This window comes from Trichogramma pretiosum, unplaced genomic scaffold (genome assembly GCF_000599845.2).
Source record: "Trichogramma pretiosum strain Unisexual culture from Peru unplaced genomic scaffold, Tpre_2.0 scaffold11, whole genome shotgun sequence".
NCBI lineage: Eukaryota > Metazoa > Arthropoda > Insecta > Hymenoptera > Trichogrammatidae > Trichogramma > Trichogramma pretiosum.
Window position 1 is genome coordinate 1,648,478 of NW_019641702.1, and position 469,692 is coordinate 2,118,169.

The window sequence follows — 469,692 nt, forward strand, 5'->3', positions numbered from 1 at the left end:
TTCCTCTGTCGCCGGCTATAACACCGACGACGAGGATAAGGCGTAGTAGAGGAAGGGAAGACCTGGTCGAGCCATACACAGACATCGACAGATGAAATTTGGTCTTCCCTTAGGACGGCTTCGGCGATGCCCCTAATTACATCAGCCTTGTGCGTGGTAATGTTCGCCGATCTGCGAATCAAGGCACCAATCGCTTCGAAGATCGAGCGTTGCCTGAAAGAATCGCAGCCGGACGAACTGCCGTCCACTTCATTATTATTGGAATCGATGTTCCGTGGCGTAACGATGACCTCTACGCTAGAAGATGAGGAGGACGCTAAGGTATTGTCATTTGCGTCACTTGAGGCCTGCAGCACGGCTTTGTAGTCACGTACCATCTGCTTATAGGTGTCTTTCCTTCGAAGGCCTTGGACCCTCACAAGATCAACATTAAAGCGTCGGCAGAGGTGCTTATTGATGAAGTGAACTCCATCAATCGCCGCCCGCGCCTCCTCCTTCGCAAGTAATTGCATCTCATCTTCTTTCCAATGTTTTCCTCTACTCGATATCTCAATCCGCGCATTGGCTTCATTCGGGTGTTGTCGGAAATGTACACTAAGTCCACGCTGCGTGGTAAAAACTCTGCTGCAGACAGTACAGGTGAAATTTACTGCTGCCCTTTCTGCCTCTGGTGCTTCGGCATCATCTCGCGTATTTGCTGCCGCTGGGCTGGCGATCCGATTGACCCGAGGGTCCGCCAGCGGTGGATCACTTGATCCACAGAAGTTTCTGTTACTATTCATTGAGCCAACGACAAAGCGGACTCTTGGGCTGGCAACCCAAGAGCCGACAATTAGCAGTAACCAGCTACTTAGCCTTGTCGACAAAAGTCGACAAGTTACCGACTCTCGGGTGGTTATGAAAAACTCGGACCCGGCTGGTTTAGCACTTGGGCAAAGCCCTTAAGAGAGCCAAACATAAAGACAGTCCACGAGGGTCCCAAAGGTTTCGAATACGACAAATCCGGAGAAACATTTGGAAAAAAATCGCATTCGCTCTTTCACTTGAAGACAGTGGATGGAGGTTCGAAAAATATTACCTTGAAAGTCTTTAATGATTACTTTTGTGACAATTGCGGGAAGAAATTTGGAAAAAAATCAGATTTGTTTAAGCACCAAACGACAGTTCACCAAGGTCGCAAAGATTACGCATGCGATAAGTGCGAAAAAAAATTCGGACAAAATTCAGTTTTGTATAAACATCAAAGGACAGTCCACGAAGGTCGCAAAAATTATGCATGCGATAAGTGCGAGAAGAAATTTGGAGAACAAGGCAATTTGATGAAACATAAAAAAATAGTTCACGAAGGTCGCAAAGATTATGCTTGTGATAAGTGCGAGAAGAAATTTGGACACAAATCACATTTGTTGAAGCACCAAAAGACGGTACATGAAGATTGCAAAGATTTTGCATGTGACAAATGTGAGAAAAAATTTGGAATTCAAGGCAATTTGATAAAACACCAAAAAACAATCCATGAAGGTCGCAGAGATTATGCATGTGACAAATGCGAGAAGAAATTTGGATCCACAAGGAATTTGACCTCTCATCAAAAGACAGTCCATGAAGGTCGCAAAGATTTTGCATGTAACAATTGCGAGAAGAAATTTGTAAATAAATCGAGAATGTTCAAACACCAAGAAACAGTCCATGAAGGTCGCAAAGATTATGTATGTGATAAGTGCGAAAAGAAATTTGGATATAAACAGTATTTGCTTCACCACCAAAAGACTGTACACGAAGGTCGCAAAGATTTCCTGTGCCACAAGTGCGAAAAAAAGTTTGGACTCAAAACAACTTTGCTCTTACACCAAAAGACAGTTCATGAAGGTCGCAAAGATTACGCATGCGACAAGTGCGAGCAGAAATTCGGAGAAAAATCGAAATTGATTAGACACCATAAGTTAGTCCACGAAGGGCGAAAAGATTTTGCATGTGACAAATGCGAGAAGAAATTTGGACAAAATTCGACTTTACTCTTACACCAAAAGACTGTTCATGAAGGTCAAAGAGATTACGCATGCGATAATTGCGAGAAGAAATTCGGTCAAAAAGCAGATTTGTTTAAGCACCAAACGATAGTTCACGAAAGTCGCAAAGATTACGTATGCGACAAGTGTGATAAGAAATTTAGAAGCAAATATGTTATGATCAGGCACCAAAAGATAGTTCATGAAGGTCAAAGAGATTACGCATGCGACAAGTGCGAGCAGAAATTTGGGCAAAAATCGAATATGCTCAAACACCAAAAGACAGTACATGAACGGCACTAAAATTTCGCATGTTATAAGTGCGCGAAGAAATTTGGATATAAACAGTATTTGCTTCTCCACCAAAAGACAGTACACGAAGGTCGCAAAGGTTACGCTTGTAATAAGAAGAAATTCGGGTGGCACTTTGATCAAACACCAAACGTCAGTTCACGATGGTCGAAAAGATTATGCATTTCGCATATGGCAATTGTGAAAATAAATTTAAACAAAAATCGAGTTTGCTCTTGCACCAAAGGACGATCCAAGAAGGTCGCAAAGATTATGCATGCGATAAGAGCGAAAAGGTATTTGGACAAAAATCAAACTGGTTCATACACAACAGAACATTACTCGAAGATCATTAAAATTTCGCACCCGACAAATATGAGAAGATATCAAATCTCAAACTTATCGAATAATTAACTTTCGAAATATTCTGGATTAAATTTAGGACAGTTTTATTGGGATAATTTTATTTTGAATCTTTAGATGATCTAACTGTATGATAACCCTGTTTATAATGACAAAACCTTTTTTATAATGGTTTGCTATGTTATTAACTCATTCACAATCATTTAAGCGCTTTGTTCTCATAATCGAAAATTCAAGTTAGATGATAATCCAGTTTTTATGTATAATTAATTATTACTTATGCGAATAGAATGTCTTGAATTTGTTGCAATCATAGTTCTTCAGAAAATAGCGTGCTTCTAATCGATAAAATAATGAAAAGCGCGAATTCTTTCTTGACAATTGTAAATATGTATAAATACTTACATAGATGTTTTTCTGAAATTTGAATAAAAACTGAGCCACTTTGATCGTGTCTTATTTGAACGTTGTGCTATCAACTATCATTACCATTTTATTCACTGTCACGTTTTGTTTAGAACTGTGAATGAGGCGAGCTTCTAGTTGACTACGTTTAGTCCCACAAATTTCATGTCAACTTAAAATTTATTCCGTTTCAATAATATCTTTAAAGTTTTTGGTATGGCAATGAAAATAAGACTGTATAATATAACGTATTTAACAAAAATTTTCCCTCATATTTCAGGAATATTTGCGAAATTTTATGTCAACTTTAGTACATCCCACCGGTATTAAAGAGGGTCAATCCAGGTTTTATAATCCATTTTCGCTGCATTCAAACGCAATCGAATAGTTAATTTTGCTATTTTTCATCAACTCATTTGATTATTTTCAAGTTAAGAGAACAAAGCTTGATATTTACTGAGAGTGTTATGTTTTGAAAATTTCTTTCTCTAAGAGAGAGGTTTTTTAATTTCGGATTGAGAATTTCGTGCGATAAATATTAAAAACTTAAGAATTTCCTTTATTTAAAAATGGCGCATCTTAACCTTTGTAGGTATACTTTCTTTTTCGTTGGAAATTACAAGCGCGAATTCCATAAATGGTTGAATTTTCAAAAATACCAGAAATCAGCGCTGAATAAATGCTGAATTTCGAAAATATAGAGGGGCTCGGAGCGAGACTTATGATAATATCCGAGAAACTTCTTCCATGTATTTGATAATATCGCAGCGAGAGAATCGCTAAGGTAAGACGGGCAAATTTGCCTCTTTGCATCGCGAGCAAAGCAGTCTCATCAATTAATTACGAGCTGCGAGTAGTACATCGAGCCATTCGTCGTATTCTTGCACTCGAGGAAAAGTTGATTATCGCGCGCGCGCTCGCGAGCTCGACGTGTAGGACCTTATTCCTACGATCCTGGCTGGTAAACGAGGTCATAGCGTATTCGTACACCGCGCGCGAGAGACTCGAAGCTCATTCTCTCGTGCTGCATCCATTTCCCCCCCCCCNATTATTCCCCCCACCCCTCCGTATGCACCGCGCGCACAGCGCCGTTCATTCATTGCCGAAAGTTCACGCACCAGCTGCATCTAAGGCTTTTGCCGCGATATACTTAGTAATTTCAAGGCGAACAGCGAAGACTTAACGATAAGGATTAGAAGTGAGTAGATGGGCTTGATGCTGCTACTGCCTTTGCCGACGCGTATACACACTTAATGTAACCCTCCTAGCTCCTTCGCCCCCTGCTCCGTCTGTGTCCCTCGTCTCGCCGCGCCAGAGTTTAGAATCGGGTTAGTCAAAGCTTCTTAACGGGTTTTATACTCGTTTCTCCAGATAGAAAGTCGGTGCAAAAGGATTGGAGCCGAGGAAATGCTAATGAATATTCATAACCAGAAGAGTATCATCGAATGATAATTTTGCTCTTGCCAATTAATGCAAAGAGACGAAGGGAAGCTAAGGTCCGTGAAACACATATCTGCGATACACTAATCGGAGGTCAACAGGTGTTACGGCTTTTGAGTGATTTGCGCAATGCACATACGCATGACGTATGGAAAACATATAATAAATGCGATTTACGGTGAATTTCAGAAATCAAAGCTTCAGTAAGCTCGATGATTATCGCATGCGGGCACGACCTGATGAGAATCTGTCAATATCCGTGTTGTAAATAGTCCTGTAGTAGTCTAATTCTACTCTTTGAGTGAGTGAATGAGATTCGGTAGCTTTGAGAAATAGATTGAAATAATCTGTCAGGCTCGTAGTACATTTGCATAGCCAATACGTAGTGCTAAAAATAGAACTAATCACCAAGCCCTGCGTTTGTACTTTGAGAAAACATTGGAATGGATGCATTTAAAAGAGCGAGATATGATTCAAAGTGCGCTTTTAAAGTTTCCATCGATAGCATTTAACGTATAGCAACGGCAAAAATTGCATCAACTCGATACGCAGTGACCAATCGTATGGGAATGAAAAAGTGGAGTATCATCGAAGATAAGAACGCGCGTGCGTCATCTCGTACGCTATAGTAACTACTTAACTTGGACAGAAGCAGGAGCAACAGCAGCAGCAATAGCAATGGCTCGTATAATGCAAGCTGGGCACGCGAGCTTAATGCAATAGAAGCTCGCAAGCTGTAATGTGTGCACAGGTAGCAGTAACAGTGCATCGAGTATTATATAGCTCGAGGGTATTGGCGCGGCTGCTCATGCTAAGCTTATAGGTTTTCCTGTGATATTAGATTAAAGCAACTCTCACTCGCACGCGTGCAAGATATCCACTTCTCTCTCTCTCTCTCTCTCTCGCTCCACTGCTCCTGTCTATCCCCGTGGCTACAAAACAGCCATCCCAGATGTAAAGTGGAAGGATGGTTATAGCCGTGACATGAGCCACTTTTATGATCAGGAATCAATCCAAATTGTGCGTAAAAAATGCTACCCCTTCGATGGTTGATAATCGATCGACTAATTATTAGTGAAGCCTCCTTTCAACGTTAATTAGTCGTATTCCTTAATCGTCCTGGGAGATTTCCCGGGGATGATTCACTCCCGCATAGGAAGGACTACATATATAATCTGCATGTATATAGCGTACTCCACCTACTAGACTAGGTGCATGCGCAAGCACAAAACGCCGTACAATACACGTATATAATGTATAACTGTGCAACATAGCCGGTGCGTATGATATATGCTTAGCGAAACTCTTGAAAGGAAATAGCAATATATACCCACCCACACACACACACACACACACACAAACACACACCTGAGTATATGTGTTTGTACAAAGATTCGATGCGTATAGCTACGCAACTACGAACGGTGGAAGCGGCAGCGGTAGCGATGCAGAAGGCTTAGTATATTTAGCTCCTTCCTTCCACCGAGATATAATATTGGATAATACACACTTAAGATATAGATATAGCGATGCCTAGGCGCCGAGTATATAACAAGCACAGCGAGTGCGAGATTGTGCATACATACGCATACGCATGCACGTATAGTATAATATTCGTGCGTACACGGGTGAATCATCGCCGAGAACAGTTCGCGCGAACACGCGACTACGTCGTTCCGGCGCGGTCTAGCGTATAGAGTGGCCCAGTCTCGAGTCAGTCAGCGACGGCGGCGGCGGCGGCGGCGGCGGCAACTCCTTGATACGTTGTCACGATGACGCGATCTAGCCCTTAATAAATACATACGCAACACGCCATAAAGTAGTTTTTTTCATTTGCCTACAAACGAATCGGTGACTCATGCACGCGCTCGTGACCGGCCCATTGGCTCGCACAAAAAATTACTAGCTCCGGATGCTCGTGTTTTATGCCGAAAAAAAAGTATTAACTTGATTTTGCTCAAACCTCGAGCGCGCGATGTGTCATGTGTATTCAATAAAACTCAATGTCCGCATATTCGACAAGGCGGGGGTGCAGCCACGACCCTTTATTATCTATCGTGTTTTGGAAATGGGTGTTGCCGAGCGATAAAATTATAAGTAAAATGTTTACGCTTATTTTGAGGGATGAATTAGATGTTAAACAGCGCTATCGGGGGTTTTTCTGACAATATACCTTTTGCGCCTGTAAATATAAACTGCGTTAATTAATCTAGTTTTAAAAATGTTAATTATAACTATACATGACTGAATTAGAAGCGGAGGCGAATGTTACAACTACTCAAGCAAGCAAATAGCAGCGCGTGTGCGCAGAGCTCTCGTACACTTTATGTAATATAAATTGAGTGATACGTGTACGATGTACTATAACGACGTAAGCTCGTGCGCAGGATCTCTTGAAAATGCCGAGCCTGTACGCGTGCATGCAACAGCTCCAATAACATTTCATCCCCAGCACATAGGAGGGAATCTCTCAACAAGCTTACGCTTCGCCGGTATCACTTTGAAGTCGTGTGCATGTGTCAGTCTCGAAATAATATAAAAATAATATCTTCCCATGAAAATTTATACCTGCGATAACCATATTGAAACCTGTTATTTTCAATCACGCGCCGATAAGGGGTTTCGGTATTTCAATAACGATTTTCGTTCATGCACTGCGAGACACCAACAGTTAAGTATACTGAGATAAACAATTTTATTGGCTTAAATAAAACTGCGAAAACATTTGAAATGATAAAATAATAATTAAAACTATACATTTTTTCGACTTAATGACGAAGAAAATATTTTCAGGAAATAATAAAATACTCGATACATCTAATCATTTACCAATTTTTAGTAAATAAAATCACAAAAATTTGTCACTTAATCATATATATTAACCGCAATTATTTCTACAACTTGCACAGTAAAAATATTCGACGATTATTATACGTCTTGAGTAGGTAGCAATGTAATTTGATGTAATATATGCGGATATAATCTGTAATTAGTATAAAACAAATCTAGGGAGTGAACAATTGAAAAACCTCACAGCACGCTTAATTATCGACCGAGGCGAAGCCGAGGCTGATAAACACGAAGTCTGAGGCTTTCTTTTTTCGCTTCACAAGTACTTATACTATTTTTCATGAATTCCTCATCAGAAAAAATTTTTTTACTCTAATCTGAAATATGCAACTTTATCGTTAAGATTTAGGTTTTCGTAGGAAAAAAATAATATTATCAATTGGTGCAGATAAGGTTTTGCAACAAAATTATAACTGCACTTGTTGAGAAATATACTATTTCGTTTTTGTCGAAAGTCTGGAAAAGTTTACATCCGACTGGGGTAGCATGAAAATAGTTACTCGTCTTGGAATTTAATTCTGAACTAGCGAGTGAACTCATTAGTCGTTAATCGTTATTAGCGAAGTGATCTTATTACACGACAACTATCGTCCACTGACAGAACTTACTCTTTATACCGTTGACTACGTTTCTACGCAAATATTGAGCACGTGTGTCGCTTTGATCTCTCTATTTAATTTACACCGATTTGAGTTTGAACTGCACCCGTTGAAAAATATACTATTTATAATATTAATTTAGTATAATATTGCGAGCATAAGATCGACTCAAATTAGTAAAATGGTAACAAGGCGTCCTCCAGCTGGTAAAAATAATAAAATTCAAATTGTAGTATCAAACAAATTGTCATGGATTCATGAGCTAGAAATCGAAAAATTTGCTATACAAATGTGTCCCTTGATAGTAATTTGTATGAAAGCAGCAGTCATATGGCCCTATCATTCTATTACGATAAAGAGTAGAGTGGGATTGCTTCTAATTATAATAGATACTGCATTCTGCATATCGACGGTGAAATTAGTTTTTTAATTTTTACTTACGAGCTGATTAATGTGATATACCTTTTGCAGATAATTTCTACAACGGAGAAAATAAATACAAGTGAATTAAATGGTGTTATAATAGTGGAGTTATGCTTTCAATTTTACGCAGCTGCTTTACACGCATATACTATATATTTTTTGACTTTTAGCGAACAAGGACGGTAAAAATAAAACATGTATTTTATATGTATTTTTTTTATTTAAATAAAATGAAAATATTAATAAAAATAGTTAGTAAAAGACTTCATATTTTGACTTTTTTGCTAAGTTAAAAAAAATGTTAGAATTGACGATGACCAATTGGAGTCAAAGCAGTTCTGAAGAGCTAAAATTTCTACAAAAGTACCTGGATGACTCCCTTTTAAATTTTTACATATTAGGAGATATATTTTATCATTTCAAATAAATAAGCGTATTAAAAGTGAAAATTATGTCTGATTTTTTTGTTCTTATGTGTGGATCTTATACATCGTACATTGTGCTATGGCCACTGAAGAAAATTATATTTTGCTGAGAAATCACACAGTTGAAAAAAGGATTTCTATTCACCTTGAATTATTCATTGATAAAAACCATTTCTTTTACCACATTCTGATTTTAGTATTGATCTTATGTTATCTAATCCAAATTTATGCTATCGGATTAATAACTCCATATTTAACTTCAATTTACTTTGCAATAGGAAGATTAAAGTACGTAAGATGTTTTAAATATATATTAGTTGATCATTTTAACTATAATTTAGTAAGTAATCAGTATCGATTCTTGTTTTCAAATAGTTTCCAGTTACAGAAAACATCAGAATTTTCTTTAGCAATTTTGTGAACTACTTATTTTAGTGTAATACAGATACAGTAAAGTTCTGCATTCTCAAAAAAATAATTTATTTATAATAATTAAAAACTAAATGAATACATCTTGAGGGCTAATAAGGCTACATAAAAACAGTAAAAAATGATATAAAATGAATAAAATAATCTTAGCAGATTGCGCAACAGGCGTGGGAGATTGTCTATCTTGCACGAGTGTCACTTCTGTCTTTCATCCGAGTACAAAAGGTTTTTTTTTTTTTAATAATATCAAATAATAACAGTAACGAAAAATGAACTATTTTTGAACAACGAAGAACTTTCGAGTGCAATTTTTTACATGTATTTTAAATTTTAATTTTGTAAGAGTAATTGTCCAAATAAATTAATGAAACATCATAACCGTTCGTGGCTAGACATCAAGTTTTTTCGAGTTTATAGTAATTTTAAATACCCTTGAATCTGTATTTTTAAATAAAAATTTGTGTGTGTAACTTTAAGTACTCATCGCAGTACGAATGTGCGGGTTTACATTTATATAGCAGAAATGTACACAAATGGAAGGGTTTGAAAGTTGTCTCAAACATGATGTGTCGTCACACTCTGTACCGCGCGTGTGCCTGCATTTGCTGCGTGGGTGGCTGAGGCATTGCGTTTTTAACTCCCCCACCATATCTATTCACAGTAAGTTCCTTCTTCTTCTTCTCTTCGTTTCTCAATATACACACTCGCGTGTTAGCGTTTGAAAATCATCCCGGAAATAAGTGTACCCGTGTGTGTGTGGGTATGCGTGTTTGCATGTGTGAATGTGTGCTGGTGTGTAGTTCTCAGTGTATATGCTTCCGTTATATAAATATATTGGATGCGTTAGTTGAGTTTTTTTTCTCTGTAAGCATTGGATTTTATATGAACGTGCGTAAGTATGTGCGAGTTTGAAAAATCGAACAGAATAGATTTCGGTGGAGAGCCATTTTCTCTCTATTTATTTCTAAAACGTCTCGCTGAAAGCCACACGTTTTTCTATTCATATTGCTTCGAGATTTTTCCAAGTTCATGAGAAAGTGAAAAAAACCATCGAGAATGCATAACAAAAACGTCACTTCTCGCACTCCTCTGCTCAAGGTGTCAAAATGATCTATCAATGGCACATGAAGTGAAAAAGTTGAACTCCTCGCTTTATTTTTGTATCCTTAGGTCTCTTATGTGTACATATATATGCGAAAGCTCTTCATGCTTTGGTTTCAAAGCGTTTATATGGGTCGTAAAAACAAAGCTTTGATTCGTACTGGGATACAGAAAAGCTCAACCTCGTTGCTTCATAAAAATCATAAAAGCCACACGCGCTCAATGATACTTTTGTCTAAATATTGATCGGTCGAAAAAAAATACTTTTATCGTTTCTTTATTCACAATCCTTCTCGCATAAAGCCTTTTTCTAAAATGTTTTACAAAATATAAAAGTGACTTTATATTTTAAATGATGGAGAAATTCCATATATTTGATTATTTTACTTGAGCTTAAACACGAGCAAGCTCACATTTGTTGAATCCACCAATTCCCCATTATACATTTTTCCTTTCGTTTTCGGCGGTCACGAACAGGCAAAGTACGCGCAAATGTACGCGTGTAAATGTCTCGATGAATCTTGCTCACGCGCACGTATCGAACGTCAAGCTTATCGCTAGGCCATAAATTTACCTCGTATACCAGAGAGCAAAATTCATTTAATTACCAGGTAGAGCCGAATTCTCTATCCACGCACAACAACAAACGAACCTTCACATGAAAGAGCAACAATAACAACTACGACAACAACTGTATAGATAACACAACTACTGCTGGGGGTCGTCGCATATACTAAATAAAAGCAGTTCCACATCCATACACAGCAGAGGCTACCCCGTTACAGGCGCTGCCACTATCCATGGAAATAAAGCTCGCGCGTATAATACGCGTTCAAACTAAAAAAAGAAGTGGAAGAGGAGGAGACGCAGGGCACTTAGATAAGAAAACAATAGAATACACATCTGGCATAGAGTGCGCGCGATCCGTTCCGCAGCCAACCGCGACGACGATCCTTTAAACGGCAAAAGGCAAATCCCACTGCGATCGTTTCTATTTCTTTTTAGTCGAAATAAATAAATCGCACCACGGGTAGATATATACAAGCGCGCAACCGAATGGTTCTCTTAAGGTGTTTTTCCGCCATAGCCGAGCGAGTAAACGAACACACAAAAGATTTCTCTCTCGTACTGCTCGAGCGCACACGCACTTACATACGTGTACACACACATACTCGCCTACGTTTCACCGTGCGCGAATGGCGAAAAAGTGAATACGAAGAAAAGTAAAAGAAAGCTTTTTTCTGACGATGCGGAACGTGGCACGAGAGGTGCTCGGGGAGCAGTAAAATACATGATTTTGAATATATAGTATTCGCGCAGATATCGCGTATTATACACACGTTTTCGTTTCCCTCTTTCTCCCTCGCGCGTCGCGCAGTGCCAGCGGAAGAATCGAAGCGCAAGAAAGTTTGTTCTACTTAACACGGCGCCCGGAAAGACGCGCGCACGCACCCACCCAGCGAGATAAGCTGTTTTGCAAATCATACAAGGATTTAGAGTTGACCGCGCGCAGCTCGCGCGTATCTCTGCTCGGCTGCCGTTATTGGTTTAACGGCAGATAAATTGCCGAGTGTCGAATCGTGCCCCGAATAGGAGAGTATTTTCATCGCAACTCTTCTGTCTCATTTATCAAATTTAAGACTCGCTTTTAGCTGCTCTTAGCCCGATGCCGCTGCCGCTGCCTCTGCTATCTGCTGTCTTTGTCTTGGATGGAACGTTTCAAACTGATTTATACCTGAGATTAAGCTTGAAGCGGAAAAACTAATTACATTTTTATGACCATCTTGATGAATTGATATGGATTGATGTCTTCGAAATTAATGACATTCAAGACTGAAATCGTTGATTTTTGCACCTTTACGCATTCGTGCGAGACAACTCTTAATTATAATGTAAAGTATTTTAAGCACAGAATATTTATAATCATACCAAAATATAGTGAAAGGAACAAAATGAAAATTTAAAATGATAGTATTTGAAAATATCATTCAAGAGAGAATTCTGGTTTACAACTTTGTAAAAATGATTTTTTAGTCAATTTTTTTCGATTTTCACACTTATATGGCCTACTCAATATGACCCAAATCAATCGCTGTCTATTCCCCCAAAGACTTTAAACTTCACATTCAAATAACACGGGAAAAAATCATCCTTTACCAAATGAGTTTCCGAACATGCTTGAAATGACCAACATGACTCTAACTCGGAAAATTTATTGTTTTATATATATGTAGAAAGTATTTGTAAAGTTTGGCTGCTAGTGGTTGAAAAATTTTTTCAGTCCAAAGTGAAAACAACAGATAAAACTCTCAAAGATTTTCAAAAAACAGAGAAGAACTTCCAACGTGTTGGCAGTAATCCTTCTAAACGCTACCAAAGGCACCACCCGAGCTTACAAACTCTCAGCAAGATTCTCTATCACAAACCGAGCTTGCAAATTCAGTCCACCAGATGGCTTCTGACTCGGCCACCAGGTGGCGCATTGCCAAGAAAAAGCCATACCTGCTAGAAGAAACCCATTTCTTAAGATACTAATACAAATGACTTCTGTGAACAGTAAGGACCTACTAACGTTTCTGTTTAAAAATAAAATCATCGGCTTCGCTTTAATATCTGTTTACTCTTCTTTCTGCAGACAAACTGACTGTGTCTAAAAATATTGTTATATAGAAATATTGTTATTATAATCATTATAAAATAGAACATTTTTCATGAATTTTAATTATTATAAATATTATTCGACAATCGCTGTATTAAAGCTAAGCGGCGTTCAATTGTTTCATAAGTTATTATTATAAACACAACATAGAAAAGCAGATCAGTAGTAGATACGAGTTTTAAAATAGATTATATAGTCAAAGTATGCACACGACGTATCTTTAGCCCATATGGCTTATAGTAAATCAACATCGCAGATTCCAAGATAATGTTCGTATCTTACTTCGATGCATGTATGACCTTTTGCGAAAGTAAGTACAATTATCTAGAATGTATAAATGGGCTTTTAAGTGCAAAAAAGATCTTTTCATAATATTTTTCAAATGTACCGATAAACATAATGTTTTTTATGTCTTAATACTCAGATAAAAAATATTATTTACAAAATCAGATATCTCGATAATAACTCAAGAACAATGTCTATTGCGAAATTTAAACTATTAAGGTAAACATTTATGCTTCATTTTTTACTTAAACCGATTAAAAGTGAAGTAGTTATTTTTTTAAATATTTGCATTTTTTCATGCTTTGACATCTGCAAACTCTTACAAAAAATTAATGTAAAGCCCTAGAAATTATAAATAATACTTCGAAATCAAAAATTTTTCTCGATCAACTCGATTTGATAGAAAATCGATCATATCTATGAGTGCACGCTTCCGCACCTTTTTAGATCTCTTTCAGATCTCACTTCGTTTCTGCCGGTTCTTGTGACTTCTATGAAACGCCACTTCCGTAACGGCGCAAATATACACTGCAAACGTGCAGTTAATGATTTAAAAAGCTAAATGCGTGCGGCATAGTATAAAAGAGCGAGCAAAGAAAAATTGACCATTCAACCACTTGATGCTAAGTACAGTTGCTGGCGAGCTTAGTGAAATATTTATTTAAATTATTTCAAGCGATAAATTACGCGAATGAAGCTTTGCCGTTCTGCCGACTCGTGAACTTAAATCCTCTTGGAATTAAAACGTAGGCTGTTCATGAAAAAAAATTAACATTCGTGCTGAAATAAAGATTTATTGCACCCGCGTCAAATATCACGAGCTACTTGCCAAGTGTCTCGGTCATGGGGGTTTTATATTTTTTTCCCACTATTTAAAAAAATTGACATGTTTGTAGATCAGCACGATGATCACGTCGAAAAAAAAATTTGCGACTTAGAAAGAGTGTCAGAAAGTAGGCAGCTGGAATAGCTCATTTGCCTGCGACCTAAACCACACACATGAGCCATGACTTATTATTATGAAAGTTCGAGATCAAACGCGCCGAACGGTACTAGAGTGTGTAAATGAGAACGCTAAACATACTCTGCAATGTGATCTTAACACGAGCCCTCACACTTTTTTATGATATTTTGAAAGGGAAACCTTTGAAGTGATGGTGCATGATAAATTGGGAATTTCTTTGTTTTATTTCTCATCTAAACATGACTTATCGAAAAAATGGTGTATGAAAATATTAAAAAATTCAAGTATTGTTGATTCGAAAATGAATATTTTTCGCTGCAGTCAAATACTAATACAGACTTACTTTTTTTACACTGCGTGAAAGTTATTTATACAACTGCGCAGTGCCGACGACGAATCCGTCGATCTATTTGCAGCTCGTCGAGTATATACCCTAGAGTAAGTGCACGTTTAGTGACAAATGCGCACGGCCGATGTCATGAATCCGTACGCAGTATTATCCGTATAGGGAAATTCAAACTCGAGCCGTAATCCGTAGCTATATTTATCTCAAAAAAGAGCAACTCGAGGAAAATGTGAAAAACATGAATGGAAAACATTGCCCCACAACATTCAAGGTCAGGCGCAAGGTGGTGATTATATTTTCGTAAGTACTAGAATGATCCAAGTTAAATTTAATTTTCGAGATTCAGAAATATTTCTTCAATCAACTTTTTTAACAGATGTAAATTATTTTTAAATTGTTTTAGTAATATTTATTTTAGTCTAGAAAAACTTTCTAAGCAAATTTTATCTTTTCCTTCTTCTTCTTCTTATTAGTTGCCGATTAGCTGTTGTCATCGACAGGCAATACATTTTCGTTTATTCATTGAAAAAGTAAAATACGTTTTTATTACTACCACATTTTTACAGCGTTTGAACAAAAATCCTTGATGAAATGTTTAAACCTTCTCAAATTAATTATGCGCAATAATGAAAAATTGTCTTCAAACCTTAAAATAATTTCAAGCTCTGCAGAGTTTTCGAAGAATTGCGCTTAAAGCAAAAAGCTCATTAAAAGCTCGGTAAGAGAGATGCGCGCAGCTTTTGCCAAAAATAACGCTGGCTTTCCACCGGATTTTAATATCATAACACCACGCCCCAGCCTGTTAATATATTATATCTATGCAGGCGCTTGTGCTCTCTGTGGTGTTAAAACTTGACAAAAAAGCAGAAGCGTCTTTGCAGGCCGTTTAGCGATTGACTTCTCTACATGCGCGCGGACACTTCCTCGGCACGCATCGCGCGTACGACTCGCTGCCTTTGCATATGCTCTTGTGAATAGCTGTACGGGCCAGAGATCCTGTATTAAAATACACGCAAAAAAAGGAGTGTAGTGTGAGAGAAAAATTTATTCACCACCCGGCGTTCTTTGAAATGGAAAAGGCGTGTCTCTCGTGTATACGCGTACATGATATACACATACACGTAAGTATGATTCGGGGCCACATAACTCTTGCGCACTTCTTTTGCGGAGGCGCCTAAAAAGCACAGAATTCTCTCTTGGGCCTTTTTAATGGAATATATACTGGTGCGCTGGCGCGCGCAGATAGTCTTTATTATAGCTCGAGCTCGCGCGCCCGTTAGCTCGTATATATCTGAGAAATCTAGCTCACGATACGACGAATATTAAATACGAGTTGCAGCAACATTTCACGCTTTCTTGAATGCCACGTCTTCTTCTCCTCCTCCTTTCTCTCGCCTGCATTCTTCTCTTGCCTTTCTCCCCCCTTCGTTTTTTCCTTTTTTTTTGTTTATCCGCACGCTTATTCGTTTGGCGCCAGATGGAAGTCGTTTGTTGCTAATATGCGTATACATATATATGCGAATATTTCGAGTGTAAAGAAGAAAGAAATTCCAATCTGCTTGCACGGAAGATGCGAAAAAAAAAGAATATCTAGCAACTTGGCGAGCCACGTTTGAAGTTCAATTTTATGAAGAATATGACGATGTTGCGCTCATGCTTACTTCGACCTTTGTCGCGTAACATACATTGCTTCGTGTATTATATTTTTTCCATTGGCTATGTCGTTTGCTGAACAAAGATTCAGTTTTTCATCGTCGACAAGCTAACATTTGCTCGGAAGCGTGTTTGCGTTTGGAAGAAAAAAAATTGAAGCTAATATACCAAATTATGCTCAAGATTTTGACACAGAGACTGCAAATTTTTGTGTGTTAACTTGTAATTTACAAATTCAAATTAATGGAAAAATAACAAATATCTAAACAAGGTAGGAATAAATTGTTACACGTTATGAAACAAAATAAATTCAAAGTGCACTTATTTTAATCTCTCCTGTTTTGTATGAAACTTTTATGATACTGCGAAAAATTTTATAAATATGAGAATGATGCGTTATGAAAAAGCTAGTTTTAAGCGTATGCACTGTACTTTGATGGTTAATTATTCTTTTTTTTATTTCTCCTATTCAAAACATCAGCATACGCGTAGAATGACTACACGAAAACTCTTTTATTTTTTTATCACTCAAATTATAATTATATAAATTTTATGAGACTTATGTACTAAAAAAAAATTAGAATGATAATCCGTGATTTGAGGCGATAAATAACGAATCATCATACTCTCGCTATGCAAATAAATTTGGAATAAATTGAAAAACATAACAAGCAAAATGATTTCTTTTATTTAAAAAAAACTTAAGACTATAATAAGAATGATAATAAAATAAAAATATGCATACAAATGCGTGCATCCGTATACATCTCTCAAACAAGAAAAAGAGAGGAAGAGAAAGAGAGAAAGAGAGAGAGAAAGAGAGAGAGAGAGAGAGTGAGTGGATGAGAGAGGGAGAGAGAAAGAGAGGATGGCGAGAGCTTTCGCTGTCTGGCAGGACACACGGAGCACAAACGTTAAAAAGTCGCGTTGTTTGCGGAAAAAGCCGGCATTGTCAAGCTGAAAATACCAGGCAGCGACTTTGCATTTCAATGGCCAATCCGTTGCGCTTGAAGTGCCTGTATATATGAGTTTAGTTGTAAAAAATGTACACGAGCAGTGCTGCTAGCAGCGCACACGCTCGTTACGAACCAAAGGGATACACGCACAGGTATATATATATGTGAAAATCAGTCAAGCCGATTGTTGTGTATCTATTGTTCATTTATTTATTCTCGGCCTAGCCGTCTGAAGCTCCTGACAAATTTAATGAAACCTTGCATTTTCTGACCTACTATCAGTGAGAGCTTTTACGAAAAAAAAAAACATGATGTACCATCGATATATCGATTTTATTGTTCACGTGAACTAAATATTTCAGTTTAAGACAAGAGAGAGAAAAAGAGGTAAAATGAACGAGTAATGCGAGGCTTGACTTGAAAATCGCTCACGTGAGCGCTCGAAGATTTAGACCAAAAGCATTAATGTCGATAGATAATCCACGTCATCGAACAAGACGCGTCTCTAGGGACCATATCGGTATATAATATATATAACTATATATATCCTCTTAAGCGACTTCCTCGATAATAGCTTTGCGAGTGTATGTGTGTATGTGTACACCCGTAAACCGTAGGAGAGGCATTGGGTGAAAAAGGAGGAGAGTGCGATTTCTGCTGTCCCTCCGCTTCACGTGCTTAATCTCGAGCGCCAGTAGAGACTTTAACTTTTCTAATTTCAAATGACTTGAACAACTCGCAGTATCGTAAATTAGATTAGCCTCTCTTGCTGGTATATTTCTTTTTCTCTCGTACACAGATCTTAGTTGATTATAAAGGCTGATTATTCCACATTGTTCAAGAAGGTAAATTGCAGCCAGGCCCGATGCATAGAATGAACGCGAGTAACTGAAAGCATCGAGGCTCGCCAAACAAAAGATAGACAGATTATCTGCTTTTTTCCTCTGCGTCGTGCGTCTACTCGCATCTAACGAAAGATCTTTTTTTCCTAGCAGATATTCGCCACATCTGGCCTCTACCTCTTTTTCTGCAGATTAAACACTGATTGTCAGAGAGTCGTGGATGGATCAAGCTCCTCTCCGGCTTTCTTTACGATCCTCGATTTTTTTCATTTGCTGCTGTTTAGAATGTGCAACGAGTTGCTGCCGGCTCTCGCGATACCTCGTACCTAGGTAAAGAACAACGAACAGGTTACAGTAGAGGAGGCTCGCAGTATTAGCTCGCGCAGTGTCATGGGCAGCTCCACGCGCGCGCACGTTCGAGCTGTTACTTACTGGCAAAGATTGCTCTCCCACGCGAATGGATATTGTCTTAACTTAATTGCTCGCGAGGCAGCACGGCGGGACTCGAGTTGCTGCCTGCCTGCCTGCCTGGGTGCGAAGCGGCTTGGGCAAAAGAACGTGAGCTGCATTCATATCATCAATTATCATGCGCCGTGGACCAGCTTGTTTTTGTCTCTCGCTTTATTCTTCCTTATGCGTATCTCGCCTTCTGATATGCGTATGCAAAGCCGGGCGCCAGTCGAACGCAGAGATCAAGCTCATTTAATTAAGAATTCTCGCCTGTTGAATGAAAGTAATTGCGACCATACATTGTCACTGTGATCTCTTTTAACTCACATGTAGTTACGAATATTTTTTGCTTGGGTAAATACCTCCAAAATAAATTTTCAAGACGAAGATATGAGTCATCTGAGGACTGCGATTAAAAGCAATTAAAATGGTTCCTAACGATAAAATTTTTTTTTTTTTGAGAATAGTATTAATTTTAAGTATTTAATTACTTAATATGTTGAATCGTTGTAAGTTTTTCATTTTAATAAAAATCAAAATGACATACGAACTATGAGAATTGAAATTAATGTTAAAAATATTTATCTCTTTCTATACCAAGTTTTCTAAATAAAGACAATAACTACAAACGAACTCTACGTTTAGGTAAGCAATCTGATCAAAGTCGCTTGTATTTATATTTGATAATAATTTGCGTTAGATCCACACAATTAGGTGTTAACTGAGCTAGCTAAATGGCGTTATAATCGGTAGATTGAAAACATACTAATTGAAATTTTGCTCATATAACAACAAATCTATATATTATTCTCTTAAGTTGTTATGTACGATACAGTTTGCTTGATACTACATCGTATTGATAATCTATATGTCCGCATATATCAGTTCACATAGTTTACGGCCTTGATTTGTGATTGTGTTTTGTTAGACATGGATGTACAAGAAGAATTCGATGAAAAAAACAATTCACTAAAATGTGATGAAAATATTTCGATGCATCTTGATGATTCTTTATTGACTAAAGTAAGTTTTAATTCCTTTGAATGATACTGAAGCCAAGCAAAAATGAAAATTTAAAAACTCGATTTTAACTAAACAACGAAATAAAAACGTTCATAGAACTTTTTAAAAACAAATATCAAATCTATAGAAATGTATTTGAAATTGTCATTTTAGCTAGAGTTCGGTATCTCTACAAATAAATAAAAACAAATAAATCGTGATCATAAATAACAATATCATTTAATCAGCGTACCTCAGAAAGAATTAAAAGTCAACAGATGAACAAACCAATTGTGTCCGGTAGATCTACACCAATTGTGTCCGGTAGATCTACACCAATTGTGTCCGGTAGATCCACACCAATAAGTATTATTGACGATGTAGAAAAAATATTGTCCGAAGAGAGAAATTTTACTCCGATACACCAATGTATTAAAATTTTTAAATGTTCAGAATGCGTTGAGGATAAAACTTTTGTATCCTTTGAAGAGTTTGGAAATCATGTACTAAAAACTCACGAAAAAGCTCTAGCTTTTAAACGTTTATTCACGTGCAACAAGTGCCAAGCCGTTTATTTACGCAATGTAGATCTTTTTCGTCATTTTTCTTTTGAGCATTTAAATGTCAAAGTTTTAAAATGTAAAGATTGTGGAGCAAAGTTACGAAAACAAACCATCCATAATACTGATCAAAGTTCATCAGAAGTCAATGATCAGAAAGCAATCATTGAAATGGTCAAATAACAGGTCAATGGCATGTCAAAAAAAATTGTTTGAACCATTGCACTATCATGCACGGAAAATCATCATTACTTTTAAAACCCATTCCAAATCACACGTTCAACGTAAAAAGCCACCAATAAAATAATAGATAATAATAGGCTGATAATTTATGAAAATTTAGAGATTGCTTCTAATATTATAGAAAATATCGCCCCTTCAGCGTAAGAACTTCCTTAATAAACTTGAGTGGCCAAAATGTCCTTAGACCTATGTTAAAAATGTACTAGACTATGACACGTTTTCAACTTTCTTATTTATTGAGGTTGTTCTTGTGCTGACGTCGCAATGTTATGGATATTGTTGACATTATTGTAGATATAAGTTTAACTGAATATTAATTATACTATAGTGAATGATTGTACACATATAATTTTTAAGAATATCATCAAATATTTTGACATTCTCTTATAATAAAGTGATGATTATACTGGAAAAGTTTGAAACATGTCTTACTTATTTATACATTTTTAAGGGATCTCCAAATTCAAAGTAAAATTAGAATTCAAAGTCAATACAATTGACTTTTTTTAAAAATAAATTACAAAATTTTTTGCTTTAAGTAAAACCCCACCATTTCCCCCCCATTTGGTTCCATTTTGTGTATGTAAAATTCGAATTTTGTCTATGTTGGTTGATTCCAAAAAGTTTTTGAAGTAAAAATCGTCAATACATTCCAAAATATATGCATAAGGCATATTTATGTCTAATTTTTGTAGTGTGATTTGACATGATTTAAACCGGGTTTGAGTATCTAAATGTAATAAAAGTGTAACCCTTAAACCTCACATAGAAAATAATATAGAAAATAATATAGAAAATAAGATAAAAATAATCAAGTAAACTGAAAAAAATCCCTGCCAGAAATAACATATTGCACCTACATTTTGGATTTTTGTCCAACAAGGAAAATTCATTAAAATAAAGAAAACCCATGTTTTTTCATTCTTAAAGATTTGGCTCTTGTATCTATTGGGTGAGTTCAATACAAATCCACGTACAATTTTTCAATGAATTTTATAATAAATAAAATTAAATCCAAGTCAATAAAGAACAATGGATCCTTAGTATTTACATATTTACTCATTCTGATAAATGAAGCCATATTGAAAATGCAGTAAATTGAAACAAACATCAATTTGGTATTTTTAACTGTGGTTCTGAAGAGAATAAAAGCTTAATTTAAATAAAAAATAAAAAAGAATTGAATGAAGTTAATGAATAAAAATTCATTCGTTTTTTATAAAACTTAGAAAAGTAAGTATTTTTGGATTTTACGACTAGATTATATTTTTTCTGCTTTTGCTATTTGCTACTCGACAACTTTCATTTATCTCGTGAGCTCTCTCTCTTCTTATTTTCCTCTTCATTTCTTCCTCAACGTCGTTTGATTTGAACTATTCTAGACAAACATTTCTATGAAATATTTCTCGTCCGTCACGAGAAGATTTGATTCTGAGCAATTTCAATGCACTCGAATGATTTTGCTATTAACTACCACTTCTGTTGCCACAATCAGTGTTTTTCATAGATACTCATAAGTTACCACTTAAAAGAAGTACAATAATATTTTTTTGGGCAACGAAGCAAGTGCGTGAGGTAACAATCATTCGAATGGTTAAATCTGAGGTCAATACCAGGTCCAAACCAGTTTATATCTAAAGTTCAAATCATTATAAACCTTGGTTGAAAGATTAAAAAATGATTCGAAAATTCTCTACTTGAATCGCGGGACTCCAGCCGAAAAGAGGAATAGCTCTTCACAAAGAATAAACTGAAATATTTCCACTATCAAAACCTGCGGAAAAACTAGTGAGATTATTTAATTGGCGTTTAGGACCTTTATCGAAAAGAGTAATTAACCGATTAATTACTGCATGATCACCGTATGATCACCACATAGTTTCGTACAGTATGATCACAGTATGAAAGATTCTGAAAAAATGAAAAATTATGATAAAATAAAGTAAAGTAAAGTACAGTGAAGTAAAACCAATTTTAGTTTATAGAAAAAAATAGAGTGCACTTGCAGGTTTCCATCAATTCAATGTATAGATTCAGTCTTACTCTTTCAAACTACATTAATTTGAACGATAATTTCGTGTGCTATATTAGTTGCTATACGAAAAAATCGAAAAAATCAAAGAAAGTGCTCTTTCTTGCTATATCGGATGTTAGATAAAAAAAAAGATCGACAATGCCGTTATTCGAGAAAATTAAACATGTAAATAGTAATGATACACAATCACAATTTTAATAATAAGTAACTTCATTTCTAATTTTGAAAACTCGAGAACGAATTTTTTCTACGCTTTTTAGAGGGTTTAAAACAACGATATACAAAGGTCAAATTTTGAAAATCACGATCTTTGAAGGTGTGCTTAGAGCAATATGTGGACTCTTGAGGGCTGAAAATTGGTGAATCATCTTTTTTTTACTACTTCTTTATGTGGTTCAAATTTGGGAAAGATCCAAGAGGGTCGGACGGAAAAGTGGCCCCAAAAACCGTCAAATGCCCCATATAAAATACTTACTAATGTATAATCATTTTCTAGGGATCTCTAGGGTTATTTTGAGTTTCGTATATGAAAATCAAAAATTTCGAATTTTCCCCTGAATAGCCAAACCCTTATAATATTTAATTTATCAAGTGTACAGTTTAATTTGGGTTACTTTTTTGAATATCGTCAATTTACTATAAAAAGTTCTAAACAATTAGAAATCTAAGTAGGTTTTGCTAGTTACATGCTAAATTAATTTTTTGAAAGGAAACTATTTTAAAATAAGATCTATGCATAATTACAATTCTAAAATTAGGAAACAAAATTGAAACTTTTTCACGAGTACAAACGTGAAATTGAACCTTTACGATATGTAGACTTGACGCAATTTACTTGTAAACTGAAAATTCGAGAAGCACTCAATGTTGTTGCGGAGTCGTTAGATTTTCACACGCCACACGCACTTACAAGCTCGCAAATTATAAACACTATTATTCAAGGAATTAAGTTAGCTTCGCTGCTTGCATGTGTATACATATGCAAGCATTGAAGTAATATTTAAGATGTAATTTTACCACAAGTGTGCAAGATACAAAAAGGGATCGACGCCGACAAACCAAAGCAACAGTTACGAACACCATGTTTTCGACGACAGTAGTATACTTATATTGAGTACAGATAAATTACATTTTTAATTAGAGTATGATGTATTTATTTTTACACATGACACCTTGTGATCCTCCTATTCATTTTTATTACAATTTTATTTCAATAGTTTTTAAATACAGGCACCTTTTGTATTTTCACGCTAGGTAGTTTTCTATCAAGCAATGTCATTTTGAAAAGTCGGTAAGAAGCAGAAGTACATTAGTAAAAAACGTTTTTAATTGAAATTTACCAAAAACATGGTCTGGAAGTTGAGGTTAATAACTATTTACATCGATACAAAAAATTATATTCTAATTGGATTTTAAGCTTTTGAAGACCATTTGAAGTATTCATTAACCAGTCCATTAAAATGCTCGTCACGTGCAGTATGTTTTGAGCTCATTTAAATATAGATGTGTACAGACATTTTAACGAATTACCATCTTCAGAAAAGTGCTTCGCCGCTTGTTGTAAGAGTATCGTTACCGTAGTCTGCTTGTATAGTGAAAAAAACGCAATTACCTTACTTTAATTAATCCAACTTCTTGCTCATTGCTTTCCTTTTCTCAGCTGACTCAAAATTCCTTTTTTGAATCTCTCTTTCTGGCTACACTTTACTCGTAGATTTGATCATCTGAAAGACTGACAGTGAGAGAGAAAGATAGAAGAGAAGGAAGAAAAAAGGCATGAGCTTTTCGTTTCCCTCTCTCACTCGCTCACTCTACAAGCAAACTCTCTTTAAGCCCTAACGGATCTCGGTTCGGATGAAAACTCCTTCGAATAAGACGGAAATGAGTTACCTCACTTTCGTTTGTCAAAGATTTTACGGAGAATTTGCGCCTTCTCCATCGTAGAACTGATTTAGTAATATCGACCAAAGCTCGTGTTTTTTTACCTCCTAATCGCTTTTCCGTCTTTTTTTATTTCAATCACATTCTAATGCTACTTTTGCTTTAGTGGCAGTAAATACTAAGCCTTTCATAGGTTTAACCTTGGTACTTTTTCAACGGCTTACTTTTACCTTTTCCTTTTTTAATACACTTTTTCTTCATTTTTGGAAAGTAGACACCGATTTTCTTTGAAGTGATGTTGTTGACGGTGCAACTGTAAAAAACCTCATCTTAAGTCCTATTCAGCCCGCTTTAATTTTTCAATTTGTTAGTTTTAGTTTATTGTTTATTATTTTCCTACCTCTCTTTGCTTCAAATTCCAAAATTTATAATGATTTATAAACTATTACATTTTATTTTTTTTTCTTTCTCTCATATTCTACCTCTTTTTGCCGAATGTTAACTATAGATACTGAGCCGTGTGATAGAATTAATTCAAAGTTTTGGGATTATCTGAAAGATTTGCTGCCAATCATGCTGATTATAGCCAAATAAAGATTTATTTTATCCGAATTAAATTTCTCGAATCAATATAATTGTAAGTTCAATTATTTCGATAGAAATCGATACAGTTCATACTCGTTCAGTTCATGGGAAAATTCGAGTTCAATTTTTTTAAGTAGTCATATATAGGATGTAGTTTTTATGAAGTAAAAGAAAATCATTATTAACTCTTATTTTAGGAAATGCCTTTTCTACATACATTTTTCGTAAATTGTATAACATTACACGAATGGCGGGTATCATTGGATAAGGGCTTACTAATTACGCTTAAACATATCGATTTTTCTCTGTCCAAAATTTAATTTACACAAATAGACCCTTGTGAAGATTCATAAATATAGACACTTACGAAAAAATGAACCACACACGTGGTTTATCCCTCTGCACATATAGTGCTTGCGTTAACGGCTGCGAGGACCGTATAATTGAAAATTATACGAAACGACACGCGTAGCTTAGAGTCGTAATAGTAACCTCGCTTCTTTTGCAACATTGCCATAGTCGTAATCTTTGTATGGGTATACAGACTATTCGAGTACGTATATGGCTATATACACGTATATATTAAACGCGCTACTCCTTACATGAAAAATGTAAATTCAAAGCGCGGGTACAGTGACAGGTAGGTGCGCATCCAGACTTTATACACATTTAAATTAAAAATTTCAATTCTAGATGGTAAAAGGTATTAAAGCAAGAAACGAGTCTTTCACGAAAAAAACATCGACACGACGTGCTGTAGGGTTAAAGAGTATTGTCAGTGAAAAGCTTTCATAAACTCCGTATCGTTCCTTTGCGAATGTTCACAATTTAATTTGAGAATAAAAGCATCACTCAAAACGAATCATTCGAATATTCTTCATTTCGTTATATTTCATAATTAGGAGCAAGCTTAAACTATATAGTATACTTTTAAATTCATATTGTACATGTATGGTGTCAAAAGTACGAGAGAATTATACTAGACAGACTCCCTAAAGCTTTTTGACTGACAAATGTCACCTAGAAAACTATATTTTATACTTCACCAGTCGCATCAAAGCTCGCGGCAAGCAGAAGCCAAATAATTGATTTCTCATCAGTTTATAGGATAAAGGGCTATCTTATAAAAGAATTTCGAGGTTTACAGATAAATTATGTGACAGCTTTTTGAAAGTTCATCCATGTGAATAGGAGGAGTCAAAAAATGACTAGCATTACTCAGACGCATCAGAATCAGAATTTTGAAAAACGAAAAGCGAGTATGTATTTTTTGATACACGTACGCGCATGTATAAGGGTGAATACACACGGGTACACTGGAGGGACAATGTCGTTTCGCAACGATAACGGCAATGCCTCTCGCACACGTACGCAAGTACAAGCATCCCAAAGTGTCGTGTAATTATATGCAGATCCTCTCACGCTCGTGGTCGGGGATGCGTGAGCACGAGTATGTATGCATGTCCGAGTCGGTCCCGTGTGTATATGATGCACAATTGTAAGCACGAATGTAATAATAACCATTCTTTTCGCCAGTAATTAAGTAGCTATGCATATACAACTGAGCGCTGCCCCTAATATGGCTGATACATCCCGAGTCAAATTTGAGCGACGAGTGCGAATAGTCTTGCAGTTGCACGACCGAATGTATGTATACGTGTGTTTGCGTGTGTATACGCGTGTATGCAAAATGCAGAGGACGTTGATGGAATTCCAGGTGATAATAGACTATCTGCGAATATATTATGAGCACACAACCCCACCGGCTCTTTGTTCCTTGTGTTTAAACCCATGCACGTATGCCCGGCCGGCTGCGTATTTTTCAGTGGCTATTATAGTGCCCGCCACTTTCATATAGTGCAAATGATAACAATGTTGAAAAATACTAAAGAAAAACTGCGAGCACATTCTCTTTTTGTTCAACGACCTTTTAATATGTAAAACTCGATTTGCCCTCTACTATCACCTGAGGCACAAACGTGAGATTGTTGCGGATTTTTTTGCAACGAATTATTTTAGAGCCTCTCACCCATGTCTATGTTTATGTATTTTTTAACGAGGCAAAATAGGAACTCAAACATTTAACTATTCTGATTTTTTAAACTAACCGTAGTAAATGAAACTCATGTATCGATTAATATTTTCTATAAAAATAGTTCATTTTTCAATTATGCTAATTTTCAACTCTACATAAAAAGGTCATTGTAAGGTTGTTATGAAATGAAACCCTTTCAAACTCAATTTCTGGCACGCCAAATCCACAAATTAAAATTTAATGACAAACAATTTCTCTATTTTAAATGAAAGAACAATAAATTATGTTTCAACTTGAAAGCCTCACTAACAATAATTTATTCAAAAATATTATTGTTTCTGCAAGTATTTAAAAAAATTATAAATATTTTAATAAATTGAGCGTGCGTATGGTAACACATCCGTGCAGCTAAAGATAACCGGTTCTTCTGAGATATAATATCGATAGAGTATATCGCTGTACTTCAGGTTCAGTTATTTGTTAGGGTTAGACGGTAAGTTAGTAAACTGTAACCAACTATACCAACTATAAGTAATTAGGGTCACCGAACAAGCGGTTGACCAGTTCTCGGTGAATAACCATTTTGAAAATTACATAATGAAAAACCACTAGAAGTAAATTTTTATGGGATTTATTCAAATTCTTATTGAACGAGTGAATCTTATTTCTTACATGTGATTATCGTATGACAAGGAAAAAGTATAGTTACTGCATATCCACAAATTGTCATTTACTGGTTGAATGTTGTCAATTCCCTTTTAAAGTATACTCTTCATTTATATTAAATATTATGTGATGATATTTTGGATTATATCGAAATGAAATATTTAGAATTTTACTCCGATTCTCGAAAAATTAAAATAATTTCTTACAATGGGTCTGTGCCGAATTTGGATCAAATCCGTATATTTGCTTGATAATTAATATTAATGACTAAATACAATGAAAAATTCAATCGACTTAATAAACTAAACATATTCAACAAAAATATATTATTTAAATACTGATATTAAGTTTTGATCTTCTATATAAAAAATTAATGCAAAGTGCAGCGAAAATAACAGTGGAATGCTGATTTGAGCGCAATCAGGAATGCAGTTATCACTACTACCAAAGCTACTAAGATCACTACTATTATAGCGGACAACATTTAAAAACAGAATCATTACTGAGAGTAGTCCGGTAGCAAGGCGAATAAAAATTAATTGTTTTGATTATGATAATAGAAAGCAAGACTCGTGGATGACATGACAGTTTCTATACCGAATTACAAAAATAATGCTAAATCAATTATGTTGTAAATTAAAAAAAAATTAAACAATTAATTAACCTTAAATTTTTCATATGATATTTTTATTTTTTTATCGTCCAAGTATATAACAATGAGAGAATAGATTTTAAATATTTTGCGTTTTTTTTCTAGATCCTAGATTGTGCAATAAAAAGTCATTGACTTTAACGAAACAATACACACATTACCTTCGCGCTTCACGCTTGCATCAATGTGCTTCCTGAATATCATTCAATGCGATTCAGTAGCTAAGAATTTTTTGTCTTTTTTTTAACTTTAAATAAACATAAATATTGATCTCATTTTCGTACAGTAGTTTTGTTTCAAGTATAATTGTATTGGTGTAATAAAATATGGATCAAGTCAATTGAATTTTTTTTCTCATTTCGTGAATACTTATTTGAATTGAGAATCATCAAAAAAACTTGTATCGTGTGCACCGTTAATCGCTATATAAATAATCAACTCTCACTTCCACTTTATTCCACGAGGAGTAAACTTTTTTATATTTTTATACAATAGCAATCATCTTTGAAAATATTGATCTATTTAAAATGATACAAAAAGTCACCAGCTGTTTGATTTTGAATTTACAGTGAGCTGTGAACTGGATAAATTTAGTTCAGTTTGTATTTTGCAATTAGTTAAGCAAAAAGTAAATTAAGAGCCTAGATTATACATTCAAAAAATCACTCAACGGAGGTCAATGAAACTTATATACAGGAAGAATGAGCGGTAATTATTGGCAAAAAAACGTGTAGTTCAACTCTTGTAAATCTTAACACTGATTTCTATTCAATTCTTGTTCTAATTTTAAATCTACCGTCTGCTTGAATTAATTATTTAAAATGACGATTGGCTTCACCGAAAACTTCTAATCTGAATTTTTTTTCACGTAGCCTCTTTTTTGTATTGAAAAGATTGAAGTATCGATGAATAGATTTGACAACCTCTAAACATTTGATATTTTTCATCTCAAATGTACTGACCATTTTTCCCATGACTTACAATTCATCTGAACGCAAAATCACACAATAGCGATATCTGATTCATTTGTATTTTGAAATGAAAAAACCCAACCCACATGTCAGTTGTCTTGCCGTTGGATACGTAAAAAAGAAAACAAAAACGCGTGTCATTCAAAATACAAAAAAAAACCATTCACACGGGGTTTTCTGCAGGGCACGAGTACGATCGCGCGTGCGAGCCATAAGAGAGCACTGCCATCAAAATGCACGTCCACGCTCTTTACTTGCGCCCGTTGACAACGTGCATCACAATGCATACGTCGTCCGGCAAACGGTGGTCGAATTTTCCTTACTTCATTTGCTCATTATGATTTATGTGTGTATACGCGAGCTGCGAGGAAGCTGCTGCCTCCGTGGCTCGCTACGTGTTTAGCATCTGGCTAGCCTATACGTACACGCTTCGCGAAATCTATTGTTTCTATAGATCGTGTATAAAGGTTACGAGATGAAAGGACAAAAAAATTATGCTGAAAGAAACATCTGTCCCCATGACTGTGTCTCATGTGTACGTGTGGCGCGTAGCGCACTCGTGTGCGTATATAAAGATCGCTTATGCTCGATGGTTCACCGAGATCACCCCCACGCTCGTAATTTTTCGCGTGTATACAACCTGCGCAGCTCGACCGATCGCCACTCAGTTGAGAGCCGGACACCGAACGCCTCGTAACGAGCGGACACGACTCTCATTCGTAAATAAACAAAGGACCGTCGTTTCGATTTTCATATATTTTATACACGCTAACAGCATACAAGCCAAGAAGAAAAATGACGAAAGCAATTGTCACGCTCGCCGTTTGTGCGCTGCTCGTAGCTTTGGCCAGTGCTACTCGAGTCAACGAGTGCAAGAGTGGTAAGTTTTTCACATAGTCCCTTTTTTTTTTCATTTTTCTTTTTTCCATAGCGCGCCGCATTTTATCTTTTTGTACGTTCTCGTGCCGATCGCATCATTAGCTATAGACTCGAGCTGTTTTAGCTTTTGGCGTGTATTTAAAATATGTTCCACGATAATTCGGCATAACACGGTTTTATTTGTCTATTTGGGTTGCGATACGCAAAGAGTTCAGATTCCGCGTTGAACTTGTTTCTTAGAATCATTGAACACAAATGCGCTGATAACAGCTCCATTGAAAAGCTGAAGCGTAAGTTGACGAAGATTGATTGTATTATGTTACATATAGGTACTACATTCATACATCGATCTTCTCACAATTCATGTGATTAAAGCGGCAGAGTAAATTATGCTATCATTATTGTATGTATTACAATAATAATAGCGAGACGTGATATTTATTTTGTTACGAGTAATAAGTTTGCAGAGGCGAGTGAAACTGCTCGCAGCGGCGACGATATCGAGAATATTGCATGTAAGACAGCAGTAGCGAACGCATCGTTTTCATTCTGACCAAGCCGGGGATAAAGATTGTGTGTACGTGTGTGCACAGCGTAATGAATAGGGCAATTTGAGCGCAGATATAAGACCACGACGTTTTATTGACGATTTAGACGAACGACTTATACTGGTACATTACGTTTGTGGCTTGTAATAATGGCCCGAACTCATTACCACTGACCTGATAATGTGCAACCTTTTGTTGACATAAAATATACTTTGAGCAAATTTGCTTTTTTCATTTGAGAATTGTAAAGAGCTTCGCTCTTTTTAATTTGCACTTCGTTTCTAGTTTGGTCGCGAATGTAGCTTTTTTCGATAACGCTTCGAATCCATCCAGTAGTTCAGACTGAGTAAGCAATACAGTAAACCGGTTTGTATTAATTTGCCTAACAAAAGTCTTCATTAGCATCTCGTTAATATGTATTGTCCACATCATCGTCGAGATGCTTTTTTTTATCCTATATACATAATAATACTGGAAATCAAAATTTATTTTTTGCGTCTATAAAGTCGCGTCAAAATACTTTTTTTTTTAATTTCGCATGTTTCATCATTACGATGATTTTATCGCGCTCACGTGATGACACGTTCACGTAAAAACATACTATTATGTGCCACGGTTATTATACCGGCGGATCGAGGATACATGTAATTGAAAAAAAAATAAAGCATTTATCCTGTTTACGTTTCAAGGTAAAGCGATTGAAGATACGACAAAGGTCCAAATCACGAATTGCGAGACACCTCCATGCAAACTGAAGAAACGCACCAAAGTTCAAATTGTACAACGTTTCACACCAAACCGCGATGTTCAGAGTGTCAAGACAGCTGTTTACGCGACCATCTTGGGTGTACCATTACCTTTTGTAGGCGTCGATGGAACTGATGCATGTGGAAAAGTATTCAACGCAGCCGACGGATCACCAGCTCCATGCCCACTCAAGAAAGGAGTTGAATACCTTTACAAAAACGAATTCCCAATTCTGCCAATCTACCCAACGGTAAGTTGTTCACAATAACAATTTTTTTTCGTAATATATCACTTTAAATAACTCACGAGATTTTATCAAAGTAAAATTTTCCGCTTGAGCCCTTGTATAAATAGTAAATACCTCATTGACATAGCATACATAAAAGTTTCAATGATGTTACAATTAATGCTATGAAAAAACTACATTTGCAAACTTTTTGTACTGTCTCTTGACGTCTAGTCACTTTATTGCAAAAAAATGCTTTTAACAATTCAAATGAGTTTTTTGTTGGTCCGAAGTTCAGCCATGAAACGTCGTAAGACATTCAAATTAGATTATTTTCTCGTGACTCACATCGAATATAATTTATCCTTTTTATCCCTAAAATTTTAAATAAACTTGAGAATAATTTTTATTCGAAATGTAATAATGCTTATTTTTTCATCAGGTACAATTGGTCGTGCACTGGGCTCTTGAAGAACCTGACAAGAAGGTTGTAGCATGCTTCGAAGTCCCATCAAGGATCACTGTGTAGATTTTTTGTTTAGGTGAAATGTGTTCACAATAAAGTTATTTTGCCTTTTAAATCCAAATTTTCAAAATGAATGTACAATAGCACCTCATTTCAATGAATAGTTGGTTAAACTTTGTGTTTACTGTGCGCGTGTGGGAGTGTGTGTGTTTTTAATTGTTATGAACGTTTTTTACGATGTAATTCCATTGAATTTAATAAAACAATAATTTTTTTTAATAGTACAATCTTTTTTTTTAATTTAATTTCTCATAGTTTGAAAGTAATAAAAATTTTGATAACATAATTATAATCCTATGTTACATCATCTTTGAAATATAAAACTAAATTTTGTTCTAGACAAAATAAAAATCATGCAATTTTTTAAATGGACAATATGTATTTTATTTGAAACTTTTTTGTGCTCAACTAAGTTTGAGTTTGAAAATGTTGTATACTTATCATAAAATTACAACATCATGAGCTATCAGTACTATTCACTATTTATAAGTGTACATAATATCGATTTGATGAAAATGAACCGGTCGGTAAGACTGACTCTTTTTAAGAATACATGAAATCCCATGTAGATGGCAGTAGCTTCTCAACAAAATTGCAGACTGTTTAGTAAGTTGGTACTCTTTAAAAAAGATGTTTTTTGATCGCGAGGATTCAAAGTGTCTTTATTTAAATTATTTTACGTTTAAGGTTCTTGGTATATTTTTTACAGCACGGTCAATTTTTAATATAACTATTATTAAAGATATCCAAGAAAATCAGAAATTTTTTCGAATGATTCTAATAGTTTTAAAAAAAATCGATAGCATACAAATATCATTGCATTCTCTTAAAATTCAATAGTTCTGATATCTAATGCTTAACACACGAATAATCTTCTTTTTTAAGTAAAACAACCATATTTAGAAAAAATTATTTCAAAACTTTGAATTTAACAAATGGTTTTAGTACATTCTTTTCACGAAATTTTTGAGATTCACAGTGCTTATTTTTCGAAGATATTAATCCAGATTTATTTACTATTAAAAAACAAAAAACAACGAACCAGATCTTATTTAAAGAAATGAAAGTTATCAATTGTAGAAAATGAATTCGGTGAAAGCTCCAAAGATCATTTTCCATGCATACAATAAATCTAAATAGTTCACAAACTATAATTTAATGTCAGTATCAAATATCTGAATATGACTCATATACTTTCGACCCTTTTTTGCGCCTCCAAGACATACGAAACACTTGTCGTTGTGATTCAAACAAATCACTGGGTAGCCGCCGCTGAACAAATTATCCCTATACAAGACAACGGACCAGTCGAAATTAATCACGAAACAATTCCATTCTGTCCATCTCCACTCCCTCGTCTCTGTAGGTTACAGCAGCAACAGCATCAGCACATCGATTCCGATCAAACAGCAACACTAGTAATCAGCGCTGTTCCATCTCTTCCTTTAACAGCCACCACTACAGCTGCTGCTTTACCTCTAGTCCTATTTCCCCATCGACAGCTTTCAACTACAACTACTACTACTGCTGCTGCTACGACCACCACTACTACTCCGACTACTACTACTCCTACTGCTGCTAATACTACTATTGCGTTAGCTGCGCTCTGTCGACAACGCACTACTGCACTCTGACACAGGGTAATTTCGAGCTATTTTTCTCTCGCGATCACGGCACTGGAGATTAGCAGGCATCCTTTCTTTCTCCCTCCTTTCGCTTCTATACAGATATAAATAACTCGGCGAGTATATATCACGGCGTGACTGAGGTAGACCAATGTCTTGAGGACGCAAATTAGCCGAGGCTTCTTATAAATCACCCCGAGAGCATAAAAAGAGAAAAGACAAAAAAGTAATAACAAAAAAGAAAAGAAAAAAAAACAGCGAGTAAAAAAACGGCGAAAAGAGTATAAAACGTCTGCAGCCGGAGCGGCGCAGTGTGTGCGCGTGTGCATCAATGAGGGTTGCTGCTGCTGCTGCTGCTACTAGTACTACTGCGGCGGTGGTGGCTTGGCACGGGGGCTCGCGCCGGCGCCAAGCTTTCCTTTGACATGCCAGTATGCGGTCCGACTTCAGCGAGGAACCACGTGCCGTCATGGTGTCGGCTGAGGATCGGTTTCGAATCGCACATTTTTCTCTCTTTCTCTGTCTCATCGACTCACTCGATGCGTGACGTTTTAATTGTATCGACAACAATTTCGGCCGCAAGTATAGTTAACGACTAATTTGATAATTGGCGTGTTGACGAAGAAACGGCCCTGCCAACGCGATAGGGTGAAACACGATCGTTGACCTTTTTCCGTCGGTGTGGCACACAACACACGTGGCCACTCGGGCTCTTGGCTGCTAATTCGAGTGCTTATTTGGCGACATGGCATTGATTCGGAATAATTTACTCGACGATTAATGCGTATGAAAATGTAACTCCTCGCAACGATGCAAGTCAACGAGAGCATTCTTTGTCGCGACACTGGAGCAAGGCAATGAAAATACACGCCCGAACTTGCGTTACAGTAATTGGATAATCAAAATTTCAATCATGATAATGAGCGATTGACAGGACTTTAATTTGCCCCTAGCGCGGATTGTGAAAATGAAATGTTCCTCCCGAGCGCAAATGTCAAAGCTAGTGTAGTTCAACGATACCCAAGTATAACGTCGGTTTAGTGAATTAACAAAGTGATCGAGTGCTATTTTTCCGCACCATGTTGTGTTATGTACATCATCATTGAATGTGTCTTGTGCATGCGTGTTTAATAGAAATAATAACCATCACTTCACGTCACTGCTAATTAAGGGTGTACAAGATTGCGCGCCCGTCGAGTTTACGCATACATTTAGATAATAATGCAGCATCCTACAGCTTAATGTAGGCATGGAAATCGACGAGTTATGTTAAATTATCAACTGCTGCATTGTAAAAATTCGATAGACTATTTGATGATTCACGAATAGGAGTTCCGATAAAATGATAATGTGGTGTTTAGTGCTGGAATTGTGCGTGTTCTCGTCGTTCCTGGGACTGACGGAATCCGCCATACGCAATGCAGGAAACAGCGGCAAGGCTACCGATACGTCAGGTACGTTAATTTGGAAGTTTTTCAAGCACGCGAGTTTATACTCTGTGGCTTGCGTGAGACCCTTAACGAAACGCGAGAGAGCTCGGAGGTGCACAAAAAATGTTTCACCTTGCGTTGTTGCGCGCCGAGCCCTATTTATCACTCCGCAGTTATGCGCCCAGTCAATTTTACAATGCAAAGTTAATATAGGAGCTCGATGCACACGGGGGAGGACCTACGCACGTAGATCGAGCAAGTGCTTATTGATAAAAGCAGAACAAATTAATGCATCGCATAAAGCTCATATCTGCATTTGCATTGATAACGGAAAATCGCTGGATTTATTTTATTACCTCCAATGTACATGAGTAGGCTGTGGAGTGCAGGTAGGAGGGGTGAGCGAGCGAGAGTGAGGGAGCAAGGACCGGGGTATAAACAGAAAGGGATGATGGCCAGTAGAGGGCTAAAGGGAAACAATTACTATCATGCAAATTTTCCGATATTATAACTGAATGGATTTAAATTACGATACGAGCTCTCTATATATTTTGCCATTACCTTTTATTACAAATAACTTTCAACCTTTGCCGTCCGGATTATAAAAATATCAGCACTCGATTTATTTATTGGCGACGGCGAACTTTTGAAAAAATTTCAATCGTATTATAAAATTACATTACAAAAAATAACAACTGAGATAACTCTGATTATTAAAATGCTTCGAAAAATCGGATAAAATTGCGTTAGCTTTTAGCGTCAAAGGCCAATAAATCTCTAATGCTTAAATAGTATAATACGTATCTAGACTGTAAAAAGAGAAAAGTCGCAGTGCACGCGTAATTAGCGGCTCAGGCAAAGCTGAGGCTAATAAAAGCGCGAAGCGGGGCTTTCTTTTTAAGCAGCCTAGGTGTGTGTTTGTACAATTTTTCACGAATCCCCAGGCAGAAAATAACAATTTGGTTTGGGCCGCGGGCGCGATAATGTTACCTTTGGCTGAAGCAGCGTGAAAAGGCATATTTCATCGCTCGTAGAATATAATGCAATAAAATACATCGTTCATGGAGAATTGCTTATTTATTTTGATGATTGATATAACTCGACAACTATGCGGTAAAGTCGATCGATTACGAGCAACTCACACAACACGCGGCTATAACGATACGAAAGATTGATTTTCACGCCAACCTTATAGCCGACCGGCAGAAGTATCGACAATTATTTGTATTACACCCTGTACTACAAATCGATGAGATGATATCAAGTGGAAAACTGTGCCTGAATAAATAAAAAAAGTTTGATAAGAAAAAAAATGAACAAAAAAGAGAGAGAGACGATAAAGCAGAGAGAACATCGGATATGAGCAAAGCGTGCGTTACAGGAGGAGGAGGAGGAGGAGCGAGTCGCAGACAGCCTAGGCCCGCTTTCTATATACCGCAGCAGCTAGTGTCTCTATATATATACTGTTATAGCTCGAGGGTGCGCGAGAGTGGCCGCTTTTTGAAAAGGTGCAAACGCGTACCTCCATGACCTCCTCGAACGCGCCACCTCCTATATAGCCGGCCCCTGTCCTCTGTCCCCTTGGCTGCTACTACCTACAACTCCGCTACTTCGTGTTTACGATTCAGCCCGGTGATCCCATAAAAATTCTCGAGGGCTTTGCGTAGCTGTAGCAGCAGCCGAAGCAGCGAAAATGCCTCTCTTTTGCCCTGGTTCTTTTTATACGTGGGGCGCGCAAGCGCCTTTCCCCAAATGTTGCCACTCGTGTATACACTGCATCGACACCGTATTTCGGCCCATAGAAGCCGTGTACAAAGCCCGAATCGTTCCTTTTTCTATCTTTCCCGGCTTCTCTCCCTTTATGTTTATGTTGTTTTCACTCGTATCTTCGCCCGCAGCGCTAGTAAATGAGCAAAGTCTGTGTTCTTAATTTTCTATACATTTCGGCCACTACGCGGCTACTACTACTGCTGCTGCTGCTGATGGTGCTTGCTAGATAAATCCATTACACTTGTGTATGTGCAGCAGCTATAGTGTAGAAGTAGCAGCAGTAGCAGCAGTGGCAGCAGCCGCTAGCCCCGATATCAATATAGAGAGACTCTGCCCACTGGACAGCTTTTCTGCCTACGTATAGTTATTGGGGCATATCGATTTGGTAGCATGTACCAGACTGATGGACTTTTTTTCGTATAGACTCTTTGTCCGAGCCTGTGCTTTCAACGTCAAGCTCTTTTCACGATGAACTTCATGCTTGGTCTCTTTTCACGCGCCCGCGTGTTCACGTATCGTAGAAATGGCAAATTTGCACGGCCTGGCTCTGCGAGGTATCGGCGCGCCTCAAAGATTTTGAAGACTCTTTTTTTTTGCATTTTGTTGCACCGAACGAGTGCAACTTCGAATAACATTCTAAACTTCGTTGATTATCTTCAAGTTTTTTATTAAAATAACTCGTTGGAGCGACCAGTACAAGAAAATATAATTACACCCTTTAAAATTGTTGCAAGAAAGTGCTTTTTCGGAGGTAAATATTATTTGAAGTTTTTTATTTGTATTTTGAGTGATCACCTATTATCGAATAGAGCTTGAAACACCCACTTCCTTACACTACACAGAAAGCGCATCAAGCAACAATTTTGAGTGATGATTCTTGTGCATTGGTCTTCGAAAAACTACTTCAAGAGTAGGAGCCATTAAGTTTTAAACTTGAAAGTTTCAGCTCAGTAAAATAAATACACAATAAGAATAAGGCAACATTACTCGTTTATATGTATGTTAAAAATCTCCGCAATCGATTTATTAACTAAAAATGTGCCTATGAATATGCGAAAACACCACTGAACGATTGCGTGTACTTCAAAGTAAAAATATATTCGTTAAAAACGTTTATTTTATTTTTTAATGCATTTATTCAGATTGTCGAATTACCTTTTCTATCACCTTTTTGGGTTCAAAATATAATAGGGTTAATCTTCAAGAACTGTACCTTTGAAAAAACTATAGTAACGGGGTGAGAATCATTAAAAAAATTCTCTGCACTCTAGAAAATATATAATCCAAAAATGTTCTATAAAATTATGAAAAAATATATTTTTTAGGCAGTATAATAGAGTGGAATCGTTATTTTTAGTATGCCAAAATTTTTAACGAAGTTATTTAGAAAATTAAAATGACTTTCAACGTGCCCCTTGATTCATAGATTAATTTATTTTCAAGTGACAGACTTCTAATTATATTTTGAATTGTGTAATTACTAATACCCATTTTCTCTTTAAACTCCCTTATAAAGATAACAATTTACAACATCAAAATGAATCAGGTAAATTGAGATCCGAATAAAAACTAGAATGTATCAAATTTTCTTAGTTCATATCGCTCAAAATTTTCATCGAATTAATTCCTTCTTGAAGGCGAGACTCAACGATACGTTAAAAATTCATTTTCTTTTATTCTTTAATTCGTTCCAGCTGAATGAATTTTTTTTTAAATCTTCAAAATGACATTTCAAAAATCAGTCATAAGGAACTTTTCTATCTTTACATCCGAAAACGCACCGGCAAATAGAGAGAGAGAGAGAAAGAGAGGAAGCAGAAAAAAACCTTTTCTCGCCCAGGAAAAATTTCATAAAATTCTAGAAGATGAAAATGTTAACTTGCTACATTTTTACCTCGAGATGAAAAATAAATTTATTCCTCAACTACTCGCTGCAGATGATTTTTATTAACAAAGTTATGCATCGCACACGCGAATTGTTGCGTTTTCTTGCTGCATCAAGCACAGGAGGCACGAGGGCTCACAACAACAACCACACAATTTATAGCTGGAGTGGATAAAAAAAAGCGCAGCGTCGGATGCAATAAAAAAGGAAGGAAAGTCTTGTAAAAAGCGATTATAACTGCAGGTATCAAAAGGAGCAGACGATTCAAACGATACTCGCTGCGAGGTCTCTGGAGAACCGAGACAGCAGCTGTTGGCATTTTCCAAGATAAAATCGCACATGGGAAATATCAGCGAGCGAGCCGATAGTCGTTGTCACTCGCGAGCTCAGCTTTTTCTCCTCGGCACGCAGCCGAACGCTCATTTTTATCTGGGAACTATTATTCGTCGGAGAAAGCGAAAATCCACCGTTCGCTCGCTCACTCGCTCCTTAGCTGTAGCAATACTCGCTGAATCGTGCAACGATCAATGTTATCGCTTGTATATCGAGTTCATTGCTCGTAGGATTCATTGAGTAGGCAAAGCCTTTGCACACAGTGAGAAGTTGTATACGCACGAGCGAGAGTTGGTAGGGTCTTAATGAAGGATATGAAGGAAAACGAGGTCGATTTTAAGTAAGTTACACTTAATTTCTCACTCTATCGAGGGATGAAATTCGATTCGACTTACAAGGCTGTATTTGTGCAGACTCAAGCATATCGTATCCTGTTGCCCTATCTATCGAGGCCATATATGTTTTTGTATACAAGTGCGTCTATATACTGCGCATCATAGTATTGTTTTCCCAACCACGGATGAGTCTGTTACTTCGAAGCATCTTTCGCTCTCCTGTATACATGTACGTTTTTGCGATAGATTTCTATTACGTATGTGATGTATACACACCTACACATTCACGCACGTATTATTTTATTTCAGTAACGTTGTCTTTCGAAAACTATGTGTACATGAAAAGTATTTTTCTGTGTCGTTTGTATCTTTCTCTATCTCTTTCGCCCCCTGTTCCATACGTGCTATCTTTTTGCCTTCATTCCCTTTTGCTCTTTTTTTCTATCCAGTGTAGCTCACTGTCTCCCTCTTCCTTTCTTTCTCTTTTCTTATTCTTCTTCGTCGTCTTTGCGTCCCAAGTCAACCAAAAGAGGGAAAGAAAAAAAAAAGTAGATAATACATTTTACGATACGTTTCATGGAGGAAAATTATACGGAGAAGTTTTGGGACTGGTATCGCATCGCTACTGCTGTTCATTCCATGTGCCATCTCTCAAAAGTTTAGCTTCAGACAATTCTTCTTTTTCCTTTCTTCCTTTCTGTTTTTTGCAAGTCTTCTCCCCATCGCTCAAGAGCCAATAAAGAAAGTTTGGAAATTCATGTATATAAAAAAAATGACGTGCATACGCACAATAGTTTTTTCGATAACGATGGAAATATTTTTCACTTATATCAATCAGTTTCGTTGAATTTCCACATTTATTATTTTTGATAAAACGTTTAATTTAAAAGTTGACAAAAATTTTCAAATATCTTTTTCAAGAGATCGATCCTTTCAGAAAGATCTGTGCAAGTTTATGTCATAAAAATAATTGCTTTTTTTAACTTCGCGGAATTCGTTAGCATGAATTTTTGTATTTTATTCCCATTCACAGTAAAATGGTTTGAAAATTAATTTTTCCCTGTTCAAATCGAACTTTTACATATTACACTTTTGGTCTTAAATGTCGACACAGTGACAGGTTTCGTAGCTGCATTTTAGATTTTTCTTATATCTTCCTTGTTGTCGACGCTGTCACTTAACTTTCGGTATGCTACTCGATTGGACCGCTTGACGCGCGCGCGGAATCTCGCGCCCTGCCTGACTGCATACATACATACAGTTGAGGCATGCCTATAGTCATGAAGCAACACATCGTATCTGCACGCGTCTATAAAGCTTATTTTTTCGAATGCTATAATAATGGCTGAAAACGGAACATCCCCTGACGGTACAAAATTGCATTTCCCCGGGGTAGTATGTTCTCTGCATATATATTTATATCTGTAAAAATGAGTTTCCTGCGTTGCCTGTGATCGTTGAGTTTTTCGAAAAACACTCGAGTAGATCAACGTACGATCTTTTTAGTAATTTTCCTCATCCTGTATAAAAGTTGTTGATTTTATGTGAGTAAGCATATGAGCCAGCTGTGTAACGTATTTAATTAGAATTTACAACGTATTAATAAACGCGAGGACTCGTACATAAACCTTTTATGCAAAATTATCTTTTAACTGCATCAAGAGTTAATGAGTTGTTTTGCGATAAAGAACTTTTGATAGTCGCGGGCTGGCCCGATGCAACAACAAAGTCGATTCAAGTCGATTAATGTCGAACTACATTATTATGATTCGATGCCACACAACTATAGATAGATACACGCCGTTTACTATGTATGGATATATTTAGAAGTAGCCATGTAGCCGGTTTTTATTCAAATCTACTTGAATTATTTCACGGTTTTAAACGCTTAGTCAAATCGACGGGCTTAAACAATTTATTTTTAGATGAGTTGATAACTTTCTTTGTTTTATTTTTCGTCTTTTGTTATCTCAAGCAGATTTTGATATTTAAATATAGCTCAAGTAATTTATGATATATCATAAGAACATTCCAACCAGTATTAAAAATTATTTTTAATACAAACCTGCCACTGAAAACAATTTTATAAACACGGCTGCTTCAAGCCACACTCAGGATCAACTCACTACTCATCACGTTGATCACATGCTGCGTATAAACACACTCACGCACACATATTTGCGTAAGAATGCAGAGAGCATAGCGTAGCACTGATTGCAGTCTGCGAGACAGCATGACAACTTTTTAAAATTAGTTCTAAAATCGCACTGGTTTTTATCACTGCACACACAAACACACATTGCAAAATACATGAGATGAAGCAACTCCCAACTCGAGTGGTAGATGCACACGTATACATACGTGAACGATCATATATACTTGAATTTGAAAGATTCGAATAACCGTTGCAACGTGAATATCGACCATCAGGACTTGACATCGTCATATCGCAAAGAACGACACACTGCACGAACAAGAGACGATGCTTACGGCTTGGCTACTCGAAGGGACGCACACACACACACACACATATTTACACGAATCAACTCACGCTCGAGCAGTCGAACGGCCAGTATTCGTATCTGACGCAGTGAGGCAAGGTATCCGTAGTGATTCTTAAATGCAGAAACACATAGTTTTGAATCTTGTGGTGCGAACCAAGTATTATTTCAACAAAGATTAGACAGATGCTTAGCGAGTTTCATACTGACAATGCCGTTCTGCATTTTGAATCTAATATCTCGTTGTATCGTTGTAGCCCGAGAGAGTCAAAACTCTGTGTTTCTGCATTTTGGTCGTTACGACAGACGTGCTGGTAACTCGACTGTTCGCGCGCGCGTTGATCCGTGCATGTGTGTGTGTGTGTGTGTGTGTGCGACCCTTTGAGTAGCCATGCGTTGTCGTTTGTTCGTGCAGTGTGTCGTCGTGTGCGACGTGACGAAGTACTGCCAGTCGATATTCGCGTTGTAACGGTTATTCGAATCGTTCATATTCGTAAAAGTGTGTGATAATTCGCCTCCGTAAAAGTGTGCATCTACAGCACTTGAGTGGCAAGTTGCATCATCTCAAGGATTTTTTGTGTTTGTGTTTGTGTGTGCAGTAACAAATCAGTGCGAATACTTTTAGAACACAGTTTGAAAAGTTGACATGCCATCTCGCGGACTGCAACCAGTGTTTATACGTGAATATGTGTACGCGAGTGTGTGTTTATATGCATTGTGTGATGAGAAGGAAATAAGTCGTGAGTTGATCGTGAGTGTGGCTACGGGGCAGCCGCCGACTGCTCGCGATATGTTTATGTGTGTGGCATGTCGCATTCAAAGTGTCCGTTGAACAGTATCGAGCTCGGACACTATATATGCTATTTTAAGTGTGCAATAATGCGGCAGCCGACCGAGTTCAACTTTCGTATTTAGAACTCGGTTTAAAATGTTGTCAGTGTTGTCCAATGTTCGCCTGATTTTGGGTTTCTTCTGCGGGAGTGCATCCATGAAAAACTAGACACCCGAGACAGCAAAATCATCTACAGAATCCTCTCATTCGTACATAAGGTATTGTATATAAGGCATAACCGTTAATATTCATTTCTGTATAAATTTTACAATTTTCAGCAAATTTTAACTTTGATTTACACATAGCTTCGATTATTTGTTGCCCATAGACTCTGAAACTCATTCGTGAAATCGCAGAGATTGTTTTTTTGCATAAATATTTTAAGGCAGTTACAAGCACTTCAATGAAATTTTTAACTCATGAGCTTACTTTAGATCAGTTGAATTGATCTTGCACATTATTTTTTTGTATGAGCAGTCCTCTCAAATGACCTGACCATTTGGTGACATTTGTACTAGGAACTTTCACAATATAGTTCATTTAAAGACTCAATAAAACCTAACGGCACTGATGATATGAGAAACAACATATTTGCATCATTATTTAAAAAAAATTTTTTTTTAGCTAAATTGATTTGACGAAGAATCGGCCATATATTTACGTATAGATAGCGGGAAAGCTGTGGGGAGCTGCCATGGGTTTTGAATTGCAAATTCTGTTTGGGCTCGTTAAGAAACTTTAATTTATCCACCGACGTACAAAAAATATTCCAAAGCTCACGTTCATTCGTGGCGCTCGAACTAGTACATATACACCTGCACTCGTACACTCGCATCGCGAGCTTACAGGACTTACATATAAAATTATAAATGAAAACTTATTTTCAATGTACTTTGAATATTTTAAATAATTCGGTCAGTTTAGTTCTGGGTTTTTGTGGGAAACTTTGTCAATTACGAAGAGCACGCAGGCCAATAAAATCCATGGCTGCGAAAGGGCGATATAAGTTTTTGTATGAGCGCAAGTGCCCATTCATGTATAAATAGGCCAGACCTAAATTCGAAAAAGTTTGCTTTTGATTTTGCGTGGAAAATGCATTTTGAAAATATAAAACTGGCATGCACGTACGTGAAAGGCCTGTCGCTGCTGCCGCTTTCCCTGCTTTATATTTGCATCATACATAAATGAAAACCAATTTCGCTTTCATGAATATAAATGAGATGAATCTTCGTCATGTGTGTGTGTGTGTGTGTGTTTATATTAACGTAAATATTCGATATTCTAAGCTAGTTTATGAAATATATATGTATCGCGTATCAATGCTGATCTTTTTAAACCGCGGAATAAATTTGTTGGGCGAATGAAATGTGGGCACGCGAGTGTATTACGACAGTCGCAGTCGGTGTCGAGCCCGACGCCACGCCATTCAAAAAGTCAAAGTATAACAGCATTACGCAAAAAGGAAAAGCCGTGTGCAGCATCGATGTACACAAAGCCGCGATAATTGCGAATCGGGGCCCGCAGAAAATACTTTATCGGACACCCGGGCTAAACGCGTTACACGCAGTAGGCGTAAAGAGCGCAGGCGGCGGCGTCGGCGGCGGTGTCGAGCTGCAAAGTTCGCAGGCAGAGGCGAGCTGCTGGCAAGTTTGGCGTGTAGAGCGCGCGCAGGCGCGAGGACCTTCATTAAATTGCTCCCTCGGAGCACATAGTAGAAAGCCAGAAGGGACTTGATTACTCTCCTTGGCTGGCGCATACATGCATGGCTGCACGCGCATAGGTGTGTATAGCGTGTGTATGTACGCGTCTGCATACCTTAAAGCGCGGCTCGGCTCGGCTCGGCTCTTTGGTCCCGTGCTGCTGTACGCTAGCTGCAGCCACTAAACAGCACGCAATATGATCGAACCACACGTCGATTCGCTCATTGATTAGCTTTTGCTCTGCAGCGCACCGTAACGTGAGTACTATGCTATACATGAGCTATAGGTACCGGTATATCGAATATATATGTATGTGTGTGTGTGCCTCGACGTAGAGTTACAAAATAGACTTCGTGATTCAGTCAATGCCAGAGGCGCGCAAGTTGGCCGCTGCCACCGCTCGATCTTGCAGCGGTACTGTATATATGTTGTACGTGCGGTCCATGGCCTATCATGGGGCTGTGGCCCGCGCCCTGCTGCCGTTCGCCCGGACTTGACACATTGGCCCCGGCTCTCGCAGCTCATGAAACTCCAATTGAAAAATATAAAATTCATATTTAAATTTTAAATTGCTCCCCGCGTGTACATTGAGCAAAACGAGCGCGGAAATATGGAATTAATCCGGCAAGTAGCGAGTATCATGAATTTTTCAGAAGGCAAAAAGTCATATCTATATAAGCTCGGGACACTCTGGTCGCTACTCGAGTAAACATAAAAACGCTGTAGACACGGACTTGAGTGTGCTTCCTCGCACTATGTTCTCTGTGTTTATCTAGAGAAAAGGCGTTTTTACAACTCAAGAATAGTTAAACATCGTTTTATTGGATGAGATATATGCTACAAGCAGTGACTAAACATAGTATAGGTATTTACAGGCGTGCAAGAATAAGTAGCCGAAAGAAATGAAAAAAAAAAAATTAGGTCTGATACAAGCAAAGAGGCAAAAAACGCGTTGGCCACTGCGACACAGCATTGCAGCTAGCATTTCTAGAGCTAAGCACGACCGAGCTCAGAATATTACCTCTCTTGCTCTGAATATATAGTGAAAAGATAAAGTAGCCCAAAAGAGAATGCGGAAGAAGCTCACAGTTCTCAAGGTATAAGCAAAAAATTAGTAAATAACTAGTGTATATGTGAGCGCGAGAGAAAGAGAAAGAAACGGAAAATAAGAGGGAGAGAGAGACGAGAACAGGTACAAGATAGCTTCGCGTAAAAACAGAGCAGCAGCAACATCAGTCCAACGTAAGCTTCCTCGCGCGCAGCTTTTTTTCATTTTTATACTCGGTCCAAGTTTCTCGACGCCGGACCTTCTCGCCGGACGGCTGCTACGCAGTTTTTCTCCGCTGCGAGCGCGTCCAGAGAGAAATAGAAAGAGTAAGAGAGTAAGTAGCCTCTCTCTCTTGCTCTCGCGTAATTCCGCCTGGAATTCTTTGGCTTGCCACTATATACACACGAGCTAGTGCGGTTTCCGCGTGTCGTCGTCATCGTCGAGTCGCTCTGCCGCCGCCGCAACCGTCGTAACGACTCCCGGCGACTTTCAGAAGAAGGTCAACTAGTTTCTCTTCTCTTCTTTTCAAGGTTGTCGCATCGTTGCGCTCTCTCTCTCTCTCTCTCTCTCTCTCTCTCTCTCTCTCTCTCTCTGTGTATATAACTCTTGATCCCTTTCGCTTCTTTTCGGACATTTACGATTTCATCGTCGTGGTGCCACCGAGCGACCCCAAAGTTTTTTCTTCTTTGCTTGGCTGCTGCTGCTGCGACTACCCGCATACGCAGCAGCATGGCCGATTTATTTTGCCCGCGTAAATAAGAAAAAAAGTGAGTGTCGAGATTTTTTGCCCCATCGGAAAATATTGATTTGCTCGTAAAATAAACGTGGCTCGTTTAAGTTTTACGAGAGAAACAATTTATATACGGCCAATTGCAGCTTACGCGCTAGGAGAGTGCGAATCTCCAAATGCACTGCATACGTATCATATACGGGGAGTATCGCGAAAGATTCTGATCTTATCATCGAAAAGGCAAAAAAAGAAAACATCGAAATCAATTTATCATTTATTTCGTGAAGAAAATTTGGATTCCGTAATCGAGTTGAAAACTGCGCTGTGTTGATCATTCGCGTACTACATCGACGCATCTTTCGTGATTTTCTCCATATCTGACCTCGTAAAACGTTATGTACCTCCGGCTCGATAACTAGATATCTTTTGAATGTTCACCCTTCTCATAGTCATAAATATATACTTTTATATACAGCGAATATATTCTGAATATTGTCCACACAAAGACTAGCCCAGTATCGAATTGAAGGATTATTGCAATAATTCAATCTTGAAATTATTAAGTATAATTCAGAGCTTATTGTGTCAATCTAAAAAAAGTTCCAGCGTCGTTATTACGTATTGGTTATCGATAAGTTCTCATATACACACGAGACGAACCGAGAGTTGCACTCAATAGCTTCATACGTATCGATAATTTATTTGCTCAAACGCAAGCTGTCATCGTTCTGTACACATTATATGAACGCACGAGGAAAGAATGAGAGCTTAATGTGCGCATATGTAATGAAAAGCGTACGTACGTACAAGCCGAGTGTAAAGTCCGGAGCTGCGAGCTGCACTCTGTCTGCCAGCAGCAGTAGTAGTAGTAGTAGCTTATACATGTATAGCAGCGGCAGCAGTGAAGTTGTACATTCGTCTGCATTACGCTGCATAATTCATACGACTTGTCATAGAGGTACGAGCTGGATAATAGCACGTAGGCCGGGATATTGGCCAGGTCGGGGGATTGGCGCGTTCTCGCGTCCATTATATTAGGTCCAGCTCACCCTCACCTATAACGAGCCTATACACGCTCCGACGTACGGCCGGCGAGTCTTTTCGCCTCTGCTCCTGGCTATATTATATAGCTGCTGTACTGTGTGTGCGAGGCATATGTGCGCGTCCGTGTGCACGAGCTGACTCGATCCTCCTGCCGCGCGCGGCGCAGTCGAAGAGGAAGCGGCCGCAATGCAGCGTGCAGAGAGAGGACGACGCGCTTCGAACCAGCTCGCATGCAGCTGCAGATACGACGACGACGACGACGGCGGCGGCGTAAACGACGTCAACGGCGACGATGACAATGGGATTGCGTGTCTGGGCGCATTGCTGCAACTAGTTGAGCCGACGACATGGCCTAGCTTGCGCCTCCTACCCCCGTAGCTGCTGCTGCGGCATATAGCACTGCAACTGAACTGCGTCGTCGAGCGCATATAGGCATTTCGGGGGGAGCTGGCGTAAGTGTAGCCCCGCGACGTGTGTGTGCACGTTGATACGCGCCTGTGGGGATTAATGTACATGCCGAGAGAGAGAGAGAGAGAGAGAGAGAGAGAGAGAGAGACAGAGAGCCGGTCCACACGGCTATATGACTGACTCGAGGGGTAGCTGCGGATATTGAATAGCATTGGATAAACAGATTATGGACCGGAATCGTGTCTGGGGTCGGTGACGACGACGACGACGACGTCTATTATAAAATGAAGCAACCGCCAAGCACAAGCATCCGAGGGCCTGGACCTCGGGCGCTCAAGTATATTGTAATTTGTGTATACACACACCCCCGCGAGCCTCCAGCTAACTTTGCACGCGCGTAACGCAGCTTTCTCCAAGATAATGAAGCGCTTGTAACGCTTTGTCGTGGAGCTGCTTTGAGAAGCTTATATTAACTTGGAGATAATTTAGAATTCAATCTTGCTAGTTTTACGCATCGGATTATAATCTTGTAAATCGTTGCTAAAAGATCTGCTTTCTTAAATTAAACTGCTATTTTTTCTACGCGCTATCTCGAATGCAATTACGAAATACGATTAAAAAAGTCGTTAAATAAGAAATTCACACTGTATTTTTAGCGATTGGCTGTCAGCAAGTTCACACTTCGATAGTCAGTATATGCACTACGTGCAGCGCTGTGCAGCAGTATTATCACAGGGCCCGAACGAACGCGTGAGAGTATAACAAGGGCGCGAAAATGGAAAGAGGCGATAAACCAACTGACCTGTGACTCGTTGCGTCGGCTCGAGCCGTGTGTAGTTCTTGCAGCGGCCGTTTTGCCGAGTTTAAAATTCAATGCGCGGCTGCAGGAATACACGCGTACGTACAGATATATATAACAACGCATATTCACGTGTCCGCTCTGCGCTCTCCACATAGTATAGCCTAGAAACACATTATTAATAATATAAGGCATAGCGTGGAAAATGACTTTAAACTTTGCCATGCATATTATATCGTGAACTGGAAGGCGTAAGAGATATGGAAAAATTGTACGAGCTGAAAAAAAAAATATTGCATTACTTTTCATCACTCTAATCAGTATTAAAAGTTTTATGAATGGCTTGCCAGCACGCTTCTAACGAGAAAGTTTAACCTTAAAACTCTTTGTTATAATGAGACGCGATGCTCAGTATACAGCGCCAGCTAAATACAAAATAAACTTCGCCGCTACATACGTGTACTCGTTTAATTATGTGTGATTAATTCGAGCGAATGTTAAAATTGTTAATACCATTATAAAAAAAATATTTTGTAAAATTTACCCTTAGCGCGTACGTATGCTATAGTAGCGCGCATGTAAATCGCTTTTATTTGTTGATAAAGGTGATTTAAACATATGCTCTTTGGCGTTGCCATCGCAAGCGTGTGCAATAAAAGAGTATAACGCTAAAAATGTGTATTTCGGGATTTTAGAAAAGAAAAAAAATATCATTTTGTCGGGAGCCCGGGGTATCACGGCAGAGCGGCGGGAATCTCATCAATTTTTTCACCGGACCGAAAAATACACAAAAGGAAAAGCTGAAATGATAAACAACACACAGCATCAACCTCAATTTACAAAATGGCTGGAGAAGAGTTTAAAAATATTCATGGCCAACTCTCTGGGAAACGTTTTTTTTTTTTCAGCGCGCACCTGATTCGTCACCGTGATATGTCGCGTGAATTTTTTTCTCGTGCGCGCGTTCGGCAAAAGAATCTAAAACGATCCGACCAACTTGAAACTCGATCTAGGGGAAAAAAAATTCTCATTAACACAAAGCGAAAATATGTGTTGTTCAAAAAACGGATATCGACGCCATATATAATATTATTTATATTTATATAAGAGTCGTGCGGGCTAAAAATATATCACTGGAACATTTATAAATACAAACTTCAGCACTTTGGCTAAGCGAATTAAAGTCTACCGTTTTACCTTGCGGATCGCAATATATATATGATATGCGCGCGAGCCATTGAAATAAAAGTTTCATCCTCGCGAGCCTCGTAGGCTTGTTGAAGCCGTTATATAATGGCTTCACGCGTGCATTCATTTCAACTATGGGCTAGTAAAATCTTTTGCCACAAGCGCTTTAGCACTGCATCATACATTCTCATCGGTCCTCTCTTTCATTTTCTCTCTCTCACTCTATTCTCTGTCTCTCTCTCACTCGCTTTCTCTTGCGTTTTTTTTCACCCATAGGATAAAAAAACTCGTACGCTCGGTTGAGCACGTGCAAGAAGAAAAAGCTTGCGTTTGTAGATGGCTTGAAAAAAGGCGTCGACGAGCCAGGTGATACGGCCGGGGTAGATGAAAGCAAAACGCAGAATCAGCGTGAATGCCTGTGTATGCGTGGCCATTTCGTGCATATACATATATACGTGTATACACACATGTGTGTGCGGGAGAGAGAGAGAGAGAGAGAGAGCTTGCGCTTCGTCGAACGAGAGACGACCGACTACGTCGACGACGACGACGACGACGACGACGAAGACGAAGAGAGAAGGCGAAGTGGAAGGTGGCCATGGCGGCAAAAAGATAGTGGAAGCCGTTTTCATCGCGCGCGCGTGTGTGTGTGTGGGTGCGCTAGCTACGCTACGCGCATCTCTCTATATATAATATATAGCTGGAAGCTCGTTGACGCAGATAAACGCGAATACGGTCAGTCGTAAAGCGTATCTCATTCGCTGCGTCGTCAACACAGAGTCTCTTCTCTCTCTCTTTCTCTCTTGTTACCTCTTCTTCTTCTTCTTCTTATTCTCCTTTTCTTTAGCGTTGCAGATGAGACCACAACTGCAACTGTGCGGAGTAGCTAGAGCGGAGTTCGCGCTGTGCTGCACTCGTATCACTCTTGGAGCGCGCGCAAGTATTTCGATGTGTACTTACCCGCGTTCGTGTATTAGCGATACACGGCCGCGCGCGCCTCGTGTACTACACGCAAGCAAGCGAGAAAGCTCGGTGTATATATAGCCTCGTGTGGGTCTAAAAAGCTCTACTTCTCGAGAGCTTTCTCGGCTCTTCTCGCTATCGCTCGCGTTCTTGACTCTACTCGACTCGCCCTATCCTCGAAATATTCACGTGTGCGCGAGCCCCAACGTGCAGCGCGCGGCAATTCTCTTCTACTCTCACGGGAATTTAATCCAAGGGTGAAGCTGTATATTTGACCTCTTGTATGATGGCCGATATTATACACTCAGCCTTTTCATTATCGTGCCTCCGTTCTTCTCTTATAATCACTCACTTGTGTATTTAAAAAGAAAATTTCTTAATATCATATTTACTTATTATATTTAATGGTAACTTGTACTATTAACTTCGTTTTTATTTTAATTTAATAATATAACATCATTATTTTCATCCATGAAATATTTTTGTTTATGTGCAATACTAACATTGAGTATCAATTACAAACCTTATAATATGCAAATAAAATTAATGGAACAGATCAAAGTTCACGCGTCCGCTCTGACTTCCATGACATCGCTTGCCTTTAATAAATTTATAACGAATGCGCAAAAATAGCAAAAGTCCATGTGACTCTTTTCGTTTATTTATCTGCTCTTTTCATCCTCCGGTATTTATTCGCAAAGCAACACGGTGCTCGTTGATTCTAATGAGCACCGGCTGCTGCTGCTGCTGCTGCTGCCACTGCCATTACGCGATACCTAAAAATGTGAGTTTGCTCTCTCTCACTCTCCTCTTCTGTACTTATATAAGGGGACGAGTGTATGTCTGCAACCGGCGAAGGCAACATTTCAGCGGAGTGCAAGGCAACCGCAGAGCATCGGGCTAATACTCATAATAATAGCAATAACGAAGGCTTTGAGAGGGAGGAGTAAAGGGCGAGGAGGCAAAAGACTGTTGCGTAATCACGATTATAAATATAACCCATAAGGCGCGCCACCATAGCCTATAGTCGTTGGGTTATAATGGTAATCCTATGTTGCCGCTGCTTGCGCGTCTATGCGCTTATATGCGCGCGTATCGCCCGTGTAGTGCGTTGGATACGTAGCAGCAGCAGCCGTAGTAGCAGTAGTAGTAGTCATACGTAGAACCACTATTCGCGCACCGGCTGCGTTCATTAATTAAAAAGCTCCCGAGCAGCCGTCGCCTCGCCGCTTATATCTGCTCGTGACGAGTAAGAGATACGAGCACCGTACCAAGCCACCACGGCTTTAAGCGACTCTTCTTTTCTCTCTCTTTCTTGCTCTTGCATTCCGTCTCGGTGTTCGTTACACTTTGTATGGAGTAGGCAGTTTTTTCCCTGCACCTCATTCTCCTGGATATGTACGTGCTGACTCTTGAAATAAGCAGTTTTTTTTACCACTGCCTACTGCTACTGCTGCTGCCACTACTGCTTCTTCTTCTTCTTTGCTTAATAAATGAAGCTCACACACCCGAGCTCGAGAGAGCTTCAAATATTTTCACCACAACAAAGTAGCTTTTGAGCGCAAACTCAGCCACGGCTCGAACTCGCACGAAATTCGTACACACACAGCCCATTCATAAATATAAAACGAGATGGAAAGAATAAATTTTGTTGGTCCGATATGTGTCAACGTAAACATATTCGATAAGAGCCGGTGGCACAACGGCAGCTGGCAAAGTTTCGCTGCTTGTGCAGCTGCTGCCGCCGCCGCCGCCGTCGTTGCTCTCTATATGGATGCGAGAGGCATATGGTCACTCACGTACACAACAAGCCACAAGCCGTCAGTCGACGCGTGAACCTCGCGCAACGACTCTTTGAAGCGGTTTGTGGTCATTTCCAGCTTTTCAACTCACACATACACTGCATAGCGGCTCGCGCGAGTCCATGTACGCGCGCATACAAATGGAAAAATTCACGTACGCGTATACGTGTATACGTTTGTGGCGTATCGTCGATGGATCTTGTCGAAAAGTCCCTTGACGTGCGCCCCCGGCTCCCGTTGAATCAATCAAATCATTAAATCAAATCATTTTTCATCCATCCGAACTTATCGAATTCGAAATTAATTTACATAAGATCATTGTTCCCATCTATATTGAAACCTTTTTCAGGAAATGTTATTATTCGATCGATATATCGATTATTTTAATAATGAATAACAAGTAAACCCATCAAAAATGAAGTATCGGAATTAAATTTAAAGTCCCGTACATGACATTTACTAATTAAAGTTATCCGAAGATAATAAATTTGAATTACTACGGTATCTCGGATAAGCTTTTTGGAAAAAGCTGGAGTGGCGTCGGATACCGTCGTTGTGGACTGAGAAAACATGTATCACTGTTTACGAGCGGTGCAAAAGAGAATTATGAACAAGTTTTTGGATAGGGTAAACGTGTGCGCGAGTCTCGATTGAACTCGCAACTATTGTTCCAACTTGTATAGATCACCGAAAGCAGCGCCGCAATAATCTCATACTCGCAGTCACGCACGAGCTTGCAGTAACCTCATCAGTTGCTTGGCTGCTACTCATATCTATAGGCTCGTTCGCAAAACTTTCCTTGCGAAGCGATGGCACTTTCGAGTTGCGCAGCTACAAATCACTTGTCACCCGATCTAAAAGGATGAAATAAGCGAAATTTACTCCTCCCATCTGCCCAAAATCTGACGACGTTCACAAAATATCCCCTAACACGCGCTCCTTCTCCCATATAAAACTTTCGATAGTTCATATACATATTTTTTTCCAAGTAAGCTATTTAGTCGATTTTCGGATCTTAATAAGCGTCGTGATCTGTCGAATGTGATGGTACGAATGACTAAAGCTCGTTCGCTCCAATTAACTTTTTATCACTGATCGATATATGTATGCACTTGCTGATAATCTTTAAATTTTCGCGTGATAATTATTTTACATAATTAAAAGCAGTACATCACTTCTAGAGCGCAAATTTTCCATCAATGTTCAATGATATGCGGTCGACGTCACTTATCAATACTTCGATCTCCGTACATGGTTGAACTTTCACAAAATTGATCAGCTTTAGTGCTTAACCTTGCGTGAACATGAAATTGTAATGCGCGAAAGAAAGCTCGGTTAAAATATATAGCTTAAAATGTCAACCCAGTGAAGTTGGTGTGCTTTCGGTCTTGTTTGATGGCCTCAAAAATAAGAGCGTTTTAATTAAAGCTCGCTCAAAGTAAGAGAGAGCGAGAGCATTTGTCATTATAAATTTGAACAATTGGAGCGGCAAAGCTCTCGATATAGCCAGGGCTACACTCGCGCGCTCGGCGCACGCCTGAGAAGTTCAGTTCGAGCTTATGATAAGCTTCCCTGCCAAAGTTTCAACGACTTTATCCGGTAAATTATACGTCTGAATACAGCTTCTCTGATTGCAAGGCCAATTGAAACATTTAATGTGCTAAAGATGAATGTAAATTTGCATACGTGTATGCTAGACTCGAGCCCTAGTATAACGATCCTGGTGTGCGTGTGTTTGTGTGTGTGTGCGAGCTGTGTACGTGTTTGTGGGTTCGAGTGGGTGGCCCTTCCAGCCGAACAAGTACAAGAAGATGCTTTAGCCCATATAGCCACTCGAGAACTTAGCGCGCGCGCCGCGCGCGACACCTTCCACCGCTACTACTTGCGCCACTGCTATACTGTGATCGTCGAAGTTTGCGGTAATGGTACATGCGCCTGCTCATGCGGACGAAGCATAACCCAAGGCGGTCGCACACCAGGCGTCGCGGAGCTGCTCCTAAACTCCTTGGTCACTCTCTGAGCCGATACTCGACGCGAGAGGGAGAGAGGACGACGTTTTCCTCATTAATATGCATAGACAAAACGGCAGATTCTTACCGGAGCTGTCGTTAACACTTCGAGGCACGTGTAATGTAATATGCATGTATATGGCGCGCTGATCAATACACGCGGCCGAGCAGCGAGTTTACGTGCACAATACAGCTCGTTCGTGTCAAGTCCCTCATGTATAATGCACACTAACACGGAGCCGCAAAATACATACATATATCAAGCGCGAGCAAACGAGCAACAGTAGCAGCAACAACGGCATCAACAACAACAACAACAACAACAACAACAACAACAGCATCAACGCGAACAAACCCAGCGTACGAAGAACGGTGAACGCTTGGTACATGTAGAATTTCGTACATCCTTCCGGTTGTTCGAACGATTTCGGGCCGCGCGGAGAGAGAGAGAGAGAGAGAATCGGGCGCGTTCGCGTTGTTTCCTGTCTGATGAAATAAATCCACAAGCGCTGTCGAGGTCAGGCTTGATATTAACCAATATCCCTCTACCCTCTCGCTCGCTCTCTCTCTGGTTTGCCACTTCGTTTTATCTCTCTGTGCATGGACTCGTGTATAAGCTTTAATGCAAACTTGCCCGAATAAAGCGCGCACAGCAGAAGAGAGAAAGAAAGCGAGAGCTAACGCGATCGTGGCTCGCGCGTATATATGTGCGTACTCGAGCTCACAGCCTGCACACGCCCGTGAACGTTCACGTTGTTTTTCACGCACACTACGGAGTTTCGATGCACGCGCGAATTTTAATTTATTTGAAAGTGTAATTTTTGAATGCTCTGTTAATAAATACTCCGAATTCGTTGAGCATTTAAGCCAGCACGAGAGCGAGCGTGTACGTGTGTACATTATTATTTCTTGATCAACTGCAGCAACATCAGCAGTATGCGAGGCATTTCGCGTGTTACGCGTACGCGTATACACGATAGGAATTGGGCAAAAAGCTTCGTTAAATCATCGCTTTTGGCATTCTTTTTAGCCGAGTGACCACGATTATTCTGCATCTTCGCGCAATATACTCGTGAAATGTGCGGATCGAACGCAGTTGCGTACGGAGGCTTATGTATATACAATAACTGCACAGGACACCGAGGCCGTAGTGTACAGTACGGTATGCGTGTAGCTGCCACATTCGACGCAGATGCACATTTTAACGCTTATGCGTTCCTGTGCCTACTGCATATAGGTACAGCAGGACACGCAGCAGCAGCGACGAGTCGAGCTAGCGCGCGTGCGACTCCATGTTTGATAATACACGTCTGCATTCATTGGATATTCGTAATGGACCAACAACATCGAGCCTGACGCTTGATGAGCACGTACGTGTGAATGTGCCTGTGTGCACTGTGAGTTTGCATCGATTTTTAATAACCGCAACGACCGTAGCACGCGCTCCCATCCGTTTTCTCTCTCTCTCTCTCTCTCGCTCTCTCCCTCGACTCGCTGATGCTCAAATCAGTTGAAATCAGCATACACATGGTTTATCTGCGACATGCTTTGCCGTGTCATTCATTAAACAGTCAGGCATACACTTCGTGCGTGCGTAACTGAGTGTTTCTGACTAACTTTTAAAATTGCACGTACTGATGTGTAAGTCAGGTAATTTACCATGCACAGTTCTGAAATTTTATCAGGGTCTTTAAGAAGACTTGAGAGATCTACACTTTTATTTTTGAGCGTTTTGGTGGCCCGTCCTTTTTGTATCGCACGTTTGAAAATCGATTTTACTCTTGAGTCAAAAAACGTACTGCGAATAAAATAAATTTTCGATAGCTTCTTAAAAAATGGACTATTAACCAAATGATCTGAAATTATCATGTTACCTTCCTTTATTCACATACTTTAGAAAAATTTGTGACCTGAACTTGATCCTCCTAAATTGGAAATTTCCCAGAATGTTTTCCGCGCGTACTGGATTATTTGAACTTTTAGCTTTTTTTATACATTTTCATTTTTTACAATGGACTATTGTTTTTTTTTATATCTGTATACATGTTTAAAAAGGGCTGGAAAAGACGAACAAAATGAGCCCAACCAGAACTCTGTCCCTTATTTAATAAGAATTGTACGCTGGATTGAACATTCGATAATCCTGCGTTAATCACTTAAAAATTTTTGAAAAAAATTTTTTTTTCATGAAATTTTTTTCTACTATGAATAAATTAATTAATTTATAAAAAAAATTTTTTTCATGGGAAATTTATAAACAATTTTTATAAACAATTTTTTTTTTTCATGAAAAATTTTTATAAATATATTTTTTTTCATGAAAAATTTTTTTCTTATCATGAATAAATAAATTATTCAACAAATAATTTTTTTTCACACACTTTCTTTTTTTATTTAAAAAATTTTGCTATATCATCAAGGGCAAGGCCGTAAAAAAAAAATTTTACATTTAATTCATTTATAATGACTACGCAATTCGCCTACGTAGATAATTATGTGCGGGATGATATAAGTAATGTCACATGAAAACACATGAAAGAAAAAGGGGTTTTTTCGCTTCAAAAAGTGCATAAGGAAACTTGAAAAAATCCAAAGAAATTTAAGGTCATGTTTTTCAATGCATAAAACAGAGAAAAAAATTTTCGAGTTTGATATTGGCTCGTATCGCCGTATATAAATTTTCCAAATTTTTAATTATTTTATCTGAAGGCCTGAAGCCCTCGAAAAATCTGAAGAAATTCAAGGTGCTTAGTTTTGTTGATATGTACTATTATGAATTTTTTCAGATTTTTTAATTACTTCAGGGCTTCAGAATGAATATAAATAAAGAATGGACGTTTATAGGGGTGGAGGGGGTAGGAGGGGGGGATGGGGAGTAAAATTTTGGCTTTAGGATTTTTTTACCATGTACTATAACATATCAAAAGCGCATCTAGATCGGTGTCATTCGAAAATTTGAAGAAGTTTTATTTTGACCCACATTTAAATCGGGTTTCCCAAATGGACTATGGAGGAAAATAAAGCCCAAAGTTATTTTTGGGATTCTTTGTTGATAATATTCAAGAAAAATTCATTCCGGATACTGTGCCGCTAAATTTTTCATCAAAAATTTTTTTAGGCGTTATTTTAAAAGTTAGTCAGAATCACTCAACTATGCGCTCTCCTGCCTATGCGTGCATATGTGTGTGCCGTGTATATGTACGTAGTTGCGTTGAAACGTACTACCCGCAAGCGCTTGTCTTTTTTCCTCCTATAAATGTATACATACGCGCCTCTGCCTCTACTATTAACAAATGCGGTAGCAAATCTGTCGGGAAATCATGTCGCACACACACACACATGTACACACTTTTGTGATTGTGTAAGTATCCGCGTGTACGTCCGCGCTTGCGTATATTATACGCGACACGAAGCGTTCACGAGGCACACATACTAATTTTTTATAATAAAAAAAAAATCGCCGCTGCACGTGTATCAGTTGTGAGTGAATCGATTGGTACGTCAAACTTTGCACGATTTTTATGATTTACGGATTTGCGAGCATTTACTTGCGAGTTTTTTTCCTTTTTTTTGTAATTTTTTTTTTCACGCGCCAAGCGTTCAATAATGAATTTTTGTGCTCGGGACACCGTTGATGCGGAATAATTTTCCGTCAACAAACTGTCGATTAATGAATACAATACAGCATGCGACCTTAAACTGTTTTTTTTCCAAATATCGCGATGGTAAAATAATATTTTTAATTTTAAAAATATTTTTAAAAAAATTTATCCGAAATATTTATGCACGTACAATAAAGTGACGGGCACAGGTTTCTAATTGCAGCATTGCGCCTTATCGAAGGTAAACCGTACACCAATGAGTTTGCGCGGCCAAGTCAGGCATTGACAAAGAATAATGCGACGTATGAATGTATTTCTTCCACATGACCAGTAGATATACAGTTTATAAAATACGGTACTAGTGTATATGAAGATAGTGCTTTATTTTATGTTATTCTTATTATAACGTTTGCTAATTTACAGACAATAGTACTCGCCATTTGGTGGTAGAGGAAAAGCGATATTATTGTAATCAAAGTAGATATTTTTTTATACTTGAAATATTAAATTAAATGTCAATTAAAACAATCAAATTGATTTTCACCGTGTTGGTTTCAAAACCGTGCTTTGTGTTATACAAATATCTCCACATTATCATTTGAAATAGAAGATTGATTGAAATAGAATTTTGAATTATGTTCATGTCTAATTCTAAAAGTGTAACTTTGGTGAACTTTGTCTTGTGTCCAAATGATCAATAATGTAGAAAGATAAAGTCATATTTTTGCATAGTTACATTCGCCAGTTGACTTTTGATCTAGAGTTCATTCAAGTTTGTTCATTTATTCTTGTTTAATTAAATATTTCATTACAACGAATATGGTAAGTGAACGTGAAGCAACGAAATGGCTCAAATTTAATGAACAAGACTGAATTGGATTTTCGGCCAATTTCAGTAAAGTAGTTATTTGCATCTAATTAGAATTTCTAAGTTTGTAGTTTGGAAAATATATACCTGCTGGTCATTTTCGCTAACGTATGGTAATACACTCGAGCAAAATTATCAAAGCGATTGTTCTCATTATTTCCTTTTTGTAAAATATTGGAAAGCAATTTCGGAATCACAGTTAATTTTAAAAATTATGCTGTTAACAACGTATGCTCTTGAATTAAACGGCTTTAGCAGTGTTGTTGGTCCAACAACATCGCAAAGTGCTTTAACAGTTTTTGTCTAGCAATATACCTTAAGGTATACGTGATACTCTACACCTTCTCTTTTCGTACAATAATGGCAAAGGTAGAAGCATCAGAAGCCATTGGCAACGGCATTTCTACAATAGTTCTTCGGAACATCGGAGATAGGGCGTTGTCTGATATAAACTTGCGCTAAAGGAGATATAGAGAGGTGCAGAAAAATTATGTTACGTCACCGTTAGGTGTAATGTGCTTTGAGAAAAGCGGGTGTAGTTCGAGCAGCAAGTTTGCAAAAGAAAAGATAAAGGGATGAAGAGAGAGAGAGAGAGAAAACTAGAAACGCTTGAAGCTAAGAGTAAAGCTTTCGAAAATTTTTTACAGGATCGTCCCATCTCTCTGCTCCGGCACAAATACACACTCTGACACATACACGCGTGCAGCACCGTTTACAGACACACTTCAGCCCTGCCGCGCGTTGCACTCTTGGCGCTCTATATATGGCTTTCTATGTTTTTCTATAAAATCGATCGGTTAGCCTTGCGGGCAAGAACTTAATATCACTTGCAGAAGCGCGAGGTTCGAGCTTACAGGCGATAGCAATTTCATTGCAAAAGCCTTCATGAGATGTGAAAAAAGAGAGATGGGATGAGCGAGAGAGAAAAAAAAATAATAATAATGAAAAAGGATGAAACGCATTTGCATGTATGCGCGCACCATTCGACGAACTTGGCTATTTGTCAAAAAATTTTTTCGATCCTACTAAAAATTCAGATTTACGCAATGAATTTGTAGCGAGAGTGGCCTGCGCCTTCATACACGCACCCGGTATACGTTTACATGTACATTAAAGGCAGAAAAGAATCTTTTTTCTGATAACTAAAAGATCTCTGATACGTACAGCTTCTTTTCTGACTTCCTCTAAGTTCTAGGATTACGTTGTGAAATAGAATCTTTTTTCACGATGCGCTGTCAGTATGAGTATACGAACGGATTTTTGCTTCAAATTTGTAACTACAGAAACTCTTGATGTAAGTTTCTGTAAAGCAGCCGATTCGAGTTTTAAATTACACACTTTTATGTTTCATCTTATAATCACCTGTTCAATCTAGAAATCTAAAATTGAAAATAAACCTTATTCAATAGTTATAAAAATAAGATTCTTGACTCTTCAATACTTGACTTTTCATCGACATATTATCGAGGAATTTCAAAATTATTATGAAAAAGTTGTCAGTAGGCGAGGGGGATGAATAATTCAACATAAACTCCAAAGCGTACGATCGATTAGATTTTAGTGCAGCAACTGTTGTAAACAGATTTTTAATGAGCGAGCTTGTCATCGAATCCACGAAGCTTTGTTATAAATCTGCTGATGTGAACATGCAGCCATGCAGATCAAACACTTTACATGCATTAAGACAATTTGATTATAAATTACCTACGCTTCTTCAGTATTATGCTATTCACGGGTTCATCTCTCTAATAATACCAATATAAAATATCTGTTGTATTTTGCCTGTTCTCTGGTCAAGACCGAAAATCATCTCCTCTTAAATTTTGTTAACTGAGACATTTAATCCAATCGTCAATTATGTAGATGGACGAGTTATTCACAACCTCGGTCACGACTGAATCCACCATTTGTTGTAGCTACTCTTGATGTATTGACCGTATCAGAATGCACAACGATGAGCAGTCTATACAACCTTTCGCGATGCCCTTCAATAGAAAGTTTTTTTGGAATTGATGAATAATGGGGGAATCACACAGGCTTGCGTATCTCCGGTTTGACCTGTAGCAATAAACAAATTCAAATAAAGTACATGTCGAAAATACGTCAATGAGGATTCAGAATTGTTTTTCATAGTATATGTATACTTACGTATCTTATTATGTGTACGCGCTTATGTATCTAATAAATACGTACGCGTCAGCTAGTGGAGCAAACAGAGGCGTGTCATCGAGCGATACGTAATACAGCTACACGCAGCGTGGCTCGCAGCAGAAAGCTGCTGCTCTGTACATGCGCGAGCTTGCGAGCACGACGCGACTCGTGGTGGTTGTTATATGCATAGTTGTTCGGGAAAACCCCCTTAATTACAGAAGCCGCTGATGAAACACCTCAGAGTTCGCACTTGTGCGTGTACACACTTGGTCGTCCTTATACAGCTGTAGAATAAACATTCATCCTCTTTCCCTCGCGGCGGCGGTATTTTGACGAATTCGCTGGGCTATGACTCGGGGCGCAATTGCTAATCGGCATAATTTGGCCGAACGGTTAACCGCATTTATTAATCGTTGCTCACATACCTGCAACTGACCGATAGCCTAAACAAATTTCATGTTCTCCGTCCCACATGTTCCCTCAATACTGAAAAAATGAAATACTATGCAGGACTTGATGCTGTGGTGATGATTACTATGTCGATGTAGTATTACCATAACTATCTAAATCGTAAAAACTGTTCATAAATTTCAAGTACTTTTAATGGAAATTTGTATCGTAATATTCAAATAGGCTTAATTTAATGATCTTCTAAGTTAAAAAAATTTTGAAATTTCAACATTTAATCTAATTTTTAAACTACTTTTTAAACTAATGATTTTCATAACAAAGATATACTACAAATTTACTTGACCAATCATTACAATACTCGCATTAAATGTATCACACTATGCTTAAAAAATACAAAACATTATTTTATCGTGAAGTAAGGCAAACGTGTTGAAAATTCGATGTATTGTAATTATTTTTTTCAGCAACGCATTAGTTCATTAGTTGTCGCGAGATGTCGTAAAGCCAATCTCTAAACCCAATAGAGAAAAAGTAAAGTTTTAGAATTAAGAAGGAATTATAATAACCTTTTTATTCGATTTCGTTCGATTTTTCTGCATCTAATACTTAGAATTTGTATTTGTAATATTAGTTAAAACATTAGCAAATTGCATACGTTGTTACAAGGATGAAAATTGGGCTTCTATAAATATACCGAATTTGTACTCCTCAAGTTTGCTCTCGACAAAGTCATTTATGTGTATCGTTTGAAATAGAATGCGTTCACTACACTTGATGTATCAATTAATACGGAGTTTAAAATGTTTAATGAGGTGTTAGTTTCTATTCGAATATATTGGTCGAGGTTACTTTATTTGGTGACTGTCAAATGTACTTGATATATTAGTACAATAAATTGAACAGTGAGGTAGAAGTTACTGCGCCGTTCAGTTCCTGTGTTTACCAATGCCCTCTAGTAAAGAGTAGTATTCCATTTTTTCAGCGAAGTAACCTTTTTTTTATCTCTTTTAGTACAGATGCACACTCGAAGGAAATGATGGACTTAATTTTGTTTAATTTTAAGATTTACTCTGTTCCTATACTTCATTTTTGTGTATAAAATATAAAAGATATCCATTCGTAATAATCTTTTCGATCCTTTTACACACGTCGAAAGTTTATTACTGTTATCTATAATAGAGCGCAGTGCCGAATATGCGAACTATTTAATTTTCTAACGGTTATATCTATATGTAAAATTCAATAAAGTGTATGCATTAGTCATGTACTGCGCATTACTGGTTTCGAGTATGAGATATATTGAAATCATTGACAGTAAATAATGTAACATTGTTAAAAATATTTGAACCTGCCTGAGTGTTACCAAAAATTCCATTCAAATCAATATTAATATTTGGATGAAAAACGTTCATGTAAAAGGAAAAATAATTAGCTACTTTTAAATCTGTATTAATCAAACTATCAATCATTGCTATTATTATCATTATCTTATTACAAAATAAAATTGCAATTAAGTAGTTATTTTAAGCAACTACATAAATACGAATAGTTGCAAAAAGCATAATGTCGAACATTCGTAAGGCTAAATTTATGATTAAAAAGAAATCAAGATGCCATTTAAGTGAATTGGATCTCTTAAAAAAGGCAAGTTTCCACCGAGTAGAGTGGCGAGTCAAGAGTCGATGGAATTTATCTATTTATATTTGTGAATTCGTAGGTATAGGGAAGCTTGACAAGCTCGCACTGATTCGAGTCTGTTACTATGGTGGCGTGCAAACCCCTGGCGCTGTATCAAATGCAAAAATACAATATCAACGCTCGAAATTTCAATCGTTTTCGTTCTCTCTCTCCCTTCCCCTCGTTTTTTTCTCCCTCGATCCCTGTGCGCGTACACATCGATTCACGTTGGAGTGCATTCCGTAACTCTCTCGGCAGGTAGCTCAACGCCAAGCGTCGCTTGCGCACAAAAGAATCGAGTACAGCATTGTGTGCATGGTATACGTATATATGTGTATATAAAAATATATATATTAGAGTCGTGTAAAGCTGCAGAGGAAAAAAAATTCAAATCCTCGGCTGAATCCCTCGCGCCACTGCTGCTGCTGCTGCTGCTGCACTACAGTGTGATTGAAATAACAAATAGTTGGCGCTCTACAGGTTATACTCTTTTACTCGTTGCCTCGGCATCGCAGCGTATTTTTTTTCATCCTTTGCTTAGTAAATTTTAAATTTATAAATATACGTATGCACGCACGTATGTACTTCCATGCATCTGACTGTATAGGATAGTGGATAGTGCAGTCGGTAGAGTTTATTGCGAACGTGCGCGATCTCTGTGCAGCTAGCGCAGATGCACCACCGTGTGTAGTGTGCGAATAGCGCCGGGAGCAAATATATACCTATGTGTACCAATTTGCCAGTTGCAGAAAAGTGACATCCACACACTGGCTAGTAGTATTTACATATACACACACGCCCTGTGCGCCGTCGGTGGCTCGGGCTCCACAGCGAGCTCAACCCAGTGGAAAGATACAAGTGGTGGTGCGGATGCATACAGAGCGCGCGCACGAGAGAGTAGGTCGAAGCTTTGCGAGTCGAGAGCGCTGCGAGCGAGAAATGCACAGCGGTTTTGACACGTCGATCCAAGGCTATTAATCTAATCAAAACGATGCGACCTGAACGAACCTCTATCCAGCCAACTCGAGGGATAGAGAGAGAGAGAGAGAGCATATACATGGCACGTATCTCATGATGCGCATCCACTGAGCGAGTTGGCTACTGCGGTGTGCTGCTGCTGTTACCGTTACTGCTGCTTGCCAGTTGTTCTACGCCGCGCTCCATCCCTCGATTTCGTTGTTTATTTTAAAACTAACTGCTGCTGCTGCCGCGGTATCGCAGCGGTACACGTGGTGTACGATACAACTGCGAATTGAAACTACAATGCACCCAGCCGATCGAGATTTATTTCCCGACTCGAACTGGGCGACTTGGCAAGTTTATACACGCCCCAGACGAAAGGAATGTATATCGAGTTCATTTGTCCACGCGTGTGCGAGCATGTGCTGAGCCCCCGCAGTACACAAGATCCTCCCCCGCACCTGCGTCCGTTACACTCTCGACCATTTTGAATCCGGCAAAATACCCTTTTTTTGGCAATCGGAATTTGGGACTCGAAAAACTTTTCTTTCTTTTCGCGTCTCAAGTTGAGCGCGCAAATCGCGCGATTCGTAAACGAGAGAGCTCGCATACTGCGGAGGAAGAATGATTCATGCGCCTGCACATATTTTATATTTACAATGTGTGTGTGTGTGTGTGTGTGTGTGTGTGTGTGTGTGTGTGTGTAGCGGCATTTATCGAAAAAGCGATATTTCTCCGCGGAATGAAAATATTTCTGTTAAGGATAAGGGCAGAAAAATGAGAACGCTTTACTGCATACTCGGATTATTTATGAATGCTCGCCCCCCGCGCGTTCGAAGGATAAGAATGATTTTTTATAAAAGTGTACGCATTTTTAACGTACCGATTCCCTCTTTCGGGTTATGCCCACGCGAGCTCGAGGCTTGGATTAACCTGTTGACAGGCCTCTAATGGACATACGAGAAGAGATAATCGGAAAAGCTGTTCGCTCGAAAGATATAAGAAAGCTCCTTCCTCGCCATTATTTCTCCTTGGCTCGTGTACGCGCATACATCGCACACAAATCAGTGTAAATACGTTAGTCTCTCTCTCTTTCTCGCTGGCTATACGGTAGACAATCAGCGCAGAGAGAGAGAGAGAGGCCAGCACAGAAAGAGTATAAGGGAAGAAACGAGCGTGAGATCTATCAACGCGGATCGAAACGAATGAAAAGGGTTGGTATAAGGAAGGTTAGTAGCAGCAGCTGCGGTGATATACTTGGCTCGGACATGCAATTAGCGGCTAGTGCCTAGCGTGACTCGAACCACCTCGCCTACCCACAAATCTGCCCCTTTTCATTCTCGACGTAGGTTACTTTTTCCTTTATTTTATTTTCCTTTCGCGGCTCTCCGACATCAAGCCGATAAAATGAATTGCAACACATTGATACCGTATAATGCATGCATATATATTCATATGGAATATACCAAAGTCTTGATACGCGTCTGTATATGTGTGGATTATTTTTTGCCAACTTCATGGGCGTTCCATACGTATATTGACTCGTTATCAAGCTCATTATACCAAAGCCTCGATTTTATTAACCTTTTGCCAGAAATAAAAGTGTACAGGGCACTTTTATTAATATTCAGTCTTCCGTATGGCAAGAGAGCTTTTCGATATTCAAGATCTTTATTAATTTTCATCCTCCGTACTCTGTAGGTTATGCAGTACAGTTCAACGAACTTAAAATTTCTTTGCCAAAACGATTCAATTAAATCCTATCCTATTTAATAAAAAATTCACGATTTTTCGCTACACATTGTTCCAATTATAATAATCGATATTGCTTAATTAACATCAGTCACACATGTGCAGTAAAACGTTGACCTGTGTTTAATAAAATATATGTTCTAAAAAATTCAAAGGTTCATACATTTTATCGACGATAGCTTATACAGTACGTTTAATATTATAAAGAGTCAAGAGAAAATAAATTAAATAAAAAGTAAATATACCAAACTAATTTTGATTGGCGTGTGACCCATGTCGATGATATTTTTTTAACCCGCTAATGAAAAACAGTCTATAGCGTGGTAAATATACATATTTTTCAAAATTAGCACTATTCACGAAATCGTTCGAACGCAAGTAGGTGCGCACGGAAAAGTTCATTTAATTTCCTAGTTTCTCGTTCGTCATCGTGTACTATACATAATGCTTGCTTAAAGCAAGCGTACACAATTGCGCAGCGAGTATGTATTTTCTATGTCTATACGGCGGAAAAATGCAAATGACTCAATTATGAAAAGAGTATCCGTATACAAAAAGCCATTAGAAGCGATGCTAAAATGATAGAGAGAGAGAAAGGGAGAGAGGGAGAAGTTGGAAAGAGGAAGGAAACTTTGTGCTGGTGCACGCGTGTGTGAGCGCGCGCGCGCGCGCTGTATACACACGAAAGCTCGTTTGGCGTCTTTCTTTTTCTGCATCCCCCCGCGTGTTGTACTTGCAGGTGCGTTGCACCGTCGAGTGTATAGTGTGTCGCTATAATATGCATACACGCTCACACACACACTCGGGCAAAAGAGGAGAGATACAGAGCTTATTACATGCTCAAAAGTAAGCTCCACTGCCGCTACCTTATCTCGCAGTCTATCTGTCTGTTTGTCTGTCTGTTTTTCGCTTTCTCTCTCTCTCTCTTCTTCTTTTTTTTCATCTCGCTTCTCCTCTTCCAGTGCACGAGCACAAACGAGCTCTCGGATCCTTCAATGCTCGATAACGCGTGAGATTTCGGACGATCGCGCCGATTTCGAATTATTTTCGTCAGCAGAATGCGTAAACACAGTCAACGTCGTCATTTATCCTCCCTCGTTCAAACTAGCTCTCTCTACTCCGCGAGCTTCGTAAACATACACACACACACACACACACACAGAGACACACGAACATGCGCAGCCATATACGGAGGGTAGGAACTAGGAGCATGTTCATGAGACCAGCTCGCGCAGTACAACGCGCTTTATCTGAACTGCAGCTTGCTCGGCTGCACCGTACACTACCTGGGATTTCGAGCGCCGTCGAAACCCGTATGTGCAGTCGAGCGTGAAAAAGAATGCGACACGATGCAGAATTATGAAAAAAAAGCAAGTGGTTTAAAAAAAAAAAGTATATGGTCTGAAAGTTGTGCCGGTGGAGAAAATTTTTTCAACTCTCTCTCTTTCGGAAATGCGGGTTGAGCGCTGTACGTGTATAGGTGAGCGAGTGCTGGCGCACCGTCACCGTCGCCACCGCCACTGCCGCCTCCGTTCGGTAATCCAGAAGTGCTTCGCAAATCTTTGTGAAGATTTTTCTTACTGGCATTAAATGAATTTTTTCAGCTCACTATGTGTGTGTGTGTGTGTTTTCTCGTCGCGTCGTCGACGACGGCTTTGTACATACAGGTAACACGCTAAAAGGTTAAAAATAATGTGCAAACTCGAATCCACGGTACGGTGGCTTGACTATGCGCAAGCTCCTTGGCAAGCCATCGTGTGAATCGATGCGAATTTCCTTTGAAAAGACGTTCGAGAGTGCATGTCAATTTGCTCGTTACGTATATGAATTAGGCAGCTGACACTCGAGCCGTTAAGGTTGGCGGAGTTCGAGAGTCGGAGCAAAGAAAGCACCAACGAGCAACATCACGAGGGAGTGGGAGAATGGGAGAGATGAACGGCCATCGGCCAAGAGTTCATCAGGCGCACGTGTACCAAGAGATATCGTCTACAGACCCTCTCGGAATCACTTAGATTCATGAATAAGTATGATGCAGACTGTGAATGTCGGTTATACGCCACTACCATAGGCACTAAGCGTGCCCTGCAACTACCTCCACAGCAGACATCCTCTCTTCCGGTTTCAAGTCATTATTCTTAATAACTCCCATATATAGCTCACTCGCTCCTCTCTCTCTTTCTCTCTTCAAATGCATCGCTTGCCTAGTGCATCGTGCGCGTATAACAACGTTCGCTGCTCGTCGTCGTCGCATTATAAACTACCGTCGAATAAACTCTTGTACGAAGATAAGATATATATCTAGCTTCAATACATCTCCTCTCTCTCTCTCTCTCTCTCTCTCATTCTATTTTTCTCGCTCACTCGCACAGAGAGTAAACAAAGAACAGCGTACTCACTCATAAATTCGTTCCCATGTATCGTGATATTATTCCCGTTCAATCTCATTGTGCGCGCGCGCTCACTCCTTCTCTGTGTACACTTGTCGCGATTCTTGCCGTTTCTCGTTTATCCCATTCTTGTTCTGCTTCTTTTTCCTCTCCTCTATTCATCTTTTCCTTATATTCTCTCTTCTATTTTCCATCGAGAAGTACTATGCCATCGTCGCCGCCGCCACCACCAGCAGCACCACCACTGCCTCCGTCGCCGCTGCTTCTGGCAGCAAGCAACGCTGATTACTGCCAAGAGCTATTGTGGTACCTATACAGGGCTCGCTTTTTCCCTTTTTTTTTGTAAATTGATGATGAGCATATATACATACATTGAAGATTGTGAGGAGAGCTCGAAGGTATTTTGCTGTAGTATCGATTTTTCGCTACGCGTTAGTGGAAGAGAGAGAAACGAAGCGAGTAGGAGGATGAGGAGGGGTAAGGGGAAGAGAGCGTACGTCTACGCGCGCGTTTCTCCTTCGTTGCGCATAATTCCTTCATTGCCGCGAGTTCACCGATTTTTATTTTTTTTTTTTTTTTTTTTTTTTTGCACCTCACGCTCTCGCAGTGCTATACGATGCTCTCTCCCGCCTCTCTTTTCTTTGCACCCTCTTGGCGTTTTCCTTGAATTGCTCGTTTTTCCGAGAGCAGCAGCAGCAGCAGAGCAGTAGAGAGCAGTTCCTCTACGTACAATCTGCATACATTTAGCCTAGGCACCGTAAATCTAATGAGCTTGCTCTCTTTCTCTCGCTTCTCCTGGTCTGAAGCAGAAGAAAAAGAAGATTTTTACCCAATTCAGCTTGCGAGCGAAGTGGAGCAGCTGAAAATCTTATATCTCGTCTCTCTCACTCGCTCTATCTCACTCTCGCCTTTACCTCTGGCGCGTAGTTGTCGCTCGAATTTACGCTACGGCGTGCTTACGCCTCGTCCAGGATTGGTGCGTGCCCCCCAACGTCTACATCTACATATACACGTGCAGATAATATCCCGGGTATCGTAATTTTCGACGCTTGCCACTGCTGCAGCAGCAGCAGCAGCAGCAGCAGCAGCTTTACCAACTCAATCATTTCATTTTGCACGCGAGTTATGCAAAATATTTAAAGATTTTTCCGCTTAAAGTAAATTGACTCGCTCGCGGACGAACTATGCGTATTATATTTACTCGAGCGTAAATTACTATAAATGTCGAGTCTTATTGAGCATCGAGTTTATTTAGTGTCATAAGCCGCGCGCACTCGCGTCGCTTCTGTATGCGTGCGCGAGCTTCGCGAGCATTTCCAACTTAATTTGCCGTCGTGGCGCGCTGATGAAAACAGGCCAACTGGTCGCGCTTCGTTCTTTGATATTATATTATTCATCCGTGAGTTTTATAACCAGTACCGACACCTATGATATACCTTGTACGAGTCGTTCACGACGTGAGTGTGCAATCGCGTCGATATTTTTTTACCTCGAGACATTGATTATTAATTAAATAATATAAATTGAATGAAATAATTGATCAGTTTCATGGTTATTTTAACGCGGATCAGCTTGTTTGTTTGCGAAGGCGTTAGCCTTCACATAAAATCCCATAAAATATAGTTAAAGCACAAAGCTCGTTATAAAAAAAAGTCTTTCTGAATTATTTTTAATGAAGTAAACCCAATTAGCAGCTAGGCTGATTTTCTTTACTTTTCCCCTTTTTTGCACGTGGATTAAGCTCAACGTAAGATCCTTCGTCCATCTTTCAAATTGTATATATAACGTATCTCTCGAGCTCTTTTTGTTGCACGTTTCATTTTCTCCCAAATACCCTCAAAGTGTAAATTTCTTTCCTTTCCTTTCTCTCTCGCAGTCGCTTTTTTTTTCCTCGAGTATGAGTTTCTTACATTCCTTTGGTCGAAGCTTTCCCGGGGTAATTGCTAAGGCGGGCTAATTTACACTTAGAGCACGAGACAACGAACGCCGCTGTATAAAGCTTGAGGCAACAAGTCGAAATCAAAGAGGAAGCACGAGTCGAGGGCGAAGTTAGTAAGTGTATTACGTATATATAACGATACCACAATAAAATAAACTCTAGTTGAGAGAGCTCCCGTGTAGCGCAAGTATATTGTCTGTTCTTATTGCTATACGTCATGTAGCTCGTCTATACGTGCGGGTACTACTGTACACGCTCGCGTACTGAAAAAAATCCCCAAATAACCAGTCATTATCTGCTCGGAAGATGCTCGCCTCGAGGCTGCAATGATATGTAGCCTGGATTTGTGTCGGTCGCGCCCGACGTCGTTCGCACCGTAAAAGTCACACTTCATTTTTTTCCCGTCTTCCCGTCTGACTGAACGTACGGTCTACCACTGGCTGTAGTATAACACGCCGCTATATATACTTGCGCGCGCCCCGATGTAGCCGCTGCACGCACTCGAGAACAGGAAGCTCGAGGCAAGGGAGGGGGTAGGGTAGCAGGGGTAGAGGGAGGTACGGGTCTCGAAAGTAAAGCGGTTTACGTGCCGATAGGGTCGTGTGTAAAGCGTAGTGCGGTAATTACGTGCTTCTTCTTTATCACCGAGTACTCGTGAACTTGCCGCTACTGCTACTTCTCCTTTACTCCTTCTTTCAGTGTGTACACCTCTTTTTCTCTGCATTCGCTGCTTCTTGGTGTGTGTATATACATATTATGTACACGTACTTGCAATAACCAAGAGTGCACAACTGCTTTAAAGTGTGGAGTATTTTTCTTTTACTTTTAATTGAATTGCCACGATGAAATAACAAGCAAACCGAAATTAGTCATTAATATTTTGATTTATTCATCACGGTGTGACTTGCAGAAAATGGGCCAATTCCAAGGCTAACACAGTTTCTGCTTCTGTGTGTATACTCTCGAAGCAGCGTGTTCGATAAGTCAATGAGTGGAATAATTAAATAAAGTCTACACGAAACGAATAATGACAACTCATGAACCAACGCTGAACACGTGAATGATTATCCATTGAAATTCGAAAGTAAAATAGTATCGCAACGTAAAAATAAATAATGAATGAAAAAATTCTGCTTTTTTAATACGCGAATGAAAACTAGTTTCTACACTTCGTACTGCAGTAGTCAAAATTTTAATCAAGCGCTAATTTTTGAATACGCTACACCGAGTACCGACTTCGCTCGTTTTAAAATTAAAAATTGATGTCGCTCATCAGCTGTTTCGCTCCGTACCTCTGGGCTATTTGTTATTGCGTCATGCTCGATAAATTCCGCGAATTTAAATTGAAAGTCCTTAATTTCATCCGCAAAGTATCAGGGGAGATGAAAAATTGCGCCTAATTATATTTATACACGTATACACGGGTTTATTATAAAACTGAACATTAATAAAAACTGCAAAGGAATTTACTAACATGTTATATCCTTTTTATGTTGCAGGTAATTACCGCTGATTTATACAACTATGCTCTTTCTCTTTCTGCAAGGGTGCGCGCTGCTAGCCGGCAGACCGTAAGTAACTTAAGTAATGCAGTGGCATGTAACTAGGGCGAGCGAGCGCGAGGGCTCGGGCGGTGTACGTATATATTGCTCGACGCGCGCGCGCGCGCGGACCCGCTACAGCGCACGAGAAAGAGAGTCGAGGGGGGGTCGGTGCGGTGTATATCGATCAGGTTAGCGCGAGAACAAGACTAGAAAACGGCGGCGGTGGTGCTTCTTTTTCAAAAGACTTTGAACATTCCTAACGTCTTGCGCAAAATAAATTGGAAACAGTATTTTCACTCTCCGACTCGCGCGCGCATACATCTTACGCACTATACTGTAACGCGCAGCAAAGAGCTCGCACTTCTGTACTCTCGAGCTGCGCCGCGAGAGCAAAGCAAATCGAACATCTCACAAAGCTGCTGCTGCTGCTGGCGGCGCGCAAGAAGACCGAGGAGAGCTATTTGGCCTCGGCACTCGTATGATTCTCGTGGGACTTGGGAGTCGTAAAAATTTCCATAATTGCCGACTTTTTGAGATTTAAAGCGATTCATTGGTAGTCGGACTGTGGGAGGGTCTCGGGGTGTAATAAACCATGCAGCAGCGGCACCCGTGTACATCGAGGCGAAGCTAAATGTAAATAAAGTCAAGTAGAGTTATCTATATACAACTATGTTTCCTTGCTCGATTCTCTGCGCGCGCGGGTGTCCCCCTTCCCCACCCCTCACCCCACACCACCTTTATACCAACCAGTTTGCGGCCGTATAAAATAGATGCAAACACTCATAGTACATATAGGCGCAAACTCAATGATAGCTTCTTGAATTTTAATAGCAGGTCGCGCATAAAGCTCATAAATCTTGGCGTTTCTGCTGGGCGGTCGCTCCTGACCCGGCGTGTGCGCGCGTAGAGGGCATACATAGCATAATAGCCGCAAAGAGCGAGCAAGAGAGAGAATCTCCGCCCTTATAGCGGCTCTCTGGGCTAGCTCACTCGCTCCTTCGGTCGCTCATCAGTATATTTAAGCTATAGGTACGTACGTATACGTATATACCTTGGTGTACGGTGTGTGTATATATATAGTACGGCTATAGGCACGTACCTATCGCTCGTATAGTCGTACACGAGCCGCTACAAAAGAACACGTTCGAGAAAAGATAAGAAAAGAGTGGGTCTATCTAAAGCAGCACAAATGAAGAAAACCCCCCGAGTCCAACGGGCCGCCAGCGCGCGCGCGCTCGCAAGTATTAAGTGGATGAGCTAAGAGTGAAAGGGGTAGAAAAGAAGGATTGCAAAAGTCGACGCGCGTTCTATCTCGTGCGTCAGTAGGATGTTAGCGAGGAAGCACGAGAAAGAGAGAAAAGGCATGTTATATACCTATATAGTCGGCGCTAGGAATTCTACTACTGCTTCTGCTGCTGCTGCTGCTGCTGCTGCTGCTTCACTCGCTGGTACTCAGGTGAGGCTTAACAAGCGATCCTATCGTATCAGATGAATGCCAGTGTGCCCGTGCGCTCGCGAGAGGGCTATACAACGTCGAGCAGGCACTGCTAGCTAGCCCAAACGATTGTATCACATCCACACACACACACACACACACACACACACACACACACACACATTCCCCCGTTACGTACCGGTTGGTATATACTCACACAGACAGAATTGCGAATGAATGGAGCCTCGCCCGTGTATACGTGTGTACTCCTGCTAGAAGGAGACGTTATATATACATTATAGCTTACCCATGAGCTCAGAGCTCCTGCAATTATACCCAAGTCAAGCATATACCCAGTGTATTATATGCATTCTAGCTGTACACATATCTACGGCGCGCATACTAAAGCTCGCACTAGAAGCCACAATGTGGCTATCGGCCACCGACTGCTTGGCGATATATCGAGTCTCTATGCTGCATAAAGTGTTTCGCGATATTATATATTCAAACCTGTCGCAGCTATAATTTGTTTTTTTCTCTCTCTCTCTCCCTGTCTCTCCCTTCCTTTCTCACACTCTTACACTCGACGCGTGCGCAATTTCATATATGAAATTTCATTAAAGAGAGCTCGAAGCTCCGACGACACCATCGCATGTACGACGACGGGGTTGAGCGCGCGCGCTGCGCAAGCATCTCCTGAGAGTAATTACTCGACTCGAGTGCGACTTTTTCAATACCACTCGAATAGAAAAAGATTTTAATTCATAGTCCGAGCTTGCAAGCTCTTGGCCACGCTCTCATGATCTCACTCGCATCACCCAACTTAATTCGTTCGAAATATCGTACTCTTGGCACACAATACGAAATAATTTCATTGCACAATGTTGCCAAGCGTCTCTCTCTTTCTCTCTTTCTCTCGACTGACATTACCTCGGTTTCAATCATGCTATTGGATAAAATTTCACGTTCTTATTTTGAGAGTGTAAAAATATATTAAATACATTTTCCATTCGGGTGCAGTACAGACTTTCATTACTCCTTGAAGTATTCATTTAAATAAGTTCAAGTGTGATTTTTTGTACAAGCTCACTTTGTAATACATTTTTTTTTTAAATGTCAAAAATAATCATTTAATGAAGTTCACTCTAGATTGTTAAAATTTTATGTAGATGATAAAATGTTTGAGTTTTTGTTTGACTTGGTGATATTGTAAAAAGATGTTTCGTGACATGAACTTGGGCATAAAAAAGAAATCTGGCAAGAAATCATTGCCAGAGTGAGATTTTGAAGCGATCGTCATATTTGGTTATTACATAACAAGTCAGAGAAAACTAGGGAGATATGATAATACATAAAAGAGCATGAAGTCCATGAAATAGAAGGAAATTCGATTGATTCAGTCGAGGAAACTGCCAGCGAGTGAGAAAGAGAGTTTGTGCGCGAAATGCCCTTGCTCGGGGTTTCTCAGAAAATCGAATTCAATTTACGCGAAAGCTACACAGCCGTTGCCGCTACTTTAGCCAGCCGAAGATGAAAGTATACAGACTTTCATAGCAGAAGATGAAGATAGAGCGAAAGTAAGAAAGATTGGAGCAAAAAGGAGAAGAAGAAGGAAGGGAAAAAAAACGTCAGGATATTGAGCAACACCAGTCTTTGGCATGAACGAGAGGGTTAGGGAAATTTTTCATCGGCTCGCTGCAGAGCACAGAGGAGCAGGCGGCCGTGTTTCCTCCTTAATACAGGACTTAACCGTTGAACGGAGATCTAGAGCTTCCAAGATATACTCGCAGTCTGATGCTGCTGCTGCTGCTGCTGCTGTTGCTGCTTTACTAAACGGCCAAAGCTGTACAGCTTGCGCCGTCTTTACTATGTCACGGAGGCTTCAGACTTTTCCCTATCCAAAGAAGCAATTTAACATGATTAAGCCTTGTAATTTTTTAAAACTTATCCTCGAGTTAGATTTAGAAGACGGAATTTCGTTCACGCTCGCACGCTCACGGCCATTCATCAAACGTTCGGTTATGATATTTCATCTTCGCGTGTCACGCATGTATTGATACTCTCAGGTTTACGCTTGCGAGTTTATAGCTCTGGAAGCAACAAAGCCGTTGAACGCGTTCCGTTCGATCTAGCTCGTAAACGCATAGATCACTATAAATAATAAGCGCGTACGTAACTGCAGTTAATTACAAACGCACATGGCTTTGGAATTCGGGGCTTGGAAGGCATGTAGTCAGTAGTAGGTAGTAGTGGTAGTATACGCAAGAGCTGCCGCGCGGCGCAACGGCATAGTTCGGAGCTCGGCAAAGTGCCGGCTAAGTTCCACCGAGACAATGCAAACGTGAGAATGGCACGACGACAGAACGCGAGCGCGTACTTGACTTATATATACATTCATGGCAAGCAGCGCGCAAGCAGTGCGCAGCACTACTGGGCTTGTTGAGCTATAAACTCCGCTATGTGCTATACACGGTGTGTGATTTAGCATTGATGTTTGTGAGGTTGCACGTCGAAGCCCGTTATCCTTCGCTCAAAGCTCGGGAGGAAGGCGTTTTTGGCTCAGCAGGAAAGAGTGGCAAATTTATATCGCTTTATTTTGACTCTTTCAAACTTTCAACGAGCCGTGGTGACGTATCCTCGCGAGTTTTTACCAAGTTAATTGCCCATAGCGTCGATGGAAAATGTCTCGCTTATACTCACGTACGCACTCAGGACTTGTTGTGATCATGATTGGTGTATAAAAGGTACGGCGTTTGATTGTTTGCTTCAAAAAAAGGAGGGGGACTGATTTCAGATCACAAGTTTTGGGTCAAACGGATCACGATGAGATGAATTATTACCCAGCTTTTGTTGATGCACAGATGCTTCAGGTCAGAGCATCGTTTGGTACACGACGAAGTGTCATCCTGCTTCAACTGTTTAACAAAAGATAGGAACACAGAGCCCGCTTTGTTTTGTTGTCCAAAGTTCACGTAAGGGGGTGATTTTTCTAAAACTTTGCTTTGAAGGTAATAAAACAGTTGATAACTAAAGACAGAACGAAATCAAATACGTTGTATTTTTTCCTTAATCCCAAATTGCCGCGAGCTGAATTAGAAATGTATTGTTAAAACAGATCAAAAAGGCAGCCAGAGGCTATTTCTAAAGCTCTCCCGAAATAATGTCTAATGGCGACCATGGTGGGATACTTGATGCCGTAAGATCGCTAGTTGTAGGGATTACTCTGTCCTCGTAAAAAAATACACACACACGCACATACACACATATTTATATTTATCTAAGCTCTCGTTGATACCGGGCTGAAACGTAGCAGGGACTTGATTGTAGCTCACGTGTATACACAAACTTTCGGGAAACTTTTCTGGGTCGCGTTTATTTTGCCGCTGCGGTTTAGTCCAATACGTGTAAGCACATATGCCGAGCTTGGTATCGGTAAATACGTACCTATGCGACTGACCACGATGATCACTACGAAAACATTTCTCTAAATTAAACTGCGCCGTTTAATCGATGTTTGTAACTATTAATGACGAATGCCTTTCAAAGTTCGGAGTTCAATTTTTTTTTTTTTTTGAAACAGAGAACATAACGTTGCGCTGCCAGAGAACAACAATGTATTACTCGAGATTAATTTCCCAATGGACATTCACTTATTCTCTCTCTCTCTCTCTCTCTCTCACTCCCTCTTGCATATAACTTCCCATATCTCGACTATTATCAATTTGTACGGATGTTATCTTTGAAGCAATTAGCATACATAATGAACTTGTTAGTTAATCGAACCTTTGACATCGCATTCCCGATAAGACATATCTCAGTGCGGAGTGATTAATTTATAAGCATGTCATGCATATTCGCGACGTATTATGCTATAAATATAAACACTTGCTCGACATTGTGATTCTAGCTATAATTACAATTAAAAATAAATTCGAAGCCTGATAAAAGTTCTGCACGCATGAATATTCAATAAAGTGGAGCAAACGTAAATTGGACGGTAACACGATAAAACTTCAAATCTGAGAGTAAGGAGTAAAGTCTTTGTAACTGCTCGATCCTTAAAGATTACACAAGTTTTCGAGGCAAATCAGCCGACTTCTCGACTAGCGGAGCTCGACGCTGACTTATCATCTTGGGTTTGTTGTCTCTCGTTCGAGAAGCTCTTTCTGATTGAACTAATGCACGTAGTAACGACCGGCATTACTTCACGTAGTCGCTCTTATTTCGTCCTAGTTATCTTGATCAAACACTTTTACTTTGAAAAACACAATGCAACTTCAATGCTTTTTTTTCATGCAACACTGTAAAAAATTATAGCGCACATTTTTATTCATTATAAGAGTTCAGTATTCAACAACACCACGCGTTCAAAGAAAGATTGTTATCCTGTTTGATGAAATCTACGGCTCGTTCAGCTATCATCGTTATAGCGGCTGATGGATTACCGGATACCACCTGAAAAATTGTATAATTTTTCCAATAAACAGTGAAAGATTTATGTAGAGAGGCACGTCCTGCATCAAGTTAACATAAATACCCTCGGCATAACTGAAGCATCGACGACTCTGACGCGCTCGATACCGTGAACGCGAAGTCGCGGATCAACGACTGACATTTCGTCCGTAGCGGGTCCCATCTTGCACGATCCAGCTTGATGGTTTTCCGTCCGAGTTTCTTGACGAATTGCGCAGGTCCAATATTCATCGCTCTTAAATGGAAAATCGGCGCATTCGGCTAGGGGGGAGCTCGTCAGAGTTAAGCCAAGTTTCTTCATCGTTGGAGAATCAGCCAGAGAAAGAGCTATACGGATTCCGGAGATTAGAACTTTCACGTCTCGTAGATTTTCCAAATCATTACTGTGTATGAAAGGATGTTCCAGAGGATCCTTACTCAATAAAGATATTTCACCTGGATTAAGAATTTCAAGCAATCAACTCAATAATCTTTAATGCCCCGCGCACATATCGCGTGTAGCTATCTTAAGTCCTACCAATTTATCATGCAGCGCTCGCATAATGCACTTTCTCGAAATATACTTATTTATCAAACTTCCTCGCACTCGATAACGCAAAAGCGCTTATGAGTAGATATTTACCTCGGCTTTCGGTATGCAAATTCACTGGAATGAATTGCACGTGTCGCATGGAAGATGAGTCGTTTAACCCACAATTAGCTTCAAAGCCAGCAAAAAACATTTGTATATCCGGATCATCTGGACTGGTGTATTCAGACGCCAATATTCCTGTCACTTGTGCCAGACCAGTAGAAGATAGCGGTCCAGTTTGATTGGCCAGATATTGATCTGTCGGGGAGAAACTATTGCCCGAACTGTTCGGGTATTGAATTGTAAAATCTAAACCATAAGACACGTGATTGTGCAAATTCCTTCCAACTCCAGGAAGATCATGAACGACTGGAATATCGAGCTTTTTGAGGTCAGTTTTCGATCCAATTCCCGATAATAATAAAAGTTGCGGTGAATTTACAGTGCCACCAGAAATTATGATCTCTCGTCTAAATTGAACCTCCTGTATTATGTCGTTCTAAAAAAAATTCTTGTTTAGTTTTGCGTAAGTACGCGATTCAAAAAATTTTACTTGTTTGCTAAAGTTTTGCGAAAAAACTATCTTTGCTAAAGAAGCAGAGATATACTTGATTTATTTTTCTTTCATAAATATGAATGTAAAAATACTCGTCTTTATGCTAACGAAGATTTTTGGTAAAACCATCAAAATAAGTCAAGTGCCAATTCAGTTGCTTTTTTTATTACAACCAGCTTATTCAATATAAAATTCAAAAGTGTTTTACCTGAATAAACTGAACGCCCACGGCCTTTTTATCTTGGAATATTATTTTTGTGGCTAAGGCATTTAAAGCAATGTGTAAGTTATTTTTATTTCTATTTGGGCTGAGATACGATCTGGCGCTGCTGATGCGCACGCCGTGATCAGTTATTGTTTGCGCTATTGTAAATCCAGTTATTTTATCGCCTACCATATCTTCAGTTACTCCATAGCCTATTTCTTTGCCAGCTTCTAAGATGTCCCTCGCGAATTGAGGTTGCCAAGGAAATCTGAAAAGATGATCTGTGCAGCAGCAAATCGAGACAAGATAAGTTTAATTTTAGTACATAATTTTTGCGCACCTTTCGACTGGTAATGGCCCACCGGTACTATGGTGTTGTTTTCCCACTCGTTTGATTTCACGATTATCTTCAGACTTTAAAAAATAAGGCTTCACCTAAAATAATACATTTTTCTTATTCCACATTTTATTTAAAAAACATCTTGCAACGATTATATAATTGGAACACATTATAGATGGTACATTTTCAAAAAAAACTTACCTCTTCCCAAGACCATCCAGTGCATCCCATTGCCACCCATTTTTCATAGTCTTTTGAGTTTCCCCGATGGTAAGCCATACCGTGATGAACAGTCGTTCCCCCGAGGTTCTTCCCGCGAGGCCACAAACAGATACCTTTATTCCGCAAGCAAGCATACGTTTCGTTTCTTGTTTTATATCTCCAGTCTAGCTCGCTGCCTACATAAGTAATGACGATATCATTTCGAATTGAATAAAGCTTTTAGCGAATGAGAATTTGCTAAAATTAAAGAAAACTTTCCTCACCTAAATATTGAGCATAATTACTGGGTATCTGGGCTGCATTCGGCTCGTCGGGTCCAGCTTCCAGTAATAATATTTTTAGATTTCTTATTTCACTCAACCTTCCGGCCACCACTGCCCCGGCATTACCACCTAAATAAGGTTTTTTCGATTACATAATTGTATTTATCGATTTTATAATTGTATTTCGATTAAATAATTGTATTTTGAATCTTTAATTTACTTAAAAGATTCAAATAGACGAACCTCCGACAACAATAAAATCGTAAACATCTAGCACTTTTTTCACTGGTGTTATGCGTTTATTTGAGCCAGTTACTCGCGTATAGTTCTGTACTATAGTGTTCATCAGTGTCAAGTACAAGGCGCAATGTGATAATAAATTTTCACAGCGTTGATTGACTTCTGGTCCATTAAGAAATGGATCGCTACATTCTTTCGACGAATATTCGCTAAAATTTACCTATAATATAAAAATTAAAACAACAATGTTGACTAAGTTTAACTATAAAAATGTATTTCGATTTGAAACTTGTACAATGTACCATCATATGAAATAATGCACATCAGCAACACGCAAGAACAAAAAGTATGCGCTCTTATATTTTATGCTTTTACAAAGCTTCGAGGAAAATACTAAACGAACATATTGCTATCGCTAAAACTTAAACCGGAAACAAGTACGTACGAATGTTTTCGTAAATAAGTTCTCGTGGTAACTTTTTTGATAAATGAACACATGAAATACATTATTTCCTTTTATCAGTTACCTGGCTAATTGGTAATAAAAATGACAATGACACACGTAACAATGAAAGTAGGATTGTAAAGTAATCTAGACTAGATAATAGTTTTTGAAATAACAATTACAAGCAACAAATAACAACGTTTAAAAATGACGCACAATCAGTTTCTCGTTTTGACTATTTAAACAGATTAAAGTTCACTCGCAGTGTAGTTTTGCTCTTGACACACTTTTTATCGTCAACATGAAACGGAAATTATCGGCTTTATCTCCAAATGTTTTGATTCTTGTCAAGATATTTTAAACCCCAGTGAAGTAAATCCAATGAGTGGTCTGCATTGGCATACAAACTGTCAAAGAATTTCACATGAATTATTGAGCATAATAACGGTAAAAGTGTATTTATAATCGTACCATGACGTTGGTTTTGCTCCCCAATCTTTTTTGATAAATGCAGCCGCCCTCTCGCCAATCATCATTGCGGGAGCAGCCGTGTTTCCTGATGTTACCTAAATAAAACAATCGTTGAGTCGATCAAAAACATTTCTGCTGTATTCCTTTAAGAAAAATAAATACTTTGGGCATGATCGAAGTATCTGCGACTCGCAGACCTTTAACTCCATAGACTCTGAGCTCAGGATCCACTACAGACCATGGATCGTTGGGTGGGCCCATTTTGCATGAGCCAGCTTGATGATTTTCTGGACCTGTATCTTGCATGATGGCACAGACCCAGTAGTTATAACTCAAAAATGGAAAGCGTGAGCACGCGGGAATGGGAGCATTTGCTAAGGATATATTGTATTTTGTCATGACGGATGTATTAGCTAGAGAAAGGGCAATCTGAATTCCTTGAATTAATATAGCAATATCCACCGGATTGGTTAAATAGTTTTGCCTTATTATCGGGTACACAAAGGGATTGTTACTGGCCAAGCGCAGAGTGCCTGTGAGTCGAAAAAATAATAAAATTCGTTAGTGCTCGCTCGCTGGATTGGCGCGTGAATCGAAATCGATCCGAATAATAAAAAAAAGACTCTACCTCTGCTGCGAGGCTGTAAAAGCGTCGGAGACATACTGATGCGGCGTCTGCCATTATCCAGTAGAGCCCCGACCTGACCAGTGGTCGCGCAAGCAGCCTGATATCCGCCGAAATATAGCTGTATATCCGGATGATCAGCAGTCGTGTAGGTGGACGGTAGTTTCCCCGTAATTTGAGACATGCCAGTCGAAGCCATCGGTCCTCTTTGGAAGGCAATGTATTCCGTGGCCGCAGCCCAGTTCAGATCGTACGTGTTTGGCTCGTTTATCGTAAAAGATAGAGTATAAGATACGTGATTTTGAAGATTTTCACCGACACCCGGTAAATCCTTGACGACGCTGACGTTCATGGCTCGCAAATGCTCCTTCGGCCCGATGCCCGACAGCAGCAGTAGATGCGGCGAATTTACAGCTCCGCCCGATACCACGATCTCTCTGAGTTTCAACGAAAAAAAAGTAGAGTCGAAAATGCAAAATTACCCGCACAACGTGCAGGATTATAAATCTTATGATTATTACCTCGTGACTCTAGCCGCGTGGAATTTTCCGTTCTGAAAGTACTGCACCCCGACGGCGCGCTGATTCTCGACGATGATCCTCGTCGCGGTCGCGTTGAGGAGCACGTGAAGATTACGCCTCTGTCGCACTGGCTGAAGAAAGGCCGCGGCGCTGCTCACCCGCACGCCTTGGCGATTATTCATCTGAGCGACGGTGAAGCCGACGATGCGGTCGCCGTTGAGGTCCTCGCTTATTGGATAGCCGGCCTCGGCCGCGGCGTAGAGGACGTCGGCGGTGATGGGCGGCTGCCAGGGGAAGCGCTCGACCGTCAGCGGCCCCCCCTTGGCGTGATGCCGCTTGCCGACCCGCGACAGCTCGGTATTGTTTTCCGAGCACATGAAATACGGCAGTACCTGCAGGCGCGCGCATCGATCGACATGTGTGAATTGTGCGTGCCTTTACGAGTGGAAAATTGTCACGCGCATGCCACACGGCTCTAGCTCACAATGCAGCAGCTCGCAAAATTAAACGCTCGAGCGCGTTATATATCGTATATGGGGGGATATGCCATTGGCAGCGGACTTACGTCTTTCCAGGACCAGCCGCGATTTCCCAGCGCGGCCCAGTCGTCGTAGTCTCGCGGCTGACCCCTGATGTACATCATGCCGTTGTGCACGCTCGTACCTCCGAGATTCTTGCCCCTCGGCCAGCTGCAGGAGCCGCCCTGGGCGAGGCAGGCGTGGGTCTCGTTCTGCGTGCGATACTTCCAGTCGATCTGGCTGCCCAGGAACATGGCCACCATACTGGGCACGTCGGCGCCCGGCGGCTCATCCGGACCCGCCTCTATGAGCAGTACTTTCCAATCGGCTATCTCGCTCAGACGAGCCGCCACTACAGCGCCAGCTGAGCCACCTATGTACACACGTAATAAATTTGCATCGATTGATCTTTCTATAAATAGCACTTGTTTGCGAGCACAGCCCCCAAACCAATTAACGCTATCAATTCAAATATTAAAGCTGCACAGCTAGTTGGGTCGTGTAGTTGCTCGCGTCGAGCTGCAATTTGTAATTAGGTTTTTGCCCGACACGCTGCGCTTCCCGAGCTTCCTCCCGACGCCCGATTCGGTTCTTGTAATTGGACTGCAATAAGCGCGGCAGTGTTGCGTCGTTAGAATCGCATACGGGATATTTTGGAAAATCTATCAATATTATTTTGGCCTTTGCGCGAATGTGTGTACACGCGCACACGTACATGCATCGTGTGTACGGCCAGCACAAACGCCCGGGCCATTAGCGGTAGCTCGCAGAAGCGAAAACAGAAGTTTAGTAAGAGGAAAGGGAATAGTTTCGACCGCCGAGGCGGTTTTCGATCTTGCGCTCCGTCTAATGGTAAATAATGCTTGTTAAGGTCATTAGTTCAATAGCCATGAGTAGTTGCAATCGCCTTACGTTTTTGATTAAATGCTCTCTTGCCGACGTAGCCTAGGCGCATATTCGGGCTCGTATTTCACGACATTGAATAATGATACACCGCTTACTTTACGATCATGTTCGCACGCAAAAAATAGATTATTTTTCGATAAAAAAAAAGTACGCAGCGACGGCAGCAGCAGCAAGCACACCACCCCCCTCGTGCCTAGCAAGCTTGAATATTTCCTAATGATCAAAGTCTGGGTAAAGCAGAGTAAATACCTCGAAACATGCATAAAGTACGCGTCTGTAGCTCGACTCTCTCTCTCTCTCTCTCTCTCTCTCTTTCTCTCTTTCTCTCTTGGCTTTGGTAAAAACGAGGGAGAGAATCATTGCTAAATGAGGACTCCGAAGTCCGACTGTGAAGCGCGCGCGCGCGCGGCCTGCTAGCGATAAGGTCTAAATAAATTATGGGAAAGTCAAGAGAAGATTTTCGCTGATTGACGAAGCGGCGCGAGCCTCGGATGGAGGTGGCAGCGGCTATATAGTATATAGAGCCAGCAGCTGGGAGTCTAACAAATAAGTCTTGACGAGCCGTCGCGCAGTTGCACGCGCGTGAATTCGGCCACCTATACAACATGGCTAGAGAGCTCTACGCTCAGTCGGCGCGCAACTTTAACTGTATGTCTATATGTGTATGTGAGCTATATAAACGTAACTGTGTGGGTGTGTGTGTGTGTGTGTGTGTGTGTGTGTGTGTGTGTGTGTGTGTGTGTGTGTGTGTGTGTGAGAGAGCTGGCAGTGGCAGCTTTGTTCGCGTATGTCAGTGTATGCGTGTGCGCACCTACAGATATATATGCACACACTATACGCTTGCGCGAATCACGATTAACACGCACAAGTAAAGTATATAACGTTGGGCGCTGTTGGGTATATATGTACGCCACGGGTTGACGCCTTAAAATCACATGAGTATATTTGAACACGAGAAAAGCGGGTTGAAACGTTAAGGTAGGTTAAATTCGCTCGAGCTGAGACTGCTCGACGAGGAGCGCGCGCCGGTAATATGCGTGTCTATGTCTATGTGCGCTTGTGCATGTACAGCGTACACCTCTACCCTAGCGCAGGTATAACGAGAAAAAGAGAGAGAGAAAGAGAGAGACGAGAGCGACGAAAAAGAACCAAGAAAAATGAAAGAAATTATACATGTGTGTGTATGTGCGTGTATGTGGGTAAATATAAAGAGAGAAAAAAAGCGAGAGGGAGGCTGCGAGTAAGGGAGTGGGTGGCCGTATACGAGAAGTTGCGTTAATTAGTCGTCCAACCAGGTTTTCTCCTACGCGAAACGGTAATTAAAGGGACAAAGATTCAATGGCATTATGTGCTGCGACCCTACTATGTCTTTCCAGCTACGACTACTTTGTACTTTTGTGAAACTTTATATGTAATGCATTTGCTCGCGGTACATAAACATAAGATTATGCCAACTGCATTATGCACTCGCTAAGGTTTAGGAATTTGCAAGCTCGTACATGACCCAGAAATCAATAGACGAAAGGGTGCTATCTCTTTTTCATAAAATATTTTTAGTGTTTCTTCCTTCAAATTTTCGTTTGAGAGGAGGTTCTCATTTAAAGCCACAAAAATGACACTCCCTTCCCGAAATGTTTGAACATGGTAGGGCGATAAATAAAGTACGGTTTTAGGAAAAAACGCGTTTAATGGTTTTAACTGAAGTCGAGCTTTTTGATTTTGACTGACTTTGAATATGAACCTGATGTTTCCTTCGTCGAACTTTTTGTCAAAGTTCGACGAAGGAAACTTCAGGTTCACTTTTGAATTCGAATTTTCGTACCAAATTTTAGGAAATGATTGTTGAAAATATAAGCTAGAAAATTGACTTCTTTGTCGGCTTTAGAACCATATCATACTTGTACACTTCATCACATGACAGAACATTATTAACTTGAATACGATTGTGGTTAATATGAAAAAACAGTATGAAACGTACGATTAAATGTACTTGGATCCTTGTCAAATCCTTAGTAGAAAATTTATCGGTCTGAAAGGTTAGACGATCATAAACTATAGGCGTTCGCGATAAGTTTTGTTTTATTTTCAAATTTCACTTTTCAACTGGTCCACAAATTGATCATGTTAAATATGCGACACATATGAGATTTCATGTCAACTCTTTTATCAAAGCGCTTGCTGGTTTATAAAGCGAATGGCTTAATTTTTAACCTCACAAGAAAGCTCCTAAATGCACCTAAAAAAAATTCGTTATATGGGTTTTCGATGTGTTTTCTTAACTTTCTGATGTTGTACTTGAATTTTTCGAAATTTCCCGAAAACTGGCCAGCTTGATAACATAGCCGAAAAGTAAACAAAACCCGTCACACGAAATACATAAACGAATGCATATCAGTTTCACCGATAAATATTTAGCATTGTTAAACCAACAGATGTCTCCTTTCTTCGCAACTAGCGCGCTTCGCGCAAAATTACAATAAATAATATACTGCTCGAAGACCATGATATTCGAGGGTAAATGCATTGTTTTGTTAAGAGATGAAATTTCACACAATATAATAATAGCGGCGTGCTCGATGATACAGATATCTAGTCGAGCAGCCATACTACTTTGGCCTGTTTGCTGCAATTGCGATATCATTCATTTTATTTCTCTCTCTTTTTTTTTTAAAAGCCTACGCGGGCAAAAAAAGCGAGTGACTCTTTTAATCAAAAGTTGAAATTTCAAACACCGATGTCCCGGTACTGCTTCTGCTGCTACATAGCGTTTCTGGCTATAGAATACTAAAAAAAGAAACGAATTTCAATATCGAGTGCCTTCGCGTTTTAGATTGCAAAAAGTTTGTCAACCTAGGCTTGCCACTTTGGTTAGGAGTGAAAATTGTCGGCTGTATCTAGTGCAGGCAAAGTGAATTTCGAACTCAGTTTGCGCGCCGCTACACAGATATGCCATACGCACATATATAGCCAGATAGATAGATGGATATGGTCGCACACGGCGCGCGTACCTGTTATGTGCGTGTATACGTGCATGTGTTATACTCTCGCGTCTGTCTATGCGATGTGTTTACATAGTGCTCCGGCGCGCGCGTAACATCGAGGGCATAAAAATGTTCACCATTTTTATACGGTCCAGCTAGCCAATGTCACTTATCCTATCACTTCAAACTCGATCAGAGATCGTTGAAGATTGTCTCTAATAGTTTTCGATAGTATTTGCGTTGACATGCATATTTATCACCTGTACACTATCGTGCTCGGTGATTCATAAAATAACGTGTTCGAGGATTTGAGAGTCTGTAAATATAATTCCACAAGCATCGCGTAACTTTACGACTTTACCGTTTGTATATAAAAACGATAAGGTCAAAAAATTACAACAGCATTTTCCCTAGCTATTCAGTGTCAATCGCGGCCTGTTACACTTTTAGTTTTCCCGTGGCTCTCCGCAGTGTTAAGTCGGGTAAGATTTATCGCGAAAGTTACGTAGCCGCGTGTATTATACAGTGTAGCGAGTACTCATAATGCGTGCCGAGCTCGAGCGAGCGACGGAAGTTACGATGATTCGCGCCTTTGAATGGCATTCACTGTGGCGCGCGGAGCTGCGGAGGAGTGCAACGTATTATGTGTACCTCTCTTGTATATATAGCGCAGCCGGAGAGTAGCTTCTGTAATGGAATGATTTCTAAAAGAGCGATTAGAAAGCATTATATGCGAAGCTCTCTGGACTGTGCACGGCTGCAGTGTGTGCGGCTGTTGCCTGCGAGTCTCGAGCACGATGTTGCGCAATAGCCTCGTTTAAGTACTTAATTTACTCGAGTGTAGGAGCGAGCGAGCGAGGCGAGTGAGTGCGCGCCGTGCGCCATTCGGCTAATGACTTTCTTTCCTCGCTTTATCCGTTGTAATGCCACCACGATTCGCTCCCGACCCCACTCCCTGAGCTATACCGTACTAAACTACGCTGCTGTACGCGCTCTCCGCACCGATTTGCTCCATTGGTGATTGGGAATTTGCAGATCCGTGCACGCCATAGCAAAACGAGACGGCGTAGCGCGTACAGCGCTCGAGCAGCAACGCACGCGCGTCCATTCATTAGCTATGACGTGATTTTAATCTGCGCTTGACAAATTTTCCTACGCGTCCAGATTGAAAGCGCGCGGCGAGATCTAACTTGCCGCTCTCTTAGTCAAATATAGCAAATTAAATTTGTAGTATCAATTATTCGACGCTCGCGACACTGCAGCGAAAAGCTTTTATTTTTCTTGCGCATAATTACAAACTTGGACGCTTTTTCTGTTTCAGGTGAGGGCGCGCGCACATTTGTACTCGCGGCACACAAGTTTGAGAGATAGATGGATAGATAGTCGAGCTTAACGCGCGAACGCCAGGCAGGCAGGCAGGCATGGGTAAGCTCAAGTTGACGAACGGACGGAGGTAAAAACGTAACTGCAAAAATCACGCGCGCCACTCGCAGAGATGTGCAGCAGCGGCAGCAGTTACAGTCGAAACAGCAGCAGCAGCGGGTGTCGAAATGGAACGGACGTTTGCTTTCGTTACGCGAATGGATTTACAATTTCGACGGATAATGTAATGGTCGAAAAAGCATGTAGCGACAAACAGCGCGCGAGTTCGTGCAATTCGTTCCAATTAGTTTTTAACGTTAGCGGAGCTATTATATGAGCACACACGCGCGTGCTACTCGACCTTTCTTCGTCGGGAGGGCACTTGCCGTGTAGTCGGGCACCAACACATTTGCACCTCGGAGCTAGCCAGCTGAGATCCGCCTTTTTCTAATCAATTGGCACTGTATATTTATAAACTCACACACGTACGTATGTGTACGTATATATATCTATACGCGAAGGTAGAAAAGCCAAAAGCTCGATTTCTATCGGTTCGCTGAATCCGACGATACATGCGCTACGCTCACGCTATTTGTACATATTATACGAGTGTGCATGTATGTGTAGCAGTAGCGGCAGTGGCGTTTTCACCTCCCGTCCGCGCGTGCATGTACGTATGTGCGACGCACACACTCACACATATACGTATACGCATTCGTCGATGTGCAATATATATTTCGAGAGTCCGGAGAGCAATGTAGCCTTTGACCGTGCACACGTACATATATACCATATAGCTAGCAGCAGGCTCGAGCGAGCGATGTTTCGATGGCCACGTCTGCGAAATAATTGCCGGAAAATTCGATAAATTCTCTCCCACCTCGCACCCTCTCGCTTCGTTTCTGGCTGTGCAGCAGCAGTGGCAGCGGTGCACTGTGTGTGCGCGGGACAGAGCTGGCGAACAAGCAGAGAGCAAAAGACGTCAATTATATGCCGCGAAATCCCTCGCAGCCACCGCCTCCACTCCCTATGGTTTGTCCGAGTGCAGAAGCTAGTACTACTACTACTACTACTACAACTACCACTACCACTACAGCAACGGCATCAAGTGAATTTGCATGCGAAACAAAGCAGCAGCAGCAGCGGCCAGTAATAAATGGCTAATAGGATAATAGAGTAATATATGTGTATATGTTGGTGTCAGTCCACTTTTTTCTCTCTCCCTCTGTACGGAGTTTAACCCGCGAAAAATACTTTTTTACATATTCGCGCTTAAAGCTGAAATTGCCCATACGGAACTCGTCCCGGCGCACTTTCAATGTGTATCCCAGTCGAGCGACAATTTTTCCTTTTCATCGCGCGCGCGAGAATAAAATGATCATTGCAGTGCTGTGCTCTCTCTCTCTCTCTCTCTCTCTCGCTCTCGATGCAGCTTTTGAATGCGTTTGCGCGAGTTGCAAAGATATACGCGCGCGCATAACCGGTACTTCATTGTCCTTTCATGATGCATGATAGCACGGGGCGCCCGGCTGCAGGCCACGTCACGCGCGCGCGCTCTCCCTGATAAATCGCTTAATTTAAATTGACGCGCGGCCGCCCGAGCTGCATGGCTGTATACTGCTGGCGAACTCGCGCGCGCACTGCACTGCACTGTACACGGCCGAAGGAATAAATTTCGAAAGCAAAGCTGTTGCTGCCCAACGCCCGACCTCGTGTTATAATCCACAAGGGATGATCATCGATGAGAAAACGTTGCTTTGCCGCTTAATAATTAATTGCATCTCTCTCTCTCTCTCTCTCTTTTTATACAATGTATACGCATGCAAATATATATATGCATGTATATATGTATGGTGCATTATTTGAAAAGTGTGATATTTGGAGTGGGTAAAATGGGCAATATTGGAAAAATTGAAAAACTTATTTTCTTCTATTTTGAGTTTAATTTTTTTGGACCCCCGTAGTTTCTGATACTTGATTCTTTGTTTTTTCATGGAATATTTACTTTTTACCGGCCATCATCTAATCCGTTTATTTTCTTATTGCAAACATGAAAATTTGTCACGGAGGGGACACTCACGGAGGAGACAAATCGCACTTTTATCAAAATTCACGACGACAACAAAGTTGAAAATTTTTTTTTCGATCACGCACAAAAATTGTTTGTAAAAACGAACGTTTTTATGCCACCAGAGTCAAAAACAAAAATTGCTAGCTCGAAAACTCGTCGATCGCGGACGGGACACTTTATTTTACTATTACGATTTTCGTATGCAACTATTGTTATAGCGAAGCTGCAATTAGGACTTGAATATTCTACGGGTAAAAATCGAGTACCTTAGTTCTGAAAGATGACTCTCGTATAGTTAGAGAGGTCAAAATTACTGTCTTACTGGCACGTTTACTGGCACTATATTTGTAATGATGTAAAATTTCACATAATTTAAGGACACTTTTGTTACTTATGTATAATTGTTTTGAAATTATTTAAGATGACGAGTGATGAAAAAAAACTTTCTTTAGGATATATAGAATAAGGCCAATGTACCACAATATTGCTGGATATTTGTAAAAATGTTTTTAATGAGTGAAAACAATCGATTCTGAGTTCAGGACAGGTCACGGAGGGGACATTTTGTGTGTTTATCCGGCTGGCAAATCAATGTGGTCTTTTTTGATGGAAATTTTATAGTTGCGGAAGGTTAAATTCGTTGAAATGAAAGGTTCTACCGTCTTAGTTTTCATTTTTTTAAAGTTTTCTAATAGCTACAATAACAAGACATGTCATATCACGCTTTTGAAATAATACACCATATATTGGAGTGTCCATTGATTTATTTTTATTATTTTTAAACATTCTTTTTGTTGTAAAGTGCTTACTTTTCGAGTTATAACGTCACAACGCCTTTAACTGAATTAAGGGCTCAAAGAGGGCTTAAAATCGAACAAAAATTAATTAAAATTTTAGAAAGGACTTTTTTCCCTTTATATTTATATTGAATTTACTAAAATTCCAAAATGTTTATTATAAAGTTCTACTTCTTTTGTGTAGTAACATTCAGAGTAAACTATTTGAGCTACAGGCGTCTTACTAACTTTTACAAATCATCAATGATTAGAGTCGTAAAACCAACGAGAGTTATACGTTAATCAGTTTGTAACGTCTATTTGGGTACAGAAATTTAAAACTGGGAATGGAGTCGCTTCGACTTATAGAAATATTTCTACTTTGCTTCTTGCGAATTTACAACTTGAAGTATTTTCCATCCAGTGGTGCAGGTTTGAAGTAGAATTAACATATACTTAACTTTTTATATCCTTGAAGATAATTTTTCTCTACCTTTTTAGGACACTGTATTTTCAGCAGTTAGTAGTTTCAACTTAAAATTTAATTATCTTTCCGATTTTGATAAAACGCCCTTAAGCTTCTTAATCTTTGCGATTTCCAAACTTGAAAATGAACGAGATTAAGCGAAAGCAACAAACGGAAAATTTTTTGAATTAATTAAAACCCATTTCGAACTTCGAACATTCTCAAATTTTTATAGCTATATCCACTGTAAAAGTGGTTTGTTCAGTGTATGGGGTTTTTGTCTTTAAAAATTGAAGTACAATCCTAAAAAATATTTGAGAAAATTTTAGATCATGTATTTTTATACTAGAAAAAAGAGAAAAAATATTGATATTTCAAATGAGGTCGTCATCAATAAATTTAAAAATTTTCAATAATGTTTTTATGAAGTCCGTATTCACAAATTTTAGCTAATGCGAAGCTTTTTCTAAGGTTTTTTTAGATTTTTGAAGTAATGAATTGCTTCGAAATCGATATCGAAAGAAAATGGACCTCTACATATGATTTGCCACGTGTTATACTTTTATATTACAATTATTGTAAAACAATTATATTTCCTGAAATATATATTGCACTGTTCAGCCAAGCTTAAAATATACCGACTTTGTCAATAAGATGTTTATACTTATACGCGCACTACGAGGCTCATGAAATTGTATGGACTTCGGAATTTTTATATAATAGGCAAAAAAATTCATTTGAAAATCAAAGCTTTAAACATCACCTTACATGAAAGCGAGCGAATCGATGTACTGCAGTGTATAAATTGACGGGACATCTTCACACGGGTGCATAACATTTGCTGTTGTTGAATTTAGTATTAGTATGCGGGACTGAGAAAGAGAAAGACGGACTGTAAGAGGAGTCATTGTGACACGGTGAAAGGACAGAAAACAAATATTATACGCGTAGTGTCACGCATCGCTCGCATTGACCGCAGCTCTATACAAACGTTCACCCGAATAATGTGACGTGGCCTGAATATGAGTGAACATAATATTCGTTGAAGATATTTGCGCAAGCGCTCGTATAAATGCCAATTCTTATCGAACTTTGCTCTCGCGCTATAAAGAAAACGCGGAATTATTGTACTAACCCAACAACACAGAGGCAACCACAACCGACAACAACCGACAACTGACAACAACAACAACAACAACAACATTGAGAAAAACGTGCACCGGCGCGCGCTTGTGTATCGCTGCATGGGAACGTAGTACTGCAATTCGCAATGCGCTCGGTGCACATTGCTGAGTGGTGCGCGGCGCAGCAGCAGCACAGCTCATATACTTTCGATATTATCGAAGTCACGCCGCCGCTGTGAGAAATGAAGGGCGCGAATTCCGCAACTCTGCATGTGCGCATATTTATGTTTACAGGTCATAAACGCCCGTGATATAGGATGCGTGTGTGCACGCGGTTTACTGCACCGAGCACCACGGCCCATATAATAACAACGCGTTTAAGCCCCCTATACTTGGCGCTGTATACAGAACTGCAGCTCGCTCGGTAAAATTTGGGAAAATACTCACCGCCCACGACGATGAAGTCGTAAAAATAGTCGGCCGATTCGGTCGGTCTGACGCGCTCGCAGAGCCGCGACACTTGGCGCTTCGAGCGCACGAACATGTCGAGCAGCGTCATGAACACGAGGAACTGCGAGCCCGGGCAGGACTGGGCCAGGCTCGGCCCGATGTACGGCTCGTTGCAGGCCGGCTGCTGCGACAGACTGTAGGACATCTTATCGTTGCTGTACACACAGGCGAAATTCCAATCTGCGATCGTCGGCTAGTTTTCGTCCGCTCCGTTGATTCTGGTTCACGGCCAAGTTGTACTCGCTATATACTGCGCGCCGACTTTTTGTCTGCTACTTTTCGCAATTATCGACGTTGGAGTCGTTCTATTCGGACGCGATGCTCGATTCTCCTCGACTCTATTTTTTGCTGCATCTCTGCTGCTATACTCTCGACACTCATCAATTTAGCAGCTGTAATCGTTAATTCACGATCCACGGGATTCGCCGCTGCTCGCAGATTGCCATTTACCGAGTATTACATTGTTTTATCGTTCATGAAGCTAATCGGTTTAAAAGTGCACCGGTGGCGGCGGCGCGCTCCTCGTGCTGTTTTTATTTCACACCCTCCTGCTAGCTAGCTGCTAGCTCGCTCTCGTAACTAGATTCACTGCTGGATGAAAACTAATGCACTACTGATCAATCACCGCGGGGCTGGCAGGTGCTGTAGGCACAGCACGTGCGGCTCTAGCAGCCGCTAGCTCGTAGTAGTAGTCTTCGTTGTTAAACTGAATGGAATACTTTTTCATAAACGCCTCGAGTTATTAGGCAGTGCGGCGCCTAAAAAAATTGAAAACGCCTTGAAAATTCTGACGAAAAGTACACGACGACCGATGCACTACTGGTCCCACGCGCAAAAAAAAGAGCACTGATGTAATCCCGTCGAACGAGATAAGATTGTTAGTGGACGCGCGTGTACACAGTAACGCGCCCGCGATACACAACACTCGACGGCCGATTGTTGTTGTTACATTATTATACGGCTCGGCTTTTAATGTACATAAGTTAGAAAATAAAAGAAAATCACGGAAGTGAGAGCACGTTGTGTTGTACCAGGCTGCATCGGCGCGCAGCAAAGGCACTGCACTGCAAAACCTCTCACTGCTCGGCGGCCTCTTTATAATTCATCTCCCACCTGCACCTATAATATAGGCTCTCTGCAGCGGAGAGCTAGTGTCTGCCGTGCCAGGCTGAGCCGTGTACAACTCGAGTGCTGCATGTATAGCACAGCCCCTTGCCGCCGGTCTCGTTTCTGTTTTTTTTTTTTTCGGCTCCTAATCTCCGTCTCGCTTGCTCGCTCGCTCTAGTCGTGCGACTGGCAATTCCATCTATGCTCGAACGTATAGATCATTTATTATCTGCATAGAGCCGTTGTTGTTGCTGCTGCTGCTGCTTTCCACGTGCGACTCGGTGTCGCCGTTTGCGCGCACAGTTCGCAGTCTGGGTCTCTGTGTGCAGCTCGTGCCGTTTAGAGCGCGCGTGCGCCCGAGAGCCTCGACGAGAGTGCATACTATATAGCCATGTATACCTACGGAGGTAAAGTTGCAGCATCGATCGAATTCGCGCTCGACGCTCGACGCGCGTAGGTACATTCGTATGCGAGCTATATAATTTCCAGATGCAGCGGAGCTCTGCGGAGCTGTGAAAAGTATTGAACGGTGAAACCTATACTCTGCATGCGGCGCCCGCGCCCGTGGGGGGACGTTGTTGAAATAATACGGCGAATTGTAATCGATTCTTGTGCGCAGCAGCAGCAGCCGCTACGAATGATGCACGTTCGCGACGAAAAACAGTCGAAATCAAAGATGATCGATGGCAATAGGATTTTCTCTGTCATCGAGCAGAGCTATAAATTTTTGCCTACATATAAAGCTCCCTGCTGCATATATCCAAGCTTACAACATTGATTTTATTTTTATTATATCGGCCCGGAGCTTTGTTTTTGCTCATGATTTCTGATTTCTGATTTCTGCTAGCTGTCTTCAAGGCTCGGACTCGAAGCTGCCATTTTTTCAATTACAGAAGTAGCAATAAATCATGCATTGTTAATTTACACGGTAGCCCTCGTACTTGTTTGCGAAAAACCTTGTTTTTCGTCCGATTCCGCTTTACGATATCTATCGATGAAGGATAATAGACAAAAAAAAATTGTGCCGTGTACTTCCGTGCGAGTTTGAATGGAGAGTATATAGCTGTCAGGCCTCGAGCAAAATACACGCTGAAGGGCACAGCCGCGAATAATCAGGATCGCTCGTTGTAACGCACAGCGAGTGATCTGCTTCAGCAACGTCACACAGATTTTCGCAACAACAACAGCAGCAACGCATCAACGGCAGCACGGCCACTGGCCATCGGATAGCGAGCCAGTAAAGCATACTGAAATTTAGTGCCTCGCACAGTGTTAGGGGCTTCTTCCCCTCGGCTTGTCGTATTATCGCACACACGCCCAGGCAGAAAGACGACGAGTTTTTCCTGTAGCTCGACTCTCGATACAGGTCGACGATGACGACGACGACTCACGACGACGAGGATGGTTATATAGTTGTTGAAGCAATCGGGAAAGTGAAAGATGTAGAGCAGTTTCGAGAGGGGACTACAAAATGTGCGCGTATGCACACAAAATGCCGAGAAAGCAGCTAGAACATTATTATCCTATATCGCGCGCGGCCTCTCTATATATATATAATATGTATAAAGCTATATTATAGTAGCTCCAACGGTGTGACGATAAATTCCTGCACGCGCGCGCGCGAGCTCGCCTAATGTACATACGCTCACAAACAGAGACGCAGACGAGCGTAAAATCAATTTTGCGCGTCCGCGCGCGCCCCGCGTACCGTACCAGGTTGATGTTTCCGGCGAGCTGCTGCGAGCGCTACTCTCCTGCGCCTGTGCCGCTGCTATTATACATTCTCCAACGTATACGGCATATACATATAAAATATATACATAATGCGCTATGTGTTTATTAAATGCTAATAACCGTATATTATACGTAGGAGAGCATTTACACGTGTAGCGAAGCGTGCCGCGAGAGAAGGAAAGAAGCGTCGACTTTGTTTTTGCACCCCCTCGCGCGTCGTCGTAGTCGTTCGTTCGTTGTTCTGTATATATAGCTCTTGCGCCATTATATTTTGTTCGTTAACTTCGATATTTTCCCCTTCGGTGATAAGGTTATACGACGTTTCTAATGTAAAAGTTGCGCTAATATATAGCTCGTCAAAAGACTTTTTCTCGCCTCGAGAAAGGGAGATGCGAGCGCAGCTGTATACGCGGAGTTACGCGTGCGCAAGCGGGGACATGATTTACAGCTCGTTACGCTTTAACTCCTTCGAGCGCACTAACAAATTCTTTAATTGTCTATGCCGCTCGTCGCTGCACATTATATGCTGCAGCGCACATACACACACTTGCGCGCGTGCTTATCTATAACGCGCGAGCCTATATGTGCAGTAAAGTGCGCCGCCGCCGCCGCTGATATGTAATATACGATTGTGAAAGCTTATTTCTCGCTCGACTCACCAACGCCGAAACGATCATCATTGAGCGATCGAATTTAAAACAATTTCGAGGGTCATAAATGTGGAAGTTACAGTACGTGTAAGTACATCGCGCATGGATGTGTGTAATTCAGTGTGATTGTAATTGTTAATGGCGTTGAGATACTCGCGGTGATAAAAAACACGCGCTCGGCTATACGTAAGCACCTGTACCTGCGTCCCAGCTATGTATGTATGTACGTACGTACGTGTACGAGCATACGAGAGCATAATGCTTAACGTCGGCGGCGATTTCAAGTGCGCTTACTCGCTCGAGCCGCGCACACCATTGGCTCGAGTTCATTGTTACGCTATCAAGATATGGCCGGCCAACAATATGCTACTCGCATTAGATAGAATTAAAATATAATTTATAGTTCGAAATCCTTGTGTGTCGAAGGTGATCGCGTATATTGCGCGCGCCACACTGTACACCATATATAATGCCAAGTCATTAAACTGCATACGCACGCATACACACGTACTAGTGCATACATAAGGTGATCGTTTGTCGAAAGTAAGTGAGCAAGATTCAAGCTCACGTGCATACCATTATGAAACGCAGGCGAGAGACTTTTCTTCGCGAGCTCTTGGCAGAATGCTCAGCTGTTTGCACAAAATGAGTCAGTAATTTAGATTAATCGATGAGATCGCGCGACGAGGAGAGCAAGCAAGGAAGCCCTTAATGTTTGCAACAATACAATTAATCAGCGGACGCTTTACTAAAATCAGTACATAATCCATTGAACCTATCATCGTGTGATCGTGCTAAGAATGTTGCACATCAAACCCATCTCTTCGTTAATTAATGCGATGCGCTGCTGATGGCGATGCTGCTGCCGCTTCTCTTGTGTACGCGCAGGCACATAATAGTCATACCATACCTCTCTCGCTCTCGCGAGTCTCTCGAGCCGTAAGGTAATGAGAATAATTACGTTACAGCTTAGCGCGTGGGTTGGCGCACGCCCGTTTGCCTTTGCACTGCAGGTGTACAAAACTTTCTACCTGCCAATGACAAACTCAAACGCCCTAGAGCCTATCTCACTGAAATAATTAATAATAATAATAATAATAATAATCGTCTAACCAGCAATAACAACGACGATAACCTGCGAATAACAAATGCTCGCAATGTAATAATGATATTACATCAAAGTCGTGGGTATAAGCGCGCCGATACACGTACGATTGAGCTCAGTTTCCTTATAGAGAACACAAACTTGTAATTGTCAATACGCGTCGGAGGAGTAGAGCAGAAACAAAAAAAGCAACGATTTTATCGACATACAACGCGGAGTGCAATAAACTTTTCGTCAAACCTGTCCCATGATTTCTTCGATACAAGTACGCGTTGCACCGATGACAAAAAGTTACTCGATCCTAATCGATTGTTTCAAAGTGAAGACCAGTTTGACGCAAAAGTTTCTAATTTCCAAAAATGAATTAGGATCAACATCCTCTTCTGCATCGCTACTTCAGCTTGTAAGCGTACGAGTATCGATAGAAATCGACAGTGCGCACTTATACGAGCTGTAAATTTCGTCATCTTTCTCGGGCTCGATTACACCTTGTTACTTTTTTCGTAAGATTGTGTGCTCAATATTGTAAATCAATGTTTATAGCAGGAAGCCGTCATAAAATATAGCAATCACGGTCTGTTTCTCGAGAGGGCTGTAAATTTTTTTTATACCCAATAATTTTTTCATAAATGTCGAGTATTCTCCTTGATGTTGTTTTTCCTATGTATAGCGCCGCCGGTAATATTTAATAATGTGAAAATCGATAACGGATAGCTTACTCAACGTTCAAAATTAACAGCCCGCGATTGTTTTGATTTCTGGGTTTTTCTACACTGACTCTCTGAACCTCGAAGCTCCTCAATTGAATTTTCATTTAAAAGCCGCTTACGGACAGTTTTTTTTTAAAATAGTTTTTCGCCCAGTTTCGAAAAAAAAGATGCGTGATAAATCCCGAAGCACTTTGCTGCGTCCATTTTTGCCTCAAACAATCGATATAAATCCTCTTTCGAATTTTACACCACGTATAAGTATCAAACAGAACGATAAATCAAACCATGACATAAGAAAAAAATGTGCGATGGCCCTCTCTCTTTCTCTGGAGTAGAAGAAAAAAAAACGGAGTCGTGGATGTACATTATAATAGCGTATTCTACACGGAAGCCGCACATACTTCAGGTTCTTCACGCGAACACATAAGGCATAAAAGTTCATTCACGTCATCATCGCAGCAGCAGTAGCAGGTATACGTATGAGCACACATGTGACTAAAGCTAAAGTACACACAGACGTCAGCATATACGTGTATCATGTGTAGTTGCTTATAAGATATATACAAGCCGACGAAAGTGTCGCGCTCTTTCTTTTTCATTTGTTTCTTTTTATACGGCTGCCGTCGTCGGAGGGGCACATCCATCGTTTATTTTTTTTCCTCCTATTTGACCCTCATGCCCTCATCATCCCTCTTACTTTAATACCTCAGGAATTTCTCTCTTTCTCTCACTCGCTCTATATCTAAGCTGCGGAAAGTATAACGCACGAACGCGTTAAAGGATCATATCAGAGGGAGAGAGAAGGAGCAATGAGCAATTTAAAATGGTCCCCTCTTCGCGCGCTAACGGCTTTAAATCCGCACGAGCGCGTGTGTCTCGAGGATAGAAATTGTCCTGAAGCAGTGTGCTGCTCTCTACTCTTATATATATACACACACGTACCGGTGTAGCGCACGAGAAAGAAATCTCGGTGTGTGCGAGAGAGAGAGAGAGAGAAAGAGAGGAGGTGCCAAACCGTAGCAGCCTTCCAGCTATACTCCGTATATAGTTCTGTATGCGGTATACGTATATAAGTGTCGGAACAGTCGAGAGCGTATATATACGTCTTAGTGCGCGCCGGAATTTTGTATATGTGCAGTGCGCCGCTAGCTGCAGTGGCACTGGTATATGTGCGGCGCTGGATGAAGCACGCTCCGCTCGTATTTTTCTTCGTTTTACCGTGTGCAGTAGCAGCAGCAGCAGCAGCAGCAGCAGCAGCAGCGTGTATAGTGCAGTCGCGAGTAGCGCCACTAGCGCGTGGCATTAAAGATCGCGTGAGTCCAATGGAATATAAAAACGTCTGCGAGAAGAGCTACTCGTATTGCCGCCGAGTCGCTGCCACTGCCGCACGAGCAAGTCCTTCTACGTACGAGCGCAGCAAGGTCCTCCGCGCGCTGCTCGTTGCACTCTGTGCACACTGCACACGCCAACCTTTTTTTGTCTCTCGCTCTTCCGCGCCAACCATGCCAACTATATTACGCGCGTGCAATGAAAAACTTTCGGAGTATTAAACGTTCTCTGCGGGTCACAGCGAACGCCAAAAGGTAAAACTTATGATGCGCGATCGAAGTAGTGGGTACTTAGAATCGAGTACAGCGTGTATACTCATCACAAGAGTTAACGTCTCAGTTAATCCTTTTGGCGCCTTTAGTTTCGTCGTTTGATTCGAGCCCAGTCAACTATCGAATTCGTGCGTATACAACACTGCGATAGCTGCTAGATATGAAACGCTCGTGATCCGTTGAGTTTTATGCTCCGATAATCGGGCCAACTACTATTCCGATGCGCCCAAACATAGGTCGCTCTGTGACAACTACGAACGCAGGAATTTTCCTGGTGTGCGTGAGCGCATGCAGTGCGCACCGCAAAAAACACACTCGCAAATACATGCATACATAAACGTACATGCCTCATGTTTTGCAAATACTTTATTTGCTTGTCCTCCCTGATGACCAAGTTTTTTTTTGCTGCCTGTCTCGTTTATTCCGTTTCGTATCCATCTACTTCTGTTTTTGCCGTCGTGTGACACAATAAGGAGGTGCGGTAAAAGACCTTCGAGTCTCCTTGCAGACGATACGACAAAAAGTCTGTATTGTTCTCAAGACCGAAATAATTAAATGAGAATAGACTTTGTTAAATTTTACTCCTAAAAAGATTAGTTTTGTGACTGAATAGTGGTTAAAAAAGAGCAGAAATGGTTTTTATATTCAGTTAAGTGAAGTTTTTTTTAAATCTGAACATTTTTCATAACCGAAAGATGAAAAACACGTCGATTTTGATTGAATTCTACGACCGAGGCCTACAAAATCCCGGACTTGGAATTTTCAAAGTTCAATTTTACGAGAAACTAAAGATACTCAAAACCAGTGAAGTTTGCTACTTTAAAATACATTTGATAAAGTTGCTGTATTATACGAAGCTTTGTCGTTACCGTCACAGTCGCAGTCGCTGCGGCGCTACTGCTGAATGAAAAGCAATTCACCGAGCTGTTTCTAAGCAGCGCGAAACTCTGATAATTATGACAGAACGTCACTGGTATTACAACCAGCTATACGCCGCGCCCATACATATAATATTGCGCAGCTATAGATCGCGCAAATTTTCAGTACAACTGGCAAGTTACAAACCTCCCCGATGCCAATACCATGACTTTTAATCTATCTTATTCGGCGGAGTTTTCTGCTTCGCTGCGCCGGAGATGATAATAATAATCACAAATATATATATAACAATCATGAGCTCACAATATCAAAATAAGTTTGGCATGAAATAAAAATAAAAATAAAAATATGTATATCCATCTTGAGCTGTAGGAAAGTTCCAAGTTGCATCGTTCGCATGGTTAAATTTTTTTTTCTTTACCTCGCTCACTCGCTTGCTCGTCTCTCTCTCTTTTTGCCGAAGACCTGCGCAGATTTGTATGATAGTATACACGAGTTACCAGAGACAGTGGAGCGGCAGAGCGTGCGTATAGCTTTCTCTAAGTGTACTTCCTTGTATACCCGACGGGCAAAAGACGCGCGCGTGAATCAGCCCTGCGTGCATTTATATACAGATATACAACATTGTACACGGAGTGTATGCTGTGTGAGGCTTGCTGACACACTCGCATAGACACATACACACGGCTCATGTATACATGCATTATCACTGCATACGAGCTACTGCAACATGTATATATACACATCATTTCGCGCCAGCACAACACACACATATGCAATTTCGTGATACTCTGTTAGTGGCGTATAATATAACTACAGGTTCTATTCCGCGTTCGCCGCACAGAAATAAACTCTCGCAACATTGATATATATTTTAGTGACGAGCATTCAATACCTGCTCATATTATGGATGATGAAATTGAGACAATTTCAATGCGATATAAGTACAATTTACAAATACGTATGTATTTTCAAATCGAATAATGGCCTCATCAGAGATTTTATTCAGATTTCGCGAGGACGACGGCTGCGCTGTGAAAATATTTGGGTAATATGACTTTTGTTACATACGACGAGACGAGATACGCGAGTATATTACATATCCATATAGATCGATAAACTCGTTTCTCTTGACTTGCCTGGGTTATGGGCCGTTTTTCAGCTATCACAAAAGCTGAATGCAGTCAATGCAGCTACTGTCGGTGAATCGCGACACTCATACATGAAATTTCATACCATATATATATAATCTGACGCGAGCGCGTCAGAAAGCGGTGGCAGTGGCAGCGAGCTCTGTATGTAAACGACGAATTTTGCATTCATACTCGATATTAAAAAAAGCCACACAGACCCGCGGCCCGAGCGACTATGTGCAAAGCAGAGCTATCCTCGTACCATAGGCGCAGAGCTGCAGCACAAAAAGTGTTATGCTAATGCCATTCGGGCTCACAAGAGCCCCGCGCCGCTTTCGCGAGAGGCTATAGGTCTTCTGTTTTCACACGTAATATTTAGACTGCTGCTGCTGGATCATAACACGCCGACTGCGCTGCCAAGACCCCGCGCAGCTTTCGCAGTTTTCTCTCTTTCTCTCTTTTACTGAGATATTGCCGGAGATTCGTTGGAATAGCTTATAGTCCTATACTTATACACCCATATAACCCAGTTATGGTGGCATCTCTCTCTCTCTTTCGGAGCCCAAGGTAAATTCGCGATTCGCGAAGAAAAATATCTGCACCCTGGTGTCAAGAGATGAGCGAGAAAATATACGCGAGCTGGAAAAGAGGTTGAAAAAAAAAGAGGGCAAAAAATTCAAGCCAGCATCGACGAGGACGATGCTGCTTCTGCTATTACTGCTGCTACTGCAACTGCTGCTTCAAAATACTCGTGAGATGTTGCAAAGGTAAAAATATCGGAAAATATATAGATGGCAAGGTGCTCGTGCGATGTGTTATTCTATCGGGTTTTTTCAATAATCATGATTTCTGTCTCTTATACAGCATTATGATGAAGGATAAAATAAATAACATTTTTCATAGACGAAATGTGCAGCAAGGCCATGCCAGTAACTTGGGCGTCTTCAACGAGGGCAAGGCATAAAAAAGTTGAGGAAAAGGCCTGTCTAGCTGCAAGGGTGAAAGTTCCTGAAAGTTGCACACGCGAAAGGGCTAGCTCATACGTATTGTAGCATATCTGTAACAGAGTTCTAGAGGCTAGTGCACGCCTAGCCGTGCGTCGAGCCTAGCGGCAGGCGAGATCAATATGAGAGGCCTTTGACCGCAGTCCTTGATACGCTGCTGCCTACGTACATACACACGTACGTACGTATACGTATAGGAACATGTATAGTAACAGTACGAGAGCTGCAGTACGGTCAGTACAGGAGTTCGCGTAGAAGCTCTTAGAGTTTCGACAGCTCTAGCCACGTGTACACTCGGCCTCGGCAGCGATTTAACATTTATTACGTACTCTCGAGTATACCTGCCTGCCTGGCTCTCCTTGACTGTGTGTATATATGTGCGCCTATATGCTCTGTATACACAGGTATGTGTGTATCATATACCAAGTATCGTATAATGTCAAGCAGCTCGTGTCAATCCACTCTTGTTTGCTTCCCACACCGTGTCCGCGCGGCTTATATTATACATGCTTTCCTTTCCACTTGGTTTGTCTTGGATAGTTTTCACTGTACCGATCCGTCCTTTCCTTTTTTTTTTTTGCTTCCGCTCCGTCGATGTTCGCTGCGATCCCTGCACATTTGGACGTGTATTTCTTAGATTCGCATGTAGCACTTCATCCGCCATGGGTCTGGGAGTTTTTTCTTGAATTACGTCTTTTGTTTGCACAGCTCATCGATTTTAGTGCACTTGCGCGTGCGAGTGCTCGACGTGGTTGAACAATTCGATGTATTTTCGAATGTTTCCCGCAGCAGGTAGATCCGAATGTTGTACAGCCAACAAGTTGTAGAATCTGGGGAGTTGCAATTCTGATTATTTGTATCATTCGTTAATAACTAATTAATTTATCGAAGAAATTTTAATTTGATTTTCCTGCGTGACGCGTGTACTTAATTACAAATTATTATTCGGAAAGGAATAATTGAATTGAAAATGCTAACTTAATTAATATTCTATTTGGTCCATTTTATTACCGCAGTTGCCGCTGCTGCGAATGTGGCAAAATTCGCAGGATACATGTACGCCAACGTGAACACGATGTTAATGGTCGAAAATTATTTACAAAATTAATTTTTTACTCCGAATTTTGATCTGGCTATCTATGTATTTGAGCTTTGTTGTTGTCATGTATAGTGCATTATGGCGATAAATACATAATGTGCTTGATACGGTATAATGCATTCTCTGTTATATACGCACTACAAACCAGTAGTACAAATGTTGGTTCATGTAATGTACATGTGCAGCATTGCTGGAGTGTAATGCGCATACTCACAGGTAGTCTCAAGAGAATTAGGTCGCTCGCACATTAATAGGTATTATATTTACCATCGGTTTTTTTCTCGAAATGTACCATTTTTTGCCTCTTGCATAACTTCCCTCTTTCTCTCTCTCTCTCTCTCTCTCTCTCTCTCTCTCACCCTCTTTTCAATGAATCCCTGTACCGTGAATGATTTTTACTGCTTTTCTTCTTTCAATATTCCGCAGGATAATTTTTTTCAATCTTACGGTCACTCGCGTTCGGATGATTTCTCTCTCTCTCTTTCTCTCTCTCTCTTCGCTTGCAGCAAAACCCTTTTCTCCAACTTTGAGGATTATACGAGCTGAATTTTCCCTCCTCATCCAGGAGTATAGACCTCGCTCCCTTAAAATGTTCTACGAGTTGGTGGAGAAAAAGAAAAAGAATCTCGAAGGGAGAGACCAGGCATTATAAAAGGAAAAAAAGTCAAAAAATTAAAAACAAAGGTCGACCGAAATTAAAGTAGCACGAGAAAAGGGATTTGCGCGCGCAACTCTCACCACTATAACAGCTCCCAGACAGACAGTAGCAGAGTCGCAAAATAAGGTGCGAATAATATGTAGCGCAGCGAAAGCTCGAAGATAGGCGTCGCGACTGGTATATACTTTATATAGCGGAGTAAAAAAAATTTGAAAAAAAAGTTCAACACAAGCGCGAGAGGGTGACGAAATATTGAGTGGGATGCATGCACGAAAAAGAATGGGACGTACGTCGTAGAAAGGAGAACTTCTTAGAGCTATTCTCTCTCTCTCACTCTTTCTATCACTTTCCGTAACCCTCGCGCGCATAAGCTTTTTTTCTTCGTAAAAACGAAATAGTGCGCAAAGAAGCGGCCCGTTCTTATACTCTCACAAAGGTGCAACGCGGCGGCTTCCCTCCCTGCCTCTCTCTCTCTCTCTCTCTCTCTCTCTTTTGCGCGCGAGCTCTTCAGTCGAGACTTTGAAAAATAAAAGGAGTGAATTGAAGTGTATGGTACGAGGGCANGGGGGGGGGGGGGGGGGGGGTAGAGAGGGCACGCAGCTGTAAGATGAGAATGAGGTGGTAGGTCAGAGCTGGCCGAAGGGAGGGGAGGCGCAGCAAAAAAAGGGAGTAGAAAAGCTAACGTTCGAAGGCTTAACGCAGAGAGTAACTTGGTTCGAGCTTTTGGAGAATCGCCTCGAAGTAGCCTCCGTGAAAGAAAATTCCGCCGCCGCTGCCGTTGCTGCTGCTGCTGCTGCTGTTCATCTGGTGCTCCACGGCAGCGGCGGCGGCGTATACAACGGCTCGCTGGCTTCGAAAGCTTTTTCAAGCTTTGATTCTTCGCCTTGGATCAAAAAGTTCGACTAGCTAGCCCGAATATACATGTATACAGCCAGAAGCAGCAGATGTGTACAGTAGGAGCAACTAAGCTGGCTCTCGCTGCTGCTGCTGCTGCAGTGGCTAGAGGAGCCGTAATTTACAAAGCTTTTACGGCCAAGCCTTTTGACCACGAGCGGGCTCTCTTGAAAACGTTATGGAAAAAAAAGCGCAAGTACACTAATCAAAGACCACCGAGCGTGTGTGTGTGTGCTTACTTTCCTAATTTGTTTAATAATTACAATCGTGCAGTGAGATACGGGAGCTTGTAGAAAAAAAACTGCGCGCATCGTTTAAGCGATAAAAAATAACGCGACCGTAATTTTGTGGAAAAATAAACGTGCGTGTCACCGTATAATGCACACACACACACACACACGCCTGCACATGCGTGCACAATGTTACAAAATTGCTCATCTATATGCTGTACGCGTAACGAGAGAACAATCGAAGGCGTAATTAATTACTCGACGTACACATATTTGACGGTCGTTTTTGTTACAACCAGCAGCGGCGCCGGCGACATTTATGAATTCACACCCGCAGTTATCATTGCCATGAACTGTCATAAGGAAGGCAGTTATTATACGACCCCTTGGTTTATCTGCTCGGCGTGCGGAGCGCGTTATATACACTGACAGACCTTTCTAGCCCCGGTGCCGTGAAACGACACGGCGCGGATACTACACGAATTCAGGCACGGGCTACTACAGTAACACACCTATGCGCCGTGAGTCAAGCGCGCAGACCGTTGATCTCACAGACGGGCTGCCTGACTGTACTCTTGTAGCCTCGCAGTGAATACTCACGGACTATACCCGTGAAATTAAAAGGCCATCGCTACTGCTGCCGCGCTAAGACATTGTATACAAACGCGATACGCTAAACGTAGACCGTTACATGTCTTCATAGCACATAGCCCACAGTGGTGATCGTAATTTGAGTTGAGTTGAATTGTTGAAATAATATAGTTTTTTGATTAATGTATCAGGTGATAATATAGAAAGTTTTTTTTCCAACAAGGAGACCACATGAGATGCGGGTCACCAAATGTCCTGAAAATTTTTTTCTGGTCTCCTGGTATCTAATAATGAAACCCCCTATGCTTAGTTTGATCCAATGGGCCTTAGGGCCCATTTTAAAAATCATTTTCTAGTTTATTGAAAAACCTTTGTGATTTTCTAACTAGTAATAGGACATATTAAACGGAAAATTGCACAATGTACAAATCTTAGAATTAGTCAAAGAATACATTTGAATTTTTTCAGAATTTTCGAGACCTCCTATCACCTATTTTCAAAGGTTCAAATTTAACGCGTTTTTACTTTTTTCTTAAGAATTACAGAGTCCTTTGAAAATAAGTGATAGGAGGTCTCGAAAATTCTGAAAAAATTCAAATGTATTGTTTGACTAATTTTGAGACTTGTACATTTTGCCATTTTTCGTTTAAGATGTCCTGTTACGAGTTAGCGATGAATTACAAAAATCAGGCATGTTTTTTGATCAATTCTAAACACTTTTTATTCTACAACTTTTTCTCGTAAAGTTGATGGTTATCGAGTTAAAAATTGTCGAAATCATTTCATGACATACAGGTCTTCGGGAGTTATATTTATGATCGCCATATTGAATCTCATAATTATAACTATTTTACAATAAAGTATACATGCCATTGTCCAAATCTATACGCTTGAGGCGCACGAGCGAACCTTCTTTTCGTGTTGAAATTTGAGTTAAACGAAATTTTTTTTCTCGAAATTTCATATTTTTTTTTTTACAAAATTGTTTATAACTTTTTATTAAATAAATTTTTGAAAATTCTGACCCCAGATTTGAAAAGTACATTAAATTTTACGTAAGTTATTATATCTGAAAGGTTTTTTAAACAATTTTTAGTTGGTGTAATTCATCGCTATAAATGTTGTCCAAAAATGGTCATTTCAGACGTTAAAGGGTTAAACAATTACTTTTACAACTATAATAAGATACATTTCCATTATCAGTAGCACTATGTAATGAGAATCCTACAAAAAATTCTGTTATTTATTCTTCTCGTACAATTTTGTTAATTGGCCGCTCGCCTTTTATACACAAAATCTCGTTGAACGCACCTCATAACGTAGCTATGATTTTTCACGGATATACTCCGTGAGTCACTCACGGAGCGGTTCCTAAGCGATTCTCGTAGCCAATACGTGAAAGTGAGGGGGATCGTTCGTGAATTTGTGTGGTATCCGCGCCGTGTCGTTTCACGGCACCGGGGCTAGAAAGGTCTGTCAGTGTACACATATATATTCTCGCGCGCGCAATCCTCTACGTACCGCCTTCGTGTCTGCCTGGCACGAATTGTAATTTTGTAATGTATGATTTTCAGCGTGAATTCCGATGCGTAAAAGAGATACGGCATTCGAGCAAAATAATCATTCGTCCATCTTTTTCCCGTTTTTTTGAAAATTGAATATCGAAGTTTGATTGAATATCGATCGTGTTTGAAGACTCAGAAGCTTCGCAGTTGGTAAATACTAGTTCGGCTGTGAGAATGATCTTCCGACAAACTATTGCCATTGATAGAAAGTTTTGATTCAAACTTGAAAAGCCGGACGATCGAGGCCAAATCGTTCTCATTCAAATAAATATATTGATACAGAAGCTACGCCCACTTATGCCTTCTCTGTAACAAACTCCAGTGGTACAGTTTTTACAGCTCAGCGGAATAACGAGACGCACAAGCGCACTTTTCGTAATTTCCGACTTTCAAGCGGCTTGTGCGCACAGCAAAATCATATGAAAGTCGGTTCACTCACGAAGGATTTTTCTTTTTCGGTACGTGTGTCGATGAAAAATTGAAAAAAAGTCTCAGCCGGTGATGCTGCTTTACTGCCGCAGCGACGTATACGCGCGCGCGTGCAAGCCCGCTATTGCACCGACGCGTTAAAAGCCGGTTTTTTCTTGAAAAGGAAATCCAGTTGCTGCGCATACGAGCGTATGTGTGCGCGTGTAGTATTTAAAATTGGTGCAACCGGAAGAGAGTCGGAGCCTAGAGTAACATTAGCTGCTCGCGCAAAAAAAGTAAGCGCCACGAAAACTTGCGCGAGCAAAAAAGAACAATCACGAAGGAAAAAAAGAGCGTGCCAAAACGAAGCTCTGAAAAAGATGGAAAAGAGGAGTAGCTGCAAAAAGTATAACTTATGCATGTATATAAGTCGGGTGTACATTTTTATGCCTCGGGTTGCGCGGCGGCAGCAGCAGTACGGCTTGGGTGTTGGTGTGGTGGCAGTAACGGCAACAGCAAGAGCCACTTTTGCAATGAGCATGAAACTTGTTGAACTGTCTAATAGATCCCACAAGCGCATCGCAAAAGTTTTACCGGCGATTTTTCACTCGGCCTAGCCGCCCCCGAAAACTCCATTCGATTCCAGATTGCAAGACTTGTTCCAAGTTTGCGCCTGCTAGCAGCCTTGAACCGCACTAGCAGCAGCAAGCAAAGCACCTTCTCTCTCTCTCTCACACTATATATATGTATGCAGCTTTTCTTCGCAGACTCTCTGCCTATCTGCGCACCACAAGAGTATCAGAAAGAAAGAGAGAGAGAGAGAGAGAGAGAGAGCGAGAGAGTAGAGCGGGAGCGAAGAAGAAAGGTCTGGGAGTCTCATGTGGCTTCTCTCTACTCGCCTGTAGAATAACCCAACTAGTGCTGGACTTGCTCTACGAGAATAGTAAGTTACAGGGACATATTCTTAAATGAAAACTTTTACGAATATTTTTCCCCCTTTTTCTGCGGTTATGAGAGACTCCGGAGCTGTTGCCGAGGCCGACGCCTGCCGATGCGGCGCCGCTTACTTGCTTCCTCATTCAGCGCATAAAAGGGCTCCAAAGAACTTGTCGAAGACGGACGCAGTATCCGTGTTCATCCCCCTTCAGCGCCAATCCCACAGGGAGCAAAGTTAGATAGTTAGTGAAAATTTATCATTTCTGCACGTAGTAGGCAAGAAACAAAAAAGAAGAATTAATGAAATGAGTAAAATATTAGAAGCAAGATTATATGGGCTTGAGCTTTGGCCACTGACCTTGGCTCTATACGAACTACGCAATCATTTCCTGCTCGTATATATGTGTACAGAACCTTGCAGATACGTAACGTAGAGCTTGCAAGCTCACCGTCGCAAGCGAAGGAGGAGAGAGAGAGAGGGAGAGCGAGAGAGAGCTAATTGTCTTTCGTTTTATCGCATCGGAGAATCTAGCTCTCCGGCATTTACCGTAATTGTTGTCATTCTCGATTAGTTTGGTTTGTAGCCCGCATTCTATTCCTGCTGCGCGCATGTGAGTCAGCCGGCGGTAAGAGGGGGTGAGAGGGACTTGCAGTTTTCTCTCTCCGTCTCTCTCTCTCTCTCTCTTGGCGCAGCCTCGGGCGTTATCGCTCCACCGCTGGATGCTAAATGGTATGCTGTATATATACGCACGAGCGCGTACATATATATGAAATACCAGCCTCGAAAGTTAACTATTAAAACGAACTTTATCCGCATACAATCAAAGCACACATACACATTCACGCACAAGCACACGAAAACACGCAGACACACACACTCGAGCGTAACTATTTTAATGTAATATTGCAAGAGGAAATTACAAAGAAAAGTTTGCCTTCTTTTTTATGCCAAGCGAGTCGGATCGAACGAATATCGGAGAAATAAATTAATTTTTCATATAAACTCAAGGAAAAAGAGAACGAACCAAAGAGTCACTGGATCATATACGTATATTCTTTAACAGTATCTGTCAGGAGAGCTGCGTAACTGAGCACGACATTTTTTTTTTTTTGTATTCTCGTGTATACTTGATGTATTAAACACAAGGGCAAACGATTATTGTTTCCAACGTAGCACGCTGGCTTGCTACAGCTACAAATTGGCGCGTAAAGGTTGCATAATTATGAATTCCGGCTCGTGTATACTTAATACGCGAGATATTAATTATACGGAGCAGCGCTCGCTCTCGCAGTTCTAGGCGAGTTTACGAGATCTTATATATTCATAATATCTTGTGATATCCTCGCACGCCCGAGGTGTAAACTATATTTTGAGAATTGGAAAAGGAGCTCCGAGCTGCAGCTTGTCGTACATTAACATTTTTGCGAAGCGCCCCAGTTTACCGACCGTAATTTTGTTTGTCTTCAAACACGAGGCTGCTCTGTGCAGCTCTAGTATAACGCGCGGCCTGTTGTTAGGATAGCAGTTGCGAAAGCGCAATTACAATTTGTTTGCTTGCTGATGTAGGAGCGATGATCAGTGCCGCCGCCGCCGTCGTTACTACTGCTGATGGTCTGTTCCGTTGCACGACCACACCGGACTACTGCAGGCTGCTACGTGCTCCAGGGCTAAATTATTATTTTATGACGAAAAAAGAGAAAAAAACCGAGGGCAAAAAGTGGCTAAGAGGCCACCGTAAATTATCGGGGATAGCGCGCGCAGAGAGCAGCACCGCACGCGCTAAGCAACTTTATGTATATATCGATTCGATGCGGAAGCTAGTTTTCAGGCCTCTAACTCTCTATAACCGCGTGAAGCGGCGCACTATTCTTTCCTAAAACCTATTGGCAAACACACGTGTAGTACGCTCGCACGTAGTACCTATATACTGGCGCGCTCGGGCGCGCGACGTTTCAAAACTCGTTTTCGATCTGACGACGTCAGCGCAAATGTTACTTCCGGCTTTGGGAGCCTCGCTCGCTACTATATCTGTGAGCATACTGCGCTGTGTATGTATGTGTGTGTGTATGTGTATATTAATAATTCACACTCTGACTACTCCTCGTATAAGGGAAATTCTCGTAATGCAGCAGCAAAACTCGGTACATCCAAATGTGGATATACATCGCTCGGCTATGTATGTATCGGTGTATGCTCGTCTGCGTATATATCTGTAGATACATTGCGCATGTATATATACGGAAAACGTGTCACTACAAGATGACGCCACGTGAAAACTGGATTTCTATTTGTATGCGTGTGTACCTCAAGAGGTCGATAAACTCTCTCTTCCTCTCCCTCTCTGCGCTTGTCACAAAAACTAGATGGCAATGAATATACGTACGATTTTTTATCCTCGATTAGCGATCGAAATCGAAAATACTAGTCATTTTGATATTATTCTTTCTTATACATGTTTTATTCATGATAAAAGCAGATAAATTAGAAGCGATTACTCTCAAATCAAGAAGTAAGAGTTCGTGTAGAACGTTTATACAGAGGAGCAGCTAGTATTTGAACATTTGTAGGTTTTGTTTGTACCGGAGTGGCTTTAGCCACCCCTTGGAGAGAATCGATTGAATGAGAAAAAGAAGCTGTTGCGCCTCTTGTATATGGGTCAGATTCAGAATTTTTCAAATAAACCTGCGGGCGAGGTTCACGGATTTTCCTGAAATTTTGGTATGTTATAGTACATGATAAAAAAGTGCCAAAACCAAAATTTTGGACCCCCTCCCCCCTCCTACCCCCCTCCTCCCCTATAGACATCCATTTTCTATCTATATTTTTTCTGAAGGCCTGAAGCTATTAAAAAATCTGAAAAAATTCATGAAGGTACTTTTCAACAATCCAAACAATCTTGAATTTTTTCAGATTTTTCGAGTGCTTCAGGCCTTCAGAAAAAATCATTGAAAATTTAAATTATTTTATTTTCGGTGAAATGGTTCGATGTACCAGACCGGAGTATTTTTTTCTGAATTCTGACGTCAAAAAACGATTCCTTGAATTTTTTCAGAATTTTTCATTCATGTCCATTCAGCCTAGAGCTGAAAAACCGCTTTTTTTCACGAAAATAATTTTTTTAAGGCGCTACGGAGCCTCAAAAAATCTGGAAAAATTTTTTTCTCATTTTGTTCATCAAAATACATAATCTCAAATTTTTTCAGATTTTTTAATTGAAGGCGATAGCGTCTGGAGCCGAAAAACGTTATTTTTAACAAAAAAGGTTCCTGGAACCCGATGGTTCCGGTAAAAAAATTTGAAAAAATTTTTTTTGAATTCCTTGTCAAATTTTAATAAATTTTGACCGTCGCAAAATTTCGATTGGAGCTTCCTAGCTCATTCTAGAGCATAACAAAGATTAATGCGAAATTCTGAAGACATCTGAAAAAAATTTAAATATGATGAATGTCTTCAGAATTTCGCTCTAATCTTTGTTATGCTCTAGAATGAGCTAGGAAGCTCCAATCGAAATTTTGCGACGGTCAAAATTTATTAAAATTTGACAAGGAATTCAAAAAAAATTTTTTCAAATTTTTTTACCGGAACCATCGGGTTCCAGGAACCTTTTTTGTTAAAAATAACGTTTTTCGGCTCCAGACGCTATCGCCTTCAATTAAAAAATCTGAAAAAATTTGAGATTATGTATTTTGATGAACAAAATGAGAAAAAAATTTTTCCAGATTTTTTGAGGCTCCGTAGCGCCTTAAAAAAATTATTTTCGTGAAAAAAAGCGGTTTTTCAGCTCTAGGCTGAATGGACATGAATGAAAAATTCTGAAAAAATTCAAGGAATCGTTTTTTGACGTCAGAATTCAGAAAAAAATACTCCGGTCTGGTACATCGAACCATTTCACCGAAAATAAAATAATTTAAATTTTCAATGATTTTTTCTGAAGGCCTGAAGCACTCGAAAAATCTGAAAAAATTCAAGATTGTTTGGATTGTTGAAAAGTACCTTCATGAATTTTTTCAGATTTTTTAATAGCTTCAGGCCTTCAGAAAAAATATAGATAGAAAATGGACGTCTATAGGGGAGGAGGGGGGTAGGAGGGGGGAGGGGGTCCAAAATTTTGGTTTTGGCACTTTTTTATCATGTACTATAACATACCAAAATTTCAGGAAAATCCGTGAATCTCGCCCGCAGGTTTATTTGAAAAATTCTGAATCTGACCCATATATATTTGTATTCCAGACTCTCCATGTATACATTTTTATCTACGAAACATTATTGAGCATGTTTTTTTCTTTTTTTGAAAGCATGCATTAAATATTTTACGATGATAAATATTATACGTGCTATTATCTTACGTACGTGCGTATGTGCGCTCAGCGCGAATTTTGTATTTTGAACGTAGATCTGCTACATCCAGCATATGAAAATCTTATCATTTATGCACACAATAACCCGCTACTTTACAAAAGTCGTATTTATTGAATTTCCATTGATTTTTTTTTCATCGCAGATTATACCGATCACATATCTACATAGACTTTAAGCATGAGCATTATTTCAATATTGAGTTATAAAATATTGAATATAGATGATAAACAGCCTCATGAAAATATAAAAAGCCGAGTCAAATATTTCTTTTTCAAATAATTTTTTCATGAAAGCTGCACACCCCCTTGAATTGAAAATTTCATATTTTTTCACGAAAGTTCAACTTTCTGTACATGTATCAAAAACACATGGTAGACTATATGTAAAGATAAATTCAAATATCTTGGTTTATGATAATTTCATTCCATATAACTCTTGTAAATCCAAAATTTATTATTAAGTGTCCTTTAACACTTGAAGTTGAATCAAAATTTATGCTGATTAAGTAAAATGTTTTTGGTCTATTTGATCGCTTCTAAAAAAGTTATAATACGATAACGTTAAAAAGTAAAAATTCAACTAGCTGGTTACATAACATAAATAAAGTTACAGGTTTAAAATGAAGTGAGGTAGTGGAAATAACCAACATCAATATCAACCAAATTACCAAAAAAATCAAAATATTCTAAAATACATACCTTTAAATATCAAATGAATAAATATGAAATGATAAATTTTAAATGATCTGAAAATTATAGATGGATTTTTTAATACATACCTTTTTGAAAAATCCAAAAAGTGCTTAAAAAAATTTTAAAAAAGAAAAATTACTTGCGTTACTCGATTTACAAATTCCATCGTGTTTCGGTCGCCATTTCGTGCACCAAATTTTTTTATTCTCCAATTTAAATCATCATTATTTTTAATTTAAGCATCGAAGCCACGATAATATAAAAATTATAAGATTTGGACTAATTGGTTAAATACGATATTACCTGCACCACCAGATGGCGCGTGCCCTCATGTGTAAATCTGCAAGAGGTTAAGCTCCATTAATTATATAAGTATGGTTTACAGTGATGCGTTTATCAGAAACAATTTCACATATAATTGATACAATTGCACACTTAAAAATGCGCATGTGGGTTGAAAGAGAAAAATACACGAATGAGATTGTGAAAAAGCCAATGTCTGAACTTTATAAAATCGAAGCAGTGACGCAGTACGATGCGATGCGTTGTTTTTATCCACGGATATAAATACAGACACGTTATTATATACAGAGGCAGTCGTTGATACTATCCAACTTTTCCATCTTGTTACATCGAGTGTTTTATCCTCGATTACATGAGTGAATAATTCATATCGAGCAGCAACATGAAATATTGGAAATCTTGTCACTAGTCGGTCGGGCCGTGGCTACGAATGTAACTTTGCAGCAACAAACGTAACGACATTAAAATCTGATAATACGCAGCATCATACACGAGTTTAAAGCTCGAATGTAGCCGCGCGGAGCATTATGTATAGCCATGAAATACGCGCGCATGAACACAACACCACAATTAGATCAGGCGAGCGCAGAAATCATTTAAATAATACAGGGGCCACTGGCAGCTATACACGCAGTGCGGGGGGTGGTGCTGGGCTGTATAGCAGCTATAACACACGCATACATGTACGCAATACCGTACGTGCGTATATACATATAGTCAGCGACGTCAGCGGCGGCGCACCGGCAAAGACTAATAACATACTAATTTCAATGCATAATCCAAGCAGCGACATTCTGATGCAACACTGCGTTGTTTTGTATTAATGCACCGGGGGGCTGCTGATGCTGCTGATGCCGCGTGTAAACGCGTGCGCGGCACACAATGCTACAACACGAGCGTATGTGCTTATCTTCGAGGCAAAACTTGAACTAATTCATCTCGTTTCAGGGGTTTATATTTATAGGACGAATTTGCACGCGTTGCAGTACTGTATGACTACTACTACTAGTACTACTACTGGTGCAGGGCGCGATCGCACGTATTGACAAGAACGTATGCGCGCGCGCGAGAGAGAGGCTTTAGATTCGATGCGCGGATGAAAAACAACTTGCTAAACACACAGCGGAGCGCATTGATGTTGTGCAGCATACATGCAAACACGAATCCATATTAGCTCGTCGAACTGCAGCGCTGTACGCTGTATATGAGTGCCATGCTGTGGCATCAGCGGCAACACCTCTGCCGATTTCATCCCTCGCTCGTTGCATGTGCATTTGCATCAGTGCAGAGTAGAGAGAGAGAGAGAGAAAGTGTGTGTGTGGAGCTAGCAGCAGCAGCAGCGGCATGCATCGAAGTTCAAATAGCGTCAGATGATAATTCGCGTTATCGGGCTTAATACAGTAGTGCTGTCCCGGCTGTGCCGATGTCGTTGCGCAACGCATTCAGCCATCCATGTGCAGTTATATACACAGACACATCCTGGTACAAACACACACACCTACTACTCTTACGCTGGAAGTAGAGAAGGACGCGCTACACGTCGCGATATTTTAGAGATAGTACGGAGCTTCAACAACATGGCCAGATTGTTGTATGCTGCGCTGTACGCTGCAAGCACACGGTATAACAAGCCTCCTTTGCCCTATACCTACCTCAGCGATCGCAGAGAGTTACGCCTTCTCCTGAACCCACACGAGTCTATGCTAGATAACAATACTCAGCTCTTACGTATGCTCTCTTTATGCTCATATTTATTATGTGTAGCGTTGATTGATTGCATCTCTCCGATCTTGTTTCTGCTATTGCTCTCCCGACGTAGTCTTCTTTATTTTTCTCTAATCCGATGCATCGCTGTACGTATCTGTTGTGTGCATATGCAGGGAGTGTAGTTATCAGCTGTATGCACTGTAAGTGCACACCGTATATACATATAGCATTGCAACTCATCATGTGTATGCAGGCTGGCGGGCAGACGGCGTGCCTCATAACTGCACTATACCATGCAGTAGCTTCCTTCCTTCCTCCTTTCATTGCCTCGCAGAGCTGCATCTAGAGCGGCTATATGGAGAAGGGCTCGCGAATCTGCACGTCTGTACGTGTGCTCGCATTCGCATGTTAGACTTAGACGCTGAGAGCTCAACTACGATATATGTCTATATGTTTAGAATCTTGAGAAAAGCTAAGCTGCACGCATATACCCCCGAGAGAGAGAGAAAGAGAGAGAGTGAGGCAAGAAAGCAGGAGAAGGGAGGGTGCGAGGGAGGAAGCAAGCAAAAGGAAGAGAGAGAGTGAGAGAGAAGAGGCAAAGGCGAATACGAAGAGGGAGAACTTAAAGGAAGGAGAATAATGCCGAGCAGGCAGATAATTGATATAGGGCTCCAGCTTGATACTCTGTGTGTATATATCTAAGCACGAGAAGGCGATATATCAGCCGCAATTTACTCCTCTTAAATATTATTAATTGTCGCTTGCCAAGACTTGCCTCGCTTCTCTACTGCTGCTTCTGCTTCTGCTGCCTGGGTCTTGATGCTCTCAAAGCTCACCTATCTGCTGTAAAGCCCAACGACTAAAGCGAAAGGCCAAAAAAAAAGAAGAAAGAGGGAACTTTTTGGGATGTAAGCTTTCTTTTCTTTTTCGTGGTTCGCACGCGCGACCGTTCAGCACAAGCTTGCACCAACTACTTGCACCACTACACGTTACGGCACGGGAGTTTATTTAACTTTCAAATATGCAAGCTTGTTTGCTCGGAAAATTATGACTCGTGCTCTTTTGTTTCACGGGGAAACGTTCGCATAGGCATAGAGTTTTTTTTACTCCCTCTTTCGCGTTTTTTTTTTGTTTTTGCTTTTTTCCATTTCTTTATTCACGTTCTATGGAGAGGCCATGTATGATTTTGCGAAATGCTGATCGCCAGAATCGATTCAGCGAATTGAGTCGCTTGTGTTTTACTTTTTCTTAGGTACCATTGAATTTCTCAATTTTATTTGTTTCAATGATTGATTAATGATATTAATGTTTGAAAATGTAAAAACAACTATACTTTATTTGATAAAACAATTATTATATATCACTGTGTATAACGTAATTTGCCGTCATATTATAATGGTCTTATGCAATCGATAAGAAGGTCGGAAACAATGATCTCGTTCTATTTTTCTGTATCATTAAAGCTCACATTGAGATTCGAATAAGTGCACGAGTGAATTCTCAGCTGCCCTATCTTTTAAGTAAATTTCCACTTGTCGAGCTTGCTCGTTTGCCGCTGAAACTCTCGTTCTGTCTCGATTTCGACAAAGAAAGGACAGTTAATATGTTTACTGCTCAGCTGCGTTACTATTTCGTTCATCTGATATATTTATCCCGTAGACTTAAAAGTTTCATTAGGAGAGATACTCCACGCGCGCGAGAGCAAAGCAAACTTGCCACAATAGCGTACAGCACATATATACGAGTCTTGTACATTGATTGCTTCCGTACTTTTATTCGCACAAGTCATTTATTGAGGTTGGTCTTTTTCTGAGGAACTGTTTGTGAGAAAACTGCCATCTGTAAAAGAGCAAAACAGCGCGCTGCACAAAAACCCGCTAGTAAAGGTTATTTTGAAAATCATTATTATAGGTATTACTGAAAGTGAAAAGAAAAAAAGGCTTAGAAGGCCGGTAACCGGTGTATCCACATTACTTCTGCTCGGTGCCCGTATATAACTTGGAAAATCGAGTTGAACAAACGTTATTTAAACTTTATATGCGCGCGTTGCTGGCTGGCTGGCTGGTCTGCAGGAGAGTGCGAGAGAGAAAGAAAAGTGAACAGGGGAGGATCAAGTGAATTTCAAGTTGTTCGACGTCTAAATACGCTTTTATCCTTGGCGTCCTATTTCCCGTCTTTTTCTCTCTGCAGCCGGTCTCTCGCTCGCAGGCACTGCGCTAGTCTTGCTGTGTGTATACACGTAGCCAATAGTTTGTAGCGGTATACAGCGGGGCCGCGCGCGCGTCGACGGTCGCCTCCAACGTCGCCCTGTTCTCTCTATATACTTGGGCTCGTGCGGCTAAAAGTTTTCTCGCCCGTTTACTTGTCCTCTCTTTAATTTGCGATTAATTCAATTTCACGCTGTCATTTAAGAGTAGTATCAGCAGCACACGTGCGTTCGCTCGCCTCGCCTCGCCTCGCGCCTAGTTCTCTCTCGTTTCTTCGAGTAGATTCAGCATTAAAGTTTTCGTTACAGATAATTTTCAACTTTTGATGATGCCCAACTTTGTTATTCAAGCTCCTTGCGTAAATCAGCTACCGTATTCAAATGAAAACGTCGCGTGCACGCATGGGCAGATTTTTTATACTTCAACTGCCCGTGCTCTAATCATCTTCTTTCACGAGAAGTAAAAATTCGAATGTTGATCCAACGAATTTAATGCACATCAGCGTATCACTAAGAGTAGCGAGCAAGTAATAGTGGGTTATTTTATAAACCTCATTGTATAGGGAGTTTTTATTTTTGGATATTTACATAAAGATCATATGTAATAAACTAAATCGATTAAAATGTTGTCATTGAATCAGCAATGAACCCAGCTATACCTCAGAATAATTTCATCCACAAGAGTTGGTAAATTTGATCTTTGCTTGTCCTAGTGTATAATGTAAGAAGACGGTCTTGAAGCACTCCAAGATAATCTATTCGCGTAACTACTATCTCTATTACATATGCAACAATACAAATTAAAGATGAAATTTTGACTGTCGGTAATCCACAAAGTAAATATTAGAAACCCTTGGCTCCGACAATAACCCGTGTACGGTATACGCTTCGTACTTTTTCTCCAGCAAGCACAAATAATAATGTCGTAGCTGTATTTAGACAGGCACTTTGATCCCTGCACAGGTGTATGCGTGGGCGCATGTTGCTCCCGCCGAAGCAGCAGCCACCGGCAAGGGTTGCTCTCTCTCTCTCTCTCTCTCTCTGTCTCCCTCTCTCTCTCGAGCCATTGTACACAATAAGAGAGCAGGAAAGAGCGAGAGAGAGGAAGCGAGACAGAGCGAGGCATTGTGCGCAAACTATATTACAAACGGAAGTGGCTGCTGCCTCCCTTCCGCAAATCGTAACTCAGTGTCGCGCGAGGCCTGCGGCACAATGCACTATACGCACAGTGACGGCGGTGGCGGTGCTTTTGCTGCGCTGCTGCTGCTGCTGATGCTGGTCCGCGTGGCAACCTATCCCTGACTTGGAGCTCTACTACTCTCTCTTTCTCTTGCTCTACCTGCCTGCCTGCCTGCCTGCCTGCCTGCCTAGTTCCCTGTTCTCTCGTGCATACATACCTTCGCACATGTTCGCTTACGTGCATTCAGCTATGTACGAGTGCATCTATATGTGTTGTTGCTACCGCCGCCGCTTTCTCCGCTTAGATGCTTAGGGAGCCTCTGTGTGGATGTGTGTTGTGTATACATCGTTGTGAAAACAACGTCGCGACTACCGCGCTTTATAATGCACAGCCCCGATATATAGCGAGACGTAGACGTACACGACGTACTATGCACGTTGCTGCTGCTGCCACGACTGCTCGTTGCTCCGTGGAAAGTTAAATTATTCGACTATTTGTTTAGCCACGAAATTTGCTGCAACACAAAATTCCATACTGAAAGATGGTATCATTTCACAAAGGAAAATAAAATAAATCTTTTTCTCTCTTCGAGCAGCACTGATGAATTGCTTATGAGCGTTGGGCTTACTCATTTTTAACACATTTTCTCTGAATTGATTTTTCTTTTTGCTTTTGTATAAAATGGAACTTTTAACGCAAACAGTAATAACTTGAATACATTTTATCTTCTGTTACGTGGTAAAAAAGTTTAGAAGTAATGAAGAGCTTTGCAATCTGATTTTAATGATAGCAATGAATGATCAGAGTAATCAAATTGTATGTGAATATGAAAGAAATTCCTCTTCGATAAGGGTTTTGAAAGTACTCAATTTTTTAAATTTTACTCGACTTTACACCTCTTGTCTCGATACATCTCTAAAATTGCGAAAACAACGTTCAATTTTATGTATTTCATTACCGGTTGATCGATAGTTACTTGGACTACTTTCTTATCAGCAGTGTTATTACGGTTATGCATCCAATCAGCTTTAAATTTCAAGTAGTCATTAGCAGACAATTTTTTCTCGAACATGGATTTTCTTATTCTTAACAAGTTTCATCTCCATTTTTATGCGCATTTGAGAAAGTTTTACTTCGATAATAGATCGTTATAAATAATAATTTTGGGTAATAATCATAAAAATGATGTTACAAGAAAAAAAATATATACTTCGTGCTAGCTCGCAGACGCATAAGGACATGAAAAAAAAAAGGTGAAAAAGTTCGTATATAATATTTTCTTCTTCCCCCTCCTGGGGGGATATCCACGCTATAAACTGATATTTTAGCCGGGACGTTTCCAGGTACAGCTATCTCTATGTGTGAGTGTGTGTGTGGAAACCTGTTGGGATATGTACGCGGGTACCGCTACTATACAGGTATACGTGCAGCGGTGCAGCGCGCCTAGCATTGTGCATATTTTGCAGTTTCTGTTTTTGTAAAATATACCACTCGCGCGACGGCGCAAAGACTTTGGAGTTTTATTTTCGGTGGAGAAGCGTGAGCTTATGCATTATGCGAGCAAGAGCTTCCGTTAAAAAATGCGCGCGGCTACGAGAGAGCGAGAGAGAGAGAGAGAGAAAGAGTGAGCGCGCTGCGGCGCCCTGGCAATAGCAACCGAGGCGGCGGCCACGTTATGTGTGCAGTACACACACTCGCATGATATGTAATATGCCCGTACATACATTTAGCTGCAGCAGCGCGAAAGCCGAGTAGCGTTACGGACCGTTGTGTAGTGGCGCAGTTTCGTATAAATTAAAAGTGTTAATTTGCTTAATAAGACGTTTCAAGCCCCCCCGTACGTACACACTACGTCAACGGACTTGTGTGCCCCGCACAATAAAGAGAAGAGAAAGCGGTGATAAACATCGTCAAAAATGATTTGTTGCTTTTAATTTCATTATCATTTTAGGAATATAATACCAATACGCGTCGGTGCAGTACGCAGCCGACTAGGCACTTTATATGCGTTCGTAAAAAATTACTCATTATGCATTCAAGTATTGTGCATTTTAAATGCATAAAATTCAAGGCGTGTACTTAAAGTTATAAATTTTATAAACCAGTGATTCGTATTATATCGGCGAGGTTGCAAAATCGTAAAGGTTGCGGAATATATAAAGTTAAAAAAACGATTCGCAGGGCAAAGCAGAGCCTTAACTTCTGAGTATGCAAAATATCTGCCGGGAAACAACCCGGAGTCTTATATGCAACGACGGAACGTTTAAAAACGGTTATTTTCATCTTAAAACTAAACAAGCCATGGTGTGCACGGTGGTTATAGACTTTTCTAGACTCACTCTCTGCTTTTTTCCATTTAACGGGCTAAAGAAAGCTCCCGCCCAGATCTCTTTCTGAGCTCACAGATGGTGTTGTGCTTTTGCCAAGATTGAAATACAAATTTACGATAATACGTGGACTTTATTGCCAATATTAACTTTCATCTCATGACCAGGCGGCCACGCACGCACGGGCGCGACCGTCGACCAAAGTATCCTAGCAGCTGATCTCCGACTCTCAACGGTATCGTAAAACGTCTAATTACTCTCTTCCTTGGCGCACATAGCCGTCGTCGTGTGGCAGCAACCCACAATCCTTTCCAAGTATCTCACCCGCACCCGCACGTGTATATATATTCGCCATTATGCATGGCTTCTTACGTCGCGCGCGCGCGCGCACGTCGTTCAAGATTTTTTTCCACCATGCTAATGTCTTTATCTGAATAATATTCAGTGGGGCTTGATCTTTTGTGCAATTCTGCAGCTCATGCACGTGTCTCAAGTGCTTCAGCCTTTTTTTTCACGGTTTAATGAACAAAGATGCTCGATAAGTGCCAAAATGTTGAAGGATCCTCTTTGAAACTTCCAATTGAGAGGGGCAGAAAAAAAGACCATACGTTCGAAGCATCCTTGTTGTTGGGAAATAAAGTGTATCTCTTACCCAACTTACTGTTATAACGCAAGATTCGAGTTATATGATGTGTTTTACCCCTCGTGACTCTTAAAAGTCAGCTAACAAGATCTATGACTTGAGATACGATCGATAAATCTTGTTAGGTCGACGAACCCTGAAATATTTTTTAAGATGAACTCCGCAATAATATTAATTTTTAGAAAATAAAAATGAAATAATTAAACAAAAAATTTAGCCAGTGTGAATTTGAAATGGAATATCTTATTCAAAATTACCATGCAAAGTAAATAACAATTGCACCCTCTCGTCGTTATGCAAATGAATACAAATGACTTTGAATAATAATTGTTTTTTAAAAGTTAAAAAATGCGATTACAAATAACATCGAAAAATTTCTTCTATTTTTGAATTCATTTTTTTTATGATAATCTTTTTCTTTCAAAATTTTAACAACGAGAGACGTAAGAAATTAGTTGTGTAAAAACTGTCCAAAAATTATGATTCTATTATTAATGATTTTATAACAATTACCCCAATACTTTTCGAGTTCATTCTTTTTTCCACGACAACAGAGGATTACAAATTATGAAACTCTATTTTTTGTTAATATCGACACCAATCATGGTCACGGGGAGGATTCGATTTTATATTTTTTCCATTTCACCATAGTCGTGTACCTGATGATGCGGAATAATGAAGACGAGGCCATCGTACTTGTCCGATAGAGAGAACCGTTGCCGAGCAAACAGTTCGTCAAGCCTAACAGCTTCCCTTTACCCTTGCCTCTCCTCTCAATCCATTTGCTCTCCTCAAACATTCATTCTCTCGTTAACGATTGAAGGAAATGTGTATATGCTCTATACATCGTACCCACTTCAGTGTCTCTTAAACAAGAACGCCTCTTAATGTTTGGCTTCTCCTATTCTCTTACTTTAACCCGATTTTATATTTGCAAATCAAAAACGAGAGAGATAGTTTGTCAAATATCGCTCGATCAAACAAACAGATTATCGAATATTTTAATATTACTTGATGAACATCGAGTACAATTTTGCTGAAAAAAAAACTAAACATTTTTCTTATCCACAATTCAATAGAACCTAACGAAGAGCTTTAAATGAATGAGTAAAAACTGTCTGAATGTAAACTACAGTATTATAAATTAATCGTATATGCGGATATACGCGTGTAATACACCATAAATTAAAAGACTAATTTGCTAGTACGCGAGACTTCATAAATTCTGTATTCACACGAATTTTACAGGCATTACGCGTATCTATCTCAAACTTTATCTCTCTATCTCTCAATTCTGCTTTTATTTCATCTCTTCTGGCCGGCATATATAGTATGGAATAGAGCACAGGAGCCGAGTGCGCGGGCAAGAGAGGGCGAGAGAGCGAGAAAGAGAGACTGTGTGTGCGAGTGCGGACGTGCGTTTCACTCGCACTTGCTAACTCTTCTCACACTCGCGGAGGTTGCGCGGCTCGGCAGCGTACTATCTATAACTATATGCTAGGTAATAGAGCAGAACTACTGGCTTCGCTGAGTTAATTCAGTTCGTTCGGGTACATTCGTTGCGCTTTAATCGCCACGCTCGACGCTTGGGCTTGACGAAAATTAAACTGCCCGTCCCAAGTTGGTGTCATAAAAGCGCAGAGTGAGAGAGGGAGAGAGAGAGAGAGAGACCACCGCGTGATATACAGCGTGAGAAAGACAGTCAAACAGACAGACAAAGAAAGAGATACAGAGCTCGAGAGAGAGCGCGAGTAAAAGTGAAATGCAGAGAAAAAGAGCTTCACGACGCCGCATTTATAGATGTATGTTTGTGAATGTGAGTATGCGCGTCTAAGTGAGCGAGAGGTGTCAAATTTATTGCCTCAGCTACTGTTACCCTCAAGTATTAGTAGAAGTGGTGGCGAAATAAAATTATAATGAAATTCATCGCAGATGCTGTGGAACAGTTTGACTCGTATTTTCTGCAAAGCTCAGGACTTTCTGCAACATCATCGACTTGTTGATTAGTACGTTTTAAACTCGACTGATGAAAATATTCATTTCTATACCGCGATACTTGATCCTTGTTACAAAAGCAAAATATATTAAAATTCGCTCATCAAAATTTATATTTACCGACATAATCTGAGTATAATCAGTATGCTAAAAAATATTTCTGATTTATTTTTTTAGTTCCATTGTACAACATCAGCGTCGTGGAGGGTAGAGCTATCGAACTGCCATGCAATATCACTGCACCTGGATACGATACCCTTGACATGGTATTTTGGTTCAAAGATGGCTCTGGACCACCTCTTTATACGTAAGTATAATATTTAAATAATAATTTCTAAATATGAAAGTTACATTATAGGTGAAACACAATTTTTTAGATACTAGCTAGAGAATAAAATTTTCAAAATTGTTAGCTATAAGGCCCGTAGCAAAAAGCTTACGCATTATTTTCAAGTATACTTATAGCGGATCGATATTGAGACAAAAAAGCGCTCTCATCATTACATATTATGAAAGTATAAGAAGCAAAAAATAAGTATGTAGGTCGATTAGGAAGAAAACGATGGTTGCAGTATAGATCACATGGTATAAGGCTCATGACTTGCAGCTACAAAGGGGGCAACGATAGAGAATTCACATGGCACTAAGACAACGTCGAGCACGATGAAACAGGCGATTTCGTTGCTGTCTAGTTACCTGTAACGCGGCACCCATACACTCCGCTACTGCGAAACGCAGACTCGAGCGTGCACCTGCTACACAGTATAAAACAGCTCGGGGCACACAAATTGTCATGCATTATTTCATGATCAAATATTGCGCGAATACCTTTGCATCTCGCAAAAGACACTGGCACGCTCCAGATATATATTTCAATAAAACAATAATGAAAATGTGTAAAAGAATGTTAGGGAAAAAGTTTGAAAGACAGAAACTTTCAGAATTGTAGAATTCAAGTTGTAAAAGGCAAGTTGGAAAAGTATTTCTTTATTTATTTCAAAAGATGGCAAAATGTGTGAGGATTTGTTTCTTTGGAAAAATTTTATTGACTTATAATTGACTTATTTGAAAAGTACTGAAAATAATTCAGAAAAAATTCAAAGCTACTCATTCTTTGCTTACAAGATAAAATTTTTTACGTTTTCATTTACCTTTTCATGAAAAAAAATGAGTAGAATACATCTTTTTTAAAATTACTCAGCTTATAGAATCTAGAAAAAGATTAATTTTTCCTCATGAAATATTCCTCGAGGCAAAAGATGTTCTCAAATCTCATGCGCACATAAAGGAAAATTTTTAAATAGATCAGCCAAAGCTGATACGCTAAAATACTTTTGTTGTTACAAAAATGTCTTCCGTCGGATCAACCAATATTTTTTCCGTTTATGTACGTGACCTCTCGCTGTGTCGGCTGCTATATGCAAATCTCGTGGTTTGAACAATAAAAAAGCGGAAAAAAAGATCGAAGAAGAAAAAACGTTCAGTGACATCTGATTGTTCGTAGTATAGGGTCATATGTACGTACAGATTTATATTGAATCCTCGTTATTTGCTCGTTTTCCATTGGGTCGCAAGAATGGTAAAACAGGAAGAGAAGGAGGTAAAGAGAGAAAAGTAGCAGTAGTCCGCCACGCGAGTGTGACTGTGTGTGTGTACTGTATACACGAGCTGTACAGTGTAGGACAAATCGATGAAAGAATATAAAGTTACGTGAATATATAGGTAGCGAGTCGCTTGGTCAAGCTTGCAGCCACATGAGCAAGTTTCCCTTTACAAACCTCCATGTATATGAGACTGTCACTGTGCATGTGCCGTATACGTATATACAAATCTGCACTCGAATCCTATAGCTAGCACACGTATATGGAAGTTGCACGAGGCTTGCCAAGGGATTTGAAATCGCTGGACCTAGGACAACTTTTAGACTCGCGTAATCTAGCACAGAGCTCGTGGATAGGGATTTCGGCTTCTTCAAGACTATATGTACTCAAGCAGTGTTCTGTACTACTGCTTCAGTCTGCTCCGCGGCTCAGCTCTATCTTTTACTGTGTTGTTGCTCTCTGCTTCTCTCTATTTGTTCGCGTTCGTGTTCTGTATAAGAAAGCATCTGTCTTGTGTAGTGCTTGTGTAACTGATATGGTCTCGTTACACTGATCTCTCCTTGACGTTCCTTAGGCCCCTCACTTTATCGCGATCGATCTGCTGACCTCTCGAGTTGAGTGTAAAATTTTTTTCATATCAAATGAAAGGGCTTGATTATATTTACTTTATATCTTGTTTCGTTATATATCTTACGATAAATTGTTTATTTCTTAAAATCGTGTAGAATTTCTATAAACTTGTAAACTGAAATGTACCAATGCTTTTTATTCTGTAATAATATTTTTTCTAACTTGAAACTTTCACTAAGCTCCAACCTCATTGGTATAGCCAATTTCTTTATTATTTCCGGTTTTTTTTGCTTCAGGTAATGCGGTAAATCCCAATAGTATAAACTGTACAATGAGATTTTACATTTATTTAAAAATCATAGCATGAAATTTTTATCGTTTTTTATACGATTTAATTATTTAAAACACGGTTCCGAAAAGCAATCACATTGATGTTCTTTTAGATACATACACTATTTGTTTTCGAAAATAATGACGCTTTTTACGTTGAAAGCAGTAAAATTCTTAAATTTGTATGTATGGTACGTACAAAAAATGTCTTTAATATTATGTTTTAAATGTGATATTATTGAAAGAATAAACTTTAACATTCATGTAATATTTTCTCAGCCAGCATATATTGAATATTCTACAATATTTAAAATACGCATTACAAAGGCAAATATTACTTTAAAATTGATCGTAGCTGTAGACATCTTGCATAAGGCGATTTTGGCCATTTATCTTAATTATCTTAATATTCAGCAGACAGGGACGAGAGACAGAGATTTCTTTTAGCGCGCACGAAGCAGATGTATTTATCCTCCATTGTTTGTATTAGTGTCTAGATGCTCGTTCTATGTAGCTTTGCAATGTCTAAGTGCTGTGTAGCTTATATTAGTTCGCGTAATCCTTCTCGATCATAATTAATTATCGCAGATACTCAAACTCTCTCAATGATATAATAAAGCAAGAGCTAGTATGATTGTCAAGCAGATCATGTTTTATTCCGGGTCTACGTGTATTAAATGATTGACAGATGGAATTACGTAAGTATGCATTCGTTGTAATATTAAGCATAGGATATTGCTTGCGACAGGTAGTGTCACAGTAAGAACGTTGTGCGTCGACTGTCCAATGGTCTATGCAACCGTGTATATGTAAACTTGATGAGATTGGGATGCAACTTGCGTATTATAGCACGATTTGTAAGCAATAACACTACAATGGCAAAAATTCTCAATATTTTATGAATAGCCTTGCCGAAGAAAATGTTTGTTCTACTAATATTCTGACATTGACTTATATGATTATTTTTGTTTTCCCACTTGCAGATTTACAAATAAAGGTACTCGCCATCTAACGGTGAAGGCTCAAAATGATATCGTATTCAAAGTCATTGAAAATTTTTCCAATATTTTTGAATAAATTTTCATATCCAAATCATTAGAAATGCGCTCTATAGTTTTAACACAATTGTATCAAAAACAAACGCCAAAAATGAGACCAAAAAAGGTAATGATTTCATAATAAATGGTCGAATTAGGACATTATTAACGTCGTGCAGATATTTCTACATGAATTTATTTACTTTAATTAATTAATTATTCAGTAGACTTACTATTTTAAAAATTCATTGGAAAGTAAGAAAAGGATAAAAAAAGTAAAGATGAACTAAGATGTTTAAATTATTTAAAGAGCATAATAAAATGTAAAGAACTCTGAAATAAATCACAACATTTTTTATAAGGCAAGTATAGGAGAATGCCAAATAAAAGCTAACATTGAAAATATACCAAATAAATTTAATACTATTATTAAAAGCGTATTAAGTTCTGAATATTATATATATTTCTGACGCTAACTTTGAAATTAAAGGACAGCGGTAATGAGATCGTGAAAAAAAATTGATTCATCAACAGGGGAAAACGAACTATGCTAGTAATAGCACTCGCATAATTATGTTCGTCGAATTGAATGTGAATCTAAAAAAAATTGAAAAGCTTGGTAAGTTGTTTAGTTGAAATTTCACCGATACAAAACTTGCATTTACGTATCAAAAGAATTGATACGTACGCTCACAAACACATGCCAAAACTGCAGTCAGCTTATATATATCGATGAGAGTCCGATAGTAAAAGGGACCCTCTGTGCTAAACTCCATAAATATTCGCTTGGATAGCGGATGGAGCGCAGTAGTAGTGATTGAAACAAGGCCGACGCTCATACACGCACGTGCGCACACATGCACACGGAAGGTCGAGCAGCGCAGAGAGAGAGAGAGAGAGAGAGAGAGAGAGAGAGAGAGAGAGCACAAAACAGCGACGAGTAGTCTGGATTCGCGCAATGACGAGACGGAGAGAAAGAGACACGAGCTCTGATGTTGTCAAGCTTGTAGGGCACCAATGTGAATACGCTGCGAGCCAAAGAGAACATAGGGTGAGAGCTGCTGTTGCTGCTAGCATCGTGAATAATTGCCAGCACTGGATTTTGTGTCCAGTGCACATATATACTATATTTACAAGTACTGTTCTCTCGTTTGCATCTGATGATACTTTGAATTTGAACAAGCGTATTGGTATTTCATCCGTATGTGAGTGTAGGTGAGTGAACCTTTGTTTTTGACGACGACTACTACTACTGGTACTACTACTACTACTTTATTGATGGATGCTCAATGTCTCTATACAGGTATCAACGCTTCGACGTTTGATTCTGATCCGACAGATGCATTGCCTAAACGTATCACGCCATGCACTCGCACCCTCTTAGGTCATAACTTAGCTAAGAATACCAAGGTTGACAGCACTAATTCATTGTGGAGCTAAGCTTTTCATAACCTACCATTTTATGAATCATTTACTTATTAGTTGATTTAGAAATTTTTTTAGGGAAACTATTTTGAAATTCACTAGATATATATCATTATCAACTAGTGCGTTTAGTGCTGCATCTAGCAAGTAAAGCAGAAACTATATCAGAGTTCTCTTCATATACATCGCAATTGGTTACTAATATTTTCATTAGTTCATACGTAGTCGCAATCTTATTGAATTCCGTAATTGTTATTATAATTAAGAAGTCAACTCTATCAAAGAGGTTTGAAATGAGGTTTTCATCACTGCGTGCGGAAAGTGCTACTTTCGCGCACGGCTGGTGATCTTAAAATCGACTTTCCGCACGTTTTAACGAAAATTAGTTTATGCAACTGGGGCGGTTGTCCAGCTTGCACTCGTGCAGATCGACAACCTCCCGCCCTCGTTGCGTAACTATTTAAGGGAAAATTAGTACCCGAAATTCAATGAATTTTTGATTTTCGTGAACGAATTAATATGACGAATTACTATGATATCACGTGAACGTGAACTAGAGATCTCTAAAGTTATTTCGAGTTTTGTACACGAAAATCAAAAACTTCATGTACGAATTTTCCCTCGAATAACTGAACCCAAAAATTAAATACATAGTCAATACAAAGCCATCAGCGTGCAACTGTTGGGAAATAAATAAAGCATACTAGTCTTATTAGAATTTAGGCAAGGAGGCAAATAAGTGAGCGAGTCGAGAAAGCGAGAGGAAGGGAGATTTAATGGTGGTTAAGGCCGTCGTCGTTGTCGTCGTCGTAGTGGCATCTCTACTACTAGCGGCACACAGCTATTACTACGACTAACACTACTATCTCTTTATGAGATTCCTTGAACGAGCGTTTTATGCGTAATTCGGTAATTTACGCGGTGGCATTGTCGCGTCTGCGGCATTCGAGAGCTCGTGGGCGCGGGAATTTCGCGTATCCTAATAGCGCGAGGCGTTAACGCGACGCCTGTTTATTTACGCCGCGCGGCGAAAGATGCGAAATTTATTCTCTCGAATCTATAACGCGCCCGCACTGATTCGTTCCTGCACTCGAGGGAAAAAAATACTCATACTCGCGCGCCCGCGCATGTGTACGTGTACGCTACACACAAGAGATGCTCAGGTAAATTTAATAGCGCAGTATCGCAGAACTTTTCGTCATTCGTCTTCGTTTCGAAGTTTGCGCTGCTGCACACGCGCCGAGTGCGGCTTACATATTCACGAGAGCACGGCACAGATATGGTCACGGGGAATACGCGCAGACGCGCGAGGGTCTACTACTCGAGTGCATGCGCATCTTGTACAGAGACGGGTCCAGTCATGAAAAAGAAAATGTTATATAGATCTTTCGAAAAACGAGTTGTGCGACATGTAAGTAGGTATGTGCTTTTCTCTCTCACTCGCTCGCTCTCTGCATGCCTAACCGATATGGATACATATTTGAATGTGATCGCTTATATAGCACCTAGAAGAGGGCAAAGGGATGAGTAAACATTCTCGACAGCCAACGGCAGACCAAGTGGCACGCGTGTACACATGGACAGGCGGGCAAGAAATACTGTATTCGCCCTGGCTGCTCCTCGCCTCTGTGTACCTATACGCGAGCTCTAGTTCTATGCAACCGATGGACTCTACTGTTTCCATAGCATACGTCTTTTTCTCGTTCTCTTTCTTCTCTCGTGTGCACTGGGCCACTGCTGCTAGTGCTGCTGCTGCTGCTACTGCCGATGTTACGTTGCGCACGATCGCCTTTCTACAAAAGCTCCGTTCAGCTATCTTTCGCCTCGCCTTTTTTCTCTCATCTTTTATATATGCTCGAAACGAAGTACATGGCGGTTGTATCTCGATGACCAGAGCATGGAGAGAAAGAAAATAAAGAGCCGGTATAATACGCTTGGCTCTGCCCAGACTAGAGTATCTCGGGATAGTCGAGCTGCAGAAATAGTAATGGCAGTAAAGCAGCGAGAGTCAGACGTGGGTATATATATACAGCAATGGAAAGCAACAACGAGAAAGGATGCGGGTATATCGCAGCAGTTATTCTTCATTTGCGAGCTCACTCGCACTTTAAATGCCTTTCGCATCTGAAACATTCAATTGAGCTAATTGCCAACGTCGTTTATCATGCAATTTTAAATTACGCGTGCGCGCGAGTATTTTTTCTCCCTCCCTCTCTCTCTCTCTCTCTCTCTCGGGAAAAAGTTTAATTCTTCGTTATGGCGGACGAATTGTCAAAATTACTTTTGCCAACAAGCTACGGCCGCGAGCTTGAAGCCTCGAGGTATATTTATTGAATATTATAATTTTTACGATGGTTTTAATTGGAGTCGGGAATTAATAGCGCTAGGCGCGTAACGCCTTTCTCGCCCAGATACATAAAAAGACAAGCTGTATACTTATCCTGACACATCGCAGGCCATATAGTCGTATCAAGCGGCGTCAAGTCGTTCCACTTGCTATAACATCGAGAAAAATAAGATTAGGAGGTATAATGGCTAGCTGGGACAGCTAGATCTCGGTGCGCGCGGCTACCGGAGGTGCAAAAGTGCATCGTTTACGCGGCAATAAGAAGAACTTACTTTCCCCGAAGCTAATAATGAACAGCTCCCTCGTCGCCTCGAGCGTAAACCGCACGATGCTCGCAGCGCACGATACCACCTCCTCCGCTATATATCTAAGGAGTTGGACTGCGCAGCGGCTTATACGATCCTCTTGGCTCTTTACGATGCCAACAATGTACACACACTCTCGCGCGCACACACGCTTGCGTGGGCGCGTCCGCTCGCGTTCGCACTCGGAGCTTTTATGCTATATACAGAGAAAAGCTCGCAGTCGCCCTCTGCTACTTTCTATATTATATTGATACCTTTTCAAAGCTTCCAAGAACAACAGCACATAGGTTGTAAAATTCGTTGCGGGCATTATTATGTCCAACGCAGCACGGCAAATAGACGCTGCTGCTGCTGCTGCTGCACATCGGTGAGAAAAGTAGAAAGAGAAATAGAGAGATGGGAGGAGATAGAGCGCGCATGTATATAAACTATATCTGATACTGTACTACACACAGATATTTTACTAAGAGGAAGCTAGCAGCTAGTATGTGAAGGCTTTGGGTGCGGATTTACTCTTTGAAGGAAATTGAAATAAATGGCCTTGGACTCTCTCTCTCTCTCTAGCTCTCTCCGACTCTCTCACAGCCTCATTCGCGCGTATAACTTTGCACCTTCGCAGCTGTACCATACGTACATACACATAGAGCTAAGCACGTGTAGAAATGGGCTAGAGCTTGCATACATTATGGTCCTTCGCTGGCTGCCGACTCTTACCGCACACCATCTATATATACGTGTACTTCGAAGCTTTTGAGATGGCAGATCCATTCAAGATAATAATATCAAGTTTCGCACATTTATTTAGAATGCCTTATTACATTTTGCGCTCGTAATCTCTTGTCTAACGATTATAATTCATTTAATTTTATTCAAACAACGTTTTCGGAAGAAAATTAACGCAGAATAGAAATTTATATTTGTAATTTATAAATTATATGCTTAGATAGCGTTATTTATACTAAAAAAAAACCTTGAAACTTTATTAACTGAATAATTTCAAGCAACGACAATATCCGAGAGACACTCGAGGCTGAATAAAGCGAGCGATATCAGCGTAAAAAATATAAGAAACTTTTATAAGGCAGCAGGTCTGTGAGAGGTGTACGCGGAAGTGCGTGCGGCAAATAAAATCTCTCAGCTCGGCGGCGCGCGATACGTGTGTGCGGCTTGCACGAGTACTACTGTGCACCAAGTGTGTATTCGTTGACGCGCACGATCTATGCGCGCGAGAGCTGAGAGAAAGAGAGGCGAGGAACGGGAGGGGGGGGGGGGCGGGGAGATTATATAACATCGTCGACAGTGAAGAGCCATTAAGTGCCGAGCGTGTACGCAAAACCGAATTGAATTAGGAAGTTCTACCAAGCACATGTCTTGAATTTGCATTTAGCGCTGCTGCTGCTGCTGCTGCTGCTGCTGTCGCTGCCACTGCCGCCCGTCGCGTCGCGTATACCGAGCGCGCGTCACACGCTTTCCAATATACGTTATGTGCTGCTGCTGCTGCATCGCGAGGATATGCACTGCCGAGCAAGCCTTGATGTATGTATTGTTGGATCTCACCAGTCCCGATGTATGTACGCGGGCGTCCGTATCGTACAAAACGCAGCTAGATATCTTCCCATGGAAACGAGGGAGGAGGGGCGAACACATGCACGGTACGGCGGATTGGTTGTGTCAGTTGTCGATGCTTGATTTGAGACTGGCATAGTATATACGTTATCGTCTAATTTTCAGTTATTTCAATTGCACCTATATAGACTCTATGATAAATAGCGCGGAGCAAACCTAATTTCAACTGTAATAATGCTACGTATACTCGTGCCTGGTGGAGGCAAGGAGTGCGACTGAAACAACGACCAAACTAGCGACAATGCAAGAAGAGGAGCTTCGCTCAGTCGAGAACCTATATAACTCGCGCACAAGTGTGAATTTGAAGCTGACTGTGTACAATGTTATATACAAGCCGCGGTATGGCTCATTCTCGCGTTTTGGTATCTGGGGATTAGCGCGACTCCGGCACAGGTATGTACACTAGACTGTCCGTTATTTCCCGAATTGCTCCAATCCTCGCTCTCACCCCTTAAAAGTTCATCATTTGTTCGATAAGTTACAAGTTCACTAGGAAAAATAGAAAATAAATGTTCAAGTCCATTTTTCCGTACGAAAATGAAAATTATCGAAAAATCCAACTACACCACGTGAAAGCTGAGAAAAAACGCATAATACCATATTTTTAATTATTTTTCTAGTTTAATTACATTGTCATTTGTACGAGTTGCGATTACAGCGAGCCGCGAGTCGCGCGTTTGGGCGGCCGGACGAGATTCGATACCTGTTTTTTCAATGAAACTTCAAACGCTCGTAACTTTGGTTCTAATGAACGTAGATAGGTTTTATTACCCTCAAATTAAAGGTCTTGATCTCTACTTTGACGTTAAAATATCTAAGATAATCGTCTACGCGCAGTTTTGTTGTAAAATATCGAGAAACAACGCTTATATGCTGTTTTTCTTCATTTTTTAAGTATAACGTGTGTGCACAATTAAAAATTCTTTTCGGAGGGTTCCCATAAGTATTGTTTACTCATCATGGGTGTACCAGGAAGTGAAACCCATCGCTAATTCCAAGTTTTAGCGATTTTAAGTGGTTTAAAACTTCAATTTACATTTTTTTTTAATTTCCCCATGTTATTTAAATGGAAAAAAGCTGACGCGTGTTGCACTATCTAGAGTTAATTAATCGCGATCGGACAGTGATTTTCTTTCATTGTGAGCCAAATGATGAACTTTCAAGGGGTGAGAGCAGGAATTGGAGCAATTCGGGAAATAACGGACAGTCTAATGTACACCTGACTGAAATCGTCGTTCCGCTCGCTTGAGTATTATGAGCAGACTTACAAGACGAGAAGTTATAAATGTATATTCATGGATGAATTGATAGAGTCGCCTGATCGGGGAGACGAGTGTGAGTACACTTTTAGAAGTCCTCATTTTGATAGGACACATGTCGCTGATTAATATTTCAGTTTCTTTTAGCTTCAATATACGTAGCTGCAACGAAATAGATATTCCATGCGAATAGGATTAACGACATCCACGAAAGCGCATTTGATCATTTGAACAAGGATCGATCGAACGGAATGAATTTTTTACCGCAGTACCCGGTCACATATTCTCGTTTCGTTTGTAGATTAATGCGGAAATAAGGGCTGTTTAGATTAGCGCGCACGCAACCATAACAATAATGGGATACATAAATACAAAATTCATGGCTCGCCGCGAAATACACCGGATTTGTATGTTCGCCCAGTGTCAGTAATATTACCACACCACTTGAGTATATATGTACTTGCATACCACTTTGAATGACTATTGAAATCCGTGCCTCGGCTTCTATATCGCTGCTTTTGCTTTTGCTGCTGCCGCCGTCGCTGTGGCTATACACAAACGATGAAAATGACGTGTTTCATCGATTAACTGGCATTGCATTATACGTGGCACGAAATCCGTGTGTATGTAAGTTTGACCGTGTGAGAGGGGTCTATGCGTGTACTATGGTTCATATATATGCATAGAAAGCAGTGCGTGAGTATGACGTTTAAGCTCGGATGATGAGGCTCTCTCATCACTATCATCATCATCATTATCGTCGTCGTCATCATCATCATCATCATCTACGTCGCGGTCGTCGCCGCCGTCAACGCCATCGCTGCACAGCTGTATATATGTATGTGCACCAACCCATATAGTCAAAGCTATATTCAGCGACGCGCCAAGCGAAATAAAAAGCGATCGTCGCTGGAGTGAGCGACGCCTGACTATGGAGCGCGCGACGCGCGGCGTATTCGTCAATTCAAGCACAGTCCTCTTGCGTCGAGCTTGCGCAAGCTCGTACATATATACGTGCGGTATAGGACGATGCACAAGCAGATGCTATACAAATGCGTGTGTATAGTCGAGCTTCATGCATTCATGCGTGCGGTCATCGTTCATCGGCGTTAAATGATTCTCTCAGCAAGAGGCTACGCTTCGTTACACTTTGCCTTGATAAATCAAGCCGTTATACGTGTGTAGGCGCGTGCATCGGCGACGAGGGGTGGGTGCGCGCGCGCCTGTATCGATGTATGCAAGCTGCACGCACGCAGCAGCCACGTACACACGTAGCACCCCCGACACACAAACACTCGCACACATATTGCGTGTCTCGACATAATTTTTGGCTGGATGATCCCTCGACTGCTCGAGGGGCTTTATTATGTCGTTAAACGGAATTTATTACACGCACACACCTCGAGCGCGCGCGCGCGAGCCGGAGCCCGAGATCTATGTTTCGTGCCGAGCTGGCGGCGGCGCCACGCCAACTACTTGTTATAAACTATACACGTACTAAACGTACTCACCAGTTAAATTACCACGATGAACGTAAATCTTAACCGCATCGATGTATAGACTTTCCAAGGGTGAGAGAGAGCGAGCGAGCGCAACTCTCTCTCACTCTCTCTCGCAACGCACGTATAGCACGGAGCTCGTGTATACTACTGCACGCAGCGCGCCGCTCACAAGCAATAAAACCCAAACTTGAAGCTGACGTCTTTAGCGGAGAAATTACACTTATTGCGCGACCTAATGAATATTTGCAGTTGATTGCGGCGCTCTCCCATGCCAAATAGCTTTTGCCACACGTTATCCCAATTACTACATGCTCTCACGCAATATATGTATACAGATAGCACTATGTACGCGTTGATGTTTTTTTTCTCCTCATTTTTTTTTTTTTTTTTTGATTTTTTGTTATTGCCGACGAATTCCCGATGCGTCGTCGAATTTTTTCGTATCGATCAACGAATGGCCACGAGCTTACGCTTCACTGTGCTATATTCCAATTTTCTACCTCGCGTGTATATTTTTATTCTTTTTTTTTTAACTTAGCCCAACGGTAGGAGAGCCGCTTTTCTGGCATGCATTCTGCATGTACGCAAGGCACAGCTCAACGTTGAAGCTACATGCGAAGATATTCTATTTTCATCGAAATTACATTTCATATACACGCAGTGAGTTTCAGTTTCTCTCATCTTCCACTCGGCTCTCTCTCTCGCTTCTCTTCTATTTTCAGCCACTTTCAAAACAAAATTATTGCAATCTTGCATTTCTGCAATGCTCCGTGTCTAGGATATTCTGACCAAATTCGTTTAATATTGAAATATCTATGCAGGCTTATAAATAACAATCATAGCAATACTCGAACTCGAGTTGTATATCATTCAGAGAAACTTACGGCAAATAATCATAACTTTTGAGGTCAATTTTCGGATCATTATTTCCATGCATCAACCTAACAGATGCAATTATTTATTTTTATTCAAGTATGATAACAAAAGTAGAGATGCTCAACAATGATAAAAAAAATGCACTAGTGATCAAAAAATGACCATTTTCAATGTTTTAGCATGCATTACCATTAATTGGCTTGTTTTTGTAGATTCTTCTGTCACAATTGTATTAAAAATATCCAGGCAATTTCAGACGAATTGATAACGGCAAATAATTAGTTTTAAAAAATTTAGACCAGTTTTCGACCACTTTGAATACGACCATGTTACTTTAAGCTTCCACCGCTAGATGGCGAGTACCTTGATCTGTAAATCTACAAGTGGTAAAGTAAAAATAATGCTATAAGCCAAAGTGAATGTTTCAAAAGAAAAAAAAACAATTTACTCGGGTCTATTACTTCGATATGGTTATTAAATAGTTTAAAAACGCAGAACAGCATGAAATCAAGAAATATTTAAAAAACTTTACACTTTTAGATTGTATATGTCGAATTTTAGTGGTTCATTTATGCCCAAGAAACTTTTTCGTTGGCCAAAAACTAGGCATAAAATATTGAGCATTTCTACCAGAAATATGCGCAAGCGTTGAAAGTGATGCATGCGCAGGTTAATGTAGAAATACTATCGACGGCGCTGATGAGGACTTTTACTCACGAAGCAAACACCATAATTATTGTGGCAAATGTAGCCGTGCATCTGAGTAGTCTTTGGCCATATAGCTATATACGCTCGCTCTCACGCATGAAACCCAGCGAGAAGCGGCTTACCTTATCGTACCTTCTGTAATACACATGCCACCAGTGCTGGCGCTGCTACTCTTGCATTTTGTTGTTCGTTATGCGCGGCGTTGCCTACTCGCTCTCTCTCTCTCTCTCTCTTCCCCTCCCCAGTCAACGAAGCTACAGCTTTGAAATTCAAATATGCTATCGCGCATCATGCAAGTTTGAGCTCGCGTACGTATAGCAGACAGACAGACAGTGATAGTGTATGCTACATCTGGCAGCACTTCTTTTTCGAAAACAAACGCTATGTATATTACATATTTGAAAGTCGACTCGTGTCGAAGAAGGAGAGAACTCGTCGAGTTGAGAGAGGGAGAGAGGGAGAGAGAAAGCTTGCCTTTTTCATTCGGACAAATAAAATAATTTGAAAACTTTAGAAGAGTCTTTTACATTTTTTCTTCCACACCTGAATAAGGGAGAATGTGAAATTGGCGCTGCGCTCGGGCAAGCAGCTGCTTGCGCGCACACCGAGTACAGATTAAATTTTTTTTCGATTTTCAAGGACCATGGCAATTTCCGATATCAAATATGCATCTACTTGACATTGGGTCCTTTTTTTCCTTTGCCCAGCATCGGGCGAGCTTTTTCTCTTGCATGCTAATCTACGACTCATGCGGCAAGTATTGCCGGCGTCGTGTTAATTTTGAAAAAGTATTGGAAATTATTCGCGCACCACACGGGAGCTTACACACACACACAGAAAAACGTCTGCCAATCAATGCCGATTTTTCATCTTCGGATTCTCGCATGAAATTCTCCGTAAAATATTATCGCGTAGGAAAAGTTTTCTCGGCGATGAATAAATAAAATCCTGAAATAGAAAAGGGTGTGCGCAGTGCGCAGTGTCACCGATCGCTGTATCTAAAATTTCATCTTACTTCACTCTCGTAATGCATAAAAAAATCCATTCCCACTCGTGAAAGTGGGTATCTTTACGTAGGTGAGAGAGAGAGAGAGAGAGAGAGAGAGAGAGAGAGAGAGAGAGAGTATCTTGGTACAGCGAAGGTAAATGGAAAGATATTATCGACGCTCAACAGCCGGGCGCGTCGCGTGTACAGCGTCGCAAGAGCGTTGATAGTGGTAAAACCTTCGTTTAGTCAGACCTACATCACATACGTAGTAGCTACTCTCTTATATACACTGCATCTAGTGTACTAATGGTTGCAAACGAGAGAAAGAGAGGGAGAGAGAGAAGGGAAAAAGAGGGGGCCGTTAGTAGTAGCATCAGTAGCAGGAGCAGCAGCACTAGTTTCTGAAGATTCTTCCGTTGTAAAGCGGGTTGACTATAAAATCGATCGTGGACGCGGGTTCGATGTCGGTAATAGCTGCCGGCTCAAACGACCTCTACATTCCTTTAGCCTCCTCTAGCTATCCTCCTATTGCTAGATTAAACTGCCTTTTAGTTTGAGCTTAATGATGCCTAAAGCAAACTTTAATCATGGATTAATCCTTCGCATCTCTTTTCCTCGCTGCGTGTATATACACCGTGCTTGTGCAAAGCAGTAACAACCAAGGCCATGATGCGCAAGCTGCAGCGAGATGTAAACCTCAAAGCCTGATACATGCGGCGGGTTTGAATAAAAAAAACTGCTCACGCAAGTACGCATTTCGTGGCTGAAGTTGTAAAGAGAGCAAAATAATAGCGCAGAAACAAACGCGCGAATCGACGGAAAATACATAGACGACGCGCACACTCGTGCTTGCAGCGCAGGCTAGCTCGACGTTTTTGATGCGTTACAGAGCTTTCTACAGAGAAATGACGCGCCAGGCAACAGCAGCAGCAGCAGCAGCAGCAGCAGCACAGATAACGCTCGCACATCCGCATATATGCTATTCACGCGCACCGAAGCACCAACAAAACCACAACTGTGTTAAGAGTTGGGTCATGTCGAGAGGTCAAAAAGACTACTGCCGCGCGCGCGATATACGCGTTCACGCTCACACTCCCACACGCGCACACACACACACGTTGACACATCAACGCAGACGGCGGCGGCACGTATATAACCTACGCAGATATAGATGTATACACGCATCGTCGCTCTACCGTACATATATAGCCGCAGCACAATGTGCAGTGCGCGCCTTTGTATTCGTGCATATTCGCCGCTACGCAGCAGTACCCAAGTACCCGACGAATGTACAATTTCAAGTTGGCGAGGCAGTAGCGCGCCGGCAGTAAACATCTTGCGTACTTTTACATCTCGCTCCGCGATGATGCGGCAGTGCGGGCGACTGACTATACCGTACGTAGAGCACTGGTAGCAGCAGCAGCAGCAGCAGCAAAAAATAAAAACGAGAGTGAAAGGAGCTGAAAAACAAGCTGAAAAGTCGACGGATGCGAGAAAACGCGCGAGAATGCCACACATTTCTCGAATCAGAGTGCAGCAGTCTGCAGTTGCGTAACCGCACACACGTATTCGAAGCTGGTTTCTCTCCTTTCGCAGCTGCTGGCCAGAGCTAGCCAACTCCCGGCATACAGTAGTCCAGCTATAACGCGCGCGACTGCGCGAAATATGCTTTACTTTTTCTCCAAGTCATAACCAATTAAGTACTAAACAATGGTACTCGACCGAAATCTTCTTTTGTCCTGCTGGCGAGCTAGAGCTGCAGTGCCGCCCTGTTATACGTAGTTTTCTTGCTAAGAGCTCTGACTTTGCCCCGACGTTGCTTCACCTCTCGCGAGCTTTATTTCCCTTCCATTAAGTTTATTTCTCTCTTCCTCGTCTCTTTTTCATGTTCACTTGGTTTTCAAATTCTGAAGATTAGCTCGAGCGTAATGACGTTTTCAGCTCACGTGCAGGGCGTACTACTACTACACGACGGCGCGCATAGAGTAGCAGCAGCAGCGGCCGCGACGCATTGCCGAGCGCGACAATTATCTCAAGATAGCCGCTGGCACCACCCCGTTCCTCTCTCGGCTATATAGCTCCGGCTGGCTCGCTCGCTCGCTGAGCTCGTTATTATATACCCTGGCATATAAGCTGTCGTCATCATGTGCATTTCGTCGTGAGTACTCGTTGTTTTGCGAGGAGTGGACACTCAACGCGTCGCTCGACCCACTTCACGAGCTCCTACAACGAAGGCCTATACATGTGCACGGCCTTATATACTGCAACAAAAGTCTTTGCATCTTTTAACACTCTCTCCCTCTTTTCTCTTACCTCTGGGACATGCTATTTTATTCTCTCTACATTTGTACCCTCTTTTTTTTTCTTATACTTCTTTCGCGACGTCTATGCGTTCCTCGTACTGAGCACATTTATATAATTTGAATCCTTCTTTTTGTTTGTTTCATATTTTTTTTTTATTTATTAATAATCTATTACTATAGATTTCGCAACGCGATCACAGGGAAAATTTTGCAAATTCATAAAAAATTCAATTGAATAATTGTTTAAGCATTACGCTATGAGCAGCGCGTGTGTAAAGATATATGTACGTAACGCGCTCACTTGCGCGATATTGGAAGTGCACGTCTACGCGCGCAAGCCTGTATACGGCGACTCTTTTTGTATACGAGACACGTTTCCTCTCTCAAACACGCTCGGCACACCGTTAGCCTCCCCCTTCGCCTTTGCCCCCATTGACGTTACTGCTGCCTTCGCGACTTATGTGCGCAACGACGACGACGACGACGACGACGACGACGACGATGCCGACTACGACGATGACGATGGGTTGTACATTTTTACCTCTACGTGTAAATATAAAATGTGCGTGAGTCTGCGAGTTTGCAGAGCGTACAGGCGCGCATTTCTGATTCGAATCTGCTTTTAATGTATTGCTCTCGCGCGGCGTGCACCACCGACCAACTCTATTTATACACGTCTATGGGAGTGCCAAAGTGAACGCCACCAGAGAATGCATAATCACGAAAATTTTTACCGTCCCGACTCGTATAATAATTTTAATCCCCTCACCCTATCTCGAGCCCATTCGCAAAATTGTGGGTAGCGGTAAGACTCGCAGAGTGCCGTTGGTCTAGCAAATTTGGACTTTTACTTTCTCCTGGGATTCGTGCAAGGGACGATACTCTTTTACTTTTTTTCATCATTTTTTATCCGTATTTATTTATATATATCAAAATCATATAATATATATGATATGAAAATGTGCATCCTTGATTAAAAGTCGTTGACCGTAAAAAGCAAATTTCTTCGGTAATAATCATATTTTTACCCATCGAAAGAAAGACCAATAATGTGTTAAAACTTGTCACATTTATTAGCAAAAATTGCTATGATGGCTAGATAAAATATCTCAAAGTTCATAAGTAGTCATTTTCGTACAACTATAATAATTATATTTTATTACATTAAAATACTAATCAGCTAAAAGTAAATATTTTTCATAATTTCAACATTCTTCATCATAAATCGATGTGCAAACAATATGGAACATTTAAAACTTTAAGTATTAATTAGACGTAATTTCAACTTGCGAAGAGGTATCATAGTTGCAACAAACTTTTTTAATTTTCCAACGAATTTTGCTTGAAAGTAAATTCTCTTTGGCATTGGCTTCAGAAAAAGCATAAAAAATGATTAAAATGTATAGTGCTTCTAAAAAATTTATCTATATAATTTTTTCGTATGGTTTTAATGGTTTAATATTTCTTGGAACTTTTTTCAGAAAATGAACATCCAACCAATACGATTTTCTTTTATATTTTTGCTCAATTCATTCTTCTTACTGAAATGTCTGTAATTACTTTGCATTGTAAAGATTTTGATAATCCTCAAATATTTGCTTTTTGCTCTGTAATATTTCTTTCATGACAAAATCTAAGTCGGCAAAGTGTCACGTTAGCTCCCGCATTGCGGTGACTTTTGTGTAAATGCGAGATAACATATTTCATTGCCGTGTTGCTTACATATGTATGAGTGAATTTATACATGAACTGAGAATCACTTAGTTACTGAGTCCCCTCTTCAATCGCAAACAACTCCATCAAATCCAAATAGTTCTTTATATGAGCACTAAAACAGTTTTAATTTTTTACTCTTTCGAAAGCTTTTCATCTATTTTGTTGCTACTATGATCTAAATCAATCTTTTATTCGAGATATTTCTTGACTTTTTCGACAAATTAATTTGATTATAATAATTTATATAAATAGTTTCAAAAAATGATTTTCATCCCAACTTCGAACTTTTTACACCTTATAGAATTGTAAAGTGTATTTTTCATGCCCCAGTTACCTTGAATCTTATTAAAAACTCGATCAACTTTTGAAGCTGCTGCACTTTTATGAACATTTTGAAATTGTATTTAGCCTTGATACGGAATAAAAAAATATTAAAAGAAGCTCAGTCGAAATAAATTATTTCGTCAGTTAAATTTAACACTATTAACTTCTTCGCCACGCCTGATCAAATACTCACGAAATTCTCACTATATTAAACGTTAAAATGTCATTTTACATCCCCGCGGATATTTTAAATTGAACTTTACGTGTATACGTAAAAAGAGAAATGTATGTGAACGCGCGCAGTTAGAATCTTTAGTATTCGACAATCAGAGGAAGCGAGCGAGCGAACGAAACGAAAGGGAGCCCGAGAGAGAGAGAGAGAGAGAGAGAGAAAGCTAGAGCGAGTGAGTAAATTTAATGAAAAGCTCGACGTAATAATAATCGCTTCATCGTCCATGACGATTACTATTGCACCCTCGATGAAAATTTCATTGAAATTAGTCGTAGGGAGCAGTGCTCCGATTTCTTCGCGTATTGTTCTCTTAATGAATATCCACGGGGAATAATAAGTCGACGTTGAGATTGCACATTCTTTTTTCTTTGAGTATAGTTCTATTTTTTTAATGCATGAGTTTATGCTCGTTCTTGGTACAGTAATAGCTAAAAAAATACTCTACCTCGCGGTGCCTTTATCTATATTAACTTCTATAAAACGCTAATTATTTCTAATAAAGCACGAAAAATTCTTACATTACACTGAAAGATTTGTTCATGATAAAAAAATTACTTGTAAAGATTGTCACCATGGCAAAATTAACAAGCTAATTGCTATTTTTATTTTCGCCTACCTCAAAGTATGTTAAATGATTTATAGATAGATAGATGCATCATAAGCGATGAGGACATTGATAGATGGCACACCACGTGTATTTTATCACAAGCCCTAGCATGTAAACCGTAATAGGTCGAAAAATAGTGTATGAGCTAGGATACGTACTTTTATTGAAGTATATTGAAAAATCTAACCCCGCCACCTCAAAATAATTATTTCCATCATCCATAGAGACTCAAAATTAGATTTCAATTACTTTTTGTTATTTTATACTAACATAGTCGCTATGAAAAAAATATTTTAGAATAGGCTTTTGATGGAAAAATTTTCTAGGAAACTTGTATTTGCAGGTCCAAGGTAAAATTAATTTACATTCTTTAATGTCCCCACTTCTAGCGTCACGACTACAATATTTTTTCGCTCTCTTTCTCTCTCTTTGCCTCATTCTATTTTAGCAAATAAGGCTTTAGGGGACACTTTATGTCTCTATATCTATATATCTATACAGCCGGTTACACTCCGACACCCATGACGCGCTCAAGCTCTTAAATAATTCAATGTCCATGGCTTGCAGGAGAAAAACTGCTGGAATTTTTGTGTCTCGAGTATGGTGAACGCCGTACACCGTGCGCTGCACGACAAACATCAAGCTGAAGTGCAACCTCCTAGAAAATGCATGAATTGGCTATACGTTCAAAGTAATAGGAAAAAAAAGTTTTTATCGCTTAAACAATATCAAGTGTTAAATGTTAATGCGCGTAATTGCGTACTTTCATACCTTATTAAAAATGGTTGTTGACAATTCACTCTGAAAATTCATAGTTAAATCAATGATAAATAATCATTTAATTATAATAATCGTGGAACAATAGGCGTAGATCAGTCATTAATCTGCTTCGATATTTTCTAACGGCTTTACTTGTGCATACAATTTCACGTGAGCGTGTGCAATGAAGCAAGACAGTGTATGTGTGCTTGTACATTATATCCTCGTGTACGTGTGCGTATGTATTAACATCCTCGGGAGCGAAGCTTTGTAGGCAAGTATAAGCAGAGAGAAAGATGGAGAGAGAGAGAGAGAGAGAGAGAGAGGCTGATGCTACTGCTGCAGAGAGAGTAGCTCGCAGTAATAGCAAGGATTGGAAGCCACGTTTTATTTCAATGCTAAGAGTCTCTGGAGAGATCCTTGAGATCTCCTACGATGCCATAATTGGATTTGAATCTGAGTTATATCCGCGCACGCTTCCTCGGAACACACACCAACTATCCTCTATGCTGCGCTCTTCCATATACCTACTACTATATGTGTATGCCTTAGCACGCTATATAACTGAAGAGAGTCTGACACCAAATGTTCCTCGGCGCAGTCTACACCACCAAGCAGCAGCACCACCACTAGCTTCGTCGCTTTATGAGTAGTTCCATGTTATACACAAACGGAACAGAAGTTCGCTTCTCTCCTCCATCCTCTCTCTCTCTCTCTCTCTCTCTCTCTCGCGCGCGTTTCAATTTCATCCAAGGAGATAATCAGCTTCTCTTCTAAAAAGGAGAAGAAAGAATAATCTCTTGCACTGCGTGCTCTATTATACAGATTACTTGAAACTTTTTTTGGCCTGCGATACTGCAAGCAAAAGTTTTCTCCTCTTTTTTTTCCTTCCTTTTTTTTTTTTTTTATTATTATTATTCACCAAAGTGCTCGCAGCGCCCCATAGCGTATTTTAAAACTTAAATCGAAGGTTTCACGACCCGGGATTATGCGCGTAAATTCAATTCACGGTAATTTTAATTCTATATATGCTGCTGTACGTTTAACTCACGCTTAAATACATACACATTAGCCCGTAAAGAAGCGATAGACTGCGTGAATCAACGAGCCGAATAAGCCTTTGCTTACTAGCTGCGAGAGGAAAGAGATTGCGCAGAAAGAGGAGCAGCAGCTGAAGACTTTATGTTTGCATTTCACTTTGAGAACTGTTGCTCACTTGCGATAGAAATAGATACTATAAGAGAGAAAGAGAGAAATAGAGAATAAACTCAAACGCGCGCGCGCGTCGTATATAAGACAGCTGCAAGATTGGTACTATCGCGAGATTTCCCGGGCGAACTGTCGATATAAATCAGCTCGGAATTTTATGAGTTTTTTGAGTGATCCCCGATATATACTATATAAGGACGAAGAAGATATATATACCGTTCGTTGAGCTATGTATTCATTTTCGCTCGCAGCTCTCGGCCCCGGTTTTAAGCGTCGGTTTAACGGTAGTTTGCATATTTCCAGCAATGAAATTAAATTTGCGTCTCGTTTGAGATTTCGCCGCACGCAGCAGCAGCAGCTCTCAGTGCTGCTCGTCGTCGTCGTCGACGATGCACGGCTCAAATCTATACTCGCGTATTATACACGTACGACTACATCTTCCTCGTTTATGCGTTATATGCTATATGCCGCTCACGTTAATAAGCCAATCTAAGCTTCTAGTGTCTCTTTTTCTCGGGGACCGGGCTGTACTGTCACACAGGCGGCGGTGCTGCTGCTGCTCTTTTATTTTCTATAAGCGTAGCACCTTCAGCGTCTCATGTATGCAAGCCAACTCGTTTTACCCCGAGCGTATAATACCGCGACATGCCGAGCAACATATAACTATAGGACGCGTATATACCGTGGTGCTCGTAAATCAAAAAAGCTTAGCTAGGCTTGCACACGCGCGTGGATCAAATGAACCGGCAAAGGACCTGGAATCTCGCGAATATACATGCACATAAACTCGCATACACACACACACACACACATGCGCACTCACGCCAACATCCATAGATCTATATATACATATAATATGCTGACTGCGCACGTTTACCGGGCGAAATGTCGTTCTCTTTCTCTCTGCATCAGAGCGTTGAATTTATCGCTTTATTTAGAATTTAAGGCTGCAACTTGCAAATGTGCGGGCTGCATATGTGAAAACTCACACTTTCGCGTACACACACACACACACATATACGTATACATACGTATGCATATGACGAAAGCGTTGAAGCTGCATGAATGGTAGGAGCGCTTGATTTCTTTTTGTTTGGTTATACCAAAAAAAACACGCGATATAGGAATTAGCATCGGAGGAGAGAAAAAAAAAAGGCAAGAGAGAGAAAGTACCGCTGGCAAGCATACGAACATATGTACCTTACTAATCCGTCCGTAAATTTAATGCTTGGAAAATCAGTCTTGTGTAAATTTTGAACGAGCTTAACTTCGCAGGCAGTAGTGACGACTCAATTTAATGCTATACCTCCGCTTTTAAATTTTTCTTACAAAAAAAAATGTGCTCTCGCGCGTTATCTCGTTTCTTCTTTGCTCAAAAATTCAGCGCGCAGTGCAGTGTGCGCGCGTATGCGCATATTTTGTAAACGCTTTAAATTATTAATCGGATGAATAAGTATTTATATTCAATATCGGTTCGATGTTTATCGAACGGATCGAAAATTTTACAACAAACAACGGCCAGACATTTTTGCCGTTATATTTCAACGCGCGTGTGTATTTTGATATGCTAAGTTGTTCCAGTTGCACAGATCGTCGATAATTAAATCGTCAAATATTTACATTCGTATGAGGTTTTTGTATTAAATAAACATAATGTACCTCATTATATACAGAAACCGATCTTGCAAATAAGACCGCAGTGGATCGGAGTAAAAAAGTAATCAGATTTTCTATTATCAATATATTACTATGATTACGAATGGAATACATATTAAAGCGTGCATAGACCTCGGCGCAGACGTATTGAATTAAGAAAAGGAAAATTCAAGACTACTCGGAAAAAATTAATCTTGAAAGGCTCGTTGTAGCTCGGTATAATAATTAAAAATTTCAATAAAAAAATACTCTTTAATCATCAGCTACGAAAGTTTTTTTCGTCGATAAGAATCTTCGGGCTCGTAAAGTATAAAAAGTTCGCTCAAAGCGTTTAATATGAAATATCCAATCATAAGAAATCTTAGCGGCCTGGCTGGAAAGGAGGAAAAAAAAATAAAAGAAGTTATACCGCGAGTAGCTCCGCAGCCGGCGCACATAGGATTGCCACGCGCAGCAGCAGCTCTAGCCGTGTGCGCCAGGCGCTGCCAGACAAGCCAGACAGTCCAAACGTGTATCAATATAATTTACTTCTCGACACAATCGCTGCGAAAATGATGTTCCTCCTCGAGAGAGCGAGAGGTGGAGGAGCAGGGGGGTCGGCCGCTGCTGCTACTGCTGCTGCTCGGGTCGCTCGGGTCGTACGCGCGCGCGAGGAAATAGCGAATCGTCAGATAAAGCGAGGATGAAGAACCGTGCGAACGCCCCGCCAGCCCTGCTAAAATCTGCGAAGTACGTTCGAGTCGTAAAGTCGCTTTCTTTCATTCCTTCCAATGCGCCTGAAAGCTCGAGTCGTCGTCGTCGTTGCCTTACTACCCTCCTCGCTCCTCGCCTCACCCCCTTCTAAAGCCAATTCTCGCTTCGGAAGCCATTTCTTTTGCGGTCGCCCCCTCTTTACCTTTAACCCCTATATCTGCGGGGCTCGGCGGCTGCTGCAATATACCGCTCACTGCAGGCGCCGCTTATATACCACCGCACCAACGCCGCAGCCGACGTCGCCTCGTTGCTGCTGCTAGTGCTGCGAGCCTTACTCGCTCGCATCCGCTTCTCGTATTCTTTTTTTTTTTTTTTTTTTTTTTTTGCGACTTTCTATCAAATCACGAAACGACCTGTTAAACCTCGCGTTCGAAAAAGTCTCACCCTCTTTCTCTCGGGTCCTATAGTGAGTTGCCACTTCTTTGGGCTCACATAATTTTAACCGAGAGCCAACTAGCGCGTCTAAAGCACCTCGGAGTCTTTTGCGCAACTCGTTTCTCTCTATAATCTTTAGTCGCCCCCCGACGTATGTACTATATATATTGTATGTTAACGCATCGATGAATCCAGCGACAATGAGGACTTTTCTAAATTTAACAGTCGATGTCGGTTGATCGTTTCTTTCATTTTCAAGTCCATTGATTGAAAAAACTGTGAGCTATATCGCAACTTGATATTATAACGTCTCGCTTAAACCTGTAATTTTTTTTTTTTTTTTTGCTCGAGTTGTTCAAAGTTAAATTGCTGTTGACTTTATTTTATCGAGTGCTCATTTAGCAGCAGCGAAACTTTACTTATTGTTTGTATTCTATATAGATAATAACGCACGAGCGTAGCGTGAGTTTGCATACATTACAAGTGGCAGAGTGCGATATCGTAGCTCTGGCGCTACTCATAATTTAGGGTCAAACGTACGTTTACCTACGCGTTTGTCGGATTTAAAGCTACTAGTACATACGTATATACACGCTTTGCTGAGCGTATTTATGCGTGGGAACTCGATTGATTCCTTGCAACGTATATATAACTGCTTGCACAAACGCGCGCGGATATCGGACCTATGCAAAATTTACGATTCCATGTAATGCGGCACCCACTGCTGCGCTCTGATGACGTATTTTTATCGCTTTGACGTTTTCTTCTCTCTCTCTCCCTTCCTCTGCGCGCTCGTGCACAGCTCGGCTTGCTCCCGAGCACGTATATCACTGCCTGCGTACGTTGCTTTATAGCGTATACATACGCCCAATCATTTTTCTTTTTTTACATTTTTATCAGACTATCCTTTACTTTGCCTCTCTCTCTCGCTCGACGAGTTTCATCTGTATTTTGAATGGTACATATCTGACTGAATACTTCGTACCTTAGCGAATGAGTAGAGAACGGAGAATTTTCAAATGCGCCGCATCTGCCATATATGTGTACACGTTTGCAAGTGTGCTAGTACATCTATGTATTTGTGTGTGCAATGCAAACGTGTTGGTGTGGGCGCGCGGCTATAGCCGATCTAGCCATGAAAGCAAACCTTTGCTGCACATTACGCTCGACAGATGTAGGTGCGTATGTGCTACACAGCCACTGTACAGACAGCAGCAGTAGCAGCAGCTGCATACGCGTTGAGATGAGAATTTTTGCGCTTGTCAGCTTCATCTATGTACAGAGCAATTTTCCTTTCTAGTTCTAGTTTTTATTTTTTTTCTCTCTCTCTCTCTCTCTCTCTCTCTCTAGTTTGCGCTGTTTTTTCGCGATGCGCTGGCAAAAAATTTGTGACATCTCGCCTCTGTGAACGCTTGGCTAGCTTGAATTTATGAGAAAAGTTTGATAACTAGAAAAGCCGTTCAAGTGCTTGAAATTATTAAAAATCATTGTTACACGCGCGAGACTATGTGCTCTCTCTTTCACGACCTGTGCCGCCGCGCAGATGTGTTCTCGCTCGTGTTCAACTCTACCTCCGCGCAATTTTTTTTCGTTCGCGCGAGATTTTCGTAAATACAGTTGGAAAGGCGTCGGATGATTTTTCAAAAAGTTAAGGACGATGCGATCGAAGTAAGCGTTTTTCCGATGTCCCGCGTCAGATAAAGGCAAAAAGTCCCGATTGATCTTCGCAATCTTGAATTTCTCGCCAACAACTTGGGATTTACGAAAAGCCACTCCGGCTATTGGCTTCTCAATTCTGCAGAAAGGTTCTGAAGTACTGATCACTTAGATTACCAGGTTTTTCTGCGCGTTTTTTTGTTGCTTTTCGGCTCTTATCTGGCCGTATCGCTCGAACCATATAGAGACTCACGCGGCTCGAACTGATAGATCGTTTCTAATTTCGATAGCAGATCACAAGATAAAAAGGGATAAGTTACGTTACGTATAAAAAGCTTATGTAATACCCGGTCGACCGAATTTTCCCCGTGTAAATTGTTTCACGAAAGTTGAAAAGAAGAAAAAAAAGAATTATACCATTCGTCAAAATTCCCGGGAAAATAAAAACTAAAATACGACACCGACTCGTGGGTAAAATTTTAAAACTACAAGGCCGTTGTAAGCTGCAGATCACTTTTGGGCATCGGGCCAAACAAAACGTCCATGTTCATTCTATCGCTCTTCCTCTCTTACCTTCCTTCGCTTTCTTTGGCGCTGATACACACGTATATATACACGTATAAGCCCACCACCACACAAAGACAATCCGTAGAGGTAGGTACGCGCGTTTATAATTTACGCTCGAGGTAAAAAAAAAAAAAAGAAGAAGAAGCAGCACGAATGATACATGAAACGGGAAAGATTTAAAATTCAAGCTCGCTGCACGACGACGAACTCGCCTCGTTTTTCGCGCACGACCCTTACCAACTTCATCCTAATAATAACAGTAGCAGCAGCAGCAGCAGCAGCAGCAGCAGCAGCAGCAGCAGCAGCAGCAGTAGCGGTAGCGGTATAGCGGCAGCAACAACAATGAGCGTGCAAAACTCTTGCGCTTTAATTAAAGATTATATAACGCGTGAAATGAATTTAAGCGAAACTACGTATAGAGTTTGTGAGCGCGCATACGCGCGCGGAGCTAGGGTATAGAGTTTCTCTTTCTCGTGTGGACTAGCTACACACACACACACACACACACACACACTATAACTCGGGTCTCTCTCTCTCTCTCTCTGTTTTACCGTTGCTGTATGCACATAAAGTCACACATGTGTAACCTCGCACAACACACGAGCGCAGTAAGTGCATCGCGACCGCAGCTCACCCCGCACGCGGCACCGCAACGCGATCGTTGGACTTTAAGCTTTAAGTATATACGCCCGCGCGCACACATGCCTATACCCGTATAATATAGGCACTGGTACGAACTGGTGGCGTGCAGCCACCCCCCCCTATGTATACGGTATACTATATACACAAACGCAGGCTGCAGCAATGCGTGCGTCGCGCGCTGGCCGTTCAGAGTACGCGAAGATTAAGTAATACGTGAAAAATGCACGCGAGGATGCAGAATGCGTGCCTGAGGCTATACCCCCTTTCCTGCTCTACCTGCCCGCTGGAGGACGTACAGCTGATTAATTGTACATGCGTGTACGTGTGAGTGAGTATCGCATACACGAAGGCTGCCCGGGGTATAGCTAGCTACGATTGCGAGCTTCGGTCTGCGTTCTACATATACGGATTCATCCGAATTGAACGCTTCGCAGATCTAATGTTTCGGAATGAAATTGTGCGGTGTAGGACGCACGGCTCTCCCTCTCTCCCTCTCTCCCTCCTCGTGAATTCGACCTTTGCGAACTATAGGATATTATACACTTTCATTGCAACGGTGCATCGTTGGCCTAATAATTTATATACGTGGAAAATGCTGATAACGACCCTGCTACTGCCGTTGCTGCACAATGTAACTTTTATTATTTACCGAAGAGAGATATATTTCACTTCAGGCGGTTGGCTGCGCAACGGCCTTTCTCTCTCTCTCTCTCTCTCTCTCTCTCTCTCTCTCTCTCTCTCTCTCTCTCTCTTTGGCCACTTGTATTGGCAATCAAAAATGACACTTTGGTATTTGCTTTTTCTACCCGAACGTATCCGACTGATTTACCTTTACTGCGTGTGTATCCTTTGCGTGTACCTTTTTTAAATTGCCCGCATATATATTGACAAAGGTTAAAAGCTTTTTTTTACATATTTTTTGCTACGGTAAAATTTCGTTTATCACAGTTGAAATACGCGCGAAAGATACGCGCATGTGTTTTCTTGACCATTTCCTATCCTATCGATCTATCTCGCCCTCCCTTTATTTAACTACATTGAAGATGAAGATAAGCTGGTTTTACAATTTCCTAACCTCGGTAGCAACTCAACTGGAATTTTCTGGATTTCCGTGTGCTACCGGAATGACCAACGAACTGTAAACGTATTGGCGAAAAAAACTTAGATACACTAGCGGAGCACCTTAGTAATGATAAAAGTGCATTTTTCTCCCTACTAGTCTGTGGCAACAATAATTTAAATACTTTTCTCGTAGTTCTTCATACATGCATCAAGATTTTTTCGAACGTTGACGTAATCATACAATTTTGACAAAAAAACTTGTGTAAGTTTTTTTATCATCGTATCGATTCAAGGGAAAAGTATAAATCATATTATTTAGTTTATAAATTATCATCATGATAGTAAAACGTAATTAAATTTTGAATTCATCTTTATATCTTCTCTCATCGAAATCTAGAGCTTGGTGTAAAAAGAAAACTATTTGATTCATTTTTCAATAAGATGTTGACATTGTTATGATATTCGGAATTCTTCGAATGCAGCAGCCAAAAATAGACGAAGAAAAAAATTTCAATGCAAACTGGCACACACCAAACAGTATTCAAGCTCCGAACAGTACAAAAGCTCCCCTACGCTCTGTCGAACAAGAAAGACGAAGAATAAGTAGGTATAGAGTTTTGAATGCGTCGTCGGAGGTGTAGGTTGAGAGAGAGAGAGGGGGAGAGAGATGCACTGGTTAGCTGGAAGTCGGCTAAGGGTGAAGCGAGAAAGAGAGAGAGAGAGAGAGCGAGGCTGGGAGGGGGAAATGGAGAGAAGAAACGTTCGGACGTTCAGGATGCGCGCCAATTTCCGACGATATTCTCGGGAAACGCTGTGGTCGACGACCCTCTTTTACACTTGGCCGATGTCATCGTCTGTCGCTGTCTCTCTCTCTTCTCTCTGCGTCTCTTTTCCATCTACATTGCGCTTGTCGTTCACCAACTGTGAATTCTCCCTGAACTACCGCAAGCTCGAGTAACTTTGCAGTCTCTCTCACGCCCAGCTATCTTTGTATTTATATACATGTAGAGAGAGCCTAGTTTTACGTCCAGATGCCGCACGCGAAACTTGAAAATAGAAACGGTAATCGTGTAACTGCGATATGCGCGACGGAACTGTCAGGATCGTTGAGCCTGCAAATATTGTACACGAGAAATAAGTGGCGATGTGCAGATTAAGGGCGCTTCGAGAGCCTGCGGAAAATGATATTATGCTCCGACGACGATCAGCGTGGAAAAAAAAAGGAGCGAACAAATAAATGCATTTTCACGCGACTTCTGGCGTCGCTCACTCACTCGCTAGCTCGCTGCAGAACTTCGAATCGGAAATTCAAACTGTTCAAACAAAAACAGGTGGTTGCAAGTGATTTATGAGCCAATCGCTTTGTCGCCGTCAGCAAGACCCCCGTTCCTTCATGAGACATACAGTGCAAGCTCGGCTATCGCACATCTGTATGTGTGTGTGTGTGTGTGTGTGTGTGTGTGTGTGTGTGTGTGTGTGTGTGTGTGTCTGTACGATACGTATACGCATATGTGTGTCGCACCATGCTGTTTCTCCCCCCGTAGAAATCGCAGTATAGCGACGACAACACAATGGGTATTATGCGCGTTACACATTCGAAAGCGCCTTTCTGACGTATAAATAGTTTATTTTTTAACAAGCAGCTCACGTCAATGCCATACTTTCTGCTCGTTGCTGCATGATTGCGTAATATCGAGCTCCGCACGCGTCAAAACTATCATTGAATTTCCGCGTGTAAGCTCGTGGATAAATACAATATCTATAATGCTGAAATATTTACACACCACCGGTATTGCCACTGCTGCTGCTGCTGCTGCTGCTGCTGTCGTCGCGTTATTCGCCCAAGCTCCAGATTTGCGCTCGACTGAATTTTATGACCTTGTTGTCGAACTTTATTTGCTTTACCTTATTTTGTTTCTCTGAGCAAAGAGAAACCATGTACACAACTGCGTCTGTTGCTGAGAACAAAAAAAATAAGATTCCACATAAGTGTGTGGCTTTGCATACAAGGTAGCTCGTATTAACTCGCGACGTATCGGTGTTTTTCTCGAAAAAAGATGAATTTTAATGCTGAAACGAGCCGAAACTTCATTTTGTTCTTGAGCTTCGTCAATAGTTACAGAAAAGGTCACACAGATTTTTTTACTTAGAATCAAACAAACGAGCAACTTGTGCCTCTATAGATTGACATTTTTCTTCAACTGTGAATGCACTAAATACCATTCTTGATGCTTGCTTGTGTAGAATGGTATTAATGTTTACTTTTTGTGCTCGCCAAATCATACGTATAAAATTGCCGAGCAGTAGCCTATGAATCTCTTTAGCACGTACACAGCTACAAGATAGTGTATTTGAGATCGTCAAGTTAAGTTTTTTCTTGAATTTATCACTAAAAGCAAAGATTTCAATAAAATCATATAAAATCGACGAAAAACACTTTTATTTTACTTTTGTGTATACCATAAATTTAAGTGTCGTTTTTTTTATTTAAATCGTTTTATTTTCAATTATATTACATAATATTTAATTTCTTCCTTGTAGAAATTCTCAACACTGACATTACCTAAAGACCAAAAAATGACAATTTCAAATTATTCAAAATATACAACTAGTAATTAATTTGATATCATGATTTTTCTATTTCAACTATGTTGCAAAATTGTTGAACGTACTTAATTATATCTTCTACCTAGATGGCGAGTACCTACATGTATAAATCTGCAAGTAGCAAAGCAAAAATATAATTTATAAACAAGAATTTTGTCAACAAGAAATAAAACGGCATTAATAGCGGTGCCAAAGTCAAAATTTATTAAAACGTAAGCGGTGAGAGGAAGTGCACTTCTCGTCACATAGTCGACGTGGAGCAGGACTGTTTTTGGAAGCATTTAGACGTTAAGTTCAAAAAAACCTCGAAGGCATCGCCATCAAGTTAAAATTTGTAATTGTTTCACATGTTGTAAGAACAATAGATAAACAAATAAATAGGTAATTTAATTGTAAACGAATGATAATAAACGACATTAACATCGTCCCTTGAACACTGATCATGTTTATAGTGAAAAGAAATTAGTTTGAATATTGTCTTCCCTGATGAAACGAGCTATAGTACCAAAAGATAAATTTTACTTATTTAATTTCCATGGCACAAAATAGAAGGATCCTTCGTTTAATTTAATCAACAAAATGGATAAATGTGAAGAGAAAATCAAACAAATTGTCTCAAGAGATAATTTGAGTAAGCATGACATAGTTTTTTCTGACGACAAACAATACGTTTGTGATATTTGTCAAGCAGGATTTATACTAGAATCAAACATGATAACACACCGGGACACTATTCACAATGAACGAAAAGATTTTGCTTGCGACAAGTGCGAGAAGAAATTTGAATTCCGAAGTCACTTGAGTAGACACCAAATATCAGTACACAAAAGTCGTAATCATTTTGCATGCGACCAGTGTGAGAAAAAATTTGTGAAAAAATCGAGTTTGTCTACGCACCAAAAATTAGTACACAAAGATCCAAAAGATTTCTCATGCAACAAGTGCGAGAGGAAATTCGAAAACAAATCAAATTTACTTAAGCACAAAAAAATATTTCACGAAGTATTCAAGAATTACTTATGTGAAATGTGCGCGAAGAGATTTGATAATAAAAAGAATTTGCTCTTGCACATAACAACAGTCCATGAAAATCTTACAGATTTCGCATGCGACGAGTGTAAGAAAAAATTTAAACAAAAATCGAAATTAATCAGACATCAAAAAACAGCCCACAAAGGTCGTAAAGATTTTGCATGCGATAAGTGCGATAAGAAATTTGGACAAAAACCCCATTTGATTGTCTATCAAAAGACAGTTCATGAAGGTCGCATAGATTATGTATGTTATAAGTGCGAAAAAAAATTTGGACATAAACATCATTTGCTTGTGCAACAAAAAGCAGTATACGAGGGTCGCAAAGATTTCACATGCAACAATTGCGAGAAGAAATTTGTATATGAATCGGATTTGTTGAAGCACCAAAAGTTAATCCACGAAGGGCGAAAAAATTACGCATGCGACAGGTGCGAGAAGGTATTCGGACAAAAAGGGCATTTGATATTCCATCAAAAGACAGTCCATGAAGGTCTTAAAGATTTTGCATGCGACAAATACGAAAAGAAATTTGGACGAAAATCGGTTTTGCTCTTACACCAAAAGACAATTCATGAAGGTTGCCAAGATTTCACATGCGACAAGTGCGAAAAGAAATTTGGACAAAAACCCCATTTGATTGTCCATCAAAAGACAGTCCATGAAGGTCGGAAAGATTACTCTTGCGACAAGTGCCAAAATAAATTTGGACAAAAAGGGCATCTGCTCATTCACCAAAAGACGATACACAAAGGTTGCAAAGACTATGCATGCAACAATTGCGAGCGGAAATTTGGAGTAAAATCGCGATTGAATAGACACCAAAAAAACCTTACACGAAGGTCAGAGAGATTACGCATGCGACAAGTGCGAGCGAAAATTTGGATCAAAAATGGAAATGATTAGACATCAAAGAACAGTCCATGAGGGTCGTGAAGATTACACATGCGATAAATGCCAGAAGAAATTTGGGCAAAAAGGGATATTGCTCAGACACCAAAGGAAAATACACCAGGGTTGCGAAGATTACGCATACGACAATTGCGAGACAAAATGATAATTGACAATTCTAAATAAGTATAGATACTTCTATATATTTGTTTCTAAAATTTTAATAAAAGTTGTGACGAAATGATTGAGTTTTACCAGTTATTTTCCAGTTTTGCACTGGTGTTTTCTTTGAAATACTGATTATATCTCTAAAGAGGCCAGACGCGTTTAATTGATCACTCAAACGACTAGAAAAGCATCTGAAACAGAATAAAAAATTGCTACCGTTCCAGTTGAGCTGAATGTGTGAAATACTTCTTAGGCAGAGCAAAAATGATTTAACGATCGTAAATTCGGTATCTTTATCATATCATATTACGATGAGCAGCATTGTAAACATGTCTAGCGATTGGCCTGGAGCACCTTGGTAATGTACCTTATATCTGTGTTTTTGCAGCGATATATTTGTGAGTATGTGAGTGTTTGTGTACGTACATATGGTTGATTCTCTGTCAAAACCACTATATCAGTAAATTTGTTTAAGTTTAAATCGTAAATATCTACTTCTTTTACCGGTTCCTCTAGATTTCAAATATTATCTTTCTCAGGGTCACTAAATGACTCTTTTATTAAACATCAAAATATCTATACAATATAAATAAAACTGATTTCAAGGATGCTACAAAGCATGTGATATGTCAGCGTAAGTGAAATAACAACTGCTTCAAAGAACTTTTGAAATTTAGTTTGAATGAGTATATTATGAATTACTTAGATTGTAAAGTTTAAAGCATAGGTTTAATAGGTCAAAATAACAAAATTATCCATTTAATGGAATACAACCCAAGTAAAGTGTTGGCCCAATCGATTTGACAGAGAATCGTCCATATATATTTATTTATACAGTGTGTACGAGGGGTATGGTACGCGTGCATTTTATGTTTTCGCGTGTGTGCGATAGCGAGAAAAAGAAAGGCTACTGCTGCTGTTTCAAAGCAAAGAAAGTTATGCGATAAAAAGTGAACACGAAACGAGCGAAACATATAGCCATTCAAAAAAGGTTGTATACGTAAACATTCGAGTCGTTTCTTGCAAAGTTTCACGTTTTTTTTTTGGTTTTTTTATTTTTGAGCGTTCATAAAAGCTTTATTTTTAATCTCTATCTACATAACATTAAACATTAAAATGATCTTTCGGTAAAAAAAAAATGAATGAAAAAAAAAATGATAAAAAGCAGCGTTTGAGCATTTTTATTATCTTCTGCTTACTCTACATGTGTTAGAAAAATAAATGAGAAGCGGAGCTTGCACCGGTCTTCTTCTTCATTCACTTTGTCTTAATTCTTTTGCTTTTACTCCTACTCGCATTCTCTTTCTCCCCTTTTCTTTTTCTTTCTTTCATTTGTTCATAGATAAAATTCAATCAGCGGAGTAATTTGAAATATCCATCACGTTGGTCAAACTTGATCACTTATTCTTTCCCAAAATATATTTTCTCTCGGGCAACTAGAATGATTCTTACGAAATTAAACCTTATTTACTTAAGAGCTTTTTGTGTACACTTTGTGCGTACAACTTTTTTTCTTTCGCTCGACTGAAGTTTAATATTTCTCAAAAATGTGGGACAACTCAGAACAAACCATTTGAGCTACAACGCCTATAAGATATACAATTCTTCGGAACACATCAAGGGTTACGGTAAATTCGAAGATGTAATGCAAAAAATAACCTGTTTGAAGTATATACAAACCCTTAATTTTGAAAAAAAAATACGTATTTTTTTTATTCGATTTACCATAGATTAAAGTAACTTAAGTAGTATAGGTAGGAGAGCTGAGCAGCACGCATCGAGGCCGGAATATTTTACAATTACGTGCACGTTCGTGTATACGCGTGTACGCTCTCGCCTATACACGTACAGTATTTGTACGTATAACGATCGATCCTTAATTTATAATTGCTACCTCGCTATCCTTCGTTATCGTCGTTCGTAAATTTAATAATATTATAAATTAAAATGAAATTTCCAAGTTTTATGTGTGAGAAACGTTTTTAATATCGTGACGGCTAAAATGAAATCTCGAAAGCGTGATAATGACGAAAAGTTCGCCAGCAAATTGATGCACTGCAACTTTCTTTCAGAAACTCACTCTCGATCCTCGGCATCGCACGCACGGTATCGATGACTATTATAATGAAAGCAGCTTAATTATTTGTGCTTTTACATAGCAGCTTTTCATCGTCTGCCCGAGCTTCGCATTATCTATTTCAAACAAAGTGTCGGATGCCGATTATGAGAAATTTAGATATTTTATCTTAAAATAAGACAAGGGTGCAAAAAATAAACTTACTCGCAAGTAATGATTCTGAAATGAAAACATGAATTCAGTAGCATTTTTCATGAAACGACGTTACCAGTAACGAGACAGCTTGCACAAACTAGTGTACTCTTACGTACATCGAGGCTGCGCAATCTCTAGCTTTCCGTATCGCAGTTAAGTAAGCAAGGAACTCAGGAACATTGATTTTTCGGTAAGAAGATGCAATCGGTCCTCATGTATATGAAAAATAGACTTGTTGCGTGTTGCTGATTCTGAAAATACCTACGTATTCAACGTCTATGGTTCGTTTTCCATCCAGCTCTGCCCTCGACGTCTTTTTTTCCATCCCAACGAATGTACACCGATGGCGACGACGACGACGACGACGACGACGATGACAACAAACCCTTGGTACATGCAGTCCGTGAGGCAAAAACGTTTTTCGATTGAATTTAGTTATGCAACGGGACATATACGCGAGGCACATTTTTCTTTCTTCAATACACCGACTGCATGTTTCATGCATACGTATACACCACACTCGCATACACACGAATACGCACACGTTGCAAGCTCGGCTGAGTTAACGAATATATTTACTTCATTCAGAGCCTATACACGGGAAACGAACTTGCACTGGTTAAAAGCTGCAACTTCAAGAGTGTATACCGCATGATTTTTCGTATTTTTCTCGTATAAAATTCGTTTTCCAAAAAACTTTATTCACGTGGGCTCCCTTTTCTATCGTACGCTACACATTTTTGTTACTAAATTTGCTCGACGACTTCGTACGTGAATATTAATTTGCAGTAGCTAACTTAAAATTAATAAATCGAGTAATTTTAATAAATTATATTGATTTGGTCAGTACATGTATAATAAGGCATTTGACGACGTTTCAATAGTATTGAACTCTGCATAGGTGAAGTTTCTAGGAAATAAAAGCATATGTTTATCAAACTATCTGTATAATTATTATAATTATCCCCACAGTCATTTTTTGAAAATATTTTTACTGATTTCTTGTTTGTGGTTTGTAAATATGTTGTTTTATATGTATATTGCCGTTAGCAATCATGAATAAATTTAAAATATTTGCTTCATTATAAAATTCATACATGCGTCGACAAAGGTCAATTGTCTTCCCATTAACTCAAAGAACATTTTTCCAATCATCAAATGAAAATTGTATGTAATATATTTTTATTTGAAAACTTCATCAAGGTAATACTGAAGAGTTCAATGATATAATATTTTGTTCCACCTAAGAATGTTTATGTTACTCAACTCGATACACTTGTTAGCTTGGGTATTTTTTCCTCTGTATTAAATATAATAATGTGACAAAAGCATTATCAGTAATGAGCAAATACTAATCGATGTTAAAGCAACCATTTTTCAAATGAATAATGGTTTCTTCTGGGAACTTTTGATGGATTAATCATGAGTTTTCATACATACTACCAGTCATCTAGTGAAAATTATTTCCTTTTGTTGGAGAAATTGCATTTACTTCATTGTTCAATATAATTTAAATACATTGTGCGACGTCTATTGTTACTTTCAATATGATACGACGTTTTAAAAACACATTATCACGAGAAAAACAAAAATAATAAATGGAACAATTCTAAAGAAGAGCTACACATGGCTGTTTCTTCAATATCTTGGCCCGCACTCGTGAGCACTGCATTAACAGCACATCCAGACATGATTAATCTTTATAGTCAGGTTTATGGGTCAAATCGGTTGCGGAGGGCGATCGGCGAACAATAGTGGAGGCTCACACAAACAGCCTCATTACTAATTAACCAGAAGCTCGGTAATAGTCCGAAAGCAGTGGTAATATATAAAGCTCCGTATGGCGGAGTACATGCACGGTATCCAAGGATAACACATGTATGGATATTCGGACTAAACATAGGCTAGACAATGCACGGAGATAGTAGAGGAGAGCGAAGTGTTTAGTGCTATACAGTAGCAGTCCATCCAGCTGCAGCTAGCCAGTTATATACACACAGAAACACACACACACACACACGCAGGGGTGGCTGGGCAAGGGCTCGAGGCTCAAAGGAGCACTAGAGGAAGGGAGAGGAGAACGTGTGCGAGAGAAGGCGGTACATACGTAGGGTACGTGCATACATATATGTGCGCCTCGCGCGGAGTTGTTAGCTCAGTCGCGTGAGGCGCATAGGTTACGTAGTTGTCGCGCCACCCTAACCGGGGCGCCTTGTTTATGCCTCATTAGCCGGAGCAGTTACGTCGCCGTGGCCACGCGTAGAAGCCTTAACTATCCGAAGCTTCCCTAACTAAACTATGCGTTCTCTCGCTCTCTCTCTCTCTCTCTCTCTCTCGCTTCGCTGCTATATACAGACATTATACGTGTATACACTTACGCATATACAGAGGCGCGCTGGAGAGGCGCAGCGCGCACTACAACTACTTGCTCTTTGTTGCTCTATCCAGACGCGCTTTCTACTCGGGCACATTGCGACTGGATGACTTTTCCCTTGCACACACGCACACACGTGTGTGCACCTGTATTATAATAACAATAATAATATTAATAATCATAATAAAGCTTTCGCTACGTTCTCTCTTTCTGTTTTCCTCGGTCGCCCAATGTTACCTGCGCAGCGAATAATACTACAATGCCAGCGTGTCACACTTCGCCTCGCGCCACTATTTATTATTATACAACGTAGTTAAATACGAAACTTTGCGCTATAAATTTGGTAAATAATTTAAATTATATATATACTGTGCGAGAGGTGTATATATACGCACGGAAAGCAAGAGAGAGAGAGAGAGAAGTTGCGTTTGCAACCGTACGCTCAAATTTCGGAGCGAATAATTTTGATCTCTCGTGAGTGATCACGACGAGCTACTGTTGCTGATGCTGCTGCTGCTGCTGCTGCGCGAGTAAAGCGAGATGTTAGAGCGCAACGGACAGAGAAAACCCGAAATAGTTTCGTCTCGGCTAATTGAAACGTTAGCCTCAATAATCGCTCAACGAATCCCGAGAGACTCCGACGTGTATACATTTTTTTTTAATTCGCAAAAATGACGATAAAATTTCACTGAATTTTTATAGCTCGGCTCTCTTCCTGACCATGATTTTACTTCGTGCAGCCTATTATCTTGCCGAGTATAACTTGAGCTAATAATATGTACGCTTCTAGTTCCCGCAGTTCAAACTTGTATAACTTTCGTATAACAGTGTTAGAAACAAGTGAATTTAGTCGAGGTTATCCATATAGGCGTAAGCGAGTAAGGGAAAACCAACTTATTTGAGAATGATAATCTCATTATGTAAACCTTGACTCTGAGACGTGCTTATCTCGATACTAGAACGAGAAGGAAAAAGTTTAGTCACTTTACGCGATTAAACAAAAGAGAGCGAGAGCGTGAGAGAGAGAGAGAGCAGTACATTCAGCGACAACGTGAATGTTTTATTTTAAAATTTTATACTTTCGGTTATTACTTTGCGATTGAAAAATCAACGTCACGGCCCTTTCTTTTGTGACAGATTAATTAAGATACCGGGCAAAAGGTAAACAACAGGTGACTACAACATACAGGTTTTAAAAATCTGCGCTTGGAATCTAAACAGTTTTTTTTTTTCAAACAAGTCGGCGAGCGAGCATGCAAATAGAAAGGCCGAAGAAAAATTTCGCTCGCGACTAATCGATATTTGCCATACAACACGGTGGAGTTTATGCAAGTAAATCTACGTAAACGCCATAAGGAGGAGAGAGAGAGAGAGAGAGAGAGAGAGAGAGAGAAAGATTTTGTGCGATGTTTGCGCGCGGGCACGACGGTGTACGTGTGTGCCTGCCTCATGTTCCACTTTGTGCGACTTATATTGCGTGCGCGCACACCGGGGGCAACGGCATGCGCGAGGCTTGTAAGATGCACACACGAAAGTTTCTACGAAGTAATTGAAAAAAGCTGTGGCAATGGCAGCGACGGCGGCGGGGGGTGGCAGCGGACGCAGCAGCGCCAATGAAAGTTTTGAGTGTTCTGGGTGAATCTGAATCGGCAACTACTTTCAAATGCATGCAGTTTACAGCCACGTTAGATATATATAGTTCGTCACGTTTGTGTTGCTACTCCCCCCTCCCGCCGCTTTTCGGAAAACTTTGCCTTCGAAACTACTGATTATTAAGCGTCAACGTCTATGTGCGCTGGGCACTGATTTCGATCAGTATTTGCATCATCTCTACACCGCACGACGAGTATTTTTATTTTATCGATACGTATTCATTGTTTTTTTACACAAAAGTTCAATATCGCAAGTTCTTTGTTTATTGTGGACCAAAATAAACCATAAAAAATGCAACACTAATTAATTTTCACAGGTTTGATTCTATCATGATGCTATCTGGTTGATATTCTCTATATTTCAGTGTCATACTAAACTCCACGTATTTTTGGCTCATAAAATTCGTGAAAATTGCCGTTTAAACATGCCTTCTTCTTTAATTTAAAGTTCGAATGAATCTTTCAAACTTAAGAATTTTTTTTGTTTACCAAAAACTAGCTATAAAATGTAGAGCAGTTCTATCGCTGTACATTTTTTCAAAAGAATTTTGACCTCCGAGTTTTGCGGTGCTTAGTTCTTAAATTCTGATGAATTACCGCGTTTATGAAAATGTAGGTCATGTCGTAAGTGTGAAATTCAAACAAGATTAGGTTATATATCTTTGAACTAGAATTGTTTTCATAAGGGAGGTGCGTTAAATTCTGTCAACTTCATACATTCAAAATGTCACTTTTATTCTTCATTTATGTAAAAGCGAATGAAAAAAAAAGACAATAACTCGTACGAATGCTATTAAATTTTCAAAGGAGATTATTGCAAGTACGGCATCGTTTGGCTGGGTAAAATTGTACATTTGCAGTAAGGATTAGCCGGTAATTTCGCTTGATTCTTTCTCTCTCTTTCCCTTACTCCTGCCGTTCTCTGCAGCGTTAGGAATCCTCCCTTCCCACTTTTCAAGCTCTCCTCTCTTTCGCGTCGACACACCCCGTGTGCGCTACACTGTTGCCACTGACGCTGCTGCTGCTGCTGCTGCTGCCGCCATCACCACCACCACCAACACCACCGGTTGCAATACCTGCAGTCAGTGACCACTAAAACATGTAAATTGTCCGCTTGTGTATACAGGCAAGCGCGTACTAATGAGATCAGTACCGACATTCAGGTTACGTAAATCACTTTACCCAATTCCAATCCGCCTCTCTATAGGTAACAAGCTGTACTTTGATACTTTTCGATTTCAATCGAATTTTCGGATGACCAAAAAAAAATCCCCCTTTTTTTAGAAAGATGTATTCTAGCTTGTAACGGCGTAACATACACATAACGACGTATTGAATTTTGAAAAAAAAACTAGAAAAAAGATGAATTGCAAATTTACCAATTAGTTATGTATAATATGATGTGCAAAATATCATTCGTTATATTTAAAGGTCGAGTCATGAATCGTCAAGTTGAAATGAAATCAGAAATTTCTTTCATGAGCTTTCCGTCTCCGCATATTTTTTTCCGAGAAATCGAGGCAGCTCATTTTCTTTTTTTTTATTTAAATTCACTCCATAATTCACACTTGATCGAGCTCAATCGAAGCGATTCTTTTTGTTTCAACTCAATTACACAACGAGTAGAATTCAGGCTTCGAAAAATGTATTTCCATTCTACTGCATATTTATGGCAAATAGTTTTTTACAATTAATTCATATAAAAAGAAATGCGGAGTTTTTTTCGCGACTGAAATCAATAAAAAATCAGTGATGCGTAACGACATAGCTCATTAGCAGTAAACATTGTTACATCTATATACCGCGTGCGTACGTACGTATCAAACGTAGGTATGTGTGTGTGTGTGCAGTGCACGTTGAGCAAGCAGAGCTGCGCCGCTGCTGCTCGGGGTTTCTATCACATCTATTGCAGTACTCGTATGTGCGACCGGGAACAACGTGACAGTTATTTTGTGGGTAATGTTTAACGAAATCTGCTGCCACTACGGCCTGGAACTCGACGATTAATCCAGCGTGAGCGTATTAAAACGGCCGTGTGCTGTTTCAAATGTAGCCCAAAAAGCAGCGTGCATTGATTGCAGCCTCTCTTCCGGCTAGCGCGGCCGGAAAAGAGAGATAATGAGAGGGAAGCAGGAAAAGCGGGAAAGAGAGAGCTTCAATCAAATTAGAATGCATTATAAATGCCACGATAAAAATCGAATTTGTGCATCGAATAGATTCACTCTTGCTCTGACTTTTATCTTGTATAGAAGCTTATGGACTGTTGCCAAGTTTCATTTGCAAAGCTCTATATCTCGGCGCGTCGATATTCCGAGTATTAATTATTTCAATTTTTGAGCAAGAAAATTACTTACCAAATAATTATTACCGATATACACGGCGTTGATTGAATTAATGTTTGGATTATTTTTGAGATATTTTTAAGCTCATGTTGGCGCTATCATGTATTGAAAGCCACAATGAATGTAAATAGAGTGTACCAGAGTGAATGAGAATACAGGGGGTAATAAAAGAAGTTTGCAAGCTCGCACGCATATGTATCATATGCAGAGTATACATCAGTAACAGCGAATGTGTCATATGAAGCATCGAACGTATATAACTCGTAATTCGGATGGAGGGGTAGAGAGAGAAAATGGAACACGCAAACATTCTCTCGCACACATGCGCAAACTCGTACACACCACACACATTAGCTAAGGGCCAGGGTTATTGCGAAAACGTCGCGTCAGCCACTTTGGTCTCTCGGGGGACACTTGCACAATATGCTGCTTTACGATGTAAAGCACCGAATGCGTATGCGTGTGTTTATTCGTCAAATCCGTTGGTTTAAGGGTGACGTAAGCGTCAAGTTTGTGAGTATGCATGGATGCAGAAGTAGCCTCGATGCCTCACCGGTACACTACATTTCATGCGTTGTTATTTGAGTCTTAATTCCTGGCTCTCAGCATATAACATGAACGAACGACAATGCTGCGTTTCCCATGCAAAACTTCCAAATTATTCAAAAAATAAAATAATATTTTTCAAATAAATTATTTTGATATTTAATAATTTTAGCATTGAAAAGGAAGTAAGAAATCATCTTACAAATCGGGTAACTTAAAATAAAACACGTATAGGATCATGTCCTCTCGTAAGTACAAGCTAGAAATATAGTGATGTAAACGAAGTAAAGTTTATGGGCTTTTCTTGAATTTGAATAAATTTTATCAATTAAAAGTACCCTAGGAATATTTTACTCCCACTTATTTTTAGTCAATTTCTCTTATTATTATAATTTTATTATTCTTACACTTTCCTTTCGATCCAAATCTGACTGCATTTTTCGACAATTTTCATATCTCAGAAAATATTTCTCTGAAAACTACGGGCACTAATGGCCTAAAGACCAAAAAAATACCCATAAAAGTTGAAAAGAGTTTTACATTTTCAATCAGTATATTCAGTTATAATAGGCATATTTTACAAACCGTGGATCCAGTGGCGATACAAGTATAATACAAACGATGGATGCAAGTGAATACATACCCGAGCTTTTTTTTCTAATGTCAAATAAAATGTTGAAGGAGATTTATAATTATGACAAAATCAACAATGTAACAGTACATTAAGTTTATCAAATAATAAGTCGGATAATGCGACTCAACTCAGGCGAAAATGGTTTGAGTGAGTATTGACACTAAGTAAAATGGGTGTACGAGTGCATAATGCTAAATGTTTACCAAAGATATCAATTTACTTCCATATATCTTAAAAGAAACGTTCTATGATCTTATTTTAGAACGTTGAAAAGTTTAATCTATAGTTTACCTACGATCGCAAAGTGCAGTGAATAACTGAGATTTGATAAAAAATAGCAGTGCCATCATTTGACAAGGATGTGTTACAGGCACTCAATAAATTAACAAATTGATTTACAATTGATAAGCAGTTGGCTTCAATACTTAAACTTGGCAATACAAAATACATTATTTGATTGTATTCACAAGTATCTAGTTCTGTGATTAACATTGTTAGTTCAACAAACATTCTTAAGATGTCAATAAGAACTATTCTAAAAGATATTTGCTTAGGCTGTTGTTAATAAGCTCAAACTACAGAGCTTATATTTTTTATTCGAAATAATTATCGAATATTTTTTAAATATTTGCAACAGCGTTGGAGACTATGTGTAATATATCATGATAATGCGCCAAGAATTAAACGTTAGTTCTTCAAGGCTCGCTCATAATTTGCGAGGACGTCAGCGTTGACAGCCGACACACACCGAGCGCTCGCGCATAGACGCGCGAGAGCAAAAGCGAACAAGGAGCATACTTTGCGAAGTAATTTATCAAGGTTTCCATGAAGACGATTCTCACCCTTTCCTTGTCATCTGTTCTGGCAACTACAGCTACAACAGCAAGAACAACAAGCGAACAACAGCCGCAGCAGCAGCAGCAGCGAACGCGCGGCAACCATACTTTGTACATTTTACTTTTGCAGTTCTCTCCATTTATTCTCGCGTGCCTTGGCGCACTCGTCTCTTCTAGTGTGTTGTGTGCACATGTATATGAGTCTGTGCAACATACTCATGAAGGTACGAGGTTGGAGAGGCTGGTAGTGGCGGTTGGTGCAAATGAGAGTGTGAGCGAGCGAGAGAGAATGAGAGAGCGATGGACTTGGTGAAAAGTGCAAAACGGATTTCTATTTGTCTGCTACGCCTACCGACCTACGTATACGTACGCATAATATATTTATCTCTCTCGCTGTATCTCTCTCTCTCTCTTCCTTTCGCACTGCGTCTCTCGCGCTTCATCTCCAAAGGATGAAATATGAGGGGGATGTAAATTAAGCCAATTGGCACGAGTGTTAAATGCCCTTTTTTGCGCTCCTCTCTCTTTTACCCCTTAGACTTGAAACCATTTCTCTCTCTTTCTTTCCCTCTTGCTAGAGCTCTCACTCTTTCTCTCTCTCTCTCTCTCGCTGACGTAGAGCTCGGAATATATGTGTACAGTACTTAATGTTCTGTATCTGGGGTGTAATTTGAAGCATTTAACCTTCTTCCCTGACACACATGCACACATGCACACTCTCACGGTCTTGCGCGTATTCGCGCCTCAGTTTGTGTAGGCGAAAAACAGATTTGCCATACGACAAGCAGAGAGTCGTTCACACACCTACACACATACCTACTCTTCTTCGCGCGCGTGTGTGTATGTACGTGCCTGCGTAGAGAATGTAGAGTCAGCTCGAGGATCGCAAGCGTGAAAAGGGTTGTTGAAAATCCGTGGCACAGCCGTGCGAATGCGCGAGAGAGCAGGTAGCACTGCAAGAATTACGCATTCTTGCTTAATCTCTCTTTTAACGGCTTTTCAGTGAGATGCTTCATGGACGTTATGTGTATAAATTGTATTTACATATCTCTAGTTGAGTGTATGGACGTCCTTCCTTACTCGCTTAACATCTCTCTCAATAAGCGTTTACTTTTAATCAGTCCGCTTATGCACGAACTTTTTTCACATAACTCGCGTGGCCTCGATTTTTTGCGTGCATTTCATCGCTGCAGTCCATGTGCCAATTTTGTATGGTGAAACAACTGTCGATTTCCCAGATGAAATTACTCTATTCTTGTCATTCAAAACACTGCAAACTAAAAGTTTCTTTTCCAAACATATTCTTATTATCATGACAATTAGCTTGCGAGCTTTTCATGTACACTAAAGGCAGTTCTGGCCTAAGAAAAACTTGATTTATCTCTATATTTGCATGGAAAATATAATGTATAATACCCAGCAACATTTTATTGCACCTGTATGTGGGTGTGGGCGACCATACTACTAACAGTTGGTTTCAAACATTTGAAAGAGACAGGTGCCGTTGGAGAGAGCCAGCAAAAGCTCTATTCTCCTCATAATCCCTTCTCTTATTTCGTTGATAAATAACAATGCTCTTATATACTCGCGCGCATCTACATAACAATGTTTAACCGTGAAAACAAAGCACTTCATTCGTCCGACTCTTCCTCCAACATATCCATTCAGTAATTAGTTCTCTGTGTCAACGAGCTTTTTTGGCAATAAAAGATTCTGTACCTTTCGTTACGCATTATAGATCACTGCGACATAAACGGTCGACAATATAAATAGTCGCGCAGGCCTATCTTTCTCGTAAGATGAGTCTTTGGGCACGAGCGTAAAGCTCACGGTAATATTCACGGCTCACTTTTCGTTATTATCGAATAAATCAAAAAGTTATTTGAGAAAAAGCACTAGCGTTGCTACCGCTGCTTTGTTAGTTATTCTTTTCTCTTGTGCTACTGCATCTACTGCCGCCGCCGCTGCTGCTGCTGCTTCGTTCTCTGTTGTCTTCGCTCGCTCGCGCGTATGCTTTTACATATTCATCGCCCCAATTTTTTATCCTTTCTTTCACTTCAGCTACCTACGCCTCTTATCCTCTTTTTGCTCTACAACTACAGAAGCTACTACTATTACAACTACTGCTACTCGTGCTAACGACGTTTTTCGTGTTGGCACTGCTGAATAAGAAAAAGTAAAGGGATAGAACTACCCGGTAAATTCATAAAAACTTCTAAGCATCGCCTTCGGATATTATACTACACGTACCACATAAATTCGGATTCTATTAAATAAATATTGCTCCTTCCACATTAAATATGCATTAAAATTTTCTTCTTCTAATTAACAAAAACGAATGAAAAGTCGAGAAGACACGGAGAAAAATGTTAAAGAAACGCGATGATTTCTATTTTCTAAAATATATTTTTAATCGATTATAAAGTATGTGAACAGTTACTTTGCTATAATTTTGCGGTTAAACTAAAAATTCAAAGCCGAAAAATAATTATGTTATGAGATGGACATGAATATGGATTTTAAATAAACCTAAAGAAAGCGCGAAATAAAGAGGTAACTAACGCAACGAGCTAAATAAAGCAGAGCTCTTTTCATTGATGTGTTTTCTCTCCCCTGTTCTTATCACAATATCTCTGCAAGTGCATACAGCTATATATATTCATACAACGTTCAAGTATATACTTATATAGTTTTAGCGTGCGAGCGAATATAGACCTGCACTATATGCTAAAAGGTTCGCGCAGAAAGCTTTGGTCACTATGCGAATGCGAGTCTAACGAAAGCTAGCCCAGATAGTCTTTCTGGGACGTACAGAGATGTACACGTTACTATCTTCCTTTACATCGTGTACGTATTTAGGTATATTATATGTGAGTATGCGCAAGGGTGAGTGTCAATGGCTGCATCAGTACGTGTGAGAAAACCATACACTCACTCGCGTGAAATAAAAAAGAAAAAAAAGCGTATTCTTATGTAAGTTAGTCTATTGGCGTGCTTGCGAGCACTAACCCTAAATATTAAGGTGGCTTTACGTTCTCTGCCGGCTACTGTTGCTGTGAATTATACATTGCATTAAAACATCAGATTCCTAAGCAAACTATACATTTCAAGTAGAAATATATAATTCGAACACGTATGTAAAATAAATAAAGAGGCTCTATTTATGTATAACTGTTGCAATCACCAGATTATCTGCAAATAATTGATGTTATAGTTGAAGATAAATAGACAATTTTAGTATGAAGATATTAATATAAGGATTCACTATTGTTTATGAAAAAAGATTTTTGGGTGCATAAATTTAACAATACCACCGTAATTACTCTAATTAATAACATTTACAAAGATTTAGTCAAAATTAAAATTTAATTAATTTAAATATAAAATATAATGACAGCACGTCATGGAGAATAAATATTGAGTTTCTTATGTTCAGTACAAATTTTTCATTATTTCAAAAAAAAAAAAAAAAAAAAAAATTACATAGACGAGAGCGCGCNAAAAAAAAAAAAAAAAAAAAATACGCGAAGAAAGAAAATTCTTTTACCATTAAGTGAACAATTTTTTGTGCTAGTACAATAACTAGGAGAGAGTAAAAAAATAGTTGCAAAGTGAACAGAATATTCGAAGTAGATGCACAGTTTAAAGCACATACAAGTAGTATATATCACGGTTATGCCAGACACGAGCTTTTACCCTAACAATCGTACTATATAAAGCGATTATTGTAAATGCTCGTTGCTTTATGTGTAATTCTGAACGCTAGTTTCACCTTACACTCTTGATAGTTTTGGGGGCGCTACATATGCCTTCAAAAGTGACTATGTATATGGACGAGTTTGGGTGAAGTTTTTATGGAAATATTTTTCGGAAAGTATCTAAATATTCATCGCGTAGGATGCGCGTTTATCGATGTACGATAATCGTGTTTTCAAAAAGTTTCCCCGACAATGAAGGCCAAACTAGCTTGAGAAGTAGACTAAAAAACAACACATGCATTTTAAAAGTTTCGCGTTTTCTGCAGTATTGATGTTATCTCAAGCTTTTATTATTGGATAGTACATGATTTTACTTTGCACACATGAGGTTATAAGTACTTATAAACATACATTTTTGTTAAATATTACATGAAATAAAAAAAACCTATTATTAAAATACAGCTCAAGATATAAATAATCAAGGTTTCACAACTTCTTTAAGATTAAATCTACGTAAATAGTATTAACGATGATTATCCGAAAAAGCGAATGAAATTTTTGAGGCTCATTTTAAAATATAGTCGAAATTTCAATAATCGTTATGAAATCTCTGAATAAATTATAAAAGAAGACAAGATAGTAGAATATTTAGTAAAATTCTTTCAACTCCCAATTAATTATAAGCTATTTTAACTCTGAAACCAATTGAGATTATAATTGCAGGTCTTTCTTTAAATCATCATTTACCATGATCTCCATGAAATCTTTCGCATAACAAATAAGACAACCCTCTGCTACTAGATGGCGACTATCTTCTTTCGTAAATCTGCAAGTGGAATAGTTAAAATAATCGCATAAGTTACGAATAGTGAAAATAATAGTATAAGATACGAATTTTTTTAAGTCTTAATTTGAATAAAAAAAAATGTTGTGTAGCATCATTATATGATCATGAAATATTGAGCGTTTTACCAGGAACTTGGTTATTTTAGTTTAATACACATTTTTTGGTGATTATCTTTTAGAACATACTGAAGCCATGATTAAAATAAAAATTTTCAAAAAGGGTTTTCAGGAAATCCGTTGAATGTACTCGGAGGAATTGAGTGTGTGTCTTTATTGTGTAATTTTCTAGACATTCACAGTTTTTACGAAAGATAATCAGGATAAATCCCGGCAAAGTTATTTAAAAATATAAGTTTAACCTTGGTTGGTATTTCTTTATGGCCACATTGTACAATGTCAATGAATGATTAAAATTTAATGTTTGTCCAGAAAGTATTTATCACTACTAGCTTTTCATGACATTATATCTTTACATAGAAGGTAAACCGCGCAATTGTGATCCTGAATACGAGATTATATGATTATTATGGCTTTAGAAGCTGCACAAGGTGTAATATAAAAAATAAGAATTCGCATTCTAAAAGCCACGAAAAAAAGTCAGTCGTATAATAGACGGATGAGCAAAAGCAGTGGATTTCTGTAGAAAAATAATCTACCTATCGAATTGACTCCCTTTTTTTCTATCCGTCTTATATATCTTCTTTCCTAGTGCTTATCGATCGCCGCAAAATGGCTTCTCGTTACAATCTAAATTTATTCGCATTCAAAAGTATAAAAGTTTATATGTTTACAGGAGCGTCTTGTAGAGTATTGATAAAATTCCATTCCAAGCATTGTTATACACAGACAAGTGTTAAGGGATTTGGAGTTCAAATGTACTATGTGAAATGTAAGGGCGTGTCTGTGTGTGGCCTATGCCTTACGTTGCGAAACTTTCTTTGCACTGATATAATAGTAACTTGAAAATTTCACATCTCTAAAATACTCAATATCTTTTGGGTGTAATTTTTCCTTATTTACAGTTCATTTACATCAGTATGCAAATATTTTACGTGCCAGGTCTTGGAATAACTTTTCTATTCGTTAATACTTTGTTTTTCGGCAAATATTTAATTTTACATAATTTAGGTGGCTTTGAAATTGACTTGAAAATAAACTTCGATTTCAGCATAAACTTGATATCTCAGAATTTTAATTTCCTGTACTTTGGTATTTTACTAGTAATTATGACCGTGGATGCACAAATGCGTAATTTATGAAAAGATAATTGTATTTTAAAAATTCCCACGCTCGAATCAAATTAACTACACGTACATGCCTAGTAGGAGGCCGATGACTTTTTGAATACTTCATAAATGAATTATACTTGAAATCAGACATGTATCTTTTTAAATCAGAGTTCATTTGTGCAGTAATAAATATATCATATTTTGCAGGGTCGATGTACGAGGAAAACCCATTACCGAAGCTCGTCACCAATCGACGCTTTTTGGTCAAAGAGCTTATTTTAGGACGTCAATTCAAGAGCCAGCGGTTTTGGTGCTGGACGATATCAAAAGGCACGACGCTGCCGTGTATAGATGTAGGGTGGATTTTCATCGAGGACAATCCAGAAGTGTTCGATATAATCTTACTGTTATTGGTAAGCGGATTTTTGCATTATTAAGGGGGGGGTAGGGTCTTGTTCGATGGTTTTCGAGCTGCATTTCAATAATTTTTTTTAAGCACATAGTAAAATGAATTTAACGATAAATTATATACATTATACATGGTTATTTGAAGAACATTTAGTTAAATTTTCAGCTGAAAATAGTGAAAAATAAGCTAACTACAGCAAATTTTCTCACAAAACTGAAAAAAAAACGATCGATTGCGGTGGACACTGTAACTGAACATCTACTCGACCGATTCTTTCCAAAATTTTCTCACTATTTATCTAAATAAATTATGAGGTAATGACGTCGAGATATTTCGTTTAAAATGATTTTTGAGTTTTTGGCATCATTTTGAAGTGAAAAAAAATGACTTTTTTGACAAAATGAAGGCAAAAATTCATCGTACTTGTTCGTAAAAAGCATTAAAAAATATAAAAATTTAAAATATCTCGACGTCATTACCTCATATATCATCTACTTAAATAGTGTATAAAATATGAAGTTGATCGGTCGAGTAGATTTTGAGTGATGGTGTCCACCGGATTTTTTTTACGTTGCATGTGAAAATTTGCTGTAGCGACCTTATTTTTCAGTATTTTAGGCTGAAAATTTAACTGAATATTCTTCAAATAACTATTAATTATGTGTATGATTTATAGATCAATTCGATTTACTATATGTTCAAAATAAAAAAAAAAAAATTTTTTTTTTGAAATTCAGTCAAGACCCTACCCCCCCCTTAATTATTATGATAACACCGCTTCAGTCGGCGTCAAACAATAAACTATTTATTCTTATTTTTATTTATGAATGATAATAAAATAAGTCAGTTACCGTAGAGCTTCCTCTGATAGAAAGCAAAGTACTTGATTCCAAAGGAGAGCAAAAAAGCACGACTCATCATTTTAGATACATAATCTTTTTTTTTCTCGACACTCATACTTTGCACCTGCTACGTAATTGCTCGTCGCACGTATGTACACGTATATAGATGATTTCGAAGCCCATTTCGCTAAGATATATGTACGCGTTAGCGTCGCTAAACGCTTGACTGCTTCTTTTTTTCCCCGCAACCGATCGAAGTCAGTAACAGCACATAAATCGTTTCACGTGCCAAATTGTAACGCTACGGCAGTTATGGGAGATCTTTACGCTTTAGACTGGTTATGATGTTGCGGAAGATGGATATTTTCGATATCATATTTTGCGTCGTTATATTTTTTTTGTTGGAATTACATTATCAACTTCCAATACGATTAGGATTGTGCTCAATGTAAGTCTGATTATCGTATTTCATGTCCATCGATTATTATTTTAATCGTATACGTTTTTTATCCTTTTATACGAAAATGGGAATGTTAATTTGAAACCTCATTATGTCTTGCATTAATTATTCAGCAAATGACGATCCCTTAATTCGCTTCAGTACGAAGTAATGAGATACACATTTTTGTAATTCGTATATTTGACTTTCAATTTAAGCTGCCAAAGAGAGAGAGAGAGAGAGCTGATAACGATCTCGTTATAGAAATGCGCGCTATCGAAGAGTAGATTTCATATTGCAATTTATTATCGATGAAAATTTCGCCCAAAATGACAAAAAAGGTATCGATGTAAAATACGACGACGCATGGTTGGAAAAAGCTATATATACACGAGCCTCCGCGGGGGCAATATGATATATGCACTAAAAGCCCATAACTAGTTGGCAAGTTATACGGAACGGTGTCACAATATAGATCTAAAACCAATTATCTATCTAAATTGAATTTGACAATTACACGCGCAGCGCACGCATATACACACATACACAGCCATTGGACATGGCTATAGCCGAATCCAAAGTGTTCCGCGTTAAACATAAGAGAGCTATCTGCATAACTACTCGCGTACATAGTTCAAGGGTCAGAGACGAGGGTGGAGCCGCGGGGGTGGCGGCGGCAGTAAAGTGAAGGTGCAAAACTACATAATCGCCATTTATAATACGCGAGTGCGCGCGTGGAGCCCAACATATGTGCAGCTACTGTCACGCTATACATACATGCAGTCGCGAGGCCCTTCTTTATGAATTACTCGTCTACGAGAGTAACGAGTTGAGCATTGCAGCAGCAGCAGAAGCAGTGCAGTGGTGCCAGCGGAGCTTCTTCCTTTCTCTCTCTCTCTCTCTCTCTCACTTTGGCTTACCACAAAGTAAAGCATACGAGCGTATACAAACACGCGCGCATACACGCATGCAACAGCGGCGGCGTTGGTGCACTGCAAGGAGAACGTGACACTCACAGCTTAGTTGGCTGCATAGAGTAGGTAGTGCACTGCACGCTATGCAGCATATGATAAAGCGTAGGCATGCGCGCACGCTTGCGTTTGTGTGTGTGTATATGCGTATACGCCTCGCAGCTGGCACTAACTGAACGAATTATTTCGAGGATATAATTCGAAGTCTCGCTCGCGGCAACGACACCGACAACGACGACGACGACGACGACGACGACGACAACGACGACGACAACGAGTCTCTAGCCGCAACGAGCTACGAAGCGTACCTGACTCGTCGTCGTGCGTTCGCTGCAAATTAACCTTACACGCGTGTGCACGCGTATATGCGCAAGCAAACGAGCTGTATGCACCTATCTGTGTGTGCATACGCGTGTGTATATATGTGCGCGTGCGAGGCGTATCGGTAAAATAAGCGCATAAATTATAACGAGCATAATAGTGCGACGAGGCAACAACAGCAGCAGCGTGGCGATGAACAGCGTAGCCCTGAGCTCGGCTATGCGCGTTATAAACTCGCACAAGGGTGCAGAGATGCAAGCGCGTACACGTATATGAGGAGGCATATAATTTCTCTTGCGACTTGAAACGTAAATGCAGCGTAGCAGGGTTAGCCCCTCTGGCTCGAAATAGACGGCAACAATAACAACGATGTACGAACCGGCGTAAGCGGAGCCCCGACCTCGCTGTGTTTACATTTTGATCGGTTGCAGAATTAAACGCCTTATAGTGTGGGAAGCGTAGAAGAGAGGCGCACGCACCACCTCTCTATGTACACGATACAAGACAAAAGCGCCAAACACAGCGATTGCACAAAATTGCCTCGTGTGCATAGACAGGCGCGCGCTGCGCACAATACCTTCGCAACGTGTAGTAGTAGCACGTCGATAGACGTTAGCACACGCGTTGCTCTCTCCCTCTGCGCGAGCGAGTGCATTCGCCAACCATAAATATTTCGATATTGAATTCTAGTGGTTTTTCATTTTCACGTAATTGCAGTCTCGTTATTCAGTCGCCGGGGGCGGCTGTGAAAACGACGCTCTCTCTCTCTCTCTCTCTCTCTCGCTTGCACAAGAGAGCGATGTGTATACCTATACGTATCTATATGTATACAAGCCCGACCCGAGAGAACAGAGAAGCACAGGATGCAAAATGCCGCATCGAAAAGCCCTTTGTAAGATATTGCCGCACGCAGTACAGCGACGCTTAGAGTGGAGTCTCGACAGTTTCTGAAAAATATTAATAAGTCGAGACTTCGATGATGAAAGCGCCACCCTCGATGTATACCAACCTACATACATTATGTATATATCTATATAGCGCAAACCTTTTGATTCGATATTATAATGTATACATAATTACAATAGCTGTTGGTGTTAAGGACTCGAGGGGTGTAAAGCCATCGCGGCGGGGCTACTGCTTCGCCGATGCCGCCCATACCCGCATTATTAATTTTTAATAAACTTTTAAACTACTTGGCTAAATATTGCTCTTTTGTTTTTCCTCGGCCGATCGTAAATTCTCAATTCATAACGGAAATACTTCTCCGATTCATCCGATCTGAAAGCCTTTTGGACGGAAAATATAATTCATTTTCTCTCTAAAGTTTATACCAAATTACGATCAAACTAAGTCATCGAATGCAATACTTCAAGAAATTCGCTATTCTTATTTATGACTTACTTTAAGTGCAATAACGTTCATTTTTCTAGATAGATCTTGACACAGTCGAACACGACTCTTGAATAGCATATAATTCGCCATATAATTTTCTTCAACTAAATCATCAAAATTGAGTTTCGTTCTCTCCTCTACCTCTTCTTTAGCTCTTTTTAAAGAAACCAAGGGCAATTTGTATCTCTAAAAATGACAAACTGAATTTCATTTGTACCTCTTGCGCTTGTAGCGGCAGCAATTGATGTGCGTACACACTCGAGACGATCGAACTTTCAACGTGGACACAGTAAAAAAAAGTACAAGCATTTCTGTGAAAAAAGACTGATGGCTATTCGGCGAATGGTCGAAAAGTAAAATTGGGTGCTAGACGTGGCCAAGGATTTTAATATTTCTACCCATGCATCTTGGCTTCGACTGAAAGGGTAAAAGTAGAAATAAAAATCTGAAAGTTACTCGATAAAACTATGGTATAGTAGCAGCTCGCGTAAGAATAAGATGATATAGTTCGCCTACTGACTTCCAATAGCTTGAAAATATTTTATTCTAGAATGGCTCCGTATAACTCAACAAAAAATATCAGTTAAATATCCGATTGTAAAGTACTTTTTACATTTTAAAATATTTCCAAATAAATTAGTTGAATTCAACTCTATATGAAAATTTTGTGTGGTCATATTTTCTATACTAATATCAAGTAGATAAATCATTTCAAAACTGAAATTGCGAACTTTAGGCTGGGTGCACACAGAGAAGCCATCTATGTTTTTAAAGTTATTTTAAACTCTTACATGAAACTTTTTCTATTGTTGGTGCAGAAAATTAACTACATAATAAAAATGGGAAAAAATATATTTATGAAGCCTAGAAGCTCGGGCAAAGACAAAATTTAAAAAACTACAAAATAAAGTCAATATTTCTTGCGTACTAAACCATTTATGTTTCGACTGAAAGTGAATATGTGTGTAGTAATACTGACTACACAACGACTAAAGATTCTGCTCAAAACTTCCCGGACCAATGTGGCAATAGTCGCTAAACATAGCAAACGGACGCATTCAGACATAACATTTTCGATTTACACTGAGCCATATCAATCGGCATAAGAGTAAGTTTTATTGAGTTTAGTCATGTGAAGCTCTATGCATATGATTTGTTTTATAATCGATGATTATTTTGAGCCAAGGGTTGTAGCATTATTTTTTATTCACTATTTTCTTGGTGGCTGTGTGAATACACGTGCTCTAGTATATTAAATATTTTTCCTATTTTCAACTTTTATAACCTCGCTGCATTATGTATTGTGTTCCGGCAAAAACTGCACTACCTTAATAAAATTGCTATCATCTGCGAGGAAGAAAGAGAAAGAGAGAGAGAGAGAGAGAGAGAGAGAGAGAGAGAGAGAGAGAGAGAGAGAGAGAGAGAGAGAGAAAGAGAGAAAGCGAAAAAAGAGGGGGTAGCATAATCAGCTAAGGATAATCAAGCGCCAATAACAATTACCTAAATGAATGTCTTTCCTTTTGTATAGAGTGTAGTTTTAATCTAAAAATATTTAGCATACAAATGGATTTTCGTGATAACGTGTATACACTCACAAGCATGAGAATCTTGCAGTTGAGAAGAAGGAAAGAAAGTTCTTTATTCGACGGATGTTTACTTCGTACTAATATTAAGAAAATTGTAAGGTATTATCAATTTAATAAAAGCAGCTCTGTTTATTGAACATTTGAATAACAATTGTTTCATGAACAATTTAGACAATGCTTTCCTTTAGTGTTATCTCAAATCAGTTTATTTACGCATTTTTTCATATAAATAATGCACTTTTATATGAGACTAAATGAAAAGCTCAATGATTTAAGGTATATCGAAATGCGTCGTGTTAACCACATTTTTGAATGTTTTGTCATTAAAACACGCTTGTTGACTTGATATTTGAACTTGGTGTGAAACCAATGTTTTGGATTGAATCTTTTATATTTTGAAACCCAGTTTCAAAATTAAATATGTTACTTAAAAACTCACAAATGTTAACCATATTTAGTCAATTAAAAAACGGATTTACACCAAGTGTTGTTTCCATATTTCGATGCCGCTAGAAAATTGTTTACAACAAAATTTTAAACTGTAAATATTTGTACACTAAAAATAAACTTTTAATTTTTTTAACACTAAGAATATAAAATAACTAAGGTCAATAATTAAAATTTAGGAATTGATTGGCAATTCACTCAACTTTAATCGTACCGAACGCACTAGACCTCGCAGTAGACTGTAAAAACTCGAAACGGTAAAATCGATTAATTACAAACTCTCTTCACGCCCACAAAACAATCTATGCTCTAATTTGCCCTACGATTCTAAAGTCAAGTACCTAAAAATCCTTACTGCAACCTGATTTCTCTTATAGCAATTGAATTATGATTTAAGATAATATTGCTTGATTACCGACTTCTAGATTTTTTTAATCTAAATTTTTATAGCTTCAGGCAAATTTTCATAAATTTCAATTAACTATATCTGGCCTTTCGGGATCGATAATTTTTCTCATGAACGAACTCCATTGATATGAAATATTTAACAATGAGTTGATTAAAATTAACTCTCGATTCGGGAAAACTCTCTTTTCAATCAATGCCAAAATGTGAAAAATGTTGGCATTTATGTTCAACGTTCTTTTCGAGCAATTGAATAATCAAAATTCATCGTTTCGATCGTGCCGACAAAGGCGTAGCAAGAATTGAAAAAAAGAAGTAAATAAAAAATATATATGTTGAACTTTCTTTCTTTTACCCTTTGGAGAGCTTGACATGAAAATCGTAGCAAATCGAGTGAAATGGAAAAAGAAAAATAAAAGCGTCGGGACGCTGTGTGGTTTTAACCACGATTCGTTAGTGCATTCTTTCCAAGTTTTCCGAAGAACGACCGTTTGGCTTGCTCCGGCTGCGCTGACCATCGAGTGGTGGCTTTAAAATTAACTTAATTAGAATTGCCGTCCTCGACGCAGCAGTGCCGGGCAGCTGTAAGAAGAACAATGGAAACGTATGATATTGCCTATATATATAGAGATACATGTACGTCTATGTATATATATGTATGATGACACCACGCTTAACGCTCAGCCGCGTTGTTCAAGTCTGTCGTCGTTGCGTCCCTGAAATTATCAGTCGTTTGAGCATAGGACCCATTGATCATCTCTTTGTTTAATTGACATCCTGAGTGTCGAGTGGCTCTATCCCTTTCTTCTTCCCCTTGCCAGCTCTCTACTGCTTCCTTGCTACCTCTCTCCTTTTGCTTTCACTCACACATTTCACGATATTTCGTGCAACGCATTCGACCATTGACATGAAGCGTTACGGATTTTAAAAAGATCGACCAAAACTACATTCACAGCAATGCTTTTATTATCAAAAATTATTAATCCTTGTTTATAAAAAATCAATGCTTATAAATACCGGACTATACGATTAGTTTGGTTCCATGGGTTTGATAGACTATTTTAAAAAGTATTATTTTATATTTGAAAATCTTTATCATTTTACCAAAAAGCAGTATTCAGATCGATTAAGGAATACGTAAAATTTAAATGGTCCCTGTATCCCATTGGATCATTCTAAGGAAGAAGAGGGGCTACGTTACTAGATACCGGGAGACCCCAAAAAATTGTTGGTAGCAGGTGAAATGGTCTTCTTGTTAGTAATAAGCTATTCTATATGATTATTATTCAAAATTGCTTAAATTGAAGTTAATTCTGCAGAATTGCATAAAAAGTGCATGAAGTGCATCGAAGGGCACGCAGATGCATCGACCAAAAGTATCTAAGCCTCGTAGGTATAGGTGGTGTAGCAAAATAATAATACTAGACGAGACTCGGGCAGAGCGTATATATTTAGCAAAAAGTCAAAAATTCATGTGCATCGGCCGGGAATCGAACCCGGATCGCCCGCGTGGCAGGCGAGCATTCTACCATTGAACCACCGATGCTTCTTGGAAGATGATAACGTATCGACAAATTTGAAGTATTTTGAACATTTCCAGTAAATACCTTTCGTTTATTTTTTATTAAAAGCTCATCTAGACAGCAATTATAAAAATATTGTATACCATGATAGAAATAATTAAAAGTACTTTTGCATAATTGCATAAAAAATGCATCAAAGTGCATTCTGCTCGAATATGTAGAAACCATTTATATGAATTTTCATGTATGAGAAAAAAAACACTAAAATTTCGAAATGTATGTTGGCTAATTGCATAAAAAATGCATACGATTGCACAAGCAACTTAAAAAAATAAATTGTTGGAACAAAAAGTCGTATAAAATTGTAATTGCCACTAGTATACTTTGATATATAAAATTAAGTTAATTGGTATACAATTCAGTGAAAAATAATCGCGATGCCAAAAGGATTAGGTCATTGTTAATTATTTAGCTCACTTTGCCGAAATTTATATATTTCCGAGTGCATAACAATCATTTATCATCGGAGCTTCAAAGTTGCGCCCAATACATTACCCGAAAGCTCACATGTTCGCTCGGGATCTGGACAATATATCGCCTTGGTTGGTACGTCATGCGACTCGACGCGCGCCTACAACTAATAAAGCATCGCCAACACATATAGGAAGCGTCAATCTCTATGAGAGCCCATATACTGCATCGGATCCCGCATATGTGCATAAGCCTCGCTACTGCCACGCGCTCGTCGATTAGCATCTTGTAAGCGGGTCAGATCGATCTTGTACCAGCTCTCCAGGCTGGTTTTCGCCTTGCTCGCGTCCATGTGTCTATGTGCGCGAGTGTGTGGCGTGCGCGCGTGTGTGTATGCGAGTGGCTGAGTGTGCTAGTGCGAGCTCATGTGAATACTAAATCTACATGTCTGTGTATGCGTTCATCTACGTACGTGTAACTCGCTCATATAATATCCCTGTGTGAATATGTATGCGTGTAAACGTAATTGTGTGCAGACGACGTGATTTAATTTAACGATAAGCTACGGCCAATTTAAGCTACTTCCGTTGGTCACTGCCTATGTTCTCTCCTCCTCGTCCTTTCTTTCTCTCATCTTTTTCGCTTTTCGTGTTTTCGAGCTACTCTCTTGATTGTACTCTCTGCGCTCCTGGGTTCTCGTGCAATAATACCGCGAATGAAATACAGAAGAGTGAATTTTTTTTTATGCAATATTCACAACCATATCATTTGATCGCAATATTCAGATGTATTGACTGATGTTATTGTATTTTTCTAGTTCCACCAGAACAGCCACAAATTTTTGATAAATGGGGCCGGACGATGAACGGAACGTCGTCGCCGTACGAGGAAGGAGAAACTCTTTCCCTTACTTGTCACGTAACTGGTGGTAAGTATTTATTTTACAATAAACATTAAATAATATATGATATTTGTAGCCCTATCCTTTCCCCATCTATTAGATTAATTGAAATGAGTTTTAAGAGAACTAGTTCTAATATTACACGACTTACATGCACATACAAACAAGAAGGGACTATAACTTTAGTAATTTCAACTTTTACTTCTAATGAAGTTTCAATCATACTCTCATATCCTCGGCTTATTATATAGTGTGACATAATATGCCTAAGTGAAAAGTTTCATTCCCATTCTGATTTCTCATCCCTGCCTCGTTTGGCGAGCATCGAAGTATATAACGAGGGAGGTAGACTAAGAAGAAGCAGAAGAAGACAAGTGTCAACGTTCTGAATTGAGAAATACCGAGTCGAAAACACTGTTCCCCGTAGTTTTCCGCTGTTTACTTAAGCAAGTAGGATCCAAATTTCTGTTTATAAACCACCGCAACTTTCACAACTCGCCTTGAAAGATTATTTCTTCCTCTCTGCTATTTGTATTTCTTTCTTTTCGACATTTACTCTTTCATTTGTTTCTCGCTATGTCACTTAAAACTTGGTTTTTCCCCTATATCCACTATCGCTGGATTTTTCTTTTTTAGTATAATTTATCTTTATCTACATTATGCAAAAATTAAACTTGGTCAGGGTGCAAAAATTCGAGGATAGTGCACATTCAATTGAGACTGTCCAATAAAGTGCATGACCAAGTTTGATTAACATACGGGGTGACAGCTTCATTTGGCTCCTAAGGTTGAATTTACAAGCTAAGCACCGACGCTAGTCATTCAACGCGCTGCACTGTACATAATTATTCTCATTCGTACTTTTGTACAAGCAACTGGAAGTTTAACAAGCTTCGCTTTGACTGTGCGCGTACTAGAGTTCGCATGGTTCCTTCGTCGTTCCTTTGCTTCGCCTCCCAGTCACATAGTCATCTTCTGCTTTCCCCTTTTCCTCTTTTTCTTCTTCTTCTTCTTCTTCGTCGTCGTCGTCGTGATCTTGGCCGTTTTCATTCCGAGTGGTCTGCGCGCGACGCGGCAAGCTCTTCAAGCTTTTTTAAAGCTCGCGTACAGTTTAATCTGCAAGATTTTGCGCAAGCACTAAGCTCCTATCTCGTTCTACTAGAGTTGAGAAGGTCATCATTTTGCCTAAATATATAGATATAAGTACAAAGATAAATTAAAATTGACACCACGATTATTTTTCTTTTTACGATTTTAATGTAGGAAATAAATTACCTCACTATTCCCTTTTTCGAGCGAAGGAGAAAATATTATAATTTAAATGTTTGATAATTTGTAAGTTTGAATGCTTTTTCAAATACTTAAAATAGTAAACAGTATCTAAAAGTATAATCCATTGCTAAGATCTGCTAAAAGAATTCTCTTATAACTAAAACGAAAAACATTTAAGGTTTAAATGAGCATGTCATATTTGAATGTAAATACACACGTATCTTTCATTTATTTCACGTGCTCAACGCACCTCCTTTTTCTTCGTTGCAAGCGTGGCGCCCGCGCTAAGATATAACACAAGGCAACTACCGCTCGGCGAGCTTCATCTAATTAAGTATGCGGAGCTGGGTAAACTTTTCTCTTAATTAAAGATCGAGCGGCAAAATTTACGGACTGGTAAGGGAACACACGTACCCCTCCCCCCCCCCCCNCCCCCCTCCCACGCACGAAGATGCACACAAAGATATGCGAGACTAGTATGTGTATAAAGACATTCATCAAGTCGCGTCGAGGCTTTGTGTAGCCTCTTCTTCGTATGTACTGACTTATCGAAAGTTACTTTCATTTATTTGAATTATTTATTTGAACTGCACATAATTAAAGGGGGAAGGAGATAGTTAAACTAAGTCGATGAAATGAAAGTTATCCAGCTGAAGTTAGAGTTAGGCAAAGATCGGAAAACAAAATTATTCCAACTTGTCGGAAAAAATTAAAACTTTTTCTCATGATGGTATTTCTAGTTCTCTCCCTCTTCCCCTCTGTTACTTTTTTTGGCATACTTTCTTTCAAGTACGAATCAGAGCAGTAGTAGCAGCAGTAGCTCAGCAGAGTCCTTAATTAGAGGGGAATCTCAGCGGACGAAGCGTGAGAAAAATTACAACTCCGTGAGATACCTATTACTTTTACTTACACACGCACAAACACTCTAACACAATCGCACATGCACTTACAGTACGAGTAAAAAGAACGAGAAAATGAAGTTATTTTGTTTCAGCCGAAAAACCCGATGTAATTAAATTTGATTTGGTAAATTGTGTTCCTGATAAGTTAATACTTTTTACATAGCTTCGTGTTCGTAAGAAATATATCTCCAAAATGTTGAACTTAAAATTAATTTATTGTTTTCAAATCTCTTTATGTGTGTTCAAGTGAAAACTATCATTAATTTTTCCAACAATCGTCGTGGCTATTCTATAGCTCATATGGATAAACAAATTTTTTTTTAATTTACATAATCATTTCCTTTGCTGAGTTTAGGAATTTTAAAACGTTTCAATTAAAAAAAAATTGATAGAATAACACACATTTTTACTGTAGCCCTGGTAGAAATTTTAAAATTCTGAAGGAAACTCTTACGCAAGTTAATCATATTTCGCATGATTTATACAATTATCGTGACTTTGTTACTTGGAGATTTACAAATGAATTGGTACTCGCCATCTAGTGGTGGAATGTGAAAGTGGTATTATCGTATTTTGAAAATTGATCTAAATTTTTTGAAACAATACAGATTTTCATAATCGGGTTATTCAAACAAAATAATTTATGGTGATGTATTTTGGAAGTACTTGAAATGTTTGGTCATTGCCCTATTATTAATTTTAAACATTCCACTTCAGAGTTTCATTTGTTATAAACTGATTATTCAAAAAAAAAAAAAAAATTAATTATTTTCATGAGAAAAAAATCGTTAATGAGTTCTTGTTCTGTGTGATTTGTACATCAATAGATTTCAAGAAATGATTGTACCTTGCATATTGAAAACACATAATCTGCAGAAACAATGTACGTCTAAATGAATTCGTAAAAAATTTACGGAATTTTCATTTTTACACATGCTCAAAAGGAGACAGAAGAAAAAGCTCGCTCCTCTATTATTTTAAGAATCAAACGATTCATTACTTTTTCCACTTTTACAATAAGCCATTGTCGAGGCATGCATGTGCAGTCGTTCGGTGCACGTATAAGGTATCGATCGCGGGGATATGTATGTACGTATGCGCAGGCAACGTGCACTCAAAAACAATGAAGTCAACTGCAAATGTGTACGCGCACGCATTCAAGCTCTGCTAGCTATGTTAGAACAAAAAAATGCTTAACTGCTTGCGTATACTTCTGGCTGTGTAAGCTCCGGCTGATAAAATACAAAATGAAAAACAAAAGGGGCAAAACTGGCGGCTAGAAAAAAAGGTACAGCAGGCTTGCGGGGGCGTACGCGAACTGCTTGTTGGACTCGAAAGTGAAGATTATTCGAGTAAAAAATAAGTTCAGGAAAAAGAGATAATAAAGATAAGCAGGAGCAAATTTTTTTACGCTTTATATAACGGGATGCGGCGGTGTCGTTGTTAGGCTCTCGCTCGCGCGTATTGTGTCTCCGCACCTTTGCACATTTTTACTTTTATGTATATATCGCAGTTACTGCCGAGGTTCATCTCTTGCCACTACTTTCTTCCGCCTTTTTTCGTCTTGCCTTGCTGTCTTTAAAATCGCAAGCACGTCTCAAAAACAACACCGCCACTACTATTACGATATACTGCTACGACTACAACTACCCTTGCCACCACTGCGAGCACCGCTCGACTACGTAAAGCAAGCGTAAAACAAATTGTCTTTTTAAAATGCAAGTCAAGGAACTCGACGAGTGTTTCTCTATACGTATACATGCAGACATGTATTATAGGTACAATACATATATTTATGTGTGTGTGTGTGTGTATGTGTGTGTATGCGCGTGTTTGTGTGAGAGGATGCATGTTTACGTATGTGTGTGCAGGAAAACTGAGTTAAGTTTCACAAGCCAAGAAGTTGGGTATGTTTGTAGTGGAGTGGGGATAGGGCTTTATGCTCATTGCTACGTACTACCAGTATAGTGGATGTGGAATGACGCGCAACTACGGCGATGACGGCTGTAACGAGCTGAAAATATATCTTGAGTGTAACGAGTATGAAAAAGAATCTCTTCGCGGCGTATACATGTGCACGAGTCATTCAAAAGAAACTGGCAGGACAAATAAGTCGTAAAAAGAAATAAGTTGTACACTACGTCGTATATACACGTGCACGAATATGTGTCGCACGGGAGAAAATAATAGTCTTTTCGTGAAAATATCAGACTGCGAAAAAGCTCATGATAGACAGCTGCGATCTGCTCTACATTCTCTTCTGGCCTTATCATTAATTTTTCGAACGAACAAAAAAAATCTTTCAAGGTATTTTCGTTCGCTAACAGCGTAAAATTACACCAATGAATGAAACTGTGTCAATGCCGGCCCTATCAAAACACTTGTCCCTGGCAAATCAACGAAATGAAGTGGGACTTTCTTCGCCCCGCAGCAAAGTAAGGTTTATTTGGGTAATTATTCCGCTGGTTGCTACTGCAAATGAGACAGTCAACCAAAGCCTTTTACTTGTTCTCTCTCCCTCTCCATCTCTCTCTCTTTTCTAACAATACTCCATGTTACGCGGCCTTCCGGATTCAGTACTTCATTTAGTGGCATGAATTCGCAAGCTCCTATTACTATATGCTGGCGTGTCGCTCTGGCACGACGTTAGGCGTTGAAAAGATTTGTAAAAAGAAAGACAGACAATAAGAAAGTGAAAAGATAATGAATTTAACAAAAATACAGGTACTGCAGTATAATAGATGAGGTTTTCTATGCTTTTAATGATGCACGTAATAGAAAGAAAATATTTGAACTTAATTTTCAGACGTCAAATTATGTGATCCCATTTAAAACAATTCGGGATTCCTTCAAGTATTTAAATATCATTGCATTATTATATTTTAAGAAAAATACTGTGAAACTGCCAGAAAATTGACTCAATTCCAAATAAAATCTTAAATCAAACCTTTAAACTTCATATTACAAATGAAACAAAAAATTGTATGTATTCTATCGTACGAAATCAATTTTATCCTAACATGTAGAATTCAACATTTCTTTTAAATTTTTTTACTACGGCCAACGAAAATAAACTTATCTCTAGCAGCATATTTTTTGTTGAGATACAAAACTACATCGAGCAATGGGAAAAAATATATATTTTTTGCACAATCGTCTATTCAGGCAAGTATACATGTATTGGCAAACGTATTCAACGACCCTCATAACAACCATGATTCATACGTTGCTATATATGTACTCTGGTATACAGAGTAACATTTTCTAACTGCAATGCCTTTCTTGTTGCGTTGGCCCAATTTTGACCGAATCTCTTGTAGACTTCTAATGATGCTCTCAGCCAGTACATACTAAACTTCAAAGCGTCTTAGCTTCAGCCTATTGCAAGTTATTGTTATAAAATTGATATATGAATAAATTGTTATAACAACTCGAATTATGAATTGCGACTTACAAACTGGGGCTAGTACTTCCAACAGTTCGTTATTATTTTCATTACGCGAGTCGACCAGTAGAAATTCGCTCTCGTTATTCCAAAGATGGTTCGAGATTTTTATGAGTGGGACTTTGAGTTGTCAAGACGATTCAACTCTGTCCTTGGCTGAATGCCTAAAAAGAGGATGATGTAGGGTTTGCGAATAAATTAATGCAACGCATAAATCTTTAATTATCTAATCGGCCGCCGATGCCTCGTTTACTAGGCTCGTTCTTCCAGCGTCCACAAACATTTATTCAGCTCCTCTTTGACCAAGACCCTGGTACTCTGTCTAGGGGGTCTATTTTTAATCATCGACTTTAGCTAAAACGAAGAGTGCTCTTTTCCAAATGCAAGTGCAGTACACTGCTCGGGCTCAAACAAATCCCTCGATCACTTGTGGTTTCGCGACTTTTCGCGGCATCGCACTCGATCTCAGCGCGTGGATTTTAATACGTTCTCGCACAGGTTCTCGATTGACCAGCTTTGCATCGAAACTCATTTTTCTTGGCCATCCATCTTCTGTCTGCAAATTCTCAAGTGGAGAAAATTCACAGGACTACTCACTAATATCATTAGCTCATAAACAAGCTTGTGCGATATATCTCGGGCGAAAATCATGACAAGTCTCCTGGTAGAAATGCTCAACATTAATAATCTTTCTATTATTAAAATGTATACTTGCATAATTTTTTCTTTATATCGATTTTCCAAAAACGGCTCTGCGAAGTCTTATGTATCGTTACGATGAACAACTTCAATTTAATATGGGAAATCTATTCTAACAATCCGATCAAAGTTATGCAAAAATACATTTTTAGGAATCAGTCAGTAAAAACGAGGCTATGGCATCGTGTTATTGGCTTGTTTATGGTGATTTTTCTAATCCAATATGATGCTAAAAATATTATGCGCTTATTGAATGACCTAATAATGTCAATTTGATTGTTTAAAAAAATTTTGACCAATTTTCAACCACCTCATCTACGTTGATATCACTTTAAGCCTCTACCACTAGATGGAGAGTATCAATATCTGTATATCTGCTAGTGGCAGAGTAAAAATAATTGTACATAAGTCAAATCAATCGTCCTATCTGTATAAGTCGTTCGGAAGTTTTTGATATGGACTAACAAGGAGACCTTCTCACCTTCGGGTCATGGATTTGCTCCAAAAATTTTTTGGGGTCTCCTGGTACCCTATACTGAAGCTCTCTGTGCTTAGTTTGATCTCATGTGCCTTAGGGCCCATTTTTTAGAGGATTTTCCACATTATAAAAACATCTTTGTTACTTTCTATATCGATATAGAAGTACTTGAACGAAAAAGTGCAACGATAAAAAGTTTTTTAATTTTTCAAAGAATCTGCTTGAATTTTTTCAGAATTTTGGGGACCATCTGCCACTCTCTTTAAGAAGTCCTAAAATATATAAAAAAAGCGTGCAATTTGGACCTCTTGAATTAAGTGATAGATGGTCCCAAAAATTCTGAAAAAATTCAAGCAGATTCTTTGCAAAATTAAAAAACTTTTTATCGTTGCACGTTTTCGTTTAAGTACTTCTATATCGATATAGAAAATAACAAAGATGTTTTTATAATGTGGAAAATCCTCTAAAAAATGGGCCCTAAGGCCCATGAGATCAAACTAAGCACAGAGAGCTTCAGTATAGGGTACCAGGAGACCCCAAAAAATGTTTGGAGCAAATCCATGACCCGAAGGTGAGAAGGTCTCCTTGTAAGTTATTTGGAATTGTTTTCACGTTTTAGTATTAATACAATTCATTTTCGTAAAATGCGGGTGAGAATTTCTACTCTCCTAATTTATAATGTTTGTACTTTTTATGTAAAAAAAAAAAGAAAAAGAAAAAGAGGATTTGTACAGAGTACAGGTAAATTCATCAAATAGCTATAATATGCAGAAACCGTCATTATAATACACACATAGCAAGAAAATGTTCTCGTACCCCGGTGCGTACATACAAAGGTAAATGCAGTATTCTACAAGTTGAAGTCTGAAAGGGAATCGACAAGCCAGCGTAGTATTTTTCGCTCGTTTCGCGTGTATCTCGTTGCCCCACGATTGTTTCAACACCCCATATTTAAGTATAGGCTACTGGCAAAAACACTTACCAATACTGCGTTTACATTTATACATGAAACTAGGGTGTAAGTTAGATACTGCATAGAGATAAATAATATTGCAACCGAAAGCCACCCTAATAATTTGTATCGGTATCGCAGTATTATTATTCGATTTATGCCTCCATTACTACTTTTTATCCACTATTGCAGCGAATATAATTATTTTTATCATCTGTATTCTAACAAATAGATATTTTTTCAATTTTAGTAGCTGCACGCGAATCAAATCCAACAAATTTATGAAACTGTTCGGTCGAGTATACCGAACAGAATTGTTTTATCAAAATTGCACTATAATCGCAGATAATAAACTCAAAAGTTAAAATGTTGACATCGAGATCGTGTGAAACGACTCAAAAGCGCGAGTCTGATAAGCTCGCAGCTATTCATAATATAATGTGACACGGACGAACGTTTTGGTGAATTTATGGGACTATTTTACATAAACATACGTATATTTTTGTGTACGTCCAGCCGCGTGGAATTATATCTTTTGCTCGTACGTATGCTCCTACGTGGTTTTTCAAAAAGAAAAGTTGAAAATGTTCAATAAATTATTTTCTCCTGATTATTATTCACGAGAAAAGTTGCGAATTATGTGGCTCATGATAAACAGAAACAAATTATTCAATTTGTCATAATCTAAGCGCGGAGGCTATTGTATAAATACGTAGCATATAAGCGACACCTCTAAAAGTTAGCAACATTAAATATTCTTTTTAAAACCCCCTGAAGGTAACATAAAACTTAACGACTTTTTAAAAAATGCAAACATTACTTGTTCTTTACACGCGCTTTCCGAGCGAGCTGTGCGCGCCACGCTGCCACTGCCACTGCTGCTGCTGCTGCGTATGGGGCGCGCCCCGAGAAACGAAACGAGTAAAATGAGAGTACAATATCCACTTTACGTACGCGATTATCCATTAAAAAAAAAGGAGCCTCGAGAATGAGATATGTGCGTATGAAAACCATACTCGCGCCGAGAGCGAAGTTAATGAAAGTTTAATTCCTAAAAGTGCTAAAGGAAACGAGGATAACCCGGCTGGCGTTTCGTCTAAAGTCACCGCGCGCGTACACACGCAGCCACACACACACGCGCGCACGTGGATATTCACAGACTAACGGCAAGCTGGGATAAGGGACAGAGAAAAAGAGCAAGGAGCTTAAGCGAAGTACAAAGGCTTGATATGTTTTTTAGATTTACGCGAGGTGACATCGCGATGCGAGAAGGATCGCTGCTTTACTCTATTGCTACACGTATATATGAACCGCGTACAAACAGCACTGGATGAAAGAAAAACTTCAAGGTTTTCTTTTTAAAATTTCAAACGATCCCTTTAGTACACAGCCGTAATTTTTACGCATTTTCTACTAGCGTATGCGCTACGTCGCCGCGTTTTTCCACCGTTGCTCTCATAATTTTTTCTTACGCGCTAGTTATCGTTTCAAATTATTACATTTTTGCACTGACAGCTCGTAATAATCATCGATTAAAAAAGCCAATTTTCCCTGCCGTTATATAGGGAGTGCGTGGCGTACACGCGGAAGTATCATCGCGCCATCACGCACCGTTATTGTTGTTTTTTATCAAGTTCCAGTTTCAGAAAGCTAGGAATAATAGGTAAAATACGAGTTAGTGAAAGAACATTGTATGCATGCGGAGTGCGTCGCGCTGTTTGGAGGGTTAAGTTTTAACGAGTTGAATGTAAAAGCCGCTTTATGCCATTCAACGCGTTCAGCAGCAGTAGTAGTGGTAGTAGTTACACTAGTAACTGCTACAAAAAGGACCGTGCGGTAGAAAGGGAGAATTCCGAATGTAGCGCAGTGTGTAAACAAGCGCCTGTATATGGGAATAAACTGTTAATGTGTGCGAGTGCACATGCGTGTGTGTTGGTTGTGCGGATGGGATGGGGTAGGAGGGTGTGGTGCGGATATGCGACTGCACGACTGCTGTATGTAGTCGACTCGAATGAACCGCAAAAAGCGCCCATTCAGGCGAAGCACTGCGGGGTCGCTTTTTTGGGAGCTTTTATCAGTTGACGATCTTCCGTGAGACGCCGTTAAGATTAAATCGAACGATTACGTCGAGCGTGAAAAGCTGCAGAGAGAGAGAGAGCTGCAGCTCAAGTTTGCTTGTCAACACCCTTCAGTCCGACGATCTTTTTTCTGCCGAAAACCACGTTCCGTAAAGTACAGTGTATATAGCTAGGTTCACGGCGTACACCGCAAAGAGCCTAAATACTTAAGCAGTCGCAGGTTAAATTGACGATATTCCGGTTTAAGAGTCGGAGAATGGACGCTCGGCAGAGACATTCATTTGGGGATACTCTTTGATTACGATGTATATAATTGACGCATTTCGCCGAGTACAAAACAAAAGTCTCTCTCTCTCTCCCTCTCAATAAGCCCTGACGAAGATGGAGTTGCGCGCGCGCGAGAGCGACTCTCTATTCATACAGCGGGGCTGAGGGGATGAGGTTCACACGGGCGCTAGAGTTAACTTCCTCTCAGCACGTCTCGTCGCTACTTGCCTTCTCTCTCTCTCTCTCTCTCTCTCTCTCTCTCTCTTCTTCACCTCACGCACACACTATACACACTGACGCATACACACACACATCTATACGTACGTATACAGAAATAGCTCTTGCTCGTTCTCTTTCTCTCCGTCGTTTTCTCTATACATCGGAAGTACGATGGTTAGACAACAGGGGGATAGACCGAAGTGAGCGAGAGACTGCTTAATTCGTAAGCTCGCCTTGGTCGTTTACGTTAGTACTTAAAGGGGTTGTACCGCCTCAAGCGTTGACTTTAACTCTCGGGCTATATATAGTAAGCAAGGCGTCCAAGTCTGGCTTCAACCAAACAGCTGGTCTCTCTCTCGCTCTAACTCTTTTATTTCTTGCTCATTCTGTCGATTCTGTCCAATACAGCCTCGCTCACGAACGTGTATCTTATATCTACACCTTTACGTACGTACCATTGACTATCCGCTATCTGAGTAGGCAGCGAGCAGCGGATTTTGAACCCGTCCCGGCAGATACTAATGCTTTCGAAGCTGAACGCTAACTTTTGGGGATTATACACACGAATTCCATGCTATATACGCACTGCAACCTATCGTGGACTTAGCGCATGATCCAATTCTGTCGACATACCTCCACATTGCCTTTTTGTGTTCACTCGCAGCATAAGTTCATTCGATAGATATATCTGTGTACATTACATGGCTGGTTTATTGACAATTGTAAGTGTGAAAAGAATAAATGACCGGTAAAAAAGTGAGCTCAACCCGGAAGATTCTGAACCGGCTCTTGCTGCCACTGTTGCTACGTAAGGATAGTATGAAAAAAATTGACATAAGGAAATTCCATCATAAGCCTTGTTATGAGATCCAAGGCCGCGTGAGCACATTTTCTTAGCAAAGTTTATGCTCAACTGCGCGTCTTATGGAGGATGAATTTTTTTATACAGATTACATTATATCATAGCTCTAGGAGCCTCGAGTGCTTCTAATGGGACAAATCCCATTTAAATTTCGATAAAAAAAAAGATATACACAGTTTGATGAGCATTTTTGTCTGAATGTTTTACAACGACTCTTTCTTCACTATTTTTTGCCTCTCCAAATTATTAAATATTTGACTAGTTATACAGAATAAAAAAAAATTACTTTCAAAATGTAAACAATTTTTATATCCTAAAAAATTCATTTTGTTATTTTATTATCATTACAGGACGTCCTGAGCCAACAGTGAGATGGTACATAAACGGAAAACTCAAAGATGATGAATCTTACGAACGTACAGCTGGCGACGTTATAGAAAAAAAGTGAGTTTTAATACACCACTTTACAGCATAGCGTAACATGTTGCATACAATGTTTTATAGCGCGAAAGCCTGAAATTAGCGTCAAAGTTGCGATTTTTAGCTTATAGTGCTATGAATAACTTTTTTTACATTTCTCGTGCATAACCATAATTTACTTTTATTTTTATAGGTTAACGGTAAAATCGCTAAATAGATCGCATCTCTTTTCCAATTTTACCTGTCAAGCACAGAATACTCATCTTGTAGAACCAAAGCAGGTGTATGTCATCCTCGATTTAAACCGTAAGTTATTCAATAATTACTTCCAGTCATTGTATTTAATATCTAGGTAACTCGAGTGTAACCCATGACGTGAAAGTAACATTTGAAATAATTATCAGAGTTACTTAGTATGTCTCTCAACAAATATTATGCAAAAATTATTATTTGAAGTTTCATTTATGCTAGTTTAAAATTCAAAGAATCTTGATACAAACTTTTATTATTCATTTGGCATTAGATAATAAATTAATATTTTTGTGTAATATAATTTTTATCGGGTACTCTAGGCATTATAATATAAATGGCCTACTCTCTTTACCACAGATATTTTTATAACATTTTTTAATAAAAAAGAAGCGAAAAACGGGTTTAATGAAAAATTCAAAAAGCATTATTTATACTTTTAATTGATATATAATATAACTTCTACAAATATAGCAGTTTTTAAAGGCCACTTCACGTTTTCATTACATTTTTATGTGTCAGTGAACTTTTTTATTAACTACCATAAATTATAAAAAAAATTGAATATACTTTCATGCACCAAAGATCAAATGCAATCTGCTATTAATTAACCTTCCTGTTCCGTTCATTTAGTCCATGAAAGAAATTTTATTTGCTGCTGAAATAATAAATGAGTATTTTACATGCCAAAAATCATATTTTATTAAAGTTCTATATTTTATCGCATATAGGTTATTCGATTTGACAAAATCCAAAAGTGGTTGTATATCCGTGACATTTATGTATGCTATATATGTTCCATTTGACGAGGGGTTGGTCAGAAAACAGTGACTAATTTTTTACCCCTCTATTTTTGCTTCATTAAATATCGTACATTCTTGGAAGTATCTTTATGAATGAATAACCCCGATTCTTTCAGACATTAAGAGTCAACATACATTATGCGATTTTAACCATCTGGGTTGTTACTGTCCCAATTTCTGGTATTTATCAAATTAGTATCAGTATAATTAAAATGAATTCATAATTATATTTTCAAATTAATACGATTACAATAATAATCGTTCAAAGTACACTTCAATATATCTGTGCCAATTATCAAATCCCTTATATTATATTTGAATTAAAAATAAAATTACAACCGAATTTGCGAAAGAAAGAAAATTTTTAAATTTAAACTTATTATACTTTTTTTGAATAATATATCATCGATTTATTATATACTTTAAACTTCTTTTTTACAGTCAAGCCATTAACTGTTAAAATAAGGAAAAATATTGGGCAAGGTGTTGAAGGCGAATCTTTAAAAGCAGGCGAACGTTACGAGGTTGAATGTGAAACAACTGGATCACGACCACCTGCTGTCATAACGTGGTACAAAGGAAAAAGACATCTGAAACGTGTCAAGGTGAGCAAAAAAATTTTTATGTTTGATAGCTGCGATATTGATAGCTGAATTTCATGTCATGGGATGTGTAGAGAGATGAAAAAAACAATTTACCATTTAATAACAAATATTTTCATTATATTATGAAAAGTTAATTGATAAATTCGTTGGTATTTTGAAATAAGTCTTTTATTAAACCGTTAAGAGACCAAGCTCATAAAGTATACTTTTGTGATAAAGCAATTCATAGGTGAACCCATAAAAAAGTTATCGAGTTTGCGAAAGTGCACTCTTTATCGCATCTCATCTGGAAACCTTGTGGCTGCATCGTTATCTCGTTATAGTTTTTCCTAGACTTTCTTAATGTAGGGTGTAAACTTATTCTTCTATCGACCTAATTATAAAATTTTTCGAGCAAAAAACGTGTAGCAAAGACGGCCAAAGCTTCGAATTGGGCAGTAATACCAGCATTTTTCCGAACCATTTTCGATGCGAGAATTCGTAACTTACGAGGTTAACAGCACCTGCAGCGGGAGTGGCAGCTTTAGCTCCTGTGGGATACGATAACCATCGCAGTGTGAGCGCACAATCTCTCTCGCGAGATTCACTTCTTGGCTGGAAAGAAAGAGACAAGAAGGAAAAAGACCGCGTGAAATGATGGGATGAAAAGAGTGCGAGCTAGAGAAGAGAGTGAAAAAAAGGGATAAAATAGCAAATGCAAAATATTTTACCGGAAATAACCTCGCGAATGGATCCAAGAAAGTAAAATATGACGAGAAAATTATTAACAGAGATATTTTCTCTTCTTATTTATTTAGTCAAATCGATAAAGTCAAAACACAATTTCTCTAAAGTTAGATTTTGAAAATCCTTTAAAAACAATAAAATAAATAAAAAATATAATGGATGTCAAATATAAGAGTTAAATTTTGCAGAATAACATAAAAAGCCTGAATCCTTTCTGTCTCCTAGAAAGTTCTGTATGATAATTACTACTTGGTGGTTGAAAAACCCTTACTCCAGTCCCAAGCTATTTTTCTTCTTTACTGTACCCCATTTACTATAGAAAGCAAACTAATATTAATAATCGAAAGTTATGATCAGATGTCATGAACATGCGAATTAATAATACAGATATAAAAAAGCTAAATGTTTATGAAATTGGGTGACTAAATTATAAAATGGTTAACAAAAAAAGAATTTTTCCAAAATTGTATGAAAATTAAAAGGACACAGTTTTTGTTCCACGCAACATATGTAAAGATTTTTTTATTAAACCCTTGATTATACAAGGTATGTAGATATGAACATTCAACTTTACACAGATTTTATGATTTTACGACCCATAGAATAGTACAGCAGATATGTTACAGTACATTCAGAATAATAAAAATGTACGTAGACATTCCCATTTACTGGCGTATTGGTCGATACCTAACGAGCTCAAAATAAAATTATTAAGAGGCTCGAGATTACGATTGAATAAAAAAGGATTAAAAAAAGGAAAAAAAAATATTCTTCATAGTGAAGGAAAAAACACATTACAAGCACGAATAGAAAGAGAGGAAAAAAAATTGTTCTCATACTCCGTCAGTGTATTACTAGTTCTGTACATTCATGTAAGCTTCATTCGATATTATCGATTAATCTCCTCACGCTTGGCAAACGCATCACGTAGTATCGAGTATGCATTAGTGTATTAAGCATTCCCTCTGTATTCCATGCGCAGATAAGCTCGACTTGCTTGCACTGTGCGCGCACGAGGCGCGGCGAGCTTGACGAAGCAGAAAGTTATTTCCTCTTGCTGCTGCTGCTGCTGCTGCTGCTCTGCCTCTACCTTTGGGAGCTAGGGAGTAAGAGAGAGAGAGAGAGCAATGCGCACAACTATATCCATTGCTTGCAGTATTACTTTTATAAGTGAGGGAAAACGTTGCAGTTGCCTTAACTGTGCAGCGCGCAGCCAGAGATAATTATTCGAATCTTTGGCTCCGAGCTTGCAACGAAATCGAAAATTTACACTTCTCTTTCTCGAACTAAAACTTGCCTCTTCTCACGTAGCTTTATCCCAAGGAATACTTGAAGCGCGGCTCGTCTGCAAAATGCTTGATCCACGAGAATGTGCGTAAGTACGCCGTGTAAGTGTAAATCTGTCGGTGACTGTGTGTCGGTGAGTTAGCGCGCGGAGAGGGAAAATGTCACAACAACTTGACTCGCTATCGCGTCTTGCAACTTTTATGCTGCCGTTACATTTCCTTTTTCGTTTTTCTTTTTTCTATATCTATTTACAGTGCCACACCAAATGCTGGATTTTCGTCTTGACGATCCGCGACGACGATAGGAATGGTGACGGCAGCTCGAAAAAACAAAACGCGTGCGAGATAAGGATACGTGCCGGGCCTTGCCGATGAGTCATGTGGAGAGAAGAGTCTTGTATAAAAGAGATTTTTCAAGAAACGGAAGAGCCAAGCCCATATTCGTATTTTTTGAGCCTCGAATATTTTCTTTGCATACCGTCTTCCTGGGAATTCATAGAGCATACGAGGCATGCACTTTTCCACGCAATTTTTTCCTAGCTTCATTATTCCTTACTTTAGTTTTTAGAGTTTTAGATAAAAAACAGAAATATTATTTACTCATTAATAGATTTTCTACTATATAATATGCTAGTACTAGCTGTAACCTTCCTATTTTGGTATTGGATTAATTTTTACTTGATATTCATTGAAAGGCAGACGTTAATTAATTTTTTGACAGAGTTTAATAATTGGAAATTGAAATAACTCACAAAAAACTTGGAGCTGTATATATACGTATATATGAGAGCACAGAATATTATTTTCTTAATTTTAAAATCTACCTCTGGCTGGCTGAGAAAATCATTTATCTATAGAAAGAGTGAGTGAGAGAAGTAGAGAGTGGAAGAGATAAAACTTAATCCCCACTGCAAGATATCTTTTTGAAATATGTAGCGCGCAATTTTACACGCCCAGACAGGACAGCCATGTAATTAAAAATACAGCCTGACTATTTCTAGGCCTTACTACTACTTACTGAGCTGGCAGATGCTCCTTCGACCTAACGAAGCATCTTTTTTATCCTACTACACGCACCTGTGCGCGAAAGAGTACGGCATTAATGAGGAGAACTCAGCGAGCGAAGAGAGTGAGGATGTTTACATCCTCGCACACACGCGCGTGCACGTATACGAACAGAATTTTTAATAGGCCTGGCTTTCGTACTCGAGAGATCATCTATTCGAAAATTGTAAAAAACAGCATTAAAAAATTCGGATTTTGTTGAAGAAATTAATTGATCCGGAAATACTTCTGTTAATGTACTTGAATAATAAAAACAATTAAACTAATTGTTATTTTTTTATAACAATCCCTGTTTCGGCAAATCTCGTTGATCCTTGTATAAGAAATATCATCTCTTGCGCTAGGATAGTTATTTCAAAAGAAAAGTACGAATCCATTTTCTTGCTTTTTATTCAAGTTTCTAGGGCTTACTATCTACTAGCAGAGATTTATATATTGATCACTATAGAAATAACCATTGCCAGGTGCTAAACTTAACGCGCTGCGTCAGCTATGCAATCACAATGTACGTATAGCTATAGCAAGACTGAGAAAATGAGAGATAGACAGAGAAATAGAAAGAGAGAAGGAGCGGAGAGCCGCGAATATTAGCTTGAACAGGTGTGTATGTGGTCTATTCGCGAGTGTGTGTGCGCGCGAGTGCACAGCCGAGAAAGAGAGAAGCTGAGCGAAGAAGAGAAAATGAATAAAGAAAGAAGACAGATATTAACATAAGCAGATCTTGTAACTGGCGGATCACGTAGAGCAATTTTACCGCATTACCATTCTGATTATCCTCTGCAAGCATCCACTCTTATAGTCTCAGACGTAACTCGAGGCAACGCCGTCGTAGTCGTCGTCGTCTTCGTCGTCGTTGTCGTCGTCAGCATCGTCGTTTTTCTCTCCCTCTACTCGGCTTTCCACACGCGGTATCTCATAAACTCTTGCTCATTCCCTTAGTTATACCTTTCTCATTTTACTATAACGGATGCATTCACATACATACATGGCCGATTCTTTGCGAAATCAAATGGTTAAGAAAAATATTTGGCTGGCATCATTAGAAGCCATACATGTCCCCAAATTTGATTAACATTTTTTAAACTATCAAATACTCTTTTTGGAAGGCCCAAAGTTGACATTTTTTCAGAATCCATGATTATGTGATAAATCCCTAACAAAGGATTTTTACAGTCTAAAAATTTTCAGAGTTTCGGTACAATGTGTCGAGTAACTTCAAACTTGATTTAATTTTGACTTGTACCTTTCTCTTTGTGATGGCAAGCTTTTGAAGTGTTCAAACTATCGTAGCCTATTTTTCTCAGTTCAAACAACTTTTAATAAAAAAACACGTTTTTTATCATTCAGACAGGACTGAGCTAGGAATTTTTTTTTTATAATTAGGGATAACTGAAAATGAGACATACGATTTCGCATAGAATCGACCATATATTATGACTGCTCTCGGCAGTAGTTGCGCGCGTGCGCCTCGTGCAGTTTTTCCTTTACTGTAAACACGCACACGCGGGTGCGTCACTTGCTACAGGTGTAGTATTACATTCTTTTCCGCGTCGCTACTTCAACAAAGTAGATGCTTTATCTTGGTTTTGTACGTTTGCGCCAGCGAAAGAGCGCTTCCTTTTCAGGTTACAATATTTTCCTCTTTGATTCTTAAGACGAAAAGAGAACGGGAGCAAAACCTGCGCGTGCACTGTATTTCTTTCTCAATTTCATTTTTTCCCCCTGTTTATATGCATATCTGCATCAACATCCTGTGCATACAGCGAGGCCATTGATGACACTTGAATTGCTTTGATTTGCCTCTGCTTGCATGATTATTAGAGAAAAGTCAAAGATGATGAAAGTGAAGCTGTTTAATATATAATTCTCTATTTTGTTTTATCTATCACCAAACAATTTTAAATTTTAGCTAGACAAAATACAATTATTGAAAATTCATTTTGAAATCTAAGCTTAACTAAATAATAACTTGAAGATTATAATAATCATTTGAACTCATGTGGCGTTTTAAAAGTTAAAAAAAACCTAAAAACTTAATGATCATTTTCTGTAATAAACTTTATAACTTTTTTATACATTCCGTAAAATTTCATAAATATTTTCATTAAGTATCAACATTTAATAAAATTTTTATGCAACCAAAGACTCATAAAACGCTGTAAACTTTATTTTTAAAATTATTTAGTTGCTTTTTCATACTCGGGATGTTTGGAAAAAATGTAGTATGCCGCGCACGCATTGTTCGTCATAATACCCATTCCTCGTTGTATTTTTTCCCATAATTATTTAATTAATTTGCATGTTATTATTTTTTTTTGCACCAAACGAGACGCCTGAGCTGAGTAACACAAGTAGTTTAATAAAAAAAAAAAAAAAACTAGCAGCGTATCTCAATTAAAAGCTCAGGCTCCAATTACCCGAAAGTACTTGAAACGAACGAAAGGAAAAAACTTGAAAAACAAAAGTAGCAAACCATTACAACCGCAGACCAATGATTTCTCTTCGAGACGAGTGGCGCGTCGAAATCTAAACTCGCCCGGTGTACATTCACGCGTGCTGCAGGTAGATATAAGCTCTCGGCCCGCCCACCCAGCCGTCAGATAAATTGCAAATGTTTAACAATCAGCGACGTAAACGTGACTCTGCCGCTCGCAGCGCTCGTCTCTATAGATACAAAACAAAGCAGATTTTTATATAGAAAACTGCAACAGTGCAATTCGCGCGCATTCACTGACCTAGGCTGCTGCATCATTTTTTATTTCTCTTTTTTTTCCAACGAGCTCTATACACGGCTGTTACTGCTACAACTAAAACTACTACTTCTACTACTAACCCTACTAATACTACTACTACTACTACTACTAGTACTGCTTATTCTTTTTATTTCATGAAATTTAATTAACGTACGATGCAATTAAGGTCGTTACACGCTTCTACAGTTATTTTTCATTTCTCATTTGGCTCCCGCACGCGCAGCTTGCATTTCTTTTCGTTCATGCAGCAGGTAGAAGCAGCAGAGGCAGCAGCACTAACACATGCATAGCGCGCGCATACACGAACACGTATATTGAGTGCGTAGTCTAAACCCACACTTACTCGTTCCTTTCCTCCGGAGCAGTAAAAGTTTTTTCCTTTTTTTTCTTATTCTATCTCTATCTTGTGCTCCCTGAACTCTATACGTACCTGTCCTTTTAAATCAGGCTAAGAGATGGATACGTTCATCGTGGAAGCGTAGCGCACGAACGGCTGTAATGTAGCAGTAGCAGCAGCAGCAGCTGGTGGCCTCGTTGCTTACGGTCCGTCGACTGGCTGCCGCTGCTGCGGCTTCCTTTTATTATTGCTCGAAATTAAGAATATGGCAGACGAATGAGAAAAGGCAGTTACACTCGAAGAAAAAACGAAAGAGAAGGAACCGAGCGCAAACTCGAAGGCGGCAAAAGAAAGAGCGCAAAAAAAAGGATTTCGCGAATCTGCGCCAAATAATACCGACAGATTTGCGCGCGTTTGCTTCCTTTCGTCTGCTGGCTACGATTCAGTCTTTATAATTTGCGACAATGCTGTGTCGAGATTCTCTCTTTCTCTCTCTCTCTCTCTCTCTCTCTCTCTCTTGCGTAATATTTGTTTTTTCACCATTTTTCTTCGAGCATCTTCCTGCCGTACGCCGCGCCGTACTACAAAGAACACATTCAAACTTGTTGCGAGAATATAACGAAGAAATGAAATTTATACATTGATAATTGCACAAGAAATAAAAAGACATTTAAAAACGCGCTGAATAAATAACAAGATTTAGCTGCACTGCAGCGACAAGGTGTACTTTTAACCGTGTAAAAAATAAATGATAGAGGAAAATGAGCGAGGGAAAAAGTAAAGAAGAAAGAAGAAATGAGGGAAAGCTGATGTCAATCACAAACTTACAATACAAAATCAAAAATGTCGAATGAAGTTGAATGAATACCTTTGATGATTAGTAGTTTTTCTAAGACGCTTGAGTGCAAAGAGTTCATAATATAGATAGTATTTTTTCAATAAATTTGATAAACTGAAAAAGTTGAGATTTTTCACTTGTAAATTGAACTGAAGATTGCATAAACTCAAAAAAATTGCGTTCTTATTAATTTTATGTATCAAAATACTTGTTTACGAGGAAAAACTTACGATTATCCACATCATAAGGGACAACATAACGTTTTTTTCTATAGAAAGCAGATATTAAGTTGCGCAATGCATACTGTGATGCGATTGTGATAAAAGTCATATGATAAAGCTCCTGTAGTCCTGTGTTCTGTATCATAAACCTTCATTACGTAACGCTCTAGACTTATATGAAGGTAAAGTAAACCATCTAGTTAATGAATATACTATTGCTTTTCAAGATTTGATATCTAAAAAAATTCAATGACTGAGACTGAAATAAAACTAAACAGCTTATCGCATAGCTATAATTAAATTTTCAATGAATTAAAAATATTGAAAAATCAACCAATCACAATAAATGTATGTCCAAGAAACAATCTAGCCATTAATATTTCAAGAGTAGAATGTATTTTGTAAAATTATCAATGCGACTGCTGTAATTATTTCATTACCAACTAAAGCGCCAATAACTAGTTAAACTTCAACCCTTACATTACGTGTGTAACCTATTTCTTTGGTGTGAATTCAGACTTATACGCATGAGTAAGTAAATTTTTCTTCTGGATGAATGCAGTTTTCATTTAAAATTTCCGTGCAGTAAACGTATGAATGTCTACTACTAAGTACATTGTAATTTGCACTACATAACTGCTTATGGCAATTCCTATGGATAGAGGGGGCGGTATTACTAAGGCGCTATTGCAATCACGAGATAACCTCGCTATGTTAAACTATGGGCTTTCAGTTGCTAGTAAGTAAGGAATTAAATTCCTACAGTACACGAATATTTACAAATAACCTCAAATATTTGCTCGGAGCATATTGTGAAAATTCCCCGTGATTGGATATAATCAACGAAGTTATGGAAAGTTTAGGAAACATAATTAGGTACTTGATAACTTTTTTATAAATGTCATAATATTTATTATAGCGATCGTCTCATAAAACTTGATTATTCTTCAGTGTGAAAGAAGAATCATATGATGTTTGGTCAGAAGCAGAAGACTATATTTTCGATTCGAAGGACTCTTGCGAAATCAAAAACATTAAAACATTCAATTTTTGTCCAGCATCAGTGAGTTTAATGATTTAAGTTATCTTTTAATTTTTCACTACCAAAAACTATCAGTCAATCTCAATTTTAGGTAAATTTCGCAAATGAGGCTATGCAGTTTCAAAAAAAGTTAGGTGAAAACATTTTCGTTGATTTTGAGTGCAAAAATGTTAAACCAGAGCTAAAGTCTTCACCAACAATAAACTTCAAAACTGAGTTCCAAAATTATCCACCAAATGTGAAAATAGAAAATGAAAATCAAACCAATGAAATAAATGAAAATATATTCATTGATTATGAGAGCAAAAATGTTGAGCCTGGATTGAAGTCTTTACCAATAACCATCTGCAAAAAAATTCAAAACAAATTATCACATGAGTGCAAAAGGTGTCCCAAAACTTTCAATCGAAAAGCGAAATTAAATATGCACATCTATGCTACACATAAGGGCATTAAATTATATGAATGTGATATTTGTCACAAATCATTTGGATACAAACATAACCTTCAACGCCACATAATTTCAGTACATTATCGGAGCAAACCTTTCAAATGTGACATTTGCCATAAATCATTTGGACTCAAACATCATCTTCAACGGCACGTAAATGCAGTACACAATCTGAGCAAACCATTCGAGTGTGACACTAGTCACAAATCATTTGAACGAAAAAGTAATCTTGAAGTTCACATAAACGTAGTACACATTCGTAATAAACCCTTTGAATGTGACATTTGCCATAAATTTTTTGGATTCAAACATAGCCTCGAACGTCACATAAATGCAGTACATATTCGTAATAAACCCTTTGAATGTGACCTTTGCCACAAATCATTTGGATTCAAACATAGCCTCGAAAGTCACATAAATGCAGTACATATTCGTAATAAACCCTTTGAATGTGACATTTGCCATAAATCATATGGATTCAAACATATCCTCGAACGTCACATACATGCAGTACATAATCACATCAAGCCTTTCGATTGTAACATTTGTCTTAATTCATTTGCGTACCAGAGTCATCTCAAAAGGCACATAATGACGGTACATGATCGTAGCAAACCTTTCGAATGTGAAATTTGTCGCAAATCATTTGGACAAAAGAATAACCTCAAAAGTCATGTAAGTACAGTACATGAGTACAGTAAGAGTACAGTGAGAAAGTACTGTACATGAGTACAGTGAGAGCAAAACCGTCCATTGCGACATTTGTCACAAATCATTCGGATCCAAGAGTGAATTTAATAAATACGTATATTCCACACATGATCTCAACAAACCTTTTGAGTGTAACGTTTGTCATAAATCATTTAGACACAAATATAACCTTCAACGCCACATAATTTCATTACATAATCGGAGCAAACCTTTCAAATGTGACATTGGCCACAAATCATTTGGACTCAAACATCACCTTCAACGACATATAACAGTGTACATAATCGCAGCAAAGCCGTCAAATGTGACATTTATCACGAATGATATACTCGCAAAGACACTCTCAAACTTCACGGAATGATGGTACATAATCGAAGCAAACTTTAGGAATGTGACATTAGAAGAGGTCACGGGCCATTTGGACACAATGAAAATATGTAAAAGAAGATGTTTATGCTTTGTCACTTTGTAAAATCTTTCACGTAATTATACGTTACTTTTGGGAAGAATAATAAAATATTTTAAACTGTTATTCGTTTTGTTGGGACTGTAAATAACCTTATTTTTACCTTTCATACATAAATTAACATATCAACACATCAATTTTCAATCAACTATTCAAAGTGTTGCTGAACAGCAGATCATTCAAACAATTATCATTTGAACTTTTTTCCAAGTATCTGATCCCTATTGTTATGCAATCAGAAAATCCTTAAAGCAATAAAATAATTGTTCATCAACATCGCCTAATAAACCCGACAATTGATTTTCGCACATACTGAAAATGCAATGGCCAATAAAAAAGGTCTGAGAGAAATGAAAATTTAAATTACTGTAAATATTTCTTTACATATACTCCAAAAGCAGAATATAATTTGAAAAATGAAAATCACACTTGGACGTGAAATCTTAATATTTTCTACTAAATAATATCGCAATATAGTAAAAATATGTCTAATTAACTTTATAATATAATTAACTCGAATATCGAAATAGTTCTACTAATGATAGCATGGTTCCTTTTTTGTATATGGGTAATTCTTACGTTTCATAAATGTCAGAAAAATGTTTTAATTGAGATGCTTAAAAAATTTAAGCAAGATTATGAGGTTATGTTATTATACTAAAATAAAGTTAGTACGATATTAAAACGATTAGATAATTTTTAACGAATAAAAAAGTAAAATAACTTGTGCCATTTTATTACAGGAAGAGAAGAGCACGATCAATACAGAGAATCGTACGATCAGTAGGGTGGAATTCGAGCCAGGCGTGGATGACGATGGAAAATCGGTGACTTGCAGGGCGGAAAATCCAAACGTGACTGGACTGTTTCTAGAGACCTCCTGGCGGATCGACGTCGTGTGTGAGTAATTTCAGATTCTCTACGAACTAAATCCCCGTTTCGTGGCACAGGCTACGGTCAGCATCTTCTACCGGTCGTTCTTCGTCCAATTCCTTTAGCTTTTTCGTTTCTTTCTGTCCTCTCTCTCTCCGTCTTTCTCTCTCTTTGTCTATACGGAGACACACACGTACACACCAACACGTACCCAGCCAAAGTAAGTCTAGGCCGATTGCTTTTTTTTATGATCGCTACACGTCCTAACGCTGAGGACTCGACTTCGAACCAATCACTCGCAATTGCTTGTCAATCCTCATTCGCCATAAAGAGAGAAAAACTTTAGCTTCGTAAAAATAGAAAAGTCTACAAACGAATCAAAAAGCTAAAAGCATAGCTAAAATTTTAAAATGCACGAGCTTCAATATTTATGCCAAGCTTAAAGCAAAGTATATTAACGCGGATTATACATGATGGATGCGACACAGATAAAGTGGCTACTTAAGGCTCTCGTATAACGAATTACTACACATACTTCGCACTGTATTTTTTCGAGTTAACTGTGGATCTAACGATTTTTTTGGCATTTGGAAGCATCAGAGATTCAAAAAGTTACCGGGCTCGCAATCATAACAGGCTTACCAAACCGAGAATCCAGATCAATCACTCGATGAAATATCAGTTTGAAGACATAACAATTCGTTACTCTCCAGCATTAATTGAAAAGCTAACGCGCTGACAGAAAGAATGTCCGTCTATAAATTCAAATTTATTTAACGTTGCTCTCCATGCAAAAATAGAATATACCCAAGCTTTCTTTGTTGTTAGGTAAATTTTTCGTTCAATCTTTTACGGCGTAACCAGCAACAAAGGTCAATTATATACACGTGTATATAGATAAAAAAAATCAAGCTCATTGATGCTTTTGACGCATTGACGGGATCCATTTGATGAATTCTTTCGCTAGCAATACCAGCAGATGCTGTGCTTTATTCCTTTCCTATTTTTTTCCTAGTTTTTTTTTTGTTGTTTTTGCAATTCACGAACAATCCATAACCCTGAAAATTTTTCAACGATGCAAATGCACGCGCGATATTCTTTTTTATTTATTAACCGGTAGCGCTGGATGATGTGTGGTAAAAAAAAAAAGATTGATTTCGTTGTTAGGCGCGTGAAAAATACCAGAGGCGTAGAGAATATAAGAGCAGTTGACGCGCGCGCGCTTGTGGCTAGGCCTGTGTGAAAGCTCGAAGCTCGCACAGTGCGGATATAGCGGCAAAAAGGCTTGGGCCAAAGCAGTCCCCTTAGTGCGGCATTGACTGTCCACTGCTGGTGGTGCTGCTCGCGACGATATGCGTCCGCATCCGTCCGCTTTTATTGACCGAAGAAATTTATCACGAAACTACATTCATCCGCAGGCTCGTAAAACCTGCGCGTCTGGCATACCGTGCGATGCCACTATGGCTGAAAAGTTATGACTCAAACTTTCCCTGACGCTCTCTTTGTGCGATGGTTTGTTGGCTAGGCTGCGCAGATAGAAAGAGCGGCGAAAGAAAGAACAAGAGGGAGCGAGAGAAAGACAGGCGTTCGCGGAGAGGCAGCGATAGTGCGCCAGCACTATCCTATATCTATCGAACTCGATTTCAGGAAGAGAGAGAGGGAGGGATAGAGGGAGGGCTGCAGCTTTTTTGCTCGCCAATGACGATGAACTGCATATATAAGAAAAACGCTCAGTCGTAATAAGATTTGTCGTAAAAATGGATGGGCGTAAAGAAGTATATAAGGAATATTCTCCAATAGCGCCAACACGCGACTCTCTTTTTTCCTACCTCTCTCTCTCTCTCCTTTTCTTATACAATGCTCCCGGGGCAATTACCAGTCTATACGTACGAGGCGAAATTCAGCCGAACGATAATGGTTGCAATGATAAGACATCACTTGACTCGTTCGCGCGCTCGCACTCGTCGCCCCGGAATAGCTCGACAAAATATTAAGTCTCGTTTTGACGCCGTGAAATATCGACGACCATCAGCGTGGCTATAAGCTAACCATTGTTAAATTAATTCATCCACCTCATTCTCTTCTCTTTTTTTTACAGACGCGCCAATAGTGTCGTTGAGGCTTGGCTCGACTCTGAACGCCGAGGACATCAAAGAGGGCGACGATGTTTACTTCGAATGCCAGATTAAAGCCAATCCGCCCTGGTCGAAGCTCACTTGGATACACAACGTAAGTGTTGCATCGACAAATACCTCAACCTTTTTTAATTAATCGAGTCATGAAAGAATAATAAGAAAAACGGTCGAGAAAAAGAGAATTATAGTTTGAAAATGCAGCTGCGTAAGAGAATTTATAGAGATAAGCTTCGGTAATGAGCTCGAGTCATTTTCTCACGGTGAGCGGCAAGGCGCGCGCTGCTGCACCCTAGTGCCGAGCGTTTCTACAATGGACATGAATTATGCAGTATATTTCTTGCCCCGACCGGCGCGCAAGAAAAGTGTGTAGCTACTATATACATCCGAATGGTATGGAAGTTGTAGCAAGCGGCGAAACGTTGTTAAATATTCGGACTGTTAAGTAAATGACTTTTTCATCGTATCGTATTTATCAACTTTATAAATTTCTCATGAACGCATAAAAAGCGAATTTTCAATTTGAACAATTTGCCCCCCCCCCCTGGCTCGATGCAAGTGCGGAAGGAATAAAATCCATACACAAACACGTATTTTCGCTGAAATTGTTTCGCCCATATTAGTCAAATTTTTCTCCCATACTTACGAAAGGTATGGTAAATCTTATGCATGTATAAACATACTTTCTTTCGCTCGACTGCTTACGTACTCGCCTTACTTTTACAGTAGAAAAAAGAAAATCAGTTAAAGAAAACTTTTTTATGCTATACACATCCTCTCAGCAACTTTGCACTTGGTTCTGTGACGAGTTTTTCAGATCCCTTTCCACATATTTTACCTTTATTCATGTACTGCTAGGAATTATTGGTGTACATATGATAAATGTGTTTGCAAGTTTCCTCCTATATATCACTTTTACCAATAAGGAAGACTACGAGCTTTTTCATATTTATATGCAGATTGTACCTTTGAATGAATGCCTTTTTGTAGTAAAGAGAAAGACAATGCCAAGATAACAATGTAAATTTAAAATCCAATTTTGAGACCTTTACAACATCTCAATTATAATTATGAAAATTGTGACATTTAAACTTGCAATATATAATAAAAATCAAATGTTTGTCCTCTGTTAGATTTGTCATATTTATCCCAAGCTCCTTTACTTTCTCTTCGTCTAAAATTAGATAAAAGATGACGTTCGAGAAGCTCTTGGAATATCATTATATTTTCCTCATTACCAAGATAACCTAATGCTGTCGATATTTCACTAGTAAAGGAGTATTAAGCCACTGCTCTTCGATTTTTCGAGCAATAATAATGATTGGAAAGATAAATCAGGATTTAATGTAATATACGAGTCAAGTTTAAATATCTATTTATATTTGAGATCGAGCATTTTAAAGTGCTGCATTATTGGCTTCATGGTTGTATGGGTGTACATAGGTGCAATTGACACATGATATTCGCAGAGCGTCGAACGCATGCTCGCATATATATACGTGTATCCATCTACCCGATGCCAAGCCACAATCTCCTACTTTTCCCTTCCATTTTAATCGGCACTTCTCACGTCTAGACGCTCCATAATCGCAAGCCATTAGATAAGTATCGTGACATCGACAAATACCTACATGCACACACGTACAGACACACCCACACATACTCGCTCACACACACGCGCGCACACATTTGAGAGCGCAGGTAGCGATTATACTATTTCTGTTAAAATCGTAGGAATTACTTGGAAGGACGTTATATAAACGAGCACATACTGATAAGCTCGCTGAGTCGAGCATTTATAGGCAAAAGATATACACGCTAGTAATTACGATTGAAGCTGGATGTAGAGGAAAAGCGTCGATTCGACCCTGGCGCACCCAGCGTATATTCTACTTCGCATTCAAGCGCATTTTGGTCCAGGCTAGGTATGCCGTATACATTGGGGTGCTCATGCACTCTCGTGTACAGAGGCGTATATACCATAGCACTTATATATGGACAGCTCTATGTTAAGTCGAATGAGTAAACAATTTTTCCTTCGGATATGATAAACTTGTTGTTTTTTATGTCATACATGTCCTCAAATTATGTTAGCATATTTTAAGGACCATTCTGTTGTCATGTTACTGTAATTCATCGTTATCACTAAGACTAGAAGAATTCCTACCTCAGTCCTAGCGAACTTTAGGAAAAGGGAGCTTTTTTATTGCCAATTGCCTAAATTAAAAAGTAACTTCTCTTAAAATGTCTCGAATTTTTTGTGAAGACTCATTGCAAAAATTTATGAAGAATCTGTTGACATTCTAAGGAATTACGGTGAATTTTATGGTGATGAAAATCCTGATCGAACTCAATTAGATTTTGACTTTCACGCTTCTCTGTATAATGAAAAGCTGCCAAAATGATCAAATTCTTTAAATGTATTTTTTTCTACAAGTTAGAAAAATTTTCTCTTCTGTCTTTCCCTACATAAAAACGATCCCAAAAACTCTATACAACTAAAATTTAGGGGCACTTATGACATTGAAAACAACAAGTTATTCTTGCAAACGACAAAAAAAATTTTTGCTTATCGATTTTACATAGAACTGACCGTATATGTAGTATATATATGTATAGTAGATATATGTATATATGTTTACATCGCACCAGCTAAATTCCCTGGAGGATGCCCTCTTCTCTTTTATATACATATACACAGGAAAAACGCTTCAACATGCGGATAGTCGAAGCGCAACTCTTCTGCCTCTTCCAGCTCTTTCTCTCTCTCTTCCCATCTCTCTCTCTCTCTCTCTCTCTCTCTCTCTCTCTCTCTCCCGCAGAACCAATCGCATTCGGAAATCCCGGTGAGGCCTTAAAAAATCGTCAGAATCATCCTCGTCGATGTCCTCGCTCGCTGCTATTGCAGCTGCTCTGTTGTTATTGCTTCTCTATTCCTCCCCGACTGACTTCTACTCTATACGGTCTACGTAAAGATCGTAAAGAGTGTCGACGGAATTTTGTTATATCGTACTAAAAAAGAAAAGAAAAAGAAAACGCCCCAATTGAATGGAATAAGATGCCAAGTCGGACTAATTTTAGCAGGAAGTGAAATGGAAGCGGAATCGAGCACGGCACCACCACCGCCATAACGGGGTGTATTTGGGGTAGGTTTCACCTAACGTATTATATAATGTGCGCAACGAAAAAAAAATAAAAACGATAATAATAGAGAACGGGTGGATATAACAGCTATATTATATATCCACGCGGCTAAATAAACTCGAGCTCAGTAAAATGTTGCGACTGTGATCGTCGGTACACTACGTCGTCGTACAGCCCGAGGAGAAAACTTACCGACAAGCCAATTGTGAGAGCAGATTTTCATTATATACACCTACACGCGCTGCTCAGCTCGCCCATACCTCCCTGATTATATCTCGTTCGATCGCCCTTTTCAAGCCGAGGGATTTCAAAAGATGCTCAAGACCTTATAATTTCATCTAAGTGGATTGCTTTTTTTACATTTAATGCCGGCGCTGAACTTTCTATGAATTTTATATGTATAGGTGTTATACAGCGCAGCCGTAGTACGCAAGAAGGAAGAAAAAAGTTGCAAGCACGTGAGGAAACAACGCTAAGCTTTCAGTATCAGACTATAAACGGAAAATGAAAAAATCTGCACGAGATCGTTGTTCAAGGGAGAACAAAAAACGTACACTTATTCTAGTTTAAGGGCTCAAAGAGGGCATTCATTAATGATTATTTTTGATAAATTTGAATAAAATATTTTATTAAATTGTACGTGGAAGTAGTCAAAGTTGATCTTATGCTTAGCTTGAGGTTGCGTTGATGGATAATGATCCATCAAAGAAAATGAAAACCACATACAACTAAATTGTGTCAAACACTTGGAATTTTACGGCAAACAGCTTAGATATCCCAAATGCTTATCGCTGAAGGTTTATAGACTTATACCAGTTAATTTAAGTGTTTGTAAGTATTTAACTGGACAAAGTACTTTCAAATGGGGTATTGAAAAAGGCCCTTATGCCTGTTTTCTGAAAAAAATTTTTTTTTCACATTTTCTGCTTAATACTATAAATAGAAATATATAATTATTTAAACCCCCTATGAACCGTTAAGCCATTGATGTAATCGTGTGATATCTATGATGTTATCCAACTAGATAATTCAGATAGTGCTTTTCGTCATTATTTTTTTTTCTTTCATAAATCGGATAGAGTCAGTTCCATAAAATAAATATCAATAATTATTATAATTTGATTAATAAGAGGATAAAGATTTTGTTGAAGATGAGACGTCCAATCATTAAAATGTACAACATTATATCGCAGCTGAAGTTTTCACAGAAGCGTTAATGCGACATTTCGAGCAGTTGACAAAAAGCCTACGGAGCCAACTATAGCCGAGAGCTCGCTGCAGCTGAGGCCGCAAAGGCAATGTCGAGGTTCGCTGGGCTTTTGTTGCAGGCCACACATGAATAGGCGGCGGCCTCTGGTAATTCGAGCGTTGATGAAGAGATACATATCTTGAAACTAATCCAGTTATACGTTTCTATGTGCGTCGGCGCGCGCTTCCAAACGTTTCCCCAGCATTTTCATAGTCCCATTTTCGAGTGATGAGGTAAAGGGTAGGCTAAAGGTATATATATACGTATAGCTGCAGCTGCGACTGCGTCCGACCCGAGGCACCTTGAAGATTGCTCGTTTGCATATATAAGCTTAAACCCCCGCAAGGCCTCTGCGCGCCTCGCAGCTGTATTACCCTCAGCAGCAGCTATATATACGTATATATATGTACGTATAGAATAACGGAGAGTCGCGCGAGGAACGCGAGGCAGCTCTCCATGTACGCGCAGTAGTGGGTAGCAGTCGAGAACTCATACGTATATATAGTGGAGAAGCGATGTCGAAGTAGCGATGGTGCAATGGCAGCAAATCCTTGGGAGATTCGATCTGGCTCGAGCTGCTCGAGAGCGAGCACGTGCACGTGCTCATATACATGTGTGAGCTTGCAAAGCTCGCGAGCGCGCGCTCGGATCTCGAGCAGCTCGAGTGTCTGTGTGTGTGTGTGTGTGTGTGTGTGTGTGTGTGTGTGTGTGTGTGTGTGTGTGTGTGCGTGTGTACACATATGTATAACGCTCGACTCGCGCGCGCACTACTACTCCGCTGTATGCATTTCCTGGCGCTCAGCAGCGGCGGTGGTGGCGGCGTCTGGAGGTTTCGATTCGATAAGTTTAACGCTCTCGTAATACCGAACCGACGGCGGTTGAAAAGAGCGAGTTTTCAGAAGTAGGGCGACTGCGCGAGAGGGACTCGGAGTATTTCGTATGTTCTGCATATACACACACACCTATACACCCCGCGTATATGCATATAGCTATAAATGTATCGGAAACCCATATATTGATGAAAAGCCGAGGCGAAGATAAAGATTGAGAATGGGATTGATGGAAAAGGAGTATAAGGAGTAGCGAGCAACGGCCAGGCTTGATGGAAAAGATGAAGCGATGTAGAAAAGGAAGTGGGAAAATTCGTGGTCTTGGTGGCGCTTGCTTTCTCTCTCTTTCTCTCTCTCTCTCAATGCGTACGCGCACAAGCCCCCGAGAAACCGAGCTTCGAGGTGCAACCAAGCGTGAATCAATCTATTTTCTCGACTCGAATGGTCGACTCGACAACACGATGCATCGATTGCACTTTTTTACCCGTGTCAACAAATCTTTTTTTCACCCTATCGGTTCAAAAATTCACTCTTCGACACTCCACGACGCTGCCTCCTCGTTTGGCGATTTATCAATTTTTCAGAAGCACGCCCGAAGTGACGAAATTTTAACTGAGAGACGATGCTCCATATAATTCCGTCGGCCGGTCCAAGTTCAACCGTGTATATAAATAGCCTCGTTACGAAAAGTTACTCATTCGAATAAGTGGCAAAGTCAGACAGACCGGGTGGGTCGAGGAAAAATAAATATGAAAACTGCGAGCGCTTAGAGCAAAACAAAAGAGAAAGTAGAAGGCAAAAGCTCCAAATGGAGAAAAACGTTTTCTTCGTGTATTTGTATATGTATAAGCGGCACGGGAAAACGTCAACGGTCGCTTGCTTGCTTACGCGCGCGCGCTAGTTCGTGCATTTTCTGCCTCAGTTCGTATAACCCAAGTTTCTTTTTTTCTTCTTTTTTTTCCACTTTGTATATATACGTACGTAAAAGTACTTGAACAACGATAATATATCACAGGCCAAGTCTGCGTGAGCTCTGCGTGCCAGTGTGCCTGCGAACAGGTACACATTTATGCTACGATGTGCGGTGGTCTGACCGCTGTGCGGATGTAGCCTCAAAACGAATACAAACGTGAGTTTTTAGATTTTTCAGCTTCCTTGAGCTACTACCAAAATAAGACTTCAATAATATTCCCTGCGGAAAATAGATATGAAAATTCAAAGGACTTCTTCGATCTGTTTTGAGAAATGACAAAATTACTATCTACTACGAAATTACCTCAGGCGCGGTCTATTCAAGATTTTTTTCAATTTTATTCTAATTTTTGCCAAACTGGTATTTTTTGTTTATTAAAAAATTTAAATTCCTCGTTTCTTAAATATTTTGTACACACAAAGTATATAGAGGTAGAATATTATATATTTCAGGACTAAGAGTAAAACAAGTGAGCGTGCTCAACGCCAAATACCGCGGGCTTCCTCTGAGAAAAGGCGAGAATTTACATTGTGGCATTCAAAAAAGAATGAAAGATTGCCGTCGCCCTAATACCTTAATCAAATTTTTAAATCTCAAAGAAAATTGAAGGATCGAGACCGCAATGTCATTGTTAAAATATTTACATAGAATCAAAAGAAATTTTACTGATTATTTACCATGGAAAGTGTGAACTTGTAATGTAAAAGTATTTCAACGAGCTTGCAGGCGTTCAAACGCGCGCTTTACTTGTTTGGTTCATTTTTTGTGTTGAGCCATGAACAACAAGGTGCAATGATAGTAAAAGGATGAACTAAATGAACGCATGTATGCATCTTTTCGCCATTGTCCATCACTTCAATAACTCCAACCCAAGTACATACGCATTACGCACGTACGATGTTTATTCAAGCACGATGTTGTAATGCGCGCAGGAGGCTATTCTAGATAAAATAAAATAAAAATTTACGCAGCCAACGGGAAAGATACTTGAAATGCGCTAAGCAGGATTTTTTTCTTAAAGCCATACTCGAGCTTCAACAGACTGACTTGTTTCGATACACGCGTAAAATTATATGATGGCCTGCTCGCGCTCGAGTTCACTCGTTAGTAATGGCCTTTTCAGCAGCCCTCCGAGTGTATAAGTCATATTTTCAACGACTCATTGCTTTCGGTCGCGTGTGACAACACGGCGCACGTATACTGATTTATTTTATCGTATTTGCTCAATAATGTATACGTATAAAAAATTCAAGTGCGAGGATGGAAGTGATGAAAGTTTGCAGAATAAGTTCAAGTACAAACGGAAGGTTCGCAGGGTGGCCGAGTGTTTTGTGTATTGCGGTTGTGTGAATGTGTATGTGACGCCGCGCTACAGGCGAACGAGTGCACACGTTGGGGGAGTCCCGGGTACTAGACATAAAGAGAGCTAGAAAAGTGAGAAAGAGCAAAGCATCGCGTCGAGATTATAAGTATATAAGGGAATAGCGGCGGTAATACGGCAGCTCGCATAGCTCTTGAAGCTTGCAACGTTCTCTAACTCTCTGTTTCTTACCTTCTCTTTGGTCTAGTGCAGCCAGCCATATACAGCATAGCTTCCTTTTCTTCTTCTTCTTCTTCTTCTTCTTCTTCTTTTTTTTTTAACTCTGCAGTTTTCTACTGCTAGAGCTCCAGTACGCAGCCGATACTTACACACCATGTCTGGTCATAAAAGAATGAAATTCGTTGTGTATAAAGAAGTAAAGCTTGGTGAATGCATTTCCGTGTACTTGCCGTGTGTATAAAATGTATAAGAGGGAGGAAAAAAATAAAGCTGAAAAATTGAGGCGAGCTCTTGAGAAAAACAACTCGAGCAATGTTACGTGCACGAAGTTACGCGGCAGCGTGTGAAACTGCCGAATTAATTTTTCGCGCAGAAAACGTTATTAAATTTAGCAAATCGCGCACTGTAGCACGAGCGGAGAGATTTTAATCATTTAAGCATATACTTTTGCCGCTCCATTCATAAAAAAATTTTACTATATATTTTATTATTTCGCTCGAAATTCAATTTTACAATGCCCCAGCTATTATACACGAGAGATTATAAAGAGTTCAGAACAGCAAATCCAAAGAGTAGTAGTAGTACTTCATGCTCGACAAAACTCCCAAGTATCGCGAAAGTTCACTTTCCGTTTGAACTTTTCTTAAGCGTGAAATTACCAACAAGAACGCATTCTCATGCAATAATCGTCGTTCTGCGAATGCGCGAGTGAGTGTGGATATGGCTATGGTCGAATACATGTTTTTCAAACAATAAAAATAGGAACAGAATAATTCCGGTGCTTGTTTGCAGTGCTGAAATAAAATAAAACCAAACGAGTCCTTCATCACATTGTTCAGTTCCTATTTTTGGAATTCTCCAGGACAAAATGTCACCAACGATCGAACTAATAACAAGCGAAAGTACAAAAAGGACAATCACAGTAAGAGGACATAAGTAAAAGTTCAATAAAAAAAAATCCCCGTGTATCGAGCTTACACAAATCGTACGTACATAGACACACGTAAAGGAGGAAGAGAGCTAGAGCTCGAGCTGGAGCAAAGAGGGAACAATAGGGTGGAATCTGTTGCTCGAGCTTGTTGGCAATTTTTCAGAGAATCAGTGTGTTACCACCTCTATGTAACTCGGAATGCACACCCTCGAGCAGCGACAATTCTTTCTCCTTCCCCCGAGTTGGGTGTAAGCGCCCTAGCAGCTACTACGTTCATCGTCTTCCTCTTTGGCAAAGAAAAGGGCATGACATTAAACGAGTACGTAGAGTGAGAGAGAGAGAGAGAGGAAATTCTGAGGTTTTCGAATCGTGTGCACGATCGGATTCTCTCTCTTCCTCACGGTATATACCTTATTCGAGTGCTTTGCCAGTGCTGCACGATAAAAGAAGAATTTTATTATCAAGCCAAGGAGAGAAAGAGAGAAAGAGACTTTGCGATCACGTGTGTATAGCTCGCTACTCGACGAAGCAATGACAACTCCTAACATCGAGAGCAAAAATGTTACTAGCAATCTGCTGAGTATCGCTGTAGATTTCAAAACAAGCCATGCATGCAACTACGCAACTTTTACGTTTACGTGCTTTTTTATGCGATGATGACTTGCTTACGCGTACACGCATCCTCGGCCAATTTATGCACGCACGACTCATCCCGATTGGCTTACATGTATTATACGTACGTTGTTTTTTTCATTCGAGCGAAGGAAAAACAATAGAACGGAGATACAAGGATAAAATTGAAGTAAAAGATAAAAAAAGAGACGGGGAGGGAGAGAGAGAGAGAGAGAGAAAGAACCTAAGTTAACCCAATACAGTCGTGTAGAAAGAGCTAAGAGCGTAGAAGTAGGTTGCGCGCGAGAGCGTTACAAATTTTCCAGCCGAGCTAGCACGGTTGCGTGCAGCAGGTGGAAGACTAGATTGGATATAAGAAACAACGAAAGACAGAGGAAGAAAGGGGGGCGAAGGGAGGCAAAAATGGGGGAAAAAACGTGTAAAAACGAAACAATAGGTGTACACGTTCATGCGCTAGTAGGGTAGACTAACTGAAGTACGCTCCTGCTTATTCAACTTCAAGTGGCATAGAAGCTTTACTCGACCCTCGCAGGCAGATTTAGGCACGCGCTACCGGCCAGAAGTAAACCCTCCCTTACGTTTACCCTCTTATCGTTAGCTCATGGCTTTCTCTCTATCTTTGGGCCTTGCACTAATCATTCATATTTGTCCCTGGTTATTTAATTTCACAAGAGGGACGAGGAGCTGACGATGCGTCGACTGTGCGAGAGCGGAGAGAAGAAAGAAGTGTAGGGGCAAAAAAGACCGCAGCTCCCGTGTGCACTCGGTCTGCTTCGTGAAAGCATTGAACTCGTGACACTCTCTGACGACTCTACTATAAAGAAAATACGCTGCGAAGACGATGGCGATGACGACGACGACGACAACGATGACGACTACAACTGTCATTTCTCGCTTCGCGGAAAGTCTGAATAGTTTCTTTATACCATAGAAAGAGATGAGGTAAGAAGAGGACACGCACCAAGAGCGCATCGTCTCTCTCGCTCCCTTTCTTTTCAACCAGCAGCAGCAGCAGCAGCAGCGGCAGCATCCAAGGAATTTTGCGAGTAGTTCGCTCGCTCGTCGACGATGCCTGCGCACTGCGAGGCTAAAGAATCTTTCTCTTCGCCTTCTCTCTTGGCTCCCGTAAGAGAGAAAGAGAAGAGAGTGAGAGCTCTGGCGCAGCCAAGAGCGCCAGACACTTTTCGTGTACGCAATTTCGTCCTCGTAGTCGTAGTCGTTGTGCCTCTCTCTCGCGTACCTATATAAGAAAGAGACGGAGAAAAGTACGTCGATAGTCCTTGAGAATTCGAGACAGCAATCAATGTTAGCCTCTCGCTCCCGACTCCGTGCAGTGCTTTTCTTATTTCTCACAACTAGCTGCGAGTGCCAAGACAAACCTTTTAATCTTTTCGAGTTGGCAGCTGGAGAGAGAGAGAGAGAAATGGGAGAGAAATATCTGTTAATTGCGCTCCCAATGACGAGTAAATAATTTGATCAAAGCTCCGCTTAACTATTTATTCTCGGAGTCTTATGCACTCCTGCACCTTGTCTCAAGTCCTCGATTAACGTCCCGTCATTTTTTCTTTCATTACGCACCAGTTCGAGTTATATAATTAAATTACCCAAGCTCAAGCTCCAATATATACCTCGTTAAATGCCGTGTATTGTCAACTTCTTGTTAAAAACAGCCAGATTTGATTGTTCTATGTGTCTATCAGGATCAAGCAGTACAATGTATCTTTTTTTTCTTCTTTTACATTACATATTACACATCTAACCACAAACATCACACCATATACCCTCAAGTTAAGAACTAAACTTTTTTTCACCCTTTTTTTCAGTATTTTACTAAGGGCTAACAGGGGGCTTAATCATTTTTCATTTTTTTATAACAGTACTAGGCTGTAAAAGTGAAAAAAAATGTTTTTTTCGAGAACACACATGATAACCCTTTTCAAAACCCTATTTGAATGTATTTTATCCAGTTAGATACTTAGAAACAATTGAGTACATAAATAATGAGGGTATTGGTGCTCAACGCAAGCTACACGCATATCTAAGCTACCTGTCGTAGAAATCCAAGATCAAGCATTCAGCTAAAGGAACCTATGTAGTTTCATTTTGTCCGATAGCCAATTGGCCATGGTCGCAACCAAAAGCTAGCCATAATATGAACTGTAGCTACTTGTGTGTACAAATTTCTAAAATTTAGTATTCATTTTTTATCATTTTCCATAAATTAATTTCACTTTGCTATATGTACAAGTAGCTACAGTTCATCTTATGGCTAGCTTTTGGTTGCGACCATGGTCAATTGGCTATCGAACATAATGAAACTACATAGGCTCCTTTAGCTGAATGCTTGATCTTGGATTTCTACGACAGGTAGCTTAGATATGCGTATAGCTTGCGTTGAGCACCAATACCCTCATTATTTATGTACTCAATTGTTTCTAAGTATCTAACTGGATAAAATACATTCAAATAGGGTTTTGAAAAGGGTTATCATGTGTGTTCTTGAAAAATAGTATATTTCTCAACGGGTGCACATATGGTTTTTTAGCAAAACGAGGGATTATAGCACGAGCCGAAGGCGAGTGCTGTAACGAGTTTTGTTAAAAAACCATATCTGCACCAGTTTGAGATACTATTTTTTCCTACGAGAGCCTAAAATTAGCGGCAAAGTTGCGTATTTTAGGTTAGAGTGGGAAAAATCTTTTTTTTTTCACTTTTACAGCCTAGTACTGTTATTGAAAAATGAAAAATAATTAAGCCCCCTATTAGCCCTTAATTTCTCAGAAAATTTTTGGAAAGTTGGTCTATAGATAGCAAGTGTAAATTTGACCTAATAAAACGACGTAAGAATTAGATGTTAAAAAATTGAGATAGGTAGAATCTAGCGTAATCTCATAATGAAAGTTATAAATAGGCTGCATCATGGCAAAGCGAGTCGGGGGAGATGGTATAGAAGTGGCAGAACAGTTGTTTACTAAGGTACATGATCAACTTCTCGGTTTGCTTGGTGTAAGACACCGAAGCAGTCGAAGCACTTGCGAGCTAGTTTGTACATAGGCTGGGCGACGACCACACGAATGGCAACGCAGTAGTCGCGCTCGTTCCTCACGGCTCACCGGCCCCCGCGCGCACGTACCTTGCGTACGTATACGTAAAGCACGAATCCTTTTCTCCGTTTCTCCGTGCAGCTCCTTCGTAACCGCAATAGTCAGACGTATAGAGGAGGAAGCGAGCGGCGTAATCGAAGGTAAACCCCAGGATTTAACCAAAGGCTTAAGTTCTATGCTAAGCACGCTAAAACCGCCTCGATCGCAAGACTCTACCGCATCGCCGCCGCCGCCGTTACCTCCTCGCCGAAGCTCCCCGAGCTTCGTTGCATGTTGGCCATGCTGCCCGTGCTATATGTAGCGGCTCCCAAACGCACGTAGATTACAATTTACTTTAATCAAGTTAGTCTCGTTAATAGCTCGAGAAATATATACCGCCGGCACAAGACTGACCTTATGAACGGACCTACCGCTACTCATTCGAAGCTTCTTCGACATAATTTTTCCACCTTTTTCCTTTTAATCGCATGCATTCAAGTGTACAATGCTAATACAGCTGATCAGACAAAATGTTATTATATCTAGCACGTTTTTGTGAGTGCGTGAACCATACCCGTAATCGGCCATATAATGCAGGAATTTAAAAATTCGCGCTCAATGCATCGCACGCCATCTACACATTTAGAAATATATTTCTCCGTTATGTTTGTTTCTATAAATGTCGTGCGTACGAGTAAGAAAATTTTCTAGCTCGATGAATCAAGTTTTCATTGTAATTTCGGTTTAATTGTAAAAGTGTGCACAAGTGCCTACGCATACTGCAGTACATTATTTCGCATGGACAGTAGAAGTAGAAAATATCGCCTAGCAGCTATCACAATCGCGGGATAACGGAAAATCTCGCTATATTAAAAAGTAGTGTGGACTGGAAAATTACTAGCAAGGAATTTTTCGATGAGCAAATGTTCACTAATTGGTAAATTCGAGTTACAAACTTGGTTACTCGACTTACTCAACCTCAAATAATTTTTCAGTGTGTATCGTATAAACTCACAGTGATTACATAAAATCCAGTGAGTAATGGAAAACTGTAGGAAGGCAATTAGGTACTTAGTAATCTTTTTTGTACGTGTCAAATTATTTTCAAAGCGATACCTTCAGTAAATTATTTTTCAGAATGAAGGAAGAGCCAAACGATATTTGGCCAGATGCAGCTGGCAATTGTAATTTCGATTTGAAGGAATGTTGCGAAGTTATAAATGTTGAAACATTCGCATTTGATAAATCATCAGTGAGGTCATTGATTTGCATTATGTTCTATTATTCTACTTTAAATAATTATTACATAATTTAAATTTCAGACCAATAACATGAATGAGGTTATGGAAAAGATAGATACAAAAATTTTCATAGATTTAGAGTGCAAATATGTCAAATCTAAACTTAAGCCTTTACCGACAATTTTCTGCAAAACTAAGCATCAAAGTTACTTACCTATTTTCAAAATAGAAAATGCAATTCAGGCTAATCATTTAAATGATAGAAATTTGATAATTTTGATAAAAAAAGGATTCAATTACGATAATAACTGTCAGTTTCATGGGAAGTTTCGATCGAAAATGATCGAATATAAGGAAGTTGAAATATTTAAAGAAACTACTCAAACCAAATTATTATATGAGTGCAAAATGTGTCGAAAAACTTACAAGAGAGAAAATAATTTTAAAAGACATATCAGCTCGACACACAAGATCATTAAACCTAATAAATGTGAGATTTGCTATAAATCATTTGCATGGCAAAGGAACCTCGAAAAACACAAAATGACAGTACATGATCGGAAAAGACCTTTTGAATGTGACATATGTCACAAATCGTTCGGAGAAAAAGCAAACCTCAAAAGACATATGGTAGCAGTACATGATCGCTGCAAATCCTTCGAGTGTGAGATCTGTCATAAATCATTTGGATACAAGTGTGATCTCAAGAAACGTACAACGATAATACATGATGGTGGCAAACCTTTCGAGTGTGATACTTGTCAGAAATCATTTAGACAAAAAAGTGATCTCAAAATTCATATAAATACACTACATAATCGTAGCAGACCCTTCGAATGTGAGATTTGTCACAAATCATTTGGACATAAACAAAACTTCAAATCTCACATCAATGTAGTACATAATTGTATCAAGTCTTTCGATTGTAACATTTGTCTTAATTCATTTGCGTACCAGAGTCATCTCAAAAGGCACATAATGACGGTACATGATCGTAGCAAACCTTTCGAATGTGACATTTGCCATAAATCATTTGGACTCAAACATAACCTTCGACGCCACTTAATTTTAATACATAATTGGAGCAAAAATTTCGAGTGTGACATATGTCACAAATCATTTAGACTCAAACATCACCTAGAATATCACACAAATGTTGTACACGATCCAAGCAAACTCTTTGAATGTGATATTTGCCACAAATCATTTGGACTGCAAGCAAACCTCAAAACTCACATAAATGTAGTACATAATCGTATCAAGCCTTTCGATTGTAGAATTTGTCTTAATTCATTTGCGTTCCAGAGTCATCTCAAAAGGCACATAATGACGGTACATGATCATAGCAAGCCTTCGAGTGCAAAATTTGTTACGAATTATTTGGATGAAAGGGTCACCTAAAAAGACACATAAATGTAAATCATAATTATAGAAAACTCTAAGAGTTTGAGATTTGTTTGATACTTTTACAATCACAAAAGTAGGCTATGAAATTCTGGAAAATCATTAATATAAATATGCTCTAATTTTTGGAACAACAATAAAGTATGTTATATTGCTATATTAATTTTAGCGTGGCTGTGTAAAGTATTTTTTGGGCTTCCTTCCATTACCCAATATATAAGAAATAATTTAAAAGTACTCATTTTCTATCGGTATGTAGAAAATCCTTATCGAAGTCAAACGTAAAAATTGAACATTTACGATCAATAAAAAGCTTTGTAAGCAGCGACAATTTTGCTTTTGCATTTTTTATTTTTTATTGGCAGGAGCAAGCATCACTTTTTTGAGAGAGTATTATATTACATTTCCAGCTGAATTGCTCTTAAACCTACGTGAAGTTCTGTTGCGAGTTTAAAATCGACCTCAGCAAAAATTTTGTCAAAACTTTATACCATACAGACTTTGATCGTACTTAAAAATGATAAAGTGAGCTCGACTAGATTTTCTGATCAAATTTTTTCTAAAATGACGTCAAAAATTCCTGACCAATTCGTAGGTGTAGCGCTGAGAACAGAAGAAACTTGCATCCGTCACGCGGACAAGACTGCTGCAATAGCGCCATGGATTTTCGTACACTTTTTTAGCACTTCAATCGTTTAACAAATAATCCAAGCGTATTCAACTGCCGTTGTATTTCTGTTTTTTGCTGCGAGTGATGTATCACGCGCGCGTAGGGTAGCTAGGAATGAAAAAAATTTTATTAAAAATTGCAATATCGCACGTCGAAACGAAAAGCGCGTGGGCGCGTGCATAGGATCCTACATGCAGCGACCGTTTCTCCTCTGCATCTTTTTCTCCTTTTTTCTCCCCATTGAAAAATGAACGGCCTGTTCACGAGTTATCGATAAATCAGAGTTTATTGAACGAGACCGACAAATTTTGACCGATCTATTACCCGACAATAATACCCGCTTGTAAATGTAAATTCGCGGAACGCGATGCGTGCATGTATGTACGTACGTACGTAGGTACGTAGGGGGGCTTCGAGCCTGCCCGCGCACGTTCCAATCGGCGTCAACAACAACATGCTTTTCGCATTATACTATTTCTATGTCGCGCCTGCTGCTCTCCTCGCTGTGGAGCATCAATTTATTCCAAAGCCATCGTTACGCGTCAATGATTATTATCTATCGGCAATGGAACACATGAGCCCAGCGGCTAATACGCAATTATTTTCGATTGATTTTACAGGGTGTAGTACTGACGCACAACACATCAGCGAGAATAATATGGTCCAATCAGAGCCTGGTGCTGCAGAGCGTCACGAGGAACAGCGCCGGATTGTACGTGTGCGCCGCCACCAACAGCATCCAAGAGACCAAAAGCGAGCCCCTGGAATTTCGAGTCAAATGTAAGTCATAATATTATCATAAAAGTGTATACTCGTTATTATATTGAGTCGCGAAAAGTCTATGTTTGGTTTTAATGAAGCGATCCAACGAGGCGAATAAGCAATAACTGATCGCTTTTGTTTGACTTAGGCTCCGGAGCCCCTTTGTCATCGCTCTCTTTCCCCCCTACGATCCCATTGCGAAGTCTCCGATGAGAAGAACAGTGCACACACGTGCAGAGAGATCAGGGTGGTTTTCCGTACTCTCTCTCTCTCGAATAACTGCACCATGATAGCTGCGCTAGGAAAAATCTTGCGACCTAGCGCCGTACGCGCGCGCGCAGTGTAAATATTTGAGACACACTCAGACCCCTATGAATTTTTGATATCCAATTTTCTGTTATGATTCTCACGGCAGCCCTTATAGATAACACGCCCGTACATATATACGTGCATTCGTGTGTCTTCGATAAGAATATCCGGCCCTCCTTCACCGAATCTTATTTTTTCGCACGCAGGGAAAAGATTTAGTCAAAATATACATAAGGCGTAAGCCGTCGTCGTCGTCGCCGCTCGATACTGTAGCGCGTCATATATGTATAGATCGGATCAGATTTACAAAAGCTCGTATAGATTGGCAATAAAATACTAATGAGGTTGGCAATTTCATGACTGAACATAACGTCGACTCAATTGGCCGTTTTTATTTTTTCCACTTTGTTTTATGCGAGGTGGCGATACTCGCGCTGTGTCGTCTATCTTATAGGCGTATTGGCTTCCTTTTTTGCATGATTCAGACGAGTAAAGCGTTCGCGTGCGGCGCGCGGCAAACATAAGAGCGACGACATTCTCATAAAAATCTAGTCGGCTGATAAAACGCTGGAGTTTGCGCATACTCGAAGCCATTATAATCGTATATACGCGCTCCTCGATACGATGCAGGTATATAGAGGAAAAAAAAAGTCTAACGCCCAGATTGGCCCGCGTGCGCACGAGCCTGCGCCTTTAGTTAAGCATGCATCGCCTTGTTGCACTGCTACACCTATAAATGCGCGCGAGGGCGTATTGGTCAAGCGGCGCGCTCGGTGCGATTGCACGCGTGTGCGTATATACGTCGTCGCTTTTATCGCTGCCGTTCGCTCGCGTATGGGCATCGTAAATTCACGCACATAACTTTCAATACCGGCGCGGGGCTATATTGATATTTAATGATCCCAGCACGGCGTATAGAATCGACGAAAAAGAAAAGAATATTTTCTCGGCGTTGGTGAAATAACGCGAGAAGAGCATTTCGTTAGACCGGATAACGATGTCGAGTTGCGCGTTCGCGAGCATTGACTAAAAGTCAAGCTGCAGCAGTCTTAAAACCCATGAAAGCGAAATTTCAATTATATTTCCTACACTTTAAGCGAAGCGAGAGCTTCGTTAAGAAAAAATGTAATTTAAACAAGCGTGACAAACAACAAAGCTCCCAAGCTCCGCGTTTTTACGCTTGAAAAATTTTTAGGATGGAAAAAATTTGCATAGTTTATGAATTTATGAATTCGCTACAACTGTGCGTAATACAAAATAACGAGAGAAGATTGCGAACGCACACGCGGGGCGAGAAACATCAACGCGTTACGACTCTCAATGACCGAAAAAAAGCTCGGCTCGCGCACCTATAATCTTGCATAGCGCACCCTTAATTATCTTGTTATCAAAAAAAATTTTAGTTGTAGAACATTCGGATGGAAAAAATTAAAAAGAAAAGAATACGTATTGCAGATGTCATCTGGAATTTATTGCTGGATGATACTGCTATTTACTTTCATAAATTTAAAAAAAAGGAAAGTATCTGAACGTTTAATTTTATTATACGCGTGCGTGTTTTCTATTTTGAATGTAACTGAAATACCGTTCTAATAATGCTCGTGTGACAAGATTGCCTAAAAATGTGTCGAGCCGGTTTAAAAAATGAAACTTTGAATTTAGAATCGAAAAAATGTGTAAGAAATTGTGAAGTATTTTTATGCCAAGAAAAATATGTGTCACAAGCGATTTCCATAATGTCACTTTTTTAAACGTTTCATTATAACGAAAAACTAGACGAAATAAGTTACGTTTTCTTACTGATTTCCTGACACGGCGTAAAGTACATTATGTTGAGTAAAAATTGAGATCCATTATCATGATTAAAACATTTCGTTTCAATAAATATATCGATCGATGTTTCCATTGACAGACGCACCAGTTTGCAAAGAGGACAGGATAGTCGTGGTGGGAGCATCGAGAGGCGAATCATTAAAAATAGCCTGCAGAGTCGAAGCCGATCCACCAATACTGAGTTTTCGATGGAAATTCAATAATAGCGGCGAGACACTAGAGGTGTCTACCAAACGTTTCTCCGTCGAGCCGAGCAAGGGTCTCAGCGTCCTCACTTACGTACCGAACACGGAACTCGATTATGGTACCTTGTCCTGCTGGGCTGAAAACGTCGTTGGTATTCAAGCAAAGCCTTGCCTTTTTCAACTCGTTGCTGCCGGTAAGATATAATATTAATTTTTTATTATTAAATTGTCAAAAATGAATCATTGTTTGTATAAAATCCGATAAAAAATTCGTCAATCTGAAAATAGTTTTCAATAAAAGAATCCCGATTATCATATCCAATGTTCGGTAATAGAAAAATTTACTTGGACGTAAAAGGATAGTGTGAACTGGACGTTATGAGGGTAAATTGTCGGGTGAAATAAATAAGTCTCAATACAAGTGATTAATATTTGAATTATAGGAAACTGAAATATAAAATGGCAAAAGAATGAATGAATACAAAGTGCTTGGGGCACCACTGCATATAAAGCATGCAGAATCTTGAATACAATATCTCAGGGACTAGCAAGCGCAGCGAGACGATGTCAATAAGCTCCGACTTTTCGTATATTGGTCGGGCTTCGCTGTTGTGACAAGCTTGTCGTCCGCATTCCTGGTCGTGCGAGTGTTATGCCTATGCTGCCATTATGGCCGTTGACTTGTCGTTGCTTCTTCTCGTCTTTATGTGTGTGTGTGTGTTTGTATGTGTGTGTACGTGTGTTTGTGTGTATATTAGAGATTCAGGTACTCGCCATCTAGCGGTGAAGGTTGAAGCAGTATTAACGTATTTAAAGTGATTCGAAACTGATTTAAATTTTTTGAAAATATTAAATTGTTATTTGGAGATCATTCAAAATTTTCTCAATATTTGTAACATAATTATAACAGAAAAACCACTAAAAGCAAGCCGATTAACGGTCGCGTACTTTAAAACATTTTAAATGGTCAGTCTTTAGTCATTAAGCCATTATTAATGTTGAAAATTTCTACTAAGGTTATTTCTATTAAAATAAAAATGAATTACAAAAAGTTTTATTATAGTATATTTCTCAACGGGTGCACATATGGTTTTTTAGCAAAACGAGGGATTATAGCACGAGCCGAAGGCGAGTGCTGTAACGAGTTTTGTTAAAAAACCATATCTGCACCAGTTTGAGATACTATTTTTTCCTACGAGAGCCTAAAATTAGCGGCAAAGTTGCGTATTTTAGGTTAGAGTGGGAAAAAATCTATTTATCTTCGCGAGACCTTGTACTAGGTAAAAAAACTAACAACTTATTAAATCAGTAAGAAGATTAGAGTAATGCAGCCTGTTGCGCAAGACTCTAACACTTTAGTTAGTTGCGCATAGAAGACGATCGCCTCGCCGCAAAATGAATAAACGCAAAATGCGAGCATCTAGTGACTCGTCACTCAACTCTTAAAAGCCAAACGCAATACGAAGCCCGGAAAGCTCGGTATAAATTACACCAACAGTAAAGATGTGAAGCCACGCGTAATTCGACGCGGTCGAAGTAGCATCTTCAACGTCTTGAACAGTGACTTGACACGGTTCGATGCCAACCAATCTGACGTGGCTTTAAGGACCTTCGAGGCACATTCAGCGGTTAAAGCTTTTCGAGTTTTGCAAAAAAACTTCCGTTGATAAAAACCGTTAATGCCGGTGTATTTGTGAGTTGTGATTAATTGCATTCAGCGACCCATCCCAGTGACGATCGCGAACAAATAGTTATTAAATCAAATTTTGACTAAATGTAAAAATAATTGTGCTTTTTAAACGTTTATTTAATTGATAAGCAAACGTCTGGCAAATCCTCTTAACGTCGGTAAATAGTATAATAAATGTCGAGAATTCGTAGAACAACGTCAGCGCAGGGCCCGGCAAGGTAAACTGAGACATTTAGATATTTCAAGGTAAAGCGAGCGAGAGAGAGAGAGAGAGAGAGAGAAAACCGACGGGACAGAAAATAAAATAGAATTATATGGCAATCTCGCTGGTCCTTACATTGCTCGCCATGGCATTCCACGGATTTTATACGAAGAATAAGAGAGAAGATATTGGAATTTTCGCAAGCGCGGCACTATAGGGTCACTAGCCTCGCGCTGCGTTAAATGCGGTGTGTTGCTCGATCGCGCGCGCGCGCGCACGTGTGCGTGACATGTCGTGCATGAAGAACAAGCTCTGCACAAAACTCGCAAACGAGTGCGCGAGCGAGTGAATCCGATCGATAAGCTGCGATGTTTCTTTATAATTTTGAAGGAGCCCCGCGCACAGAGGTAAAAATAAAAAAAAAAGCCCACGCACACGCGCACACTTGGGCGCGGCAAATTTGTAAGAAGATCGTCGTGCATTAAACGTACAGATAATACAGCCCGATGAACATGCTATATAAAAGTCCCGTTGCTTGAAAAATCATGCGAGCGCGAGTACCTACGAAATCATCGAGCCGTAAAGTATACACCTATAATTTGCGCGAGTTCTTCAACGTTACGTCTTGCACATCCAATACAAAAATATCTGCGGATTTGATGGTGCGCACGCGCGCGCGCGCGAGTTTCTTTCTCATTTGTGAAATTCATTTTCGCACACACACACACACGCGCGCGCGCGCACATGCATACGCGTGAATTGTTATTGTAAGCGTGTATTTGCATTCATGAAGAAAAAAAATTGACGTTTGAGCTTACGATGTAGCTTTATTTTTACATCAAATATTTTCCAAGCTCACACAGTATTTAACGTGACCTTTTTTTGCGCCGAAGTAAAATGGAAATATTAAACGAGGAATATTTTTAAAAAACTTTTGCAGGTAAGCCATTTCCCGTGCGGAATTGCAGTCTAGCGAATCAAACGTACACCAGTGTGGAGGTCAAGTGCTACCCCGGCTACGACGGCGGCCTGCCTCAAGAATTCGTCTTGGAAGTCTATCACGGCGACCTCGATTCTTTAGTGAGATTGAGGCCGCTTTACAATGTTACGGCAAAGAACGAGCCGTTCTTCGTGCTTTCGGGTCTTCAAGCCTCGGTCGACGCCGGAGTTCACGTGGCGGTCTACGCCATCAACGCCAAAGGACGCAGCGAGTCCGTCGTGCTGGGCGAGGTGACGTTTCGCGACGCCGAGAAGCGAACCGGTGAGTCAATTTTTTTTCCCTCGCAATATAAGTATTTATGAGAATCGCGTTTAAATTTAGATTTCATCGGGGCTGACTCGTGCTGGCCGAGAAGTCGAAAAAAAGTACCATTAGAAACGCATCAATGTTCGTTCGTTAAAATTTTTTCCACGAGTCGGATCTTGCCCCCGGACAGCTGAATTGTTGCGACGCACGACGTGAGAGGTCAGACGAGAAACGATTGACGAAAAGATAATAGTTCCCAATCGCTCTAAGATTAAGGAAAAAGGCACCCTCGGCCATTCGAACGATTGACAGAATTCGGATGCTACCACGTGCGCGCACGTAAATGTACGTACGACGACGAGCCAAGCGCCGCGCGTGCTCCGTCTCTCGTTCTCTGGCTCTCCTCTCTTTCTCTTCTTTTTTTTCTGCCTTCGCTGCTCTGCTACAAGTTTATATAGGCGTCTGTGTATAGCTGCACACAGAGTGATTCATTCATGTGTTGCTCTAAGGCAGGAAGGATGGGTGGTGTCAACGTCTGCGAGGGCTATAAAAAGAAGGAGAGCGAGAGACTTTTGGTAAGCAAGACTGATCACCGCCCAAGCTACACAAGAAAATGTACGCCCCGAAGACGCAGACGTACCACACCCAGCTTATACCCTTCTCTACCTTGTATTTATACATGTGTGTGTATGTATATAAAATACTCACATAAACTTTGTTTATTACGCGTCTGCAAATCAACCTTGAAATCAAGAATAGTGAAAAATATTTCTTTTCATACGTAAAAGTCTATTTAAATCAACATTGTTGTTATCGATTTTTTATCCAAGTTTTCTGGCATCATTTTTGATCATTAGCAGCGAGTTGATGGGTTCCAAGGAAAGCAGGAAATTCTTCGAGAATTGTATCGAAGTTAATTTCAATGTCATATATATCTATATCAGAGGCAAAATTTCAAACGTAACTGGGTTGTTTCACCGGGCTAATTAGAACAGTATGTCAGGCTAAAATTGAACGAGAGAAAACTTAGTAAAATAAACGCTGACGGAAAGAGAGCTGAAGAGATGGCTAAAAAAAAGACAGAGAGTATATGAAAAACACAGGAGAAATTCCTCCTTCATCTCATAACGAATGCCTCATATATACTTTTAGCGCACTCGCGGAATACTCCAGACTAAGAAAAAGAAGGAAGAGGTGGAGAAAATTACGCAACCTAGAATGGCTTAATGTCCAAAAAAGGAGAGCAAGAGGATGAGAGAGAATTAGAAGAAAGCACACCGTGGTATGGCCATCGTCGTTTTCGGCGTCATCGTCTTCGTTGACGCTCCTTCCAGCTAGCTAAAAAGAAAGAGAGAGAGAGAGAGAGAGAGAAAACGGAAAAGATGCCGCCGGCGAGCAACGACGCTTAATGACCAGACACCTTGAGACCCGCCTCCTACTTTGTGCGCGCAAGCACACACACACAACCCTTATGGTTCCTCTTTCTCTTAATTTAACTCCATTCCCGCACCGTATTCATAAATATCTTTTTTATCTCCTTGCCTCTTGTTATTCCTCTCTTACGACTTCATACTACTTTACGTAATTATACCATGTATTTTATGAAAAGACGCTCAAGCAGCCGGTTAACGCACCAACTGGACCGCCAACGATTATTTACGCAAAGCCATATTCGTGAGACCTCTATGAATTTATCGATCGAAATAATCTCTGCATTAGATTTTGCTCAATTATTGCAGGACTTCAAAATTTGTTTTTCGAATGTTAATTTTATAAAAATTATTGTGCAAATATGCTTAATCTGTATGACCTTATGAATGTCATGTTAATCATTATTTTTATTTGATTTTATTTTTATTAAGACCATAGTGTCATTTTATTTTCTATTCGAGAAAGCTCTGTGATAGGCTTCAAAGTTAGCTGAAAAATATTTCGGCTCTATGAGGACACGAGGAATGAAACGAGTCTTAGTCATATTTTTAAAGTTTGGTCATATCTAAAAAATGTATTTTCTCGTCCAATGCAAAAATATTTACCGGTCTGGTATGAAGTTTAATCAAGTTAGTTGCATATTTTTCGGATTTTATAAGAAATGAATAAAGGTCAAATGTTTCTCTTACAGATGAGACGATTTCTTATTTCAATAGCATTTACACTGAAAAGTGGTATCGATTACTTTTTTAGGAAAAAGCTCTTTGCCAATGCATTGGCAGCGGTTTCTTCTTTTTATAGTCGTCTCATTTGGACTTCAATACAGTACATTTTTAATTTTTTTTTAGTCTTCTTCACTTATTTAAAACTGAAATGTCCTTATCATTCCAGTTGGCTGGGTGCAAGAGTATTTCTGCGAACTTTTACCTGTAATTGCTTCCTTAATTTAACGCTTGTTAAAATTTCTTGTTCATAAGAAAAAAAAGTAGCTATGCAAAGTATGATTTTGTTCTCAAACCTAATAACTGAAAAATTTTTTCTCGACTTTTATGTCCCCATTTCACTCTATACTTATACATCATTTAACGTTTTCTTGAAAAAAAATAAACTCGCTCAAAGATTTTCCATAATTATGAGTGACAAAGTCAATTGAAATTATGATTTTAGTACAATGCCGGTTGACAAAAAAAAGATCGAGACAGTGTAATTTACAAGGCAAGTTAAGTCTTAGATAATACAAAAATAACTCGCAAGTCTAATTAATATAAGAGCCATTGCGATTATAGATCGAATTGAACCCTCTTAGAGCCAACTTCATGTGAGTACAAGAAATATTTTAGTGTCATCTATATACGCCCTCTGTAGTTAATAATATCTTTCATATATTAAATGACATACTCATAAGAGTTCCATGCGCGCGTAGCGCGCACATATAAAAGTCTAGTATGAGGAAATTATTTGCTCGTGTTGTATTGAAATGGATTAGCAAATGCTGCTACGTTTGTACGTGAGAGCATAGAAAATCGAGAGAAGCAGACAGTTTGAGATAACCGCAAAGCTGGTGCTCGGATATACGGCTATAAATGCACTATATAATCATTATCGAATCGAATGATTGCCGGTGCAACGGAAATAAATGCGTCGTTCTCCAGGAAATTATTCGTGTCATAGATAGACGCGGCAACCTATAAATAAATTTAATCTTATTTTGACAATTGGTTAAATATAAATTTATTTAAAAACCGGTTTCACCTAGTTTTATTTTATGCAGTTTGATGGGAAAATTATCAGAAATACATATAGTAAATCAAATTATGTACATTATTGTTCAGCTCAGTCTTGTATCCTTAGTACGTAACATACAAAAAGTTTCTTGTGCATGAATCTTAAGAACTTGCATTAAGCAATTAATGATTTGTTTTTAGATGGCGAATAAGATATGGATATATGTATGAAAACTTTAAAATTTTCAAGTTATGTAAGTCCTGTTCACTTGTGGTGTCAAATTTTGGAAGTTTTTTGCCAATGCTGTTGCAAGTATTTTCAAAAATTTGGCGTACTGCTTCTTTTTGTAGCATTTTGCTGAATACGCCCCCCTTTCAAGAGGTAAAAAAATTTTAGGTTTATCTTCGCAAGGTAATGTTTTGAATAAATTTCTATCACCAGCTACGATTATATTTAGAAAATATCCCACAGAAACTCTGTAACCACTTTTTCAAAGCGTTCATTGACTTATATAATTATTTTTACTTTACCACTTGCAACTTTATAAATGAAGGTACTCGCCATCTAGTGGGGAAGGCTTAAATTAAATTAATAAAAGCTAATCTAAAATTTTTGGAACAATTAAATTGTCATTTTTATAATTGTCATATCATTTTCAAATTATCATTTTTTGAATAGGGGACCATTATTCATGGTAAGCATTTCCATCAGGGACTATGTTTTTCTCTTTGCACTTTCATTGCATACCAACACTTCCCTCAAGTATCATGAATTTTTGGTGTGGTTATGCTAATTTGGGTGCCATTTTCGGAATATTGGTTATGCTGCTCATTCCTTAAAATTTAAAGTTTTTAAAGTTGGTAGTTTTTTAAAAATTCTCGATGAATACACAACATAAAAAAATTAAGAAAATCTTCAATTTAGGCTTAAAAATATTATGATTCTGGCCTAATTCGGTTCCATGCGCAATGCTTGGCCTATTATCTGTAAAGGGATTTTTTTTTTAATTTTTAAAATTGTTTTTTTTCTATTATACTTCATAATATTTCGAAATATGACGAAAAAATGTTACCATCCCTTTTTTGATCGATGATTGAGATATACACTTTTTATTCACCATTAACATTGATCAGTTATTTTTCGTTTAGAGAAAAATTTTATAATTGAACAATGCAACAAATTTTCTTAGTACGATAGTCACTGCATTTTCAATAAGTTCATGGCATATTATCATTGTTTGTATTGAAGAAATTAATTTTTGCATGTCATACATTGATTTTTAAAATTACCTTAATCAATCAAGACTTGACAATCTGAGTTTGAATTCTATTCTCAAAAAATATTTTAAAAGTAAAAAGGAGCCTGAGAATTATAAATCTAATATATTGAACTTGATCTCGACTAATTATTTTTAATCAAAAATATCATTAAAATCTACCTACCTTTATCAGTCTCAATAACTGCATCATAGATGTAACACACGGCTGTAGCTGCAGCTCTTAAACAAAATTTTTCCTTTATATATATCATACACTCATCCGATTTTTTAATTTAATCCTTTTTAGTGTGCTCTATACTATAACACTGAAAAGTCACTTAAAAACTTTCAAAGGAAACAAAAAAGTTATAAAAGTATCGCTTGGCTTGCTTGCTCATGCAGCAGTAGATGGTGAAAACAGAAGAAGTGTACGGTGGCTTTTTCTACATTACATTCCAATAAAAAGAGCTTGAGTCGACGTTCTGTCTCTTTCCCTTTTTCGTCTTCTTATGTTTTGCCAAACCCTCGCTCCTTCTTAAACTTGCTCGTGTTTGCCCTATCTACCGAGTGAAGCACTTTTTTCAACTCGCATCCCTCTTCGCCCTCCCCACATCTCTGTCTCTCTCGATTCTCATGCACATCTTTCATCGACTTCGAAATTAAATTCAAGCTTTTCTCTTGTTTGAGTCTATCTTTCGTTTGCTTCAAACTATTTTGAATCCCTTCTTTAGCTGAAAAATAGGGGAAAATAGCAAAGAAAACAAAGAATATGAGAAGAAAATAGGAAGGTCAGAAAGCAGCAGTTGTAGTTACATACGTTCGCAAGACAAAACACTTGGAAGCTACTTTTGCAAATTGAAATCTTTTCTTTTCCAAACGCTAGTGAGTAGATAAGTAGTCAAGCTTGTTGTTGGTTATTACTCTTGACCTGTTGTACCTGCACTTTTGATAGAATACCTAAATTTATTGCAGATTTAATGTAAAACCTGACGTGAAGATTAAAATAATCGATACCAAATTTTATTTAAGGTACTTTTATGTAAATTTTTTTAAATTAAATGTGTTGGCCCAGGTGTTTTTTTGCATTAACTGTATGACAATACACGAAAATTTAATTACATAAATTATTCTTGAAGCAAAAAGTAACCAAAGAGATTTAATTTTATACATAAATTTAAACATAAATTTAAATAATAAATAATAAATGAAAGTGCAATGGCATTGTAAGTCAGAATCCACCACTAGATGGCGAGTACCTTCATCTGTAAATCTGCAAGTAGAAAAGTAAAAATAATCGTATAAGTAAAATCATTATCCAGTTGATAAATGATTTTAAATCCAAGAGATTCTGCTCTTGTGCACTCCGCGTTCTACACATTTTACCAGACTACTGCATTCAACAATTGCATCGGACAATCGTATTCCGGTGGCGTATGCATTAACCCAAGCGTTTATGCTTGAGCAATTCGGCCTCCGAAAGCTAGGCTGTTTTGGAACATCATGGAGGAGGTGAATAGATACAATTTTGGAATAACTTCGTTGATATCTAGAAAATAACGCAATCTTTTTAATGAATAGAATATATTATAAGACATGATACCAGGATCCAAAAAAGTTTTTAAACCTGGATGTAGGTTTTTGGAAATCAATACCATGGTTAGCAATAAATGTGATACATTTAGATTCATTTCTTTGTGAATAATTAAGGATATTTTCATACATCTGAATTAATTGAATTTAATTGACGTTTTATACTTTAAATAATGAAAATTAAAAATAATATTGTTAAAATTAATGTAAAAGTGGAAGGATTTTTTTGCCTCTCTCATATACATCTACTTTCATGTAAAATAGTTAAAATAAACGCGATATAAATTAAATTTAAAAACTTAAGCATTTCATTCGATTTCATAATTTATGAAAAAATCTCAAAATTTAATTCAAATCAAATTAATTTTAATGAATATGCATCAAATGTATTTTATCTACGTAGAAGTAAAAAACTTCCTCTACTTTTCATTAATTTTGATGTAAATATTTTAAATGTGTGCCAATACCGTAGCTCACTAAACTCGAACAAATTTTTTAGGTTCATTGCATATAATTTTGATATCATCAATAGAAACGAGAATATAAATCGATTCGTGATCATTTTTATGCGCTTCAACTTATTCAAAAATGCAAATACTGTATGCATGTGTGTATATTCGCATAAGAATTATCGAAAATAAACAGATGCAATTTTATTATACTTATAATTTAAATATAAAGTTTAAGGTTATGTGCTCTCTCTGATCAGCTTGAAAACCATACATTCACATTTCATAAAGTAATTTTTGGTAATAAATTCACAGAATCAATAATTCTCAACATCCATTTAAAAATCGAGCATTTTAAACTGTACACCTAGTCTATTGACTATAACCCAAGTAAATCTTTTTCCTGTCTCATAAAAGAATAAACTCAAGTTTAATATCTAGTTGTTTCTATTATAATTAAAATAAAAAATCAGGTAATATTATACGTGAATTTTTGCACTTATCATTGCTTTATTTAATTAAGTATATAAAACGTTTGAGTTGCGCATAATGCGTATAGCCAGGCATGCACATCATAAACCAAATCACTCGCGAATAACGCGACTCCCCCTCGCAATATAATTAAAAAAAACCTCAGCGCAATTATTAACATATGCTTTAATTAAAACGCTAATTAAAGTGCCAAGTGAACAGAGAGAAAAGTAACACGCGACACGTAGAACGTAAATTACAGAGCCCTCGCGTAATGTCGCGCGGTATATAGGATCATACTACTGTCTAGCTATAGGGTGTTGAAAAAAAGTAGTCGCCGCTTTGCGCTCGCGCGCGCACTCACACACACACGCGCGCGCACACGCTCGAACACACAAATATTCACGGCAGCCGGCATTCTCAGTTGTGCGCTGCATGCCACGTACGCGATTGGCTTCGTATCATATAGAGCGCAATATATATCGGGCGGCTGTTTGAGCTCGAAACCGCGGAAAGAGCTGCGGCGTTTATGCCCCCGAGCTACGCTTTTTTTCTCGCCCAAATATTATGCATTGCCTTTTCTATTCTATTTATGTGCGCATATGTACATCATTTGAGTAAATAGGCGAGCTTTCATATGTATAACAATAATATAATGTTGTTTGCATTGTTACATTTGTAACAATAAGATTTAAATTATAACTTTAAATGGCCAGACGAAATATATACACCGACAGGATTAAGCTGCGAAATAACTACTTCTACCCTGTTTGTTGAGCGTATAACTTTGTGGTACGTCTATATATTATGGTATATATGGGCTGTACCATACCAACAGTAATACTACCTAGAAATGAAGAATTAGATACTGTTATAGTTAATGAAGAAATATAAAGATCTTATAACTCTTAGGACTTCTCGATTGCCTGCTAATGGACCAACAAACCCTCAAAGTAGAATTTTTATTTTTCAATTGTTTATATAAATTTTCAGATCGCTCTAAAAATAATACAAAAAGTTTATGAATAGTAGATGCTCTGTCATATTTATGCACTTTCTATGCTCACATCATATTTATTCTAAAATTACACGAGCAGAACAGCCAAATTTCGAAAATTAAACATTTAAAACCTTATAAATTGATTTAATATTTTATAATTGATATCCAATACTCTAGATTAATTAAATAAAGAATTATTGAAGTTCTTAGTGTGACGTTCTGGGGTTGACGGAATCGAAGCTTTTTACTTATCAATCTTGATAGATCATCGTTTCGCTTCTTTCTCAGACGGTACAGATGTCTTTTACATCTCAAATTAAATCAGAGAGCAGCAGATTCATTCTTATAATAGTTCAAAGCTCGCACAGACATGATTTTACTTGAGCTCTTAGAATCGATTTATATCAAGTATGTAATTGCACATTTTATATTTCAATATATTTTTCGAGGTACAAGAGACTCCATCGCACTTTATTTCGAAAAGATAAGCGTTCGCGAACTTTGGTAATTGCTTTCTCGATTTTCAACTCTTAAGAACTCGATAGAAATGTAGCAAAAAGGCTTGATCCAATAGTGAGCGCTTCGCGCGCAGATGCGCATCGGTGCGATGGAAAAAGCTCGCGCAACCAAAGAGTGATCGCTAATGAATGGATCCCGCGCAAGTACGAGCCCGCAAGGTGAATGTCGGCTATAGCAATGTTGGCGGACTCGTTTACAATTACATGGTCATGGCATGCAGGGTCTCTCGGTAGCGAGGCTATTCATTCGCATTCATCCTCGGTCAAAGCTTCTGTTCAGGCAGAGCTTAGCTACAACCAAAGAGGGCTCGTGACAACTTTGAGATGCACCGAACAGTAGTTCTAATACATTTTCATACAAATTTTTAAATAAAAATTTGAAATCAAATTTTTTTATTAGCTGTAATCGTTTCATCATTTATTAAAAGAAATATCTATCGCACCAATCGATACAGTTCAACTTTAACCACAATCGTAAGATCGATAAAATCGTATTCTCAAATCTAATATATGATTATAAAATAAATGATTGGTGTAATGAATTTATTGGGCATCCTAAAATTCACATCAAAATTTCTTGTAATCAGAAGCGGAATCCTGGAAAACAATATTGTAAGATAATTATCAAGTTTTGAGAAGAAGAAAGTACAAATGTGAGGCGGTACTTTGAAATAGTCACCGAATGCTCGAATCGAATAGAAGCTAGAGTTGGCGTCTCAGAACGAATCTCGACGTCGCATCGCAAAAGCCACGTCGAATTAGATGATAGCTGTGATATTAATTTCGCGAACTCACAATCATTTGCCGGAGACGAGCGGTGTGAGGGAAACTTCGAAACAATCTACAAAATACAGTTGTCGACAGCTCATTGCTGCATGTTTCTTGCTGTTTCTCCATTCTCAATTATTTTCCACCGCACTCTAGCTTGCAGCGGAGCTGCTGTAGTTTGCTTGTCATCTTAGCTTCTTATTTTCTTCATCCCTTTTCTGCTCTCACTCTCTGTCTCTCTCTCTCTCTCTCTGGCAGTCTTCGAGTCGGGTGCCCGCGTCATGCGCAAGTATTAATTTCGAAGTGACTCGCTCGCTCGCAAGCTCGCGACGATGCCCAGAGGCGTTGCTGCAAACTCGCGCGCCCGCGCGCGCACGGCAGCGTTGAGTTTTGTTTGCTTTTCCTACTCTTTGCGCTGCTTTCTAACGATCATTTTTCATTAAAAACTAATCTTATTTTTCCTCGCCGAGGAGAGCGCATCATCAGCAGCAGCAGCCCTCTGCGCTATATACGCACGAGCTCGAGCTAGTTTTCAATTTATAATAACTTTTCGTTAGGTTAGTCATTCGCACTTGTCACCGCATGATCTTTCCTGTCCATTGTGAGCTAGGCTTCGAGCCAAATACAATGAGATCATCCGTATACTCCGTTATGCAGTGACACAGCAACTGTTCGGTCGATTCTTTGTCATCCGTTTACGTATTTGTGCTGCGCGGGGGGCGGACAGTATATAATATAGCCGCAAGTCGTCAAGACGTTGGCGAGCCAAGCGAGCGGAACAACGTGCGGGCGCGCGAAAATACGCGCGTTAACTTGAGATATCCAGCGTTCGTGCTCTCGCATTGTTGCTCTTGAATGTATAATACTCGATGTAAGCGAGCAGCTCCTGGCTTCATTGCCCCGCAATCCACGTAACATATATATAGGGAGAGAGAAAGGGAGAAAGACGCGCGTGTATATATCAGCTATGAACACGAGGATGGCTGTCTCTCTCTCTTCCTCTATTCTGCGAGCCGTGGCAGCGAGCTCGTACTCTACTCGGCGAAGGAGCGGCTGATTAAACTCGGGTTTTACGGGTATTACGCGTGCCTCATCGCGCGCTCACTCATTTCTCGCAAGCTTGAAATACGCGCATGGCCCCAAGCAGAGCCAGGCCAGTAGTGGCAGCGCCAGCGCCAGCTATACCATGAGCTACGCGATACTGGCAAGTGCACGCGAGGCTCCCCATGTATATATAGTCCTGTACAGTATAAAGAGTCTTGAAATTGTACCGTACTACGTTCTGTATTTTAGACGTACACCGCTGGCGCGCGTAAATTTTACACGCTCCCGCCGTTAAGGCGCGCACCGAGGAAAAAGAATTTGCATTTGATATCTTGAGTTTTTATTAGGTCCAAAATACTTGGCATTTTTTAGGTGCAGCGCGAAGGCATTTCTGCGGTATATGGTATACGTTCCGCGCGTTACAATCATTGGGAGGATCGCGCAAATTTTTACTATATACGGCGCGACGATAAAGCGCGCGGACGATGACTCGCATTAATATTTCGCGAACGAAATAAACAACGCCGACGCGCGGGAAGCTGCTGCTGCTGCTGCGAGAAGCGGGGGGGACGAGGAAGAAAATTATATGACGCAAACGCCAAGCTTAGTAGGAAGTGTATGCTATGCGCTGGCGCTCGTCGAGAGAAAGATGGTGGCTGGCGGCGCAAGAAAGCGCAGTTTTGTTAATTATACCGACAAAAACAGCTTGCCTGTGGCGCTTATATTGCCCTCTCATTCTCTGCTTCTCTCTCACTCTCTCCCTCGCACTTCTTTGTCCCATATATAGACGTAGATGTGTGTGTATACGCGTACATAGGAGAGCGAGTAGCGATGTAATGAGAGAAAAAGAGCCTAGGCTAAACGAGCATAAGTAGCGCTCTTGGCCCCTGGAATTCTGTATAGCTGCTGCCTCTCTCCGGCCCCGGAGCTGCCGAAAATAGTACAACTCCCTGCAGCGAGCGAGCGCCAGAACGCTTTAATCTGCCCCGCGCGCGCGCGCGTTACTATATACGCAGAGCCGCGACAGCCAACTTTTACCTCTTAACCAGGTGGGTTTCTCTCATTAACTCGTCGCGCTAAAATTATTTATTCTAAAAGCCTTCCTCTCTCTCTCTCTCTTTCTCTCTCGCTCACTCTCTTTCCTGGCTGGAGCCAAAGCGAAAATTTGCTGCCAGCCACGAGGAAATTGCGACTCAACGGACGCAAAAGTTATATCGTTTCATTGTGTCGCCCTCTCCCTCGACTTCGTCTGCCTATCCCTCTCTCTCTCTCTCTTTCGCTTTTGCATGCACAACTAGTGGTACGACTGACTTTTTGGTCGGATGTTTACTGCTACAAATTCAAATCATTTATTTATATCAGTATTAGAATATTATATTTATCTGAATATGTATGTGTAAAGCAATGATTCTTCAACTACTTCCGTTCCATAAAAATCGCCCGAAGGAATATTCAAACACCGTTATCGAGAGAGTTTTAATGAAAAGTACATAACTTAGAACTTTGCATCGAGGAAAAAAAAGGATAGAGTATGGTTTAGTTTGTGTATAAAGCTCTGTGCATATCGAACAAAGGAGAGAGAGAAAAGAGCACAGGAGAGGGCAAGCTTACAGCGCTAAGGGTGATTTTCCATTACTAGTCTTGGGCATTGACTCAACAAAAACTTCTTTCCGTTGCGAGTTCGAATTTATAAGTTATAAATGTGTTTTTATAAGTTGTTATGTATATAGAATGCTTGGCGCGTATACATTAAAAGATTGATGCTTCTGTAATTAAGTCGCTAAGAATGAAAATATTTTCGAGCTCGTTATTTCTTTCGAACGAGGGAATTAATTATCATTTCCAGTAAGACGTAGCAGAATTATTTCGAAATAAAAGCAAAAAGTCTCGTCTTGAGAGATACGATCTCTTGTTATAATTTGAACATAATTACGATGAATTCTCTAATAAAACGATGCGCTTTGTGTGTGTGTTTACAGGTCAGGACGCCGGGATGGGCCTGTCGCCGCTGCTGGGAGTGCTGATCGGCGCCCTGATAACCCTCGGATCGATCGTGCTGGCGCTGATCGTGCGCGCGAGGCGCGAGCGCGTGACGGCCGACAGCAGCGACAAGTCGGCGGCCTGCATGACGGCGTCCGGCTCGTCGTCGCAGGCCACCATGCGACACGAGAAGTCGGCTGCCGCCGCCGCCGCGACTGCGGAACTCAGCGATTTCCCGTCCCATCATCTTCACCAGCATAATCAGTATCAGCTGCAGCACTCGCACCAGTACCACAACTCCAACAACCAGCAGTATCAGCTACAGAATCAGCTCGAGATACAGCTGCAGCACCAGCAGACCATGGAGACCGATCCCGACGTTATACCCACCAACAAGTTTGGTAAGTTGTCCCCCGAGATGCTTTGTATATATCAGCTTTCTCTCGCTCCCATTCCCCCGTATTCCGCGCACATAGTAGAGTCCACGTCGGGCGTCGCGACACCTTCGTATATGCCGAGGCAGCGCGACAACAACCCATGGCAGCCGCGCGCGTGCATATACTAACACACTCGCGCTCTTATGGCTAGATGAATTTACCATCGCCTTGGCGACTCGCCGTTTAATATGTCGACGCCAGGGGAGTATAAAGACAACGACTGCTCGTCGTATTATAATATAACACAGACCAGGAGGCCTTGGCAATACGGTTGTCTCGAACTATTTTAATTTTGTCATTCCGCAGCTATACAGGCAAGGGCAGAAAGAGCAAAAGTCTCATTTAACTTCCCACTCCAACTTTATTAATTATGCATGAGTTTCTATATTCTATATCTGCGGCTATCGCTAAGTAAAGAGAGAAATTTCCTCGCTTATTGCGCGACTGAATACTTTTTATAGGCAATCGATAATTTCCATCCTTTCATTGCCAAAAAAAAAAGGAATTACAGGTCATTGGCTCCTTTCGCAAGGCAATATATAAACTCACTCTCATAATTTCGCAATTATTTTTTTAATAAAAATAACGATAAATTTAAACGATAGTTTTTTACATTTTCCGCGTGCAGATAATAACGCGGCGCGCTACGATCAAAGAGATGAATAAAAATAAGTGTCATTTCATTGAAAATCCCCGTAAATCTTGAAAAGTATCAAATATACGTTCCCGGAGTAGAGCGCGCATCATACACCACAATCATGTGTTTATATCCCTCTGTCTCGCTTTCATTTCGTATTTTTATTATTCTCCCTTATAAAATCTACAGCTGATATGAATTCATAGTATGGACACATAGCTTAAAGAAACACCCCGTATAACATGCATGCATACGCAATCGCACACACACCCTCGCGCTCACCCCCTGGTCTCTGACCATTCTCCGGCATTATTTTCCTCCTCGCAATCTTTGAAAAAGCACATGTGCACGGGGGCCGTCGGTAGTTACACGCGTGAGAAAAATGTATTCTCCTCTCGAGATTCTTCAGTTTATGTATGTGCACCTTGGATATCAGTGGGAAAAAATGTGTAAGAAGGCCGCAATAACCTGCGAGAAAAGGACAATTTCGAGAAGCTTATGCATCCCGCAGATGCGTCTGTTTTCATATCGCAGCTTGCAGCATGAGAAACTCATGAATTCATGAGGGAGGGAGAGAGAGAGAGAGAGAGAGAGAAAAAGAGAGAGAGAGAGAAAAGATTGCTCATACAGCTTACTATATTTTTCTCTTTCACGCTCGCTTGAACTCATATTAAATTTTGAATACACTATATACCTATGGCAGACAGATGAATCTCATAAATGAACTTGATTAAATACCGACGCACGTGTACATGGACTGAATCACGTCGGGAGCAAGCTAGGATAAAAAATAAATTTAAACTTTATAAATATCATTTTAAAAAATAATGAAGAGCGAAGATTCCGAGAATTTTAAAACTGTGCTTCATATCCCGAATAAAAAAAGAACGGGGAAAAAATAAAAAATGGGCCTTTGATGAGTAAATTCGTCAGCATTTCAAACCTGTTGACTGCAAAATTTCACATACTTATGAATCATACAACATTCTTGAAAATAAACTAACTCACCTATTTCAAAGAGCTCAGTTCTAAACATTTTTGAAAGGCTAAAAAGTTAATGTTTCAAATCCTTTTGAACAAAATTATGGGTATTCTTTGACATGGAACTCGATATTTTTTATACATTTTTCTCTGCTCATTCTATAATCAAATTTCAATCTGAATTCTCGAGAGAACACAAAGGATTTAATTTTCATTCGTTTTATTGAAGTAATTTCTTTAATTACATTTCATAATAATAATTGATTGATTTTCGATGGAATTTTTAACATAAATCTTTTGAATTAATTATACAGAATCAAAAAAAACGATATGAGCTTACACAAACATGCTACATCTAATTTGATACGTCTTATGTTCGCAGAAGGAAACCTAATGGAGGTGAGTCCACCGAGCTATCCAGGCAGCATCGGCGGGAACGAGAGCGGCTACTCGCTCGTCGGCCAATGGGTGACACCGGGCCCGACCCCGAGCATCGACGAGCTCTGTCACAAGTTCCAGGGCCGACCGACGGAGCTGAGGCTGCCGAGTCGGAGCGCCTCGGGCAGTCTGATGGGCGGCGGCGCCATCACGACGACGACGACCTCGACGACGAGCAGCCATCACCATCAGCTGATAATGCAAAAGCTCCAGGCGGCGCCGAACGCGACGTCGCTCACGAACGTGTCCAACAGCGCCGGTGGACCCTGCGTAGTGGTCGCCGGCGAATGCCTCGACGGCGAGGCCATAAAGCGTCGACTGATGGCCAACAGGCTGCCCGAGAGCTGTGTTTAAAATATGCTCTTTTGTCAGCGACCGGACTAGCGCTGCAATTACGTTGTGAAACGAATATGAATATACATATATACACTGTCCTCTCGTACAAATGTGTGTGTCAGCATTAGCGCAAATAAGTTTTTATGTGAGCGTGTCTGTGTTTATATACATTTTTTATACATATTAGTCTCGTGCGCGTGGGATAGACATTATGCGCACGCGACATTGTTATTCGTATTTTAATTTCGATCTTTTTAACGTGAAAAAGTATATAAATAATGTACACTAACTATAAATACATGAAGTTTGTATAAAAGTGGCCGATGAACGTTGAGATTTTTACGAAGGTGTAGATAAAATTGTTTAGATATACGTACAATAACATATAAGTAAGAATTAAAACTACGGACTGACGTTTTTTGTTTCTCTCTCTCTCTTTTTCTTTCATTCGAGATAACAAGAATGACAATATTATTGCCATAGACCTACTACTATAAATACGAGTATATTCTAATCCGTAAGTGTGTAACAAATTTTTTTCGCGCAAAGAAAATTGTAAAAAGGCGAAAAAGAGCGAGAAGCAGGAAAATGCCGCGGTACACTATCGCCGCGCAGCTATAGCAATCGGACAGATTGAAGTGCTTGCTGATGCCGGCTATGAGTATAACGATCGAGCACTTGATTTAATCAACGAAAAGTCATGTATAACCGCCGAACTAATCGTGTTTAACCTCTATCGGTACGCGCTCGTCTTTCCTCCTCTTTCTCTCTGCGGATTATGCCTTCAAACTCTATATGTGTACGTTTCTATACATATATAGGTTTTAACTGAGAGAGAGAGAGAGAGAGAGAGAGAGAGGGGAAGAGATTGAGAGAGATTCCTTCTTTACTTTACGAGAATGCACAAAGGCTGCAGAAAACTACGACTACTGCCATCGAAAATTCGAGTAATCCCAGAAACTCACTGCTCTCTATTTAAGAAAGAGAGCTAGAGAGATAGAGGAAAGATAAGGAAGAAAACAAAACCAAAGACTTACTTGCGTCTATCTCCTTTCCGTCTCATCACAAAAAATTTAATAGCGCTTTCTACCCTCTTTGGCCGACGCACGAGCGCTTCCATTTTCTCTCTCTCTCTCTCTCCCTCTCTCGCTCACTCTCGCTCTCACTCTCTCGTTTCTCCGTCGCACTTTGCAATGGATATGAAGAAAACGTCGCGCGCGTTGGTGTTAAAGGTTCGGAAAGAGGAAGACGGCAAAACTCATTGGAAAGTAGTCACGAACGACAAAGATGACGACGTTCTGCTGCAGAGGCAGCCTATACCCGGAACTTTTGTGCCTCAGCGTGAGAAAGAGAGGGAGAGAGAGAGTGAAAAATAGGGTGAAAGAGGAGAGACAGGAGGTTCAATACGGATTAATTAAGGCCGAGAATTGAAAGTGCGCTCCGCACATTACGCTGCAACCTTACAACGACTATTACCAAGTTTCTTTTTTATACGCAACGGTATACATGCCGAAATACTCATACACTCCTTTGTGGTAGATGATTATTGCAAATATCTTCGAGCGTTTGGTTGCGTTTCGTATCTAATTAGAAGCTTAGTATGCATATCAAATATGCCTTTGCCTTTCACTCTCATCTAATGAAAAGAAATTCAGCACTGCCGAATAATATTACCGAGTTTTGGGTAGAAAAAATTTTCTACCGCCTACATTTGGGACGGGACTTGCTAAATTCTGAAATATTTCGCATTAATCGTTTATAAATTGAAATTTTGCGAATCACACGCTAGCCGGGTCTGACTCAATAACTTTAATTTAATCAACGATGGCAATGATTCAAACGAATAATTCTTGGTCCGAACATATCAATATGTATTATTTCATCGTATATTCCGCAGAGAAATACAGAAAATCGTGCAATATAATAAATTCCCTGTAATGATATCACTCGTTTGTTAGCTACGTAAAGCGCGATGGACTTTTTTATTTAAAAATGCGTACCTAGATATTGTTTCTGGCTCGCTCGCTTCGCTGCGAAGCACTCATCAATTACAATGTCCGATAAGTCTGCATAAAGGATTCTGATAATAACCTCTGCGACAGTTTCACAGAAGCAGGGGGGAAAAACAAGGGAAAATGTCTTTCTCGCTCGTTTCATCCTATATACATTCAGTATTTTTTTGTATAAAATATAGCCCGACGTCGTCGTCGTCGTCGTCGCAGAGGACGTTTTCATTTATATATCTATACAAAGTCGAAAATCTCGACTGAACTGGATATAGTATATATAATGGAGGAGCCCCTCCTCTCCTGGAACACGCGCGCGTTTAGCTGTGAAATCGAGTATCGCGCGCGCGCGCCAGCTCTGTAGTCTCGTTAAAAGATGACTCGATATAATATCTACCTGTATAAGTGTCAGAAAAGCTCGCTCGCAAGCTCGTGCCGTGTGAAAGGTAACACGCGCTTTGGAGTCTCTCTTTTTCGCGCACCGATGTTATTTCCTGCCGTTCCTTCCTTTTTTTTATTCTTTATCTTCATTACCATATACGGATTATAACGAAGCGCAGCAGAGAGAGAGAGAGAGATTCGGAATAGCGACTTTTAGAGCACATTATCGAATACTCATTTTGAAGTAGACCGTGAACTGTGCCGTGTACATCGCTGCGGCCGTGTGCTCGAGCTTTGCTGAGGGGCCAAAAAGCCAATCGACCCTCGAAACGCAATCGCGAAAGAAATATATCGCTCTTCAAGAGATTGCACTGATTGATAATTATGCACCTGTGTGTACTGTGAAAACGCGCGCGCGGGCGGCAGATGCATAAATTAAAAAGTAAAAAACGAAAATTCGTGTATACCTGCGCCGATAGTATATTTCAATGGAATTGTATGTTCCTCGGGGAAAGGGGGAGGGAGAAATTCACGAGCTCTTTACACACTAATGTATAAATTCCACTTGTATCCCTCTCGATGGAAATGTATATATATGTAGGAATACGTACAGGGCGTGCAAGTAATAATGTGTGCGGCTGTGCGTGGATGCATGTTTGTGAGAGAGCAAGTCAATGTATATATAGTTACGTAATGCGCGAGGTGCAGTAATGAATGCAAATACGCGAAGGGAGAGAGAGAGAGAAATATTATATAGATATAGATAGATACTGCGTTGTAAAGCTGCCGTCGAGCGAACAATCGTGCGCGTGTGTGTAAAAGTCGAAAGTCAGAAAATGATGAGTAAGCTGTAATTATTATTGACTATATATGTGTTCTATTAACGAGTCAACGCGCGGCATTGTGTATGTTAATTTTCGAATATCGCGGCACGCGTTTTGTGCATTCGTATGTTATACATATAGATTTATATACAAATTGTAGAGCGGATGCGTGCGTATACATGCACATAGGTATGTGTGTATATGTGCGCCAAAGTACGTGACTGTGTGTGTGTATGTATTATATCGAACCGTGAACCGTCCTCTCCCGATATAATGCGAGATTTCAAATGTGTTATACGCGCCAGCCGATCCAAGTATACACAAAACTCAACACCGCGCGCACAAACGAACGAAACGTTAACGATGGTATTAGGAGAATTTTGACGCGCGCCTCTCTAAAGTGAAGCGAGAAAGTGAATAGTGTATCATATCAATTTTGGAGCGAAGCCGCGCCGACGGATGTGCTTCTATTATTGTTGTTATTGCCGTTGTTATATTGTTGTTGCGAGACTGTACATATCCGACGAGTACCGAGTGTTGTGTATAATTAGTTACCCCACGTGTAAGTTTATAAAACATATCCAGTCCATGTAAATTTTCAAGTAAAATGAAAATTAGATTGAATGCCTGCGCGCATGCATGTGTGTGCGATTCTATACGAGTGCAAAAAAAGATAAAAGAGCTGGGAGGCCGATTCTTTCATATCTAGCATTCATATCGTCTTATCATTCGTATGTATATATTACACATAAATTATTGATTATACAGTTTTGATTCTGAATTAAAATATTCATGTATCAGTACTGCGTAATTTTAAAAGAAAAACAAGTTGACTCTTATTCATTGCATTACCCTCCTTACCATCCATTAACACCATAATTTTATTTTTTATCTGTACAAGAACGAAAAACTGGTATGTATTTCCATACGCGCAGTGAATATTATACTTACAGGCGTATATTGCGCTTCTTCCACGAGCGCCAAAACCAATCCTCGAATTGAAGAATCTCATGGGTGACAGCGTACACAAATTCTTTCGGATGCTACATCTATAGGTGCAATACAGGAGTTTACTTGAGCGAAAATCTGTGAGTCAGATAGATCCTCCCCTGTGGATTTTCCAGCAAGAAGACAGATGCCGTTCTTAATAGAAAATTAAGTTTGAGTTGGTACAAAAAAAAAGAAACGCAAGGAGCCGGGGAAAAAATAAAAACGAAGAAAAAAAAAGAGGGGGAAATAGTTGGAAATCGAGTAGTAGTAGTGCAGTTTCTTGAGTGACGCGCGACAAATGAGTCGGGCATATATACGTATTTTTCTTTTACTCTTTTTTCATTTTACAGGAGAGTGAAATGCCGCAGTCGTCGTGGCAGGCCGTTGACAAATGACGAGACAAAATTCCCCTAGCAATAGCAAAGAGCCGGACCCTAGAGGAAAAACGAGCCATATAACGACCTGAGGGTGAAAGCGGTATATATAAGCGATTCGACAATGCTGTATAAGTGGCAAGACGCTTCTCTCTCTGGCCTTTAGTTCTTCGACCGCTACCAGCGCCATTTCCTACCTTCATTTCCGCTCTCGAAGCTTTGACCCGAGCTGCAGTAAAGCCCGGCAGAAGCAGTGCGACGAAACTTTTTTTTCCATTTCTCTCTCTCGACCTATACACACACTGCCTCGTGGCCATCTAGTCTCGTTCGGAAGGTTATAAGAGGCCCAACTACAAATCGTTTACTTGGCGATTCTCTGTATGTTGTGTTAGCCGGTTTCTTTTTTTTTCTCTCCCCGACATAAGTTAAGCGCTCGTTGCACCGCTGCAGAAGAGAAATTTTCACGAGTATTTTTGTTTGCTCTTTCTCTCTCTCTCTCTCTCTCTCTCTCTCTCTCTCTCTCTCTCTCTCTCTCTCTCTTTCCTAGGTATATGTGTTAGTGTACGAGTGGCTTTTCAATTAATGTTTCTCGAGCTCGAAGCTTGCAGTGGCTCTGCAGTATAGTATTGCTCAGGTACATGATTCGAAAGAGAGAGAGAAAGAGAGAAAACCGGAGTAGAGGAAGGGAATAGCGAGCAAATAAACAGAAAGATCCTAACCCCCCGGAAAGAGAAAGAGAAATCTGAGTCAAAAGTTCAGCGAGCTACACGTACAGATGGATTTGCCAGCAGTTTTAAGTCGTTGACGCTGCACACACACACACAGACAACTTTTTAGTGCAGATGAAGTTGAGCGTCAACATTAATGCTGTTTTCCCCCGCTGGCTTTTCATATTAGTTTATATGTTTAAAAATATTGAAACTACTTGAAAAATGCGAATTAAGCTATAGGTATTCTCATGAAGCGCCGTTATTAAAAAGTACAACATTAATAACGTCATGCTCTGTGGATAATTATGAATAAATAAATTTTCAACTCGAGCAAGTTTATTCGCAAAAACATATTTTTTTTTTCACTCGCTGTATGAATGAAATTGTGATAACTTTTAGCAATTCTATGTGCGATAGCGCATTTTTAAAGCTTAAATTTTACAGCTAACATATATAGAATTTTTTTTACTTTCGTAATCAAAAAAGAAACATAAAAAGAGTCCTGCTTAGTCAAATCACTTTAACGTTGACAGATACCGTAACTTTAAATTCTGAAGTTGAATAAAACATTTAAAAGTTGTCGAATGGAAATAGCTTTGGATCGAAAAAGAATTCCATGAATGCAAGTAAGCAGTTAGAATGCGTTGCGCATTTTAAAGAGCATTATTTAACGTCGGAAATATTATGTAAAGTATAATAAGCTTAAGGACTCTTAATACCTCTGATAATTAAAAACGTTGATTTTTCGAATGGAAAAAAGGCGTAGGTGAGAAAAAAATCTGAAGCCCAGGAAAGAAAGTCATTAAGACATCTTACACTTACATCAGACAAAAGACGATATCGTGGTTTGTCTACCCAGAGGTGGACGAAGAGCTTCCGTCGTCCCAGAGGATCGGTCTCACAGATAAGCAGTTTTTCTCACACCTAAAGGTAGAAATCCCCGGAAAATCTTTAGCCATTTAGTTCGTTGTTTCTGCTGCAGTATCTTACTGAGTTGGATAAGCTTTTAAAAATTTTAAATTCAGTTGGTTTTACGATGCCTTAATATTAGTGTATCCTCAATTATACGTTAAAATGTTCAAATCTCATTACTATTAAACAATGATGACAGTCGGACATCCGCATCTTAGGCTTTTGCTAAAATAACATCGTAAAATGTAAATAAAAATTTTATCTGCTCAGCTGTTTCTGCATTTAAATTTAACTGCACACGATTAAACATATTATTTTCATAATTTTACTAGCGCATGCTCCTTATACTAAATCTAAAATTGCACTTGAGCAGCAAAGTAGAATTCCCTGTTTTCAAAAATGAAGTTTAAAGTATAAAAAAAGAAAGTATTAAACTGAAATTTTTGGCAAGACAAGTCATTTCTTTATAAAAGTTTACAACACAGTTTTCAATTACGAAATCACAAATGATTTAAAAAACAATTCACATGAAACGCATTTTTTACAGGTAAGCATTGAGTTGTTTTACGAGCAACTCACCATTTCCATCTACTTTTTTCTTCTACGGGTTCACACGGATGCAGTGTTTCATCTATTTTCTTGCCTAGAGCAAGTGGAATACTCACTAGAACACCCATAATGGCCATTACAGCTCTGTTGTACGAATCGAGAATTTTGAATCTCATATAAGCTAAACTGGGCACTGAAAACTGTAAAAAATATTTCTTGTTGTACATTTTCAGTAAAGTATACAACGAAAAAAAAGGAAAAAGAAAAATTAAAAATATAGCCAACGTTATAATTCAAAGCAACAAAACATGGCGTAGTCAAATAAATATATTATACGCGCCTGTATGGCAACGAAAAGAAAATGTCAACATTTACGCTTTGTGCACTCGGCGTCGCATTTTTTTTACATTTTCGGCTAGCAAATACAGCGAAATAATAATCGTTTACCTCGTCGAGGGACGGGTCGTTGGCAATAGTCTCGCGCACCCGAAAATAAAAGTCCTCGGTGGCCGCACTGTCACCCCAGATTCCCTCGCTCATGGTCCAATAGCAGAGGCCGACGACGATCGCTCCTTTAGTTCCGAACACCGTCCAACCGCAGATCATTTGATAGGTCGTTTTTGGTGGTGGTTTTTGAGGACAGTCGCAGAACTGCGCAGAACGAGACGAAAAAAAAGATTGTAAATAACAGAAAGCTTTGATATTGCACTTAGAAGTTAAGTATATATGTAAGCAGTTGGAGATTTCTTCAATCATAAATATTTGAAAATGTTGGGAAAATTTTTTCTTCTTATTTGATAAACATAATAAGCTGGTCAATTAATCAGAAATCGGGTACTAATTGAATTTTGCATGCGTCTATTTTCGTGGAAATAATAAGTTAAGGTCTAGCAAGAGCTTACTGTTGGGGCATTCATCATTCACGTCTCATAAAATACGTATCCATCATCGATTTTATTCGTAGAGATGTTAGTGTGCTCTCAGACGTACAATATATGTCTGCAAGTGCGAACTATAGATAACATTTAATTTTTCGTTTTCCCCCTCGGACACATCTATCACTCTTAGGTAATCTTATTCATGTGTTTTGTCTTAATTGACAAACATATCGTGAAAAGTCAATTTATTTCACGAGCAAAGTCCATAACGAAAGAAAGGCCACTACGCAGGAAACAGTAAAAAAGCGTGATATTATCATTCGCCGATCTGCCTTTACAGCAGCAGTAGTTGCACGGGGCGCATTCGCAGTACTATTACGAGTTCATGCGGCATAGTATACATATTTAAGTGAGAGGTGTCAAGGCAAGGAGCAAAAGTTTTGGCTGCGCCAAGAGCTCGCCGTCGGAGCTAATTTCAAATCGTAAACCCGTTCAACTCACTCACTCTCTCTCTCTCTCTCTCTCTCTCTCTCTCCCTTTCGATGTCTATACATCCGCATAGCTATACGTTTTATAAATTGGAATTCCAGACCATTCGATGGCGCGTATATAGATCTTGGAAATATGCGTATCCGAAGAAAAGCCAGAAGATGTGCCAACTTGTCGAATGGCAAGACGTCAGAGGCTGCAACGGCTCCCGCAAAGATTCAATCCTCGTGCCACCCGCCCCCCACCGATTCCTTACACTGTATAACGAGTACAAACTTCTAGGCGAATAATCGATGCGATTGTAGTTGTAGCAGTGGCATTGGCGGCGACGACGACTTTGACTACTAAAATGAAATAGAAAGAGAGACGCAAAGAAAGAGAGAGAGAGAGTCAGAGAGGAAGGGATCAAAAGAGAGCGTGACTCGTATAGAGGGAAGGTGGATCCGTTGGCGAGAGCAAAAGCGAGATTCCATACGCTTAGCTTTTGCCGCATTAAGCGTCTTAATTGAATTTCGCGTTTGGCCGAGTATCCTATTTGCCCTCGTGCAATAGTAATTTATCGATGGAATAATTTTAGCAATTCGAAGAAATAGCCGCGAATAGTAATAGCCGCTCAAGCAGCTAAATGAACGATGTACGCTTCGTGCGCCATCATACACCTAATGAGCTCTAATGATGCTCGTGTGCACGTGCTCGAATATCAATTATTAGAAACTTCGGGGGCTGCGCGCACAGCCTCGCCGTCGTCGTCATCGTCTTCGGGGCGTTTAAAATAAACGATCGTTTGGGCAAGAGAGTTAAGACGAACCTTGGGCGCACAGGCGCGTTCCAGATCGCTGCGCCGACACACGCGCACCGGTACGACGCGTATCGGCTCGCAGACTCGCCGCACGCCTTCCTCGTGCGGACAAGTTAGCGGCAGATCGGCGCTCACGAGCTTCTGCACTCGTCGAGGTCTGGCGCACGACCTCGGCTCGGCCAAGTTGATCGTGCGACCGCAGCTGTGAACGAACTTGCTGCTACTGCTGTTGTTGTTGTTGTTGTTGTTGTTGATGCTGCTTCTGCTGCTGCCGTTGTTTACCAAGAGTTTTGGCAGCTTCTTTGACCATACCCAAGAGTGACGAGTTAGGAAGGGTCGCAGCGCCATCCCAGACACGTGTCCTTTACCCTATTGAGTTACACGGAAATTTTAGTTTTGAAAAATCGAAATTTTGATACGTTACGTTATCGCGAAAGACACGCGAGGATAACTGACTGACATAACCTCGGTCGTTGACTTTTCTCTTCGATTGTTTCCCGAATGGCTCTTTTGAAGATTGGCGATCTATGAATCAAAAAATCAGCGATAAAAATTACGGAAATATAATTTGAAATTTGAAAAAGCCGACGATGTCTGTGTAATTTTCACGATATTTAGAATAGTCAAGTAGCTAAATATACATTCCAAATTTCACGATCAAACGAGCATTTAAAATTGAAAATAATGATAAAATTCTTTGCCTGCACGGGTGTACAAAGCGAACTCGAAGCTCCAGTCTCGAGGCTCAAGCACGAAATGGAGCACGCGAAAGGAGAAGAGAGAGAGAGAGAGGGTCTTTGCAGGAGGAAGAGAGAAGTTTCTCTAACTAGCTACTTTATTTGTATCAGTCGGTGGCTGCGCGCAATTCAATTAGCTCGCTAAATATTGAATGACGCCCACGCGCTACCCATACATAGCTAGCTAGCTAGACTAGGGCCTCGAGTTCGCTCCGCATAATACTGCGCACATACGGTTGCCGCTATCGCGCGCTGCGGTGAGCTCGTGCCATTCTACTCTCTGTACCCAATACACGCGATTCTGTGGGAGCAAAAGCCTATACAGGCTCGAAGCTTTATCGGTAATGCAGCGGAGGCGGCGGCGGGGCCGCGACCGGGCGAGGGGTTCGAGGCAAAGTTTAATACTTGTAACAGCTTCCTGGCAGCTCTCACATACGAGATAAGGCGAGGCGCGGCTGAGAAAAGGTCGAAGGCTTAGAGCAACTGTTGCCGCGATGTTGCGCGCAGAGGGAGAGAGAGAATTGATTCGCGCAGCGAGTCTCGAAGCTCGATCGTTACTTTTCGTTACTTTTCGTTACTTTCACTCGCTCTCGAGTAATATGTATGAGTTAAAGCTCTTGCGGCGGCGGCGGCGGCGGCAGCAAAAGAAAAAGAGATGGTAATCGCGCGTGTTCAAGCTTCTTTTCTCTAATTCTTCTTTTCGAGCCGAGTGCGAGCGTGCCTGTGCTGCCGCCGCTGCTCTCCACTACTACTGCCACCGCGCCGACGAGAAACTTTTCTAACCGACAAGAGGCTAACGCGCCGAATTAGGGTAATTTGTCGAGTAATGAAAGTTTGCTCCCCCCCTGTGAGCTTGCGCCTGCACTGCTGTACATGCTACTACTACCGGCCGCTGCTACGCCTCTCCGTGAACTTGCGACTGTAAGCTTTTAAACTTTCGTTTCTTTACCTCTGTTTTTATATATTGTATATTTTCTTGTCCTTCTTTCTTCTCGTTTTTTTTTTCGAAAAAAGAACTTTATGTTCGCGTTATGCTGTATGAATTTCAAAATTCTGGCATATAACGAAGCCACGGTGACGCGCAAGCTGCGGCAAAATGGAACTTTAGAGCTTTTTGCGCTTGTCTATGCTCCCGTGCTGCTACTGCTGCAAGTCGATTGAATAGTTATGTTCCATTATATAAATGTGTGAGTGAGTATAATATATATACACAAATATATGTATAGCTCGATTTGTGCGCATGATGGGCGCCGCCGCTACTGCTGCTACTGCAGCCGCTACACACAACCATCAATGAGAATCCAATCAGTCGGCAAACTTGCGGCACTCCTGCTCGAAATTCTAATCGGCAACTCTTGACACTGCTGCTGCTGCCGCCGCCGCTGCTGCTTCTGGCCTCTCCAAACCTAATAACTCCATGACACGCCATAGCTATATACGTTTCTGTGTATGTGTGTGTGTATGAACGGTTTGCATCTCTTCTGTTGCTCTTCCCTCTTCTGGCGCCGCTCTCCTCTCTCTCTCTCTCTCTCCCTCCCTCTCTGCCCCTCGCACTCTCGCTTTATCCCCCTTTCGATATGTATATGTAAGCACTCGAAATACGCGAGAGGAGCTTGGGCTTCCACTGCTGCCGTCGTTGCAGTGCTTTTGATTAATCCACCCTTTAATCTTCAAACGTCCGCGTATGCGGTTTGGCCTTGCGTACTACTAACCTCTTGCTCTCCTTGAAAGAAGAGTCCGAAGAACACGAGCCCAAGCCAATGGCACGAGAAGCACGAGACAATCCCCGAATAAGATATTCGCGTTTCACTTGCACGTGTCATCAACCTATTCGATTCGCTTGACAACGAGCTATTTTAAACGTTTGTCTTGAGTACGATTTCCCATGAATTCGTGATTTTTCGACTGTAATATAATTCCTAGTAATGTTGATTAGTATAAAACAATTAATCATCGATGCCTATGTCCAATATTTTTTTTCATTATTATCGTAAAATAATACAGTGATACGTTAAAGCAAGTTCAGCAAAAATTAGATCCTTCCATTTTCCCAAAAATGATACACCCACGATAAATGGAAGAGATATATCGAAGACAGATGATGTCAGGTAATACAGTTTATATATCTAGCGAAAAGAGGGAAAAGTTATGCCTGCTGCAGTAGTAAGAGCAGCAGCAGCAGCAGCAGTGGCGGCACGGTAGGAAGGGAGAAAGATAGAGATAGCTAAGAGGGTATAGGTTGAAAGGAAGAGGAAAGGTGGTGAGAAACTAATTTTCGCGATATTGGTTTTAGGAAATTGGTTATTGATGATCAGACGGCTCGGTCAGGCTTGCCATAATGACGACAGCGGCTGATTAATTTCACAGCTTTATCCTGCGCAGCGGAACACACACCATGGCCATCATCATCGGCTGCGCTGCAAGTTCGGTCTTGTTCTTTGTCGCCGCGCCTCGTACCACTAGTTTATAATCGGATCCTTCCGCCGCTGGAACACGGCTCGACATCAATTTTTTCCCCTCTTTCGAGTTATTTTTTTAAAGTCGTTACATTTCTAGTTTTCATGATTTTTTATCGATAACTGCGCGAAAGACCGAGTCTAACGAAGTTTTGTTTAAAGAACGTCGCAGAAAGCTCGAGGATTGATTGACAGCGTAAATATCCAAGTAACGACGATACGACGGTATTTGCGGAGATATATTTACCACTATCTAAATTATAAAAACTTTTCTTTCTGTACTAATCTTTTGAATTATTTCTTATATAACTTTGTAGGAATAACAGAAGAAATTTCAAAAATCTATACATGAAAAACTTTATATTCGATTGAATGACAGGCACAGCTTTAGCATCAATAATTCCAGATGCTTTGACTAAATGAAGAGTCAAACGATCCTAGTACATGTGAGTAGTACATTACACAGGAACTATTTCTGCAATTGACAAATATTTCGTACATAGTTTACAGCTTTTTACTTCCACTTAAGTCTCTTAACTTGAAAATAAATCAATGCGTCACATTCAGACGCTTTCCAAGACATTTCAGCTCTTATTTTCCCCTTTGCCCATTTATTCTCTTTCCCGCTCTCTTGTATCGCATCGTAGATTCGATCGTGCAATATTCGTACGTGTTTTGAGGCTTTTTCGTTAATAGTTAGCTCCCTCTCTCTCTCTCTCTCTCTCTCTCTCTCTCTCTCTCTGGCACGAGGCCAACTATCCGAGCGAGCGAAATGCTGTGTACCAGCCTATATCGCATATGTATTCGACTATGGTAACTTTGTATTGTGACTCGCCTGTATCGCATTGTTTCTTAAAATTAAAAAAAAAGGCCAACGATTATGACAAAACGTATGATAACAAATCGCCGATACTTGAGAGAATTACCAATGCGCTGCCATCGGATAAAATAACTATTTATCTAATATTATGAACAACATGTCATTCGCACTCGATACTTTTCTGCGACGAGCGTATTAATCCTTCTGAAGTATATGCTTCGAATAAATAAATGAATGAAAATGAGTGAAGCGAGATATAATATTTTCAAGGAGAATATTAAATTTCATTAGTTTAACCAAGATTTTATGAACAGTGACGAATGGTTTAGTCTTCTTACTATACTAATGTACTTTTTAATAATTCAAGCTAACCCATTGATGAAATTTACGTAGAAAATTAGGAAAAGTCCTTGTTTTCGAATTCGATAGTACGACTTATTTTGTTGAAGACAAAGTTACCAAGTGCAATCGATCCAAAACTGATCATTGTATCGTAAATTAACGATAAGACGTTTGTTATATAATATGCATCGAAGCCATACACGCATGATCTATTAGTTACAACATCTGAAACTCGTATACACGTGAAACTACTATCAAGACAGCAGAGACGCCAGGGCCGCTTTCTCATCTTAATTGTCAATGCATCACTCGCGTCATTATTGGGAGGGTACGTGTATGGGCTATATCTCCTCGGATCCGGATGCATACAAACCGTCGATACAGGAGAGAGAGGCCAGTAGTAGCAGCAGCAGCAGCAGCAGCAGCAGAAGTGCAGAATTCTCAGCCCCGTGCACGCGAGCAATCGACTCAATCGAGCTTTAGCGATGCGCACTTGATGGCCTAGACTCCTCTACATGTGAGGCGCATAAAGGTACGTACGTACGTACATATATACGGCGCGTATATGGATGCACATGCACGTACGACTGAAGAGTATCCTGGGACTCTTCCACGAGACTGGTATGTGTACACGCACGTATATGAACACGCATCCTCCGTTAATGCAATACACGGACCGTTGAGCTTCGACTCGCTACTCGTCTCTCTCTCTCTCTCTCTGTAACCCCCCCACCCACCTAATCGACCCTCTCCAACTTCCCCACTCCATCTCCAGTGCACGTGTGTATATGCACACGCAGGAGATATGAGACTAGTATTATGTCAAGTCTGCATAGCAGATATTGCTATCCAAAATGACAACTTTATGGATTATTAGACACGTCTCCAATATGTGTGTGAGTTTAATCTCGGCGGACAAATTCAGCATACATAATGCAGATGCTTCAAAGTCTCCCTTACGAATGCGTAACGTTTTATCAAACAAATATTTTGGTACATATAGTTGCTAACGCGAGAACACAATTACACTACGTTGAGAAATTTTGTGAAAACTTACATTTTTTGTAGAAAAAATTAATTTTATAATCGACGAAAGCATTTCTGATTTTTATCAGATAACATCCATTATGATTACACTTGCTCCTCTTCGTCAAATACACAAAGAGCATACACAAGAGCCTATATGCGCTAATCGTAGTGATATTTACGATTAGCCAAATGAGAAGTTGTAATTATTGTAATAAAAACATGATTGTTATAGTACACATTTTTATAAGTTCGATAATCGTGATTGACAAAATTGGTTCATTAACATATGATTCGCATAAAAAATTTACAATAAAACGGGCATTCATACATTTTATATAGGTATAGCCGTTACGCAGAGTTTCTCGTGTATTAAACGTTGTTATTATTTGAACATTTTTCAAACCAAAACAGACATATTCTATTAATACAATAAGACCAAAAATTTGTTATTGTTTACCATTCAGCATTACCCTCGTCAGCTACTGAGAAAATTTTTCAAGCTTGTAGTGCTTCGGCAGTCGGGACGATACGATCGTTGGTTTCAAAATTAAAGAAAGTTGGTCAACTTCTTTTAATTCAAAGGACGTTTTTTTGTTTCAAATACATTTGTGCGGTAAAAGTAAAACATTTTTAATATATAGCAAAGTACATACAATGTCAGAAGCTCCGGGTAACTCAAATAATACCAACAGCCCATCAAGCGATGAGGTACGTTATTTCGATAAATCTCTTATTTCAATATCTTACTTCAATTATTAATAACAACATTTATCTAAGGGTCCCCGAATACCTGTTGAAGACGAAAGGACTTCGGATAATGTTAAAAAATGCCCACAAAAAAAAAGAAACGTTAGGAGATCACGTCCGGATGTAAGTTTAAATTCTGGAGTAGATCTGTACGTATGATACTTGAAATGCAACGATTTGAAACTTTATTTCAGGACGAAAGTCTGGAGCGAGTAAAAGAGCGGGGAGGAAACCTTGTACTTGAGTTTGACGGGGAACCCAATGGATATCACCTACAGCCTTCAAATGATCCCCCTGCACCCAACAATGACGTCAGAGTACTTAAAGGCAATGAAAATGAAAATGAACATTCAAATCAAAATGTATGAAATATCTTATTAATTTTGTTGAAATCGATAAATGTCACTGTTAACTTTCATACATTTTCTTAAAATCGTATCTAAGTCGTACAAATAAGTGTGTTACGCGACAAAATGCGAATTTTAGACGAAATATTCAGAAACTCGATGATTAAAACAACATCTATTATTGATTAATTTGATACTTCGTTCAAGGTTCCAAATCAAGAGTCAAGTGACGAAGAGGAGTGCCAAGGAGCGCAAAGCATAGCGCCACGACATGAAGACTTACACAATTTACCAGGGCCTTCAAATGCTGCATCTCGTCGAAAATCCAGGAAAAGGGAAGTTACACCTTCAAAGTCCTGTGAGGATTTAAGTGAATCAGACACAGGTCCTAAGGTAAGACTCACCAGACATCAAAGAAATTCAAATGCATTTTAATCGCCACATTTGTATTTCAAATTAACTTGATTTTGTGATTTCCAACTAATACTTTTTTTCAAACTTTTTTTTCAGCAACTTCCTTCTCCCCGAAAGAAATCACGAGCCTCAATCCCAAAAGTTCCATCTCCAGTTGGCGAAGTCGATTCGAGTTCTCCAAGCCCTTCAAATCCCACCAATGGCTCAGATCCAGCTTCCGAAGATGAATCGAAGTCTAACAATGGCTCAAATTCAGTTTCCGAAGATGAATCGAAATCTAACAATGGCTCAAATCCAGTTTCCGAAGATGATTCGAAATCTATCGATGGCTCAAATCCAGTTTCCGAAGATGATTCGAAATCTATCGATGGCTCAAATCCAGTTTCCGAAGATGATTCGAATTCTAACAATGGCTCAATAAGTCCAGTTTCCGAAAGTAATTTGAATTCTTCACGTCCTGCGGTTCCTCCAACTCCAAGAAAGAAGTACTGATCAAAACAAAGTTCAGAAACTGACCCTAGAAATAGCCTCTTATAATTTAACGTTTAAAAATGTTGATCATCGAATATAGTATCCTATATTCGATACAATCATTTTTTTAAATTTATCTTCAAACATTGCGTAATTTAAAAAATGACACTACCTAGAATTGATTCTAGTTCAACAAGTTCGTTTGAAACTCATTCGAGACGCTATGACCGTAAAAAATCCGATTTTCCTTGCATGAAAGGAATCACGCTGATCCACAAAATTGATCAAATTTTAAACTAAACAAAGTAAACTGAATCATTGTACGAGGCATAAAATTCAATTTTTTTTAGTAAGTACAAAAGTACGGTAGAACTATCAAAAATTAAGTTTATAATGTTTCTAAATACTACAATCTATTAATTTGTAAATATATTTACATCTTTGTATACAAATATAATCATATCTACTTCTTGAAGTTATAATCTTTGTAACATTCTTTTCATTTTCTTCACAATTAAATATCAAGCTTCCAATAAATTGTAGAATTTATTGATTAAAATAAAGACTTTATTGGAGTATACAATTTTTCGTATGTATATTTATCATGTAATCTAAAAGCTACATATACATGAAATTGGGTAAAAGGCTCATGTGTGAGAAATACTTTACTGTTACTGAATGATGTAACTTATATTGACACATTTCACAAAAATTTATTTTAGTTTTCCAAGAAGTTTGACGTTTATACAATTTTTTTTTTACTTTTAAATCAGTTTTAGCTACAGCGCTAAGGTTGTATAAATTTTCTTAAGGAAATCCATAAGCTCAGATGCAACCACTTTTAAGTGATCGCTAGCTATAACTTTCAATTCATTTTTTAATAAATAAATTAGATTATTATTAAGAATATATTTTTCTTAAACGCTTATAGTTTTGACTTACTTATAGAAAACAGTATCGAAAGTATTATTGCTTTGGGAAAAAGCTCATTGTCAAAAATTAACATTGTTTTTCATGTATTTTAATTACAAAATAAACTCTTTATCAAACCTATTCATCATAAATTTCCAATGGATTTTGGTGTACCATTGAAAAGCTTTCTTAGTTATAAAACAAAATACCTCTCCTTGTGAGCTTTCGTTGATGAATTTAGCTGTATACTCATTGATATTTACAATTAGCCTTCTCATATTATGCGCATCTTTAAATGCTAAACTCATTCGTATACGGAAAGATTTTCGGCTATGTAAAACCAGTATCTATCGATAGATAAATGCACCATCCAACATATTGCTTTCACGCAGTGAAAAATAGGCATAGTCGTATTACCCTGATGCTTTTTTGCTCCTTTTTATCGACGATTAAGGCCATAATAAAGACCTTTTGAATACTTGTTCGGCTGAAATTATTTATTTCAGGCCATATATTATACGTAAAATAGTGAATCATGCTCAATATAGGTATTTGGCGCGTTCCAGGTCTGTTTTACGTACGCGCGTGTATGTGCGCGGAACGCTCAATAAAAGAGGGAAAGACAATATAACGCTAGCATCGGACCGAGGGAGGGCGGTCCTTTACAATGGAATTAACAAATTACCCGAGTATAAGCCAGGGCTTGGCCGAGCGATTCTTTTGTTCGTTTCGGGCCTGCTATAAGCGTGTAAATGCATGATATTTTCTGTCTCTTGCCCCATTCCCTGCTTTTTATACTCTTTTTTTTTTCGTTGAGATATGTTAGGTTCTGCATCTGCTGCTGTCGTTCGATTGCATTTTGGCTTCATTGGCCGCACTGGCCATTGTTGAATTGCATATTATTAGGATATTCTCTCTGTCTCTCTGTCCGTCCTCTTGCCGCGCTAAGTGCATATTTCATAAAATTACATGCTAAAGCTGCCTCGTAAAATACGGCCATTATTAGATTTCTACCATTTCAGAGCGATTAATTTAGCTGGGTAAAATGTCGGTAAATATTTCGTCCTGAACTCGTGGTATAATCTTTCCCCTTTAAAAAATTGAGTTCATAATAGTGAAAGAAATGCACATGTGCATCCGCGCGCACGCCGCGCTAGACGCGTAAAAACTGCTTTGGAGCGTTTTAAACAGTTGGCAAAGCAGCTTGCGAGCTTCGAGCTTGCAAAAAAAAAGGGAGCGAACGAAAAAAAAGGAGGCAAATTGTCGTGCAGGTAGGCGCGCGCCATGCCACTACTGCATGTGCGCGCGTATGCATCATATAGACTTATGAACATACATCTGTCCGTTTGGAAAATTTATACTCGGCTCGCGATATTCGAAGTGACCCGTGTGCAGTGGCAGTAGTAGTAACAGTGGCACTGGGGGGCTGGGGGCAGAGAGGGAGAGGGAGTGGGCGCATTATTATTTGGACGAGCGCGAAGCAAGGCTAGAACTATATATTATAAGCAGTAGCTATAACTGGCTGTGCAAGAGCCTCGCGTATACGTATCGGATCCGGATGTGTAGCCGCGCGCTCTGCTCGCCATATAGCTCCCCGGCGCAACAACAGCGAGAAAAGAGCTACGCGGCCTTGTCACCCAGAGCCGTTTCCTGTAGCATCCCGGACGTTGGCGCGTACATAGCAATTAATCCTCTACTCTTTCTCTCTAGCGGCATGCGAAATTCCGTCGTTTCTCGGCCGTCTATGTATGTATACGTATGTGTGTGTGTGGGTGAGTTCGTACGCGGCTGGATGGATGGGTGGGCGCCAGTAACGGCCGCTCCGAGCGTGCGAATTTTCCAATTACGAGAGAAAGAGAGAGAGGAGAGGGAGAGAGGAAGGGTGCACGTTTCAATCTTCTTTCGCTCTTTCGCACGCGCCATCGCAGTAGTTCTGCGTCTAGGCACACATACAATTGCCGCGAATACAGTTATAGCACGTCTCGTAGGTATACGTATAGAGATCGTCGAGCAGCAGCAGTAGCAGCAAACGCGCATACGTATATACGTATAGAGCCGCGCGTGTACAAAGCCGAGCACAGCACCGGCTATTGGTACGGGGCCATGGGTGGAAGTGGTAGCAGTCGTGAGAAAAAGAGATACCCTCGGCACGAGCTCGGTTAGTTGGTAAAAAACGATCTTTAGTTCGGCCAGCTGCTGTTCTATATACGTATATATATAGAGGTCCTAGCTGCACAACGTTCTCGCGCTCAAGTGAACCAGTGTGCACGTGTGTAAGGGCTCGCGCATGTGTGTGTGCGTGTGTGTGAGTGTGTGCGTGGGTGGGTGGGAAGCTTTGAGGGCCTTGTATACGAATGAACGGCCAAACTCGCAGAAAGAGAGGGAGAGAGAGAGGTAGAGAGAGCGAGAGGGAGACAATAGTATAGGCAGACAAAAGCATGATGAACGGGCAAACCGAATGCCCACACGGTATTAAAATCATATTTTTAAGCTCTACTCGCGCATGTGGCTAGAATATATACCAGCGCTAGGCAGTTGTACATAGCCGCAGTTTTGCCCAGCGTAACCTCTCTCTCTCCCTTTCTCTCTTTCTCTCTTTCTCTCTCTCTGGCTGTTCACGTTTTTTCTCTTCGTTCTCGCATCTATCTATAACCTTCTATCTTTCTCTCTAGCCAAGCCCAGCCTCCTCCCCCCGCGGCTCGCAGCTCTCTCCCTCCACTCTAATTCTTTCTCTTCGTCTCTTCTGATTCGAAAACTGAAACGCAAATGCGCGCACGTACACATCTCTGGTATACAGGCGTTCATGCATGTATATGCCGAGCTCTCGCAGCTGCACTCGCTGCGCTGGCAAGGAAAGTATAGCTGCTGCAGCGCGATCGTTTTGGCTAATTTTCCGGTGGTACGCTTTCCGTAACTTTTCGCCACGCGCGCGCAAGCTCGCAAGCTCGCTCGCTCGCATACCCCCGCGCGGATTGACCGACTTTTTTACTCCGCCGCGCGTAAAACCGGCAACGCGATCCGCTTTTTCTGATGCTTCCCCCCCGCACGTATACCACTCCGCCGCGTATCCATGTATATGTGTGTACGTACACCTGTACGCGTGTATACGCGCGCTCAAGTAAAGAGCCGAGAGGGAGAAAAAAATTTCAACGCTTTCGGTGCAATGAGATATTTCCCTAGACTTTTATGGTAATGAAAAGTATTCACAAGACTCCCTCGAACATCGTATCAAGGGTTTTCACTCCATTTCTTTTTTTTTCTTCTCCTGATCAAGCTATTCATCAAGCTAGTGGTGAAAACCCGAGAATTACTCGATTACCACTTCCAAAAATATAGGTCAATTCGCATCTTTGGACTTTTTGCGCTGCTCGCCCGCGCTCTCCTGTATAATTGCGTGTTTAGCTTCGGTAGTATCGGTCAAGAGGCCTCATTTATCCCGACTACTTCGAATCGGAAATCAGCGATACCGAAAAGTTACCCGTTCTCATTGCAGCATTATTATTCGGATCAAAAACTCGGAATGATTAGCTGAATCATCAAACTAAAACAACTCTTTCGTTTTATGTATTTTGAAAAACGAGTGAATAGATAGTCGTTTGGAATGAAATCTCCGATTATGAGGATGTTCTCTTTAGTACGAGAGAAAAAGATCGCTTTACATAGATAGAATAGACGTAAACACTTATAAACATTGAACGAGTAAGCTGTATAGATAAACACGTTCATGTAGTCGAATCCAAGCTTTTGCTAAATAAACAGATCTATTGATTATTGACTCGACATATATTATAAATGTCTATAATTAATTACAAAAAATATCCAACGATTCTTTTGAGAATAAAAAAGTTTCCATAAAAGTATATAATGTACGAATGTAGCATAAATATCTGACAAAAAATATTCGAAATACTTATGATATGAAAAATCAAACACATAGCCCCGAAACGTTATTTTTACTTTCGATACCTGGAGACTTTTGGTAAACAATCATTTTGTCAACAATAAAAAAGTAAATCATTTCCAACTAATGTTGTATATGAAAAGTAGTGTAATTTTGTAAACTGTGAATTTTAAATGGCGCGCAATATGCACACACATTCATTTCTAATGTCTTTAACTTGCGATGTTGCCAGCGAGTTTAAATTTCATAATGCTTATCTTTTTGATGTTTATTGCTTCAGTTTATATTTGATGGATATATAGAATATAGAATATTATTAAGGGTGAAAATGATCCTCAATTCTTTATTCATTTCAAACATGCTATAATTTTACGACGGATAAAGTATGGAAATAATAATGTTTTCCATTCTAACCCACGTAAAAGAAGCAAAAATATAATCATTATATCTTGGCTAAGAGATACATCTTGGCTACGAGGAAATTTAAATTTTCTATATTTATATGTTTTTGCAGAGTTTTATTGAATTTGTATCGTTAATTCGATTCTCTACAGAACATCCTTTTTTAAAAATAAAATAAAATTATTAAGCGGAAAATTTTTAAACGATCAAGACTAGATTTTACCGAGTTCATTGTATACATTATACATAGCTTACGTATATACTTTTGCGCGGAAGAAGCGATTACAAGCTCTCTTAATACAGATTTCCTTCCCTTTATATCAAAAGATATAGTTCGCCCGGCGTGGCACTCGTTGAAGGCTTTTTCACACAGGAAAAACGCTTCGATAAACCCTTAGGGCGTACTGTGCTCCGCAGCAGCAGCAGCAACCGAGGGAAAGTCTCAGCTCAGCGCGGCGTTAGCATTAAGAACGTACCTTACCTTTCTTCCTCAGAGAGCTTTCGCGCTGGCGAAAAAAAAATTGGCAAAACGACAGAAATAGTCAAGAATGTCCTATTTCGTATTATTGCGTCGTTATCGTTAATGCGCCTGAGTAATTATTGCAGACTTTTATTTCGAAATTATTTACACAAACGATGTCGTACGTTACAAGTTTTTTGGAAATCGTGCGCGGCTCTAAGTTTTGATTATGCGTACGACTTATTTTCGGGACTTTTGAGAAATATATTGAAAAATATCTAGAAGCAGCGATGAAATACACCATTCAATATCTTGGGTGGAAAAAAAAGTGGAGCGAAAACGGAACGGAATGAAAAGAAGAAAAAAAATCATATACATAGGAAAATGCAAATGTATGAGTATATAAGTTATATGTATAAAAAAATATGAGGGCCAGGCGAAGAAAAAGAATCGTTGCTCGGATAAAAGCAAACGCGGATCCTGTATAGCAGCGGTATTCTCGGTGAACTGCAAAGATTGTGGGGTATCGAGCTCGCGCGCGCGCGACTTGGTTTAAAATTCAAAGAAAAAAAAACTGCCCCCGATTCGTACGTCACTTCTGCTGAGGGCGATATAGTATAGTCACGGAGCAGCGAGATTTCTCCGAGAAGCAAAAGCAGCTTTGCTTATAAATGTGGCCCGATGAATGATGCAGAGACATACGTGACTCCAAAAAAAAATGCCCCGATACCGATCTCGTACTCCGTATCATGCAGTTTGATATAAGGAAAAAAATTAGAGATACGAGATTAAATAGAGTGAAATGAACAATGAGCGAAAATAGACGCACGAAAGTAGAGGATATCATTGATAGTTAATAAGATTTACATACAAACATAATAAAGATTCGTAAAATAAGAAAAAGTAGATGCTGCATATTTTTCATCGATGAGAACTGTGAGCTCGTAAGAATCTGAAGTGTGTGAACAAAGTCACTCATCCCAAAAAAGAAAGGCCACGACTAATGTTATAAATGATTTTGATGAAATTGTAAGAAAATGTTAGCACTGCACCGTTAGCTGTAGCAGTTATACTCGCGCTCATATAGAGGCACATCTCGGCGCTGCAGTCATAATTCACGAAGAACTTGAAAAATCGTTAATGACTCTGCGAGACTCCCAGTTTCTCGTCATGCGCGCGAGCGCATGTAAGAGCCAAGAGTTATACGAACGAAGACAATAAAAATGCGCGCCCGAGTCTGAGCTCTCACAATTAAAAGTGACAATTGAGAAAAAGGTACGTGAGCGGACAATTGAAAAAAGTATATAATTTATCGTGCTTGCGCGGCAGGTGCAAGATAAAAAAATGATGGAGATTCTTCGCTGCGCTATCTGCGGCGCCGAGATTTTGTGTATTAAGTCAGTCAAGATGTCAGTATACTTTGCGGCGTCACCACCGAGAGCGAGAGAGAGAGATAACGAAGAATCGAGCTTGCGGCGCTTGTGTATTATTCAAAGTGCGCATCGCGTCAAAGATTCAATTCAATGCCGGCGCTGCGCTTCTGCTTTTGCCGTTGCAACTGCTGCTGCTGCATTAAAATGTTACAGTCTACAGATGATGGCTCGCGTATTGTGTGTAGCTTAAGGAGAAACAAATGTCTCTCTTTCTTGCGCCGAGTCTCGCGAAGCCACCACCACCACCGCCGCTACCAGTAAGTTAATAGTCGAGTTTTTATCACCGCTGCGGCTCGGCGCACCGATACGATATAACACCTCATGATATAAACGAACTTTGCCGAGTGTAAAAATGGCATAGATCATCGAAAAAGCTCAGCAGAAAAGTTGTACATAATGGTGTCAAACTATGATAGGGCTTAATGTTCCTTTTTTTTGCCTTCTCAGCCGCAGATTTTGATCGATAAAGCGCCTTACATTTACACACACACACACACATACACGGTGCAGCGCGCATACAACGAGGCGCGCACACGTACGCGTCTGTTTCTTTTACAGCGAAAGCCATTCTTTGGGCATGATTTTTTTTTACCCCTCACGCCACCTTTTCACGCCTCTCGGGCGCCCCCACGCGCGTAAAACTCTCGCTCTTAAACTTTTCTTGCTTTCGCTCCGATATACATACACACAAACGTATACCTATATAGAAAAAGAGAGAGAGAGAGAGAGATCGTGGCTCATAGATCGTGGGAACATAACTCACCGTGAGACTTGTACGCGCGAGCGTGTATAGAGCGAAAATTTTCGTGCCCTTTTCGACGAAGATAAACGCTTTTCGAGACTTAGTCGAGCAGCGCGCGTGTGCAAGCTCGCACATATAGAGCTGGTGTGTGCGGCTCACCGCTTCAGGCACCGTGTTATTGTGTGTATATATCTAGCTATACATATACACACTCGAGCTCACTCTCTCTCTTTCTCTCTCTAAGGGATTAAACGAGATCGCTCATTAGTTTTTATACCTATGGTGGCTAATCGAGGCGGGAAGATGTATCGTTTTGCGATTGTCTCGAGCTTTTGCCGCCGTGAATTCCTGCTGAGTTATCTTAGTGCGCCAAAGACAACTACAAGTGTGAGAATAAATTCGGGATATTTTTTCTTGCTGCATCGAATCGTCAAATTTGTTTAATCCGGAATTTTGTTTTTCTCATTTTGTTTTTTTAATTCACAACGACTCTTTAATTTGTCAACCCTTTTTCTAGCGCAGCTGCGATATTTCAAATTTATTTTTTGAAAAAAAAAATTCATACGATCCAATAACCGAAAGGATCAGTTGTAAATTTGATTTTGTTACTTTTGATCGCGAATAAATACGGCACAGCTTCGGTAGGATTTTAAAAGGCAAAATATATACGCCGGAGAGAACAAATATATATTTTTTCGAAAAAGAGGATGCGAAATACCAGACGAAGACAGAGAAAGCTAGCATGCATTTCGCAGATAAGGCCATCCACATACGTCCTCGTTCAAAAATAGGGATCATATGAAAATTGACATGCGCGAGGTGTGGCGCGCCGCGCGCCAGCGACACTTCGAGCTGTAAGGAGCATAAGAAAAATAACGGGTATCGAAGGAAAAATGTCAAGCCATTATATGTGCTTTGTCGGATATATAACTCGGCGCGCGTCTATATTATATATCGCATTTATACTCGTATAGGTCGCATCGTCATCCATTATGTGCGAGTTCGTTACGCACACACACGCACGCACGCATGCACCTATATAGGCTCCCTCGCGCGCCTAGGATGCTTTGCATTTTGCCGCATGTATATTAATCATTAGCTCGGATGGGATGGAAATTAATCTAGGAAGCTTGATAAGATAACCAGTGTGCATAGCTTGGAGGAGAGAGAGTGAGAGAGAGCAAAAATCGCGCAACACGCCTGCGTGCTTTTTCACGCGCGCACCTCACGCAGAAAAGGACGCCGGAGCTTCGGAGAAGGCGCATTACTTTTCCTTCTATCTGCGCCGAAGCTTTACACTCAAATGGAGCGAGCGAATCAGTTTATCCATCGGCTCTCTCTCTCTCTCTCTCTCTCTCTCTCGATTCCCTTTTGGAAATTCATCACGTTCGCGCACATATGACACGAAAATCTCGCTGCGAATGGGCCAATAAAAAGAGTCACGCGCGCGTGCGTTCTCTCGATCAGCAACGGCATCCTTCGGCGTCGAGGCAGCAACAGCAGCAAAAGCCGCTCTTCAAGATTTATGCGACTTGCGCACCTTCTCGACGTTTTATTGTATTGTGTATATATGACGACGATCCATATTGTGTATAATATTATTTCACGTATGAAAGACAGCTATATAGAGAGTAAAAATGGATTTAGCGAGCATCGCTGAGAGAGAATAGATAAGGAAACCCTTCCTCCTTTTTTTTCCTTCTGTCTCTTTCTCTGTGTACACGGAGAACGTTTTAATACGTTTTTTTGCTCTTCTTCGTTTTGCCGCGGCGAAAAAGCAGAAGAGAAAGAAATCTATATAAAGGTAACATATCCCGCACGATTCTTGATAATATGTACGTATAGTATGTGTCTGGGTATACACGTATAGCGGCCTCCGCGAGCTCATGCGCACCTCTGCCCATCGAGCCGCTTCAAGGGTGGCAAAAATTTGTAAATAAGAGCAAGTTAGTTGGAGAAGGTCAAAAAATAAATCGATGATGTTGAACAACAAGCACCTTTCTGAAGTTGAACTTCGTAAGGCTATCAGGCCAGTAGAAACCGAGAAAGCGCGATAATTGTAGGATTACTTAGAGACTCCTCGGAGACAGAGCTTTTCGCACGCTGTGATTGGCGTACGACTATCGCTCGGCTCTTGCAGCTAGAAACTCTGTCTCTCTTGGGCTCGCTTGTGCGTGTTCGTGTGGCTTGATTGGTCAAACGACGACGCATATCATGTAACTCACGCTTAGGTACTTTAACTAATATCTAATACACTTATAAACAACTCCCATAAATAACCATTGTTCATTAGCCCCCAAAACAGCTCTTATAAACAACGGCTGTTTATGAGGTTGCTTATGCGAGCAATAGTTATTTATTTGACCTGAAAACAATCATTTCAAAAGAAAATATTAAAACCAAAACTGGACGATAGGTAATCAAATCGCCACAAGTTTCACTTCCGATGTCTTTTCTTTCTTAGCTACCTCTAAATTTTCGTCCACTACCCGCAGCTTTCACAAATTTTGTATATTTCGTTCCAAACTACGATAACTCGCAACAAATGTAAAACATCTCGAGGTCTTGTCATAGTTTTACTACAGGTACATGTAAAAACAAAAAAATTAAAGTATATAAAATTTATGATATATATTTGTATAAAACGTCTATTTTGTTGGTAACAGCTGAACAGTTATAAGAACATATCAGCATACTCACCCAAGTGACGGAGGGAGAGAGACAGACGAGAAAGTGCGAGTAAGAGAGAGAGAAAGAGACGAAGACCCGCCAAGATCGAGAGTATTGACTGTCAGACACTTTGAGCCTAGATAGATTGATATATCTCATCGAACGCAGCTGGGAAGAAGAGGGAAAGAGAGAGAGAGAGAGAGAGCACACGGTGCAATGACAACGACGCGACGATGGATATTTATTTTCTCAACGATTTCTTCACAAGCTCAAATTTCAATCCAACCTTCTCCAGCTATAGTGCTCGTATTCTTATCTATACGTGTACAATAAGTGACTTTTGTTTTGACTTTGAAAATTGAGCTTGTCTTGAGAATGATTCGTTTTCCCGGCGCTTGTGTTACACGTTGACAAGGTGAAATGTAAAGTCTCTCTTTTTAAGCGGATCGAAATAATAATAATTGAAATGAAATTAATAATTTAATTTCGAACTCAATACTTTGAAATCCAATCTGAAAACTGATTATATGCTTCGCATTGTCGGTGCTTGAATTATAATCCTTTTTAAGCTCACTGAGTACTTCTCGAGTTTTCAAAAAATTACGCACCAAAACAAGTCAAAGGACAAGAAGCACTTTGAAATTTGATACTGATCAAGTATCGGATATCGATCAAAATTTATTCCTCTCAGACCAATCAAATTACAAGAAAGTAGATCAAATAAATAATATTTGACAAAAAATATAATATTGTACTTTGACTGAATTGACAAATATCTTTCGTGACTGCACTAGTACAAAATTAATTTATCTATTGGTAAATGTAGCTTTCAATGCGTTATGCATAAATACCCGTACTCTATCACGTTATCAGCGTTAGGCTGTTTTCAGATTGATTTGCCAGGTGGCATAACAAACTGAACTCTCTTACACTTTATTATTATGTTAAAGTTGAGTAGTAAAAGTGCGCATAATTAGTTTGCAGTAAAGTAAAACAGTAAAAGACAAATATCAAAATGAAACGGAAATCCTCGTTTTTTTAAGTATAAAAACAATTTTAAGTTAAAGCCTTTAGTTTATAAATAAAAAAGTATTGAAATTTTAGCTTTTTTGTGCGTCATACTGTCCAGAAACTCTAATATAATGGTTTTGACATGTGCTTTTTTAGAACACAATCTTATAAACTTTCAAGTGCGGAAAATTTCATAATCACCAATAGCTAAAGAAAAACCGAACTGTACTTTTGAATTATAAATACCGTTACCGTGCTGTAATTAAGGAAATTATCTCTTACGAGAGCAGACTTGGATTGGATGTCATTATAATACATTGTCATCGTCATTATGAGGATTGGACAAAGTCAAACACATGAGTGGCTCACACTACTCTTTATTTATTTGCGTTTTCTGCTCGGAACCAAATCAATTTACATACAGTACTTATTCTTGATCGATGTAAGTTCAGATATATATTTCTCCATTGTGTTTCTTGTTTGTTTCTCCGCCTATATCACACATACGTATTAGAAAATTTTGCGCCTGAGCGAATGCAATTTTCGTTACAATATTGGTATGGTTTCAATAACCTATGCGTGTTTCAATTGTATCGCAGTTCACTTCTAACCTCGCTATATTATACAAGTAGAGTGTATAAAGTCATTGTCGAGGAGCTACATTTTTGCAGCGAGAAACTTTTAACAAAATTGGAAAAATCAAGGACGGTCTTGGCTATTCGAATTGTCTAACCTCAAAAAAATTTTCAGTGCGTATCGTGAAAATTCTCAGTGATTACTTGTAATCATCAGCGAGTGATGGAAAACTGTAAGAAAATAGTTAGGTAACCCCTTTTCCCTTTTTTGTGCATGTCATAATATTTTCTAAATCGGTCCCCTCAATATACTATTTTTTAGGGTGAAGGAAGAGCCGAACGATACTTGGCCGGATGCAGGCACCGATTACAATTTCGATGCAAAGGATTTTTGCGAAGTAAAAAATGTTGAATCATTTACATTTGATAAATCATCGGTAAGTTCAATAATTTGAATAATCTTCTGTTTTTCCTCTTTAAAAAACTATAACATAATTTGAATTTTAGGTGAATAACAAGAATGAGCTTATGGCTTCACAGGAAAATTTAGATGCAAAAATATTCATTGATATTGGGTGCAAAAATGTGAAACCTGAACTGACCTCAAATCTCATATAAATGCAGTACATAATCGTATCAAGTCTTTCGGTTGTAACATTTGTCTTAATTCATTTACGTACCAGAGTCATCTCAAAAGGCACATAATGACAGTACATGATCGTAGCAAACCTTCCGAATGTGAAATTTGTCGCAAATCATTCGGACAAAAAAATCACCTCAGAAGGCACATTATGACAGTACATAATCGTAGCAAAACCTTTGAGTGTGATTCATCACAAATCATTCGGAGAAAAAGAAACCCCCAAACGGCACATGATCGCCGCTAACTCTTCGAGTGTGAAATCCTTTATAAATTATTTGGATGCAAGGGTCACCTGATTAGACACATAAATGTACTCGAAGAAAATCTTAAGAGTGTTAGATTTATTCAACAAATTTCGAAGCAATGAAGACTTGTGCGAGAGTGTGCGATGTTATTTTGGAAAATCTTTTACATGAATATCCTTCAATTTTGTAAAATACAATAAAATAATTTCAAACTGTTACTCATTTTGACGTTTCTGCAAAAAACCCTATTCTCACCTTCCGTGCATGAACTAAAATATTAACTCGGTTTTGTTTTTTATCCTTTTTAAGGGGATTGTTCGTTTTAACACTTGTTCGTATGGGACCCGATTATAAGTACTGTTCAATATTTGTAAATTACAATATGATTTTGAAGAAACAATTTGTATTCGGGAAATTATAAATTAATTAATTCATTCATTTATTACAATACCGAGACTAGAAGTGGTCACGACAACGTTATACGACGTCAAAAACGTATTGGAATAGAGAAGATTGCTAACGATAGTAGGACAAACTTCCGACAAATTGACGATATCTTGAGTGAAGCTACAACATACTATTCAGTTGTTATGATATCTTCGTGTAACTATCACGAGAACAATTTGTGAAGCAATCTTATTCCTATCTGCGAACAATATAATTTCTCGTCAGCGTCGGATCGTACGATCGATGCTCTTTGCTCTTGAAAAATTACGCTTTGCACTTTTGTCTTGCGAAATTTGCAAAGTAACGCAAAGTAAAATCAAAGTACAAGTATACACTGTAAGAAACTTTGACCGAGAAAAGAAAAGAGGCCAAGAAAAGAGGCGGTAATGTCTCAAGATGTTGTTTCCTTTCTTTTTCAATGTTACAGATTCGTGTCATCAAAAAAAAAGCGCAGGGAGTAGAAATGAAAGAAAAAATCAAAAAATTGTTAAAACGGTAATACAGTGGTGTTCCACGGGCGACACCGGCACGTAGTGGCGGCGTCAGCCGGCAAAAAATATGGGTTTGTGCTCACAGAGGGACCAGAGGAGGGGGACCTATACATGCACGCCCGCGCGCGCAAGAGAGAGAGAGAGAGAGAGAGAGAGAAAGAGAGAAGAAGAAAGAGGCTTGAATTATAGTGAAATAAAATAAAGCTCTCTTTCTCTTGCACACACTCACAAAGTCGAGGCAAAAGGAGGAGGCGCGAGCGAGCTGTAAAAGCAACTACGACTCGTGTCTACTTTTTCCTCTCGCAATACCCCGTCATCCTCTCTCTGCCCTCTCTTTTCCCTCTTGGGATTCTCTCGCGGCCGATTTTCTTTCTTTCGCGTTGTGTGTGTGTGTGTGTTTTTTTTTATTTTTATTTTTATTTTTTTGACAAGCGATCCACCCACCTGCGGCTGCTGCTACGGATAACAATGTATAAAAGAAATAAAATTCCTCGCTGATGCTGCTGAGAAGCGGCTGAAATCGTTTTTACTTCTCTCGCAGACGAGAAAATGTGCGGATTGCAATACGCAGATGTTGCTTATAATAACACGTATATCTACCTGTCACTTTCAATTGTTTTTTGTTTTTTTTATATAAATTTTTTAATTTCTCTTAACAGTATCCGTTGTTTCGTCTGGCTGATGATTCGTTTGAAATTGCAGTATAATGAGTTTCAATGAAACTTTTTTCATTCCCGGAAAAATATAGCTACAAAATGGTTATCTCGTTATAGAATAACTCGGGATAATAAAAAATGTCGTGAATCAATGATTCAACGATCCAACTATAAAATTGCGAAATATTATGGTCATTGGAGCGTCGTGGAGCGAGTTTTTTCTTCTAGTCGAGTATCACACTGCGTATATAATTAAAATTGGACCCACAAACTTTGATGGTTCGGAAAATTACCGTTTTCTGGTTTATCGTCGGGAATGAGAGCTTCCGCATGTACCCCCGCGACGGCGGAGTAGCTATTTACATACTTTTTCTTATCGCGCACTTATATCGGTCTCATAATAAAATTTTCATTACCGAATTATCGTGACCCCCATCAATTTCGACGATAAAATCAAAAAAAAAAAGACGTATTGAATCACGAATGGTCGTATCGATTTTTTCTGCACACGCACATCGTGCATACGGCAGTATAGTAGTCCGCTGCAGCAACAAAAAAAAATTGTCCATCACATTCAGCAACGGCAGCGGCAGCGAGAATCAGTATAAAGCTGGCTCAGGCCAACACTTTGGTATCGTACATAACCATTACTAGCTCGCGCGCGCGGGCGGCATTATACACGCTAACTCGCACTCGCCCTCTCTCTCTCTCTCTCTCTCTCTCTCTCTCTCTCTATACTGCACTGAATATAAAGGTGGTGGTGGTGATGTAGGAGCCTAGTATGTGTGAGTGAGCGCGAGCGCAGACTTATAAAAGTGGACGAGAGGATATATAACGAACCGCTTTTATAGTGGCTTTTAGAGTGTATCTTCATCAAATTAAATAACCCAGTGAGTGAGTGCATCATTATTTTTTACCAAGCCATACCGCGAAACGCTCGCGGCCAGCTAATAGATTGGACCAGCACTCACACAATATCTCGCTGCGTTAATAATCCAGTACGTGCTTATAAATAGGCCCCCGACGAGCGTTTGCCTGTTTCGAAATTTACCACGCGCGCGCGCGTGTATAATATACTCAAATAGGCAAGAATACAGAGCTGAATCAATGAGCAACATTGCAATATCGGCTATTATAGGCTTGCATACCGCGTTTATATAATTTGGCCGGCGGAGATTCGCGTAGGCATTTACAGCTTAACAACTTCCCAAGTGCGGATGTTCGAGCGCACGCGGTAGAAAAGTATACACGAGGCTCACGATCGCTTCGTATAGTCGAACTCGATCGACTCGATGCGTATACTACGTATTTGCAAGCTCGTGCTCGCGATCCGAAATTCAAATAAAAACGAGCCTCTGGTTTTTCGGGCTAATGTAAACAGGCGCAAGAGCATCGCGTACGAATTCCGCGTAACGAAATCAATTCGAATAGGGATGCGCGCACGGCGATGGACTATTAAACAGGAAAAGTCAGCGATGAGCTTTCACGGGGGGCGGGGGCGGCTACCACCGCACCCGCTGCTGTGCACGTGCATCGCGCCGCGCCACGCAGCAAATCCCGTATACCCAGTATACCGAGGCTACCTCGTTAATAAGTAATGGAGTAGGATAGCGGCGCGCAACAGCCCCAGTTACAAAAGGTGGTAAAATTTTACGAGCTCCATAAAACGAAATAAAAACTTATCCACTGCACCTCCTATATATATGTATACACACACACAAGACTGTGAGCTGTATATTATTGTACGTGTGCTCGTGTGTGTGTGTGGGTGCGTATGCGTGTGCATCAGCCGACGACCCTCCACATAATCGTACTTGAGAACGAGCTCGGCTTTTACATATCTATTTTGCGCTCGTACGCGCAAGGAACAAGAGAAAATTATCTCATCGTTTGTTTTGTTGGCTGGTCTTGTTTCGCTGGGGGTGGTGCTACTGCTGCTGCTGCTGCAACATTGCCGTGTATAGGCGCATAATTAATATCATCGTCCCGAAGTAGAATAAACGTAAAATCTCGAAATTAAATGCTACGCTTTCTGTCGATCCGAATACATATTATTAACTCTTACCAGCATTTACGAGTTTATTGTTGTTTCAGGTAGATATTTTTGATGACAAAAATCATCTGTTGTATATCAATAATTTCATAAATATCCCGTGCTGCTTCGAATCATCATCAAAATTATTATGAAAAATACCACGCCATCAGCTGATTATGCGCGTAATCCATCATAAAAACAGCAAGAGCAGCGGAAGCAGTGGATGCAGCCTAGCAGTAGCAAAATCGATGCTGATAAGATTGACGCGTGTAGACACTAACTCGCGGACACGATCGGATATAAATTACACACCCGCAATAAAGTATACGGGTATAAAGAGTAACGTTTGCGTAAGCACGTGCGTTATACAAATTTTCGAAGCGTTTGTGAAAATTTTAATCATCGAATTTTGCATGCGGAAAACAACCTTATATACGAGATTCACTGACTGACGAATTAATGGCTTTGCCTATAAATGCGTACTCACACACGCACACACACACACACTCACACACTTACATGTACACGTAGGAGGAACACACGCAAAATTCAGGGCATATCCGCACTGGGATCAAAAGGAAAATGTATACCTAATTACACGAATGAAAGATATTATTACTTGGCTGTGCGCCGCGTACACCCTTTCAATAGAAACATCGATGGACAGTTAATTAGTGGCCAGGCGCGTGTGCGCCCGTTGCAGCGGCGGTGCACCATGGAAAATTCTCGTGCGATCCGCCCCTCGACTCATTAATTAACTAAGGTTTTTGCGCGCGCGCACGCATTAACCATGGCGCCTGATCCGATTAAAAGGTTGCCTCGCTCTCTCGTACACACACTCACATACACACTCGTAACGGGTTCTCCGCATGGCAATTTCCCAAAAAAAAATCTATTCTGCGCGTTGGCGTGTGTGCGTCAAAAGCATTTTAACCATTCAGATAGAAGTTCTATACGCGCTCGGGCTATCATTTTTCGTAGCTAGCCCCACGTATAATGCGCATCTTTTATTTTTCGTACTTTTTATCATCGTCATTTTTGCGAGCTCCTATTACACTGACTCTCATAGCCAGTCGTATTAATATTCAAATCCCAGACTGGGGCCTGGTTGAAAAAAAAAAGAAAAAGAGTAACGTGTATGGAAGAAAAGAAAAGAAAATTTTCGCCATCAGTTAAAAAAAAAAAAAGAAGAGCGAGATGGTATATACAACGCGAGAGAGAGAGAGAGAGCTACGGCAAAGGCAGCTGTTACAGAGCGAACAAAAAACGGCTGCGATGGCGGTGGTTGGAGCAACCGCACCAGCCTCACGAGTAACAACAGTAGCAGCGGCACCACCACCACCACCACCACCACCATCAACAGTGGCACACATATTCATCGCGAAAAAATAAGCGTCGCGCACGGGGCCATAAGTTGAAAGTCGTATAATACGCTCGCGATAGTCGTATAAGGTATAAGTGCATAAGAGAGCGTCACGAACGGGGTGAAAGGGGGAAAGGGGATNGGGGGGGGGGGGGGCTATAGCGGCCGAGTGGGGCAGGAGGAAGAAGAAGCGGCGCGTAAATCAGCGAACAAAGGGAATTTTAATTAATCGCGGCTGGCGCTCGCTCGAGCTGCGTTAGCGCGCGCGTCATAGTGGCGCGGCGTCGCGCGCAAGCTACCACGGCTAAAGTACAAAGACAGCTTGGGACAAAAGGCGAAAGATCCTAACTCTTTTTCGCCCTCTCCGCTTGGCAGAAGCAGAAGCAGAAGCAGAAGCAGAAGCAGAAGCAAACCAGCTCCAGCCGCTCGCTATCAGCCCGACTGTTTTTCTTTCGCGATCGCGCCCCCCGCCGCTTCGGCAGCGAGAAAGCGATCCTTAATGCAACCAATTAATAAGTATTAGAGTTTCTCTTCTATCTCTCTCTCGCTGGTTCTCTTGCTCTCTCTTGCTCTCTTCTCTCTCGCCGACGGAGCAAAATAATGAGATCCGGTCGCGTGAGCGCGCGCCTATATATATACGTGTATACGGAATGATTTTAAGTACGCTTGAAACGTCTAGAAGGCTAGGCGAGGAGCAAGTAGGACAGCAAAGGAGGCAAGGGGATAGCTTTAAAGCTTGACGTACGATCGACTCTTGCGGTCGAAAGTCGCGGCCGTTGCCAGTGATAGAGACAGAGAAAGAGGAGAGAAGCAAGAGAGCGGCCAAGTTATACCGCTGCGGCATTATGCTGCCACTGCAGCCACGGCTGCCTTTCGCTCACTATACTTCACTATACTCCGGCGCAGAGAAGAGAGAGCGATCTTAAGGAAATGGCTTCGGCATAAACGACCGAGGCTTTCATCAAATTGATGCATTTTCTTAGCGCTTTAACGTTTTTACCTTTTTCTTTTTTTCCTTTTCCTCCTCCTTTTTTTTACTTTGTCTTTTTTAAGCTCCCGTTCAATATTTAAATGGATTTGTTGGTAGCTGGGTATTTATTTACATTACGGGGCTTTTATCGTTATGACGGAGGCTACCATTTTGCTTATGTCAGGCGCAAGAGTCGAGCACTCAAGGCGCGCACAAGGGGAGAGTGCGTTAAAATTTATTTCGTTTAATGAAATTGCCATCGAAATGTTTATTGTAAATACTCAAGCACTGAGTGACTTCCCGACAGTCTCACGTTTAAATCTTTTCCAGACTCGAACTTTATTATGCTACTATATACGCAAAGATCATACATTTACCGTATTTACATACGCACTTGCCATCAAAGTTTTCCATGTTTTAAACTACGCCCGACAGCATTTCAGTAGTATAAACAAAACTCGGTCAGACATATATCTGCTTTCTGATGTATCTTTGTAAATGGAATTTTATTCGAATTATCAAAATATGATATGTATAAATTTTGCGCACCTGAATGCAAAACAGAACGAATTCGATCGGCTTAAAATCCGACGCAGTTGCATTTTACAGTAGTTCCGATTAAAATATATCAATTCGACACTACACGGCGTGGATTTAGCAATTATTCATTTCTTTCGAATAATAAACTGACGAACATCTCCTCCCCTCACTTTGTTTGTTATGCTCTTTATATTTTACAATGAACAAAAAAGTGGACATAAAGCAAAAATTTAATAAAAACGGCAATATATAAATTTTTCCTTAAATCTCACGCACATACGCGTACACCGATCCATAAATAAAACGACAAGCGACGCGCGCAGGCACACACACGCAAACGATGGCGCTAAATGAATACGTAGGACGCGCGATTCTTCCCGCCCCTAACAAAAAAAAAAAAAAAAAAAAAAAAAATAAAAACCAACAGCAGCTTTTTGGCGTGAAATCGAATGATATAAGCTCACTATCCCCTTGCCTCTGTCTATATGTGTGCTGCTGTATATAGGATCTATAGAGAGTGTGTCGCGGCGCTTGCTGCACGTACGGAGTACCTATTTCAACACGCCAAAAAAAAAAAAAACGAACGAACGAGCTAGCGGCGCGCATTATCGATTCGCCATATTGTGTGTATATGTGCGGTGCACTCGCGCGCTTACCTATATACAGCTATATACCGCCAGCTATATCCACATGAGCTGCTGCGGAATGAAATACGCGTGGCACGCCGTCGATGTATTATATAAGTTTATACGCGTGTGTGTGTGTGTGTGTGTGTGTGTGTGTGTGTGTGTGTGTGTATAGGTGTGCACACGGGGTATACTTCCATAATAACACCGAAACGCTTGAGTGTGCGAGATCATTAATAACATGGCCTTTAGCCACCTTCATCGTTGCGGACTCGGTGGCCCCTTTTTTTATTTTTTTTTTATTTTACCTGATTGTGGAGCTCGTTCGTATTTATACGTATGGACACTTAAGCGGGCGGTACAAATCAACGAAGCCGCCCGGCGCGCGTATATAAGGCGGAAATTCACATACAATTGTATATAACGTCGCGGGGGTGGTTTGCTTGGTAAAGGACTAAAATCGATTTACTATGGTACGGCGCGCACCGGAGAAAGAGAGCTATATAAATGACACGGAATCTCTTTGCAGCTCGACTATATGTGCCAAAGTGATTCACGACGGATCGTTTTTCTTGACTTTTTACTCTTTCTCTCTCTTTCTCTCTTTCGCAGGGCTTAAAATCTATATATACGTGTGTATGCATGCATTCGATTTCGTCTTACAGGGATGGCAAAGCCAGCCCAAAAATAAAATTTTCAATCCTGTTTTCTGAAACTTCCACTGAATATTCCTCGAAAAGCTCTATGGTGACCTTTAGTTCCATGTACTCCAAGTCCCCTCGGAGCTTTTTGAGAAATATTCAGTAAAAGTTTCAGAAAACAGGATTGAACATTTTATTTTTGAACTCGTTTTCCTATCCCTTTAAAATCCGCCAGAGACGACGGTGAAGAAGTAGATTTTTAGGTGCTTTCCGCATCGGCTCGTGTACCAGTGATTGACGCTCGGCGGTCGTGTGCGCACCCGAAAGCTCACCTCGAAAAATCTCATACCTGACGCGAGCCGTGCGCGCGGCGCCCAGTTATATGCAACAAGGTGTATAAATTTCAATCTAGTGCGTGCATAAATTTTCTTTTCAATTGAGAGGATTATTTAATCAATATACCAATTTTGAAACCGAGCTCTATACCTGATTTACATAGGGTGAACAAAAAAAAAAGGATATTTTCATGCTAGATTGTCGTTGTACGGAGAGAAATTCAATCGTTATCGATTTCTCGGCCCGAAATCAATTTTTAATTGTCAGATATAAAAACGGCTAAATCCACGATATTTGCATTTTCGTTCATGGTAGCGTTCATTTTTGACTATTCATAACTGTTTAGGAAGTAAATTCGATTACAAAGAGTACACGTAGAGAATCGTATTTTACATAAACCAGATATATTGATGATTAAATTGCAAAATTAAACTTAACAAAACATTGTATTTCGTGTATTAGGTGATAGGCTACATTAATAGTAACACTTTTAAACTATCAATAATCGTTTATTATTTTAACAATAGAGTATAAGAATCATTATAATTTTTACAATAGATGAGAATCATTACAACTATAAATCGATTATTTTAACAAAGCAATATGACATAAATTCACAAATTAATAGAATTATCTTTACAATGTACCTACATAGCCTACACAAAGTGAAAAAAAATATTAATTAAGTTTTAATAATCAATAACTTTATTCGTGTTGATTACATGTAATATTTTTAATATTCAAAAACAGCTCAACATTATGTTTACACAGATCGCCTGTTGTTTTTAGGTCAATAATTCTATCGTAAAAGGCACACGCGTCGATGTTTCAAGTACATCAATTAATTAGCTAATTAGCTTTATACCACGAATAAAAGGCACGTATATAGAAGTATACCATAATCCAAGCATTTGAGGGGGAGAGTGGTATCAGCGAATATATCGGGCAATACATTTCATCGTTAATCAAAGTATTTTTCATACGTACAACGTAAAAAGAGAAGCGGCAAAATTAGCATGTTAACATATTTATAGCGGCTTTCGACGCACGATATTAATTATTTCGCTGACATATCGTTTATTCCATTAGATAAAGTTTAACGTTGCTTTAAGAAAGGAATTATCACGGGAATAAAAGGCAGTTTTATTACCTTATTGAATGATATCTCTGGGCAGCGTTCGCGCGCCCCGCCGCCATAAATTAATACGCGCGTCGAGTCGGCAGCTATGCTATATAAACTCCATATATATTCGCCTCGAGGAGGAGGTAGTACGGCTGTCTTATCGTCACACAATAAAGATACTTTCATATCCGCATTATAAAAGACGCAGTGGCCGAGATACGGGGCCGCGCGCGGCATAGATGTATATACGACAATGCGTATGTATTGCGTTATTATACATATAGCGACTCGTCGTAAAGTGCGCCTCGCATCTCGCGCGAACCTCGCACGAAGACGACGACGACGACTTTCTTCTTTGGCCGGCACCGTAAAAGACAAGAATATGCGGCGCAATAAGTATATGGAGTGTAAATGTCTGCCAGATAATGCCCGGGAGAGAACGAGAGAGAGAGAGAGAGAGAGAGAGAGCGAGAGAGCAGAACCGAGTATGTCGCGGCTCTTACTGCTGCGGCTATATATAATATACGCGAGTCGCAACGCGAGAAGCGACTTGTATGCGCGACGTGTACTATACTCCCGCAGCATCTTGGCTAGTGCCTTTGAGATTGCGCGTCTTTTTTAGACTCTCTCGGTATAGGGCGTATAGGGCGCGGTGTAGGAAGCAAAAAAAAAAGAAGAGAGGAGATGTCTGGATACTATTGCTTCTGCCGTTACTCGTTACGATGTTTGCCTCGAGTATTTTCCTCGTAATAATCTATTCTGAATAGACCCACGTACATAATATGAGCGAGCGAGTTAGTTACGCCGCAAGCTTCGTAAAAGCGTCTGATCGTATACTTCGTGTATTCATTATATGCCATATTACAAGTGCTCGAGTGTATGTGCAGCCCAAAATTTTTGTAGAAACGTCTGCTTCATCCTCTTGACCAAGTGATATATACGTATTATTATTTTTTCGTCGACGATTGCGATACACGAGAGTCACTCGCTGCTACTGCCCGTGCCAGTTGAAAGACCGCCTTCGATATTTTTCTCTCTGAGCTCGCCTCTGAAAAATCCCATCAAAATTTTATATTTCTCGTGGAAAGAAAAATCATACAGTGCATTCGTGGGACTCGTCAACTTTCCTGGGAAATGTGGACGATTTTAAACTCAAAAACTCGCTTCGTCGATTTATATGCCATTTAATGAAAAATGCAATGCGATTAGTATGAATTTTATTTATTATACCGCGAAGAAAAACTGGGCACGGGGCCAACGCTAATCTATAAGTGCAATAAACATGTACTTTGAGTACTGTTTGTACTACTGTGCCTGATTCGGGGGAAAAAAAACTTTCATCGTTAAAAAATCCCAACGAGTTGCTGCTGCTGCTGCTACTGCTGTGCTCTTCGAAATTCAAAATAACAAATTGTGCGCTTTGCTCGAGCTAGAAGATGCGTGTATAGAAACAGCTAAAAAAATGCAAAACTACTTGGGTAGTAGCGCAAAGCATTTCGGAATTCAGAGCCTTTAGCTCTGGGGAGTGAGAAAGAGGGTAAAAAACTTTCGCTGCGCTGCGGTGTAGCCGAATCCTCGAAAAACTTCAAAGGAAATCGCCGAGACCTGCTGCTGTTGCCGCTGCTGCTGCTGCTTCTGCTTCTGCTGCTTGCCGTGAGGCTGCTGCTTTTCTCTGTAGTAAGGTAGAAAAAAGCAAAAAAAGGCCAATCCCAACTTCGCCAAACAATAATAAATTACTTCCCGGAAATTCCAAGCGACCGAAAGTTAGTAAAAAAAAGATACGCCTGAGGAGCGCGAGAAAGAGAGAGAGAGAGAGAGCGAGGGTAAAGGAGACGGGTATAAAAAGAAGAAGGAGGGGGAGGGAGGAGGGCAAAGAGGAGCTGTGTGCTGCGCTGCACTGGCTAGAAAAGATAGAGCTCCTTACCTTTTTTCGTCAAATTGCGTCTGCCTCCGAGCGAAAAAAGTTCGATATTGCCTCCTAGCATGCTGCTACTGCTCCTGCAGCACGGACCACTTGCCGCTACTGCTCTTCTGAAGATTAGCGGCGCTGCTGCTGCTACTGCTGCCACTGCTGCCGGTCGTGCTCGCGTCTTCGTGCCGGGGCTTGCGTTGATGATCCGAATCCTCCTTGTTCAACAACACGAGCGGCGAACTTGACACGAGCCGACGCATAAAGCCCGACGCACGCCTAGAGGAGTCCGACGTTATCGTCGTCATCGTCGTCGTCGTCGTCGTTTCTTCAAAGAAAGGCCAGCGTAAATATTCCAGCATATCGTTTATACATTTAAAGACGGGTTATTTTTGTGCCCGAGCGATAGAGCAAATTGATTCAGCGAACGAATCCCATCGAAAATTCTCAAAGTACACTCGCTTGAAAAATCAAGTGGTAAATTCTCGGTTCAGTCAGACATAAGGAATCTCATTTTGCGTGTATGGCCCCGACGAGAGCAGCCCGCGTAATTTTTTGCACAAAGTACGTGGGTAAAAAGGGAAAAATCGATGCGCCGGGTTCGGGTTTTTTGGCCCTCTCGGCGATATTGCCACACACACACACGCACACGTACACATACACACGAGCTTTACATATTACCTTGACTGCCAGTGGTTTCGGGCATTGGCGATTTCCAATCATCCTCGTATCGGGCCACGGCCCCCGTCTGATTCTCGCCGGCAACACTCGTAATGTTATCAGGCAACATAGTCGTAGTAGTGGCGTTACTATCGAGTCCAATCATCGTCGATGTCTCGGCCAAAGCCATCGTCGCCGTCGTCGTCGTTTCCCCCATATTCCTTTCTTCGGTCAAAATTTCTTGGGTGAGATTTTCCTCTTTCTTCGATCGCGCGGAAAACCCATCGATACTCCAATCTTCGTTCAAGACGTTGAGCAAGCTGCTGGCGTCGTTGCTGCTGCTGCTGCTGCTACTCGTGCTCACTAATTCCTGCTCTGCTTCCGGCGCGTTAATCTCGCTGTCGGGACGAGTATTGTTACGACGTTGTAATCGGGAGAGAAGATTTTTGAGACTCGACTCGGTCGTGTCACTGCTCGTCTTTGCTTCGGTAACGTCGTTTACGTTATCGTCGCTTTTCGCCTCGTCGTTCGGAAATGAAAGGTTGAAAAAATATTCACTCGATGGATCCTCGTCGTTTTCCACTTGATCCTTGAAAAATAAGGCGATGAAATTTAAATGTTGTTATCCATGCATTTTTGTCACTTTATTTTACTTTACTAATCGTTTAGTCAGTTTGTCGCACTTTAACATTAACAGCAGCCTCGATAGAAAGTCAAAAAGTCATCAAATGTAATCTCAATTCTCTGCTCTAATTTTAATTATCGATGTACCCTATTATTTCGACAGACGTCTGACTCATTCAATTTTTATATTTAGCCTTGCTGCAGGAAGCTTGAATAAATAATTCATCCTCGATTAATAAAACCACTCTTGTTATTATCCCAAATAACAAAAAGATGTTCCAAAAAGCACAAATTTTTGGTTATTTACAATTAATTATCGCTTATTAACACTAGAGAAATTAACATTTTAATAAAAAGTTTCTACCATTCATTTTTCTCAACGAAAAAGTAATCAAGGTCACTCGCTTTGAACGATTGAAACGATTCAAAACTATTAATATTCCAGTCACTCGAAATATTGATCTACATGAATAGGTGCGCTGCGAGGTGCCGTGTGCAAAGTTTACAGTTGACTTATAACCCTGATTTATAATATATTTATGTACATTAATAATTACCATATTCGATTTATTGCCACGCAGACTACTATTAAACGTCAATGTCGATATTTGCAGAGGCTCGTCGTACTGCACCGATTCGTTGGTGTACAAAGTCGTCGTTGCGGCGACTGACTCCTCCTCCTCCTCCTCTTCGGTGCTCGTCTCAATTCTATAATTGTCCAGTTGAAAAAATGGATTATTCATCATCGGGAAATGATCAGATGCTCGAGTGTACAGCGTAACATAATCGCTCAAAAACACTCGAGGCGTCTCAGGAGTAAGATTAAGCATCCGGAATTTTTGAGACACGAGTCGAAGGCGCTCATTCTTATATCTTCTAGATACACGCCTCGCGCGTAATGCACTACAGTCACGAATATAGATATTCTTGAGAGAAAGGGAGAGAGCAGCCGCTGCCGTGCGAGAAGTCGCGATGTAAAAATAAAAAGAGTCTCGATCGCGAGCATATTGGCTGTTGAATTTTTCACCGGCAGTATTACGCAGTTTTTTGCACGCGCATAGGTACGTACGCCTGCCGATATGTGCTCGGTAATAATACTCGAGCTCTCGCTGCTGCTCTCGTTTGCTTCGGCTTCATCGCTCTTCTCTTGTCATGCATATATCGCTACTACGAGAGAGAGAGAGAGAGACGTACAATGTATACGTTAAGTCCGACCTGCTTCGCGTTACGCCATGATTTCAATAGTGATATAGCTAGGGCGGCGGCGGCAAGCAAGCAAGGATACGAGCCGACGAGCTATATTACACGCGATCTATACATACATATGAGATACACTTTCTTTCGATTTAGCTTCGGTGAATTGCTTTTTTATAAGGCGCCCTTGCGCGCGCGCCTTCTGCACCGAGCGGTACTATAACTGCCTTGCAAGAGAGAGAGAGAGAGAGAGAACGTGCGAGTAGTCTCCTCTACATCCGCTATATATGTATGAGTTAAACATAAATGTTTTACAAGTGGCGCCGCAGGCGTAGGAAAAATTTTTCTCTTGTTTTCTTAGAAAGAATTTTCAACTACGTTAAAAAATCGATCGATGCCTGCCTCTCTCTTGTTCATTCGCTTGCTTCCATCGATATATTACCTCGAGAGTGTGTACACGGCCGCGCGCCGATGTAGCCCCTCGCCCCCCNCCCCCCCCCCCCCCCCCCCCGCGATACGCATGCGATGCACACGCACACACTTGCACTCCGCTATCTACGGTCGTGTATGCACTCTTTGATTTTTTGTTATTTTTTTTCTTCGCCGCTGCTGCTGCTGATGCTACTGCATATTTTGTATTTTGTATCGAAATTTTTCTGTTTCTTCATTCTGTTCGCGATGATAACGATCGGAAATAGAAAGTTAATTGAACCCTTAATATAGAGCTCCCAACTACTCGCACGCGTGTATACAACTAGTGCAGTAGCCCGCGAAACGAAGGTATTTTTTCATTTCTACCGACTGACTCATTAAGCTAGATTCGTGGAATTGCTGGTACGCACGTTTTAACAAATTATTCGCGAAAATTGTATAGCTGCAACAAGTTGTCGAGCAAAAGGCGCGATAGAATTGATCTCGAACCGTATGATGCGATGATTGCTTTGAATAGATTGGACAAAATTTACATCGCTTCGCTTGATTATATATGCTGAGCTTTCTTTTTTCATTTCATTAATAGAGCTATGGCAGCAATTTTTGTCCCCAACTACTATTTAAAACTGCATTTTGATTAACCTTCTTGTTAACATTCATCCGATTATCGAGGAATCAGTGTCAATCAAGAGATATCGGCAAAAAAAATTGATCAGTAATTTTTCATGAATCTAGCTCAATGAGAAAAATATTTTGTACGAAATATTTTCTAATATGAGTACAAACAATGATAAAAAAGAATCATAACTAACGTGTAAATGTCGGTGAAATTGTCAAAGGCATCAGGGGTGGTCTGAGATCGATCTCGATCGGCTGCTAAATTCTGGAATGCCTTAATGACGAGCCGCACGAGCCTCAGCAGATGTTGCTCGGTCTGATGCCGGTCCTCCGACGTTCCCTCCGGCTGGCGCAGTTCTTGCAGCAACAGCATCAACCTCGACCAGTCGGTTTCTAAGCTGCCGAACGGCACCTCGACTACTTTTTCTCCGTCCTCCTCTTCGGGCCAAGTCGTCGCTTCCAGCGTGACATTTTTACTTGGCCTCAAATGGATGTCAAAGCTGGTCATGTTGTCGTCGTCGTCTTCGTTGAGCATGACTGCATCGCTACCAGCAGCAGCACCGGCGACGGCGGCAACGACGTCACTTAGCTCGCTAAAGCAGCAGTTCAGCGATGCTGAAAAAGCAATCGCTGCAGCTCACCGGCAACTTCCCAGACGGGATTTTTTTTCTTCCTCTCGTATACACAGTATACGTGTACACACACACACACAAACGCACGGCGCGAGCCATATGAAAAAAAGTACACACAGTGCATGTAGCACGCATGGCTTCGATCGTCGAAATTGAAAAGATTGACCGAATGTCATTTTCAGCTCGAGCGCGTAGCCCGCTATACGTGCAGCTCTAGCTTCGATGGCCTAGTTATGGTTAAATAGAATCATGCATATTTGCGTGCACGTGTGTGGGTGTATGTACGAGTGCGGCTCGCAAAAAAAAAAATTCGTGAAAATGCACACGATGCCACGTGGAATATGTGCGCCACTATGCCAAAACTTGTTTGATGTTCCGATTCGTTGATTGAATATTTTATCATGAATAAATTTATATGGAAAGAAGATTTAAAAACTTCCGAATGATGTATATATAGCTGAGAGTGCCGATGCACCAATTCCTGCAGTAACTATTTAAAAACTCGTCTCGCTTAATCTTATTAAAGAACTCGATTTCTGTCGCGATGCAAAATTTCAGCAAGAAAAAAAGTATTTAACGAAAGGGTGTGCAAAAATGTATAAGTTGCATGGGCGCGAGTCTTACGCGACGCATCGACGGTTGTACGAGTAGAGCAGCGTGGGTTTTTGCACTCGAAGAAGTAGTCGAAGTATGCAAAGTGTAGCTACTATAACGTAGACGACGGTCGGACGCGTCGCAGTAGTATACTATACGTATATATAGGCACATAATATAATAAAGGGAGGCTTACCAGTGTGCGTTGTCGAGGCGTCGAGTGGCATCAGCAACAGCAGTGATAGTAGCAGCGTCGACGTAAGGACAGACACGGCTGCTGAGCTTCGCAACATGACTGGCACCGCTGACGAGAGATTAGATTCACTCTCTCGCTCGCTCGCTCGCTCTCAGGGCTATGTTATTATTGTGATGCGCGACTTGCAGGCAGGGCACTTTGGTGTTTGTATATGCGCCGTAAATATCCGCCGCTTAGTCCATGTATAGATATACGATATATTGTATAACGTACGGTATACGATGTATTAATGTGGTCGCAGGTTGATGCTCCTGATAGTGCACACAGACGGCTTAAATATCGATTAATTCCTTCATCCTGATGAATCTGTGGAAAATAAATATCCTTCGTTGTTGCTGTTGCTGTTGTTTTTTTGTGCATCCGGTTCGGTAATTATCCGCATTGATTTACTCGGGCTTGAGCTTTTCATTTCTTAGATACAATCAGGTAAAAAATAAAAATTCTCCTCCCCCCCGAATGTATACAGATATATCGCGAAGCTGCGCACTTATTTAGGGCATGGTTTTATCGGATGCAAATATCCGGTGCGCGATGAACGCGCCATTATATATGTATGCCTGTGTATATGTATAATATACACACCGAAGGCTGCAACAACAATATAGCCGCTGCACGACGAAGCAACGGCGCAGCAATGAAACTTTATAGCTCCAGCTCGATTTATTTCTCGGGCGGGTTTTGCAGCTTCTTCGTTCTTTTTCTCTTCTTCTTCTTTCTTCCTTCTCCCGCTGCTTCTTCTCCCTATCGTATATGCGCTTGGGCGTTTTCGCATGTCGCGCCGCTCCGCTCGCGGAAGAATCTGGTGCAATGCGCGCGATCGCAAAATTGAATTAAGAACTAAGAGCGGAAAAGTTCCGGCAGATTGGACACACACATACACATACACACCGACTTGCACGCTTTACACGCACACAGAGAAAGAAAGAGAGTGAGAGAGTGAGAGAGAGAGAGAGAGATGGAGAGCTGGAAAGCTGCTGTTTCCGTCGCTCCTGCTGTCTGTATGGCCAAGTTTGCCCAAGTTTTTTTTGTCGTCGTCGTCGTAAATGCTGCAGGGATATATCGCTTTGTTCGCTTTATCATATTGATCGACCGTTTTCCATTCAATCATTTCATACTTTTATTCAGATATACTTCCAATAATAATGCAATCGTCCGCGTTGCGCAAACTCGGCTGACTATACAGAAGTTCTCGATGCCGATACGATATATACACTGCAGCAGACTGCAAAGGAGCCTTCGCACCTCGTAATCATTATAATATAATTATACATTTATGCAAGCGTGCGCATCGCTCGACGCTCACATTTATGCTTTACTAGGACATGTACTCGCGCGCGAAGCGATTTAAAAGCTATATAGCGTAACTGCGAGTCGTGTGTGTGTGTGTGTGTGTGTGTGTGTGTGTGTCGAGTCGAACTTTGTTGCACTCAAAGCGAACGGCGGCGGCGACTTTCATATCAAAGACAATCGCGCCGATCGCTCGATGTGTATACATTCGCGCGTTCGAGAGTTGAACTCGTATCGGGGCTAAAATACGAAAAAAGTTTCATCGATGCCCCGCAACAAGTACTACACATACGCGAGCGAGTTGGCGTGCATATGCGCGCCGCGGATCGTTGATCAAATGTCGCCGACTAAACTCGAGCATTTGCATAAATACGACGACGACGACGACGACGACGCTCTCTCGCAACTATCCTCGTTTTAATGTAAAACGTTGAGTGCTTTGTCATTTTAGCGTACTTACAGCGTGCATTAAAATAATGTAATATATGTTGACGCATTATTACATGCATAACAAAGTATAATGGCACGACACTTATACTTGCGCGTATATGTAGCAATTACAAGAGTCGAACAATGGCTAATTTTACATTTTATCATAGATATCAATTAACAAAATAATTCTGAGGAAATGTTTAAATTGGCCTGTCTAGCTCTCTTTTCCCCTGTCTCTCTCACTCTCTGAGCACTTGGGCTTAATAGTGTAGTTTGTCATTAACTTGAGTCTGTGTACGCACACACGCATGCTACATAATAAATGAGCCAGTTACACAGACGCGGCGTACTTGATGTATGCAAGCTTCATACGCGAACATGCCGACATATTATGAATGTACAATGTATACGTAATACATACATGCGGCAACTAAGCTAAGTGAATAAATTCATGGCCCTTATGATACGATGCGCGAGGGTGGAAAAAAAAACCCTGACAAAATGCTAGGCGATGTGCGTATGAAAAATGCAGAATCTTGGGTATACAAATCAGCGAACGTCGATCGATGGTCGAACGAACGATGATCCTTGCATATTTCACGAGCGGCTCTGGGGCAGTAGCGATCGCGAATATAAACAAACGAGAAGCGGCGATGCGAAAAATTTTCCAAATCCATACAATGTGGTCCATGCGATGCGATCCCAGAGCAGAGCTCGCGCGTGTAATGATCGACAAAAAAGGCGCGTGTGCACGAAAAAAAAGCAAGCAAGCGAGTGAGCGCGAGTAAACGAATCGTCCGGAGTCGACTCGTGTTGATTTGTACTCGCTCTCTCGTCCTCCGTGCACCATAAAGTTCGCATATATATGCATATACTTGAACGCGCTTAGTACATAAAAAAAAACTGACCCGACGCACACAGCTGCACCACCAGCACACACATGCAGCATACGTACACGCGCGTGCACAAAGTACGCTCACGAGCCATCCTCTTTTTTTCTCTGGTCCCTCGCTGCTGCTGCTCGCTGGATGAGTTTGTTTGTGTATCTCAAAGCGCGCGAGCCTCTGAACATGACATGTCGATTTTTCAGAATAACGTTTTTTGGCACATTTTCAGGATACCGCTCAAAACCCGCGAATCTCACGGGTTACAAATACATATACCTTTGGGCTGCGCAATACTTTGCCCCGTATTCTATGACTGCACGCCTTGCCAGAGACCGAGAGAGTATGAGAGCGCGTGGATGTATCTACGATGTATAGCACAATATGTCTTTCACAGATGTCAATTCAAAGAGCTCGGAGTTTTGACTCTACTTCGGTACTTTTATTCAAACTCTATGGTTTTTCGATGGATTTGCGAAATTGGAATGAAAGTCATCACCGGTCGGGACTTGTCATACTAATCTAAATTGAATTCATGTAATACATAATGAGTCAAGTTTAATCGCAATCCCAACGATAGCCCTTTACCGAAGTTACTTCATTTACAACGTTAAATTAAAGTAAAGCTCAGCAATGTTCTAAAAAAAAACAAAAAAGAAGAGCAGAAAGTGCAATCGATGCAAACTCAATTATTTGCTAAAAATTACGTAAAATGGAAAATACGCACGTGTTTACATGGCGCACTTACTAATTGAGTTGCGTTGCCTTATCACGCAGTCATGTAGCGAATTTGAGAGAAATACTCCAATACACTTTGGCTATATGAATAAATTAAATCGCGCGCACACACTAAACTTCCTTGACTGCACTTGTAAAAAAGGATCATTAAATTTTCAATGAGCGCAAATACTATAAAATTAACATTCTAATTTATGCAAAACCAGACTGTAACGAGGCTTCGCGAATAGTAAACACATGCCTTGTGATGCAACCGTATTTTAACATTGCATTCACCCACAGTCATCGATTATCAAACTTTCACAATGCAAGCGTAGAGCAGAGACGTTGTCATGGCGACTATTTTGAAATGCTTATCATTATTATATTTATAATGTTCGATCTGCTTCTGGGTAGCGCAACTTTTTGGCCCGACGTTTATAATTTACTCAAAGCAAGCCCGCGTTCAATTAATTAGAAAGTTTTTTTTGTAAAACTCAAATCATTTTTCATTGTATTTTCAAGTATCAAAACTAATAATTTTTAATGAATCGTCACAAACTAAAAGTGGCAGTTATAAAATGAAAACGAATGTTCTTTAATTTAAAAATAATTCTTCAATTGATCATTTCGTACAACTAATTAACAAAATAATAATTTAAATTATTAATTTTCAAACTAGCTGTATTAAAACTAACACAGTGTTTGATAAAAGATTATTTTTTAAAGTAACGTCAACTGAACTTAATAAGCGTTCGTAATTATTACATAAATTTATATATGTTAAGTAAAACTAATTTTGAATAAATTTTATTTTTCATTCAGTTCAAAACCGATATTATTAACTTTTTTTAAGCAGCAGCAATCTTTTCATTTTAATGAGAACAGGTACAATAAACTATAAAGTATGAATGCATAACACTGCATAAGCACTGCAAAATTTTTATTTTTATGGCTTTAATAAATAGTACTCAATGCTTTAAAATTAAAATATTGATAGTGACCTTTTTTAAACAAATATGCACGTATATGAAACTTTGGTGCGCGATCTACCATATTGTAACATCGATGTCCCATGTTTTATATAACACTAAAATTTGTATACTTTTGGTTTTTTTTTATATTATAATATACCTATATCGTGGTAATATGTATACACAAATATAATCATCTTTTGATGTTTATACAAAAAATTATTATTTTACAGTTACATGAAATAACTTATGTTTATAGATGATAACATACAATTATGATAAGAAAGATTTCTTCCTATCCTTTGGCATTTTTTCACATTAATTGATTTTAAACTTTAAAAATGTAAATATTTTTAATTATTCTTCAATGATTAATTTTTTTCAATTCGTGAACCAAGATTCAACGTCTATAAATTTAACTTTTTGCCGTAAATTTTTTTTTTTTTATCGGTCAGATATTATAGCCTATTTAGTAAATATTTACAAGTAAAAATTTTGACTGCACAGTGTTACTTGAAATTGAATAGATAGTGAATAAAATTTTTTCTTACGTTATTACTAAAACGAACTAATAGATCATTTGTGTACAAATACTAGACTATTTTCAAGAAATAAAGTAGTTCGAATTTAGAAAATGTGTAAGCGCAAAGTAAGTTGATTCACTTATATCTCACTTTACTTTTTATTTGTTCACGCATATATATAAAAATTTCTAATTGATAATCTTCTAAAGGAAACATGATTTTTTCACAAAAAATGCTAATATGGCAACGATTCTGTCTATTTTCTATGGAAATTATTCAAAATAACATTTCAAAAAAGTGTGAAACATGATGATCGGTCTAAATAAGAGAATAGACCTAGGTATGCATGTGTTGCACTTGAAACAAAAGAAAAAAAGTGTATAATAGAATTGGAAATCCTAGTAATCTAGTCATCATCATATTGAGTAATATTTGATAATCTCTTATAAAATATATGGTAAAGTTATAATTCTTGAATTAGTATGATTTTAAATATTCCCAACAAATTGAAAAATATAACAATGTTAGATATAGAACTGTCTAACATGAAAATGTAAAATAAGTTTTACTTTCCTACATATTTAATATCAATATGATCATACATAATTCTACGAAAAATCTATAAAATTAATGACGGTGAACCAAAATTTCGGTGAGGTGAACAAAACTAAGTAAAAAAATATAATATCTTAAATTTTCGCATTAAGATATATTAATACCATTACGATGTTACTTACGATTAATTTTTACATTCATGTTAAAAAGTGAGCATAAATCATTTTTATATTAAGATCTTCAAATGCTAATAGCGTTTCTAGATATAATAAAACATGATTAATTAATTCATTTACGCTCATTTATTTTTCTATAATTCATTGTGTCATCATCGTAGATTATTTTGTGCGTATATTACGCACTTTATGAATATCACAGTTTAACAATGAAGCCACTTACAATTCCAATACATTAACTCCTTATGAATGAACGGAAAAAATTATGTTTATAATTAATCAAAGCCTATTACAATGTAGAAATACAAGCGGCTCGTGTTTCATACATGTAACGTTGATAAAATTGAGTAACGTTGTATTACAATAATAATTTATTTCACCAAATCAAAAATTTTTAGGTAAATAAAATTTGAACATTAGTAAAAAATAATTCCCACAATTTTTCAATCAACCAATTTGGCAATCATAACGAAAATAAACACGCAATAAATAAAATGCTAATTTCAAGTAAAAAGAGAAGACTTGTAATCAGTTGAAAGAGATACCGACGTGAAACAAAAATAAAAATAACGATAATGTGAAAAAACTTAACTTTCTAGAGACTCCTTTGAAAGGTATTAATAACTCAAGATTGCTAAAGATCTTTTCACATAATATTGTCACGTGAAATATTCGTTATGTTTGCTTTTAGCTTAATATGATAAAATTTATGCAATTTGAGATATAAAATAACATTTTTAGCATTTTTGCCAACATAATAAATATAAGAACTACATTTTCCATTTGTATATAAAAGCAAATAAAGTACACAAATATTAATAAATATCGATGAAAATTTGATTAGGTCAACACCTAGTAATATTTTCATAAATTTAGCAATTTGAAAATTTTGGTTCTTTTTCGTGATAGAATCTAATTATTATAGCGTTAAGTGGACACTCCTTAAACGTTGTGATATTAATTGATAATGAGCATTGATAGTTAATAAGTGAGTCAACAATTTTAATAAGCCATAAATTCATATTTTTCCATCTTTTTTGATTTTCTACTTTAATGATCAAAAATGAAAAATTGTTATAATTCAATTTAAAATAAACACAATTCAAATGAACTAGGACACTTGAGAGTTTTCTTATCTTAGATTAATAAAATAATTATCAACGTGAAATTTACAAAAGTGATATGTAACTCATGAAGATAAAAATGTTGAAAATGAATAATATCATTAAAATTTTCGCGTATAATTAACACAGTTTTTGGAGTGACCAACCAGGCTTATATGTCTCTATGGCAAACGTAACAATGGCTTATTAAACTAACACTAGTGCACAATTCTTGGAAAAAATTATCTTTATAATATTATAGTTTATTTGTAGAGTGCTTTTTACTACTCACTAGATAGCCTTTAATATTTTGAGAAGAAATTGATTAAAAATTTCATCTCTTAAATATTTACTTCAACGATGTAATATGGTTTGCATACACAAAAAGATGTGAATGAGCATAAAAATATTTTATATATTTTATACATATTTTTACAGAGAACAGAAAAATGGTTCAGCTGTACTTTACTTTATATCTCATTTGAATAATTGCACTAGAAATCTGGACCTTTCTGCGTACAAAACGCGCAATATATAAATTTTTCCCATTCTCTCAATTTTTTACAATCTTCCTTTCATTCTCTTACACACTTTTATACAATGAATATCTACACGTACTAATCCGCATATCAACGGTTGAAACGTTAACCAATTTATCTCTCTTTTGGTCAGAGTAAAGGGCTCATCACTTTTCGTAATCATTATTATTATTTGTTTTTTTTCACACGTTAAAATTACAACAGAATAGTTTGCTCCTTAACCACTGATACATTTCAATTATCATTATCTTTTGCTCTCTTCCATTGTGTATCTCAGTTTACAGCTAGATAAGCGCGAGTCAAAACGGATCCGCGTTAACTCGTACAAGGCATTACTGACATATAATATATGTGTGTGTGTGTGTGTGTGTTTGTTTGTTGCAATAGTATACATAACAGTGTAGTTGGATTAATTAGTTTAGATCACATTTGTACAACGTATAATGAAGGCTTGCATCGGCTCAACGATATAGGCTGTAAAATGAGAAGATCGAGTGAGAAGAAGGCTCGTTCGCGGGCGCGTCGTCGAAATTAGTCGTCGTGGTCACGTGCTTGCTTGCTGCTGCTCATCGGTAACTGGCCGCCTCGAGCATCTCTACGAAGAGTTTGTTCATCGGCACCTTGCCGGTGCGATAGACACTGGACCAGAATTTGCGCACGATGCCGTCGGTCTGGCGCAGGCCCGGCAACACTAGGAACATGTGCTGGCTGGCGCGCAGCGCCTGGCCGGGCCGCACCGCGCCCACGCAGTCCGACAGCGACATGAGGATGGAGTCACGGAAGCGTTGCAGAGCCTGTGGCTCGTCGAGTTTTGCGTCGCTGTTGGCCAGTATCAGGGCCTTGAGCACGTAAAACTCCTCGCGAGACAGGCTGAGCCGTTGCACCCTGTCGACCATCTGCATACACTGGGGACGATACAAGAGTTACGTTCAACGATTGCACTGACTTCGAGGTAAGATTCTTTCTTTTTTTGTCCATAGTATCAACACCAGGCATGCCAATAATTTGAAATACTTACGTGAGAGTACAACTCCAAGCAATGACACTCGCGAGCCAATCTCTCGTCCAGGGTGAAATCTTGAGCGAACCTTAATTTTCCAGTGTTGGGCATGCTTCGCCAAGCCAAACTGAAAGTGAGTATCTCGGCCCAAGTGCTTTGCAAGAGTCGCATCTGATCGTTCAGAGGTAAATTACTGAATCCAGGTATTTGTTTGGCCCAGCCTGACATTAAAATAACAATAATTTTTCGATCGTACTAATAGTGATTTTAATTTGAACACTGAATTATTGGTTAAAAATGTACTTACCAATAATACCAACGAGCTCCCTGTCGTAGAGATCCGATAGTTGACCGAGAAACCGCTGATCGGGATCCATGGTGTGTGATAGATTCGATACTTGAAGCATGTCAGGTTCGCAAGCAATCAATGCCTCGACCATTTTATTATCTGTAAATATATCGTTATTTGCTTTTGATGCTTTGATAATAGCTCGAGCTTAATTGCGTTGAATTGTTTGTTTTTATGATACAAGTACAACATAAAATTTTGATCAACGTTCCGCTGTTAACAGCGCGAAATTGTCTACCCATGAAATCAACGCACACTTGCTCTATCTACACAAGACAAGATGAATCTAAAGCTTACGAATGAAAATTTAACACATTGAGCAACAACTACAAACACACATACAGCTCACTTACTCATTGATTCTGCGTAGCCAGATGATCCTAAGTTAGCTTGAAACATTAAAGCAAAAAAAAATTTCTGATAAAACGGTTCATGAATGACTAGATATTAGTAAACGAATATGTTAAAAACGAGGAATAGTACCGCTTTCTAAACTATTTTTAAATCCAGTTGGTATCCGTCAATGTCGATATTTATATTAAAAACTTTACAGTCATAAGTAAAAACACAAAAAAAGGAATGTTAATTGTTTCAATAATCAATTTTTTAACTAATGATGCAGGTGTAAAAAAATGCTTCAAAATATTTAGCATTACTATGTCAAGCTATAAAACTGATTAATAGGTATTAGAAAAAAAATTTCAAAATTCTGCAGTTTTTTTTATCACTGAAGTAGCAAGAATTAGAGTTAAAAAAAATATCGAGGCACGCGTAGAAAATAAATAAAGTGCAATGAATTACCTTCGAGCGTGATACTTTTGCCAGGCACATAAGGATCGGTGCTGCGCCGATACTTTTGACGTCCGCCCCGTACTCGATCGAGCCTGACGCCTTCTTTGAGCATACCTTGACGTAGACACTTTTGAAAACGACACGCTTGGCAAGCCTTGCGCCGTCGCTTGTTTATTTCGCATTCGCCGCTGGCCGGGCACGTGTACTCGATGTTACCTGTGAAGTTACTCGCTACTTTACCATTATATTGGCAGCTCTTTGCCAGATATACAACTGAATGTGTATACACTGACGTTATTTCACAATGCATGCGGACGGATTATTATGCACGGTCGGTTGTTATGGAGTTGAAAATGAAATCGACTTGACACGTCGCTCGCATTCGTAGCCAAAAAACTTCAACAAATTTGCGGGGTAAAAAAACAATGGCTCTCAGTCATCGATTTTTTTAGCTCTCGAGTACGTATTTTACATGCGTTCATTGACCGGTATAACTAAAAAAAACCGGGTTAAATCCCAAACTACGAGTCACTACTTTTTAAATCTCAAAAATACGCGTAAGATATTTGTCAGATAAATAAAACATGATTTTGCCTTCAAGTTTCTTATGCAATGAATTTATGGTATTATTTAAATAATTTAAATGCAATAACTGAGACGTAATTTCAACGAAACATTTAGAAAAAACTGCACAATGATTAAAGCTCAATGACTTCATAGACTTAATGCCAATATTTTAAAATAATTTTCAATTGAGAACTTTGTTTGACAACTTTTCAAATCAATTTCACTTTATATCTAGTTATTTTCATCTTTAATTGAATCATTCGAAACTACGTACTCTTACCTTGTATTGTTCTCTTGAAAAATGCTTTGCATGCCTCGCAAGAGGCTACTCCGTAATGGAAACCACTAGCAACATCTCCGCAGACAAGGCACAGCCTTCTAGGCATTATATCTTCTTCTTTGGCGCTATCCTAAAATTAAAACAAAAACAAATTTTAAGAATTTATTCGATTCTCTGCATCAATTTACATTTTTTTTTTTTCATGACAAAAAATATACAATGCTTGAGTATAATATCTTGATTTCATTCTGTCAAATCGATATATCTAATTAAAAGTTCTCCAGAATTTTAAACATAATCATTTTATTAACAGCATTGAGACTTCAATTTTTCTTCGTTTATGTATTTCTTTTTTCAGACTTTGGTCTAAAAATATCTCTGATTATTCAATTGTCAATTAATTCACTTATTTTCTTCAAAAATGCATTCGACCAATCGTGTTTAAAAATAAAAAATAGAATTTCAAGTTTGTGAATAATTTTCGAGGAATGTTAAGGCCATGCGTTAGTGTCAAATTCAATAACTGCAGCCGCTACATCGTTTATTTTTCAAAATTTTTTTAAAACTTTTTAAAAACTTTTTTCCAAACTTTTTTAGCCTGTACATAATGAGTGTCTGTTAAAAATCGATTCTACTCTCTAAACCATAATTTTATAAACTCAAATAGTTGCAAACTAATCGATAGACGATTATGCATTCGATGCATAATGTAATGTACAAATTAGCAACTCGTAAATACATGTATACATGAAAACACATATATATGGAGCTTATGAATTTATGGATCTTATTATAAAATTACCTCCGGTGTGCCCAGCGGCTGCGTCGTCGAGGAGCAGTGGTGCATTTCAGGACTCCCTGGGCTGCCTGCACTATAATCTGGCAAATCTATCTTCGTGCACAGCGCCTGTACAATGTCAAATTAATTATGCTACGAATAAAGAGACTCATTCATGGTTTGATTGCAATGTTTCGATGATCATTCAGTTTTTCAAAATCAAGCCAAAAATTTGGACTACAAAGCTAAACTTTGTCCCGCAGCATCTATTTAACGATTATTTATCAAGAAAACTCGTTAATAATTAAAATTAGATCGCATAGCAGAAAGCAAACGCGTAAAACTGATACTACTTTATCGTAATGATGCACAACTCCTCCATGACATAACCACCTTACGTCAAAGTGAAATTGCGATGTAAATTGTATAACTTGAAATCTTTATCATATAGTGCTGCCTCTCGACGTCGTAAAGATTATTTGGAATAATAATGACAAGAATAAAATTAAAAAACTTTATTAATAGGCATACGACAAGTTCATTCAATAAGCTAACTAGTAAGGGAAATCATAATTTTTGATTCTATTTTAGACAATCGAAATTATTGAGTACCTCCTGTGCTTGCAGCGTCGTGGTAGGCGAGCACATCTGATAATTCGGAGTCGGCGTGGCGGGACTTTCCAGTTCTTGTTTGATGTTCGGCATGGTCGTCCTATTGTTGCCGATCATATTCTCGGTCGGATTTCCTGACATCATGCAAACCTGAAATTTCATTGAAAAAAAGAAGTACATTAACAAAACGTCTTTTCAAATCAAACTTTTAATAATTCTTTCATGGTCAATTCATCACCTGTCTCATTCAACGAAAAATAACACGCGCAGGATTATGCGAGAATACAGGATCGGAAAAAAAAGAATCGCATACATGTGCAAAACAAAATACTCCAAAGAGTTTTTTGTCCCGAGAAAAAAAGTGGCAGTGCATCGACGGCGCGATAAAAATGCGCGCCGATGAGTATAAGCGCGTGACACGCTGAAAAAAAAAAAGAAAAAGAGGTTGCACTTCTTTATACGCTCACGCGCGCGTGTTCTCGCGCAAGCTACTATTTTTAGTGGGACCTATAATGTATAAGAGCATTTTTAGAAACGTGAACGGCTCCTGAATCTCGGCGAGTATCCTCAGAGCGGCGTATGTGCCGCGACGTCACCACGCGCACTTATGCCGACGTTCGAAATAGAAGCGCGCACCTGCTCTAATTTTTTCGCAAATCATATAGCCCGCCTCTTTATTTTTTATTTAGCATTGACCTCAAAAGTAATCTTCGAGCTCAAATTAAATTCGTCAAACCGCATTATAAACAGAGTGGAGTTCGATACTTTTGTCTCGAAATGCATCTTGAACGGTTGCGGAGTGAAAAAAAACACTAGCCGATAATATAATCGAGATGCTTTTAGCAGCAAGAGAGAGAGAGAGAGAGAGAGAGAGAGAGAGAGAGAGAGAGAAAGAGAGCTTCAATGATACTTGGCCCGATTACATCAATTGCAATAATATTAGAATGGAACGGTGCTATTTGGTTCAGGGGGCAATTTGAATCACGGCACAAAGTAATTGGTAAACTCAATTGTATGGTCTGCTATAGGGCCTCTAACGTATGTATATGGACACTTACACGCTGCACAAACGAGGTCGACACAAACATCTTCGTTATAGACACATTTTTTTTTCTCAACTTTCGTCAAAGTATCACTCGATACTACGTCAATGTTTTCGCACGATATTCTGCAACTGATATATTATTAGCGAATAAATTTCGAACTGATTTAGTATATTAATCGCGAAAAAATTATCGGCATTGATTATAAGCCTCGCTTTTATATCAACGATATATCTTATTATTATGTTAAAATATTGCAGTTGTATGCGGATAGATAATCGATATTACTGGTATTCCATGTCAGTCATTCAACTTTTAGATTGATAAGTCGATAGAAATTTTCAGCTACTCTGGGCCACCTGAAATTTTATTTATTAACTCATCGATCTCAAACGTTGCGCATACGTTTACAAACGTTCAAACGATGATTTAAAAATACCATAACATTAATAAGCTTATCTCAAGGACTTTGATTCATCAATTTGTACGTTACACCTAAATAAAAAGTCTAATCTACTTTACCATAGTTTGATTTTTATTTAATTTTTTGTTATGCAAAAACTTTCATATTTCAGAATAAAATCTCAAATCTATGAAAAAAAAAATCAATTTGAGCACTCATTTGCAAAATATGCTTTTTATTCGACAAAGTTGTTTACCAAAAAGTTCTAATAAGAGCCAATAAAACAATATGGGATGATAATCGAATTTTTTGATTTAGCCAAGACACGAAAAGCACTCGTGCTTGTCACGTAGATTATCTTGACGAATCTTGGAAAAAAATAAATAAATGCATATCATGCAGAACTGCATCGGACATCGTGAAACAAGAGTTTGGTATTATATGCATTTAAATATTTGAATGAGAGCGCGTGTGCAGAGTGTGCAGTCGACTCCGAGGCGCTCCCGACTGGCTCGCGCTTGCGCTCCAAATTCGATGTACGTAAGTATTATATTATATATAATACGGGATGAGCCGAGCAATTCGCACTGCAGCAGCGGCGGTGGCAGCGGCGCGGAATATAGCATGTGATGTCAGTCCTCGGCACATTATAATAGTATGCACATGCGCGGCGCACCGAAGCTTCGGTTCGGAGTGCAAAATATCTATATATCTATTCGTAAATATATAGTGGGAGGAAGCGAACGAGCGAGCAAAGGCGATCAAGAGTGCGAGAGAGAGAGAGAGAGAGATATATCTAGCTGCCTGGCCTTGAACTTGACTTTCCGAGGAGTTCTCGTGGCCGCGATCGCGAAGGCCGACTCGCTTCTCGCCGTGTAAGTGTATACGTGTGCAAGTGCACACATGTGTGCATGCGAGCATATATATATATATATATATATGCACACAACACACATGCTTGGGCAAATTTAGAAGAGCGAGGCTCGACGAAACAGCCGATGGCAAAAGATACTTTGCTCGCTCGCTCACGCACTCGCACTCACACTCACGCACCCGTACAATGGCAGTCGCCGAGAGTATACATTTGTTATCTCTTCTCTCCCTTTGCAAAATCTTGTCGTCCATGTGTCGGTGTGTGTGTGTGTGTGTTAGGCGTCCTTGGCTACACCAGGCCTATATATAGCACACACACTCACACGCACACACGATACGTACATATGCGTCTTGTAAATATAAATCCAAGTGTTGAGAATGTGTGTCTGACGACGACGTCGCGCCGGTCCTCCTCTTTTACGCTCACGGTAAACGCACTTACGTACAGACATATATACGCTATGAATGAGGAATCGCTTTTGCCTCTCGTCTCTCCTTTCTCGTCTCTCGTGCTCGCTCGCTCGGCGGTTGCGAGTCGAAAAATAGTAAGAGAAACAGAATAAGAGGAGACGCAAATTTGCCAATAATCTTAGCCGATCGACAGAGTTCATGGCTACGGGGACTTGGCCTGAGTTATTTACCGCCGCTCGACTGCCACCGCTTTAGAAATGTTTCATCGTTTGCACTAACAATATTACACACACAACGAGAAACCTGGAATAGGACAATTCGATGGACGACTGTCGTAGCGTAGCAGCTGTGCTATACGACGTTTGCGAGAGAGAGCTTTTAGCGAGCTTCGAATCGTCGAAAGTTATGGTAGCTCGTTAGCCTCCGAGCTTTTCCGAATACGAGAATTATTGGCTCGGACGTCTGGCGCGCGTACCGAGGAGCCTATATAACAAAACGACGTTTATGTACCTTCGAACCGAACTGTAGTAGTATATATATACGAGCTTTGCTCTAGTTGGCTGCGACGAGTCTACGAAAAACGCCTGCGTGCGCGCGCGATTAAACCTTATATATCGCGCCGAATCGATTTCGCTCGAGGATAAGAAAATTAAAGCGTGATATACGCCCAGGCCAAAATTATAATTGGAAATTTACAAGTAATTTTTCGCACCTTCATTCAAAATATTGATCGAGTGCAATTAACGCAATCTCATAAATAAAAGTGCAGAATCGAGCGCGTTAAAAATTATAACGATTCCGGAGCGGCGGAAATTATCAATTTGAGCATGAATTTATACGCAAGTCGATGCGTGCATGTTATAAGCTTATTACGCGCATTCGCGCTCGATAACGCGCGCGCTTAGGAGGAACAAAGATGTTTTTCCCCAAAAGTTTTGCGCGATCTAAAAATAAGATGCGAATAAAAAAAAAAAAAAAGAAGAAAAAAAAATTAAATGGAATGGCTCCGCGTGTCGATACACTCATAACTTCCTGCTTTTAGCCCTCTCTTATATACCAATGCACTCTTGGCGATCGCGAGGCAATCGTGTGTGCGTGCAGTTTCGTCGAAGGAAAGTCTCTCTCTCTCTCTCTAAATAAATCTACGAGTGCGTACGATATGATACTCTCGAAAGAAGCCATATATAATTTCGTAATTGGTCGCGCAGTGAAAACACGCGGCATATAATATTCAAATATCCGAGAGAGCTTGCAGTGCCATTTATAACCCCCGCTGCGACGCATGTACGATCGGCCGCGCGCGCGCGCTGATATGTAATATCTTATGAAGCAACAACGTCACCGCGATCGTGCACGTTTTCGTCTCTCGCTCTCTTACTCACTATTTTATAGCTGTTACCGTAATCGTCATCTCGATTATAAACCACGCGCGCGCACGGCGATTCTTTGCATCTCTTCGCTCGTCGCACACACGCTAAAATGTGCATATATCATACGCAGCACGCGAAATGGATTCAATATTCTCAATTGTCAGTCGGTACAACGTCGCTGCTCTCTCGTGTGTGTGTGCGCGCGCGCGCGCGTGTGTGTGTGTGTGCTCTCCGATGCGCCGCGCGACTGATATAGTCGCATTTTTTACAAGGTTTTTTCTTTTTACTTTTTAATTGAAGCTCGAGCTCTCGAGTGCTGTAACACAGGCAGCGCCAGCGCAATGATAGAAATACGTATACAGCCTATCATCCCGAGGCGCACACGATAGAGAGATGATTGAAATCGGCAAAATATATGTATACCTAGAGATGCATGTCTCTCTCTTTCGCTCTATCTGAGTATTGATCGAGGAAGAGATCAATTTTCCGCTTTACATGTGAACATTGATCGGCTACATATGATCGCGAATATCGCGAGCCGCTCCACGGGAAGAAACGCGTGTGTGGTATAGAGATGTCGAGTCGGAGCGTGCGCGCGGATGTGTGACGCGTTGCCAGCAGCAGCAGCAGCGAGATAGTCGAGTGCGGCAACTAAATGCTCAAATCTTGTCAAATACGTATAAAATGATATTACGTAAGGGAATGGTAACGAGGAAGCTTTTGACAGTGATTATTGCGCGTACTCTATCATTGTTCGCTCGCAACTTGAAACTTATATATATATCGATCAGCTTGGAGAATGCAATATTTCCTCCAAAGACAAAAAAAAAAAAAAAATAATGAAAATGTAAACTAAGTAGTAGTAACGCGCAGAGGTGTCGATTACTTTGCGGCTCGGCAGCAATAAGATATCGTTGTACTATTTGCCGTGCAACAATTTTATAATCCTTCGATTGAACCGCATTTACAATATAATTACTCAGCTGCGGCAGTTATTGATTTATTTACTTATCATGTTGTAACATATAGCAGCTTGCATATGCATTAAAGGATCTGCATATTACGCGCTTTGATTTCTCCGCTCATTATATTCGCAGCTCTAATTGTCTGGTCGCTCCGCCGTCGAAAAATACTGCGATAACCGAGAGCCGAATAATTCTTTTTCTTTTTCGCTTCAGACGACCTTGACCAGCCCTACCACCGAAACAGGGTTCATCGATCGGGAAACAAGTGTAGGCGGCGCGCGAAATATAATGTGCCAGTTTTTCACTCCGTATTTCGTGACTCGGAATAAAATGCAATAAAAACAAGGCGCGAGCGCTGTATTCTCGCAAGTCGAATTTTGTTTTAATAAAATTAACGACGTTTTACCGATCTCCCGCCTTTTCGCATTGATTTTTATTTCGTGTCATTTATTATTATAGCACAAGATATAAGTCATTCCGGAATAAAAAACAAATAAAAATCCAAATTCAATGGCTTGCACTCAACCGAGATGCGAGAGACAGTTGAAAGCAAGAAAAATAATGGCTCGGTAGAAAAAAGTGTTTTTTACATTAACATGTATACACATGTAAATATACAGACATACAAGCGTACACACATGTATGAGTAAGTATATACACGTATAGGTGAAAATCGATATTGAGCGTCAGGGTGTATCACAGGGTCAGGGTTGCGCGAGTTGATACGTACAAGGTCTCGGCCACGGCTCGTCTGGTATACAAGTGAACGTTCTTTTTCTCCGCTCGTATGGATTATACACACCGCCGTCTGGGGCAGACACGCTTTTCAAAGATCACGTCTAGCAACATTTCTTCCTCTTTTGTATTTACTGTCGAGTAATATATTTGATTTATGGCACTTGCTTTTGGGCGAAATTTCGCTGCGTCTCTGGCGTATACGTTCCTTTGTTTGCAGAAAATCAATAAACATTTTTCTTTATCGTTTAATAAAAGAGAAAAGTTAGCTTGAAATTAAAATTAAAATAGTAAAGCCCACGTAGCGTGATTATTTTTAAAAGCTTTATTAAATTCTATTTGCACTCTAGACGTATAAACAAGAGCTTGTTTGATGGTGTTTTATGAATGAAGTTGCAGCTTCTATTTATTCTACATCTTTCAAATAATTGTAATAATTTTTATGTTGTTGTCATTCAAACCGTAAGAGATCGCATTTTATTACTAGTATTCAATATTTAACCCCTGGTTTAGGAATTTAAATATATATAGAAAGGATTACATAAAACAACAAGTTACGAAGAAAATTGTTTTAGAGTAAATGATAATTAATTATTTTGATAAGAGGATTACTTTATTTATAAGTGGTAAGCATCATTATATATGAGTAATTAGATCAATTAAAGAAAATGCGGTAAGAGTTTCATTTCTCATTTTGTGATAAGATAACATCTTTAAATTTAACGCGTATTCATGATAAAAGTTAAAACTAAATTTTCTCGATTTCTACACGACCCAACATCATTTATCCAGACTATTGATTATCATAAATTTTACAACACAAATCTCCATAGATTCTGCTTTCGCGATTCGTCGGGGACTTTTTTTAAGCGGAATCGAGCGCATTCAAAGTTGCAACGAAAAACGCATGTCGTCATCAAGGCTGCGCACCAACAAAATATTAATAAAAATAACATTGGCCGTCTTATACAACGTGCAGTTTATATTATTCCGCTTGTACAGCTGGAACATCGAACACATTTCCGATTGTTTTTCATGACGATTGAGATTTTAATATCCCAACAATGTGACGATTAATTTGCAATAAACCAGCAACTTTTAATATCGCGCCTAATTAAAATATGCACATGAACATGAAGTTGCATGGATCAATGAAATTCTAGCGGAGATAAAAAGATTGGCTTTAAACGGAACAATAGTAAAGCTATAATCGATATAGCATTAGGTGGGGAACGCAAAAAAAATTTGGAACACCGATCATCGAGATGGAGACTTTAAAACTGCTTTACGCTTCAAGGCCGTTCTTGCTCACGCTCACTAGTGTACGCATACAACAAATTCATACGTAGTAACTATTTTTAAAGTGGGATTGGTCATAGTTTGACAAAAAGCTATTAAACAGCTACTCGACGAGAAATCGAGTTTTTCAAATCATCCTCGTGACAATACAAATTATAATTCAAATATAAAATGATAATTAATGTATTCAAATAAATGAACGCACTTCTCTCATGAACACATACGAGCAATTTTTACAGAATTATTTTTAAAAAGCCTACAATATAAAAGTAATATTATATTGTATCATATTATACCGACTAAAACATTTATACTTAAAATAAAAAATATTGTTTTTTACGAAATGTAGAATGAGTCTTTTTAATTTGTAAACTTTTATGAACGAAAGTAAATACAAATAAATATTTTTTCAGTGTCAAACCCCTATAAATAGACTGCTATGTGCAATGCACATTGTGAATTCTTTTGTCCAATGGGGACTCGGATGTACAATTGAAATACCTGTAAAAATTAACTTTCTCGGCTTCATTGATCGTAAAATTCGTAAAGTCCCGACAAAAAGTGCAAAATTTGCATTTTAATCGGAAAACTCTTGCATCGGAATAAAATTGCGTCGATGTACAATTTTATTGGCTCGTTCCTCGGCACATGGAAAGCAAGCCAGTCAGTCGTGTGCGAATGAGATGAAAAATTTTATTGTGGAAAATACGACGATAACAAGTTCATTAGAATCGTCGCACACACATGCGCAGGAGGGTTGTTGCAAAAATGGCACATAACGCGAGTTTTTCAATTAGGGTCAGTTGCAGAGCTATCAAAGTTCGAGCTCGAGCGAGTCCGTTTCTTTGAATGTATATACTGTACCAGAGCACACATGCATTAAAATATATCTATATTTGCCAATGCAAATGTAATTTTACGTTTGGAAACCATACGAAAATATTTTTCAAGTGGGCCCCCCTCTAAATGAAAACTTCATTTCCTTAGCTATATGCATTGTCGCGAAAAGAAAATTTCGAATCCAATTATGTAGTCGAGAAGTTTGAAAAGAAATCTTAGTGATGTAATCTGCAGCGGTATTAAGTTTTTTTTTCATCAAAATTACGCTTGTATCTGCATAACAGACTTCTGGTTTACGTAGGCTGAGACGCGCGTCGAGACACACACGCGTGTGTGTGTGTGTTGTGCATCGCACAATGTAAAATACTAGCTTCAAGATATCACTTTTCGTTAGTAGGCAACGCGTACATTTAATATCTCGTATACATTTTTTGTAATCTTATAGAACATTTACGCAATAGTTTACTACAAAATTTTTGCATTCTCCGCGAACTGATAAATGATGAATTTTTAATGTTTTCAATTGGGTTTATCTTTCGGACAGAACTCGTAAGAACTTTCGATTCTTCGGATGCGGACAAAATCGCGATTATAATAGGTGTCTCGCTTCTAATGTGTACTGGTATTTTAAGTATATTACGCAGGTTACTCATGCTCACGAGATGTTTTATTCGAGATAAAATGCTTATGTAGTAACATCATAAACATCATCTATATAGCAGAACCCGTTGCGGCGACTCGAGGCGAAAAAAATGTAAATAAACAATCGACAGAAAAATTTTTCCCTCGTCCACGCACACATACACATACACTGTGTATTCGTTAGTGTACATCCGATCTATAAAGCATCTCGTGCGTTCGCTCTGTCTCTCTCTCTCTCTCTCTCTCTCTCTCCCTGTCACACCATCCCGCACGCCGCAAGATCAAAACAAATCACACCGCCTCGCTTACAGCGTGTATTCTCTCTCTCTCGCTCTTCTTATGTCGCGTAATACCCCCTAAATGGTGGCTATTAAACATATATAATATACTTTACGCGTGCACATTATCGCACAAACGAGTCAATATAATTCACAAATATATCAACGTTGTAGCTCTTCCTCGTTTCGTCGTCGCCGCGCGCACGTACTCGTAATTTCGCATTTTGTAAATTCTGCGCACACAACTATATGCATTGATCGCATTACAATAATGAAAAAAAAGGCACAGCGAGTAATCGATAAAGAGGGAATAACGAAAGCGAATTCGAAATAAACCGCCGTCGCTGCTGGTCGCATTAATTTTAATAAGCGTAATTCAAATATATACACTAAAACAAATTCGCATGACGAGGCGCGTACACGAGCTCAAGTAATGTGCGAGCGCCTGGCGCGGAGCGACCTTGATAATGAAAGTCTCGCGGTTCGCCGGCAGTAGCAGTAGTAGCGGCAGCAGCAGCAGCAGCCGCATCGGACCGCCGATCGATCGTTCGATCTATCATCCGCTGGCTGAGCGTCCACTTTGTGCTCTCTTTTTTCGATTTTGTCGCGAGCTCAAAAAAAAAAAAAACAAAACAACAAAAGGCCAAAGATAATACTCACCATGTCGTACATCCAAGTGTCCATGACTGTCTCGTACATATTTTTGAGTTAAAAAATTTAGCGGCCTGGCAAGTGGAACGAGGAGGTGTTATGAATTATAAAAATCGGCAGGTTTTTTGTATTTTCGGTTGACTATATAAAACCCGTTCCCCGTTGGCTGCCAATCTCGGCCAAGCTTTATAACGTGTCGCAAAAATGCGCTTGTATATTTGGACGTTGTTATCGACTGCAGTCTATCGCTTCAGATAGTTACTTGTGTAAGAGAGAGACTGTCCGAAAAGGTAGGATAGCCGATCGCGTCGATCGATCATATCGGCAGAATCATCGTGATTTTGCGGGCTCACAACGAAATCGGCGCACTGAGAAACAACGAGTAGTAGTAGTAGTAGTTGTCGTCGTCGTCTTCTGGTATCGGATGATAACCAATCGGACACGCGCACACCACCGTTTAAAAAAACAAAAAACGAAGGACCTCCTCCTCCTCTTCCAAATAGTCGTCAACACATACAGTAGCAGACAACAAAAAACTGGCGAACTGTGTCTGTCCGTGAACAACAATAATCGTCGAGGCAAAACTGGAGAGTGCAGCAACGAAAAAAAAAGTTAGAGGGGGTCGAGCGAGCGATGTTAGCAGCTCTGCGGGCCGTGCGCGACTACTGCCACAGCGAGTGCTTTGCTCATCTGATGTTCTGCTGCTGCTGCTGCTGCTACTGCTACACTTGCCTCCCCGCGATCTCCTTGCCTGTGCAGCGTGTATACATACAGCATATAGATATAGATACACAAGCGTGCATGTATATACAGATATATAGTGCTATACGCTCGTCACTTCGGAGCTTCGCGCATCAGCACGCATAGATCGTATATATATGAACATATATACACGTAGGGTAAGCTTACATGTATACAAACGCACGCAGACTCGAGCATAGCAGCTCGACTATATAGCGATGTGTAGATGCGCGCAAAATGTATATATACGTATAGACGCGCCGAGTCGAGATTATGCCTGTGTTTGTACATAAATGCTTCGTGTGTGTGTGTATATATAGGCGCATACACAGAAGAGGAGCGTCGGCTACGTCAGACTACATCGCATGTGTATATATCGTCGTCGTCGTCGTCGTAGCGTACCTACATACATATATACGCATTGGCACGGACTGTTGTTGTTTAATACACGAGGAGGGAGACTTTACTCTCTCGCTTCTTTGCTCTCTCTCTCTACTCGCAGACCAGCCAGACTCTGGCTGCGGCTCTTTGTTGTCTATCTATCCTATATACCGAAGTTTGCGAGCTCACATGCGAAAAGTAAATGGTGTTCGTTGGATGCTACGACGACGTTTTTTGCCATAAATCTATGGCACCTTATAATGTAAGCCACACGCAGATACGAGCGGGCGCGCGAGCGAGTAAGAGAGAGAGACAGAAAGAGAAAAGAGGAGGAGACCCCCTCGGAGTCTTTTCTTTTGCGCCATAATCGCTCGCCTCGTATGTATATGTAGCATCTCACCAAAGGGGGTTGTTTTTATTATTGGTCTCTTATACTCTATGCGCGCCCAGGGGAAGAAGGGTTCAAGGTTCCTCGGCTAAGGGGCTTTTGCCCTTTCTTGGCTTTCGAGTCCTATATTTGTATGCATATACTGAATAGATCGAGAAAGAGAGAGAGAGAGAAACTGCCTCGACATAACGGAAGAGGCTCGCATATGGAAAGAAGGGTTAGCAAAATAGGTATCTAGGGCACGCATTGTATAAATACTGGGCCTACAACTTACTTACTTATGCATGCACGGGAGGTTTTAATGTGGCTGCTGGGGAACTTTAAAAAAGAAAAAATATTTCTCCGGCATAAGCAGGCGAGGCGCCAAACACAGAAAAAAGCATTTCGAAGTTGATTTGTCGCGCTGCAAACGCATTATTTGTATATCTCGGTGCGCACGTTACGTTTAGCGAGTATACAGTCGAATAAACGTTCTCGACTGTGCCGTGCCGTGTACGATATATGTGTGTAGTAAAATCGAGCAGTAATCAATACGGCCGGCGTTGGCGCACCGTAGACTGTATTATGTATCCTGGCTGGCCTTGAAATTTTGCGAAAGCCGACGTCGCACCGCCGCCGTCGTCGCTGTTGCCGCTGCGACTTCGCTAACTAGCGCCAGTAAAATTATTACCGCAACCAGTCCCTTTTATCGAGCCAGACTATGATCTAATAGAAAATAATACCCGTACTGTACAGTGCACTTAACTTTTGCTACTCTGTATCGCGGAGTGCAAGTATTATGCGCTGGCGCGGCGGCATGCAAAATAAGCTCAGGACTGCACGTGTCGAGACGCTCGAAAATTATTATTAAAATAAATTCAAGCACGAGACGAAATAATGAAAAATAAGATATGATGTAACAAGGACGGTGTGTATCTTGAGATGCAGTTAGATTTTTATAAAATAAAAAATTGTCTCTCGCCGATAAGTAAGGATAACATTAAATATTTTTTTACCCCACAGACGATTGTTTCCTCGAGCGATGATATTTTCGATGCATCCCGCGAAGAAAAAAAAAACTACAGATAACTTTGGATTTTCTTTACATTTCTCAAAGTTCAAATTTATCGATTGTCCATTCAGAAAGTGGTCAAGTTCAATGAAAACTTGAATTAAAAAAGCATTGCTTTTGTCGCTACTGCGACGACGGCGAAATATCAAATCCTTAAAAATAATTCAAACCACAGCCTAGGAAAATTAAAATCGAGCGAAAAAATATTCATTTTCCAACGATCGCGAGCAAAAATATTAGACATCGACAAGTTTTTAAAGGTTCAGAGCCGTTTATGTGGCTGCTCGTCGTTAAAAAAATAAAGGAAGTAAAGAGTAGACTGGATACCTATTATAATACACGTACACGGAGACGCGCTCACACGTGTTGTACGCGCATTATGGCATTATGTGCAGGAAGAGAGAGATACACTGGCAGACGTTTGAACCTGATGCCGTGAGCGAGCTCGAAGCTCGTTCCTTCTTTGCGCTCCTTTTATTTTCTTTCCTTTATTTCTCTCTCTCTCTCTCTCTCTATCCGTGCATACTGACACAGAAAGAGCAAGAGATAGAGAGAGTGAGAGAGAGAACTAGGGAGACTCTTAAGCTGCAGCCGACGCTTACACGTACACAAACTCGTACATAGCGAGATGCACTCTGCGCTTTAAAAAGAAAGCAGCCGAACTCGCGAGACGCGCGTGTGCACCGTATGAGCCGGCGCGTGCGAAATCCGAAATAGGAGACGATGTCTCGGCGTTTTTAGATATTGCGCTGCATACGTGACTGCGTCGAGATGAGAGAGCACTAAAACTTACGATTTATAATCGTTTTTTTCTTCCACTACATTTGTTTTCCGTACAAAGTTGTGTGAAATCGCACCCTTTTACAATCCGCGATAAATCATCGAAAATTGTATGATGCACGGGCTAAACGATCGCTGGCATGATACTTTACTTTGTAATTATTATTGACGATTCAAAAACGACCCCCCTTTAATAGCTATCTCTCTCTCTCTCTCTTTCACTTTCGTTTTTCAATCGAATCGAACGAACGATGAAAAAAGTATTACTTTCGATCGTGCAATTATTTTTTTATTCGAGCATGAGTTATACTCGTGCATCAGAAAATAATATTTGTCCTTAACGAACATACGTGCGTTTTGCATATGAAATTATATTATTTTAGCTTGTCAAACAATGAATATTTTTCTGATAGTTATACGTAGCCTCGATTTCATTGAAAATCTTTCGAACAAAATTATTCCGATTTCGGCTGTTTACTGCCCAGAGTGGTTTTTTAACTGCATCTTCATGATGCACCGTATGCATCACGATGACTAAAGACGGTGACACGTGATACCGTGTGCATTACATATTGTTTTTTCAGTATGTCATAATGTCTTGCTCGGATGTTTATGCAACTTTTCATACCCGGCGCCTCTCTTTCTCTCTTTTTTTCGTTTGTAGTTACTTTTTAGTTAATTTTTCTCTGATGGAAAATAATAATACTAAAAGGTGTACATGTTCTTGTGACACATTTTAGTGCACGCATACAATGCATTATCGATCAAGCCTGAGAATTATGCATCGTTTAGAAAAGCTTATTTGTCAGTGTGATTTCAATTACTAACTTTTCAGTGTGAATCAAAATTTCAGTTTGTAAACTCAACCAATGAGAATCTAATCAAGTGAAAAATTATTAATGTATTTTAATCTCAATATAGCGGCATCTGCGATCGAATCAGCCAAGATTTTCCGGGTTGTCAATTCTTGATACGTAACGATGACGTATATGTTCGAGTCAACACAAGAACAGTCGCGCAGCAGCTACAAGACATTCGCATGTACGAATTCAAATGTCATAATTTTAGAGAGAAATCGAAAAATTAATTTGGGAGCGGTTTCCTAAAGCTGTGCCAAACGAGAAAGGCGATAGAAACCGCGTCTGAATAAAACAAAAAGATCAACGGAATTTATTACTTATCACCTCGGCTGGCGAATCGAAAGTATAAATTATCAAATTAACAGAAAGTTTTGCATAAAACGTCGAAAATTTGGCGACGGCTATAACGATTACAAGCGAGGATGACGTGGGCAGACAAAATCGGTCATTAACTTTTCTGGCTGGAAGTTTGCCTTGGAAAATATCACTCGTTACGATCGACGAGATCCTCGGCCGATACTTTTTCTCCTACCGAATATCCTCTGCGATTCAAAATGTCAGTAATACGCAGCCCGTCTACATCGGCGTGTAGCCTAATTTACGTTGATAATGTGCGCAAAAATTTCGAAGGTTACATTAATTACCATCGAACAATTAAAAAAAGGAAATGCAGATTCGTAAACATAAGGTGCTTGAGATAACGAACCGATTTATTATATTTATCGTTTTGTTATGCGTCACATATAATCGAGCGAGTTGTATGTAAACAACACAAGTTTCGAGGCACGGGCGCGAAATCCGCATTGTATTCGCTCATACATATTATATAGGATGCCAACGAGATGCGCTACTTGCGAGTTCGAAATATATATAGGCACGAGTCGAGTACGCGATATGCAGCAGCAGGGATCTCGAGTTCCATAAACGCATTTGGATTCGTCGCTCGCTCACTCGGTAGTAATAAGCCGGAGCAGCTCCCGACCGACTCCGAAGCTCTCCGACTGATTTCGCCAGATAGAATAAATGTTATTATGTAGCTCGGCCGTGTATTATACTCTCGCGCTCTCGATTGCGGCGGTATATAACGTATATCGCACACAACACGGCGGTATAATAGGTGTATCGGGCAGCCCGAGCGGCCTTGAACTTGACTAGCGTTCGAGCGTGCACGAGCAATAATTTTCGCGCGCGCGCGCGCGACTTATACATATACGTACACACATGGCTACACACAGAGAGACGCACCGATACGCGACAGCGTGGGTGTATCATTTAGCGGAGCAGAGTTAGCCACTGGCTTACGTACAAAATTTAGCGGCGTAAGTTTAACCGAGGATAACCAGTCCTATGATACACAATGCATTTGGCATTTTTGCCGAAACTTTTTTAGGCAGAATCTGAATAAGGATGAACGTGTAAAACCGAAATTTCAGTGCTCGGAATTGATTCTATCAATAAGACCTTACGGGCATCGCGATCAAAGATTTAATTTAATTAAACGCAGGATATAAAAAAAATTATGTTAGGTACCTCATATATCTGTCGAGAGAAATAAAGCATAGTCCAGGAAAAAATTTGGTAAATCACTTTTTACTCACTTCGGCTGACATAATGATACTTTTTTCTTTTAAATACGTTGACGCATTAAAAATGCAATTATGAAAATTAAAACGATACACTCGAATATTTAAAACTTTATCTTTGTTTTTAAGCTGATGATGTAATTATAACGAGATTCCATTTTCCTTTCTCGCAATATCTGCATAGATCGAATTAATTGGAATTGAATATTTTTATTCCAGATCGTAATTAAAAAAAAAACTGTTTCATTATCATTTTTAATAAAAACGCATGGAACGAAATTAATGTCCACGCGAATTTAGGAAATATTATCTATACAAGGACATGACACTTTTATATAATTCATTTAATAAAATCATTTAGCTTTACCTTGGTTAAGAAATGATAAAATCGAGTTCAAAAAAATTCAACAATAATTTTTTCAAATAAAACAATAATTGCAGTCATTTATTCAAAAATACAAAAATGTTATAATTACAGTTTATCTAGGTGTGTTCTAGACCTTACAGTTACTTTTTTAACTATAGTGGCAGTATGAATTTTTTTAAAAAATTTCAACCACATTTGTACAAATGTAGCAAGATTAAGATTGCCAAGTCATAGAAAGTGTATCAAAAGTTTTGAAATACTGTGAATGCTAGTCCTAAAAGTGAGAGGACATGAATATTTCATTGGAAATATTACCACTTCTAAAATTGCATACCTATCAAACAAATGCAATGGTTCCATTTATTCTAAATATTAAATAGCTATAACTAACTTTCCGGTATAGTAAAAGTATCAAACTACTATTTTATAGTTAAATTTACAAAAATTATCATTATTACATAATTTTGTTCTATTCAACATTGTACATAACATGATAACTAAAATTGTATAATTTAAATAGGACAGATATTTTATCTTTGGATGCTTCGTATCATATCAACAGAAGTATTTCGTATCAAATTTGAACTATTGGAGTTATTTTGAGTAATCAAATTATTCGATTGCCCTTGATAATTATTCCCTCCAGATGAGGCATGTCTAATGGTTGAACTCTGTTGAGGTTGATTTGTAGCTGATGATCTATGAGGAAATTGGGAATGAGCAGATGAATCAGTTGATGAATTTGATGGAACACCATTTTCAACAATGGATGTATGACTACCTATTGCATTATAAAACAAAGTTTTTCATTTAATTGTTGCCTATATAATTTGATTTTACAAGTACTGTAAACGTTGTCCTAATCAAGTTTGACTTTTGATACAGACAAATTTACAGGCACTTACGGCTTGTGCTTACTGTTATTTGATGATGGTGATGTTAATGGGATTGCAAGTCTTGCATTAACAGCCAATAGATGATCTCTTCTCTGCAACAGACTAGTAATATTTTCTTCTAATCTCAAATTTTCTGCTCTCAATTGATGGAGACAAGATAAGAGAGATGCGATATCAAAATGTTGCGCTTGGTCCATTAAAAATTGACTTCCCTGTTCCCACTGTCTTTCTAAAAGCTGATCTAAAGTTTGAGGAATATTACCACTTCCAAGAACTCCGCTGTTATTACTTGTTCCTGCGGGATTGTTAGAAGTGAAAGAAGTACTGGCAGCATTTTGACTAGCTTTAACTGAAGCAATTACACGACTGTGTAAAGGAGGGCCAACCAAATTGACTCCAGCATTATTTGCTTCGGTGAAAATTGAATGAGCTTTCATTTCTTGTGAAAGAGTGTCGGACATTTTTTGTGCCATTGAGGATGAAGGATTCAGTTGATTTCCTAACATATGTGGAGCACTAACACCATTGTCAAATAATTTTGGTTCTTTTTCTTCTTTAGGTTGATATTTGGATTCAGTATGTACATACTGGGATGCATGAGCAAAATTTTGAGATCCACCTGATGTAGGTCCGTCGTGAGTTCTTCTTTTTCTTTTGGTTGACGTCGAACTTCCCATGCTTTCAGAATTAGGGCTACTTGGAGGAGAATCCTTAACAGTAGGCCCCATATTGTCGTTAAAACTAGAACGCATTTAAATTACTAATGTGAAAATGGTAACTGCAATGAAATTCTGCAGCAGTTTAACTGCGTAATAATTGTGCAAACAAATTTAGAGGCAGAACCTATAACAAAGTATAAGTTATTATACAAAAATTAAAAATGAATATTATTGAATAAATTATTTAAACTTACATGCGCATGTACAATCTTGTTTTCAACCAATGCCCTATCGAAATACAAAACTATATTTCATTTTGGTATCTGTTGTTAAACTATCTTGCTAATAAATTCCAGATATTCCCTGAAAAATACAAAAAATTTGAGATGAAGTAATTTGAAATAAAGCAGTATATTTATGATGGTATGCTTTCCCTAGAAATTTGATGCATAAGTAATGAAGTTAAACACTAAACAGATGTTACAAGTTTGAGAAAAAAAACAATGACTATTGCTGAGTTACTAGAGATGTCATGAATTAAAAAATTAAGTATTTGACAAAAATACCAATAGCCATAAAATAATCCATCAAAATTATTTGTCAATACTTATAACGTGAGCAATAAAAATGATTGTTGCATAAAATGAACACTGTACTGCTTTATTAGAACAAATTTAAAGAATCTCAAATTTTTTGTACTTCCCAAACTTTTTGCAGTCGATGTTCAGTCAGATTATCAAAAAACACTGGTACAATAATATAAAACTTTCATATTACCAAAAAAATCAATTAACAATAAATTCATTTGCTTATGCAGTCAAATTTATTGCAGGTTTACTTATAAATCAGAGAATCATGTTCAAATCATATAAAAAACGGGATTTATCAAGTTTCAGAAGATTAAATTAGATGTACTTTCTTATGAAAAGGTAAAAAAGTTTTGTGAAAAAAGTATAAGACTAACCACACAATAGAGAAGAACATTTGGCAAAAATATTACCAAAAAATTATAAATGGAGAAATACAACAACAATACTGCTCATTAAAAACTGTAGAAAAGAAGATTTAATATCTAATTGATTAAATTGATGTTTACACGTATTCACCGGTTAAAATTCAAAGCAAGCCTCATTATAAACAGCAACATTAATCATAACCAATGAAAATAAACTGTTTCGTGTAATGCACACGTAAATGCAAATAAGTGCACGTTCTTACCTAACCTGCATAGAGAATTATAGCGGACGTTGATGTAACTCAATTTAAATACACATGTGCAAATCGCGACCTCTAGAAAGCTGATCATTCAATAGTTTTTTAAAGGGACTGTTTGCATTTCGATCTTAGCTCACCCACAAAAAGGAACTAAAATGTAACGATGAAGTGATACAGAAGACGTGTTCAAGGTATACACTCGTACTCCGAACTTACGCTGGCATGCATATATATCTATATGCATATGTAACAAAACAAAGATGGCGAAGCTCTCCTCGCGAAAATATAACGCACGCACTCCACCACTTCTCTCTCTTTGTTGCACTTTGCACGCGTCTGCCAGTCCATTTATATACTAGCAAGCAACGGCCAAGATCGACTATGTAATCTCTCTCTTTCACTCTCGCGATCGAATAAATAAAACATCATGGGGCTCTCGCTAATTTATGCGCGGCACTCGCTCACGGCGCTGGAAGATCAAGTTTTACGTGTACACGACTCACCTGTGCATTTGTGTATATCGAACAGAGAGACGCGAACGATGATGCAAGCGGAGTGCAGTAGTCTCCCCGATGCAGTGAAATGGCACACTAGACGAGGAGGGCCAGGGCTAAAGTTGGATGCTCTTTGTATATAAAGTTGCGAGAACCTCGACGACGACGACGACGACGGCGACGACTATATAACTGTACGCCAACGGCGATGAACGAGATGGAACAGATCGTTCGATGCGGATATTTAACTATGTAACTGTCGCGAAGCAGACAGCATCGCGCACTGTTAATAAAGAGCTGAGACGTTTAAAACGCGGTGAAATGACGTTCGCACGCACTCGCCAAGGCTTGCGAGATCTGCTGCTGCAGCAAACTTGACTCGGGCTCGCCGTGCAGGCCCGTGGGGGTGATGTTCGCTCGAAAAAGCGCTTAAACATATATATGTATATAGAGCGCTTACAATGCCGCGCTCGGTTCGCATGGATGCGCGCGTCGACTGCCGCGCCAGGGCTCGCTCGTCGCGGCGCGTTACGTTATTACCGCACGGAGACGAGACGGAAGTCGCCACTCGGGCGCTTGTGCGGTGGCGACATCGTGCGAATACGTATAACGTAGCGCATAAAATGTACAATTGTGGCCTCCTCTCAAGATAAGGTAGAAGCAATACTTGTTGCATTTTCTTCGTGTTACGTTTCCGTATCGTCGATTAACGTTAACAAATAATTGGCAAAAGACATTTAGTAAAAAAGTTTAATAAAACTTAGCAATACAATTTCGGGTTCAACATGAACTTTTGTTTCATTTTCTTAGACTGTAATCAGTAATTTGTGCTCGTCTAGAGCCAATACTTTTTTACTCAATCAAACTATCATAGTACAAAAATCTTTAACAATAATCTTAAAATTAAATTTTTAGAACTTCGCATGATATATTCTCTTGAGTCCATGAACCATCAACGCATGGTTTGAAGTTTAGTTTTGCAAATGTGCGTTTACTCAATCGCTCAGGATTCAGAATAACCGATTCGTTGATGTATTTACAAAAGTATCTCATGTCCGATGGCAGCAACAGCATGTGAGGTTTTTCTTTTAGAAAAGCATACTTTTCCCACAGCTGAGAATCAATGTTGATTTCTTTGGCAGGAGGATATAGTGGATAAAAGCAAGCCTGATTCAGAATGTAATTGCCCAATCGACTGAGCTTATCAGTTTTGCACGGTTTTCTATAAAAGAAAAATCATCATGTTAATTATTATGCAAAACATGTTTGTAGAATATAATAAAAATAATAATGTCTATCAACTTACAGTACAACTTCTTCTCGGCCCAAATGCATCAAAGTATCGATCGAAGTTATGCCGATTCTTAAACCATCAATATCTATTGTACAGGGATCGGGTAAAACAAAGATTTCTGGACTTTGCAATGATTTTGGTATGAAGTATTCTGGAGTTGGATAAACTGCGTGATGATGCACATCTCGACTTGATGCGACTAATACAACTTGTGTGCATTTCCTGTGAATTCAAAAAATTAATTTTCTATTCTTGAATTTTTAAATTACTTTAGTACTTAGAAAGCAATATTTACCCAGTCAAATAATTTTTTATTCTAATGATTAACTGATTGAAAAATTCTTGATAAGTGCAAGTTAGCGAATTATCTTGAACTTTTGGATGAGAGTGATCAAGGAAAGGCCCAATTAGAATGAGAACATTTGGTTCTTCTTCCGCTACTTTGGTCAAAAGTTCCCATAGAGGTTGAAACTCAAGATCGTTAGACTGAGTAAACGGCCCCGCTGCAACGTATACTTTCAATTCTTCAGCAATTTGTGGCGGTTTGGCCGCAGGAATGAAGCTACCCTTGTAAATATCTTGAACCTTTAACAAATTTCCAGTGATATTGACACCTTCAGTAGCGATTATTTGTCCAGGAAATAGGCTGCACTCGTGCAATTCACTAGGGTCAAGCTCAACCTACGAAAAGATAGAAGGAATCAAATGACGTTAACTTGTGACGCAAAAAAATATATTGCAGTTGACTTACGCATGGCCAAAATTTAGTATCTGCATTAGATTTTGGTGGTTTCCGACAACCCTCGAGAAGAGGAGTTGGATTGGATTGTTTCGTTTCGGACTCGAAACAGACCCTTCCCCAGGTTCTGTATTTCTTTTGATTGCGTGTCCGCACATTCCAGGTGAGGTAAGAGTCTTCGTCATTCGAAGCCGCTGCCCAAGTTGAACAAATTTGAAATCCAACTTGACGGCATACTCGAGTGCGTACATCCGACACGGCCTTGAGCAATTCAAACATGTAACGCTCGTTAGCGGGTACGTGTGATCCAGCTCGTCTTATGGGATACTTGGAATTATTGAGATTCAGCCATGACTCAATTTTTGATCCGAAAGTCATGAGAGTTTTCCCTCCTGTTTGGGTTTGTGTGGCATGCGGATATGGAGAGCTAAAATACGCAAAGAATAAAATATAATGTGTCGAGTTACATTAACGAAAGGACAATTAATGAAAAGAAGCAATATTTTTCTAAAACTTGAATTATTGAATGCTTCGAGCTAGCTGTCAAACATAATTCGTAGGCTAATTCGCGTAAAGCATCGAATAATTCCATCGGGAGAAAATCCAAGAGAATAAGAAAAAAGACGGATCAATAGAGCTTGGGACGAAGTGGAGGATATACATGCAAAAGAAAAGGAACAATAATAGAAACTAAGAGAAAAGAGAAAGAAAGAGAATCTCTACTATGCTTGAAAATAGCAAGAAAATAAGAATAGCACGAGCTACACATAACGAGGGTATATATCCCCCTCTTTGGTTTCTATTCAACTCACGATTGCGAGAAGCTCGGCGGCACCGAGGGTAGATGCTGCTGCTGCTGCGGCGTCGGCCTGCTCGTCGCTGTGTTGCTGCTGCTGTTGGCATCATCGTCCGTTGCTTTCCATCCGCTTGTAAATTCGCTATCTTCGAGATCTGGACTGGCCGGCCTCTTTGTTTGCTGCTGCTTGTGCTGCTGCTCGAAAAACGGAAAAAGGTCGCGCTTGAGTCGTGAGTCTGCTTATACACGCGGGCTTTATATATATATAGTTAAAGCTTTTGACTCGAGAGCGTGCGCCCGTTTTATCATCGTGCCTGCACTTTCGCTCGAGTCAATGTTTTTTTTAGCGAAAAAAAAGTAAAAAAAAAATAATGATAATAATAACTCGCGGACGTGATAATGAGATTTGAAAGTAGAAAAGAGCTATTTTGGCTTATTATTATTATTATTATTATGCCGCTGCTGCTGCTCGCTGCACATCGTGCCGATATAGCTCTCGCGTCGGAGTGAAATAAATATGAATATACTCAACTGTAAAAAGCAAAACAACGGCGATGCATAGAAGCGCGCAGCAGAGCGCTCAAACCAAACGAGCTCCAGAACTGGCTGCCGTAGACGAGTGTGTATCTAGTCACGGCTATCTCTTTATTCAAACGTGCACTAAATCCATACTCGTCTATGGAATAGCCTCTTTCTACCCTGTCTCTCTTTTCGCTCTCCTCGGCTACTTCTGGCGTGCAGGGGGAGCTCTCTTTCCCACGAAGCGTATGTGTTTACGTTTGTGTACGTCGGAGTGTATGTGTGTGTGCACACACTCGCAAGCAGTACTCCTCTTTGTCTTTGGGGCTTCTCTCTCTCTCTCTCTCTCTCTCTCGTTCGATTCTTCGCTGACTCCGAGGAAAGTTTTCACGTCGATCCAGGCCTAAAACCGTACTTAATGAGTGTGGATCTAGTCACAGAAATCGAGTAAAACTGTGCACCAGACCATCACTCACTCAGCACAATCGGCCGACTTCCGACGAAGCTCCTTCTTCGGGTCTTATCTTCTGCATCGTGAAAAGTTCCTCGAGTCGTCGGTTTCTGCTTCGTGCGTGCGACTCATTTAGTTTTCTTCATATATTTTGCCTTGGTAAGTTATATATTTTTATGCGACGATTATTCGCGCGTACGTTTGTTTACATAACACGAATTGGACGAAAAAAAAAATTAGTTGAGAATCGAGAAATTGTGACGCGCTTCGAAGAACGTAAGTGGCTTTTTTTACAGATGGTTTAGCAGCTGAGTACGAATTTTGTTATCAGTTACTTCGAGTACACACGATTATAACGTTCATAAGCAATATTTGAAAGTTGACATGTTGACTTTTGAAAAGTGACGAGATATTTGTTATAACTAAGATGTGGCATGGCATCGTGTGACTTTCTCACACGCGTACCTCGATAGATTATTCTCTCCGAGTACAACTAGTTAATTTGACCGATTATGCACACAGAAAACGCAGGCACGCGCGCGCATTGAAATTCCGCAGTGCGCGGCAGGCAGCATACGCGTTACGAGGAATTCAACTCCACGCAAGTTCGTCGCGGACTCGTAATTACACGGGCTTTCAGCGAAAAGAAAAGAAGAGAAAAATTTTTTTGAAAAAAGCCGCAAGTACGCACCGTGCGTGCCATGCAGCGAGAAGCTCGCCCCGCTCGCTTGCATACAGTCGTTGACCGAGCCCGATCGACTGCATAATGCGTAACAATAAGTTCATATAGCGGCGACGTAAGCACGTGATATCGGCTTCTATTCCGACATCGCATGCAAGCACACATACAAACGTATACGCACGAGCGAGAATTGGTCGGCTCGGCTCGCGCTATATACACTGATAAAAAGGAGAGAAAGAGAGTCGGTGTATGAGTAAAAGAAAGAGAGAGAGAGAGAGAGAGGAAAAAAGACGAATGCACGCATTGAGACAGACTTGCTCTCATGCGTCACGAGAGACAGATGCGAGTGTCTATATGTGTGTGACCAAGTCTGACTCTTCGCGGGTTGTTGTATAACACATTTCGTACATATAGCGAATTACAGCTGCTCCAGTTATTTGCTTTGCTCTATCCGGTGAGAGCAAAGTTGAGCCGGCGTGATTTGCGTTTTTGTTAACAGTCCCAAAAATTTTGATAATGATTGGATAAAAAGGTCGAAGCGGAGGTGCAATTAAGCGTGATTATTAGATGTTCACTAACGGTAAGAGTGAAAAAATTGTAAAGGATCAACAAAACTTCAAGTGTTTAGATAGAAATGTAAATAGTTGTATTATTATTGAAAACTAAAAATTATGAAGTCTTTGAATGAGGTAAAATAGTCAAACGAAGAAATGGCTTTCACGAAAGGAGAATTGAAACAGTTAACAACATTATCATATCCAGAATGCAACACTACGACACGAGCAATCTTTTCTTCGCGATATTTAGTTCTGTCTTTATCTCCCTCTTTTTCTCCCCCTTCTTTCTTTTTATCTTCCACTATGTCTCTCGTTTTTGCATTGTATCACGTTTCTCTTCCCTCTCTCGCATAAAAACACAATATTCTCTTTCTCTCCGTCTAACCCGCTCTTTCTTTAACGTGCACCCATGCCATGGAGTACGCAAACAACAAACACACACACGCACAAGCATACAGCCAGAAACACGAACTTTTTCTCCTGAATAATTCTCAAGCATGATTTTCTTTATGCACGTGTAAATGTGCGAGAGCAGATTTCAAGAGAAGGCGTAAGTACTCGACGGTGTAGTAGTGCACACGACTCTGTATGATTATAATAATGAAGCAAAAAAAAGAAACAGAAAAATAACCACTCGACGACTAATCTGAGACTCTGCTCTCGAGAGCATCGGCGTGCTCGCTCGAGCCACTCCTGCTCGCGCTCTGTGTATTAGCCGAGTTAATTCTTAATGCTTCTTGAGTGTCAGGCACTATACGACGACAACGAGTCGCTCTCCGATACCAATCATGCTTTCGATAAGCTCGACTTCGAGCCTCAATGTATTATATATATATGCGGAGCTCGATTACGCGCGAACGAAAACGCGGAGCGAGCTTGATCGAATGATTCGTCGATCCTCTAAATTATAATCGATCGCTGCGTTATGCAAACCGAAAGAAAGTTTCTTTGCTGGAACACTTGGGGCGTTCATGCGTACGCACATATCTATACTCGCCCAAAGAGAGCCCAAAGAGCGAGCCCGAAGAGAGCGAAGGGTCGCCCCGCTTCCATATACTGAATGATGAGCATTGTTGCGAGGCATACAATGCGCGAGCAACAGCTCCTCTTTTAAACAACTTTTCAATCTCCTGCTTCTTCGTCTTACTACTGGCCCCCTCCCTCTCCCCCTTATTTTGCTGCTCACTGAAAGCACGCACGCACACAAATACGCTCGCTCGAACACGCAGCTAAGGTTCATTATGTATTGCACCTTTCGGGCGATTCTGCCAAACACGTGCACGCAGATGTTCTTCATTCATCCCTCCATCGATTTCCGCTGTCTGTTTTTTTGCACACGAGCTAGCCGAAGCACGCGCGCCTCTCTGCGTATATGTACGTCTGTATCACGCTCGTTTCTTCTTCTACTACTACATTCTACTACTATACTACTAGCGTTGCTACTACGATTCTAAATATAGTATCCGTGTGCTAATACTAAAAACGCTCAACGTTCGACCGTGGGAAGTTCCGAGCTAAGCGCTTTTAACGTACGTATAGATGTTTTTTGAGGTATATACTTTCGACGCGTCTATTAAACGATGGAGCGAGTTCGCGTTATTACCACCACAAGCTCTCTTGAAAACGCTGCTTTTTCTTACAACGATTCGAGATTTGGCTCTAGCAATCGGCACATTTATATACGGCCGAGGCGCGCGCGCACGCTTCGCCTTTTTTTCTTTATCTTTTGCCGAGCTTGGCGTTTTTCTCCAAGAGCCATTTCTCGTTAAAGCTTTTTATCTTTCGAGCCGAGTATAAGAGAGAAAGAGTGTGTGTACGTGTATGTACGAGAGCGTGCTTACACGTGCTAAGTGGCATTGTCTTACAACAATCGTGCAAATTTTACCTCTCAACTTTAAATAGAAATTCCTACTCGCACTTGGGTGTGCGCGTGCGCGCGCGATCGCGCAGAGTTATAACGGACATTCACAGCGTATATACGTAGTACTACACTGCACTGCACACATGCGTTGTACACGTACGCGCGAATTCCTCGGTGGCTTCTATGGCTTTGTTATATCCTCCCTCGCCCGTGAAGCGTGCCCGCGAAATACTCGCTGTGCAGCGGTGTGTGCAAAAAGTAAAAAGAAAAAAGGCAGGGAAATAAATCAGTAGCACGAGAGCTGCTCGTTGTTTAGCCCGGAGCCGAAATTTACTCGTATATACGTACTACGCACAGAACGAAAATCTCGTTTTATCGTGAATTAGCAAAGTTGAATGTTCGACCGTCGCTCGGGTAATTATCGTCGTTTGCGAGTATAGAGAGAGAGACAGAGCAAACATCGGCCGCAGCGCGGCACACTGCTTTCGAGAGCTATACGCAGCTTGTAACGAACGCGCCGATGCTCGAGGCAAGTATTACAGAAAGAGACAAGTCATACGGCCGCCTCTATCTATATACACACACTCAGCTGCATGCGTACGTGCAGTAGCAGCAGCAGCAGCAGCATCGAGTGTAGCATGCGACAATGAAGAAGAGATCGGCGCACGAAGATGCCGAGAGCGAAAGAAGAGAAGCGGCGACATTGGAAGCATTGGCGGCTCTCGAGCACATATAGCCAAGAGATGTGTTCTCCTCCGTCAATTGTATTTAATTGCCGCGCAAAAGCTAGACGAGCCGCCGCACTCGCGATACATAACTCGGCAAAGACGACGACGACGACGACGATGATGAAAGCTTGCCAATCCATACGAACAGACGAGTAGCTTATACTGCTGCTATGCAAGTATGCAGGCTTTCGTTTATAATGTATACGCGAGCACATGTAATAAGCCCCGAGGGCAGTCGCAGTCGCAGAGAGCCACGCTACGCTACAGTCAATGCCCGTATGCGGGAAATGTCCCCCCGCGTACGCCGCGCCGAGTATAGGCAATAATTCGCGCGCTCGCGAACTCTATGTGTAACTCTGTGTATGTGGCGCGTCCAGCACAACCGACACGTGCCGGCCGATAACGAAACCGAATGACGAACGTTAATGAGACGATAATTAATGCCCGCCAGCCGCGATAGATATCATGAGGGCGCGCGTGTGTGTATAACGTTGCATTTGGGGACTCGGACTTTTTGCAATATACGTACGCATATAGGCGCTCCAAAGCTGAGTTATATTTCTTTTTCCGAGGCAACGATCGTCGCGTATATGTATAACGACCACGACGATGAAACGTCTGTTTATCTACCAATTGGCGAATATACGAGCCAATATACAGGCTTGCATTAAGCGAGCGTAATTAATTCACGGTAAGCGCGAGAGATAGTATACGTATCTTGCTCAAGTGGCGCATCGGACGTTTTACAAATTTTCTACTTACGGCGATCGATTACAATTTGCATGATTTATCCTAATTGTCCGACGTAAATTTCACGTACGGAGGTGTGTACGATACGGCGAGCATTAGCGGAGCGAGCTTAATGAAGCAGAAAGCGAAAGGCGCTGTACGAGGAGCTTTCCTCTATTTTGTTTTTCGTTAATACGCGCCAGAGCCAAAAGCACTCTATGCATTCTCGGTAATGGTTAATTATAGTTTATATTTGTTCTCACGAGTACCAAGACTTCTTCGTTGTAGAGTTGCTTTAGCCCTCGGTACCGAGTTAATGACATCGGATGGAATATTTTTGAAAAATTAAAAGACAATCGTAAAAAGATACTCGGCGATTCGTAACGAGCGAATAATTCTATGAAAAAAATTTCGCATCGCACAACGGGAAAATAAATATCGCGTGATGATCATGCAACATTTCTCTCTCTCTTTCTCTCTCGTTTGCTCACTGCACTTTGGTGGGAAGTAAAAGTATCGCGAGCGAGTTCGCGAGTGACGTGACAGGAAACGCCGAGCAGAGAATGCGGCTCTCGATGATGAGGACGAAAAATCATCTTTTGAAGAAAAGAATTTTTTTTAGCAGCCGCGCGCGACTTTCGGCCTTGCTGCAGATGCAGCGAAGCTCTGAGCGAACACGCACCAAACATTGGGGCGTATTGTCCACGCACACAACTACTCCTGCGGAGAGCGAGCTGCGGTTTTTTCATTTTGTGGTTAACGACCGAACGAGACGCGATACTCGCAACGACAGCAGCAGGTCTGCAGACTCCGGTGAGCTGGACTTGCCCACGAGGATCTTATGGTCTCTCTCTCTTCGAAAATGCATTAAATTCGCTTCTCAAAAGTACTCGAGTGCGGATCTTAAAATTCGGAGTCGGAGTCGATATTAAAATTATGGCCGGGTGGATACGCGCAAAAAATGCCAGTTTACTCATCGATGGCAATTTCGGTCGATGATACCGCGCGCGCTGCAGTATCACAACTCGCGCGCACGAACACGAGTCGTATTAATGCAGCTCCGATGTGTTGTCGGGGCCAAGACGCTATCGAACGAAGGAAAACTAACGGGAGTTTCGATCACGAAACTCGGATTTGCTACAATCAAGAGTAGTTACTTTATGCATACATACACACACTCGCGCGCTCGAATGTTCGTATAATAACTTCCGCGTGAGTATGGAGTATGTGTGTGCGCGCGCGATATATATTAGTGCGTGGAGCGAGGTTCAACAGAGCGAAACCGAACGCGCCGCAGTATATAGTAGAGTGCGATGTGGGAGCGGAACACGCGTTTTTTGGGGGCTATACGCGTACAACTATACTAAACAAAGAGGCGTGCTCGACAAGAATCGAGTGTGGATTTTCGTGATGCGGACATGCGGGAATGCGAGAAGCCTTGATACTGTGCCTGCCTGTGCCGCCACAGCTCTCGTGCGTGAGCGTGCGTGCGTAATACACGTGAGCGCGGCGTATTCTCTCGGCTATTATGTATATAATGTGTGCGTGCTTGCGTACGAGAGAGAAAGAGAGAAAGTATACGAAGCTCCGGCGAGTTTTTGGCGCGTATATATAGCTTCGCGCATCGACGACTCGAATTTTGGTTCTTCTTTTATGTATCTAGCTCTGCCCCGCAAATGAGAGAGGAGCAAAATTTAACTCTCCGCGTGCAACGCTAATAACAATGATCTCTGGAGGAAAAAATTCGACGTGCTGCTGCGCGTGTGCATGCGAGGAATAATCTAATCTCCGCAGTCACAAGGTCGATCGTCGAGAAGAACAAGAAATCTTTGTGCCCAGGGCACGCACGGACCGACAGTTGGACTGATCGAAGCGTTGAAAAGTCATTATGATTATTATTATTGTAAACTGTTTTCGATGATATTCGCTCATCTCTCTCTCTCTCTCGCGGCGCGGTGGCGTAATAACGCGCGCATTCGGCCCTGGCCTCGAACCGCCTCGACGTGACGTCATCTCGGGGACTTTATAACCCATTTTTTGCGCGCGCGGACGAACAGTCGTGCATATAGTAGCGAGAGAGGAGAGAAAAAAAAGTTCCCAAAAAATATTCTACGAAGAATTCTGTTTGGCAATGGCTTACGAAAGCGACGCACGAACTCTTCTCTATATACCTATTTATAAGCGCGTGCGTTGACGCAAAAAAAGAGCAACAGGTTGAAGACGCGAACGAACGTGAGCCCGCGCCGCCACCGCCACCGCCACAGTGCGCGCACATGTTAAACGTTAATGGCGGAATGGGCGTCCGTAATAGCTGGCAGTGAGAAAAAAAGAATTTCAAGCTTTTTTTTCTCTCTTCTTTTTCCTTCCTCTTCGCTAACCCCTTTTCAAAAACATCAAGCGCGCGCGCGTCTCAGCAGAGGCTCGACGAAAATTTGAGCTATACTATATCGTTGGGCAAACATTGCGAGAACGGTCGCTCGAGTATATACCTTGAGGAGGCCAAGCCATGCTTCGTTACTTATCTATAGAAGCTCTCTTCTTTCTCAGCGCACTTTGTCGATCGTTGGCACACAACGCTATAAATTGTAGCGCCGTGATAATTCGCTCAACAATTTTCATCGATTGCAGAGATTTTCGCTTTAAATAAAAGCAGAAAAATAACTCTTCAAAAATACTCGACTTTTTTTTCCATCTTACCAAAAGCAGCAAATATGAGATGACACACCGTGTAAGAAAGGTTGTGAATTTTAACCAAGGGAGCCGAAATATGAGACGATCTTTCGAAAACTTGTTCATACGGAAACTGATGTTTTGCAAGAACGACGAAACGAGCGCTGAGTTAGCGTTACCCTGCCATGGATGAAAGGATGAACTCATTTGTGCCCCAAAGTACACACAGCCAAAGTTACTCATGGGATAGTAAGCTCAAATTGCTTTATGTACAGAATGAGAGTGTTGTATTGTTTACGTATTATTTTTGATGCCCACATTCACACACGTATTCAACAAATGGTGAATTAAAATCGGTTTAACGCACTTATTTGTATTACGATAAGTAGCTCCCACGCTAATAAATTACACGAAGTTAACTTGGAAAGATGTTAGAGAAGTATCATGAAAATATCCAAAACGAGCGGTGGAAAAAGATAACGGCTAGAGGATGGTTACGGAGCAGCTTTATTTTACGATTAGGCTACCGACAAAAAATTGCAATCGCCGCGACATGCGATTACTCGTTGCACAAGCAGCGAATTTTTTAAAAAAGCATTAGTAAGAACTCGACTCGTGAATTCGATTGTTGAGGCACGATGCTGTCTCAGCAGCCCGGACAAATACACCCGCATCGGTGAATTTGCTCTCTCCGCGCTGCATCGTAGTAGCTTACACAGTCGTGCTACGAAATCGTAAGCACATTTACTCGCGCAAAATCGTCGCCGATGCAACACGCACGCACCAACACAAGCGTGCGCTACACCACTCGACATGCATAAAGCGAATACACGCGCACACATACAGAGCGAATAGCGATGCTCGTGCGCGCGTCGGCATCGCACGAATACATTTATACATGCGCATTATACATACAGCGAGAGGGAGAGAGAGAAAGAAACCGGAAACGCGAAATGAATGTAATACGGTTCCGCGTGTCGATTATGAAACGCTGGAAAAGCGCAGAGTCGCGCTTCCTCGTTGATAAGTGCCCGTGGCACGGCTACTATGGCTATGGGGTACGTGCTATATACAAAACTCTTTCTCTTTCTCGTGGAAATCCTTTGTGCACTCGGAGCTTGTGAGTTGCAGCAGCTGCTGCTGTTACTGTTGTTGAATCACGACGTTGCAGTGGCCCAAAGTTCTAACACCATTAACAGCAGCAAATACGATCCCGAAGTCGTCGTCGATGATCAGGACGCGCGCTTCACACTCGCGATCAACTATGTGCATTATACTTCGCATCCGATACAGCCGAAAACTATAGATAGCGAGTGGTAGGCATGAAGTGAGGAAAAACCCGAAACACTGTCTGCACGATTCGCCCGCTAGCGTGGAGACGTCGAAAGAGCAGCTCCGAGCGATGTGAATGAACGGACGCGCGTCGCACAACTGTTGGTGTGCTGCTGCGGCCGTTTAGCGCACGATCGAGCCTACTCCGCGAAGTCGCTGCCGCGCTCTCTGCCTGCTCGTATTATATGTATTATACTGTTGCTATCTCGTGTACTGAGCAGTGCGGCGGCCTGCGGCAATGGCATGGTGGAGTAGTCGACGTGCGTTGTTGGGATCCCCGAGCGCGCTTTGTTCGCGCGCGCACTCTCGGCGGTCTCGACTGAAACTGCCTGCTGCCTCGCTGCGGATAGGCTGGAACCGAACGAAGCACGCGGCACGAGTAGAGCAGCAGCGGCAACAAACTGTTGCGCGCTTTCTCATGGCGGCGGCGGTGGCGGCGGCAGCGGCACCAAGCCATTCTATAACGGCGCGTCCTTGAAAAATAATTATTTGCTCTACGAACGTGTGTACTACACATACACTACACATTGCTTTTGTGTGCGTGTGCGAGCTTGTGGCTCGTCGTCTATTCCCGTATGCCCCATAACTGCTGCTGATGCCCTTTTGAAAAAAATCGCTCGCCTGCCTGCCTGCCTGCCTGTATGCATGATGAGGAGGCCACGTCACAATGCCCAACGAGGATGCTTAGGCTCGAGATTTACAGGCGACCCAGCACTAGACTTTGACTAGCTCCAAACTATCCTGCGAATGTCTCTTTACTCTCTTATATAGCTTCCTATATACGTGTGTATAAGTTGCAAGTGTATAGTAGTAGTAGTAGTAGTAGTAGTAGTAGTTGAGGGGCTCTTTGTCTCGCGGGTGAGCGCGTTGCACTTCGTGTATATACATAAAGACACGAAGGAACATTGCCCCTTTTACCTCGTTGAGTTATAGATACCTCGTTATTTTCTATAGCTCCTCTTGTGCCCTGCACACTATTCCAGCTCTATGCTCGGTACGTAAAAAGTTATATCCATTTTTTTTTCCGTTCTATTATCATGTTGTTTTTTGCAAGTCGACGAGAAATCACCGAGGCTGTCGCTAACGATACTCTCGGAGCTTCGATTATTACCGCGTGGACTCTGTAAATCCGTTACGTAAATTGGGCAATAACGAGTTGAGAACTACTCGAGCAATAAATCGCCTTTACGGACCGATGCTCTTACGCGCTTTTTGTCACGCCTGTGAAATCACGTGAAATTAAAAGCGTCAAATTTGAAGGATCTCTCGCGCAGCGATGAGGCATGAAAAATTGATCGATGGATCGACTTGATTAGGAAAAATGGGGACGTGAAATAATTCAACAGGAGGGCTCATCTCCTTATTTCTCAAAACTTATATCACACGCTTATTAAATACCAAGATTACCAAATGCCATGCCAGAAGTTTTAGTTGATAAGTAAGACTGCTTAGGGCTTGTGTCGATGGCAAAAATTGGCGTCTATACATAATTCCGCAAAAAATCATGACACGTTCGTCCATGTCCTTGCTCTTTTGAGGTAAGCTCGGCGCGTCGCCTAGGCACTTTCTTCTACTATTTGCTGTAACTATATCTAGCTATTTCGTTCCGTCCACCCAATCCACGAGAGCTGTATTCGTTTGCGTGCCGCTGCGGCGAACTATATGGACAGCGAAGGCACGCAACATCCGCGCTCTCTTTCTTTCTCTTGCTCGTCCTTTGTGTTAGAAACGCAAAAAGCGTTGGAACGAGACAGACAGAGAGAGATAGAAAGAGAACGAATGAGAGGCCAGTGGGCACAGGTACGTACAAACACATACACTCAACGATAACAATCTGGTCCTGCATGTGTATTGTAGGTACTACAACCTGTGCCGCGCGTTGTGTATATTCGTGTTTTTCACCGGCGGCTCGGTCGAATTATACCTGTGCAGGCCCAGCGCGCGGACGAAAACAGAAAGTGGATGCTATACTAGAGAGGAGGAGAGTAAGAGAAAGAAAGAGAGAGAGAAAGAGAGCTCAACGACGAAATAACAGCCGAAGCTTATTCTATTAACTGCCCGCACTACACGGGGTAGCTCCTTTTGTAATACAAGGTTGTGCGTGCATCAACGGCGTATGGTACTGTACATGTATATAAGACTGAAATTTGACGAAATTTGCAAAGGCTCCGAGCTGCGGAATGTCCGGACCTGGCCTCGCTTTGTGCTCTCCCTTTTTTTCGCTCTCTCTCTCTCTCTCTCTCTCCCGTGTGGCACTTATACACATACTACCTACACTCTGCACGTCCAGATTCGTATTATACAGCGGCTACAAAGTTTCTTCCGAGCAAGTGCCTCCGAGGCGGCCGGCCAGTTCGCGAGAATTCGACTCTCTGCACCGTGCGTTTAATTGACATAATAGCCGTGTGCGCGCGTGTAGCTTTCGAGCTCCATGTACATCCATACGAGTATACGACACGGGGATACAACGAAACTACCTCACCCTTTCACGTCGATCGATAATTTCGCCACATAAATCGGTGAGAGAAATTTTGACGGGCTTTCTTCTTTTCTTCCTTCGCTCGTTATATGGTACTTCTAATTGACGAATCTATGCAGGCTACACAGTTGTAGCTTCTCAAAGTAAGACAAACAATACGAGTGAAGCTTTGCCGCGCTCTCGCACTTTCTTTGAATAATACACAAAACAAAATCTCACGCATACGTGTGAGTTCATTTACTCGCGGAGAGTCGATTCGATCGATGAATGGCAACATTTACATTTGTACCCTGTATGTGATAGCCATTCGATTGTAAAATATCTAAATACAGCGGCAGGTAGGATTGCACAAGCGCATCTGACTCATGAGAGTGAAAACTGAAAAATTAAGTACCCGATCCATGGACAAGTAAATTGGAGAACGAACTATAAGGCGTCACAGCGAACGCGGGAAATCTACCACGAAGTTTGTCATTAAGCCCTCGCTGACTCAAGAACAACTTCATCAACGCGCGAAGAAACTACTAATCGTAACGGAGTAGGCTCGGAACAATGGCATCGTTGAATTCGAAGCACAAGAGGCACGCACGCAACGCTCGTAAAACGAGACAACCTAATACTCGCGTAAATCTCAGAAATGTTCTATTACTCCAATTTATCGTATAAATTGTAACTACAATCATTACGAAAATTATTATTTGTCGTTAATTACGTAACATACTCAAAGTATCGAGGGTACTCAAAGTTTCATTTGTTTACTTTATTTCTGCAAAGAGTATCGGCTAATTTTTTGTATTCTATTGCACGATTAACGAAATTATGATATCAATTTGATATGAAAGACAATCGTAAAATGCGATAAATTTCATTAAAACGTATTCAACGATTGAAAAATTGTTAGAAGGAATTAATTTAGTTGCTTACCGCAAAACTTAGCTCGCGTCGACTGTCGCCTCAAACAGATGTGACCTCGAAAATAGACTCTAGGAAATTTTTTTTATATGAAATCTATTGTAGTATCAAAATCGTGATTCACAACCGATAGGGTATACTTATATTATCCTACAGTATTTCAAAGGCACTACTATTTTTTATCTTAAAAAATTAATGGAAATTATGTTCTCAACTATCTAATCTTACGATTTTACTTAGTTTTAAAATTTGTTCGAACTCAAATACTTTTAAGGCAATATTCGACCAATTTTTCACTCTGATATTAAATGTAAATTTACTTTAGTCAAGATAATTTCAACACAGTGTCAATGTGAATATATTCCCAAAAATTTTGACTGCCGTAGAGAACACGGAAACGCCGAGGCGTAGAAAAAAAATTGCTCTGTGTAGCGATGAGAAAAAGGAATCTTTTCCGCGAAAACAAGATATTTTCCATATTCCGCAGGTACGCACAAAGGTACAAATAGCTAACGCATAAATAAGCCTTGTTACGTCAACGCGCTGCATTGGGAGGCACAAGCGAGCCAAGGGCCACGCAACGACGAGCACAAAGAATGTCGACGTAAATCACGCAGTGATGTGCACGCAGAAAAGTAAAATAGCCCTTGCACGCGCACCGAAGCGAGCTGTTGCTACCGTGGTTGTGCTATAAAATTTACAAATGTGTGGCTACCGCTCGCCTCTTGGCAAGGTGCAATTTTTTTTCTTTAAATCATAAAAAGCCTTGATAAAAAGAACCAACTTGATTTTTCAAGTTGAGACTGTAAGATATATTCTTGCAGTCACTGTAAAACATATTCATTGTAAACAACTAATTTTTAACAAATAGTAAATAACTTATAATTTAGCATCTTAAAAAATTACACAAATGTGAATGAACAACAGAAACTCTTCACTCCATAATATAAGCCAAAATAACTATTTTCCGTACAGAATTTAATCGAGAAAAGTTATTTAGAAGAAATGAATGAAAGCCTAAAATACAAGTGTCATTATAATGATTAAAAGTTTTTCACTTACCACTTCTGCTAATTTTTCAGTAGCTCCATATAATCCTAATATTTCAAAATCATCATCTCTATAAATTAGTCAAAGAGAAATATTTTTAAAAATAACAGATTCTAATTAATGTATAAACTATCATAATGTATACAAAAGGATACGCTATAGCCATTGACATAGAAGATTTGGAAAGTGTATCTTTCGATCCTGAACTCTTGTTTAAGGAAGTATTTTGCTTTTTATTTTTATCACGTGGAGTAGCCCGTTTCATTTCCTCTAATTTTTTGACAGTAGGTGTTAAGTTCCCATCCAAATGATTTATGCCATACGCTACCCACATATCTACAAACTCTTCTGCATCTACATGATACCAAAGACATAGTTCCATACCTAGTGTAACAAAAAGAAATTCAGTAGTAATATATTGACCCACAATAATTCATTTGCAAAACAAGTACTTTAGAAGTTGAACAAAACAAAATAAACCTAACATAACCTAAATTATGAATTATATCATACTTTTCATTTATTATTTTGATGATCCATAGTTAATAGTGCCAATAAAGTACACGTTTTACAAGAACAATAGATTATATTGTTAAGTATACATATTATGGATACAGCTAATATTTAACAATTCTCTCTCAACTTGAATTTTCTCAAACCTTCTTTTACTTGATATTACTCAAAAGTTAATAAAATTAGATTAGATTTTACATTTAAGGATGTAAAAAATAAATTTAACCAATACATACATTTTGTAATAACTTCTTCGTCAAGGGTTTCACTGCTTACTTCTAAAATAGACTCGAATTTTTCGAGCAAATCGTCTCGATCGACCATTTTTGCAAAACTGACACAGCAGACAGTTTCCCGCCAAAATCTTCAAGGTACTGAATGTTTTGTGGTTTGCAGTTCGAACTGCAGAATGCGTATTCCGCTGCCGCAGTGCCTTTACGTTGGTTGGTTAGTTGGTTGGGTGAGAATTAAGTTGCGTTCACAGTTTCTCAATATCATAATCGAATGGTCATTATTTTTGAAAATAAATAATAATATCAGTTTATTTTATGTATTTAACATTTTATTCAAATACATAATTTTCAATTTTGTGAAATTCAATAGAAGCATATTTTGTTATAATTATAAACGTTAGGAAAAGTTCTATATAATATTTTGACATAAATTAATAATAAATGCTTTATTAATTAATACATTCAATAGTGAGTTAATTTTTAACAGCTGACATTGGGAAATGATCCTGATCTTTTTCCCACAGTTTAATAAGATTGTCAGATGAACTGGGTGATGGGAATCTTTCAACCCAAGATTGAATAAGTCCTTCAAAAGTGGCATCGTAATTTTTCAATACAACGTTTCCAGATTCTAAAAATAAATTAAATCAAATTAGTTACATGCAAAAATTTGGAAAACAAAATAAAAAATAAGTTTATTCATATTTCTTACCATCAATGGTAGTATTAGATTGGACAAATATTTTCCTTGGTTGCTTGTGTGCAAGAATGATGTTCCTCCATTTAGCCCATGGATGGGAACCAGTTTCCGGAACTTCGCTGTATTTTTCATACATAGCTTGAGCAGCTTTAACATCTGCTGTACTTTTGTAGAACTGCAGTTTTTTCAAGAAATCTCCAATGGCTTTTTTACCCACGGTATGAATCTTGGACTTATCCATTGTTAATCTCAAATTTTTGCCTGGTTCTGTTTCTTCAACTTTGATGAAATCTTCCCCAGCTTCCATGCAAACTCTGAGTAATACATAACGAGCTTGTGAATGCGACTGCAGCCATTTCTTAGTAGATGGTTGATACATTTCTAAAGCACGTGCACAGCCATTCCAAAGTAAAGAAAGCCAGTTAACATAAATTATATCTTCTGCGTCAGCACCATCAAAACCAAATATTTTTATGACTTCTTTTTCCAAACTTAGATAAAGACCAACTGCTTCAGCTCTGCATTCTTCATAAGATGATCCCAATGCACCAAATACTGAATCGTATGTTTCACCTTCAAGATAATATTTTGTAATAGGTTCACCATTAAAAGGATTTTTAACTTTCTCCTGGTCAAAGTTATATTTATCTCCCTCTTTTTTGAACAATTTACCACTGCCATGACCCAACAACTCATGCAAACCCACTTGTACTTCAAAACTAGGTACTCTGTACTTATTCAACAACTCTTGATCTTCTTCACTAACGAAAGGAATAACATCTTGCTTCATACTTGCAGGAATAACATTTCCTAATGACACATTTTTAAAACCTTCTGATTGTCTTATATCATCATAATTTGGAATATTAATACCGGCTGGGATGCCTGATCCAGAGAAAGTTAATACATCAAGTGAAGTAAAGTCTGGTCGTAAAAATTGATCTTTCTCATAGTCCTTTCCCCATGGTAACAAAGGCAATAAAGTCTCAGCACCATTGACAAGAGTTAAAAATTTCTTCGACATGTCTCTATTTACCATGGCAACAAAACCCTCAAACTCTCCCCTTTGACCAGCTGGATCTCTGTAAGTTTCAATAAAACCAATGTAAGTTTCAATAGCTGGACCTTTATCTTTAATCCAATATCTTGAACCATTCTTATGTTCTTCCAAAGAACCAGTAACAAAATGTTCCACATATTTATTCAGCATATTTACTTCTGTTTCATTGGCAGCATGTTCCTTAGCTTTTTTCAAGTTTTCAACAACTGATAAAAGAACTAAATCATAATCTCCTCTAGTAATTTTAAACTGGGCATTTTTGTAAACTTCTTCAGGAAGAGTAATACTAGGATCATCGCTAGTTTCAGTGGATGCTAATCTAATTTCATACCTGCATTCAAAGCCATCTCCCTTAACATCTGTTTTGAAGCATCTTGCATTGTACGATTCTAGGTGTTTCTTTTGCATATATTCATTGATTAAATCTGCATCTGCTTCTGTGCAATTAGCAGAGAAATATGTTGTTAATCCCTTGTCACCTAATCCTAATGACTTGACTTTTTCAGTTAAGCTGTATGCTGGTTCTTTAATTTTATTCCAAAGAGATTCTAAACCAGTAGTATCTTCTTGGTATGCTTTTGATGCTTTCACAAATATTTCAAACTTTTCAACAGGCAAATTAGGAATAATTTTACTGTCTCCAAATGATTTATAGTTTCCAGAATTTGAAAATATACCACAAGCGTAGACTAGACATGCCTGTAAAAAGGAGCAAGAAGTTTTAAATTTATTAAGTCAACTAAGTTTCAGATTCACTAATTACTCACTGTGAACTCATCGTCTGTAAGGCCAGCAGCAAGAGCTGATTTTTTCAAATCTTCAATTGGTTGATTAAGAAAGATTTTGTGCAACAAGGCAAAGATTAGTGGAGACTCAGGTGATGTTTGGATAAAAACTATAAGTCCTCCATTCCATGATGCTTGACTAAGATAATGAGCATAACTTTTTTCTTTTTGCGTTAATGCTTCAAAAGCTGTCGAACAGTCCAATTGAACAATAGGCTGTGTATTTGGTAGTGTGTATAATGAAATGTCATCACTCATTTTGGCAAATGTACGGTATTGACTGAAAAATTATGAAAAAAAAACATTGAATTTAATTGATAAGTCATTTTTTGCTAAATTGATGAGACTTAAAACTATATACTCCATTAACATATTTTGCCAAATCATCGATTTTAGGTTACGTTTTTAAAGCAAAAAGAACAGAATGTACTTAAAGGAGTATAAATTGCTTATAGTTTTCATACAACAGGATATTTTCAGTTGAGATTCAATCAAACGATTTTAATTATAGCTCAATAGGTTTGAGAAAATATTACCTGAACGTAAAAGTTGTGTTAGCTCTGCGAGCGAAATTCTTTTGAATTTTACCGAGCGTTAAAAAACGTACGGAACCCGACAACTTCTGCCGCGTCAAGTGTTTGCAAGACAAACCGGACCAGAATAGATTTGACTTGCAAAATTTGAACATTATTTGTTCGTGGCGCTTCTTACGAACAATATCGAAACAAAGAAATTTTTTCTGGGTAGCAGAATAACAGATGCCGGGCGGTAACAATGATACGTTCGTTTTACCGTGGCTAAGATATCGTTGGCAAAGAACTAATCCATAATTTAGGAGTTTTAATTCGATGTGCTCGGTATTCGTACATGAATTACGACAAAAATACTTACCGAGTATCAAAAAACAAGATGAAAAGAAGTAAGATCTGACAGATAGCCGGTGTGTACACGTCAGAGAGAGACCTTGAAATTAGGACAGCCCTTAGCCAAGTGCGCGAATTGGTAAGCGTCTATACTCTATACTTGAGCGATGCAAAATAGCGAGTCCTTGTTGTACGGTCCGTGTTCTTGTCAGATTTCTTGCGCGAATAACACTTACGCCATCAGCGGAAATACCGGTTTTATATACTTGCCTTTGTATTTATTTTCGCGGCTTCTTCGTGCTCTCTGTCTCCGTCTCTCTTTCCCTAATGCTACTCTTTTTTTTTGCGACTTTTTATTATGAAACTGGGTTTGACTTATGGACGCAAAAATTCTTATCAGGATATATACGCACCACATCCTGTGGAAGCATTTATTTGTGTTTTACTCTGGGTTTATAGAGCGTAATTAAGTTTGTTTATTATCATAAATGAAAGTGACAGAAAAATATGGTTTTTAATTTTGGTGGTTTTATTTACAAACAATACTGTTTTTAACAGATAAGTAAAAGCAACACAATGACATTTGTTTGTCTTCTTGGATCAAATGACATAAAACCATTTAAAACTGTTTTGAATCTTCCAATATTTACAATATTCAGTTTTTGGTATTTTCATGAACTTTTCTTAAAATGTATAGTAGGAAATAATATTAAATGCAATACAAAGTCTTCGATACAAACTCTTAAATTAATTTTTTTCTATAAGACTATTTGGATCATTCATTTTTATACTCAAGGACAACAAAAATAATATGAAAATTTCTTTAGAATATGCATATGAGAAATAAAGGCGATTATTCCTTTACATCACCAATTCCATCTGCATTAATTGCAAATGTAGCTTCGCTTTCTGGCAGACAAGGAGAATCGTAAATTTTGCATATTCTTGTCTCACCTCTCCCTTTGCGCAAGTAAAGTCTGGTTGTGCTGGCATGAGCAAGAATATTGCCTCCAATAGGTTTTTTTTGGTCTCCTCCAAACATGCTTGCAGCTCCATCAACTTGGGCTACTACTTGATTAGTAATCACAACTGCACAACCAAATTCATCAGCTAATCTTAATAGTAACCTGAGGAACCTAGCAAGATGCATTTGCCGAGCAGCTAATTCTCCTCGTCCAGTGAAATCAGTTCTGTATAGTGCAGTAGCACTGTCTATTATCAGTAGTCCATATCTAGACTCAGACATCATAGCACTTGCTTTAATTAAAAGTTGTGTTTGATGATCTGAATTATAAGCTCTTGCTGTGGCAACATTGTCAAGAACACTGTCTCCATTTATGTTATATCTTTCAGCTACTGCAATTAATCTTTCAGGTCTGAATGTACCCTCAGTATCAATATAAATGCATTTAGCCTCTGCACCACCCATGTCAACAGGTAATTGACAATTCACTGCTAAAGTATGACAAAGTTGAGATTTACCAGTTCTAAACTCTCCAAATATTTCTGTGATTGAGCCTGTTTCAATTCCACCTCCTAGAAGACGATCTAATTCTGCAGACCCAGTAGTTATATACACTATATTTGCTCTGATCATATGAACTTCGGCTGCTGTTTTAAAACCCATTGAAACAAGTTTTGAAGCCTCTTGTAATATTTTATCTGCTTTACCTTCACTTATACCTTTAATACATATTAAAACTTTTTTAGGAGTGTAAGCTACTGACTCTACAGTATAATATCCAGCTTCTTCTAACTTCTTTATGTCACCAGCAGTGATTCCATTGCCCTAAAATTGAGAAAAATTTCATGAATTACATTAAAAATAAAACTTATGAGAATTAAATAACAAAAGAGTTATTGCAAAAAATCAGGAAAAAAATATCGAAATTATTTCCTAGGTTAAATCGAGTATATTACGTACTTCTAAAGTTTTGATTAATTTAGCTTGTCCTTGACAGTCGTCCAAATCTTCTTCCACGGCGGCCGTACTCGCAGCTTCTGTTGTCATTGTCGATGATAACGTTTTAATTAAAAAAATTCAGATAAGTTTTACAGATATCAAATATCTGAACACAAATAATGCGAGCCGATAGACTACAGGTTTCTACAGGATTTCGATTTCAAACTCTCTAGAATTCAGTCAATTCCCATGGATCCGCGATATTAACCAACGGTCGTTCAGAGTTTCATTCCCCCTCCCTTAAGGTATATTTGCAATGTTCCCACTATCCGACCAGCGCGCGCTTCGCACTTGTTGATGTTTTCGAAATTTCTCGAATAGTGAAATATCGATAGTATCGCATGAAAATTTAATTTGAGTTTATCTTATAGGTAATTAATAATTATAAAACATTGCTATAGTCATGAATATACTTTTTTAATTTTTATTACCTCCTCAAAAAAATTTCATAAATTATTTGCCGTACTTTTGCAGTTCAATAATAAAATATTTGACCAAATATTAAAACTTATTATTAAGATCGATCAAAAGTTGAATTTCGTGGAAACATTATTTTAATTACTACAAGTAACAATCATTGCAACAAATTATAAATCATTCATAATGTAAAAATGTTACTATCTCATAAGTTAGTAATATTTACACTTTTTACAATTAATAAAAACTATAAACAAATATAAATACATTTAATTATGGTTAGCAATGTATTTCTTTGTTTAATTTAGTTCTTAAGGCTTCAAGTAAAAATTGATCTTTGTTATCATCAAGTAGAGTCTTCCATTCTTTTTCTGGTACAATAACAGCTTTATATGATAATGCCTCCAAAGTTTCAAAATAACATGAATAAACACCAATCATTTCATTTTTATTTCGAGAATACCAACTAGGATGACTGGCTACAACTGCAACACTGTAAGAAATATCAAAAATTAAATTCATAAAAAACTTATAGGAATAATTTATTTAACTTCACATACATTTCACTACCAGCTGGAACATTCAAATCTTCTAAATATTGAATCTTTTTATTTTCCTGATTTTGATTAATGGGTATAGGATGTCCGTTATTGAAAGCTACAACACAATCTGAAAATTGATAAAAATATAGTGTTTCAAATTATATGTTATATTTTAAATAAAGCTATTATTTCAAAAATCTTACCGATAGAATGATTTAATTTAGTTCTAACATTTGATATAACATAGTCAGATCCACCTAAAGCATGTTCGAGATTTGGTTGCATGAAAATTCTCCTCACTGGAACCATATTTGCAAATGATGCTATTAGCTTATCTGATGGTAAAGGACCATTATAATTAGGATGAGTTTTCAATATTTGGCAAAGTTTTATAGTAGCCCAATTTATATAACTATTTGGTTCAATATCATGCTCATAGCAGAGTAATTGTTCTAAAATCTTGTTATCAAAACAGTCCAATACTGCAAGGTGAAGAGAGTACACAATCAAAGTCTCTATAGGCATTCTTGGTAATTTGGAGCTTTTTTTTAAACTTCCAAATATTTCTGTCCATACTAAAGGTTTATATCTTATTGCTGACATTGCGTTCAATAAAATTAATAAACTTTGTGTTTCATTTGAAATTATCTTACGAGATAAGTATTTACTATCATAAAATTTGGCGCTCAAGTAATTTAACAAATCTATGCTTGTATGCCTGATTTCAATTAAATATTTCAAACAATCTAAAGCATTATCAAAACCTACATCTCTGCTAATTATTTCACGAACTATTTCATCACATAGCTCACTATTATACAATTCTTCAATCCTGAAAAATAAAAGTATAATCATTAATAAAAAATATTAACTACTAATTGTTTAATTAAAGTTTCATATGTTTTGCCGCATAATACCTGTCTTTTTTCTGAAGTTTCACAGACATACGATACAAAATAATTTTTAAATCAGATGTACGTATCTGTTGAATATTTTTGCTGCAGATATTGATTACATTCTTTAAAATTCTTTCCCAACCAGAAAAATTTATATGTTGCATAGCAGAAAATGATTTAAAAATGGAAAGAGCATCAGAAACAGGTACAGTTGAAAAATTTAGCTGCTGTAATTGGTCAGCAATAATTTCTAAGATTCTCTTATCATTCATATTTTTGTAACAATATCTCAATGCTTGTGCTAAAAACTGTGAGTCGTTTTCTTTCGATTTATTTAAAAGACAGGAAACAAAATGGCTTTGCATCAACAATTTCAAAGGTTTCGTTAATGTAGACCTTGTCATTTTATTCATTTGATCAGATAATATATTATACTCTATCATGCTTAGATCTTTTATTTTTCCTTGTAAGTTTTTTAAAACAGAGTATACGATTTTTGATGAGCCTGGAACTTGAAGTTTCACTAAATTTTTCATGACCTCTAAAGATTCTGAAACTGTTAATTTTTCGGCATTTTCTTCTACAAAACTAAAGAAGTCCTTATAAAAGTTTTGCTGTGATAATTGATTCATGGGGATTCGTTTGAATTTGTGAAGTTTTGTTAAATCAGTCATTGCTTCAACAATGTCATGGCCAATAGCTATTGATGCATCAGACTCTAATAAAATTTTGACAGAAAAAGGGACTTCTATGTTTGATGTATCACATTGCAGGTCATAATTATTGCTATTAAATTGAGTACTTGACATTCTTGTGGTATCTAAAAATAGAAAATTAATTAATTTGAAATAGAATAATTTTTATTATTATTAGACAAGTATTTTTAAAATATTTTTATATCTTACATGGACTGATCTCCATTTTACTGATACCATGAATAATCCTTGGAGGAACTGTGAGTCTGAACCTACGACAATTACTTGTCAATCGTAAAAATTGTCGAGAAAACATTGTGCGATTTGTTCAAAACGGACAAATTAAATGTTTTAATGAGTAGATACTCGGACAGTTAAATGATAATCGAGTTGAAATTCCAAATCAGCTATCAAAAGTTCCTTAGATGGTTTTAAAATAGTATATTAACATGCTCGTTAATCAAAACACATGGAAGAAATATTTGCACATGTCCCACTTAAATTTCGTCAAGTGACAGCAACAATGCCAATGATTTACAACAAATAACAAACGTACACAACACACCGCACACACGTGAAAAATAGACGGTAAAAGCCAAGTTAGGTTATGTAAAATGCAAACATGTTAGCAGCCGGTGCCGCGCATCAGTGGGCTTTAAATATTATCATAAGTATAATAAGCACGTAAGAGCTTCATTTGAAATGTCTGCTAGCGGTTGAAAATGTTGAAAATGATTTGAGTCATACGGACGTGGTTGAGCAATCTGTGCGGATTACATTATGTTTTACACTCACCGCTGTGAATTGAAGGATCACGTGTCGAAGGATTTGATATCGGTAAAAAATAACAATGCCTTGTGGAACTGGATTACGATCTACAGGAAGCACCCTATGTGTCAAGAGCACCTCCTGAGTAATGCCAGCATCGTCAAAGACATGAAACGTCACCGATCGTCGGAGCGGTGGTGGATCATTCACCCCTACAGTAAACTCAAGTAATCGATTTAAAAAAAATCGTTGGAGAATTCGATAATCCTTCAGCAGACTGTTCTGTTAATATTATTGCAGACTTCTTTGGGACGCAGTTATGCTCATCATTTACGCCATATCGTTTGTTACCGTGCCGTTCTTTATATGCTTCGTCGTGCTGGATTACGAGGAAGTCAATATGGATATGGCTAACGTTTACTTGTACTTTTTTCATTGGGTAGATATTGTCTGTCAGTGTTTTACGGGTTACTACGACGAACAGAGCTCCACGGTTATCTTGGATCATAAACTCATATTCAAGTACTTATTATACAAGTCGTGTTAAGTGCAATTTCTTTCGAGTCATACCGAAAGAAGGCGAAAAATTCGAATGAAATTTGCAGAAGGTACCTGAAAAGCTATTTGTTTCTCGACGTGTTCACGTCGTTGCCCTACGACTTGATGACCTTGAGATGGCGCAAGAAGCCGGGGGACGGTAGCTCGCTGATCGTGGCATTGATCAACCTCATACCCTTGTGCAAGCTTTTTCGTTATTTCACCTTCACGTCACTGGTGAAGCAAGTTTTCATGGTAAAAGTCGATCGAACCGATCATACCGATACGGATCATACCGATCAAATCGATTTTTTGCTTCCCCAGTATTTCGACAGCCAAGGCATCATCTGTCAATTGTGCTTGACGCTGATCCTCTACACCTACATAATCCACTGGTTCACGTGCATCTGCAGCGTCATACCCTGCATCGACATGTTCGCCGAGGACAGACTTCACGGAGGGTCGGTATAATATCATACCTCGTCTCGTCGACCACTATGCTATTTCACATTCACGGGCTGGCACGCGTTATTATATACCCACGCAGCACCGACAGCTGGATAGTCAGCAGATCCGAGATCACGGGAATCTCGCGCCGTTACGAGCGGGCCGTCTTCATCGTACTGGAGCATTTCACCGCCAGCGGCTTCGGGGGCATCGAGCCTCGGGTCGTCGGCCACATTATGGTCTGCACGTTGCTCATGATTCTTGGCCGAGTTTTCAAGAGTTACTTCATAAGTGAGTGAAATTGTAATTTTGTACCGATTTTCCTGCGCTACATTTCTCCCCCCCTTGTGCTTTTCGCAGTCGTGCTGCTGCAGATCGTGGCCGACAAATACTCCTCGGAATCGAAGTACGAGCAGGTGCTCAATCAGGTCGCGGCGTACTCGAGACAAAAACAACTGCCCACGTACATGAAACGGAGGATCATGACCTATTACCGATATCGCTTCAGGAACAGCTATTTTCGAGAAGAGACTCTTCTTTCGCATCTATCTGGTATTAGTATATTCCTTTACAATCTTCTAATTCGGTTCGTCAAAATCTCATGCAAACGATTGTTTCACATATTCTAACGAAATAAGATTCGTTGCGACAAGAGGTCATTCTGCACTCGTGTAAAAAGCTCGTGGAGAGCGTCGAGATCTTTCACAATCTGCCGAAAAACATCCTCACCCTCGTGGTGACGCATCTGAAGCGCGAACTCTATCTCGCCAAGGACATGATCATCAAAGCCGGCACCCAGGGCGACTGCATGTTCTTCCTGTCGAGCGGCACGGTCGCGATTCTCACGCCCACCGGCAAAGAGGTCTGCTTCCTCGAGGACGGGGCTCATTTCGGCGAGGTGGCCCTGCTGGTGCAGGACCAGCGCCGAGTGGCCAGCGTCGTGGCCATCGAGGTCTGCGAGGTGTATCGGCTGGATCGCAAGGACTTCCGCAAGTGCATCGCGGTGCACAGCGAGCTGTTCGCCAAGATCGAGCAGATCGCCACCGAGCGCATGCAGCGCACCCTGCTCATCGAGGAGCAGTACATACATCGCAACATGCCCCGGAAATCCAGCTACGGCTTGTCCAAGAGGATGAAGATCGAGAAATAACAACTCCCCAGTCAGTATTTTTAATTCTGTATTTGAGGACCTTAATTGTAATAATAATATTATTGTCCATACAATATACTCGTACATTGGCATTCATTCCGTATAATATATCGTCTTGTGAAATTGTATTTCATGTAATATATCATTTTTTATGTTTATATCATTAGATTTCATTGTATTCATTTGTTTTTAAACACCTACGACAAAAATTCTAACAAGTATAATTAAGATTTTTTTTACTAAAAGATTCATATGTGTAGTATGAGATATTTAAATTGCCATTGATTCATAGCAATGGAGTCAATTCGACCAACGACTATAATATTATATTTTGAAGATATGATTTTTTTGTTAATCTTGTCAAGAGTTACCTTGACCCTTGAATGTACCTTTGATATTTATTTATAATGTAATTCTTTCAAAGCCTTACGTAGCTATTGAAACACTTATAAAAGTTAGTTTTAGAAAAATCCGTGTTATCGACACTTTCAAGTTCGCACACTCGTCGTGATAATTAATTGTAAAGTCTAGTCAATTTTTCGAATTTTAATTCATCTAAGTCAGTTTGTATGTTAATGATATCATGCGATAATGCATCCTCTTTGGGTCTGAAATCGATACTACGGATTTTATGAAAACTTCTCGATCTAATTCATTGAGATGAACATTTAGATTAACAGTAAATTAATTTTAATATTTTGATATGAATTAATTATATATCATATATTCTGTTTTTTTTTTGTTTGTTTTCAATCTACTGCACATGTATTTATATATAAACATTTAGGGAACTCGAGAATATCAGTCCGAGATTTTTTCTGAAATCCTTGTCAAAGAGGGTTTTCGTACAAAAGTAAAAGGAAGTACAAAATATTTCTGCTAATAGGTTTAGAGTCAGTTAGTTTTTGGAAGATCGGTTTATACAACTTTTCAAAATTCTCTCTACACCTACACTTTTTACAACAAGAGTATGGTCACTGTTTGTTTTTGTAATATAGCTACTTGTGATATCTTTTGATTATTTTCTGTTCAAAAAAAGCAGGTAATTCAATTGGAATAATCGTTCTTTGAGTATTTCTTCTCAAATCTAGATTGATGGTCTGTTTTTAAGATCAAATTCTAAATACCGCTAATTTAAAAACTAACTCAAGATATTCGTAAAACTCGAAGGTCATCAACTCGTGATATTTTCTTATCATTGTAGTTATTATTATAAGGCACATGATTCGTGACCAGGATTAAATTAAATAATCATACATGGTTCAAATTAATGTAACACACATTTGTTACAAATGACATAAAATTCGTGGTAAAAAATTGAATATGCTTCGTACTCAAATCTATATATGGTAAAAATGTATTTTTGTAGATACAGAATGACTTTAGGCTGACACGTAGAAAGTCAATAGCACCAGCCACAAGATATTGAAAATGTTTGATGTTAATAAGTCTTTACGCTTGTAAATATTATACAGCGAAAGATTCTTCTTCATAGTCACAGTTTTAGTCATTTTTACAATTGTTGGTTAGCGGTGTCACAGGAACGAAATCGTAAATGCAATAGTGTTATTACTTAACTTAAAGTTTTTACTTTTTCTTGTTATTAATAATTAGCAAATTTAATAAAACTGTACAAACATACGATTGTTTGGAATAAATTACGATCTTTTTGTATTACTAATAACATCTTACATAGAGTATTCATTTTTTTTATATTGAAATATAACATTACAATTACATTGCAGTTAGTAATCTGACAAGATAGCAAAAATAGGCGCTGTTGTTACATAATAAAAACTATTAAATACTTCACAATATAACATAGTCGTACAAAAATTCATAAGCTTAACGTTATCGTAAATTTTAATGATAAAATATTTTGAATAAGCAAATTATCAAAATCGGTAATGGCTGAACTGTAAAAGTGTTCAAACTTTCGATACTTGGTTATTTAAACTATTTATTGATCGTGAAAATCTGCCTTTGTTGCTAAACACTCTATAAAATTTCGATTGTAGACTGAAGTGGTTCAACCACTAATTTTTTTTTTCAAGTCAGTTAAAAAAAGTTCAGTAGATATGATTTTCCATCGCAAGCGATTTGATAATTTCATTAAAAGATTCAAACTTAATTATAACAAATGTACAGAAGCTTCATTGAATTTCGTGGCAATGATAATGTTATTATTTTCCATCGGGAAAATGATTTGGAAGTTTTCACGCTTTAATCCATCATAAATATTTTAAAATTTTGCCACAATAATGTAATTTTGAGCGAAAAAAGAATTACGGTAAGATGAAAAATCGTACAAACTTTTGGCAAAAGTAAATCCGTTGCAGTCCGATGAACCCGTATGAGGGCAGAGTTCGTTAGACTAGGAAGTTATAGCATTAGATCAGTCCATACATAGAATCTAACATGGCATCGTTAGCACGTTAAAGATATATTTTGTACATTAAAAATTATTTGTCAGAAAAATGTTTCTTATACGAAATTTTGGTTCTTCATACAATGCTTTTTATCCCCCACATCGTCCACATCAACTTAATCTTAAATAAATCTACATATAGACGACCTAAGGCTTTGGCAGTGCGCTAATTTAATTTTCCGCAGCTATAGCAACGTTCGATGCATTCTATATATCGATATGGTAGTAGTCACTTATTAATTGAAGTCTGCGCAGCTTTTTGGGGAAAATCAATTTGCTCGCGGACCCTTTACATTATCCGCGCGCTCGTCGGTGTGTCGATCGGTTGCTTGGTTGTTGGTCATCATCATCGTCGTGCTTAAAAGAACGAGAATAGCGATCGTTTGACGCGCTGCTGATGCTCCTCGGAGTACGGGGCTATGCTCGGCCGAGCCGCCAACTGACCCGCCTCCGTGCAAGACTTGCAGCAGAATTTGGCGTAGTACTTGTGCTGGCAGTATCTCGCGGCCACGATCAGGCTGCAGTTGGCGTAGCGCTTGTTGTCCTGGCAGTTCGGGTCGATGTAGACACCTGCGTGAATTGCGAGTCATATTATTGTAGCTCGTTGCTTTTTCTTTGGTAGATTTTTAAAATTTATGTGCGTATTGAGGTCGTACCTGCTACACGAATATCGATTTCGTCCGATGCTTGATAATATTGATTATCCGCCTCGCAGCGATATTTTCCAGTGTCGTTGGCATTGGCTGGCGAAATGTATAATTCGTTCGTACCTAAAAATGTATCAATCGTTTATAGGACAGCGATTCATATGCGACGAAATAAAATGATAATAAATCACGCTTACGGGAAATTCTGGTTCTGTCGTCCTCGTAAATAGGAATGTTATTTTTGTACCAAATGACTCGTGGCTCGGGCGATCCAGTTACGCTGCATTTCAGTGATATCGGTCCATTCTCGGGGAATTGAACTTGCGAGCTGGATATGTTGACTTGCAACGGTACTGTGTCGAGTGCGAAGAAAAATAATGAATATTTCATTTTTGCGGGTGAAAAAGCTGAATAGAGCAATCGAACGATAGTGCATTATATTTTTATGAAAAATGTTTAATTTCTCGTTTCATTCGATTGCCCATTCTCGTTCCCAGCTCCCAGTAAAAAAAACTCTCAAAATCAAATCACTACAACCAAGCGTAAAACCTAAATAAAGCTTACTGCATATTAATTACTGCAGATTATTAATGCAATTAGCTGCTTTTTTTGTACCAAAACTACAACCCATTAATAGTCATTATAATTAAATGGTTACTATGAATGGCTTGCGCTCAATTATTAACGCAGTGCTAACTACACCTAGTGTAATAATAAAATAATCTTGAAGAAAAAACATGTGTGTTCTCTATTTGAATTCACTTTTATTTTCGTATGCGTAATTGGCGGGGCGAGTCATATGCCTACCTGGGTAGCGAGGCCTGGGCGTGGTGGCCTCGATCGGTATCACAGCCGGCACGTTGCCGTAATTTCTGGTGGTCGACAGTGGCGCGTACAGAGTCTGATTGTCGCGGGTGTCGTTCCTGCTGGGCCTGTAGGGATACGAGGGCGGCTCGGGCCTGTGCGGCGGCTGCACCAGGTACTGCGTGTACTTCTCCTGGTCGGGCTTGACGTTGGCCACGGGCCCCACCGCCTGCAGCGTCATGGACCAGGTCGCGGGCTTGCCCACGCCGTTGTACGCGTGACAGGTGTAGACGCCGAGATTGCTCAGACTGACCGAGCGGATGAGCAGCGTGTTGTCCGAGCCCTGCTCGTACTGCTCCGACATGAGGGGCAGCATGCTGTCGTTGCGCCACCAGGAGACGGTGGGCCTCGGCCAGCCGACCACGTAGCAGTGCAGAACCGAGGGCGACATCAGATTCACGGTCAGCGCCCGATTCGGCTCGTCGATTATGTTCGGCGGGTTCTCGTGCGGCTCTGCGTATTTTTTTTGTCGAGGCAAGTGCGACACGCCAGCAACAGCAGCAGCAGCAACGCAGCAGTGAGAAAGCGCGCGTGTGTGTGTGTGTGTGACAAGCGAGTTTTGTTAGTTTTTTTCAATACGGTTACAAGCGAACTTATAACTCAATCAAGTATCGCTAAAGTTAATAGAGCCCAAAAATACTGATCAAACCATTACAATCCGTTATTTTAAATCCGAGTACGGATTTTAATCAAAGCTACAAGTCCTTCGGTCAAAAGTTAGTGTGTTTCTACCCCCTTTTGTCAACCATCAACCATGTGAGAAGCTATTTCGGTACTTACCCGTGATGTCTAATGTATATTCTATTCTCGCCGGAGCACCAATTCCGTTATCGGCTGTGCATACGTACACACCCTTGTCGTACGGGTACAAATTGATAATTTGCAGAGATCCATCGTCCAGAATTCTGCGTCTATTTTCGTTCGAGCCAATCTATTGACAGAAAAGAAAATGATTAGCAATCCCACAGATTTCTCAATCCATGGTTTAAATGCCCAACATTTTATAACTATGTATAGTTTTTGGACAATGAAAAGTTTTCGTCGACGTAAGAAGGTGTTTAGAAATGGAGTTTGGGACCATATGATGCTCTACATTTCAAAAATTAGTGTGAATCGCCGTCGAACATGATATTTGTGGCATTTCATTAATGGAAACATTAAATAATTGTTAATTTACTTCATAACCGTGCTTTGATTTATACAATTATTTGTACTTTGCCACTTGTAGATTATTAGATAAAGTGGTATTCGCCATCTAGCGGTAGACGCTTGAAGTAATAATGCCTCAAAAGTAGTTAGAAACTAGTAAAACTTTTTAGAAACAATTAAATTTACATTCTCAAGACATTTAAAATTCTTTTAATCTTTTCAACAATATTGCTTTCGAAAAATCGCCAAAAACAAGAAAAATAATCATTTATTTTAAAACATTTTGAATGGTTATTTTTTTATCATTAGTCAATTGTTAATATTTCTACCAGGAATTTGAAATTCTTATCTGAGACTCACCTGTTTGGCGTCCTTTCTCCAGATGATGACGGGCCTGGGATAGCCAATGACGACGCAATTCATCGTGACGTATCCGCCCTCCTCGCCGCTGACGTTCGGCGAGGCCGGCTGCTGAATTTGAGCCTGCACCGCGCCCGGTGGCACGACCTCCTGCTCTATCCTGTTGGACTCGGTGGTCTGATGATAGTCGACCTCGGTGGCCGGATTCAAGCACGAAGTGCCGCAGCCACTGCTGCAGCACTTCTGATCGCCGTAACAGTCGGCGTCGGTGTAGCACTCCTGATCGCAGTAGGTGCTGTTCGACACTTGCGGGCATCGGCCTGGTTTCGTGACTGCAAAAAAAAAAAAAAAAATTAATAAATTTTTGATTCGTCAAAAGTACACGAGAAAACGGGACGATCGTCGATGGATCGATGCGGGGATTCGGATTTATACTCACTGGGGTTGCACACGCCCCTGTATTCGTTGCCCTCTTCGGTGCTGACGATGGTGACGGCGCACTTGCTGCCCTCGGGGCACGAGACGTACTGGCAGGGCTCGTAGCAGCGGCATCGTTGACAATTTTCGCGATCGACGTAATTCTCTTGGCCGTAGGCGCACTGGAGCTGGCGGCAGTGCTCGATGGCTTCGGCGCACGGGTTCTCTTTGTCCTGGGTATCGTCGGGGATCGAGTTGATTTCTAAGAATCGTTCGAAATTTCAATTAGGACTTAGCTTCTGCTAAATTAATGCTGATGATAAATTGGAAAAATATTTTTGAGGTCACAGCGATTGTATAATACAGCAGCAATAGCTTTTGTATCTACTATCAAGGTATAAATATGTCAAAATTTAGCTTTGAAAAATATGTATATTTACAATAAGACCATACTTTTTATGGTTTGTTGTCGCAAAGCAGGATATAAAATATTAAAATGCCTATTTTAGGGGTATAGCGTGAGTGACTTTACGCAATAAGGAGGAATGAGATTTTCTCTGTACAATGGTGATGCGCAAGTCACTTTTTATAAAAAAGAAGCAGATAAAAAATCGTTGAAAATTTTTTCATTGACTGCTGACTTACGACTACAAACTCTAAGACAAGACTCGACAGTTTTGAAGTTGTTACGATTTCCACCACAACCAGTGTAAATAAACGCCCTGCACGTCTGATACTCGTCATCGTAATAGAACCTCTTGTAATTTCCAGCAGAGCAAGATCCACTGTCAACCGGCTCTCTGCATATCGCTATATCGATCACACATACACACATAGCGAAATTTACATGACAGTGAATAAAAAATTTTTTGCGTCGACCAATAAAATTTCACCCGTTCGAAAGTTGGGAAAGTTGGGGAAAAGAACGAAAAGTAAGTAGGGAAATTTCAGGCGCTGGAATGAAGTGCCGCGCATAACGCCTACGGGGTGCAGTGGGATGGCTGAACTTACTTATTTCGCCGACAGCCGTTTTGTTGCCAGATTGCGCGGGCTCCTCGTGATGAATGCAAACGGATTCGCACTCGTTGCGAGAACTAAAGCGATTAGCATTTCCGTCGCAGCCGCCGTAATAGAACTCGCGGCAAACACCTGAGTTCGAGTCGAAGTAAAATTTGGCGAAGGATCCGCGACAAGGTCCCTGGTCGGCCGGAAGATGACAGATGTCTGCAAGGAATTTAAAAAAATAAATTATATAATTATAATTCAAATTTAGCACTCGTGCGCTTGTGTATAATATAAGCGAGCTCTCGAAGCTCTGCACTAATGAGTTCCTTCAAAAATTCATGGCTTAACTTGATATTTTATTTAATTCGATGTTAATGGGTATGCGCAATTGTATTTATGTTGAATGACGATAATTTGCACAAATTACATTGATGGAGGTGCATTAGATGGTTTGAGAAATAGAACCGATTCTCGCATGCAATATATATAGCATTATATACATATACAATGTTCAATTAACTGGATTTAGGTCTGAAGCATTCTTTTTTTTTTACGATGAAAATCTGCACTACTTGATACGGTTTCCAATACTCTTACGCGCGCTCCCTGTAAATTCATTAAACGAGCGGAAAATTGCCCCGTAGGTATAATACATCATGCTCATTTCTACTTTCCAAGTTATTAACTTCTAATTAAATTTCAGACCCATTGGCCGATGGAACAAATGCGCTTAATTTTGAACGATACACACTAACATATAGATGATTGATAAAAAATCCAGAAGGACTTTTTTTTATCTGCGCGAGGGGGGTGACTTACCTTGATTGCGGAAAGTGCCGCAGAGCCTCTCGCACTGCTCCTCGCTGCTGTACCTGTTGGCGTTGCCTTCGCAGCCGCCGTAGATGAAGGCCTGGCACCTGGCCTTGTCGGCGTCGTAGAAGTAGGCGTGCACGTCGCCGTCGCAGGGCCCGGCGTCGACGTGCTCGAGGCACGACGGGCTGAGCGCCTCCGGATGATCGGGCCGCAGACTGTTGATGCTGGTGTTGTCGGTGCCTGTCGGTTGCTGGTAGTGGGGCCTCTGCGGCTGACGCTCGGCCGGGCGCTTCTGGCAGCGCTGCTCGCACGAGTCCTGATCGACGAAGCGATTCTTGTTGCCCTGGCAGCCGCTGTAGTCGAACTCGTAGCACAGGTCCGTGCGGTGGTCGTAGTAGAAGGCGGGCACCGTTCCGTTGCAGGGTCCAACGAGTACGGGCATCGTGCACGGATCTGTATACGATAATTTAAATTAGCATGGCGTTAATCGTGACGGACGTCGCGTTGGAGATGTCATTCGTTCGAGTGACACGCGTTACCTTGGACCTCTCCGCAGCGGTACTCGCATTCCTCCCTCGAGTCGAAGTTATTTCCGTTGCTGTCGCAGCCGCCGTACACGAACTGTTTGCAAATGCCCTCGCGACTGTCGTAGAACCATTTGTTCTGATAGCTTTGGCAGGCGCCGCGTTGCTCCGGCAAGAAGCAGAAATCTACGAGAGAGGGAAGCAAGGAAAATTACCACCTATAGAGTAATAAGCCAAGAGGCCAAGTGTACGCCGCGCGAGTAGCTGCTATATATATACGTATGCCCTGTATAACTCGTGTGCGGTACGTGCGCCACATACCTGATTGGAATTCGACGTGGTGCGTCTGAGTGGGTGTCTGCACGGGCCGCTCGCATCTGTTGATGCATTCGCCTTCGGTCTGGAAGTTGTTGCCGTTGCCGCCGCAGCCGCCATAATAGAATTGTCGGCATTTCTGCTCGAAAGAATCAAAGTACCAGTGCTGCGTGTAGTTGTGACACTCGCCCAGTAACGCCGGCAGAAGGCAGACGTCTTGTTCTGTTGATTCGTCATTCGACACGAGTATTAACGAAAAATTCCATTGAGCGTATTCAATAAAGATTTTAGTAGGACAAAAAGAGGAATAAATGGCAAGCGTGCAAATATGAATTCACTCAAAAAGTATGCCTTACCGATCTTGCCAGGACAATCAGCCTCGCAAGCCTCTCTGGAGGCAAAGTTATTTTTATTGCCGCCGCATCCAGTGTAATAGAATGGCATGCATCGGTTCTCTTGCTGATCAAAGTACCAATTTGAGTATTTGCCAGTGCAATTACCTTCGTTGCGTGGCAGTGAGCAAGATTCTGGTTTTGGTCACGTACAAACAAACAAAGCGTGTTAGTTTTATTAATGCACAAATTCATTATTATGTTTCTAATGTCTACTTAAAAAAAAAGCAAAATCTTATGATTTAGATGAAAAAAAAAAACATTATCTATTTGTACCATCACCTCAATTTAATTTTAGTTATGGGCTTGAATTATTCCAAGTGTGCAGTAAACTTTATACATATACACGATTTAACGTTTTATAGGAATATAAGGGCCTCTACTGACAATAAATTATATATTCACAAGAAATTAAAGCCACGTTTAAAGCAAGGGAAAATTATCAATAAAAGTGGTTTTGGGTCTACAGCAGGTGGGGTGCATAAAAAATGTGTAAAATCAATTTATTCCAAGTTTGAAGTAAAGTTTTTCGAGTAAAAACTTTCGAAAGTAAAATGATGCCAGAAGCGGCTTAATATTTTTTGGGACAATTGATTTGATTAAAAATCAACCGTATATGATTAACTTTGCTGGTTGATTTTATATAAAGTAATTTTATAAATCATTAAGAGTCAACCTATCAAAAATCACCTATATTACGTGACAACAAACAAGTTTTTCTCAACTTTTGTAAATTACTTCCCTAAGTCTTGAAGGCTTTTATTGCATGACTTTAAAATACGTACATTCAGGAAAGCACTAAAAGGGTGATGCTTAGAAGGCTCAAAGTACAGAGCCATGATTTTCTCGTCTGCATAGTTATTACGCTCGAGCGTGTATATATTTTCTTGAGAAAACAAGGAGGAATGTCAATTTAATGGAGCTCGTGATTTTAATATTTCACGTGGACTATATCATTTATAACTGCACGACCCTTTGCAAGTGCAATCTAGCTCAGACATTTATTTAACGTTCCTTTATACGAACAAAATATGAACTATATACTGTTGCCCTACATTAGAACGTATATCTAATTTTGTAGAAAAAATTACAAAATAAAGCCGTAGATAAATTGTAATAATCTTCTCAATATTAGTTATGAAAATTCACTTAAAATGCACACAACCCTTCAAAAGTTATATATAGTAGAGACAAACACAATTGATAACTCACCTCGACTACGTCCTGGTTGTAAGCATTGATTTTTACAAGCAGATTCGCTTGGGTAGTTATTGCTGTTGGCCTTGCAACCACCGTATTTGAAAGTTTCGCAATTTTGCGATTCTTTGTTGAAGTACCAACGTGTGAAATTACCTTCGCAAGGTCCAGTTTCTTTGGGCAAAGAGCAAGGATCTGCACAAATAAACGAAGGGATTTACGTGATTTTCGTGCTCTTGAATGAAGGAAAATGGACTCGTACTATAGTGTGGAATCGCTTACCGGCGTCATGTGGTTCGGCGCACAGATTTTCACATTCTTCGCGAGTCTGGAATTTGTTGGCATTACCAAGACAGCCCGAATGTATAAACTGACCGCACTGTCTCCTTTCGGCGTCGTAATACCACATTGGATAGTATCCTTCGCATGGACCAGTGATCTTGGGCAAGTTGCACACATCTGAATCGTAAGGACATATTGTCAATTCAAGAAATTTAATAGAAAATTCCCTACTCAAAAACGTCTTTTAGACAGCACTCGACATTATTTGCGAGCAATTCTTTTAGTGGAAAAGCTACCCGTGCTTATGATTCGATAACGTTTTATTCGAAGCGATCGTGTCTCCAACATTACAACTTACCTTTTCCTTTAGGCTCCACGCAAATCGCCTTACATTCCTCTTGAGTCTTGAATCTGTTGTCGTTACCCTCGCAACCTCCGTACCAGAAGCGGGAGCAACCTCCGTACTCGGTGTCGTAGAACCACTTGACTGTGAAGTCGCGACACGTGCCTCGGTCTCGTGGTAATCCACAAGCGGCGCCAGGATTCGATGGCACCTTGACGCAGCCCTCGAAGTTCTTGCCTTGAGCCTCTTCCACGCCATCTGGACAGCAACCGTATCTGGAAGCGTCGCAAGTGCAGCCAGCGAAGTTGGGACCTTGAGCGGGGGTGCGACCATCGGAGCAGCACCTGAATTCGGTATTTTCGCAACCACATCCTAAAAGAAAAACAACGAGGTAATAAGTTTCTTATATAGCGATAGGTATATCACTCGAATCATTTAATTAGAAATGTCCTCGTACCTTGACCGTTGGGTCCTCTAGCAGTAGTGACTCCATCGGGACAGCAGCCAAATTGATAAGTATAGCACTTGCACCCCTCGTAGTTGGGTCCAGTAGCTGGTGTGAATCTGTTTGGACAACAGCCATGCTCGGTGAACTGACAGCCACAACCCTCCTTGTTCGGTCCTCTGGCTGTCGTAGAATTATCTGGACAGCAACCGAATTTGGAGTAATGGCAGCCGCAGCCGTAGAAGTCGGGACCGCGAGCTGGCGATACGCTGTCGGGACAGCAGCCAAATGGACTCGACAAGCAACATCCCTCTTGATTAGGTCCGTGAGCCGGTGTTTGTCCATCTTCGCAGCAACCGTAAGTTGAGTTGTCGCAAGATTTCTGGCAACCAGTGCCCCTTGGTCCCAATGCGGCCGTGACGTTGTCGGGACAACATCCGAAGTAGGATTTTGTGCAATTTTTGGTATCGATAACGCCGCAACCGGCGAAGTTGGTGCCATTGGCAGCTCTTTGACCATCGGGGCAGCAGCCGTGAGTTGTTTTGGCGCAGTCGATGACTTGAGTTTTTCTGCAACCTTTAAGATCGGGACCTTTGGCAGCGTGAATTTGATCAGGACAGCATCCGAATTTGGTGGTATTGCAACATCCCAATAAGTTCTTTCCACTGGCTGGTGTTTCTTTGTCGGGACAGCAGCCAAATCTAATGAAAAAAATTATTATTGTATCAAGCAATTTATCGTTGTACTCGAGGTTAATTTATTTATTACTCACTCAGTTTCGCTGCATGGTTTTTTGCATCCTTCGAAGTCATTGCCTTCGGCTGGTGTGACACCATCTTGGCAACAGCCAAATAGAGTTTCTTGACAATGCTGATCTGGGCAACCTTTGTTCTTTGGTCCTGTAGCGACTGATACACCATCGGGGCAGCAACCGTGTTTAGTTTCCTTACATGTCTGGGCTGTTGGGCAGCCAGCGGAGTAAGGACCTTTAGCTGGAGTAACGCCATCGTAACAACAGCCGAATTCCGTAGTTTTGCACTCGACTTTCTTTTTAGGTTTGCACTTTTTGATCTTGTGTTCGTCTGTGATGGCTTTCATTACGGGATCGACAGTCGTGAAGATGTCGATAACTAAAAGCGTTCATGGTTAGTTGTAATTTTTAGTTACACAATTTTAATTTATTTGCAAAATGAAACTTACTATCGGAAGTTTCAGTTGCTGTAGATACACCTGAAGGAGTCGTCTCAGATGCACCGCTGATAGTAGTTTCATCGGTACCCATAGATTCTCCAGACTCGGTTGTCATACCCGATTCAGTTGTCATGCCAGATTCAGTTGTCATACCGGATTCGCTGCTTTCCGATGATTCGGTTGTTTCCGAACTGTCTACAGATATTCTCGTTTCGAAACCGCTTTCGGTGGTTCCTGATTCGGTGGTTGTTACATCTTGAGTTTCTCCACTGACGATAGTAGACGAGTCGACTGATGCCGATGTTGTCATTTCAGCAGTATTGCTTGAGTCGGTGTTACTAGCACCTTCCGTTGAGCTTTCGGTAGTTCCAGCGGCATTTGCTTCAGTGGTTCCAGCTTCAGTTGTAGCGCCACTTGATTCTGTGCTCGAATCAGATTCAGATACGCTCACTAGTAAAAAAAAATCATTTACAAAATTAAAAAAAAATCATTTTATTAATAGGCAAGCCTCTATAGAAATGTTCTTACGCGTTGTTCCAGAGACATCACTTGATACTGTGCTAGACTCTATCGAACTATCTGTGGAAGATTGTGGACTCTCAGTGGTATCAGGCGTTGTATCAGGCATTTCTGATGTTGAAGATTCTGAACTAGCGGGGGCATCAGTACTTTGATCCGACGAGTTAACTGTGGTTGCGTCTGTACTTCCTGAAGATTCTGTCGATACCTCGCTAGGTATTTCTGTTGTTCCACTTACTGGGGCTTCAGTTGTGGAATCTGAGGTACCTACAGTGGTTGTTTCTGCTGATGCACCATCCGTCACGCCTAAATAATGAGGAATTCGTTAAAAATGATTTACTCCAACCAAGTATTAGTATTTTTAAAATGTTAATCTACCAGATTCAGATCCAACTGGTGAAGTGGTAGTGGAGCCGTCGACAGCTTCGGTGGTTCCGGACACATCCATTCCGTCAGTAGAACCGAAAATGATAGTGGTGGACATATCTTCTGTGCCACTACCTTCGAATCCTGACGAAGTAGCGAAAATAGATACCTCTTCGTCACTGCCTGTGCCACTACCACTGTCAGTGCTAAATGGCAGTGGTGTATCACCGCGATTTGGATCGTCACTGAACATCATTTCATCGTCTGAGCTCATTTTACTTGAATCTGTAAAGTCGGTTCCACTGTCAGAACTCATCGACGAAGATTCCGTTCCTTCTCCTTCTGCCTCTGCCAGTGAATCCTCATCCTATTTGAATTTTAACAAGAATCAAACATTGTTGTTCTGAAAAGAAAAAAATACAACGGAAAGTTATTATCCTTACCTCATAATCGAATGTGGGATGAACAGTAACGTAGCCTTCATCATCTTCATCTTCGCACTCTTCAAGCTCTTCTACGTCTTCCATCAAAGCTGTCACTTTTTCTGGGTCCACAGATATTACTTCATCTGGAAGGAAAAAAAACATAAAATTGTTTGCTTAGTAATCTATCAATGTAATTACGACATTGCTATCATACCTTGTTCACATGCTTGCACGTTGCATGGTTCAGTGTCTTGCATGACTGATTGATAGTTACACTCGTCAGACAACACTACCTTATTATCTTTAACGCAGACAACTTTCCGCGTCGCTTCACCACCTCCGCAAGGTTTCGAGCACTAGAAAAGGTAAAAATTTTAATTTATTTTTCTGAAAAATAAGAAACAAATTGAATGTATGAATGAAGATATGTTTACCGCGCTCCACGGTCCGGTGAACCACTCTCCCTTGCAAGATTCGTCCTTGCTAGTGCACTCCCTCGTTACATTGAACTTCTGTTCGGTATCGCACTTCTCATCGGGTACTTTTTTCATGGTATTTTCATCTTCGAACGTAGCGCAAAATACTTTACGGGTTTGCACTCCTGTACCGCAATCCGCCGAACACTAAACATTTACACAAAAGCGTGAATAATAAATAAAAGCTCGAGGAAAATCTTAAATACAAAGCTTACTTTGCTCCACTGAGTTTTAATCCACTGGTATTCGCAGTCTTTCGAAGTTTCGCACTCCCTCGTTGCGTTGGGCTTCTTTGCACTATCGCACATCGAATCGGGATAGACGGTACCAGTTTCCGTCGAGCATTGAACGGTTCTGGTTTCTTGCGTAAGGCCGCACTTTTCGCTGCACTGTAAGTTGGGAAAGGATTAAGAGGAGAGAAAAAAATCGAGCAAATTAAATAAGTATGCTAGTAGTTAAGGTGATTATAACCGATATTTTAGGAAGGGATTTTCATAAACATCGCAGGCCGTATTAAAAACGATGAATTTATTCATTTTTCTAAAAGTTTTCAACTCCGGCCGAAATGCTAAGTGGAATTTTATTTTATGAGGTAAATGCAAAAGTTCGATGGAAACTTACGCCACTCCATGGAGATACGACCCATTCAACTCCTTCGCAAGGTCTCAATTCGCAAGTTTTCTCTTTCTCGGGAAGTTCTCCCTCGCAAGCCGAATCGTCCAGCACTTGAATTTTTCCTTTATCGTCCTTTCTGTAGCATACGACTTTTCTTGTTTGTTTACCTGGTCCGCACAAGTGGTCACACTAGAAACATTTTTTTTCATATAAACATCTTAATTAGAAAATAAAATGTAAATATTTAAATATTTTTAATTTAGTTTTACCCTCTAAATAAACAAAATACCCCTTATAAATTGAAATATAATTTTACTTAAACGAACTAATTAACAAAAAATTAAAAATAATTAATTTGTTACGAGGATTTCAAATTTTTTGAAAAACAATCCGTTCTCATTATATAAACTATTATTGGAAAAGATAAGATAAAAGGAACCCCTTATTTTTGAAATCTGTTATCGTTATGTGTGCTTCCTTATTAAATTCAATTAATTAATAATAATTTCGATCGCTTACAGGCTTCCAGGGTCCAACGTGAAACAGAGGACAATCGTTGCCTTTGTTGCACTCTCGTTTGGTTTCTCCTTTCGGGCCGAGAGTCTGCAAGCACTGAGAATCGTCGACTACAGTGGGCACGCCACCTTGGACAATCTGCTCGCAGCGTATGGTGCGCGTCTGCTCTCCGCCCTCGCCGCATTGTTTGGTGCAATTACTCCATTCGCTCTCTGTCCACTGCGGCTCGCACGGCCCGGTGCCGCAAGTCTGCGTGTCCGACGGCTCGAGATTCGGGTCGCAGAGCTTCGTGTCGACTTGCTGATTCGTGCGCCGCTTAACGCAGCTGACCTTGCGCGTTTGGTGTCCTGTATAGGTATTAGATGGACATTTTTTTTCGTCATTTGTGCGGGTTTTCTTATTTACAGGGGGATTGGAATTTCGTGATTTAATAAAGCTGTGTCTTTGATGGGAAAAATTTAATATACAGAAAAAATGGATGGCATTTCGAATATTAATCGACGTACTGCGAGTGGAGATTTGAAATAATAATATCGATGTGTACGTGTATATGTATGCAACCATTTCATATACATGATCAATCAAATTCAAATCAACATAGCGTACAATTTTACGGACTGCGTATTTAATTAAATCTTTTCAACCCATCCATCAAGTATTTAATATACAATGTGATTTATACTTGTGTAAAGGGTTTTCATTGTGTCGGCTCACTAACCACGCGTATGAGTTGAGCTTTATGAAAGTAGAGATAATGTTTTTGTGATGTTGCAGTTAACGATGTATACTTTTTATTTATTTATCACATGGTGCCGTTAATTGTATGAACGGTAAATAAAATATCAAGAGCCCCTTTTGGTGAATAAAATAATCGAAATTATTGAATTAAACATTACCTCCTCCACAGGTTGTGCTGCACTCGGAAAACTCTTGGGCGACCCACGAGTAAATGTCACCATCGGTTTGTTGAGAAAATTTCTTGGGAATACTGTATTGATATTCGACTCCAACGTTATGATCTTGATAGAGAAGCTGAAAAATGTTTCAACGGTATAAGAATCTCTCACTATGCATGGAAATTTTTTCCTCTTCAATCAACCGCAATATAATGGAGACGAAAGAAATTGTTCTTTTCTCGTATAAATATAGATTAGACTAACCAGAATATATATGGCTTCGGTGGTCGGGCCTTGTGCCGTTACCATGTCGGGCGCCGAAAATCCCTGCGGGTCTCGGCTATAATGGAAAATCGTACCGGCGAAGCGCAGACTGCGTGGGAAGTCTATCCTCCAGTTACCATTCAAATAGTAGTGGCCGGTGGTATTTCGTATGGCTGGAGAAACACATATACATTTACGATCAATTTATCCGCGAGTTATACATGCACAATAAAGCTTTGAGTTGGCCTTAAGCTAGTTTCAGTGCGCTAATGCAAGGCCTCGACTCGCATTTGCTAGAAACTTTAACGCGATTATGCTTTCAAAAGTGAAATTTTGCTCTTGAGACTGGGTTTGATGTGTTATTCAAAGAAATTCATTCTCGTTTAAACCTACTGATGTGTATATTACTCAATGTTTTCAAGTAAAATGATGCCATCGAGTAGAAATGGAAAATAATCGAATCTTACCAAGGTAATTGTTGGAAGGTTTAATCTCTTTGACAACAACGTTGGTCGCTCCTTCGGGTATCAAGAGGATATCGACGTAACCTGCGAAGGGAAAAAATGAATGATGTAAAATCTAAAATTCGATCAGTACAAGGAATATTATTCGATGAATAATATATGCAGACTATAATTCAAGTCCATATACGAAGTCTGCTACTTCGATATAACGTTGACTTACCAACTTGCAAGTCATTCGTGTCGAAGAGGCCTTTGACGGTGTTACAGTCTTTGCCGTCGCCACCGCATTCACGGCACGCATCTTCTCGAGCTTGGCTGCCCAGCATCATGTCGCATCCCACCGGCTTTTTTCAAGAGTTCCGAGAGACATTTAAAATTAATGAGATTTGCGAATTTTTGTAAAAAATTGCTTCTAATAAAACTCGAGCGTCCAAAGCAATTCGTATTAGACGCGCTACTATGTACGAAAAGCTCAAATTTTATCAGGTTATTCGCGCGTTGCGATGTTTGTAAAATATTAAAGAATCGTACTGACCATACATTTTCCTTCGACGCAGACGTCATTTTTCTCGATGTCGCAAGGTGTGCCATCGATCACGGTATCTCGATGTCTGTAGAAAAATCTTTCACCCCGTGGCATGCAATTAAGCTCGCACTTGTTAGGTCCTCCGGTATAGGGTATCCACCTAATAAATAACATTTTTTTTTCGTAATATGCTCGAATCTGTGAATCTGTGTATCGAGACTATCGATTTGAAAACAGTATCGCTCTAATTAAAATCTCATTCGTCACATGTTCACTAGGAGCTCGTTGCCTTCATCGGCTAAGCCAGTATGTATTATTTTATTGAATAAATCAAATCAAATTTACACATACGAATCAGTTATACTTTTTTGAAACAAAGAAAAAAGTAATTAATAAAAAATGTTTTATACTGACTCGTAATACACTCCCTCGAAAGGTTTAGAATTGAACTCCGCGCACTGCTCGGCTCGGAAATCCTTTTTTTCTCCTGGCCTATCATTTGGGCAAGCCTGTAAGATACAAAATGGAATAGAAAATGAATAAATGGAATGCTCATTACGATTAAATTTATATGTATTCAGTTTTATCAAAAAAATTGCTGTCACCGAAAATTTCGAGTCAAAGTTTTACAAACTCATTTTATTTATCATGGCTTAGATCAAAATTTTAAAGGGATCTTAGACTAAAATTTACTATAAAACAAATTCAAAATAACTAGATCGCTATGAAAAGATAATGATTTTATTTTCAGAAATAGAAAAATACGTTTAGATTTTGAATGAAATAAAATTTTGCGTCAAACATTGAAATTACAGCAGCAGCTGTCCAAAAAAAAATTTAGCGAAGATAACTTTGTAAAATTTGTGAACTCATCATCTCACCGAGGTATTGAAATAGATGGAAGCTTCACTTGAAATATTACGAGACACTCAACTTGCAGCTGTCGCTAAAGATTCAAGTATGTATTTATAATTATGCGTTTGTATTATTCGAATAAACGTAGTTTCACGTGGATCTCAATTTTTTATTCACTAAAATTTATGAATACAAAATAATCATGAAAAATAATTTTGATTGACACATTTTCATTCGTTACGCTGTGGATATGAAAATGTTGTCGAAGGTATTTGAGTCGCGAGCAAAACTTTAAATTATTGAGCGTGCATCAATGTGGCGCTTGCGAAACGACTGTTTGGCCAAAGTTACTCGAATTCTCGGTATATTATGTTAAAAATTTACGAGAAACGTGAGTAGGTGGTTTAAAATTTCATCCATTTTTCCCAGACTCAGCCACATAGATAAGTACACCGATGCATTAAAGGGTATAGTGCGGGTGCGGTGCGTAAGGGAGCTATTAAGATTCTTCGGTGTTATTCAGTAAGTTACAATATCGCGCAAAGTTATGACCAGCCTGCGCGCAATACGTTCCGTAGAATAAATACGAAAACTTGAAAAAATTTTTTACTTTTCGACGTGTATATAAACAATCCATTAAGCTTACTACGTTTAGCATTAAAGAACGTAACATACGCGTATTTTCTAACTCGCATTGAGAAAACTTTTGCAAAGCTTTTCTCTCTCTCTCTCTCTCTCACGGTAGGGTAAAACTATAGCATTATACACGGCTCGAACTCCTTTCGCTTATGTACATGTGCGTGAGCATGCGAGAGCTCGCAAGCACGCGAAACTCCGCGCAAAATTCATTAAATAATTATTTCCAATGCTTTTAACAAAGTTTTCCGGAATCCACGCACTGCGCAGGGTGCAAACGTTTTTGTTTCGCGTTTGCATTGTACGCTGCGTAAACCCCCGCTATCGCGAAGTTATTCGAAAGCCGAGCAACAATCGCGATTGCAAGCTGAGTATTTTTTATACACCGTCGATATATTATATACTCGAGTTGGTTATATTAGAAAAAGTAGACGAGACCTTGAAAATTATGAATATTACTGGCTTGTATACTGGCGCGAGTAGCAAGCCAGGATTACGTACAAGCATCGGTCGCAGTGAAACCACATATTATATCAATGCGCGCGTTTATGCAGGGATGCTTTTATGCCGCGCGAAGCTACCTTATATAAAAGACGTCTAGCTTTTGAAATATGGATTACAGCAGTGGTATAAGTAAATATCAGGCGCAACCGTATCACATAAAGTTCAATATATGTACTCCAAAATACTTTTTACACCTTTTTTTTCTACCTCTTTACTCGCGTGCAGTAAAATTTCATATAGCTTACAAAATATTCATAGAGCATTGATATTTTATTATTTTTCGTTTTATTAAAACTATCGTTTTAGGCAATTTTAACGTCTTATTACGGAATAATATCAAGATCTTCAGCAAAAAAGGTACATTAACATTTATGATTTACGAAAGCAATTTCTTGCGGGATTACGTAGTTGAACGCAGTAAATGTTGGAACAACTGCTTCTTGTACTCTACTTTGAGAATAAGTATATAAACAACAACAACATACACGCGCCTAGACACACATGCTGTCATACTCGTGTATCTGGCCAAGAGTCAACAAAGCCCGATGTCCATTCGATGCTCGTCCAATCGCAAGCCCGTTGACAAAGCAGGTTTGATGAGCCATGGCGAATTTAACGTTCATGTATACTGTAGAATCCTGACAAATCACTCGGCCCTCGGCGAGAGAGACGAGCGTCTCGGTTTGCTTACACAGCCCCGCGCGCAAGCTCTGGCACACGTACGCGTACACACACACGCAGGTCTATTGTTTCTTTATTGTGCTTGCGCGCTTTATTCGACGTCGGATAACAAGCTCTCGCATCGAGGCCGCAGTGAGCTTTCTTTACTTCTCTCCCGGCTCAGACTAAACAATATATAAGAACGAGGCTCATAACCGCGCGGCAGCTCGGTGTCGTCGTATAAGCCCGAGGATTCCGCAAGTGCGAAAGAGCTCTCTTGCGGAAGAAGATGCTCTGCGCGGTATCGCTAGACAATTTTTCAGAAGACTGCGCGATGAAATTCAAACGATTTTTTCGAAGCTATATAGTTCGTTTCCAGAAGACTTCCAAGAACAAACAATGCCTCGTTATTATTAATTTTTTTGCTACAGTCCAACTCCATAGCCGTAGTAACGGTTTGTACGTTAATTACGAGCAGTTCGGGTAAATTTTTCACCCATAATTTAAGCTCTTACGACCACTGTCTTTCATCGGCATTTGTGACTATTAAAAATCACCAAGGGTTTTCTCGGCAATATTCATCCTCGTGAAAGCTCCCGCTTGAAACACAATGCTAAGAGGACAATGTGCCTCGACCCCCCCGGGGACGAGTCTCATAATTTCTTCTTGTTTTTTTTCTTCGTCCACTTTCACAAATGCAACGTACATTAAATCATCTTCAAGCACGGCACTTACTTTTATTTTGAACGCCAACGACTAGGACGAAGCTCGCGAACCTCCATTGTGTAGCGATAAGCGCGCGAGGAATTCGAGCAGTAGATATATATACGAGTATGAGAGACGTTTCGACGCATTTTCTCACTCGACTGTTCAGTTGTTGTGCCTTTTTTATTTCTCGGGCTCAATACACATATATATGACCGATTCTCCGTCAAATGACTTTGGCTAAGCACACTTTATTTTTTTAAATAACTCGTTGCTCTTCGTGTTATTGATGCTCGCGAACTTTCATAAAATTTTCAGCCTCTAAATATTACACTTTTCTATTGGATTCGAGAGTATCGAAATTGTGAGAAAAAATTAAAAACCTTAAAAATTAAAAATAATGCTCATTTGCGTGGATGATACATCATAAAAGTATATTAGATAGTGTCTAATTGTGTATATTTATCAAATCAGATAATTTTTTCAAGTAATCGTTAAAATGTAAATCAAACCGGGCTAAAATTATGCAAAAGATTAAAGTCGAAGGTGGATATTGACGCATGTTAGATGAGTGTGTACGGTAGATAAAGTTTAGTTTAGTATTAAGAGTGCTTTTGAACTCAAGTTTGAGTGTTCTAGTAGTATTATTAATTATTGGGGTCTCATTAGAAACTTAATCAATCGGCAAGGATTTTTGTTACTTTAGGTTATTATGACTGCACTTTTGTTTAAGATATAATAACCGTATACTATGATTTTTTTGAAAATGCTTCTAATTTAACTAATAAATGTCCATTAATAAAAAAATTGACGTTTCACAAGTCCTGAATTGTATTGGTAAAATTATAATATTCTATGGATCTAATATTTAAAAAAAAATATGTGAGTTCAAGTCACTCAAAAAAAAAAATTTTCATCTCAGTTGATTTTACGGAGAATCGGCCGTATATATGTGGAAAAAATGTGATTAAAGCGAACAGTTCAGAATAGACAGTGTCGCTGTGCCACGGCTCTAAGGGCGCGGAAACGGTAGGCAGATTTCCGACAGTTCAGTACAAGATGAAAATAAAATATTAGACGCAGGGCCGCGTAAAATTTTTCAAAACAAAAGAAAAATCGTAATAATGTCTGTGTGTATATGAGCAGCGGAAATACAACTAACAGCACTAAATGCAGTGGTAGCTATTACGAAATTTTCGCGTGATTATCACTCTCTCACTTTGAGAATTGTAAAAATGCAGGTGAATGGAAACCCAAGGTATTGTTTTATTTTTATAGGGATTAAAATTAGATACCTACATTTTGTCTAGTAATTTTTTCACTTATACAATTATTTTGACTTTGTCACTTGCAGATTTTCAGATAGTAGTTACTCGCCATCTAGTGGTTAAAAACCGATCTAGATTTTTTCGACAAAGTGCAAATTTTCATTTTCAAGTCATTTAAAAAACGTTTAATATTTGTAACATAATTATCCTTAAGAAATTGACCGATTTTAATAAGTTTATTAAGAAGATATATTTTTTCTGGAATGCCATAAAGAGTATTAAAGTACTACACTAGAACTATTAAAGTAGTTACATTAAGAAAAGAAGAAAAGAAGCATATGTTGAATATTAATTACAACTCAACGTTATAAGATAGTCACTCAATCCTTCAACACATTCAATTCGCAATTTTTATCTAAATAGTTCACCATATGTTCGCAGATGATATCATTATGATATATTCGTGAAACCGACGTAACTCTTCTTGGTAGTAACTAAGTTTGTTTGGCTTCAAATTTTTGACACGTATCTGGGATCGAAAATCGAGTTAAGAAGTCTTTGTGTGTTCAAGACGAATGAGTTAGGTAGAATAAATATATTAATGCGCGATGTAATGGCAGATGGCAATGAGATGTTCTAATGATCTATTTATATACTCACACCATACACCTCGAGTAATGTGCGCGTGTAAAAGATTTTAGATCATAGCTATAGAGCACGCGCGGAAAATCAAATAACATCAAACGACGATATTATTAAGAAATAAATGAAATATCAACAAAGAGCGAGTTAATAGTTCATTTGGCTGCTGCTGGGCGCGCTACACTGTGAAGAAAATGCCCAAGATGAAAACGAAATCACATTTCATGTAAATCTTGCGTTTAAGAAAACCAATCAAGCTTCTGTCTTACTGCAGCTAGCGTAATAAATATATACGTTATGCGCGCGCGCCTCAATTGAAAACTTCCGTTTTGCGCGGCGCTAAGAAGACGAAGAAGAAGAAACGCGTCAACGGTAAATGTGTATAACAGGGCGCGCCTTTTGAGAAAGCTCGGCGCGCGGCACAAGAGAGCGAATGTTCTTTTCAGCATGCGCCTTCCCTCCAGCCCATGAGGTATATATCCCTTGACTTCTTTCTTCACAACAAAAAGCTTTAGCTGTCATAATCGTCGTTGGCTTCAGTGAACGCTTTCAGGCGGGAAAAAAATGTTAGCGCGGGTATAAGGTAGACGTTTATGTCAAAAACAAGGTCTCCAACGGACCCGGGCACTACAGTGTAAATCAAGGCTGTTTTTATTGTAATTCAGCGTGAACTTTGTCTCTTTCTCGCTTCTTATAATAGATTTTTCTTAACTCGTTTTACTTTGATCGTTTTCTTTTCCGGCTTCATTGAAGTTGGAAAAGTTTGTCAGACTTGTTCGACATATTTATGCAATGGCTCAGTATGATAACGATAATAAAAAAAAAATTCGTACGCAATTGAAGTAAAAAATGTATGCACAATAACACATTTAGTAAATTTGAATACACACCTGGATGTTACAGGAGAAGAATCGTTTTTTCGCTCCCGTGCACCGCTCGTTGTCATTGTCACTGCAATTCAATAAAAAAAAAGTTCAGCATCCCATGATACAAATTTCCTTTTATTAATTAAAATTAAAATAAATATATAGGCACTAATCAATTGTGATCGAAAAAAGCGATGCTTGGCTCTTTGCTATACATCGATGATCTTTTTTTCTCTCCTCTTCCTTGTGTTTTACGTATATGACAACGAGAGTAGTGTCCCTAATCGGGTTTTACGGCCCGTTAAATCGTAAAACGCACTCGTGTATGAGGCTTACCTGCCTCACGCACACTACCATCACCGCCGCCACCACCACCACCACTACCATCGCCTCCACGTCGTCATTCAAGACGTTAAGCGCTTTTCTTCTCTCAAGATTTTCTGCAACGTATACACCTATACAAATAGAGTATGTGTGCGCGGGCGCGCACTTTCGGTCTTTGCAAATATAGGGAGAGAGAGAGAGAGAGAGCGAAAAAGAGAGTGAAAAGTGGCACGGATGGGTTTTTTCTTCTTATTTTAGCTCGCGCGCGTAGTTGAGCAAGAAAAGCGAGTAGACGCGACGAGGAGAACGACCATTAAATTTCATTCGTTAAATGTTTAAAAAAACACGAGTAAAATGGACGCTTTAAGCTTGATTCTTGGGTGTTTTCTTGAAAAATTACACCGCATAAACATTGCGAAAATGCATACGTTTACATCTACTGGCGGAAAATAAAAAGACATTAATTCGATAAAAGTCGAATTTTGCCGGTTGGTGCTCGCGCATGGCGTCTATTGAAATGAGAAAAAATTTCATTAACGGCGCCGAAGAAGCATATTACGCGTGTAGTTTAAAGTCGACTGAATCGAATTAATAAAGCGAATAAAAAGGACGATAAGAGAAAAAGTATAGCCACGAAAAATGTCCCCGCGTATAGCCCCGGCTGGGTCGTTTCAATATCGAATAACGATTTGCCGCTGCGCGCTTCGCTCGTGAAATTTTCACCCGAAACTTTTTATATCTTCCTCGACGTTGATAACGTTCGTTCACACTGCACTCCAAACATCCGCAAATATTCTACAGATGTTTTCATTTTCACTCGACAAAGAGTCCGCTCATGTAGATACAATTTTCCAAGTAATTTGGATCGTATTTTTTAAAATCATGTAACGATCTCTGATTTTAAATTATAATAACTTTTTCAAGTTAATTTAATAATTTCGACGAATAGGATATATAATTAGCGGTGAGTAAACTAGCTGCGCGCAGTGACATTCAACGCGTATCAAAACTTCGCTTGTCAAGAATTCTAGGATATGATATCGCGCGCGCTTAGTCGAAAATCTAGGCATTTTAATCGTGACAATAGAAAACCACACGGATGCGCAACAAACCGCACAGCTCGAGTTAGCCGCGCCACAAGCCGACTGCCGTATATACAAATAGTGCGCTAGCAGAGCTTTCTGGCAGCTTTTCGAGCGGGCTGTCGAGCCTCAAAGCTGCGCGTAATAAACGTTGAATCCTGGCATATAAATTCGGCTGTGTATGCGCTATACAAGCGACTCAGACAAGATGATGGAAAACTTACTCTTTGTCGAGACAAGTGCGAGTCTGGTACTGCACACCGCCGCCGCAGTTCCTCGAGCAGGGGCTTGGATGAGACCACGGGCCCCAGTTGCCGCTCTCCTGCTCCTCGCTCTCTAGGATGAAATTTTCCGGTGCGTACGATTCGCCGTGTTGACGCCTGTGCCTGCCATGTCTCAGTTTGTGGTGCTGCGAACATAAAGAGAAAAAAAAAGGATCAAGGTTACGTTATTTTTTCCCAATTAACGGAGTCGGCGAGTCACGGGTAATTTTTCTATTTCAATTTGCCATAGCGTATCTGTGACGCAACGGCTTTTATCGGTAATGCTACTGGCAGTAATAAGCGCGGCTCACGTGCCGTGCAACGCTTTCCCTTTGAGTAATTGTTATCGCTCGCGACTAAGTATTGTGCAATGGATTCAGATGCGACCTACTTCGAGAATCGTTCTCACAGCCGCGTTTGATATGCGTTTGTCCTTGCGACTAAACAATACGATTTACAAAAAACGAAGATGTTAAATTTTTACATCGAGCGTAAATAGAAAAAGAAACGCTGGCCAAAAAGGAAAATGAGAATTTATCTCATGTGCGCGCGAGCTTGCGATACAACTTATACGTAAAAGTCCATTATGATACGCGTGGCTCGAGAGAAGCCCTTTACTAATTTTCCACCCAAATGGTACAAACCGCTTGTGTATATGCGCGCAATGTTTCAATGAATGGCCTCTTTTTGGCGCTTGCCCAAAACAGTTTGACACGCGCCTTTGCTATACATAACGTACACCAGGGAAATGCCGATGGTAAACTTCTCTAGATAGGATTCTTCATGAAGATATATTTTCTTTGATATTTAGGTAAATGTTGGTAGTAAAGATGTTTAAAAATATTTACATTAAAGTTAACGTAAAAATTAATGTAGTTCTTTACTGTGACTTAGATCAATTCAAATTTACATAAAATCATTCAAATTAATAAGGTACAGTAAAACTGACGAAGACACAGCGCTTTGAGTATGACTTCTGGAGAGGATGATTCGCGATTGACACCATCAAACCCGTCATTTTCCCTATTCGTAAGGCGTTCGAGGAAAAAAGGTGGCTTGGTGGAGCTATAGATATTGCTCTACCGTCCATCGCGAAGATCCTTAGTTGTTACGACACATTTAATAAACTTGATTTATACACATACATTCATATTTCACTTGTAGATTTGCAGATAAAGGTATTCGCCATCTAGTGGTGGAGGCTGAATTTAATTGTGGTCTTGAGTAATTGACGTTTAAGATAGTTTACAGTCAATCGAAATGTTTAACCTAGTTACAGAATTAAATTTGTTTGTTCATTTTTGATTTTATCATAATATTAATTTCATGCATTTTCGTGTAGTATCTTAAAAATAAATCTGATTCATTAATTCTCAACGAGGATTTCATGTAAAAGTACTTGAAATAAAATTTCTTATTTGAACATTTAATCTGAATTGAATTTATGATTTATTTTAACAGTGTATGAATTGTACGTTTGACTAATCGTGGTTAGTATGCATGATATCTGACTCTTTGAGCGTAGATTACACGAAATACTTTAGGCGTAAGCGATCTCCATTGAAAATCGACCGGCGCTCACTTTTCTTTCGATAGTACGTGAGAGGAGGTATTTTTGCCCGATATATTCATTGTTGGCCGCAATGTATTTATAAAAGTACAAGAGAAGTCCTTGTATTACAAATACAAGAGAAGTCCTAGCGGTGAAAAATCAAAATGTTTCTATATTTAAGGCTTCTATCGTCGCGAGTAAACGTGCAGCGATATGACTTGTCTTTTAAGTCTGCGCGACGATCGAACAAAACGGTTTTCTCGCGCTGCTTATGCAAATATTATGTACACAACAATTGAAAGTCGAGCGGCGCGCCGAGAGTTATTGAATAAACAATAAATCCGAATCAATTAACGCGCCGCGAAACAATGAGGATAGGTCGAGGCGCGAATCGCACTCGTCGTGGCATTAATTTCTACTTTATGTAGACCCCCCACGCAGCCGATGCGCAGCGCAGCGCATTCAAAGCGCATATAGAGGCTAATTCGCTGCGGCTGCGCGCGTACATTAATTATCCCATTCGCGCGCATCATTACGGCCGAGAGAACAGCGAGTCGTAGACTTGGAGATAACCATGGGCACTTCTATACGATGCTCGCGGGGCTAACCTTGCGTCAAAGTCCACGAATCGATCATTATTATGTAAGAAAAGCTAGACGCACACGCGCGCGAGATGGTGTAACGTATTGCCATCATACGAATGCTATACTCGAGTGCGGTGGCATGAGGCCGCGGGGCGTAACAGCTGTATGCGCTGATTTTTATTTCGCGCAAAGAACGCGTGGGAGAGCACATGTTCTCGGGATGTTCCTATCCTACACGCCCGGAAAAAAAGCTTAGACATTCGTTTCGCCCGAGCTCGTGACTATAGCGCGCAGCAGCACGTGTGTCGCCGCTGCTGCTGCTCCGTATCTTCTGCGATATCATGCGCGACATACCACGCGCGTCTGGCCTCTCTACGATATTTCGCGATGCTCCTATTATATGGATATGCGTTTGAGCAAAAGGCCAACGAACTTATTTTGCCTGGTAGCTCCGCTACGACTCTTTTATTTTTTTCGTTCGTGCACTATACGCGAAACAGAGAAGAGGAGCTCTGCGGAGCTATCAAACATGTGCGCAATTGAACTCGGCGCGTTACGCTCGTACGAGCTCGTACATACGCATAGAGCTTACGCTTACTGGTACTGTATTCTAGACTCTGTACAGCTGCCTCGTGCGCTATACAGAGCACTTATATTGCGAACGATGAAACAGCTGAATAGCGCGACATGGCGCAGCAGCAGCAGCAGCAGCAACAGCAGCAAAAGTACAAAACGCACTGTGCTATGTACCGGTGACGTGTTTCGAGCCTTTTCGCCTGCATTCACAAGTTTTTCCTTTTCCGTTTATTTCGTTTTATTTCTATTATGGAAATGACACAAGGCAGCTGACCACGCGCAACCGTACAGGCTGTATATGAAAGTGCAGTGTATTGTACGCCAGCGAGTATTGTAACTTTTCATTGCATCAACGCGATCGGGTACACGCGCATAGAGATGCGCAAGCTCCGAACGATATCACCCTTGAAAATTGAATTTTTGACAAATTTCCCCAAAGCACGCGATGAAAATTGCGCTTTCGGTTACTTGCCGCTCGATTAGAAATTTATACCTATCCTCATTTAGCGCGTCAAAGTGTGTATAAGTGTGTGTGTGTGTGTGCAATATTTGAATAAGACGCGAGAACGTCTTGAAATATTCTAATTTAACGCCCCATGCCGTATATAGTACTTCTCTTTCTCTTTGTGCGCCTCGAGTCTATGGCGTGCGCGCAGCTGAAAATCTGATTATATATTATTATGAATTCACGCAGAAGCTCGCGCGCGCACACGCCTCGGCACAATAGAGCCCCGCTGCAGCAAAGAGTGCTGTATATGCCATTGAGCGCTTGCAGCACTGCTGCTGCTGCTGCTCTCGAGTTATCGGTCGCGTAAATTATTACAAGCTAAATGACTTGTGAATTTCGAGACTTTGTACTATATATACGTATATATATACGGCGGCTCACATTTCGTCCGATTCAGAAGTTCATATAATTTTGTGCCCACTGAAAATCCTTTCACGCGCACGAGACGTTCAATTTTCTTCGAGCTTGCACAGAAATTATTTCGCCGTGACCAAAATTTCAGAATCTCGTGGCTATAGTGCAAAATAGTCGGTATGCCTCCCGGCTGGTATAAGCATGATCCAGTTGTTATATTTTTTCCTCGCATTATATAATCGTTAACGTCAATAACCGCTCGCGGCGCACGGAGTACGTCACGGTGCATAATCGATAAGCCGGTTACACACGCACTCGTACTGCAGAGGCTCGTGCACAAATAAGGACGCGTGTCGCTCGTGTATAAGGTAATCGTTGAAACAAGCTCCAGCAGCAGCAGCAGCAGCGAAAGTGAAGTTGAGAGCTCGCACGCAGGCAGGCATAGGCTATATAACCGATTCACAGACGTCTGTCATTGCCTTGCCTCGTGCACACGGTAGGTATATAGTAAACGCGCGCGCCAAAGCAAAGAGCAATTGGCCGTGACGTTGCGCCGCCGCCGCCGCTGCTGCGAGGCAGAGGACACGCGATGCGTGGCAATGACTTTACACGCCTCACTGCACTTCTGTGTCTGACTTTAACTGTCGCGCGCGCGCGCAGCTATATATATAACGCTCGACAATTCCTATGGATATATATACGCGGAACATTGTTAAACTCGTCAAGCGTAATCTGCAAAGATGATACGGCTATGAAAGTCTCGTTTCATCGCGGGCTCGTTCGACTCGTACGCGGTCCGGAGCTCGTTTATTTTTCCTCGTTACACGCGATATGTATATATGTACTTGTGCGCGTAGGATTTTGTGGACGCGTTTCCTGCGCGCATTAACGATTTGCCTCGGCGCGACGATCAAACGTTCAATATGACGTTTATTCGAGGCATGTCAATTCGATCGACTGTTCGATATTGCAATTTTACAGGAATTTATTCATTAACCTAAAAAACTTTGATTGCACCGTTTAATCTTATTTGTCATGTCAATTTTAGTAACGTGTTTATAATACACCATGAAAGCTTCGAACTTTCAACTTGAGGCGCAGCAACAGCAGCAGCTAGACGAGATCAAATTTTTCGCAGCTCGGGCGTACAAGTGTAACGGCGGCAGCAACGCGCCGGAATTACACGAGGCGGAGAGAATGAAAAAGAAAAAAAAGGAGAAAGAAGCGAAGCGAGAAAAAAGCAGCAGCACGAACCTATCAAGATGACGACGACCACTTAACTTTTAGATCAAGCGAGTCTATCCGCTGTTGTGCGAGCAAGTTTAACACGAAAAAAAGGCTAAAGCTTCCGCAACTGTATGCTTCATTTTTTTTCACTGTCAGTAACTTTTTTCCACCTTCGGAGATTCTCGGCTATTTAGAAGCTTCTTGCTCCGTGTGTATATAAACTTCCTTGGAAATTTTATACTATTTCAAATATGCTCAGCAATCTGAGATACTTTTTTTTTTATCGATCGACAATATTTCCTTGAAAATCTTTGTTAAAGCTCGAGAATGAGACTTTGCAAAGGATTGTCTGGCAATAATGGAATGCAGAAAAATGTTCAAACTTTTTTTGCTCGTGTTAAAAAACAGAAATTTGTTTTATTGAAACCGTGCTCTGACTTATACAGTAATTTTGACTTTGCCAGATGCAGATTTGACGATAAAGGTACTCGCCATCTAATGGTGAAATCTTAGAGTAGTATTATCTTATAAAAGTTAGAGGAATCTAGTCTTTTTTAAAACATTAAAATTGTTAAGTTCAAGTACTTTAAAATGCTTTTTGCAACATAACTATCACAGAAAATCGTCGAATCTAATCTAATTAATGATAATTTATTTTAAAACATTTTGAATGGTTATCTTTTGTTCATTGACAAGATCACAAGATCACAAACTATCGATGCAGTTTAAAAAATGGAAATTCCTTACTATATGTTAATTTTCATTTACACCAGTTGCGAATCTCCTTCAGCCCTGACCTCGCGCAAAAATCATCATGATTTTTGTAGACACGAGTTTACAGTTCTCACACTCTTTGGTTCCATTCGTCAAGCGCCGCACGCGCGCAGTTGTATATCATCGCTCGGGCAGACGCTTGGCTCGTTGCGCACCTCGACGGATCGTCAAATACGGCTCACTCTCAATTATGTAAACAGGCTCCGGTTCGCTTTTCTCTCGTGCTCGCCTCGCATCCATCAACTGTGATCTATATATACGGTTACGACTGTGTAATAGCTCGCAGAAGTCTACCAGACGCGCCCGCGAGAGAGAGAGAGAGAGAGAGAGAGAGAGAATCTGGACGGTTTTACGCACACACTTGCTCCGGGGACAAAGGCCCTATATCTCTACCTCGCTGGCGAGCACGTGTTTTCTTTTAAACGAACGTCGAGATTTTTATCGTGACAACGATTGCCTCGAGCCATTTTGTCAGGCTTGCGATATTTCCGACGCCTCGCGTTTCGTGCCCTCATCACAGATAACAGACAAGTTGTCTGAAGGTCGAATAGCTTTTGTTACGGAGGAATCTTTTTGCAAATAGGGAGAGTATAAAAAAACAGAAATAGTTCCTCGTTAAAAGTTATCGCCACCAATTAATTGCTCATACGTTCGAGTTTTCTTTACGATATAAAGATCAAAGATCGGTGTAGTTTTTTTAAACCAAAATCGACTGCTTTGTTCTACGGGTACTTGGTTTTTTTTCTCAAAGTCGTCTTTATCAAAGAATCATCTTGAACGGTGGCCGCAACGCACACTCGGCAGGCCTCAAAGCTCGAGTGGGATGAAATTTAATAAAAATGACCCATCAAGAGTGCAGTGCACTTGCTTTATCTACTGCTTTTCTTTTTCTCTCGCTCGCGAATCTTACTCGTATATGAATTTTTTCTCGCAATTATTATTACTCTGTCTCTCTGGGTATTTTTTTTTTACCCCCCTTCAGGCTTGAGGCCAAGCAACCTCGTCTCTCTCTCTCGCTCGTATAATAAACGCAGTGCGGAAAAACTTTATATCACATGGCGTGCGTGCGCGCGCGTTAATACATACATAGGAAATGCTTGCAAGATGCTTTTAAGCTTCCTTTAATCCAAGCGGATTAAACGAGCGAGCGTACACGTACACGTACACATACACTTTGAAAGTGGAAGGCTTTTTGAAAAACTGTATTTCCAGGATTGACGAATAACACGTAGACGCGGTGGTAACGCGCGCTGTGACCAGAAGGAAAAACTTTTAATCAGTAGTGTATAATATATTATATACAAGCCGAGGTACGGTGTTACGAGTGCCTCAAAGTGGACATTATATGTATATTATTGCGTACTTCGCCGCAGGCTTTCGTACTTTTTTATGCGAGTACATGATTTTTCTTAATTGGACGATAATGGCGACAGCATTATTATTAAAGAATGTTCAGCCGTGTATAAAAATGCAACTGTGATTGTACATTGAGTTGCTCAAGCCCGATTATAATTAACTTAATTTAAAGGCCATTGACATGCCGTAGAAAATCGCTCGAAGACAATATTTCGGAAATCACGTGAGCGTATATCACGGATGTATAAATGGAGCCTCAGCCGAAGGCGACCAACGTTATTTCAATAGTTGAAAATTTGACTATAATCTAAAAAATCACTCTCAACTCGTGGTGCTTTTTTTCTCGAGCGTTCTGAAATTTCTCGTCAATTATTCGTAAAAAGTCGCTCTTGCAATCACAGTGGTTGTAATTTGATCAATTGATCCCGTTGAACTTTGAACATTCGACCCCTACTGCCAGTAGCAATAGAAAACTCATGCAAATGTCCCAAAATCTTTGAAATACCATAAAGTTAATGTAGAAAATGATACTCTATGAATGAAATTATTCGATCATTGTTTGGTATAGTTTCACGTACAATACAAGAAGATCAAATAACTTTTGCCTGTTTGCAATTAACGATCATTATAATTTTATACTGCCGCTGAAATTATGAAATGCAGCAAAAGTTACTGGTACATATATTTTGCGATCGATGTACCGGCAGCTCATTCGATTATCCACGTCGGTGCAAATTACATAACGCAGCCGTTATAAAAGGAGGAAACAAATTATAATGCGATGATTAGACATATATTGTAACTTACGTGTCGGGCCTGGATATCTATCACGTGCGAGGCCAGCAGGACGAGGAGCACCAGCAGCGACGACCTGAAACAGTCAAGGGGTTGTGCGTTGAGTGCATGTGTCTGTGTGAGCGATGCATATATACATATATAGGTACAGGTATATGCTCGTATGCAAATAGCCGCAGAGCCGGTGCACATCTATATAGGCGTACGCGCGCGTAGTGCAGCTGCCATATTCGCTGCTGCAAGCGACAATCGAGATTAATTATTCGAAGCTATATATATATATATAGAGAGAGAGAGAGAGAGGGAGAAAGAGAGAAGAGGCAAGCACAGGCACAGCTCGTGCAGCTACAGCAGCAGCTCGCCCGAGAGAGAAAGCAAGAGAGCTCGAGCTTGCGTCGGTATCACGAGTAGGCATACTCTCGTGCGAGCGAGCGCGTGTGGGTTATAGTTTAGCATCGCTCGCGAATACATCCTATATATAGAGAGGCTGATGCAGCTCAGAGAGCTCCGCGCGCACCAGATAATATACTGCGCGAGCTGCTGCTGCTGTTGTTGTGCTTTGGCGTCGTTGCCGTCTGCAGATCTCTCCCGACAACGTTACAATAATGTAAACGTTAATTGGATATATTAGCGTGTATAGGTGCAGGTGCAGCAGCAGCTTGCGCCGCGTTTGTTTTAACGCTCGTGTAAACCATCGCGTCGTCGGACGCGCATTGTATCGCGCATGTGACCCGAGGAGCCTCTCGTTATTATCATTGCCATACTTTGTAATTATTATTCATCGCTTATTTATTTACTCGCGAATATGATTATTTTTTTCATTCGGTGCGTTTCGATGATACGTATAATTTAACAGTCATCGGATTCACGAGTTGCGATGAGAATGAATTAAATTATGCTACCTGGGCGATATTTGCTATATACTTTTATTCGTTTTAAACTACTAGGGGGCAATTGCTTCTTTTACGACATAATTCCGAATCAATTTAAATATTATTACTTGGCCATGTGCTCGCTGCTACATATAAATTATGCGTAAAAATAAAAACTAGGTATATACACTATATTCCCCCTTTGAACGTTACACCGCAGGCGCATACACGCGCAGTCGGTGACGAGCCCGAGGTCGTGTGCGTGCAGGACTTTACGAGCTCGCTGCGGAGCTACTACTGCTGCTGCTGCTGCAGCTCCTTATCATCGTAACAATATAAGCTTGACCTGGACTCGCGGCTATACTGTTACTGCCTGCGCACCGTACGAGTACCGCACACATACAACATCCTACGACGTATATAATATAACAGTTGCCGCTGTTGCTGCTGCTGCTGCTGCTGCCGCTTGAAATCGCGCCGATAACGCATCTTATGTCCTGCGCTCGCTCGTCTAGCTTTTTCCTCTCGTTATCCACGACCAACTCGCACACACGCGCGCGAATATATTGTATACACGGCCGAGCTTTTATACGCGAGGAATAAAGAAAGCTTCCCGAGCTTGCAAGCTCGGTATGCGCTGCGGCGCGGCACGATCGTACTGTACTGCAACTACTGCACACGCTTTACACTATGGCAATGCGCTTGGCGTAGCATTTGCTGACTTTGCATCTCGCGCGAGGCAAAGAATAAAACATCCTTTTTTTTCTTTAAAACTTCGTTTCGTATAGTTGCATGTACTACGCGATCGAAGGAAATCTTTGAATTTCGCTTACAGCTCGTTCTTGTAAACACGCATGTTAATCGTCGAGCACGTATCCGCTGATAAAATAACGCGTCGGATTGAGAATTTCCAGTTTACGTTGCTCAGCGGAATTCTATTGGATAAAAATATACATGATCAACGTCTGAAGCGTGCGTATGTAGCTATAAGACATTTTTAATGATATTGTACAAACATAAATTCATCCCTCTTCTCCTTTCATCTTGTTACGTGCGCGCGCCGTGAAAAATTCATAACGTCGGCTGAAAACCGATCCTCCGCGCGTGTGCATGTAACATCATCACCCTTCCCGTGCCATTATATACGCACACGAAGCTCTGCTCTGCTCCGCTTCGTGCGGCACGCATTATTATATTTTGCGCAGAGAGGAGAGAAAAAAAAATGTTGAAATAAACAAAAAAAGACGTCATTACTGAAACGAAGTCAAACAATCTTTGCAATTCGCGCACGCCGAGGGCATCGCGATAATGAAAGGCCGAGTATATTACAATAGCGAACAATATAAAGTGTCAGCTGCAACTGCCTGGGCTCGGGCGCGTATATATATATACAGCGCTGTAACACACATTCGACGCGCTCAATAATTTATTACTCGCGCGCTGAAAGACCTCACTGGGTCATTTGTTTATATGGAAAATGCACCCGAGTTGATGGTCGTTTGGAAAACTTTATTAATACGGCGCGCGCATGCGACGATGTAACTGGTGCCGTATACCACTACGCCCAAGTCATATAAGTACGAGGATAAGGTGACATTGTTCGCGTTATAAACTCGCACCTCGATGCCTGCGTTTACGTGTACGTGTGCGACTGTGTGTGCGTATATAGCTATCTTACAGGTTGCTCGATCGAAGGAGAGGAAAACAGTCTCCAAAGTTCGGCACCTCCACCACTATATAATGCTCCAGCAGCCAGAGCTCCAGTTCCGAAACATGAATATGTAAATCTCATATATAGAGAGATATAGTCCTGAGAGTGTGCGAGAGGGAGAGCAAGAGGTGTGCTCATATTCGATGGCCTGCAGGCACAGCGGCAGAGCTCCCTGCAGCTAAGAGCCTGTAGCCTGTCGGGCGCATCGATGTTGCTGACTTGTATTTCGGACCCGGCAAGATTTACCAACGTGCTTGGACTTTAATTATTCCAATTTCTATATGTGTTTCTCTCTGCTATACGACGATCGCAGTTGAAGGCAAATACGCAAAGATGCAGATTGGCAACATCGATGTCAATATCCAGCGTGGCAGTTTATTTTCAGCGGAAAGTCGCAGCGTAATAAATTGAGTTATTTTTCAGTCATTTTTCAATGGATGACGCGTTATGTTTTTTCAAATTTTTTTATTGTAACTATGAATCTCATTTTCTCCAAGCAGGGGTCAATAATCGAATAACTTAACAAGAGTAAACTTATGTGCAGTTTAATCATATTAATAAAACCAGGAGGCGAAAAATTCAACGATTGCCCGAGGGCTTTTATCGCAACCGCAAAAAGAATAGAAATATTAAAAATCAAATTTTTTATTATTTCCCATGACGATCGAATGAATAATTTATTATATTTGTAATTATATGCAGCATTTACATTTTAACGATGCGCAGATTCAAAATAGTTACTGCAAACAAAGTAGCATCCATGAGGTAATCCAAACCGAACAAAATCACATTCAAATACTTTTTCATACCGTGTGAAGTTATATAGACGAACACGAGTCATTCGAATGTACTATAAATATTGGAGCGACCGTTAATGTTGTCTCTTACACGCGAGGGCTCAATCTCTCACTTGCAAGGCTAACTACATCGTCCAACTCGCACACATGACCCCGTATATTTCACACATATGTGTATTATATATACACACCTCCATGTAAATACGTACATAGTGCCATAGATCGTCGATTGATTATCGATTTTCATTCTGCCCGAGTAATGATCCATTAAGAGGACGTTACTGAATATTGCTTCCGGAATTAAATGACTGCGTTGCGCGTGTGTGCCCACGCGATACACTTTTGAAGTGTCAGCCTTTGCTTTCATGTAAAAATGTTTTATTTTTCAATACGTTTCGAAATTAGCTTGTAGAAATTCACTGCAATTTTCATTATTTCATGACTTTCCTTCAATATTTTAGGATACGAATCGAATGTAAAAATCGTTTTGCTCTCGCATAATTCTCTACAGAGAAAGTAAAAAATGCACGAAGATTATGGCTGGAATGATAAGATATTCATTACACTCGTATCCGACGTTATAAGCTCATTATTAAGGTATGAAAATATCAAAATTTAATCGTATAATGCTTCGAAATATCGCTTAGTTTTAGCCCAAGTAAGTACATAAAGGCAGAGCGAGTCTAACATAGTTGTTGAAATAGCTTAGCTAACTGTATAATATATATACACGCAGCCAAGTAAGTCTTGGGTCTAGATTGCTTATCCGGGATGGTGGAATCGCAACGCAAATGATATTATAATTTCTAAATCATCGATTAGCGGATAGTATCTGAGCTGCCGCGGTCGCCTAAGTACTTTGAAATCCACCTCTGGATATTTGGCCCCGATGCCAAAAATTTTAATTAAGTTCGATATTATCTATAATAGTCAAAATATGTGCGATGCAGCGCGCACTCGATCGGCGCCGCGCCTATTTATTTGCGTTGGATAATTTCACTCGAATTTAACGTTATCGCAGTTTGCATTGAAATGAATCTCGCAGTCTCCAAACGAGAGCTTTTCATTCTACGCCTACGCGCGCGCTCGCGCCAAATGACATTCGTGCGCGCCATTATTCATCGTTAAATACGCCGTGTACTAGAAATGCGCGCGCTATAAAGACTCGATCGAGCCGATCGCAATAATGATAGCTCGATCAACGGTCACAAAAGCAATCGATAAGGGGCGGCAAAATAAAAATTAGCCCTGATCGAGAGAGAGAGAGAGTTCGCTCGACTCGATAACTATGATGACGCTTTGATGGATACACATATGTATAGCAGTTTACGCGCGCGCTAGCTCGCATATGCCGCTCGATTAACTGTAACAGTTTTTTTTCCTCTTTTTTTCGTTATTTTTACTTCACCGAGAAAATTGAGTGTGCGAGCTGTACGCGACTCTGCAAAGCAGTGCCTCGGTGGCATGTGACTCTGCGCCCGTAGCGCATAGTATACTATTTAGCAAGCTATGCGTCAGCTGCAAAGGGTGCGAGCGTTACTACACTACTAACGCGTGTGCATTTATGCATGTGTGTGCGCGCGCTTATATAGATATATATTTTATTTTACAGAGTAGCTATTCCACGGTGAGCTTGCGAGTGCCAAGTCGTAAATTTTAGGTGGGAAAGTTCGCGAGATGCAATGACGTTTTGGATGGATTTAAAATTATTCGACTCGAAGCTTTTTCTCTATATTGGCTTTTTATACGCTAACTCGACAGATAATTCAGTTTACAACGGCTCGACTGAGTTTTTCGAATTTTTATGGAAAATTAATGTTGATGGATGAAGAATAAAATGTAATTCTTATATTTACATATTCGATCGAAAAATAAAAATTGTTCGTACAAAGTCAAAGTCATCGCGTGTATAAAGAGTACTTTGATGAAATTTTTAACGAATGATAACGAACGAATAATCGAAAAAATTACGTGAATATTTGAATTAATCCTGACTTCTGAAATGAAATTGTACACTGTGAAGTACCGCACAAATTGGAACGTGTATATAATATATAAGCACACAGATGGACTCGCAGATTTATCAGTGGCATACACACACACGTTATATGTACAGAGCCACGTGCATAGGGGCAGTAGCGGTTTTAACCATTATCAGGTAAACATGTTATTTCAATACACTTAGTCGTACGTGTTTACCTGCACGACTATTGGTTTCTAATGCCAGGGAAGCTTTGATCACGTAGCAATTGGCTCGTTCATCCCCAATTGATATTTATCGTCGGCCTCGCGCGAGCTACTACTGCTGCTACGGTACAATCGATAATTTAACGTCTTTGCGCAGGATATATGTGTACCGCGTGTAAAGCCGAGCTAAGGGGGGTCCGTTAAAAAATATTCGGAAAAGCTCGCCGATCTCGTCGAATTTCTGACGCGAGCGAAACAATTTTCAACTCCTTCCTCGTACGTAGTAGCGTAGCATACGCGCGTACGTAGGTACGTGAGTGCAGTGGCCCGTGTATACGTGCGTGAAAATCGAGCTATATAAGCAAGGAGTCAGAGAGCAAGAGCTTACCGGGGCATTTTTCCTTCTCTTTTTCCGACGAATAAACCTCGAAAGCTTTCAATCCGCCTCTAACTGAAACATGAATTAAAAATCGAGATTCTCTACACGCCCCCGAGTACACGGTATCACGTTTCGGGTGTATATAAATGTCGTAAATATGTATACGCGCGAGCTTAAAGCACTACTCTTATGTATAACGTGGCGCGCTATGCAGTTCCGTGCGTCTGTGTGCAGCGTATACGTATACACGAGTCTGCAGTAGACTCGCAGCAGCGCCCGCGTGACATAGTTTAATTAGTACGCGGCTGTTTATCAACCACAGGCGAAGAGTCATCACCGAATGACAAATATTACCTCACGGACTAGTCTCTCTCTCTCTCTCTCTGTCTGCCTACTTTCTCGCTGCTGCTGCGCGCTACTGTGTCACACACTCTCTGTGTTTTGCCCTCCCCAAAAGCTTATATATTAGTTTACGAAAGCTCGCCGACTTTATATACAGATATGTACTGGCGGCGGAGAACGTTGAATAGCGCTAATGCCATAGGCAACTGCGCGCACAGACGTATATATACACACACATATATATACAGGCGGATCTTTTGGCTTAATCATGCACCTACGCATATATACGTATAGATATATTTACAAGGCGCCGACTTTCGGTCTGTGCGCGCGCTCTCTTGCATCTCGAAAGTTTAGCCGCGTGTATAGCGAGCGACGCCGAGCCGAGATGTACGTGAGCGCGCAAGCACTGCAAGCACTGCAAGCTCGACTATATACGACGACTACGAGCGAGCAAGGGGAAAGTCAAGTTTCGCATTTGAGAGCTCGCACGCGCCGCGCATTCTGCTTATAAACTCACGCGGCCGCGCGCGCACTGCATTGCCGAGCTCACGTCGCGCGTATATAAACACACTCTCGAGTTGAAGAATTAGCGGTTATGCATTGTTTATCGTAATATCCCACCGAGCAAAGTTCGCCCATGCGGCGCTAGGCTTGAGTCTGTATATGATCGTATATTAGACGGATTGGATTATTAATTGCTCTCCAGTCACTTTTGGCTACTTATATGTTGCAGACCTCAGCCTGTCGATTTGACCCAAATGCTTATCCCCAGAATCGACGCACGAAGAATATTCAAAATTTGCGCATTTTAAGCAGTAAAGTATATTATTGATCATAACTCATCACCAATCCCAAATGAACCGAATGCTTTGAACGCACCTCGGGCCTTTAAACGAGGATGTGGCATATACTATATTTTAAAGTTTCATTTGGAGCCGGGCTTTTTCATTAGATTTCGGGTGCACACGTTGGAACTCGAGCTCGACGAATGCGCACACGTTCGTACTAATCCTATATTCTTATATGAAAGGAACCCAGCGTCAGTCATAAATTAAATCGGCTTTAATCAACCTCGAAATCTTGCTAGAACTTATAGTCCCCGCGCCTGGCTTAATGCTATACAGGGTCCTTTTCAAACTATGCTGCTGCGTATTACGTATACGCGACGAGTGAGCGAGAAACTGCGGTTTCTATTATATGATACGCATCATGCAAACTTGTTTTCAAAGTTATTCCAGCCATATTTTTTTTCTTCGCTCTCGCACTCCATTTCGCTATTCAGATCGTGAATTGTGTGGCTCGAGCGACTATATTACTTTCGATAACTTAGCGATATCGTGCGCGCGCGCCAAGGTGCATCCACTTGACATATTGTAAAAATCGAGTTTGATGCTTCGAATGAAAAAATAGTTTTTTCGGCGCGGAAGAAAATTACTTTTCGGATAAATGCATTATTTTGTTACCGACTTAAATTCGATAAGTCGGCTGAAAAGTTAAACGAAGATTAAATGAAATCAGTTGTAGAAACTTGAAATATTAATTTCGAACCAGCGGATGCGAGAGCGCGTGGCCTAAAAAAATCCGACAGAAATTGAGATAAAACGCAGTCGACTTTGACGATTAATCTCAAGTTTCGTTAGCGCGAGGAAAAAATAAAGCTGCAACTAAGAAATAGCGGCCGAAAATCGGTGTACGGTTGCTCCGCGCAGCAGCTATATGGTCTTGAAATGCCGTATAGCGTGTGCTGGAATCAGAATTGCCGGACGGTAAGTGTTTCAGAGGGAAAAGCTCAACTGGATGGAGATGAATTTTCTTCGATAAAGTGACTAGGAACGAGCCAATCTAGTCGGGTGCGAAAAGAAAGAGAGAGAGTCTCGAGCGTCTCGGTTTCCCCATTAAGGTGTGCACGAGGCTAAAAGAGGACAGCGAGTATATATATCCGCAGCCCCCATAGAGTCCTGTAGACACACCGAGTGCCCATGGCTATATTACGTAGTAGGGCTAGGCTCGAGCTGCGAATTGCCTCGTGTACGTGTGATGTACGCATCGTTCACTGTCGACAGACTCGCAGTCGTTCACCTTGCTCGCAACGAGTTTATCGCGCTTAAACTTGAGCGAAGTGACTTGATGAATTTTTGCGGCTCGTTCTCGACGCGACCAGGACACAAATTGAAATAAAGCTCGAGAACGTTTCCGTCGCTTTATTTTTTCTATCTTTACCATCTTTCTCCATCTGACCTCTTCATTTTTTTTTGTTGGACAGTTTGTCTTTTTTACGTGCGTTAAGTAAGTGCGAATCCACGCTCATGGTGAAAAAACAAAATGACTATGGTAATCGTTTACTACATATACTTGCATATTATGAGTGCCATACATAGATGAATTGGTCGGAAAGTAACGTTTCAAGTGATAAATGAAAATTCGGGCATTGCAGGCATAACTATTACTTTTTCTGACGGTATTTAATTCACTGATAAAAGAAAGATGTAAACAAACAATTTGGGTAAATTTTTCCTCCTGTCCGTGATAAGAGTAAACAAAGAGCAGTGTATACATCAACAAGATGAAAAATGTTTCGCATAGCCCCGAGGAATACCGGGGCGTACAACAGCACTCCGAATTTGTGGATATTTTTTTCTGGACGCGAGATACAAAAGAAAAACGCTAATATCAGACAGTGCGTGCGCGAGATCTCAAAACAATATGTAAATCGCGCAACGCTTCCCTGCGAGGTAAACACACGCGCGCCCGCTCCAATGAAAGTCATGTCTGACAACTACTACGGCAGGAAAAGCACCAACGTGTAACTTCATATCTCGCCCGTTTCGTAAAACGTTCTGCGCTCAACTTGCACTACGCTGTAATGCACCGTCGGTATATAGTCGGTAATTAAATATCTCTGTGTCAGAAGCTGCTCGGAGTGCTGCTCTGCTGCTGCGTGGAGTAACGAGAGTTTAGGGTGAAAAAAAGTGTTTGTTGCTGCGCGCACGGGGAAACGAGTCAAAAATGTTTTGCATCAATCTTGCCGTGCGCTCATATATAAATCTTTCTTTTGACTCGACGCAACATATTGCATATTCATCCTTTGTGCTCGTGTAACGCCCAAAGAGCGAATTTATAATTCATCTCGATAATTTTAACTTTCGCAGGATGATAAGATCGAAACTTTTTAGATTTCGCGTATAAATTCAGGATAGCCGTAAATAATTGAGGCTAAAACTTTTGCTCTCGTGAAAATTTCCATGGAATAAAAAATACAATTCATATGTATAATTTCTACCATGAATTTCGCTACCGGATACGCACACAAGAAAATGTAGAGAATGGAAATCTTATCAAATTTACGTCCGGGATGTCGTTCTTCCTATCAAAACGGACATACAGTATCTCTGCCCACGCGAGTTGTATTATAATACCCAGAGTCTGAGAGAATTTTCTCATGTATCGACTATATACTACTGCCCGGTAAAATTTGCACTGAGCTTCATAACAGATTTATGCACGTCTGCTTTTCGTGCTCTTCGGGATAATTAAGCTTCCGTGGAGCGAGTTTTTTTTGTTGCTCTAAAAACATGCTTCGAGAAACGCCAGAAAAAAATTCATTCGAGTACTATGAAACAATAGCATTGCTATATTATGCGTATTTCAATTCGTCGAGCTTCATTAATTTACGGTGAAATAGGAAGTGGAAATTTCGAGGTGGCTTTTAAAATTTTTTCAAGCCTCGCTCTAAAAGTAAAAAGCGAAGAATTGGAGGTAAACAATTTGAATTCATTGAGGAGGTCCATTACGAAACGCCGCTCACAATATCATGAACAATCGCGTAATTTTCAAATTAATTTCCGTCAATAATAAATCTCTCGCCGAAAATGGAAAACAAAAGCGAGCGAAAATCTTGTGTTCGGGAGTCTATCGCTGCGGCAAACCTCGTTCGACTGCCGAAACAATCCAAGCGTATGCGGATAATCCGCACGACTGCGAGCGGTGGTTTTGGCCTATACTTGCTACTATCGCTAAATTAGAATTATAACAGCGAGCGAATTGACACTATTCTTAGTTGAGCTGTGTATGCATAATCTACAATCCCGCTCGCATCGACCTCGTGTCATAACAGAATTTACCATTTGAACTGGTATAATACGAATATCTCGACGAGCTAGCTCTGGCATTTATAATAAAAACTAATGCACATCCGCACGAGTTGCGATACGCAACAAGCGCAACTAAAAGGAAAACTGTTGCTGTACTGCTGATACGCTGCAAGCTCATACAGGCGAAAATCCAAGACAAGTGTACAGTACGCGTATGTATGTACCGGAGGACTTAACAGGCAATAAATTACTCGGTCTCTTGTATAAATGCCTAGGGTCCTCGATCAAGCATCTCTCGGCTGCCGCTGCCGCTGCTGTTGCTTCTCCTATTCTTCTTCCTTCTTCAATGCACACACGTCCGTATGAAATGAATCTTGGATGCGCTGCCTCTGCTGCAGCCCTCGCCGGGATAACTTAGCTTGTATACACGTTTGTAAATACACAGCTTCCAAGTTCTACAAGCGCATATACCTCCGTGTAGCTATGTAAATGCATTCGCCATCAGTTTGATTATCTTATGGCTGTATATTGTGTGTGTGTGTGTGTGTGTGTGTGTATGCTCGAGCACGTTAAATATAAGGCTCATTTCTCATCGAGCATTCAACGCTTCCGCTATGCGTAAGTAGTATTGAAAAATTGGGTCTCATTGCTCTTGGATTAATGTTGGTACATTTTTTTGTACTTTTAATTAAGTTTAGCTAAACATTTTATGCGATAAACTGTATCCGTTGCAAATATAGTCCACAATCGAGGAGCGCAGTGCACTTTTCTCATTTAATTGTGCATACTATTTACCTACCGCACTTGACGAAATAATTTCGAACTCATTTAATTATATTGGAAAAATAGATCAAGCATGCTAATTTCAACAGTCGTAGATAGTTCACGAGTATCATCGAGAAATGTTTCACGCACGCGCGTATGTTTTGCTCTTGAATTGCTAATTTTGCTAGCAGCATAATTCAATTCTTTTTATATTTTTCCCTACGTTCGCATAATGGAGATGTGTTTAACAGTTTGCATGCGAAGAGGCAGATAATAAAAATATAATATACGTTTTCATGTGCCGTCAATTAAGATAACATTTGTAAACTTGCATTGAGTCAATTCGTTTATTATTGAATGCCTTATATTCATAATAAATGTAAATTTGTAGAAAAAATGCATTTTCATGCAGAACTCGATACTACGAACAAACTTGAGTAATTCAGAGAATATCGAATAATTTTGTTAAAATATGCCTCACTTTGTCGAATATGCAGGGCAAGCCGTTGTTGGCAAAAGGTGCAGCTCGGGTCAGGATCAAGCCTGCAGCTGCTACTCTCTCGCGAGCGCGCTCAGAAATGCTAAAAAAACGCGAGCAAAGAGTCTAAAAATGCCTTCTGTTTTACGATGCAAAAGTAACAAAATTTGTTTTTTTATTCGAGCGCTCGACGTGAAAAATATAAAAATTCTTTGTTTTACACGCCGGGGCGAGTAAAGCGAGTGCGCCCTCCCCCGCTCATACGTACGCACACACATATATATAGTGGTTATATAGCTCATCTTAACGCTTTTCGCAGGCACGCGCGGCGGCGCCAAACTCGCGAGCACTAGCTGCGGATTATTCTTTAATTATACAGTGATGAGGATTCGCTAATCACACGAGCTTTGGGTCGAGCCGGACAGTGACACTTCATGGGGCTATCGTAGCAGCGCGCGTACGCCCATTCGCGCGTGCACATTCCGAAAATTAAAAAACTTTTCAAGCTCCAACACGCGTGTGTGCGAGCGTCAAGTTTTTCGCGCGCACATATATGTGAGCTTTATACGTATAATACGCGTGCGATGTGCGTAATTTTACGAGTTTTTGCACTGGTGCAGCATTCTGTTCTACATGAACTAAATGCATGTACGATGTACATCGCATGAATTCGATGCTGCAAAATTAAAATATAGCCCGCTGTGTCGCCGCAAGCTCGTTCGACGATTATTCGTCGTTACACGATTACGATATATCCTCGAATATAGATTCGAAATCGCTAAGGGTAGATTCGATAAAAAAGAAACGAAAGGTAAAAATGTTGATAAGCCAGGATATTGGACGGGTTATTGCGCCACGATTAGTAATACGCAATTGGCTAGCCACCAGCAGGCGAAACAATCAATAACAATTGTACGGCCGAGAAACATTTTCATTAAAACAAGGTCAACCACAATAATGCGCGCAGGATGCAATTGGCAACGGCCGATCGGCGCGTACGTATACGCGAGCTGCGTCGCGGCAATATGCGCCGTACATATACTAGGATCGAATCCAGGCATTTATACGGACATCGACGAGCAAACCACAAAGCGTTACATGCCTACATGTGTGTGTGCGTGTGTGTCCAGTCGCGAGCCAAACTCGGCGCAGCCGAGCCAAAGTTCGGTAGCTGTCGACAGGGCCATTGCTCCATTGGCCACTAGCGAGCTTCATTACAAACGATCCCGGCAGCAGCGGCAGCTTTAGCTCGTTGAAAATGCGTCTGGCTAGGCTATATACTTTAAATAAATAGAGCAACAAAGCCTCGGCTTACTTTTCTCACGGCGTGTTTACGCGACGTGTACTACATAAACGCAGCAGTAGCAGCAGCAGTGCGTCGGTTAAAAGCGAAAATGCTCGAGCGCCGAGTGCGCATTGGAATTGAATGGGGCGCGAGCGAGTATCAGCCTCGCGCGTGGCATATACCGACGAGCTTGTACAGAGTATAGCGCACAAAGACGCGCGAAACGGAAAATTCAATTTGAAACGAGACGAGGCCGCTGGACGACTGGCGTGCCTACACGCGGCTACTGTAAATTTGAACGCTCTCTCTCTCTCTCTCTCTCTCTCTCTCTCTTTCTTTTCGACGAGCTGTAGCAGCCACTGGCCGGGGTCATACACCAAGAGCGAAGCGAGAGAAATGAATGGCAAGTGTAAATAATTCGCGCCTTCTAGCAGCCGCTAGTTGCGGTGCGCGCGGGCTCGCTTAGTAGGTATTTATGTATATCGGAATTCGACGAGTGCATCGCTTCGCACGTCTCACCTATGCTAGCTGTGGAGAATTTTTCTCATTCGGAGCAGCTACCTCACCGATGCGAAGTGTGTGTATAATCTGTAAAGCGCTTATGAATACGCATGCTTGATGCACAGAGAGACATTTATAGTAATTTTTATAATATGAAAGAAATGTTCATGTAAAATGTTCCGAAAAAATCCTTATTTATAGCAATTCCAAAAAATATTTTGATACTTGCTAGTTTTCCTAATAAATCGTCGATCGCCATCTATTAGCCATTTATTGGACTATAAATAATTTCACAAGTTTAGTTCAGTTAAAGTTCGCTAAAATTATAATTACGAGTTTCATAATTAGAGATGGAACATCGATTACTGCAAAACACAATGATTTTTGTAACTTATTCATTTAAAATTTCCCATAAATTTTTTTTAGTGTAGGGCATAAATGTAATTTTTTAATCAGTATTTCAATTTTTGTTTTATCATCATAAACGTTGATTGGTATTATACGGCCTTCCAAACAATTTGATGTTAATTCAGTATTACGGAGATTTCTGATGTATTCATAGTGTTTGATCACTCACAATGACGCTTCAAACTTGCTGACCGACACGTCTACTCGTAAAACTTTGTTTATGAATTGTACCAAAAGTTCTCTTCGGAGCTTGCATCGAGAAGCAACATCAGCAGAAGTTGCCCAATTATTTGACAGAATGAAGCTCTCTACGATGGCATTTTTCTTCATTTCTGTTCTTCCTCTCGCTCTCTCTCCCTCTTCCTATCTTTCCAATATATCAGCTATGCGAGCGTAGCGGGTAAAACAAAAAGCAGATCATTTTCCAACGTTTATATTTCACCAATGGACAGGTTATATTACTATTGTCTGCAACTTTGCCTCGAGTGCGAGCAAAGTTGATTCTAATGAAAGATAATAATAAACCGCGGCGAGTTTTCAGATATGTTGAACTTTTCAATCTTACAATTAAATTGTATCACGCCCAAAAAGTTCATTTAACTAGCTCATTAAAACGAGGGCGATGCGCATTGAAAAAACCTTCGAACGATAAATACAAAACTCGATGATTCTCTGAAAGCCGTCCAATCGTCGCGCATCGTAGCCAATCTCGCTATTTTAACAAACTGATTTTACTCGCTGTACTCGTATGTGCATTAGCATGACGATGGATAATCGACTCTACGCGACGAGGGCGACGACTCGACGACATAGCTGCGAACTGAACAAACAAAAGCGACGTCACCGTGTGTCGTATAGTTTTCGAGGAAAACTGTCTTCGCGCTGACATCTCTCAATTTTTTTTCTCTCTCTCTCTTTCTCTCTCTTTCTCCGCTCTTGACACATGATGGCGTATCCACGTAGGTATACAGCACGGCCTCGTGTAAATGCGAGCTCGAAGCTGTGCGCTATACGCGCTTGCAAGATAGAATCGAAGTCGCAGTTCCCTTTTAACTTTAATACCTGCATCCAAAAGCTATCCAAGCTGTCGGAGCTTTTGTTAGGACCCTCGCGCGCGGAAGATTGAGAATCGAGAACTGCTTATACGAACTCCGTAATATACATGCGTGCCTTGCATGCTCAATGCCGCGTTGCCGGGGCGCCTCATTGTATTAGGTGCAGTTTGCGAGCTTAGAGAAGAACGAAAACCAATGGATTCTGGTAAATTTCTTAATCGATTTTCTCTCGCACGTGTGCTGCACGCAAGCCAGAGCGAGACAGAGTGACATCTCGCTCGCATGATGCATAAGCCCGACTTTGCATGCCAATCTGCGCTAATAGAGCTTTTTACCATTTACAAAGCTCTGCGCGAGCCATCCACAGAGAGCGGTGGAGATTTGATCAAGTCAAATGGAATACACTCATTTGAAATTCAGAACATTATGCTCGTGCTTTATTTCCTCGCGATTTCCGTATAGGATGGGTGTGTGCGCGTGCGCTAGGAGCAAAAAGGACTTGTCGAAATTGTTTATGAGAAATAAATTAATTTGCATCCGAGCTTTTTGTTCTAAGCTTATAATGGAAGAGCTAATGCGTAAAAGCGAAGTGAGCAAATGAGGCGTGCGGCGGCAGAAAATATATAAAGAATAATCCGTTCGATGAAGAACCATTCGGTGGGCTAAGCAGTATCCCATTGTACGTTTAAAACCGAAAAAAGGTGGTGAATACAAAGAAATCATCTTGAAATGGAAAAAAGTTGAAATTACAGCATAATTTACAAATGTGAGGAGAAAATTAAAGCTTTTCTAGCTAAATAGAATTTTAAGTTCATTGAAAACGTATTTGTAATGATGTTATTTGACAATAACAATTGTAAGCTCAAATTTCAAATCGTAAAATCATTTAAAGTACAGATAAAACTCGTCGAGTTTCAATCATCTCGTTGATATTACAGTGAGAAATAAAATTAAGGGAGTTCGAAAACTTGACTGAAGCTGTCTTAAATGTTTAGAGTTGGAGGTATACAAATTTTTGCTGCAGGCAGAGCTGGAATTTTTACATAGCAAAAAGGGTACCGCTCCAAGTCTCAGACAAAGATCCCTTCAGGTGTCGGAAGTACTCAGCATTTGCAAGTTTTTCAAAGAGAATTTTGAACAATTTTGCAACGCTTGAGTGTACGGCGTTGTCAATTTCCGAAGCGCAATGAATATTGTTAGCAGCATTATTACTAGCGTGATTCTCTGACAAGCTACGTCAAAAAAGTGACTGGCTTATGGGCGTGAAAAAAACAACAACTATATCGTCGCCCCAGCGCAGGAAGGTATCTATTTCCAAGCTGTAGCAAGAAGGATACTTACTCGCGCGCAGAGGCAAAAAGGTATCTAACTCGAGCGCAGCGGCAAAAAGGTATCTAATTCGATCGAGAAGCAAAAAAGTAGCTTATTCAAACGAAGTGGCAAGAAAGTTTTGACGCGCTGAATTTAGGTTGGCAACGGAGCCGTAAATGATAAAATTTTGTTTTGTATTAGAGCAAAAAAGAGGAAAAACATTTGAGCTAGTGTAATGAGTTTCATCTATTTGAAATGCGAGCAAACAAATCAATCTCGCCGGGATTTCGACTCAATATGCCTCTTATGGAGAACTTTCTATGTTCTGAGAGGAGTAGAAGTTATCGGCTTTACATATAGCTTTGAATTAAACGTTAAATGTTGAATGTTGAAACAAAATTTTATCATTTACGGCTCCGTTGCCAACCTAAATTCGGCGCGTCAAAACTTTCTTGCCACTTCGTTTGAATAAGCTACTTTTTTGCTTCTCGCTCGAATTAGATACCTTTTTGCCGCTGCGCTCGAGTTAGATACCTTTTTGCCTCTGCGCGCGAGTAAGTATCCTTCTTGCTGCAGTTTGGAAATAGATACCTTCCTGCGCTGGGGCGACGATATGAGCAAAAACGAAAGAAAATAATTCTCTAAATTCGGTCACTTAGCGCATGGACGGGCTCGCGTGTGGCGACAGCTTCCTTTCCCCGCATTACGTATGATATTATAAGCGGCGCAGCTGTTACTTTTTCCTCGGCTCCGACAGCAATGAGAGCAAGCCGAGATTTGCATTCCCGCTCAGTGGATGATACGCGCGCACGAGTGTATACGCGAGAGAATATTTCCCGCAAGACGTGACATTATTACTTAGCTCTGCTTCTCTCTCCCTCCTTCCCTCCCTCCCGCGCTCTCTCTTCGCCTCCCTCGCTTTCAACCATTCAAATTTGGAACTCTCGCGGTTGGAGCTGAGTGTTTTTTTTTTCTCGCGGCATTCGTGAGCCTCCGCATTGTCTCGCGCGTTATTGTTGAGCTTTATTTAAAAACGCATTTTGTTGCTCGAGCAAATCTGCGCGCTAGAATTGCTTCGCGCACGACGACAACTGTGACTTTCTGGAATATCAATTTAGTTTAAAGTATAGAGCGCGCAAGCACCAGAGCCCTGTGTATCTCTATGGGCCCGCGCTTGTGAGCGCGCAGGGAAAAGGAGGGCGGCTTTACAAGACGTGACTGCTGATAAAAACGCTATTTTAATAAAGTTCACCGGCGAAGAAGACCGATCGAAGCAGAAAATGATTTATTATGCAAACAGTTTTGTAATTTATCGCTAAGCTCTTCGATGCGCGAATGAAGCTTTTTCCTTCCTTTTTTCGTCCTTTTTTCCCTTATACTCCCTGATTATTTTCAAGGAGAATGCCCAGAAGTTACGTGCAGGCAGTGCATCGACCGATAAACTGTATACATCACGTACTTCGTGCAACCTGGCTCTGATAAAAGTACTTTTATCCTCTCACATGCAGAGACATTATTTTAATTCCCTTGCTCCATTCATGAAACGAATAGTCCAGCGTGAATTCGAGGTAGACCGCCGCTTCAAAACTACACTACTATTTAATTTGTGTATTCACGTAAAAACGTATTGGAGTTTGGATAATAGCAGACCGCATCAAAAGTCTTTTTATGCGTCAAGTCCATCTTGGTTGCGTTTTGCTAACAATAGTTTTCTCGTTGCGGAAATAACTTTGTAGTAAATGACATATGACGAAGGAAGAGAGAGAAAGAGAGAGAGAGAGAGAGGAGAGAGAGAGAAAGAGAAAGATGAAAAAGCCGAAGAGAAGGAGTAAGTAGACAGTAAGAAAAGTTTCTGATCCCTGCACACATTGTGAGCTCTACTATAGAGGAGAAAACAAGCTAAAGATCCCTTTTCGATTGCAATAACGCTGCACGGAATTTCATTGAACTTATACATTGGTGATACTGAGCATTTCTTCTTGACTTTGGTATTTAATTAGAAATGGTTTAGCGATATCAAGAGCGTTTTTAGGATGATTAATATAATTTCACATTCTAATGATTATCAACCGACAGCTGCACTCACTGTAATTTCTGATTTAATTATTATTCATATTAAATGCACGAATGCAATGGATTCATTATGCTTGTATCAGACTTTTTTTTTGATAGCCAAGCGATGGATCTTAAATAATTGTAAAAAATCGGGCTTTAACGGGGATTTCTTTCAAATAATGTTGAATAACCTAAGGTTTTCAATTTACATAAATTGTTTTTTCTCGAGCCGAGGCAGTTAATATAAATTACCGAGGCTCGAGCTAGGGGTATCGTCTAGATTTATGAGAAATTACATGGAAATTATTCAATTTTTCCCTGCTAGAGCGCGAAATCTATTTATTTTTTTTTTTTAAGGAACGGGGGGGCCTAGGCGAAGACTATCCATTGCAGTCTGCAACATAAACACGAAGCGAGGTAGAGGTAAAATTAGGTCGTTAAATAAAGTATGCCAGCGAGGAGGAGGCAGCCTCGGCTGCAAAATGGAATATTAATCGAGCATATACCATATATGCATCGAGCTTTTAACTGGATTACCGCTTGGAAATTATCATTTTAAGAGAATCACGGCAGCGCGCCGCACTCGTAGTATACGTGCGCGGGGCTGGCATTTAGTGGACGATCACACGCTAAGACACCATGAATAGTCATGGGGGTGTGGGGTAAGTCAAAACTCCATTAAAAGCTTAATTCAATATACGAAGTTGCATTTGTCGATACCGCAGGCTCTCTCTCTCTCTCTCGCTCTTCGGGCATCGATTAATACATAATATCGCGATACTTTTGATGAGTATGCATTAACGTTGGGAAAGCTCGAAGTAATCCGGCTTGGCGCTATCGTGCGTCGAGGAGCAGATCTTCGAGGGCCCGAAAGCTCGTTTTCGCACGCGAGCTCGAATCCTGGTATATATGCGCTTCGTCGACCGATTGTTCTTTTGAATCCTCGTTTATACATATTCAAGACGTCGTGAGTCTCCTTGATACGTACTTCACGTATATATAGATAGAGATATATGTGGAGAAACGTGCAAAAGGCCACTGCCACTACAATGCACATAAACGTCCGACGCAGTGTTTCGCAGATTCAGGCATTATACATGTATATTGCACATACAAAGCTTTCGTCGTCGTAGTCGGCAGCAGCAGCAGCAGCAGCATCATCGTTCATGCGATGTTGCACGCATGTACCTGACCCGCAAGAGTACCAAGAGGTATATAGTATACATGTCCACAGATGCAGAGTCCACACGCACACACACACACACACACGTACATATAGAGACTCGAGAGTCGAGAAGGAGGCCGAGCAGCTCTCAATAGAGCCTTTGCTATACTATACACACGTACGCGAGCTACATGTATATGTGCTAGAGACACATCAATTGGATTAATTACGAGTAGTAGGTATGCGCGCGACTAAGCCATTTGTAGACGTTCGAAATTCGAATATATCCCCGAACATCCCTGCCCCGACAGCCCAGAGGGGGGGTGTGAGAGAGCAGGGCATACGTATCACCGTAGATATAGATAGATATATAATTGTGTTGTACACGCGCGCGAAGCGCAAAGGTATGTGGTGGGCGCGCGCGAGGCAGTATCGGGCTGCGAGCTGCGCAGTACGTGCACGTCAAGCGCACTTAAGGACACAAATTTATGACTATATATTATAGGCCGCAGAGCGCCATTTTCCCATGTCTCTCGTCAAGTATTATAAGAGCTCCGGCAAGCACGACGCGGACGAATACTAGCTAGCTAGTAGTAGTAGTTCAGCACTGCATTGCATCGAATGCGACCCGATGATTTATTCTCGATCCAGCACAAGCAGCAACAGCAGCAGCAGCAGCAGCAGCGAAGGAGAATCACGCGCCGATAAAGTCATGAATCAATGCTTTGTTTTATTTACCACGTACGTACAAGCGCAAACACGGAAGGCACAACGATTGCAGGAGGAGGAGGAGGAGGGTAGAGGGACGAGGGGGCGCACAATTGAACCTGCCGCAAGATGACCATTGTGGCTTCGGTATTGTTGTCGCCCGGTGTTGTCGTCGCCATCGTCTACATCGCACACCAGCTCACACGGCTCGAGGGTTAAGGTTCGTTCGCTGCAGCAATGGTACAGGAGTGCAACTGCAACGAACAGTGGAACACGAGTGCGCGGATTTATTATACACGCGTCGCAGTAGCAGCGGTGGAGAGCGAGCACTGCACTGCACAAACCAGCACCAGCAGAGAGTCTATATAAGTCGAGAGATTTGCAGAGACAGCTGCGGAGCTTTTGCTCTCTCTCTCTCTCTCTCTCTCGTAGCAGCGCCATGGATTGTTTATGCTACTCTGGGGCTTTTATGCTAGTTATGTCTGTATTATGCAACTGACGCCTTTTCGTCACCGACCTACGTGTGAAAATGTTATTTTATAGCGCGAATACGTGAATAATCCAAGTGCGCTTCGGAAGGAAAACAATGTCGGAAAATATCGAAAAAATTAATGACATATTTTCGAGCGATAGAATCAAACCTATCCGTGAATATAGGTCACAGAGTTTGGTAAATAATAATCTTGCAATCGACGCGTTCTTTGCCATTCGCACTTGATATAAGCTAGCTTTAGCTAACGGAAATTGTTTCGTTCGGCGTGCGCTACAGTTTGGGAAATATTTATTCTATTCTTTCGCACTGCTGAAGTGTATACATCGAGATGAGTACTGCACCTTCATTGCATCGTCTTCTTCAACAGCTTGTTAGGTAACAATGTGACAATATAGTTTTTTACAATTACTCGTAAAATTCACAGCCAAAGGAATTTAATTACCGAAACCTTTCCACCTCGTTAAATATTATTTTTCACTCTGATAAAGTTTTGGAATTGAAGTAATTTTGCATGAGTCTTAATTCGAGTTCGTTTTTGCAATTTATGCCCGCGACAGACATTTCACTCGATTAAAAAGTATACAACTCAGCTCAAAAAGGGAAAACTCGAAAAATCTTGAAAAATCTCTTGATCTCGTTAAAAAGCTCTCGTAATTCGAAAAAGCTGACGTTGAAATTTAGAAGTCTTGCATCGAGTCCATGTGCGAAAGGTATTTGTAATGCGACGATTACCAACGACAATTTCTTCGAAGTCATAAGTCTTTTTTGCACTCTATAACGTTCAACGCGCCGCAGCAGCCGCACCTGTAAACATCTCACAGATGTGCGAATGAGTGTTCAGGTGCGAAATCACGTTGGAAAGCTTTGGAAGTACAGTAGGTAACGAATCTCTCCTATATTTTACTGGTAGCGACTCGGAGCCTCGTAATTCGTTCTAACTCGATGAAAATGAAAAAAAAGCGGACAAATGCAAATGAAAATTAAATGAGTTAATTATAAGAAAGTCGAAAGAAATTACTAGGATGATTTCTTCGCAAATAGTTGTCATAACATTTTGCGTGTGGAATATTTTTTACTAAGTTTCATGGAAAACTTTTCCATTCATTGAAAAAATGAGCTGCTGGCACAATCCAGTGATATATATGCATAAAAAGGTACAGACGAAGGTACTTTTTGCTCCATGCAACGACACCTTTTTATTATTTTTTTTTTCATTTTTTTTTGCCCGTCGAGTACAAAAGAATTTCTCCGACTGGTGTGTAATATAATGAGCCTGTATCTTAATGAGCAGTAGCCTGCGTGAGTCTTTGTAAAGTACTGCTGCTCGAAAGAATCTCGAATGAATTAGCAAAGTATATAACGATAAAAGAAATAAAATTTGATAATTATGCCCGGAAAGGATGTAAAGCGCACTATTCTGCGATATTCAAAACTGACGTCCAGATTGCTGATTATATATTTAATCTTTTATCAATATCCTTATTTCAAAGCATAAAGTTTAGAATCAGATTAAAGAAAGTATGTTTTTACGTGATGTAACATGTTTCAGATTCGCATTGCGCGTCTCTTACATCAATTCAAATCAAATCGTCATACACGGAGAAGTTTTGGAATTTCAAAGAACCACAAGAATTCATTTTAATGCTTGCGGGGTCTTTTAAAGTTTTTCTAGATATGTATGAAAGAATCTCTGCTTTAAATAACATCTAGACAGGATACATCGGTAGTTCTCTGAGTTAAGGATAATTCATGTTCTGTGCGAAAAACTTTTTATTTTCACTGGATGGGTAAATCACACAAGGCAGGTCTTGAAGATATACATAAGTTCTATGATATTCATCCATTATTTTATTTTATATTTAAACAAAAACGATAAACACAAATGATCTTTTGTAATGACAAGTTCAACGGTACGGTACGGTACGGCGATCTGATGCCAGGTCACACTGTATAGGTGTTTACGCATCGTATTATTTTACTCTGCAAACACCCTGGCTCAATTGCTTCGTGATTGGCCACGAATGAACAGCTCAAGAATGATATTAATTTTGAAAAAAATTTCTTTTGTTATGTAGTATATGATCAATAAAAATTTATTTTTTTAATCGATTATTGCACATTACCATCTTCTCGAACTCATAAGTTAAAATTTTCCCTTTTCAAGAGAATTATCCGCATACGCTTATGCTCACATTAAAACTGTATGCTCGCGTATTATAGAGAGAAGGAAAAAGTAAGAGAGAGAGAAGAGGTAGAAAGAGAAAGGGTGGGCGCAGAAATAAGAGAAGAAGGTGCAACGCGTTCGGAAAAAATAAAAAGAAATAGCAAAGGTACCGACGAGAGCATATATCACGCTACTGTGAGCTTGCGCACACATACACTCGCGCAGATACACATTCACATACATTTGTGAGCGCTTGAAAGAAAGAGAGGAAGTGCCAGAGAGCTTTTGCGATTTTCTAACCTGCTGCCGCTGTACTATGTTTCCTTTGTCTTTTTTTTTAAGATAAAAAAAGAAAGCTTGCGAGTGAAAAAGATCGATGGGTGAGAATTGGAAAGTATAGCAAACCCCGTTACTGCTTTTGCTATTACTTCTGGGTTGCTGTTATGCCGCTGCTTGTTACGATACGTTTCACAAGCTCAGCCGCTCGATGGATTTCAATGAAATTGTTTAATGTTATTTGCTCAATTTTAAGCAGACAATTACCCGTGATTGACAAAAAACAAACATTTTTGGTGCTGAGCCGCGGCAAAAGCATTAAGGCAATTGATGCGCAAGTAGGCCACGAAATTTCCGTTATTACAAACCACACACAAGAAGCAGCTCCGATGACGCTCGTATACACATTGGACATACGCAGAGATGACATTTCCGCTCTGAGAAAGACATTACCTATATAACCAATGAGCTAACGTATGTGCTCTCGCAAAATTAACCGATTACGCGTGATATAACGTCAACACGCGAGAGGCCTAATTTGAAACGAAGAAAAATAAAAGTTCTCCTGCGTAATGGTTTTTTTTTGTAACTTCAAAAAGAGAAGAAAAAGATTTATGGAAAATTGAAAAAGTGAAATATTAAATCATAATTGACAACATGAACGATTTTAAAAATCTTACGAATGCCATTTGTGTTGTATATTTATTCTCATCTTACATAAAAATGTAAGTAAAGCCAAATGAAAATGTTTATTTGATGAAAAGCGTGGAAAAAGCACACGTCACTGAATATTTCAAGAATTCGTACATTGAAGTTTACCATAAGTTGGATATAATTTATGGGATTTGAAGTACTGCGTAGAGGAAAAATGCGCACTTTTTTCGCCGTATAAAAATATTTCGAATAAATCCGGAACATTTTTTTGTAAAATTTCGCTACTTTCAATCGCAGTGTGGTCGCAAGCTCGCGTAAATTTAAAAAAAATGTATCGTACATGATTGGCGACATTGTTTGCTGTAAGAAAGTACTTGAGATTATGTCTACGAAGCTTTGGAGAGTACTTAGCCGCTCGATCGCTCGCAGCATCTGGCATCAGCTTCCCCGTGCTCGCCTTCCGCGTGGTCTCATGTTCATTACAAGCAATCGTACAACGATCGCAGATACGACCGTATAATAGACTCGAGAAAAAAATCTGCGGGCTGATTATAAATCGAAGCAGCTTGTTTATCTCCACTCAGCAAGAGGCTGTCTAGCCAACCCCGATTTCGACGAATCGTCGAGCACACGATTTACGCTCGAAAATTTTCGCACTCGGCCCTTTGCGGACGTACACACGAGCGATCGCGTAACATTGGGCCATGTGATATACATGTGCGATTAATAAAAATAAGCCAGCTCGTAATGGCAATCGCTATCGGTGGCGGTACATCTCTCACGTCTGTTGAGCTTCGCCAAAAAAAAAAGATATACGCAGAGCAGCGGACGAATCATACATATAATACATCTATTAAGGTCCGAGGATGATCCATAAAATGCGCGCTTCTAGCCAGCCGAGTGGATTAGCCGTCTCATCCGCAGCGAAAGAGAGAGCGAGAGAGAGACGGAACATCGTGCAGCGACCACGAGCCTCGGCACCATTGATTCTATTACAGATTAGAGCCGGGATGTGCAATCGACGCGAAAAAAGCAACTGGACGAGGCAATCGCGGCGAAGCCCATACACATACACACAGGGGGCCGGCTTTTTTTTCTATATCCTTCACTTTTGTTATACACAGCTTTCGATCGGTATATGGAATTCTTTCGATACGCGCAGCGCACCTATACCCTACTATACGTACGCCGTAAACTGTCATTTTTGAGGCTTTTCTATATAACCGCAGCAGCAGCAACAGCGGCAGCTGTATCGGTTTTTTCCTCCGATAAATCAAGTTCTATATCGCCGAGGATAAGACATTGTATCCCCGAGATAAAGGGAGGTAAGCAATTTTTCAAAATTAATACCCTCTTGGCCGGAGAGCGAGGAATCAATGAAACGGGTCGAAATTTGACGACGAATTTCATTTCTCCCTGAATTCTGTTTATATGGCTTTGTGTATTGTAAAGCGATGTTGCTGTATCGGAACTCCGGAACGAGTCAAAGCTTTGCCAGTCGTGGCAGCCGCGTGTATTACATCGGCACGAACAAAATAATTAATTTCGAACTTGCAGGTGAACGCGCGTGCGTGTACACTTGTATGTACGTACGTACGCGAAAAAGAAATAAGTTTCGCAACAGCAGTGGCAGCGTTTCAGTCGCGCGTACGGGTTAAAGTCCCAATTAAAACACACTCGCTCGTCGAAAGCTTTCACCAAGGCTTTCCACGCCGAACATGCTCGCGTAGCAAGCTATAGTCTATATCATGTATAAACCAAAGGGTGCACGGATTTTTTTTAAACTATAATTGACCTCCGCGTCTTTCGCTCACGTTTCTAGTTATCGTATATACGCACCCGACGAGCGCGTCAACTCGCGCCGTGTGCTGCGCAGCGTGCATAAAGAAAGCGAAGCAGAAAAAAAAGAAACGAAGTGAAATATAAAAAATCGATACATTCGAATGAAAAATATGAGTCTCTTGAGACTCGGGGAAGCGCACGCGCTACAACTTGATTCGTCGTTAATTATATGCGTCGCGCTTTTATATATAAATAAAGCGAATAATAGAGGAGTTCGCTGGGGAATTTCGAATATTTCGTGCTTGCGCCTTTTTTCCTTTCGAGATTCGCCTTTTGCCTTCTACGCGTTGGCGCAAGCTCTCCTCCCTCGGCAACGTCACGCGCGCATTATGAAAATATTTTCACCTCGGCTGTTATGTAGAGTTGGGGTAATCTTCACCTATGTCGGCGCAGCGTCAATGGTATTCATAGCTCGACCTCCGTGGCGCGTATGGATCTTGCGTGTAGTTTTTCGGTGACTTTTATATATTGATCATTCGCGCGACAGGGAAAATCTCGCTTTATGACGTTGCGAGCTGGGCGAAAGTAAGAAGAAAAAGAGAAACGTCTACATCGGAGAGGACTAGCTACTTCCAAAGCTCCGAGCTCCGAGCTTCTTTTCATGTACCGCCGGTATTATAGGCCATGATGGAGCAAAGGTTAAGCTAAGCTTCTTACTTCGCAGTGCAGTGTAGCTATAGGCTTCGTGGAACGGGAGAGAGAAATTTGATGGGCTTTTTTGTCGAAAAAATCGAACTTGCAACTGCTACAGCGCAGGGAACGGATTCTTTATCTGGAGCGCATACACGGTACGGTGTCGTGAAGAGGCAAGCGCGTACTTATATTCGAAATACGTCCGTCTGATGTTTGTCTTTTTTTTTATATTTATAGATCATCGAGCGGAGCGGGTAATACGATGCCCGAGTTCTAGTATCGAGAAAAAGTGCTTCCGATCGTTCGTTTGACGTTTTACGGAGCTGTAATGATATACACCGAACGATCGACGGACTCGAACGATCACAGAGCTCATTTACACGCTCATCATCGACACGAGGCATTATTAAAATTTTATTAGCGAGTATTATGCGAACGATGAATCGGGCAGGAGACGAAGAACGAGAATCGAAAAGTGCCTCCGCGTCGATGATAACGATGAGTTACCAGCTTTTTTTCCAAGAATCTGGGCGATAACGAGCATTGATACATTGCGCAAGTAGAGCACAAAAACTTATCAACTTTGCGACTGAATAAGTTTCTCGGCGCTCTGTACATTTATAATGCTAATCGAGCAACTCGGACAATCTATATCCGCTTCTAATTACAATTCCTCGCGTCTCTCGTACCTGCGCTTGCGAATGCGCGCGTGGGAGAAAATATATACCTATATGTATACACGTTTATGGTATATACAGTTCATATATATAAACGCTGGGCCGTCGTGCTGTGGAATCCATTTAAAATCTCGCTTGCGCTTTGTGCATTAGCACTAGCTGGGCTGGCTCTGGGCTGGCTGGCTGGCTGGCGCTCGCGCGTGCGTATTATTTATACGATACATTATAACGAGGGATGACTCGGCGATAAGATATAACCAGCTTGAACAGTAGATTATCGCTGTTGCAAAGAGGCATGCCGTCGAGTTTTTTTGCTCCTTTCCTCTCTTGCCTGCGCTGCGCATGTAGCTAGGTTTTCCCGCGCCGGATAAAATAATAGGACAGTGTGTATACAAATTGATAATGTTATTTGGTTTCAAACTGTTTTTGTGAAAAACGAATTGTTACACTTATTATTTTACAAAAAATATTACAAGCGATTTAATTTGTAAAGACTTGTCCAGAAACAAGAACATAAAATCATATTTTTTATTATAATCTATTATTCCTCTTTCTATAAAATATTTAATAATGATCAATATGAAGTTAGATTGTGTACTTGTTAAAATTGAAACTATTTTAGAAAATGTTTACGGTCACCGAGGTATATTAATAATAAACAACCTACTGTAAGGTAATTGTTTTAACGTATGCAAAGTCACGACGCGGTGAACCACGTGAAGATTTCAATTAGATAAGAGATTCAACTGAGATATCTTCTCATTTACTACACGATGAGATTGGCACTGGCGCTCGAAATTTTTTATTAATTTTTGCATACATTGTGTAAAATGATCAGCTTTTCAGGACTAAAACGAGCAAAATTTTAAACACATGCTTTATGAAAATATTATCCCTCTCAATCTCAAAGAAGTAATTGTCAAAATCGAGTATAAAGATCAATTTAAATATCACAAGCTCCACGTTATTGAATAACAAGAGTTTACATGAATCGAATGAAATTAACATACAATCATAAAATTCGAAATATTAAACGCTCTATTCTCAACGGATATTGAGACAATGCATTGATTACTTCAACGTATGATTTTCGGATGCAAATTATGTTATGAGTACAGTAATAAAATATTTTGTTGATTGCACGATGTTATTACTCTATGGCTGTAAATCAACGGTTCAATTAAGCATGTCTCGCATGCTGTATGCAACGACACGTGCTTCAATAAAGTTTATACGTCGGACAGCGAAGGAGAAAAAAGGACGAGAAACCAAAGGAACTACACACTCTCGAGTCAGGCCAAACAGGTCCCTATAGCTGCTCGCGCCCGAACCACATCCTTGAACGAGCTATAGGGGATCTCCGTTGCACTTTCTCCTCCCTCTAGAGCCGAGGCCCGTCTTGCGATATTCATGCGAGCTGTCGGTGTGAATTTAATAGGCTCGAGTGCATTTGCTTGCTGTGTTGACTTGTGCTGCTATTGGTTTGATTGACTATCACGACACCACACGCTTAAAGCACAATTGAACTAAATTCAAAGTGATATTTCTAAAAACTGTGTTTAAACTTATACAGTTATATGCACTTTGCCACTTGTGGATTTACACATGTAGGTACTCGCCATCTAGCGTCGAAGTGTTGAAGTATCATTTAACATAGTGCGTTTAATATTTACAACCTAATTGTAACAGAAGATTGGGGAGATAACTAATTAATGGTTATTTATTTAAAAACATGGCCATTGTTTGCTTATTGTGCCATTAGTAATGTTGAGCATTTTCACTAGAGTAATACGTTTTTGGATTGATAATACGGAATTCTTGAACGCATAGTTAAACGATTTCATCGAATTAAATTTTAGTTAAGTCAATCATAAATACGTAAATAATCAATGCATTTATTTACACTATTAGTTGTAGCGTATGGAAGCCCCAAAGTTAGAAAAAGTTTTGGCCGTGCACATAAATAATAATTAATTCTAATTGACTCATTGAGCCAACAAAATGTTACTTCTCGATCTTCTCAGCAAGATTTATTTCATTATCGAATTCGGTACGTAAGCAAGCTCTGCGACTCCACGATATGTACGTTTTTAATATCTATTTCAAAGTTATCGTAACGTAAATATGCCGAACACGTGCGAAGAAAACGACGCGTGCGGTGCTTATATGTTTATGCAGTGAAAATTCGTGCAGCGCGAGCGACTAGTTTTTTATTCGCACGTACGAGCTCCGCGGCAGCCACACGCGGCACAAAATCAATTTCTACGTCGAAAAAAAATATTATCGCTTTTTCATACGGATGAATTTTTCATGAATAAAATTTAAAATGTGTTTTCGTGTCGAATTAACGTGTGAGAGAGATAGAGAGCAAAAAAGAGCCGAGGCGTGTATGCGCGCATCGAGGCGTACGCGCAAGCTCTTCTTTTTGGCTCGAGGGAAGGCAATCACATATACTGCGCGCTTGATCCCATCGAGCGCGGTGCATCTAATTTCGTCGGGTTTTTATGCATCGAGAGGTGATTACACGAAACACCTCGACCGCAAAGTCACGTACGAGCACTTTTAATTTGTTTCAAATTCGTTTATATATGCAAAGGCTAATTCATCACTCGTCAGCGTATATATATTTAAGAAATCGTAAACTTTGCGACATTCCTCGGTCGCGCCCGAGAAGGCAGATCGGCCGACGTCCCTCTCATTAATGTGTGAACGACGGCTCTTTTATACACGCTCGGACAGACTTGCTGTCAAACGAAACCTCCTTCGTCGCTATATAAGGCACTCCGTGTACACATACGTTTTGCGGTGTATACAGTCTTTGCCTCTTAATTCAATAGGATCCCTTGTGTTTACGTCTCATACGTGCGTTTAAAGCACAATGCATCGGCCCCGGAGCTTGGCTCGCAGCTCGTTCGGCTAATAATACAGAAGAAAAAAGACCTTTTATTACTCGATGAAAAATCATCTTGGATTTTTCAACGCTGCGTGCGGGGCTCGCGCTGGATGCAGCTACGACGACTGCACGCACGCACGCACGCACACATATATGTACACATAGGGTCTTGCGCGCTTTCTTGGTATATCGCATAAATCACTTTGAGAGCGCAAACGCATGTCTTTTTGAATTAATGATACTGCCACGCACGTATATATATCCACTCGCGCGACTCGACTTTAGCGCTCGTTCTTAATCAAAATTATTTACCACCCTCGCGAATGTTCGCCCGTAAGTACTTTCATTTATATAGTGTACTTATATGTGCGCGTGTGTGTGTGTGTGCGAGTGAAGCCTAGCTATATAACAAAGATGCGCTCTGACGCTGACTATGCGATATACATATTCATAATATAAATCATTCGCGCGGGTGTGCACGACGACGACGACAGCGACGACGATTAAGCAATTGCAATTGAGAATGTGACCGCTGCTGCACACGGCCATATACCGACGCGCTCAGTCAGTTCTCGCTCCGGCAGTACAGCGCGATATTAATAAAGCGATATAAGCGCGAGGCGAAAAATAAAAAGAGCATAATCCACGACGAGCAGACGCGTCTACTATAGCGTAACGGCGCGATGACCGAGTCCTTGAGCGAGACTGTTAACGTTTAGCAGGCCATGAGTGCTGCGGCCGTGTATATAACGCTGCGCAAAGCTATTATCCCTCCGATTGATAACTGTCCTCGCTGTACAATATTTCGCGCTTCGCTGTATACGCGCGTGAAATATATACTTCTTACACGGTCTATCGATTGCGGCTCTCTACAATTACAGTATAGCCGTGTATCATCGATTTCCCATCTCCTCGATGCACTTCCGCTTATTGGCACCCTCTCTTCGCATCGCTCGACGATCCACGCGATGATGCGGCGGCTATTGTGCACGCGCGCATATAAATATATCGAATGTATGCCTATCTATTCGCGGATCGTATAATGCCTCGATATACGTATATATGTCGAGTGTACGCCAAGGAATGGCTCCGAGTAATTATTATTTGCGATACTTTTGCCAGTTCAAATATCTATATGTACGTATAGCGTTGTTCGAGTAAAAAAATAAAATAAAAATTCCACCGGAAATATTCGATTTGAAAGCATATTGAGTTGCCTCTATTTTCGTTCGACCGATCTCTGTGTGTGTGTGTATAAAACAAACCGAGAAAAATCTTGGACGTTCGATTAACCTCCGATATGCTATTAATATACTATTACTTTTAATTGTATTGCATTCAAGGCACTCGGAATTATCACGCGCGCTCTTGTATAATTTCCGAGAAGGCCCAAGAGCCATTGTGACGTAGGTTTTTAGTGCACTCTCTCGGGGGAATTCGAGTTTCGAGTGTAACTCGCGCGCGAGGAGGAGAGCGAAAAGTCCCGCGCGCTGATTTTCGAAAGCACTAAAAATTTCTATCGAAGAATAGGATGGTGCTATTACTCTTCATTAATTATTTCAGCGTCGTTCTAACTGAAGTTCGGCAGCCCGGATTCTTGCCTCTTGGATGCAAGTTTCACTCGCATCTAGCGACGCTGCTGCCCTTTGGATAAATTTTTACGCCGCCTTGAAAGATAGGAATAGAGTGTGCCACGTTCCGTTGAATATAATATTGGGACGATTAAAAACTTATATCTTTACTGCCAATAAACGTTAGCAAAAATGTAAATAGCGAAAACTAATCCTTATTGATAAAATATAAATTGAATAATACGAGCTTATTCGACAAGCTGCTCTGACTCACGTATATCGGCTTTTGTGCATCCGAAGCGGCTATTGGCATACATTAGCTCAGTGAATAATAAAATACGAATGCATCAACTCACCTAAAACAGAAGAACAAAAGATATCATTGTTTCAATATTTAATCATACAAATATATCGTTTGTACAGTATATCGCATAATGGACATCATAAAGTATTAATCCAGGTTAATATTTTGAGCGATAATGGCATAATAATATCCACGTCTTTTTTTGTTTCGACTAAGTGATTGACGCAAAAAAGTTGCCATTTATAAATAAAACAGTTTGCTTATTTAACCCAAGGGGACTCTTCTGTTTGAATCTGTGTAAAGTAGAGCATTAATCAGAATTCTGGCTAGCAGCAGGTATATCTTATACCACAGCACAAAGAGTTTGACGATTAACAAACTCTCGCTTTGCTCTTTATTTTCATCTCGTTTGCTCAGGTGATGAGTTTTTTTTTTCGTCCACAGTAACCTTCGACGCACAAATAGTTTATTCGAAAAAGGGTGTACGTAAAATCTTTAGCGAGTGGCATTATCCTATGCTAATTCGGGGGCTTTGTCGGCGAGTTAACTCGTTCCGCTCCGTCGGGTGAAAAAAGTCAAGCGGCATCGATCGAAAAAGTTCGTAACATAGGCAAAAATCGGTCGGCATACGTATATAATCGGTGCGCGCGTTATTACGAAATCACATCCTCGGGCTACACGCGATACAGGAAACAGAGCTGCAGGAGCTGCTCTCGGTTAAACTGCCGCCGAGCTGTGTGCACGCAGCAGCGACGAACAAAAGTGAGAGTGAAAATGGAATTATCCCCTCGTATTCGTGACCACTCTCTTCTACGCGAGTGCAATTCCGATCAAGGCAGCAGTAACGCGGTGGAGCTTTGCTTTTGCTGCGTCGCACGTAGCATATATACGATATAAAGCGCGACGCTCGTTATTATATACCTATATACCAAGCCACCGCTGCATCTATATGGCATACAGATATATAAACGCTGGGTGAGCTGCTATTCTCCTCCGGTTGCTCATTCTACGCTGCTTCGTCGCTGCTTTATACGAGGAAGGCCGCCGCACGCTGCGTTAAATACGCACTGCAGACTGGCGAGCGCGAAAAAGACGAAGGAAAAGACGAAGAAGGAAGGAAAGAGCGAGTATATACGCGGCCCCAAAGCTGAGCAAGCGAGAGTGCAATGTTCGAGGCCTTCGGAGTATCGGGAGAGCATGAGGCGACTCCGATTCTCTCTTTCGCTCTCGTTCTTGCTCCTTTTCGAGGAGCAGTAGGAGGAGGTGGAGGACTATCAGCGAGGCAGAGACGACGCGATCCCAATGTGTGTGGGTATATGTGTAGCACATGTATATATACTGCTGTAGGTCAGCGCGGCGCGTATACGTATACTGCCCGAGAGAGCCCGAAAAGGATATACTATCCCCCTTCGCAACAGGTTGCCCGACTACTCGCAGCAGCTCCTGCTCCTCTCGCTCTCTCTTCTCTACACGCTAAACTGCACAATGAGATTTGCCACTCGCACACGCACACAACACGGAGCAATACCACTACTCTAATTTCTAGCTAAGTCGCCGATGATTCAGAGAAAAAAAATACAGGATTCGGTCCTGATGGTTATTTTTTGGAATAGCCGAGATCTCCTTCGTGCACGCGCTCCCTTAATTGATCAATTTGTTGATACGGTCGCCCCCGCACAGCTCCACTCTGCGCTTGTACGCTGGTTTGTCGCCGGGCGACTAGCTGCGAGTTCGAGATCGAGCGCAAACAGAACGAACGAGGACGAGAACGAGCCGCTGCATACGCCGAGCGACTGTTTTTTCAGCGAATGGGATTTCGTGCCCTCGTGTTTTTTCGATCGAGTGCTCATATACGTATGCGTAGGTACGTTCGATGGCCAGCGAGAAGAATCTCTTTCTCGAGACCCCGAGATTGACAATTGGCTCAGCGAAACAAAATACGCATACAGCAGCCATTTGATAAATCCATATATCTACACGCAGCCGGTGAATACCGAAGCCTATACTCGAGTTTGTCGCGCGAGTTAAGCTTATAAATGTTTACACGGCGTCCTCTTTTCGAATAAATTCAAGATGCAAAATATATATTTGTCCTCGCGAGTGCACGCGAATACACATCGCAGAGAGAGAGAGAGAGAGAGAGAGAGAGAGAGAGAGAGAGAAAGAGGAAGGCAGCGTGTAACTGATGTAGTACCTTTGTCTTGAACTTTATACCTACGCGCGTCCCGCTCGCAGCAACAGAAGCAGCAAAAGCATAGCTCGAGCACAATATATAGTCTCCAAACGCGAGAACTGCGCACAGACGAAACGAACAAAAGGTCAGAGAATGTCGCACCTTCTGCTGGCTTGCCGTGGCGCGCGCGCAGCTATATATATTCATGAAACTCGAAATATACTTTAAATTTGAAAAACTTTAGAAGCGAGGGAAATTAACTTCTAGTTCTACTTTATTTATTCGCTTTCTTCGGCTGTGTGCAGTGCAGCAGCAGCAGCTCTCTGCTGCTGTTTCCCTGCCAGGGCCATTACGCTTAGGTTGCCGCCGCCGCTGCCGCTATTTCGCGCTTATTAAAATCTCGTCTTTAGGCGTACACTGCGTTAATACATTTAGTATTCATGCAATTATTTACGTCAGAATAAATTCGTGCTTACCAAAACGGAAAAAATCTCGAATGGAAAATAGCTCGAATATAAGCCGCAGCGCGGCCGGCGAGAGAGAGAAGCGATTCGATATGCAATAAAAATGCGTATGCCTTTTTAAATAATACGTATATATCACGAGCCTCGTATTATATAGTAATGCGTGCGGCAAAAGCTGCGAACTCGTTGGAAAATCGTTCGAATATTATCCCTGCGGGGGCAAGAGCTACAGCAGGCGCGCATCATGGGATATCTGTAAACTCAAAAACTTGGACGTGAGCTGCCGCTGCTGCAAATTCATACGGAGCAAGGAACAGTCAAATTTATCGGGCGGAGTAAAAAAAAAAATGTGTCAATCAAGAAAATTCATATATTTATACGGATTTCGGGATCGAACGGGTTAAAGCTCGAAAGTAAAATTCGAATTTAACAAAAAGCTGTCGGCTCGGGATATTGGCACGCAGGCGATATATACATATGCCGGTTATGGGTTGGAAGCTGCTTTCAGCACAATAGAGGCATCGGTTTACAACTGCTATTTGATAAAGAATCATTATCCTATCAAACTCGCAGGCAGCATCAGCTCTCTCTCTCTCTCTCTCTCTCTCTCACGCTTATATGTATTCGTACGTATCGCGTCGGCGCATATATGTGTACGCGTGCATTCGATAAACCATCGCGCCGAGACATTATAATCCAGGTTGCTATTTCTGGTATTATACATACACACATACACACGTAGCTGTGTGCATTATTATATGTATGTATAATGTATAGGTGCAGGCACGGGTGCTCGGAATAAAGCTTTCCAATATTCACTTTTCTCCTTTTTTTAAATTTGAAAGCCGCTGCCTGGCACGCTCGCTTGTGCATATAGAATACAAACTGTATATATACGCAGCTGCTTTACACCGACGCTGTGTAGACTGGCGTACGTACGTACTTACACACATATAGGTACAGCAGCAGCCGCAGCGGTAATATCAGGCACGAGCTTCGGTGTAACTGCCGCGATCAAACAATGCCATTGCAGTGTACACAGCAGCATCGCGGGGATATCTCACGACCCGCACGCGTTTTCGCTCTCTCTCCCTCTCTTGATCCCTCTCTGTCCTCCCCCCGCACAGCTTGCATTGCTCCTCTCTCTCTCTCTCTCTCACTCTCTGCCGTAAGCCGTACATGTAGCTCTCGCATACGTGTATATATGCGTTTATGCATGCATAGGTACGAAACGCGCGTACAGACGTGTATAATTGTTGTCTGCGCCACAAGGCGTAGGTGGATACAAGCGCGCGTATACTCGTTCGCGAGCCAAGGGCCTAACGAGCTGCATAGTAAGCACTACGACATTGCGACCTTACACTCGCGGCGAACTCGTGTTCGTATACGTATATATCTTCAGCGAGCAAAGTGTGCAGTCGTCGTACATTAAGACCCTCTCCCCTGCTTAATTCTTACGACAAAGACGACTACGAGCGCGATTGATATCGGAAAAGTTTTTGCCGATCGCGACTTGTAATATAAACGCTGCCGCGCACTTACGTATATATACATGAAAGAGCGCGCGCTCGCTAATATGCATCTCGCGTACGCATCTTTTACGTAGCGCGCGCATTATCGTTCGCTCGTGATATCGCGCCAAGATCACGCATACCTCGAAAGAGCTTCAAGGCTTCGAGCAGTAGCAGCAGCAGCAGTAGCAGCAGTAAAAAGCTCTATGCGGTATTTTTAAATCGGCTCTATAGAGCGCTACGGCTATTTATGCTTTGTTCTATGGCTGCTTTTGGATAATGTACACTCGAGGCTATCCTGGCATCGAAGAGCAACTGACAAAAAAGCTTCTCGCTCGTCTTACCTATACAACGGCCGAGAGCGCTTTTGTTTACCTAGACACGAACAGACGCATGTTTAATCACGAAATAAAACGTAATGTGACATGGCTCGAGCCTCCAGCTATTACGTTTACTATTTATATAAACGCCATTATAAAAAAGTAAAAATAGGTGGATAGAGAAAAACTTCTAGAGTAGGAAAAATGAATTAGTTTTCCGAAAGGATTTTCGATTTTTCGTCGACGATATCGCGGAAAAAAAATTCCTGCAACCCTGACGCACACACAATGTTGTTGTTGACTCGTGTATAACGGACGGGACTTTTTGAATTTGACGCTTAATGGGTTTCGCGAAAAACTCCTGAAAGGCTTAAGTGGTATTGTGTGACGCGCGCTATATACTCTCCAGGCTGGGTCCGGGCGACCTCAGATACGGTCAACAATCGATCGATAGCTTACAAAAAAATTTACTCCCGCGGGTGCATTATTCGCGATTTTGAATATTGCGGCATCAAAAGATTTTCTTTCAATTTTCGATTTCTAATAACGTGACTCAAATGATAAATTCCACGAGAAAAAAAAACTGACAGCGAGCTGTTTCCCCGACCAATTTTAACTTAAAAGTAGCTGCTTGTACAAATAAATCATCGAAAGCCATACACGAGATTCGACTACGATGACGAGTTACAAAAATACCAAGTTGCATCGTTCTCTTTTGAAAAGCTAGGGCGAAGGAAAAAGCTGCGCACTGGGCAGTGCACGCGCATCATCACTCCTGAATATATACACACAGCAGTTGTCCAATGGCCACTGATGTCATAGTGTACACAGTCTCGAAATCTGCCACGCACATATACACAAGCCATCGCGGTATAATATTTATGCAACGACGCTATTCATACACGCACGAAAGCGCTAACTGTTATTCGGCGCCCAATTCTCCTGCTGCTGTCATCGTCGCGAGCGCGCGAGCCGTAAATACGTACCTATATATTTTGCCAAAGCTGTATATATGATCGCGTTGTGTGTGGATGCTAACTCGGGCACCTATGGGCTAAAGTCAATCTATTCGCGCGGAAGAGGCGCGATAGGATTGTCAAAATGCTGATCGCACAGAAAAAACCGAAAGCCTTCTCAGTTGATGCAACGCCCAGAGCCCAGCAGAGCTGCAGCAGCAGCGGCAGGGGCTATATATAGAAAGGAAACTTTTATGTATGGGAAAAAATTGCTTTTCGGCTCAATTGTGCGCGAGTGTTTTCCCCAAATAGTGTCAAATGCTATTGTGTCGGATAGTAGTACGGCTGGATGGATTTCCATTCGCCCACGCATTTTCATTCGCCTTTTCGTTTGCTCTTTTTTTTTCGTTGGTGCGGCGCCACATTTCTTACAGGTACTAATTCGAGGTACATAAATTCGGGAGGGTAATTTTTGCCATTTAATGATGGCGGTGAAACATCGATCGCCTCGAACGCACAAAGCGCAGGATCTGGCCGACACGGCAACTAACGCAAGAATATAATTATCAATGAGTAATGGTATCGTTGCCTCCAACCGATTATAATGCTCGAAAGAAAGCCTCTGTGAAATATTAGAGGCCAGACGTTCAAATAATAGCTTATTATGCTATTATTTCAAATGACAATCGGCTCTTTTTAGAAAAGCTCGAAGGATTCGATTCAATTGTCAAGAACAAAACTATTTGTACCGAGAGTTTATACTTTGAGTAACTTGCGAGAACACCTTGTCTGACGATGCAACTATTTTAGAATGCAGGAAATCTACAGAGAAATGTGTGCTTCGCGAAGGTAAATAAAAATACTTTTCTCGTATGTATGTTTTCCAAAGGCAAAGGTGCATTCTCATAATTTCGATAGTTTATCGACCAGTGGGTGGAAATCATTTTTAAATAAATGAGCGAGAAGAAAAGATAGGGACGCGTAAGTGGTAAATAGCAAACTTTACGAGTTTTCGAAGCGAAGGCAGCGTAAAATATACATTTTCAAAGCCATATGCAAGCTAAATTATGCGTGAATCTATCGTAAAAATACCAGTTTAAGCGTGTACGTTTGGATTATCAAAATCGATGTACGAGCGGCTTGATCTGTAATGCTCATAATGGACTCGCGCTTGATAGATTAAACTAATAGCAGTTGTAGTCCAAGTTGTTATTGTTGTTTTTGCGTTGATAAATATTTAAACGACAAAAACACAGAAACGTATACGAGGAAGAAGAAAATTGAGTATCGATCGTTACAGGATGTGCAGCGGTAACTTCCACTAGACATTAAATTAATAAAATTTGATTCGCCCTTGATGGATGAAATTATACATTCAAATAAGCTTCGTACAGAGTGCCTGAGACCATCACTGACAGCTCTCGCTCACGAGTATCAGAACTGTATATACGTCGTACCCGAGTTGGAACTTATGCTTACATGTTCGTATTAATACGTTGAAGAGTTAAGTTTAGGACATAGATAGTTCAAAGGCAAGTAGGTACGCGCGCGCATCACTTCGTAAACAATTCATCAATCAGTTTTGCGCGTGTATAGGTATACGGAGATCCGAAGGTGCGCAGGAGGATAGCCCGAGGAGCGATGTGATAACGATGAAAATTTGCTCAAGTTTTTGCCGAGGCAATAGCTGCTCGTCGACTCGTTTCTCTCTCTCTCTCTCTCGTTTCTTTCACGCTTGTTGCAAGCTCGTGCGCGAAGCAAAGCCTCTTTCCTCCCGGAGCAAAATTGAGTTTTCTCTCTCTCTCTTTCTCTCTCTCTCAAGCTCTCGGTGCGAGCAGCACTATGTGTGCGAGTGTGCTGCCGATGCGTTGTATATACACATCTATCTCATTGCAATTGCCGCGTTGCTGATGTATACACACGCGCGCGCGCGCGCAGGAGGTATATATGTGTGTGCGCCAGCGAGATCCGAGAGGAAGTGACATAAATCCGAAGACGAGGTCGTATGCAGAAAGCTATATAATACAAGTATTATAGTATATAGATCAAACTTATTTATCTGAAATGTGTGTCAGTTCTATAAAATAGCATCGGATCTGCCTCTCGCGTGTGTGCACCCGAGAGCGACGAGAGGGCGAGACAAAGCCAATAACAACGAGATCGCTGCGGATCGTAATCGAGATGAGGTCGGCACAACACGAGGACGAGCCATTTTGGCCTAGGGTCGATACCTATATGTCGTGTATACGCTGCCAGAAGCCACCGACGAGGACTCTACTCGTCTCGTCGCCTGCGCACCGTAAAAGCGACAGTAAGTGCGGATTGGAAATTTTCAATTTTACTTCGAGGCTTTGGCCTACACGCGCGGATAAGGTTTATTGCCCGGCGTTGTTTTTATAGATCTGCTGTTGCTGCTACATATACGTACGTACGTCGATGCATTGGCTCGTACTTGTACGCGTGTATACATTTGCGAGGCATGAATCTTTACGGATACGACGCGGTATGTGTGCAGTTGTCGTTGTTTTTCGTTCTCTCTTCTCCGGTTTTTTGGGTCGCTCGACAAACATCTCGTCCACCTTTTGTACATTTTTGCAATTTGTACGCGCGGCGAGTGTTGAAATTTTTGAAAAGTTCACTTAGTCGCGCGAGCTGAAAACCATATACGGAGGCACGAGCGCACGCGCTATCATCCTTTTTGTGAAGCAAAATTTTTCCCTCTCGCGCGTGTCTCTTATACTCTCGAGTCTCGACGTCATCAAAGACGGGCCTTTGCCGGGCGCGTCTCGTGCGCAAAATTTAGCACTCGCGCGCGCGGGCCGGTATTATATATATGCCGCGCGCGCTCGTATCTGCGCGCAGCAGTGGGCTCGCAGAATGCGTAATACCAGGGCTAACCGTGCTCAAGAGTCAAAGCGCTAAGCTCGGCCTCTCTTTTTTTCTCTCTCTTTTTATCTCTATCTCTCTCGCTCTCTTCTCTCTTCTCTTTCGGATGAAGTCCAGCGCTATAAAGAAAAAAAAGAGAACATAGCCGAGCGCGCGCGGAGAGTCCGGCGAGAAAGTGCTGGTGGGACGATAGGGAGGCAGCAGCAGAGACGAGCTCGGTCGAGCAAAAAGTTTTTCGAGAGTCGTATAATGCCGAGAGCTGAATTTCGCTTGCCTTGCTGGAGAGCCGAGAGCTGCTGCTGCTCCGTCTGCCTTGGTCTTTCGTCCTCTCTGCAGCAGCACATTTGTGCTGTAGGTAAAAACACGTACGGCGTAGCGCTGAGGCATAAAGGACACACGATCGTCTTTCGAACGAATCAACGCGAGCCGCGCGACCCAAGCTACGAGCCTCCGGACGCGTGTAATTTACATTCGGAAGAAAAAAAAATAATAATCCTGGAATCTTTGGTGATTCGAGCTGCTATAACGAGTTTTTAAATCCCCATAATTATAATCAACGAAATTATTTGAATTTAATTTCCAGCGATTATGAAGCATTTCATTGCACACACGGCGCGCGAACGAACGATAATTCAGACGAGCGAAATTAATTTTTTGAAAATTGTACACAAAATTATCTCTTCCGGACCGCGAGCGCAGTGCTTTAATATAATGGAATGCCGTTGTACGCACAACAACACGCGGAGGCAAATGCAAGTTAGCGCGCACACGAGCAGCGAAGATATTTTTGCAAGGGCTTGTAAAGTGCACGAGCTGAGCTCCAGAGACAGAGAGAGAGTAGTATATATATCAACGCAGGCATACACAAGGCGCGCTAAAAAATATTTCTCATTAGCTTTTTCATGCGCGCGTCTAACTACTTGCCACGCTCATAATAGTTCTATAAATGTACGAGTATCATAAACTCTCTTCTCCCGCGCGGTGCTCCATGCGTCTCTCGCGCGCAGTACTCCGCTGGGCTATTTGCATATTACCTGCAGCTCGAGCTCTTATTAAATATATAATAGGATAACAAAAAGAAAGGTCTCGACTCGAGGGTGGACAAGGTCGTTCGGCTCTTTTTCAGCCGCAACGAGCAGCCGCAGCAGCAGCCTCAAAAGTAAGGACCAGCAGAGAATTTGAATTAACATATACCATTGTTCTGCCAAGATGCAGTAACGATATAAGCGAAGAAAGCTCGCCGCTATCCAGTGCACTGGCACCACCACCACCACCAGCACCGCCACCGCACCGACTGCTCTTTCGGCTGCTGCTAGCTGTTACCGCTGCTTCTGACAATGAGGCCGCAAAAATATGCACACAGCTTTCCTCTCTCTCTCTATATATATACGTGCTGCAGGTGGCATATCCAATCCCTATATCTCTCTCTCGGATCCAGCTATATCTCTACACTCCGTGTCTCGCTCGCTCACTCGTGCCTGCGCGAAGCACTGCAAAGGCGAGTCTATTAAAAACCTCACACGTGCCTTTTAATAAGTGCTCCCAGGGGAAATATTTTAGCCGATGCACGAGCGCGCTTAGCTCTAATGAAAAAGGTATATGTATAAGACGACGCCGCCGCTGCCGCGTCTATATCCCCGATATGCTTTATGCGAGCCGCGCGATAATTCGGTCAATGGCACCATTCACGGCGGGGCTGGAATTTTATGAGCGATCGCGCAGCGGCTGCTGCACCGTCGATATGTCGCGCGCTCGTTCGGCGAAACTTGCAAAAATAATCTTTGCCTTAAATATTAATTCTTTGAGGTATTAAATCGATAGGGAATTTGTGTACGTAACTTTTCAAAATAGAGTATAAAGAGTAGAGAAATTAAATGACGCTCGATTTCGCGCGGTTTACATAATAAGAGAATATTCAAATATGTAATGTATCGACTGCAAGCAGCAGTTAAAGCGGAAACATGAACTCTACGTGTAAAGGTCAACTATTTTACGCGAGACTTGACAAATTCATTGACAGTCACGCAGAGTCGCTCGGAGGTATATCGGTTCGCTTTCATTCGCATAAACACGGCGAATTGCTTCACGGGTGAACGTACGTCTACACTCCGTGTTTAGACTTTTTAACTTCAAAGCTCGCGTACGACTTGTGTTAATTGCAACTACACATACACATACACACGCGCTCGAGCACTACTCACTCATCGATGCCGAGTTATTTGCATCGCGTGGTTTCGTACATTATAATACTTACACCATTTGCTGCTCGTGTAAAATTTTTTCATTCATACATACGCTATATATGTATGTAACACTCGACACAAAAAGCTCGAGTTATTCAGTATTCATCAAGAATTTATTATTCATTGCAAGCGAGCTAAAAAATTCACGCGATATCGGATGAATGAAAGGAGAAGCTAGAGACGAATGAAGAGTGTAAAAATGTAAAAAGGATCTCTTTCGTTAAAGCGTTGCCTATCGACGCAATTATTGTCAGCGCAGCGCGAGCAAAAAAGTGCGCAGTCTCGATCCTGTCTTGGCTCAGCCTCTCTCTCTCTCTCTGCAAGTCTAAATGCTTATAGGCGTCGATAATGATAATGGAAATTGAATCAACGGGTATTACAAGTTTTATGTGATTCTCAAGGCTCCGAGGTATCGCAAAAGAGGGATTTCGATTACTGGACTAGGCACACTGCGCATGATAATCTCAAGAAATCAATCGTTCTCTCTCCTCTCTCTCTCTCAGCTTATACCTTAATCAAAGTGCATAAATCGTGTTATCGCTTCAGTGTTTCTGCCCGCCCGCTTCTTCTCCATCTCTCTCTCTCTCGTATTCGTTCTCTTTTGCTCTCGATCCCGAGCTCGCTCGCGTACTGCACCGATGATGATAGAACGTGCGAACCGTTGCGCTAAACGTAACGCGCTCAAGAGTCGAGACTCGGAGTAATAGAAAGTTCCCTAAACGTATACTCCGCAGCTCCGAAGCGAGGGGAAGGATGATCGGATCGTACGTGGACTCTGAGCGCGTACCTGTGCGCGCGCGGCAGTAACAGTAACTGGAATTTCTGGAGGGCTCTTTTTTTTTAATGTCGACGATGAGTTGGAACACAGACGCATGCAGAAGATCGTACGAGAAAGAGGAAGAGAGAAAGAGAGAAACAAAATCGTCTGCTGCTCCGGTGTGTGTGTGTGAGTGAGTTTGTCGGTTCGTCGCCGCGCCACACGTATACAAACGATGCCCTATGCCGTGAAAGAGGTTTTAATGCGAGCACACAATAAAACCTGCAGTGGTTGAGCTGTAAAGAAAATGGCCCACTACCACTGAAAGAGGGTGTCGTTTTACGCCTGTCGCGCGCACTACTATTCCATCACGCGCGCCGCGCTATGCCGGGTGAAATGAGAAAGTGCGATGTGTCCTGTTTTTAATTACACGCGCTCACTGTGCGCGTTCCTTGGACCCAGCAAAGAGCTGCTGCCCAAGCTCGAGCCTTGTGTGCATATACAAAATACACACGAAATAATTGCGATATGGGCGTTCTCCGTTCTTATATTGTCGCCGTTGCGCATTATTGCGGAATAAACCGGGCGAGTCTTTAATTCTCCTTGGCCGCGCGGTTAAACGAATGTTACAATAACGAGAACGAGGTTTAATTGCAGTCGAAAATATTTCCCGCCACTAGTCAAAGAGTCGCGGAGCTTAATTTTTTTTTCTGGCGACGAAGGCAAAAATCAAAAGCACTACGTATCTTGATACACGTATAGCGGCGGCGTGAGAAGCGCTGAAACGAATCTGCATAGCACACAACTCAAGGAAAGAGCAGCAGCAGCGGCATATAAAGTCGATAAGCCGCGAGGGTATATAATACGCGTGGACTCGTGAATCAAAGTTCAAAGGCCTTTTCCTCGATGCTCGACGCCCGACTACATCGAGAGCGAGAGAGACCCATGTGCGACACGATAGGATGCCGCGGAGAAATTTCTCTCTCTCTCTCTCTCGGGCGGTTCGATAACGCAGCGGATACATCGCCGAAAAACATGACCCACAGCAGCCTCCGTATAAAAATATGTAAAACTTATTACACACGCGCCGACGTTCGGCACAGACTACGTGCCGACGACCATAAAGAGATAAAGATGTGCCTACAGTTTCGAGCTCGGTTTCTTAGATAGATCCGCAGAAATACGAGCCAAGGAGCGATTACGCGCGTTGACGCAAAAAGAGAGCAGCAGCAGCAGCCGCAATAATAATGTGTACGTGTCTCTATTGTGTTTAAATTATAGACGTACGTAGCGTATAGACCGGATGGATACGCTTTTTAGCTGCTCTATTGGATTTGAATGAAAACAGAGTATCGGGTGTATCGCGCGGACATGCAATAATGTAGAGAGAGAAGGTAGAGCTTTGCCGTGTATCATATATGTATACTGCACATATAGTAGAGAATTAAAAAAGTATGTATAAGCAACAAACCACGTGTCCCGGCGTGTCGTCATGAGCCGGCGTCGAAGACGGGCCAGTCTCGGCACCGTCGCTCGTACTTCAAAACCTCAATAATATTTTCCGCCGACCAAAATTAAAATGATCCTGCTGCAGCCGCGTCGATCAAATCACTCGCAGCTCGTGTGTGTGTGATTGTGTTTCGGGCACCCAATTAAAAGTTCGTCGTCATTGCACTTTCAAATACGTTGCATATACTACGTCGAGCTCTATATACTTGTCAACGTTCGTTATTTTTGTTTTATACTCCTCTCGTTTTGTTTCTTTTTTTTCTGCCGAACAAGCTACTTTTGCCGAAAGCGTGTGCTCGCGCGCTCGCGGCGGGGGGCTCTGCACAGCTCGCACCTGCGGTTATATTACGATAATCAAAAGCTCGCGCGCTGCTAGCTAGGTATATCGTCGTACGAACATGTATATATATCGACGCTTCTCGCGTCGCTGACGGAGGTTGGCGAACGACTGAGGCAGTGCATGCACACGGCAGGTTCAGCTCTCTCTCTCTTTCTCTCTGGGCAAAGCGCAAAGCGCGGGAAGTCCAGAGGAGGCTGCGCACCGCGCGAATATGCGAGCGCGCAGTGGCTCGACTCACTCACACACGCGTGCACTACTAGCACACCTATACCGATCGAGAAGAGGCTGCATGCACACAGGTATATACGACCACAGACTCTGGCTAATTGCTCTCGACTCTCGTCGCTCCTTTTTATCGTCCTTTGGCCCTCCTCCTCCTGCTTATGCTCGGACCCGACTCTATACATGTATAAGCGCAACCAAAGCTATATATAAGTATCGAAGTAATCATATACATAGAGAGAGAGAGGAGTCTCGAGTATAAGCGCGTGCAACTCTTTTTTTGGGTATAAGCATTTTTTCACAGACGCGATATTTGAACTGCGCCCCGAGCGCGTGCGCGCCCGCACACACACACACACACACACACACGCACACGCACACTTATGGCTCGTTCGCTCGCTCGCACCATTGCATAAGCCTTTAATCCTTTTTTTCTTTCAAAGAATCAAAGTTTCTCCGGTTTGGCTTTGATTCGCCTACAATGTGCTTTTGGTCACTTTTTATTCAAAGTCGATTGTATTCGTGCGCAGGACTTTTTGACTCGCAATACCTTTTTTTTTTAATGCTTTTTTACGATATTATTAGCATTTTTAGCAAACAATGAAGAAACGTGTTTAATAAAATTTAATGGAAAAATACCTGCCCATTGAAAATAATCAGGGTTCAAAGTGTATTGGAAATTGTTCGACATTTTTTAAACGATATTTTACAATTTGTAATGAAAAAATTCTAACTATAATCGTGAACAATATTTGCCGAGGAAAGTTTTGAAAAATTAGTAATATCTACTGGAAAATTGAAGAGCTTCATTTCCTTTATCATATTCAACGAGAATAAGTTAAAAAGTTATTGCGAAATAAAAATCCTTCTCTAAAGGTACGCGGAACGCACAGGTCAACAAAAATTAAATCTAAAAACACAACATATAAAGGCAACACTAACCGAAATCCAGAAGTGCCGATCATGGTGCTGCGTTGGTCGTCGTCTTTGCTATCTCACCGGGCTGATTCAACAGCCCGTGATGAATTTTCGGCTCCCTTTTGACTCGATCGGTATCTCCGTTCAGCAACTGTAAAACTTTTTGTTTTTCTTTTGCCCTTTTTTTTTTGTTTTATTCTCTGTACGATCGATCGATCCCGTTTTATTCCCCCTTTCGGTTCTCTACCTGCGGGTTAAAAATCCACCACCCAGCAGGCACGATGGCACTACAGCACCACTACGTCGATAAAATAAAAAAAAATATCTTTTTCTTCTTGGTCTTTTTATGCGCGTATATCTTTATGATAAAACGACGACTACGACGACGACGACGACGACGATAATGACGACGAAGGCGAGAGCGCGTACTCGCACGCGACGAACGAGAAACTGACCGTGCGGCGAATTTCTTGCGTTCAATCGTTGCGCGCGTATGTACGCGGCGGTTTGCGATGATGATACACGTCTATGTGTGTATGTACGCGATGATGGTGGGGATGGTTCGCTTCTCATTCATTCAAGCTAAAAGAACCCATCGCGATCCAGAGAGCGAGCGAGAGAGAGAGACGCCCCCGCGAAACCACAGAGAGACCGAGAGACAACAAAAAACCCTCTCCTCTCCGTACAGCAACGAGCTGCGTAAGCGAGCTTGTCATAGGCGCGCTCTTGACTCGGCAGCTCTCATTATTACGATCGTATTGCCGATGCGCCGACTGATCGTCGTCGTCGTCAAAAGCTCGCTTTAATCGAGTACGCGAGAGGATGACTATCGCGACGTCGCGTACTACGAGTGCTCGCCCCATAATTTTGACTGCTTGACTTATGGGTTTTTCGGATACGATTTTACGGAACGGCCATAAATTGTGGGAACGAACCACGTGCTCGCTGGACGACTTTACACAATCGCTAACGACTATCTGCTAACGATAGGATTAATATCTCGATTGATAAAAATGTTTTAAAATTATAATGTGAGAAAGTCGTGCTCCGAACCCATTTTCATTGGCATGCTTTTCTAACTGATTTTATTCGATTCTCTCAAATTTGACAAAACTTTATTCGATTCATCCGTGCGTGCGCGCGCGTGACCGGATGAATCCCAAAACGTTTGAAAAAAAGAATCGAACTTATTGAGCGAAAATTTTCGAAACTATATAATTCTGTTAAATGTGAAATATAGCTTCCATGATTTAATTTTCAATCTGCATTATAACGAGGCAAAGAAAATATCATCAAGTCTGGTTTTTGTGCCAATGAATAATACTCAACGAGTCAATGACCAATAAAACGGTAATTCGCTTTTTAGCAGTTGCAGCGAATTCCATTGACATCGCGAGGCGTGCATCGAGCGGCTTTTTGCTTGCCTAAGTAATATATACTCGCCGTACAAATTTCAGTATGTGTATCGAGGTAACAGGCAATAATATAAGCTCCATCAGTAGCTAACATGTGGAGGTTTCGGAATCTAAAATAAGATGAAGCTCGTCTCATTATTTCTTTCTTTCTTTCTTTCTTTCTAGTCCGTATAAAGCATCTCAATTTATATCTGTAAAGGTCAAAAAGTTAAAGCGTGCGAGACGGCTACGATAATATTTTACTTCATGTGGATCCAATTTCTTCGAGTTGACGGAAATGATATCATTCTCGATATGTTATACATATGCCTACTGTAATTACAACAACTTTGAAAGCCGTTTTTTCATTAATTTATTGTCGTTCCGATTCGCGTATGTAGGCTGCTCGCGTGCGCTATACGAAATGTCAAAAGTATCTGTAGAGCACAAAAGCCTCTCGCAGCTGAAACAAACCCGGTAAATACAAACAGTAGGTATATGCACACACGCACACAGAAGGACAACAACACTCGAGTTGGGCCAAAATTAAAGCCGTCGTAAAGTTGGCGAGTGCGCCGCAAAAAAGTATAAAGGTATTTACGCATACTGACCTGATGTGCTCGTAGAACAATGGCCCATCATTGGCCCTCTTGGGCTTTTTTGATTCCAAAGACTTGCGACTCAGTTCTCTCACACAATCGAATGATGCACACATATATACTTGTATACATACGCGAGTCTGCATGTTACAGTACCGAAAAAGAAGAAAACTTGTGTAAGCATTTCACGTATGCGACGGCGACTGGTTTATACCCACCAAAATCATGCTCTGCCCACTGCAAAAGTAATTTATATGAATTATTCAAATGTTCTTTCTCTAATTTTTTTCTTTCTCCGCGTGGACCGCGAATACACAGGTCTGTTGCTGTTTACTGCAGTCGCACGGCCGAGTAAACAAAAGACTAATGAGTCCGTGTATATGCCGCACATTTACTGCATGATACAACCGATTGATCGAACGTTTTCCCAACTTTCATTCCACCGTGGAATTGCTAATTACTCCAGCAACCTATTGAGTTGGTGTGTGCGCCTGCAGCAGCATCGAGTGGTTCATAAATATTAAAGATCGATTCGTGCGCGCGCGAGAGAGAACGGACGATGACCGATATATATTCCTATTCGCACTTGTGTATATCGAAGCTAGCTGCGCGACGATTTATTCTACAAAGGGAGTGTAAAGTACCACTGCACTCGATAAATTAATACTCTCGCTCGAACAAAAGGATATCGGGACGAGACAAAAAAGAGAGACGGTGGAGGAGCTCCGCTGCAAACGTTTTATCAGCGTTTTTGACATTCCGTAGTTGCAATAGCATGCGTCGTCTGATCCTCCTCGTCGTCGTCGTCGTTCCACATGAAATTTGATGCTTGTCTGTCTCTTGCTCTCTTCGGGTTTGTGTATGCAGCAGCAGCATCGCAGCAGCATCAAAAGCAAGAAAGAGAATAAGTAAAGCAATTCGTGGTGGTTTGAAATTTTATCCCGTTGAATTTGCTGCAACCGCTGCGGGCCCACATCGTATTCGCATCAATCCTGTATTTGAGAGTAAACAGCATTTTTCAAATTGCATTAATTTTTTATTGATTTTCTATCGAAACATTATGTTTACTTTACATATTCAATTTTGTTCGATTCATGGTATAGTACCTCTATTAAATCAACTTACTGATCCATTAGGCAGATAACATTATTCCTCATTTATTCATCGATTAATCAAATTATTGAAATCTACCACTTATCATCGAAAGATATTTTATTAAGGTGCAAAATTATACAGAAGATGACAAGCGAAGCTTTTCTACGAAAAAATCAATTTTTTTTATACAACGTCTCTCTTTATACAATGTAGATCCATTGAGAAAAGACATTTGAATAAAGTGAGTACGAATAAAAAAATGGCGAAGTCGCAGTTTTATATCCATCAACACCTCTTTGTGGTTAGAAGTCGTCGCAGCCCTGGCAAAGATTTCATAAAGTAAATCTCCTTCAACAGCGACAATCAAACGATACTTCGTGATTTGAATGTGCAACTCGTAATCATAGCATGCAAATATTGTTTTGTGCACAGAGATATAATAATAGCAGTCGCTCTGGCAAGCTCATGCCGTTAATTCGCATATCGCACGTGCTTGCGCAGGATGTGGTTGAAAGCTCTGCAAGGACAAATGCCCCGCATAACTTGATGCCGACATTGTTGAATATTAGTGAGGACAGTGGAGGTTTTTTGATTTTATAGTCACATTTACATGTTCATACATTTTATAATTTCTTTAAGCTTGAATAAAGAATTTACTTGTAATTGATTAAAATACAGTACTTCTAAAATGTCGTTTGGCATTGTTTTAATCACTAACGTTTCCTTATTTAAATTAATTTATTTATTTTTGAAAACATGAATGAATAAATTGTACAATAAAACGGTTGCGTTATTATTCATTTCTGATAGTTTGAGATTAGGTTTCTTCCGTTAAAGTTAATTTTGAATATTTTGACGATTATCTGATAATCAATTCATATTGAATTCATATAAATTTACTGTACTGTGTAAAGCAATGCGAAACAGATAATATCGAATGATTGTTTACCAAAGTTTGATTCCATGTCATCGTCAGTATGTTCATTTGTTATACATAACTCATTGATATTTTGTCACGAGTTCTAGTATCAATTATTATTTGATGTTTACAAAACTTTCTTCGGTATGTTAATTTTATATAATAATGCTACCGAAAATGACTAATGTATTTAAATTTAAAGTTTTAAGAAAATGCTATTTTGTATTAAGAGTAAAATCAATTGTTATTTTTATTGACGAATTCATAAAATTTCACACTATTGATCTGATAGTGGATCGTCTTCATGTATCAAGTGAAAATTCGTAAAACCAAATAGTGTCAGCGTAAATATGAAAAATCATACCGTTGTGTGCATATTCAGGAACCCGAAACATTCTCAATTAACGCCGCTATGTTTTTTCTTCATCGTGCAGCTCATGGTTAAACGCATAGCGCAAAAAGATTGATTAAATAAACAACAAGTGACGAGCTTTTATAGCCACGCGTAGGCGGGTGTTAAAGGAAATGAACAACGGCCTCGAGCATAGCTTCTGATTTGCGTATATAGGCCATTCTCGATACACGAATGATGCTTGTTATTATTTCATTTATACTGCACGCATATATTTGTGCGATTAGAAGATGCGGGTAAACGTATACTACTTTGCGTACGTGTAAATGCGTATACGGCCTTTGCTTTTGTTGTTCCAAAAAATCATGTGAATAAATCTTTTTGTAAAATTCTTATTGATCCACTTTTTGCGTCCCAAATCTATCAAAATCATTTGGTGCGTTTCTATCAACTTCTTTTTGCCGAACGACTTCCCCAATCAAATGTGATGAAATTTTGGATGTAGAAAAATGATAACTGATACGCTCAAGAAGTATAGATAACCCACCCTGAAATGTCATCTTGGAAGCTGCGTAAAAAAAGCGTAAAATTAAAAAATTACATCGGCCTCTCTCTGCATCAGTCTTCTTCGTGAATGACTATACGTTCCATCGGCGATGGCACTCGAGTATTATCTAAATGTGTATTCCGCAATTGTATTGTCACTCGCGCGTGTCTGTGCTGGTGACTGGCGCTTATACCCGAGATTTCTTGTTTTTGTCATCGTCGCGAGAACACATCCGCTCGAAACTTCCGATCACATCAGAAAGCGCCAACGGAAGTGTTTGTGCACATGGACAGAGGCAGAGGGCAAGAGAGGCAGAGAAGAAGAGAACGAGAGAGAGAAAAACCTCCAAGTACCTTATCTGCGCTATCATAGAGCAAAGCAATGGCGATATTTTTAGCTCCAGTGCGATTAAACGCGAATTATTAACTGAATAAAAATAACATCTCATAGTCAAAGCTCGATAAGCAAGTGATGTTATTTTTCTTTCAGTTGAAAAAAAGAAAAATAATAATAAACGATAAATAACCATGCGATCTTCACTAGATGTACGGGGTACGTGCGATTTTCGTCTGTTATGCGCGCTACCGCATTTTTGACTCATTGTGCAGAGGTTAGATAAAAACATGTTTGCATCGACTTGCGTGTCAATGTGAAAGTTTAGCCGCTGCCGGCAGTCCCCGAAAAAACGCAAATTGGAAAAGAGCGAAAAAGAGAAGGAGACAAACAACTTGTTACGCAGAAATATGCAATCGGGCAGAGCGAACGAAGGCCGAAAATACGACGATGAGTGCGAAAAGCTGAAACTCAAGGATGAGTTGGAGAGATCCAAGCACTACTTGCAGCAGATTTGTCCGTCTTCTGGGGATAGCTTGTGAGTTGCGATTTTCACTCGTGACAAAAGTCAAGGGATTACTTTTCATTTGTATTGCATCTCTCTATTTCAAGATCCCATCATCTCAATGAAGTTTTAACGAAGATACTGAAGGAGCGGCCAAAAGATGCGATCGCGTCATTCGAGAAATACAGTCGGGAATTGCGAGCTCAAAAGTTTTCGAATCAAAATCGTCATCTGCGCGATTTGTACGAGCCACCTCCGGCCTACGACGAGGCCAAACGACTCGTTGAACTATTTAAAGTAAGAGAGAAGCGAGCGATAATATTAAGAGAAAGCTCGAAATTTGATTAAAAAGCAGGAAATTTCACAATTGGCAATTTTTCGCGCAGATAAGTCCTCCTGGACATGGAGATTACCATAGCACCAGTACATGTCACGAGGACGAGGAGAGCCTCGTCGAAATGAGGCAAAACGCACCGGATCTGCAGAAGCTATTTTACTACTTCCAGCAAGTCGGCGTAGCTCTACCACGAGACGATATCGTCTACCTCGGTCTGAGCATCAGAAAATTGATCGCCAAGGAGAAGATAAAAAATGTGCGGTAATAACAACGAAAAAGCCATCGGTTTTGTGTATTCGCGCTCATTATATTTTTATCGAACGCATTCGTTTCAGCTTCTGGGGAAAAATCATAGGCAACCCGAGAAACTACTACATCATCGAGGCGTCCTTAACGGACGAGGAGCTGCAGCGTCGATTAGAAGTAAAATATACATTCGATTGTATTTCTTGAACTGCGCGTCGATGCACAAAGATAAGCGGGGTTCATTCACGAAACGCTCATTAGTATAGGAAGCGGAGGTAGGGTCACGCCTGAGCGTAACGACCCGCTCCTGCACCAACGAGTCGCAAGAGCTCGCTGAAAATGTAGCCCTGGAGCAGGCACTGGCGACCAATCTATTGAACGAGGCCAGAGAAGCCGAGTCCATTTCCACGGCTGACGACAAAGCGAGACTGCAGCTTGTCTATCCGCCGATGCCGAAAAACCCGTGGCAGCCGACGCCGGAAGTAGCGCCGGAAAAAATTGGCACTGGCGCGAACGCAAAGGTTAATTTCATCTAAAAATCGAGATCGTTGCGATGACACTGCACATAGCAGAGTGCGACCGACTCGTTGCAGTTAGCCTCGTGAAAATAGCGCGAATGAATTTAAAAATGTTTCTAATGCAAAAAAAAACTGAATCGCCATGAGCAGGTATATTTCGTATGCAATCGTCCAGGCTTGGACGGATGGACGGAACTTCCCCCCGTGACGCCGGCACAAATCGTGGTGGCTCGACAGACGGTCTATATGTTTAGCGGTACGTTGGGCAAGCAGGTAAGAGGACCGAATTTATTTATTTATTCCGTCGATAAATTTCGAGCGGCCATGTGAATCGGCGAAAGTGCGAGCGAGCGCGCCATGGTACGCGAGAGTATTTACGTATTTTTCTCTCGGGTGACGATTCTCCTCTCTCTAGGTTCATACGTATCCGCCTTTTCCCGGATGCGAGAAGAATTATCTGCGCGCCCAGATTGCTCGCATCGAAGCGGCCACGCACTGTTCCCCGCTGGGCTATTTTACGTTCGGCCGAGGAGGAGCCAGAGGCGAGAAGGACAACGACGAATTCGAGGAGGAGGACGAGGAGGACGACGACGACGAAGAGGACGACGGAGAGGAGGGCGAGGGCGAGAGACGAAGTACGAGAGAGAGAGAGAGGGAGCCCTCTCGTCGTGTATTGGAATTTAATAACAATATTTTCAAAGGGTCGCGCGTCCGGATGTCGTATGGCCTGCGCGCCATTCGAAATGTGTTCCGATTGATCTATACGTGATCGGGTTTCGTACGATTTCGCGTCGTTGCAAGCGCTACTTGACCCATGCGCGCATTAATTAAAACGTCGCATTTTTAACCGACGCAAAGTTGCGCTCTACTCTTTGTGAAGGGCCATGAAATTAATTATTAATCCGTCCGCGCTGCAGTACTGCGCTACTCGCTGTCCGAATCGATTCTCCCGTAATTTGATGATTATCGATGCAAACTCGTGCGCTCCTTTAGAAGCCCCATGCGACGATCAGTAAAAATCGTGTAACGACATTTTCGACAATTGTATCTCTCTCTATTTCGTTGTTTATCTTTGCAGAGGATGGCGGCGATATCGCGATAAATCGCAATTACGAGCAGCCCGCGCTCAAGGACCTAATCGATCCGTCGATGTGCAATTGGTGTCACCACAGTCCTTACCTGCTGAAGCAGGGCCGCACCGTCTGGCTCGAGCCAGGAAAGACCGAGGACGACGTCGACGACGCCAGCCAGGACGAGTACGAGGTTATATTGCTCGATATTCCTCGCTGTAGCTCTTGTAAACCTGCGGGGCAATCGCGACAGCCATTAAAATTCACGACTTTTTTCTAATTGAAAATCGAAGAAGCTCTCGGCCTTTTTTATTACCTTGGCGATTACGTAATCGAGGCCCGTGCGCTGCGCTGCTCTTCGCGCTTTTCTCCCTCTCTCTCCTATGCAAATTAATCGAGAATTATAAATTTTCGAGTCTCGGGGAATGCAATCACTCGCGGCCATTAATCTCTGACTCCTATAGCCCGAAATTTTATCGGAATTCAATAATGAGACTAGTAGTCGTACGTAGTTGCATCTCGCTCCGCTCGACCTTATATAGCAGTACGATAATACCAAACTGACATTTTTCTGCTCTCTCTCTCTCTCTTTCTCTGTGTGTGTGTGTGTGTGCTGCTGCAAAAGGGCGAGGACGAATCCGAGGAAGGCATGGAGGACGACAACGAGGAGGAAAGGCGCAGCTCGAGAATCAGCCGGAAGGCGAAAGAGCTCGGATACGAGAAGGAAATAGGGCCACCGCTTTTGACTCCGCTGTCCGAAGACGTGGCTGCGGACGGGGCGATCCCGTGGTCGGCGAGGCTCTCCTCCTCTGCCCAGCCAGACGTGGCGGTCGCCCTCTTACGATCCAATATCTGGCCCGGGGCTTACACCTTTGCCGCTGACAAGTTAGTTAAAGCGCCGAGGAAATTGAGCGCGGAGCTTTTTTCTTTCTCCCGAGTTTCGAGAAAATACCGAGTGCTATATGTACGCGAGGACATTAGAATTAAATTTCTGTATCGGTCGAGAGCCAAGTGCACGGCAAGCTTTTGACAATTTAGCGAGCGTAGATGCTTAATTTGGTTGATATACAGATGAAGCACAGATCTGTCTTAGCGCAAATAAGGTCTCTGATATTTGGAAATGCTAAGCCAACCTTGTGAAATGACCTCGTTACATTTGAGATAGCGTATATCGAATCGATAGCCGTAGTCGAAGCTTCTGCCCCCGGTAGCGATTAATATTCTCTCTGTGTGCGCGACGGAATCGTGTGAGCTTATAGTGCTGCTCTTGTGTTCGTGTATATACAGATGCTTCGGCAACGTCTACATCGGCTGGGGCACGAAGCGCGAGGCCTACAATTACAGTCCGCCGGCGATGCCCCCGGTGCAGGAGCAGTATGTGCCCGCCTCGGACCTCGAGTTCCAGGAGGAGACAGATCCGACCCCCGCGGACGAGGAGGCATGGCGCATCTCGCAGCTGCCGCCCGAGCGAGACGACGGTTCGTACATATCTCTTCTGCAGAAGAAGAGGGGCTTTATCATCGACGGCCCCCGCCGATAAGTCCAACTCGAGAAATTTTCTAATCGACCATCTCTGCTTCTTTTTATTTTTGGGGGCCGACAACAGAGGAAGAAGAGTGTATCGACGACGACGACGACGACGACGACTCCAATCCGGATCCGTACGACGATTAGAGGCCCGCGAGCAGCTTCTCGAGAGTCCCTCGTCATTTTTCTGCTTCAATCGCTCCGTCGTCTACCAAAAGTATTCAAGCACGTGTACGATTTGACGATAACGTTGATTACCAATAAAAAAAAGTTGAAAAAAATAGAAAAGAGGCAACAGTTGTTACGTACAGGGCACATACATGTGTGCCGGCGCTTGGCAACTAAACAGCTATCGATCTATTTACTCTGTTTAGAAACTCCACTACTACTACTACTACTATTGCTCTCGAACTCGGCTTACCTAATCGGTCGTGCGAGTGTGTATAATATCTGCAGGCACGCCAAGAGAGAGCCGCCTACTCTCCACACGTATACATATTGCACACTGCAGCGCATAAGTATATAGCTGCTGATGCTGCGCCTGACTTGGCCAACGACTCTGCTGCTGTGCCGTGGCCCTTACTATATTATACATTCGCTCTCTGTACTCACACACACACACACACGTGCGCCCGCGTGTTGTATCCCAACGTGAGTCTGCACTCGCGCGCGTGTGTGTGAGTGCGAATTTAAAGCGCCACTTCCTGAGCTCGCATGGCCTCCCGATACACCTACTTTCTATTTACTGTGCTTATGAACACAAATAATATTTATCGCGTGCCAATCCGAGTGCCGTGTGTGTGCAAATCACCTTGATCTTTATTTTCCCCCTACTCGCGCGACGTGCATTTGAGAACGCGAAGTTTAGTGCAGAGCAGCTTTTCGCGCGGTGGCCGATGCGAAAGAAATTCGTATTTATATTTCGTATTTACCGCGGCTACTCTCGCTTACCGACCGAAGATGGTCGTGTGTACTCGCCGCGAGTAAAGTCGTCCGCACTCGAATCGGCGCACGGCATTGGCTCGCGATATAGTGCGGACAATCTACCGCCAGAGCGTTTGATTATTGTTTATATTTGCGCGTGCTACACCGCGTGCGTCACTGTATGGGGATTCATTGGTATTTTGCTAATTTTCAACGCTAGCGGTATAACCTGTAATATACTTTTTGTTTACCGTACAAGACACAGTATACATTTCGTAAACAGTTGACACCGTGTGACGGATTAAATTTAGTAGTGAAAAACACAGTACACACTTCGTAAATAGTTGACATCGTGTGACGGATTAAATTTAGTAGTGACTTTAAATATAAAAAAAATGTCTCCTGTCGAATTTTCATTCAGACCGATGGCCTGCGAGCTTAATTATTTATCAAATTCCGATGGCTCGGCTTTTCTTAAACAAGGTATTGTTGTAAACTGTCAAGCATTCATTTAATTTCAAGCAGTCTATCAATCGTATAACTAATCTATTTCACAGGTGAAACGGTGATACTTGCTGGAGTTAATGGTCCAGTGCAAGTTAAACAAACCAAAAGTATTTACAATAAAGCTACTGTGCAAGCAGTTTATGAGACTAAGAATGAAAAAAGACTTGCAGGTAGATATCATTAAAAATTGTATGGATACCATTACAAGTATAAAGTTTGATTGATTATTGTTTTGAAAAAAATTTTACAGGTGATGAAGGTCAGCTTATACGATTATATATAGCTAAAACCTGTGAAAGTGCCCTTCTTACATCATTACATCCATCCACAATGATACAAATAAGTATTGAAGAACTTGAAGATAATGGCAGTGTATGTAATCATTCATTCTTCAGAGTTAATTTTTTCTCAATGTGGTTATTAACATTATCAAAATTGTGTTTATAATGATACTAAATATCTTAATTTTTCAGTCACTGGCGTGTATTTTCAATTCTTCTTGCTTAGCATTAATCAACTCTGGTTTAGCTATGAAATATACTTTTGCCGCTGTATGTTGCATGATAGATGAAGAATCAAACAACATAATTTTAGATCCAAATACTTTACAGCTAAAAGTTAGTACCTAGTTATTATATCAAAGATTTATTTTTAACTTTTATTCATGATACCAATTGGTTTATTTTTACAGAAAGCTAAAGCTGTTTTCACATTTGTATTTGACAGTGTTAAAAAAGAATTGATTACCTGTCAGTCGAGTGGTTCATATAAAGAAGAAGAATTAGTAACTTCAGTAAAAAAATGTAGAGAAGCAGTTCACCACATATTTGAATTTTACAGAGACATAGTAAAACAATATGCTACTGCCATATGAGTTTATAGATAGTGTCAATAGTCAGATTCTTGTACCACCAATTTTATGATTTTTGAAACAAAAATGTTTACTGCTTACCATCATATGAATTAGCTTTTCTTCTAAATGTTTTAATTGTTATGTAATATTTACTTGTACCTACTCATTTTTAATGTAAACAAATTAAAACAAAAAGTTAATGAATGTAAAATAGTATAGGAGCACCAAAAGAATTTATCAATACTTGTTTTTAATATTTAAAGCCTTTAATGAAAATTGAATAAAATAATTATTAAAATAATCAATTCACTAATATTCTAGATAATTAAATTGTTTTCTTTTTACTTCTATTTCATTAAATAATCAAATTAATTTGTATACATCATAAGAATAAGCAGTATTATATGATGTTATGTAAAAGAGGACAATGACTTTGAAACTGTTCAATTTTCTCAATTCAAAAGAAGATAATAAGAAATAATGCAATTGAATATTTAAAAAGGAAGATCGAAGACAGTGAAAGTGAAAGTTGGCAAATTAAAAAACGTGAAAAAATTTGTATATCAGGGTGCGAAGTACACGAACGTTGGCCGGCTATGGTCGCCTGAAGGCTTTCATGTTTAAATATTAATAGTTATGAATTTATGGATGTGCTCGCTTATGATCACTAATTGTTATTTTATCATTTTATAAATTGCTTCACGCTTCTTTGCACAAGTAAAATTGTCGTTTTGTTTTGAGCTTATGCGCAAAGATAATTTTTTGTTTTATTTTTTAGGTGTATCTCGAACTATTGGATTGTTTTTTGTTCCCTTTTTTATACGAAATTAATAAATATTTGATAAAGACTCGATAAAATGAAACGAGTAATAGATCGAGCTTTGTTCTTACTGCTTGTCAATATCTTATCGATGAACGCATCTCGTGATACAAACGTTTTATCATCTTTCATCCGTCTACGTTCATATTGCAGGTTTTCTTTTTTCCGTCGGTTCTAATTCTAAAACCTTTCAACAAAATTGTTAGTAAACTAATGCTCTGAGCAAGACTATTTATCTAATGATTCTTTTGAGTAGTGTACTGTCGAGATATTTTATATAAAGTTTCTTCATACATTAGCAATGAAACTTAAATTCTGGTACTACTTCTATAAGTGCTTTTTGAGGTGTTACTGAGGACGATAACTACATTATTTATTCTCAGCTTGTGTGTCTTTTTGGATTTTATTTTTGAGTTAATCATCGAAATTTTAAGTGTATAAAAGTTATATTTTCCAGTGCGCAGCCTGCATCAAGTGTAGAAATTAAAAACGATGGATCGTGAACCCGCACACACGCACGCAAGTAAGAAAAGAGAGAAAAAAGTTCGAGATGAGAAGGTTGAGAAACCAATTAATATCGAGCCATTTTAATGCAGCACAACGTCCGACTCATTTGGCTTTTTTTTTTCTCGCACATGGCGTAAATCATATTCTCGCATCCCGTTACGTGCATCGTCTCTGCATCGGTTCATTTTCAAGCCCGTGCCATATATAGTATATATGCGTTCGGCCGTACGCGGCATATGCGTGCATATCTCTACCCATGAATGGAGGACTCGATTTTACGACTCCGAGCGAAATAGAGCTTGTTGCAGCGACGCAGCGGCGGTAGCAGCTCGGCTCGGGCCTCGGCCGTAATAATAATCTGCCTGCTGCTGCTGCCGCTACTCCTCTTCCTTTCTTATAATAAGCTGCGAGCCATTTTTCTCTTTATTTTTTTCGAAGAAAGCCTCTCATTGGAGCGAGGGCCGTTTTTGTGCTATATAGAGGAGACTCTCGAGTGTGTGCGCGGCGCTGCAAGTTGCGAGATTAGCATAGCGATCGGCCGAAGGAAAATAATCGTTTCCGTGTGTCTTGGCGATTGGAGATGCGAGGCTCGTCGCGAACGGACTGCTTCCTATTGGTCGTTAGATTTACGACGGCCTCGCATGACTACTTGGACGCCACCTCGCCACTGGCTCGTATACATGCCGCGCGCGTGTGTGTGTGTGGCGAACCGAACGCGGCCGGACATTGCGCTTCTTTATGCTCTTCTCTTAGATCGCCAATGGATGCACTCGATCGTCTCGGTGAACGCGCTCAATTGCTTTTTTAATATCGAAATCTACTCGATGCCAAATGCCCACGTCTCAAATGGTAATTATCAATTAGTTTTTGCAAAAAACGATAAGATCATTTTTTTTCTTCGAGTTAAAATATCGAGATAGGGTATTTGCCTTCTACATGTTGTAATAATTCCAAAGCGCTATACTTAATCAAATACTTTTTCAAAAAATTAATTTGGCGCGATTTTTACATTTAAAAACATTTTTAAATTGAATTTGTTAATTTTCTTGTATTTCGACTTTTGCCAAGTTACGTTTTACAATTCAGGGGTACAATAAAAAAATGATTGCTTATATTGCTCAAAAATATCGATTTTTGTTCATCATTTACACCTGACTAACGTTTAACGAAACAATTTCGGGCTACTATATATAGGAGCATGAGTACCCGAAATGTGCAGAAGGATCATCTTTAACGTATCTCCATTAGCGCATAAAGACAAGATGTGTGTCGAACCGTGTTTGTATTTCAAACAAGCACATTGCAATATGCTTCTCGCTGATCGTATCAACTTTTCTCTCAAAAAATCGCTCGCGAGAAGATACTAAGAGTATATTATTATGTATATAATAATATCGAAGGCGATATTATGGCTTCGGCAAGAAACGAGCCGGCGATGATGACGTTACAGAATTTTCGACGAATTGGTAGTGGTGCACTCGCAGCGGTGTTGCATACGCGTCGAGGGCACGCGTCTGCGGCGTCAAAGTCCGGATCGCCTCGTATATGATTCACGCATATCGCACAGCACTTCCTTCGCGATAGAAAATGACGATCAAAAAGCTAAAGCTATTCATTCGGCGCATCTTTACATTTGAGTTCTCGAAGCCGATCGTAGCGATCGAGACGATGGAGCGATCTGAAAAAGGTGAGGGGTCGACGAGTCTCGTAGGCAAACGATGCGCGAGACGCAATCGAGCAACGAATCAGTCCCGATAATAGCTGCCACTTGGAGCAGCGGCGCGACTCGTTGCAACGAGCTTTTATCTCGCGGCTAGAGAAACGGTTTACTTGGCGCGCACTCGAGCCATAAGACAGCGCGCGTCGGCGATGATCAAAAGCTTCGGCGTATATTATCATTATACAAAGTGCTGCAACTGCATAACAATAAAGTGTGTATGTGTGCGAGCGCGCGGCACATACGTACGCATTCTTTAATGTAACGTTGCGCGTGCCAAAGGTAAAGAGGTGAGCTGCGAAAAGAAAGATGAGCGTTAAAACGCGCGCGGCATATGCTGCTGCGGGACGTACTCTATACAGCACCTCATTTTCGAGGCAAGATCGAAAAAGCGCAAGTCGCTTTCGCTCGACGGCTCGCTCGCGCGCGTTAGAGCGTAAAATGAGCAAGAGAAAGCAAAAAGTGACATCTTGAAATATGTCCCGTAGGTAGCTACAATGTATCGGTGCTTGAAAGGCTTCGCGCGCGCGACTCCGAACTCTGTGTGCGCGCGCCCCGCTCCACGCGCTGCTGCCGCTGCTGCAGTTAGTTAATTTTTGCCCAGCGCTGCGGAAGCTTACTACTGCAACGCCGTATACGTGTGCGCCCTTTGTACAATGGCAGCTCTCGGCGGATATTTATGAGTGAATTTGTTGAAAAATAAAAAACGATCGAGAGCCACGACTCACCGAGCTAAGTACTTCGTTCATCATATTGCGCGCGCGTTTATACCTTTTTATTTCCAAGACTTTTTGCGCGCGCCGCCGCCGTCGTATATTATATCGAGCCCGATGAGTAATGCAAAAGAAATTAATGCGGCTTAATTTTCCTCAAAACTCGCTCAACGATCGCAGCGATGAAAATTTTTCGAATATCCGACGGTTTATTTCACCGATGGATTCGAGAGGCTATATACGAGTCGGAAGACGATTCCTGAACCCGCGTATGTAGTTGAAATTCATAAAGTCTTTGCGTACTTTTGCGATAAATCTACGAGCGAATACACGAAAATAATTATGCTTCGGCATATAGGATACAACGGGAGTCTCGTAATGAATATTAGCATTTTAATGACCTCGGCCGTTTTCGAGGCAAATTCTTGCCGTCTCACGCGCGACCGGGCCTCTCGCTCTCGGCTTATTATATTTTTAATGTGTATACACGCTCGCTATCGGATCATACACAAGTGTGTATATAGCATAAGAGAAAGAGAGAATGAATAATCAGGCTGGTGTTACGTATACACACACACATACATACACACAACTGGCGATCGGTTTCATTAAATTAGCGTGCGACATTGCGAATGATGCATCGTCCTACGGGCTACGTCGTCCACTCGAGCTGGCGCTCTCTCTCTCTATGTAACGAAACTGGAGTAAACGCCAGTAAATTAATGGTCTGTGACTTGCAGAAAGCTCGAGCTGTTCCAGTTCTTTTTTCGACGCGCGCGCGCCGCACACATAAACACACACACACATACATATTACACATACACAAGCCGTCGTACGGATTTATTTATCGACGCCTGTCTGCTCTGCCAACTTCGATTTAGCTGTTAAAAGGTGCACCTATTCTAGTATATAAAACGATAGACAACTTACCTCTCTTATATACAACGCTCAAAAACGTACGACGTAACTAATGCAAAGAAAATTGATCGATTCAAAGGACTTTGACTCCTATTACGATCTTATTTTATTTACTCAAAGCCGCTGAGTTATTTATTAAATTACTCCGATGCTTAGATATTATTTACTTTCTCACTTGTCATGATCAATTTACATTCGATTGAGATTATGCAAATGTTTTAGATGCAGCAAATATGAGTCAGGACAAGTTAATGATGTTATGTATTTCTATAGTTCTACATTATTATAAATTATCTTCAATAAATGACAATTTGAACTCATTAATAACTAATATCAATCAATTTTTTCATAAATAGTATTTTTAATGTTATGATAAATAGTATTTTTAGTGAAATAATACATTCACAAAAATTACTTCAATTTTTTTATCCCAGCGAGTTAAATGAAATGTTGTAAAGGAAGATAAAAGGGTTGACATTTAGAGCGAGGATTCGCATGACTGAACGAGATCTAATGAGGTACTGCAGTTTTGTACTTTCTCTCTTTCTTTCTCTCGTATTCTCTCTATTTCTTTCACCTCGATTTGGATTCAAAGGGTTATATTTCTTTTTGACGCATCGAGAGGTTTGTGTTCCTTGTTCATCTGTCTGTCCATTCAAACATCCATCTCCCTGAAAGGAGAGAAGCGCGACAGAGAGAGAAAAGATCGAGATTGACGTGGAGCGTTGTCCAACCTTAACAAGAATGTGACGGCTGGAGATGTGACGACTTCCAATTGGCCTTGCCCTTGGCATGGATGGCCTTTTTTTTACTATTGCGAGTGTCAAGGTACTTCTACAAATAACATTTATGTCACTTTGGGTCCGTATCATGCTAATTAAGTCCGGGGTATTTTTTGTACCTTAGCGTCTATGGTCAGGTGAGTCGAGCTTTCAATGATATTTCTTAGAAAAAAATGAGGTATCGCTCGACGCTTCGAGTATCGACGGTATTGGTGTCAATACCTATATTTAATTGTCTTCCTTGAATATCAATATCCCACGTCATAGCAACAGGTCCCCGATTGTTCTTCGATAAATTACTTTTGTCAAGGAAAAAAAATTATGGCTAATCGCGGCTCGAGCCAAATTGAATCCTTTCAGAGAAATGAAGTCACGTTGACGTCCATCACGGGGCGAACGTCATTTCGCGAGCTCCTGAAAAGAGCCACGGTGCAGAGCGAATCCATTAACGTTAAATAAATGCCAATTAGGCTCTCCTCTGCAGTCGCGCTCGCAGGTATAAAGGACCTTACTCTCGAACGCGCGGCTGTGGCGACGACGACGGCGGCGGCGGCGACGACGACGACATATAAATACTGGCGAAAGATGGATACTTGGCGAGAGAAAGAAAGGCAGGCAGAGGTACGAAGTTTATATGCAGCTGAGGGCTCTGTGAGGCCATTACCTAAACAAAAGGGAAAGAAATTTGCGATTTTTGCTGGCAAAAGAAAAAAGCTCCAACAGGAGCATCGGTAGTCGCGGTGCGGACATAAAAAAGGTCCTGCGCGTGTGCAGTGCAGCGTTGAGCGAGCGACAGGTCCAAGAAAGAGGGAACGAGCGAAATACAATAGTCCAGCGAGAGCTAATTCATCGCGAAAGGTAAGGCAATCGATCAATCTTTTCTCCCACTCGTTGCAGCAGCAGCAGCAGTAGCAGTGGCAGTAGCAACGACGGCAGCATCAGTGCGTTTAACATGCTCGGAACAGCTTTTGGAGCGCTGCTGTTATTGCAGGGCGCTTGGACATTAATTGACGTGCGGGGTGCGAGGCGAGCCAAAAGACTCGGAGAAAGAGCGAGATACTTATTATACGATCCCGAGTTGTCGATGTATGGCTGGCCGAGGACAGTGATACATAACGTACCTGTGCTTATACCCGCATTTCTCTCTGTGTGTGTATGTGTGCTGCACAAGAGCGACACCACGACAGAAGCTCCATATATGCAACGGACGTATGCAGAACAGAGGGAGACGGTGTAGACTTTGCAAGGACGTATAAGAGATGTAGAGGAGAAAAAAGAAAGTTACCCCTGGATCTTTGCGAGTCCGAAATGAAAAAAAGTTGGAGGAAGATCGCGCTGTTAAGTGGTCCTCTCGAAATTCGCTCCTCGCTGAACATTATGTTAATGTTACGATCAAAGATCGGGCCAATAAAGCGCCAATCGATTGTGCATGATTTTCGTAAATACAAATATAATTTTGCGCATAAAATTTGCCTGCATTTCATTTTTCGGCAAATCAATTAAAATAGAATATGGCTCGGGTGCACAGAAAAAAGAGGAAAACAACGATTTCATATTATGGCAGCTATAAAATGTCAAAAGAGCGTGCTCGCGCGAAATTCAGAGAAATCGAGGAAGGCTCGACTGCTGCATAAAAAGGGACCAATTGAAAAATCGAGCAAAAAGCCTCTCATAGTCAGGGCAAAAAACATCCGTATTGAGTGATGAGACAGAATAAAGCCCAGACGATTGCCACGTATATCCTTGGTCAGGAGAAATTTCCAAAAAATCGGCTCGCACACACACGCTCGCGCGCGCGCATATATATCTTCGGCAGGCTATATTGACTATATACGTTTCGAGCATCTCGGGGCGATCTCGCGCGGCGATCCTTCCGATCTGTGGGCAGCGAAAAAAAAAGGAAAATAAGGAAACAGCGATCACGAGCACTACACACGAGGCTATCGCCATGCAGCAGCGAGCCGAGCCATGCATCGGGGGCCCCCTCGTAGGCGGAGCTGAGGACTTTGTGACATGCCGCGCGCTACTCGTTCGCGGTTCCCTTCTCCGCGCCCGTCGACTTGCGTCAAAGGGTCTTTCCTCTTTCTCTCTTTCTTTCTTGCTAGCGCTCACGTGTGCATACAAGCGCAGCAGCAGCAGCAGCAGCATCAGCACGCGAAAATAAATAAGGGCTGGACCACTTTCGGTCACGTGCTGTTGTGCATGTATCCGAGCATCGTGGAGCATCGATTGTTTCGCTCCTGTTTCCCAGCAGGATTTATGTGACTCTCCAGTTGAGACGTTCCTCGTCGTCGTCGTCGTCGTCGCGTCTTTACGCGAAGATCGAAACGAGATATCTCGGCAAAGAATCCTCAGCTACCTCCTCAAGATGTATCGTCTGTAATGTGTGTTGCATATATTGTATGCACGCGCATGTGTGCGCACATGAATGTATACGTGTGAGCGCGCACATATATACACGGGCGTGCGAGCGAAACGTCACGACATTACTCCACTTCTGACTTGCTACGAAAGTGACAGTTTACCCCGAATGAGTGAATGAGTGTCCGATCCTGCATGTGGCCACTTGTGTTCTTTTTTGTTGATTTTTTTTTCAGCATTTTTACGTTGAATCTGTAGGCACTGAAACGAATATCTCAAGAAGTGATTGAAAAATGGTTCGTGGACAATTTGATATCATGCATGTAATAGTCCTCAAGATGCTAATCAATGTCTTGGAGTTCTTATCAAAAAATTTTCGGAGGTATTTTATGGTGTCACATGGATAGACATTTTTGACACTACAAGCTTATTTTTTTTTATTTGCACCCTCATTTCCGTCTTACATCTTGTTCATAAATAACACGACTTAAGTTTCCAATTTTTCTCGACAAAAGTCAACACATAAATTATATATCAAAATATTAAACATGAATTCAAATAAATCAATGCAGTTTTTTGAAGTTTTTTATTGTAAGAGACTCGATCATAAAAGCCAGTAGAAGCTGATCTCATACGTGATACCTTTCGCAGGTATTATCATGTACGCGTATATACACAGTCCGATACACGGGTCAGTCAGCAAAATAACACGTTTCACTTTAATTTTAGTCTTCTACCGTAAAATTGCCCGAGCCCAGGATGTGGCATCGTATACGATCATGCACTTGCAAAGAAAAGGTGGCCCAGTTAAAAATGATCCACGCCTCTCATTCGAAGATACGCATTATGAAGATACGGTTATGGCAAATGCAGCAGCGAATTTGGCGAATATTATACACAGAAATATTTTTTCTTTTATTGTATCAGTCAGCCGAAGAAAGAGAAGGAGAGAATTTTTTATTGAACGCGGCGATTATATACAACGACGAGGAAAAAAAACCGAAGATTAGCCGAGCAAAAATGTTGGCCAGGTCGTTACGAGCAGCAGCTCGATCGTCTGTCTATGTAATCAAGCTTTTGGGACTTTGAGTCGTTTTGCCTTTCGATGAACATGCCACATACATGGTATACACAATGCTCAACGTGTATACACGTATGCGCTCTCGCGAGTGTACATACACATGTATAAATAATTGGACATTTTTTCGAATTTGATTTATCGACAATGCATAATGAGAGCTGGTAGCCATAACTCGTAAATCAATATACGCGCGCGCGTAGTTATATATCCCCCGAACAAGCAGCAAATAATCCTTACGAAATAATAATATTGAAATATGTTTCATTAGTTATTTTGTCCAAATGCTCGGAGATATATTTATTATTAGTAGCCGATAACGAGAAATCTTGATGCGACGCGTGCGCGTAACTTTTCTCTTTCCCGCTCGCTATACATACACATACGATCGCCGCTCTTTATTACCTCAGCTAATTACAAATTGACTATGTAGCATACATTATATCATGTACACACACACACACACACACACACATACAAGTATTTACGTAGTCGAAGATCAAGATATTTCTCGGCATTCCCTGAACTTGGGCATACCGATCGCAGTTCATAAGTTTTTACGTCATTAAATAAATAGGTATTATATCGCGAGAAATATCTTCTTGACCGCGCGCCGCTCGCTCGTTGCGCGAGGCTTTTTCATTCGATGCTGGAAAAAAAAGTCGAGCAAAAATCGCTAGAATTGCACTCGAGAAAGCCCGGCCGAGTCGGCCCGAGCTCCCGAGTGTGGAGAGCGAGATTAAAAGGGCCCAAGGAAAAACACGAAGAATTATGCTTAAATAAGAGAAAGGTCGTCGCGTAGCACGAGGATTAGCAATCGGCAGCAGTAGTCCCTCCCACTCACACACGTTCACACAAATACACACTGAAACACACTCTTACTCGTACGATCATTTCTGTTCGTGGTTATATCGTTTCTCTCTTTCCATATGTGTATACGTGTATATGGTTGCATATATGCATTCACTCCGCCCTTTCTGATTTTACTCGTGTAGATGCATTTGTATGTATATGTGCATTGCTTTTGAACGCTATGCACGCGCCGGCCAATTAAAATAATTAGCGACGAAACGAACCGAGAGAGAGAGAGAAGCGATTATAGATAGCGATAAAGACGGAGAGGAAGAATCAGACGAAGAAACGAAATGAGCACTCGCGTATGTGTGTAGGTATATATGTTTGCGTTGAGAGAGTCAATTTTAAAAAAGACAAACAAAAACGAGAAGAGAACGAGAGAAGTTTTGGTTATTTTGAAGGAGGCAGATATAATAACCCATTCGTGTACAAAAAATGATCGAGAGACGAGCCAGATCGATTCACCGTTGCTTATTGCATACGTTTATGGCTCACGAGGCTAAACGAAATCTTGTCATGGCTCCTTTTCATTTAAAGCTTCAATATTTTTGCAGATTTTCGTAATCAATTTGCGTGATTTCGAAAGTAAACATACCTCGGGCTGTTCCGTTCGGAAAATGAGCTGTAGTTGAGACATTCGAGTTGATCTAAAGCAAGCCCCAGGGCACGAATGCCGAGCTCCCAGCGACTATATAACGCATCGCTTCTCAAACTAAACAACATATTATACCTATGTAAATATACACAACTGCGTTTGGATGGATAGAGAATGATCGTTTCCTGTGCTTTTAGCATTTATACTCGCACGCACGCAAATCCACGAGCGCGTATATTTACGTAGTCGATCTTGCACAATGCACAAGTGCAGCGCGCAGGACTTTTGTTTTCGTGAAACGCTAAAAGCCCCGGGTGCATCTTCGCCTCGAGCACTTTGTAGGGCCTTCGAATGAAAATAAATCATGACATCTTCGGTAGCGATGTCGCGACGTGTGCATCACACAGCCCACATACATACGCGTATACGTTATATTATATAGATGCATATAATACTCGCGACTCACGGGCAGGATAATAATTTACATCGAACGAGACTCGCTGTATGTTAACCGTTGGCCATCTTCCTGGCAATAACAGACAGAAAAGCACTGGCCGAGTGAATATATCGCGATTTGCGGAAAGACAGAGCATCCGAATGGTGGAGCGTCGTTGACTCGAGACATTTAAGATAGATAGATATTTGAGAGTCGCAAGTAGGTGGATTAGTCATTGTACGGGTACTTTACGTGCGTACTTGTATATAAAAGGCACGCAACTACTACTAACGAATTTACATTTTTTCTACAATATTTTCTGATGAAGCTTTTTCGATAAATATTATTGTTTATCTGTGAGAGTGATTGATACTTTTCATTTGAGTGATTATTGAGTTTTATTAAACTTGCAGTATTACAATTTCGAATTAAAAATTATTTTGATTGATCAAAATTCATCAAGCATTAGCTACAGAGGTGTTTTTGCTAACAAATATTTGATGAAATTTGAAGAGAACCACAGTAAATTATTACCCTATAATGTAACGGCAAGTTATTGAGGCGAAACAAAATTTTATTTCATTTAAAGATCTCATTTATACTCATTCTGTTTTAATTCAAATTGACTAATGCTCAAATTTAATAACGGCCCAAAACTTCGAATAAAATTCAAGGACACTGATTACATGAAAAAAAAGTATATCATGAAAGGAAATGTCCTCAAATGGTTTGACAGAGAATCGGCTGCATGCAAGACAAAAATCGGTAAAGCTTGCAGCGAAAAGTGCTCTTTTCTTCCGCTCATATCGCGTGCTGTTACCTATAGTACACACATGAAATACGTATATACCACAAATCTCCACATCAAATCACGAATTAAATCTAGAGGGAACAGTAGGCCTAAAAATAACCACTAGCAGATGACTTATGAGGTCAATGAACTTTAATTAAAAATTATAAAAACATTCATTAAAAATAAGTTATTATTTGTATCTTTATACGATTTAAAATAATAAAATTCTTTAGAGCAGTAAAAGATAAGTAATTAACCTTTTTTATAAACACTATATAATTGAATAAAAATGAGACATTATATTGAAGAGAACTTATAGTGTTTGTTAACAAAAGATTAATGACTTCTTCATCATTAACAAAAAATTACGGTGATGATTGAATGAAGATTTTATTAACAAAAAGTCTATTTTTATTAATTTACAAGTGGTAAGGAGTAAGATAAGGTTCACATACGTGTAAACTGATTAATTATGTTGTATATTCATTAAGAATAAATAATCCTTTGAATTTTCACTTTTGCACAAGACCAAATAAATCTTCATTTGATAAACCGGGATTTGACTTATATACATTTATTTTCATTCTATCACTTGCAGATTCACATATAAAGATACTCGCCATCTAGTGTATAAAGTGTAAAGCGGTATCAGTTCATTCAATGTGCCTTCAACTGGTACACTTTTTTTTAACAATCAAGTCATTTAGAATGCGCTTAATATTTGTAACATATAATTGCAACGGAAAAGTTTTCAAAAACAAGACAGTTAGTGGGTATGTGTTTAAAAAAAATTTTATGGTTTGTCAAAGCATTTTCAAGAAATATATCATATCAGAAAACCTCAAGTACAAAAAATTTAACAGACAAAGTATAAAAAATATACCGCGAAAATGTCTGTATCGTGTTAATAAATCAAAATTGTGCATTTCATTTGATTCAATGGAAATGAGGGGAAAGTTCCTTTTTGAAAATTTCATAATTTTTTTTTTTAACTAACTTCCTAAACTGAGAGAAAAATTTATAAGCTCTTAATTATTAATTAAATTACTTAATTTTTAGAGCTTTTGTTTGTGTAGGAGTTTTTTTACAATTATCGTATCGGATCCAAAATATCCCAAGCAATACTACTTGCTAACTGATGCGAACGCATACGAAAAATATATTACACTGGTGTATAAAAGTGTTGGTAATGAACAGAACGAACATCAACGCCTTGCTCTCAAGATTATTTTAAAAAGATACGAAATTGTCTGATTAGGAGGGAAAAAGTCATTAACTCGCGAAACTAATTAATGCTCGGCAGCTCTGGCCGCGCCACCAGCCGAACAATGAATTTGCTGCAGTCTATTATATAAATTCGAGTATACGCTGTATATCACGCAGACGCTACCCAACACGTACATATACAGCCACGATGCGAAAAGGCTTTGAATAAGTTATTACTTTGCTCGAGCGCATTGTAATTGACTGTGCGCGAGGCAAAAAGTTTCATCACTGTAACGAACGAGAAAATAAAGTGAAAAATGCACTACTTGCAAATTTCCTAATCATTTGTATGTAAAGCCAATTATTTAGTTCAGGTGCTGCCTCATTTTCTGCTAATAGCGATACTTCAGATGTAATTAGTAAACTACGGGAACATAAAAGTTATATTCCCAGCGAATTGTTGCAGTATGAATTATACGCGAGTAAGGTGTCATTGCAATTAGCAAAATGCGTATGTATACGGAGGTAAGGACAAGCGGCTTATCCACTGGAATGCAATCAGGAGATTCTCGCACGCGCGCGAAGCGTTCCGGATTCTTAAATGCGACGGCGGCGGCGGCGGCGGTGCGACCGGTCAGCGCGTCTGTCTGGTGCAATGACAGCTCGGCCTTCTACGTAGCGTGGTTTCCGACGTTACGAATATGTGTACACACGCGCATAAGCAAATAGTACGGCGAGGCGAGGATTTCCGGGAGCCGATCGCGCTTACGGTCGGCCGTGCGGTGCAGCGCACGAGGAGCGCCGATTGCGCGACGCTTATGTCTCTGGCACTTCCGCGTCGCTACTTGTTTCAAGCAACATCGGTTATGCGTGCGCTTCCGCATTTCCGTGCAAAGTCATAATTTTGATACGAGTGCTCAATTGAATTCTATGAAAAAATACTAGATAATAAAATTGTTTGATTGACTAATTAACAATTTAGGTATGAATAATTCAGAATTCTGAAAGAAATGTCAAAAAAGTTCTTACAGCAAGGAACAATTGTGTCCTGCGTAATCAGGCTATTTAATTTTGAAGCTGAGCTGTCGGCAAAAAGGCGGCAACGAGCGAGAGCATTATAAGTTCGAATCTCATTATTAAAATGACTCTGAGCGCGCAGCAGCTCGTGCATCGTACCGAAAGCTGTCGTAATACGTATACGAGCACGCAGCTGCGCGCTGGGAAATTGTATCAAATTCTTTTGGTATAAGACGAGGAGAGCTCTCCAAGACGAATTCGGGAGGCATGCCAGTGCTGCTGCACGCAGCCAACAACGCGCTACGAAATTCATGAAATTCCACGCGCCAAGGGTGTGCAATATGCGCGATTATAAAATAACCCCGCTGAACTTGGCGCTTCTCATCCAACGCGCCCTGCATAACTCCACAGGCGCAGTAATTCACCTTAGGATTCGTTAGTTTGCTGAGCGATACGCTAATATTTCAAACTATAAATATCATTGAAGTTCGCTTTCATTAGGTGCGAGTAGCAATCGTACGTGGTTTTTGTTTCACGATTCGTCATTTCTTTGTAACTGTACAAATTCACCGTAGCGGACTTGGAGAAAAATAGAGATAGGTATAGAGTATAGGGATACAAGCCATTGGCATGGGCTTCGCCATCGTAATTTTCAAAAAATTTGTCTCAACTATTGGTGAACAATAAGTGCATCCGCCATTACCGTCTCTCTCTTTTTTTCTTTCTCGTTTCAAGCGTACCGCCCCTTTAATACAGATTTTAAGTTTCCTCCTTAAAAAGCCCTTTGCGCGAGGCTCGTTGCGTATCTCTTCATCATACTGCACGGCCATCTGTGTATAACGTGCACGTATACATAAGACATGCACTCGTGTATACATATAGCTATAAGCGTTTTTTGAGCGCTTGACTGAGTTCCAGCTCATATTATTATACGCGCGAGCGAAGTAACGCACACACACACGTAATGTATACGTATACACGAATGTGGCGAGAGACTCGCACGTTTCTGTTCTTATTCTGTACTGGTGCAGCCTAAGAGAGATCGAAATCGATACACGCGGCGGGGCCGCCGCAGGTAGGTAGGTAGGTAGGTAGGTAGGTATAAGGTAGGTAGGCACGTTGGTAGGAAGGTATATAAGGGCGGGAAAAGAAAAAGACCAAAAGGCCGAGAGGCGAGCGAGCGAGCGAGCGAACGAACGAAAAGAAAACGAAGAGGCAGAGAGAAAGAGCGAGAGAGAGAGAGAGAGAGAGAGAGAGAAGGAGTAAAAGGAACGAAGGGAAATGAGATCGAATAAGTTGTGGGGCGAGAGTGTAATTATGAACGTTGCTCGATGCGCCGTTACAGATAAGCCCTTGGCGCGCGCACACAACCGAGCACAAGCCAAGCCGAGCAAGAGCCGAGCGTTCGCGAGTCTCGCGGTGATGGATACTTTCAACGTGTCCGCACTATACGACTTTGCGCACGAGCTTACTCCATATTATTGCTTTTTCCTACATACATATACTTGCTTACTACATACAGTCGATCTGCTACTGCACGCCATATACATACATATATACAGAGAGTTGAGTGGAAGGCGTGCATGTGTGTGCACGCACTCCGCTGTGGCAGGGCGAACGAACGAAAAAAAAAGGAAAGAGTTTGCAAGATTAGAGCCTATATGGCCAGGCAACGGCTATTCTATGTAAATCGCGACTCGTAAAGTCGCCGACACTACTCTCGCTATACTTTAAGAGATATTCTACTCTTTTGTAGTGCGCTACACCCTATACACACTCGGAGCTCCCACTACAGACGAGCGTATATGCTATACGTATAGAGCACACTCCTGTATCTGTAATGATCTTTGACGTACGCGATCGATAAGCATACGCGCGCGAGCGGCGCAACGAGCCGCTGCCTATCTTTATTTTTTAACAAGTTCGCTGCCGCGGCTCCTCATTCTCCTCGTGTGTCCGCCGCCAGCAGCAGTGCGCCTGTGTATTGGATGGAGCTCTGCTCATGGGGCGAGAGCCGTGGCATTTTTTTTCCTCGCAGCGCGACTGCACTCATTGTGCTGCTATTACAGCCACTGCTGCTGCTGCTGTTTCACTCGCCCCGGCGATATATATGCGATGGGCTGGTTTTATTTAAAGCTCCGGGAAATCTCGCTCGTATGCGCTGTCTAATTAATGTCAACGCATGTTAGTAGCGGCAGCAGAGCGGGTATACACATCGCGAGGAGAGAAAGAGAGTCTCTCGAGCCGACGACGCCGACATGCCGCGACGCTTGACGTTGCGGTCTGCCGGAGAGAGAGAAAGAGCCCGAGACTTTGCGAGAGACTTGGTGACAGAGGATTTTGTGAAACGCTCGCCTGCCTCTGCCTGCCAGTAAGTACAGCCTTCCTTCCTTCTATAGAGCGCGGCCGATACTACGTATGATCCTGCGCGCGGCTTCTGCTCGCGGCGGCCGCTTCCATCGATGCCTCCTGGCAATAGTCCACTGACAAAACATTTCTCATCGTGCTCGCCTTAAAAAGAACATATGCAATTACATTGTTGCAGCAGCTTCTTATATATATACCTGCGCGTATACGGTGCACCGTCTCGCTTTTGATTTTTAATTGGAAAAAATTCTTGACGGTATGCACCTTTCGCTGTTTTATGTATTTTCTTGATTGTTTAACATACCGAGCTTAATAATCGTAAAAAGTCAAAGCTTCGCTTCGTCGCGGCACACAAGCCAGAACAGAGAGGTATCTACGGAAATTGAAACGTTAGATGGGATAGCTGCTTTTTGCCATTCATGAGACGAGCAATAAGTTATTTTAGAATTTATAACTCGCTTCAACTGCGTATAACGGAGCACGTTGAGCCTTTTTATTACTTATGGTCAGTCTCGGCCTCGCACGTACACCCTTAGAGCGAGTAATAAGTGCAGTAGAGGAAAAGGGACATCCCCCAAGTTGAGTGCAAGCGGCAATATATCCCGCCCAGTACGAGAGACCCAATAGTCATTAAGGCTCGGTCCCATTAGGTCTTGGCTCTTTCTCTCTTTCGGTGCTGTACTGCACGATATTGTGTATATACACACACGCAGCCGAACACGCAGAATACACATGTAACGCACTATAAGGCAAGAAGACGAAAATTAGGATGAGCGTAAAAAAAGCGCAAGGCCTCGCTTGGCTTTCCAATTAACTGGGAGGCCACCTCTTGGCTATGGTTCACGCTCTTTTACTCGAGCCTCGCGTATTTCTCATCCCTGATACCTTCCAGCTCTCATTGGCCTTTTGTTGTTAGCTCCGTATACAGGTAATTCGAAAACAAGGAAAAATAGAAAAAAAAAGTCGATCATTGATTAGCCTTCATGAGTTTTCATGCATCGTACTCGGCACGAAGAAAAGAATACGTTGGTTCGTCGATGCACCACTGGGAGCGATATAGAAAATGTTCGCCGAGGCTAATAAACACGTGTTACGCTGCAACGTGAGCGAACATCGCGCGGCAAGAATGACGTGTCCAGTAGCCGTATGGATCGCCGAGTGTGTGCGCGAGTGTGTGTGCATACGGCGAGTGTTTACGTATAAAATACATGCACTGTCGGCGAAAGGCTTACGGAGTAGGGGGGAACGAGAGCTATGACGACGAGAAGGAGGTATAGGCTACCTACTAACTATGTACAGGGGCGGATCCTTTTTCGCAATTTTACATAAGCTGCACCGCCTTCTCTCTCTCGCTCTCACTTGCTTTCTCTCTTCAAGCTACTTGCGTATACCTCTATGAGGAATCGTCATTTTCGCGTGCGTGAACGACCGACCGCTGCCTAATCTCGTTCGCGGTTACACGAACGACTCGCTGCAGCTGCGACTGCACAATGCGATGTATAAAGAAAAGTCGTGTGCGGCTCATATACACGGTAGCTACCCTTTGATTTCTGCTCCGCTGCGCGCTTTTCTGTCTCCGCGATCGGTAACGAGATTTATCGATATTGCTCGGCGCGCGTTTATGATACGCGAGCCCGCGAACGAATTCTCTTCCCACCAGCTGCTAGGCATATAAGCAGCGATTGCCGACGCGGGTGCCCGCTAGCTTTTCAAAGTCGCTCGCGTTGCGCTACCATATCGAATAATGCTCGTGCTCTTTTTATCGATTTCTGATTGCTATTCGTTACTTCGGGCCGCAGACCGTAGATGTATAACAGAAATTATTATGGCTGATGCCGCTGTCAACGATCTAAAGCCGATGATTTTTCTATTTAGGCACTCGAATTACTATGGGATTGATAAATTGGCTGAGGATGTGTAAGTAGACGCTAATTTGAAAAAGATTAGTTGCGAGCATGAAAGAATCGCACGAAACAATTAGTCATGATGACAAGATATGCGTGTACATTGCACTATTTACACAAACTGAGTGGCAGGTATGATAATACCTTTTGTACTAATTATGAAGTTACCGTCAAGTGAACTGAAGTTCACATTATTAGGACGTGTTATTATATTTTTATAATGATAAGAATTATGATGTTTTATAACAGGGTACACTTGATCAAAATTTTTATTATTTTCATGCATAAATTTTTAATTTTCCAATTCGTTCTCCATTATCTCATCGATCTCAAATCAACTGCATTCACAAAGACATTTTAAAAATAAAGATATCACTGTTCACCATCACCGACGAATATTTCTCCTTTTCTTTCTAATCTAAACGTATCACTTTTGTATAAATTCATTCGTAACATCGCAAAAAAATGTGAATGCAAATTACGACAGCACACAATGTTGTAGGTTTCGCTCAAAAATCGGATGAAACGAGGCCTGGATTGAGAAAAATTTTTCATGCATTCGAGCACTAATAAATATTATAAGAGCTATCTGTATATATATACAGCGATCAAGAACGCAGTACTAATGCAGTAGCAGCCACGCGGAGAGATAGAGAGAAATAAAATCGCTTTTTGGCATCGTGTCCGATCGGCAACTGCATCAGTTCTAAGCTCAAGGGGCTCGCAGGCGCAAGCAAGAGAGAGACGATTCACCTGGCCCCCGCTGCGTGTTTCGGCTGCGGCCACGTCGCCTTCGCGATTATATACCTTTGTTCAACCATTAATAAGTTAGTCGTTCGTATAGGGTACGGGGCCTCTCGAATATATCCAGAGATTGCGCGAGTATCATTTATCACGCTTGTCATATTTTGTGTGCTGTAAAAAAGAAAAAAAAAATAACGAGTGAGAAAAAGAGGAAGACGCGCACGACCTCTCCGAACATGTGCTAATCTTCGTGCAAATGTCGCACCCGCTGCATTTCTGAATTTCGAGTTTCAATATTACAACGTTGATAATCCAGTTAAAACTTTGACTTTTTGCAACAATGCATTATTTCAACAGATCGAATTCGGTCGAATTTTCATTTGCTTGCGATATAATCTTTCAACTAAGTTTGAATATAAAAAATCGATCAGAGATCAAACATCGAACGACATCGAATGTCTGTTTTACCTGTCAATGTGTCAAGAAGTTGCAATGACTAATGAGAGCAGCAGGAGCTATGCGCTCCACTATTGCAAGAGGGACGATTAGCCGATATGCTACTGAAATTCTTGTGGAAATTTAGCGGCAAGATTATTCTGTACGGACATTTATGGATTTTTTAAAGCTTCGCATATAAGTCTCTATTAAACTCGGTTTGTAGATCTTTGCCATGTGCGTCTGCATATGGCTAGTGGTCGAGCGTAATGACACGCATGCACTGTTGCAGCAATGGGCAATTACGATATGTTTTATGGGATCTCATACGCGGTATGAAAAAAATGTTATCCAATGGTGCTGATTATACTCGATGAAAAGCTCCGCATATTTTTATTTAATTGTAAATACCAATCAAGATTTTATGATCTTCAGAGCCTATTGCTCTTTTTTTTCGAAGCCGTAAGAGTCTTCGGAGAGGATCGCATATATATGATACAGGTTTATTCCGTTTGAAGTTAATAACTGGCATATTTTTTCAACGTTACCGAATGTATCATAATGCGAGTATACTCCATTAATGTTTGGAGCAAGGAAATGGCTTGGCCAAATCTTTTTAAAATCTACAAGAATGAACGCCCAGATGATTTAGTGAGTCATTTTTATTTTTTACTTTTTTGCATCAATATGTTAATCCAACTATGCAACAAGCGCCTCGTGTAAAATCCAAAACTCTGGGCTCCATTCGCAGCGTGTAGAACAAGGTTATTAAAGTCGAATACTTGAAAAGATGAGAAGAGTCTCGAAGATTAGGTAAGGCTATATGCGCTCGTGTCGTCGTAAATATGAAATATCGAATGCTCTGAGAACGATATTTTTTCGTATATTAGGAAATGAACTATACTTATACGATTTTCAACATATCCACTGCCAATTAGGAGTCGTCAATTTTCTTGATACTTTTTCTTCGCGGAAGAGTTTCATTGACGAAAATTTTTTTGATGACTATAAAACCTAATACTTTTTTGTTAATAAAAAAATTTACATTGTGAATAGCGATTCATTTTAAAATAGAAAATGCACATATAATTCACATGAGCAAAAATTTTAGATGATTTCTCTGAGAAAACATAAACTTAATGAATAAATCAATAAATTTTGACTTAAGGAAATAAAATTATTCAAGATGGAAGTACTTCAAAAACACTACAGTTAAAGATACTAAATAAGTCTGTTAATTACTCACATGCTTGAAATATGTGTGATTATTTCAAAGCAAAAATCCCTGAGTAAATACCTAGCATAAAAACAAAATAATTTGCGATATCTTTTATAGTAAATTAGCAATTTGTATGTAATTTGATAATTTTAGAAGTTATAATCGTTAAATTTCATGTACACGTGTTATGATTTTAGTTTGTCGGCATTTATTACTTAGTTTACACTTTGTAAATTGTCGTACACTATTATTAAGATTTTTCTGTTCATAAAATCGAAAAAAATAAAGTTTCACCACAAGGCTTACTTAGCATTGGGTGCCTAATTTAACATGAAAAAAAATTTGGAATTTTCTCATGTATTTTGTATAGGATTTTACATGAATTTAAAAAGGCACTCAGAGGGTACACAAGTACTTAACAAACTTTATATTAGGGCTGTACTAGACTGACAATATTTTTTTTTTCTTTTAAATCGACGGGACGCCCCTTCAAAAGTTTCAAACCCCCAAAAAAATGACCTCTACCAAGTTTCAGCTCATATGGTGAAAAAAAACCCGTGCCACAAGACGGGTGTGGATTTTCATTAAATTAACTAAAAATCGAGAAAAGTGCATTTGTTTCTTCAAAAAACGGCTCAGCAAGATCACCTATTGAAAAAATGTGAATGCATTGTTTGATAGGTTTTTGTCTCGCCTTTCCAACGCCGTATTCAGATTTTAAAAGGGCCTTAATTTCCTCGAGATTTCAGCTGTTTTTGTGGGATGCGTTTTTGTGGGATGCGTTTTTGTAGCTGAAAATTCAGTAATTCGGCTTCGGGTACTCGAAAAATCACGTTTTTCCTCGCACTTTACAACATTCTGAGAAATCTATAAGAGCTACCGGAAAGAAATTTACTCTAATTTTTTTGGTATAATTTTTGCAAAATTTTGGTTTAAATTTCGTTTTGGTAGCTCCTATAGATTTCTCAGAATGTTGTAAAGTGTGAGGAAAAACGTGATTTTTCGAGGACCCGAAGCCGAATTACTGAATTTTCAGCTACAAAAACGCATCCCACAAAAACAGCTGTATCTCGAGGAAATTAAGGCCGTTTAAAAATCTGAATACGGCGTTGGAAAGGCGAGACAAAAATCTATCAAACAATGCATTCACATTTTTTCAATAGGTGATCGTACTGACTGCCGTTTTTTCGCAGAAACAAATGCACTTTTCTCGATTCACACAAAAACCACGTTTTTCGGCACGAAATCGCTCATAACATCTGAAATAATGTACCAATCTCAATTTTTCCGCCAGATTCTGATAGGTGATAAAATTTTGCATCGAAATACGTATCGCTCATAGTTGTCAAATTTTTTGGGGTTGGCTCAGGTATTCGTATAATACGAAAAAACGACATTTTTAGTTAATTATTTTAACCCTTTAAGTCCCAAGAGGACGTTTTTTCAACCCTTTATTCGTCCACTGTATTTTTGGTAAAAATGGGGTCAAAAAAATATGCGAGTAACTCATTCTAATGTAAAATTTAATGCCCATTCAGAATCTGATCTCAGATTTTCGAAAAAATGATCAGGTCAAAAGTTAAACTTGATTTTATAAAAAATACACATCAAAACGTGATTTTGAAAAAAAAAATTTTTTATTTTTCGAATTTCCAAATGGAAACCATTTAAAATCTCAAGAGTTTCACGCAAATATCGCGTCATCGATATCTAAACTGAAAGTTAACGGGGTACCGATTGACAAAATTAATGTTTAAACACAAAAAAATGGCGGTCGAAACTCGCAAAATTGAATGAAAACTTATAGAATTTTTACTCAAAAACGAAGGACTTGAGAAAAAAGTGTATTTTTTAACTTTATTTTCTTCAATCTAAACCCCACTAAGTTTTAGTTTAGGTATCGAGGACGCGATATTTGCACGAAACCCCTAAGATTTCTAATGGTTTTCATTTGGAAATTCGAAAAATAAAAAAAATTTTTTTTAAAAATCATGTTTTTTGGGTAAAATCAAGTGTAACTTTTGACCTGATCACTTTTTCAAAAATCTGAGATCAGATTCTGAAAGGGCATTAAATTTTACATTAGAATTAGTTACTCGCATATTTTTTTGACCCCATGTACACCAAAAATACAGTGGCCGAATAAAGTGTTGAAAAAACGTCCTCTTGGGACTTAATGGGTTAAATCTACACCCGTCTTGCGGCACGGGTTTTTTTCTCACCATTTGAGCTGAAACTTGGTAGAGGTAATTTTTTTGGGGGTTTGAAACTTTTAAGGGGGCGTCCCGTCGATTTAAAAAAAGAAAAAAAAATATTGGCAGTCTAGGCTATACAGAAGCGTTTCAGAAATTTTTCATATTTGTCCGAAAAACTTGTGAAATTATATCTAAAAAACTTTTCACGTGCTTTAGGTTTTAATATTTAACATCCAACATAGAAGTCATTAAGCATGGAGGAAACCCTTAAATTTTACCATCAATATGCAATTCAAAGTCAATTTTGCAAATTCAAATTTCTAATCAACACAGTTCGAACATTTCAACATTATACTTGAAAACCTCGAAAATAAAAATTTGAAACTATGCCATCATTTCTTTAACTTATCCATAAATCATTTTATGAGAATGGTCGAATTAATATCTGGCGAGGATTGACCGAGGGGGTCACCCATAACAATTCATTTATTTTATCTTCTAGGCTTTGCAAAATTTTCTTTGCATAATTTTGAGTTATGTTTTGGGTTATTATCTCGTTTAAATGTAAATAACGATTCAAAAAATTTTTGACTGGATGAAAAGGCATTTTTTGCAGAATTTTTGACCTCGAAAAACGTATCTACACCATCACTGAACCTCTACCAAGTTTTACTCTCGAAACTAAAGAATCATCTACAAATTTTTCTTAATCTCTTAGTTGCACGTAATCTTTCGTTTTTGATAAAATATTTTCAAATTTTGATTCATCCGACCTCAAACCTTTTTTTCAATCATCCATCCTCGAATTTTTATGTTTTTTTACCATCTCAGTCTCTTCAATTTATAAGTAGTTTTTAGCGAAGAATTTTAAACGGCCATTTTTGCAATCCTTTTCCTTACCGTGCTTTAACTTACTAAGTTTTCCAATATTTCATTCATTTATACGACATGATCTCAGGCACTGTCAATTTTCTATTATGCACACTCACTTCACTAATAAATTCATCCGTAATTTTTAAAGTTTCTCTTGCGTATTTTCATGGAATAACTTTTATAAATTCTTCAAATTATAATCCACTATAAAATGTTTAAAAAAATTGTGTAATGTACTTTTTAATCGTGAATAGGTTTTAACCCAGGGTTTTAAGTTAATTTTGTGCAAAATTACAAGGTTCCACCGAGATTTGAACTCGGATCGCTGGATTCAGAGTCCAGAGTGCTAACCATTACACCATGGAACCGCTGTTGGAAGACAAGACTTTCAAATGAATTTTTTATTTTATTAAAAAAGGATTATCTACTGTGAAAAGTATTAATAAAATTTTCAAAAGATTAAATAGGGGCAAGTATGACAGTCGGATCCTTATAATTCTAATATACCTTTAGATTTCTCTCTCTCTCTCTCTCTCTCTCTCATTTATGATATTTCTAATGTCAAACCGTCAATGATCAATTACCTAGCTATGATAGTAATGAAATCAAATACATTCCGACAAGTATTCAAGCAAACTAAAATTTTTTTCCCTCAAAATATAAATCTAAAGTTTGTGATAAAATAATTAAATAATTAATTATATGATTGTTAACATTAATTCAATAATCAATCATGTAGTTATTTTATTATTGAAATCAAACTAACATTTTTATTTCTCAAAGGATAACCACAATGCAAAATATAATTGTTAGAATTTACAGTAGTTATTATCCAATTATATACAGTGATAAGTGAAATGATACCTTCGACCATGCAGAGGTAATAGTGATTTGTAAAAAAACTTTACTTATGACTCTACTTGCCCGGCCGTCTCGATCAAATTCAAAACGTTCGCGATCGTCATATAATACTTATCAATGCACAGGAAATATAGTTTTCGTCGTTTTATTAGAAGCCTTTAATTTAATGATCCTACAGTGCATTTGTTCATCTAATTTTTACAAAAACTTGCGAAAAATTTACTCAATTAAAGAAAATATCACTCTGTATTCTGTTTCTTTTTTATGATACACTTTTTTTTTAGAACCATTCTTCCATCAATGGTTCAATAATCAATAAATCAATCAATAAATAAATAAGACTAAATGTCATTAATGTAAAAAATGTAATTAAAAGATAAAATTATGTTATTATACTACATTGAATTAAAAAATTTAACTAACTATTCAGAATATTTTTGTAAAATATAAATTGTTTCTTTCGGTACGTGCAAGTGTAATGCTCGCATCAAATTTGATCGAGACGGCCGGGCAAGTAGAGTTATAAGTAAAGTTTTTTTACAAATCACTATTACCTTTGCATGGTCGAGAGTATCATTTCACTTATCACTGTATATAATTGGATAATAACTACTGTAAATTCTAACAATTATACTTTGCATTGTGGTTATCCTTTGAGTAATAAAAATGTTAGTTTGATTTCAATAATATAATAACTACATGATTGATTATTGAATTAATGTTAACAATCATATAATTAATTATTGAATTATTTTATCACAAACTTTAGATTTATATTTTGAGGAAAAAAAATTTTAGTTTGCTTGAATACTTGTCGGAATTTATTTGATTTCATTACTATCATAGCTAAAAAATTGATCATTGACTGTTTGACATTAGAAATATCATAAATATGAGAGAGAGAGAGAGAGAGAGAGAGAGAGAGAGAGAGAGAGAGAGAGAAATCTAAAGGTAGATTTGAATTATAAGGATCCGACTGTCATACTTGCCCCTATTTAATCTTTTAAAAAAAGTATTACCACAGTTTAGAATTATTCTATTTTCAATATTTTAGTGAGCTGGCAGTTTTTAATATAAAATTGTAAGATTGCATGAATAATTAAAGGAATCTATTTAATTTCATTAACATTATAGCTAAGTAACTGATAATTGACATTTTGAAATTACCAGATTTAAAAATGATCAAAACAAATAATTGTGGATGAAGACTCAATTTTCAAGGACCAGACTGCCATATTTGCTGCTTCGTAATCTTTTGATAAAAGAATTACCACGATTTTGGTTATTTTATAAGAAATCCAAAATTTTCAATCCATAATGATGAAATGTTAGCATGAATTCCAAAAATCATACTACACAAGCTTCCAACGACACAAGTCCACTCAGTATGAAGTCCAACAAACAACTTGACACAAACTAGTAAATTTTCAAATCTCTACAAAGAAAACTTATCATGTATCAAGAAGAAGTGTAAGTTCTTGTTGTAATGGTAAAAATGAGATTTTCCATTTTCAAATTTCATAATCGGAATTTTAAGTCTATTAAAATGAAATTTAAGTATGAATAAAAAACCTCGAGTTTATAGGGAAAAGTTGTCGCCAGGAATACATTCATATTTGGTACACTGAATAGGCAACCTTGGTTGACAAAGTAGCAAAAACATCTAGACTTCCTCGCAGAAAGTCGTCGCCGGGGCTGTATTTGTACCTAGTGCACTGAATAAGCCGACCGGGTGTACAAAGTTGCGAAAACATCTCGACGTCCTTGGAGAAACTCGTCGCCGGGGCTGTATTTGTACCTGGTGCACCGAATAAGCCACCCTGGTACACAAAGTAGCGAGAACATCTCGACTTCCTCGGGGAAAGTCGTCACCGAGATTGTATTTATACCTAGTGCACTGAATAAGCCAACCGGGTGTACAAAGTTGCGAAAACATCTCGACGTCCTCTGAGAAAGTCGTCGCCGGGGCTGTATTTGTACCTGGTGCACTGACTACGCCACCCGGGTGAACAAAGTATAGCGAAAACATCACACATAGAGCATCGAGTGGGCTTCCGGGGTATTGTAAAATTTTCGACAAGAAGAGAATCCTCGATTCTATGTGTATGTAACGAGCAGGTTAGTACGGATGTATTCCTGTGCGGGGACATCGCGACTTCTGGAAGTAAAGTCATCGTCGAACCTGGACTTCGATCTGGTTGGACGAGCGGGTCTTCACTCGTTCAATCCAATACATGTACAGCGAGTAGCGTCTACATATACATACAAATACATAAACTATACGTATATGTATGTTGCGCGAGAATACGTATACTATACTCTGCGTGAGAACACTTGTATACACTAGCGTGATATAGTATATTACTGCCCTAGGCCGCGAAAAACAGAAAAGTCCCAGAGTACGTGTAATTAGTGGCCGAGGCGAAGCCGAGGCCGATAAACACGTGCTCTGGGGCTTTCTTTTTTCGCGGCATAGGCCTGTATACCATTTTTCATACACAGTGGCCCGAAAATCGCTCTTCCCGCTTTGCGCAGCGGCAGGGAAGTAGTCACTTTCGGGCCGCTGGTATGAAAACATTTTTAGCGTGAGGACACTTTTCATGCGACTCATATATTCACTTTCGTTTCTGTAGGAAATAATGAATCGTTGGAAAATCTAAATAGCTCATATTGATAGGATTTTTTCCAAGGAATCTGATGGGCTTATCAGATTTTCGATAACTCTTATCAAATTCAAATGAGAGCCAAAAGAAAGTCTGCAGGAAGATATGGGCTATGAGTATCGGCGGGTCGTCGCTTAGTTCCTGTCATACTTGCCAGGTGGAGCGCGACACGTGCTCCTCGATTACATTAAGTACATAAGGACCAACAAATTCAAAATAAAATAAACTAAAATCTTAATATTCTTAAAGCAAAAACTACGGCCTCAAAACTGGAGACAAAGAGTATTGAATTAATGCTTTGAAGAACAAAGTATCAAAAAACATTTTTAAGGTAATTTCCATGCTTATATAGGTTTTAGCCATGTTTTTAGGTAATCTTTTTGCAAAATAACAAGGTTCCACCGAGATTTGAACTCGGATCGCTGGATTCAAAGTCCAGAGTGCTAACCATTACACCATGGAACCGCTACACTAGTACATAGCCTAATTAACTTCATCATTATGTTAATTACAATTCAGTTCAAGGCGAAAGCTACATGAAGTATAGTTTACCAAGGCTTTTGACTTTCTCTTTTAAGACTTGTTTGATTCTGACGACGATTTCACCGGATTTTGGCTCTTTATTTTCAATGCTTCGTCAATATGTTTTTGTTGGATACTTATTCAATCACTGCATTACTGATAATCAGTTATATGCATCCTCGGGCATCTGCTGTTTCACAGCTGCCTTTGCCGCTCCACAGACTTCGGGACTCGCAAAAATATCTCATTATTTTTTTACCTTCCTGTTAAGG

At 40.0% G+C, this 469,692-nt stretch overlaps 17 protein-coding genes and 3 non-coding genes across 32 annotated transcripts; 8 read left to right on the forward strand and 12 right to left on the reverse strand.

Moving 5' to 3' along the window:
• Positions 1-19,217: 19,217 nt before the first annotated feature.
• LOC106653863 (myoneurin-like) lies at positions 19,218-20,709 on the forward strand. Its single transcript, XM_014373456.2, has 2 exons — positions 19,218-19,513; positions 19,741-20,709. Exons 1-2 carry the CDS (start codon positions 19,421-19,423, stop codon positions 20,233-20,235), a joined length of 588 nt encoding a protein of 195 aa, XP_014228942.1. The 5' UTR covers positions 19,218-19,420; the 3' UTR covers positions 20,236-20,709.
• Positions 20,710-29,768: 9,059 nt separating this feature from the next.
• Positions 29,769-32,273, forward strand: LOC106653856 (protein NPC2 homolog). Its single transcript, XM_014373450.2, has 3 exons — positions 29,769-30,000; positions 31,237-31,544; positions 31,963-32,273. Exons 1-3 carry the CDS (start codon positions 29,916-29,918, stop codon positions 32,047-32,049), a joined length of 480 nt encoding a protein of 159 aa, XP_014228936.1. The 5' UTR covers positions 29,769-29,915; the 3' UTR covers positions 32,050-32,273.
• Positions 32,274-34,779: 2,506 nt separating this feature from the next.
• LOC106653804 (nephrin-like) lies at positions 34,780-247,045 on the forward strand. The gene is made up of 14 exons (XM_023462647.1): positions 34,780-35,125; positions 124,715-124,844; positions 174,307-174,512; positions 183,723-183,833; positions 195,331-195,424; positions 195,594-195,706; positions 196,894-197,057; positions 207,697-207,853; positions 209,925-210,055; positions 226,277-226,436; positions 228,640-228,939; positions 231,578-231,898; positions 244,117-244,518; positions 246,555-247,045. The coding sequence occupies exons 1-14, from the start codon at positions 35,014-35,016 to the stop codon at positions 246,962-246,964; spliced, it is 2,811 nt and encodes a 936-aa protein (XP_023318415.1). The 5' UTR covers positions 34,780-35,013; the 3' UTR covers positions 246,965-247,045.
• Positions 77,474-80,419, reverse strand: LOC111694438 (glucose dehydrogenase [FAD, quinone]-like). Its single transcript, XM_023462648.1, has 9 exons — positions 80,347-80,419; positions 80,048-80,264; positions 79,805-79,933; positions 79,521-79,717; positions 79,320-79,414; positions 78,983-79,247; positions 78,270-78,717; positions 77,712-78,082; positions 77,474-77,629 (listed from the first exon to the last, which is right to left on the reverse strand). The coding sequence occupies exons 1-9, from the start codon at positions 80,350-80,352 to the stop codon at positions 77,525-77,527; spliced, it is 1,833 nt and encodes a 610-aa protein (XP_023318416.1). The 5' UTR covers positions 80,353-80,419; the 3' UTR covers positions 77,474-77,524.
• On the reverse strand, positions 182,387-182,457 carry Trnag-gcc. The gene has a single exon. It is a non-coding gene; the product is annotated as a tRNA-Gly (tRNA).
• LOC106653831 (zinc finger protein OZF-like) lies at positions 205,052-206,855 on the forward strand. The gene is made up of 3 exons (XM_014373416.1): positions 205,052-205,159; positions 205,235-205,346; positions 205,417-206,855. Exons 1-3 carry the CDS (start codon positions 205,134-205,136, stop codon positions 206,503-206,505), a joined length of 1,227 nt encoding a protein of 408 aa, XP_014228902.1. The 5' UTR covers positions 205,052-205,133; the 3' UTR covers positions 206,506-206,855.
• Positions 247,046-254,308: 7,263 nt separating the features above from the next.
• LOC106653920 (suppressor protein SRP40-like) lies at positions 254,309-295,930 on the reverse strand. 5 transcript variants are annotated; one of them, XR_002763634.1, is made up of 7 exons: positions 295,714-295,930; positions 292,303-292,668; positions 291,075-291,495; positions 289,194-289,344; positions 288,034-288,601; positions 287,368-287,680; positions 254,309-254,343 (listed from the first exon to the last, which is right to left on the reverse strand). XR_002763634.1 is itself a non-coding variant. In XM_023462663.1 (6 exons), the coding sequence occupies exons 2-6, from the start codon at positions 292,397-292,399 to the stop codon at positions 287,433-287,435; spliced, it is 1,485 nt and encodes a 494-aa protein (XP_023318431.1). In that variant the 5' UTR covers positions 292,400-292,668; positions 295,714-295,930; the 3' UTR covers positions 287,274-287,432. The 5 variants fall into 5 exon arrangements, 1 of the variants encoding a protein (XP_023318431.1); XR_002763633.1 differs by lacking the exon at positions 254,309-254,343 and adding an exon at positions 285,077-286,491; XR_002763635.1 differs by lacking the exon at positions 254,309-254,343 and adding an exon at positions 285,077-286,491 and having other exon boundaries at positions 295,693-295,930.
• Positions 261,733-263,758, forward strand: LOC106653921 (transcription factor mef2A-like). The gene is made up of 5 exons (XM_014373585.2): positions 261,733-261,950; positions 262,020-262,112; positions 262,184-262,351; positions 262,544-262,729; positions 262,847-263,758. Exons 1-5 carry the CDS (start codon positions 261,897-261,899, stop codon positions 263,240-263,242), a joined length of 897 nt encoding a protein of 298 aa, XP_014229071.2. The 5' UTR covers positions 261,733-261,896; the 3' UTR covers positions 263,243-263,758.
• A 3,479-nt stretch (positions 295,931-299,409) lies between the features above and the next one.
• LOC106653907 (steroid hormone receptor ERR2) lies at positions 299,410-314,113 on the reverse strand. 4 transcript variants are annotated; one of them, XM_014373562.2, is made up of 9 exons: positions 313,451-314,113; positions 303,932-304,081; positions 303,344-303,448; positions 302,542-302,671; positions 301,704-301,910; positions 301,256-301,291; positions 300,861-301,001; positions 300,572-300,774; positions 299,410-300,458 (listed from the first exon to the last, which is right to left on the reverse strand). In XM_014373562.2, exons 1-9 carry the CDS (start codon positions 313,487-313,489, stop codon positions 300,120-300,122), a joined length of 1,350 nt encoding a protein of 449 aa, XP_014229048.1. In that variant the 5' UTR covers positions 313,490-314,113; the 3' UTR covers positions 299,410-300,119. The 4 variants fall into 4 exon arrangements, with proteins under 4 accessions (XP_014229048.1, XP_014229045.1, XP_014229050.1 ...); XM_014373559.2 differs by having other exon boundaries at positions 301,704-301,925; XM_014373564.2 differs by lacking the exon at positions 301,256-301,291.
• A 5,526-nt stretch (positions 314,114-319,639) lies between these two features.
• On the reverse strand, positions 319,640-323,327 carry LOC106653908 (uncharacterized protein F54F2.2-like). 3 transcript variants are annotated; one of them, XM_014373565.2, is made up of 4 exons: positions 322,866-323,327; positions 321,402-321,510; positions 320,511-321,331; positions 319,640-320,373 (listed from the first exon to the last, which is right to left on the reverse strand). In XM_014373565.2, the coding sequence occupies exons 3-4, from the start codon at positions 321,238-321,240 to the stop codon at positions 320,123-320,125; spliced, it is 981 nt and encodes a 326-aa protein (XP_014229051.1). In that variant the 5' UTR covers positions 321,241-321,331; positions 321,402-321,510; positions 322,866-323,327; the 3' UTR covers positions 319,640-320,122. The 3 variants fall into 3 exon arrangements, with proteins under 3 accessions (XP_014229051.1, XP_023318396.1, XP_023318395.1); XM_023462628.1 differs by lacking the exon at positions 322,866-323,327 and adding an exon at positions 322,579-322,768; XM_023462627.1 differs by lacking the exon at positions 322,866-323,327 and adding an exon at positions 322,366-322,562.
• Positions 323,328-323,592: 265 nt separating this feature from the next.
• On the reverse strand, positions 323,593-340,555 carry LOC106653847 (DNA polymerase alpha subunit B). The gene is made up of 8 exons (XM_014373441.2): positions 340,405-340,555; positions 339,811-340,039; positions 339,668-339,725; positions 325,702-325,880; positions 324,902-325,316; positions 324,446-324,831; positions 324,163-324,372; positions 323,593-324,078 (listed from the first exon to the last, which is right to left on the reverse strand). The coding sequence occupies exons 1-8, from the start codon at positions 340,490-340,492 to the stop codon at positions 323,760-323,762; spliced, it is 1,884 nt and encodes a 627-aa protein (XP_014228927.1). The 5' UTR covers positions 340,493-340,555; the 3' UTR covers positions 323,593-323,759.
• Positions 340,556-340,808: 253 nt separating this feature from the next.
• On the reverse strand, positions 340,809-344,158 carry LOC106653842 (dipeptidyl peptidase 3). Of its 2 annotated transcripts, none has more exons than XM_014373433.2 (4): positions 343,838-344,158; positions 342,929-343,226; positions 341,114-342,860; positions 340,809-341,032 (listed from the first exon to the last, which is right to left on the reverse strand). In XM_014373433.2, exons 2-4 carry the CDS (start codon positions 343,202-343,204, stop codon positions 340,875-340,877), a joined length of 2,181 nt encoding a protein of 726 aa, XP_014228919.1. In that variant the 5' UTR covers positions 343,205-343,226; positions 343,838-344,158; the 3' UTR covers positions 340,809-340,874. The 2 variants fall into 2 exon arrangements, with proteins under 2 accessions (XP_014228919.1, XP_014228918.1); XM_014373432.2 differs by lacking the exon at positions 343,838-344,158 and adding an exon at positions 343,483-343,705.
• A 157-nt stretch (positions 344,159-344,315) lies between these two features.
• On the reverse strand, positions 344,316-345,966 carry LOC106653848 (DNA repair protein RAD51 homolog 1). The gene is made up of 2 exons (XM_014373442.2): positions 345,734-345,966; positions 344,316-345,598 (listed from the first exon to the last, which is right to left on the reverse strand). The coding sequence occupies exons 1-2, from the start codon at positions 345,818-345,820 to the stop codon at positions 344,663-344,665; spliced, it is 1,023 nt and encodes a 340-aa protein (XP_014228928.1). The 5' UTR covers positions 345,821-345,966; the 3' UTR covers positions 344,316-344,662.
• A 243-nt stretch (positions 345,967-346,209) lies between these two features.
• LOC106653853 lies at positions 346,210-348,952 on the reverse strand. Its single transcript, XM_014373447.2, has 5 exons — positions 348,533-348,952; positions 347,649-348,447; positions 346,935-347,563; positions 346,750-346,858; positions 346,210-346,682 (listed from the first exon to the last, which is right to left on the reverse strand). Exons 1-5 carry the CDS (start codon positions 348,636-348,638, stop codon positions 346,469-346,471), a joined length of 1,857 nt encoding a protein of 618 aa, XP_014228933.1. The 5' UTR covers positions 348,639-348,952; the 3' UTR covers positions 346,210-346,468.
• Positions 348,953-349,102: 150 nt separating this feature from the next.
• LOC106653800 (potassium/sodium hyperpolarization-activated cyclic nucleotide-gated channel 1-like) lies at positions 349,103-351,224 on the forward strand. Its single transcript, XM_014373379.1, is given in 7 exon segments — positions 349,103-349,317; positions 349,391-349,612; positions 349,696-349,882; positions 349,952-350,109; positions 350,175-350,365; positions 350,435-350,626; positions 350,713-351,224. Coding segments are annotated over 7 exon segments (1,677 nt in total).
• A 1,644-nt stretch (positions 351,225-352,868) lies between these two features.
• On the reverse strand, positions 352,869-430,533 carry LOC106653885 (papilin). 3 transcript variants are annotated; one of them, XM_014373513.2, is made up of 37 exons: positions 430,138-430,533; positions 384,207-384,270; positions 376,430-376,614; positions 374,824-374,884; positions 369,078-369,172; positions 368,673-368,823; positions 368,358-368,481; positions 368,141-368,221; positions 367,674-367,846; positions 367,410-367,545; positions 366,517-366,860; positions 366,004-366,186; positions 365,598-365,771; positions 365,341-365,529; positions 365,121-365,262; positions 364,925-365,049; positions 364,494-364,848; positions 364,125-364,421; positions 363,606-364,046; positions 363,178-363,535; positions 362,418-363,106; positions 361,976-362,332; positions 361,618-361,794; positions 361,351-361,530; positions 360,103-360,273; positions 359,753-359,968; positions 359,447-359,617; positions 358,914-359,360; positions 358,101-358,313; positions 357,735-357,899; positions 357,112-357,351; positions 356,673-357,004; positions 355,944-356,094; positions 355,107-355,616; positions 354,497-354,652; positions 354,309-354,422; positions 352,869-354,222 (listed from the first exon to the last, which is right to left on the reverse strand). In XM_014373513.2, exons 1-37 carry the CDS (start codon positions 430,158-430,160, stop codon positions 354,011-354,013), a joined length of 8,202 nt encoding a protein of 2,733 aa, XP_014228999.1. In that variant the 5' UTR covers positions 430,161-430,533; the 3' UTR covers positions 352,869-354,010. The 3 variants fall into 3 exon arrangements, with proteins under 3 accessions (XP_014228999.1, XP_014229000.1, XP_014229001.1); XM_014373514.2 differs by lacking the exon at positions 430,138-430,533 and adding an exon at positions 428,596-429,031; XM_014373515.2 differs by lacking the exon at positions 357,735-357,899.
• Positions 430,534-435,762: 5,229 nt separating this feature from the next.
• On the forward strand, positions 435,763-439,568 carry LOC106653799 (radial spoke head protein 6 homolog A). The gene is given in 10 exon segments (XM_023462640.1): positions 435,763-435,890; positions 435,965-436,208; positions 436,295-436,455; positions 436,530-436,617; positions 436,707-436,961; positions 437,109-437,231; positions 437,374-437,593; positions 438,037-438,221; positions 438,654-438,913; positions 439,316-439,568. Coding segments are annotated over 10 exon segments (1,917 nt in total).
• Positions 439,569-440,664: 1,096 nt separating this feature from the next.
• Positions 440,665-442,140, forward strand: LOC106653857 (exosome complex component RRP46). Its single transcript, XM_014373451.2, has 5 exons — positions 440,665-440,962; positions 441,037-441,156; positions 441,237-441,358; positions 441,460-441,603; positions 441,678-442,140. Exons 1-5 carry the CDS (start codon positions 440,875-440,877, stop codon positions 441,858-441,860), a joined length of 657 nt encoding a protein of 218 aa, XP_014228937.1. The 5' UTR covers positions 440,665-440,874; the 3' UTR covers positions 441,861-442,140.
• Positions 442,141-465,670: 23,530 nt separating this feature from the next.
• On the reverse strand, positions 465,671-465,742 carry Trnaq-cug. The gene has a single exon. It is a non-coding gene; the product is annotated as a tRNA-Gln (tRNA).
• A 3,549-nt stretch (positions 465,743-469,291) lies between these two features.
• Trnaq-uug lies at positions 469,292-469,363 on the reverse strand. The gene has a single exon. It is a non-coding gene; the product is annotated as a tRNA-Gln (tRNA).
• Positions 469,364-469,692: the final 329 nt, after the last annotated feature.

Coding starts and splice junctions, on each gene's coding strand:
- LOC106653863 (XM_014373456.2), top strand. CDS start 19,421: ATGGATGTACAAGAAGAATTCGATGAAAAAAACAATTCACTAAAATGT. Junction 19,514..19,740: donor ATGATTCTTTATTGACTAAA/GTAAGTTTTAAT, acceptor TCATTTAATCAG/CGTACCTCAGAAAGAATTAA.
- LOC106653856 (XM_014373450.2), top strand. CDS start 29,916: ATGACGAAAGCAATTGTCACGCTCGCCGTTTGTGCGCTGCTCGTAGCT. Junction 30,001..31,236: donor AGTCAACGAGTGCAAGAGTG/GTAAGTTTTTCA, acceptor TTACGTTTCAAG/GTAAAGCGATTGAAGATACG. Junction 31,545..31,962: donor TTCTGCCAATCTACCCAACG/GTAAGTTGTTCA, acceptor TTTTTTCATCAG/GTACAATTGGTCGTGCACTG.
- LOC106653804 (XM_023462647.1), top strand. CDS start 35,014: ATGATAATGTGGTGTTTAGTGCTGGAATTGTGCGTGTTCTCGTCGTTC. Junction 174,513..183,722: donor ATATAATCTTACTGTTATTG/GTAAGCGGATTT, acceptor GTATTTTTCTAG/TTCCACCAGAACAGCCACAA. Junction 195,707..196,893: donor TGTCATCCTCGATTTAAACC/GTAAGTTATTCA, acceptor TCTTTTTTACAG/TCAAGCCATTAACTGTTAAA.
- LOC111694438 (XM_023462648.1), bottom strand. Junction 79,718..79,804: donor TAATTATGCTCAATATTTAG/GTGAGGAAAGTT, acceptor TTACTTATGTAG/GCAGCGAGCTAGACTGGAGA. Junction 79,248..79,319: donor GGGCCATTACCAGTCGAAAG/GTGCGCAAAAAT, acceptor TCATCTTTTCAG/ATTTCCTTGGCAACCTCAAT.
- LOC106653831 (XM_014373416.1), top strand. CDS start 205,134: ATGGAAAGTTTAGGAAACATAATTAG. Junction 205,160..205,234: donor AGTTTAGGAAACATAATTAG/GTACTTGATAAC, acceptor ATTATTCTTCAG/TGTGAAAGAAGAATCATATG. Junction 205,347..205,416: donor TCAATTTTTGTCCAGCATCA/GTGAGTTTAATG, acceptor TCTCAATTTTAG/GTAAATTTCGCAAATGAGGC.
- LOC106653921 (XM_014373585.2), top strand. CDS start 261,897: ATGTCAGAAGCTCCGGGTAACTCAAATAATACCAACAGCCCATCAAGC. Junction 261,951..262,019: donor ACAGCCCATCAAGCGATGAG/GTACGTTATTTC, acceptor CATTTATCTAAG/GGTCCCCGAATACCTGTTGA. Junction 262,113..262,183: donor TTAGGAGATCACGTCCGGAT/GTAAGTTTAAAT, acceptor ACTTTATTTCAG/GACGAAAGTCTGGAGCGAGT.
- LOC106653920 (XM_023462663.1), bottom strand. CDS start 292,399: ATGTTGCGAAGCTCAGCAGCCGTGTCTGTCCTTACGTCGACGCTGCTA. Junction 288,602..289,193: donor GTGGCAATAAATCGAATATG/GTAATTATTAAT, acceptor TTATTTTTCAAG/GATCAAGTGGAAAACGACGA. Junction 287,681..288,033: donor CGAAACCACTGGCAGTCAAG/GTAATATGTAAA, acceptor CTTTCTTTGAAG/AAACGACGACGACGACGACG.
- LOC106653907 (XM_014373559.2), bottom strand. CDS start 313,489: ATGTACGAGACAGTCATGGACACTTGGATGTACGACATG. Junction 301,292..301,703: donor CAAAAGTATCACGCTCGAAG/GTAATTCATTGC, acceptor TAATGTTTCAAG/CTAACTTAGGATCATCTGGC. Junction 300,459..300,571: donor GCTTGGAGTTGTACTCTCAC/GTAAGTATTTCA, acceptor TATCGTCCCCAG/TGTATGCAGATGGTCGACAG.
- LOC106653908 (XM_014373565.2), bottom strand. CDS start 321,240: ATGCGTTCTAGTTTTAACGACAATATGGGGCCTACTGTTAAGGATTCT. Junction 320,374..320,510: donor ATCACCATCATCAAATAACA/GTAAGCACAAGC, acceptor ATAATGCAATAG/GTAGTCATACATCCATTGTT.
- LOC106653847 (XM_014373441.2), bottom strand. CDS start 340,492: ATGGTCGATCGAGACGATTTGCTCGAAAAATTCGAGTCTATTTTAGAA. Junction 325,881..339,667: donor CTGAAAAATTAGCAGAAGTG/GTAAGTGAAAAA, acceptor TTTTTCGAGCAG/CAGCACAAGCAGCAGCAAAC. Junction 325,317..325,701: donor CCGCCGAGCTTCTCGCAATC/GTGAGTTGAATA, acceptor TGCGTATTTTAG/CTCTCCATATCCGCATGCCA.
- LOC106653842 (XM_014373432.2), bottom strand. CDS start 343,634: ATGTTCAAATTTTGCAAGTCAAATCTATTCTGGTCCGGTTTGTCTTGC. Junction 343,227..343,482: donor AACACAACTTTTACGTTCAG/GTAATATTTTCT, acceptor ATAATTTTTCAG/TCAATACCGTACATTTGCCA. Junction 341,033..341,113: donor ATCTAATACTACCATTGATG/GTAAGAAATATG, acceptor ATTTATTTTTAG/AATCTGGAAACGTTGTATTG.
- LOC106653848 (XM_014373442.2), bottom strand. CDS start 345,820: ATGACAACAGAAGCTGCGAGTACGGCCGCCGTGGAAGAAGATTTGGAC. Junction 345,599..345,733: donor AATTAATCAAAACTTTAGAA/GTACGTAATATA, acceptor TCTCAATTTTAG/GGCAATGGAATCACTGCTGG.
- LOC106653853 (XM_014373447.2), bottom strand. CDS start 348,638: ATGTTTTCTCGACAATTTTTACGATTGACAAGTAATTGTCGTAGGTTC. Junction 347,564..347,648: donor AAACTTCAGAAAAAAGACAG/GTATTATGCGGC, acceptor TTTATTTTTCAG/GATTGAAGAATTGTATAATA. Junction 346,859..346,934: donor TAAATTAAATCATTCTATCG/GTAAGATTTTTG, acceptor ATCAATTTTCAG/ATTGTGTTGTAGCTTTCAAT.
- LOC106653885 (XM_014373513.2), bottom strand. CDS start 430,160: ATGATCGGCACTTCTGGATTTCG. Junction 368,824..369,077: donor TTCGAGGGAGTGTATTACGA/GTCAGTATAAAA, acceptor GTTATTTATTAG/GTGGATACCCTATACCGGAG. Junction 359,361..359,446: donor CCGCTGCGGAGAGGTCCAAG/GTAACGCGTGTC, acceptor TATCGTATACAG/ATCCGTGCACGATGCCCGTA.
- LOC106653857 (XM_014373451.2), top strand. CDS start 440,875: ATGTCTCCTGTCGAATTTTCATTCAGACCGATGGCCTGCGAGCTTAAT. Junction 441,157..441,236: donor GAATGAAAAAAGACTTGCAG/GTAGATATCATT, acceptor AAAATTTTACAG/GTGATGAAGGTCAGCTTATA. Junction 441,359..441,459: donor AACTTGAAGATAATGGCAGT/GTATGTAATCAT, acceptor TTAATTTTTCAG/TCACTGGCGTGTATTTTCAA.